At 39.5% G+C, this 545,570-nt stretch overlaps 25 protein-coding genes and 13 long non-coding RNA genes across 49 annotated transcripts in view; 15 read left to right on the forward strand and 23 right to left on the reverse strand.

The window, feature by feature from the left end:
- Positions 1–37,694, forward strand: part of LOC115589790 (butyrophilin subfamily 3 member A2-like) — a 58,566-nt gene extending 20,872 nt beyond the window's left edge. Inside the window, exons 5-15 of the mRNA XM_030430946.1 lie at positions 22,354–22,467; positions 22,814–22,968; positions 23,082–23,159; positions 23,386–23,490; positions 30,135–30,239; positions 30,391–30,435; positions 32,944–33,015; positions 33,348–33,401; positions 35,782–35,859; positions 36,004–36,084; positions 36,704–37,694. Of these exons, the coding sequence (XP_030286806.1) occupies positions 22,354–22,467; positions 22,814–22,968; positions 23,082–23,159; positions 23,386–23,490; positions 30,135–30,239; positions 30,391–30,435; positions 32,944–33,015; positions 33,348–33,401; positions 35,782–35,859; positions 36,004–36,084; positions 36,704–36,787 (971 nt within the window). The 3' untranslated portion in view covers positions 36,788–37,694. The remainder of the gene's footprint in view (positions 1–22,353; positions 22,468–22,813; positions 22,969–23,081; positions 23,160–23,385; positions 23,491–30,134; positions 30,240–30,390; positions 30,436–32,943; positions 33,016–33,347; positions 33,402–35,781; positions 35,860–36,003; positions 36,085–36,703) is intronic.
- On the reverse strand, positions 423–3,470 carry LOC115589858 (uncharacterized). The gene is made up of 6 exons (XM_030431043.1): positions 3,122–3,470; positions 2,472–2,549; positions 2,225–2,299; positions 2,056–2,130; positions 1,431–1,528; positions 423–725 (listed from the first exon to the last, which is right to left on the reverse strand). The coding sequence occupies exons 1-6, from the start codon at positions 3,375–3,377 to the stop codon at positions 705–707; spliced, it is 603 nt and encodes a 200-aa protein (XP_030286903.1). The 5' UTR covers positions 3,378–3,470; the 3' UTR covers positions 423–704.
- Positions 37,695–56,243: 18,549 nt separating the features above from the next.
- On the reverse strand, positions 56,244–57,735 carry LOC115589887 (uncharacterized). Its single transcript, XR_003985624.1, has 3 exons — positions 57,689–57,735; positions 56,934–57,034; positions 56,244–56,300 (listed from the first exon to the last, which is right to left on the reverse strand). It is a non-coding gene; the product is annotated as an uncharacterized LOC115589887 (long non-coding RNA).
- A 10,338-nt stretch (positions 57,736–68,073) lies between these two features.
- LOC115589820 (low affinity immunoglobulin gamma Fc region receptor III-like) lies at positions 68,074–73,153 on the reverse strand. The gene is made up of 4 exons (XM_030430983.1): positions 70,603–73,153; positions 69,467–69,721; positions 69,095–69,340; positions 68,074–68,943 (listed from the first exon to the last, which is right to left on the reverse strand). Exons 1-4 carry the CDS (start codon positions 70,823–70,825, stop codon positions 68,798–68,800), a joined length of 870 nt encoding a protein of 289 aa, XP_030286843.1. The 5' UTR covers positions 70,826–73,153; the 3' UTR covers positions 68,074–68,797.
- Positions 73,154–75,773: 2,620 nt separating this feature from the next.
- Positions 75,774–80,014, forward strand: LOC115589308 (butyrophilin-like protein 1). Its single transcript, XM_030430155.1, has 6 exons — positions 75,774–75,849; positions 76,217–76,510; positions 76,613–76,735; positions 77,028–77,083; positions 77,697–77,807; positions 79,874–80,014. The coding sequence occupies exons 1-6, from the start codon at positions 75,774–75,776 to the stop codon at positions 80,012–80,014; spliced, it is 801 nt and encodes a 266-aa protein (XP_030286015.1).
- Positions 80,015–80,127: 113 nt separating this feature from the next.
- Positions 80,128–80,963, forward strand: LOC115589896 (uncharacterized). The gene is made up of 3 exons (XR_003985633.1): positions 80,128–80,191; positions 80,689–80,766; positions 80,901–80,963. It is a non-coding gene; the product is annotated as an uncharacterized LOC115589896 (long non-coding RNA).
- LOC115589881 (uncharacterized) lies at positions 80,175–96,143 on the reverse strand. The gene is made up of 3 exons (XR_003985619.1): positions 95,952–96,143; positions 88,427–88,537; positions 80,175–80,287 (listed from the first exon to the last, which is right to left on the reverse strand). It is a non-coding gene; the product is annotated as an uncharacterized LOC115589881 (long non-coding RNA).
- A 234-nt stretch (positions 96,144–96,377) lies between these two features.
- LOC115589796 (butyrophilin subfamily 3 member A2-like) lies at positions 96,378–166,317 on the forward strand. 5 transcript variants are annotated; one of them, XR_003985597.1, is made up of 15 exons: positions 96,385–96,683; positions 100,429–100,528; positions 100,620–100,961; positions 101,273–101,551; positions 101,641–101,763; positions 150,030–150,103; positions 156,826–156,900; positions 159,223–159,303; positions 160,277–160,351; positions 160,513–160,617; positions 162,462–162,554; positions 162,732–162,796; positions 163,627–163,701; positions 164,429–164,496; positions 165,408–166,317. XR_003985597.1 is itself a non-coding variant. In XM_030430954.1 (14 exons), the coding sequence occupies exons 2-13, from the start codon at positions 100,438–100,440 to the stop codon at positions 163,682–163,684; spliced, it is 1,461 nt and encodes a 486-aa protein (XP_030286814.1). In that variant the 5' UTR covers positions 96,386–96,683; positions 100,429–100,437; the 3' UTR covers positions 163,685–163,701; positions 164,429–166,317. The 5 variants fall into 5 exon arrangements, 2 of the variants coding, with proteins under 2 accessions (XP_030286815.1, XP_030286814.1); XM_030430954.1 differs by having other exon boundaries at positions 96,386–96,683; positions 164,429–166,317; XR_003985598.1 differs by having other exon boundaries at positions 96,387–96,683; positions 162,927–163,701; positions 164,429–166,317.
- Positions 117,693–121,064, forward strand: LOC115589868 (uncharacterized). Its single transcript, XR_003985607.1, has 3 exons — positions 117,693–117,730; positions 119,693–119,750; positions 120,656–121,064. It is a non-coding gene; the product is annotated as an uncharacterized LOC115589868 (long non-coding RNA).
- A 621-nt stretch (positions 166,318–166,938) lies between the features above and the next one.
- On the forward strand, positions 166,939–192,961 carry LOC115589803 (butyrophilin subfamily 3 member A2-like). 3 transcript variants are annotated; one of them, XM_030430962.1, is made up of 11 exons: positions 166,939–167,156; positions 171,401–171,500; positions 171,605–171,943; positions 172,776–173,039; positions 188,364–188,477; positions 188,758–188,912; positions 189,026–189,103; positions 189,304–189,402; positions 191,761–191,859; positions 192,063–192,107; positions 192,502–192,961. In XM_030430962.1, exons 2-11 carry the CDS (start codon positions 171,416–171,418, stop codon positions 192,520–192,522), a joined length of 1,299 nt encoding a protein of 432 aa, XP_030286822.1. In that variant the 5' UTR covers positions 166,939–167,156; positions 171,401–171,415; the 3' UTR covers positions 192,523–192,961. The 3 variants fall into 3 exon arrangements, with proteins under 3 accessions (XP_030286822.1, XP_030286823.1, XP_030286824.1); XM_030430963.1 differs by lacking the exons at positions 166,939–167,156; positions 171,401–171,500; positions 171,605–171,943; positions 172,776–173,039 and adding exons at positions 183,702–183,837; positions 187,652–187,745; positions 187,988–188,278; XM_030430964.1 differs by lacking the exons at positions 166,939–167,156; positions 171,401–171,500; positions 171,605–171,943; positions 172,776–173,039 and adding exons at positions 184,043–184,100; positions 187,652–187,745; positions 187,988–188,278.
- A 3,414-nt stretch (positions 192,962–196,375) lies between these two features.
- LOC115589791 (butyrophilin subfamily 3 member A2-like) lies at positions 196,376–247,823 on the reverse strand. 3 transcript variants are annotated; one of them, XM_030430947.1, is made up of 11 exons: positions 247,776–247,823; positions 247,092–247,177; positions 246,655–246,993; positions 245,277–245,564; positions 198,684–198,797; positions 198,278–198,390; positions 198,113–198,190; positions 197,790–197,894; positions 197,514–197,561; positions 196,526–197,428; positions 196,376–196,391 (listed from the first exon to the last, which is right to left on the reverse strand). In XM_030430947.1, the coding sequence occupies exons 2-10, from the start codon at positions 247,174–247,176 to the stop codon at positions 197,024–197,026; spliced, it is 1,575 nt and encodes a 524-aa protein (XP_030286807.1). In that variant the 5' UTR covers position 247,177; positions 247,776–247,823; the 3' UTR covers positions 196,376–196,391; positions 196,526–197,023. The 3 variants fall into 3 exon arrangements, with proteins under 3 accessions (XP_030286807.1, XP_030286809.1, XP_030286808.1); XM_030430949.1 differs by lacking the exons at positions 245,277–245,564; positions 246,655–246,993; positions 247,092–247,177; positions 247,776–247,823 and adding exons at positions 198,873–199,163; positions 200,172–200,274; positions 201,843–201,892; XM_030430948.1 differs by lacking the exons at positions 245,277–245,564; positions 246,655–246,993; positions 247,092–247,177; positions 247,776–247,823 and adding exons at positions 198,873–199,163; positions 200,172–200,274; positions 201,638–201,877.
- On the forward strand, positions 206,640–223,350 carry LOC115589894 (uncharacterized). Its single transcript, XR_003985631.1, has 4 exons — positions 206,640–206,722; positions 208,272–208,274; positions 223,140–223,145; positions 223,335–223,350. It is a non-coding gene; the product is annotated as an uncharacterized LOC115589894 (long non-coding RNA).
- LOC115589872 (uncharacterized) lies at positions 229,903–232,537 on the reverse strand. The gene is made up of 3 exons (XR_003985610.1): positions 232,492–232,537; positions 231,479–231,584; positions 229,903–230,167 (listed from the first exon to the last, which is right to left on the reverse strand). It is a non-coding gene; the product is annotated as an uncharacterized LOC115589872 (long non-coding RNA).
- Positions 247,824–250,960: 3,137 nt separating the features above from the next.
- Positions 250,961–262,702, reverse strand: LOC115589802 (butyrophilin subfamily 3 member A2-like). Its single transcript, XM_030430961.1, has 10 exons — positions 262,600–262,702; positions 260,277–260,364; positions 259,838–260,179; positions 259,248–259,526; positions 257,233–257,346; positions 256,575–256,648; positions 255,382–255,471; positions 252,679–252,786; positions 252,327–252,434; positions 250,961–252,157 (listed from the first exon to the last, which is right to left on the reverse strand). The coding sequence occupies exons 2-10, from the start codon at positions 260,353–260,355 to the stop codon at positions 252,011–252,013; spliced, it is 1,341 nt and encodes a 446-aa protein (XP_030286821.1). The 5' UTR covers positions 260,356–260,364; positions 262,600–262,702; the 3' UTR covers positions 250,961–252,010.
- Positions 262,703–263,095: 393 nt separating this feature from the next.
- LOC115589895 (uncharacterized) lies at positions 263,096–305,742 on the forward strand. Its single transcript, XR_003985632.1, has 3 exons — positions 263,096–263,265; positions 264,440–264,551; positions 305,695–305,742. It is a non-coding gene; the product is annotated as an uncharacterized LOC115589895 (long non-coding RNA).
- LOC115589789 (uncharacterized) lies at positions 284,176–289,674 on the forward strand. The gene is made up of 9 exons (XM_030430945.1): positions 284,176–284,237; positions 284,807–285,089; positions 285,251–285,414; positions 285,524–285,806; positions 285,968–286,131; positions 286,300–286,582; positions 287,446–287,609; positions 287,778–288,060; positions 288,932–289,674. Exons 1-9 carry the CDS (start codon positions 284,177–284,179, stop codon positions 289,107–289,109), a joined length of 1,863 nt encoding a protein of 620 aa, XP_030286805.1. The 5' UTR covers position 284,176; the 3' UTR covers positions 289,110–289,674.
- Positions 302,010–303,794, reverse strand: LOC115589876 (uncharacterized). Its single transcript, XR_003985614.1, has 3 exons — positions 303,758–303,794; positions 303,406–303,513; positions 302,010–303,231 (listed from the first exon to the last, which is right to left on the reverse strand). It is a non-coding gene; the product is annotated as an uncharacterized LOC115589876 (long non-coding RNA).
- Positions 305,743–305,751: 9 nt separating the features above from the next.
- Positions 305,752–321,007, reverse strand: LOC115589310 (vicilin-like seed storage protein At2g18540; the record flags this gene model as incomplete). The annotated part of the gene is made up of 6 exons (XM_030430156.1): positions 320,905–321,007; positions 320,494–320,636; positions 318,791–318,925; positions 318,551–318,655; positions 306,247–306,339; positions 305,752–305,856 (listed from the first exon to the last, which is right to left on the reverse strand). Coding segments are annotated over exons 2-6 (504 nt in total), but the record flags the coding sequence as incomplete, so codon positions are not given.
- Positions 310,026–312,312, reverse strand: LOC115589873 (uncharacterized). Its single transcript, XR_003985611.1, has 4 exons — positions 312,285–312,312; positions 311,756–311,818; positions 310,688–310,771; positions 310,026–310,070 (listed from the first exon to the last, which is right to left on the reverse strand). It is a non-coding gene; the product is annotated as an uncharacterized LOC115589873 (long non-coding RNA).
- Positions 321,008–321,193: 186 nt separating the features above from the next.
- On the reverse strand, positions 321,194–326,070 carry LOC115589850 (butyrophilin subfamily 3 member A2-like; the record flags this gene model as incomplete). Its single annotated transcript, XM_030431034.1, has 4 exons — positions 326,028–326,070; positions 323,851–323,944; positions 322,681–323,022; positions 321,194–321,405 (listed from the first exon to the last, which is right to left on the reverse strand). Coding segments are annotated over exons 1-4 (657 nt in total), but the record flags the coding sequence as incomplete, so codon positions are not given.
- A 7,041-nt stretch (positions 326,071–333,111) lies between these two features.
- On the forward strand, positions 333,112–337,403 carry LOC115589311 (low affinity immunoglobulin gamma Fc region receptor II-a-like). The gene is made up of 11 exons (XM_030430157.1): positions 333,112–333,146; positions 333,243–333,302; positions 333,577–333,834; positions 334,228–334,473; positions 334,739–334,912; positions 335,315–335,368; positions 335,637–335,714; positions 335,888–335,962; positions 336,057–336,131; positions 336,611–336,720; positions 337,383–337,403. The coding sequence occupies exons 1-11, from the start codon at positions 333,116–333,118 to the stop codon at positions 337,401–337,403; spliced, it is 1,182 nt and encodes a 393-aa protein (XP_030286017.1). The 5' UTR covers positions 333,112–333,115.
- Positions 337,404–351,393: 13,990 nt separating this feature from the next.
- LOC115589882 (uncharacterized) lies at positions 351,394–352,568 on the reverse strand. Its single transcript, XR_003985620.1, has 3 exons — positions 352,442–352,568; positions 351,858–351,974; positions 351,394–351,477 (listed from the first exon to the last, which is right to left on the reverse strand). It is a non-coding gene; the product is annotated as an uncharacterized LOC115589882 (long non-coding RNA).
- A 25,270-nt stretch (positions 352,569–377,838) lies between these two features.
- On the forward strand, positions 377,839–380,520 carry LOC115589810 (uncharacterized). The gene is made up of 2 exons (XM_030430972.1): positions 377,839–379,453; positions 380,062–380,520. Exon 1 carries the CDS (start codon positions 377,954–377,956, stop codon positions 379,001–379,003), a length of 1,050 nt encoding a protein of 349 aa, XP_030286832.1. The 5' UTR covers positions 377,839–377,953; the 3' UTR covers positions 379,004–379,453; positions 380,062–380,520.
- An 8,249-nt stretch (positions 380,521–388,769) lies between these two features.
- LOC115589889 (uncharacterized) lies at positions 388,770–390,227 on the forward strand. The gene is made up of 3 exons (XR_003985626.1): positions 388,770–388,826; positions 388,941–389,003; positions 390,079–390,227. It is a non-coding gene; the product is annotated as an uncharacterized LOC115589889 (long non-coding RNA).
- An 897-nt stretch (positions 390,228–391,124) lies between these two features.
- LOC115589312 (butyrophilin subfamily 3 member A2-like) lies at positions 391,125–403,022 on the forward strand. Its single transcript, XM_030430158.1, has 6 exons — positions 391,125–391,200; positions 392,842–392,949; positions 393,989–394,330; positions 394,496–394,780; positions 394,876–394,992; positions 402,997–403,022. The coding sequence occupies exons 1-6, from the start codon at positions 391,125–391,127 to the stop codon at positions 403,020–403,022; spliced, it is 954 nt and encodes a 317-aa protein (XP_030286018.1).
- Positions 403,023–406,880: 3,858 nt separating this feature from the next.
- LOC115589893 (uncharacterized) lies at positions 406,881–410,270 on the forward strand. Its single transcript, XR_003985630.1, has 3 exons — positions 406,881–406,927; positions 408,077–408,167; positions 409,935–410,270. It is a non-coding gene; the product is annotated as an uncharacterized LOC115589893 (long non-coding RNA).
- A 25,570-nt stretch (positions 410,271–435,840) lies between these two features.
- On the forward strand, positions 435,841–437,600 carry LOC115589313 (low affinity immunoglobulin gamma Fc region receptor II-a-like). The gene is made up of 4 exons (XM_030430159.1): positions 435,841–435,870; positions 436,126–436,374; positions 436,591–436,845; positions 437,407–437,600. Exons 2-4 carry the CDS (start codon positions 436,227–436,229, stop codon positions 437,598–437,600), a joined length of 597 nt encoding a protein of 198 aa, XP_030286019.1. The 5' UTR covers positions 435,841–435,870; positions 436,126–436,226.
- A 4,763-nt stretch (positions 437,601–442,363) lies between these two features.
- LOC115589314 (butyrophilin subfamily 1 member A1-like) lies at positions 442,364–447,031 on the reverse strand. Its single transcript, XM_030430160.1, has 6 exons — positions 446,970–447,031; positions 445,077–445,194; positions 444,443–444,784; positions 443,532–443,813; positions 443,315–443,434; positions 442,364–442,899 (listed from the first exon to the last, which is right to left on the reverse strand). Exons 2-6 carry the CDS (start codon positions 445,183–445,185, stop codon positions 442,364–442,366), a joined length of 1,389 nt encoding a protein of 462 aa, XP_030286020.1. The 5' UTR covers positions 445,186–445,194; positions 446,970–447,031.
- Positions 447,032–448,266: 1,235 nt separating this feature from the next.
- On the reverse strand, positions 448,267–451,718 carry LOC115589827 (uncharacterized). Of its 3 annotated transcripts, XM_030430996.1 has the most exons (5): positions 451,615–451,718; positions 451,228–451,272; positions 450,173–450,217; positions 449,837–449,971; positions 448,267–449,609 (listed from the first exon to the last, which is right to left on the reverse strand). In XM_030430996.1, the coding sequence occupies exons 1-5, from the start codon at positions 451,715–451,717 to the stop codon at positions 449,107–449,109; spliced, it is 831 nt and encodes a 276-aa protein (XP_030286856.1). In that variant the 5' UTR covers position 451,718; the 3' UTR covers positions 448,267–449,106. The 3 variants fall into 3 exon arrangements, with proteins under 3 accessions (XP_030286856.1, XP_030286857.1, XP_030286858.1); XM_030430997.1 differs by lacking the exon at positions 450,173–450,217; XM_030430998.1 differs by lacking the exon at positions 449,837–449,971.
- A 7,796-nt stretch (positions 451,719–459,514) lies between these two features.
- On the reverse strand, positions 459,515–465,547 carry LOC115589794 (uncharacterized). The gene is made up of 9 exons (XM_030430951.1): positions 465,506–465,547; positions 464,161–464,272; positions 463,586–463,927; positions 463,154–463,198; positions 462,990–463,049; positions 462,359–462,403; positions 461,913–462,254; positions 461,101–461,223; positions 459,515–460,967 (listed from the first exon to the last, which is right to left on the reverse strand). Exons 2-9 carry the CDS (start codon positions 464,261–464,263, stop codon positions 460,477–460,479), a joined length of 1,551 nt encoding a protein of 516 aa, XP_030286811.1. The 5' UTR covers positions 464,264–464,272; positions 465,506–465,547; the 3' UTR covers positions 459,515–460,476.
- Positions 465,548–474,432: 8,885 nt separating this feature from the next.
- On the reverse strand, positions 474,433–480,424 carry LOC115589814 (rho-associated protein kinase 1-like). Its single transcript, XM_030430975.1, has 7 exons — positions 480,345–480,424; positions 480,102–480,172; positions 479,702–479,835; positions 478,226–478,286; positions 477,883–478,085; positions 476,015–476,120; positions 474,433–475,332 (listed from the first exon to the last, which is right to left on the reverse strand). Exons 2-7 carry the CDS (start codon positions 480,148–480,150, stop codon positions 474,896–474,898), a joined length of 990 nt encoding a protein of 329 aa, XP_030286835.1. The 5' UTR covers positions 480,151–480,172; positions 480,345–480,424; the 3' UTR covers positions 474,433–474,895.
- A 9,070-nt stretch (positions 480,425–489,494) lies between these two features.
- LOC115589844 (butyrophilin-like protein 10) lies at positions 489,495–490,434 on the reverse strand (the record flags this gene model as incomplete). Its single annotated transcript, XM_030431029.1, has 3 exons — positions 490,292–490,434; positions 489,865–490,206; positions 489,495–489,769 (listed from the first exon to the last, which is right to left on the reverse strand). Coding segments are annotated over exons 1-3 (711 nt in total), but the record flags the coding sequence as incomplete, so codon positions are not given.
- Positions 490,435–500,567: 10,133 nt separating this feature from the next.
- Positions 500,568–504,918, reverse strand: LOC115589795 (butyrophilin subfamily 3 member A2-like). 2 transcript variants are annotated; one of them, XM_030430952.1, is made up of 6 exons: positions 504,871–504,918; positions 504,136–504,248; positions 503,209–503,550; positions 502,038–502,331; positions 501,826–501,948; positions 500,568–501,630 (listed from the first exon to the last, which is right to left on the reverse strand). In XM_030430952.1, the coding sequence occupies exons 2-6, from the start codon at positions 504,230–504,232 to the stop codon at positions 500,963–500,965; spliced, it is 1,524 nt and encodes a 507-aa protein (XP_030286812.1). In that variant the 5' UTR covers positions 504,233–504,248; positions 504,871–504,918; the 3' UTR covers positions 500,568–500,962. The 2 variants fall into 2 exon arrangements, with proteins under 2 accessions (XP_030286812.1, XP_030286813.1); XM_030430953.1 differs by lacking the exon at positions 504,871–504,918 and having other exon boundaries at positions 504,136–504,851.
- A 4,343-nt stretch (positions 504,919–509,261) lies between these two features.
- On the reverse strand, positions 509,262–510,398 carry LOC115589899 (uncharacterized). The gene is made up of 2 exons (XR_003985636.1): positions 510,202–510,398; positions 509,262–510,006 (listed from the first exon to the last, which is right to left on the reverse strand). It is a non-coding gene; the product is annotated as an uncharacterized LOC115589899 (long non-coding RNA).
- Positions 510,399–516,926: 6,528 nt separating this feature from the next.
- LOC115589315 (inner centromere protein A-like) lies at positions 516,927–518,090 on the reverse strand. Its single transcript, XM_030430161.1, has 2 exons — positions 518,075–518,090; positions 516,927–517,935 (listed from the first exon to the last, which is right to left on the reverse strand). Exons 1-2 carry the CDS (start codon positions 518,088–518,090, stop codon positions 517,487–517,489), a joined length of 465 nt encoding a protein of 154 aa, XP_030286021.1. The 3' UTR covers positions 516,927–517,486.
- A 340-nt stretch (positions 518,091–518,430) lies between these two features.
- On the reverse strand, positions 518,431–519,525 carry LOC115589853 (butyrophilin subfamily 1 member A1-like). The gene is made up of 3 exons (XM_030431037.1): positions 519,188–519,525; positions 518,595–518,882; positions 518,431–518,487 (listed from the first exon to the last, which is right to left on the reverse strand). The coding sequence occupies exons 1-3, from the start codon at positions 519,492–519,494 to the stop codon at positions 518,438–518,440; spliced, it is 645 nt and encodes a 214-aa protein (XP_030286897.1). The 5' UTR covers positions 519,495–519,525; the 3' UTR covers positions 518,431–518,437.
- A 6,646-nt stretch (positions 519,526–526,171) lies between these two features.
- Positions 526,172–530,363, reverse strand: LOC115589800 (butyrophilin subfamily 2 member A1-like). Its single transcript, XM_030430958.1, has 6 exons — positions 530,340–530,363; positions 529,626–529,713; positions 528,705–529,046; positions 527,653–527,940; positions 527,414–527,533; positions 526,172–526,970 (listed from the first exon to the last, which is right to left on the reverse strand). The coding sequence occupies exons 2-6, from the start codon at positions 529,702–529,704 to the stop codon at positions 526,411–526,413; spliced, it is 1,389 nt and encodes a 462-aa protein (XP_030286818.1). The 5' UTR covers positions 529,705–529,713; positions 530,340–530,363; the 3' UTR covers positions 526,172–526,410.
- A 502-nt stretch (positions 530,364–530,865) lies between these two features.
- LOC115589863 (putative uncharacterized protein DDB_G0271982) lies at positions 530,866–532,969 on the reverse strand. Its single transcript, XM_030431049.1, has 2 exons — positions 532,877–532,969; positions 530,866–532,447 (listed from the first exon to the last, which is right to left on the reverse strand). The coding sequence occupies exons 1-2, from the start codon at positions 532,947–532,949 to the stop codon at positions 532,014–532,016; spliced, it is 507 nt and encodes a 168-aa protein (XP_030286909.1). The 5' UTR covers positions 532,950–532,969; the 3' UTR covers positions 530,866–532,013.
- Between the last annotated feature and the right edge of the window lie 12,601 nt (positions 532,970–545,570).

Raw genomic sequence — 545,570 nt, forward strand, 5'->3', positions numbered from 1 at the left:
AGATAACCTGGACTTTGTTTGGCTGAAATATGTATTTTTCAGTTTTTAATTATATTCAGTATATACAGCACAAGCTCCAACCCTGAATACTGAAGCTTGCTAGGGTTGTATGTATGTAACAGCTGTGGAACATTAATGTCTTTTAATTAATCTGACAGAGTGCATCAGTGTGGCTATAAACCTATTTCAGTTGCTTCAGGCCAAACCAGTGTAAATGTATCGTGGTGGTTGACCACAGTGTGAGCAGCAGACTGAACAGCGTCTTCACAGATGTGAACAGACAGAGCAGATAGAGCCGTGTGGTTTAACTGTAACACTGAGAGAAAAACTCTTCTGTCTGACCTGATCTAAATACATTTACAATCTTGTTTAATATGAAATGTATTAAAGTTTTGAATTCAATTTAAGGTTCCACAAAGTGCAAGTGTACATGATTGTTACATTTATTTTTGTCAAAGACAATACACAAACAATAATGCAACATTGTAATATGTAAAAGCTTCATGTACGTAAAATAATATTAATAACAGGTTTTGTTAAAGTGATGATATTTTGAAATAACTTTAATAAAAAAAATGTTGGTGTATATCATTCTTGAATAAAACAAAATATACAAATACAATTTAAGAACAAATCTAAAATTATTATTAGTTACTTCTTCTCCTGCAGACATGAACACAACAGATCAGTCTCTCCTCTGTTCTTCACTCAGGTGTCTTTTTGGCCTGTGAGACAGAAACACAAAGAGTAGATTTGTGCTAGAAATGAAAAAAACTCAATGTTCACTTTCTCAGCTTTTCTCTGAGGTTTCAGCCATATCTCAGGTCATTTTAACTGAATCGGACCTGCTTGGATGTAATCACATGACCTAATCAAAAACATACGTACAAAACTTCACTTCACTCTATGACACCTGCACCCTCATATACAAAGATTATCTTAGAATATATACTTGAACTTAGTCTTAAGATCATTTTCAATGGTGTGTTTTCAATTCATAAAAATATGCTGAGCATGAGAAGACTTGAATTGACTGCACCTGCCCTTTAATTTGGAGGGTTTAGTCATGAACATCCAGAGACCAAAAGAGAAAATCTAACTTTGTGTAAAATGAGATCATGGTAATCATAGAGGAAACTGAAGTGGACTAAATATTGAGTTGACAAAGGAAGTCAAACACACAGTTTGGGATCTTTAAAGGGAATGTTTATGGATGGCTGTGTCCTGATTTACTTTTACAAGTGAACGCTTATGGACTTTTTCACTTCCAAAGCCAGTTGCCTGGCTGATCTGTCATGGACACCACTCTCTGGACAGAGGAGCATGTCATGTAGCTGTGACGTATATGGAGCTCAAGAAGCCTGAGAAAGAGAAATCAGTCAAATTCAGAAGACAGTGCTGCTGGAGACAAGAATTCCCATCAGTCTTACCATCCGGACAGCAGAATAGAGAACTTCTGACTCTGTTGAATTTGGGTCTGTGGCTGCTGAGGGATTCAGGGTCACTGTGGAGCTGGATAATCCTGGTTCTGCAGAAGAAACAAGAAGATTCCATGTCAATTTTGGGATTCAGGGAAACTTATAATATGACAAAAAGATTTCCATAAGAAATATATGACCAAAATGTGAGGATTATTCCTTTTATGTTTTTGACTGCCATGAAAGAATCATATAGTATTGATTAATTGCTATTTATTAGCTCTGTCCAACTTTTTTTTTTTCAGGTTTAATCAAAAAACAACTATTTTGGGGTGTTTCTCTGTATCACTGGTGTCACTGGTTCTGGTTTCCAGATTGGATTATTTTTCATAGAGGAGTGCTGAGGATGAATTAAGGAGGCTCACAGCCTGAATAAAGAAGCTGTCATCTGATGGATTGACACTAAAACAAAATGTACTTTGTTTCTGTGATGAAGTATTAGTGTGAAGATAAAATGTCACAGCTCTGTCACTGTTCTAGATGAAGATTTTGGTGCATCACTTAAATGTGCAGAGAGATTTTTAGAAAACATCTGAATTGTTATAAATAGACACCATCTTTTTCATCAGATACGAACCAGATTCAGGAGGTTTTGGGGTCTTACTCATGGTCACAGCAGAGTAGACGAGTTGGTATGAGGACTCATCTTCGTCTGAAACAGAGAAACCAACAGTAAGACTGACAGATGAACTGAAAAGAGCTAATTTTAAATATAGACAGTATAAAGCGATGAGGGGCCCACTCGCCTCCTTCACTCTGTGGGTTTCTGCTGTGGTTTGTCTCGAGGTGGAGGCTCAAATTATCAGCAGCGTCAGCTGTGTCTAAAACAAAAAACCACGAACACGCTGAGAGGACTCAAAATAATTCATCTGTGCTGCTGTGGAGAACGTCTCAATCTTTTCTGGTAACAGTAGCTCAACCACTACTTTCAAAATGGACGACAGCGACACAAAGCAACTCTCGTTATCAAAGTCAACATGAAGTCAAGTGAACCTGTGTTCATCCTCTGTTTTGTGACGACGACTGCATACGTCACACCATTTGGATCGTCTACAACATCATCCCCAGACACTGTAAAAGAATAAGATTATGTAACTCGTAAAAGGTCAACAGGTACAGTAGACATGTGCAAATGTTATGCATAAATAGAGAGCGATACAATCTTATTTTTAACATTTGTACACACACATATGCATGTTACTATATCTGTGAATATATATGTGTGAATGTAACTTTATGACCTGTCATATTGACAGGATATTGCTATGACAGGAAAAGTTTTAACTAGGGGTGCACCGATCCGATATTAAGATCGGATATCGGCTCCGATATTGACAAAACGGCCGGATCGGAGATCGGTAAAATGAAACAGATCCACGGGCCGATCCAGTTTGTTTTTTTTTTTCTCCGTCGCAGCACATCCTACGTCATTCTTCAGCGTTAGTGTGTCGCATGCTGGAAGAGCGCAAGTTGTTGTTTGACCAACTCTTTATTGGTTTATTCTCAGGTTCAGCTGCTATGTTTTATTTTGTATTCCTGTTTGCAGGACGTTACACTTATTCATGTCACATTTCTCCGCTGATTAGCTAGTAGCCCCGCCATCATTTGTTAGCCTAGCAACGCTAACTTTCAAACCGACGTACTCAATACTCTGTGGGCTGTCCATCGCTGCTCCGTTGGTCCTCCCTCCACCACAACCTCAGGGTTATTCACCGCCGGGCTGCTTTGTCTCCTCCTCTGCTGCTGCAGTCTCTCCGGCTCGCAGCGATGCTGGATGGTCGCCCCCGCTGTGTGCATGGAGCCTCCGGACGCTAGTTTGTTTACGGACGGTGCTACTGACTTCGGTGCTACTGACTTCGGTGCTAGTGTTCCCTCCGTGCTGACTGACAGGCGCTCCATTCATTCTTTGTTTTGTTTGTTCCTCTTTGTTACGTGTGTCCTTGGGGACCCTGACAGGCGCTATATAAATTAAATGTATTATTATTATTATTATTATTAATGTTACACATGTTTACAATGTTCGGTAACTGTTTGATTATTTTGTCTTAGTTAGGAAAGTCTGGTGCCTTTAGTCCCTTTCACATGGTGGAAGGTATACAGTTTATTACTAATTCAACAACGGTATCGGATCGGTATCGGGTATTGGCCGATACGCTCAGTCCAGGTATCGGTATCGGGATTGGATCGTAAAAAACTGGATCGGTGCATCTCTAGTTTTAACAATATCAGTTATTAATGTAAAAGGAAATATTTTATGTTAAACAATACATTATTGCGCATAATCTTAAATGTTTCACATTATAACACAGTCTTGTTCTGCAACACTACACTGCAGTAACACATGTATACACATGACTCTTTGGTCTTTCAGTTAATACAATATTAAAAATTTGCAACCCTAACATTAAATGATAACTAGCGCTGTCAAACGAATAAAATATTTAATTAGGATTAATCGCATTAATGTCATGGTTAACTCACAATTAATTGCAATTAATGACACATTTGTATCTATTCTAAATGTCCCTTGATTTATTTTTGTCCCATTATTTTTCTATATTGTAATTCTCTTATCAACATGGAAAAGTGGATTGGCTTGCTTTATGCAAATATTTTTTTTGTTTGTTTGTTTGTTTGTTTTTTATTGAAAAACAACATTGGCAAACAGGGCGATACAAAATAAAATTATAAAGTGCGCATGTCAGGTAAACTAGGACTCGGATAGTTCAGTTAAACCAGGGTTTAATACTTTATTTTTCTCAAGTTTGCTTTGGGCATAGCAGTTCATTCACCAGAGGCTCATCAACCCAGCCTCTTATTTCAGAAAGAATAAACAGTAACGGTTAGCTTAACAATAAAAGGTAAGCCTGCTACTTCTTTGCTTTGAGCCAGTTACTCAAACAGCTGTCCAGAATTGCCACAGGCCCCATGTTTTTTGTGAATTAAAAAGCTGGGTGCGGTTCAGTAAGGTAACATGTGTGGGTGGGACTCCTGGGCCTCTGTAGCCTCTCATAGGGCCATTGGGCCAGGTATTCTTTAGACAGACAAGCCACTGGGCCAATCGTCACTTCTCTGCTGAGTCTGCAGCTGAGCACTGTGCCGATTCATGTCTCTCTCCCCAGGCCTGGAGAGTTATAGTTACCAAAGCAAGGTGCAGCTGAAAAAAATAATTAAATAAATAATTAAATTAATAAAAAATGGCCGTCCATCGGCCCATTAAATCCCGGTACTCCCAATGGCCAGTCCAGCCCTGCAATAGGAGTTCTCTTGAGGGGTAGTGCGAGTGTGTCCAAGCGTGTGTGTGTGCGTGCAGTGCACCATCATGCTATGCTACCACGTCTCGCGCTCGCCGTCTGCTCAAAACGTAACATGCCTACTACTCTTTGGCTGGCTCGCAAGCCCAAACAGCGTGCCTGTCATTTTGCTTCTGGTCTAGCTAGATCCGGTGAGTTGTTGTAGTTCTTCTGTCGTTATTAGTTGTTGCAACAGCGTGTGAAAAAAGACTACACAGTTTGCTCGACCAAAAAGAACGTTAATCTCGCGATAAAAAAATTTACTCTGTTAAAATGGGTTTGTGTAAACGCTGTTAATAATGCGTTTAACTGACAGTGCTAATAATAACCGAGATAACATGGTTACACTCACCTGGATGATTGTCTTTTATTGACTGCGATGCTGCTGTTGGTGTCTCTGAGGAAACTGACAGATAAGAAAGCGCATAAGCACAAACAAAAATAAATGTCATGTTTGCTTTTTCGAAACAGTGCAGATTATTCTTTATAATCCTGTAAAGTCTTAGTTGCACTTTGGACAACAACTTTCCTGAGTGAAAGTGTGTGTACAAGTGCAGGAAAAGTGAAAAACTAACTCACATGAAGTGATACCTAAATTAAGCCTGTACTTTAAGATGGACACCAGCTAAAATATGAATATAATATGCTGAAAGCAAATAGACCCATGGCAGGCTAACTGTTGATGTAAAACAAAGTGTCATGGAGTGCTATCTGTTTATTAATTATGATATTTGACTGTTTCTTTGGCAGTTATTCACAAAAACACGGTAAGATAGCTCTTTGACTGTACCTCTGCATTTCCTAAGATGAAGAAATCCCACCACCACCAGGACCAGAACCACCATCACAATGGTGACAGCAACCCACAGCAGGATGAGCACATGAGGAGGGTCAGGGCCATTTTGGAGGGTCTTGTTACCAGGGGGTGTAGAGGTGATAAAATCAGGATTTGCTGTAACAAAACAAACATCGTGTTGAGTGATGGACACTCTGTGGGTTTCTTGGTTTACTTTTCAGTTCTGTAAAGTCACATTTTAGCATTGATGGTCACAATAATTACAACAGTGGCAGGTGTTGAACAGAATTTCCACCAAGGTTTAAACAACTAGACTTTCATAAGAAGGGCTTCCATCACCATGTTTCATCATCAACCATTCTGGCCAGACATCAAGCAAAATATCCTTACGTTATTTCATAACACAGTTATACCTCACCTCTGACAGACAATCGGCTTCCTGGTGAACGTCCAACACCAGGGATGCTGCACTCATAGATTCCTTCGACAGACTTGTTGACATCGTGAATGGTCATGTTTCCTGTAGGACCACTCTCCATGAGGACACCATATTTGTAGAAATAAGCCTGGAGGTAGGTTGTCTTGTTTCTACAATGCAGAGTCACATTTTTGCCCTCCGAAATAGGAACAACAGGACTCCCCAAGATCAAAGAACCATCTGAACAACATGTTGAAAAAATGTAAAGTTAACTGAAGTTGCATTGTTGAATGTTGAATTTAGACAGGTGAGGGAAAAAAAAACAGATACAAGATGTACTGTAGATACAAAAATGCAGGCTTAAGATGAAATGCAAGGTCTTTCAGGATTCTGCAATAACATGCATTCAGAGTCTGTTAATAGCATTTATTTACAGTGTGGTTGATCTGAGAGTCATTAATTCTCAATTAGTTGAGCATGCAGTATGATACTGGACATACTGTAGCAAAAACCACAGATAGTGAGACAAATTTTAAATAAGTACAACATGTATTGGTTTAAAAAAATACAACAAACCTACCAGTGACAGTGATGTTGACACTGTTGCTTCTTTGTCCTCCTTCAGTCTCACACCAGTATTCTCCATTATCTGTAGGATAGGCTCTGTAAATTGTGCAAGAGGACCCTGTTGATGTCTTCTTGATAATATCACATTCTGCATCAATTTCTTTACCACTCTGTATCCTTCTCAATTGAGCTGAACCATCCATCCCCCCACATTCAAAGGAAACAGATTCGAATTGAAAGTGTTGCTGTCTGTTTGGAGAGATAACAAGGAGAGCTGCATCTGAAACCAAGAAAGAGATGATAGTGTTTCAAAGAAACATTAAGACTGTTTCGGATATTAAAAGATAAAAGATATTAAAAGATAAAACTAGATAAAAAATTAATGCATCCACCTCATGTCATTAAATTGGACATTTATGAAAGATTCTGTTCTCCTTCAACATCGCCATTAATTCATTAGAAAATGAATATTTCACAAAATGCAGCTTTAAATGTAACTAGTACCTACATTACATTAAAGACACAAAGACAGATTGAAGGGTCGATGTTTAATAATGCAAGAAATAGAACAAAATGTTAATGCACATGGTTAGAATTTCCTATTTCTCACTCACCGCTTTTCTGAGTACAAATGTCCTGAACTTGTGTCCCCAGCAGAATAAATTCAAGCATCACTGGATAAAAACAGGAGCACAGTTAAATATGAGACATCTATGGTTTGATCTACAGGATTTAAGAAAACCTGAGACTTACACAGTCTGATGCAGAGAGATGTGACCTCCATGTTGCCTTCCTGCTGACTGACTGACTGACTGTCAGACTGAAATACAACGGAAGAGTCTTGGTTAGAACCTCCTCTTCCTGTGCAGTTATTTCTGAACTTGGTGCAAAAGCTTGAATGTGAGTCACAGCGTTTTCAGCATGATCTGTCAGTCCTTCTGTTTAGGACACTCACTCAAGAATGCCAACCAAGCCTCTGCAGTTAGCCCAAGAAAACCATAGTTAACCTGTCATAAGGTCAAGTGGGCTGTCAAATCGCACTAGGGTTAGCATTCAATTTTCCGGTTGATTATTAGGTTGATTATGTTTTGCTGAGATGTTCTTTTGGTGAAAAAAAAAAATTGTGTGTTGCCTAGATTTAATGAGAAAGAGCTGAATGCTTTTTTCTCTTTGTTCGAACGGGTTAGGGTAGGGTTTGGGTAAAACTGACTATAAAGAATGTAATGGGAGGGATTTTGAGAAAACATGCAGTTATTGTCATAAGAAAGGGTATTTCAGAGCTGATGCTTATGCACTTAAAGCGAGGGCTCCCCAGGGGAATCCAGCAGGGCAACAAAAGGGTGCCTGTTGCGCCGTCTCTCTGCCTAGCGGGCCAGCAGTGAGTGTGACGGATCAGAGTGAGTCCGTACCTGCTGCTTTTCTGCCATTCATTTCTGATGGCTATGTTTCTCTGGTGGGGGGGCAGTTTGAAGGTGCCAGTTAAAATGCTGCGCGACACGGCCACTTTGGATTCCTTCATTCAGGCTTCCATGATACCCTTTTCCGACAAGAGTCACACAGGTTGTTGGGTGCCTGTTGTAGGCATGGAAATGAAGGTTTTACAAGTTCCTTTGCACAAAGTTATGTTACATTCTGATCTTTTCCAGGGCGAGATAGCAGTTGGTGTGAGGTTGATGCTGCCCTTCAACGGGGTCACTCTGATCCTGGGGAACGTTGCTGCAGGTGGGCGTCTGTGGGCTGGTTCATCGCTGCCGCTGGTGGTTTCTTCCATTCTGATGGTGAGGAAGCAGCCCAATAATGATCCCTGAAGTTGAGTTTCCCTGAAGTGTTCATGGTGTGCGCTGTGACGAGTTCCATGTCCCGAAATTCCCCTCCAGCAGTGTGCGAGCATGGAGTGGGCGATGGTGAGGCAGCAGTGTTTCTCCCTGTCTGTTGTTTCTCTCTTGGTTACGCGAAGGAACTAGAGAGTGAGCAGCATGCAGATGCATCCCTGAACAAGCTCTATGACGTTGTGTTGCCCGCACATGAGGTAAAGAATGATTCTCACTGTTATTTTCTGCTTAAGGGACTGCTGATGAGGAAGTGGGTGCCTTCCAGGCTCCGTGAGACAGTGCTGAAACAGGCCCTACCGTGCCTGGACACTGGGGGGTGAGGAAAACGTATGATCGGATATTAATATTATATTTTCTTGCCTAGGTTAAAGAGAGATGTGGCAGACTACATTAAAACTTGTCATGTCTGTCAGCTCACAGGGAAACCTAACCAGGTGATTAAGCCAACTCCACTGCTCTAAATCCCTGCTGTCAGACAGCCGTTTAAGCACTTTATCATCGATTGTGTGGGTCCGTTGCCACTTTCTAGGTCAGGTGCAGCCTATTTGCTCATATCCGTGTGCATAACCACCTGTTTTCCGGCAGTGTATCCTTTACGCACCTTCACAACACCTTGTGTTGTGCATGCCCTGACTTAATTCATTGTTATATTTGGCTTCCTGAAGATTACTCAAACCGACCAAGGATTGAACTTCACCTGTTTTCACAGGTATTGCGACAGTATTGTGTGCAGGTGGATAGAGACTGGGAGGAGGGGCTTCCCTGGTTACTGTTAGCAGCGAGAGAAGTGACCAGAGAGAGCACAGGGTTTAGCCCTAACGATCTAGTGTTCGGACACACTGTACACATCCCTTTAAACCTCCTGTATGAGCAGTGGAAGGATGCGGACCTGTTGGAAAATCTGGTTGATTATGTCAGTGGTTTCCGCCGTAGGTTGTATGCTGCAGGGGTATTGGCAAAGAAAAATTTGGCTTCTGCGTAGGGCAAGATGAAAACATTATATGACCGGTGGGCTGAGCAGCGTGTGTTCAGTGAGGGGGACCAGGTCTTGGCACTACATCCCATCACCACGTCTCTGTTTCAGGCGAAGTATACAGTGAAATGAAATAAATAAAAAAAAGGACATCTGACCGTAACTATGTCACAGCTATGCCTGATCGTAGAAGAGGTACTCAGTTGTGTCATGTAAATGTATTAAAACCTTATAATGAACGTGTCCCTCCAGATGAAGATGTCCCAGGCCTCCCCTGCGGGCCCTAGGTGTTCAGTGGGTAGAGTGTCTGCGGTTTATCCTGCCTGAATCTGATACTGAGGTGCAGCAAGGTTGGCTAAAAAACACAGCTTAGGCAAATTAGGCAAAGAGTAGAGAGTAAACCCTGAGAAAAAGAAGTATCTTGATGCCAAAGTGCAATACACGTTGAATAATGGTATTACTGTTCCCTCCTCTTCTAGTTGGGCCTCTCCATGCATTTTAGTGCCGAAGCCGGATAACATGGCCAGATCTTGCAGCGATTTTCGGAAGTTAAACGTTGTGATTAAACCCGATTCTTTCCCGCTACCTCACATGGAGGACTGTGTCGACCAGGTTGGGCATGCAGCGTTCATAAGTAAGTTTGACTTACTAAAAGATTATTGGCAGGTCCTGTTGTCCGAGTGTGCTCGTGGGCTCTCTGCATTTATTACTACGAATGGACTACGCTTATAATGTTATGCCTTTTGGATTGTGAAATGCTCCAGCCACCTACCAGAGGCTCATGACAAGGGTCTTTGGAGATTTGGAGGGGTGCACTGTTTTGCCTGGACGACATAGTGGTGTGTTCGGATACGTGGCCCTCTCATGTTGAGCGCATCCATGCGTTGTTCATGCGTTTGGCTGAGCCACGCCTGACCATCAACCTTGCCAAATGCGAGTTTGCACAGGCTACGGTGACCTACCTTGGTCAGATTGGAGGTCAGGGGAAAGTTCGATTTATTGCTGAGAAAGTGAGAGCTGTCTAGTGTTACCCTCCACCCACCACCAAAAAGGAGTTAATGTGTTTCCTGGGTTGTGTGGGGTATTACAGAGGTTTTTGTAGAAATTTCTCAGAGGTAGTGGCACCCTTGACTGACATACTTAAGACGTGTGTTACCTTTGTTTGGTCCTTTGCTTGCCAACAGGCTTTTGAAGTCACTTCTGTGTGAAGCATGTCCTTGCAGCTCTAAGGTTTGACCGTGCCTTTGCCCTCCAGGTGGATGCTAGTCGTGTGGGAGTGGGTGCAGTGCTTTTGCACATGGATGATGGACTAGGGCTGCACGATATTGGAAAAAACTTACATTGCAATTTTTTTTAACCCTGCGATATATATTGCGATGTGAAAAAATACAGGAATTTTCATCAGATGACCTGAATAGCACTTTATGTTATGCTGCACTACTGCTATCTTGTGGACAATTAACCTGCATTGATCTTACCTCTTATTGTCAATGTTATGAGTATGGCTTCTGTCTGTGTTTTAGAGATGTTCTTATTCTTATCTTTCATTGTTTGCTTTTATCAACCTGAGTACATGTTTCGTTCTACCGTGTGCAAACCTGAATTGAATGACAATAAACAAAACTTTGAACCTTTAAAGCTCTCCATCTTAAAATGGAACATTCTAGCTTTCTAGCTGGACGACAGTCAGATCTCGCTTTGCATTCGTCGTTCTGAGCTGTGTGGCAGAGTCCTGCACGGGTTCGGGTGCCCGCAGGTGACCCGCACAACTTGGATGAAACAGGTGAAAAATGTGTCGGACAGGGGTGCGGATTGGGTCAGACGCCTGAAAGTGCAGGTCAGGTTTTGCCATTGCTATTTTCAGGGCGTCACATGCAAAATAAAAAATCATCATTAGCGACACATCTACCAAAATATACCTGCATTTCAAAATGATAAGCATATTTCATATGAGCTCATTCATGCGTGCTTGCGCCCTCCCAGAACTCCCATTCCCCACGCTGGTTTACTTTCACTTTTAAAACTTGCGTCCGTCTAATTTTCCTTCGGGTGCGGGTCGGGCGTCGGTGTCAATTATATACATATATATATATATATATATATATTATAGCATGTTGGCTCGGGTGTGGAATGTAATTTGTGCTACTGTCGGAAAACGGGTCGGATGCAGTTTTAAGTATGGCGGGTACGGGCGGGTGTGGATTTGCAAAATAAGACCCGTGCAGGAGTATGCTGTGTGGTACCGACGTAAACGGTCAAACAGATGAGTTGTGTTACCTCTCGTTGTGGCACAGAACACGTGTTTGGTCAATATCATCCTTCTTGTTGCCGAAATAATTCCAGATAACTGACGTTGCTTTCAGTGTTGGGTATAGTTACTTTGGAAAGTAGTTAATTAAGTTACAACGTTACCATCAATTAAAAGTAATCCGTTACGTTACAGCATTACCTATGAATAGAAGTAACGTGTTAGAGTACTCATGCGTTACCAAAAATTAAAAGCCGTTTGCAGCGCCTCGCACATGCTGCAACTTAACTGACACACACAGACTCCTTTCAATGCACCGAGAACTCGTGACAATGATGAATAACGTCAGTCTTATAATTTAGCCTTTTTTGTTTTTTTTTAATTTGAAGTGGAATTTTTTATGGTCGACAGAAGCTTTTCACCAACGCAGAGTGTGCATTTTACCGTTATGTTGTTCTTGTCCTATTCGCTGGCAAATTGAAAATAATGTGAGTACTTCCACGATGCAAAAGCTGTCCTCTCTGCCATCTTGCCGGGGGTTCGAAAACACTCACACACACACACACACACAGGTAACGTAGGTCAGCAGCAGGGCACAGACGCATCACAGCGCTGCGCCTCCGCTGACACATCCACAGGTGGCACAGTACTGTCTGACAAAAAGCAGGCTGCAGTCGGGATTTTCCTTTCCTTATCCGGAGAAATTCTTAAAATAACGGACTACTTTTTTAAAAAAAATAAAGAAGTTACTAATTGCTTGACGCACGAAACTAACGCGTTATGTTACACGTTACACGAAAAAAGTAATTAGAGTACTCTAACGTGTTACTTTGTAACGCGTTACCCACAACACTGGTTGCTTTTCTTTTTGCCACCAAGTCTTTGTTTTCCCGATTTTCTCTTGTTGTTGCTCATTTTTCAATGTTGTTAACAGCGACTCACTCCATGTGCAGGGGCGTGGTCTGCTTCGGCAGACTGAATAAGAACTAATGTGACTGGTGGATCGCTGCGCATGCAGAGTCTGCATGCACAGTGTTGCTGTGTCCCAATTAAGGGAATTGGGAAATCCAATTCATTAAATGTAAGTATTGGGTTTATACTTGCTCCTTTGAACATCCAACGCCAGATATGTTAAACTTCAAGGGACATTAAAACCTCAACATTTCAGTTAAAATACGTTGGTAATCAGTTGATGCCTTTGGAAGTAAAGCCTTAAAAGCTTTTACTTTCAAACGTAAGTTTTTTGCTGTATTAGAACTTTTTTGTCTGTTGACATAACACAAAACATCTTTTACATTTCATTGTGTTTTAGGGAGCAAACAGGGAGCTTCATCACTGTCCGAGGTCAGAACAACTTCAGTTCACAGGGCAAAACATTCTGCCAGCTGGATGGAAGTAAGGCAATAATATATAATAGATAATAAATAATAAATAGCCCATGTGTCTGTCCTGATGTCACAAATCTCTGCATCCCTGTGTTAATGTGATCTTGTGTTTTCCTTTTCTCTTGCTTCTCTCTGTGTTCAGAACAGTTCTGGAAACAACAGGCCTGCAGGGGAAGCTCGAGCCCAGCAGGCCAGAAACAAGTGGGACCATTTAAAGAACAAGTACAAAGTAGCTGTAGGTTTGAATGATGATGTGGAAACTAAATTATATGTGTTTTACCCATGCAAGTTAATAAATACTTTGCTGAAAATAGCTGATTGTTTTCCACTGCCTTAGGATTGCTTATATCCAGGGACAGCAGAGGGTCAGCAGAGGGTCAGCGGGAGGCCCAGCGCTGCTACTGGGTCCTGGTTTGTCCTCATGGATGAGGTGTTAGGACAGAGGCCTTCCACTGCCCCCCCTGTCCTAACTGCCTCCATCCCTGAGGACACACCAGGGCCCAGTGACCAGGGGGAGGATGAAGACGATGAGGAGGAGGAGAGCCAGCCAGGGCCGAGGAGGAGGATGAAGATGATGAGGGGGAGGAGAGCCAGCCAGGGCCGAGGAGGAAGAGGAGGAGGATGAAGACGATGAGGAGGAGGAGAGCCAGCCAGGGCCGAGGAGGAAGAGGAGGAGGATGCAGAGAGGATGGAGAGGCTCTTCTCTGCTCCAGAGGACAATCCTTACATTATAACTGTTGTTAATGCATGAGTTATATTTAAATTATTTGTTCATAATTGTTCATTTTATATAATTCATGAAATAAAATGTTGTTCTATTGTTACACGTTGTCTATTCCATTAAGTATTTACAGCTTAAGTACAATTTATAACAGCAAACAGCATCAAGTGCTACTTTTCAGGGACAACAAGGGATTGAATGTTTACTTCATTATTAAAATTTAAACATTTACAAGTATTTACAAAATTACAGCATAAATAACTATTTACAGATTATTATTCACTATTAAGAAAAACAAGTATTAAAAGCAATATTAAAACAGTTAAAGATGATGTACAGTAACAGGCTGAGCAGGAGTCCCTGCAGTGCTGCTGGGCTGGATGGTGTCAGTGGGACATCATCTGGGTCGGTACTCAGGGTGTTTGGGGGTTTGGGGGTCCAGTCTCCTCTGTCCACCACATTGTCCATAATAATAATAATAATAATAACAACAATAACAACAACAACAATAATAATAATAATAATAATAATAATAATAATAATAATAATAATTATTATTATTATTATTATTATTATTATTATTATTATTATTATTATTAATATTATTATAAATCATTACAACAAACAAAAACTATCTACCAAACACTTTAAATAGGAATAATGCCTTCAAAATCTTAATAAAACCCTAAGTGGCGATCAGCAGTTTATATGTCAGCATTAACGTGATGTATCTGTATGTTAATGACCTCAAACTGTTAGATATTGATAACATTACTGTGGGTTCAATAACAGGTTTACCTCTCCACGGTCCTCTCAGCCGGAGATAAACCAGAGCCGCTTCTCCTCTTCCTCCACAAGCAGGAGGATTAAAAAGGAAATCAGGAATTCCTGCAGCTCCAACAGATCTGACAGTCAAACTTCACTCTTCTTGTTACTTTCACGGGCCTGGGCTGCAGAAATAGTGACGTACGGGTAGGGGCGGGAACATCTGGTGACCAGGAAATGCTCCGAAGGGTAGACCGTCCCATTTAACAACAGGCTGACGCGGCCTGCAGGGCGCACCTAAGTACACTCCTTCAGGGAGACTGCAAAGGGTGGGTCCTTGACATGTGCAGACCCTGAATTTGGACACAGCTCGTGTGTCAGGTAGCCTTGAAATTAGATGAGTTCATTTGCCTCCTACATCACAGGCTATGTGATGTGACTATTGTGACACGTACATCGCGATGACGTCAATGATGTCAAACTGGAGAAAAGGTAAATAACAAAAAATCACTCCACAGGAGGCAAAAAAAAGGACTACGGTCTAAACTGCACTATCAGGGGGGAAAATGGTAAAGGGAAACAGGTGGACACAATCAGGAATCAAGGGAGGCAACCAGACAGATGACACATAAGGTGTGTCATCTGTTAATTTTCAAATTAATTTAATTTTCAAATTAAACAGAACAAAACAAAAACCCAGAACAAGGCAACCCTCTCCGCTGCGTAACAGTGTGCTACAATTTATTGGTGCATGTTTTGGTCTCCTTCTCTCTCCCTTTTGTCTCCTTCCCTCCTTGCCTCTTAAAGTGCTTCCCTTTGGTACCAGGTTGCTGAGGTGGTAGGACGTCGATGACAGGCATGGTGGAGGAATGGATGGCCACTGACAGCTGGGGTGTTTCTTTAACCCTCTGGTAGAAAAAAAAAATATATATAAAAAAGGAAGGGGGGTGTGACGGCCACCTACTGGTAGTGCCTGTTGGATGTCTGTGTTTGTGTGGTTGTCCTTTTACCTTTGTCTCAGTGTGTCAGTCTGCAGGTAGCTTGTGGGTAGTGCTTTGCCACCTGTGTGGGCCTGGCCAGTCCCCAGGTGTAGGCTACAAGAGTGTGGTGGTCCTCCCTCTTCTGCCTCTCTTTTTGCTTCACTCCGTTCCAGCGGAAGAGCTGGGTGCAGCTCCGTTGCAGCTCCTCATGTTTTCTTTGTGTTCTTTTGGTTGATTATGTTTTATTTAGATATTCTTTTGGTGAATAAATATATTCATTTCTTATTGTACCTGTACACTTCATCGTGTTTGTCCTGCCTACAGCCGGGTCATGACACTATGTTGTGTGAATCAGAATGTAAAGTGCTTTGAATAAAACCACTGAATGAAGGCATTCCATTACCTCAGTTTAGCAAGAATCCCACAAAGCAATTATGCCTTTCAGATAAACATGCATTCCCCAGTAATGATGAAACCGTATCTACTGAGTCTATTAAAAAATATTTAAATTCTTAACTGAGGAAATAGTAGCAGTACTTTAATCTATAATAGATACTCAATTACAAGTAAAACTCCTGCACTGCTGGACACACAGATGTTATCCTGACTCTGTTTAGGATAAAGTTTTAAAACACAGTCAGGGTTAGTCAACAAATGTTACGTAAACCATAGGTCATACAATAATATATTTCTATTTCACAAGTTCAATTATTAATGGAACTGCTATGACTACTTGTGCCCACAAGATGTCATCAAAACTACCACTGGGAAGAAATGAATTGAGAAGAAGACACAAAAACTGTCTAAAATACCATATTAAAAAACAAATTGGCAAGTGCATGAATCAATGACTTGATGGAGTCATGTGAAACAAAATGCCAATTCAGTCTAATTTCCTGGGTACTTTTCTCCCATGAGGATTTTGCACTGGCATTTATGGCTGTAGGTGCTCAGAGTGGGGAAAATGTGGTACAATGCAAAATGATAGAAAAACCCGAAATGAGACACAGGAATGAGATGGTGGCACTGAGGGCCAAAATATACTAAAATGTCATAAAACATGACAAAATGTCACAGCAATGAAAATGTTTTGCTTTCTGAAATGATGAATTATAAATATGTTTATATGTTTATAAATTATACAATGAAAACAAGAAAACACATTTTTGAGAAATGGAAGGTTTGTTTGTATTTGAGTGTTTTCCAGATTAAATTAAATGACTGAATCAATCAACCAACGAGGAGAACAAGCATATAGATGGAGGCACGAGTGTGAAGGCAGCTCATTATGAGTCATATTCACCATTTCTTGTTTGGCAGTGACCTGTAGTAATTATTACAGCAGCAAAGGACGAAATCGGGTTGGAATGGACGGCTGAGTCAAGTAAGCACAGAACTTTCACCCAGGAGACCGCTGAGTATGTTCAGTGAAGAAAACAAAACTAACATTTTAGCTTACTTACATAATAAAGTTGCATCACACACATAACTGTGGTTATATTGTCTGTACTGCACATTCGTAACTAAAGTTACACAAGTAATTCTCTTGCTATTATCTTAATCCAAACTGCAATGTTTTTCTAAACCTAACCAAGTCGTTTTGGAAGGTCCAATGTAGGCTTGTACAATGCAACAGTCATATTGTCGTGGGGTGATTTATGTAGTTCAGGGAGTCACTGGAAATCAGCCTATTTAGCAGAGGTGGGAGTAAGTCACATACGTGCAAGTCATCAGCAAGTCTCAAGTCTTAACCTTCAAGTCTCAAGCAAGTCCCAAGTTAACTGTGATGAAAATAAAGCAAGTCAAGTCGAGTCATGGCTAAGATCAAACAAGTCACAAGAGGTTTGTATGAATGTATTCTTCATATCTGTAGACACAGTAAACAGAAGAGGGTGGTTAGTCAATAATATGATGTAATTGCATAGTTGATCAATTTTAGAATTGTTTTTCAAACCCATAAACACAAGAATAAGATTAGATTAATATCAACCCTGGAACTGCAGCATACTGCACATCCTGACAGCTGAGAATATTACTCTCAGGTATTGTTCCTCCTCCCCCTCTATAAAAGGAGGCTGAAAATTACAGGACATGTCTGTTCTGTCCTGAAATGTGTGTTGTGTGTTTCTCTTCTATAAAACACATTTTACATCTCGGAGGCGGAGGGAGAAGCAGGTCCGTCGCGGACGTGAACGAAAAAACAAGTGCGTCAAACTGAATGTGTACGGTGTCTTGTTGAGTTGGGCTGTGAGCGCGTAAATGCGCGCCCACATTTAAAATAATGCCTGTGCGCACTGAAGACGCTATATCTGAAACACACACACGCTTTAACCAAGACGGCGGCCAAAATCACCCAGACATGAAAAAATCTTTGAATCCAAATCTGATGATTTTCAGAGCTCCCTTCATGCTGCCTCTCCTCCTCTGATCCTGTCGGCCACAGCGCCACTCTGGCACGCAGCGCGTCATACAGTGGCAGAGGGCAAAGTATCAAAAACGAAACTAACGTCTCAATATGCGCCAAAAAAGACAGAAAGAAAGGCCAAGACTTTCGAGTAATCTGTGTCAAGTCTAAGTCAAGTCTCAAGTTATGAATGCCAAGTCAAAGTCAAGTCGAGTTTTTCAGCGGTGTTAGTCAATTAAGTCTCAAGTCCTCAAATTTGCGACTCGAGTCCGACTCGAGTCAAGTCATGTGACTCGAGTCCCCCACCTCTGCTATTTAATCTCATCATCATACATCATCATACACAGATCCTACACAAATTAACTTAAGCACTTGACAAAAAATGTATTACCATGTTACATGAATTGCTGTAGAAAATTTCTAAAAAGTGCTATTTCCTGTTTGGAGGGAGAGCCACAGCTCATTGGTGTAGCTTCATATGCAGCATGTATACTGACCATTGTGTTGCAATAAAATAACTACTGATTACTGCAATATTTCATACTCGAATCTCAAGTTTGTAAATATGTAAATGAAGGTCTAAACTCATCATTGGTAAGCTTAAACTAAAATGGGGAATTTTGTGTAATTGACTCACTTAATTGAAATAACTGATATTATAACAATAATTAACGTTTCATAATCTGTATCTGGTTATACAGAAGAACAGACCTCATTCCTATTACAACTGAGGACTTTGATTTCAGCTGTATAATTTTATAGTATTCAGTCACCTGGCAACAGGCTCAAGGTTCAGCAAAGCTTGACAGCAGACCCAATCACCATACAGGGTTTAGAGTTGGTCTTATTTTTATATATTATTATGTTTAAACATCACAATCTTTAGCTTTTAACCCTCTAAGACCCACTGTTGTAATATTACAACGTTACCTTTAGCCACCCTAAAAAACAATCTGTTATATTTTATCAAACTATCCGACTATGATTTATAAAAAATTTTTTAGGTTTTTCTATATTTGGGTCTTACAGGGTTAATTAAAACTATAGACATTTGTAAATCTGAATAAGAAAATGTAGTTGAATATTTTTTTTCATTTTTATTAAAAAAAACCCATCCTGTTTTGAATCAGCTGTTTGCCATTATAAATTGCCAATCATTATGTAAAATGTGAAGGATTTCTAAATGTGATTTTGATAGTGACTGTAAATGAAATACAAGTGAAAAGGCTGAATTTCTCATTTAAAAAAACACTTTGCAGTTGATAAACCAGAGTGAGATAAAGTCACAGCCTGTCAATGATTTACAGACTCGGGCTGTATAGTCTGATAAAGTAACCGCCATCATGCAGCAGGTACGTCGTCTTCTTTATTTAGTATTGCCTTTTCTACAACTTTCAAGTTCTATAAGTTTAAAGTTCTACAACTCAGCATCATTTTACCAGTAATAAAAGTGGGTCTTCAGTCAGTTATGCTGTGTCTGATAATACTCTATAACTCTGTATGAGGTCTGTGTTGTTCAAAAGTGAAAGTTAGACTGCATTACGTGGACATGTTGTCATTGTTTGTTCAATACCAATGAATACGGTAAACTGTCAGTGAAGGTGTTTTCACAGGTGTAGGACTATATATATATATGTGTGTGTGTATAGTTCTACACACAGCTTGTTTTTCCTTGTAATGTATCTCTGGTCTCTGTTAATTTCCAGAGCTTTAAGATGTTTTCCCGAAGAAATGGTCATCAGAGTCTACCTAGATCCCTCAGTGTTTTGGTTTACCTTCTTCTCCAAACACACTCTTGTAAAGGTGACTCACACACACAACAGTTTCATTTACATTAGTTTAACTAAATAATAATGAGCATATTGCATGTTTGTAATTTCCTGTTTATGTGGGAGATGCACTTGCATTTCTATAGCGCTTTTCCAGTCTACTGACCGCTCAAAGCACTTTGCAACACTTATCACATTAACCCATTCACACACACATTCATACACTGATGACAGAGGTTGCCATGCCTTGCTCATCAGGAGCAATTTGGGGCTCAATATCTTGCCCAAGGACACTTCGACATGCGGCTGGGGGAGCCAGGGCCTCGACCCGGCAACCCTCCTATTGCTAGATGACCCGATCTACCTCCTGATTTACAGCTGCACCAAAGTTTGGTTGGATTAATATGATTATTTAACTTTCTAGGAGAGTCTACAACTATGGTAGTTGTATGCTCCTTTACTAGTATGTTGATGTTTTGCAGGTTTGTTAACGGTGGTAAAAATATTGAGCATGGGACTAATTTTGACGTGATCCCGTTTGAATTGTGATGTCAATTACGCTTGATGTTTGTGAATTTAAAAGAGTCAAGTCAAAAAAGTCAGTTTGTCGTAAAGATAGTAAAATACGCTTACTGAATGTCATCGTCCCGTGAAAGGACAGAACCGGATTTTCAAGGCTACTGGGTTTTGGTGAGCATTAAAAGTGATGACATCACTTACCATGGGATGTGTCTTTCTAATTACGTATTTTTACTGTCTTATATTTTCTAAGTTCAATGTTTGACTGCAACTTTCTTGAGTTGAAAGAAAATAGCTTTCTCATAAATTCAAAAACATCATATGTGCAACTCATGGCACAATTTCAAATATTTTTTTTTTCTGAAATAAAGTCTAATGTTGGTCCACCAGAAGGGGATGAGACATATTGAACTAGTTACTGCTGCAGGAATAAATAACAATATGTATTTATTTCCAGGTCAGTCTCAGTTAATTGCTCCATCTCAGCCAATAGTAGCAAAAGTTGGCAATGACATCATTTTGCCCTGTCATCTGGAACCTGCAGTGGATGTTGTTTCGTTTTCGTTGGAGTGGACAAGACCCGACATGAATCCTGTGTTTGTCCATATGAGACGTGCCGGGCAGGACCTCATAGACACCAAACATCCATCTTACAAGGGCAGAACATCAGTGTCCAATGATGAACTGAAGAAAGGAAACATTTCACTGAAACTGTCCAAACTAAAACCCTCTGATGCGGGAAGATACCAGTGCTACATTCCAAAGCTGAACACAGGAGCCTTTGTTGAGCTTGTTGTTGGTAAGTGTGGTGTTGGTAGTGTAACTACTCTAGTGTGCCTATCTATTGGAAAATAATTTTAGATCTGCAGAGTTTACAGCTTTGATGTCAAAAAGCGGGGTCTGAATAAGGGTTATGTGAGTTTATGAAAATAGCTACAGGTACATAGTATGGGCACAAATATGTACTTTTTACATAGCACAAGATCAAGCTGCTCCTACAGCAGCTCAGTAAGGTTGAGATCTTTGCTAATCTGCCTAGAAGGCATCCTTAAGTGACCTGATGTTAAGACTGGTGTTTTGCAGGTACCATTTAATGGAGGTAGTATTTTATTATTACTACTGTATGAGAACTTCAGTTTCCTGGCAATTTTTTACTTGGAGTAGCTTTCATTTCTCAGAAAAAGAATAGATAGATGAGAAGTTTTTTTCTGTTCGATTTCAAACTAGCTTCGTGAAGGCCAATTACCTTACTTTTTAAATCAGTACAGCGGTTTTCAGGGTTTTCTCATAATGAGTTACCCTTTTATCACAAATCACAAACACAAATTTGGATGAGCTAACATATTGTGCCATTAGACCAAGGGGTGATGTTTGCTAAAAATGATCCTCTGTACACATGTCAATTTGCATATGTAAAAGCCACAGTAGTAATGTCTTTACTGTATTTCAGACCAATGTAATGTTAAATTACTTGAAAAATATATAGATTTTCTTTTTAAAAATTAGGACATTTCTGAGTGACCCCAATCTGCTGAGCAGCTGTGTGTGTAGGTCTGTCTCAAACTTAACTGCCCACACACTTCCATGCCTCAATTATTTTGGCAGGAATGATAAGCAATACATCCATTACTTGGACCTTAAGCAGCCCATTGATCATGTCAGGGATGAACTGTGTTTATCGGCCATATAAGAACAATGGTTACCTGAAATTGCTAGAAACAGCAGGACATCATTTTAAAGGCAATACTAATGTAGAGGAGATACAGTATGCTTCAATACCAGTTATACATTTAGGTTTCCTTTTGCTCCTCATCAGGTGCGGCTTCCTCACCATCCATCAGTCTATCTGGGCTTGATAGAAACAAAGGAGCAGTAGTTCTACAGTGTAACTCTACAGGCTGGTATCCAGAACCTGAGGTGTTCTGGCTGGACGGTGAGGGAAACCTCCTCTCTGCTGGACCTACAGAGACAGTCAGAGGTCCTGATGACCTCTATACTGTCAGCAGCAGAGTGACTGTGGAGAAGAGACACAGCAACAGCTTCACCTGTAGAGTCCAACAGAACCACATCAACCAGACCAGAGAGACACTCATACATGTTCCAGGTAGGAAATTCTTACTTTCATGATGTGATCACTGTTTTAGTTTCAAACAGCAGGTCCAGTTTTCTATAACCACCATGTTATTCTGTGTTTTATCATTTCAGATGATTTCTTTGAGGTTCAGTCCAGTTCTTCTTCTACCACAGTTGGTTTGGCTGTTAGTTTGGCTGTTTGCATCCTGGTTATTCTGATTCTTGGCTTTTTTGTGTGGAAATTCAGTAAGTCAGAAATTAGTCGTAGCTCTTTGTCTAACAGGTTTTACACAGAACAGTGATATGACTGGAGACAAAAGAAAACCAGTAAGTAAGAAATTGGTTTTATGGGAAATAGTGATAATAATGATTTGTGTAGAGTGAATTTCCTAAAATCAAAAATCATTATTTTACAGGTCATGCTGTTTTATTAAATGTGTTGGTTTGTCTACTTGTATTTCCTATCAGTGAAAGTGACAGGTTTCTTATCTTTAGAGCATCTTTAACCATATGTGTAATTTGCTGAAATATCTCTCTAAAACACAAGTTAATGTCTTTTGTGCTTATATTTACTGCCTTGGTCTTAACACAGAGACCAAGAGAAGCCACAGGGATCAAACTATTGCAGGAGAGAATGAGAACCATTCTCAGAGTAACAGAAGTGAAGAACGGGTTGTAACTGGAGAAGAAACAGAGACACAGCCACTCATGACACAAGAAAATGTGCAAATGGAGGTTTTAAACGAGGTAAAAGCTGCAATAATCAGTCCTGAGGTACACATGCATGTGTCACTCTGTGGGATCATCACTTACCTTCCATAATAAAATGTGTTGGTCTTGTCTCTGTTCTCTCTCTCCAGGAGGAGCAGCAGCAGAGGGAGGCAGCTGAGAAATCACGGAAGGCCCTGGAAGAGAAGCTGGAGTCCAAGAATACCGAGGTTCGTCTTTGATTTCAGTCTGAGTCACACTCTTCATGACATCCACAGTGTAACAATGTCTAATGTTCAAGAGTTTGTGCAGGTCTATTAACAACAAAGGCCTTCTTAATCCAGGTCCACAATCAGCCAGACGGATGTTATCGACAATTTGTAAAGTAGCATTTGAAATGATAATAACTGAACATGTCTGTCATTGTGTCTCTCAACCTTCTCTCTGTCCCTCCAGCTTATAAAGAAACTATTGGATCTGCAGCAGCTGGATGAAGAGAAGAAGAAGAAGGAGGAGAACGTGGAGAGACTGAAGAAACAGCTGGAGAACAAGAACACAGAGGTTCATCTCTTCATCTGTATCTGCATATATTGAGACATGTCATCATTTCTGCTGTTTATTTAGTAAGCTGCTGTATATCAAATGTACTTGACCATTTACAAAGATACTTGTTGTACTAAGATTAACTGTCATGTTGTGTTGTTATTCATAAGCTTCAATGTTGTTCTCATGTCTTACTTTCTCTTCTCTCACAGGTGGAGACGTTAGGAGCTGAACTAGCCAAACATTCTTGGTTTTCTCCAGTGAGTGATCATGATTTAAATACAGTAACACATTCTGATGTGTCCTCAAAGAAAATGTTCAGTCACATGTTTTTATGTGATCCAGAGTTCTAAAAAGGAGCAGCAGCAGAAGAAGAAGAAGGAGGATGCTGAAAAAGAAGTGGAGAACCTGTTGAAGCAGCTGGAGACTGAAGAGCCAGAATTAGACACCAAAACCAAACAGGTTTCTATTTTTATCTTCTTTCCTCAAATAAAGAACAGACTGAAGAGGGTCAAAGTCTCAACAACCATTGTTGCAGCTATTTTCAGAATAAACAGTAAGACAGTCGAGACACAAGCAGGTGGTTTCATCCATCAGGTTTGTCTTTACATAAACAGACACAGTAGCTGTTTTTAGACAGGGCACCAAGTCGCCAATTTGCCCGTCCTTTTTGCGCCTCGGTCCGCGGTTTTAGACAGAGGGCGGCAAATTGTGGGTCTGCTCTGGTCCGCCGATTTTCCGCCTCGGAGGGTACACTTATTTCCGCCAAGCCCGCTATCTAAAAACGAGGTGTCAATGTGGCGGCCTCTGCCTGAGATGGGCGGAGATGTCGATGACCTGCACTGTTGTGCGACTCACAGCCGGGGAGTTTTAAAACCAGGAAACGGCTGATCACAGCAGTCAGTCCATCATTTCATCCGCGGACATTAAGATGAACAACTGGACAGCCGCTGAGATCCAGGAGATGCTAGCGTCTCCTCGGTCTCTGTAGCTGTTTGGTTGTGTTAGCTTGATGTTGTGTTGGAAAGCTAAGGACGGTTGCTACTTTCAAATTAAAAGCCCCCACTAAGAACCCAGTTCTAAACTCCAATGGGGTGCAATGTAAAGCTTTTATTTTGTAGACAAATTCGTTGTCACTGTTCACAGCTTAACTTTCGAGCTTCACGTCACGTCACATGTTTACGCCGACCTCAGAGGCGGCTTTTGGAAAAGGAGGAATATTACGCCTCGGTTTTAGAAAGACAGGCCGGCACATTGCCGTCCTTACCTTGGAGCAATGTGCCGCCTTTTCTATCTAAAGAGGGCTAAAGTGGAACAAACCAAACAAAGAATGAATGTAGCGCCTGTCAGTCAGCACGGAGGGAAAACTACCACCGAAGTCAGTAGCACCGCCACCGTCCGTAAACAAACTAGCGTCTGGAGGCTCCGTGCACACAGCGGGGGCGACCATCCAGCATCGCTGCGAGCCGGGGAGACCGCAGCAGCAGAGGATGAGACAACGCAGCCCGGCGGTGAATAACCCTGAGGTTGTGGTGGAGGGAGGACCAACGGAGCAACGATGGACAGCCCACAGAGTATTGAGTACGTCGGTTTGAAAGTTAGCGTTGCTAGGCTAACAGCTGATCGGTGAGGCTAACAGCTAATCAGCGGAGAAATGTGACGTGAGTAAGTGTAACGTCCTGCAAACAGGAATACAAAATAAAACATAGCAGCTGAACCTGAGAATAAACGAATAAAGAGTTGGTCAAACAACAACTTGCGCTCTTCCAGCATGCGACACACTAACGCTGAAGAATGACGTAAGATGTGCTGCGACGGAGGAAAAAAAAAAAAAAAATGGATCGGCCCGTGGATCTGTTTCATTTTACCGATCTCCGATCCGGCCGTTTTGTCAATATCGGAGCCGATATCCGATCTTAATATCGGATCGGTGCACCCCTACTTCAGACGTGTTGGTCTTTCAGCAGAAGCTTCTATTAGACAGGGTTCGTACGGGTGCTTGAAATCCGTGAAAGTGCTTGAATTTCAATGTTGTATTTTCAAGGCCTAAAAAGTGCTTGGATTTTAGTTTAAGTGCTTGAAAGTGCTTGACATTATAACTCTATGTCTTTCACAAAATTGAGATGGACTGGATAGTTCGCTTATTACAAGGAGAAATAAAATCGTTAAAGTCCGTGTAAACCAAAATCAGCCATTTTCTTCTAAACACATTAAACGGGTCATAAATGTGTTTACTTAAAACATGTAAAAGCCATTCGGCCATGTAGAATTTAATTTTGGAGCTAGGCTCACAAACAGTTTTTCAACATTTCTGTGTTCAGGATTTAATGGGCGGGTCAGAAATCATGCAAATCATGGCCGCGTTACGTAATGTGACCATTTGAATTGCATAAACCCCGCCCTGCTGCGGAAGTGGTATAAATACGTTCAGCGCATCGGCTTCAGCGGTTCTCCCACTCACTCTCCAGTTTCGGATAGCATTGCTTACAATAGTTTGCAGCTAGCTAACCAGCCAACCAGTCAGCTAACCAGCTATGTCTCCTCCACATCGCTCTGCATCTTTCCTGGATGCCACAGTGTGCAGGGGGACAGCGCTGTTAGCTTATTTAAGTTTCCTTCGGATGAAACGTAAGGAAACGGGGGAGTCCGTTGACGCTGATCAACTCCGTCCCGGCTTGCATCCTCTCCTCCCGCCGACGAGGAGATGTGACCGCTGCTGACACACTCCGTCCTGCTGACGGCGGGTCCCACCGGCATAATGTGGCCGCGCCTTCCGGCTAACGGCGGATCCCACCGGCATGATGTGGCCGCCGCGCCGCAGCATGCCCTCCGTCCCGCTGGCGGCGGGTCCCACCGGCATGATGTGGCCGCCGCGCCGCAGCCGGCCCTCCGTCCCGCTGGCGGCTGCTCCCACCGGCATGATGTGGCCGCGCCGCAGCCGACCCTCCGTCCTGCTGACAGCGGGTCCCACCGGCATGATGTGGCCGCGCCTTCCGGCTAACGGCGGGTCCCACCGGCATGATGTGGCCGCGCCGCAGCATGCCCTCTCCGTCCCGCTGACGGCGGGTCCCACCGGCATGATGTGGCCGCGCCGCAGCCGGCCCTCCGTCCTGCTGACGGCGGGTCCCACCGGCATGATGTGGCCGCGCCGCAGCCGGCCCTCCGTCCTGCTGACGGCGGGTCCCACCGGCGGTATGTGGCGGTAGTATCAGGGTCGCATTATTGGTGAGCCGTCCCAGTGTGAACGGATAATCCGGAGGCGCGGAGCGATGGCGTGTCGGTCTGACAGTCTGATAACTGCACAGGTCCTTCACTCAACTAAATACAGAGAAATGTCCCACAAAGCAACGTTACAGGACCGAACAACAGTAACGTAGTAACTGTAACTGTCTTTAGCAACTTATATGAGGAAAACAAATCCCACAGCTGTATGTGGAGAAGCGTCTGTCCTCCTGTCCGTCCCCTCCCTGTCCTCCCGACTCTTACTCACATTTCTGCTCACAAAACAGCGTCTGTCACGCTTGTCACAAGAGTGTTTAACTCACCGAGTGTTTGACGAAAATAAATCACCGCGACCGCCAGCCCTCCTGACCGAGACTTCAGGAAACTGTCCCCCAGAAAACAGCCTCCGACCCCGCGAGTGACAGAGTCAGACAGCGTCCTGTTTACTGATGGTGATTATGTATAATTATGTAATTTAGCGCGAAAAACTTCACTCCGTCACTTTCCAGGATGTTTAGTGGGTCAGGATCTCAATCACTACATATTATAACAGCATCCATATGATTATAAACTGTCCGCGGGTTTAGATAGACAAGGGGAACACCTGGGGAACACCTGGGGAGACACCGACGTCATTAACATGACGTGTAGCCCCCGCCGCATGGGCGTGGTTCCAGCGCCTCTAACTGACACGCCCCCAGCGTTTCACAGCAGAAAGAAGTGCTTGTTTTTCCATGATTTTGAGACCTAATTTTATATACTTAGCAATTTTTTTAATCTTTCAAATTTGGCTCAGTGGTCAATGATACATGTTTCTTTGGTGTGACAAACTCATAACACAATTTTTTTGCCGCTTTACACGGACTTTAAGAAAACCGTATGTGGAGATGTTTTCTCCTGGGCTCCGCTGAGCCTCTCTGCTCCTCTCTGCGACCTGCCAGTCTGTGTGTAGCCCCGCCCCTCTTAGAAGAGCGACAGCAGGAGATGACAAAATGCCGGGAGGCTGCTGTGTTAACAAGCAATGGCTTGAAAATTATAAGTACAAACAATGGTTATGACGAGGACCGAATCAAAGAGTGGCCTCATGCAAAGTCTGCAAAAAAGATGTGCAGATGTGTGCAGTGGGAGAGTCTGCGCTCTAAAGTCACATGAAATGTAAGTTAAGACTTTTTGATTAACTTATGCCAACGCTGCACGTTAACACTTTGTTTATGCTAACCGCTAACGTTAGCTAAACCATAACAAGCTAAGGAATAATTAGCGGACCATTAATCACGTTACGTGACCTCGTTAAGTTAGCGCCTGACTGTCTGTGTGTGCAGTCTGTGGCCTGTGTGTGTATCGTCACACATGCAGCCTGGTAGCAATAGGAGGATGGCTGAGGAGAAGGTTGAATTTGATGCAATTTGGACTGATGACACGTTCAATATTAATAAACTTTGATGAATAAGCAAACAGCGCTCTGTGCAGCACAGAGCATCTCTCTTGCTGCTGACAGGCTGTCAACAGAGGAGTCGCTCACACTGGTTAACACCAGAGGTGAAAGTGCCAGAGTCAGAAACTGACTGTTCAGTTTGCCTCTGTGACGTCACACCAGGCACTGACGTCAGTCAGAGCTTGAAGTGTGACAAGGAAATTCAAATTCAAAATGTTCACTTTTCTCCACTTTTCATTCCTTACTTCTAATAAAGTAAATTAGATGGCAAGCCAAGACTTCTTACAGATAGGTGACACATTTTGACAGTGTTGGGCAAGTTACTCCAAACATGTAATGCATTATTTATTACTTGTTACTGTAATTTTAGTAACTTTATTACATTGTGATATTACTGTATTGTAATTGTAAGGCATTACACTACTGTTGCATTACTTTTAAGTTACTTTCACCAACATGTACAACCACTAACACTGAAAACAACAGTTTTTGAAAGGGCTGGCCATACTGAACATGAATTGCAGTGTTAAAATTGAAACATTTGGGGTGCACTACCTGTTTCATGAGAATATTTACATTGAAAAATCAGTATGTGTCATAACTTTTTGTATGTCAACACCTTGATCGTTATTAACGTAAGGGAAAGCATTTTCTAAAAGCTTATGTCCTCTAGATGTGATGTCCCACCTTCCTCTATATATCAGGGACAGTACATATTCTTAGAATGCATCTACATTGTATTGACATTTTTTGAAACACACACATTGATTTCCAGTGTAGCCTAAATCTGTTCATGGGGCAGAAAGTGGTCGTACATCTCAAAATGGTCGATAACACTCAAATTCAGTTTGGGCAGACCTTTCAAAAACAGGTGGGAGCCTACATTGTAAGGCCCTTTAGCTAATGTTTATTGTGTTTAACAGAAGTTTTTGTATGTTTTATCTGGATACAAACTGATGTAACACAGACTGACATTAAGTCGCTTTATTTATATTACAGTCAGTAGCTCAACAGCACTAACCTGTTGAGGCAATAATAGCTTACCTTGTCATTGCTCGCTGGACGGGGATCTTGCTCACAATTTTTATAAAAGATGGAGAATCCACTGTTGAAAGTGGCAGCATGTCTTTGACAACATACTCTGCCACCAGTCTCCTCGCTTCTTGAGCTTTAAGCATCGCAGTACAGGAGAATGTTTTTTCTCCGCTCTCATCCTCAGTTTGCTTTCTTTTGGTCACTAGCTTAATGTGAGTGTGACACCGCTCTAGATGTTTCCTTAAATGACTTGTGCTATTTTGCGAGGTAGAGAGATCTTTTGGTTTTGCACACAAAATGCACTTAACTATAATGTTCTTCACATCCTTCCAGTCATCTTCTCCTCGATCAAAAGTTCTCATTATATGCATTATAACACGCGTTACTGAGATTTGTACTGAGTAAAATATTACCTTTTTTTGTTTTTGTAATGCCTTACATTACTATGTTACAGCAAAAAGTAATGCATTACAGTAATTGCATTACTTTTGTAACGCGTTACTCCCAACACTGCATTCTGAAACATAAAAATCTATGTCAAAAAAGAAAATTACAGGGTGCTCTCAGTCTCTCATTGTCTTGGTGCGAGTGTTCCTGAAGAACGCCAAGTGGCTTCCCTTTTTTTGGATAAAACTTTGTGTTCTCCTTTAATTTCTAAACTTCTTGCTTTTATGAAACATGATTTTAGATGTTCGCAGCATAATACAATGTACAAAAATGAGTGTATATATTCCTGTAGATATGTATTTTACCCCAGCAATAAGGTGCTGGAAAAATTTGAAAATGACCCTAAAAGTGCTTGAATTTGACCTTGAAAAATGTGTACGAACCCTGATTAGATGTAGAAATAAAACCATTACACAGGTTTGATTGTTTCTCTTTCATTGTTATCACATTGTAATTCAGTTAAATATGCATTAATAATAAATAATGTGACTCATGTTGTCTCTCATCTTCTCCTCCCTCACAGATTGATGACAAACAAGCTGAAGTCCAGCAGCTCCAGGAGGAGATTCAGGAGATGAAGGCCAACCTGCAGACCATGAACAAAGAGCAGGGTTCCAACAATGTGAAGGTTTATCTTTCTGTGTTAAAATGAAGCAAAAAACATTTGCCAAGAGGTCTTTTTGAATGTCATATTGAAAACATCTTCATGTAGTAAACACTGTTTTTAAAAACATCTGCAGGATGATATTAATATCATCACCTGCTCTCATTCTTCTCAGTTGGAAAGAAGTGGAGCTGCTCCAGACCAGCCTTCATCATCTACGGTAAGTGACAGACAGACAGACAGATTCTCTGCAGGTTGTTAATGTATTTTCTCCATCAGATTGATTAACAGTTAACTTGTGCAACTCTGAACTCTTTTGTCAGACCTGCAGAGACAATCTGAATTTATAAAGCAGAGTTCTTGCTAATACAGACTTTTCCTTTTAAACAATTGTTTCCAGCCTCCTACTTGTTTGTTTTCACTTCTCTGTTTGAATCATTTTGCTGACAAATACAGGAAGTTACAATAACTGCAGTGTGACTGTAGAGGCTGTATCTTCATGTCAGCACTCAGCTGAGAGACTCAAGCAGGTGGTTTCTTTTCAAATGCAGCAACATGAAGAGAGTTCTTAGTGTTTTGTCTCAGACTGGGTCTTAAATGTTGCACTGAGAGCAAACATGTCAGAACATCTGTTTCCAGATGTGAAGTCACTGCTGCTGCTGGTTAAGTATTCTGTTTTGACCCCCCCCCCCCCCCCCCCCCCAAAAAAAAAAAAAAGAAAACATGTAGAAAAAAAGCAGCTAAACATCATCAGTTACATTTGAATGGTCTCATAGAAGTCTGAGGCGAGAGTGTTTACTCTTAAAAGAAATGATCTTATGGTTTCATATGAGGGACTGAGATATGATCATGTTCTTTTTCAAGAATATCAGCATGTCTATGTTTGAGACTGTTAAATTGAAGCCATTGAGTTTGGTTGATGTTGCCTTTAGTTCCTCATTGTTTGGGATATTTCAATATTTTAGCCTTTTAATAACCTCGAATATGTGATCTAGAGAAAAACCCTTCCTCAGGATGAAACTACATGATGGACCCATCATATTTCTCATCTGATAAACCAAATAAATGTCTGAAACCACCTGTTAAAGGACACCACATTACAGGAAATGTCATCTTGTCTATTTAAAAGACAAATTGTCCCACCTTCATTTAAATGCTTCCTGGGTCGATGTTTAACCACTGCTGCTGTTCTTCTGTAGAGCTTCAGACGTTGTGGGTAAAGAAGCAACACACAGTAATAATGTGTAAAGCTCATCAAGTGTTGTTAGAGAAACTCTTCAGTCAGTTGATGTGAATGAGGAAGAACAGTGAGACAGACTGACTGAACTCTCTGCTGATCACTGATCACTTTAATCACACACAACTGAGACTGTGATTCATCTACAAACTGCTGCTGCTTTTCATCACCATCACTATTTCACCTCTCTGTTCTACTTGAAGTCAAATGAGCGTCCTGTCCTGTCTTATTGTTTCCAGCCTCTTTGTTTTTTATTTGTTCTCATATTATCTGATGTGTTTTGTTGTTCACTCATTTATATAAAATTCTCATTTCAACCAACAAAGACCTCCAATATGTTCAGGATGTTTATTGTAGTTACAAGTAGTCATAAAGTCCACAGTGAAGCTGAACTGATGATGATTGTTACAGCTTGTATTCACATGATATATTTACAGTATGAATGTGCTCAAAGCAAACACAAGCACATATATGACACATTATTAACAGATAATAAACCTTCAGCCAATCAGAGCTCAGGTTACATCCTGAGTACTGAATCAAACTAAATCTGATCTCTGTTTCCCTCCAGTGGGAGAACAAGTTCAAGGAGGAGGAGAAGAAAAGAGAGAAAGAAGTGAAGGACCTAAACATCAAGGTTAGTTTCTTTCTTTTTTATCTTGTTTTTCATTTAGCTGAGTTTTAAAATCAGAAGTTATTTTACGCCAAAACCAGAATATTATGTGAAATGTCTGTCTGTAAAACTGAACTACTTGTAACCACAACTTGATTAAATCATTAAATTCAAATGCAGAATGAATCAGAGCTTTACATTGGACTGATTGTGTCTCTGATCTAGTCTTTCTCCATGTCTCTATTTAACTGCCAGATGAAAAACAAAGATGAAACCATCAGGAAGCTCCAACAGGAGACACAGGACAAGGAGACAGAGGTGAATGTGATCATTATGAACTTTATGAATTCAGATGACTTGTCCACTCAACTCTTTGTCTCTTCCACATGTTACTCTGATTTGTCTCCAGCCTCGTTTGTCCTCACTTCTTAAATGTCTCACAGCTTTAACATTTGTTCAGTTCATGATAAAAGTGAAAAGACAAATATCACAACACAGTGTGTATCCTGTAATAACAAATAATCTTTAACAGATGATTTAATAGTGATTATTGTTCTCACCAACTCACAGTAATAATGTGTAAAGCTCATCAAGTGTTGTTAGAGAAACTCTTCAGTCAGTTGATGTGAATGAGGAAGAACAGTGAGACAGACTGACTGAACTCTCTGCTGATCACTGATCACTTTAATCACACACAACTGAGACTGTGATTCATCTACAAACTGCTGCTGCTTTTCATCACCATCACTATTTCACCTCTCTGTTCTACTTGAAGTCAAATGAGCGTCCTGTCCTGTCTTATTGTTGATTCTGACTGACATCCTTTAATAAGAGAGACGCTCTCTCTTCTTCTGTCTGGATCTTCTCTCTACTCTCAGGTTGATGGACTGAATGCTGAAGTCAACAAGCTCACAGAGGAGAAGAAGAGGAGTGAGGAAGAGCGACAGAAGGTACAAACCAAGATAACAGAGGTTCATATTTCACTGATGTTGATTTGTTTCCAGCCTCTATGTGTTTTTGTTTTTTCTCATATTACCAATTACAATTCTCATCTCAACCAACAAAGTCCTCCAATATGTTCAGGATGTTTATTGTAGTAACAAGTAGTCATAAAGTCCACAGCGAAGCTGAACTGATGAAACCAGAACAGAACTGAGTGAACACAGTTTCATCACATCATCAGATCATCACCTCTGAGAACTCATTTCCATGTCATTGTGTTGATCACATTTACATAATGACATACAGTTTCTCTCTTCATCTTCATCTCTCCTCCTCCCAGATGAAGAAGCAGCTCCAGGATCAGCTGAAGGAGGCAGAGGAAGCACAAAGAGAGGTAACAAGTTCATCTTTACATTTGTTACCTAGACGAGTCACCATGAGGGCAAATCTGAGACAGCAAACAGCTGAAACTGGACTAAAGTTCCACTGTAACTCAAACAAGTGTAACAGGGAATGTCTTTCTGATATAAATATAATTACATCTGACATTTTCAAATCAATTCAAATTCAAATCATTCTTTGTCTTATTTTTTGTAAGAGGTTCTGCTTTTACTTCAGTGCTCTCATTTTTTAGCTCATTTAAATGAATAACAACATTACACTTGTGATATAGTTAAATTGTCATGAGAATGAAGAAGCAGCATGAACATGTTGAAGCTGTTTCCTGTAGTGAAAAGTGCTCCTGTAGTCCTCCTGTAGAGTTTACACTTTGTGTCTGACAGAGCTGAATGATCAGGTGATCAGAATCACTGAGCTTCATGTTTCCTCCCTCATCAATCTTTGTGTATCGTCTTTATATGACATTCATTTGTTGCTCACACTTTAAATCCATCAGTTAAGAACAGCTCTGATTGTTACAGCTTGTATTCACATGATATATTTACAGTATGAATGTGCTCAAAGCAAACACAAGCACATATATGACACATTATTAACAGATAATAAACCTTCAGCCAATCAGAGCTCAGTTTACATCCTGAGTACTGAATAAAACTAAATCTGATCTCTGTTTCCCTCCAGTGGGAGAACAAGTTCAAGGAGGAGAAGAAGAAAAGAGAGAGAGCTGAAGAAGAAGTGAAGAAGGTAAAGACTGAGGTTCATTTCTTTTTTTATCTTGATCTTTAATTTAGCTGAGTTTTCAAATCAGAAGTTATTTTACACCAAGACCAGAATATTATGTGAAATGTCTGTCTGTAAAACTGGACTACTTGTAACCACAACTTGTATTAAATCGTTAAATTCAAATGCAGAATGAATCAGAGCTTTACATTGGACTGATTGTGTCTCTGATCTAGTCTTTCTCCATGTCTCTATTTAACTCCCAGATTTGGAGAAGCAAAGATGAAACCATCTGGAAGCTCCAACAGGAGAGACGAGATAAAGAGGAAGCTCAGAGTGAAGTGAGGAGGCTGAAGGATCAGCTGGAGTCCAAGAACAAAGAGGTGAATGTGATCATTATTAACTTTATGAATTCAGATGACTTGTCCACTCAACTCTTTGTCTCTTCCACATGTTACTCTGATTTGTCTCCAGCCTCGTTTGTCCTCAGTTCTTAAATGTCTCACAGCTTTAATATTTGTTCAGTTTATGATCAAAGTGAAAAGACAAATATCACAGCACAGTGTGTATCCTGTAATAACAAATAATCTTTAACAGATGATTTAATAGTGATTATTGTTCTCACCAACACACAGTAATAATGTGTAAAGCTCATCAAGTGTTGTTAGAGAAACTCTTCAGTCAGTTGATGTGAATGAGGAAGAACAGTGAGACAGACTGACTGAACTCTCTGCTGATCACTGATCACTTTAATCTCACACAACTGAGACTGTGATTCATCTACAAACTGCTGCTGCTTTTCATCACCATCACTATTTCACCTCTCTGTTCTACTTGAAGTCAAATGAGCGTCCTGTCCTGTCTTATTGTTGATTCTGACTGACATCCTTTAATAACCAACATAACAGAGGTTCATATTTCACTGATGTTGATTTGTTTTGTTGTTCACTCATTTATATAAAATTCCAAAGACCTCCAATATGTTCAGGATGTTTATTGTAGTAACAAGTAGTCATAAAGTCCACAGTGAAGCTGAACTGATGAAACATGAACAGAACTGAGTGAACACAGTTTCATCACATCATCAGATCATCACCACTGAGAACTCATTTCCATGTCAATGTGTTGATCACATTTACATCATGACATAAAGTTTCTCTCTTCATCTTCATCTCTCCTCCTCCCAGATGAAGAAGCAGCTCCAGTATCAGCTGAAGGAGGAAGAGGAAGCACAAAGAGAGGTAACAAGTTCATCTTTACATTTGTTACTTAGACGAGTCACCATGAGGGCAAATCTGAGACAGCAAACAGCTGAAACTGGACTAAAGTTCCACTGTAACTCAAACAAGTGTAACAGGGAATGTGTTTCTGATATAAATATAATTACATCTGATTTTGTTGGACATTTTTAAATTAACACTTGATGATTTCATCAGTAAAGTAGAGCACAGGTTGTTACAGAAGATATGTACTTTATATATTTACAGTATTAATGTGCTCAGACCAAAACAGAGCTTAAACCTGACTAATCAATGTGCACATTAAAAAAGGTAATCACAACCTCCAGCCAATCAGAACTCAGTCTTCATTTAGTCTAGGATGTAGTTTCACTTAATGAAGTACTTCAAATATATCTCTCCCTTTTTGCCAACAAGTTGGAGAAGCAGCTCAATGAGGAGAAGACGAAAAGAGAAGAAGCTGAAAAAGATCTGAAGAGGCAGCTGGAGAACAAGGTTCATTTTGTTATTATTACGTAAAATCTTCTCAACTAGTTCAGCTGTGTCCAATTTGAACTTAGTTTTTATGCAGACCAGGATTTTACACGCACTCATTAATGTACTAAATAAAAACAATCTGTCTCTCAACTTGTGTTGCAGTCGCAGCTCCAGGAGGAGAGGACAACAGCAGAAGAAGCTCTGGAAGCAGTGGAGGATCTGAAGGTGGAGCCACAAACCCAGGTTCATGTTTAATCTAAAACATGCTTTAATGATTTCTGTTTTCTATCAAACTGATTGATCGTCTGACAACAAGAATTCAAACAACGTACGGGAGCAAATCTGAGACACCAACCAACTGTTTATGAGACTGAACAGACTCAAGTGTCACTGCTGTCCCAAACCTGAACAACAACATGTCAGCAGAACTTTTGTCCTGTGAGAGTCTGGAGTTGTGTTCAGACAGCAAGTTAAACTGAACTGATCCACTCTCTTCTTTTCATTGTCTTCACTTTGACCCGGTGTCTGTCTGAACACCTTACTGTGAGAGTCAACATTTCTCACTTGATTACAATTAATCACAATTAATTTCTGTTGTTAAAAGGAAGAGAAAATGGACTTATCAATAAAACTCAAACTCATACATGTAAAGACAAACTGTGTGAGTGAGAAGTGAAGCAGTTCAGGTTGGCAGCAGTAAAACTCTGCTGAAACATCAGCATTCACCTGTCTGTTAACTGGAGGAAGTCATATGTATGAATCTCTGTCAAAGACACACAGACACAAACATAGAGGGACACAAGCAGCCTGTAGATCATAAAGCCCATTTTAAATAACTGTTCAGGTGTGTTTTCTCTCTCAGCAGGACTCAGAGGAACAGGAAGATCCCAGCTATATTCAGGATCCACAAGTCGACATTAACAACATCAATGCTGCTACATGGTGAATATCTGGTGATCCAGCAAATCCAGAACAGGATCAGACTCTGATCTTCCTGCAGAGACACACTTCATAGTTATGCAGTAAACAAGAGTTGACCATGTGTGAGGTCAAATGATCAACACAATGACCTTCTGTGTCACTTCCTAAACTCTTTTCTTTGACCTCAATGGACATCATGACTTCCAGGAAAGATCTGAAGGAGGATTTATACAGATTCAGAGAGGACGACCGTGGTGCTGAGAGAATCCAACTGCACTTATATTAAACTATGTGATTATGTGATGGTGGATGTTCTGAAGATGGAAGTGTATTTTAAATACTGTTTGTCCGTCCTGTGTTGTGTTATGTGTGGTTAGGGTTATAAATGAAGACAACCCAGCGAACATATCTCTCTGAAAAGACACTTCTAATTGTTAAAGTAAAATTTAATTGTGAAATCTCAAATATTGAACTGTTGTAAACTCAAATTAAAATGTGAGCCAAGATAAGTCTTAAAGGTTTTGTGCTTTTATACAAGACTACATATTTATATTAAAACTTCATGTCCTGCAACACAAATATCCATTTACAGTAGTTATGTTGTTCATGTGTTTTATGTTTTTGCACTTTTCAGTTTAGAATGACCTGATCCATTGTTCTGCTTTGAGATAAGAAGTTTGTATGTAATATGTGTGAAATATTAACTTCAATGTATGTTTTTACAAGACATAAGTTAACTGACAGTGATATTTGTTCATTCTTTAAAATGTTTCATTTTCCAATACAAAATGATTCTGTGTTTTCAGATTTTTACATCAAGTTTATTTGTATACTTAGAAATGTGGATGATTAAACAAATGTATAAACAAATTACAAAGCTTTTGATAAAATTAATGCTTTTAAAGTGATTAAATAGTTTCATGGCGAGTTAAAGATCTTACTGATTTTATTGGTTTCCAGACCAGAGGGAGCCATTGGTGCTACCTACTGTCCCCGTCTTGTTCTACTTGTGTCTTACACAAGAGGTGATGGTTGACATGGCGGACTGTGACCAGTATCTGAAAGACATCAGGGCCCGTATTCACACAGAATCTCAAGGCTAAAAGTAGCTCCTAACAGGCGAATTTAGGAGCAACTCCTAAAAATAATGGGCGTGTCAGTCGTAACTTTAGGACTCCTAATTTTTGAAAATAAGAGTTATTCACAAAACATTTTAAGCCTAAAAGTAGCACCTAAGTCTGGGAGACCTTAGAAGTAGTCCAGAGGACTCCTAACTCGCTAAGACCTGGTCACAGCCGAATGTTTTGGAGATGCTAAATAACAGGGAATTATTAAAACGATGTTGGATGGACCGCGAAGGGACTGAAGTTGTGGTTGAGTTGGTGAGGGACGCAATAATGTCGCCAATCAACTGAAACAATCCAATAACGCCGCAGTTAAAATGTTTGGCAACACTCCGGTATATACGGGGAAAATGCAGCTCTTCACACGGGACTAGTATTACCTGGGGACCTCAAGTGATTTAGAAATTATCCCACCACGTCAGTGTTTCGTGCGGTGCATTCACACAGGATAAGCGAAGTCTGTGTTTTAACTCGAATTTACTGACATTATCCCCCGGGTCGATCACACCGCAGCCCTTACTGGGGCGTATATCGTAAGATATGGATATTTTTAATATAATAACTGGTGAGCCTGATGAAAGATAGAAAAATGTTCCTTACCGCATGCTGCCATGCATGTAATCCATCGAATCATCTTTCGAGATTTCGCTCTTCTGATGAGCCTCCTGAATTTGCACCCAAAATGCTGTCAAAACTTTCATTCATAATTCCCAACACAGCCTCCATAATTCTCGACCGGGAAAAAGGCAGAAAAAAGGTGGAAAACACAAAAAACCTCAAGAAAAACAAAAAAACACCCCAAATCACAGAGATGCCGATTCGCAAAGGACTGATATTATCACATGACCTCTGTGTTTGGTGAAATATGGTAGGTCATTTGCAGTGCGTTACTCTTTACAAATTATGCACATGGCAGATTCGCACGGGATTAAGATCACAGACGACCTCAGCAATTATTACAAATTACTGGCGGTCCCCAGGTTATACTAGTCCCGTGTGAATAGGGCTTTTGTCAATCGGAAAAAGTTGCATTCCATCAATACACAAATTGTCTTTGATGCATGTTACAATATACTGGACATTGTTGTGAAATGGCCCGGATCAACACACGATTCCCGAATTTTAATGGAGAGCGGTTTGACGCAGCTTTTCTAGCAAATGCCGTTTTGATTGGCAATTCACGTTTTTTCATCACAGTCTTCTAATTTGTAGTTTTTGTCCGAAGCGTTTTTGTTTGGGGGGGCACTTAATTCTCCTCATAAACACATTTCTTTATCCAATATCTTTCCATAGGCTTTGTCATGGGCTTGTAGGCAACTTCCTTATTTTCACTTCATGCATTGCGTAGCCTAAATGACTTTTCAATGGGCTGCCCTGTCACTCAACAGCCAATCACCGTTGTCACCGCTTCTAAGTGCGTCCTTATAAAATGACGTCATCGATAGCAACAGAGAGTTACTTCTAGTTTAGGAGTTCACTGTTTTCATAACTAAAAGTAGGTCTCAGCGGCTTTGTGAATTACTTTTAAGAAACGACTCCTACATAAAAACTTTTAGTCCGATTTAGGAGTACTCCTAACGTTAAGATAAAAGTCTTTGTGACTACGGGCCCTGGACATTAATTAGGCTAATAAGGCTGATCAGAGAAGAGTCACTCCCGCAGAGTCAGCACTAAAAGGTGTGATGTAGAAATCTGAGCTCTTCAGAATCCTTCACTTGGATTTTTTCCTCCTCTCATTGATCAGCACAGTGATAGTGATACTGAGATGTTCATCGTGATCAATGAACAATAAATATGATGACAACAAATCCATTTGACTGTATATGAGCAAAATGATCTATTTAACTGTTGTCCAGGGCCTGCGGTGACAACGGTGATTGGTTGTTGAGTGACAGGGCAGCCCATTGAAAAGTCATTTAGGCTACGCAACGCATGAAGTGAAAATAAGGAAGTTGCCTACAAGCCCATGGCAAAGCCTATGAAAAGATATTGGATAAAGAAATGTATTTATGGTGAGAATTAAGTGCCCCCCCCCGCCAAACAAAAACGCTTCGGACAAAAATGACAAATTAGAAGATAAATAAAAAAACGGCAATAAATAAAAACGGCATTTGCTCGAAAAGCTGCGTCAAACCACTCTCCATTAGAATTCGGGAATCGTCTGTTGATCCGGGCCATTTCGCAACAATGTCCAGTATATTGTAATGTGTGTCAAAGACAATTTGTGTATAGATGGAATGCAAGCCCTATTCGCACGGGACTAGTATAACCTGGGGACCTCCAGTAATTTGTAATAATTGTGGAGGTCGTCTGTGGTCTTAATCCCGTGCGAATCTGCCATGTCTGTAATTTGTAAAGTAAAAATTCCACTGCAAATGACCTACCATATTTCACCAAACACAGAGGTCATGTGATAATATCAGTCCTGTGCGAATCGGCATCTCTGTGATTTGGGGTGTTTTTTTGTTTTTCTTGAGGTTTTTTGTGTTTTCCACCTTTTTCTGCCTTTTTCCCGGTCGAGAATTATGGAGGCTGCGTTGGGAATTATAAATGAAAGTTTTGACAGCATTTTGGGTGTAAATTCAGGAGGCTCATCAGAAGAGCGAAATCCCGAAAGATGATTAGATGGATTACATGCATGGCAGCACGCAGTAAGGAACATTTTTCTATCTTTCAACAGGCTCACCAGTTATTATATTAAAAATATCCATATCTAACAGTTGTGCTGGTCCAACAAGGGCTCCGGTGCGATCGACCCGGGGGATACTGTCAGTAAATCCGAGTTAAAACACAGACTTCGCTTATCCTGTGTGAATGCGCCTATGGAAAGCCGTTTGAGCATTTATTCAATATCCTTAATATCAGACTTAAGGTTCATGTACTAGTAAGCTTTTTGTCCTCACTAGTAAGACAATTCGGCACACTAGTAGAACTACTAGGGCGCACTAGTAGAACGACTGTGTCTTACCAGTAACGTTTTTTCCACTACTAGTGCCACTTTTGGCCTACTAGTGCGCAATCAAACCCTACTAGTAAACTACTGTGCTGCACTAGTAACACTACTAGGCCCTACTAGTAGGCATGTGTCACGCACTAGTAGCCTTTTGGACGCTACTAGTAGCACCAAAATGCCCACTAGTAGCACTAGTAAGGCATTTTTTACCTCACTAGTACTACTAGTAAGTACAAAAACACCTTACTAGTACTACTAGTGGGCATTCTTGCTGTTACTAGTAGTACTAGTAAGGTAAAATATACCTTACTAGTACTACTAGTGGACATTCTTGCTGTTACTAGTAGTACTAGTAAGGTAAAATATACCTTACTAGTACTACTAGTGGACATTTTTGTACTTACTAGTAGTACTAGTGAGGTCAAAAATGCCTTACTAGTGCTACTAGTGGGCATTTTGGTTCTACTAGTAGCATCCAAAAGGCTACTAGTGCGTGACACATGCCTACTAGTAGGGCCTAGTAGTGTTACTAGTGCAGAACAGTAGTTTACTAGTAGGGTTTGATTGCGCACTAGTAGGCCAAAAATGGCACTAGTAGTGGAAAAAACTTTACTGGTAAGACACAGTCGTTCTACTAGTGCGCCCTAGTAGTTCTACTAGTGCGCCAAATTGTCTTACTAGTGAGGACAAAAAGCTTACTAGTACATGAACCTTAAGTCTGATATCAAGGATATTGAATAAATGCTCAAACGGCTTTCCATAGTGGACACTTTTGCCCTTACTAGTAGTACTAGTATGGTCCAAAATATCCCAACTAGTGCTACTAGTGGTTGCTGTGGCTCTTACTAGCAGTACTAGTAGACAATTTGGGCCTTACTAGTAGTACTAGTGAGGTAAAAAACACCTTACTAGTAGTACTTGTAGGCACATTGGACCTCACTAGTAGTACTAGTGATGTCAAAAGAGACGTACTAGTATCACTAGTAGACATTTTGACCCTCACTAGTAGTACTAGTGAGATCAAAAACATCTTACTAGTGCTACTAGTGGACATTTTGGCTCTTACTAGTACTACTAGTGGGCATTCTTGCTGTTACTAGTAGTACTAGTAAGGTTAAATATGCCTTACTAGTACTACTAGTGGACATTTCTGTACTTACTAGTAGTACTAGTGAGGTCAAAAATGCCTTACTAGTGCTACTAGTGGGCATTTTGGTGCTACTAGTAGCGTCCAAAAGGCTACTAGTGCGTGACACATGCCTACTAGTAGGGCCTAGTAGTGTTACTAGTGCAGCACAGTAGTTTACTAGTAGGGTTTGATTGCGCACTAGTAGGCCAAAAGTGGCACTAGTAGTGGAAAAAAACGTTACTGGTAAGACACAGTCGTTCTACTAGTGCGCCCTAGTAGTTCTACTAGTGCGCCCTAGTAGTTCTACTAGTGTGCCAAATTGTCTTACTAGTGAGGACAAAACGCTTACTAGTACATGAACCTTAAGTCTGATATCAAGGATATTGAATAAATGCTCAAACGGCTTTCCATATGCGCCGCACGAAACACGGAAGTGGTGAGATAATTTCTAAATCACTTGAGGTCCCCAGGTAATACTAGTCCCGTGTGAAGAGCTGCATTTTCCCCGTATATACCGGAGTGTTGCCAAACATTTTAACTGCGGCGTTATTGGATTGTTTCAGTTGGTTGGGAACATTATTGCGTCCCTCACCAACTCAACCACAACTTCAGTCCCTTCGCGGTCCATCTGATATCGTTTTAATAATTCCCTGTTATTTAGCGTCTTCAAAACATTCGGCTGTGACCAGGTCTTAGAGAGTTAGGAGTCCTCTGGACTACTTCTAAGGTCTCCCAGACTTGGGTGCTACTTTTAGGCTTAAAATGTTTTGTGAATAACTCTTATTTTCAAAAATGAGGAGTCCTAAAGTTACGACTGACACGCCCATTATTTTTAGGAGTTGCTCCTAAATTCGCCTGTTAGGAGCTACTTTTAGCCTTGAGATTCTTTGTGAATACGGGCCCTGATTTTTAGACTAGATTATTAAGGACTTCATTATAACTTCCCAGAACTCTTGCTGAAAGTGTGCTGACTTTTTTTGTCAAACATGGCTTTGTGTACTTCCTACTGAGAAACCACTCTACATTTTTAATGCTAATATATTAATATTAATGATTCTGAAACTGGACTTTTACAAAGGAAACAGTTGAAAAATACAACTCAAAATAATCACAAAGTTCTCAACATCTCTGAAGTCTCTGACTGTGTTCACCTTTCTGCTGTTTTGGGACTGTCAGACACACAAACCCAGGTGACACAGTAACACAGCAGATGGTTTAATGTGAATATTTAGACAGGCTGACTTTACATTTCCTTATATACATTCGAGACACATCTGACCCTTTAAGCTTCTCAAACCATAAACTGTTAGTTGTGTCCACTGAGCCTCCTGAACGCCTCGTCTACATACATACAGACATTTTCTCGTGTGGTTTGTGTCTGAGGAGCTCAAATTATCACCAGCATCTGTGACTCTAAAACAGAACACAGAACAACATTTACTGACTGAGAGAACTGACATGAGGCTTTGTAAAAATAGTTGATGCATCAGTCAGTCAGTACCTCTGTGGTTTTTAAACCTTGTCTGAGTGTGAGAAAGTCAAACAGCCACTGCAAGACTGAACACAGAACACAGAGACGTTATACACCAAAGTTAAACTGTAGTAGAAGTGAAAAAACATGAAGATGAAATGTTAAATAATCTGTCTGAAGTGCATCTTTTCTGACCCATCAGATTTCTCAGACACAAAGCATGACAGTGGATCATAATGACTAAACAAGCTTAGACTCTGTGTTGGTCATTCATCAGTCTGTTACTTGTATATGAGTTTGAGTTATTTGTGTGTAACTCTGAGTTTCCCACAGTGAAGCAGTCCCACCAGCAGCAGCAGCAGAGCCACCAGTAAAATGGTGAAAACAGTCCTTAAGATGAGGACGACATACAAGGATGGACACGAGTCTCTTGGCTCTTCTGTAAGGACAAGAGAATATATCTGATGTAAGAGCGGAGCAGCATTAGCAGGATGTAACAGGCTGTCTCTAAGGAATGCTGAAAATATACTGGGCTGATGTTCTGTATTACCTGTGTCTGCCAACCAGCTTTCAGGTGATTCTCCATCATCAGACATGTTACACTTGTAGAGTCCTTCATCAGACTTGGAAACAATGTGGATGGCCACCTCTCCTGTGGCGTTGCTCCCAAAGAGGAGGACACCTTCATGGAAATCAGCTGTGAGGTTTGAGGAAGTCTTCTGGTGTCTACAGCTCAAAGTGACCGTGGTCACAGGTAGGCCAGGATTCTCAGAGGTCACAGAACCAGCTGGAAAACAAACGTTGGGTAGCTTTTTTCTTACATTGTTACACACATTTTATCATGTTGTGGGAATTAGCACAATGGCTGATATCAGTTTCATGTCTTCTTTTAGCTCTCTGATTGGTTCTTACAGATTCAGACAATAATCTCATGGATTTCAAGCAATGACTTGTAATAGAAAACACATAAGTGACAGTGATAACATGTTGATGTTCTTTTTAAAGAACAATTAAAAGAAGAAATCAACAGTCAGTTGTGCTCTGGTGGCACTGCAGACATGCTAACAAATTTAGTTTTATATATAGTTTTACCTTTTACAACTAACCAGCTTCCAGGTGACACTCCAAGTCCAGGGATGCTGCACTTGTAGAGTCCTTCATCAGACTTGGAGACTCTGTTAATGGTCATCTTCCCTGTAGGACTGCTCTCCATGAGGACGCCATCTTTGTAGAAATCAGCTGTGAGGTTGGAGGTAGTTTGATTTATTAACCAACATAACTGAAGTTCATATTTCACTGATGTTGATTTGTTTCCAGCTTCTATGTGTTTTCGTTTTTTCTCATATTTACTGATTTGTTTTATTGTTCACTCATTTATATAAATGAATGATGAAACCTGTCTCATCTTTTCTTTCGCCTCAGTTGAATAACAAACATGCTGAAGTTGAGCAGAACAGGATTAAGACGATGAAATCCGGCCTGCAGACCCTGATGGAGGATCTGCAGTCCGACACATTGGAGGTTGATGTTTGTAACTTGACCTTACTGTAGATTTGTGTCTAATCAGGAGGAAGAGTCAGTGTGTGACAGTCCAGTTGTGAGTGTGCTGCTTCTCTGTAGAGGTGGAAATCATGAATCACTTTGCTGATTCTCATCATTTTGTTCAGTTCAGTTAAAGACTCGTAGTCACTGACTGAGTCTGCTCTGGACTTTATCTCCAAAGGAAACCTTCAGAGCTGATTCAGACTGACCTCAGGTCAGATCTTCATTCAGTCTGCTGCTGCTGCTCACAGCTCTCATCTTCACTTCACTACTAACTGATCTTTACAACCAGCGGACATTTAAAATGTTCTGTGGCTTTGTATTTATTTAGGTATTAAACCAGTTGTAATGTACTCAGGTTGTGACCAAATTAGATGACATTATCCAGAGATGCACAGATAATTCACTGTGAACAGAGAACTGAGACAGCAACTCAACGACACAGAGACTTCTTATAGAGAAACAGCTCCATGATGCTACGAGAGATCTAAACTCCACAGAGCCTTTAAATCATGTTTTTACTGGTTGACATAATAAATCATTGAACTATCTTTAATAACAACATGTCTCTCTTCATCTCTCTATTTCTTCCAAGGATCTAAAAAAACCTGTCCCTTCCAGCAAGTCTACCATCTCTCGGGTAAGTTATTATATAGGATTGCTTTAAATATGCGCAGATGTTTCCTGATATAGAAAAATAAAAGATTGATCAGAGTAAATACAAAAGATAAAGTTACACAGAAGACCTGTGCATCATTAAACACACTGACTGGTTCCTGTAGAATCACTGACAGTAAAAGAGACTGATGTTCTCATTCAGACAGCTTTAAACATAAATCCACAACAATCAGAACATGAGATGAAGTTGAGTTTTCATGCTGTGGTATGTTTAGTCACATTACCTGATGACAGATAATAGAGGTGTCACCAAAATAACACATTCTTCAGATATGCACAGATAATTCACTCTGAACAGAACAGAGAAAATCATCTCAATCATTTCATCACAGCAACTCAAAATAACTAATAGAAAAACAGCTCCATGATGCTTCGAGAGCTCTAAACTCCACCGAGCCTTTAAATCACCTCTTTACTGGTTGATATAAATTAAATCACTAAAGTATCTTTGATAAAAACATGTTGCTCTTAATCCCTCTTCCCAGTTGGGAAAATTTGAATACAAAAATATATATAGAATACATTTCCCTACATTAATTTATGGCCAATACAACAATAAAAGAATAGAAATTGGCTTTGTAAGCTGAACTTCTGCTGTTACTGGTCACTAATATTTCTCATCTTTCAGTCAGACTGGATGTTCACTTTGAGGCAGAAGATCCAGGAGGAGCTACAGAAGAGAAAGGAAGCTGAGAACACAGTTCAGACCCTGGAGGAGAAACTGAAGACCAAAACCACAGTGGTAATGATGCTTTTCAGCTACGTACCTGCTGCTTTTCAGTTCTTCTATTCAGTTTTCTCCAGAAATAGAACATTAAAGTTAATATTAGTCAGTGTCTTTATGATATGTGTTAAATATACATGAATGTGTAATTAGATATAACTTTTTATCCATCACTGCTCGCATGTCCTCTTTCATGGTTTAATGAGTAAATCCAACAAGTATGCAGACAAAGAGGATCATGGGAAAAGTAAGAGTGAAGACTCAAAACAGAACCAGATGTTGTGTTGAAGATCATTCACCCAGAGAACAAAACAGGTTGACAAGCTGAGGAAGCAAGTAAACAAACACACACAGATATACAAATAGTGGACCACTGTTGTTTGACAGTCTCAAGTGGAAAAGTGAAGTCTTGTTTATGAATAAATATAATTTGTAGCTTCTCCGCAGCAAAGCAGGTAGAGCCCTACAAACATGAATGATGTTGCACCATTGGTCCACTGAGAACTGGAGACTCTGCATCAGTTAGTGCTCTTTCAATATGAACACGTGTGGACAGTCCTGAATTTGCTTTCAAACATCACTCCATCGATTCTTGTGAATGACTGAGCCTCTTTTTTTTTTATTCAGAGGCTCCTTTCGTACCTAATCATGATCTCTTGTTACCACTGACCCCTTTCACCTGTGATTGATCCAAACAGTTGTTTTTGGAGCATAACACAGCTTTCAGTCTTTTGATGCTCCTGACCCAACATGTCTGAAACATTTTAACATTTCAGAATAAGCATATTGTCAGGTTTTAAGGGGAAAACTATGGATAAAGTTGGTGGACCCAAATACAGTTAAACAGGAGGCAAGATCCAGGAGAAACAAAAGCGAGCTTTATTAAATCAAAGCTTATGGCAAAAACAACAAAAAAATTCCAAGGAGCATGGAAAAATGAATCCAGGACAAAACACCAAAGTAGCAACACAACAGCAAGACAAAGCAGCAAAATAAAACAGTTCAACAAAGTGCAAAGAAAAAGGCAAAGTACAAATCAAACATGGAAAATTCGAAACCAAAACATACCATGAGGGAACTTGAAACATGAGCAGAAGCAGACGTGAACAAGCTGACATGGATCGAGGCAAACAGAATACATACAATGACCAGACAGGGAGTGAAGGAAACACACAGACACTGATTAACCAATGAGGAACAGGTGAGGACAGAGGAGGGAGGAGGCCAGGTGTGGTAACGAAGGGGAGGAGCACAGAGGAGAAAACCAAGAGGGAACAAGGCTGACAGACAGAGGGAAGACCACAGGAAAACACACAGGAGAACTTAAAGGACGCATGAGGGCATGGAGAAACAAAACATAAAAGACACAGCAAGACACGATACAAAGACATGGAATTCACATACAAGAAAACACAAGACACAAAATCACGATAAATGATCATAACACAAGGAACATGAATCTACAGTCATGACACATATATGTAAGAAAATCTATAAACACATTGCATATATTGGTTTTTACTGTTTTCTGAGTGTATTTTACAACATTTACACATTCACTCTAGTGTGTGTCCCCCCCCACCACAACCACCACCCATGCACACCACTGCATATTGATTCATCCATTGCGTTTTGGCTAATAACTCCCATATACTTTGTCGCACATTCAAAAACCATACATCCACGCGTTCAGTGGATTGTGCTGAATCTCGTGGTATAGGCCACGCCCATTTCCGCCTACCGTTTTTTTTCGCTACGTCGCAAAATGTCGAAAACCTACTTTTTCGAACTCCTCCCAGGCGATTTCACCGATTTGCACGAATCTTGGCACACAGCATCTGTGGACCCCCCTGACAAAAAGTTATTAAAGGATTCGAAAAAGTAGGTTTTCGACATTTTGCGACGTAGCGAAAAAAAACGGTAGGCGGAAATGGGCGTGGCCTATACCACGAGATTCAGCACAATCCACTGAACGCGTGGATGTATGGTTTTTGAATGTGCGACAAAGTATATGGGAGTTATTAGCCAAAACGCGCTTCCCTTAATAACAGCGCCACCTAGTGGTGGAAATTCAGGACGACAATAGATTATAAAATTTTTCGCCAGGTCTGACTTATATTCCAAGTTTGGTGAGTTTTGGGGTATGTTCAGGCAGTGAAAAATGCAATCATTTTCGACAAAGGAAAAAAAAAAGAAGAAGAATAATCATTACGATTACAATAGGGACCTCGCAGGTTCCCTGCTCGGGCCCTAATAATAATAATTTTGGCTTGTATGTCTGTGTTACAGGTGAGGTGCCATGTTTATAACAAATATGTTCCTCCCACTGAGCTGGTGTTGGAGAAACTGAAGCCCTGGAATGATACAGACATCCTGCAGGTCTCCCTCATCAGCCATCCTGGAGAGATTCAATATAACTTATATCGTATTTATTGAAAGATAATAATGAGTCCAGATGTCACAGCATTATTTCCTACATATGAAGTGCGAGCGTCTCCTCTGTTAGAGATCAGAGCCATCAGTAGGGCCCTATAAAATCCATTTTATTTTTTCCCAAATTCCGTTTTTTCCATTTTAATTTTTGGGAATCCTGATTTACTCTTATTATACTACCAAAAACAGTGTGTTTTTAATGTAAATGACTAAAATGTACACAAATTAATTAGAAATTACCTTAAATTAATTGAGGTGACAAACATATTTCCTCAATACTGTACCGTACAGTACAGTAAAGTGCATCAAAAACATTTTGACTTCATCATGTCTTCATACAATAACGTTAGTATATTTTGTGTTTTTATGGGTTTCATTGAATAAAAACATGGTCAGCTCTCAGGCAGATCCAGAAAAGCCTCCCAGCCCAGGCAGAGTCAGCTAAGAGGGCTGTGGCTAACAGGGCTAACTAGCTAACAGCAGCTACTGTTAGCAGCAGTTAACAGTCACTCTGGTGATATGCCGACAATATGAATTGGACAGGTGGCTAACTCTGACGCATTAACGTTACACCTTTGATTATGATTCTCAGGTCTGCTTCTTTGCAAAACAACAGTTCACCTGACACATCAAAGTCGTTCGGGAACTGCTCGGCTCTGTACTGAGGGGTTAATGTCAAGTTTCTCAGCTTTTTTGCCGATGATGACGGAGCCGTGGGCAGCCGCTTCGCCATGCTTACATTGTTTTGACGGGGGAGCTCAGTCTGTGGATAGGGGGGCTGCGATGACTTGTTGTGCCACCAAGATTTGCTTCCCTCCGTGCAGTCTTCCTCAGACATACGTTCCTCTTCCACACAAGCACAACATTTCAGTGAAATTATGTCAAATTCCGCGATATTCCACGTTAAAAAGTAGATTCCCGTTAATCGGCCAATTCCGCAATTCCGTGATCGCGGAAATCATAGGGCCCTACATCAGAGAAATGAAGCATCATAAACACAAAGATTCCCTCTGAGGGGAAACAGTGCTGAACTCCAGCAGACTGAAGACATGAAACATCTGGAACATCAGGACTCACATCTTCCTGCTTGGAATGCAGTAAACATGACATCACATCACTGTCTCACCTGGAAACAACACACAGTAACCTTTGTTATTCATATTCAATCACACATTATTACACTTTTCTCTTGTGACATATTAAACATATTCACTTGTTATAAAGGATAAAATAAAGTCAACAAGCTGAATATTTACATTCAACTTTATTTTACAATACAAATGTATATAAGATAGTTATGTAACAGGAAGTGTATTCTGGATCTTCTGAACAGTAAAGATATGTTTTATTATTGTGTTTCATATTTGTAATTCAGTTTTAACTGTGTGTTTAGAATTCTGTCAGCCATGTTGGATTGTTCACCAGACTTCCAGTTATGTTTTTTTTTATGTCACATTGTGTTCTTTGATGATTTGTTGATGATCACCACATCTTTTTTATTTACACATTTTCTGTTCAAACAAAACAAATATGATTAACTGTATTATCTGAACTTTATTGATACTCAGAAAGATATTTTAATAAAATAGAGTGGAAGGATGGCTGCTGCTTCTTTTTAATGAACGATCATAAATGTCAGTGAACATCAGTGGATTTTATGATGCACCAGGATTCAAATTCAGAAATCATGATCAACGTTCACACAGTGACTGATTCTCTCATGAGCTACATGATTCTGAACAAACTGAAACTATGCTATGCTAATAATGTTATATATTAATAAAGCCCTTCTTTAAATAAAAAGTAAATTTAAAAAGGTTCCTGTTGTTCAAGACCAAAAGGAAAAATAAAATCAGGGACTCCCTGTTAGTCCCTGCATGCTTACATGATCATGGTGACAATGTTTACACATAATCATGTATCATGTTTACCATGTTTACCGCTCATAATCATTGCCATAGTATTGTGTTTATTTCTGCTATGTTTGGAAAGAAAAAAGGAAGCTAATGCAGCAACAAAGCAGATAGTTTAATGTGAAAATTTACACAGATTGACTCGTTTCTACCAAGCCTCCTAAATATCTCGTCTACAAACTGTATACAGACATTTTCTCGTGTGGTTTGTGTCTGAGGAGCTCAAATTATCACCAGCATCTGTGACTCTAAAACAGAACACAGAACAACATTTACTCACTGAGGGAACTGACATGTGGCTTTGTAAAAATAGTCGATGCATCAGTCAGTCAGTACCTCTGTGGTTTTTAAATCTTGTCTGAGCGTGAGAAAGTCAAACAGCCACTGCAAGACTGAACACAGAACGCAGAGACGTTTCACACCAAAGTTAAAATATCATAAAAGTAAAAACAGATGAAGACGAGATGTAACAAATCCTGGTGACCTGCCAGATTTCCCAGGACAGAAAAGATGTTTGGTCACTAAGCAAACAAGCCTGATGTTGGATCGTAATAATCAAACAAGCTTCTAAGATACTCTGTGTGCGTCTTCCATCAGTCAGGTACTTCCATGTATGAGTTTGAGTTATTTGTGTGTAACTCTGAGTTTCCCACAGTGAAGCAGTCCCACCAGCAGCAGCAGCAGAGGCACCAGCACAATGGTGAAAACAGTCCTTAAGAGGAGGACGACATACAAGGAATGATCCAAGAAGAGACATGTCTCTGCAAAGACAAGAGAACATATCTGCTGTAACAGCATCTGACACAAAGGGAATTTGGAGATATGCGTCTTAGAGAGCCATTAGTTGATGTAACACAAAAAAAAAAAAAGGATCAGTGAATAGATATGCTGCATTCCGGCTGCAGGCATGGTAACATTGCATCCTTTAATTAATCTTTTTTCTTCTATTTCAAAATTAAATAGTGCAGTGATTTACCTCTGACAGCCAGCCAGCTCTCTGGTGATTCTCCGACTCCAGATATTCTGCATTTGTAGTTTCCTTCATCAGACTTGGAGACACTGTGGATGATCATCTCTCCAGTAGAGCTGCTCCCAATGAGGAGTCCATCTTTATAGAAATCAGCTGTGAGGTTGAAGGAAGTTGTCTTCTTCCTACAGCTCAGAGTCACATTGTTGCCGTCCATCACAGGGAGGACCGGACTCTCCAGGATCACAGAATCAGCTGGAAAACAAAAGTTTTGTCAGATATTGGAACTTAGACAAAAATATGAATATCAGTTTCATTTCATGCATTTTTTTTATTTTTTATTAACACAATCTAATGGATTTAAGGGAATTAGATATATTGACAGAGATGTTAGATTTGGTTTTAAATCTGAAACGGTGCATTGTTTTACCTCTGACAGCCAGCCAGCTTCCTGGTGATTCTCCAACACCAGGGATGCTGCACTTGTAGAGTCCTTCATCAGACTTGCTAACATTGTTAACGGTCATTTCTCCTGCCAGACTGCTTTTCATTAGGACATCATCTTTGTAGAAATCAACTTTGAGGTTCGAGAATGGAGTCTTGCCTCGGCAGTGCAGACTCACATCATCTCCTTCCCAAACAGGAAGAACAGGACTCTCCAAGATCACAGAACCAGCTGGAAAACATGTTGAAAAAGGCACAACAATAAAGGCTACACTACATTGGTAACATTCAAAGAAAGAAAAAAAGGGGAGAAAAATCAATGTTTATTATCCATGTATAGCACTGTGTCATCTGCTTCACGATTGATGTTAACCAAATGTTCCATGGCAGAACTAAAGGCTTTACAACCTACTTAAATTCAATGTAGCTCAACGTGGTAGGTGCATTTTAATGTATAATTAACACCAAGTCACCAGAAAAATAACATTATGTACACTGAAAAAAGTAAAACCTTGCTCAAATTAAAAAAAATGATGTCCAGATATCACATCTAGAATATTTGACTTCACAGAATCTAAATTGAGTTACTTCTTATGACCTGATTATTTTATGTTGATGTAAACAATAATACTGCACTTGACCCAACCTTAATTTGTTGCCTTGATCCAAATGATTTTCTTAACACTTTAGTTATTGAACCAAACTAATAAATTGAAATTCAACCAACCTAATATATTCACTTTCAGCTAAATTAACATGAATTTATGTTTGCATTGACACCACTTTATTTATTTACATATAACCAAACTAAACCAAAAAGACTATAGCAGTTCAACAACAAGAGGTACACAGGGTATAATCCAGCAAGCTCCAGCCAGAAATTCTCAAGCTGTGAAACAGTACGGAAAGTCTCTCCCGGCAAACACCCCTTCACTCACGGTACCAACATTTTATCATCTTTGTTAACGCAACACAATTTAACCACAGAACAAGGATGTGATTAACCTGCAACTGTCTTACACATCTTACTCACAAACGTTCACAAACCATAATTACACCAGATACAACAGAATACCCAAGAGTCTTTGTGCCACAGTCCACAAGGGGCGTAACAAGACACTTGGCCAACAGATACTTGTATTGATTAAATGTATTCATCTTTAACATATGAACTATATGCAACATATTTAACACTAAAACAAATGAAGGCTGACTGCCTAATCTAAAAGAGGGCAGATATTGTCTGGTCAATATGTGAGTAATCCTGGACTAGAACACTAAAACTTTAATTATCAACAACTGTTTTGCTACTTAAGTAAACGATATCCGCGATGTCAAATGATCCGTCTTGGCCAGCATGCTGAAAGAGAGCTACGAGACTTGACATGTGCTCTGACTGTGCAGTGTGCAATGTGCATGCACAATTCACATTCGACTCAAACTAAAAATATTACCTGCAGGTCATGAAGAAAAAAAAACAAATTGAGAGAAACCAAAAACGTTGTTTTGGGTCCTTTTTATTTATTTCAGTATAAATCAAACTTGATGTCTCTAAATGCAAAAAGAATGAGTTTCACAATCAAATCAGTAATTTTATCCTGTTTTAAATGGCAGTTATTAGTTTGAATGAACAACTGCATGTTACACTTTTTTCAGTGTATGCAAGAATCTGCGTTTGTACAAGTATCTGGGAACAAAAGCCAAATCGAAACAGTCATATATATTCTAAATTTAAAGTAATTATTAAATTTGTTCACTAGTGTTTAAGTTATAATAGTATCCATTTTATTTATAAAGCACCTTTCTGAAAACACAGTTATAAAGTAAAAACATTTAATAATAGCAAATAACTAAATTTAGGACACATTTTAAAACCTCAGAAGCTGGTTGTTACAGAATAACTCGAGTTACAAGCAGCGTTGTCTCGGATTTACAACTGCTGCTATTTTTGTCAGCAGATAGCTGCAATGTTTTTACAGAGACATCCCAGACCAATGACTCACACACATCTGTACCATAATATATCAGTGATTTTATTATATTTAAGTTTAAACACCACACAACCATGTTTTGTTGTTTTTAGAATTGAGAAACTAATTATTAACATAGTTGTGTGTAGTTCTGTAAAAATACACAGTAGAATAAAATCATGAATGTACAGTCTGGTTGAGAAACCTCAGACAATTCAAATGGATTCCAAATTGATACAATGTGTTGTGGTATTAAAAATACAACAAGCCTACCAGTGACAGTGATGTTGACACTGTTGCTTCTTTGTCCTCCTTCAGTCTCACACCAGTATTCTCCATTATCTGTTGGATAGGCTCTATCAACTGTGCAGGAGGACCCTGTTGGCATCTTCTTGATAGTATCACATTCTGCACCAATGTCTACACCACTCTTTATCCTTTTCAATTGAGCTGAACTGTCCATCCCCCCACATTCAAAAGAAACAGATTTGAATTGAAAGTGCTGCAGTCTGTTTGGAGTGATGTGAAGGAACGGTGCATCTGAGCGCAAGAAAGAGACGATAGTGTTTTCAAGGAAACATTCAGAACAAGGAAATATAATGTTTGACACATGAAACAAGATAACAACAAAATAACAAAAATTGGTTGGTTATATGAAAAAATAACAATATTAGGTATCTTGAAGATTTTCTATTTCTCACTCACCACTTTGCTGAGTATAGCTATCCTGAACTTGTGTCCCCAGCAGAATAAATTCCAACATCACTGGATCAAAACAGGAGCAAAGTTAAATATCAGACATCGATGGTTTGATCTACAGGATTTAAAATGTGGAAATAAGGAGAAAACCTGAGACTCACACAGTCTGTGGAGGAGTGTTGTGACCTCCATGCTGTCTTCCTGTTGACTGAGTGTCAGACTGATGAACAACTATGTAGTATGAGGCTGAGAACTTCCTCTTCCTGTCTAGTTTATGCTCCTCCTGTCGTCAAAGTGTGTGAATGAAAACACACATAAAATGTATTTTTTTGTGAGAATATTGAATCAAATATTATTCTGTTTCTTTTTGTGGCATATTAATCTGTTCATAACATGATTTGTTTGAAATTTGGTGGGGTGCAACACAAATGTTCATTGACAATAGTTACATCAAAGCCGTCTGCAGGATCTTCTTAACAATTTATTTTTGTTTTGTTGTTGCTGTTATTCTATGTTTTGTAATATTTTCAAGTCAATGTATACCATTCTAAAGTGCTGTTATCTCAAAGAAAGCTCACTGTGAATATCAATTATTTCATTTCTTATGTAAAATGGTCAACATAGCTGACTAGGATTATTAACCTATTAACACAAGGCACATAGTACCCAACATTACCAGCAGCACTCCAATTTAACCTAAGCCTTCTCAGCATTCAAAATAATTACATATTCATACATATACATCTATATATGCATTTTCTGTGTCGGCAGGTGTGCACTTTTCCTGCAGCGGGCAGAGTCAGAGTAAACATTACATTTACTTTTTTGCAATAAGCATAGTTTACAAGTGTTAACCTTTTCACTACATTCAAATGCAGCAAATACCTTTTGTTGTGCTCACCGACTTATTCAAAAATGCGAATAACAATCAGCTGGGGAAAATATAATGTCCTATCCATTAGTCTGACAGAGTGCATCGGTGTGGCTATAAACCTATTTCAGTTGCTTCAGGTCAAACCAGTGTAAATGTATCATGTGGTGGTTGACCACAGTGTGAGCAGCAGACTGTCTGTTCTCATGAACAGCGTCTTCACACATGTGAACAGACAGATCAGATAGAGCCGTGTGGTTTAACTGTGGGGAAAACGATTTACATTCTTGTTTAATATAAAATATATCAAAGTTTGGAATTCAATTTAAGGTTCCACAAAGTGCAAGTGTACATGATTGTTACATTTATTTTTGTCAAAGACAATACACAAAACAATACTGCAACACTGTAATATGTAAAAGCTTTATGTATGTAAAATAATATTGGATTCCAGGTTTTTGTTAAAGTGATGATGTTTGTAATAACTTTCATAAAAAAAATATATACAAATACAACTTAACAACAAATTATTACAATTATGATTTGCTACTTCTTCTCCTGCAGACATGAACACAACAGATCAGTCTCTCCTCTCTTCTTCACTCAGGTGTCTTTTTGGCCTGTGAGACAGAAACACAGAAAGTATAATTGTGGTAGAAATATAATAAACCGAGTGTTCACTTTCTCAGCTTTTCTCTGAGGTTTCAGCCATATCTCAGGTCATTTTAACTGAATGGTACCTGCTTGGATGTAATCACATGACCTAAACAAAAACATAAGTACAAAACTTCACTGTACACCATGACACCTGCTCCCTCATATAAACATTATCTTGAATTAAGTCTTCCAATGGTTAATGGTTTTCAATTCATAAAAGATGCTGAGCATGAGAAGACATTTTTAGGTTACACACCTGTGATGTATAACTCTCAAATCAACCAAATCTAATTTTGTGTAAAATGAGATCATGGTAATCATAGAGGAAACACATATTATTAAGAGGACTAAATAATAGGTTGACTAATGAAGTCAAACACACAGTTCAGGAACTTTAAAGAGAATGTTTATGGATGGCTGTATCCAGATTTACTTTTTCAAGTGCATACTTACAGACTTTTTGAGTTCCAAAGCCAGTTGCCTGGCTGATCATTCATTGACACAAAACTACATGGAGCTCAAGAAGCCTGAGAAAGGGAGATCGGTCAAATTCAGAGAACTGTGCTGCTGGAGGCTAGAATTCCTATCAGTCTTACCATGTGGACAGCAGAATACAGAACATCTGACTCAGTTGAATTTGGGTTTGTGGCTGCTGTGGTATTCAGGGTCCCTGTGGAGCTGGAGAATCCTGGTTCTGCTGAATAAAAAAGAAGATGTTTTCATTTCGGGGATTAGGGGAATATTACAATCTGCCAAAAAGGTTTCCAAAAGAAATATATGAACAAACTGTGAGGATTATTCCTTTTCATTTTTTGACTGTCATGAAAGAATCAGAAAATATTGAGTAATTGCTATTCATTAGCTTTGTTTAACCTTCTTTTTTTTTTGCAGGTGAAAATAAAAAAGCGGCAAACCTGCACACCTGAATATGAGACAGGTAAGAATATAATAATGTAAAAGTTTACACACACTAAAATGTTGTGAATAAATAAATATTCCAGCAGTAAGTGAGACAATGTGCAGAGTTGTTCTTGTTTTGCTGTTTTGGGGTGTTTCTCTGAATTACTGGTGTCACTGGTTCTGGTTCAAATCTGCCCAGATTGGATTATTTTTAATAGAGGAGTGCTGAAGATGAATTAAGGTAAAGAAGCTGCTCTGTCACTTGACAGCTTGACACTAAAACAAAATTTACTTTATTTCTGTGATGAAGTATTAGTATGAAGATAACATGTCACAGCTCTGTCACTGCTCTAGATGAAGAGTTTGGTGCATCACTTAACTGTGCAGAGAGATTTTTAGAAAATATGTGTAATGTTTTAAATTGACAACATCTTTCTCATCAGATACGAACCAGGTTCAGGAGCTTTCGGGGGCTTACTTATGGTCACAGCAGAGTAGATGAGTTGGTGCGAGGACTCATCCTCATCTGAAGCAGAGAAACCAACAGTAAGACTGACAGATGAACTAAGCTAATTTTAAATACTAACAGTATACAGCGATGAGGGGCCCACTCACCTCCTGCTCTCTGTGGGTTTCTGCTGTGGTTTGTCTCGAGGTGGAGGCTCAAATTATCAGCAGCGTCAGCTGTGTCTAAAACTAAACACCATGTACACACTGAGAGGACTCAAAAATAATTCATCAGTGCTGCTGTGGAGCACGTCTCAATCTTTTCTGGTAACAGCAGCTCAACCACAACAGTCAAAATGGACGACTGCGACACAAAGCAACTCTCGTCATTAAGGTCAACATGAAGTCAAGTGAACCTGTGTTCGTCCTCTGTTTTGTGACGACGACTGCATATGTCACACCATCTGGATCATCTACAACAACATCCCCAGACACTGAAACAGAAAAGATAATGTCTGTGAAAAGACAGAAAAAGATTTAAAGAAGGTCAACAGGTAGACACCTACACCTACAAATGTTATGCATAAATGGAGAACAATACATTTTCAACACTTATACACACATAATTAAATAGACATATGTGTGTACATATAAACATGCACATGCAAGAAATGTATATTGTTATAACAATGTGTGTGTAGGTGTGTGTGTGTATGTGTGTGTGTGTGTTTGTAGGTGTGTGTGTGTGTGTCTGTGTGTGTGTGTGTGTGTGTGTATAGATATGTTAGTATTATACACACACACATATCATGTATATGGTGCACTCACCAGGATGAGTGTCCTCTGTTGAGTGTGATGCTGCTCTCGGTGTCTTTGAGGAAACTGATAAGAAAGCATAACAGCCAAGAAAATAAAAGGAGTTCAAAGATTAATCTGACAGAGCAGAATGTTCTCTAAAATCCAGTGTAACAATTCCTTCAGTGTTAAACTGAGTGACAGAGCATGTAAAAATATAGGAAAAGTGAAAAAGTAAACAAAAAAATAAGGTGACTTTAAAATGTACATAAGCAACAATATGAAGATGATATTCTGAGAGCTCATAGGCAGAAAAATTCTTCAACATGATATAACCTAATATTAAGTAAGTTCTTTCTGCTTTATTGACTTGTTTTAGTGTTGAGCAGTTGTTTTCAATAAACATGTTATAGTGTGGTAGCTCCTTGTACATACCTCTGTGTTTCCTAAGATGAAGAAATCCCATCACCAGCAGCACCAGAACCATCATCACAATGGTGACAGCAACCAACAGCAGGATGAGCACATGAGGGGAGTCGGAGTCATTTTGAAGGGTCTCGTTACGAGGGGGTGTAAGGGTGACAGAAACAGGATTTGCTGTAACAAACCCTATAAACATGATGTTGATAAAGTGAAGTGAGCTCAGGTGATGAACAGTGCTTTGAATGTGTGGGTTTACTTTTCAACTACATATCACATTAGCACAGATGGTCACACTGGCATGTGTTGTGCAACATTTCTAGATTTCTACCAAGCTTCAAAAAACTAGATTTTTCTTAAGCCACAGTATCATCACTGTGTATCATCATCACCCATCCTGACCATACAACCTGCAAAATATCCTCATTGTGCTGTTTTGTAACACTGTCATGTCTCACCTTTGACAGCCAGCCAGCTTCCAGGTGATTTTCCAACACCAGGAATGTTGCACTTGTAGAGTCCTTCATCAGCCAGTTTAACATTATCAATGATAATTTTTTCTGCAGAAGTGCTCTCCATGAGGACGTCATTTTTGTAGAAATAAGCCTTAAGGTAGGTTGTCTTGTTTCTACAGTGCAGAGCCACATTTTTGCCCTCCCAAATAGGTAGAGGAGGACTCTCCAAGATCACAGAACCATCTGGACAACATGATGACAAAAATGTTATATTAGTCTTTGAAAGGAAGAATTGTTGGAAGTTGTCTAAAAATTGCAGATACAAGATACAGACACGAGAATATAGGCTAAACAAAAATGTCAAAATATAGTCGTGCATCATCTGCATAGAGATGGATTCAAACCACATGTTATATTTCCCAAGGCTGCATTAAGTTGTAATGACTGAGCATTTTTTTTTAAATATACGTATTTTTCCGTGATTCTGTAAAGACAAGAAAAAAAAAAAAAGAAAAACACAATCAAATAAAATGTTGGTTATGTGAATTTACAGTCTGGTTGATCTGAGAATATTGAATATCAGTTGAGTGTCCAGTATGTTACTGTACATGCTGGATTAGATACCTACAAGATATATACAAATTCAAAAGTGTGACAATATGTGTTGGTTATAAAAACACATCAGAATCATACCAGTTATGGTGATGTTGACAGTGTTGCTCCTCTCTCCCTCTGCAGCCTCACACCAGTATTCTCCACTGTCTACTGAATAGACTCTATCAATTCTGCAGGAAGACCCTGTTGATGTCTTCTTAATATTACATTCTGGTCCAGATTCCTTAGTACTCGTCTTCCCTCTGAATTTAATTGAACCATCAATCCCCTAACAATGAAAAGTGACAGCTTCGTATTTGAAGTACTGCTGTCTGTTTGGAGCGATACGAAGCAAAACTGCATCTGAAACCAAGAAAAAGATAACATTAAATAAACTGGTATTTATATCAGATTAGATCAAGCATACAAACAGATTTAAAAGGTTTAGGTCAATTTTCCTTTAGTTGGAAATAATGATACAAAAATGTAAAAGTGTAGTTTTAGGAATTTCTATTTCTCACTCACCACTTTTCTGAGTAGAACTGTCCTGAACTTGTGTCCCCAGAAGAATGAATTCAAGCATTACTGGATAAAAACAGGAGCAACGTTTAACATCGGAACCTTGAACCTTAACATTCAACTTTAGGATTTAAAACTTAGAAGAAAAGTAGAAAACTTGAGACTCACACAGTCTGAAGCAGAGAGATGTGACCTCCATGTTGCCTTCCTGCTGACTGACTGACTGTCTGACTGAAACACAGCTGAAGAGTGTTGGTGAGAACTTCCTCTTCCTGTGCAGTTATTTCTGATGTTGATGTGAGAGTGTGAGAGAGTCACAGTCACTTTAACATGATCTGTCAGTCCTTCAGTTACAGACACTCACTCAAGAGCGTTGACCATCCCTGACCCTGCAGTTGCCTCAAGAATCTCTTAGTTAGCTTAACCTGGGTGTAAGACACTGAACCACATATTGCTCTGAATTGTTAAGAAGCTTGCACTGTGTAAATTGGACTTCGCGGAGGCAACCACGTCAGACGGTTCTTGGGCCTCCGCGTCGTCCATTAACTCCTGTTTATGGACACCTCGTCGGGCATTATCCCTTACTTATACCATGGTCTGGGGGAATACTCGATTCTGATTGGCTGCAGGGTGTCCATTAACCCCTGATCTATGGACACCTACTAAGTAGTTCCAGTCAAATTGACTGTTCACTGCTGTAAATCAATGCACTAGCTGGCTTGTCCAATCTGAATATCACCATGCATTCATGACCTCGTGATTCAGTGAGAGTGAGCCCAAAACATCGGAAAGTATGTCTTTGTGACATTTCTTTATTTACATTTTGTCAAACTGAACTAAAATAAAAAATACAAACGGAAAATGAAAAGTTGAAAAGATCTGAGCAGAAGTACTAATTCTTTTTCCCTCTGATAGGCATGCGACGCGCTCGCTGCAGCTGCGAGGGTTCAGGATTGGCAATGCACAATGTGCTCCTAGTGGAGTGGGCGGACGGAGAGGGAGTTGGGGGAGGAGGAGGAAGGGGAACAGCAGGTGGTGTGTTTGGAGGCCCACGCTCCATGGCTGCAGCAATCCTCTCCAGACTTGAGGCGATGTGCCTGAGAGGCCGCAGCAACATCGCCACCCGGTCAAGATGGGCATTAATACCTTGCCGCATCCCAGACAGCTCCCACTCCTGCATGACAAACCCAGTTTGCTGGAGCTGCAGGAATGGGTGGTCCTCCGGTCTGACAATGCTGCCACTGCATGTAGTGGGTCTGGATCACCTGCACCTTGGCGTTTGCGCTGCTACCTCCTCAGATGGCCCTTACACACTGCTCGGCCCGTTGTGCACTGTTCCTGAGGCCAGGGTCTTGTTCCTGTGAAGCTGCGTTACATTATTTTGATTTATTGTATGGCTGTGTTACATTTATTTCATGTCAATAATGATTAAAAAGTGTATGTGAATGTGTATGTGAACTTGATTTGTAAGTGTACCTTTGGTTGGACAGCTAGTGTATGAGTTTGGGTGACGCAGCGATGTCCTCTGCTGGTGTCAGGTCCTGAGTAGAGGCAGATCCACCTCCAGTTATACCGCGGTCCGATTGTTGCCAGCAAGCTTGGACTTCCCCAGACTTCTGACGTTGTTGTAGCGCTTGCTGCACTGGTGCGATGTCCTGGGAATGCCAGCTTTAGAAACAATTGTGGTAATTTCCTCCCACGCCCATTTAACCAAAGCTAATTTGGATGGATTTCTCTCATCCCCATACAAGGCCACTTCTCGGTCTTTTACAGCCCTGAAGAGAACGTCAGTCTCCTCGGCTGTGAACCGCTCCTGGCGTGCGCCTGGTAAAATTCGCCATTATAATAGCAATCCGCCATGGAACAAGCGCGCCTGCTTTTAAAGGGAATGTGAGATGATAACATGTCTCTCTTCATCTCTTTCTTTCTTCACAGGATCCAGAAAAAAACATCCCTTCCAGCAAGTCCCCCACCTCTCTGGTAAGTTATTATGTAGGATTGCTTTTAATATGCTCACATGTTTCCTGATATAGAAAATAAAAGATTGAGCAGAGTAAATACAAAAGATGAAGTCACACAGCTGAACTGTGCAGCACTGAACACACTGACTTCTGAAGCAGAATTAAAAACAAAAAAACATTGATTCATAGTAGTCACAGTAATGATAATTAAAAGAACATGTTACATATTGGAAATGTGTTTGCTTTAATAGAATTATGTTTGTTTGTTTTAAAAAATGAACCTTCTGGTCTGCTCACTAATCTCTCTTTCTTCTTTCTGTTACAGTCAAAGCTGCCAGAAATGTTGAGACAGAAGTTCCAGGAGAAGCTGCAGAAGAAGATCACAGAGGTTTGTCTTTGTGTTCTCCACTAAAGATTTCTTTACAGCCACCTACCTGCTTCTTTAAATCAGCCTCCAACTAAACTACAACATGATGGTTTTCATTATTTCCATCATGTTTCTCACATATATGAATGTGTAACTTGTCCAACATTGTTTTTCAGTCACAGTTGTCATGTTCTCTTATGTCTCAATGAAACACCATGTCTGTTATCTCAGCTCCAAGAGGAACACGACAGGAGGGATAAAGCTGAGAAAAACGTTCTGAAGAAGGAACTGCAGGACAAGACTGAACAGGTTAATCACTTTAATGTTATCTCTGTGAATGTGTTCAGCTGTAGTTTCTTCTTTTCTTCATCTTTTCATCAACACATGAATTTGTTTTCAGCAGTTTAATAGTTTGTTCCCCTGAAAAGGTTTTCCATGTCTTCCTTGTTTTCTCCTCATTTTGTTTTTTCCTTCTGAAAGTCTCTGATGGTTTATTTTCATGTTTGCATTTACAGCATATAAAAGTACAAAAAATATATATTATTAACTACAGAACTGACATGTCTACTCAACCTACACACACTGATCTGTATTCAACATGTTTGTCCTTTGTTTGTCACTTCACTACTAACTGATCTTTACAAGCAGCGGACATCATTTTCTTTTAAATTTCAAGATTCCACTGGCTTTGAATTTTTTAGGCTTGAAACCAGCTGTAAGTGGCAGTGCAGCTATAAGTGAATAGATAATTCAGATATTCACAGACAATTGAAACTAAACAAGGACTTTCTTCTAGAAAACAGCTCCATAGTGCAACAAGAGATATAAATTCCACAGAGAACCTGTGAAGTCTTTTTAATGGTTGAAGGAATAAACACATTATTATTAAAGTGAAACTCTTGCCAAAATGCAAGCTGAGGCTTTTTTTGGGAATGTATATGAGTCAAACCTTTGTGTAAAAGCATAGTTACAACGGAAGAGGCACTTTTAAGATTGACCATATTTTCGTTTTCAGGTCAAGCTCATTTTCAGTGGGAGTGCTATGGGCAAATTCTATGTTAGCATAAAAATGTCTATTATTAAAACACTAAGAAGGCTCGACACAACATGAAACTTTTCTCGTAGTATCACCAGGGTCTCTACACATGAACACGAGCACTGAGAACATTGTTCAAGTTTTTGAACAACTCACCTCAGTAGTAGCTTGTTCCGCTTGCTGCCGTCATGGCAGCCAAGAAGTGTCGATCTCAGAATGCAACGTAATATGGAGGACGGTAGAAGTAAAAGTGCCCGGAGCACTCCCAAGAAAATAAGCTTGACCCGAAAAACAAAAATACAGTAAATCTTAAAAGTGCCTCTTTCGTTGTTGTGCCTCTACCTTCTACACAAAGGTTTGACTCATTTACATTCACACAAAAAAAGCCTAAGTTGCATTTTGGCAAGAGTTTCACTTTAAGATGGTAAATGGTCTTGCATTTTATAGCGCGTTTCCAGTCTCCTTAAAGTGCCTCACATTACATGCCACATTCACCCATTCATGCATTGATGGCAGAGGATGCCATGCAAGGCACCATCAGCAGTATCTTGCTCAAGGACACGGGATTTGAACCAGTGACCTTCCAATCACTAGACGACCCACTCTACCCACTAAGCCACAGCCACCCCAACAATACAAAGAACATGTCTCTCTTTAGATCTCTCCTCCTTCACAAGCAGAAAGAAGATCAGCTGGTCCAGTCCAGTCTTCTTCCTCCTCCTGGGTAAGCTGTGATGTAGAATTACAATGTGTTCACACTGTGGTTTCCTGGAGTAGAAAATAAACTAATTGTGCAAAATCACACAGCACTGTGTTTAAATCACAGAGCTTTCTGTGTGATCAGTGACATATGAAGAGCTGCTGCAGGACAGACTGAATGTTCTCCAGCTTTAATCACAACATGTCTCTCTTTTTCTCTCTCTTCCTTCAAAGTTTGGAAGAAACAGAACCACTCAGGTCCAGTCTGGTCCAGTCCAGTCTGTCCCTCTGGTAAGTCGTCATGTAAGATTACAATTCATACTCTCTGAGGTTTCCTGATAAAGATAGAAACTTTCCAAGATAACCTTACAAAGTAAAAACTATGCAGCAGTGAACAGACCTAATGTTCTCAGTGTACTTAGAATACAAAATCCTCACAAATCAGACAGTGAGATGCTCCTGATAGTTCTTGTGGTGGTATGTATAGTCACATTATGTAATGGAAGGAGAAGAAGACAAATATATATTTATACAGCACTTCTAAACAAAGTTACAAGCATAGAACAAAAATACCAACAATAATTGATGGCAAACACAATAACATCAGAAACACATATTACATGTTTCAATATGCTTGCAGTAATACATGACTTCTTCAGAAAACAGTATTTCTTTACTTGTCACTAACCCGTCTCATGGTTCAGTCACAGTGGCCGCTCATTTTGAGGCAGAAGTTCCAGGAGAAGCTGCAGAAGAAGATCATAGAGGTTTGTCTAAAAAATCTAAAAGTCCCTGTTCAAATCTACAGAAGAGGATTAGGGCCACATGTGATTTTCTTTTTTTTTTTTGGTTCTGAGAGCTCAATGTACAAATCAGCCTCTAACTAAAGTAGAACTTGATGGTTTTCATTACATTGTTTGTCACATGTTTCTGATATACATGCTTGTGTAACCTGTCAGACCCTATTTGTGACTGATGTTATGTTCCCTTTCATGTCTCAATGAAAGGAAATATAAATGTGTGCAAACACAGCAGATCATGTGACAGCAGGAGGTTAGAACCAAAACAGAACCACATGTGTTTAAGATCAGAAGACACACATAAAGGTGAAGTACCCTCACTGTTGTTCATCAGCTAAACCAGGAAAAGAAATAAATAAATGATGAGAAAGAAAGAAAAGATGATCAGATAACTGTTGAAGTCAATATCTGTCTGTCTGTATGTCTGTTAGTTGGAGGAATTAAAACAAGCAGCTGACAGGCAGAGCAAGAAAACCAGTGGAACTGATGGAGGTTCTCCTTCACCTGGACGACAAAATGAAAAGGTCGGCAAGCTAAATAAACAAGTACACACACACACACACAGGCAATGTATCACTCTCTGTTCATAAGCACTCTATAAGTCTAATTCTTTGACAGTCACAAGTCAAAACATGAAGTCTCTCACTGTTCTACCACAAACATGAATGATGAAGTTACACCGTTGGTCCGCTGAGAAGTGGAGTCTCTGCATCAGTTCTTGCTGTTTCCAGATGAACAGGTGTGGACGGTCCTGAATTTGTCCTCAGTCCATCCTTTCTCGTGAATGACTGAGCCTTTGTAGGATGCTCCTTTCATAATCCTGATCCTCTGACCTGTTACAATGAACCCGTTCACCTGTGAATAACACAATTTTCACAGTCTTTTGATGAATCTGTCCCACGTCTGAATCATTTGAACAATTCAGAATAAGCATGAATGTACTAAAATCAATAGAAACATTAAATATATTGGTTTTTTACTATTTTCTGAGAATATGTAAAAACAATTTGTATGTTTTACACAGCATCTTAACTTTTGTGAAATTAATGTAATATGACAGACAGAAAAAAACAAGTGTGTGTGTCAGCACAGTTCTGTCAGTCTGTCACTTCCTGCTGCAAGATCAACATCCATCTGTCTGTTTGTTGTCTGGAGAAATCTGAGAGGAAGTTCTGAGATTCATGGACACACACACACAAACAGGGATATGAGCAACATATTGATATAAGTTGATTGCTCTTCAATGACTGATCTATGTGTGTTGTCTCCCAGAGACAGTTCAAGAAACAGAAAAGCAGCTCGCTCAGTCAGAACTCAACCACAGAACCTGCAGTTGTCTTTAAGGTCGACCCACGAGACAAACATATCCAGCTCAGAAACACATCCACTGAGGTAAAGTTGTTCATGTGTGTCCAAAAAAAATACGAGTTTTATATAAGATGTAACAATATTGTAACCAAGTGTATGAGGAATATTTCACATGTGTTCAAACCAACATGAATCCATGTTCTCATGTTCACATAAAGAGTGAAATGTAATCATTTATAAACACCAGAGATTTAACACTCGCTAACATTCATTTGTTATCTCGTCCTTCTTTCTCTTCCTCCATCTGACAATCAATTTCCCTCCTGCAGGACCAACAGCTGGGAGGCTGGGACTTAAAGATACAGGTCAACAATGAAGAACCCATCATACACACATTTAGGAAACCATTCAACCTCAAAGCTGGAAAAGTCTTCAATGTGAGCATTTCCCGATTTCTTGATAAATAAATAAAATGTCCACTTTTCTCTTCCTGTCTTTCACTACTGTTGATGTGTTCTATTTGAAATAAAGTAAACTTGTGGAAATCATAATAATGATAATGATAATGATAATAATAATGATAATAACAATTCATATGTTTGTGAACTTTGCATTTAACAGGTGGTGTGCCATGATTATTGGAGCCTGCATTGTCCCGTTGACCTGGTGTTGGAGGAGCTGACGTCCTGGAATCCTGCAGACACAGTGCAGGTTTCCCTCATCAGCGACACTGGAGTGACTCAATACAACTCAGTTTACAACCCCTGAAAGATAATAATGATTCCAGATGTCTCAGCATTATTTCCTCCAAACTAAATATTTACATTCAACTTGATTTAACACCACAAATGTATATAGGATAGTTATGTAAAAGGAAGTTTTAACTGTGTGTTGTTTTTTTTCTATTTGCTCTGAGTCATATTGGGTTCTCTGATGAGTTATTGATGATCGCCACATCTTTTTTATTTGCACATTTTCTGCTCAACAAAACAATTTCTGTGTATTATCTAAACTTTATTAATATTAAGAAGATATTTTAATAAGATTGAGTGGAAGGATGGCTGCTGCTTCTTTTTAATGGACATCAGTGGATTTTATGGTGCTCTAGGATTTAAATTCAGAAATCATGATGAATGTAAAGCTCAAAAAATAACATGTTGACTGATTCTCTCCTGAACTATATGAAGATACTGAACAAACTGAAGCTATGCTATGCTACCACAGTTATATATTACCAAGTCCTGAAGAAAAGAAAAAAAAATAGGTAAATATTCATGTTCCTGTTTTTATCCTAATGTCCTTATTTTGAGACAAACTGTCACTGACTTCACAATAACTGACCAGAACTCTTATTGGAAGTTTGCTGACTTTATTTTGTAAAATATGGCTTTGTGTTCTTCCTACTGAGGAACCACTTTAGTATTAATGCCCAACATTTAATTCTGAAACTGAATTCACTTTAACAAAGAAAACAGTTGAAAAATACAACTCTAAATGACAACGTTCTCTACGTCTCTAAAGTCTCTGTTCTCTCACTACATTTACCTTCCTGTTACATCTTACTGTATTATTTCAGTTTATTAGTTCAGTGTGTTCTGCTATTTTGGGACTAACAAAATAACACAAACATGGTTGATGCAGTAACACAGCAGATGGTTTAATGTGAATATTTAAACAGGCTAACTTTATGTTTCCTTATATACATTCGAGACACATCTGACCTTTAAGCTTCACTGAGCCTCCTGAACGCCTCGTCTCCATACATACAGACATTTTCTCGTGTGGTTTGTGTCTAAGGAGCTCAAATTATCAATAGCATCTGTGACTCTAAAACAGAACACAGAACAACATTTAATGACTGAGAGAACTGATATGAGGCTCTTTAAAAATAGTCGCTGCATCAGTCAGTCAGTACCTCTGTGGTTTTTAAACCTTGTCTGAGTGTGAGAAAGTCAAACAGACACTGCAAGACTGAACACGTAGCACAGAGAAGCTAAACACCAAACTTAAGCTATAGTAAAAGTAAAAAACATGAAGATGAAATGTTAAACAATCTTGGAGACTGTGTCAAAACCAAAGCCTGACAGTGGATTGCAATGACTAAACAAGCTTCCAAGACATTCTGTGGTGGTCATTTATCAGTCTTTTACAAGTTTGAGTTACTGCTGTGTATCTCTGAGTTTCCCACAGTGAAGCAGTCCCACCAGCAGCAGCAGAGGCAACATCAAAATGGTGAAAACAGTCCTTAAGACGAGGAGAAGGTAGAAGGAGTGATGTGAGAAGGGACACGTCTCTCTGTGAAGAGCTGCAAAGACAAATTGAAACTCTGTTTGGCTGTTGTTTGTTTTTGCTCTGATTTTCCTTATCAAAAATTAGTCAATGGAAAGATTGCAGACATGCTACAATATATTAATCTAATTTTAGCTACTTTAACTTTAAACTGCGTCATGTTTTACCTCTGACAGCCAACCAGCTCTCTGGTGATTCTCCACCTCCAACTGTCTTACACTTGTACCGTCCTTCATCAGACTTGGTGACACTGTGGATGATCATCTTTCCTGTAAAAGTGCTCCCAATATGGACGCCTTCTTTATAGAATTCAGCTGTGAGGTTGGAAGAGGTCACCTTGTTTCTGCAGCTCAGAGTCACATTGTTGCCCTCCGTCACAGGGCGGACAGGACTCTCCAGGATCACAGAACCAGCTGGAAAACAAAAGATTTGTAGCATTTTCTGAAATTTGACGAAAATACAGTTTACTTCTAGCTCTCCCCAAATTGTCTTTAACATTTAAAGAGATGATCTCATGGATTTAACTGCTTTAAACATACCTGTGACAGTGATGTTGACATGGTTGCTCCTCTCTCCTCCTTCAGTCTCACACCAGTATTCTCCACTGTCTGTTGGATAGGCTCTTTGAATAGTGCAAAACAGTGCTGACATCTTTTCATCACAGACCTTAATAAACTCCTCAGTGTTCCTGATGCCTCTCAACTGAGTGGAGCCATCAAGACCCTCACAGTGAAAAAAGACGGACTCGTATTCATAGACCTGCAGTCGGTTTGACACGATACGAAAAGCTGCATCTGACAATGAGAGACAGTAGAATAAGTTACAAAAGGAACATACATTACAGGACAAATCAAGACTAATATGCACCTTGTGACAGAATTTGAATCTGACTGTGAATGTTCTTGATCTTGATCAGCTTGTAATGTGTATTGCAGTTTCTGGGCTTCTCTCCTCAAAGGTGTCGGCGTGTAGTTTGATCATAAAAGAATTCTGAAGAGGCAATGCTGGGTGGAATGATGGAGCAATCTTTATTAAAACAGAATCTAGCACCTTGAGTCCAATTCAGAAGCGGCCGCGTTCTGATATTATCAAATATCTGGAAAAAGCAATGCCAAAATGCTTCTCCCTCTGCCTGATCAGAAATCTAATCAGCCCTTGATCTAAGGAGTTCTACCAAGTGCCACCCTTTTCTCTTCTCTCCCTGCATCTGCCTTTAGAGACCCTTTTCTGGTATGCACCCACTTCTTCTAATTGGTCATTTTGGTATATTATCCAATAGACTAAAAGAGGAGTTGACCTGTTCCCCTACTCTTCTCCCATAACTCATCTGGCCTGGCTGTGGTCAACTGTAGGTCTTGTCCCCAAAATGACCCAAATGGGTTCCCCATCCCTCTATGGGAACATAAACGTTTGGGCATCTCCCACCATTTGGCGGGGCCAACCTTAGGTTTTAGTACTTTATGATGGCCTGCCGTCTGCTAACCTTTAGCCTTCACCAGTTGAAAAACTACTTTGGGACCCCTGGAGCTGAGAGCCTCACTCTGTCTGCACTCCTACACTCACATGAGGAGAAACAATTAGTCATCATTCAATCTACACTAAGTAAACTCAAAAATCAGAATGTGTTGCCATCCAGATACCTCAGTATCTTTAGCATCGTCTCGATTCTGCTTACCTCCATTCTGAACATGTGTGTCCAGCAGAATGAATACAAGCATTACTGTATACACAAAGAAAACAAAATCTATGTCAACCATATACTTTTTTAGTTTGTACAGTATACTGTATACACAGAAACAAAAAAAATGAGATTCAGTACTCACACAGTCTGAAGCAGAGAGCTGCAGCCTCCATGGTGTCTTGCTGCTGTCTGAACATAAGACTGAACTACAGCTCATGTGTTACGCAGATGACAACTTCCACTTCCTGTTCACTTTATTTCTGATGTTGATATAGAAGCTGAAGTCAGTGTGGCTTTAACATACAGCAGTGTGGTGCAGCCTTGTGACGTAGGGGTAAGGAATCCAGCCATGAACTGCAAAGGGACGTCCATAAGTCTTTGTTTTTGTACTGGTTATACAATGACAGTGATGGCTGAGAATCTTGACAGACATGTCTTCAACCTTTACCTCTTGCCAGTAGTTTCTTGTTGACTACTCATTGATGCAACATAACTGGTAGCTTGATTGTGCACTCTGGACAGATACATAATGCACTGGTAGGTGAATCTCTCCACAAGTCAATTTCTTTAAATAAGCCGTGCCACATATTTTGTCAGTAGGTGATTGTAAAAATGGCTGTGCCTAACCAGAACATAAAGCTGAGAGACAATCCAACATTTTGCTTGCAGGTAAAATGCAGTTAAAAACACTTTCATAAAGAGCTTTTACAGTCAGCATCAACATCACATAGTTTAAAATTGGATGTGTGTGCCGCTAGTCTTCAGTCAGCATCTAATCAATTTGAACCTGACAAAGAAGACCTGTTCTGCCCCCTACAGGAAGATAATAGACCTAACACATTTCTCATGACCACTCCCGTCCGAAGAACAGTGTTATCTCTCCTGGTCTCTTTGTTTACAGCTGCAATGTTTTATACAAGCCATTAGTTGCCTGGCAACAGGCTTAAAGGTCAGTTGTGTGTTGAAAAGACACTCAAGCTGAAACCAGACAGAATCACAATACTGTGTTTAAAGTTAACTGATACATTAATAAATACAATATAATCAATGTTATAATAAATACATCTGAAATATAATTAACTTTACTTATTGATTTGTTGATTATGTTTTGAATTAAATCTAATCAATTTCTAGTTGATAACACAGAATTAATAAATGATTTACAGACTTCAGTCGCGCAGTCTGGGGAAGTAACCGACACATCATACTACAGGTATGGCGTCTTCTTTATTGACATTTGCTTGTTCTACATATTTTAACATCTATTTTGAAAGACGCTATCCCCTTTTAGAATGAAACTAGCCCTGTATTTAGACCACACATGTAGCTTACAAGAGAGTAATGTGGTTAAATGTATAGCCTGTGAGTCAATTGATCTGTATTTTGTCAACCCATTTAGAGACGAGGACATGAGCCAACTGTAGCTTTATAGAGAGAAACATGTCAGGATTTTCTGTGCTTTTTTCCTACGCAACCCAATCATAATATTGCTACAATGATATAGAACACAAGACATCTGTGCTGCTTTGAATTCAACATTTAAAATTTGTTATCATTTACATTTTTCTCACAAGTTCTTCACCTTAAGGGAGATTGAATACTTTATAGGTGGCGTATGCCTTTTACGTCTGCTCATGAATGGCTGAATGACTTCTTTAACCTTAATAACTATTCAAAAGCATTTCTTTTCAAACACTGTATCCTTGGTCCATTTTCAGAGCTGCAGCATGGTTCACCAGATCTACAGACTGTGCTTTCTTTCACTGCTTGGACCCCTGCTCAGTGTTTTGGTTTTAAATCTGCTCCTGACACACTTTTGTAGAGGTAAGATCATTGAGCTAATCATTAAATGTAAAGTGTGCAGTTCAGTGCTTTGACTGGCATTTCAATTATTCAAACACTGCAGGCAAAATCAATGCTATTGTTTCAGTGAAGCACTGTAGTGCTTCATGTCACATTAATAAGGCATTTAAGGTGAAATTAGGCTATGAATAATAATGAATGAAAATCTGGAATAATTATTTATTATGATCAATAATAAGATCCAATTTTCATCAGATCACCTCAGGGCACCACCCTCGACAGAGGGAATAGAGCCAATTCACCAAATCAGTCCCACACAAAAGTACTAAGCTGTCAGTTTGTAGCTCAGATTAATGATTAACTTAATAACTACAACCAAAATCACCATAGCTGCTATAATGGTCAAAGGGTTTTAGAGTCCTTGATGGAGTAAAGGTTGGCCAACATTCACTGTTTCACAATATTAAATAGATAGCATGTTGGTTAAAAAATGTTTTATTTAACATGAGGTGTCTGCACAGTTTCACATTCCGAGCTAAGATTTAACATCGATAGTTTGTTTTTCATTATGGTGAAGTAAGAAATGTGGCTGGTGTGGTGTTTACATGTCCAGGGGCCCCAAGAGCCATTAATCAGCTCTGTATGTGCGTTAAGGTGTAGCTAGGGCATGAGGCCCCTACGGAGCAATAAAAGTGAATTTATCTCTAATGCCAGAGGTTCGGAGCTGACTTAAAGTAGAACTTCGGTCGATTTAAACATGCAGCTTCATTGCTCAAGCTACCCTTGACTTGCAAGTACCGAAGACGCGAACAAATTTGGTCCAGCCATTACAGAGCTCCGTGAACGGAGATGTAGCATTGAACGCTAACAGCATGGGGTCAGAACTTTACACTGTGTTTTAAGCATCTTAACATGCTCCACATCTCACACCAAAAGTTATGCAACATCAGCAGACACCTTAGCACACAGCACTGTAGCGTGTATGACTCAAACTGAATAAAAAAGTCGTTAAAATAGTGTGTTTGTGCAAGGAGCTACTTACCTGTTTGTTGACATCCGTGTGTTCCGGTAGCTAGACCAAACTAGCATAACCATCGAGTGTGCACTTAACAGGCTAAACAGGCTATTGTAAGGCTCATGGCTCATGACAGGCTGTAACATGGACATGTACATTATGAACATAAGTAGCTCCTTGCACAAACACACTGTTTTAACTACTTTTTTATTCAGTTTGAGTCATACACGCTACAGTGCTGTGTGCTAAGGTGTTTGCTGATGTTGCATAACTTCTGGTGTGAGATGTGGAACATGTTAAGACGGTTAAAACACAGTGTGAAGTTCTGACCCCATGCTGTTAGCGTTCAATGCTACATCTCCGTTCACGGAGCTCTGTAATGGCAGGTCCAAATTTGTTCGCGTCTTCGGTACTGGCAAGTCAAGGGTAGCTTGAGCAATGACGCTGCATGTTTAAATCGACCGAAGTTCTCCTTTAATATATACATTTCCATATAAGCATGAAGAGACAATACTGTCAACTTTAGGCTGTAAGTTCTAAATCCCGCATCATCGGAGTTAAGTAATATACCGAAGATGAGCTATTACTGATGGAGTGGAGATAGGTCACTCCTCTTTCTCCTGTTGGATAGATGGACCCTCAATCCAATAAAGTGACCAATTAGAAGAAGTAGGTAGGTTACACTTAGTCAACAAATGCTGACAGCTTAACTATAATGCATCATATATGAGATATTCGAATGCTTGACTGAAATTCTTACAATTCCAACACTTTCAACTTGAATTTATACGACAATAGCAAATAGCTCAACGTAGCAGTTAATAATTTAAAAGATTTTGGTTCATCAAATGGGTTAAAAATTCGATTATTGTATCAATTCTCACCACAGTGCAACTGTTAGTAGTTACAAATCTATGTCTAATCCTGCAGTAGACTAGTGGGGTTCAATGTAAAGACTTCTGACCAGATGTGAATCTCAAATTATGGTGAAATGAATATTGCACAGTTATGATTGCCAACGGTACATTGCCTCACATAGGGCACCATGTGCAATACTTCATGCAACATTAATATGCGTTTTGGGTTATATTTGGCTATCAAAAATTATTAATGATTAGCAGGGATAATTATTAATTAGGATAAATAATAAGATTCAATTCATATCAGATCACCTCAGGGCACCACACTGTGCAGGGATAGCAACTTGGTGCTAACTTGCTTCCTGTTACTTTGACTGTGTATTTCACTGGAGTTTCTAACCCTATCTGGTCAGTGGGGGGTCTGTCATCCTGACCAATAGTAGCATAGGAATTCTGGGTAACTGAATTTAGTTCAGAGCCCATTTTTAAGTCTACAATCAGACAGACTGCCCAACAGCTGGAAAATGGGGGCAACTCGAGATCTCTGGAAGAAGAGGAACCAGAGTTCTCGTTCACACTGCCCAGGAGCTGCAGAGCAGGACTGAGTGATGATCTCTGAAGGGCAACTGGGTGGCAGGGCCAAAGGGCAAAGACACTCTGGAGGGTGATCATGTAGCTGAGTAGACTAAGGAAGCTGGCAGGTTAGCTGCAGCTGTAGCTAGGCAGCAGGTCAGGAAGCCGATGTTGGCAGGGGAGCCAAAGGCAATCAATGTTCAGCAGATTAGGAGGCGGGCAGCTGGAGATCTGCCAACTGTGGTCGCTGTGACTCAGAGGCGACCAGCTGAAAGTCGGTAGGGATAGTTAACTGGATGTCCAATGGGTAATCAAGAGCATGAGTCATCTGGGTTACTGACAGTTAACCGGGAGCAGACAAGAAAACAAGAGCAGGAGCTGGACAGATGTTTTGGGGATCAACAGTTCCCTCTGGAGGGTTTCCCTAAAGGTGGTTTCAGAGCAGGACCAGGAAAGGAACTGTGTTTTCTAACTGGCCAAGTGGCTGGATGCAACTGTTAGATTCTATTGCATCAAGCCAGTGGCTGGCAGACTGAGGTGCTGTAGCAGGTAGGAGGCTAGTTGGCTGGTGGCTAGCCTACCAGGGCGCTAGGTGGTGATTGACTGTCTGTTTGGTTACCTGCATGTGTTTATCAAAGCTGCATTGCATTGAATAAAAGACTGGTAACTGATGGTAAAATGTGCATAAATCTGGAAGAACTGTGATCTTACTGATGATTCAGTCTCTGCTATGACTGATACTGCACCTTTAATTTACTTTTCAGGCAAATATTCTTAGAAAACTGTCTCCTACTGTAGGAATTAATAAACACATCTATTTCTTTCCAGGTCATTCTCAGTTAATTGGTCCACCTCAGTCAATACTGGCAGGAATTGGTGATGATATCATTTTGCCATGTCACCTAAAACCTGCGATGGACGTTAATGCAGAGACGATAGAGTGGACCAGACCTGACCTAGGCCAGAGATTTGTCCATGTGAGGCGTTCTGGTCAGGACCTAGTAAATATAAAGAATCCATCCTACAAAGGAAGGACATCACTGTTTCCTGATGAACTGAAGCAAGGAAACATTTCACTGAAACTGTCCAAAGTACAACTTTCTGATCAGGGAACATATGTGTGTGACATTCCGCTAATGAATAAAAAGTCTTCCGTTAGGCTTGTTGTTGGTAAGTGTGATAAGGAAAATAAAAGAGGACACTTTCAAATTAACAGCTTCACAAATCTGCACATTTAAAAAAACATGTAATTGTGTGTATTTTATTGACAATAGTTTCAACATTGTACATTTTTGTCCAAAGTTACAATGTTTTCCTTCAACTCATACCACTGTTTTAAACTTCTCCTTTTGATCAGCATTACATACTTCATCAGTACCTGTCATCAGTCTATCAGGGATTGACAGAAACAAAGGAGAGGTGATTTTAAACTGTGACTCTAACAGCTGGTATCCAGAACCTGAGGTGTTCTGGCTGGACGGTGAGGGAAACCTCCTCTCTGCTGGACCTACAGAGACAGTCAGAGGTCCTGATGACCTCTATACTGTCAGCAGCAGAGTGACTGTGGAGAAGAGACACAGCAACAGCTTCATCTGTAGAGTCCAACAGAACCACATCAACCAGATCAGAGAGACACTCATCTTTATTTCAGGTAAACATTGTTACTTTCATGATGTGATCACTGTTTAAGTGTCAAATATCTGAAGTCCCATTTTCTATAACTGCCATGTTATTCTGTGTTTTATCATTTCAGAGGATTTCTTTGAGGTGCTGTCCAGTTCTTCTTCTACTACAGTTATTTTGGCTGTTACTTTGGCTGTTTGCATCCTGGTTATTCTGATTCTTGGCCTTTATGTAAGGAGACAAAAGAAAAGCAGTAAGTCACAAGTTGACTATATTATTTGTCAACGTCAAGCTACACAAGTTTCATGTGGAAAAGTGATGTGATTTTTGTTAAATTATCTTTCTTTTGAACAACATATCCATATTACACTGGTTATTGTGCTGATTAAATGGTGGCTCGCCTATGTTTAATTCAATCAGTCAAATTACCAAAAGTCTTTACTTTATAACATGATTTTAGACTGACTGCCTCATTTGCCGTGGAACACTCCCAAATCAAGTGAATGTCTTTTATGCTTTAAATTTACTGACTTTTATTTCTTTAGCAGAGAAGAAACAAAAGGGTGAAGTGCTCACAAAAGAGGAAGAGAAGCCAATGAAGGTATTGTACCAGTGAAAAGGCAAACAAGTAAATAAAAAGCAATAGTCGGAAACACAGTTTTAAGCAATGGGGATACAATATATTTGTATAGAGAAACAGGATCTGCAGCAACTATGACAGCGCAAATTTTACTTGATATTGGGACAATCAGACATTCAGTATATTTGGTCATATGTTATACAGAGCCTCGTATCCTCGTAGAAGGCACACTTCAGGTAGACAGAGGATAAAATTAGATCAGTGGAGATTTAACAATAGTAAAGAAGAGAAGAGATAACCTATATAACACAAAAATGTTATATTGATAGTTATAAGAACAGAGTGAACTGAATTGTGGTATCTACAGTTTTGAGTGTGCAGGACTGCTGTTGAGTGAAAATCACAGTTCACCTGAATCATTTTGTTCAGTTTAGCTCAAAATTTTATTTAATCACTATGAATGTACCACAGAAAACAACACTAAAAACATTGTATTTTTCATAAAACTACCAAACTACCAGTTAAACACACTAATGTTCCTCTTTAAATTCAAATGCAGAATGGATCAGAGCTTTACATTGGACTGATTGTGTCTCTGATCTAGTCTTTCTCCATGTCTCTCTTTAACTCCCAGATGAAAAAGAAAGATGAAATGAAAATGATCAAGAAGGAGAGACAAGATAAAGAGAAAGCTCAGAGTAAAGTGAGGATGCTGAAGGATCAGCTGGAGTCCAAGATCAAAGAGGTGAATGTGATCATTATTGACTTGAATTCAGATGACTTGTCCACTCAACTCTTTGTCTCTTCCACATGTTACTCTGATTTGTCTCCAGCCTCGTTTGTCCTCACTTCTTAAATGTCTCACAGCTTTAACATTTGTTCAGTTCATGATAAAAGTGAAAAGACAAATATCAAAATACAATGTGTATCCTGTAAGTGAGGGATAATGCCATTCGAGGTGTGCGCTGCGCATTGGACGGTTCTAAGGCCTCTGCGTCGTCCATTAATTCCTGATTATGGACGCCTCGAATGGCATTATCTAGCTTGTACCATGGTTACTTGCCAAAGAAACAAATTAATACCATTGATTTATATTTTCATGCGTTTTGCAATCAAAATATTACGTTGTTTACAAGCCATAACTAAGTTTCCCTGGTATTGCCTGAGAGTTTGACTAATACCTGGAACAATCATTACCCTCCCGTAAGGTTTTTATGCAACAGAAACATTCACTCCTCCAGTGAATAGGACGGATTATAGATATGACTTGTCTATTCGATGTTAATAACATTGCGTACGATTGACAACCAGTAAATATAGTTCGACAGTATGCTAGCTAATAAGGCTAGCTAGCTAAACAGACATGTCATTGTCCCCAAATCAATATCAAGTATTTAAGAACAAATGATCGGCCGTGTGTAACGTTACTGTGGCAGCAGCCTGAAGTAGAGAGCTGAACAGAGAACGGGATGTGAGATTATTCACTCAGAAAGTTTCGTATCAGTAAGTTTAGAGGGGAAGTGAACTTTCTGCAGCGTGTATGTTACTGTCGCCACCCTGTGGTGTTCAGAGGATAAGGCACCGAAGGACTGACGGGCTGCACTCACTGTTGGAAATAAAATATTCAGATTTTTGTCATGTGAATACATGACACGCCAGCTAAAGCATTAATTTAGAGCAGTGAACAGACACTTTGACTGGAACTACTTATATCAGGGATTAATGGACATCCTGCAGCCAATCAGGTCTCGCTGCCAAGCCATGTCTCTGTAGTGACAGCTGGTGTTTGTGTAGGTGTGAGTTTGTGTGTCTGTGTGTCTGTGCGTATGTGTGAGTGTGTGTATGAGTGTGTATATATTTGTGTATGTCTCTGTGCATGACCGTGGGGGTGGGAGGGTTGGGTTCTTTTAATTTTCTTCTCCTGATTTTATTTGATGTTTCTCTTTTTCTGCTGTCTGTACATTTCTGTAAGGCACTTTATGATACTTTTCTGTATGAAAAGCGCCATATAAATAAAGGTTGATTTGATTTGATTTGAATCAGAATCAAGTATTCCCCCAGACCATGGTATAATTACAAATCATATTTTGATTAAAATATGTAATTGAGATTATTGTTTTCATATTTATTATTAGTGTGATACAGGCATGTATACTGAAAGATTGATTGACATCCACTGCCTGTGACTTAGCTGCATATAGCCAACGTTACGTCTCACCAGTACTGCTTTTATTTCTGAAGATTGTTTAAATGTATGAAGTATCAAAGTATTTTCAATTAATTATAAACTAAAATAATTTGAAGCCTTTGGGATTTGTTTACTTTGCTTTTAGTTACTAGCTAGCTATTTAGTTCCATATTGTCACAATGATTTTAATATTTGTACTTTTGACCGTTTTAATATCGTCCCTTAAACACTTCCTGTGCGCGTGGTCGATGTTTTAACAGTGTTGATGTTCTTCTGTAGAGCTTCAGACGTTGTGGGTAAAGAAGCAACACACAGTAATAATGTGTAAAGCTCATCAAGTGTTGTTAGAGAAACTCTTCAGTCAGTTGATGTGAATGAGGAAGAACAGTGAGACAGACTGACTGAACTCTCCGCTGATCACTGATCACTTTAATCACACACAACTGAGACTGTGATTCATCTACAAACTGCTGCTGCTTTTCATCACCATCACTATTTCACCTCTCTGTTCTACTTGAAGTCAAATGAGCGTCCTGTCCTGTCTTATTGTTGATTCTGACTGACATCCTTTAATAAGAGAGACGCTCTCTCTTCTTCTGTCTGGATCTTCTCTCTACTCTCAGGTTGAGCATGAGAAAGATAAAGTCAGAGACCTCACAGAGGAGAAGAAGAGGAGTGAGGAAAAGCAACAGAAGCTACAGACCAACATAAAACAGGTTTGTCTGTTATTGATAAAGACTTTTGTTTCCACTGAAGATTTTTGACTACTTTCTTGGTTTTTAGCTTAAAATCGAATATTTGTCTTTTTTTAAACAACATATACACATAAAGATGTTCATTGTAGTGCACCGTAGTTCATCTCTCCTCCATTCCAGCTGGAAGAGAAGCTGCAGGATGAGAAGAAGAAGTCAGAGAGAGATCAGAGAGAACTGAATGATCAGGTGATCAGAATCACTGAGCTTCATGTTTCCTCCCTCTTCAGACTTGTTGTATCTTCTTCATACTGGTCGTGTAGAACCAGATGATCAAACTGATCTCTGTAAAACAAACAGTTTTCATGTTGAATCTATTGATAATATGAAGATGATAAAGATCAGACTTTGTTGATGGACTTTTTCATGGTAAACACTGTTTTGTGGAATCCTTCTGACATGAATGACTTATTATACATCATGTTTTAGTTGAATGGTCTTATTTTCTAATTACATGATGATGTCATCAGTTCAGTTGTTTTTATATATTTACAGTATAAATGTCTTCACACAGCAAACAGGGTTAACCTGAGCCACACTATGTGCACATTAAACAGTAATACACAACCTCACAACCTGCAGCCAATCAGAACTTCAGACCAGGATACTATGTGAACTAAATTACTGACTAACTATGACATAATGTCTCTCATCTTGTTTCTCTTGATCACTCTTTTTCCTCTTAGTGGGAGAAGAAACTGCAGGAGGAGCGGTCGGAAAGGGAGAAAACTCTAGAGACCTTCAAGAATGAGCACAAAACCGAGGTTCTCTTTAAGTTTTAGAATATGTTTGTTTGTTTGTTTGTTTAAAGGTAAATGAGGAACCATAGACTATTTTACTCTGCTTACATACAGAATGGTGAAATCTAGAAATCTGACAATGAATTTCCCTCCTGCAGGACCAACAACAGGAATAAGCCTCCTGCTGACCTGGGCCCGTATTCACAAAGAATCTTAAGGCTAAAAGTAGCTCCTAACAGGCGAATTTAGGAGCAACTCCTAAAAATAATGGGCGTGTCAGTCGTAACTTTAGGACTCCTAATTTTTGAAAATAAGAGTTATTCACAAAACATTTTAAGCCTAAAAGTAGCACCTAAGTCTGGGAGACCTTAGAAGTAGTCTAGAGGACTCCTAACTCGCTAAGACCTGGTCACAGCCAAATGTTTTGGAGACGCTAAATGACAGGGAATTATTAAAACGATGTCAGATGGACCGTGAAGGGACTGAAGTTGTGGTTGAGTTGGTGAGGGACGCAATAACGTTCCCAACCAACCGAAACAATCCAATAACGCCAGAGTTAAAATACACACCGGTATTTGGCTACGGGGAAAATGCAGCTCCTCACACGGGACTAGTATTACCTGGGGACCTCAAGTGATTTAGAATTTATCCCACTACGTCCGTGTTTCGTGCGGCGCATTCGCACAGGATAAGCAAAGTCTGTGTTTTAATTCGAATTTACTGACATTATCATCCGGGTCGATCGCACCGAAGCCCCTGCTGGAGCAGCACAACTGTTATATATGGATATTTTTAATATAATAACTGGTGAGCCTGTTGAAAGATGGAAAAATGTTCCTTACCGCATGCTGCCATGCATTTAATCCATCTAATCATCTTTCGAAATTTCGCTCTTCTGATGAGCCTCCTGAATTTGCACCCAAAATGCTGTCAAAACTTTCATTTATAATTCCCAACGCAGCCTCCATAATTCTCGACCGGGAAAAAGGTGGAAAACACAAAAAACCTTAAGAAAAACAAAAAACGATCCCAAATCACAGAGATGCCGATTCGCACGGGACTGATATTATCACATGACCTCTGTGTTTGGTGAAATATGATAGGTAATTTGCGGTGGAATTTTTACTTTACAAATTATGGACATGGCAGATTCACACGGGATTAAGATCACAGACGACCTCCGCAATTATTACAAATTACTGGAGGTCCCCAGGTTATACTAGTCCCGTGTGAATAGGGCTTTTGTCAATCGGAAAAAGTTGCATTCCATCAATACACAAATTGTCTTTGATGCATGTTACAATATACTGGACATTGTTGCGAAATGGCCCGGATCAACACACGATTCCCGAATTTTAATGGAGAGTGGTTTGACGCAGCTTTTCGAGCAAATGCCGCTTTTATTGGCAATTCACGTTTTTCATCGGAATCTTCTAATTTGTAGTTTTTGTCCGAAGCGTTTTTGTTGTGGGGGGGGGGGGGGGGGGCACTTAATTCTCATCATAAACACATTTCTTTATCCAATATCTTTCCATAGGCTTTGTCATGGGCTTGCAGGCAACTTCCTTATTTTCACTTCATGCACTGCGTAGCCTAAATGACTTTTCAATGGGCTGCCCTGTCACTCAACAGCCAATCACCGTTGTCACCGCTTCTAAGTGCGTCCTTATAAAATGACGTCATCCATAGCAACAGAGAGTTACTTCTAGTTTAGGAGTTCACTGTTTTCATAACTAAAAGTAGGTCTCAGCGGGTTTGTGAATTACTTTTAAGAAACGACTCCTACATAAAAACTTTTAGTCCGATTTAGGAGTACTCCTTACGTTAAGATAAAAGTCTTTGTGAATACGGGCCCTGGTGTTGAAGGACCTGGAGCTCTGAAGACAAACTGCAGGTTTCCAGTCAGAGTATCTGACTCAACTGTAAATAACTTGGGAAGTACACAAAAACTCTTTGCACTCAACTCCAGCATGCATCGTTGACCACTTTTGGGTCCTACAACACTACGAGTTGTCTATTCTATTTTTTTTACCTTTTTAATTATATTGTTTGATACTTTTACTATTTTTTACTATTGTTATTTGTTTTTTTGTAATATTCTGACCTTTGGCTGCTGTGGCAAACACATTTCCCCATTTGTGGGACAATAAAGGAATGCTGATTTTAAGTTGTAACAAATATATATTTTAAAAAAGAAAAAACACTGTATGTAAAATCAAAATGTGACAAGATGCAGCTGACTGGACTGAATATTCACATTTTGTGTAATTTTAAGTGCGACGACACACAAATGTTTACAGCTGTTGTTTCTTTTCTTGACAGTGAAGATTATTTTGTATTTGTAATGCAATTCATACCGTCACTTTAGAACATTACTTTTTCATAACTGTGGAGACAAAATCAATAGTTGATTTCTCTCAAGAAGCTGATGTGCATCTTTCACAATGTTTGTTTGCTTTGAGAAATAAGACAGCTAAGAAATAACAAATTCCAAATATGTTTTCTATTTGTATTTGTGCAGTGTTTTGTTAGTGTCCTGACCTGCGACCCCTGTCCTTTAAGTTTTTCTCTCTGGGAAAATGTAACAGTGTGAATAAAGAAAATATGTTTTGTATTATGGTATTTGTACATTCTTTGATATGTTTGCTGTGTGGCCAGACTTTTGTTGCTGTAACCAATCATTCAGCACACCAGAGTGCATCAAATCACTGAAATCTTACAAATAACACAACAAATCACACATTAGTGATATTAATGAAGTTAATTTGTTAACTCACATCTGTGGATGATTAAAACCATGATTGAAACATAAATGTATCTCAACAGTTAATACTAGAAGCAAGCCTAAGATTTGAAAAGCAAATTGGTTGACATGGTGGACTCCACTGTAACCAATAGCTGAAAGACATCTGAACATTTATTAGACTCTGATCAGAGATTACAGTATGAATGTGCTCAAAGCAAACACAAGCATATATATGATACATTATTAACAGATAATAAACCTTCAGCCAATCAGAGCTCAGTTCACATCCTGAGTACTGAATAAAACTAAATTTGATCTCTGTTTCCCTCCAGTGGGAGAACAAGTTCAAGGAGGAGGAGAAAAAAAGAAGGAACACTGAAGAACAAGTGAAGAAGCTAAAAAATGAGGTTTATTTTTTTTTATTTCTATCATGATTTTAAAATGTTTGTAGTTATTTTCCACCAACACCAGAATATTATCTGAACAGTACAACAATATCAGATGTAGTTTTCAGCAGTTTAAGAGCAGAATGTATAAAGAGCCACTGTTCACCCCCAGGAGATGATCTGCTGCACACTAACAACTGGAACATGTTCTGCTGATCACTGATCCACCTGATAAACTAGCTGATGGCAAGAAGCTGACAGAGGAGCAACAGAAGCTGCAGAACAAGAAAGAAAGAAGACGAACAATCTCATTATCACTCAACAGTGTTCTCATTATATATTCACTGAAGGTGAACTGATCCAAAACATGAACCAAACTATCTGTGCATGAACAGACTTTCACATCATCCAGTTCATCACTGCTGAGAACTCAATCAGATGTTAATGTACTGATCACATTGTCTTAATGAGAGAGAGGTGATGAGGTTCATCTTTTTACATTTTACTCAGATGATCAAACCATGAGGGCAAATCTGAGACACCAAATATCTGAAACTGGACTAAAGTTCCACTGTAGCTGCAACAAGTGTAACAGGGAATGTCTTTCTAACATTAATATTGTAAAAATAAGATCTTTTCAATGTACTTTTTATATTTACAGTATGAATGTGCTCCAAGTAAACAAGTGAAAGCTGAGCCAAACTATTTGCACATTAAAAGGTGATAAATCACAACCTCCAGCCAATCAGAACTTAGTTTTCATTCAGAGCAGGTTATTGCTTTCACTAAATGAAGCCCTGGAAAAACAAAATGTCTCTTATGTTGTCTCTGTTCATCTCTGTTCATCTCTCTTTTCCAGCTCAGAGAAGTTCAAGGAGGATGCTGAGAAAGATGTGAAGAAGCCTGCAGATGGAACATGATACTGAGGTTCTCTCTATTTATTCCTTATTTTATATCTGAAACATTGTTTATTGATTTAGCTGCTTTCATTTCACTTTCTTTTGAAACTATATTATCACAATATATGGAAATGTAGATAAAAAAAACTTTAGAAGGAAAAAAAGTTCTCAGTCACATTGATCTCAGTGTAATTAATTGTGTGTTTTGTTTTGTTTTGTCAGATGAACATCATTTGTTCTGTCAGTGTATGGAGGTGGAGAGAGTCTATGTAACCATAAATGTTGTTTCAGCATGATTTTGTGCAGCACTGTTAGATTTGTCTTCTTTTTCTGTTGCATGGCGGTCAGCAACCAGTGTTAAGGTGCTTTGCTGCCACCTACCATCAAGAGAGAGTAGCTGGGTTATACTATCATCAGAATGTTATTAACAAAATATCAGTGATTCATCTTTTGAACATTACTGTTGTCAATACCAGTTACCGTTGCAGCCCCCAACTCAAACATCATGGTCCACCTGTCTGTTAACTGGATACATCTGAGATGAAGTTGCATATAGCATGTGTGGTATTAAGTGGCTACTTTTGAATAACGGTGTGTTTTCTTTCCCTCGGTGCAGGAAGACTTCAGCAGCCACATTCATGGACATCATGACTTCAAGGAAAGATCTGCAGGAGGACAACCTTGTTGCTGAGAGAATCCAACTGCACTTATATTAAACTGTGTGGTTATCTGATAGTAGTTGTTCTGTTTGTCCCTCCTGTGTTGTTTTATGTGCAGCATATACATGCAGACAACCCTGCGAACATATCCCTGACACAGCCTTTCTTATTGCATTGTGAAATCTCAAATATTGAATATATATTAAAAATGTGAAATGTTTGAGCTTTTTTTTTACTGGACTTAATATTTATATTAAAACTTCATGTCCTGAAACACAAATATACATTTACAGTAATTACCATATTGATCCGAATATAGGACAAGGTTTTTTTCGATTAAAATTATGTGGAAAAAGTGGGGTCGTCTTATAATCAGGGTCTAACCGTTGACACATGCTTATAGTTGTCTTGGTGGCAAAGTGGATCAAAAGTGGGGAAAGTTAACAGACATCTGAGGCAGAACTATGATGCTAATTTTAATATAATGGTGATCAATGCAGCGGAGGCGCCAAACAACTGTCAGCCAGCCAAGAAATATGGAGTTACGGAATGTAACGTCCGAAGATGGTGGGTCCAAAACGACTGTCTGACAACGCTGACAGTAAGAGAAAAGTGGTTTGTGGTTCTCTAAGCGGCCGCTTCCAAGAGATTGACAGGGGAGTATGTGAGTTTGTTATTGAGAAACAAATTCCTGGTTATCAGAGTCTTTTTCTGAAGATTAGTCTTGAAGAGAGGGGTCGTCTTATAATCAGGGTCCTCCTATATTCGGGCCAGTAACGTATGTCATTCAAGTTTTTTATGTTTTACATTGTTTGTAATTCAACTTTTCAATTTAGAGTGACCTGATGCATTTTTCTGCATAATGAGATATAACATATTTTTCAATGTATGTTTTTACATAAATTAAAATATTTTGTATTTACGGTTGTATTTTTTAATTCTTTGTATAGTCTGCAGTTCGCTGTGTGGAGACTAATTGTCACTAATTGTTCTGTTGATTCTGAAGATGATTCTGTGTGTTTTCAGATTTAGATATTAAAGACACCTGAGGAGCATTAAAACCATGAGTGAAACATAAATGTAAATGTAACCCAAAAGCCAAAAGTAAAAATAAACCTGAAAATTGAAAAGCAAAAATGACATAAAATCTTTTTGATAAAATCACATATTTTAAAATGGTTAAAGAATGAAATAAGTGAATGAAGCAGCCTGTCCTCACCACAAAAACAACCATGTACATTGAAAGCAGCTTATTACGAACCATATTGACATTTCTTCTTTGAGGTCAACCTCCAGTGGCTGTGGTCATTATTACATCAGGCAATGTTGTATAAAGAGTCGGAAAGTCAACACAGGAGCTCAGGGATGGATATATTACTGACATAGCAAAGTTATGTGTTTATGCATGTAATGTAGGTGCATTCATAACTGAAATCATATATAAGTAAGTAATAAGTAATGCAGTGATTTGAACCAAAACTAAAGGATTTTATTAGCCTAATCAGTCTCCGAGCATTAAATGATGGTACACCTGCAGCAGCTATGCTTTAATCCAATATATGTTGTTTTAGGAGTCACTGGCTAACAGTCTATATATTCTTTTAGTGGATCATACAATACAACAAAGTGCTATTTCCTGTGTGGAGGGAGAGCCACAGATCATCAGTGTAGCTTCACCTGCAGCATGTATACTGACCACCGTGCTGCTGCAGATGCACTGAAATAACTTCTCATTGTTGCAGTTTTTCAGAAAGAAATCTCCACACTGAGATTGACTAACAAACTGATCATCAGGAAGCTTCAATTCAATTTGGAAATGTATGTGTCAGTGACTTTTAATTGAAATGACTGATTACGTAACAATAAGATGAAAAAGAAGTCCTCTAATTATGAAATTAAAGGAGCTGGAGATGCAGAAGAATCAGAATTAAGATGGATGTAAAGTGCAGTAGATGTTTAGTTGTGGACATTTGTCAGTTTGTCAGTGTGATCATGGTCTGACTCTGACTGAACTCTGGACTGCATGTGTTGTGTTTGAGTTGTGTTGCTGTTAAACAGTCCTGTCTGTTGTGTCAGTGCTGCTGCTGTCATGGTACCGTTTGGTTTTTAGGTTTCTGAAAAAGTCAGAACTCTAATTCTCGTCTGTAGTTTAATATCCATCTTGGTAAAGACACAAACATCACAGCTGACTTCTACTTTTTATTTTTTTTACTGCTAATATTTGATATTGAGCCGTTTTACGCTGTTTCTATAATGTCATGTGCCATCAACTGTACTTTCAAACTATCTCAAGTTATTTCACATTATATTACATCATTACACATGTCAATGTTTGTGTGTATATGAATAAATATACTTTATAACTCTACTACTACTCTATACTCTCTCAGAGCTGCTGTACATTACATGATCTTTAACGATCTACATTCACATTTGATTCTCATGTTCATGTGACACGTTGCTCCATATTTCATATCTAATGGTCCTATTAACGTGTTAATACATGTTATTGAAATGCTAATAATCAGAAAACAGCTGAACATTGTGTCTGATAATAAACATGTAAATATAGGTGTTGTCTACTTTATACTGAAGTACATTTAATACCAGATTGACTCTTATGTACAAGTTTTCATCAGAGCAGAGTGTTTGTAGACAGTGCTGCTGTTAGCCATGTTGGTGCCCTAAGCATAACTCCTTTATGATTTGTTTTTGCCAGTTTAACTTTTTACTGCCAAACATATAACTCAATACCAATAACACATTAGCAGCATCACAATGTAACACTCAAGAACAATAAATCGAAAAAGGAAAATCAGCTTTGTAAACACAGAACACAGAACAGGTCATACAGGTCTCTACATTGCCACCTGCTGATGGACTCTCAATGACAGGACTTGTGCTTTCAGAGGTGGTTCTCTGCTGTGTGTCTGTCCCTAAACTGCTGGTTGAGGTGGTTGATCAGGGCTTGGTACTGTTGTGGATTCTACAGACCTGCTGGCCAGCTGGAGTTGATGTGTGCCTGAACTGCTTGTAGATGGTTGCTCATCATCTGTATCTTCCTCTTGGCCACCTGCTCTTCCTTGTACTATCTCAGCACTGACCCTGCATTCATTTAGAAACACGAAGAAAAAGGATCAGTGTAGAAAGAGACAAAATATTAAAACAAAGAATCTTATACCGAAAACAGTTATAAACATTTACAAAGCCTGCAGCCAAGCAGCTCTGCCCCTTTATTACTTGTCCATCAACTATTTGATAAATCTAACATAAAAAGCATAATAGATGGAGTTGCAATATTGCAATAATGTTTGCTTTATATCATTCATAATGAATGTTTATATTCATATCTTACCTGCAGGAATAACAGCAAAATGATACACCTTACACAAGACTATCTTAAAGATTATTTGACCATTTATCTGAATACAACTTAAATATGGTTATGAGAGCATTTTGTCTACTACAAAACATGTTTCTATTTCACCGTCAGATGTCGTCCATGCTGTTGCATCCTGACATAAATGCAGTTGAAACACCAGTTCATTTTGTCATGTAGCTTCTGTCAATTCAGCTGTAGCTAAGCTAGCTGTAGCAGTAACACTAAAAGTCTGACTTCTTCAGACTTCACATCATCAAGAGACATTTTCTGTCCCACTGCACATCTGACACCTCACCTGATGTGTGTGAGAGACTGTAGCCTACATTCTGCTGAATCCTACTGAATGACAATCCTAAAGATGGTGGTGGGTTTGTTATGCATTGCAAAGGTGAAAATATGCGTTCTCAAATGACACTATGCTAGGTAAACTTTGCTGAATGTCTGGCTAAAGACTATAAATCACACGCTACACCAGGGGTGCAGATCCGATGTCAGGATTGGGGGAGACACAATTTGCCCGCATGCAACTCATATCATGCCACCATAAATCACAACTTCATAGAGGCTCGCCATATCATTCAAAAAGTACTGCACAGGGAATCATTTATTGTACTTAACTTTCTTGTTTATTTGTCCTAAACAGCAAACAGCGCATGTCACTGCCTACTTAACCTGTTCGCACCCACCTATTTTCAGTAACTTCACCTATTTAGCATACCCAAATGGAAAAGCTGATAACACAAGAACTACAAGTCCGAGATGGATGTATGATACGCCATTTGAAAGCTGACAACCTCTAGTTTCTGTGAATATGTTTATTTAGCATGTACCATACACACAACCAAAATGACATCAGTTCAAACATGGCTCTAAAACATTTTTTTTGTCTTCGAAAATAATAGGTCATATTTGAATAACAATAACTAGGATGTGCTTTATGTAAGGCATATGGCAATATAGCACATACCTTCCTCATCTTGTCAACTACACCTGGGTGAAATTTTAGACTGCTAGACCTACCCTTATGGGAGTTATGGAGGTTTTAGTTTGTGGTGTCACTGGCGTCCACGAACCTCTCCAAAACGTCTCCAAATGGCCAAATTGTGCCAAATGCTGTTACTCACTTCTGTGACACTGGAAACATTACTGAAGCATTTTGGTGACTATAAAACCTTTCTCCATGATTCAAAACATAATTTATTCACACATTCATTTGATGGGTGGTTGGAGGGGTTTCCACACACTTCTAGGTGGCCATATTGAGATATTGTCATGTGACAAGACACTACAGAATAGTTACCATTATACAAAAATGACAGACTATACTGAACTGAATTTCAAATAAGGATTTTATTATCCATCAATACACTATTACTGTATGTATAACGAACGCTCGTCAACGTCAGTCCCGGGGGGAAGACACGGACGGACGGACAGACGGTCATCAACTTCGTCAGCTGGGGGACGGATGGACGCTCATCGCCGTCAGCCGGGGGACAGACGGACGCTCGTCACCGTCGCGCGGAGTATAGCGGCGCAGCGCCGCTGTTCCACCGTCTGGGGAGAACCCTGCAAAAGTAGAGGGAAATGTATAAAAAACAAAATAATCTACAAAAATGAAGTATATACAACTGTACATGGGCATAACTGACGTAAGTGGACATTGTGGGCCATTCTACAACCCATGTTTTGTGTGCCACTCATTGTAACAGTCCCTTGTGGCAACAAAACACAAGGGAACACCACATGTAGAACAGCCAACGGGTGTTTTTTTGTGGCAGAGCGTGCAAAGGCGTCTGCCGACACTGCCTGCATCCCGCTTAGCCACATTATGCCCCTCTTTGAAATAATGCGGCTTGTGGGATGCTGCTGGGTTTGGGGGTGCAGTGCAACTTGAGGTGGATGGCTGGGACGTTGACGCAGGTCCTTGGTCTGCAAGCTCCTCAATAAGGGCCTGGCGGAACTCCTTCTGCGTCATGGACTGCCCCCTCTGACACTGCTGGTACAGGATGTGAGCGTTCACAACCGCAATGTCCAAAAAGTGATAGAACAATGTCTTGTACCATTTCATTGTCTTGTGTGTGGCACTGTAGTACCCAATGAGTGCATCCGACAGGTCAACCCCCCCCATGTGCTGGTTATAGTCCTTGACCGGTGCTGGAATGGGGACATCGATCGCCGCCCACTGTCCAGCTGTCTTCACTCTCCTTCGGGTTGTATCACCAGTGAATGCCTTGTGAATGGTGGAACACATGACAACCTCTCTAGTGTCCATCCATTTCACAAAAAGGAGTTCGCTGTCCCTGATCCACTTGATTGTCCCCCGAGGAGTGCCCCTGGTGAAGTCATTGATGGTGGTCTTGGGGAAACCAACCCGGTTTGTGCGGATGGTACCACAAGCCCCTGTCTTCTTCTTTAGCAGGTCCAGAAAAAGTTGGGAGCTTGTGTAAAAGTTATCAACATAAAGCTGATAACCTGTACCAAGGGAATCAAAGTCCATGAGGTACATGACAGAGTCATAGCTCAGTCCCTTTCCAGCGCTAGGTGACTTCCCCTCATAAACAAAAAAATTCCACGTGTAGCCAGTCCCAGAATCTGCCAAAACAAACAGTTTGTATCCCCACTTAGTGGGCTTGTTCCTGATGTACTGCTTTATGGAGATTCTGGCCTTTGATGCAACCATCCTTTCATCAATTGCAATGTGTTGCTCTGGCTGGAAGTGGGCTTTGCAGGCTTTGACAATTTGGCTGTAAAGGGGCTTGATCTTGCCCAGGCGGTCATAAGCTTGTGTCCCCCTCTTAGCTGTATTCTCCTCATCTGCTGTGATGTCACTCATGTGGAGAGCACGAGAAATCCTGAGAAATTTATTTCGGGACATCACAGAGGGGGGGAATGGAAGGCTATAGAGGCGGGACCCTTTCCAGTAATCCACCAGCGTAGGGCACTTGACCATCCCCATGTATATTACCATGGCAAGGTAAGAAAAAATGTCATCTACGCCAATGTTATGCCAGACCTCTTTTTTCCCTTCATGCCTCTTTGCTCCATAGGCATTAGTGTTTGCCATCAAAGTCCCAAGCACTGCGTCGGTGAAAAACAGTCTGAAAAACTGCAGTGGACTGGTTGCCACTCTGGTCTCCTGCTGTGGTCCGGGCTGTCTCACCGGCATGAAGGCAACTTGAGCAGGCTCAACGTCGTCATCCCCCACATCATGCCACTGTTGTTCCTCCGTGTGGGAGCTAGGTGCTCTGGAGGATCCTCCTCTTCTGCCCCTCCCCCGGGCACGTCTGGCAGCACGGGAACGTCCAGCAGTTGGTGTAGAAGCTGCAGCGTCCCCTGAGCCAGAGGGGGCAGTGAAAGATGCAGCGGGGGAGGTAGCACTGGTGGATGCAGAGGAGGATCGTTGCCGCTTCTGCCGACCACCCTCAGCAGGAGATGGGGTTTGGCTTCTGAGTGTCCTACTTTGAGGCTCCCAATCCACGTCACTGTCAGACTGTGACCTACAAAACACAATGCAATGCACAAATGTTACCAAATATAATGACAGAATATATAAATGCATTTCAATGGGGTGTTATTTACATAGGAAACAAATAAACACGGATATGATATTATAAATATTACACAGAAACTTCAGGGAAATAACTGTACATAAACAGAATAATTGAATTGGGGGAATATTCCCAGTGTCTGGTCAGTGAAAAAGATCTAGTTCAATTTGTTTACAAGCTTGATAAAAAAAACATCTAAATAAAAGGGAATTAGAGGGCCAAAATGAATTACATTCAGGGTTCTCCCCAGAAACCCCAGCGCACCGTCTGTCCGTGGGGGGGGGGGGGGTGCGCTCGCGAACGCTCGTCGACGTCTGTCCGGGGGGGGGGGGGAAGAGACACGGACAGACGGTCACCAACTCCGTCAGCCGGGGGACGGACGGACGCTCATCGCCGTCAGCCGGGGGACGGACGGACGCTCGTCACCGTCACGCGCGGAGTATAGCGCCGCTGACCTAGCGGTATAGCGCCGCTGTTCCACCGTCTGGGGACGGTGCCTAAGCCGTATAATGGCAGGGAAAACCCTGACATTATAGAATAGGATTACAAGGATTACATAACTTTAGTTGAGTAGTTGAGTAGCTAGCTAGTTTGCTAGGCTTAGCAAGGCTAATTAGGCCCTGGGGCGCTAACCATTTAGCATCATTTGTGACATGCTAATGTATACTGTACTGTTCACTGTAATCATAAAAAAAACCCCACCCACTAACTTTCATTCAAATTTCACTCATGGCTAAATAAATAAATAAAACATGATCAAAGATAACGTTACTCACCGATCTAAGATGTCGTCAAGTCCCTGAGCGAACATCTCCTCTCTCTCAGAGTCATACTCACTGTCTTGACTCTCATCAGATGATGCTATAGTCCATTCCTGGTCATCTTCTCGGATATATTTGGATTTCTTCCTGGCTTTCGCCATTGTAAACTATGAAAATGCCGACGAAGAAATGTAAATGTTTGCTGCGTCTCTTCACCATGCGTCTGCTGCGTCTCTTCACCATGCGTCTGCTGCGTAAAATCCGCCCACAAGTCGCCAGACGCACGGAAACCCCTCGGCTCATAAATACCTGACCTGGGCACGCCTGCCCTCATTAGAAAGGTAAAATAATTGGCTAGAAGCCTGAGTGATTGACATGTCGATAGCCAATACGCTATTCCTATACTAAGGCAGCGAAAAACAGTAAACAAAGTCTATTGGTCCTTCAAACAGGCAGCGCTCAATCTACTTCAGGGGCTCTGCTGGGGTGAAAACTGAACAGAAAAAGATGGGGACACTTTTATTTTGTAGCCAGCAAAGTGATGAAAACAAGCATACCCAACATCACCATACAGGAACTAGAAAACATTTCGGTGCGGCCGGTAAAGTATGAACTTTATTTGCCGGACATAGTTGGCAGACGGTAAACAAATGGACTTTACAGGACGATATTCACAAGCTGGAATAATTTTATGAAAAACCATTTTTATGCTTTTGATCAGTGGATTCTTACGGACAACTGGAATATAGATAATTGAGGAATGGACACATATTATGGCTTTACGGCCGCTTCAAAGGTAGGGAGTCGCCGTGTGTTTCTTGTGTCTCACGTTTACCATGCTGGTGAATATCAATGATTTATGGTTTGGTGCTCATGATTTCTGCAAAATCAACTGGATGAATGAATTGCGGAGATTCTCCCCTTTCTAACGACGTATAGTATGTCCATATTGATGAAAGTTGAAGCGGGATACGTCACTGCGCAGTGTAGACATACAGTCATTTATCTGAAATCGCCCGTCGGCGGGCGGGTGGGTGCGGAGAGGTTAACTGTTATATTAGTAAATCATAATTTTAAAGGGACAGTGTGTAATGATTTAAGTAATTTCGTTCATAAGTAAGTCCTCATTGTTTTTACAATGCCAGTTATGCTGGTAAACAGTTATAAAAAAAAACCAGTTCTAAGAGCACAATATGTAACATATAAGATAATGTAAGAAACTACCCATTCATTTGCATTGTAGTGGAGGAGAGCAGAGATAGTCAGAAATATATCTGTCAAGCATTATTTGTTTGACCATTTCAATCATTTCTTCTTTGAAGTGAATCTAAAATGTGAGGAAGGTGAAGTCTAAAAATACATTTGTTCAATTTTGAATACTTTATGGTATTTCTATTGGGGGGGGACTGTGAGAAGGTGAGCACCCCCCCCCCCCCTTCTCACGGTCTCCTCGGGGGAAACGCCGATGTGTGGCGTGGCCCACGAGGGAGCGAAGAGAGACTTTTCTCGGACCTTTGTACACACATACACGCACACTCCTACACCCGCACACACTCCCGCATATGATGCGAAGGGCTCTTTGAGAATGTTATGTTGATGTGTACGGTAATGATATGTGTGTATTGGGCCGCGTGGGGTTATCGTATGTGGCGTGAGTCAGGACCGGCGTCGGGAACGCAGTGCGCTGCGGCTCGCATTCATCACACCTACAACTCACCTGTGACAGTTTTTCACTCTTCTCTATCATCCTGCCGTGTAGTGAGGTACCCACTACTCGTCCCGCACTTCATCTGTTCACTGGTAAAAACTCTGGTCCTGCAGACGTTCACATACACTCATCATATTCACCTCCACTCCCGGTCTGGATCCACTGCTCCTCGGCGGAAGCGCGCGCCGCTGCAGGGGCGGTCTTTATCGAGCGAGGGGCAAGGGGGGCATAGCCCATGTCGCTCAGGGGTGTTTGTTTTGTTATTGTATATTGGCTTGTGTGATCATTATGCAGAGATTGTTGTTTGTCAGGTGAAATATTGTCTGTGTCACAAGGGGATTTGGTATTGATTGTTGTGGGATATATTTATGTATATAAGGTCAGGGGTGGACCACTATGGTTTTGGTGTTCCCCCTCATTGATGGTTTGCCCCAATTGGGCTTAGCAGGCTGCCATATTTAAAGGAGCTTCATTCAGCTCTCTGGGGCTCTGAGTGGAAGTAGCCTGGTGTGAGGCTATGTTCCGGCCATTTTTGGTTTGCCTGACGTTGTCCTCAAAGTATGTATGTATATATGTATGTATGTTTGTTTACTGGGTTATTTTTGGGTAAAATAAAAAGCCTGGTTTTTTTTGGCACTTGACGCTTGCTGGCTCTGTTTTCCACTTCCACCATCTGAGTCTGGCTTGCCCTGATCCCCTTTTCGTGGGGAGACCGCGCTGGTCCCTCACAGGGACACTTCATGTTTCTCAGAAATTGACGTGTTCCCCCCAGGATCTGCACCCGTGTGCTACACAGTAACAAATGATCTGAAGCGAGAGGAATTCTTAGCCTACCTTGTGCACTGACTGCTAACTGTTACTGGGAAAGTATTGACCACTGTCACGTCAAAATAAACCATAAAGTACTGCTCAATATCTAAAGTAAAGTAACAGCTGGCTGGCGTCAGTCACTTGTAAAATGCATAGTTAATGTTTAACAGTAAAATCTCAATTTAGCCTGACCATAAGTTCTAATATATTTGAGTTTGCTAACGTCACAATAACGTCAGCCAGTTTGAGGTGTATGCTGGGAAAACCATCACATTAGCAGCACATGAATGATTAAACATGGACTTACCAGCAAGTGATGCGCGGACATCATCTCACAGCTTCTTCTTTCTTGTCTCTGCTCCTGCTGTGTTTTCGGGGCCATTTCCAAAGAAGCTGCTGTCAAACTTAGTCAGGTGCAATCCAACAGACCCCTGAGATAGAGGAGGGGCACCCACAGGGAGCTGGGAACATGAGTGTGTGTGGTTTTTTTTATTGGGGGGGCACCATCTTTACTTTTTTATTAATTATATATATCTGCTGTTCTGCCTGTTTTGTGATATACATGCCTAAAATGTGCGTAATATATAGTGAAATAATATCGGCATTAAAATTATTATGACTATGAGGATTTTTCATAATGATGTTTTCAGTGCCCCATCAGTTGCACGTGGTGGGAGCGACGGCGCTGTTTGTAGAGGAAGAAAGAAGAAGAAAAAGAAGAAGAAGAAGAAGAATCTCTCAGATGTTTCATAAATCATCACTGACGACATTACAGTGTGATATCAGAAGTCTCTCTCTCTGTGATCTGCTGTGTTGAAGCTGCTCTTGTTTCCTCACATTAATCACATGAACACAGTGAACATCCTGATCATGTGTTCTTAAAGCAACACTGACTCGTTTCTATCAGCTGACCACAGATCAGAGCCCCTCCCCACCTCCCCTCCGTTCACACAGTGCAGTGAGTCCTGCAGGGGACAAACAGGTGTGGACACGTTTTCATGGTTACACACTGAGTACTGTATGTGTTCAGAGGCTGCAGGTAAGATCACTTTCATCTTCACCTTTTACTCACATGATGAATGTGATGTGGTATCACATCTGTTCATGCGATATTGTGATATTGTGCCAGTGATGCTGTGATGATGTGATGTGTCACGATCGAAAGTGAAAGTGAAAGTGAAGTGAGACTGAGTGAAAAGACGCAGTGAAGGACTCTGAGTGATTCTGTTTTTTTTTTTGTTTTTTTATCTAACTGTACAAGTGTTGGACAGTAAAGTCAAAGTCACGTTTGGATTCAGAGCCGGTCCTGCGCATAGGCGATATGCAAATGCGGGCGCCGTCATCCAAGGGGGGCGCCGAAAACGGGGGGGGGGGGGGGGGGGGGGGGGGGAGGTGATATATAAAAAAAAAATAATAATTACCAGTGCCAATAGTACTGTTATTTTGTATAAGCACACAACATAACGTCATAGCAAAGACTATTAAATTACGCAGAAGCCTTTTTTCTGGTTCCTGGCTCAGTGCACTGTACCTGTCGTCTGTGAGGGGGGCGGGGTCTGTACCTGTCCTCTGTGAGGGGGGCGGGGTCTGTACCTGTCCTCTGTGAGGGGGGCGGGTCGAGAGGCGAGCTGCCTGAATCTGACCGGACCGAGACCCCAAGACCCAGAGAGATTAATGATACTGTAGGTCCAAACCACAAGGTCCAAAAGACTGAAAGCATCTGCCACCCAGTGAAGGAAAAAAAGGAAAGAAGAGGAAGACGTGAAGAAGATACAGGTACAGTCACGTCAATGTGATGAAGCGTAAGGAAATGAATAGTTTAAAGGTTAACTACATCGTTGTGGGAGCAGAGTGTTAGCTTGCTAGCTTACTTCGGACGATAGCAGCATCGTTTAATAATCAATACATAGCTGAGTCGATGTGTTAATGTTAGTCCACCTTCAATTCATCAGGGACTTTTGGAAAGTTAACATTAGACCTGTTCAGGTGTTATTACAGGTGTCTTTCCTGCTTGTAAGTCAGTTAAATGCTATTAGTTTTCCATTAGTTTTTTCCCCTCTGTAATAGGGTAACTTAGTTCTAAACCTTTGGTTTATTGTGTTGTTTGTTTGTTAAAGTTTACATCTGTGTTAAAATGCAGTTAAAGTCTATTACTGTTAATATTCCACACCTTAGCTTTCCCATATCATTCATATTAGTCTATGTATAGCACACTCCAAGCGTCTGTTTTTCGGGTTTTTTAGTTTTTTAAATGAATTAATATATAACATGCAGTGGTCACATATACTTCTATTCTCTCTTCAGATGCACTTTAACATATTTCACCAGCAGCAGCCCAGTGACACAGCATCAGGACTAAAGGCACCAACAGACCTGAGATGAGAGTTAGTTCACAGAGGACCAGTTCAAATAAAAAAGCAGTTACACATTTCCCAAAAACAAAGATGGGAGAGTGTCAACATGACTTTTGTAACAGAGTCTCAGTCAATGCTGAACAAATCAAAAGAAGCTGGCTGATGTATTCAAACAGAAATGACAGCTTGCACTGCTTCTGCTGCCAAATGTTTTCTCCAAAAGAATACAGACTTAATAATGAAGGACTAAAGGACTGGAACAATGCAAGTCACTAGCTGAAGGTTCATGAAGATAGTCAGGAGCACAATACCCACATGGCAACATGGAAGGAGTTGGAGGTTGTTTTGCAAAGCGGCTGACAATAGATAAGTGAGAGACGACACTCTGAGGCTGAGAGATAATATGTTTGCACAATGTCTTATTTATATTGTATTTTCATCACTTGTTTCTTTCCTCAGTATTTGTTTGTTGTGATATTTTTAAAAGAAATAAAATCTTGAATACATACATGCAGTTTCTGTGAGGGTATGAAAATTGATTGTGAAACTGACTGCGATGCAGGAGGGCGCTGGCTAAGATCTGCCTAGGGCATCAAATTACTCAGTGTGTTTGGATTCACACACCAGCCTCGTTCCAGTTGAATTCACCTGCTGACATGAAGGTGACGTGTGAGTGAACGACCAGCAGAGGGCGCTGCAGGTCAGCTGTTACACACTGAGGAGGGTTATGGATATTTATATCAGACAGCTGATGATTGTGATGTGAAACCCGAAGCTGAGGGTTTTAAATGTTATTAGAAGAACAATGAAAACGTTATTAAACCCCTCTGTTGTTTACTTTGAATAATAAACTTTATTTCTATATTTTTTGGAACAGAGGAAGGAAGACAATATTACAGAATAAACAGTAGTCAAGACAAGACTAACACAAGGAAGAGTCGTCTGAGGTGAAGTTAAAACAAGAAGGCAGAACAGAAAATGTATAAACACAAAAACTCAATATGATTAACTACAAGGGACAGGAATAACAGTGACACAACAGGAATGATCAGAGAAAAAAAGGAAAAGAGGGAACAAATAAATAAATGAATAATAGGAATCAATAAAAGAATAAAAGCAATAAAGGACAATTAGAACCATAATAGTGATATCTAAAAGCAAATGTCATTCATTCACCCAACCTTTATCTAAATCTCGTAAAATCATTGAGCCTCCTTCTCAGTGATGTCGAGAGCACAACTTCAACAGATGAGGTGCAAAAATGTGACAACAAACAAAGAAACGAACACAACGCAGAACAAATAAACAGAATAGGAACATAAAGATGACAACAGATAAGAAACAACACAACAAAACACTAATAACACAGTTGACAGTAAACAACAATAATAATACATTTATTTTATATAACGCTTTTCAGGTACTCAAAGAAACTTTACAGGTTAAAACAGAAGTATAAAAACAACACACGTAAAATAGAAAGTAAAGAAACAGGTTATACATTAAAAGCGGTGAGTTTTGGTGAGTGTTTTGAAAGTATTGAGTTCTGTACAGTCTCTGATGTGTTTGAGGAGGGACTTCCAGAGGGAGGGGGCAGCAACTGAGAAGGCTCTGTCAGCCCGGGTTCAGTGCTTAGTTCTGTGAGGTGGAGTGAGGAAATTTGCATCGGAGGAACGGAGGGTGCGGGACGGGTTATGGCGGTGGAGCAGATTGGTAAGGTAGGGGGGTGCTTGGTTGTGGAGGGCTTTGTGAGTGAGGAGGAGTATTTTGAATTGAATCCACTGAGGGATGGGGAGCCAGTGGAGCTTCTGGAGGACAGGGGTGATGTGGTCACGGGTGTGGGTGTGGGTGAGCAGGCGGGCAGCAGAGTTCTGGACGTATTGAAGTTTATTGAGGAGTTTGGATGGTGTGCCAAAGAGGATGCTGTTGCAGTAGTCAATTCTGGAAGTGATGAAGGCGTGGATCATGGTTTCTGTAGCAGAGAAGGAGAGTGATGGACGGAGACGGGCTGTGTTTTTGAGGTGGAAGCAGTTTTGGTGATTTGATTTATGTGTTGTTGAAAAGAGAGATTGTTGTCAAAAATGACTCCGAGGTTGCGACTGTGTGGGGAGGGGGAGAGGGTGGTGGTGTCTGTGGTGAGGCAGAAGTTGTTTGTGTGTGTTTGATGAGGGATTTGGGGCCGATGATGATTAAGTCTGATTTGTCGCAAAACAACAATACAACAATATATGACAGCACAAAGTTAAAAGCACAAGCAACATATGAATAAGTAAAACTTATTAAAGTAGGAAAGTTAGTATCAACCTGACAAAACAGGTGTTCGATGAATTTGTTTTAGCTGTTGAAAAGCCGGATCATTCATGTGAATTAAAACTGTTTCTGTGTCGTCATTCTGATAAACATTTCCTTTTGTTTTATTTCTATTTTCAGAACGCCAGGATGATTCATGTGAGACTCAGTCCGGCCCTGAACTTTCAGTTTGGTGCCTTCACTGTCCTGGTGCTCCTCGTCCTGATACACTCATGTAGAGGTGAATTAAACATTTCTGATGTTGCCCCCTTAAACAAGTGTAATCTGCATTTGCTGCAGAAATTAAAATAAAAAGCCTGTTTTCTTTCCAGGTCAGACTCATGTCATCGGTCCGACTCGGCCAATCGTGGCAACAGTCGGTAAGGACGTCGTTCTGCAGAGCTTCCTGGACCCTGTCATGGACGCTTTTGGTATGACAGTGGAGTGGACGAGACCCGACCTGAACCCCAGTTTTGTCTATGTGTGGCGTGACGGAGTGGAACTGGAGAGTAAAAAACATCCACTGTACGAGGGAAGAACATCAGTGTTCACTGAGGAACTGAAGCGCGGAAACATTTCACTGAAACTCTCCAGAGTGAGAATATCTGACGAGGGACGATACAGATGCTTCATTCCAGCACTGGACAAAGACCATGTTGTTCAGCTTGTTGTAGGTGAGAGGAGATGTCTTGCTCTTCCTGAATTTTCAATATAAAAACTACTACAGATGGTTGATGGTGGCTACCCTGAGCGGCTGATGTGTTTCGGAGATCACCTGGCTTCAAGCTGTGTGCTGGTGGCCAAACACACAGCGGTTGAACCAATCAGCATCCTTTGAGAAACTAATGGAAGCTTCAGACTTGGTTTAAATGTCCTCTGTCATGTCACCTGACTTCCTCTGTTGCTGCCATCATCATCGCTATGACCAGGAGAGGTCACCCCAGAACATAAATGTGACTGTCGGTTGTTCTTGTCTGGTCTTCAGGTGCTGCCTCCTCACCTGTTGTCCAGAAGACCAAAGACAGCAGTGGAGTAGTTCTGCATTGTGATTCTACAGGCTGGTATCCAGAACCTGAGGTGTTCTGGCTGGACGGTGAGGGAAACCTCCTCTCTGCTGGACCTACAGAGACAGTCAGAGGTCGTGATGACCTCTATACTGTCAGCAGCAGAGTGACTGTGGAGAAGAGACACAGCAACAGCTTCACCTGTAGAGTCCAACAGAACAGCACCAACCAGACCAGAGAGACACTCATACATGTTCCAGGTAGAGAATAAAATGTTCATGAACTGTCTCTGCTTCAGATAACAGTGATTGTACCTCACACACTTATGTTCTGTGTTTTATCATTTCAGATGATTTCTTTGAGGTTCAGTCCAGTTCTTCTTCTACCACAGCTGGTTTGGCTGTTAGTTTGGCTGTTTGCATCCTGGTTATACTGATTCTTGGCTTTTATGTGTGGAGACTAAAGAAAACCAGTAAGTCACAAGTTAACTATATTTACTCGTCAATGTCAAGCTAAACAAGCTTCAAAAGTGATGTGATTTGTGTTATTGTCTTTTGAACAACATATCCATATTCCACTGGTTACAATGTTGATAAATGGTAGTTTGTCTATGTTCAATTCAATCAGTCAAATTTCCACAAGTCTTTACTTTATAACAGGATTTATGCCTCTTTTGCTGCGGTACATTCCCAAGTCAAGTAAATGTCTTTTATGTTTTAATCTAACTGACTTTATCTGTACTCAGAAACCAAGAGGAACCACAGGGATGAAACTGATATAGGAGAGATGAACCAAGATGGTGAGGTGCTCATGACAAAGGTAAGGAAGCCAATGGAGGTGTTGTACAAGGGAAAAGGCAAGCAAAAATAAAAAGCAATAGCCGGAACAACACAGTTATAAGCAAGGGGGATACAATATATTTACATCCAGAAACAGGATCTGCAGCAACTATGACAGCACAAACTTGAATTGATGTTGGGACGTTCAGACATTCAGTATATTTGATCATATTTTAATACAGAGCCTCGTTTCCCTGTTTAAGAAGGCACACTTCAGGCAGACAGAGGGATTAGGATAAAAGTAAATCAGTGGAGAATAAAAAATAGAAAAAGAAAAAAAGAGAGATAAGACAGAAAAGCGAGGGGAAGAAATGTAAGAAATGTTCCTCTGGAGAATTTGAATTTCTTATTCTCTTGTATTTGTCAGTAACCATCTTTTGGTGTCAGGGGTCTTGAAACGGCTGAAGACAAAGCTAGGACTTGAAATGAAAAAATGTGTTGAACCAGCATGAACCACTGCAGACTCTCTCAAACTATAACACAACATTCAACTTCCAAATATCTCTACCTGTGTTATATTGATAGCTGAAAGAACAGAGTGAAGTGAGTTGCTGTGTCTCTGATGGTTTTGGTCTAGTAAAGAGGATTCACAGTCAATATGTGAAAGTCCAGTTTTGAGTGTGCAGGACTGCTGTAGAGTGAAAATCACAGTTCACCTGAATCATTTTGTTCAGTTCAGTTCAAAGATTCTTGGTCACACAAAGAGCAGAGAGTAAAAACCTTCATGGAGCTGGTTCACTGGCTCTGGGACCAGAGGTGGAGACAGAGACAGTCCAGACAGGGTGGTGGCTTTAGGACACACTTCTTTGTGTAGTCTTGTCTGAGGTATGATGTGGGCTGGTGGATGTGATGAGGTCAGGACATGAAGTCTTTATTCACTGACTAACTTGTTGACTGTGACTCCATCATAGGAGAAATGAAATCAGTGGGTAAACTTTGCCTTTGCAGATGGAAAAAGGATGATAGTTATCAATCTTCATGATTTATGTACAGTAACACATGTAATCAGTAGCCAGGCTCTGATTGGCCAGTTATACACTAGGGGTGTGCCAAAATATCGATTCTATTTCATCTTGAGGTACGTTATCGATACACTGGTGCCAAATATCGATATTTAATTATTTAAAAAAAAAAAAAAATTTGGCCCACCACCCCTCTTCGGAGGACAGCTTTATCTTTATTTAACATAGGTATACAACCAAATAAAATTTTAAAAATGGTTTAAGTAGCTCTGAAACCCACACATATAGATATTTAATGATTGTTGTAGTCAGTATGTGTGTTAAGAACAGTCACTGTGCAGTATACTCTGTTAACTTGGCTGTCATTCATGTGAAATTGATTGACAATGTTTTGTAATTCCTGTGAAATGGATTCAGTGCAGTCAATAAATTCAGAATTTCTTCAGTGACACAGATATCGTGATGTATCGTGGATGAAATTTTTTGCAATATATCGATTATCGCAGAATCGCTGTATCGTGATATTATAGTTATCATGGGCAAAATATCGTGATAGTATCGCATCGCGAGGTACCTGGTGATACCCAGCCCTATTATACACATGTATATATTCAGTGGGTGGATGTGTGCATGGTTAGAGGAGAGCTTCACCCACAGAGTCCAGTAGAGCATGAAGCCTACAGAACAGATCATGGTGCTGCTGAAGGTCTAAAACTCCACAGAGAAGCTTCAAGATCAAACCATGGACATACTTTAATGTATTTTTAATAAAACATGTCTCTAAATGTCTTTTTCCTCATAAGGTGGAAAGAAGCCAAGCTTATCCGGTCCAGTCTGTTCCAGTCCAGTCTGATCCAGTCCAGTCTTCCTCCTATGTTGTAAGGTTTCGTGCAGAAGAACAATTTATTCTTTCTTTATTCTGTCAGTTTTACTGGTCAAACTGTGAAACTTCCAACCACAGGAATAGTTGACTTTCTCATTTATACTTAAAATCTAAAATCAATCAGTCGGACTCTTACTTAGGGAAATTTTGATAATAATAATAATGTGTTTTTTAAACAGCACTTCTAAACGGTGTTACAAAGTGCTGTATGGTTGAACCAGGATTAAAACATGTCAGGAGACAATGAGGCCAATAAAATCAGATGATGAAAAATCACTTATAAGATATAATATATAATCATTTATTAAAGAAAAAAAATCTTTCTTCTCTTGTCAATAATGTGTATCTGTTTTTCTCTTTCAGCCCAAGTGGCCATTTGTTACCAGGCAGAGGTTCCTTGAGGAGCTGCAGAAGAAGACCAGAGAGGTTTGGATTTGTATTCTTTACAGAACTTTTATTTTCAGCCTCCTACCTGATTCATTTTAATCCTCCTTCAAATCTGTCTAAATGAGACCATGATGGTTTTCATCACTATGAATGTACCACAGAAAAAATACAATAGAAACATTTTATTTTATCAAACATCAGTCAAACAGAGTGAAGTTCAGGTCCAGACTGAGAGCAGAAGGACTGGAGGAACACTGTCTTTACAGATAATCACATGTTCATTTATTCTCTTCCTCATTAAATTCAAATACAGAATGAATCAGAGCTTTACATTGGCCTCGTTTGTCCTCAGTTCTTAAAAGTCTCACAGCTGCACTTTTCTCTTCACAATTTTCTGCTTTAATATTTGTTTAGTTTATGATAAAAAAAAAGTGAAAAGAGAAATATCACAACAGGCTACAGATAAATCAGGTCGTGTCCAAAGCAGGAGTGAAGTCCAAAACCAGAATGTTGATGAAGGTTCTCAGTCATCCAGGTGATAGTTAGATATTAAGTTATGTATCATAGGAAAATGGACCAGAACAGAATGTTGTGTTTAAGATCAGGTCCAAACCAAAGAAGGAAGAATAGTTTTAGTTTTACTTTTGTTTTTCTTTGTTTGTTGTTGAGAGAAAAGTACCATTTTCAGCTCTTAACTGAGAAAGATCCACTGATATGGAACATATAAACTGGTTTATAATGAAGATGTAATTCATTGTGTGCACATGAACATATAGTTCCACATTATCACTGGTGGCTCCAGTTGGACACAGATGGATTGTTTCCCTCCTCTGTCTTCTGTGGACAACATGTTGACATTGTTGTCCTCAGAGGAAGGATTGTTCTCCTTCAGATGAAGTGGACAGCAGAGTCTGGACCTGAGGAGCTGCTCCTCCTGTGTTGATCCACACATTCTCACTACTGATCCATGACCATACATTACATCTTTACAATCACAAGTTAGTTTACACCAACAGCAGAATATTATCAACAATACAACAATATCAGATGTAGTTTTCATCAGTTTCAGAGCAGAATGTATAAAGAGCCACTGTTCACCACCTGCTCAGCAGCAAACAGCAGACAGACACAGTTAGAGACTAACTGGTGAACACAGAGACAGATATTTCCCTCAGGAGATGATCTGCTGCACACTAACAACTGGAACATGTTCTGCTGATCACTGATCACTTTAATCACACACAACTGAGACTGTGATTCATCTACAAACTGCTGCTGCTTTTCATCCCCATCACTATTTCACCTCTCTGTTCTACTTGAAGTCAAATGAGCGTCCTGTCCTGTCTTATTGTTGATTCTGACTGACATCCTTTAATAACCAACATAACAGAGGTTCATATTTCACTGATGTTGATTTGTTTCCAGCCTCTATGTGTTTTTCTTTGTTATCATATTAACTGATGTGTTTTGTTGTTCACTCATTTATATAAAATACTCATCTCAGTCAACAAAGACCTCCAATATGTTCAGGATGTTTATTGTAGTAACAAGTAGTAATAAAGTCCACAGTGAAGCTGAACTGATGATGATTGTTACAGCTTGTATTCACATGATATATTTACAGTATGAATGTGCTCAAAGCAAACACAAGCACATATATGACACATTAACAGATAATAAACCTTCAGCCAATCAGTGCTCAGGTTACATCCTGAGTACTGAATCAAACTAAATCTGATCTCTGTTTCCCTCCAGTGGGAGAACAAGGTCAAGGAGGAAAAGAGGAAAAGAGAGAGAGCTGAAGAAGACGTGAAGAAGCTACAGACAGAGGTTCATTTCTTTAACTTTGTTTTTAATTTAGCTGAGTTTTCAAATCGGAAGTTATTTTACACCAAGACCAGAATATTATGTGAGATTTCTGTCTGTCTGTCTGAACCCCAAATTGCTCCTGATGTGCAGTTGGCACCTTGCATGTGTGTGAATGGGTGAATGCGGCAGGTGTTGTAAAGCAGCTTGGAGCGGTCAGTGGAATGTAAAAGTGTTTTAGAAATACGACTTCATTTACCATATTTCTCAGCTGGTATAAGCAGATACATTTTGTGTCCTGTCCTGTCTTATTGTTGATTCTGACTGACATCCTTTAATAACCAACAAAACAGAGGTTCATATTTCACTGATGTTTGTTTTTTCTCATATTATCCGATGTGTTTTGTTGTTCAATCAATTATATGAAATTCTCATCTCAGTCAACAAAGACCTCCAATATGTTCAGGATGTTTATTGTAGTAACAAGTAGTCATAAAGTCCATATATATAAAATATCTTCTCTCTCCTCTCAGGTTGGTGGACTGACAGCTGATGTCAACCAGCTCAAAGCAGAGAAGACAGAGAGTGAGACCAAGATAACAGAGGTTCATATTTCACTGATTGATTTGATTTGTTTTGTTGTTTACTCATTTATATCAAATTTTGAAGCTGAACTGATTTAACATGAACAGAACTCTCTGTGAGTGAACACAGTTTCATCACATCATCAGATCATCAGCAGAGAACTCATTCAGTGATGATGGAGTGTTTGTATTATATAGTTCAAATGTCTCTTCATCTCTCCTCCATTACAGCTGGAACAGAAGCTGCAGGAGGAGAAGAAGAAGTCAGAGAGAGATCAGAGAGAACTGAATGATCAGGTGATCAGAATCACTGAGCTTCATGTTTCCTCCCTCATCAATCTTTGTGTATCGTCTTTATATGACATTCATTTGTTGCTCACAGTTTAAATCCATCAGTTAAGAACAGCTCTGATTGTTACAGCTTGTATTCACATGATATATTTACAGTATGAATGTGCTCAAAGCAAACACAAGCACATATATGACTGTGAGAAGGTGAGCACCCCCCCCCTTCTCACAGTCTCCTCGGGGGAAACGCCGATGTGTGGCGTGGCCCACGAGGGAGCGAAGAGAGACTTTTCTCGGACCTTTGTACACACATACACGCACACTCCTACACCCGCACACACTCCCGCATATGATGCGAAGGGCTCTTTGAGAATGTTATGTTGATGTGTACGGTTATGATATGTGTGTATTGTGCCATGCGGGGTTATCATATGTGGCGTGAGCCTGGACCGGTGTCGGGAACGCAGTGCGCGGCGGCTGGCATTCATCACACCTACAACTCACCTGTGACAGTTTTCACTCTTCTCTATCATCCTGGCGTGTAGTGAGGTACCCACTACTCGTCCCGCACTTCATCTTTTCACTGGTAAAAACTCTGGTCCTGCATCCATTCACATACACTCAGCATATTCACCTCCACTCCCGGTCTGGATCCACTGCTCCTCGGCGGAAGCGCGCGCCGCTGCAGGGGCGGTCTTTATCGGGCGAGGGGCAAGGGGGGCATAGCCCATGTCGCTCAGGGGTGTTTGTTTTGTTATTGTATATTGGTTTGTGTGATCCTTATGCAGAGATGGTTGTTTGTCAGGTGAAATATTGTCTGTGTCACAAGGGGATTTGGTATTGATTGTTGTGGGATATATTTATGTATATAAGGTCAGGGGTGGACCACTATGGTTTTGGTGTTCCCCCTCATTGATGGTTTGCCCCAATTGGGCTTAGCAGGCTGCCATATTTAAAGGAGCATCATTCAGCTCTCGGGAGCTCTGAGTGGAAGTAGCCTGGTGTGAGGCTATGTTCCGGCCATTTTTGTTTGCCTGACGTTGTCCTCAAAGTATGTATGTATGTTTGTTTATTGGGTTATTTTTGGGTAAAATAAAAAGCCTGTTTTTTTTGGCACTTGACGCTTGCTGGCTCTGTTTTCCACTTCCACCATCTGAGTCTGGCTTGCCCTGATCCCCTTTTCGTGGGGAGACCGCTCTGGTCCCTCACATTTGGTGGCAGTGGTGGGATCTGTGGCACCATCTGAGAAGCTGGAGAGAAGAGGTGGAAGGCGAGGACGAGCTGGGATGCGAGGCCGTGGGTACGGCCGGGCCTGGGGGAGGATCGAATGCCCCAGGCTGACCCGAGATGAAGAGGAGGAGGAAGAGGAGGTGCAATCGGATAACGAGGCTGGGGCCCAGGCATCGGGAGGAGACCAGCCAGAGGGGTGCGATCTGGCTACCTTGCATCATCTGCTGGTCAAGACCCTCCAAACCCAGGAGAGGGAGGCACTGAAGCAGGAGCAGCGCTGGAATGGTGTCCAGATCCAGCTGAATCGGCTCCGGGATGATGTAGATGCAGACCGCAGGCGTCCACTTCTACCACCGCCCGGGCCTCAACCAGGGGGTCTCCATTTCCCACTGGGGGGCGCTTCTGCAGCCCCTGTAGAGGCGGAGGCTCCAGGTCCTGCCGCAGATGCACCAGTAGCCATGGCACCAGCAGCACTGGGACCAGCACCTGCTCCAGCAGCACCAGTGACCTGGTCCAGAGCTGCGATCCCCAGGTTTGAGGAGGGGGATGACATTGAACAATACCTAACCACATTTGAGAGGTTGGCCATGGCGTACCGCTGGCAAAGACAGGAGTGGGCGGTGTTACTGGTGCCCTACCTGTCTGACAGAGCACGTAGTGCCTATGTGGCTATGGACATGAACCAGGCAATGGACTATGATCTTGTGAAGGAGGCCATCCTGAATAAGTATGAGATAAATGAGGAGGTGTATCGGAGGAGGTTCTGGGAGCCAGACATCAGGCCTGGAGAGACGCCCCGTGAGCTGTACACCCGCCTCAAGCATCTCTTCAACAAGTGGATTCGGCCAGCAACGAAGACGATCGACGAGGTCACGGAGACACTTGTCCTGGAGCAGTATCTTCGTACTCTAACCCCTGATATCAGAGTCTGGGTGAAGGAGCACGATCCCTAGGATGGTCAGCGGGCGGCAGAGCTGGTGGAGAACTTCATGGCGGCTCGGCGTGGACACAAGGCCTTCCGGATGAAGGCGCAACCCAGACCAGCAGCACGAGGTAGGTCTGAGGGGTTTGGGTATGGGAGTGGTCCAAAGACTAGCGAGCCCAGTAGACTGCCTGCTCGGAGTTCATTTCCTCCAGTTAGGCCCAGAGATCCAGAACAGAAATCCAGCGGTTCAGTGGTTTGCTATTACTGTCATCAGGAGGGCCACATTAAGCCAGAGTGTCCCAATAGGAAGCCCAAGCACTCTAGCCATTGCTGTGTCCTACGACCAGAAGAGGGGGATACAGGCTTTGTGGGGAGGCTACAAACTGCATCAGTCCATGTTAATGGGAAGAGTGCTATTACCCTGCTGGACACTGGAAGCACACAGACACTAGTACAGCCCCACCTCGTGGAGAAGAGAGACTTTGTGCCGGGTGGGAAATTAAGGGTTTTGTGTGTGAATGGCGATGAACATGAGTACCCCGTAGCTGAAGTCTACCTAGAGGTCAGAGGTCAGACTTACCAGATGACTGTGGGTGTGGTTGAGGGACTGAGCCATTCTGTGGTCATCGGCCAAGATATCCTTGTGTTGCCTGAGCTGGTGGGAACAAGTCAGCTAGTCAGTATGGTGGTGACTAGGTCCCAGAGCCTAGCACAGGGGCCCGGAGTGTCTACTGGTGAGCCTGAGCCCAATGAACTGGCAGAACTGCCTTTGTTTAACGAGGACATCTCGGCTCCCATCAGGATGAGGGGTAAGAAGTCCCGCAGACAGCGCAAACAGAATAAGCTAGTCGGGACGGTAGAAAGAAATGAGGAGCTACCACTTACCCAGCCAGATGATGAGTGGGGGGAGGTTCCAGACCATTTTGAGCAGCTGCAGAGGGATGATCCCACTTTGCAGAAAGCTTTTGACCGGGTCTCCCATATTAATGATGTCCAAACAGAAGTCCATCCTGCTCTGTCTGGGGAAAGTTATGTGGTTAAAGAGGGACTGTTGTATCATCAGCCAGGAGAGGGCAGGGCTGAGCAGCTGGTGGTACCCAAAGAACTCAGGGAACAGGTGCTAGCGATGGGTCACAAGATTCCTTGGGCAGGTCATCTAAGCAACACCAAGAGCCATGAGAGAATCGCGGCCAGGTTTTATTGGCCAGGGCTCTATGGTGATGTGCTGAACTATTGTAAATCTTGCCCTGAATGCCAGTTTACGAGCAACAGGAAGACTAGCCCTTATCCCCTTCAGCCACTTCCTATCATCGAGGTACCTTTTACCCGCATAGCGATGGACATTGTAGGCCCACTGGAGAGAACTCAAACAGGCTACAAGTACATCCTGGTAATTTGTGATTATGCCACTCGTTACCCGGAGGCCTTCCCACTGCGCAAAATCTCTGCTCGTCCCATAGCACAGGCTTTGTTGCAGCTATTCTCCAGGGTGGGCATCCCAGAGGAAGTCATCACTGACCAGGGTACTGCTTTTCTCTCCAAGACCCTCAGGCAGGTTTACAGTTTGCTAGGCATTAAGGGCATCAGAACCACTCCATACCACCCTCAGACCGATGGCCTTGTAGAACGGTACAACCAGACTCTGAAAAGCATGTTGAGGAAGTTTGTGGCTGCCAATGGGAAAGACTGGGATCGCTGGCTGCCCTACTTGCTCTTTGCTTACCGTGAGGTCCCCCAGGCCTCCACGGGCTTTTCACCTTTTGAGCTGCTTTATGGTCGACAGGTTCGAGGTCCCTTGGACGTCCTGAGAGAGGCCTGGGAGGGACCCAGGTCACCCGAGACTTGCAGTGTTCTGGCCCACGTCCTGAAGATGAGGGACAAGATGGAGGAGATGGCTGAGCTGGCGCAGACGAACCTGGGGCGGGCCCAGATGCAACAGAAGTCCTGGTATGACAAGGCAGCCAGGCAGAGGAGCCTTCAACCAGGTCAGAAGGTTCTGCTTCTTCTGCCCACCTCAGAGAACAAGCTGCTGGCCAGGTGGCAGGGGCCCTACGAGGTGGTGCGGAAGATGGGTCCAGCCACTTATCAGATCGACCTTCCTGGGAGGAGAAAACCTAGGCAAACCTTCCATGTCAATCTTCTGAAAGAGTGGCATGAGAGGAAGCCAGAGTTGCAGCTCAGGGTGCAGGCAGTGGTGGAGGAGGAGGAGAGTCCTGAGCAGTTCTTCCCCACCGGCCAGCAGTCAGCCGCCCTGGACATGTCTCATCTGACTTCAAGCCAGCAGAGGGAGCTGGAGGCAATCATCCCTGCTGGCCTTTTCCAGGAGAGGCCGGGCTTCACCACCGTGGTGGAGCACTCCATCCCTCTTAAAGACACAACCCCGGTAAGGCAGCGGATGTACCGGGTGCCAGAGCGTCTCCTGTCCTCCCTCAAGACTGAGGTGGAGGAAATGTTGTCTTTGGGGGTGATTGAGAGGTCCTCCAGTGAATGGAGCAGCCCAGTGGTGCTGGTGCCCAAGAAAGATGGCACCATGCGCTTCTGTATTGACTTTCGTCGGGTGAACGCCCAGTCGCATTTTGATGCTTACCCCATGCCAAGGCTGGAGGACTTGATTGAGCGCCTTGGCAAAGAATCATATATCACTACGTTGGACTTGTGTAAGGGTTACTGGCAAGTGCCTCTGACCAAGGAGGCCAGGCCTTACACAGCCTTTCGTACACCGCAGGGGCTGTTTCAGTTTGTGGTGATGCCCTTTGGTCTACAGGGGGCACCAGCCAGTTTTCAGAGACTTATGGACATTGTGTTGGCGGGTACAGACTCTTTCGCGGCAGCGTACCTTGATGACGTGGTGGTGTACAGTGCCACCTGGGAGGACCATCTGTGTCATCTAGGTGAAGTGTTGCAGCGCATCCAGCAGGCGGGACTGACCATCCACCCGCGGAAGTGTGCCCTGGCAAAGGAGGAGGTGCAGTACCTTGGCCATGTGCTGGGCCGGGGGGTGATCCGGCCACAGAAAGACAAAGTTCAGGCGGTGCTGGACTGTCAACGGCCCCAGACCAAGAAGGAGGTACGGTCGTTCCTGGGACTGGTGGGTTGGTACCGCCGGTTTGTGCCGGACTTTGCCCGTCGAGCGGCGCCTTTGACAGACTTGACCCGGAAATCGGGCTCCTCCCAGGTCCAGTGGGGGAAGGAGCAGGAGCAGGCGTTCGTGGACTTGAGGGGGGCGCTCTGCAAGGACCCAGTGCTCCAGAGCCCTGATTTTGGACAGCACTTCACTGTCCAGACTGATGCCTCTGGTGTTGGTCTTGGGGCAGTACTACTTCAAGGTGAGGGGGACAATAAGAAGCCTGTGGCTTACATTAGCCGCAAACTGTTTCCCCGGGAGACCAGGTACGCTGCAGTCGAGCTGGAGTGCCTGGCCGTGAAGTGGGCACTGGACACCTTAAAATATTACCTGCTTGCTAGAGACTTTTCGTTGGAGACTGACCACCGCGCCTTGCAGTGGTTGGGCCGCATGAAGGACTCCAATGCTCGTGTTACCCGCTGGTTCTTGGCGTTGCAGCCGTACCGCTTTACGGTGCAATACCGGGCGGGCACACTGTGGCAGACTTTTTGTCTCGCCACCCTGTTGGCGAGACTCCAGAGGGGGAGGGAAATGTGAGAAGGTGAGCACCCCCCCCCTTCTCACAGTCTCCTCGGGGGAAACGCCGATGTGTGGCGTGGCCCACGAGGGAGCGAAGAGAGACTTTTCTCGGACCTTTGTACACACATACACGCACACTCCTACACCCGCACACACTCCCGCATATGATGCGAAGGGCTCTTTGAGAATGTTATGTTGATGTGTACGGTTATGATATGTGTGTATTGTGCCATGCGGGGTTATCGTATGTGGCGTGAGCCTGGACCGGTGTCGGGAACACAGTGCGCGGCGGCTCGCATTCATCACACCTACAACTCACCTGTGACAGTTTTCACTCTTCTCTATCATCCTGCCGTGTAGTGAGGTACCCACTACTCGTCCTGCACTTCATCTGTTCACTGGTAAAAACTCTGGTCCTGCATCATATCACATACACTCAGCGTTATTCACCTCCACTCCCGGTCTGGATCCACTGCTCCTCGGCGGAAGCGCGCGCCGCTGCAGGGGCGGTCTTTATCGGGCGAGGGGCAAGGGGGGCATAGCCCATGTCGCTCAGGGGTGTTTGTTTTGTTATTGTATATTGGTTTGTGTGATCCTTATGCAGAGATGGTTGTTTGTCAAGTGAAATATTGTCTGTGTCACAAGGGGATTTGGTATTGATTGTTGTGGGATATATTTATGTATATAAGGTCAGGGGTGGACCACTATGGTTTTGGTGTTCCCCCTCATTGATGGTTTGCCCCAATTGGGCTTAGCAGGCTGCCATATTTAAAGGAGCATCATTCAGCTCTCGGGAGCTCTGAGTGGAAGTAGCCTGGTGTGAGGCTATGTTCCGGCCATTTTTGTTTGCCTGACGTTGTCCTCAAAGTATGTATGTATGTTTGTTTATTGGGTTATTTTTGGGTAAAATAAAAAGCCTGGTTTTTTTGGCACTTGACGCTTGCTGGCTCTGTTTTCCACTTCCACCATCTGAGTCTGGCTTGCCCTGATCCCCTTTTCGTGGGGAGACCGCTCTGGTCCCTCACAATGACACATTATTAACAGATAATAAACCTTCAGCCAATCAGAGCTCAGTTTACGTCCTGAGTACTGAATCAAACTAAATCTGATCTCTGTTTCCCTCCAGTGGGAGAACAAGTTCAAGGAGGAGAAGGAGAAAAGAGAGAAAGACGTGAAGAAGGTACAGACAGAGGTTCATTTCTTTCACTTTTAACTTTGTTTTTAATTTAGCTGAGTTTTCAAATCGAAAGTTATTTTACACCAAGACCAGAATATTATGTGAGATTTCTGTCTGTCTGTCTGAACCCCAAATTGCTCCTGATGTGCAGTTGGCACCTTGCATGTGTGTGAATGGGTGAATGCAGCAGGTGTTGTAAAGCAGCTTGGAGCGGTCAGTGGAATGGAAAAGTGTTTTAGAAATACGACTTCATTTACCGTATTTCTCAGCTGGTATAAGCAGATACATTTTGTGTCCTGTCCTGTCTTATTGTTGATTCTGACTGACATCCTTTAATAACCAACAAAACAGAGGTTCATATTTCACTGATGTTGATTTGTTTCCAGCCTCTATGTGTTTTGTTTTTTCTCATATTATCCAATGTGTTTTGTTGTTCAATCAATTATATGAAATTCTCATCTCAGTCAACAAAGACCTCCAATATGTTCAGGATGTTTATTGTAGTAACAAGTAGTCATAAAGTCCATATATATAAAATGTCTTCTTGTATTCACATGATATATTTACAGTATGAATGTGCTCAAAGCAAACACAAGCACATATATGACACATTATTAACAGATAATAAACCTTCAGCCAATCAGAGCTCAGGTTACATCCTGAGTACTGAATCAAACTAAATCTGATCTCTGTTTCCCTCCAGTGGGAGAACAAGTTCAAGGAGGAGAAGGAGAAAAGAGAGAAAGACGTGAAGAAGCTACAGACAGAGGTTCATTTCTTTAACTTTTAACTTTGTTCTTAATTTAGCTGAGTTTTCAAATCGAAAGTTATTTTACATCAAGACCAGAATATTATGTGAGATTTCTGTCTGTCTGTCTGAACCCCAAATTGCTCCTGATGTGCAGTTGGCACCTTACATGTGTGTGAATGGGTGAATGCGGCAGGTGTTGTAAAGCAGCTTGGAGCGGTCAGTGGAATGTAAAAGTGTTTTAGAAATACGACTTCATTTACCATATTTCTCAGCTGGTATAGGCAGATACAGTTTGTGTCCTGTCCTGTCTTATTGTTGATTCTGACTGACATCCTTTAATAACCAACAAAACAGAGGTTCATATTTCACTGATGTTTGTTTTTTCTCATATTATCCGATGTGTTTTGTTGTTCAATCAATTATATGAAATTCTCATCTCAGTCAACAAAGACCTCCAATATGTTCAGGATGTTTATTGTAGTAACAAGTAGTCATAAAGTCCATATATATAAAATATCTTCTCTCTCCTCTCAGGTTGGTGGACTGACAGCTGATGTCAACCAGCTCAAAGCAGAGAAGACAGCTAGTGAGACCAAGATAACAGAGGTTCATATTTCACTGATTGATTTGATTTGTTTTGTTGTTTACTCATTTATATCAAATTTTGAAGCTGAACTGATTTAACATGAACAGAACTCTCTGTGAGTGAACACAGTTTCATCACATCATCAGATCATCAGCAGAGAACTCATTCAGTGATGATGGAGTGTTTGTATTATATAGTTCAAATGTCTCTTCATCTCTCCTCCATTACAGCTGGAACAGAAGCTGCAGGAGGAGAAGAAGAAGTCAGAGAGAGATCAGAGAGAACTGAATGATCAGGTGATCAGAATCACTGAGCTTCATGTTTCCTCCCTCATCAATCTTTGTGTATCGTCTTTATATGACATTCATTTGTTGCTCACAGTTTAAATCCATCAGTTAAGAACAGCTCTGATTGTTACAGCTTGTATTCACATGATATATTTACAGTATGAATGTGCTCAAAGCAAACACAAGCACATATATGACACATTATTAACAGATAATAAACCTTCAGCCAATCAGAGCTCAGTTTACATCCTGAGTACTGAATCAAACTAAATCTGATCTCTGTTTCCCTCCAGTGGGAGAACAAGTTCAAGGAGGAGAAGAAGAAAAGAGAGAGAGCTGAAGAACAAGAGAAGAAGGTAAAGACTGAGGTTCATTTCTTTAACTTTTTACCCTCATTTTAATTTATCTGATTTTTCAAATCAGAAGTTATCTTACACCAAGACCATGTGAAATATCATGTGAAATGTCTGACTGTCTGTCTGTCCGTCTGTCTGTCTGTCTGTCTGTCTGACTGACTGTCTGTCTGTCTGTCTGTCTGTCTGTCTGTCTGTCTGTCTGTCTGTCTGTCACTGTTGTTGTGTTTCCTTGTTGTCTTAATGAAACACTGTGTCTTCACTCAGCTCCAGGAGGAGAAGAAGAGGAGAGAGGGAGAAGTTCAGAGGAAGAACCAGGAGCTGCAGGAGAAGACTGACCAGGTTAATCACTTTAATTAATCACTATGAATGTACCACAGAAAACTACAATAGATATATTTTATTTTTTTGCAGAATGAATCAGAGCTTTACATTGGACTGATTGTGTCTCTGATCTAGTCTTTCTCCATGTCTCTCTTTGAGTGAGGGAGAACAGAATGCTTTTCATCACCATCACTATGTGACCTCTTTGTTATACAAATTAAAATGTTGCACAAATCAGAGCATGGAGTCATTTTATTCTTCATTAGGACTGATATAATTTAGTAAGAGAGACGCTCTCTGATCTTCTGTCTGTATCTTCTCTGTCATTTCATGGAGCAGATCACAGAGGAGAAGAAGAAGCTGCAGAACAAGATACAAGAGGTTTGTTAATGTTGATTCTTGTTTCCACTCAACTTTCTTTTTGTCTTTAGCTTTAAATCACAAGTACTGTTTCAAGTATAATCTGAAGATTAACTCAATGTATAATGACATAAACTGCACAAAGTATTTTAATGTTAAAATAATTTGAAGCTATTTAGTTCAAATGTCTCTTCATCTCTCCTCCATCACAGCTGGAACAGAAGCTCCAGGATGAGAAAGCTGAAGTCAACCAGCTCAAAGTAGAGAAGAAGACGAGTGAGGAAGAGCGACAGAAGCTGCAGAACAACAAAGAACAGGTTTATATTTTATAGATATTCATTTTTGTTTTCAGCCACTTATTGGTTTGTGTGTAAAATTTCAGATGAATCGATTTATTTCATCATCAGTATATTTAGACTAATAACATGAACATGAACTGTCACCATGAGTGCAAATCTGAGACAGCAAACATCTGAAACTGGACTAAAGTTCCACTGTAACTCAAACAAGTGTAACAGGAAATGTGTTTCTGATATAAATATAATAACATCTGATTTTGTTGGACATTTTTAAATGAACACTTGATGATTTCATCAGTAAAGTAGAGCACAGGTTGTTACATAAGATATGTACTTTATATATTTACAGTATTAATGTGCTCAGACCAAAACAGAGCTTAAACCTGACTAATCAATGTGAACATTAAAAAAGGTAATCACAACCTCCAGCCAATCAGAACTCAGTCTTCATTTAGTCCAGGATGTAGTTTCACTCAATGAAGTACTAAAAAGACGTCTTTCTTTCCCTACAAGTTGAAGAAGCAGCTCAGTGAGGAGAAGATGAAAAAAGGATCTGAAGAGGGAGCTGGAGAACAAGGTTCATATTGTTATTATTATGTAAAATAATCTCAACTAATTTAGCAGTGCTGCCCATTTGAACTTAGTTTTTATGCAGACCAGGATTATATACACACTCATTAAAGTACTAAATAAAGACAACATGTCTCTCGGCTTGTGAAGCAGTGTATGATCTGAAGGTGGAGCCACAAACCCAGGTTCATTTTTAATCTAAAACATGCTTTAATGATTTCTGTTTCTATCAAACTGATTGATTGTCTGACAACAAGAATTCAAACAACCTACAGGAGCAAATCTGAGACACCAACTAACTGTTTATGAGACTGAACAGACTCAAGTGTCACTGCCTGAACAACATGTCAGCAGAACTATTGTCCTGTGAGAGTCTGAAGTTGTGTTCAGACAGCAAGTTAAACTGATCTGATCCACTCTCTTCTTTTCATTGACTTCACTTTGACCTGGTGTCTGTCTAAACACCTTACTGTGAGAGTCAACATTTCTCACTTGATTACATTTAATCACAGTTTTTTTTCCATTGCTGTTGTTAAAAAGAAGATAAAGTGGACTTATGAAGAAAACTCAAACATCTAATGACAAACTGTGTGAGTGAGAAGTGAAACAGTTCAAACCTGATGTCAACGAGCTAAAGGAGGAGAAGAAGAGTATTGACGTAGAGCATCAGAAGGTACAAACCAACATAAAATATGTTTGTCTCTGATTGATAATGATTTTTGTTTCCACTGAAGATTTTCCGACATTTCTCTGATTTTAGCCTAAAATCTCATATTTATGTCTTTATTTAATTTTTTAGCCAAGATCAGAATAGTATCTGAACAATACAACAATATCAGATGTAGTTTTCAGCAGTTTAAGAGCAGAATGTATAAAGAGCCACTGTTCACCACCTGCTCAGCAGCAAACAGCAGACAAACACAGTTAGAGACTAACTGGTGAACACAGAGACAGATATTTCCCTCAGGAGATGATCTGCTGCATACTGATCCAAAACATGAACCAAACTATCTGTGCATGAACAGACTTTCACATCATCCAGTTCATCACTGCTGAGAACTCATTCAGATGTCAATGTACTGATTACACTGTCTTAATGAGAGAGAGGTGATGAGGTTCATCTTTTTACTTTTTACTCAGATGATCAAACCATGAGGGAAAATTTAAGACACCAAATATCTGAAACTGGACTAAAGTTCCACTGTAGCTGCAACAAGTGTAACAGGGAATGTGTTTCTAATATAAATATTTAGGGCTGACAAACTATTAATATTTTACATCTCAATTAATTGCAATTTGTCCATAGTCAACTCGCGATTAATCGCAAATTAATCGCAATTTTTTTGGCACAATTCTTTCTGTTCTAAATTTAGCTTCATGTATTTTTTTCATGTTCTTAATACTTTTAACAACTTATTTTCAAATCATGCAGGAAAATAAAAGGCTCCAAAAATATCCCCTCACCCTAAATGGGATCAAAACATGGTGTTGTCTGCTTTTGGCGAGGGCGGTGGGCTCTCTACATCTGCCGTGTGTTTGACTTGCAAATTATATTTGAGACTCATCGTACTTCAGTGGTAACTCCTTTTAGGTCGACAGTACGTGCAGATAACTTTTGTCCTATGGACCGAACCATCTGGCAGGGTTTTGAAAGTGAATTAGCCGTTCATAAGTTCGCTCTCCAAAAACGTTCGCTTTTCACCGTGTTTTTCCTGAACGCCAACCCTGCTTCTTTTTCTTCTGATTCCCTTTCTTATTCTTCTGCCACCCTCTGGATCAAGACTACAGGTGCCACTGACGGCCATAATTCAAACAATGCACATTTCTTTTTTTTTTAATCCCGAGTGTTAATCGCGCATCAAAAAATGTACGGCATTAAAAAGAAATTGTATTAACGCGTAAACTTTGACAGCCTTATATATTGTAAAAATAAGATTTTTTCAATGTACTTTTTATATTTACAGTATAAATGTGCTCCGAGCAAACAAGTTAAACCTGAACCAAACTATTTGCACATTAAAAGGTTATATCAATCACGACCTCCAGCTCCTGAGTTTTTCATCTTACTAAACTAAACTAAACTAAATGAAGCACTTGAAAAACAATGTCTCTCATGTTGTCTCTGTTCATCTCTCTTTTCCCTCCAGCTCAGAGAGAATCCTGAGAAAGATGTGAAGAAGCCTGCAGATGGAACATGATACTGAGGTTCTCTCTGTTTATTCCTTATTTTACATCTGAAGCACTGTTTATTTATTTAGCTGCTTTCATTTCACTTTCTTTTGGAACTGTAAAATCACAATATATAGACTTTTAGAAGAAAAGAAAGTTATCAGTCAAACTGATCTTAATGTAATTGTGTGTTTTGTTTTGTTCTTGTCAGATGAACATCATTTGTTCTGTCAGTGTATGGAGGTGGAGAGAGAGTCTATGTAACCATAAATGTTGTTTCAGCATGGTTTTGTACAGCACTGTTAGATTCATGAGCAGCAGCTGATAGTTACTGTTACTGAAGCTTTTTCTTCTTCTTCTTCTGTTGCATGGTGGTTAGCAACCAGTGTTAAGGTGCTTTGCTGCCACCTACCATCACAAAGCAACAACAGAAAGTAACAGAACTGATTTAAGAGCAGCTGGGTTATATTATCATCAGAATGTTATTAACATAATATCAGTATTTCATTTACCCATCTACACTAGCATGTATGGTATTAAGGTATTAAGTGGCTAATTTTGAATAACTGTTGTGGTGTGTATTGTTTCCTGGGTGCAGGAAGATACTTTGCCCTGTTTGTCTGTCCTGTGTTGTTTTATGCAGAACATTCCCTGACAAAGTCCTTCTTATTGTTGAAGTAAAATGTTATTGTGAAATCTCAAATACTGATCTGCTGTAAACCCAAAATAAAAATGTGAACCCACATAACTCAAAGTGTTTGAGCTTTTTTACTGGACTAAATATTTGTATTAAAACTTCATGTCCTGAAACACAAATATACATTTACAGTAGTTATGTCATTCATGTTTTTCGTGTTTTACATTGTTTGTAATTCAACTTTTCAATTTAGAATGACCTGATCCATTTTTCTGCATAATGAGATAAAACGTTTGTTTCACAGTGAACAATGTGGACGAGGTCAGAGGAGAACCAGGTCAAACTGAAACAGACAAGGAAACACTACAACAAGAAGCAAACAATGCTCAATGTGCTGATAGTGAAGGAACAGAGCTTCAGTTTACACAAGAGGCAGGAGGACAAACAACAAGAGAGACAGAAACAGGTTTGGACCAGAGTCAAGAAGAGACAGAGACTGAAGCAGTTAGTGAGACAGATTCTCTACATCCAGTCAGCACTAATCTGAACAACAAAGACACTGAAACTGTGACGATGGTGGAAGAAAGACAGAAAGACAATAATCAGCAGACAGCTGAGAAGAAAGGAGCCCAGAGTTTAAAGGAGAGAGACAAACATGTAGAGCAGCAGACAGTAGAAACAGCGGACACTTAATGTTCACAGGAACAACAACAGTAGACTGAAACTAAAACTTGTAATGATGCTGGAAGAGAGTAAGAAAGACAATAATCTGCAGATAGAAGAAGAAGAGAAATTAAAGTGTGCAGGTGATGAAACAGAAGCTCAGAGTTTGACTGAGGAAGGTAACTGAGGAGTGTAACCTTAAATGATGATGGATATAAAGTGCAGTAGATGTTTAGTTGTGGACATTTGTCAGTGTGTCAGTGTGATCATGGTCTGACTCTGACTGAACTCTGGACTGCATGTGTTGTGTTTGAGTTGTGTTGCTGTTAAACAGTCCTGTCTGTTGTGTCAGTGCTGCTGCTGTCATGGTACCGTTTGGTTTTTAGTTTTCTGAAAAAGTCAGAACTCTAATCCTCGTCTGTAGTTTAATATCCATCTTGGTAAAGACACAAACATCACAGCTGACTTTGACTTTTTACTGTTAACATTTGATATTGAGCCGTTTTATGCTGTTTCTATAATTTCATGTGCCGTCAACTGTACTTTCAAACTATCTCGAGTTATTTCACATTATATTACATAATTACACATTAGTATGTGTATGTGAATAAATATACTTTATAACTCTACTACTACTCTATACTCTCTCAGAGCTGCTGTACATTACATGATCTTTAACGATCCACATTCACATTTGATTCTCATTTTCATGTGACATGTTGCTCCATATTTCATATCCAATGGTCCTATTAACATTTTAATACATGTTATTAAAATGCTTATAATCTGAAAAAGCTCAACATTGTGTCTGATAATACACATGTAAATATAGGTGTTGTCTACTTCATATCAAAGTACATTTAACATCAGATTGACTTTGAGGTACTTTTTCCAACGCTGCTGACTCTGCCTCCACGTCTCCATCAGCAGAGATCAGGGTCAGCACGTCTGAAGAATCCTGTTTAGCTCTTCTTTCGTTATAGTTACAAAATCTACATCCTGTTTAGTGCTTTTCAGATACTCCTGAAAACATCTGACAGCCCAAGACGGTGATCGAGACGTAGTCTGTTCATTCCTGGACAGTTCCAGTTGATTGAACTCTTCATGTGACATAGGCACAAAACTTTCCTTTTTTTGTCATTTGGTTCTAATCATCCTCCTCCAACCATTCATCCAAACTGAGACCGCTGAGTCAATCAAAATTAACAACAAACTGATCCATTTTGTAGCCTATTTTTCCACCGTTTCCTGCTCCAGCTCTGACAGTTACAATGTTGCCATGGAGATGGATCCAATGTTGCCATGGAGATGGATCCAATGTTGCCATGGAGATGGATCCAATGTTGCCATGGAGATGGATCCAATGTTGCCACAGACTTGGCGGAGTAATATTTAGAGCAATGAGTCAGGCGTGCTGTCATGCTGATTTGAGCACGGTCTAAATTTCTTGTTGACCAATCAGATCGGTTGGTCGGAACTACTTGTTGTATAATTATCAGTGATTGAGAAGGAGAGGAAGTATTCTAACATCTTTAAATCAGGTGAAACCACATTAAACATAAGTTACCATCATAAATCATCATTGAAGAAGAAGATGTTTCCTCACATTCAGGCACGTGCACACATAAGGCCCAAAGGGTGCTTGAGCCTTTTTACCTCGTATTATAAAGTGCCCTTTTTGTGTGTTTTTTAAATTAATATATAAATTCCTGTTGTGCAAAGGGATGTCAAAAAACTGGCAGTATAAAAAACGCCACTGTTATCTACCATTCGCATTTCCTCGTAATATGGTGTTGTGTGTGTATGTGTGTGTGTGTGTGTGTGTGTGTGTGTGTGTTGAGCCTAAAGCCTTCTCTGTCCGCTGCGGCTCCTAACTAACTTATCCACTGTAACTGGACAACCAACACAGAAATTAGGAGCACCTCCTAAATCAGTATGCACCATATGCACTTTTGTTTACTTTTTTTTGTTTTTTACTGCATTACTGCTAAATCCTTTGGTAACAATTCGACAATTTAGAGAAATAACTGTGCTGTTTTATATGAAATGAAAAAGTCACACATGCGCTGTACACGCAATACATGGCTTTCCCCTCTTTGCAGTATTTCAGCCAAGTGAATTGTGTTGTGAGCCTTTCCTATCAGAGAGAGTAGGTCTGATTCGTTATCTGAATTGATCTTTTCCTTAAAAAAATTAATCGATAGTTTTGCAAAGTTGCTGAGCGAGAGCTGGCACAGGTAGATGAGACTCTGCGCTGAATTGTCCCATCCAGTGGTGTTATGATGACGAGAGCCTTGCGTTGGCTCTCCACTCCTCTCTCTCTCTCTCTCTCTCTCTCTCTACGAACGGTCGCTACTTTCAAATTAAAAGCCCCCCGCTAAGAACCCAGTTCTAAACACCAATGGGGTGCAATGTAAAGCTCTTATTTTGAAGACAGAGAGAGAGAGAGAACTCCACCATGCACGTAGATGAGATGTGACAGTGGAGCGACTTGAACCTTTGTGAGTTATAAACCATCAACATAACTTCCTTGTGGGGGCAACAGGTCACCTTCCACTTATTCAACGTGCTTTAATGTGAGTCATATTACAGAAGAGTGTCCATTTGTCCTTGTTAAGATAACTGCTTGTTAATGAGAGTTAAGAATAATCTGACAGCTGTCTGTGTGGCTGTTTATCTGTCACACATCTTAAACTTCTTCCAGATATTGAGTTCACTGTGACTTTGCTGTTGTAAAAATTGTTGTTCTACTTACAGTCACAGTAGTCATTTCTTGGTTCTGTCACATGTTTAGATGTGTAGCCTGTATTTCTAGTTTGCACTTGCCCTCCAATAAATAGCCTAATAATAAACCAGTGTTTTATTGCTTTTAAGAATTGCAGCTGAATTACATGTTTTCCAAACCTCAGTATTATGATGATGATGAGAATAAACTCATGTTGACAATAATTTGTTGACACAAAAGAAATGGCAGTTGCATATCACTCACAGCTACACAGCATACACAGCTAAGAAGTTAGCTTTCTATAAGTACTTTGTTTACTAATTTTAAGTTAATCCACATATTGTATTATTAAGGCCTGAAAAAGATTTTGGCACACGCCATTCTTTTTCTTCACTGAGAGATTACAGTCAGCGACTCCTGGATATTTACAAGCAACTGGGACAACAATTAATTGACTACTGCTGCCTTATTTCACTTTTTTTTTTTCCCGAACTCAGTACTTTCAGAACGAGGCCTATGAAGAAGCACAAGCCTATTAGCAGCTAAAGCTAGCTAGCACCAAAATGCCTCTCATTAACATGAACTTTCAGATGATCTTTACGAAAATTGCTGAGCTGGAAACCAAGATCCACCAGATAGAGGTAAATGTGGAAGTGAATAGACTATCTGGGAATGAAACTACTCTCCCATGGAATCAAAACAGCAGACAAGAGCCTGCTAACACACGGCTTATTAGCCCGTACCAAAGAGGAAACAACTGTGGACAATGGTGAAAACAAAAAGTAAGAGCAAACCTACCCAAATAACAAAAATACAACTGGAGAACAGATTTGCTCCACTTTATCAAGACCGTGCAAGCTCTCCGTCAATGAACAAGGAGAGATATGAGACCAAATCCAAAAGTAAAAGACCACAGAAAGAGCTAATGACTGGACCACAAACACTGATTGTGGGTGATGTTGCTGTGAAGGAGGTAAACAGCTTTTGCAGCAAGAAGAACACCAAAGTACTCTGTTTTACCAACGATATGGTCTCTGGCATCTCAGAAAAAATTCTGGACATCATTGCTGAACATCCAACAGCGAAATCTCTTATCTTACACACAGGGGGCTGTGATGTTGTGAAACAACAATCTGAGGTATTGAAACAAGATTTCACTGATCTATTGAACAAAGTGAGATCTCTCGATACTGTGGTGTTTGTCAGTGGCCCTCTACCAACTGTCCGTAGAGGTGATGAGAGATTCAGCAGGTTGTTGATGTTGAACAGATGGCTCAAAGCTACATGTGCCGCTCAATCGGTGAACTTTATTGACAATTTTAACATTTTCTGGGAACGCAGGCACCTCTTTAAGGCAGATGGATTCTCACAGCTGCAGCTGATTCAGAACGCTGCTGCTCGAGTCCTAACAAGAACCAAAAAAGTAGATCACATCACTCCAGTTCTTAGATCTTTACACTTGCTTCCTGTCTATCAAAGAATAGATTACAAAGTCATGTTGTTGGTTTATAAAGCATTGAATGGTTTCGGGCCAAAATATATTTCTGATCTGCTGCCGTGTTATGAACATCCAGACCTCTGAGATCGTCGGGTACCGGTCTGCTTTCAGTCCCCAGAGTCAGAAGTAATCATGGAGAAGCAGCTTTCAGTTACTATGCGCCACATATCTGGAACAAACTCCCTGAAAATTGCAGGTCTGCTCCTATTTTAGCCTACTTGTTTTGATGTTTGTTTCTTAATGTTTTTACGGGTCTTAAAATGCTATTTTAAATTTTTAATGCAATTTTTAATGTCTTTTAAATGAAATTTTTATGTCTTCTCATGCAATTTGTGTGTGCCTGTAAAGCACTTTGAGTTGCCTTGTGTCTGAATTGTGCTATACAAATAAACTTGCCTTGCCTAAGCTTGTGCACGTACTGCTCTTTTCTGACTTGGAGCCCCTGCCCCTTGATAATCATGTGCACGTCCCTGCTCACATTACTGACATGTTCCACATGAACACAGTGAACATCCTGATCATGTTTCTAGCAGCTGACCACAGATCAGAGCCCCTCCCCACCTCCCCTCCGTTCACACAGTGCAGTGAGTCCTGCAGGAGACAAACAGGTGTGGACACGTTTTCATGGTTACACACTGAGTAATGTATGTGTTCAGAGGCTGCAGGTAAGATCACTTTCATCTTCACCTTTTACTTACATGGTGAATGTGATGTGGTATCATATCTGTACATGCGATATCGTGCCAGTGATAATGAGGTGACATGTCATGACCGAAAGTGAAAGTGAAGTGAGACTGAGTGTAAAGACGCAGTGAAGGACTCTGAGTGAGCTCTGTCTCTTATCTAACTGTACAAGTGTTGGACAGTAAAGTCAAAGTCACGTTTGGATTCACACACCAGCCTCGTTCCAGTTGAATTCACCTGCTGACATGAAGGTGACATGTGAGTGAACGACCAGCAGAGGGTTTGTGACACCCTGCAGCTGTCACACACTCAGGAGGGAAGTGGATATTAATATCATACAGCTGATGATTGTTAACCCAGATATCAATGCTGCATGTGGACAGTCATAGAAATATACTTAACTACATATACATGAACATATATATTCTGAAATGACTAGAAAAAAAAAGTTTATTTTGTATTTATTTTATTTTGTTGTACTTTGATTATTGTTATAATGTATCACTTTGCAAAAAAAAAAAAAACCCTCAGCCCCCATTTATGTTTACACATGTATTTATTTTGTGACGGCCATGCCTCTTGTGTTGTTGGGCTGTTTGCTTGTCCTCTTTGTGTTGCAGATGCCCAGCAGGAGGGGTTCAGGTGTTGTTAGTTGCTGGGAAGACCTGGCCCGATGTTCCCAGCACTATAAGAGCACACCTCACTTGGCTGGGGAGAGAGAGGACAAGGGAGAAATCCTGTTCTCTGCTCTCCATGCTCCTATTGTCTTTGTTTTCACATTGATATGTTGGTTTTTGAGTTTAACAAATTATGATTTCCTTGCTTTAACTTCTTGTGTCCTCTCCTATTATTTGTCATTTCTTTGAGCCGGCTGTGACAATTTCTACAGGACTCTGAACTAAACCTTTGAGAAGGCTGCACACAGTATATTTCTATGTTATCAGTCGTTGTTCGTCTTCAGTTTTCACACCACTTCTTTTCCATTTTTCTTTGATATTTAAATACAGAATGCTTCCAGTAACGCTCAGTGGGTCCCTGAACTTTCAGTTTGGTGCCTTCACTGTCCTGGTGGCCCTGATACACTCATGTAGAGGTAAATATGACAAATTGATGTTAACATGTACAGAAAATGTTTATATATTGTTCATCCATTTATTTTTCTGGACATAAAACAATCAAACACTTGTTTCTTTTCAGGTCAGCATCATGTGAGCTGTCCATCTGAAGCAATAGTGGCAACAGTTGGGGAGGACATCATTCTGCCAGCTTACCTGGAACCTGCAACGAATGCTTTGAGAAAGACAATCGAGTGGACGAGACCCGACCTGAGCCCCAGATATGTTCACGTGCAGCGTCAGGGTGTTAAACTGACGGGTAACCATCCGTCTTACGAGGGAAGAACATCGCTGTTCAGTGATGAACTGAAGCTCGGAAACATTTCACTGAAACTCTCCAGAGTGAGAATATCTGATGAGGGACCATACAGATGCTTCCTTCCAGAAATGAGGATAAACTGTATTATTCAGCTTGTTGTAGGTGAGAGGATATGGTTTGTGTTCAAAGTGAGTTTTAATTTTTATTTGTAAAGGAAATGTTAAAGCTAATAACTTAATCTCTCCATTATTCGAATATGAACAAGTTGTGACCTCAAGATAAGCTTCATGTTTTTTTTCTGTTGTCCTGCTGCAGAATACATTTTGGGCCAATCATGATGGCATTGCATGATGGATAAATGTCAGCCTGTATTCCTCAGCATTGAGGACACCATTAATCCACCAAATATCCAACTCCTTTTTTAGAAATGCAGCCCCAAACGTGTAAAGAACCTGAACCTTGCTTCACTGTTGCCTTCAGACACTCATTATTGTACCGCTTTCCAGCCCTTCTGCGAACAAACTGCCTTCTGCCCTTGCTGATGCATATAACTACTTTGTGTGTTGTTGCTTTGCTCAGTCTTGCCATGGTGTATGACCTTTGACATGAAACTGTCTTCCAAAGCCTCACCTTGGTAGCAGAGTTTGGCTGTTAAGCCTCCTACACAACTGTTTTAACCTACATGTGAAATTGATGATCATTGCACCTGTTTGGTATTAGTGGTTGATCATTCACCTGACTATAATCCTACAGAATCGCTGATTTTGTGCAAGTGTACCTTTAAGGATTGATGCTGGTTAAAGGGCAAAGGATGGTAACACCAAATATTGATTTGAATGAGGTTTTTTCTTTTGTTCCCTCACAATTTGCATTTATATTTGTGAAAGCATTCTAAGTTTACTGTATTTTCCAACACTTGCCTTAAACTTTTGCACAGTACTGTATATTAAGTCTATTTCAGCTCCAAAAGATTGAGCAGGTATTTTAGCTTTCGCGTTGAAGATTGTTCCCACAGTTGGTAGTAACCAATATCAGTGACACCACTGTTAAAAAAACTGGCAGAAGGACATCACCCTCACCCAGGCCAGTAGCATCTCTCTGTAGAGTGAGCCAAATAAAGTTTAGTTCATGTGATAAAATATTTCAGTCACAATAACTCAAATGGACAACCAAAATATTCCAAACAAGTAAACCAAATCATCAAACAAATGCAGCAAATATAACAGAGACTTAACTGAAGGAGGGGTGAGCACAAGTTCACCCCAACAGAACAATGTTGGTAGTCAACCAAAATGAATGGTCTCGTCTTCAGGTGCTGCCTCCTCACCTGATGTCCAGATGACCGTGGATCTACAGTGTAACTCTACAGGCTGGTATCCAGAACCTGAGGTGTTCTGGCTGGACGGTGAGGGAAACCTCCTCTCTGCTGGACCTACAGAGACAGTCAGAGGTCCTGATGACCTCTATACTGTCAGCAGCAGAGTGACTGTGGAGAAGAGACACAGCAACAGCTTCACCTGTAGAGTCCAACAGAACCACACCAACCACATCAGAGAGACACACATACATGTTCCAGGTACACGTTATTACTTTCATGATGTGATCACTGTTTCAGTTTCAAATACCTGAAGTTCCATTTTCTATAACTGCCATGTTATTCTGTGTTTTATCATTTCAGAGGATTTCTTTGAGGTGCTGTCCAGTTCTTCTTCTACTACAGTTATTTTGTCTGTTAGTTTGGCTGTTTGCATCCTGGTTATTCTGATTCTTGGCTTTTATGTGTGGAGATTAAAGAAAACCAGTAAGTCACAAGTTAACTATATTTATTTGTCAATTTCAAGCTAAACAAGTTTTATGTGGAAAAGTGAATGTGATTTGTGTTATTGTCTTGTTATTATCTTTCTTTTGAACAACATATTCATATTCCACTGGTTATAGTGTTGATAAATGGTAGTTTGTCTACATTTAATTAAATCAGTCAAATTGCCACAAGTCTTTACTTTATAACATGATTTTAGACTGACTGCCTCTTTTGCTGCGGTACATTGCCAAGTCAAGTAAATGTCTTTTATGTTTTAATCTTACTGACTTTATTTATTTTCAGAAACCAAGAGGAGCCACAGGGATGAAACTGATATAGGAGAGATGAACCAAGATGGTGAGGTTCTCATGACAAAGGTAAGGAAGCCAATGGAGGTGTTGTACAAGGGAAAAGAGCAGGCAAAAATAAAAAGCAATAGGCGAAAAACGCAGTTATAAGCAAGGGGGATACAATATATTTACATCCAGAAACAGGATCTGCAGCAACTATGACAGCACAAACTTTAATTGATGTTGGGACAATCACACTGTAAACCCGAACGTTCAAAGTAATTAAATAGATTAAGTACTGTATACTCAAAGTTTTAGAAAAAGTTCTACTTACTTAATTATATCAAGTTGGTGTAACATGTTGTTCCTTTTTGAGTAATTTTGACTAATCATTTTTGATTAAATGGGACTATTTTGTATTTAAGTGAGCATAACTTAAAAACATCACTTAAGCACAACTTAATAGAATTAAGTTATTACATGCTAAGAATGATAAAGTCCTGTTATTTCTATGGTTTTAAATAGGGATGATTCAAAAATAAACTTAATTTATATAGCACATGCTAACATACAATAAAATCTCAAAGTGCTTCTCCAAATAAATAAAATCAGTAAAAAAAACAGTAACAATTCGATTGGGACAAACAATGCATTTGACATTAGTGGAGCATCAGTTTACTCTAGCCTATATGTTTTTTTTATTTTTACTTAAGTGTTGAGCAGCTACAGGGATAATGTTTTATTTCGAGTTCATCTCTGATTCACCCTCCGAAGCAGAAGGCAGCGCTAATGTGCATACTACACTGATTCCTTACCGCTCTTTGAAAAAACACAGAAGAAGAAAAGTTTGAACTGCAGAGATGGTTGGCGGCTGGAAGCAACAGAAGGCAGAAAGTTTGACCTATGCGGCAGCAGTCAGGACTTACTGTAAGTTTTGAAGTTGAATATTTATTCACTTTTACTTATTTAACGCCATGGATTGTAATAAACTAAGTTTACAGCAGAGGCAAAACTCCGCTGGCCACCATGGTGCTAACTAGCTAACCAATTACAACGAATGTAATGGTCAGCTGCTAGAACTAGCGAGCTAACATTAGCTAACCTAGATTACAACCTAATCTTTCAGAGGATCCAAGCTCAGAAACAGTATATTTTGATATGTGATGAATGTATTTCCCATCATTGCATCTCTCTCTTCTAGTTTCAAGAAGTTAAGACTTAAGAGTTGAGGAAGATATAACCTGAGATGTGATAAAGATAAATGATATGTCATCTGTTCTGTTCCATGTGTTAGTTTGTGATTAGTGTCTCTTTTTCATCCATTCAGGACGAGTTTGATGAGCTAGAGCTTGATGGTGTTGCCGTGGGCCTCCTTACTGTCATGAGTGACCATGATACAAGTCCAGTTCACTACCACCCTGTGACAATCTCTGTCGTTATTGAAAGGAATTAGCCAGGTCGCCAAAAGCACTTTTATAGTTGATAATGAAAGCTAATTTCATTTGTGTATTATTTATTATTATTTATTATTGTTTTTGATTACTCCAATTATTTTCCTGACTATCTGATTAGTTGTTTGGTCAGTATCAGAAATGTGTGAAAAATATCTATTTCCTAGGGCCTTAAGTGACCAGGAACACATTTGGAAGGCTAGAATCAGAGAATTTTGAGTTATATGAGAGAGATATTAAGTTTGTTAAACTCTGTAATTGAGGCAATCAATTGCCTCAAAAATGTTAAGTTTTGAATCACATGTTTTTAAGTAAACAAACTCAACATATGTGATTGATGTGTACTCAAAACAATGACAGCACAAACTAATAAACGTTTGCTCAACATAAAATGGTGTGGTTGTGTACTTATTTTTTTAAAGCTCCGTGTACTTATTCCAGTGGTTTTGAAAACTGGAAACTTTAAGTCATATTAACTGAAAATAATTGAGTCGAGCTAAATCAGCACTTTAATTTAACTGTTATCAAAAGGAACAACAGCAAGTGATCCAACCTTTAAGTTCTGGAGAATTTTGACTTTTGAGTTCATCAACTCAAAAAAATTGAGGCAATCGATTGCCTCAATTCTTTTGAGTTCTGGTAACTTATGCGGGGTTTACAGTGCAGACGTTCAGTATATTTGGTCATATTTTAAAACAGAGCCTCGTTTCCCTGTTACATTCAACTTCCAAATATCTCTACCTGTGTTATATTCATAGCTGAAAGAACAGAGTGAAGTGAGTTGCTGTATCTCTGATGGTTTTGGTCCCGTAAAGAGGATTCACAGTCAATATGTGAAAGTCCAGTTTTGAGTGTGCAGGACTGCTGTAGAGTGAAAATCACAGTTCACCTGACTCATTTTGTTCAGTTCAGTTCAGTTCAAAGATTCTTGGTCACACAAAGAGCAGAGAGTAAAAACCTTCATGGAGCTGGTTCACTGGCTCTGGGACCAGAGGTGGAGACAGAGACAGTCCAGACAGGGTGGTGGCTTTAGGACACACTTCTTTGTGTAGTCTAGTCTGAGGTATGATGTTGGCTGGTGGATTTGATGAGGTCAGGACACGATTTCTTTCTTAACTGACAAACTTGTTGACTGTGACTCAACCTGTAATCAACATGGAAATGTTTGCTGTTGCTGCAGGAAAAAGGATGATATTTATCAGTCTCCATGACTTTATGTACAGTAACACATGTAATCAGTAGCCAGGCTCTGATTGGCCAGTTATACACATGTATATATTCAGTGGGTGGATGTGTGCATGGTTAGAGGAGAGCTACACCCACAGAGTCCAGTAGAGCATGAAGCCTACAGAACAGATCATGGTGCTACTGAAGGTCTAAAACTCCACAGAGAAGCTTCAAGATCAAACCATGAACATATTTTAATGAGAGAACATGTCCAGTCCAGTCTGATCCAGCCCAGTCTGATCCAGTCCAGTCTGATCCAGTCCTGTCTTCCTCTTTCCTCCCTCGTCAGTTTTAGTGGTCAAACCAAATAAAATCAGGTGATGAAAATAATACTAAAGACAATAGATTAATAAAAAAAAACAGATATTCCATGTATGAAATGTCATAGTATACATAAAAAGCCTTTTTTTTAATAAAAAAAAGAAAATCTCTACTCTGTCATTAATTTTTACCTGTTCTTCTCTTTCAACCCAAGTGTATGTTTGTTACCAAGCAGAGGTTCAAGGAGGAGAAGCAGAATTTAAAGGAGGAGAAGCAGAGGAGAGAGGAAGAAGTTCAGAGGAAGAACCAGGAGCTGCAGGATAAGACTGACGAGGTTAATCACTTAAATTTAATCACTATTAATGTACCACAGAAAACTACAATAGATGTATTTCATTTTCTGCAGAATGAATCAGAGCTTTACATTGGACTGATTCTGTCTCTGATCTAGTCTTTCTCCATGTCTCTCTTTAACTCCCAGATGAGAAGCAAAGATGAAACCATCAGGAAGGAGAGTCGAGATAAAGAGGAAGCTCAGAGTGAAGTGATGAGGCTGAAGGATCAGCTGGAGTCCAAGAACAAAGAGGTGAATGTGATCATTATTAACTTTATGAATTCAGATGACTTGTCCACTCAACTCTTTGTCTCTTCCACATGTTACTCTGATTTGTCTCCAGCCTCGTTTGTCCTCACTTCTTAAATGTCTCACAGCTTTAAAATGTATTCAGTTTATGATAAAAGGTGAAATGACAATTATCACAACACAGTGTGTACCCTGTTATAACAAATAATATTTTAACAGATGATTTAATAGTGATTATTGTTCTCACCGACACACAGTAATAATGTGTAAAGCTCATCAAGTGTTGTTCCAGAAACTCTTCAGTCAGTTGATGTGAATGAGGAAGAACAGTGAGACAGACTGACTGAACTCTCTGCTGATCACTGATAAGTTTAATCACACACAAGTGAGACTGCGATTCATCTTCAAACTGCTGCATTTCATCACCATCACTATTTGACCTCTCTGTTCTACTTGAAGTCAAAAGAGCGTCCTGTCCTGTCTTATTGTTGATTCTGACTGTCATCCTTTAATAAGAGAGACGCTCTCTCTTCTTCTGTCTGGATCTTCTCTCTACTCTCAGGTTGGTGGTCTGAAAGCTGAAGTCATGATACTCAAAGGGGAGAGTGCGGAAGAACGACAGAAGCTTCAGACTGAGATAACACAGGTTTGTCTCTTATTGATGATGATTTTTTCCACCAGATTTTCCACCATTTCTGGTTTTAGTCTAAAATCTCATATTTATGTCTTTATTTTATTTTAGCTCATTAAAATGAATAACAGCATTAAACTTATGATATTTTTAAATTCTCATCAGAATGAAGAAGCAGCATGAACATTTAAAAGATGTTTCCTGCAGTGAAAAGTGGTCCTGTAGTCCTCAGAGTTTACAGTTTCTGTCTGACAGACCTGAGTAATCGAGTGATCAGAATCGTTTGGTTACGGGTGTTACCTTTGTTCTCTAAGTGGAGAGACTATCTCTCCACCCCCTACATATTCCATATGTATGTGAAATCGACCTACCAGGTCGTGTAACATGGATACTCTTTATGACACACCGGCTGTACCGGCCACGCCCTTGATTAGCATTGTATGAAATACCTGCGCTGGCGTGGGACTAGTGCTTCGTATTGATCGACACGAGCGGCCTTCTGGTGGAGAGATAGTCTCTCCACTCAGAGAACAAAGGTTATACCCATAACCGAATGTTCTCTATCGTATCGAGACTATCTCTCCACTCCCTACATATTCCATATGTATGGGGAATCTCTGTAAGACACCCCGTGAGGAGATCGTGCGGACCAAGCATCGGTGCGATAGATAGATAGATAGATAGATAGATAGATAGATAGATAGATAGATAGATAGATAGATAAACAAACTATTTACACTATTTACAAACCCCCAGGCCTGATGACACTGCCAGACGGAAGTGCCCCTGCCTTAAGCCCAGTGGCAAGCCGCTAACCTGGGCCTACCAACCCCGCAAGATGCAAGGGTGTAGTGGAGTGGTGAGAAAAAAAGAACTCAGATCTACCTGCCAGACGCAGGGCTGCATAAGTTGAATAGAACATTAACTGAGGGCCCCCTGGCCTCAGCGTTGGGAAGATAAAGCAAAACAAGCTTCGGCTCGGTTGCCAATCGCTAACCTGGGCCTGCCAACCCCGCAAGACACAAGAGTATAGCGGGGGTTTGAGAGAGACTCTGACCTGCTTGCCAGACGCAAGGCTGGTCAAGTTGAACCAAGCAATTAACCGAGAGCCCCTTGGGCCTCAGTGTTGGGCTCCTTTTTTTTTTTGGCAGGAGTTACAAAAAAATATAAGGCTCAGTTTCAGGGCTGGGATGCGGCTAGCACTTGCTCTCCAAAGGATGGACTAGCTGCTACATTGAGGAAGTAGTATTTCGCAAAGGTCGAGGGTGTTGACCAGGTGGCTGCTTTGCAGATCTCCTGTAAGGAAGCACCTCGCCATAGTGCCCATGAGGTTGCCATGCCCCTTGTTGAGTGAGCACGGAGCCCTGGTAGAGCTGGCCCGTCTGTTTCTGTGTAGGCCTGCTGGATGGCCTCTACAACCCATCTGGACAGTCTTGACTTTGACTTTGGTTCACCCAAGCGCTCTGTTTTAAAGCATACAAACAACTGGTCTGTCTTGGGTAACGAGTTTGTGCGATTCCGATAAAACAGCAGTGCTCTGACAGTTCCTTCCCCCTCTTTAGTGGGAGGCAATGGGCGAAGATCGATGGTTTGGTACAGGTTGGCGTCAGAAAGTACTTTTGGGAGGAAGGCAGGGTTAGGCAGCAGGATAACTCCAGCATTCCCTGGGAGCAGCTTGCAGCACTCCTGGTGAACAGATAGGGTTTGCAGCTCCCCAACTCTCCTTGTTGAGCAGACTGCCAGTAGTAGAGCAGTCTTTAGTGTTAGCCACTTCAGCTCGACTGCCTCGATTGGCTCAAATGGAGCATGCTTGAGTGCCCCCAGCATGTCCCATGGGGTCGCAACTTTCATCGCTGGGGCGTCCTTCAGGAATTGTGACATGAGGGCACAGCAGCATCCCGACAGGCTATGGCTCCCTACTCGTGCAGCCTTAATCGCAGCTACCATGCCTCTGAGGGTGGTGGCGGATTTCCCCTGGTCCAGCTGCTCTTGCAGGAACTGCAGGATATGCTGTGATGTAGAGGCGAGGGGGTCCACTTGATGGACTTCGCACCAAGAGGCGAACTTGCCCCAAAGGAAGGCATATGCCGCACGGGTCGAAGGTGCCCTCGCCGACTCCAATATCTGGATGACTGGATCTGGCAAGCCTAGGGCCCTGAACTCTGCCCTTTCAGGTGCCATGCCCAAGTTTTCAGGCCCTGTGGGAAGGGGTGAAACAGGGCGCCTCATGCCTGCGACAACAGGTCTCTCTGGATGGGGAGTTCCCAAGGAGTTCCGCTCAGGAGTGGTGCGATCTCTGAGAACCATGGCATGTGGGGCCAATTTGGAGCATCCAGGATCACCGCCGCATTCTCGAGCTGGATCCTCGGTAAGAGGGGGTGGAGCAGGCTGAAGGGGGGAAAGGCATACAGCAGGCCTTGGGGCCACTGGTGAGCCAGCGCGTCTGTCCCTAGTGGTGGGTTGTCCCTCCCCAGGGAGAAGAACATCAGGCAATGAGCCGTCTCCCTGGAAGCAAACAGGTTGGCTACTGCCTTCCCAAAGTGCTGCCAGATCTGCCCCACAACCTCTGGATGGAGCCTCCACTCTCCTGGCTGTGGGCCTCCCCTGGACAGCGGTGTTCAGGGGGCCCGGCAGGTATGTAGCTCTCAGTTAGAGGAACCGTGGGTGTGCCCATGTCCATAATTTGTGGGCCAGCTGCCCCAGGTGGGGGGAGCCCTGTCCGCCCTGCCTGTTGACGTAGGCTGTGGCCACTGTGCTGTCGGTTCTGACTAGTACATGGCGGCCTTGCAGGCGTGGGAGGAACTGTCGGAGCGCAAGGTGAACTACTGGTGAATAGCTCGAGAGCATTGATATGCTGCTTCGATTGTCTGCCAGTCCAAGCACCCCGGACACCTAGGCCTACATGTACAGCTCCCCAACCTAGCTGTGAGGCATCGGTTGCCAGGAGTTGCCGATGTGTGGGCTCCTAAACCAGCAGAGTGCCGCACAAAGTCGCCACGTTACCCTCGACTTTGGTCGACGGGGGAGTCTGGGGGCTCAACCCCAGGCTGAGCAAACATCGCTGCACTGGTCGCACGTGTAGAAGGCTTAGTGGGACTATCTGGACAGTGGCTGCCATCAGTCTCATCAGACGGAGACACAACCCCCAGCTCACCCTTGTGTTGAGGCGAAAGTGGCGGAGGCAGGCCCTTATGGCCTCTTGCCGTTGTGTGGTCAGGGAAACTGATGCCATACTGGAGTCCAGGGTCATCCCCAGGAACTGACCTGTGACGGTTCCAGCTTGCTCTTTTTTTCGTTTATCCGAAGTGCCAATTCCTTGATGTGCAGCAGCAGCCTGGAAACATGGTAGCGGCACATCTGTTGTGTCTGTGCACATACCAGCTAGTCGTCCAAGTAATTGAGGACCCTGAGGCGGAGGAGGGGTCCGAGGACTGCGTCCATACACCTAGTGAATGTCCGGGCTGCCAGAGAAATTCCGAAGGGGAGGACCGTAAATTCGTAGGTTCTGCCCCCAGATTGGAACCGGAGGAAGTGCCAATGCCCTCTCCAGATTGGCATCTGGAAGTAGGCATTGAGATCGACCGTAGCGAACCAGTCACCTTGATTTATTTCCTAGCATACCCTTGGGACCGTGAGCATTCTGCACCGAAGGGGTCGCAGAAACCAATTCAGACCTCTTAAGTCCAAGACTGGACGAAGGCCTCCATCCCTTTTGGGGATTAGAAAATAGCGTGAGAAAAAGCCTGACTGATGGTCGGCCTTTCCCACTTCCCTGATAGCACCTTTGGAGAGGAGCGTTGCTACCTCTTCCTCTAGAATCCGCCTGTGCCGCTTGTTTTGCATTGCATGCTGAGGACCGGATATTGACAGCGTGGGTTTGCGAGAGAATTGCAGTCGATACCCTTGGGTCATGGTGGAGAAGACCCATGGGTTAGCCCCTAATGCTGCCCAGGCTTCGGCTCGGCCTGGATGTGGGCCTGGGTAGCTGGGGCTCGGCGCACCGTCAGGAGCGGGGTGGGGGCCGTCGACCCTGGCACCGGCTGACACTGGCATAGCGCCTGGCTTCCTGGGCCTGTTGGAGCATTGTTAGTGCACCTGAACTGAACATCGCGGCTGGTCCAATTGGCAGCCCCTGTAAGAAAGCTACGTTCAGCTGGCTGGAAGCGGGACTGTGCCAGCCACAGGTGCCTTCTTGCCACCCAGAGTGACGCAATCGCCTTCCCTGCTACTATGGCCTGCTCCCTTATGGCTCGTGAAAGAAGGGGAGAGACGAGCTGAATTTCCTCCATTGTGGTCTCTGCCCCACGGGAACGATGGCACAGATAGAGTGACAGAACAGCTGCAGTGTTGGCTAGCTTTGTCTGAACTGCTATTGCACTGTGTTTTCTCAGCAGAAGGCCATTCATCATCCTGCAGTTCCTGCTAGGTCCTAAAGCTGACCCTGCCGGTGACACAAGGGCTGCCAGGGACTGGTCGATTGGAGGGGGCGTTCACAACCGATACGCCCTGCTTCGCTAACATTTGCTAGCCGCCTGCTAACACTGGACCAGCGGCACGCCAGAACCACAGCCTCAAAGTCTGGCAGGAGGGGCACCCTCGCCCACGCTGGCCTCGTTGCCTCCCTCTCCTCGAATCGGGAGGTAGGGAGGTGTGGGTCCTCTGGCAGTATGATATCCAAGGCTGCTGCGGCTCGATGCAACACCTCTTGCAGCTGGGTGACCGCTGGCAGCTCTTGCAACCCTGGACTGGTCTCAGCTCCTGTGCTGGTCTCCCGCCCTTGGCTTTCTCACCCTGCTGTCAGTATGCTCTCATCCTCAGAGGGAGACAAGGAGAGCGCGTCCTCATCTGTTTCCCCTTCTGAGTACCTCGGAGGCCGAGAGGAGAGTCCGCCTTCCCTGTCGGGGGATTGCAGTCGATGGCGTTTTGCTGTTGTACGTTCACCAGCAAAGAAGTGGGCCCGAGCCTCCCTTGTGTGCGGGGGCATTATAAAGCAATTCATGCACACTGCAGGGTTTTCTCTGGCAGCCTCTGCATGCCGGAAGCCCAGACATGCTATGCACCTGTCATGCCTATCCTCCATAGGCAGTGTGATGGCACAGGCCATGCATACATGAGTGGTTGCACTGGCCATGTCTGCAGACATCCTCAGTCAATGGCCCCTCCCTTCTCTTTTTTTTTCTTCTTTTTTCAAATTAATTAATTAATTAATTTATATTCCCCCTCTTTTATTTATTCTTAATTGGGGACTTCTCCTTTAATGGCCATTTGCTACAAGTCTCGCGGGATCGTAGCTGGTCTCGCATGATTGCGTCACTGCTGGCCACGAGGGTTTGTTTACCTCAGAGGGGTAGGCGAGGTTAGCCTCTCTCTTTATTGGTCTTGCTCTCGTTTGGGCACAGACAGAAAATCGCCGGCTATAATCCTCCCTCTATACAGTCGCGTTAACATCCAGCCTGTGTAATACGCTGTATGGGCGGGAGTGTATGCAATGAGTTTTTCACTGGGGAACAGACAGGTCAACGCCAGCTGTAGCCCGATCTCCCTGGGTCGTGTTAACACACCACCGTGTGTGATACACCGTACAGGGAATTCCTTTTGCCTGTGGGGACCTATCGCCCCGGAATGGATACACGGAATACAACCACCAGGGAGAAAGCCTTGCGACAATTCTCCCACTACTTAACAGCAACTTCAGCAACAGGTAAGCGGCTACGGTTGTATTATTTTTAGTCTATGTCTTTGAGTCACGCACGTCCGGGTGGAGATCAAAAAAGCACTAGTCCCACGCCAGTGCAGGTGTTTTATACAATGCTAATCAAGGGTGTGGCCGGTACAGCTGGTGTGTCTTAAAGAGTATCCACGTTACACAACCTGGTAGGTTGATTCCCCATACATATGGAAGATGTAGAGGGTGGAGAGATAGTCTCGATATGATAGAGAACACTGAGGTTCATGTTTCCTCCCTCATCAATCTTTGTGTATCGTCTTTAGATCACATTCATTTGTTGCTCTCAGTTAAGAACAGCTCTGATTGTTAAAGCTTGTATTCACATGATATATTTACAGTATGAATGTGCTCAAAGCAAACACAAGCAGATATATGACATTATTAACAGATAATAAACCTTCAGCCAACCAGAGCTGAGTTTACATCCTGAGTACTGAATAAAACTAAATCTGATCTCTGTTTCCCTCCAGTGGGAGAACAAGTTCAAGGAGGAGAAGGAGAAAAGAGAGAGAGCTGAACATGATGTGAAGGAGCTAAACACCAAGGTTTGTTTTGTTTTTTTTTACCTTGATTTACAAATGCAGGTGTGTTTGTAATTATTTTCCACCAAGACCAGAATATTATGAAGAATACAATATAAGATGTAGTTTTCAGCTGTTTAAGAGCAGAATGTATAAAGAGCCACTGTTCACCACCTGCTCAGCAGCAAACAGCAGACAGACACAGTTAGAGACTAACTGGTGAACACAGAGACACATATTTCACTCAGGAGATGATCTGCTGCATACTGATCCAAATATGAACCAAACTATCTGTGCATGAACAGACTTTCACATCATTCAGTTCATCACTGCTGAGAACTCGTTCAGATGTTAATGTACTAATCACACTGTCTTAATGAGAGAGCGGTGATGAGGTTCATCTTTTTACTTTTTACTCAGATGATCAAACCATGAGGGAAAATTTAAGACATCAAATATCTGAAACTGGACTAAAGTTCCACTGTAGCACCAACAAGTGTAACAGGGAATGTGTTTCTAATATAAATATTATGAAAATAAGATTTATTGGCTGTACTTTTTATATTTACAGTATGAATGTGCTCCAAGCAAACAAGTTAAACCTGAGCCAAACTATTTGCACATTAAAAGTTGATGAATCATAACCTCCAGCCAATCAGAACTTAGTTTTCATTCAGAGCAGGTTATTGCTTTCACTAAATGAAGCCCTGGAGAAACAAAATGTCTCTCATGTTGTCTCTGTTCATCTCTCTTTTCCAGCTCAGAGAAGTTCAGGGAGAATCCTGAGAAATATGTGAAGAAGCCTGCAGATGGAACATGATACTGAGGTTCTCTCTATTTATTCTGTTTATATCTGAAACATTGTTTATTAATTTAGCTGCTTTCATTTCACTTTCTTTTGTAACTGTAAAATCACAATGTATAGACATTGTAGGAACACCAGCCCTTATGTCTCCATCACGAGGCTCTGCTTCCTTTCCCCGTCCTCTCACCTCTAACCTCTCAAACACAAGACAAGACTTATTTAACAAACAAAGCATATCTGTTTGACTGAATATTTGCCTCTTCTCCCCCCTCACAAAGAAGATGAACTCCTTCTTCCTCAGGCCAAACTATGGCCTCTTCTCCCTATGGATTAGGACGGTGTATTGCTCTTGCTATAAACAGGACTCATTGACGTTTTGTTATTAATTTTAACGACTAAGTACAATAGAGTCCTCTCTCTCCACATCAGATGACAAGAAGTGGGGGTTGATGTTGGTTGGGGTAAAGATGACCCAGTCCTCCCCCCTCACAGGCCAAAGCATTTTACGACCCTGTCCATGACATTTCAATCTTTGCTGCATTCCAATCCTATACTCATCCACCTTTCAATATGTTCTGAATAACTATTAACTACAATTTCATCTTCTTAATTTTAGCAGATTCCCTAGTAGCCAAGAAAGTCATACAGTAGATATTTTCCATGTTATTGTCAAGCCCAAATGAAGTTTATTACTTAATGAATTTGGGGTTTGAAAGAAACCAGCCCCCACCTTTGCGATGGGCACAGACTTGCATATCATGATGCTCTTTGTGTGTAATGCTTGTGTTATTCACCAGTTAAATGTCTGATGTTTTCTTAAGATAGAACTACAAGGAATATGTATAAGTCCTTGGTCCTACTGTGTATTGAATGCTTTATGGTTTATGTTGTATACTATTGTTTTATGCCTTAATCATGTTTTTAATTCTTTCATTCTTGGATCATATTCATGTTACATCTTTTAAAGAAGACAAAAATTCGACTTTTAAGATGGTAAAGTTTTTGGGAAGTTAAAACACGATTTCGAAACATTAAAGCAATGGTTTAGTTAGATTAAAGTGTTGTGGGTCTAAACTCCAAACACAGAAGGAGTATTGTCAGCCAGTCCCACCCCTGTTCTCAGTGTGTCTGCTGCAGGTCATAAAAACAGAGAAGATGCTCTGCACATCTCTTCTTCTTCTCCTCTCTTCTCTTCTCACTTTTGGGTCCTGACTTCGGTCAGGACTTTGGCTCACTCTCTCTCTCCTTTTGGGTCCTGACTTCGGTCATGACTTGGGGTCTTCTTCTCCGGGCTCTCGTGCCCCCCTGTTTACTCCCTTACGCCCCCTCCTGACTTCTTCTTCTTCTCTCTTCTCTTCTCTTCACTTCTTTATTTTTCATTTATTTTTAAAGTAATCTTTACTTTTATTTTTGCAACAAGCTCTAAGAAAGCGAATTGAATAACTACTTTAAGTACTCTACTTTTATCCAAGTCTTTGATAGAACAAATTCTTTTCTTTTTGATTTTTGATTTGATTTAATATAACGTTAAAGTATCACCGCCTGATCCAGAAGAAGTTGAATTGGTTAAAGGATCAGAACTTGAGAACCACCTTGAAACATCAAAGAAAAGTATTTTTCAAGACTGTGATCATCTGATGAAGAACGTTGCAGGCCATCGTCTGCCCCAGAAGCCGTGCAAGGAGTCTCCACAAAAGAGACTTTGTTCCCAGCCGAGATCGACTCTGCCCCCAGCGCTCCCAAGGCGGAAACTCCGCTGGGCCTTCGGACCAAGAGTCCCTCAACAGAGTACCGGCCTTCCCTCTGGCTACTGGACTGACGCGCCGTGCCGTGGTCCAACCCAGAACTCTCAAAGAGACCAAGCTTCAGTGCCTCCTGACGCCCAGACAAAACAGGCTGAACGTCTTCATACAGCTGGATCCACATACGTGAGAATGAGTGGTGTCTAAAGTTCTGACTTCTGTCTCAGGTTCTGACTTCTGTCTAAAGTTTTGACTTCTATCTTATGAACTTAAGAAAGTTGAGGTTAGGGTCTCGTTAGTATTAAAAGATTACTCCCGTAATATTCAATATATAAAAACCCGACCCTTTAACTTTACCATCTCCGACGGTCACGTAACTTTATTACTTTGCTTATTGCATTCTTTACCTTTTCTGTTATCTGTTGTTCGTCTAAAATTGTCCGTTCATTTATGTTACCCCAAATTATTTAGTCAATAAACATATATAATTATTTGTCTTTGTCTGGAACTTAATTTTTATGTGGAGAATCGATGGATACGTGCAAAGAATTCACTGCTTCAGAATATTGAGATTGAATAAATTGATTTGAAATTGATACTCTAGCTGTCCAAGTCAAACTTGTACAGCTAGATGTTTGGAATAGTTCCCTCCAGCCTATTTCAGTAAATCAAACAATGGAGGTGGTGCCCCATCTACGAGTGTAAAATTAATCACCAGTGACTAATGACCTTGATTATCAAGCAGTGATAGTCTCCTACCCACCTGTCCTACAACATTTAGAAGAAAAAAAAGTTCTCAGTCAAATTGATCGTAATGTTACTGTGTTTTGTTTTGTTTTGTCAGGTGAATATCATTTGTTCTGTCAGTGTATGGAGGTGGAGAGAGAGTGTATGTAACCATAAATGTTGTTTCAGCATGATTTTATACAGCACTGATTCATGAGCCGCAGCTGATAGTTACTGCAGATTTTTCTTCTTCTTTTTCTGTTGCATGGGGGTTAGCAACCAGTGTTAAGGCGCTTTGCTGCCACCTACCATCACAAAGCAACAACAGAAAGTAACAGAACTGATTTAAGAGGAGCTGGGTTATATTATCATCAGAATGTTTTTGACACAATATATGTATTTCATTTACGCATCTACACTAGCATGTATGGTATTAAGGTATTAAGTGGCTAATTTTGAATAACTGTTTTGGAGTGTATTGTTTCCTGAGTGCAGGAATATACGCAGTTTGTCTGTCCTGTGTTGTTTTGCTTTTCAGTAGTTATGTCATTCATGTTTTTTATGTTTTACATTGTTTGTAATTCAACTTTTCAATTTAGAGTGACCTGATCCATTTTTCTGCATAATGAGAGAAAACGTTTATTTCAATTTTAATGTATGTTTTACATAAATGAAGATATTTTGTATTTACGGTGATATTTCTACATTATTTTTATATTCTGCAGTTATCTGTGTGGACAGACCTTTGTTACTGAAACCAACCACAAATTGTTCTGATGATTCTAAAGATGATTCTGTGTGTTTAGATATTATATTAAAGTGATACTACTGATGTAGCAAAGTTATGTGGTTATGCATGTAATGTGCATTCATAACTGAAATTATACATAAGTAAGTAATAAGTAATGCAGGGATTTTAACCAAAACTACAATATTTTGCTAACCTAATCAATCTCTGAGCATTTTAGAATGGTTCACTTGCAGCAGCTATGCTTTTATGCTTTAATGGCTAACAGTCTATATATTCTTTTAGGTATGATGATTTGTTGTGGATCATACAATACAAAAAAAGTGCTATTTCCTGTGTGGAGGGAGAGCCACAGCTCATTGCAGCATGCATAATGACTAACGTGCTGCTGCAGATGCACTGAAATAACTTCTCATTGTTGCAGTTTTTCAGAAATAAGTCTCCACACTGAGACTGACTAACAAACTCATCATCAGTAAGCTTCAATTCAATTGGGAAATGTATGTGTCAGTGTGACTTTTAATTAAAAGGACTGATAATGTAACAATAATTTACTTTTAATGTTCTGTATCTGTTTGTAAAAAAAGAAGGCTCAAGGATCAGCTAAAGTGATGCTAAAAGTGAAACTGAGCTTGAAAGCAGATCAATATACCATACAGGGTTTACAGTAAGTCTTATTTTAGCTTTTTTTATTCATTTATACATTGTAAGATTTAACTTTCAATTGAAACAGTAGCCATTTTCATAGATGAAATTCACTTTTCATGCAAAACATCTTCTATTTTAAATCAATTGACAAAAGTTATTAACTGCTTATTTCTGTCAAACTGGGATTTCTAGATTTAATGTAATTGTGATATTTTATTTGTTTTTACTTTTCTTTCTCAAAATAGATATGAAAAAATTAAATACATGTGACAAGGCTGTCAAAGAAAATAATGCATTAGCGCTAGCAAGTTGATAAACCAGAGAGAGATAGAGTCACAGCCTGTCAATGACTTACATACTTAAAGCTGTGTAGTCTGATAAGGTAACCAACATCAGGCAGCAGGTAAATTGTCTTCCTTATTTATTTTTGCCTTTTCTACATCCTTCAGCTTTTCGGCTTTCAAGTTCAGTTTCACAACTGAGTATGAGAGTTGTTTGGTCGGTAGTAATACTCTATAACTATTTGTGACAGTCTATGCTATCAAAAGTGAAGGTTAAACTGCATTTTGTACTTATGTTAAGTGTATAATTGCTGGATCACAAGATTATTTGTCTCTCATCATTCACTAACAAACATATTTTTCTGAAAAGAAAAGTCTATTGTTGGTCCACCAGAAGAGGTGGGATATATTTAACTAGTTCCTACTGCAGGAATAAATAACCAAATGTATTTCTTTCCAGGTCTCAGGTAATTGGTCCATCTCAGCCAATAGTGGCAACAGTTGGTAATGACATCGTTTTAGATGTTGTTTCATTTTTGTTGGAGTGGACAAAATCGAACTTAAATCATGTGTTTGTCCATGTGAGGCATGCCAGTCAGGACCTCCTACGTATCAAACATCTATCTTACAAGGAATAAACATCACTGTTCCCTGATGAACTGAAGCACGGAAACATTTCACTGAAACTGTCCAGACTAAAACCTTCTGATGTGGGAAGATACCAGTGTTACATTCCAAAACTGAACGAAGGAGCCTTTGTTGAGCTTGTTGTTGGTAAGTAGTGACATACTGTATCTACCTTCTTCTCTGACCTCATTGAGACGTTTTATGCTGTTTCTATGATGTCATGTCATCAACTGTACTTTCAAACCCTCTCGAGTTATTTCACATCATATTATATCCCAATGTATTTGTGTATGTGAATGAATATACTTTATAACTATACTAATACTCTATACTCACTGAGCTGCTGTACATTCTTTAACAATATCACATTCACATTTTATTCTCATTTTCATGTGACACTGTCTACTTTATATTGAAATACATTTAATAACAGATTGACTCTGAGGTACTTTTTCCAACGCTGCTGAATCTGCCTCCACGTCTTCATCAGCAGAGATCAGGGTCAGCACGTCTGAAGCTTCTATCAGACTCACATATTGAAGAGGGAGACATGTTGTGTTCTGAAATTAAACTTTTCTTCAAATATGTCTCATGAATTGTTGATTTATCAGTGATTGAGAAGGAGTGGAAGCATTCTAACATTTTTAAATCAGGTGAAACCACATTAAACACAAGTTACCATCATAAATCATCCAGGAAGACCAAGAAGAAGGAGAAGAAGAAGGAGAAGAAGAAGCTCTCAGATGTTTCGTAAATCATCCTTGACGACATAACAGCGTGATATCAGAAGTCTCTCTCTGTGATCGTCTGTGTTGAAGCTGCTCTTGTTTCCTCACATTGATCACATGAACACAGTGAACATCCTGATCATGTGTTTTTAAAGCAACACTGACTCGTTTCTATCAGCTGACCACAGATCAGAGCCCCTCCCCACCTCCCCTCCGTTCACACAGTGCAGTGAGTCCTGCAGGGGACAAACAGGTGTGGACACGTTTTCATGGTTACACACTGAGTACTGTATGTGTTCAGAGGCTGCAGGTAAGATCACTTTCATCTTCACCTTTTACTCACATGATGAATGTGATGTGGTGTCATCGGGCGATATTGTGCCAGTGATGATGGGATGATGTGACGTGTCACGATCGAAAGTGAAAGTAAAGTGAGACTGAGTGTAAAGACGCAGTGAAGGACTCTGAATGAGCTCTGTCTCTTATCTAACTGTGTTAAATAGCATAACGGTGTTAAAAGTGTTGGACAGTAAAGTCAAAGTCACGTTTGGATTCACACACCAGCCTCGTTCCAGTTGAATTCACCTGCTGACATGAAGGTGACATGTGAGTGAACGACCAGCAGAGGGCGCTGCAGGTCAGCTGTCACTCACTGAGGAGGGAAGTGGATATTTATATCAGACATCTGATGGTTATAAACCCAGATGCCACTGTTGTATGTGGACAAATACAACAATAGTCACAAAATGTCACATTTCTTGTATATATATATATATATATATATATATATATATATATATATATATGGTGTATATATTGTGAAACCACTAGAAAAAATATTTTATTTTGTATTTATTTTATTTTATGTATATACATCTTTATATTGTATATATACAGTTCTATATTAATATTTATGAATATAAATGCATATACATGTATATGCATATATATGTATATGCATATATACAGTGGTGTATGTAGTCTTAAACAACAAGTAAAAACTATAACACAGCATTTTGTTTTGAATGTAACAATACTTTATTTCATTAAAAATGATCATAACAGTCACAACAGTTGACTCATTGAAAATGTCCTTGAATTTCAGAATAACTTCCCCCTTTTGCCACACATATTATACATATTTTATATATCTGTAATATTTCATTCGGGGTGTCAAGTATTTGCTTTAATGACATTCATATTTTTTCCAGTATCGTTGCCATTGAAATATTTTTTTTTTAAATGAAATTGATTATTGTTAAAATGTATCACTTTGCAGAACCCCTAAGCCCCCATTTATGTTTACACACGTATTTATTTCTACATGGCTTTGAGCCGGCTGTGACAATTTCTGCAGGACTCCAAACTAAACCTTTGAGAAGGCTACACACAGTATATATCTATGTTATCATTCGTCTTAACACCGCTTCTTTTCCATTTTTCATTAATTTTTTATATCCAGGATGCTTCCAGTGATGCTCAGTGGGTCCCTGATCTTTCAGTTTGGTGCCTTCACTGTCCTGGCCCTGATACTCTCATGTAGAGGTAAATATGACAAATTGATGTTAACATGTACAGAATATGTTTACAAGTTGTTCATCCATCCATTTTTCTGCACATATCAAACACTTGTTTCTTTTCAGGTGAGCATCATGTGAGCTGCCCATCTGAGGCAATAGTGGCAACAGTTGGTGAGGACATCATTCTGCCAGCTTACCTGGAACCTGCAACGAATGCTTTGAGAAAGACAATCGAGTGGACGAGACCCGACCTGAGCCCCAGATATGTTCACGTGCTGCGTCAAGGTGTAAAACTGATGGGTAACCATCCGTCTTATGAGGGAAGAACATCAGCGTTCGTTGATGAACTGAAGCTTGGAAACATTTCCTTGAAACTCTCCAGAGTGAGAATATCTGATGAGGGACAATACAGATGCTTCCTTCCAGAAATGAGGATAAACTGTATTATTCAGCTTGTTGTAGGTGAGAGGATATAGTTTTTGTTCAAAGTGAGTTTTAACTTTTATTTGTAAAGGAAATGGTAAAGCTAATAACTTAATCTCTCTATTGTTGGAATGAACAAGTTGTGACCCCAAGATAAGCTTCATGTTTTTTTTCTGTTGTCCTGCTGCAGAATACATTTTGGGCCAATCATGATGGTATTGCATGATGGATAAGTGTCTGCCTGTATTCCTCAGCATTGAGGACACCATTAATCCACCAAATCTCCAACTCCATTTTTAGAAATGCAGCCCCAAATATGTAAGGAACCTGAACCCTGCTTCACTGTTGCCTGCAGACACTCATTATTGTACCGCTCTCCAGCCCTTCAGCGAACTAACTGCCTTCTGCCCTTGCTGATGCATATAACTACCTTGTGCGTTGTTGCTTTGCTCAGTCTTGCCATGGTGTATGACCTTTGACATGAAACTGTCTTCCAAAGCCTCACCTTGGTAGCAGAGTTTGGCTGTTAAGCCTCCTACACAGCTGTTTCTGTTTCAGTTAATGACTGTGTTTTAACCTACATGTGAAATTGATGATCATTGCACCTGTTTGGTATAACTGGTTGATCACACCTGACTATAATCCTACAGAATCCCTGAGTTTGTGCAAGTGTACCTTCAAGAATTGATGCTGGTTAAAGGGCAAAGGATGGTAACACCAAATATTGATTTCATTGAGATTTTCTTTTGTTACCTCACAATTTGCATTTATATTTGTGATATTCTTAGTTTACAGTATTTTCCAACACTAGCCTTAAACTTTTGCACAGTACTGTATATTAAGTCTATTTCAGATCCAAAAGATTGAGCAGGTATTTTAGCTTTTGCATTGAAGATTGTTCCCACAGTCGGTAGTAACCAATATCAGTGACACCACTGTTAAAAACCTGGCAGAAGGACATCACCCTCACCCAGGCCAGTAGCATCTCTCTGTAGAGTGAGCCAAATAAATTTTAGTTCATGTGATGAAATATTTCAGTCACAATAACTCAAATGGACAACCAAAATATACCAAACAAGTAAACCAAATCATCAAACAAACGCAGCCAATATAACAGAGACTTAACTGAAGGAGGAGTGAGCACAAGTTCACCCCAACAGAACAATGTTGGTAGTCAACCAAAATGAATGGTCTCGTCTTCAGGTGCTGCCTCCTCACCTGATGTCCAGATGACCGTGGATCTACAGTGTAACTCCACAGGCTGGTATCCACAACCTGAGATGTTCTGGCTGGACGGTGAGGGAAACCTCCTCTCTGCTGGACCTACAGAGACAGTCAGAGGTCCTGATGACCTCTATACTGTCAGCAGCAGAGTGACTGTGGAGAAGAGACACAGCAACAGCTTCACCTGTAGAGTCCAACAGAACAGCACCAACCAGATCAGAGAGACACTCATACATGTTCCAGGTACACGTTATTACTTTCATGATGTGATCACTGTTTTCTTTTCAAATATCTGAAGTCCCATTTTCTATAACTGCCATGTTATTCTGTATTTTATCATTTCAGATGATTTCTTTGAGGTGCAGTCCAGTTCTTCTTCTATCATAGTTGGTTTGTCTGTTATTTTGGCTGTTTGCATCCTGGTTATACTGATTCTTGGACTTTATGTGTGGAGACTAAAAAAAACCAGTAAGTCACAGTTAACAATATTTATTTGTCAATGTCAAGCTACACATGTTTTATGTGGAAAAGTGATGTGATTTGTGTTATTGTCTTGGTATTATCTTTCTTTTGAACAACATATCAATGTTCCACTGGTTACAGTGTTGATAAATGGTAGTTTGTCTATGTTTAATTCAATCAGTCAAATTGCCACAAGTCTTTTCTTTATAACATGATTTTAGACTGACTGCCTCTTTTGCTGTGGAACATTCCCAAGTCAAGTAAATGTCTTTAACACTTTAATCTTACTGACTTTATTTATACTCAGAGACCAAGAAGAGCCACAGGGATGAAACTGATGAAGAAGAGACAAACCAAGAGAGTGAGGTGCTCTTGACAGAGGTAAGGAAGCTAATGGAGGTAATGTACAAGGGAAAAATGCAAGTTAAAATAAAATGCAATAGTCGGAAAAAACACAGTTATAAGCAAGGGGGATACAATATATTTACAACCAGAAACAGGATCTGCAGCAACTTAGGGTAAAGTAAATCACAGAAGAAAAGCAAGGGGGAAATTTGTAAGAAATGGTCTCCTGGAGAATTTGAATTCCTTATTCTCTTGTATTTGACAGTAACCAGCTTTTGGTGTCAGGGGTTTTCAAATGGCTGAAGACAAAACTAGGACCTGAAATGAAATACTGTCACCAGTATGAACCACTGCAGACTCTCTCAAACTATAACACAACATTCAACTTCCTAATATCTCTACCTGTGTTATATTGATAGCTGAAAGAACAGAGTGAAGTGAGTTGTTGTGTCTCTGATGGTTTTGGTCTAGTAAAGAGGATTCACAGTCAATATGTGAAAGTCCAGTTTTGAGTGTGCAGGACTGCTGTAGAGTGAAAATCACAGTTCACCTGAATCATTTTGTTCAATTCAGCACAAAGATTCTTGGTCACACAAAGAGCAGAGAGTAAAAACCTTCATGGAGCTGGTTCACTGGCTCTGGGACCAGAGGTGGAGGCAGAGACAGTCCAGACAGGATGGTGGCTTTAGGACAGTGTTTCTCAAACTTTTTCAGACCAAGGACCACTTAACCCATAAAAAAACACTCACGGACCACCTAACTCAAAATAGCCCCAAAACAATATGCCAACTTCAGTTCACAAATTACAACATAAAATGACAGTTTTACCAAAGATACAGGTACTTCATTTTTGTCACACAGCTTGTACAGTGAGATTCTTTTTATTTAACCCATCCCTCAAGGAAGCAATATCATAGTCTCTGTACTCACTCAGTTTTTTTGTCATCTGAATGAGAAGAATGGTACTGCTTTTTTTTCTGGGCCATGAGTGAAGCAATGTCTGGCTCCAGACTGGACAGTTTCAGTCTCATATCATAGTCCACATTAATCCGGTTGCGCTGCTTTGTTTTCAGACCAACAAGGGAGGAAAATCCAACTTCACAGTTGTAGGTGGTTGGAAACGGCATCAACAATTTCAGAGCAGAGTCAGCCAGCTCAGGGTGCTCAGGCTGGATGTGGAGCCAAAAGTCAGTCAATCCTTTCTCCCTGAAAGTTGTCCTCAGTGTCCCATCTGATGCAATGTCCACAAGGCTGTCAACCTCTCTTGGTGAAAGTTTTGAACTGACTTGCTCAATGTGCGTTTTGTCGCCAAATGGATTTCTGATCCACTCAAAGCTTGTGTCTAATTCTGGGAAATATATTCCCAGCTGCGAGTGGAGGTCTTGCAGATGTTGCTTGAAGGATGCAACTGTGCTCCTACCCACGTCCTCTCCAGCAGTGAGGAGAAAATCAGCAAGTGTGGGAAAACTGTCGAATTCTCCGCGATCGAGACGGCCACACCATAATTCCATTTTCATGCGTGTGGCTTTAATTTTGTCTTGGACATTGAAAATGGTGACGGTCTTCCCTTGCAGCGCCACATTCAAAGTATTGAGAGCGCTGAAAACATCAGCCAAGTATGCCAACTTTGCGAGCCGGGGGAAATCATGCATTCTGTCATACAGTTCATCGCTGTGGTGCATTAATAACATTACCTCGTCTCGCAGTTCAAATAGACGGGTGAGAACTTTACCACGTGACAGCCAGCGAACTTCAGTGTGGAACAGGAGTTTTGTTTCATTTCTTCACACAGAGCTTTAAAAAGACGTGTGTTCAGTGCTTTACCTTTGATCTTGTTGACTATTTTCACATATTCGTCCAGTACTGATTTTAGGCACTGTGGCAATTTTTTTCACAGCCAGTTGTTCCCTATGGATGCAACAGTGTGTTGCTGCTGCAGACGGCACTACTGCGCGAACGCGCGCTACCAGTCCTTTCAGCTTTCCAGTCATTGCAGTTGCGCCGTCGGTGCAAATGCCGACACATCTTGACCAGTCCATGTTATTTGCCATTATGAAATCATTAAGTGACTGAAAAACTGCTTCTCCTGTGGTGTTGGTCGGCAGGGAACGGCAGAAGAGAAAGTCATCATGCACTCCACCGGCATAAATGTATCTCACAAAACACAGAAGATTTGCCTCATTCCCAATGTCGGTAGATTCATCCAACTGTAGTGCGAAGAACTGGCTTTGCCCCAAACGTGTCACCAGCTGATCTTCCACGCTTTCGGCCATAGATTTGATGCGCCGCTGGACGGTGTCATTGGAAAGAGGAATCCTGTTAATTTCGTCGCTGGCTTTCCCCCCAAACAATATGTTAGCCATCACCTTTGCAGCTGGTTTAACTAAAATTTCACCTATTGAATGAGGTTTTCCAGCTTTAGCGATCAAGAGGGATACCTTGTATGAACCCTTAGTAGTCTTAGCATTTTCTCCGGGTGCAAAAAACTGTGAAGCATCTTTCATCATATGCTGCGTGAGTTCGTCACGTTTCCTTTCAAAAAATCCAGTAGGTTTCCCCATGTACTCCTTGTGTTTAGTTTCCAGATGTCGCGTTAACTTTGCAGGTTTCATAGCCTCGTTAGCTAACGTTTCATAGCACAACACGCAGTGTGGTTTAGGATCCTCCTCGTCCCCAGTCCAAAAAAAACCCAACTGTATGTAGTCACTGTGGTATCTCCGTTTCACCTTAACGGTTGATTTTTCACGTTCATGACGAGTTGGCGGCGGGGTCTGCTTTGACGACGCCGCTGGCGTTGGACCAGCATCCTGGGACTCAACAACTTTTCCTGTCGAGTCAGAATTTTCATCTGCTTTTCTTTTACATGTCCCGGTCCTAAGCCACTGATCCATTTGTAACTCGTTTCCGTGCTTGTTCGCACCATACATCCACGCTTTACACCGCTTTGCACAGTCACATTGCCACAGTTGCGGCAGCAGGGTCGCACTTAATTTGACGTAATTTTAGGGTCCACTGCACCGTTCATGTCAGACAATGCCACAAACAAAAAAAATATTTTGTGATTTTATATGCTAGTTTATTTGATATTGAAAACAACACATATATGTCACAGGCAGTTTGAGAAACACTGAAATTAAAACACTGACATTTTATATTTTAACACATGATATGTCACTTGTCACCTCGCGGACCACTAGGGGTTCGCTCACGGACCACCAGTGGTCCGGGGACCACACTTTGAGAAGGTCTGCTTTAGGACACACTTCTTTGTGTCATCTTGTCTGAGGTATGATGTGGGCTGGTGGATGTGATGAGGTCAGGACATGATGTCTTTATTCACTGACACACTTGTTGACCGTCACTCCTTCATAGAAGAAATGACATCAATGTGGAAATGCTTGCTGTTGCTGAAGGAAAAAGGGTGATAGTCTCCATGACTTTATGTACAGTAACACATGTAATCAGTAGCCAGGCTCTGATTGGTAAGCTATACACATGCATATTTTCAGTGGGTGGATGTGTGTGCATGGTTAGAGGAGATCTACACCCACAGAGTCCAGTAGAGCATGAAGCCTACAGAACAGATCATGGTGCTACTGAAGGTCTAAAACTCCACAGAGAAGATCCAACATTAAACCATCAACATGTTTTAATGAAGGACATGTGTCTCTAAATGTCCGGTTCCAGTCTGTTCCAGTCTTCCTCCTTCCTCCTCCGTCAGTTTTACTTGTCAAACCAAATAAAATCAGATGATTAAAATAATACTAAAGAAAAATAGATGAATAAAAAAGAGATATTGTGTGTATGAAATGTGATAGTATGCATAAAAGGCGATTTTTAAGAACAAAGAAAATCTCTACTCCTTCATTAATTTGTACCTGTTCTTCTCTTTCAACCCAAGTGGCCGCTTGTTACCAAGAAGAGGTTCAAGGTTACACACGAACATCTTCAGGCTAAAAAGCAGGACCGCAGTGGCAGTTACATTAAAAACGCATCAACGGGACATGGTGTTCAGTGCTCCAATGGCATTCGGGATGAAGGAATTTTTAAAAATATTACGATTTGCCCTTGGTACTTTGTATCGTCTACCAGAGGGAAGAAGTTCAAACTCCCTATTGAGTGGATGAGAGGGATCGTTTGCTATTTTCACAGCTTTTTTCCTAAGCACTTCCTCGTACATACAACTTAATTGTTTCTGTCTCATCCCTATGATTTTTGAGGCTAGGTTTACTATTCTCTGCAGCTTACTTCTTCCTTTTATGTTTGGATTACCGTACCACATTGCCATGTTAAAAGTTAAAATGCCCTCTATCAGATTCTTATTAACTGTTTCCATAATATGCTTGCTCACTCTAAAGGAGTTGAGCTTGCATAGTAGGTGGAGACGTTGGTTACAGGTTTTAAAAATATAGTCAGTGTTGTCACTGAAATTTAGGTTGCAATCAAAATATGTACCTAAATATTTGAACTTGTTTACTACCTCTACAATTTGTACCTTAATTATAAGGGGCTGCACATGGTCCTTTTCATGGAAGACAAGTTCCTGTGTCTTTGTTATATTGATCTCTAAGGAGCTTTCATCGCACCACTTCAGGAGAGATGACACATGTGCTCTGTATACTTCCTCTCCAACTATGTCCCCCGTCTTCAATAAGGCAACCAGGGCCATATCATCCGCATACTTAAACAAACGAAAGTTTTCCAGATCTAATTGGAATTCGTTTGTGTATATGGAGAAAAGTAATGGGGATAAAATAGTCCCTTGCGGAGCACCAGTATTGAGCACAATGATGTCAGATCGATTATTATTGACCAGAACCTGTTGAGGGCGGTCAGAGAGGAAGTCCCTAACAAGGTGGATAATACCACCATTTACTCCTATATCAATAAGTCTCTGCAGCAGGATGTGAATCTGCATGCTGTTAAAAGCAGAAGTGAAATCGATAAACAGGGCCCTAGCGAGGTGGGAGGGGACTTGAAGGTGCTTTGACAGGGTGTGGAACATACTGACAGTTGCGTCATAAGTTCCCCTCTGACATTTATAAGCAAACTGGAGATGATCAAGGCTGTTAGAGACCGACAATGTAATTTGTCTGCTTATAACTCTCTCAAAACATTTTCCCAAGATAGAAGTAAGAGCAATGGGCCTAAAATCTTTTAATTCGGTAGCTCCAGGCTTTTTGGGGAGAGGCACGATATAAGACATTTTCCATAATTTGGGCATCGTTAGAGAATTGAGCAAATACTGGAATAACTCCAACACAATACCTTTAAGTTCATGAACATTTTCTTTAAAAACTCTTCTCTAAACCTCTCAGGCCATCTGGCCCCAGGGCCAATACTAGACAGGCTGGCTACAATCTCATGTTCACTGAGTGTAATAGGGGCATATCCCAAAATGGACCTACACACACTATCACGTTCAACACTAAAATCATTCTTGTCAAAACAACTGAAAAAGACATTTAGATCGTGTGCAAAAGATGGAGAGGGGTGTGACGGGGGGGTACGCTTTTGCTTAGTTTCCCTGCCCATCATCACATTTAAACCTTCCCATGTTTTCTTGGCATTTCCTGAGAAACAGTGATATTCAACTTTATCCTTGTATTCTATTTTTGCTTTACTCAGTTTAGATCTTAGTTCACATAATTTTTCCTTAAGTAACTCAATATTGCAATTTTTAAAAGCACGTCTTTTCTCACGAATACATTCCTTAAGATCACTAGACATCCATAAATCGTTATTAGGAAATATTCTAACAGTTATTGTTCAAATGATGTACTTTCATTAAACAACAGATAGGATGTAAAAGTGTCAATTAGTTCATGAGGAGTGTCACATGAGTTAAGAAATAGCCAGTCGGTGGTCTCCAACTCGCATTTCATCTCCTCCATACAGTCCTCAGTCCAGGTCTCTTTTTCCTTAGTCACTGTCTTTTCCCGTCTCAGCTTAGCCCTGTAGCGTGGAAGTAAATGTATGACATTATGGTCAGACTTCCCAAAAGGCAGGCCTATAGGTGGATTTATAGGCGTCTGGTATATTGCAATAGCACTTATCCAGGGTACGTGCCAGGCGGGTTGGACAGTCCACATACTGATGTAGAGTGGGTAGATGATCGGACAGGTCACAAGAGTTAAAATCCCCGAGCAACAGGACGGGTTGGTTAACTGCGCGGGACAGGGCGGTGTTATAGCTCTCGGCTATCCTGGCCGCAGCTCTCACGAAGTCCGGCCCAGGTACATAGGCCAATATGATTGTAATCTGGCCAAACTCTCTCGGGAGGTAGAAGGGATGAAATGAGACCACCAGGATTTCATAGTCATGTGTGCACACACGTTCCCGGACGGTGTACTGGTTAGCCCAGCGTGTATCCATATAGACACACAAGCCACCGCCAATAGATTTCCGTGACAAATTAATGTCTCTGTCAGCCTGAATAATTGTGTAACCCAGCAAGTTGGGGTCTGACATCTCCTCTTTCAACCAGCTTTCAGTAAAACAGATGAGGAGGAGCTGCAGAAGAAGATCAGGGAGGTTTGGATTTGTATTCTTCACAGAACTTTTATTTTCAGCCTCCTACCTGATTCATTTTAATCCACCTTCAAATCTGTCAAAATGAGACCATGATGGTTTTCATCACTGAGTGTTTCTATCTGCTGGTTCTGATGAACACCAGTGTGTAACTGTACAAAGCTGTCTGTCTGTCACTGTTGCTGTGTTTCCTTGTTGTCTTAATGAAACACTGTGTCTTCACTCAGTTCCAGGAGGAAAAGCAGAGGAGAGAGGAAGAAGTTCAGAGGAAGAACCAGGAGCTGCAGGATGAGACTGACCAGGTTAATCACTTTAATTGAATCACTATGAAAGTACCACAGAAAACTACAATAGATATATTTTATTTTATAAAACATCAGTTAAACAGACTGAAGTTCAGGTCCAGACTGAGAGCAGAAGGACTTGAGGAACAATGACCCTCATTTATCAATCTTGCATGAAAACGGGCGCAGATCTGAGCGCAGAATTGGTCTTACGACAGGACACACGTGTGATTTATGAAACATTCATATCCGACCAATCCCAGCGTACGAATGATCAGGTCTTGATAAATATGGCGGCTTAATTTGATCGCCATTAACATGTTACGCTCTTAAATATTCCTGGTTCCGAGGCCCACTGAGGTCGAACATGGAGAGAAGAAACACTGGCAAGAAGAGAAGGTATTAGGTATTCCGTTAATTAGTTGTCATATTTTATTTTACAAAAAAGTGGTATCAGTAAAAACCTGGGCTTTTTTTTAGATTACATTTTTTAAATTTTGTTTTATTTGTTTTAAGAATCCGTTTTCATCTGTTATAAATATGTGACTGCTTATGCTTAAAGACAGCTGAGGTTTGTTTTAATAATTATTTTCAGACGATCTGATCGTAGCTTCCGCTCACGTCCAAATTGATAAATGCCGAAGTTTGCGTGGAAATGGTTGTACGCATGGTTTTCTGCCGTACGTTCGTTTGATAAATGAGGGCCACTGTCTTTAGAGATAATCACATGTTCATTTATTATGGAGCCAGAACGGTGACTTTAAAATTTGGCATCCAAAAAAAAAATTGGCATTGAAAACAAAACCAGTACTGAAAAACGAAACATTGTCATTGAAACATTTGTATTGAAAACAGTTGTATTGGCATTGAAACAAGTATTGGCACTGAAAAAAGAAAGTAATTCAAATAATTCAAATCCCAAAATCTTATCATTTTATTTTATTGGGATTTTTTTGTATTTTTCAATGACAATCTTCAGATTTTTTCTTCATGTCACTTTTTTTTTCAGTGACAGATTTTTTTTACAATGTCAGTTTTTTTTCAGTGTCACTGATTTTCAGTTTCAACTTTCTGTCACTGTTTTGGCGTCGAGAGGGAGGGGCCTGAGGGGAGGGGCAAGTAGAGCGCGATTTGCATATCATTTAAGAAGGTAATGGCAGCAGCCTGCGGGAAGGCGGGGCTGGACGGTCCAGCCATAATACTGTTGTAGCCGGCTGTCTCTGGGCCACACAGAGTCCAACTACCTTGCAGACTTTTCTTGGTATCTATATGCATATGGAGTGTGGTAGTAGGAGGGAGCTAACGAGCATTAGCCCCAGCTGTGTCGCTCCGAGCCGGGGCTGCCTCGCCGACAGCAGCGCTCCGTCTGCTCCCCGAGCTCTGTAACACCGCACCCATCTGTTGAACTTTACTATGAACCACAGTAGCACAATCACAGCTGACTTTACCCGCATACTGACGTGTTGAGTTTATTCTCTTCGACTCAAAGGAGTCATTGTAGTAATAGTGATATTATTCACATGAACTGAGTTTATATGGGAGCTCTGGTCTCTGGTCTCCGGTAGCAGTGCGGTGGCACAGAGCTCGGGGAGCAGACCAGAGCGCTGCAGTCCAGGCTCGGAGCAACAGGCTGTTCTACTGTTATGCTAACTGTGGCTAATGCTCCGTGCTCGGCGCCTGGTACTACTACCACACTCCATACGCATATAGGAGCGGGGCTCTGGAGCTCCGGGACAGAACCAGATACACAGAGACTTGGACACATCAGGAGAGAGCTTGAAGAAAAGTCTGCGAGGTAGTTGGACTCTGGGTTGCCCAGAGACAGCCGGCTACAACAGTATTATGGTTGGACCGTCCAGCCCCGCCTTCCCGCAGGCTGCTGCCGTTACCTTCTCAAATGATATGCAAACCACGCTCTACTTGCCCCTCCCCTCAGGCCCCTCCCTCTCGACGCCAAAACAGTGACAGAAAGTTGAAACTGAAAATCAGTGACACTGAAAAAAAACTGACATTGTAAAAAAAATCTGTCACTGAAAAAAAAGTGACACAAAGAAAAAATCTGAAGATTGTCATTGAAAAATACTAAAAAATCCCAACAAAATAAAATGATAAGATTTTTGGATTTGAATTATTTGAATTACTTTCTTTTTTCAGGCCAATACTTGTTTCAATGCCAATACAACTGTTTTCAATACAAATGTTTCAGTGACAATGTTTCTTTTTTCAGTACTGGTTTTGTTTTCAATGCCAATTTTTTTTTTGGATGCCAAATTTTAAAGTCACCGTTCTGGCTCCATAATTTATTCTCTTCATCGTATAATTTCTCTCTTTAACTCTCAGATGAAGGGAAACAAAGATGAAACCATCAGGAAGGACAAAGTGAAGGCCCTAAAGGACAAGTTCGAGCCCAAGAACAAAGAGGTGAATGTGATCATTATTAACTTTATGAATTCAGATGACTTGTCCACTCAACTCTTTGTCTCTTCCACATGTTACTCTGATTTGGCTCCAGCCTCGTTTGTCCTCACTTCTTAAATGTTTCACAGCTTTAATATTATTTTAGTTCATGATAAAAAGTGAAAAGACAAATATCACAACAGGCTACAGATAAATCAGGTCGTGTCCAAAGCAGTGAAGTCCAAAACCAGAATGTTGATGAAGGTTCTCAGTCATCCAGGTCATGGTTAGACACTAAGTGCTGTATCGTAGGCAACTTGACCAAAACCCGAATGGAATGTTGCAGTGTTTCCTCTACATTCATTTAGCAGTGGCGGCCCGCCAATTTTTTTAATTGTCGCAAATACACCACCGCCGCATCATATCTCCACCTTCACAGCAGAGTCCTGCACTGGTTTGGGTGTCGCGAGTGCTGAGGTAAACTAGATAACCATCTTGCTCAGTATCTACTCTTTGGAGTATTTATTGTTTTATTTTTTTCTATATTATCGCTGTATTTTTGTTATTATTTTTTTTATTTTTACATTCAGCCTTTAAAAAGCCATTTTCCATGCCAGTCATTCAATAAAAAAGGGGGATTATGCTGGGCATAAAAGTAAAATCTGCAGTCAAGTGTCATTTGTTTACGCCGCCACGGCTCCCCGGAGAGCCTGCCCCCGCTGCTGAAAAAAATCCTAGAGGAAACACTGATGTTGTGTTAAAGATCAGGACCAAACCAAAGAAGTATTCTTCACAGAACTTTTATTTTCAGCCTCCTACCTGATTCATTTCACTCCACCTACAGATCTGTCAAAATGAGACCATGATGGTTTTCATCACTGAGTGTTTCTATCTGCTGGTTCTGATGAACACCAGTGTATAACTGTACAAAGCTGTCTGTCTGTCACTGTTGTTGTGTTTCCTTGTTGTCTTAATGAAACACTGTGTCTTCACTCAGCTCCAGGAGGAAAACAAGAGGAGACAGGAAGAAGTTCAGAGGAAGAACCAGGAGCTGAAGAATAAGACTGACGAGGTTAATCACTTTAATTGAATCACTATGAAAGTACCACAGAAAACAACGATAGAAATATGTTAGTTTTTGCAGAATGAATCAGAGCTTTACATTGTGTAAAGAAAATAATAAATACCAAGTCTCTGATCTAGTCTTTGTCCATGTCTCTCTTTAACTGCCAGATGAAAAACAAAGATGAAACCATCAGGAAGGAGAGACGAGATGAAGATAAAGCTCAGATTGAAGTGATGATGCTGAAGGATCATCTGGAGTCCAAGAACAAAGAGGTGAATGTGATCATTATTAACTTTATGAATTCAGATGACTTGTCCACTCAACTCTTTGTCTCTTCCACATGTTACTCTGATTTGTCTCCAGCCTCGTTTGTCCTCACTTCTTGTCACACCATGGTGAGGGATGTCCTGTCTTGGGGTTTTTGTCTGGCGAACTTCTTTTTTTACGTTGAAAATCTCATCCTCCTCTGGTTTCAGGTCACTTGCCCTTCCTCCTGTGTCACCCGTCTGACGTCTCCCCTGTTTCCCTGATTGTTTCCACCTGTGTCACCCTCCCTCATGTGTATATAGTCCTCGTCTTCCCCTGTCTTATTGCCAGAGTATTTTGTCGTGACGAGTACCGTCAGCCTAGTTCACAGCCTAAGTCAAGAACCTCGTGCTTTGTCAAGTTTGTATTTTCATGTTTTTTCAATTCCTCTGAAGAAGAGTGACCTTATTTTGTGATGGTTTTTTTGGTTAGCTTTGAAGATAGTTTTGTTTGCTGATTGTTTGTTTCCTCCTTTAGAGTGTTTTTTGTTCTTGTAGTTTTCGCAACTCAGTGTAGCTCAGTTACGTTTTCAGCCTTTTGGTTCTTCCCTCTTTGAGAATGGTCTTTTGTTTTGTGTAATTTTCATAGTGTATTTTTTTATTTCTAAGACTAGTGTAGACCTTGTGCGTTTTTCCTCCTTTGGGAGTGATTTTCTGTTCCTTGCTTTCTTGTGTTTTGTCCTCGTCTGTTCAGGCGAGTCTAGATTTTCACAGCCTGTTGTGTTGTCACCCATTCTGACGAGAATTCTAAAAACCATCAAAATAAAAGCCTGTCAACACCGTTCACTGGCTGCATCTGAGTCCTCCATTTTACCCAGGTCTGACACTTCTTAAATGTCTCACAGCTTTAATATTTGTTCAGTTTATGATCAAAGTGAAAAGACAAATATCACAACATGAGTGCAGATAAATCAGGTCGTGTCAAAAGCAGGAGTGAAGTCCAAAACCAGAATGTTTAAGATCAGGACCAAACCAAAGAAAGAAAAATAGTTATACATTTTTTTTTTTTACTTTTTCATGTTTGTTTGTTTTTGTTGAGAATAAAACATAACAAATATGTATTTTACTCTTGAGGTGGATTGTCTGATATGGAATATATAAAGTGGTTTATAATGAAGGTGTAATTCATTGTGTGCACATTAATATATAGTTACACATTATCACTGGTGGCTCCAGTTGGACACAGATGGATTGTTTCCCTCCTCTTTCAAAGCGTCTGTCTTCTGTGGACAACATGTTGACATTGTTGTCCTCAGAGGAAGGATTGTTCTCCTTCAGATGAAGTGGACAGCAGAGTCTGGACCTGAGGAGCTGCTCCTCCTGTGTTGATCCACACATTCTCACTACTGATCCATGACCATACATTACATCTTTACAATCACAAGTTAGTTTACACCAACACCACAATATTATCAACAATACAACAATATCAGATGTAGTTTTCAGCAGTTTAAGAGCAGAATGTATAAAGAGCCACTGTTCACCACCTGCTCAGCAGCAAACAGCAGACAGACACAGTTAGAGACTAACTGGTGAACACAGAGACAGATATTTCCCTCAGGAGATGATCTGCTGCACACTAACAACTGGAACATGTTCTGCTGATCACTGATCACTTTAATCACACACAACTGAGACTGTGATTCATCTACAAACTGCTGCTGCTTTTCATCACCATCACTATTTCACCTCTCTGTTCTACTTGAAGTCAAATGAGCGTCCTGTCCTGTCTTATTGTTGATTCTGACTGACATCCTTTAATAAGAGAGACGCTCTCTCTTCTTCTGTCTGGATCTTCTCTCTACTCTCAGGTTGGTGGACTGAATGCTGAAGTCAACAAGCTCACAGAGGAGAAGAAGAGGAGTGAGGAAGAGCGACAGAACCTGCAGACCAAGATAACAGAAGTTTGTCTCTTATTGATGATATTTGGTTCCACTGAAGATTTTCCACCATTTCTCGGTTTTTAGCCTGAACTCTCATATGTATGTCTTCATTTTATTTTTTTTAGCTCATTAAAGTGAATTACAACATTAAACTTATGATATTGTTAAATTCTCATCAGAATCATGAACATGTTAAAGCTGTTTCCTGTAGTGCAGTGTGAATCTACTGAAGCTGAACTGATGAAACCTGAACAGAACTCTCTGTGAGTGAACACAGTTTCATCACATCATCACATCATCACCTCTGAGAACTCATTTCCATGTCAATGTGTTGATCACATTTACATCATGACATAAAGTTTCTCTCTTCATCTTCATCTCTCCTCCTCCCAGATGGAGAAGCAGCTCCAGTATCAGCTGAAGGAGGAAGAGGAAGCACAAAGTTCACAAGTTCATCTTTACATTTGTTACTTAGACGAGTCACCATGAGGGCAAATCTGAGACAGCAAACAGCTGAAACTGGACTAAAGTTCCACTGTAACTCAAACAAGTGTAACAGGGAATGTCTTTCTGATATAAATATAATAACATCTGATTTCTCTGTTTTGAGCTTAAAAACAAATATTTACTTCTTTATTTTGTTTTAGTTCATTTAAATGAATAACAGCATTAAACTTGTGATATAGTTAAATTGTCATCAGAAGGAAGAAGCAGCATGAACATGTTAAAGCTGTTTCCTGTAGTGAAAAGTGCTCCTGTAGTCCTCCTGTAGAGTTTACACTTTGTGTCTGACAGAGCTGAATGATCAGGTGATCAGAATCACTGAGCTTCATGTTTCCTCCCTCATCAATCTTTGTGTATCGTCTTTATATGACATTCATTTGTTGCTCACACTTTAAATCCATCAGTTAAGAACAGCTCTGATTGTTACAGCTTGTATTCACATGATATATTTACAGTATGAATGTGCTCAAAGCAAACACAAGCACATATATGACACATTATTAACAGATAATAAACCTTCAGCCAATCAGAGCTCAGTTTACATCCTGAGTACTGAATACAACTAAATCTGATCTCTGTTTCCCTCCAGTGGGAGAAAAAGTTCAAGGAGGAGGAGAAGAAAAGAGAGAGAGCTGAAGAAGAAGTGAATAATCTACAGACTGAGGTTCATTTCTTTCTTTATACCTTGATTTTAAAATGTAGATGTGTTTGGAGTTATTTTTCACCAAGACCAGAATATTATGAACAATACAACAATATCAGATGTAGTTTTCAGCAGTTTCAGAGCAGAATGTATAAAGAGCCACTGTTCACCACCTGCTCAGCAGCAAACAGCAGACAGACACAGTTAGAGACTAACTGGTGAACACAGAGACAGATATTTCCCTCAGGAGATGATCTGCTGCACACTGATCCAAAACATGAACCAAACTATCTGTGCATGAACAGACTTTCACATCATTCAGTTCATCACTGCTGAGAACTTGTTCAGATGTTAATGTACTGATCACATTGTCTTAATGAGAGAGAGGTGATGAGGTTCATCTTTTTACTTTTTACTCAGATGATCAAACCATGAGGGAAAATTTAAGACGCCAAATATCTGAAACTGCACTAAAGTTCCACTGTAGCACCAACAAGTGTAACAGGGAATGTGTTTCTAATATTAATACTATAAAAATAAGATGTACTTTTTATACTTACAGTATGAATGTTCTCCGAGCAAATAAGCTAAAGCTGAGCCAAACTATTTGCACATTAAAAGGTGATAAATCACAACCTCCAGCCAATCAGAACTTAGTTTTCATTCAGAGCAGGTTATTGCTTTCACTAAATGAAGCCCTGGAGAAGCAAAATGTCTCTCATGTTGTCTCTGTTCATCTCTTTTCCAGCTCAGAGAAGTTCATAGAGAATCCTGAGAAAGATGTGAAGAAGCCTGCAGATGGAACATGATACTGAGGTTATCTCTGTTTTATATCTGAAACATTGTTTATTAATTTAGCTGCTTTCATTTCACTTTCTTTTGTAACAATATTATCACAATATATAGACTTTTAGAAGAAAAGAAAAAGTTCTCAACAAAAGGTTCTCTTAACTTAATTGTGTGTTTTGTTTTGTCAGATGAATATCATTTGTTCTGTCAGTGTATGGAGGTGGAGAGAGAATCTATGTAACCTTAAACGTTGTTTCAGCATGATGTTGTACAGCACTGTTAGATTCATGAGCAGCAGCTGATAGTTACTCTTACTGCAGCTTTGTCTTTTTCTGTTGCATGGTGGTTAGCAACCAGTGTTAAGGTGCTTTGCTGCTACCTACCATCACAAAGCAACAACAGAAAGTAACAGAACTGATTTAAGAGAAGCTGGGTTATATTATCATCAGAATGTTATCAACACAATATCAGTATTTCATTTACGCATCTACACTAGCATGTATGATATTAAGGTATTAAGTGGCTACTTTTCAATAACTGTTCTGGTGTGTATTGTTTCCTGGGTGCAGGAAGATACTTTGCCCCGTTTGTCCGTCCTGTGTTGTTTTATGCAGAACATTTAAATGCAGACAACCCCGAGAACATTTCCCTGACAAAGTCCTTCTTATTGTTGAAGTAAAATCTTATTGTGAAATCTCAAATATTGATCTGCTGTAAACCCAAAAATGTGAACCCACATAACTCAAAGTGTTTGAGCTTTTTTACTGGACTAAATATATATATATGTTAAAACTTCATGTTCTGAAGCACAAATATACATTTACACTAGTTATGTCATTCATGTTTTTTATGTTTTACATTGTTTGTAATTCAACTTTTCAATTTAGAAGGACCTGATCCATTTTTCTGCATAATGAGATAAAAAGTTTGTTTCACAGTGAACAATGTGGACGAGTTCAGTGGAGAACCAGGTCAAACTGAAACAGACGAGGAAACACTACAACAAGAAGCAAACAATGCTCAATGTGCTGATAGTGAAGGAACAGAGCTTCAGTTTACACAAGAGGCAGGAGGACAAACAACAAGAGAGACAGAAACAGGTTTGGACCAGAGTCAAGAAGAGACAGAGACTGAAGCAGTTAGTGAGACACATTCTCTACATCCAGTCAGCACTAATCTGAACAACAAAGACACTGAAACATGTAGAGCAGCCAAAGGTGGAGACAGCAGAAACTAATGTTCACAGGAACAACAAAGTAGATGAAACTAAAACTGTAATGATGCTGTAAGAGAGTAAGAAAGACAATAATCTGCAGATAGAAGAAGAAGAGAAATTAAAGTGTGCAGCTGATGAAACAGGAGCTCAGAGTTTGACTGAGGAAGGTAACTGAGGAGTGTAACCTTCAATGAAGATGGATGTAAAGTGCAGTAGATGTTTAGTTGTGGACATTTGTCAGTGTGTCAGTGTGATCATGGTCTGACTCTGACTGAACTCTGGACTGCATGTGTTGTGTTTGAGTTGTGTTGCTGTTAAACAGTCCTGTCTGTTGTGCCAGTGCTGCTGCTCTCATGGTACCGTTTGGTTTTTAGTTTTCTGAAAAAGTCAGAACTCTAATCCTCGTCTGTAGTTTAATATCCATCTTGGTAAAGACACAAACATCACAGCTGACTTCTACTTTTTATTTTTAACTGCTAATAATTGATATTGAGCTGTTTTATGCTCTTTCTATAATGTCATGTGTCGTCAACTGTACTTTCAAACTATCTCAAGTTATTTCACATTATATCACGTCCCAAATGTATGTGTGTATGTGAATAAATATACTTCATAACTCTACTACTACTCTATACTCTCTCAGAGCTGCTGTACATTACATGAACTTTAACAATCCACATTCACATTTGATTCTCATTTTCATGTGACACGTTGCTCCATATTTCATATCCAATGGTCCTATTAACATTTTAATACATGTTATTAAAATGCTAATAATCAGAAAAAGCTGAACATTGTGTCTGATAATACACATGTAAATATAGGTGTTGTCTACTTTATATCGAAGTACATTTAATATCAGATTGACTTTGAGGTACTTTTTCCAACGCTGCTGAATCTGCCTCCACGTCTCCATCAGCAGAGATCAGGGTCAGCACGTCTGAAGCTTCTATCAGACTCACATATTGAAGAGAAACTTCTCTTCAAAAAAGAATCATGAATTGTTGATTTTTCAGTGATTGAGAAGGAGTGGAAGCATTCTGACATCTTTAAATCAGGTGAAGCCACATTAAACACAAGTTACTATCATAAATCAACATTGAAGAGGAGCAGGAAGAAGAAGAAGAAAAAGAAGAAGAAGAAAGAAGAGGAAGAAGAAGAAGCTCTCAGATGTTTCATAAATCATCCTTGATGACATTACAGTGTGATATCAGAAGTCTCTCTCTCTCTCTGTGATCTGCTGTGTTGAAGCTGCTCTTGTTTCCTCACATTTATCTCATGAACACAGTGAACATCCTGATCATGTGTTCTTAAAGCAACACTGACTCGTTTCTAGCAGCTGACCACAGATCAGAGCCCCTCCCCACCTCCCCTCCGTTCACACAGTGCAGTGAGTCCTGCAGGAGACAAACAGGTCTGGACACGTTTTCATGGTTACACACTGAGTACTGTATGTGTTCAGAGGCTGCAGGTAAGATCACTTTCATCTTCACCTTTTACTTATGTGGTGTCATAGGGCGATATTGTGCCAGTGATGATGTGGTGATGTCTTTCACGATCGAAAGTGAAAGTGAAAGTAAAGTGAGACTGAGTGTAAAGACGCAGTGAACGACTCTGAGTAAGCTCTGTCTCTTATCTAACTGTACAAGTGTTGGACAGTAAAGTCAAAGTCACGTTTGGATTCACACACCAGCCTCGTTCCAGTTGAATTTACCTGTTGACATGTAGGTGACGTGTGAGTGAACGACCAGCAGAGGGCGCTGCAGGTCAGCTGTCGCTCACAGAGGAGGGAAGTGGATATTAAAGTGAAACTCTCGCCAAAATGCAACCTAGGCTTTTTTTTGTTAATGTACATGAGTCAAACCTTTGTATAAAAGCTTAATTACAACGAAAGAGGCACTTTTAAGATTTACCGTAATTTTGTTTTCTGCTCAAAGTCATTTTAAATGGGAGTGCTTCGGGCACTTTTACGATAGCATCAAAATCTCTATTTTTAAAACAGTAAGAAGGCTCGACACAACATGAAACTTTGCTCGTAGTATCACCAGGGCAGGGTTCGTACGGGTGCTTGAAATCCTTGAAAGTGCTTGAATTTCATTTAATTTCATTTGTTGTGTTTTCAAGGTCTGAAAAGTGCTTGGATTTCAGTTTAAGTGCTTGAAAGTGCTTGACATTATTGTATTATGTTTAACGAGCGTTGGCTTGAAAATTATAATTCCAAACAATGGTTAAGAGGAGGATTGAATCAAAGAGTGGCATCATCCAAGGTCTGCAAAAAAGATTTGCAGATGTGTGCATTGGGAGAGTTTGCGCTCTCCAGTCACATGAAATGTAAGTTAAGACTTTTTGAGTACCTTATGCCAACGCTGCACGTTAACACTTTGTTTATGCTAACTACTAATGTTAGCTAAACCATAACACGCCAAAGAATAATGACCTTGTTAAGTTAGCGCCTGACTGTGTATACAGTCTGTGGCCTGTGTATCATCACACATGCAGCTTGGTAGCAATAGGAGGATGGCTGAGGAGAAGGTTGAATTTGATGCAATTTGGACTGATGACACATTCAATATTAATAAACTTTGATGAATAAGCAAACAGCGCTCTGTGCAGCACAGAGCATCTCTCCTCTGTTGACAGGCTGTCAGCAGAGGAGTCACTCACACTGGTGAACACCAGAGCTAAAGTGCCAGAGTCAGAAAATGACTGTTCAGTGTGTCTGTGTAACGTCACACCAGGCACTGACGTCTGTAAGAGCTTTAAGTGTGAAAAAGGGAATGTTCACTTTTTTCCACTTCTCATTACTTACTTCTAATAAACTAAATTAGATGGCAAGCCAAGACTTTTTACAGATAGGTGACACATTTTGAGAGTGTTTGGCAAGTTACTCCAAACATGTTATGCATTATTTATTACTGTCATTTCAGTAACTTTATTACATCATAATATTACTGTCTTTGAATGTTAAGGCATTACACTACTATTGCATTACTTTTAAGTTACTTTCACCACAATTTAAACCCACCAACACTAAAAACGACAGTTTTTGAAAGGGCTGGTCGTGCTGGACATGAATTGCAATATTAAAATTGAAACATTTGGGGTGCACTACCTATTTCAGTCCCATGAGAAGATTTACATTGAAAAATCAATGTGTCAAAACTTTTTGTATGTCAACATCTTGTTCTCTATTAATATAAGGAAAAGCTGATTGAACCATACATTTTCTAAAAGCTTATGTCCGCTAGATGTGATTAAACGTGCATGATGCATGGACTTGTCCCACCTTCCTCTATATATCAGGGACATTACATATTCTTATAATGCATCTACATTGTATTTAAAGTTTTTGAAACACACACATTGATTTTCAATGTAGCCTAAATCTGTTCATGGGGCAGAAACCGGTCGTACATCCCAAAATCTTTGATGTTAACACTCAAATTCAGTTTGGGCAGACCTTTCAAAAACAGCTGGTTGTGTGTTTTCGGGGGGATAGCTTCAAGCATCGCAGAACGGGAGAAAGTTAGTTTTTGCTGTTTAGTTTAGCTGTTTAGTTTTTTTTCTTTTTTCTCTACTCATATATATATGTATATATATATATATATATATATATATATATATATACATATATATATATATATATATATGTATATGTATATATATATATATATATATATATATATATATATATATATATATATCTGTAACATTTCATTAGGGATGTCAAGTATTTGTTTTAATGACATTTATATTTTTTCCTGTATCTTTCCCATTTAAATGTATTTTTTATGTATCATCGATTATTGTTATAATGTATCACTTTGCAAAAACCCCTCAGCCCCCATTTATGTTTACACACAAGGGTGTAGGTTTGATTTTGACAATGGTGGGGACATAGCCACCAGTAATTTCACCTGTGACTCTCCCTGAACTAGGCCTACAACCAGGCAAGATTGCTGCAGCACCCTAATGAAATAACACATGATGCCAGCCTGACATTAACTTTGTACGATGCATTATCTACTGTACATAAGCAGTCAAACATGTGCAGTCAAACATTTAGTATAGCACTGAGGTATCTGGAGGGCAACACATTCTTATCTACTTTAGAGTTTAGATTCAGTCATGACTAATTGATGTTCATTGTATGAGTGAAAGTCCAGGGGACTTTCAACTGTGAGGGGGTCAAAGGTTAACAGACCATAAAGTCTTTAACTGAGTTTGACCTGCATGCCAAATGGTGGGAGATGCCTGAAACAGGTCAACTCCTCTTTTAGTCTGTTGGATAAATTGGCAAAGGGACCAATCAGAAGAAGTGGGTGTACTTGAGAAGGGACTCTAAAAAGGCCCTCACAGGAAGAACGAGAGGTGTAGCGATAGGTTGATCTCCTAAGATCGAAGGTTGATAGGAGTTCTGATAGGGCAGAGGGAGAAGCATTTTGGCATTGCTTTTTCCATAGATTTGATAATATCAGAAAGCGGCCGCTTCTGATCCGGACGCAGGGCTCAAGATTCTGTTTCAATAAAGTTTGCTCTATCATTCCACCCAGCCTTGCCTCCGCAGAATTCTTTTATCATCAAACTACACGCCGACACATTGGAGGAGGAAAGCCCAGAAAGTACAGCACCATGTCAAATTTACCTGTAGCCCTGAATCATCCCTATATGAGCTACAACCTGGCTGGAGCTCCTCTGTCACCTGATAAATAAAATAGTGATGCTATGAGCAGCGACACAGCATGACTCAAATCTCGAAGAAGATCAGTAGTATTCACTAGGCCTACTTTTAATATTACAACTAGCTAACACTTAAAATTGAATTAATTAATCTCCTTATTCAAGTCCACCTGCTGCTGTGACCCTGCTACTCCACCTGTCTGATAAAGAGGACAGCTGGGTTGCTTCTTCTCTCACCTGACAACGTAACAAATCAATTACCATTAAGAGTGAGAAAACGGTCGGAGACAGTGTTTTGCATTCATTAGCGGTTGCCCGACATCCTCGGACATGTGTTGCATGAAAACAGTGTAGACTTCCTCTGGTCAACACTGGCAAAGCCTGCAAGTGACACAACTTGGACAGCCTACAGGGAGCTAGGCCGATAAAAAAATGCACCTGTCTCGAAGACGTAATTGGTAGGCGGTGCCGAAGTGGGAAAGGATTTAACCCTTTGTGTACTGCATGATGCACATTTTTTTTCCTTCAACCTTAATATTGGTGTGGACACTTCCATACGGTCCATACGCAATTCAATGCCTATGTTTACACATGTATTTATTTTGTGACGGCCATGCCTCTTGTGTTGTTGGGCTGTTTGCTTGTCCTCTTTGTGTTGCAGATGCCCAGCAGGAGGGGTTCAGCTGTCGTTAGTTGCTGGGAAGACCTGGTCCCGGTGTTCCCAGCACGATAAAAGCACACCTCACTTGGCTCTGGGGGAGAGAGAGGACAAGGGAGAAATCCTGCTCTCTGCTCTCCATGCTCCTTATTGTCTTTGTTTTCACACTGATATGTTGGTTTTTGAGTTAGTTTCAATAAATTATGATTTCCTTGCTTTAACTTTTTGTGTCCTTACTTGTCATGGCTTTGAGCCGGCTGTGACAATTTCTACAGGACTCCAAACTAAACCTTTGAGAAGGCTGCACACAGAATATTTCTATGTTATCATTCGTCATTCATCAAGTTTTCACACCGCTTGTTTTCCATTTTTCTTAGATTTTTAAATACAGGATGCTTCCAGTGACGCTCAGTCGCTCCCTGAACTTTCAGTTTGGTGCCTTCACTGTCCTGGTGGTCCTGATACACTCATGTGGAGGTAAATATGACAAATTGATGTTAACATGTACAGTAAATGTTTAGATGTTGTTCATCCATCCATTTTGCTACACATAAAACAATCAAACACTTGTTTCTTTTCAGGTCAGCATCATGTGAGCTGTCCATCTGAGGCAATAGTGGCAACAGTTGGTGAGGACATCATTCTGCCAGCTTACCTGGAACCTGCCACCAATGCTTTGAGAAAGACAATCGAGTGGACGAGACCCGACCTGAGCCCCAGATATGTTCATGTGCAGCGTCAGGGTGTTAAACTGACGGGTAACCATCCGTCTTACGAGGGAAGAACATCAGCGTTCAGTGATGAACTGAAGCTCGGAAATATTTCACTGAAACTCTCCAGAGTGAGAATATCTGATGAGGGACCATACAGATGTTTCCTTCCAGAAATGAGGATAAGCTGTATTGTTCAGCTTGTTGTAGGTGGGAAGAAGTTAATTTTAACTTTCATTTGTAAAGAAAATCATAAAGCTAATAACTTAATCTCTCTATTGTTGGAGAATGTACAAGTTGTGACCTCAAGATAAGCTTCATTTTTTTGTTGTTGTTGTCCTGCTGCAGAATAAATTTTGGGCCAATCATACGCGTTCCTGATGGTATTGCATGATGGATAAATGTCAGCCTGTATTTCTTAGCACTGAGGACACCATTAATCCAGCAAATCTCCAACGTTTGGGGCTGCATTTCTAAAAATGGAGCAGGGCCAATAAAATACACACCTGTCTCACAGATGTAATTGGGAGGCAGTGCCGAAGTTAGACAGGATTTAACCCTTTGTGTGCTGCATGATGCACATTTTGTAAATTAGTTAAAAAAAAAAAATAAAAAAATGCATTTATATTTTTGAAAACATTCTTAGTTTACAATATTTTCCAACACTGGCCTAAAACTTTTGCACAGTTCTGTATATTAAGTCTGTTTCAGCTCCAAAAGATTGAGCAGGTATTTCAGCTGTTGCGTTGAAGATTGTTCCCACAGTTGGTAGTGACCAATATCATTGAACCCACTATTAAAAACCTGGCAGTAGGACATCACCTTTACTCAGGCCAGTAGCATCTCTCTGTAGAATACGCCAAATAAAGTTAAGTTCATGTGATATGAGGTCAAATATTTCAGTCGCGATAACTCAAATGGACAACCAAAATATACCAAACAAGTAAACTAAATCAACAAACAAACACAGCAAATATAACAGAGAGTTCACCCCAACAGAACAATGTTGGTAGTCAACCAAAATGAATGGTCTCATCTTCAGGTGCTGCCTCTTCACCTGATGTCCATATGACCGTGGATCTACAGTGTAACTCTACAGGCTGGTATCCAGAACCTGAGGTGTTCTGGCTGGACGGTGAGGGAAACCTCCTCTCTGCTGGACGTACAGAGACAGTCAGAGGTCCTGATGACCTCTATACTGTCAGCAGCAGAGTGACTGTGGAGAAGAGACACAGCAACAGCTTCACCTGTAGAGTCCAACAGAACAGCACCAACCAGATCAGAGAGACACTCATACATGTTCCAGGTACACGTTATTACTTTCATGATGTGATCACTCTTTTAGTTTCAAATATCTGAAGTCCCATTTTCTTAAACTGTCATGTTATTCTGTGTTTTATCATTTCAGAGGATTTCTTTGATGTTCAGTCCAGTTCTTCTTCTACTACAGTTATTTTGTCTGTTAGTTTGGCTGTTTGCATCCTGGTTATTCTGATTCTTGGCTTTTATGTGTGGAGACTAAAGAAAACCAGTAAGTCACAAGTTGACTATATGTATTAATCAATGTCAAGCTACACAAGTTTCATGTGGAAAAGTGAACGTGATATTGATCTTTCTTTTGGCCTCTTATGGCTTTATTGACAGTACAGCTGAAGAGGGTGACAGGAAACAGAGAGGGGGAGTGACACGCAGCAAAGGGATCCAGGCCGGGAGTGGAACCCAGGTCCGCTGCAGAGCCTCAGCACATGGGATGCCTGCTCTACCAACTGAGCTAATCAGTGCCCGAAATGATCTTTCGTTTGAACAACATATCGATGTTCCACTGGTTACAATGTTGATAAATGGTAGTTTGTCCATGTTCAATTCAATCAGTCAAATTTCCACAAGTCTTTTCTTTGTAACATGATTTTAGACTGACTGTCTCTTTTGCTGTGGAACATTCCCAAGTCAAGTAAATGTCTTTTATGCTTTAATCTTACTGACTTTATTTGTACTCAGAGACCAAGAGGAGCCACAGGGGTGAATCTGATGAAGGAGAGAAGAACCAAGAAAGTGAGGTGCTCATGACAAAGGTAAGGAAGCCAATGGAGGCAAGGCAAGCAAAAATAAAAAGCAACAGTCATAAGTAAGGGGGATACAATATATTTACATCCAGAAACAGGATCTGCAGCAACTATGACAGCGCAAACTTGAATTGATGTTGGGACAATCGGACATTCAGTATATTTGGTCATACTTTAATACAGAGCCTCGTTTCCCTGTTAAAGAAGCCACACTTCAGGCAGACAGAGGGATCAGGATAAAAGTAAATCAGTGGAGAATAAACAATAGAAGAAGAAAAACAAGAGATAAGACAGAAAAGCAAGGGGAAGAAATGTAAGAAATGTTCCTCTGGAGAATTTGAATTTCTTATTCTCTTGGAGTTGACAGTAACCATCTTTTGGTGTCAGGGGTCTTGAAATGGCTGAAGACAAAACTAGGACCTGAAATGAAAAAATGTGTTTCCTGTCACCAGCATGAACCACTGCAGACTCTCTCAATCTATAACACAACATTCAACTTCCAAATATCTCTACCTGTGTTATATTCATAGCTCAAGCTAGTCAATATGTGAAAGTCCAGTTTTGAGTGTGCAGGACTGCTGTAGAGTGAAAATCACAGTTCACCTGAATCATTTTGTTCAGTTCAGTTCTACGATTCTTGGTCACACAAAGAGCAGAGAGTAAAAACCTTCATGGAGCTGGTTCACTGGCTCTGGGACCAGAGGTGGAGACAGAGACAGTCCAGACAGGGTGGTGGCTTTAGGACACACTTCTTTGTGTAGTCTTGTCTGAGGTATGATGTGGACTGGTGGATGTGATGAGGTCAGGACATGATGTCTTTATGCACCGACTAACTTGTTGACTGTGACTCCATCATAGGAGAAATGAAATCAGTGGGTAAACTTTGCCTTTGCAGATGGAAAAAGAATGATAGTTATCAGTCTCCATGATTTACGTACAGTAACACATGTAATCAATATTCAGATTTAAACAAAATCTAGCGCCTTGAGTCCTGATCAGAAGCGGCCGCGTTCTGATAGTATCAAATCTGTGGACAAAACTATGCCAAAAAATGCTCTGCCCTCTGCTCCCTCAAAACCACAGCCTGTTGCTCTTAGGAGGTTTTTCCAAGTGCCACCCTCCTTTCTTTCCCTGCACCGGCCTTTAGAGACCCTTTCCCAGTAAACACCCACTTCTTCTAATTGGTTATTTTGGCATATTATCCAATAGCCTAAAAGAGGAGTTGACCTGTTTCTCTACTCTTCTCCCCTAACTCATCTGACCTGGCTGCTGTCAACTGTAGGTCTTGTCCCCAAAATGACCCAAATGGGTTCCCCATCCCTCTATGGGAACATAAACGTTTGGGCATCTCCCACCATTTGGTGGGGGCCAACTTCAGGTTTTATTAATTTATGATGGCCTGCCGTCTACTAACCTTTAGCCTTCACCAGTTGAAAAACTACTTTAGGACCCCTGGAGTTGTGAGCTTCCCTCTGTCTGCACTTTTTAACTCATATGAGGAGGAACAATTAGTCATCATTTAATCTACACCAAGTAAATTCAAATATCAGAATGTGTTGCCATCCAGACACCTCAAACCATCAACATATTTTAACAAGAGAGGATGTCCGGTCTGATACAGTCTGGTCCGATCCAGTCTGTTCTTCCTCCTTCCTCCTCCGTCAGTTTAACTGGTCAAACCAAATAAAATCAAATGAATATGAATATCATATGAAATCACATGAAATGTGAGAGTATACATAAAAAGCCATTTTGAAGAAAACAAAGAACATCTCTACTCTGTCATTAATTGTTACCTGTTCTTCTCTTTCAACACAAGTGTCCGCCTGTTGCCAAGAAGAGGTTTAAGGAGGAACAGCAGAAGAAGATCAGGGAGGTTTGGATTTGTATTCTTCACAGAACTTTTATTTTCAGCCTCATACCTGATTCATTTTAATCCTCCTTCAAATCTGTCAAAATGAGACCATGATGGTTTTCATCACTGAGTGTTTCTATCTGCTGGTTCTGATGAACACCAGTGTGTAACTGTACAAAGCTGTCTGTCTGTCACTGTTGTTGTGTTTCCTTGTTGTCTTAATGAAACACTGTGTCTTCACTTAGCTCCAGGAGGAGAAGAAGAAGAGAGAGGAAGCTGAGGAAGAAGTTCAGAGGAAGAACCAGGAGCTGCAGGAGAAGACTGACGAGGTTAATCACTTTAATTTGATCACTATGAATGTACCACAGAAACCAAAATATATTTCATTTTTTGCAGAATGAATCAGAGCTTTTGACTGATCGTGTAACAAAAATAATAAATACCAAGTCTCTGATCTTGTCTTTCTCCATGTCTCTCTTTAATTTACTCCACTCAGATGGAGAGAAACAAAGATGACACCCTCAGGAGGCTCCTGCAGGACAGACGAGATAAAGAGGAAGCTCTGAATGAAGAGGAGACCCTGAATGATCAGCTGGAGTCCAAGAACAAAGAGGTGAATCTGATCATGAATTCAGATGACTTGTCCACTCAACTCTTTGTCTCTTCCACATGTTACTCTGATTTGTCTCCAGTCTTGTTTGTCCTCACTTCTTAAATGTCTCACAGCTTTAATATTTGTTCAGTTTATGATCAAAGTGAAAAGACAAATATCACAACAGGCTACAGATAAATCAGGTCGTGTCCAAAGCAGGAGTGAAGTCCAAAACCAGAATGTTTAAGATCAGGACCAAACCAAAGAGAGATAAATTGTTGTCTTTGACTTTTTTATGTTTGTTTGTTTGTTTTTGTCATTTTTTTAGGTGAAATTCTGATATTTGTCAAACATCATCTACCATGACTCTAAATGTTCAATTTTTTCATGAACATTGAAGATTTATTTATCAATTTGCAGGTATATGTTTACAGTAGTGTTCACAGTCAAACATTTTCATGCACTGTAGGCAAAAATTGTGGGAGGAGATAGGTTTTTATAAGTTTTGCAGTAAAAAAAAACATGTTATGGACTTCATATTTTTTAATAGGTTTAAATGTACAAAAGTTTCTTTAGTATTGGGGCTACAGTTTGATGAACGTGTGAAGTTCTAGCAGGTTGACTTGTTATGAATTTTCAAAGTTTTAACTTTAGACGCTTGCTGTAACGCCACCATCAGGACTATTGGCTTGGGTTTACAGCTGAGGTAATCTGGCATGAGACTGGACCTTTGTGAAAAATTTAGTTAGTTTTCACTCGTATCCAGTACAAGCTATTTTTTATAATTAATTTAGAGGCTTGCTGGGATGCCACCATCAGGACAATTGTTTTGTGTTTTATGTCAAGGACATCTGACATCATCATCATATTCACTCTTGCTGGGCCTCGAACCCACAACCCCTAACACCAAGAACCAGCGCCTAACTCACTGAGCTAATTGGCTGGAGGGAGACTGGTTGTATAGCTTCATTTGTCGACTCAGGGAGTCACTGTCCAGGCAGCTGTTGTCAAGGCAGATTCAAAAATGGTCAAAATGTCAGAAATTCTGTTACCAGAGAAAATCTGATGTTTAAAAATGCCACTCTTACATTGACTCCAGTTGTTCCCATGAGAGCAGAATTCAAAATTTTCTAAAAAATTCAGTTTTTGAGATAAAATTCTGATAGTTGCCAAACTTCACCGACCATGACTCCAGGAATCAGGAAGATTGAAAAGAATTTGATAGTATATGTTTACAGTACCGTTTACAGTCAAACATGTTGATGCACTGTAGGCTTAATTTTTGATCAATCAAATATCCGAGAAACAAGTTTTGTGGAGGACGGTCTGAAGATGCTCTCTAGCAAGTTTGGTGACAATTGAGCAAAATTGTGGGAGGAGACATAAGTTTTGAAGGGTTTTGAAAAAAACTGAGTGATGGACTTCATAATTTGTAATGAGTTTAAGTGGACTAACGTTTCAGCAGTATTGGGGCTACAGTTTGGTGAATGTTTCAAAACAGTAGCATGTACTGTTGATTTTGTAGGTATTTTTAAAGTTTTTAAAATTTAACCCCCCCAGGAGGAATATTGACATGTCCTTGGAATTAAGTAAATCTGGCATGGGGCTGGACATTTCTGTAAAGTTTGGTGAATTTTCGCCCTTGGGAAGTATGACTTCCTCGGAAGAAAGAAGAAAGAAAGTAGAGTGGGTAGAGCTGGTTGACTAGTGATTAGAAGATCGCTGGTTCGAATCCCGGCTCCCCCGGGTGGGACTGAGCTACATGCCGAAGTATCCTTGAGCAAGATACTGAACCCCAAAGTTGCTCCTGATGTGCAGTTGGCACCTTGTGAGGCAGCCACTGCCATCAGTAAGGGTCCTGCAATGAGCTGGCAACTAATTCAGGGTGTACCCTGACCTACGCCCATCGAGTAAACTGGATTTGGCCCCAGTAAAGAAAAAAGGGGGAAAAAAGCGGCAACATCCTGCGGAAAGGAAACGGAACGGAAAGGTGGATCAGCTGATATGGAATATGTAAACTGGTTTATAATGAAGGTGTAATTCATTGTGTGCACATTAACATATAGTTACACATCATTACTGGTGGCTCCAGTTGGACACAGATGGATTGTTTCCCTCCTCTTTCAAAGCGTCTGTCTTCTGTGGACAACATGTTGACATTGTTGTCCTCAGAGGAAGGATTGTTCTCCTTCAGATGAAGTGGACAGCAGAGTCTGGACCTGAGGAGCTGCTCCTCCTGTGTTGATCCACACATTCTCACTACTGATCCATGACCATACATTACATCTTTACAATCACAAGTTAGTTTACACCAACACCAGAATATTATCAACAATACAACAATATCAGATGTAGTTTTCAGCTGTTTAAGAGCAGAATGCATAAAGAGCCACTGTTCACCACCTGCTCAGCAGCAAACAGCAGACAGACACAGTTAGAGACTAACTGGTGAACACAGAGACAGATATTTCCCTCAGGAGATGATCTGCTGCACACTGATCCAAAACATGAACCAAACTATCTGTGCATGAACAGACTTTCACATCATTCAGTTCATCACTGCTGAGAACTTGTTCAGACGTTAATGTACTGATCACATTGACTTAATAAGAGAGAGGTGATGAGGTTCATCTTTTTACTTTTACTCAGATGATCAAACCATGAGGGCAAATTTAAAACATCAAATATCTGAAACTGGACTAAAGTTCCACTGTAGCACCAACAAGTGTAACAGGGAATGTGTTTCTACTATCAATATCATAAAAATAAGATTTTTTCAATGTACTTTTGTAATAACAGTATGAATGTTAGTTCAACCTGAGCCAAACTATTTGCACATTAAAAGTTGATGAATAACAACCTCCAGCCAATCAGAACTTATTTTTCCTTCAACCAAACTAAACTAAATGAAGCCCTGGAAAAACAAAATGTTTCTCATGTTGTCTCTGTTCATCTCTCTTTTCCAGCTCAGAGAAGTTCAAGGAGAATCCTGAGAAAGATGTGAAGAAGCCTGCAGACGGAACATGATACTGAGGTTCCCTCTGTGTATTCTTTGTTTTATATCTGAAGCACTGTTTATTGATTTAACTGCTTTCATTTCACTTTCTTTTGTAACAATATTATCACAATATATAGACTTTTAGAAGTAGGGATGGGTACCGAATTTGGTACTTTTATTAGTACCGACTGAATTCCCCCCGAAATACCGAGTATTGATTCACGATAGTCAATCGGTACCACATTTCGGTACCTGAACGCACCTTCACGGGCGCCAGCAAGAGCAGAAGTCGCAGCGACGGCAGTGGACGCAGAAGAGCGTGATTACGTGATGCCTGCAAACTTGTCTTTTCTGCGACAATCGGCATTTTCTTTGTCAATTGGGTCATTCACGTGAATCGCGTAGAACCGGAGAGTTTTTTTGGGGGGGGGGGGGGGGGGAATGGATGGGACATGGAAGTTGCATTCTCTGTCAGAAAGACAACGAATTTGTCTTCAAAATAAGAGCTTTACATTGCATCCCATTGGAGTTTAGAACTGGGTTCTTAGCGGGGGGCTTTTAATTTTAAAGCAGCGACCGGTAGCAGCTTGCCGCTACAACAACAAGCCGACAACGAAGGCAGCTACAGAGGCCGAGGAGACGCTAGTATCTCCTCCTATCTCCAGCGGCTGTCCAATTGCTCATCTTGACGTCCGCGGATGAAGTGATGGACTGCTGTGATCAGCTGTTTCCTGGTTTTGAAACTCCCCAGCTGTGGGTCGCACCATAGACATATATACATAGACGCCTCATTGAGCGCTGGACCGTACATCAACGTCGGCGCCATATTGGAGGAGGCAGCTCAGCCCCGTGAACTAATACAAGTCAATGAAGTGAACTTTATAAAGATCACTTCTACAAAGTGCTATAAGTTAATGCCTCTCATTTACACATTCACACACGTACAGGAAACAGATACGAACCAAAAACAACGTAACGTTCTCTGATGATTATAAACATGAACTACTTCTTATATGTTCAGTCTACAGGTCCGCACCAAACCACAATAGGTATTTTTATAATGTTTTTACAAGTATTTATAGCTGCTAATATATGTAACACTATTACTGTGATGATACATGACAGTTAAATATTTAATCTGTGTCTATAATAACCAGATCCTGACATGTAAATGTGACATCTTTCTACCATACTGTCAACTTGTTTAATTAAATTTAAGTTTAAATAACTGACTTCATAATATATGAATCAGAATCAGAAATACTTCATTGATGCCCAACGAGAAACTGCAGCGTTTCAGATTCTCCCATTCAAATTCAAGAATATGCAGAAAAATAGTACTACTATTACTAATACTACTACTACTACTATTACTACAAATAATAATAATAATTATTAAAACTATATATGGTGCATATTTATAATAGTAGCCCACTGCAACTTTACTCTTTTTTTACTATAATTAAATGTTATTTTATACAATATCATATGTTATAATGTTCTTTCATGGAGTATATCTCTATTCTGCTGAAAAAAAGAAAGCAGGCTCACTGCTGCTGCAGTTTCTTATCTTGATTTGCAGCCTTTGTTAATTTTTTGTCGCCATGATTGTTATTATTAGTACTTAGATCATCAAAAATCAAGCATAATGTGACCATGGATAGACACTAAAACAAATATTAAAAATTCAGAAGTTTTGACAATTTTTTTTTATATAGAAAATAACCTTAATTACCACACATATACGCAAAAAAGTACTGAAAATAGGTACCGATATATACCGGTACAGGTTCGCAGGTACCGAGTATCGATACCGTATCGGTTCAAATGTGAAAGTTACCCATCCCTATTTAGAAGAAAAAAGGTTCTCAGTCAAATTGATCTTAACTTCATTAATTGTGTGTTTTGTTTTGTTTTGTTTTGTTTTGTTTTGTCAGATGAATATCATTTGTTCTGTCAGTGTATGGAGGTGGAGAGAGAGTCTATGTAACCATAAATGTTGTTTCAGCATGGTTTTGTACAGTGCTGTTAGATTCATGAGCAGCAGCTAATAGTTACTGTTACTGAAGCTTTGTCTTCTTCTGTTGCATGGCGTTTAGCAACCAGTGTTAAGGTGCTTTGCTGCCACCTACCATCACAAAGCAACAACAGAAAGTAACAGAACTGATTTAAGAGGAGCTGGATTATACTATCATCAGAATGTTATTAACACAATATCAGTATTTCATTTACACATCTACACTAGCATGTATGGTATTAAGGTATTAAGTGGCACATTTTTTTTTAAAGATTTTTTTTAGGCATAGACACCTTTATTTAGACAGTGGACAGATAATTTAAATGGGAGAGAGAAGGGGTGTGACATGCAGCAAAGGTCCACTGGCCGGGATTCGAACCAAGGTCCGCTGTTTGTGGCATGCACTCCAACCACTCGCCACCTGCGCACCAATTAATTGGCTTATTTTGAATAACTGTTCTGGTGTGTATTGTTTCCTGGGTGCAGGAAGATACTTTGCCCTGTCTGTCCGTTCTGTGTTGTTTTATGCAGAACATATAAATGCAGACAACCCCGCAAACATTTCCCTGACAAAGCCCTTCTTATTGTTGAAGTTAAATGTTATTGTGAAATCTCAAATATTGATCTGCTGCAAACTCAAAATGAAAATGTGAACCCACATAACTCAAAAAGTTTGAGCTTTTTTACTGGACTGAACATTTTCATTAAAACTTCATGTCCTGAAACACAAATATACATTTACAGTAGTTATGTCATTCATGTTTTTTATGTTTTGCATTGTTTGTTCAACTTTTCAATTTAAAATGACCTGATGCATTTTTCTGCATAATGAGAGAAAACGTTTGTATTTGATATGTGTTTGAGTTCAGTCCTGGAATTCCAGGTGCTGATGCTTATGAAATATCAACTTCAGTGTATGTTTTTACAATACAGAAATGGATGTATTTTGTATTTACAGTGATATTTCTACATTATTTGTATAGTCTGTAGTTAGCTGTGTGGAGAGACATTTGTTACTGAAACCGATCACTCATTTTTCAGATTTATTCATTTTCAAATACAAGATGATTCTGTGTGTTATCAGATTTTTGCAAATACCTACTTAGACAGTTGCTGCAGCTGCTGGAAGTCTACATTGTTCCTATTTATTGAAGGGAAGCTGATCATAAATCTCAGTGAACATCAGTGGATTTTGCAGGAGGATTCGCGTTCATTATAAATATCCATCACAGATCCCGTGAGAGCAGCTGCACGGTCTTCAGAACTAGTTTCAGAGTGCCAGAGTTCATCAAATCACCTAAAAACCATAAGACACTAGAACAACATGAACAGACAATATCACAGTGATATTAATGAAGTTTATTTGTATACGTGTCACTGTGGATGATTACAACCATGAATAACACATTCATGTAAATGTAACTCATCAGTTAAGACTAAAGACAATCCTAAAAATTAAAAAGCAGAAATGACCTGAAAGCTTTTTGAGAAAATTAAGTTAAGTTAACAAATGGTGCCGCCTACTGTCCCCGTCTTCTTCTACTTGTATCTCACACAAGAGGGGATGGTTGACGTGGTGGACTCCACCGTGACCAGTAACTGAAAGACATCTGAACATTTATCAGGTTTTGATCAGAAAAGAGTCACTCCTGCAGAGTCAGCATTAAGTCAGTATACGATCTGAGAGGTGTGATCTAATGATGAAGCCAGATGTTTTGTTCCTTCATTGCTATGACAGCAAAGAAACACTGTTATTGTCATTGATGGCTGAGATCGCCGGCGGCACTTTGAGTTGCGAGGCGACGGTCGCAGGAAACTCCCCTGAGCTGTCAGCAGTCACCAGATCAGGCAGAGTTCCAAGTGCTCCTGAGAGACTTGATGTATCAGTGAAAAGCAATGAGAAATGTGATTTACATTTGAGGTTTTGGTTGGATATAATTTCACAGAAAAGTTGAAGGACAAAGACAAGGAGACGAGAAAGGAAGCAGGAATCACAGGTGAGCAGGTGAGCGCAATGGAGCTGATCACCTGAGAGATCACAGCAAGAGATACTGTAGCTGAGAGTCACCAGATGTGGTGGAGAGATGAGGATCATATAGCAGGAAGTGATGAGCTGATGAATGTCAGGTGTTGCTCTCTGCTGCAGCAGGAACCTGCAAGCCACGCCCACTAACACACGCTCTATTGAGGTGACAGGTGAGAGGGAAGAAGGACGGGCGAAACTGGTTTGGAAAAACACAACATGGAAAACGAAACAAGACAAGACAGATGTGGCACACAGTATGATGTTACAAGTGTTCAAGAGAACAAAAGGACTGAGCTGAGCTGAGATTAAAGAGAGGCTGATGTTGGAAATGTGTTGGCTTGTTGCTAAAGTTGAAAGTCTTGTTTTGAAAAGTATTGCTGAGTTAAAAACAGGAGGTGTGGCTGTAAACACTACAGTACCCATGATGCAATGCAGGGGACTTCCTGATTATTCAGTAACGCTTACTTCATTGCCTACCGTCTCCTTCATTATAAAAAAAGATCACCTTACTGTGTTGAAACATTGATACTTTGCCAGATTTGGATCTGATTTGGTAAGTGATCTGTAACATGTGGTGGTCTTTCTGTTCTGTCAGCTCCTGCTAATATTCTCTTTATCTGTTAATCAGGTAAACATGAAGGATTTTGTATTGATGTGGTTTTAAGGCTGTAAGTTCCAACACTTACACCCTTAACACACTTATGGGCAAATATTTGTTATGTTGTTAGGTGGGGCAGATTGTAGGAAAAGAAAGTTGTCAATGATTGACGGACTCTGAACACAAAGTCTGTCGAGGTGACTGACAGCGTGACACAGGTGCGTCTGATTCATTTCTGCCTAATGTACATGAAGTTTAACTACTTTTTGTCAGTGTGTCTGCCTTCATAGCTGTCACTTGTTTGTTTTAACACCTAACCGGGAGTTACTGAGAGTGTTTATCATCTTTAAACTCGTCTTCTCAGTCGGGCTTTGAGTCACACAAAGTGTTCAAGTGTAGTCTGAACTATTCATTGAATCTGGCAGCTTTAAGAAATGCACTACAGTTAAGCGTTTCCTTTGTTGTTTGGAACAATCATGAAAGTGTAACACTATATTTGTTGCTCAATGCACTATAGATCGGGTAACGTATAGCTATAGGAATGTCTACTGACCAAAGTGAAAGTATGACTCCATAACACGGGCACACTGTCCAGGTATTCTCACAGATGTAGGCCTCTGTTTAAAAACTAAAAGAACACTGAAAGGAAGAGTAAGACTTGTATTATTATTGTTCAACAGTCGATAAACAGATGAAATGAGTCAGTGAAATAAAGGGGTAAACAGTATATCATTATGATGAAGTAGAGACCACTGTTCAAGCCTGCATTTCATCTTTTCCAAGTGTGAAACTATTGAATATTGTTATTTCCACGTTTGTAAGCACTAAACCTCCAGATGGTTTTGATTAGAGACCACTGTTCAAGACTGTGTTTCAATATTCTGGATACTTTTGGCTAGGGACCACTGTTCAAGATGGTGTCTCAATATCTGTAAGTGCTAAACCAAGCATGAAACCAAAAATATCCAGTAATTTCAGGTTACATATTTTTGACAAGGCTACTACTTAAGATGAGGTGTTGATATCTGTAAGCAGGAAACCACTGCATATTTTCAACACCACACTGGCAGACCTGCGAACTTGTAAGCATTTTGCATACTGGGTACACATTTTGACACTCAAGTACGCTTGTATGAATTGCATTTTGGTGCATTTCGCAGTTTGCCCGTTTCAGTTTCTATGCAAGTTCAGATCTATGAAGTTGATTCTGCTTCTGAGCCACAACAATCTGTGTGTAACTGCAGTGAACTCGTGTACTCGTAAAATTTCTTCAAGGTTGGTAGATCTGCACTGGGACATCTTTTAGCAGTGTTAGAAGCAACAAAGCCAGACATCTTTAAGAAAACCTCAGGTCATTATCCAACTGTGTTTTTGGCAACAGAACCAGCTACTCCACAACATGATTTTTTCCAAACCCTGACCGAGGACCAGACCATAAGCACACTGTGTTCCAATACACAACTGGGAATTCAACCAAAAGAGGTGTTAATTTGCAACATAAAAACTTTTTAACATATTTAAGCGTCAGAGGAAAGCGTAACTGGTTGAAATAAATCATTACCAAATCTCAGTATCATTTATAAATTACTATATATTATATCATAAAAAAGTTTCTTCTTTGGAAGAAAATCCATTTAAAACGGTTGAACAGCGACAGCTGCAGACGGAGGAGACAGAGCAGTCTGTGAGAGGAGCAGGGAGCAGGAAGGTGGGGGCTAGAGGAGGACGGAGGGCTTCTGTCCTCCGTGGGAGGGATCTCCTTCCATTCACTCAATGCATTTAAGATTTTTTCATGCTGATCTATGATTGGCTAAGACACGTAAAATGACGCACTAAGGGAGGACGTCCTCCCTTACCAATCAGCAACCAGAATACAAGATTGACAGCAGGTTGGTCCAATAACAGTTCCTAAATTTTATTCTCACATTTATAAACAAATCCGGAGCGAAATCTATGGGCGCCGCCATCTTGCCTGCCGCCATTACTGCGTGGCTGCGGACTGTGACCTGCCGGTGCCCTCTAATGGATTTTCAATGAAAGCATCCTGCTCGTGAAAACGTCAGATGACTTTAATTGCCGGATTCAGGTGTATATTTTGATAAATAACCGCCGGTTCCAAATAAATGTCGGGTCTAATTATTATATATTTTTTTTTAATTAAAGAAGGAGACGTGACCACTGACACTGCACGTTATTTCTTCTTCGCCGTTTTCACTACTGGTGTTGTGCTGCTTTCTGTCAGTCAGTATCACATTGATGATCACCATGGCTCCGGTGCAGGAAAAAATAAAAAGTACAACTTCAAATTCAAACTTTCTGTCGTAAAATATGCAGAGGAAAACTCGGGAGAAGCAGCCGCTAGATGTTTCTCTGTCGACCACTAGAGAGTGAGAGAAACTGAGCTTCAGCGTCTGTCCGAGGAGGACAGCAGCAGGGCCAGGCTGCCTGCTGGAGGGAGGAAGAAGGCTAGCGAGGAGCCTGAGATAAACATGCGGGGATGAGTTATCAGCAAACGGGCACGACAGGAGAGAGTGTCCCGCAAAATGATCAGGGCGATGGAGAAAACAAATGTCCGCCACCGTGAGTGACAGCAGAGAGGAGGAGTTTGCAGCGAGTGCTGGTTGGCTGAATCGTTTCCTCCGCCGCAACAACTTCACTTGCAGAAGACAACTATTGTCCAGCAGGATGCCAGAGAATTCACCAAGAAGCTGGAGAAGTTTGTGACATTTTCATCCGGATTTTTGAAAGGAAGGAATTAATCGCCTGTCCCAAATTGCCGCCTGGTCTCACAACATGTTCTTTTAAAAAAGAAAAAGAAATAGAAGAACATTTTCATATCTACAGCTAACGTCTTCTACAACCGCTACGGGACCAACACGGTACTTCCTTAGCAGCAAAGCACCGCAGTAATGGCGGCTCTGCTTTACTTCTGTGTTTCGCCGGATTTATTTATACAACCGTAAACAAAAATCCTTCTATTTATTTTACAGCTTTCACTGGCAGCCATGCTCGGGCAAGAAATATGGAGTTTTCAGCGATATTGGAATCGGTTTCAAAGGAAATATAAGCACATTTCTGAAAGAAAAAAAACTTTGGAGAAATCAGAGAGAAGCAGTCAGAAACATAATTCATAGTTTTCGTTTCTTTCGTTCGTCGTGCTGGAGGACATAACGTTATCGGCACGACCGGGACAGCAACACAGTTACAGCGCACACAATACAGAGTAGCAACGAAGTCACTGTCATGAAATTTGAATGTTGAGTGCTAAGGTAGTACACGGGGTAGCGCAGTTGCTTGTCATACAGGTGACTGGGGTCTGAATCCCGGAAATGATACAAATTTGATAATTTTTTTGTCTTGTATATCAGCCATTTAATGAAAAGTTTTTTTAAAGAAGTCTTGTAAGTCATTGTTTTATTGCTTAATTTTCATTGAATATAAGAAAGTAGGGATAAGTAGTTGAATTGTATAAAATAACATGACACCGTGGACTGGTTTTCCTCCTGTCCTCCCCAATTTTTTCAGTCACCAGCCGCCACTGTTAAGCGTTCTTTGCAAACATTTATTCTGGTGATTGGGTTGCCTGGGTGATAGGGAGGTAGGTAAAGTCGTCGCAAGTAGAAAATCAGAAAAGATAAGACAAATGCCAAAGTCTTGAGCCTGATCAAGTTGAGTAATGACAATCTTTGACTGGACAAGCTGGTATTTGTCTGGACTCCAACCCAAATGCATTGCTTTCTTTACACTGTGTCATCTGCTTCCTTTACAGAACTTTAAGATGCCTCTCCTCATAGACAGACTGTCCCTTCAGCCTTCACTCAGTGTCTTGGTTTCCTTTCTTTTCCTGATGCACATTTGTAAAGGTAACTTGTGCACAAATACACTCTTTAAAAATTCTATTGAACTATGTATGTACTTTTGAACTGGATGAACAATAAATAAATGTTTTGAATTTGATGAATTATCCTATAGTTTATACATATATATCAAGTGTTTTAACATTTTTTTTGTTTAGCATCAGATGCCATCAAGTTGTTTCCTTGTTTTTTATAATTTTGTGATTCGTTGATTATTGCTCAACTGATTTAAACTTTTTTTTGTTTAGCATCAGATGCCATCTCGTGCCCTGTCATCAGTTTACTAGGGATTGATAGAAGTGGAGGAGTGAATTTAAATTGTGAGTCTAAAGGCCTGCAGGCAGAACCTTGGGTCATCTGGCTGGACGGTGAGGGAAACCTCCTCCCTGCTGAAGATACAGAGACAGACAGAGGCTCTGACAGCCTCTATACTGTCAGCAGCAGAGTGACTGTGGAGAAGAGACACAGCAACAGCTTCACCTGTAGAGTCCAACAGAACAGCACCAACCAGATCAGAGAGGCACAGATCTATATAGCAGGTAAACTCTTTGAATTTGACATGATCACAATTTAAAAAAGCTGGGGTCAAATGTTGATATGTTATTCTGTGTTTTATCTTTTTAGATGATTTCTTTGACATCCAATCCAGTTCTTCTTCTACCACAATTGGTCTGGCTGCTGGTTTGGTTGTTTGCATCCTGGTTATTCTGATTCTTGGCTTTTTTGTGTGGAAATACAGTAAGTCAGAAATTAATTTCAATTCAGTTAAGTTATTCTCACTCATTTTATGGGAAATGCTGATTTGTGTAATTTCTTAAAATCAAAAAATCATTATTTTACAGGTCATGGTGTTCTATTAAATGTATTGGCTTTTCTACTTGTATTTCCAATCAGTGAAAGTGACATGTTTCTTATCTTTAGAGCATCTTTAACCATATGTGTCATTTGCTGAAATATCTCTCTAAAACGCAAGGTAATGTATTTTGTACTTTGTTTTACTGCCTTTGTTTTTACACAGGGACCAAGAGAAGCCACAGGGATCAAACTATTGCAGGAGAGAATGAGAACCATTCTCAGAGTAACAGAAGTGAAGAACGGGTTGTAACTGGAGAAGAAACAGAGACACAGCCACTCAGGACACAAGAAAATGTGCAAATGGAGGTTTTAAACGAGGTAAAAGCTGCAATAATAAGTCCTGAGGTACACATGCATGTGTCACTCTGTGGGATCATCACTTACCTTCCATTATAAAATGTGTTGGTCTTCTCTCTGTTCTCTCTCTCCAGGAGGAGCAGCAGAGGAGGGAGGCAGCTGAGAAATCACTGAAGACCCTGAAAGACGAGTTAGAGTTCAAGAAGACTGAGGTTCATCTTTGATTTCAGTCTGAGTCACACTCTTCATGACATCCACAGTGTAACAATGTCTAACGTTCAGGAGTTTGTGCAGGTCTATTAAAGACAAAGGCCTTCCAAATGGATGATCAACAATTTGTTAAGTTACATTTGAAATGTTAACAACTGAACATGTCTGTCATTGTGTCTTAACCTTCTCTCTGTCCTTCCAGCTTAGAAAGAAAGAATCTGAACTGCAGCAGCTCCATGAAGAGAAGGAGAGGGAGGAGAACTTGAGTCAGAAGAAACAGCTGGAGAACAAGAACACAGAGGTTCATGTTATTTTCTATCGAGACATGTCATCATTTCTGCTGTTTAATCTATGTACATGTCAACTTTTTGTAGTTCTATTTAGTAACATGCTGCATATAAACTTGACTGTAGATGAAAATATCTGTTGTTCACCAAAGAGGTTATATTTTTTATCTATTTTCCTCAAGTAAAAAACAGGCTGAAAAGGGTCAAAGTCATATGGGGAAGCTACGTAAAAAAAAACAAAAAAACAACAACCTTTAAACTCAGTCAGGAAGATACATAGGCCATCAAACTGAGATGTTGCGGCTCAATAATTCCATTAATCATCTATTAATTTTGCTGTTGTAGCCCAGAAGTAATTATTTATTACAGTAAATTACCAAATAATAGCCGGGTTTAAATTAACTGCAGGGTCCCTTTAAACGCCGGGTGCAGGTGTATATTTTGGTAACTAACCGCCGGTTCCAAATAAATACAGAGTCTAATTTATTTATTTTTTTTAAATTAAGGAAGAAGACGTGACCACTGACACTTCACGTTGTTCTTCTTCTCCTTTTTCACATATTGTGCTGCTTTCTGTCAGTCAGTATCACACTGATGATCGCCATGGCTCCGGTGCAGCAAAACAATAAAAAGTACAGCTTGAAATTCAAACTTTCTGTCGTAAAATATTCAGAAGAAAACTCAGGAGCAGCCGCTAGTGATTTCTCTGTCGACCCCAAGAGAGTGAGAGATTGGAGAAAAAATCATACGGAGCTTGAGCGTCTGTCTGAGGAGAAAAGCAGCAGGGCCAGGCTGCCTGCTGGAGGGAGGAAGAAGGCTAGCGAGGAGCCTGAGATAAACATGCAGGGATGAGTCATCAGCAAACGGGCACGCCACGAGAGAGTGTCCCGCAAAATGATCAGGGAGAAACAAATGTACGCCACCTTGAGTGACAGCAGAGATGAGGAGTTTGCAGCGAGTGCTGGTTGGCTGAATCCTTCCCTCCGCTGCAACAACTTCACTTGCAGAAGACGCACAACTAACTTTACTGCCCAGAAGGATGCCAGAGAATTCACAGAGAAGCTAGCCAAATTTGTAACATTTTCATCACAGAATTCTGAGAGGAAGGAATTAAACCCCTGACCCGAATTGCTGGAATTCCTGGTCCAAATAAACGCCTGGTCTGTTAAGTAATTGAAACAAATAAACGCTGCAGCTATTATTTGGTATTTTATGGTAATAGCCTAATCAATTAATTTTCTTAACTTAATGAAGCAACAATCAGCATTTGTGTCGTATTTGTCAACAATTTCCTCAGGTTAAGCTTCTTAGTAATGTTACGTTAGAGAAGCGAACGAGAGGACAGTTTCTGCTGGGCCATCGTTTTCTTCATCCAGTTGCAGACCCGGCGCAACAGGTGTCTGGAGGACGGCCGGCGTCTACAGAGAGGCTGCGGGTGTCTGCACCGAGGCCGGTGCCGCGGGGGAGGTAGCTCTGGAGGGGTCTCATTTGAAGGGTCCAATCGGTCATTTTATCCAATGTCGCTTTTCTCAGGCTGCTTTCTCTTTATGCGTCTACTAGCGAAGCAAAACCGTTAACTTCTATGCTACTTACATACGGAATGACACAGGTAGACTGAGCCTATCAAATACAATCTTTCATATAATAATTTAAAAATAATAATAATAAATAATACCTTGGAAGTGTGTGTTTTTATGTCTCTCTAACCACGTCTTAAAATAAAATTTGAAATATTAAATAAAAAAATTAAATAAAAAAATTTCTGCGACAATTTTGTGGAAGCTAAGCTTCCCCTAGCCTCTTGATAGCGCTGCTTATGCATAAACGGATACAGTGTCTACTCCATTATACGATATGCTAAGAAAAACCAGCTGCTGCTTTTCATAAATGACAAAATATGTCATCACTTGTCCCACAGAAAAATGTGTCCTGGTCTGATGCCTATCAGCAGGACAACATCATTCGTCTTTCCCTTCTAAAATCGTTACAAATTACTGTTAAAAACTATTTCCAGTCTAGCAGTGGTGTCCTAAAGGTGAGAGAAGCAGGGTGTCTGATCAAATCCCCGGTCCAGCAGGATCAGTCTGGGTGGGGAAGGTTAAAGGCAGTGTTGCTCTACTCATCACCACCACTGAGGTGCCCTTGAGCAATGCACAAGCTTTGCACTAGTCATCATAGTTGTGTCAATGAAATGGTTACTTACTTCAGACTTGTTGGTCTTTAAACAGAAGCTTCAATAAGATGTAGAAATAAAACCATTACACAGGTTTGACTGTTTCTCTTTCACTGTTACCACATTGTAATTCAGTTAAATATGCATTAATAATAAAAAGTGTGACTCATGTTGTGTCTCATCTTTTTCTCCTTCACAGATTGAGGACAAACAAACTGAAGTCCAGCAGCTCCAGGAGGAGATTCAGGAGATGGAGAACAACCTGCAGACTTTGATCAAGGATCTGGAGTCCAATAATGTGAATGTTTATCTTTCTATATTGAAATGAAATAAAACACATTTGCAAAGAGGACTTTTTTAATGGATTACTTTTTACATTGATAACATCTTTATGTAGATGAATAATTTAATAATAATAATAATAATAATAATAATAATAATAATAATAATGATCATCTGCAGGATAATAGTGATGTCATCACCTGTCATTTCCCTTCCTAGTTGGAAAGAAGTGGAGCTGCTGTGGGCCAGCCTTCCTCCTCTACAGTAAGTTGTCATGTAGAAGTTAAATTTGAACACAATTTGTTTGCTCCACAAGGCAAATGACAGAGTCAATCAGTGAAAGAGTCCATAATTTCAGGATTTTTATTGGTCAAACTGTGAAACTACAATGTTTCTAACACAAGTATGGTTGAAAAGAGCAAAAAAGATTCATTCCATTCTCAAGTCATCTCTTTCTGAATGGATATAGTGTTAACATTATAAGATATTAACATTAACGTGTAAGCAACGTGTAAAATAAGTGTTTCTAGTGTCTCTCCATTTCTCCCAGAGTCCAGGAACATCACAGTTAATCAGGTCACTGGACTCTACACATGCAACAAAATATTATCATGTGTTATATTGTTGATCTTGAGACATAACTATGTATCTTTTGAAGGTTGAAGGAAATGTGAACTGAAGCTCAGCAGTTGTCAGACACAGTTCTCCAGAGCAGACTGACACCAGCCCGGACCATTGGGTTCTGACACTGGACACAACATGGCTGCCAGACAAGCAGCTGAGACTCACACGGCAACATCAGCTCCCACCCACTGTGGGAGAATTAACTAGTTACGTTTTCCTATGAATGATGAATGTAAAAAGGAGACGCTGATGAAGCTTCCGTGTTTATCAAACAGGCTGAGAATGAATCAAATTGTTTAATATTGATTTAACACTCCATTGTTACTCCATAGAGTTTTTAATTCACATGCATGTATTCTCACAACCTTCATGTTTTATTTATTCTTTATTTGTGTACCTTCCACTGCTCAAACACTGGACTGTGCAGAAATGCACACTTTAATCATAATGAGACCTCTTCTGTTTACATTAAAAAGGACTGGATCAAACCCAAATGTAATGTTTGAATCTGAGACTTGAAACTACAGAGATTTTAGATATTCTGTGTATTTTAGATATTCTGTGTTTTGTATTGAAACTGAGGTATCTGGACTGCAACACATTCTAATCTTTGATTTCACTTAGTTTAGATTTAACTATGACGGAATACTTTTCCTTGTGTGAGTTAAGGAATGTAGGTGGTGTGGGGCTTACAGGTCCAGGGGTCCCGGAGTTATTATTTAGCTGTGTGTGTGTGTGTGTGTGTGTGTGTGTATGTGTGTGTGTTAAAGGTTAGCAGAAGGCCAACATAAATCAGAGAGACCACGTGGGCCATTCTGGGGTATAAGACCTAAGGAGTGATAGCAGCCGAGTTAGGTGATGTATGGGAGATGAGCAGGGAGACAGGTCAACTCCTCTTTCAGTCTACTGGATAGATGGACCTTCAGTTCATCAAAGTAACTAATTAGAAGAAGTAGGTAGGTACAGGCAAAGGGACTCTAAAAAGGCCCACACAGGCAGAGAAGGTTAGGTTGTGCATGCGCACGCCCACGCACAACTTTTAACGCACGTAAAGAACAGGCCCTTTTGATAGCCCTGGTGATTGTAAACATAAATTCCCAAGCTATAAACAACTACACCCCAATACGTAAAACACATTAATAAATCATCAGCCGCTCCATAATACAAACGTGTCTTACCATCACGCAGTTATCCATGTCTACCTCTTCATCCTCCTCTTGCTCATATTCCTCACTGTCCTTTCTTTCTCCCTGGTGTGCTGGTGCTAGCAGTATTAGCACTAGTGCTAGCTGAAGCTGCACTTGATTTTAAAAACAAATCAGTCGGTTTGCAGCATTTTTTCACCGTCAACCAACAGTGCTCTCTGAGATTTCTCTCTTTTCCCCGCTCCCCCCTTGTGTCGCTTGATACCTCGATTCATTTTTTTTTCCAGCTTAAGCTCAGTCAATTTCCAACTTCCAACCTCCAACTTCCAACAACCACACTCAGACGGTCCGCTCGATTCAGTCTTGAAATTCCCAGAAGGCATTGCTTCAATTTAACTTTTGCAAACAACTATTCAAATAAAAAAATGCAGGTACATTTGTTTTATTTCAAACCATGCACGTTTTTGAACACCTGAATAAGACATTTTGCTACAAAACAATGCAGAGTGATACAAAAGTTTGTGACTGTAGAAACAGACTCGTATGTGGCATATAAATAGTGATTAGATCATCTTTCAGTTAATATATTGGGTTAAGAGACATTTCATTTCCCTTTGGCTTATAAACGTTATTGACGCTCAAAACAGCCAGGAGAAATGAGTTTAAGACCGCTATGTGATTTCTCTGCCAGCCCGAAAGGCCCATGAGGATAATTGGCCATTTATTCATGTGCGGCCGCCTTTTGACGCAGCCCCGCTTTATTTATTTATTTATTTAGCCTATTTATTCAATTGCTGCAGTATATTGATGCAGCCGCTCCGCTTTATATTTATCCATTTATTTATTTATTTGTGCGGCCGCATCACCAGGCGGCCGCAGTGGCATCTGCCCACAATGCCCAATGGCCAGTCCGTCCCTGTTGTTAACTCAATCTGCTCAACTACAACAACCTAAAAGGGTTAAAAATCAAACTCACAGTTTCCAGTGGGTTAACAAGTGCAGTCAGTGCACTGGCCAGGAGAGGGCAGCACGTACACATAATAAAAAGTAATTCATGCGCCACTTGTTTATGCAATCAAGTTCAGAGTTTTGAGAAGATGTTTTGAATGATTCCAATTAATTTAAAGAAATAACATTTTCAGGACTCAACTGCGAAAATAAATTACATTAGACACATTTAGACAGTTTAACTGTATTACATTTAACAAAAATATTTTATTCAGAACACATTGTAAAAAGGTTGAATGTACATATATCACTGAATATGACTTCATTAACCCCAAACTGTTATATCTATATCTATTATGTATAACAACTAAATCAGAATCAATGTATCTGGTTTAATATCTAACTATGACAAACACACACACACACACACGCACACACACACACGCACACACACACACACACACACACACCTACACACACACACACACACACACAAATAGAACAGTAATAAAAAACTGAGGAATCTTCATCTTCATTAACATTTTACATTAGTTTCAATACAAAAACACAGAATACCCAAAATCTCTCTAGTTTGAAGTCTCAGTTACAAACAAGTTACATTTGGGGTTCATCTTATTATGATTAAAGTGGAGTTATTTAATAAAAGACAATGAATATGATCAGGGGAGCCATTTCTGTACAGCCATATCTGATCCAGTGACAACACGCACAGAATCAGTGGAGTGTTTGAAAACAGGAATAAAAAATAATATTAAAACATTGAGGTTGTGAGAACGCATGCATGTGAATTAAAGACTCTATGGAGTAAACGTGGAGTGTTAAAACAATATTAAACAATTTGATTCATTTTCAGCCTGTTTGATAAACACAGAAGCTTCATCAGTGTCTCCTTACATTCATCATTCATAATAAAGCATAACTTGTATGTGATGTAATGATGAGACAGCCAAACATTTAATATGCCGTGCTCTTAATGGGTATATAGAAAACCAAATGCACCCGCTCCTAGTGAAATAGTAGTTGTTCATTGTTAATTCACCCACAGTGGTGTCAGCTGATCAGAGTAGTTGCCTCAGCTGCTCGTCTGGCAGCCATGTTGTGTCCAGTGTCAGAACCTGACGGTCCAGGCTGGTGTCGGTCTGCCCTGGAGAACTGTGTCTGACAACTGTTGAGCTTCAGTTCACATTTCCTTCAACCTTCAACACACACAGACACACATTTATGTCTCTGGATTAACAAGATAACACACAGTAATATTTTTGTATTTTGTTTCATGTGTAGTCCAATGACGTGATTAACTGTAATGTTCCTGGACTCTGACAGAAATTGAGAAACACTAGAAACATTAGATAAGAGAGATAACTTGCTTTCTGGGTGACAGGTCCATCTGTTAACAATGGTGATAGGATCGTTAATGTTAACACAATAGCCCTTCAAAAAGAGATGACTCTTTCTTTGATTGACTCAGAGCAGAGCAGACTTTGCTAAATCTCTTTTTATCTATCAGGAGTGTTCAAATTGAACTTTGACATGACAACTTACCGAAGAGGAGGATGGCTGGTCTGGAGCAGCTCCGCTTCTTTCCTACTGGGAAGGATGAAAGCAGGTGATGACATTAATGTTATCCTGCAGATGTTTTTTTTTTTTTTTTAAATGATTGGTCTACATAAAGATGTTTTCAACATGGCAAGTCATCCTTGCCCATTTTTTGCTTTATTTCAACATAGAAAGATAAACCTTCACATTGTTGGACTTTACAACTTACCGAAGAGGAGGGCGGCTGGTCTGGAGCAGCTCCACTTCTTTCCTACTGGGAAGGATGAGAGCAGGTGATGACATTAATGTTATCCTGCAAATGTTGTCTTTTTTTATCTATTTTTTTTTTAAATGATTGTTTTTTTTTTGTTTGTTTTTTTTGCTTTATTTTAACATAGAAAGATAAACCTTCACATTGTTGGAACCCTGCTCCTCCATCATGGTCTGCAGGTTGGCCTCCATCTTCTGAATCTCCTCCTGGAGCTGCTGGACTTCAGCTTGTTTGTCATCAATCTGTGAGGGAGGAGAAGATGAGAGAGGATGTGAGTCACACTGTTTATTATTAATGCATATTTAGGTGAATTACAATATAATAACACTGAAAGAGAAAACAGTCAAACCTGGTAATGGTTTTATTTCTACATCTTATTGAAGCTTCTGTTTAAAGACCAACAAGTCTGAAGTAAGTAACTATTTCATTGACACAACTATGATGACCAGTGCAAAGGTTGTGCATTGCTCAAGGGCACCTCAGTGGTGGTGATGAGTAGAGCAACACTGCCTTTCACTTTCCCCACCCAGACTGATCCTGCTGGCCCGGGGATTTGTTCAGACACCCTGCTTGACTCACCTTTAGGACACCACTGCATAGACTGGAAAATAGTGTTTGTCATAAAAAAATATTTTTTAACAGTATTTTTTATTTATAACAATTGTTGAAGGAATGATGTTGCCCTGCTGAGAGGCATCTTCCATTGCATATCGTATAATGGAGGTAAAAAACTGTAGAAACAATGATGTATTGACACTGTGTCTGTTTATGTAAAGACAAACCTGATGGATGAAACCACCTGCTTGTGTCTCGACTGTCTTACTGTTCAAACTGGAAATCCCAGCGTTCGCTGCATCAATGGTTCTTGAGACTTTGACCCTCTTCAGCCTGTTCTTTACTTGAGGAAAGAAGATAAAAATAGAAACCTGTTTGGTTTTGGTAGCTAATTCCTTCTCTTCAGTCTCCAGCTGCTTCAACAGGTTCTCCAATTCTTTTTCAGTGTCCTCCTTCTTCTTCTTCTGCTGCTCCTTTTTAGAACTCTGGATCATATAAAAACAGGTGACTAAATGTTTTCTTTGAGGACACATCAGAGTGTGTTACTGTATTTAAATCATGATCACTCACTGGAGAAAACCAAGAATGTTTGGCTAGTGCAGCTCCTAACGTCTCCACCTGTGAGAGAAGAGAAAGTGAGACATGAGAACAACATTGAAGCTTATGAATAATTATACAACATGACACATTTAATCTCAGTACAACAAGTATCTTTGTATACAGTCAGAAACATTTAATATGCAGCATTTTACTAAATAGAACTACAGAAGGTTGACATGTACATAGATTGAACAGCAGAAATGATGACACGTCTCAATATATGCAGATGAAGATGAAGAGATGAACCTCTGTCTTCTTGTTCTCCAGCTGTTTCTTCAGTCTCTCCACGTTCTCCTCCCTCCTCTGCTTCTCTTCATCCAGCTGCTGCAGATCAGATCGTTTCTTTTCAAGCTGAAGGGACAGAGAGAAGGTTGAGCGACACAATGACAGACATGTTCAGTTAACATTTCAAATGTTACTAATTGTTGATCACATCCATCTGGCTGATTGCGGACCTGGTTTTAGAAGGCCTTTGTTCGTTATAGACCTGCACAAACTCCTGAACGTTAGACATTGTTACACTGTGGATGTCATGAAGAGTGTGACTCAGACTGAAATCAAAGACGAACCTCGGTATTCTTGGACTCCAACTCCTCTTTGCTGGTCTTCAGTTTTGTCTCAGCTTCCTCCCTCTGCTGCTGGTCCTCCTGGAGAGAGATGACCAGAGACAAGACCAACACATTTTATTATGGAAGGTAAGTGATGATAACAGAAAGTGACACATTCATATGTACCTCTGGTTTGATTCTTGCAGCTTTTCCCTTCTTCAATTCCTTCATTTTCATGAGTGGCTTACTTTCTGTTTCTTCTTCATTAACACGATGATCTTTAGAGCTTCTCTTGGTCTCTGTGTAAAAATAAAAGTAGTAAAATTAAAGTACTAACAACATTAACTTGTGTTTGAGAAAGCTATACAGGCCAATGAGACACATGGTAAAAATATGCTATAAAGATAAGACACCTGTCACTTTCAAGATACATACTGTAGACAAATGCAAGTAGACAAACCAATACATTCAATAAAACACAATGACCTATAAAATGATGATATCTTAGGAAATTACACAAATCATTATTTCCCATAAAACCAGTGAGAATAACTTAAGATCTACAGAGAGCTGAAATGAATTTCTGACTTACTGTATTTCCACACAAAAAAGCCAAGAATCAGATTAAACAGGATGCTAACTGCAAAACTAGCAGCCAGACCAACTTTGGCGGAAGAAGAACTGGACTGGACCTCAAAGAAATCATCTGAAATGATAAAACAGAGAATAACATGACTCTACCTTTTTAATTTTATGATCATGTCAAAAACAAAAAGTTTACCTGCTATATAGATCTTTGCGTCTCTGATCTGGTTGGTGCTGTTCTGTTGGACTCTACAGGTGAAGCTGTTGCTGTGTCTCTTCTCCACAGTCACTCTGCTGCTGACGGTATAGAGGTTGTCAGAGCCTCTGTCTGTCTCTGTATCTTCAGCAGAGAGGAGGTTTCCCGCAGCGTCCATCCAGATGAGCCAAGGTTCTGCCTGCAGGCCTTTAGATTCACAATTTAAATTCACTCCTCCATTTCTATCAATCCCTAGTAAACTGATGACAGGGCACGAGATGGCATCTGATGCTAAACAAAAAAAAGTTTAAATCAGTTGAGCAATAATCAACGAATCACAAAATTATAAAAAACAAGGAAACAACTTGATTAAGAGACTTTTGAAATTTGTGCAGTTGCACAAGCTTCCAAGTAAAGAACCATCTTGCAGAAAATGCTACATGCTTGGTTTTCAAATACTGGTCAGCTAGACAACAGTAATCTAGGTCTTCCCTTCCTTGTTTTCCGTTCCGTTCTGTTTTCTTTTCCGCTTATCCGTGAGGGTCGCGGGATGTTGCCACATTTTTCCCCCTAAGGGGTTGCAGGGGGCTTACTGGGGCCAAATCCAGTTTACTTGATGGGCGAAGGCCAGGGTAGACCCTGAATGAGTCGCCAGCTCATTGCAGGACCCTTACTGATGGCAGTTGCTGCCACACAAGGTGCCAACTGCACATCAGGAGCAATTTTGGGGTTCAGTATCTTGCTCAAGGATACTTTGACATGTAGCTCAGTCCGGCCTCAGGGGAGCTGGGATTCGAACCAGTGACCTTCCAATCACTAGTCCACCAACTCTACCCACTGAGCTACAGCCGCCCCCCCACTTCCTTGTTTTCTGTATCTAAAAGGCACACCCCAGGGTTCCATCCTGGAACCCTCTAATGTTCAACATTATGTAAAAAAATCTATGTGATAATTCATCAAATTCTAAATCCATTTTAATGCAGATTCAAGCAGTTATTTATTGTTCATCCCATTCAGTATTACAAATCCTTGAATTCCTGCAGTCTGCTGATGATTTTGGTCACATTTATCTGACGCTAGTAATAAAGTAAAGTCCTTTTCTCTGTGGTTGATTTTTTAAAACTTTTACTTGTATGTAGGATATAATGATAGACAGTCCTAGGTTTCGACCAGCAGCTATCAGAGAGTTTTAAGATATAGAAGCCTTGAAAGGTTTTCAATGCCACCGAAAATATTTATAACTCATAGTTTCATAGCCTCATAGTGATGTTTTAAAGAGTGTATTTGTGCACAAGTTACCTTTACATATGTGCGTCAGGAAAAGAAAGTAAACCAAGACACTGAGTGATCTGACAGAAGGCTGAAGGGACAGTCTGTCTATGAGGAGAGGCATCTTAAAGTTCTGTAAATGAAGCAGATGACACAGTGTATAGATTACAATGCTTTCAGGTTGGTGTCCAGACAGATACCAACTTATCCAGTCAAAGATTGTTATTAGTCAACTTGATCAGGCTCAAGACTTTGGCATTTGTCTTATATTTTCAGATTTTCTACTTGTGAAAACGTTTCCTATCTTTCTATCACCCAGGCAACCCAATTACCAGAATAAATGTTTGCAAAGAACTATTGAATATGTAAAAATACAAGTTTTTATGTTGCAACTTCTATTTAAATTTCCAGTTGTGTGTTGGAACACAGTGTTCCTATGATATGGTTATTTGTTACGGTTAGGAAAAGATCATGTTGTGGAGTAGCTGGTTCTATTGCCAAAAACAGAGCTCGATAATGACCCAAGGTTTTCTTAAAGATATCTGGGTTTATTGCTACTAACAAGGTCCCAATGGGCCATTAAGAATATCAATGTCAATATTTTGTTCAGCCTCAAACACGACTTAAAGATTGAATGTTTCATTAAAAATACTAAGTGGTTTCCTGCTTACAGATATTGACACCTGTAGTATCCTTGTCATATGTAACCTGAATCTACGGAATTTTTTTGATTTCATGCTCGGTTTAGCATTTACAAACAATGACTCAACATCTCAAACAGTGGTTTCTCGGCATGAATATCCAGTGGTTTCATGCGTAAAATGTGGAGACACCATGGCGAAAAGTGGTCCTACGTTTAAATTATCCTGTAAGCAGGCTTACAGTGTAGAAATGCAATCTTGAACAGTCATATCTCAACAAAAATATCCAGTAGTTTCACACTTGGAAATGTTAAAACGCATGCTCGAACAGGGGTCTCTACCTCATAATAACAATATAGTATTTAATCTTTTATTCACTCTCTCATTTGATCTGTTTATCGACTGTTGAACAATAATAATACAAATCTTACTCAACACTCACTTTAAACAGAGGCGTTCATATGTGAGAATACCTGGACAAGATGTCTGTGTTATGGAGTTATACTTTCACTTTGGTCAGCAGATGTTCCTATAGCTATACATTGCTCCTATCTGTAGTAGACTGAGCAACAAATATATTATAACACTTTCACTTTTGTTCCAAAGAAAAAGGGCAACACTCAACTGTTTTTAAATGTTTCTTAAAGCTGCAAGATTACACAAATAGTTCAGCTAATATACACTTAAACACTTTGTATGACTCAAAGCCCAACTCAAAAGAGTTTAAAAATGATAAACACTCTCAGTAACTCCCAGTTAGGAGTTAAAACAAACAAGTGACAGCTATGAAGGCAGACACACTGACAAAAAGTAGTTAAACTTCCTGTACATTAGGCAGAAATGAATCAGACGCACCTGTATCACGATGTCAGTCACCTCAACAGACTTTGTGTTCAGAGTACGTCAATCATTGACAGACTCTGAGCACAACTCTCTTTTCTAACAATCTTCGACAACAAAAAGTATAATCAGTATTTGCCCATAAATTGTGTATTAAGGGTGTAAGTGTAGGAACTTAACAGCCTTAAAACCATATAGTTAAAAAACCCTTCATGTTTACCAGATTAGCAGATGTTAATGCCAATGTCTGATCTTTTTTCTATTTTGAAGGAGACGGTAGGCTAGGAAGTAAGCTTTACTGAGCAACCAGGAAGTCAGCTGCATTGCATTGTGGGTACTGTAGTTCTTACTGCTACACCTCCTGTTTTTAACTCAGCAATTCCTTTTAAGACTTTCAACTTCAGCAACAAGCCAACACATTTTCAACATCAGCCTCTCAGCTCAGTACAGTCCTGTTCTCTTGAACACTCATAACATAACGTTGTGTGCCGCGTCCATCTTTTTGTCACGTTTCTGTTTGCGTCGTGTTTTTCCAAACCAGTTTCACCCGTCCTTCTCTCTCACCTGTCACCTTGATAGAGTGTGTGTTAGTGGGCGTGGCTCGCAGGTTTCCCCTGCAGCAGTGAGAGACACCTGACATTCATCAGCTCATCACTTCCTGCTATATGACCCTGATCTCTCCACCACATCTGGTGACTCTCAGCTACAGTATCTCATGCTGTGATCTCTCAGGTGATCAGCTCCATTGCACTCACCTGCTCACCTGTAATTCCTGCTCCCTTTCTCCCTTTCTCCCTTTCTCGTCTCCTTGGCTTCGTCTTTCACCTTTGCTGTGGAAATGAACCTTTTTTACGTTACACCAATCCTTGTCTCTCTGCGTTTGGCTCCAACCAAAACCAAAACCTCACATGTAAATCACATTTCTCATTGCTTTTCACTGATACATCAAGTCTCTCAGGAGCACTTGGAACTCTGCCTGATCTGCTGACTGTTGGCGGCTCAGGGGAGTTTCCTGCGACCGTCGCCTTGCAACTCAAAGAGCCGCCGGTGATCTCAGCTTGGGAAGTGTGCCAACCCATCATTGAAAAGATAACAGTGTTACCTTGCTGTCATAGGAATGATGGAACAAAACCTCTGGCTTCATCATTAGATCACACCTCTCAGATCTTAGACTGACTTAATGCTGACTCTGCAGGAGTGACTATTCTCTGATCAGAGCCTAATAAATGTTCAGATGTCTTTGCAGTTATTGGTTACAGTGGAGTCCACCATGTCAACCAATTTGCTTTTCAAATTTTAGGCTTGCCTCTAGTTGAGATACATTTATGTTTCATTCATGGTTTTAATCATCCACAGATGTGAGTTAACAAATTAACTTCATTAATAACATTAATGTGTTATTTGTCTTTTCATGTTGTTCTTGTCTAAATGTAAGTGATTTGATGCACTCTGGTGTGCTGAATGATTGGTTACAGTAACAAAAGTCTGGCCACACAGCAAACATATCAAAGAATGTACAAATACCATAATACAAAATGAACATATCTTCTTTATTCGCACTGTTACATTTTCCCAGAGAGAAAAACTTAAAGGACAGGGGTCGCAGGTCAGGACACTAACAAAACACTGCAAAAATACAAATAGAAAACATATTTGGAAATTGTTATTTCTGAGTTGTCTTATTTCTCAAAGCAAACAAACATTGTGAAAGATGCACACCAGCTTCTTGAGTGAAATCAACTATTGATTTTGTCTTTACAGTTCTGAAAAAGTAATGTTCTAAAGTGACAGTATGAACTGCATCACAAATACAAAACAGAATAACAAAAATATCTTCACTGTCAAGAAAAGAAACAACAGCTGTAAACATTTGTGTGTCATTGCACTTAAAATTACACAAAATGTGAATATTCAGTCCAGTCAGCTGCATCATGTCACATTTTGATTTTACATACAGTGTCTTTTCTTTTTTTAAATATATATTTGTTACAACTCAAAACCAGCATTCCTTTATTGTCCCACAAATGGGGAAATGTGTTTGCCACAGCAGCCAAAGGTCAGAATATTACAAAAAAACAATAACAATAGTAAAACATAGTAAAAGTAAAAAACAATAATTAACAAACAAATTAGCAACAAATTAAAAAGGTAAGAAATAGAATAGACAACTCGTAGTGTTTGTAGGACCCAAAAGTGGTCAATGATGCATGCTGGAGTTGAGTGCAAAGAGTTTTTGTGTACTTCAAAAGTTATATACAGTTAAGGGTGGCAGATACTCTGACTGGAGACTCCGTCTGAGAGGAGGATGGAGGAGCAGCAGTGAAGACCAGAGCTTTTCAGCAGGTGCTGACTGCCAACCTGCTGCAGGTGTGTGTGTGTGTGGGTGTCAGCACACCCCGCACTGCAAGCACAACAGAAAGCAAACAAAACACCAAGACACAAAAATCCACCACAGAAACTTGACAGTAGCAATAAGACCCACTGCTTTTCACACCACAATTCAAACAAAACATATTTTAAACTGTCTTATATACCACAACAAAAATTCAAGGTCCAATGGTCTTGTTTACAGATGTCATGTCATGTTAACTACATTACAAGCACGTTATATATGTATCGTAGTCAATCTTTGTGTTTATGGATGCTACATTTGACTGATGGCTCTGATCTCTAAAATAGGAGACGGTTGGAGTTCATATGGAGAAAATAAGGCTGTGACATCTGTGAAGTTATATTGAATCTATCCAGGATGGCTGATGAAGGAGACCTGCAGTTTGTCTTCACAGCTCCAGGTCCTTCAACACCAGGTCAGCGGGAGCCTTATTTCTGTTCTTGGTCCTGCAGGGGGGAAATTTATTGTCAGATGGGGGAAGAAAAAGAAAGATGAGAGGATATATAAAACCTAAACCTATAACATATAAAACATATATATAAATACATATTTCGTATTTAGTGTAATAGAATTGTCTTATGCTCACTTCTGTATTTTCATTTCAGTTTTAATTGTAAAATCTTGAATACTTTTATTCATGTTTTGAGGTCAGATGAAAAAGAAAAACAATATTTAAGGGTAGAAATTGTTCATCTTGCATTTATTATATCTGCTGATACAACAGTACAACATATCAAACAATGAGGAATTTAAGCCAAATTCAGCGAAACCCAATGGCTTCAATTCTATTCACCAATCTTAAAATACACTGACTTTTGTGTTTTCTTTAAATAATATATCTAACTGATCTTAAGATAAAAATAAAGGGGGAGTTACTTTATTTGAAGGTAGAAAACAGACAATATTATAAATGATTACAATATTAACTTCTCTGTTCTTGTTGTCCAGCTCTGTTTGCAGGTTCAGATTCTCCTTCGTCTTGACATCATCTGATAGATATTCCACCTGAGAGGACTGAGAAGATAAAGACAAAAGATGAGAGACCTCGTCTACTATTGAAGTTCAGATAAAAAAGGAGTGTACTTCATGGTCTTATATGTTCAGCATTTTAACTGAAGTATAACAGAGAGGTGAACAACTCATATTCAAGGAGAAGAACCTGCAGATTTCTAGATTTCACAGTTATGTATGTAAGCAGAGTAAAATAATAATATTGTTCTTCATTTATCTTCAAGCAAACAAACAAACAAACATAATCTAAAACTCAAAAAGAACCTCGGTTTTGTGCTCATTCTTGAAGGTCTCTAGAGCTTTCTCCATTTCCGTCTGCTCCTCCTGCAGTTTCTTCTCCCACTGGGAGGAAAAAGAGAGATCAAGAGAAACAAGATGAGAGACATTCTGTCATATTTAGTCAGTAATTTAGTTCACATGATATCCTGGTCTGAAGCTCTAATTGGCTGCAGGTTGTGATGTGTTACTGTTTAATGTGCACATAGTGTGGCTCAGGTTAAGCCTGTTTGCTCTGTCAGCACATTTATACTGTAAATATATAAAAACAACTGAACTGATGACATCAACATGTAATTAGAAAATAAGACTGTTAAACTAAAACAGAATGTATAAAAAGTTATTCACGTCAGAAGGATTCCATAAAACAGTGTTTAGCAACATGAAACTGTGTGTTTACAGTGATCAGTTTGATCAACTTGTTCTACACCACCAGTATAAAGAAGATACAACAAGTCTGAAGAGGGAGGAAACATGAAGCTCAGTGATTCTGATCACCTGATCATTCAGTTCTCTCTGATCTCTCTCTGACTTCTTCTTCTCATCGTGGAGCTCCTGTTGCAGCTGGAATGGAGGAGAGATGAACTATGATGCACTGCACTACAATAAGCATCTTTATGTGTATATGTTTAAAAAAGACCCAAAAATTAAATTTTAAGCTAAAAACCAAGAAATTAGTCAAAAATCTTCAGTGGAAACAAAAGTCTTTATCAATAAGAGACAAACCTGTTTTATGTTGGTCTGTAGCTTCTGTTGCTCTTCATCACTCTTCTTCTTCTCCTCTGTGAGGCCTTTGCTTTATCTTTCTCATGCTCAACCTGAGAGTAGAGAGAAGATCCAGACAGAAGAAGAGAGAGCGTCTCTCTTATTAAAGGATGTCAGTCAGAATCAACAATAAGACAGGACAGGACGCTCATTTGACTTCAAGTAGAACAGAGAGGTGAAATAGTGATGGTGATGAAAAGCAGCAGCAGTTTGTAGATGAATCACAGTCTCAGTTGTGTGTGATTAAACTGATCAGTGATCAGCAGAGAGTTCAGTCAGTCTGTCTCACTGTTCTTCCTCATTCACATCAACTGACTGAAGAGTTTCTCTAACAACACTTGATGAGCTTTACACATTATTACTGTGTGTCGGTGAGAACAATAATCACTATTAATCACTTTTCATCTTTCATCATAAACTGAACAAATGTTAAAGCTGTGAGACATTTAAGAAGTGAGGACAAACGAAGCTGGAGACAAATCAGAGTAACATGTGGAAGAGACAAAGAGTTGAGTGGACAAGTCATCTGAATTCATAAAGTTAATAATGATCACATTCACCTCTGTGTTCTTGGACTCCAGCTGATCCTTCAGCATCATCACTTCACTCTGAGCTTCCTCTTTATCTCGTCTCTCCTTCCTGATGGTTTCATCTTTGTTTCCCTCCATCTGAGAGTTGGAGAAAGACATGGAGAAAGACTAGATCAGAGAAACAATCAGTCCAATGTAAAGCTCTGATTCATTCTGCATTTGAATTTAAAGAGGAACTTTAGTGTGTTTAACCTTTGTTTGGTAGTTTTATGAAAAATAAAATACATCTATTGTAGTTTTCTGTGGTACATTCATAGTGATTAATTAAAGTGATTAACCTGGACAGTCTTCTTCTGCAGCTCCTGGTTCTTCTTCTGAACTTCTCCCTCTCTCCTCTTCTCCTCCTGGAACTGAGTGAAGACACAGTGTTTCATTTGTATTATATTTGATAAACTATTGTTTATGAATGACAATAGAATAAATCTTTCACCCTTGAATCTAACGTTTTTTGGGGGTTTCTTAAAAAAGGGCTTCTTATGAATACTTACACATTTCAAACATATAATATCTTTTTTTTACCTTATGTTTACTTTAGTATCATTGTAATCATCTGATTGTATTGGCCTTATTGTCTCCTGACATGTTTTAACCTGGTTCAATCATGTACAGCACTTTGTAATACTGTTTAAAAGTTTAACAAATATATTATTATTATCAATTCATTAAATGAGAGTGTGACTGTTGTTGATTTTGGATTTTATGTACAAATGAGAAGCTCAACTGTTCCTGTGTTTGTAAAACTCAAGGAAGGAAAACTGGTTTGTCTTGTGTTTTTACCTAATTTAATGTTACAGATTAAACACGTTATCCTAAATGAGGCCATGCAGACTGATAACAGAAAAGGTAAAGTTTACCCACTGATTTAAAATGTTCTATGATGGAGTCAGAGTCAACAAGTTAGTCAGTGAATAAAGACATCATGTCCTGACTTCATCACATCCACCAGCCCACATCATACCTCAGACTAGACTACACAAAGAAGTGTGTCCTAAAGCCACCACCCTGTCTGGACTGTCTCTGCCTCCACCTCTGGTCCCAGAGCCAGTGAACCAGCTCCATGAAGGTTTTTACTCTCTGCTCTTTGTGTGACAAAGAATCTTTGAACTGGACTGAACAAAATGATTCAGGTGAACTGTGATTTTCACTCTACAGTGGTCCAGCACACTGAAGACTGGACTTTCACAAAATTTTGTGTTATAGTTTGAGAGCGTCTGCAGTGGTTCACACTGGTTACAGGTAATGTCTGCCTGAAGTGTGCCCTCTTTCAAAGGGAAACGAGGCTCTGTATTAAAATATGACCAAATATACTGAATGTCTGATATACCCAACATCAATTAAGGTTTGTGCTGTTATATTTGCTGCAGATCCTGTTTCTCAATGTAAATATTTTGTATCTCCCTTGCTTATAACTTATTTTTTTCGACTATTGCTTTGTATTTACTCACATGTTTATTCTTTTTTTGCCCTTTTCCCTTGTACAATACCTTCATTAGCTTCTCTCCTTCTTTCGTAGGGACCTCACACTTTTGTTTCTTCTCTCCTATAAAAATTAAGTCAGTAGGATTTAAGCATAAAATACATTTATTTGACTTGGGAATGTGCAGCAGCAATTGAGGCTGTCGATCTAAAATAATGTTATCAAGAAAGGACTCTCAGAAATTTGACTGATGGAGTTAAATGTAGACAAACCACCTTTTTATCAGCACTAAAACCAGTGAAATATGAAAATATTGCTTAAAAGAAAGATCATTTACACAACAACAAAAATCATATCACTTTTCCACCTAAAACTTGTTTAGCTTGACAACTTGTTACTTACTGGTTTTCTTCTGTCTCCACATATAAAAGCCAACAATAAGAATAACCAGGATGCAGGCAGCCAAAGTAACAACCAAACCAGTTGTGATTGAAAAGAAACTTGATTGAACATCAAAGAAATCCTCTGAAATTATGAAACACAGAATAACATGGAAGGTAAAAAAACAGGACTTCAGATATTTGACACTTAAACAGTGATCACATTGTGAAAGTAATAAGGTTTACCTGAAATAAAGATGAGTGTCTCTCTGATCTGGTTGGTGCTGTTCTGTTGGACTCTACAGGTGAAGCTGTTGCTGTGTCTCTTCTCCACAGTCACTCTGCTGCTGACAGTATAGAGGTCATCAGGACCTCTGACTGTCTCTGTAGGTCCAGCAGAGAGGAGGTTTCCCTCACCATCCAGCCAGAACACCTCAGGTTCTGGAAACCAGCTGTGAAAGTCACAGTTTAAAATCACCCCTCGTCTGTTTCTGTCAATCCCTGATAAACTGATGACAGGTATCGATGCAGTATGTAATGCTGATCAAGAGGAGAAGTTTAAAACAGTGGTATGAGTGGAAGGAAAACATTGATACTTTGGACAAAAAAATACAATATTGAAATTATTAATAATAACATGGATTAAACAGGATTATTTTTTTTTAAATGTGCACATTTGTGAAGCTGTAAATTTGAAAGCATCCTCTTTTATTTTACTTATGACATATAGCTCTAAAAAATGTTGCTAACACCAGCATCAGCATATGTGTCAACTTACCAACAACAAGCCTAACAAAAGATCTTTGATTCATTAGCGGAATGTCACACACATATGTTCCCTGATCAGAAAGTTGTACTTTGGACAGCTTCAGTGAAATGTTTCCTTGCTTCAGTTCATCAGAAAACAGTGATGTTCTTCCTTTGTAGGATGGATTCTTTACATGTTCTAGGTCCAGACCAGGACGCCTCACATGGACAAATCTCTGGTCCAGGTCAGGTCTGGTCCACTCTATCGTCTCTGCATTAACGTCCATCGCCGGTTTTAGGTGACATGTCAAAATGATGTCATCACCAATTCCTGTCAGTATTGATCGAGGTGGACCGATTAACTGAGAATGTTCGGAAAGAAACAGATATGTTTATTAATTCCTACAGTAGGAGACAGTTTCCAAGAATATTTGTATTAGAAGTAAATTAAACGTGGAGTATCATGCATACCAGTTTTCCAAAAATCAATAGAAAAGTGAGAGGGGAAGACAGTTTGGCTCGGACTGAATCATCAGTGTGATCACAGTTCTTCCAGATTTATGTACATTTTACAATCAGTGACCAGTCATTCATTGATTGCAATGCAGCTTTAATAAACACCTGCATGTAACCAAATAACTCATGTCATGGTTTTAGAATTTTAGTTCCGCTTGTCTTTTGTTTCTGTAACCTACCTTCTGGTAGTCTTGTAATTGGGTCCTTTGTCGTAAACCTTATTATGAACTGACCAGTCAGAGCCCAGCAGACCCTGAGGAGTCTGAGACTTTCAGAAGGAGCTATATAACTTGAGTTATTCTTTTAAACTGAAATGTCAAAGAAACCAATATTAAAATGTCCATCGCGTGAGTACTCATGATAGCCTCCAATCCAGTAGTTCTGAGTCTACCTCCCAAAGAGCTAATCTCCGCTTAGTTCCCTAGTAGACTAGCCATCAGTCAGCAAGCCTCCTACCTGCTACAGCACCACAGTCGGCTAGCCACTGGCTAAATGCAACATAATCTAATAGTAGCATCCAGCCAGTTGGCCAGTTAGAAAACACAGAGGCAGCCAGTTCCTTTCCTGGTCCTACTCTGAAACCACCTCTAGGGCAACCCTCCAGAAGGAACTGTTGCTCCCCAAAATATCCCCCTAGCTCCTCTTAGTCTTTTCTTGTCTGCTCCTAGTTAACTGTTAGTAACCAGGATGACTCATGCTCCTGATTACCCATTGGTCCTCCAGTTAATCGTCCCTGCTGACTTCCAGCTGGAAGTCTCTGAATCACAGTAAGCAGATCTCCAGCTGCCTACCTCCTAATCTGCCCAACATCGATCCCCTTTTCTGTGCTCCAGCAGTCTCTGTTCCACTGCCAACATTGGCTTTCTGACCTGCTGCCCTGCCACCGGCCTCCTGTTCTCGAGCCATGTCATCAGTCCCCGACATTGGTCCCTCCACATGTCAGCTAACCTGCCAGCCTCCCTAGTCTACTCAACTACATGATCCCCCTCCAGAGTGTCTAACCCCATTTGACCCTGCCTCCCAGTTGCCCTTCAGAGATCTCCACTCAGTCCTGCTATGCAACTCTTGGGCAGTCTTAACGAGAACTCTGGTTCCTCTTCGTCCGGAGATCTCTAGTTGCCTCTGTTTTCCAGCTGGTGGGTAGTCTGCCTGATTTCTTTCTTAGCTTGACTTTTTTTCAACAGCCCCTTTTGTGTTGTTGGGACCCACAGATGAAGTTGTTGATTGTAGACTTCAAAATGTACAATGAACTAAATTCAGTTACCCAGAATTCCCCAGTTCTCACACCTAGGTGCAATAACTGCCAAGAGACCCAGCTTTGAGCTACTATTGGTCAAGGTGACAGACCCCCACTGACCAGATAGTCAAAACTCCAGCTAAATACACAATCAAAGGAACATGAAGCAAGTTAGCACCGAGTTGCTATACTTGCACAGGGTGGTGCCCTGAGGTGATATGAATCGAATCTTATTAGTTATCTTAATGATCAATTATCCCTGCTAATCATTAATTATTTTTGATAGCCATATATAACCTAATACACCTATTAATGTTGCATGATACTACATTCCACATTGTACCCCGTGTGCGGCATTTCAGCATAATTTTGCTAAAATTTGAGATTCACATCTAGCCAGAAGTCTTTACATTTAACCCCACTAGTCTCCTACAGAGCCAGACATTGATTTGTAACTACAAACAGTTGCATTGTGGTGAGAATTGATAAATCAATCAAATTTGTAACTCATTTGATTAACCTAAATCATTTTGGTTATTAACTGCCTTTTTGAGCTATTTACTATTGTCGTATCAATTCAAGTTAAAAGTGCTCTGTAGAAATGGTAAGAATTTCAGTCAAGCATTTGAATATCTTATATATGATGCATTTTAGTTAAGCTGTCAGCATTTGATAACTATTTAAGTGTTCCTCAGGTTAATCACAGTGTGCCGCTGGCCCTTAGATACAAAGAAGTTTATATCAGCAGCTGACACTGCCTTGCATTTCAGCTTAGTAAGAAGTAGGGCCAGAGATAAGGCCACTACCAGCCCTTTGAAATAGACATTTTTTGCTGTTAGTTACTACCACATTTCAGCCCGAATCAACTTTAAGAGACAATCCTCTGACTGTTACTGCCCTTCCAGTTAGTGCATGTTGACAGATCGGTAGTCACAGTTTGAAGCCTTCCTTTGTCTATGCCATACGGCATGCTAATTTGAACCCCAGCCACCATTTTGCTTTTCTTCTTCTACACACACACACACACAAACACACACACCCAGACACACTAAATTCGGTTCCCCAGAATTAGCCAGTTTGGTTGTAGTTATTAAGTTAATCATTAATCTGAGTTACAAACTGACAGTTTAGTACTTTTGTGTGGGACTAAGTTGGTAAATTGGTTCTTTTCCCTCCTTCAAGGGTGGTGCCCTGAGGTGATTTAATGAAAATTGGATCTTATCATCATCATTAATAATTATTCCTGATGATCATTCATTATTATCTATAGCTAAATTTAACCTTAAACTCTCTATTAATGTTGCATGAAGCACTTCAGTGCTTCACTGAACCATTAGCAATGATTTTGATTAAATTGATTGAATAACTACACTCTTTACATTTCATTGTTGGTTCAATGATCTTACCTCTACAAGAGTGTGTCAGGAGTAGATTTAAAACCAAAACACTCGGCAGGGGTTCGAGCACTGAAAGAAAGGACAGTCTGTAGATCTGGTTAGGCATCCTGCAGCTCTGAAAATGGACCAAGTATACAGTGTTTGAAATGGAATGCTTTTGAATTGTTATTTAGGCAAAATGAGTAATTCAGCCATTCATGAGCAGGCATAAAATGGCACGCAACCTACTAAGTTTAATCTCCCTGAAGTTAAAGAACTTGAGAGAAAAAAAAATACATTATAACACATTTTAAATGTTGAAATCAAAGCAGCAGAGATGTCTTGTGTCATATATCATTGTAGTAATGTTATGTTTGTGTTGTGTATGAACAAAAAGTGAAGGCACAGAAAATTGTCTCTCTATCGAGCTACAAAGATGGCCCATGTCCACGTCTCTAAATGGGTTTGAAAACATACAGATCAATTGACTCAAACGATACACATACGTTATAAGCTACATGGGTGGTCTAAATACATTCTAAAAGGCGATAGCGTCTTTCAAGATAGAGGTTAAAATATGTAGAACAAGGAAATATTAATAAAGTAGACGACGTACCTGTAGTATGATGTGTTGGTTACTTCCCTAGACTGTGTGACCAGAGTCTGTAAATCATTAATTAATCCTGTGTTATCAACTACAAATTGACTAGATTTAATTCAAAACATAATCAACAAATCAACAAGTGAAGATAATTATATTTTAGATTTACATATGAGCACCATGGCTGAGATGTTTTATTTATTATAATAATAATTGTATTGTATTTATTAATCTATCAGTTAACTTTACACACAATATTGTGATTCTGTCTGGTTTCACTTTGAGTGTCTTTCAACCACACAACTGAACTTTGAGCCTGTTGCCAGGCAACTGAAGGCTTGTATAAAACATTACAGCTGTAAACAAAAAGATCAGGAGAGATAACACTGTTCTTCTATGTCTTGGGAGTGGTCATGAAGAAAGTGTTAGATCTGTCATCTTACTGTAGGGGGCAGAACAGGTCTTCTTTGTCAGGTTCAAGTTGATTGGATGGTGATTGAAGACAAGCGGCATACACATACGATTTGAAACTATGTGATGTCAATGCTGACTGTAAAAGCTTTTCATAAAAGAGTTTGTAACTGCAAGCCAAATGTTTGATTGTCTTTCAGCTTTATGTTTCGGTTGGCACAGCCATTTTCTTCAACTACTGACAAAATATGTGGCACATCTTATTTAAGAAATTCGCCGGAGGAGAAATTAACCTACCATTGTTGTCTAGTATGCACAATCATGCTACCAGCTATTTTGTATCAATGAGTTTTAAACTAGTGGCAGGAGGTAAAGGTGGATGACGTTCATGTCTGTGAAGATTCTCAGCCATTACAGTCATCGCAGAACTAGAAGAATAAAATCAAAGGCTTATGGACGTCCCTTTGCAATTCATGGCTGGATTCCTGACCCCTACGCCACGAGGCTGCAACACACTGCTGAATATGGAAGCCACACTGAGTTTAGCTTCTATATCAACATGAGAAATAAAGTGAACAGGAAGAGGAAGTTGTCATCTGCTTCACACTTGAGCTGTAGTTCAGTCTGATGTTTAGTCAGCAGCAAGACAACATGGAGGCTGCAGCTCTCTGCTTCAGACTGTGTGAGTACTGACTCTCAGGTCTCTTGTTCCTGTGTATATACAGTATAGTGCACAAAGTAAATGAGTATGTGGTTGACATAAATTTTGTTTTCATGTGTGTCCAGTAATGTTTGTGTTCATTCTGCTGGATGCACATGTTCAGAACGGAGGTGAGCAGAACCTAGCTGATGCCAAACGATACACATTATAATCAAATTTAAATTCAGTCACAAGGTTTTGTCTTTTGTAACTTATTCTACTGTCTCTCTCTGTCAGATGCAGCTTTTCGTATCGTTTCAAACCGACTGCAGGTCTATGAATACGAGTCCGTCTTTTTTCACTGTGAGGGTCTTGATGGCTCCACTCAGTTGAGAGGCATCCGGAACAGTGCCGGGTTCATCACAGTGTGTGATGAGAAGGTGTCAGTACTGTTTTGCACTATTCAAAGAGCCTATCGAGCAGACAGTGGAGAATACTGGTGTGAGAGTAAAGGAGGAGAGAGGAGCATCAGTGTCAACATCAACGTCACCGGTATGTTTAATGCAGTGAAATCCATGAGATCATCTCTTTAAATGTAAAGGCAATGTGGAAAGAGCTAGAGGTAGAAGATGAAAGTGAAATCAAATTATAGTGCATCAAATTTCAGAACATGCTACAAATCTTTTGTTTTCCAGCTGGTTCTGTGATCCTGGAGAGTCCTGTCCGCCCTGTGACGGAGGGCAACAATGTGACTCTGAGCTGCAGAAACAAGATGACCTCTTCCAACCTCACAGCTGAATTCTATAAAGAAGGCGTCCATATTGGGAGCACTTTTACAGGAAAGATGATCATCCGCAGTGTCTCCAAGTCTGATGAAGGACGGTACAAGTGTAAGACAGTTGGAGGTGGAGAATCACCACAGAGCTGGTTGGCTGTCAAAGGTAAAACATGACCCAGTTTAATGTTAAAGTAACACAATTATATTAGAATGTTTAATTGTAGCATATCTGCAGTATTTCCATGGACTAATTGTTGTTTAGGACAGTCAGAAAAAAATAGGAACAACAACGCAATAGATTTTTAATTTGTCTCTGCAGCTCTTCACAGAGAGACCTGTCCCTCCTTCAATCTTCTCGTCTTAAGGACTGTTTTCACCATTTTGCTGGTGGCTCTGCTGCTGCTGCTGGTGGGACTGCTTCACAGTGGGAAACTCAGAGTTACACTCTGGGGGTTAACTGGGAGTTAACTGTCTTGGAAGCTTGTTTACTCATTACGATCTACCATCATGCTTTTGGTCTGAGACAATCACCAAGATTTTTTTTTACATTTTATCTCTTTCATCCTTTTTCTTTTTACCTATAGTTAAGTTTGGTGTTTAGCCTCTCTGTGCTACGTGCTCCATGTTACAGTGGCTGTTTGACTTTCTCACGCTCAGAGAAGGTTTAAAAACCACAGAGATACTTACTGACGCATCGACTATTTTCATGCAACCACGTGTCAGTTCTCTCAGTTCTTGTTTTTCAAAGTCACAGATGGTGGTTATAATTTGAGCTTCACTAATAGAAACCACATGAGAAAATGTCTTTATATATAGAAGAAGCATTGAGGATGCTCTGTAAAAACATATATAGGTCATGGTGTGAAGCACCTCAAGGGTCAGATGTGTCTCGAATGTTTATAAGGAAATACAAAGTCAACCTGTCTAAATATTCACATTAAAGCAATCTGCTGTGTCACTGCGTCAACCAAGTTTGTGTTTGTCTTTCAGGCCCAAAATAGCACAACAAACTGAGAGTTTGTAATTATTTTAAATTGTACTTTTTAAGAGTTTCTGTTTCACTGACCTGGTTGGTGTTGTTCTGTTGGACTCAACAAGTGAAGCTGTTGTGTCAGCAACTAGGTCAAAAAGGACTCAGTTTATAATTGCAATAAATTTTTTGTTCTTATTAAAAATCACAGACAATAGTCATACATTGTGTATTTCAAAATGGACTGATGAACTGAACTCAGGGTCCTGGAATTCCCCATTCTTCACACCTAGGTGCAACATTCAGCATTGAGCTACTATTGGTCAGGGTGAGAGAACGCCCCCTCTGATCAGACAGTCAAAACTCCAGCACCTTCCTTATTCTCTCTCTCAGTCGAAGCCCTCAACTTCTTCAACTTCTTATCCTCGAGGGCTCCTCGCCATCTTTCCTCACACGGGGCACCATTATGTTGGGCCTTGCAATACACAAGGCACAATTAAATAGTGTTGATGCAACATTAAAATGGAGTTTTAGGTTCGATTTGGCTATAAATAATGATTCATAATTGCCAGGGACACTATTAATTCTGATGACAGATGTCATCCAATTTACATTAAATCCCCTCTGGGCACCCTTGAAGAAGGTAAAACATAGCAAATGTACTAAATTGGTCTCATTCAAAACCTCTACACTGCCAAGAACTCCAAAATCCTTCAACCATCACAAGCTGTTGTGGTAAATTTGGTTGTAGTTATTAAGTTAATTACTAATCAAAGTGTTAGCTTGCTTTCCTGTTTTCAGTGTATAATAGTCAAGCAATAAATCCAGAATACATAAACACTGCCCAGAAGAATGAAGGAAACAATTTAATCTTAAGTTGAAATTCTTGACTGATGTATATTTTATAACATGTTTAGAATAAATAACCAAACAAGGTTCAGTGGAAACCAAAATCATCACCCAACTAAGGTATTATTATTATTATCATTGTTATCATTATTATTATTACTATTATTATTATTATAGTAGAATTTACGCCCACACCCTGTTAATCAGAATGATGGTCTGTATGTCCTGTCAAGTCCAATCAGTGGACTGAGGTCCACACACCACATTACGAACACAGAGACACCTGTGTGTTCCTCCTCCCCAAGTTAAATAGATAATTTTGCTCATATAAAGTCAAATGGATTTGTTGTCATCATCTTTATTATTTATCCCAATATCCCTATCGTTGTGCTGATCAAGGAGAGGAGGGCAAAATCAAAGTGCAAGGATTGTAATCTGAGACCAGTTTATAAATCTGTTTGCATGGATTTCTACATCACACCTTTTAATGCTGACTCTGCAGGATTGACTGTTCTCTGATTGGAGCCTAATTAATGATCAGATGTCTTTCAGTTACTGGTCATGATGGAGGCTGCCACGTCACCCATCACCTCTTGTGTTAGACACAAGTAGAAGAAGGCGGGGACAGTAGGTAGCACCAATGGCTCTCTCTGGTCTGGAGAACAACAAAAGGAGTGAGATTTTTAAGTCGCCATGAATCTCTTTAATCACTTTAAATTACTTAATTTTATCAAAAAGCTTTTATGTCATTTTGGCTTTTTAGGTTTGTTTTTAGTTGTAACTGTTGAGTTACATGTACATTTATGTTTCCTTTATGGTTTAAATCATCCACAGCTGTGTGTATATAAATACACTTCATTTATATCAAAATCTGAAAACACAGAATCATCTTTTATTGGAAAATGAAACATTTTAAAGAATGAACAAATATCACTGTCAATCAATTCATGTCTTGTAAACACATACATTGAAGTCAATAACACATATTACATGCAAACTTCTTATCTCATAAAGCAGAATGCATCAGGTCATTCTAGATTGAGAAAATGTAATTACAAACAATGCAAAACATAAAATAAATGAAAAATATAACTTCAGTAAATGTGTATTTGTGTTGCAGGATATGACATTTTAATATAAATATTTAGTCTAGTATAAAAGCACAAAACTTTTATGAATTATGTTAGCTCACATTTTGATTTTGAGTTTCTAAGAGTTCAATATTTGAGATTTGTCTGCATTTATAACCCTAACCCCACATAAAAACAACACAGAATGGACAAACAGGGCAAAGTATTTAAAATACACTTCCATCTTCAGAACATCCACCATCACATTATCACATAGTTTAATATAAGTGCAGTTGGATTCTCTCAGCACAGCAGTTGTCCTCTCTGAATCCTCTTTCAGATCTTTCCTTGAAGTCATGATGTCCATCGAGGTCAAGGAAAAGAGTTTAGGAAGTGACACAGAAGGTCATTGTGTTGATCATTTGACCTCACACATGGTCAACTCTTGTTTACTGCATAACTATGAAGTGTGTCTCTGCAGATAGATCAGTGTCTGATCCTGTTCTGGATTTGGTGGATTACCAGTTATTTACCATTTCGTAGCATTGATGTTGTCAATAGTGACTCTTGTATCTTGAAGATAACTTTGGTCTCACTGTTCCTCTGCGTCCTGCTGACAGGAGAAAAACACACCTGAACAGTCATTCAGAATAGGCTTTGTGATCTACAGGCTGCTTGTGTCCCTCTATGTTTGTGTCAGTGGGTCTGTGAGAGAGAGTCATACATATGACTTCCTCCAGTTACCAGTTTTACTGCTGCCAACCTGAACTGTTTCACTTCTCACTCATACAGTTTGTCTTTAGATGTTTGACTTTGAGTTTTATTGATAAGTCCATTTTATCTTCCTTTTAACAACAGCAATGGAAACACTGTGAATAAATGCAGTCTCATAAACAGTTAGTTGGTGTCTCAGATTTGCTCCCGTACGTTGTTTGAATTCTTGTTGTCAGACAATCAATCAGTTTGATAGAAACAGAAATCATTAAAGCATGTTTTATCTTAAAATGAACCTTGTTCTCCAGCTCCCTCTTCATGTCCTTGGTTCAGCTTTTTCCTTTCGTCTTCTCCTCACTGAGCTGCTTCTCCAACTTATTGGGAAAAAGACAGATGTTTTAGTGCTTTAGACAGATTGGTACTTTATTTAGTGAAACTATATCCCAAACTAAATGAAAACTAAGTTCTGATTGGCTGGAGGTTGTGATTACCTTTTGTAATGTTCACATTGTTTAGTCAGTTGTAAGCTCTGTTTTGGTCTGAGCACATTAATACTGTGAATATATAAAGTAAATATCTTCTGTAACAACTAGAGCTCTACTTTATTGATGAAATGATCGAGTGATTGGAAAACAAGAGAATTTAAGTAAAAGCAGAATGTCTTAATAAAAGAATGCTATTGAAGCTGCTGCTGAAAGACCAACATGTCTGAAGTAAATAACTATTTCATTGACACAACTATGACGACCAGTGCAAAGCTTGTGCATTGCTCAAGGGCACCTCAGTGGTGGGGATGAGTAGAGCAACACTGCCTTTCACTTTCACCACCCAGACTGACCCTGCTGGCCCGGGGATTTGTTCAGACACCCTGCTTCTCTCACCTTTAGACCACCACTGCATAGACTGGAAAATAGTGTTTGTCACTAAAAAAAACTACTTTCTAACACTATTTTGCACGATTTTAGAAGGAAAAGACAAATGATGTTGCCCTTCTGACAGGTGTCTTTCATTGCATACAGTTTAATGGAGGTAAAAAAAACTATAGGCACTGTATTTGTTTATGTAAAGATAAACCTGATGGATGAAACCACCTGCTTATGTCTCAACTGTCTTATTGTTTAATCTGAAAATAGCTGCAACAATGGTTGTCGAGACTTTGACCCTCTTCAGTCTGTTCTTTACATGAGGAAAAAAGATAAAAATAGAAACCTGTTTGGTTTTGGTGGCTAATTCTGTCTCTTCAGTCTCCAGCTGCTTCTTCAGGTTCTCCACTTCTTTTTCAGCTTCCTTCTTCTGCTCCTTTGTAGAACTCTGGATCATATAAAGACACGTGACTGCACATTTTCTTTGACGGTACCTCAGAGTGTGTTACTGTATTTAAATCATGAGCACTTACCGAAGGGAACCACTGTTTGGCTTTTGCAGCTTCTAATTCCTTCACCTGGGAGGGAAGATAAAGTGAGACATGAGAACAATATTAAAGGTAAAAGCAATTATGACACACTTAATCTAAGTAGAACAGGTATCTTCAAATGCAGTCAAGTTTATATGCAGCATGTTGCTAAATAGAACTACAAAAAGTAGACCATAGATTAAACAACAGAAATGATGACATATCTCAATAGATACAGATGCAGATGAAGAGATGAACCTCTGCTTTCTTGTTCTCCAGATGTTCCTTCAGTTTCTTCACGTTGTCCTCATTCTTCTTCTTCTCTTCATGGAGCTGATGCAGATCACATAGTTCTTTCATAAGCTGGAGGGACAGAGAGAAGGTTCGGAGACACAATGACAGACATGTTCAGTTATTAACATTTCAAACGTGACTTTACAAATTGTTGATCACATCCGTCTGTCTGTGTGTGGACCTGCTTTTAGAAGGCTTGGTTTTTAATAGACCTGCACAAACTCCTGAACGTTAAACATTGTAACACTGTGGATGTCACGAAGAGCGTGACTCAGACTGAAATCAAAGATGAACCTCAGTGTTTCTTTTCTGTTCCTCCTTCAGTTCTCTCTGATCTCTCTCTGACTTCTTCCTCTCATCCTGGAGCTTCTGTTCCAGCTGTAATGGAGGAGAGATGAACTACAGTAACCACACACATCTCCCTCTTGATTCTGATGAGAATTACAAATGTGAAAAGTTAATGTTGTTAAACATAAGACATAAATATTTGATGTTAAGCTAAAAACAGAGAAATGGTGGAAAAATGTTTAATAGAAACAAAAAAATCATTATCAACTAGAGAGGAATGTATTTTATCTTGGTTTGTACCTTCTGTCGTTCGTTCTCACTCCTCTTCTTCTCCTCTGTGAGCTTGTTGACTTCAGCTTTCAGTCCATCAAGCTGAGAGTAGAGAGAAGATCCAGACAGAAGAAGAGAGAGCGTCTCTCTTAGTAAAGGATGTCAGTAAGAATCAACAATAAGACAGGACAGGACGCTCTTTTGACTTCAAGTAGAACAGAGAGGTGAAATAGTGATGGTGATGAAAAGCAGCAGCAGTTTGTAGATGAATCACAGTCTCAGTTGTGTGTGATTAAAGTGATCAGTGATCAGCAGAGAGTTCAGTCAGTCTGTCTCACTGTTCTTCCTCATTCACATCAACTGACTGAAGAGTTTCTCTAACAACACTTGATGAGCTTTACACATTATTACTGTGAGTTGCTTCTTTACCCACAACGTCTCTGATGCTCTACAGCAGAACAGCAGCAGTGTTAAAACATCGACCACAAGCACAGGAAACATTTAAGGACAAAGTACAAATATTAAAATCATTGTAACAACGTGGAACTAAAGGTAATCACATCACATTCCAAAGGCTTCAAATTAATTTAGTTTGTAATTAATTAATTTGAAAATACTTGACTCTTTATGCAGTTAATGTATTTATAAATGTAAACAATCTTCAGAAATGAAAGCAGTACTGGTGAGTTTTAAACTTTGCTATATGCAGCAAAGTCATAATTCTCTCTCTCTCTCTTTGTTAGTCTTACATTACCAGCTTGACTAATTATCGCAGGAGGGGGATGTCAATCAATCTTTCAATGTACGTGCTTGTATCACACTAATAATAGCTATGAGAACAATAATCACCATTAAATCGTCTGTCAATGTTATTTGTCATTACAGGATACACACTATATTGTGATATTTGTAATTTCATCGCTGGCTGCTGTTTAGTGTGTATTCATTGTGTGTCTTCCATGAGTGATTCTGCCGGGTATGCAAATGCAGCTGTGTGATTCCCTGTTGAGGATTGGTCCTTCTGGAGCTGAGGCCATCTACTTCCTGTTTACTGTTCACTGCCGTCTGTGATTGGTGTGGCTGAGATTCGACCAAACCTACCAATTAGGAGTCTTCAAGCAACACCAGCTGCATTATAAATAGCTTGTGTGTCCACAGTCTCATGTGGCTATGAACTTGTGATCAGTTTGCCTGTTGCAGACCCTTGTGTGTCTAGAGAGTAGTCAAGAGTGTTTGTAGTTTGCTGTTCTCAGTCTTTCCTGGCTGTTGCCTGTCTGAGTGGCTTCAGTCAGTGTTTTTGGGAAACTTTGTAACTTATTTGGTTTAATACAGAGTACCAAGAGTTGGTCACCCTTTTGGTTTGAGACCTCTACATTGCAGTATAACTGTTTTTTTTTTTTGTCCTTTTGTATTTTTGTAAGCTTATGGGTTCTGACCTCCTTTTGTTCTTTAGTGTTTTTTTTTTAGCAAGAGCTAAATAGCTGTCATTTAGTTGACTTCATTTTGTGTATTAGTTATTTGTCAGCACCTGTACAGCCTCCTTTGGTTATATTTCCTTGTGCAAGTGCACTCTCCTTGTTTAATTAAACTCTGACTTTACCCTGAGCCGGTCCAGTTGTCGTATCCCACCTCATTTCTTATCCCAATTACATGTTACTGCTCTCCAAAATGAACCGAGTCGTAACAATAAACCAAGCAAAAATATATATATTTTGATATATATTTAACCCTAACCCTTCAAACTAAATTTGCAAAGTGCTGTACAGGTTACACGAAACATAAAACATGATTTAAAACAAACCTCAAATAAGCAAAATAAAATAAATAAGACAGAATAGAATAAACATACATGTTCAGATAGATATATGCAGAGAATAGTTATGGCTCTATCGCAGTGAATGCAAGATGACAGAGATGGGTTTTGAGAAGTTTTTTAAAGATATTTAGTGATTCTGCTGATCTGATGGAAGAGGGTAGACTGTTCCAGCGAGATTGGGGCCTGAGGGCAAAAGCGCAGTCACCCTTAAATTTGAGGAGGGAGCAGGTATGAATAGGAGGCCTAGGTTGGAGTATCTGAGAAGTCTAGAGTAGCAACCTGCGGTTGGTTTTGCTTAGTAGTCTGGCTGCAGCGTTTTGTACGTTTGAGACAGGAGAAGAGAGCATTACAGTGGTCAAGGTGAGAGAAATCAGGGTGTGGATTAGAAGTTCAAGATGGCTGGTTGTTCGCATTGCTTTGATTTTTGAGATGTTCTGCAGTTGGAAAAAGCAGGATTGTACAAGTTTGTACAAGGAGTACAAGGAGTAACATGTTGAAGAGACAAAAAGCTGAGTGGACAAGTCATCTGAATTGATAAAGTTAATAATGATCACATTCACCTGTTTGTTCTTGAACTCCAGCTGATCATTCAGGGTCTTCACTTCACTCTGAGCTTCCTCTTTGTCTCGTCTCTCGTTCCTGATTGTTTCTTCTTTGCTTCCAGTCTGGGTGTTGAAGTAAGACATGGAGAAAGACTAGATCAGAGACACAATCAGTCCAATGTAAAGTTCTGATTCATTCTGCATTTGAATTTAACAATTTAATCAAGTTGTGGTTACAAGTACTCCAGACAGACAGACAGACAGACACAAAGACATTTCACATAATATGCTGCTCTTTGTGGAAAATAATTACAAACACAGCTACATTTAAAAAACAAGGTAAAAAAAGACATGAACTTTGGTCTGCAGCTTCTTCACTTGTTCTTCAACTCTCTCTCTTTTCTTCTCCTCCTCCTTGAACTTTTTCTCCCACTGGAGGGAAACAGAGATCAGATTTAGTTTTATTCAGTACCCAGATTCAGATTCATGATTTATTGTCCCCGAGGGGAAATTCATTTTCACAGTTCTGTTCCAGACAAAGACACCAGCACACATGCAGCATCAGAAAAAATACATACATACATATACAGATAAACAAAAAACCACAACATCTACCGCCTGCTGTTTAGAGCTGTAATGGCAGAGGGGATGAAGCTTTTGCAGAAGCGGGTTGTTCTGCAGGACAGTTGTCTGAACCTTCGACCAGAGGGGAGGAGGGTAAAGTATGGATGTAATTGGTGGTGGGGGTCATGGGCTATGTGCAGTGATTTGCGGAAACTTGGAGTTGGAAGGCCAATTATTTTTGAGCAAGTGTGAGTGACTCTGGGAAATGTGTTTTTGTTATTGAGGGGCAGTATGGTGAAATAGCAGATTGCACAGTACAGGAGAATGGATTCAATGATGCTGTGGTACAGAAGAAGCAGAAGGGGTGGTTTGATGGACAATGATCTGAGTTTATGGATGACGTGGCTTCTCTGCTGGCAGCGCTTAATAATGTCTGAGGTGTGTTGGTTGAAGTTCAGTTTATTCTTTAGTGTGATCCCGAGGTATCTGAAACTGTCCACAATCTCCACTGGCTGATTGTCAATGTGTATGGGTTCATGTTTTTTCTACGGTTGTCAAAAATGAGTTCTTTGATTTTTGTGACATTGCGAAGGAGATGATTGTGAAACAGAGTGTTTGTATGCTGTGACTGAGTCCTGGTCCGAGAGAAGAGCCAATATGGCAGTGTCATCAGAGTATTTAAATATTTGATTATGGGGGATGGGCTGAGACAGTCATTTGTGTAAAGTGTGTATAAGAATGGACTTTGAACGCAGCCTTGTGGTCCACCTGTATTTATGATGATGAAAGGGGATGTAGCAGGGCCCAGTTTGACAGCCTGAGGCCTGTCGCTCAGAGAGTTGTAAATGAAGTAGATGGGAGGAGGTGGGATGTGGAGACTGTGAAGTTTGCTGAATACCAGATGTAGCTGAATGGTGTTAAAGGCAGAACTAAAATCAATGAAATTCACCCTAGCTAAGTGTCCAGGAGTTTCCAGGTGTTGAAGAAGGGTATGGAGCAGGCATGCAACAGCATCCTCCGTCCCCCCTCTTTTCCTTGTATGCAAACTGGTGTGGGTCGAGTTGTGGGCTGATGACTGGGAGAATGGCATTCAGCACCAGTTTCTCCAGGCACTTAGTGATTATGGAGGTGAGTGCTACTGGTCGGTAGTGTTCAGTTCTGAGGGACGGGGATTTTTTGTGAACTGGGATAATAATAGAAGTCTTCAACAGAACTGGCATATGAGACAGGATAGAAACAGAGAGGAGAGGGAAGAGTACTGAGGCTAGTTCCATGGCACAGGTTGTGAGGAGTCTCCCACTGATCCCTTCTGGTCCCGGGGTTTTGCCTGATTTGCACCTCCTGAGCTGACGGCAAATATCCCTTTCAGTGAAGGGGATGGAGTAGGGATGCTCCAGCACTGGGAGGTCCCTCAGGAAGTAAACTCAGCTCTGACTGGCTGAAGGTTTATTATCTGTTAATAATGTGTCATATATGTGCTTGTGTTTGCTTTGAGCACATTCATACTGTAAATATATCGTGTGAATACAAGCTGTAACAATCAGAGCTGTTCTTAACTGATGGATTTAAACTGTGAGCAACAAATGAATGTCATATAAAGACGATACACAAAGATTGATGAGGGAGGAAACATGAAGCTCAGTGATTCTGATCACCTGATCATCTAGGATGTGACTCCTCAGGATAAATCCGGAAATCCGGCTTTTCCATTCTGAAAATGAGGCTCTCGTAAATCATGCAAATCTGTTTTTTTTGGGTTTTTTTTTTGGGAGGGGGAGTGCGCAAGGCACAGCAGGTTGGGTATTGGTAAACATAATGATCGGCCATTGCTGTCAACGTATTTTGTGCCTCTGATTCATATCTTCATGTCACTCCAAAAGTCGTCCATTCATTTGTCACAACGGAACTTCATTTAAAGCAGAGCTCAACCAAAGAGCCCGCAAATGTTGCAGAAGGTTTACTAATGTGTCAGTGTTTGTCCTATAGCCTATGCATTCAGCTCAAGGATTGTCAGCGCTACCGTAAAATTTTGCAGACATGATTTCTGTAGGTGTAATATCATGGGGGGCGAATGGCAAATTTAAGTTGCACTCTGTGATAGCAATACGACCCAAGTTATCATGACATTGCTTATTATTGTCATAACTGCTATTTTTATAATTTCTACAAGTCACTGTTTAAGTTGAGTGACTGAAATCCTCGTCACCCTGTTCAAAGGCTGCAACAGGCAACTCATCGACCCGGGGTTAGGTTAGTTTCAGGTTGGATATTCACTCGGGTCCAGCCGCAACTTTACAGAGATTCACCCAGTGTGACCAGCAAAAGGACGGCCAGATCACCTCCCAGAGTCTCGCGCTGAATCGCTAGAAACTGATTTAGGGACCGTCATGAAATTACTTAGCATAAATATGTTTATACAAAATAATTGCATTTTTTTTTTCAATATCTTCCATGTCATGTGACCCAGTGACTCCAAACCAGCAGCAGATTGTATTAGTAAACTTGGTGAATGAGACACACCTATGTTTATTGTACTTTAGTGCTTCTTCTGTTTTATATGAATATTAATATGCAGAAATAATGATATTTTTCTCAATAGCTTCTATGTCATTTGGCCCACTGAGTTCTGAAACAGATTCTATTTCCATAAAAAAAATATAATAATAAAGAAAATAATGGTAAAAAAATTCTCTAATGCTCAAGAGGTAACATATTTTCAAGCAGCAATGTCAACTTCTACACTACTTTGTCCCATGTCTTAGATTCTGAAAATGACTTTTTTTTTTTTTTTTTTTAAATCTCACCAGTAGTCACCATTTAAAGGGTTATTTTTCAAAATGTTCTTCCGTACCCCCTTAGTGTTGCTGGTTACCGACTCAGAGCACCACTTATACAAAAAAAAAACAACGGGAAACACTGTGTTATAAGAATTCTGCACGTGTGGGGCGAACTATTTCTTTCTTAGCTGCAGCAAACAATGAGACAAAAAAATGTGATCATTCAGGTCTGTCAGACAGAAAGTGTAAACTCTACAGGACTACAGGAGCACTTTTCACTACAGGAAACATCTTTAAAATATTCATGTTGCTTCTTCATTCTGATGAGAATTTAACAATATCAAAAGTTTAATGTTGTTATTCAATTAAATGAGCTAAAAATTAAATAAAGACATAAATATGAGATTTTAGGCTAAAAACTAAGAAATGTGGGAAAATCTTAAGTTGAAACAAAAATTATCATCAGTAAGAGACAAACATATTTTATCTTGGTTTGTACCTTCTGTCGCTCTTCCTCACTCCTCTTCTTCTCCTCTGTGAGCTTGTTGACTTCATCTTTCAGTCCATCAACCTGAGAGTAGAGAGAAGATCCAGACAGAAGAAGAGAGAGCGTCTCTCTTATTAAAGGATGTCAGTCAGAATCAACAATAAGACAGGACAGGACGCTCATTTGACTTCAAGTAGAACAGAGAGGTGAAATAGTGATGGTGATGAAAAGCAGCAGCAGTTTGTAGATGAATCACAGTCTCAGTTGTGTGTGATTAAAGTGATCAGTGATCAGCAGAACATGTTCCAGTTGTTAGTGTGCAGCAGATCATCTCCTGAGGGAAATATCTGTCTCTGTGTTCACCAGTTAGTCTCTAACTGTGTCTGTCTGCTGTTTGTTGCTGAGCAGGTGGTGAACAGTGGCTCTTTATACATTCTGCTCTGAAACTGCTGAAAACTACATCTGATATTGTTGTATTGTTGATAATATTCTGGTGTCGGTGTAAACTAACTAGTGATTGTAAAGATGTAATGTATGGTCATGGATCAGTAGTGAGAATGTGTGGATCAACACAGGAGGAGCAGCTCCTCAGGTCCAGACTCTGCTGCCCACTTCCATCTGATGGAGAACAATCGATTACAATCGAGCACAATTTATTACACGTTAATCATAAACCAGTTTATATATTCCATATCAGCAGATCCTTCTCAGTTTAGAACTGAGCATTTTAATTTTCTCTTAACAACAAACAAAGAAAAACAATCAGTAAACTGTTCTTCCTTGGTTTGGACTGATTTATTTGTAGCCTGTTATGATATTTGTCTTTTCACTTTTTTTTTTTTATCATAAACCAAACACATGTTAAAGCAGAAAATGTTTGATGAGAAAAGTGCAGCTGTGAGACATTTAAGAACTGAGGGTAAAACGCGGCCAGCTCTGATTCATTCTGCATTTGAATTTAAAGAGTAAGAGTAAGAGGAAGAAGATAAAATAAAATATTTCAATTGTTGTTTTCTCTGGTACATTCAGAGTGATTAAATTGAAGTGATTAACCTCGTCAGTCTTATTCTTCGGCTCCTGATTCATCCTCTGAACTTCTTCGTGTCTGCTCTGCTTCTCCTCCTGGAGCTGAGGACATTGACAGACAGACAGCTTTGTCAAGTTACACATTGGTGTTCATCAGAACCAGCAGATAGAAACACTCAGTGATGAAAACCATCATGGTCTCATTTTGGAGGAGTCAGATCTGAAGGTGGATTAAAATGAATCAGGTAGGAGGCTGAAAATAAAAGTTCTGTGAAGAATACAAATCCAAACCTCCCCAGTCTTCTCATTTAGTGCCTCGTGTAACTTTGACTGAAAGAGAAAAACAGAAAAGTATTAATGACAAGAGAATAAATCTTTGAATTTTTGATCTAAATTTTTTTTTTTTTCAATTTATTTTTTCATTTTTTGGTGGAGGGGTGTTCATGCTACGTGTGACTAAGAATGTTTGACCTGAACTGAAGAAAATGACTCAAGTGAACTGTGATTTTCACGTCTACAGCAGTCCAGCACACTCAAAATTGGACTTTGACTGTGAATCCTCCTTTCTAGATCATAAACATCAGAGACACAACAACTCACTTCACTCTCTTCACGTAACTATTGATATAACACAGGTAGAGATATATGGAAGTTGAATGTTGTGTTATAGTTTGAGAGAGTCTGCAGTGGTTCATGCTGGTGACAGAAAAAACAATTTTTCCTTTCAGATCCTAGTTTTGTCTTCAACCATTTCAAGACCCATGACACCCAAAGATGGTTACCCTTGCACATCTGACTTTCCGACTCTTGCTTTTTATTTGTTTGTTCATTATTTTTCCCCTTTTCCCTTGTCCAGTACCTCCATTAGCTCCCTTACCTCTGTCATGAGCACCTCACACTCTTGGCTCTTCTCTCTTTTATCAGTGTCATCCCTGTGACTCCTTTTGGTCTCTGAGTACAAATGAAGTCAGTGAGATTAAAGTATAGAAAATATTTACCTGAACTGGGAATGTTCTGCAGCAAAAGAGGCAGTCAGTCTAAAATCATGTTTTAAAGGAAAGACTTGTGGCAATTTGAGTGATTGAGTTAAATGTAGACAAACTGCCATTCATCAACACTGATACCAGTGTAATATGGATGTTGTTCAAAAGAAAGATAATTTACACAATAACAAAAATGACATCACTTTTCCACATCAAACTTGTGTAGCTTGACATTAACAAAAACATATAGTTAACTTGTGACTTACTGTTTTTTTTTCGTCTCCACACATAAAAGCCAAGTAACAGAATAACCAGGATGCAAACAGCCAAACTAACAGACAAACCAGTTGTGATTGAAAATAAACTTGATTGAACCTCAAAGAAATCCTCTGAAATTATAAAACACAGAATAACATGGCAGTTAAAGAAAATGGGACTTCAGATATTTGAAGGCTAAACATTGATCACATCACAAACGTAATAAGGTTTACCTGAAATAAAGATGAGTGTCTCTTTGGTCAGGTTGGCTTTGTTCTGTTGGACTCTACAGGTGAAGCTGTTGTTGTGTCTATTCTCCACCGTCACTCTGCTGCTGACAGTATAGAGGTCATCAGGACCTCTGACTGTCTCTGTAGGTCCAGCAAAGAGGAGGTTTCCCTCACCGTCCAGCCAGAATACCTCAGGCTCTGGATACCAGCTGTGAGAGTCACAGTTTAAAATCACCCCTCCTTTGTTTCTGTCAATCCCTGATAGACTGATGACAGGTATCGATGAAGTATGTAATGCTGTTCAAAGGAGAAGTTTAAAACAGTGGTATGAGTGGAAGGAAAACATTGATACTTGGGAAAAAATGATTACAATATTGAAAAAGTTAACAATAAATTAAACCTGATAACATGTTTTTTAAATGTGCACATTTGTGAAGCTGTTAACTTGAAAGCATCCTCTTTTATTTGACTTATCACATATAACTCTAAATAATGTTGCCAACATCAACATCAGTTACTGAATGTGTCAACTTACCAACAACAAGCCTAATAGAAGAATTTTTATTCAGTACTGGAATGTCACACACATATGTTCCCTGATCAGAAAGTTGTACTTTGGACAGTTTCAGTGAAATGTTTCCTTGCTTCAGTTCATGAGGAAACAGTGATGTTCTTCCTTTGTAGGATGGATTCTGTACATTCACTAGGTCCAGACCAGGACGCCTCACATGGACAAATCTCTCCTTCAAGTCAGGTCTGGTCCACTCTATCGTCTCTGCATTAATGTTCATCACAGGTTTTAGGTGACATGGCAAAATTATGTCATCACCAATTCCTGCCAGTATTGATCGAGATGGACCAATTAACTGAGAATGACCTGGAAAGAAACAGATTTGTTTATTAATTCCAACAGCAGGAGACAGTTTTCCAAAAAATATTTGTCTTAAAAGTAAATTAAAAGTGCTGTATCAGTCATGGCAGTTTTCCATAAATCAATAGAAAAGTGAAAGTCAGAGACAGTTTGGCTGAGACTCATCGGTGAGATCACAGTTTTTCCAGATTTATGCAAATTTTACCATGAGTGACCAGCCGTTCATTCATTGCAAGGCAGCTTTGATAAACACATGCAGGTAACCAAATAACTCAGCATCATTGTTTTAGAATTTTATTTCAGCTTGTCTTTTGTTTCTGTAACCTACCTTCTGGGAGTCTTGAGATTGGGTCCTTAGTCGTAAACCTTAATATGAGCTGACCAGTCAGAGCCCATCAGACTCTTAGCAGTCTGAGACTTTCAGGAGGAGCTATACAACTTGCGTTATACTCTTAAACTGAGGTGTCAAAGAAGCCAAGGTTAAAATGTTCTTTACCTGAGTCATCATGATAGCCTCTAATCTAGTAGATCTGAGTCTACCTCCCAAAGAGCTAATCTCCGCCTAGCTCTGTAGTAGACTAAATTCAGTTACCCAATATTCCCCAGTTCTCACACCTAGGTGCAAAGACTGCCAAAAGGTCCAGCTTTGAGCTACAATTGGTCAGGGTGACAGACCCCCACTCCAGCTAAATACACAATCAAAGGAACATGAAGCAAATTAGCACTGAGTTGCTATCCTTGGGTGATGTCCTGAGGCGATCTAATGTAAACTGAATCTTATTATTTATCATCATGAATAATTATCCCTGATAACCATTAATCATTTTTGATAGCGAAATATAACCCAAAACACATATTAATGTTGCTTGAAGTACCACATATGGTGCCCCGTGTGAGGCAGCGTATCGTTAGAAATCATTCATAAAAGATGAATCAACCATTACAGCTGTTATGGTAATTTTAGTTGTAGTTATCAAGTTAATCATTAATAAGAGTTACAAACTGACAGTTTAGTACTTTTGTATGGGACTGATTTGGTGAAATAGCTCTTTTCCCTCCTTCAGGGGTGGTGGCCCGAGGCGATCTAATGAAAATTGGATCTTATTATTTATCACAATTAATAATTATTCCTGATAATAACTCATTATTACTCATGGCCAAATTTAACCTTAAACTCCCTATTAATGCTGCATGACGCACTACAGTGCTTCACTGAACCATTAGCACTGATTTTCCTTCAGTGTTTAAATTATTGAAAGGCCATTCAAAACACTGAACTGCAATCCCTACATTTAATGGTCGGTTCAAGTATCCTACCTCTACAAGAGTGGGTCAGGAGCAGATTTAAAACCAAAGCACTGAGCAGGGGTCCGAGCAGTGAAAGAAAGGACAGTCTGTAGGTCTGGTGAGCCATTCTGCAGCTCTGTAAATGGACCAAGGATACAATGTTTGAAAAGAAATGGCTTTTAATTGTTATTTAGGTAAAATAAGTAATTCAGCCATTCATGAGCTGGCACAAAGAGACTTGCCACCTATTACGTATTTAATCTCCCAGAAGTTGAAGAACTTGTGAGAAAAATGTAAATGATAACACATTTTAATTATTGAAATCAAAGCAGCAGAGATATCCTGTGTCTAGAGTTCTCAATGGGCCTGAAAATTACAACCAATCCCGACCCGGCCCGCGAGTTTTTAAGCCCAAACCCGATGCAGCCCGACACACCAGCATGAATTGTCTGCCCGAACCCGGCCCAAACCCGACCCCCCGCGCGCCTGCATTGTTTTCCTCATACACTTGTTATCCTACTCAGCAGCGTCAGGTCTGCATCTGCCCCTCCCCATGTAGCAGGCAGCCGACTTACTCTTCACCACACGTGAACAGCGATGATTCACAACAAACAATATATAATTTACAACCTGCAAGAAATGTGTTTTATGAAATGTGTTTTATGAAAAAAGGAAGCCAGAGGCCTGGCCCAACCCGGCTCATTTGCGAACCTGCAGGTCTGGTTGGGTTTTATCAGGCCGGCCCGACCCGTTGAGAACTCTACCTGTGTCCTATATTGTTGTAGTAATGTTATGTGTGTTGAAAACAGCACAGAATATGTTCTCTCTATTGCGCTACAAAGATGGCTCATGTCCTTGTCTCTAATGGGTTGAAAACATTCGGATCAATTGACACAAAGGATATACATTTAACTACATTACTCTCTTTTATTCTACATGTGTGGTCATACAGGGCTAGTTTCTTTCTAAAAGAGAATAGCGTCTTTTAAAATAGAGGTTAACATATGTAGAACAATCAAATATCAATAAAGAAGACGACGTACCTGTAGTATGATGTGTCGGTTACTTCCCCAGACTGCGTGACCAAAGTCTGTAAATCATTAATTAATTCTGTGTTCAACTACAAATTGATTAGATTTAATTCAAAACATAATCAACAAGTAAAGTAAATCATATTTCAGATTTACACATGAGCACCATGGCTGAACAGATTTATTTATCATAATATTAATTATATTCTAATTTTTAATATATCAGTTAACTGTAAACACAGTTTTGTGATTCTGTCTGGTTTTACTTTGAGTGTCTTTCAAACACACAACTGAACTTTGAGCCTGTTGCCAGGCAACTGAAGGCTTATATAAAACATTACAGCTGTAAACAAAAAGATCAGGAGAGATAACACTGTTCTTCAGATGTCTTGTCAACTTGACAAAATGGGAGCAGTCATGAAGAAAGTGTTATGCCCGTTATCTTACTGTAGGGGGCAGAACAGGTCTTCGATTTGAATTCACATTGATTGGGTTCTTATTGAAGACAAGCAGCATACACATCCAATTTTAAACTATGTGATGTCAATGCTGACTGTAAAAGCTGTTTACAAAAGATTGTGTAACTGCAAGCCAAATGTTAGATTGTCTTTAAGGTTTATGTTCTGGTTTGACACAGCCATTTTCATCAACTACTGACAAAATATGTGTTTAAAGAAATTCACTGGAGGAGAAATAAACCTACCATTTCATATTGTATCTGTCCAGTATGCACAATCATGCTACCAGTTATGTTGCATCAATGAGTTTCAAACTACTGGCAGGAGGTAAATGCTGATGACGTTCTTGTCTGTGAAGATTCTGATGAGTGCAGCAGATAAGTAAGAAAATCGTTCACTTTGGTATACAAGCATGAAATTTGGCACAGATACTCTCTAAGGGCCACTATTTTTGGAAAAAGGCGTTGGCCACTCAAAAATTCAATATGGTGGCCATTTTTCAAGATAGCCACAGTTCCTGTCGAATGTTAATTATTTCAATTGGTCAAATGGTGATGCAAGCACAAAATTAGGCAGAAATACTCTTCAAGCTGTTCAGTGCTAATTATATCAATCATTCAAACAGTGATGCAAGCATAACATTTGATAGAAATACTCTCTAAAGGACATGTTAATGGAAAAAGATGCTCGTCCCTCAAAAAAAAAGAAAAAAAAAGAAATACTCTACAAGGAACACTGTTTTGGAACAAGGTATATGCCACTCAAAAATTCAGGATGGCGACCATTTCTGTCAAATAGTCATAATATCTGCTTTGTCTGCCTCCTCTCCTTTGACCTGTCTGGCTTAGTTAAAATTGCCAGGGATATAAAATCCCTACCGGCATAGCTCTCAGGTTTATTGGAGTACACAGGCCTCTCCACCACGGCAAGGTGCAGTCCACAGAGAGGAAGGGCCACTGTTAGAAAAGGAAGTGAACAGTAAAAATTCAGGATAGAAACCATTTTTCAAGATGGCTGCCATTCCTGTCCTATGTTCATTGCCACTGTTCTATAAAGGCCACTTTTTGGAAAAATTGGATGGCCAGTAAAAAAATTCAAGATGGAGACCTTTTCCAAGATGGCCATCATTTCAGTGTTATATACACTGATGCACACATGCATGTTAGCAAAAATACTCCACACTTTCAGAAAAAAGCAATCGCAAAAATTCAGGATTGATTATTCAAGTTGGGTGTTGCTTTAATAGTGTACTCCGTTGGGACTGAGTTAAAAGGAAGGATTGGAAAAAAAAAACAGAGGTTCTATTCACATTTTTACCAGCTCAAAGGCCTTGTGGTTAGAGTGTCCACCTGAAATTGAGAGGTTGTGCCTTGCCGAGTCATAATAAAGACTATTAAAAATGGTAGCCAATGCCTCCCAGCTTGGCAGTCATCAAGTGTGGTACTGGGGGCAACATACCTAGGAAGGTGTTCATATACATCACGGTTCAGAATCAAGAAATCGGCTCTCGGCCCACCGGAAGGCTACGTAATTTTGTATTCACAATTGCAATTGCACAGTTCTGTGCTAGTGAAACCCAATATAAATCATTTGCATCTTCCATGGCACTCTGATTTGCAGCCACATGTGGCTAGTTGTTCACAACTTTGTGCAACTGGTGCATTTGCTGTCCAGAAGAACCCCCATTGTTCACCAAGCTTTTTCCATCCCCAGTCAGCAGGACTCTCTGCTTCCGGCTGACACTGGGTTGCTTGACCCCATATGCAGCCTGCCTGATATACAGCACGTTTAGTGTGATAAAGCAGAGCTGCTCTTGTTGGAGGAATGGCTTCATGTGGCCTCTGCTTGCGGGCAAACATGTCAAGTCTAGCCTCATCTACACTAGCAGCTGTGCTTGATCGATCATACAGCAGGACCACAAACTTCTCAAGGATCTCCAGGTCACTATCAGTCAGAACAGGAGGGTACTGACTTAGTTTGCTGAAGATGAGAGAGGCCACACAATCTGCCATTTTGGAGGTTTGTTGTCTGATTAAGGCCGAGGGGTTATCCTTTTACCACCTCAATCATAGACATATTACACATTCAAGTATGGGATACAACTAGGTTTTGGGTCACCTACACCTAGTCCGATCATTCATCCAATGCCATTTAAGTCCTGTGTGATCTGTACACCTTCCAGGTAAGCATACATCACATACGTACACACACATACACACACACACACACACACACATGAACAAGTCATGTATTGCCCCGCTTACCCTTGGCTCGGCTCTCCCGCGCTGGCACAACCTGTCAATTCAGGTGCGGCTATCTAACTACATCTATTACTAGCTAATTGATGAGGGGCTGGTAGACAGCATTCGGGACACTAAACTTAGCTATACTATTACTACTAGTCAGGAACTACAGTGAAAGTAAAACTAGATCAGCTGACACTGAACCCCATGCTGAGTTCCACAGCAGTGAAGTCACCAGTGTGCCCTGGTTGTGTAATGACATTCACTCTATTAAACAAATCCTTCATTTACACATTAAATTGAGCTCTGACAGAAATGGCGGCCATCTTTAATGTTTGAGTGGCACACACCTTTTTCCATGAGAATGTTTCTTGAATAATATGTGTACCAAATTTGATGATAGCATCACCATTTGAAAAATTGATGAAAGGATTCAAGAGAAATGGTGGCCATCTTGAAAAATGGTTGCCATCTTGGATTTTGAGTGACAAGCACCGTTTTCCAAAAAAACATTCTTAAGAGAGTGTTTTCACAAAATGTTATGCCTACATCACTGTTTGAACGATTGACAAAATGAGCATTTGACAGAAATAGCAGCCATCTTGAAAAAATGGCCACCATGTAGAATTTTTGGGTGGCCAACGCCTTTTTCCCAGAAAGTGACCCTTAGAGAGTATCTGTGCCAAATTTCATGCTTGTATACCAAAGTGAACAATTCTCTTGAAATATGCCATTAATCTGCTTAACTATCAGCCATTATGGTCATCACAGAACTAGGAGAATAAAATCAAAGGTTTATGGACGTCCCTTTGCAGTTCATGGCTGGATTTCTGACCCCTACGCCACAAGGCTGCAACACACTGCTGTATGTTGAAGCCACACTGAGTTCAGTTTCTATATCAACATCAGAAATAAAGTGAACAGGAAGAAGAAGTTGTCATCTGAGTAACACTTGAGCTGTAGTTCAGTCTGATGTTCAGTCAGCAGCAAGACAACATGGAGGCTGCAGCTCTCTGCATCAGACTGTGTGAGTGCTGACTCTCAGGTTTCTTGTTCCTGTGTATATACGGTATACTGTGCAAAGTAAATGAGTATATGGTTCACATACATTTTGTTTTCATGTGTGTCCAGTAATGTTTGTGTTCATTCTGCTGGATGCACATGTTCAGAACGGAGGTGAGCAGAACCTAGCTGATGCCAAACGATACACATTATAATCAAATTTAAATTCAGTCACAAGGTTTTGTCTTTTGTAACTTATTCTACTGTCTCTCTGTGTCAGATGCAGCTTTTCGTATTGTTTCAAACAGACTGCAGGTCTATGAATACGAGTCCATCTTTTTTCACTGTGAGGGTCTTGATGGCTCCACTCAGTTGAGAGGCATCAGGAACACTGCTGGGTTCATTACAGTGTGCGATGAGAAGATGTCAGTACTGTTTTGCACTATTCAAACAGCCTATCAAGCAGACAGTGGAGAATACTGGTGTGAGACTAAAGGAGGAGAGAGGAGCAACAGTGTCGACATCACTGTCACCGGTATGTTTAAAGCAGTGAAATCCACGAGATCATCTCTTTGAATGTTAAAGGCAATGTGGAAAGAGCTATAAGTAAGAGATGAAACTGATATGAAATTGTAGTTCATCAAATTTCAGAAAATGTTACAAAACCTTCGTTTTCCAGCTGGTTCTGTGATCCTGGAGAGTCCTGTCCACCCTGTGACGGAGGGCAACAATGTGACTCTGAGCTGCAGAAACAAGCTGACCTCTTCCAACCTCACAGCTGAATTCTATAAAGAAGGCGTCAATATTGGGAGCACTTTTACAGGAAAGATGATCATCCGCAGTGTCTCAAAGTCTGATGAAGGACAGTACAAGTGTAAGACAGTTGGAGCTGGAGAATCACCAGTGAGCTGGTTGGCTGTCAGAGGTGAAACATGACACAGTTTCATGTTAAAGTCGCTAAAATTTGATTAGGATGTTAAGTTGTAGCATATTTGCATCATATCCATCAACTAATTGTTGTTTAGGACAGTCAGAAAAAAATAGGAACAACAACACAATAGATTTTCAATTTGTCTTTGCAGCTCTTCACAGAGAGACCTGTCCCTCCTTCCATCTTCTCGTCTTGAGGACTGTTTTCACCATTTTGATGGTGGCTCTGCTGCTGCTGCTGGTGGGACTGCTTCACTATGGGAAACTCATAGTTACATTCAAATAACTGGCAGTGTCTTGGAAGCTTGTTTGGTCATTACGATCCACCATCATGCTTTGGGTCTGAGACAATCACCAAGATTGTTTTACATGTCATCTTCATGGTTTTTTTTTTACTTTTATTTTAGTTAAATTTGGTGTTTAGCTTCACTGTGCTACGTGCTCAGTCTTGCAGTCTCAGTCTCAGTCAGAGAAGGTTTCAAAACCACAGAGATACTTACTGACGCATCAACTATTTTTATAAAGCCACTTGTAAGTTCTCTTAGTCTTGTTTTTTAAAGTCACAGATGGTGTTGATAATTTAAGCTTCACAGATACAAACCACATGAGAAAATGTCTTTATATATGTAGAAGAAGCATTGAGGATGCTCTGTAGAAACATATATAGGTCATGGTGTGAAGCACCTCTAGGGTCAGATGTGTCACAAATGTTTATATGGAAGAACAAAGTCAGCCTGTCTAAATATTCACATTAAACCATCTGCTGTGTTACTGCATCAACCGTGTTTGTGTTTGTCTGTCAGTCCCAAAGTAGCGCAACAAACTGAAATTATGAATGAAAATATAATAGAAAGATGAACGTAGTAAGAGACCAGAGACTGTAGAGATGTAAAGAACTTTGTAATTATTTTAAGTTGTATTTTTTATTACAGGTTCCATCTCACTGACCTAATTGGTGTTGTTCTGTTGGACTTGACAAGTGAAGCTGTTGTGTCAGCAACTAGCCAAAAAAGGACTCAGTTTATAATTGCAATCAAAAATGTACACTTTTTATATAAATCACAGACAACAGAATTTTCCAAACCAGGTTTTAGCCATGCTGGAAAACACAGATGAAGTCATTCATTGTGGATTTGAAAATGGTCTCTGGACTAAACTTAGTGTCCCAGAATCCCCCATTCTTGACACCTAGGTGCAAAAGTCTGCTTTGAGATACTATTAGTCAGGTTGTGAGACCCCTCTCTGACCACATTGTCAAAACTCCAGTTCCTTCTACTCCATCAACTTCTTATCCACAAGGGCGCCTCTTCATCTCCTCTCACACGGGGCACCATTATGCAGGGCCTTGCATTAAACGAGGCACAATTAAAGGGTTTTTCCGGTGTAAATTTAATCCATAGTCTAACACACTGTGACACCATGCCCCCTCAAGAGATCAAGTTTGCCAACCGCTAGCTTATGTAGTTTTAGAAACCTCAGAAAAGACTGCATGATAATAATATATTGCAGTATATGTCTTGAACAAGAAACTGCCGTCAAAAGCTACCTCTGACCAGATTACTCGAAGCCTTCTACTTCTTCAACTTTTTAAACTTCTAATCCTCAAGGGCTCCTTGCAATCTTTCCTCACATGGGGGAACCATTATGATGGGCCTTGCAATACACAAGGCACAATAATGATTAATGATTGCCAGGGATAATATTGATTCTGATGAATAATATCATCCAATTTACATTAAATCAACTCCGATCACCACCCTTGAAGGAGGTAAACATAGCAAATTTACTAAATCGGTCTAGGGGCATAGAATACTGCCCTAAATCGCACGCGCATTGAGACTCGCGCGCACACAATAAAACATCCACGGCGCAAATCAAACATCCGCAAGCGCATTTTATTTCCCCGAGCGCTTTTCCAAGCACTGGCGGGCTATTTTTCATCCTGCATCTCTGCCCCCTGGAGCAATATTGTGGCCAGCGAGGAGAAAAACAGCTCGAGTGTGCGCAGAGTCCGCTCGCAATACTTTCCCCTGCTCGCGCGTGCGCAGACTGCTCGCTCGCGCAACACTCCTCTCCTCGCTCGGGAAAACTTTCACTCTGCGTACATCCAGTGTATAAATAACCTGCATAATCACATCTGTTTGAATTTCTCTTCCTTGAAATTTGATACAGTTTATTCAAGAGAGATCTAATATACTACATATATATAATACAGGACGTTTGACTTCTAGCTGACAACACACATAACAAAATATAACTGTGTAGAATATCATCTTCTAGATTAATATCATAGATGAAGTTATATCTATTCATAAATATCTATTATAACACTTAAAACATGAAGTATTTCTTATTTAGTGTAACAAAATAACCCTTTTCTTCGTGTTTTCAGGTCATAAGAAAAGAAAAACAATATTTAAGGGCAGAAATTGTTTCATCTTGCAATTATATCTGAATATCATCTTCTAGATTAATATCATAGATGAAGTTATATCTATTCATAAATATCTATTATAACACTTAAAACATGAAGTATTTCTTATTTAGTGTAACAAAATAACCCTTTTCTTCGTGTTTTCAGGTCATAAGAAAAGAAAAACAATATTTAAGGGCAGAAATTGTTCATCTTGCAATTATATCTGCTGATACAACAGAACAACATATCAAACAATGAGGACGTTAAGACAAAGTCAACAAAACCCAACGGCTTCAATTCAATTTAACAATCTTAAAATACACTGACTCTGTGATTTTTAAAAAATATATTTAAATGATCTCAAGATAAAAAATAAAGGTGAAGTTACTTGATTGAAAAGTAGAAAAAGACAATATTAAATTTGATTTTGATATTAACTTGTCTGTTCTTATTGTCGTGGTCTGTTTGCAGGTTCACATTCTCCTCTGTGAGTCTAAAGTCGTGTTCAAGAAGAAGAAGAACCTGCAGATTTGTAGATTTAGTAAAGCCACAGTTCTGTATGTCAGCAGAGTTCAGCCTGTTAGTCTGTCATTCCTCTTTCACCTTCAAATGACTCAAACACAAGAGAAACAAGATGAGAGATGTTTTGTCATGTTTTGTCACTAATTTAGTTCACATGATATCCTGGTCTGAATGAAAACTGAGTTCTGATTGGCTGCAGGTTGTGATGTATTACTGTTTAATGTGCGCATAGTGTGGCTCAGGTTAAGCCTGTTTGCTCTGTGAGCACATTTATAATGTACATATATAAAAACAACTGAACTGATGACATCAGCATGTAATTAAAAAATAAGACTGTTAAACTAAAACATGATGTATGATAAGTCATTAATGTTAGGAGATGAATCACAGTCTCAGTTCCCCGGACAGAGCTGTGCTGCTGGAGTCGCCTCCTGATCTTCACCCATCATCTCCATCTCCTCATCATCTTCATCCTCCATTCACTTTTTTCCCGCCTGCTTCATCCCCTTCCATCCTTGTGGAAATCAGGAGGGACAGTTTTCTCTACTAAGGGTGGTGGTAGGAACTCCATTTCACTAAAACAAAAAGGATTTATGAAGGTGTCTGATTCACCTAAAGGCTAACTTGATATTGGAACACACTTGTGTGTTTATTTGTTTTTATTGACAGACAATTCATTCTGAAATCTTTCTCATTTTTGTTGTTGGTTGAATCACAGCATTTCATAAGTGTTTGAAGTACACTGGGTTTGAGCCATATAACCAGATATGCTACATTTGTTGCATCATTGAATTGGCTACAGTGGTTGGTTTAAATGGTTCAAGTCCAACAGGTGTATAACCTGAATGATTCCTGTAACAAAATAGAGGTGTGTTGCCATGACTGAATGGAACATATGAACAGTTATTGTTCTACAGACAGGAAATAAGAGCAAATACTAAACTTTGGTTAAACATAAAAGTACTTGGTTGTTGGTGTGAGTTATTGTTAAAGTATCTGTACTTCACTGTTTCATCATGCACCAGTTTCCTCTTAGAACTAAGACACTTAGATCCAGCCTTTAAACATGGCTACCAGGGCCAAGTGGGTTACGAAATAAATAAAGTCAGCAAACTTCCAATAAGAGTTTTGATAAGTTATTATCAACAATAAGTTATTATTATCTCCATGGCAACCCGGATGCGAGAGGACGCTGGCGTGAATATCGCCGCTTCTCGATCCATGACAAAACGGCTTTTTTTTTTCAATATGTCGCTTATATCCCTGTGTGTGTGTGTGTGTGTGTGTGTGTGTGTGTGTGTGTGTGTGTGTGATTTCTCCAGACAACAAACAGACAGATGGATGTTGATCTTACAGCAGGAAGTGACGGACTGACAGAACCTGAACTGTTTCACTGCTGACTGACTTTATAATCCTTTGTGACATTAACTCAATTCAAAACAGCACAAAGACAACAATGTTTTACACTCTCATCAACTTCTGTTTATTCTGAATTTGATATCAGCAGCAGATTTCAAACATGTTGGGATCACAGCAACAGAAGAAGTTTTGCCCTGTTTGGATCCGTCACAGATGAACAGGTTGAGTGGTAACAGGTGAGAGGATCATGATTTAGTATGAAAGGAGCCTCCTACATTCTACAAAGCTCAGTCATTAACAAGAAAGGATGGAGTGAGGTTTGAAATCCTCTTGGGGACGAATTCAGGTCTGTTCACACCTGTTCATTTGTAAAGAGCATTAACTGATGCAGAGAGATGTTTTGTCATGTCAAGTCACTAATTTAGTTCACATGATATCCTGGTCTGAATGAAAACTGAGTTCTGATTGGCTGCAGGTTGTGATGTATTACTGTTTAATGTGCACATAGTGTGGCTCAGGTTAAGCCTGTTTGCTCTGTGAGCACATTTATACTGTACATATATAAAAACAGCTGCACTGATGACATCATCATGTAATTAGAAAATAAGACTGTTAAACTAAAACATGATGTATAATAAGTCATTAATATCAGAAGGATTTTACAAAACAATGTTTAGCATGAAAAAGTCCATCAATAAAGTCTGATCTTTATCATCTTCATGTTATCAACAGATTCAACATGAAACTGTTTGTTTACAGTGATCAGTTTGATCATCTGGTTCTACACGACCAGTATGAAGAAGATACAACAAGTCTGAAGAGGGAGGAAACATGAAGCTCAGTGATTCTGATCACCTGATCATTCAGCTCTCTCTGACTTCTTCTTCTCCTCCTGCAGCTTCTGCAGCTGTAATGGAGGAGAGATGAAGAGACACTCATTCAGTTCTCTCAGCTCATCACTGAATGAGTAGATTTACCCTGTAAACTCTACAGGAGGACTACAGGAGCACTTTTCACTACAGGAGACATCTTTAACATGTTCATGATTCTGATGAGAATTTAACTATATCATAAGTTTAATGCTGTTATTCATTTAAATGTGCTAATGTTCATGGTGCTTCCTGATTCTGATGAGAATTACACATGTGAAAAGTTAATGCTGGTAAGAAATAAATACTTAAATATTTGATTTTAAGCCAAAAACAGTGAAATGGTGGAAAATCTTTGATTGAACCAAAAATCATCATCAGTAAGAGACGAACATCTGTTATGTCCGTCTGCAGCTTATGTCGCTCTTTCTCATATATCAGTCCATCAAGCTGAGAGTCGACAGAAGAAGAGAGAGCGTCTCTCTTATTAAAGGTGGTGAACAGTGGCTCTTTATACATTCTGCTCTTAAACTGCTGAAAACTACATCTGATATTGTTGTATTGTTGATAATATTCTGGTGTTGGTGTAAACTAACTTGTGATTGTAAAGATGTAATGTATGGTCATGGATCAGTAGTGAGAATGTGTGGATCAACACAGGAGGAGCAGCTCCTCAGGTCCAGACTCTGCTGTCCACTTCATCTGAAGGAGAACAATCCTTCCTCTGAGGACAACAATGTCAACATGTTCTTTGGTTTGGTCCTGATCTTAAACACAACATTCCATTCTGGTTTTGGTCCAGTTGCCTACGATACAGCACTTAGTGTCTAACCATCACCTGGATAACTGAGAACCTTCATCAACATTCTGGTTTTGGACTTCACTCCTGCTTTGGACACGACCTGATTTATCTGCACACCGATTTTGATATTTGTCTTTTCACTTTTTTTTATCATAAACTGATCAAATATTAAAGCAGAACATTGTGAAGAGAAAAGTGCAGCTGTGAGACATTTAATAACTGCTGACAAATCAGTCCAGTGTAAAGCTCTGATTCATTCTGCATTTGAATTTAACGAGGAAGAGAATAAATGAACATGTGATTATCTGTAAAGACAGTGTTCCTCCAGTCCTTCTGCTCTCAGTCTGGACCTGAACTTCAGTCTGTTTAACTGATGTTTCATAAAATAAAATATTTCTATTGTCGTTTTCTGTGGTGCATTCATAGTGATGAAAACCATCATGGTCTCATTTTGACAGATCTGAAGGAGGATTAAAATGAATCAGGTAGGAGGCTGAAAATAAAAGTTCTGTGAAGAATATAAATCCAAACCTCCCTGTTCTTCTTCTGCAGCTCCTCCTCCAGGATCTGAACTCTGTTCTCAGCTTCCTCTCTCCTCTGCTGCTCCTCCTCTAACTTCTGCTGTTCTGACTTGGACTAAAAGAGAAGAACAGATAAAAGTAAATGACAAGACAAAACAATTACACCGATTTCATTTCTCCTATGATGGAGTCACAGTCAACAAGTTAGTCAGTGAATAAAGACATCATGTCCTGACCTCATCACATCCACCAGTCCACATCATACCTCAGACTAGACTACACAAAGAAGTGTGTCCTAAAGCCACCACCCTGTCTGGACTGTCTCTGTCTCCACCTCTGGTCCCAGAGCCAGTGAACCAGCTCCATGAAGGTTTTTACTCTCTGAGCTTTGTGTGACCAAGAATCTTTGAACTGAACTGAACAAAATGATTCAGGTGAACTGTGATTTTCACTCTACAGCAGTCCTGCACACTCAAAACTGGACTTTCACATATTGACTGTGAATCCTCTTTACTGGACCAAAACCATCAGAGACACAGCAACTCACTTCACCCTTTTCTTTCAGCTATCAATATAACACAGGTAGAGATATTTGGACATTGAATGTTGTGTTATAGTTTGAGAGAGTCTGCAGTGGTTCATACTGGTGACAGGAAACACATGTTTTCATTTCAGGTCCTAGTTTTGTCTTCAGCCATTTAAAGACCCCTGACACCAAAAGATGGTTACTGTCAAATACAAGAGAACAAGAAATTCAAATTCTCCAGAGGAACATTTCTTACATTTTTCCCCCTTACTTTTCTGTCTGATTTCTGTTTTTCTTTTTCCATTTTTTATTCTCCACTGATTTACTTTTATCCTAATCCATCTGTCTGCCTGAAGTGTGCCTTCTTTAACAGGGAAACGAGGCTCTGTATTAAAATATGACCAAATATACTGAATGTCTGATTGTCCCAACATCAACTCAAGTTTGCGCTGTCATAGTTGCTGCAGATCCTGTTTCTGGATGTTAATATATTTTATCCCGCTTGCTTATAACAGTGTTTTTTTCAACTATTGCTTTTGATTTTTTCTTGCCTTTTCCCAACACCTCCATTGCACTCCATCACCCTCTTGGTTCATCTCTCCTTCATCAGTTTCCTCCCTGTGGCTCCTCTTGGTCTCTGAGTATAAATAAAGTCAGTTAGATTAAGTGTAAAAGACATTTACTTGACTTTGGAATGTTCCACAGCAAAAGAGGCAGTCAGTCTAAAATCATGTTATAAAGTAAAGACTTGTGGCAATTTGACTGATTGAATTAAACGTAGACAAACTACCATTTATCAACACTAACCAGTGTAATATGGATATGTTGTTCAAAAGAAAGATCATTTACACAAATCACATCACTTTCCCACATAAAACTTGTGTAGCTTGACATTGACAAATAAGAACAGTTCACTCACGACTTACTTGTTTTGTTTTGTCTCCACACAATAAGGCCAAGAATCAGAATAACCAGGATGCAAACAGCCAAACTAACAGACAAACCAGTTGCGATTAAAAAGAAACTCGATTGAACCTCAAAGAAATCCTCTGAAATGATAACACAGAATAACATGGCAGTTAAAGAAAATGGGACTTCAGGTATTTGAAACGAAAACAGTGATCACATCATGAAAGTAATAACGTGTACCTGGAACATGTATCTTTGCCTCTCTGGTCTGGTTGATGTGATTCTGTTGGACTCTACAGGTGAAGCTGTTGCTGTGTCTCTTCTCCACAGTCACTCTGCTGCTGACAGTATAGAGGTCATCAGGACCTCTGACTGTCTCTGTAGGTCCAGCAGAGAGGAGGTTTCCCTCACCGTCCAGCCAGAACACCTCAGGTTCTGGATACCAGCCTGTAGACTCACACTGTAGAACCACTCCTCCTTTGTTTTGGTCCAGCCCAGATAGGTTGATGGATGGTGAGGAGGCCGCACCTGATGAGGAGCAAAAAGTAAATCTAAATGTATGACTGTTATTGAGGCATACTGTATATACCGCTACATTAGCACTGAATCATATACACTGTAGAACCACTCTGCTGCTGTTCTCGGTCATCTGGACATCAGGTGACGAGACCATTCATTTTGGTTGACTACCAACATTGTTCTGTTGGAGTGAACTTGTGCTCACCCCTCCTTCAGTTAAGTCTCTGTTATATTTGCTACGTTTGTTTGATGATTTGGTTTACTTTTTTGGTATATTTTGGTTGTCCATTTGAGTTATTGTGACTGAAATATTTGACCTCATATCACATGAACTAAATTTTATTTGGCTTATTCTACAGAGAGATGCTACTGGCCTGGGTGAAGGTGATGTCTTACTGCCAGGTTTTTAACAGTGGTGTCACTGATATTGGTTACTACCAACTGTGGGAACAATCTTCAACGTGAAAGCTCAAATACCTGCTCAATCTTTTGGAGCTGAAATATATTTAATATGCAATAGTTTAAGGCAAGTGTTGGAAAATACTGTGAACTAAAAATACTTTCACAAATATAAATACCTTTCTTTTTTTTTTTACCAATTCACAAGTGAGCAAACAAAAGAAAAATCTAAATCAAATCAATATTTGTTGTTAGTATACACCATGGTAAGACTGAGAAAAGCAACAACACACAAGGTAGTTATATGCATCAGCAAGGGCAGAAGGCAGTTTGTTCACCAAAGGCCTGGAGAGCGGTACAATTATGAGTGTCTGAATGCAACAGTGAAGCAAGGTTCAGGTTCTTTACACGTTTGGGGCTGCATTTCTAAAAAAAGGAGTTTGAGATTTGGTGGATTAATGGTGTCCTCAATGCTGAGGAATACAGGAAGACACTTATCCATCATGCAATGCCATCAGGATGGCGTATGATTGGCCCAAAGTTTATTCTGTAGCAGGACAACAGAAAAAAAACATGACGCTTATCTTGGGGTCACAACTTGTTCATCTTCCAACAATAGAGAGATTAAGTTATTAGCTTTACCATTTCCTTTACAAATTAAAGTTAAAACTCACTTTGAACACAAAATATCTCCTCTCACCTACAATAAGCTGAATAATACAGCTTATCTCCATTTCTGGAATGAAGCATCTGTATGGTCCCTCATCAGATATTCTCACTCTGGAGAGTTTCAATGAAATGTTTCCGAGCTTCAGTTCATCACTGAACAGCGATGTTCTTCCATCATAAGACGGATGGTTACCCGTCAGTTTAACACCTTGACGCAGCACATGAACATATCTGGGGCTCAGGTCGGGTCTCGTCCACTCTACAGTCACTCTCAAAGCATTGGTGGCAGGTTCCAGGTAAGCTGGCAGAACGATGTCCTCACCAACTGTTGCCACTATTGCCTCAGATGGGCAGCTCACATGATGCTCACCTGAAAAGAAACAAGTGTTTGATTGTTTTATGTGCAGCAAAATGGATGGATTAACAATATCTAAACATTTACTGTTAACATCAATGTGTCATATTTACCTCCACATGAGTGTATCAGGACCACCAGGACAGTGAAGGCACCAAACTGAAAGATCAGGGAGCGTCTGAGCGTCACTGGAAGCATCCTGTATTTAAAAATCAAAGAAAAATTGGAAAATAAGTGGTGTGAAAACTTGATGAATGACAAATGATAACATAGAAATATACTGTGTGTTGACTTCTCAAAGGTTTAGTTTGGAGTCCTGTAGAAATTGTCACAGTCGGCTCAAAGAAATTACAAATAATAGGAGAGGACACAAGAAGTTAAAGCAAGGAAATCATGATTTATTGAAACCAACTCAAAAACCAACATATCAGTGTGAAAACAAAGACAATAAAAAATAAATAATATCCACTTCCCTCCTGAGTGAGTGACAGCTGACCTGCAGCGCCCTCTGCTGGTTGTTCACTCACATGTCACCTTCATGTCAGCAGGTGAATTCAACTGGAACAAGGCTGGTGTGTGAATCCAAACGTGACTTTGACTTTACTGTCCAACACTTGTACAGTTAGATAAGAGACAGAGCTCACTCAGAGTCCTTCACTGCGTCTTTACACTCAGTCTCACTTTACTTTCACTTTCCATCATGACAAGTCATCACATCATCACAGGCACAATATCGCCTGATAATACCACATCACATTCACCATGGTAGTAAAAGGTGAAGATGAAAGTGATCTTACCTGCAGCCTCTGAACACATACAGTACTCAGTGTGTAACCATGAAAACGTGTCCAGGACCTGTTTGTCTCCTGCAGGACTCACTGCACTGTGTGAACGGAGGGGAGGTGGGGAGGGGCTCTGATCTGGGGTCAGCTGCTAGAAACATGATCAGGCTGTTTACTGTGTTCATGTGGAACATGTCAGTAATGTGAGGAAACAAGAGCAGCTTCAACACAGCAGATTACAGAGAGAGAGAGAGACATCTGATATCACACTGTAATGTCATCAGTGATGATTTATGAAACATCTGAGAGATTCTTTTTCTTCTTCTTCTTCTTCTTCTTCTTCTTCTTGTACTGTCTGTTTCATGATTGCTATGTTTGTCCTGAACAGTCAGACTAACTCAGTGAGATATGAAGCCTCATTATATTTTAAAGGGCACTCATGTGAATCCTGCAGGATTTTATTTGAAGCAGCAGAATTTGATAAAATATATAATTAAAAAATCCTTTCCGACTTTCTGACGAGGGATGTAAATTGTGAACATCTCTTCCAGATGTTTGACCACCTCTACAAACACTCTGGTCAATCTCAGTGTGGAGATTTATTTCTGAAAAACTGCAACAATGAGAAGTGATGTCAGTGCATCTGCAGCAGCACGGTGGTCAGTATGCATGCTGCAGGTGAAGCTACACCGATGATCTGTGGCTCTCCCTCCACACAGGAAATAGCACTTTGTTGTATTGTATGATCCACTAAAAGATTATATAGACTGTTAGCCAGTGACTCCTAAAACAACATATATTGGATTAAAGCATAGCTGCTGCAGGTGTACCATCAGCAAATGATCGGAGACTGATTAGGTTAGCAAAATACTGTCGTTTTTTTTTTTTTTTTAGGAACTTTTGAGCTGACTCCCAGCTCCTTTCTCCAGTTCTGAATTATCGTATACTTACTTTAACAGTGTCTAACCATGACCTGGATGACTGAGAACCTTCATCAACATTCTGGTTTTGAACTTCCTTCCTGCTTTGGACACGACCTGATTTATCTGAACTGAACAAATGTTAAAGCTGTGAGACATTTAAGAAGTGAGGACAAACGAGGCTGGAGACAAATCAGAATAACATGTGGAAGAGACAAAGAGTTGAGTGGACAAGTCATCTGAATTCATAAAGTTAATAATGATCACATTCACCTCTTTGTTCTTGGACTCCAGCTGATCATTCAGCATCCTCACTTCACTCTGAGCTTCCTCTTTATCTCGTCTCTCCTGTTGGAGCTTCCTGATGGTTTCATCTGGGAGTTAAAGAGAGACATGGAGAAAGACTAGATCAGAGACACAATCAGTCCAGTGTAAAGCTCTGATTCATTCTGCATTTGAATTTATCGATGAAGAGAATAAATGAACATGTGATTATCTGTAAAGACAGTGTTCCTCCAGTCCTTCTGCTCTCAGTCTGGACCTGAACTTCACTGTGTTTAACTGAAGGTTTATAAAATCAAATATTTCTATTGTTTTCTGTGGTACATTCATAGTGATTAATTAAAGTGATTAACCTGGTCAGTCTTCTCCTGCAGCTCCTGGTTCTTCCTCTGAACTTCTTCCTCTCTCCTCTGCTTCTCCTCCTTTAACTTCTGCTTCTCCTCCTTTAACTTCTGCTTCTCCTCTTTGAACCTTTTCTTGGTAACAAGCGACCACTTGGACTGAAATAGAAGAATAATGAATAAATAATGATTTCTTTATTAAGAACAGATAAAAATTAATTACAAGAAAATAAAGATTTATTTTTTTCTACAAAAAGGCTTTTATATGAACACTAGCACATTTCAAACATGCAATATCTGTTTTGTAGGTTGTGATGTATTACTGTTGAATGTGCACATAGTGTGGCTCAGGTTAAGCCTGTTTGCTCTGTGAGCACATTTATACTGTACATATATAAAAACAGCTGAACTGATGACATCAACATGTAATTAGAAAATAAGACTGTTAAACTAAAACATGATGTATAATAAGTCATTCATGTCAGGAGATGAATCACAGTCTCAGTTCCCCGGAAAGAGCTGTGCTGCTGGAGTCGCCTCCTGATCTTCACCCATCATCTCCATCTCCTCATCATCTCCATCTCCTCATCATCTCCATCTCCTCATCATCTCCATCTCCTCTTCATCTTCATCCTCCATTCACATTACTCCCGCCTGCTTCATCCCCTTCCATCCTTGTGGAAATCAGGAGGGACAGTTTTCTCTACTAAGGGTGGTGGTAGGAACTCCATTTCACTCAAACAAAAGGATTTATGAAGGTGTCTGATTCACCTAAAGACTGACTTGATATTGGAACACACTTGTGTGTTTATTTGTTTTTATTGACAGACAATTCATTCTGACATCTTTGTTATGTTTGTTGTTGGTTGAATCACAGCATTTCATAAGTGTTTGAAGTACACTGGGTTTGAGCCATAAAGCCAGATATGCTACATCTGTTGCATCATTGAATTGGCTACAGTGGTTTAAATGGTTTAAGTCCAACAGGTGTATAACCTGAATGATTCCTGTAACAAAATAGAGGTGTGTTGCCATAACTGAATGAAACATATGAACAGTTATTGTTCTACAGGCAGGAAATAAAATGAGAGCAAATAATACACTACAGTTTAACACAAAAGTACTTGGTTGTTGGTGTGAGTTATTGTTAAAGTATCTGTACTTCAGTGTTTCATCATGCACCAGTCTCCTCTTAGAACAGAGACACTCAGATCCAGCCTTTAAACTTGGCAACTGGGGCCAAGTGGGTTACAAAATAAATAAAGTCAGCAAACTTCCAATAAGAGTTTTGATAAGTTATTATGAAGTCAGTGAACGTTTCTCTAAAAATAAGGACACAAGGATACAAACAGGAACATAAATATTTAACATAACTTTCTTTTCTTCAAACTGACATTTTACAGCCCCTGTTTTTTGTGTTTTTTTTTAAGAAGGGCTTTAATGATATATATATATATATATATATATATATATATATATATATACATACATACAACTGTGGTAGCAGTGCACCATAAAATCCAGTGATGTTCACTGACATTTATCATCACGCCTTAGATACACGACTGTGAGGACTCAAAAGCACGACTGAGACAGAATAGATCAGGTAACAAAGTTTACTGAAGTCAGGGTTCGTTACACAGAAGATCAGGCAGCGGGGCAAACAAATCCAGCATGGGTCAGGCAGAGGTGAAGTCAGAAAGCTCACAGAAAAGTCCAAACCAGAAAAACTAGATAAGGCTAGGAATCGACAAAGGCTGGAACACTATGTGCAACGACAAAAGACGAACTGGCAACAGACAGGGGGAAACCTGGAACTAAAAACACACACAGGGAACCCAGGTGAAAGTAATCAGGGCAGGGAAAGCAATCAGTGAGGAGGGTGAAACCACACGAGCAGGGAGAGTGGATCTGAAGTGAGAGGAGATGTAAATAACACAAGACAATACCGGGAGAAACTACTATCTTGGACGGATCGTAACATTTATGATCATTCACTTAAAAGGAGCAGCAGCCATCCTTCAACTCAATTGTATTAAAATATCTTTCTTGGTATTAATGAAGTTCAGATAATACACAGAATCATATTTGTTTTGTTTGAACATAAAATGTGTAAACAAAAAAGATGTGGTGATCATCAATAAATCATCAAAGAACACAATATGACTCAGAGCAAATAGAAAAAAACAGGAAGTTGACAGTCTGGTGAACAATCCAACATGGCTGACAGAATTCTAAACACACAGTTAAAACTGAATTAGAAATGCGAAAAACAATAATAAAACATATCTTTACTGTTCAGAAGATCCTGGATACACTTGCTGTTTCATAACTAAGTTGAATGTAAATATTCAGCTTGCGGATTTTCTTTTATTCTGTATAACAAGTGAATATGTTTAATATGTCACAAGAGAAAAGTGTAATAATGTGTGATTGAATATGAATAACAAAGGTTACTGTGTGTTGTTTCCAGGTGAGACAGTGATGTGATGTCATATTTACTGCATTCCAAGCAGGAAGATGTGAGTCCTGATGTTCCAGATGTTTCATGTCTTCAGTCTGCTGGAGTTCAGCACTGTTTCCCCTCAGAGGGAATCTTTGTGTTTATGATGCTTCATTTCTCTGATGCTCTGATCTCTAACAGAGGAGACGCTCGCACTTCATATGGAGGACATAATGCTGTCACATCTGGACTCATTATTATCTTTCAGTAAATACGATCTAAGTTATATTGAATCTCTCCAGGATGGCTGATGAGGGAAACCTGCAGGTTGTCTCTAGAGCTCCAGGACTTCAGGTCCTTCAACACCAGCTGAGCACAAGGATAAGTCTTGTCATAACCACAGCAACCCACCTGTGACACAGATATACAAGCTGAATTATTATTATTATTATTATTATTATTATTATTATTATTATTATTATTTCCTTAAGTTTACTCTAATTCAAATGAAACACATCAACAGTCGTGAAATAAAGGAGAAAGTCAATTTAACAACATTTATCAAGAAATCAAGACTCACAGTGAAAACTTGTTCAGCCTTGAGGTTGAATGAGTCCTCAAATGTGTGTTTGATGGGTTCTTCATTGTTGACCTGTATCTTTAAGTTCCAGCCTCCCAGCTGTTGGTCCTGCAGGAGGGAAATTGATTGTCAGATGGAGGAAGAGAAAGAAAGATGAGAGAACAAATGAATGTGAGCGAGTGTTAAATCTCTGGTGTTTATAAATGATTACATTTCACTCTTTATGTGAACATGAGAACATGGATTCATGTTGGTTTGAACACATGTGAAATATTCCTCATACACTTGGTTACAATATTGTTACATCTGATATGAAACTCATAAATTGTTCTACACACATGAACAACTTTACCTCAGTGGATCTGTTTCTGAGCTGGATATATTTGCCACGTGGGTCGACCCTAAAGACAACTGCAGGTTTTCTGGTTGAGTTCTGACTGAACGAGCTGCTGTTCTGTTTCTGGGAGACAACACACACAGATCAGTTATCAAAGATCAATCAACTTATATCAATATGTTGCTCATATCCCTGTGTGTGTGTGTGTGTGTGTGTGTGTGTGTGTGTGTGTGTGTGTGTGTGTGTGTGTGATTTCTCTAGACAACAAACAGACAGATGGATGTTGATCTTACAGCAGGAAGTGACGGACTGACAGAAGCTGAACTGTTTCACTGCTGACTGACTTTATAATCCTTTGTGACATTAACTCAATTACAAACAGCACAAAGACAACAATGTTTTACACTCTCATCAACTTCTGTTTATTTTGAATTTGATGTCAGCAGCAGATTTCAAACATGTTGGGATCACAGCAACAGAAGAAGTTTTGCCCTGTTTGGATCCTTCACAGGTTGAGTGGTAACAGGTGAGAGAATCATGATTTAGTATGAAAGGAGCCTCCTACATTCTACAAAGACTCAGTCATTCACAAGAAAGGATGGAGTGAGGTTTGAAATCCTCTAGAGGACAAAATTCAGGTCTGTCCACACCTGTTCATTTGTAAAGAGCACTAACTGATGCAGAGAGATGAGAGATGTTTCGTCATGTTTAGTCAGTAATTTAGTTCACATGATATCCTGGTCTGAATGAAAACTGAGTTCTGATTGGCTGCAGGTTGTGATGTATTACTGTTTAATGTGCACATAGTGTGGCTCAGGTTAAGCCTGTTTGCTCTGTGAGCACATTTATACTGTACATATATAAACACAGCTGCACTGATGACATCAACATGTAATTAGAAAATAAGACTGTTAAACTAAAACATGATGTATAATAAGTCATTCATGACAGAAGGATTTCACAAAACTTGTTTATCATGAAAAAGTCCATCAACAAAGTCTGATCTTTATCATCTTCATGTTATCAACAGATTCAACATGAAACTGTTTGTTTACAGTGATCAGTTTGATCATCTGGTTCTACACGACCAGTATGAAGAAGATACAACAAGTCTGAAGAGGGAGGAAACATGAAGCTCAGTGATTCTGATCACCTGATCATTCAGCTCTCTCTGACTTCTTCTTCTCCTCCTGCAGCTTCTGCAGCTGTAATGGAGGAGAGATGAAGAGACACTCATTCAGTTCTCTCAGCTCATCACTGAATGAGTAGATTTACCCTGTAAACTCTACAGGAGGACTACAGGAGCACTTTTCACTACAGGAAACATCTTTAACATGTTCATGATTCTGATGAGTATTTAACTATATCATAAGTTAAATGCTGTTATTCATTTAAATGTGCTAATGTTCATGGTGCTTCTTGATTCTGATGAGAATTACACATGTGAAAAGTTAATGCTGGTATAAAATAAATACTTAAATATTTGATTTTAAGCTAAAAACTGTGAAATGGTGGAAAATCTTTGATTGAACCAAAAAATCATCATCAGTAAGAGACGAACATCTGTTATGTCAGTCTGCAGCTTATGTCGCTCTTCCTAATATATCAGTCCATCAAGCTGAGAGTCGACAGAAGAAGAGAGAGCGTCTCTCTTATTAAAGGTGGTGAACAGTGGCTCTTTATACATTCTGCTCTGAAACTGCTGAAAACTACATCTGATATTGTTGTATTGTTCAGATAATATTGTGGTGTTGGTGTAAACTAACTTGTGATTGTAAAGATGTAATGTATGGTCATGGATCAGTAGTGAGAATGTGTGGATCAACACAGGAGGAGCAGCTCCTCAGGTCCAGACTCTGCTGTCCACTTCCTCTGAAGGAGAACAATCCTTCCTCTGAGGACAACAATGTCAACATGTTGTCCACAGAAGACAGACGCTTTGAAAGAGGAGGGAAACAATCCATCTGTGTCCAACTGGAGCCACCAGTGATAATGTGTAACTATATGTTAATGTGCACACAATGAATTACACCTTCATTATAAACCACTTTATATATTCCATATCAGCTGATCCTCCTCAATTAAGAACTGAGCGTTTTATTTTTCTCTCAACAACAAACAGAGAAAAACAAAAGCAAACTAAAACTGTTCTTCCTTCTTTGGTTTGGTCCTGATCTTGAACACAACATTCTGTTCTGGTTTTGGTCCAGTTGCCTACGATACAGCACCAGATGACTGAGAACCTTCATCAACATTCTGGTTTTGGACTTCCTTCCTGCTTTGGACACGACCTGATTTATCTGCACACCTGTTGTGATATTTGTCTTTTCACTTTTATCATAAACTGAACAAATATTAAAGTAGAAAATTGTGAAGACAAAAGTGCAGCTGTGAGACATTTAAGAACTGAGGACAAATGAGGCCAATGTGAAGCTCTGATTCATTCTCCATTTGAGTTTAATGATGAAGAGAATAAATGAACATGTGATCATCTGTAAAGACAGTGTTCCTCCAGTCCTTCTGCTGTCAGTCTGGACCAGAACTTCAGTCTGTTTAACTGATGGTTTATAGAATAAAATATTTCTATTGTTGTTTTCTGTGGTACATTCACAGTGATGAAAACCATCATGGTCTCATTTTGACAGATTTGAAGGAGGATTAAAATGAATCAGGTAGGAGGCTGAAAATAAAAGTTGTGTGAAGAATATAAATCCAAACCTCCCTGATCTTCTCCTGCTGCTCCTCGTCCAGGATCTGAACTCTGTTCTCAGCTTCCTCTCTGCTCGGCTGCTCCTTATTTAACTTGGACTGAAAGAGAAGAACAGGCAATAATTGAGGACAGGAGAGTTGAGAATTGTGTTTGTTTCTTAAAAAAAGGCTTTTTATGTATACTGTCACATTTCATACAATATCTGTTTTTCTTCAATTTATTTTAGTTTAGTATTATTTTAATCATTTTATTTTATTCGGTTTGACCAGTAAAACTGACGGAATGAAAACCAGTTTGTCTCGTTTGGGTTTTCACTCTTTTTCCATCAGCAAAGGCAACGTTTACCCACTGATTTCATTTCTCCCATGATGGAGTCACAGTCAACAAGTGTGTCAGTGAATAAAGACATCATGTCCTGACCTCATCACATCCACCAGCCCACATCATACCTCAGACTAGACTACACAAAGAAGTGTGTCCTAAAGCCACCACCCTGTCTGGACTGTCTCTGTCTCCACCTCTGGTCCCAGAGCCAGTGAACCAGCTCCATGAAGGTTTTTACTCTCTGAGCTTTGTGTGACCAAGAATCTTTGAACTGAATTGAACAAAATGATTCAGGTGAACTGTGATTTTCACTCTACAGCAGTCCTGCACACTCAAAACTGGACTTTCACATATTGACTGTGAATCCTCTTTACTGGACCAAAACCATCAGAGACACAGCAACTCACTTCACTCTGTTCTTTCAGCTATCAATATAACACAGGTAGAGATATTTGGAAGTTGAATGTTGTGTTATAGTTTGAGAGAGTCTGCAGTGGTTCATGCTGGTGACAGGAAACACATTTTTTCATTTCAGGTCCTAGTTTTGTCTTCAGCCATTTCAAGAACCCTGACACCAAAAGATGGTTACTGTCAAATACAAGAGAACAAGCAATCAATCTCCACTGATTTACTTTTATCCTAATCCCTCTGTCTGCCTGAAGTGTGCCTTATTTAAAAGAGAAACGAGGCTCTGTATTAAAATATGACCAAATATACTGAATGTCTGAACGTCCCAACATCAATTCAAGTTTGCGCTGTCATAGTTGCTGCAGATCCTGTTTCTGGTTGTAAATATATTGTATCCCACTTACTTATAACTGTTTTTCTGACTATTGCTTTTTATTTTTGCTTGCCTTGCCTCCATTGGCTTCCTTACCTCTGCCATGAGCACCTCACCCTCTTGGCTCTTCTCTCTTTCATCAGTTTCATCCCTGTGGCTCTTCTTGGTCTCTGAGTACAAATAAAGTCAGTAAGATTAAAGCATAAAAGACATTTACTTGACTTGGGAATGTTTCACAGCAAAAGAGGCAGTCAGTCTAAAATCATGTTATAAAGTAAAGACTTGTGGCAGTTTGACTGATTGAATTAAACATAGACGAACTACCATTTATCAACACTGTAACCAGTGGAATATGGATATGTTGTTCAAAAGAAAGATCATAATAAGACAATAACACAAATCACATCACTTTTCCACATAAAACTTGCGTATTTTGACATTGACAAATAAATATAGTTAACTGTGACTCACTGGTTCTCTTTAGTCTCCACACAAAAAAGCCAAGAATCAGAACAACCAGGATGCAAACAGCCAAACTAACAGACAAAATAAATGTAGTAGTAGAAGAACTGGACTGGACTTCAAAGAATCCATATCGTTCAGCCCTAACATATATATATATATATATATATATATATATATATATATATATATATATATATATATATATATGTACTGATAGTATTTTCATTTCACTATTCTGTACAAAATGTGTCAGACATTTAGAAAGAGCTTCCATTAATTACTAACTTACTGAATTTCCACACAAGAAATCCAAGAATCAGAAAGACCAGGATGCAAACAGCCAAACTAACAGACAAAATAAATGTAGTAGAAGAAGAACTGGACTGGACTTCAAAGAAATCATCTGAAATTAAAAAAAAACACAGAACAGAAACATGTGAGGTACAATCACAGTCAGGCACGTGCACACATAACATTATAAAGTGCCCTTTTTGTGTGTTTTTTAATGAATAAATAAAATCCTGTTGTGCAAAGGGATGTAAAAAAAAAAAAAGGTGGTATAAAAACACCACTGTTATCTACCGTACGAATTTCCTCGTAATATGATGTCATGTGTGAGTGTGTTGAGCCTCTTCTCTGTCCGCTGCTCCGCTCTCTTTTTCTCTACGAACGGTCACTACTTTCAAATTACAAGCCCTCCGCTAAGAACCCAGTTCTAAACACCAATGGGATACAATGTAAAGCTCTTATTTTGAAGACAAAGAGAGACTGAGAACTCCACCATGCACGTAGATGAGACGTGACAGTGGAGCAACTTGAACCTTTGTGAGTTATAAATCCATGAACATAACTTCCTTGTGGGGGCAACAAGTCACCTCCACTTATTCAACGTGCTTAAATATGAGTCATATTTCAGAAGAGCGTCCATTTGTGCTTGTTAAGCTAACTGCTTGTTAATGAGAGTGCCTGTCCCAATTCAAACCCTGGCCCTTGATTTGAGCCCTTGCCCTAGATTTTGTGCGTTCCCGTGAGGGGGGTAGGGTGTCGCAACACTTTAGGGAGCAAGGGGAAGTGCCTATCCTCCCCTAAAAATGCCCCTCGCCACCAAGTCAGCTCTGGACCAGGCTTGCGGGCAAGCGAGTATCCCATAATGCCTTGCGCACTCAGCCAACAGCAATTTTCTGGAGCAAGATGGCGGCACTGGTGCAAACGACAATTACAAATGGAAGTATATATTCGCAAATACCACTGTAAAAAAATCTGAAACGTGTTGGAATATGTTAGTTAGTTGTATATGCAATGGACTGTTAAGTTATAGTTTGAAAATCGTTATTTGACGACATTCGTAAATATGCCGAGTGCTTCGCAAGAGTCTGCCCATGGTGTGTGTCTGGGTGTATACAAGCAGATGTTTCGTGCTTATCCAGGCTTCAAATATTCTTGATAACAAGGCGTAATGAGTACAGAGAAACCTGAGTTACATGTTCAGATTCAGAAGCGAAAACTCGCAAAAGTTACAGAAACGCTGTGGACACATATTGGGTCGGACGTCCCAATGAAATCAGACGTCCATGATGCGCATGACGTAGGGAACATGTTCGCTACGTCAGTTAGCATACTAGTGGTGTCCCATTTCTTAAGGGAAAATCTTCCCTTGCACTTCCCTCATTGAGGGGACTTTACTGTGGAGGGAACTCATAGCAAGTGTTCTCAGAGCAAGTGAGAGAATTGGGACAGAATAATCAGCTGTCTGTATCGGCTGTTTATCTGCCACAAATCTTAATCTTCTTCCAGATACTGAGTTGTCTGTGACTTTGCTGTTATAAACATTGTTGTTCTACTAACAGTCACAGTAGTCATTTCTTGGTTGTGTCACATGTTTAGATGTGTAGCCTGTATTTCTAGTTTGCACTTGCCCTCCAATAAATAGCCTGATAACAAAACAGTGTTGTATTGCTTTTTAAGAATTGCAGCAGAATTGCATGCCTTCCAAAACTCAGTATTATGATGATGTGAATAAACTCATGTTGACAATAATTTGTTGACACAAAAGAAATGGCAGTCACATATCACTCATAGCTACACAGGATACATAGCTAAGTAGTTAGCTTTCTATAAGTACTCTGTTTATTAATTTTACATTAATTAATCCACATATTGTGTTATTAAGGCCTGAAAAAAATGTTGGTGCGCGCACGTACTGCCCTTTTCTGACTTTGAGCCCCTGCCCCTCTATAATCATGTGCACGTCCCTGATCACAGTTATCTGTAGCAGAGACAGTTCATGAACACTTTATTCTCTACCTGGAACATGTATCTGTGTCTCTCTGATCTGGTTGGTGCTGTTCTGTTGGACTCTACAGGTGAAGCTGTTGCTGTGTCTCTTCTCCACAGTCACTCTGCTGCTGACAGTATAGAGGTCATCAGGACCTCTGACTGTCTCTGTAGGTCCAGCAGAGAGGAGGTTTCCCTCACCGTCCAGCCAGAACATCTCAGGTTCTGGATACCAGCCTGTAGACTCACACTGTAGAACTAATCCACTGCTGTCTTTGGTTTTCTGGACAACAGGTGAGGAGGCAGCACCTGAAGACCAGACAAGAACAACCTACAGTCATGTTTATGTTCTGGGGTGACCTCTAGTGGTCATAGCAATGATGATGGCAGCAACAGAGGAAGTCAGGTGACGTGACAGAGACACATTTACACCAAGTCTGAAGCTTCCATTAGTTTCTCAAAGGATGCTGATTGGTTCAACTGCTGTGTGTTTGGCCACCAGCACACAGCTTGAAGCCAGGTGATCTCCGAAACACATCAGCCGCTCAGGGTAGCCACCATCAACCATCTGTAGTAGTTTTTATATGAAAATTCAGCAAGAGCAAGATATCTCCTCTCACCTACAACGAGCTGAACAACATGGTCTTTGTCCAGAGCTGGAATGAAACATCTGTAACGTCCCTCATCAGATATTCTCACTCTGGAGAGTTTCAGTGAAATGTTTCCCCGCTTCAGTTCCTCAGTGAACACTGATGTTCTTCCCTCGTACAGTGGATGTTTTTTACTCTCCAGTTCCACTCCGTCACGCCACACATAGACAAAACTGGGGTTCATGGCGGGTCTCGTCCACTCCACTGTCATACCAAAAGCATCCATGACAGGGTCCAGGAAGCTCTGCAGAATGACATCCTCACCGACTGTTGCCGCGATTGGCCGAGTCGGACCGATGACATGAGTCTGACCTGAAAAGAAAACAAGCTTTTTATTTTAATTTCTGCATTAAATGCAGATTACACCTGTTTAAGACGGCAACATCAGAAATAATAAATTCACTTTTACATGAACATATCAGGAGCACCAGGACAGTGAAGGCACCAAACTGAAAGTTCAGTGTCGGACTGAGTCTCACATGAATCATCCTGGAGTTCTGAAAGTAGAAATAAAACAAAAGGAAAAGTTTATCAGAATGACGACACAGAAATAGTTATAATTCACATGAATGGTCCGGCTTTTCAACAGCTAAAACAAACTCACTTAACACCTGTTTTGTCAGGTTGATACTAACTTTACTACTTTAACAAGTTTGACTTATTCATATGTTGCTTGTGCTTTTAACTTTGTGCTGTCATTTATTGTTGTATTGTTGTTTTGAGACAAATCAGACTTAAACATCATCGGCCCCAAATCCCTCATCAAAAACACTAACAACTTCTGCCTCACCACAGACACCACCACCCTCTCCACCTCCCCACACAGTCGCAACCTCGGAGTCATTTTTGACAACAATCTCTCTTTTCAACAACACATGTATCAAATCACCAAAACTGCTTCCTTCCACCTCAAAAACATAGCCCGTCTCCGTCCATCACTCTCCTTCTCTGCTACAGAAACCCTGATCCACACCTTCATCACTTCCAGAATTGACTACTGCAACAGCATCCTCTTTGGCACACCATCCAAACTCCTCAATAAACTTCAATACGTCCAGAACTCTGCTGCCCGCCTGCTCACCCTCAACCACACCCGTGACCACATCACCCCTGTCCTCCAGAAACTCCACTGGCTCCCCATCCCTCAGTGGATTCAATTCAAAATACTCCTCCTCACTCACAAAGCCCTCCACAACCAGGCACCCCCTACCTTATCAATCTTTTACGAGATTTAGATAAAGGTTGAGTTGTCATGTCTGTAGATCTGTTTGTTGTTCTTGTCTGGTGTTGTCTTGTGGGTTCATGTATTTGTTTTCCATGTCTTTGTATCTTGTCTTGTGTCTTTTGTTTTTCCATGCCCTCATGTGTCCTTTAAGTTCTCCTGTGTATTTTCCTGTGTTCCCTCTGGCTCCCTCTGTCTATTGCTTTGTTCCCTTCATGTTCTCATGTGCTCCTCCCCTTCGTTATTTCACCTGTTGGTCCACCTCACCTGTTCCTCGTCTTGTCATCAGTGTCTGTGTATTTAGTCTCTGTGTTCCCTTCACTCCTTGTCTGGTCATTGTAATTGTCAGCCTCTGTCGCGCCCATGTTCCCATTCATGTGCCTGCTCCTGTCTGTTCCTTGTTCCCCACGGTATGTGTTTTGGATTTGAGTTTTGCATTTTGCATTTTTGATTTGAACTTTGTGCTATTTGGTTTGTACTTTGTCTTGCTGTTTTTGGTTGCTACTTTGCCTCTTGCCCCCCCGTTTTGCCTGCTTCTGTTTTTGTGTTCAACTTTTAAATAAAGCTCGCCTTTTGTTTCCCCATATCCTTGCCTCTCGTCCGTAACTGCATTTGGGTCCACCTTCCCCTTTTCCATAGTCTTCCCTTTAACCCCCCGCCTGACATGAGTGAATGAATGACATTTGCTTTTAGATATCACCATTACGGTTCTAATTGTCCTTTGTTGCTTTCATTCTTTTATTGATTCCTGTTATTTATTTATTCCTTCTTTCCCTTTTTTTCTGTGATCATTCCTGTTGTGTTACTGTTATTCCTGTTACTTCTAGTTAATCATATTGAGTTGTTATGTTTTTACATTTTCTGTTCTGTCATCTTGTTCTAACTTCACCTCAGACGACTCTTCCTTGTGTTAGTCTTGACTGCCGACTGTTTATTCTGTAATATCGTCTTCCTTCCTCTGTTCCTAAAAACATAGAAATAAAGTTTATTATTCATAGAGATTATTCAACAGAGGAGTGTAATACCTTTTTCATTTTTCTTCTAATACAATTTAAAACCTTCAGATATACAAAGTAAACATTCAGCTGCAGTTTTCACATCACAATCATCAGCTGTATGATATAAATATCCATAACCCTCCTCAGTGTGGCAGCTGACCTGCAGCTGTCACACACTGTCACTGTGTGTGACAGCTGCAGGGTGTCACACACCCTCTGCTGGTCGTTCACTCACATGTCACCTTCATGTCAGCAGGTGAATTCAACTGGAACGAGGCTGGTGTGTGAATCCAAACGTGACTTTGACTTTACTGTCCAACACTTGTACAGTTAGATAAGAGACAGAGCTCACTTAGAGTCCTTCACTGCGTCTTTACACTCAGTCTCACTTTACTTTCACTTTCCATCATGACAAGTCACCACATTATCACTGGCACAATATCACATGTACAGATATGATATCGCATCACATTCACCATGTGAGTAAAAGGTGAAGATGAAAGTGATCTTACCTGCAGCCTCTGAACACATACAGTACTCAGTGTGTAACCATGAAAACGTGTCCACACCTGTTTGTCTCCTGCAGGACTCACTGCACTGTGTGAACGGAGGGGAGGTGGGGAGGGGCTCTGATCTGTGGTCAGCTGCTAGAAACATGATCAGGATGTTCACTGTGTTCATGTGGAACATGTCATTAATGTGAGGAAACAAGAGCAGCTTCAACACAGCAGATCAGAGAGAGAGACTTCTGATATCTCACTGTAATGTTGTCAGTGATGATTTATGAAACATCTGAGAGCTTCTTTTTCTTCTTTCTTCTTCTTCCTCTGAGGAATAAAAACATCATGAAAAATCTATATATTATTATTATAGATATTATTTACCTATATAAATATTACGCACATTTTAGGCATGTATATCACAAAACAGGCAGAAAAACAGATATATATATATAATTGCTAAAGAAAGTAAAGATGGTGCCCCCCCCCCCAAAAAAAAAAAAAACACACGCTCATCTTCCCAGCTCCCTGTGGGTGCCCCTCCTCTATCTCAGGGGTCTGTTGGATTGCACCTGACGAAGTTTGACAGCAGCTTCTTTGGAAATGGCCCCGAAAACACAGCAGGAGCAGAGACAAGAAAGAAGAAGCTGTGAGATGATGCCCGCGCATCACTTGCAGGTAAGTCCATGTTTAATCATTCATGTGCTGCTAATGTGATGGTTTTCCCAGCATGCACCTCCAACTGGCTGACGTTATTGCTAATGTTAGCAAACTCAGATATATTAGAACTTATGGGCAAGCTAAATTGAGATTTTACTGTTAAACATTATCTATGCATTTTACTGACGCCAGCCAGCTGTGACTTTACTTTAGATATTGATCAGTACTTTATGGTTTATTTTGACGTGACAGTGGTCAATACTTTCTCAGGTACAGTTAGCAGTCAGTGCACAAGGTAGGCCAACAATTCCTCTCGCTTCAGACCATTTGTTACCTGTAGCGCATGGGTGCAGTTCCTGGGGGGGACGGGGGGACACGTCAATTTCTGAAAAACATGAATTGTCCCCCCACAATAAAAATACCCTAAGTTATTCAAAATTGAACAAATGTATTTTCAGACTTCACATTCCTCACATTTTAGATTCACTTCAAAGAAGAAATGATTGAAATGGTGGAACAAATAATGTTTGACAGATATATTTCTGACTCCACATTCCATCTCTGCTCTCCTCCACTACAATGCAAATGAATGGGTAGTTTCTTACATTATCTTACATCTTACATATTGTGCTCTTAGAACTGTGTTTTGTTTTTTTTTAAGAACTGTTTACCAGCATAACTGGCATTGTAAAAACATGATTTATATGCAAGAAGCAGTCCCATACACTGGGAGAAAAGGAAGATGGTGATAAGAATTGGGGATCTGGGAGGGTTGGAGGGAGGCGGAAGATAAGAACATGAGGAGACATTACATGCCCGAGAACTTTAAAAGTATGATTTACTAATATAACAGTTAATTAAGCAGTGATACACGCTGTTGGCTGTTTAGGACAAATAAACAAGAATATTAAGCACAATAAATATTTCATTCATAAATGTAGTCTTGTGTAAGGTGTATAATTTTGCTCTTATTCCTGCAGGTGAGATATGAATATAAAATGTCATTATGAATGACATAAAGCAAACATTATTGTTGAATTGTGTGTAATATTGCAACTCCATCTATTATGCTTTTTATATTAGATTTATCGTATGATAAATAAATAATAAAGGGGAAGAGCTGCTTGGTTGCATGCTTTCAGTTTTAAATGTTTATGTGATTCTTTTTCTTCGTGTTTCTAAATGAATGCAGGGTCAGTGCTGAGATACATACAAGGAGGAGAAGGTGGCCAAGAGGAAGATACAGATGATGAGCAACCATCTACAAGCAGTTCAGGCACACATCAACTCCAGCTGGCCAGCAGGTCTGTAGACTCCACAACAGTACCGAGTCCTGATCAACCACCTCAACCAGCAGTTTAGGGACAGACACACAGCAGAGAACCACCTCTGAAAGCACAAGTCCTGTCATTGAGAGTCCATCAGCAGGTGACAATGTAGAGACCTGTATGACCTGTTCTGTGTGCTGTGTTTACAAAGCTGATTTTCCTTTTTCGTTTTATTGTTCCTGAGTGTTACATTGTGATGCTGCTAATGTGTTATTGGTATTGAGTTATAAGTTTGGTAATAAAAAGTTAAACCGGCAAAAACAAATCATAAAGGAGTTATGCTTAGGGCACCAACATGGCTAACAGCAGTACTGTCTACAAACACTCTGCTCTGATGAAAACTTGTACATCAGAGTCAATCTGGTATTAAATGTACTTCAGTATAAAGTAGAAAACACCTATATTTACATGTGTATTATCAGACACAATGTTCAGCTGTTTTCTTATTATTAGCATTTCAATAACATGTATTAACACGTTAATAGGACCATTGGATATGAAATATGGAGCAACGTGTCACATGAAAATGAGAATCAAATGTGAATATGGATCATTAAAGATCATGTAATGTACAGCAGCTCTGAGAGAGTATAGAGTAGTAGTAGAGTTATAAAGTATATTTATTCACATACACACATATATTGGGATGTAATATAATGTGAAATAACTCGGGATAGTTTGAAAGTATAGTTGACGACACATGACATCATAGAAACAGCATAAAATTGCTCAATATCAAATATTAGCAGTAAAAAAAATTAAAATTAGAAGTCAGCTGTGATGTATCTGTCTTTACCAAGATGGAGATTAAACTACAGGCGAGGATTAGAGTTCTGACTTTTTCAGAAAACTAAAAACCAAACGGTACCATGACAGCAGCAGCACTGACACAACAGACAGGACTGTTTAACAGCAACACAACTCAAACACATCACATGCAGTCCAGAGTTCAGTCAGAGTCAGACCATGATCACACTGACACACTGACAAATGTCCACAACTAAACATCTACTGCACTTTACATCCATCTTCATTCTGATTCTTCTACATCTCCAGCTCCTTTAATTTCATAATAATTAGAGGACTTCTTTTTCGTCTTATTGTTACATTATCTGTCATTTCAATTAAAAGTCACTGACACATACATTTCCAAATTGAATTGAAGCTTCCTGATGATGAGTTTGTTGGTCAACCTCAGTGTGGAGATTTACTTCTGAAAAACTGCAACAATGAGAAGTTATTTCAGTGCATCTGCAGCAGCACGGTGGTCAGTATACATGCTGCAAGTGAAGCTACACCGATGAGCTGTGGCTCTCCCTCCACACAGGAAACAGCACTTTGTTGTATTGTATGATCCAATAAAAGAATATATAGACTGTTAACCAGTGACATCATCAAATGGTCAGAGACTGATTAGGTTAGCAAAATACTGTAGTTTTTGTTAAAACCACTGCATTACTTATTATTTACTTATATATGATTTCAGTTATGAATGCACCTACATTACATTACATAACCACATAACTTAACATAACGGTAATCTAAAATATCACTTCAGGTTTTAGACAGTACATGAACATGTAGTCTCCTGTGTGAAAGTTCTGTGCTTGTTTGACCCAAATATCCATCCCTGACTTCCTATGTTGACTTTCCCGATTTCACAGAATTTCCCAGTTTTCAGGTTTATTTTGACTCTTGGCTTTTATGTTACATTTACATTTATGTTTCACTCATGGTTTTAATCCTCCTCAGGTGTCTTTAATATCTAAATCTGAAAACACACAGAATCATCTTCAGAATCATCAGAACAATTTGTGACAATTAGTCTCCACACAGCGAACTGCAGACTATACAAAGAGTGTAGAAATATCACTGTAAATACAAAATATCTTCATTTATGTAAAAAACATACGTTAAAATTGAAAAAAAGAAGTTTTATTTCATTATGCAGAAGAATGCATCAGGTCACTCTAAATTGAAAAGTGGAATTACAAACAATGTAAAACATAAAAAACATGAATGACATAACTACTGTAAATGTATATTTGTGTTTCAGGACATGTAGTTTTAATATAAATATTAAGTCCAGTAAAAAAAAAAGCTTAAACACTTCACATTTTTGATATATATTCAATATTTGAGATTTCACAATGCAATAAGAAGGGCTGTGTCAGGGATATGTTCACAGGGTTGTCTGCATTTATATGCTGCACATAAAACAACACAGGACGGACAAACAGGGCAAAGTATCTAAGTGCAGACTATACAAATAATGTAGAAATATAACTGTAAATACAAACTTTAAAGGAGTCATCACCTGGTTTTTTACATATCCAGTCCCTCTTGGATCACTTTGGATCAATTCTTAAAACTTATTAGAAAAAAAAATGAATAAAAAAATCAAACATAGAGCTTGTTCTGACACGTTTTCATACCGCGACTTTCTCACGCAAGATTATGCGCGAGGTTTTGACCGGTCCGGATGTGCATTGTATTAATATGTAATGAGGCGCGTGTTGATTGGCCGCAGGAAGGACAGAGCCGGAATGGGGGCGAGCCTGCATGCACACACAGACTCCACAACATAAACAGCCCCCTGTCATGGCGCACACACTAAATGACGAACCTTGCGGAATTCAGGCATTTATGTACGAGCCAGAGTCGGAACCCGAACGGGAGAGTGAAGAGGCAGAGACGGTGGAAGAGACACGTTTACAGCAGGATGTCTCTGAATGGTAAATTCTTTTTTTTCCTTCTTACTTTTCACACTCGTGTTTTACATGTAAGACCTGAGTTTTAATGCTGGCAGTCACGATGTATGTATTTTAGTCATCTCATTCAGATGAAAGGGCCTTTTTGGGTCACTAAATTGGAGAATTTTTAGAACGCCTTCAAAAGTGCAGATTTGTAAAATGTCATGGTTTCTCTGAATCTGTGTGGTCTGTTTGGACCATCACCAACAGACTGTCATCCCAAATTGTGCAAGCCCTATGTTGCTCCGTGTAATGAGCTTGCACCTGAAACAACAACAATGGCAGAGCATTGGTTTGTCTACTCTGTGTCAGCACTTCTGAGTCCAATAACATATAACAACTTAACAACTTATCATTTTGGTTGGCGTGGACCTTATTCCCACCTACTGTACTGGTGTGCATTTTGAGTCGTTGGTGTTTACATATTTTGATATGCCTGTCTCTAGCCTCACAGAGGAGTTTAAATGCACCAAAGTGAGGCTAAACATGACCCTGACCGAGTTGCAAGATGACATGATCCGAGTGGCTGCTCCCAGACTGGCAACTGGGAGGAAATGGATCCCACCTGAGGCCGTACAGCAAGCAAAATCTGCTCTCAGGCATGGAGACATTGTAGGACAGGTGCAGCATGGAAGAGGTGGGTTTGGACTAGGGCTGGGTATCACCAGGTACCTCGCGATACGATACCATCACGATATTTTGCCCACGATAACGATAATATCACGATACAGCGATTCTGCGATAATCAATATATTGCAAGAAATTTCATCCACAATACATCACGATATCTGTGTCACTAAAGAAATTCAGAATTTATTGACTGCACTGAATCCATTTCACAGGAATTACAAAACATTGGCAATCAATTTCACATGAATGACAGCCAAGTAAACAAAGAGTATATTGCACAGTGTCTCTTCTTAACACACACACTGACTACAACTATCATTAAATATCTATGTGTGGATTTCAGAGCTGCTTAAATGATTTTTTTAATTTTATTTCGTTGTATCCCGATGTTTGAATAAAGATAAAGCTGTCCTCCGAAGACGGGTGGTGGTGGTGGGCCAAAAAAAAAAAAAATTATTATTATTTTTTTTTTTTTTACATTTTTAAATATTGATATTTGGCACCAGTGTATCGATAACGTACCTCAAGACGAAATATCGCAAATATCGCGATATATCGTAGTATCGATATTTTGGCACACCCCTAGTTTGGACTTAGGACAAGTCGAACCACATGGCACAAGGCAACATCGACCCGGAGGAGAAAGCTGGTGGTTGCTCAGGTGCGGCAACAAGAGGAGGCAGACAGATGCGCAAAGGCAATCTCGCAGTCCAAACAGGGCCAATGGACCAGCTGGGAAACCTGGAACATCTAAGCTCAAATGGAAGGATCTTTGGGAGCTGGAAGGAAGCCAAATCAGCTTTATCATCAGAGCCACCTATGATGTTCTTCCCACACCCACAAACTGATTTTCATTAGATCTCTAAACTTCAATACATCATGGTTACACCTTACACCTCCTTTAACTTTGCAAAGTTAATACTAAGTCAAAAATGATCATCAGAGACAGAATGACAGACAGAGCCTTGAGTGTAACACTTCCTCTTTTTCACAGACACCCTGTGTTGCCCTTTCCTCTTCACTTCCTATTTCAACACACCTTTAATGTAATGGTTTAACACTTTCCAATGAATTTATGGCAAACACAGTGCAGCAAGTAAAGTTTTGATATATTGCAGAATCATTTCAGGACTAAGTATAATGTCCCTTTTTTGTATTTGTGTCTGACAGGAGTGTATGACTCTCAACTTTCTCTGTGTGTGTGTACATACTGGTATTTATATTAGACAGGAGTAAATGGATCTCAACTATTTTGACACACTCAAATGGCCAATCCTAACCTGTTTTAACCCAAGCAGATTTAGGAGGCTGAATAGTTGTAGTGAAAACCCTCTTGGTCGAATAAGGCAAGCACGTGCTTGTGAGAAACATGCAGCATAAGCAATCGAAGACATTAACTACGTTTCCATCTGAACGTGGGGCAAGTTCCAACACATCTTGAGAAAACTGGCAAAAGAAAATGCAGCTGGATGTATGTTTACATTCCCCACTGTCATACAGTTATTAAGAGTTGCTACGTCGAGATAAACAGCTGGTGGCGGTATTTTTCTCCTCTTAAGTGGAGCAGAGGCTTCAAGTCACATGATTCATGTATATCATGATTTATTTACCAAGTCCTGTTTCATTGTACTTAATACACCAACTTTACCACCTCAGGAAGGTTTTTTTTAAATTATTTTCACAGTTGCTTTCTTATTTGCAAATTAAACAGGAGATAAGTTAGAAGATATGACTCAGCAGTGACAGCTGGTAGGCAGAAAAGCAGGTCTGCCTCCAGGTCATCTGGTACAGATCCAACAGAGATTAGTTAAAGCAACAACATGGAACTTGCTTATTGTGACTGTTCAATGGTTAGATGTGGGTAGATTAGTAAAACACAGAATATTATTGTGACAGTAATATGAGTTATATGATTTTTTCTTCCCCTTTGTTGACATTGATAGTGATATCGTTATCAAGGTCCTACCTTGTTCATAAGAGTATGTGTGCTTTCTGTATGTGTACTTGTCTGCGTGACACTTTGTCGGCAAACATTCCGACATGTAACAGATGGGACGGATACAAGATGCACGTTTCAGCATTATGTGTCCACAAATCAATTACCATTGTTTAACATGGACATAGTTTTAAACATACTTGGACGTATATTCTACTTTGGGTGAGTGCTCACAGCGTGACATGTGCTGTGCTTAATCAGCTGAAAATCCATTTCATCGCACTGACTGCCTGCCGAGTCAAGACGGGAAAAAAATACTTCCTGGCTGTTTCTTCAGCTCCTCTGTAGGGTTCGCTTCTGTGTAGACCACACGGATAAGAGAACAGATCATGTTCATTCATGTGGCAAAAAGTGACTCTGCGGCATGGTGTTGCTGGAGAAAACAAACAGCGTGATAACCAAGCCCGCATGTACAAAAACAGCAATTTCATACTGATATTTACGGGATGTGAGCTGCAGCGGGAGTAAAGAGGATCAAGGATGTGGGGAAGGGACCGATGGAAGAGGGAGACAAACAAAATGAGGGAGAGAGTCAAAGAGAAGCAGGGAAAGGGCAGATTGAAGGTAAGGAAGTGAGAGAGGAGGCACGAGCATTGGGGGAAGATAGAGACACATACAGCAGACAGGAAAAAATGGAATAGAGGAAATCAGGTGCGACCTGTTCCAGAACATAAGGTCGCTGCCTTCATCAACAGGCACCTCGGCTTCCAGACAACTACTCAACCACGGAGTGTAGACTCCCAGAGGGTGGATGGCATACAAGAAGAGCAAACACTACTCCTTCACTTGAACATGTGAAATGCAATCAACCCTAACTGCAAACTTCACTTTAGTTTATTTAACAATGTTTGTAAAAGGGGATGGAGGCAATTTAGGTCGATTAGCAGTCACTCCCAAATTGTCATAATCACCTTTCCCAAAATGATATGATGCAGCTAGCCAGCTAAAGGGGTACAATATGTTTGTCATACGAATATTTGGTTGAGTTTTGACACTTAAACAACTTGTTTAAGTTTATGAAAACATCATGGTTCAGGATAAAGCTGCTGTAAGTGTTATCGTTTTAAGAACTGAAGAAGCCTCTTGGATGAGAGGTGAAATGTCTTCAAGAAATTGAAACAAGTCCAGTTGCCTTCGATTTAGCACTTAGAGTTATCATTTCAGCTAACTTCCTCTCGGTTTTGTAGTTAGCAATCCCCACATTCCTCTCTAATGTCACCACACTCTCAATGTCACACAACTCCTTTCTTTGTTTCGAGGCAGCGCTCTTCACCTCTCTCTTGTGCATTTTTTCTACTCTTGGCCTGTTTGGTACAATCAGTCAATGGGAGCTCAGGAATTGGTAGTTTTCCCTGCTCTGACATTGCCAGTGTAGGCACCAGAGCTGGAGGATCCTGGTCTCTGTCTGTTCGTCAGTCAGACTGGACCGCCTCTTTATGAAGTTCTCTGTCCTGACTGGATAAAATGGGCAGGGATACCAGCAGTCTCCTGGGTGAAAGTCTTGTTCTTGTTGTTGTACACGGATTTTTCTCGCACATTGTACAACATCGCCTGACTCCTCCTTTACTCCCTTTATAATTACTGAAATCTGAATATATTACTAAGGCCACTAGATGTTGCCGCCTATGAAGAAACGTCTTAATTGATAGCTGCTTCACAGTCGACCTATTTGGTCATTTTAGTGATAAGGCTGCCCTAGGCCAAGTTCGCAGCGGGATTAGCATTGCATGACAAAGAATTAAGACCTTATGGTGACATTTGAACCAGGACATAGTAGAGTAACTCAGAACACAGAATTGTTTGTCCATGCCCTACAGAACAACCATGAGTAGTATTTTCAGATCTGATGGTCCATCATTTCTCAGTGCCTTCCAAAACCATTATATGTCACTGCTCAGTTGCTCAATCACTGCAAGTTCTATGATGCGACAATAACATGACATGACAATTGAAATTAGTAGTTATTTGCAGCTACAACAATTAACTTAATTTGTTGTTGTTGATGTTGTTGATTCTGGCTGCACCTAAGATGATGACAGTGATATAAATTATACTTTGTTTTGATGCCTTACTGTACCATCAGACTTACAGAGCACAGCTTTGGTCTTCCATCTTCTCATTGATGATCTTGGTCATGGTTTGGGCAAAACAAAAAAGAATCCAGAATTCCTTACCCAGTCTTCAGTTGAACAGTGTATCCGGAATTGTGTTTATGGTCAAGTGATAGCAGACAGCTTACAGATCGTTGGGTAAGATCATCAGAGGATCTCAAGACATTGGCAACCTGTGCTTTGGGACCAATAGGATCTCCCAGGGGTCCCACACTGAAGCAGTACATTGATTTGGTTTCGTCACAAGAAGAAACTGGACTGCAGTAAACGTTGTAACTTGGCAATGGCTCTCACCTGGCAGTCTGACCAGGTGTAGAGACATGCGATTGTAAGGATAAGAACTGTAAATGTAAAATGGCATGCTATCAGCCCCTCCAAAAAAAGTTGTGAGTGTAAAACAAACACAAACAGCCAGTAAAGACAGAGTTTTGCATGACATTATTAAGTTGTACATTTAAAAGTTTTAACAGTACAGGAAAGTTTATCTTTCGGAGTTATGAACTATTTGGTATAAAGTGAAGACTTTGGGCGGGTGATTTGGATGACTGATTGCTGGCAATGGGCTTATGTGTAAATGAACATCCACAATACTGTGCAGAGGAGTAAGAGTCGGCTTCAGTAAATTAATGCCAAGATCTATCCTGAGTATTCAGAGTCTGTTCTACTTGAGCTTGTGCTGTAGAACCTAATTGCACAAATACTCAAGCTCCACAGCTCAGTTGACCTCCATTGGTATTATATTATCAGGCGTTTTGCCACATTTCTGAGGCAGCATAACTTTCAGTGCACTGAGAGAGGAGGAGCAACTACGCTATCTTTCTGGTCATGCTTTACATCTGGAGACATTTCTGCTGACCTGGAGCCTGTTTTTTTTAGGCTTCTTTTTTAGCAGCTTTAGAAGAGCAACCTAATTCTTAGTGCAAGTACTTTAGTCAGCTGAGCCACCAGGTTCTTTAAATGTTGTGGAAAACAGGAAGTAAAGAATTGGTATTCAGATCAGTGGAGAGGAGAAATGAAAGACAAGCAGCTTGAAAATGACTTACCTAAAAACCAGACAAATGATCTTCGTGGATATGAAGACCAAGGACAGAAGGACAAATTCAGTGCTTTGTTTTTTTTCTTTCATTCCCTTCTCTTTGGCACACCAGAAGCCAGAGGAGAGGAAAGAGACACGCTATCAGAAATGATTGGAAGAGAAAATCCTATCATTTGATTGCCTGAGAGACTGCCTCCCCCCACCTACACATGCTCAACACCCCGTTTTAGGAACTTCTCTCTGGAAAAATAGACTGAAACAAGTACTCTAGCGGGGGGAGGCAATCTGGTGCTAGAGATGTCATTAGAGGGGACCTAAGAGCAAGCGATTGAGCAGAGAGTGCTTCCCTGGAGAGCCGGTGTAGAGTCTGCTCTTTCACTGAGATTCCCTCTTAACACCCCTCTTTATCTGTCTTTCTGTCTTCCCTTCTTCCTTTCTTCTGTCAAACATGTGATGTCTTCACAAATTTGGCAAGTACACATGTGCAGCAGTGAGGCACACTGTAAGATCCCATCTCCCTGAAAACCGTGGCTGGAGAGGAAATGAAGTTTTCGTCATGAAACTTGAGGGAGAAAAAAATCAGCACTTACAATATGATGACAGCGTATGGTTAATCTTGTAAGAATAACATCATCAGAGGAACACATTACAACAAACAAACAAACAAATGTTAATTTGAATTATGTTATAATTGACAGAAATGTTAGCTGTGCTCCAAGGGGTTATCATGCCACCATGCTCGCTGGGTGGTGCGTTAAATCAGTGATTTTTGCCTTCAAATAATAAAGCATAATTTCGGTCAGGAGAAATATCCGCTTTCCCAAAAAATATGTTAAGATTTGGGTACATTCATGGTCCTAACACAGCAAAAAAGCTGCTGTTTTTCTTTTTTTTTTTTCAATAATTGAAGAAAACACTGAATCTCTCCCATATTGGAATAAACAGGTTATTTTGATTACTCTGTGATGGCCCACTGACAGCTGCACACATAAAATACGTTTCAAATGTGCACATTCCCTAAGTAATGTTCATTGAAATGGTGACTTCAGGCCAATCTTTAATTTTACAGTTTTTCTCGATTGTTTACACACATTTTCTGAAAGCATGCCTCATACTCTCAGAACTCTACACACAAATCAAAAATCACACACACAACGGGCAAAACCCCTCAATTCTCCTGCAAAAGGAAACTTTACATTCACAACAATGTTATTTCTTCTCAAAATGGTATTTTGTTTTCAAATGACACACACAAACCATCAAATGAATAGACATGTATAAGAACCAGTTGAACACTGATGTGCTCAGTGTAAAACACTATGATGAATGGAAAACACTTCTTCTTCATTCATCATATTGATTTAGGCCTTTTTTGTTCAGTTACACTTACTACAGTCAGTACATACATAAGTGTGTTGTAAAATATTTGAGAATATTGTTTTTATACTCAGAACACACAAATACACAGTAACAGATATATTTTATTTTTCCCACAAAAACAATGTACACAGTGTACATCCCAACCAACACAAAGCTGCATATACAACAATATATGGTCTACCTATAAAACAACAGAAAAATTTACTGTACACAGTTACAGTAAAAAAAAAAAAAAAAGGAAAAAAAAAACTGTGCAGCATGCTCTTCTCTGTTTCGGTCTGGCCACAGCACCTCATCCACATCACAAGCAAAGTTTTCCCTGACCAAGCAGCAAGAGAAATATAACTGCTATATCTCCACATGCGTCTTCCATAGATTGGAGAAGGGGTATACGCATTTATGGATTTCGGTCAGATACTTTCCATCTCCAGGCAAAAAAAAAACTGTCAATAGGATTGAGGAAAGGAGAATTTGGAGGGAGGTAAACAACTATAAAGCGTGGTTAGGCAGTGAACCAGTTACGAACCAGAGCAGCCCAGTGGAAACTTAAGTTGTCCCAAATGACAACATACCTGAGCTGCTCTGGTGGAATGAATGTGTTTTGTAGGGTGTCCAGGTGTTTGCCCATGTGATGAGTCAGTGTGCATAGTAGGACAATTAACTTTAGAATTTTGAATGACAGTGTGTTCCTTGTGAAAACAAGAGATTTTCTTTATGAAAATTGTGCCAAATGCAGAGAATTGTGTGTAGTGTTTTGAAAAAGTGTGTTTTAGAACTGCAATTTGAGTGTAAAGCAGGAATTGTGCTTGTACTTTAGCAGAATTGGTTCAGGGGTCGGTGCATGAGTTACATGTTGCGGTCATTGTGTCTCAATTACCAGTTTTGTGTGTAAACAATTGAGAAAAACTGTAATGCCTTCCAGGCCCAATACTGATGGCGGGGCAACATCATTGAACATCCCCTCTATCAATGTATAAATACTGACTTTATCTAACGTTTACAATGTGCTATTGCAGGCTATGACCAATTTAAGATTTTTTTTGTATCACTTGTCCTTTCCTATTTTTCGCTGTCGCATCAAATAAAAATCCAGCATTACTTTAACAATCTTACTTATCTTTGAATTTAAAACACATGTCAAAATATATACATCATCATCAATTTCCAATGCCATAAGATAATTCCTGTATAATATGTTTCTGAAAGATTGCTGAGCCTTTGACCAGGAACCAGATGGTGCGTACATTAACTATATCACACACCATTTTATTACAGTCCCCTCCTCTAACAAGAGGTTAAGTACTTAGAGAGAGCAGTCACTCTGGATCGTGTCCCTCATGGCAGACTGTCAGGTACTCTGCGGCCAGAAGAATGCCTGGCTGATTTGACTGCTCTCTAACAAGGTACTATGTCAATGTGTCACAAAGAAAATTAGGTTATTATTATTATTTTGTGGCTGGGCAAACACTCACAATATAAACAGCAATCACATGTGATCAACTGTACGCAATGTGCCAAATATAGAAAGATAGTAATTGGCAGACAAACACAACTCTAGAGAGAATACACAAAAAAGGGCCAGTTTACAGGATGTAGGGTTCAAGCATTACAGTTTTTTTGGATTGCATAAACACTAAAATCAAAAGTCGTACACAATTATAAAAACCTTACACTCAAGGAGCAAAACTCCGGAACAGATTAGCACAACTATAAGCACAATGTCAGCTTCACACTTTTTGCAAATGACTGCACACAGTAAATTGCAAAACACTAAACACACATGTATACATTAGACACAGATGCATAACATGATGTCACTTCCTTGCAAATTCCAAAGCACTGACTTTCAAATGACCACACTCATTATCAAATTGGTTAAACACAACACTCAGGCAATAACTCTCCGAGAAATTCAAGTCAACATCATTGGCGACGATGGCGTTTGCAATAATGTTCATCAGGTCTCTCTCTCAACACTGGCACGCATCCTGAAAAAAAATCAACTTCAAATGAAACAACTGTATCGAGTGCCTTTTGTGCGGAATTCGGAGAGGGTCAAACAACTGCAGCATGCACATGTGGAGGTATGTATTGTTCACTTTAGCACTGTGATGTTACACACTGCAAGCTAAATTTACTGTGTATTAGATCCATGCTAAACTACACAATCTTGTCTTTCACTGTATTACAGAGAGTTTTACAGATGGATGCTGAAGAAATCCCACACAAGTTTATCTACATCAATGAGGCAGGGTTTAACCTCACAAAATCAAGAAGGAGAGGCAGAAACATCATTGGCCACAGGGCTATAATCAACGTCCCAGGACAGCGTGGGGGTAACATCACCCTCTGCGCTGCCATTACACAGAATGGGGTCCTCCTCCGTCATGCCAATATGGGCCCTTATAACACAGCTCACATTCTGACATTTCTGGACCAACTGCACAACATCCTCACAGTGAACCAAATACAACAGATGCAATACATTGTCATCTGGGACAATGTATCATTCCACCGCTCTGCACAGGTCCACAACTGGTTTCAGCACAATCCTCAATTTTCTGTGCTATACCTTCCACCATACTCTCCATTTCTCAATCCAATCGAGGAGTTCTTCTCAACGTGGCGGTGGAAGGTGTATGATCTGCAGCCCCAGGCTCAAGTGCCCCTCATTGAGGCCATGGAGGAGGCCTGTGACCAAATTGACGCCATAGCCATTCAAGGATGGATTCGACATGCACGGCGGTTCTTCCCTCGTTGTCTTGCTAATGAAGATATCGCCTGTGATGTATAGTATCTTTTTTTTTTTTTTTGATTGGGTGTGTATTTTTTGGTTTGTTTGTTTGTTTTGGGTGTTATGCACAGTACTGTTGTAGCACAGACATCTTTTGTTGAAATTTTGACTGATTTAGCTAAATGAATTATATTTTCATCACTCTTCAGCATTGGTCTTGTGTTGTATTTGGTGAATTTTTAGTATTGTATATTTGCACTTTCTCTGTGTACTTACATTACTCAAATAACTGAGGAGTAGAATTGCTGAAAGTGTTTAAGGTTAAGCGCAGCAGTGTGTAACTGGTTCAGACAAAATTAAGTCATATGAAACGTGTGTGTTTTCATATGGTAACAAAATATCATTTTTATAAAGTAGTGTATAGTTTTTACAAGAGTGTTTCATTTTGCAAAGGATGTGAGGTGTTCTGCTAATTGTGTGTATGGTTGTGCTAATTGTGTGTAGTGTTTTGAAAAACCGGGCCCTCTATTCGAAATCGTGCTTAAGCAATTGAAAAAAAACTGTAACACACACATGCACACATGCACACCTACTGGCTCGTCACATGCAAACACGTCAGCAGACACACACACATGCAGAAACACACCTCTCATAGAGTATGCAATTCAAGAAAGAGAGGGAAAAAAGTAAAGAGTACACAAGCGGGAACGAATGAGGGAATGGAGAGATGAAGTGAGAGGAGGGAGATGGAGGTGTGGAGAGACGCAGATGGGACAGAGAAGAAGGTCACACAGGATGTCAAGGTGACAGGATAGGCAGCAGTTGGCAAGAGAAGAAAGGGGTTGAGAATGAGTAAGCAGAAGAGTTGCTAAATAGACAGACGAGAGGAAAAAATGAATGAAATATAGACAGAGATGAGAAAAAAACGGAGAGAAACTTGGAGACAGTGGACCTGGACAGAGTGGAGAGTGAAGGCAAGTGGGACGTAGAGCAGACAGAGAGAAAAAGGGTGAAATGTAAAAAAAAGGAAGGGGAGAGAACGGGAGGAAGGATGTTAGGAGAGACAGGGTGGGGAGAGGATGCAGGGAGGGTGTGGACCAGCGCCGAAAAAGAGCAAAGCTGTTGATAGGCTCATACCGTTGTTATGGCAATGTTTCTTTAACCACTTCACATTTTTCATCAGAGAATACTGTCTACAGCCATAAGAATAAAAGATTTTCACCATTTTAGGAATACAATGATACAAGTGATATAAATCAGGCTATGAATTATTCTTGAGACTTATAGCTCCAAAACTCCTTGCTTAAACTAAAGTTACTGCAGGAATGAGGTTGTAGTTCTTATCAAATTCAGTGATAACATTTTTGAAAGTTCACTTCAAATGTAATGCACTGATGTGATATACAATGTTTTACAGTAACATCTCTACCAACCAGCCTTTTCAAATAGGATTTCTGATTCTACTGATTTGTTAACATTAACCACAGTGTCTCACGAGCTACTTTGTTTGGTGACCAGTTTGGAGTGGTTTAAGTGAATCCAACAGCATTGCACATCAACATTTGTAGAGGGATGGATGTTCTTTGAATTACATGTCAGTTTGGTTAGGTTTAAGCAACCAAACTCTATGGTTAGGTTGAGGAAAAGATCATTGGATGGATTGAAATAATAGTTAACTTTTCGTTTCAAACAAGAGGGGAAAAGCAATGATCACCAAAAAAGATAGAAAAAAATAATAATTCAGTTCAAAGTTACACTTTTTTTTTTAGACCGTGGACAGACAGTACAGATAACAACAGAAAACAACGTAAAGTTGATGATACGATGATGATATGTATATATATATGTATAATCTGCAACACTATATGGGATATATTATAGTAGTATACATAGTATACTACATAGTATAGTGCCATATAATTTAACCTGATAAAATAAGATAATATTGGGCAATACGAGACATTATAATATAATATGCAATATGATTTAGCCTAATGTAGTGTGAAGAGATAATGTGAGATATGATAGGGGCAAAGCGAGACATTATTATATATCAGGATGTAATATAGCACACTATAATATATAATATATGTAAGGGGTAATGTATAGAACGGCGGTCATTATTGGGAAATTTCCGTCCTGAAGGGACTTATTTCCCGATAATGACCGCCGTTCTATACATTATCCTGCTTATTATGCGGCTACTTGCCAACATGAAAAAAAAACTTGACACAGTGTGTCTTTTTACAATCTATTCGTTAGCCAAACTGACCCTGTTTCTCTTCTCCGTCTTCACTTCTTTCCTCCTTTTTTCTTTTCTTGACCGGCGACGACAACTCAGCCTTTTGCCGAGAGTTGAAATCACCGTCCATCCATCCATTCATCTTCTTCCGCGTTATCCGGGGCCGGGTCGTGGGGGCAGCTGCCTGAGCAGGGACACCCAGACTTCCCTCTCCCCGGACACTTCCTCCAGCTCCTCTGGGAGGATCCCAAGGCGTTCCCAGGCCAGCTGAGTGACATAGTCACTCCAGCATGTCCTGGGTCTTCCTCGGGGTCTCCTCCCGGTGGGACATGCCAGGAACACCTCCTGAGGAAGGCGTCCTGGGGGCATCCAAAACAGATGCCCGAGCCACCTCAGCTGGCTCCTCTCGATGTGGAGGAGCAGCGGCTCTACTCCGAGCTCCTCCCGGGTGACAGAGCTCTTCACCCTATCTCTAAGGGAGCGCCCTGCCACCATGCGGAGGAAACCCATTTCGGCAGCTTGTATCCGGGATCTTATTCTTTCGGTCATGACCCAAAGTTCATGGCCATAGGTGAGGGTAGGAATGTAGATTGACTGGTAAATCGAGAGCTTTGCCTTTCGCCTCAGCTCTCTCTTCACCACGACAGACCGATACAACAACCGCATTACTGCGGCTGCTGCACCGATTCGCCTATCAAGCTCACGCTCCATCCTTCCCTCACTAGTGTACAACACCCCAAGATACTTAAACTCCTCACTTGAGGCAGGAGCTCTCCCCCAACCCGGAGACCTTTTTCTGGTCCAGAACCATGGCCTCGGACTTGGAGGTGCTGATTCTCATCCCAGCCGCTTCACACTCAGCTGCAAACCGCTCCAGGACATGCTGGAGGTCCTGGCTCGAAGGAGCCAACAAGACCACATCATCTGCGAAAAGCAGAGATGAGATCCAGCAGCTCCCGAACCAGATCCCCTCTGGCCCGTGGCTGCACCTAGAAATTCTGTCCATAAAAATAATGAACAGAACCGGTGACAAAGGGCAGCCCTGCCGGAGTCCAACATGCACTGGGAACAGGTCTGACTTACTGCCGGCAATGCGAACCAGGCTCCTGCTCCGGTCGTACAGCCCTTAATAGAGGGCCTCCGACCCCGTACTCCCGGAGCACCTCCCACAGAATGCCATGAGGGACACGGTCGAATGCTTTCTCCAAGTCCACAAAACACATGTGGACTGGTTGGGCAAACTCCCACGAACCCTCGAGCACCCTGCAGAGGGTATAGAGCTGGTCCAGTGTTCCACGGCCAGGACTAAAACCGCATTGTTCCTCCTGGATCCGAGGTTCGACTATCGGCCGAATTCTCCTCTCCAGTACCCTGGAATAGACTTTCCCAGGGAGGCTGAGGAGTGTGATCCCTCGATAGTTAGAACACACCCTCCGGTCCCCCTTTTTGAATGGGGGACCACCACCCCGGTCTGCCAGTCCAGAGGCACTGTCCCCGACTGCCACGCAATGCTGCAGAGGCGTGTCAACCAAGACAGCCCCACAACTTCCAGAAACTTAAAGTACTCAGGGCGGATCTCATCCACCCCCGGTGCCTTGGCACTGAGGAGCTTCTGAACTACCTCAGTGACTTCAGCTTGAGTGATGAATGAGTCAACCTCTGAGCCCCCAGCCTCTGCTTCCTTCATGGAAGGTGTGTCAGTGGGATTGAGGAGATCCTCGAAGTATTCCTTCCACCGCCCGACAATGTCCCCAGTTGAGGTCAACAGCTCCCCACCTCCACTGTAAACAGTGTTTAGGTGGAAGACTGCTTCCCCCTCCTGAGGCGCCTGATGGTTTGCCAGAATTTCTTCGAGGCCGACCGGTAGTCCTCCTCCATGGCCTCCCCGAACTTTTCCCAGACCCGAGTTTTTGCTTCCACGACCGCCCGTGCTGCCGCATGCTTAGCCTGCGGGTCAGCTGCCTCAGGAGTCCCCCGAGCCAACCATATGGACACCCTTATGCTTGAACATGGTGTTTGTTATGGACAAACTGTGACTTGCACAGAAGTCCAGTAACACAACACCACTTGGGTTCAGATTGGAGAGGCCGTTCCTCCCAATCATACCCCTCCAGGTAACACCGTCGCTGCCCACGTGGGCGTTGAAGTCCCCCAGTAGAGCGATGGGGTCCCCGGTTGGAGCACTCTCCAGTACCCCTCCCAGGGACTCCAAGAAGGCCGGGTACTCTGCACTGCTGTTCGGCCCATAAGCCGAGACAACAGTGAGAGACCTATCCCCGACCCGAAAGCGCAGGGAAGCGACCCTCTCATTCACCGGGGTAAACTCCAACACATGGTGGCTGAGCTGGGGAGCTATAAGCAAGCCCACACCAGCTCGCCGCCTCTCACAGTGGGCAACTCCAGAATAGGAGAGAGTCCAGCCTCTCTCAAAGAGTTGGGTTCCAGAGCCCAAACTGTGCGTGGAGGTGAGCCCGACTATCTCTAGCCGGTACCGCTCAGCCTCCCGCACTACCTCAGGCTCTTCCCCCCCAGCGAGGTGACATTCCATGTCCCAATGGCTAGAGTCACTGCCCGAAGATTGGGTCGCCGGGGACCCCGTCCACGACTGCCACCCAAATCACATTGCACCTGCCCCTTCTGAACCCTCCTGCGGGTGGTGAGCCTACTGGAGGGCGGACCCACATCGCTCATTCGGGCTGCGCCCAGCCGGGTCCCATGGGCAAAGACCCGGCCACCAGACGCTCACCTGCGAGCCCCAACCCCAGGCCTGGCTCCAGGGTGGGGCCCCGGTGATGCCAATCTGGGCGACGTACACTTCCTCGTTGTTAATCTCTTCATTAGGGGCTTTAGAACCGATCTTAGTCTGACCCGTCACCTAGGACCTGTTTGCCCTAGGAGACCCTACCAGGGGCATTAAGCCCCGGACAACATAGCTCCTAGGTTCATTCAGGTGCTCAAACCCCTCCACCACAATAAGGTGCCAGTTCAAGGAGGAGTGAAACTCATCCATAAAAGTGGCCTAGGAGTACGATATGAAGTAGACTACAGATCAGCTGACGTCGCTTAGCGACTGAAGACTTTGGGGTGATAAGTGACCGGACTACTTGCAGAGCAAAGATTTTAGAGAGTGGAGTGCTACGAAATACATGAATCAGAGGCAAACAGGCCACTTTCCTTGACGACAGTCAAATATGCTTAGCAGCGGTCAATTATACGAAAATAATTGACCGCCGAATGTTGGGAAGCCCCATTCAAGTGAATGGAGCTTTCTATAGCATTAAGAAGAGCTGTGCAATAAGATAAGATAATATATATGTGAACATAATAACATAAGCTTATGTAAGCCAAAATATCATAAAATGACTATCATAAGACTAATTGTTGCAATTATAATTAATGATTTATATTATGATGATGATAAAATTTTGCAATGAGGGTTGAGGCCTGGACGGGGGATCATCGAGGCAAGCGAGGGGGCCCCCCACCCGGCCCCAAGTAGCCCAGTTGGGAGCCCTAGTGGGAGAGAGGCAAGATGGCAGTGAAACCCCCTCCCCCCTTTTATTAATTTTTTTTTTTTTTGGATTGTTCCTTTAGCCTCAGCCAAACCGTTCAAAGTCACACTTAACAAGACACCCAATACGACTCAACGTAGATCTGCATCAGCCACACAACAGCAGCTCAGATCAGCAGCTCTGTCAACATGCATGTACCAAAATGCAGATTGAGTAAAGTAACACTATCCAAATAAGGGTGTGCTCTGTGGAAAGCCAGAGGACATAAACATGAACATTGTGATGTCACATGTGATCAGACAGTAATGTTGACATTGAATAGGGTGGGTAAGGTACAAAAACCACATCAGCTATTTGATCAGGATGTTCCTTAATCCAACAGTTGTCAGTCGCGCTGCACACAAAAGTATAAAAGGAATGCCCTCTATGCACATCACAGCAGCTTCCAAGGTTCTCAAAAGCTTCCAGGTAGGTCTTTGAAATACATTTCTACTTCGTATAATTTTATTGTCTATAAAGAACAAACAGAATTAGTTGTCACTTAACATCAAAGCTTGAGAATGCCCTTCAGTTTTTAATGAGATACCATATGGTTTTTAAATGTGAGTCTGAAAAGCAATTGGAAAAGGACAGAATGTTAGTATTAGTCATTCATCAAAGGCTAAAAAACTATTCTAAGAACAGGGTAAGTAATGGTGCTTCAATAGATTTAATTATGTTACCATAATGTACATAGCACATCAAGCTCAGTTTAAAATAATAATTTGCTATAATTGGGTTGGCCAAAAAAAAGGCTGCAGAAAATTATCTAATGCAGGAATGACAGCCAGACAGACACTTTCTTACAACTTCCAGTAAAAGCCAGAACCACATTCAGTACAAACAGAACACAGATACAAATACGATAGTAACATAATGACAGAACATGTTAATTTCATCCATTAGCCAGAAATTAATCCTGGTGAGGGGGAATGTGTGCAAATTTAAATGATGGAATTAGTTCATAAGTAGCTATTTTTAAAATGTATTCAGTATGTAATGTTTTATGACTTATGTGTGTGTGTGTGTGTGTGTGTGTGTGTGTGTGTGTGCGCACTCGCGCGTGCGTGGGTGGGTGTGTGTTAATATATTAATAGGTTTTTAGTAAAGGTTTAATAACATTAAATCAGTTTTCAATAAAGATGTGGTAAACTTTGTCAACAGGATGATGGCTACATCTGTGGTTTTTATCTTGTTGGTTGCTCTAGGTCAGACAAGTGGCCTTTCTGGTAAGATCATTTGTTTAATTGTTTCAATCAAATTGCTGATCTGTCTTTCAATGAATTCCAACTCTGGTATTTACTAGACTACAACACTGACTAAAAAGACAAATCATTACAGAGCCAGTACGCTTGAATCAAAGAAAAACAACCAAAAACACACACAGAGACACACATAGAGAGACAGTGTAACCTCTCGTAACATGTTGACATGCAGAATAGTTGTGTATTTACTGTAGAGCGGAGTTGTGATAAAAAAGTGTTTTCAAAGAAGTCACAGTGAGAGAATGTCTTTGGTCAAATCAATAAATGATTGCCTTTCTCAATCTATCTCAATGCCACATTTCACAACTTTGTTCAGATGCTAATATTGCTGAAGGTGGAAGAGTGTCTCAGTCCCCACTGTATGGTATAGTCTTCTCTGAATTGCCCATTGACAGAAATTGTGCTCACAACTCCTAGAGCAAAACACATTGAGTTAAAGATCCATGATGGTCACATGATGGTGGTTTTGGTCAGATCAAGACATGTGATACTTCTCTGCAACTTTAAACTACAGATTGTATTGCTTTGTCCAGGTAAAAATATTGCTAAAGGTGGAAAAGTTACGCAGTCCTCCCTGTACGGGAAGGCCGTCCCTGAAAGAGCCATCGATGGAAATCGTGCTAGTAACTGGTTCCAGGGATCCTGTAGCACCACACAGAGAGATAAAAATCCATGGTGGCAACTGGACCTCCTGAGGTCCTATAAGGTCAACACTGTCACCATCACCATCAGAAGAGATTGTTGCCAAAAAAGGATCCATGGTGCTGAGATCCGCATTGGAAATTCCCTTAAGAACAATGGCAATGATAATCCGAGGTAACAGATCCATACATTTTAGAAGTGTGATCATTTAACATAGCATACAGGATTATGGGACATTAGTTCACTGGATATTTGCCTAATATCTGACCAGAAATCGACAATTTCACCATAATAGTATCACCAGTGTCTAAGTATTCTGTTTACTTGTTCCTCAGATGTGCTGTGATCTCGTATGCTGAACGTGGCACCTCCAAAACCTTTGAGTGTCGTGGAATGGAAGGCCGTTATGTAAACATTGTGATTCCTGGAAGACGAGAACACCTGACACTGTGTGAGGTCGAAGTCACCGGGCAGCCTTCTGGAAAGAAAGCCCCAAATGGTGATTTGCTACATATATTGTTTAAAAGATGACTTTGAGCAAATAATCACAGTAAAAGATTAATAAATTGTGCTGACTCTTTCAAAACAAATTGCATTGCTTTTTCCAGTTAAAAATATTGCTAAAGGTGGAAAAGTTACGCAGTCCTCCCTGTACGGGAAGGCCGTCCCTGAAAGAGCCATCGATGGAAATCGTGCTAGTAACTGGTTCCAGGGATCCTGTAGCACCACACAGAGAGATAAAAATCCATGGTGGCAACTGGACCTCCTGAGGTCCTATAAGGTCAACACTGTCACCATCACCATCAGAAGAGATTGTTGCCAAAAAAGGATCCATGGTGCTGAGATCCGCATTGGAAATTCCCTTAAGAACAATGGCAATGATAATCCGAGGTAACAGATCCATACATTTTAGAAGTGTGATCATTTAACATAGCATACAGGATTATGGGACATTAGTTCACTGGATATTTGCCTAATTTCTGACCAGAAATCGACAATTTCACCATAATAGTATCACCAGTGTCTAAGTATTCTGTTTACTTGTTCCTCAGATGTGCTGTGATCTCTTATGCTGAACGTGGCACCTCCAAAACCTTTGAGTGTCATGGAATGGAAGGCCGTTATGTAAACATTGTGATTCCTGGAAGACGAGAACACCTGACACTGTGTGAGGTCGAAGTCACCGGGCAGCCTTCTGGAAAGAAAGCCCCAAATGGTGATTTGCAACATATGGTGTTCAAAAGATGACTTTGAGCAAATAGTCACAGTAAAAGTTCAATCAAATTATACTGACTGTTCTTTAGTCGTGTTGGTCAGATCAAGACATGTGTTACTTCTCCATTGCCTTAAAGTATTTAATAACAGATTGTATTTCTTTGTCCAGTTATTAATATTGCTAAAGGTGGAAAAGTTGCTCAGTCCTCCCTGTATGGGAAGGCCGTCCCTGAAAGGGCCATCGACGGAAGTCGTGCTAGTAACTGGCCCCAGGGATCCTGTACCCACACTCAAAGAGATACAAATCCATGGTGGAGACTGGACCTCCTGAGGCCCTATAAGGTCAACACTGTCACCATCACAAATAGAAAAGATTGTTGCCATAAAAGGATCAATGGTGCTGAGATCCGCATTGGAAATTCACTCCACAACAATGGCAACGCTAATCCAAGGTAACAGTCCCAACTGTTTTCTAATAGGTCTGAACATTTAACAATTGTGCAAGTAACATGAATTAAGTGCACTGGATATCTCCATTATTTACAAACAAAAACCCATAGTTTTGACCACAACTGTGTCAGCAATATCCAAATATGACTACTGGTGAGTTCTATGCATAGTGTACGTCTAATGTAATTGTTGTAGAAATTAAACTGTTTTCTAGAGTTGAGCCGGATACTCGGCTGAAACGAGTATCCGGTACGGAAAAAGCACTTTTGCTGAGTACGAGTATGATACGAGTAATACGAGTCAATATCTGTGCTCGGATTGAATGAAAATCCTCATCGGGTAGCTGACTGTGTCTGTGATAGGCTAGTAGTCACAGCGCCCCTCCCTTACACACATACAGATGTGTTTCTGTGTCCCGCTCTGCTCACTCACACTCAGAACAGCTGTCTCTCTCTCCCTCAGTCATTCAGGCTGCGGTCTTTTCCGTTAACGTTTAGGGTTTATTCAGCTTCAGGTTTGTTTTTACTTCGGTTTGTACTCACTAGTAGAGTAGACATGGGTTCGTTCAGACGTGGTGCTTGGTAGAATGTGACTTGCGTTGCGTCTCTGCCTGTCGGAGATTTTTTTTTTTTTTTTTTAACCGTCAGCTGTCTCTAACCAGTTTTTTTGTGTCTGACACTTTCTTGCTGTATTTCATAAAAAAATAAAGGTAGTAGTGGTCCATTTCAAGACAACCCGACCCGCGTCCGGGTTAAACCCCACCCACTCCTAGTACAGATACAGATACAGATAATTCATATGGTTAACAGATACAGGTACAGATAATGCCATACTCGCTCATCCTTACTGTTTTATTTCTCTTCAGATGTGCTGTGATCACTTCTATCCTCGCTGGGGAGTCCAAAACCTTTGAGTGTCATGGAATGGAAGGCCGTTATGTAAACATCGAGATTCCTGGAAGACAAGAATTCCTGACACTGTGTGAGGTCGAAGTCACCGGGCAGCCTTCTGGAAAGAAAGCCCCAAATGGTGATTTGCAACATATGGTGTTCAAAAGATGACTTTGAGCAAATAGTCACAGTAAAAGTTCAATCAAATTATACTGACTGTTCTTTAGTCGTGTTGGTCAGATCAAGACATGTGTTACTTCTCCATTGCCTTAAAGTATTTAATAACAGATTGTATTTCTTTGTCCAGTTATTAATATTGCTAAAGGTGGAAAAGTTGCTCAGTCCTCCCTGTATGGGAAGGCCGTCCCTGAAAGGGCCATCGACGGAAGTCGTGCTAGTAACTGGCCCCAGGGATCCTGTACCCACACTCAAAGAGATACAAATCCATGGTGGAGACTGGACCTCCTGAGGCCCTATAAGGTCAACACTGTCACCATCACAAATAGAAAAGATTGTTGCCATAAAAGGATCAATGGTGCTGAGATCCGCATTGGAAATTCACTCCACAACAATGGCAACGCTAATCCAAGGTAACAGTCCCAACTGTTTTCTAATAGGTCTGAACATTTAACAATTGTGCAAGTAACATGAATTAAGTGCACTGGATATCTCCATTATTTACAAACAAAGACCCATAGTTTTGACCACAACTGTGTCAGCAATATCCAAATATGACTACTGGTGAGTTCTATGCATAGTGTATGTCTAATGTAATTGTTGTACAAATTAAACTGTTTTCTAGAGTTGAGCCGGATACTCGACTGAAACGAGTATCCGGTACGGAAAAAGCACTTTTGCCGAGTACGAGTATGATACGAGTAATACGAGTCAATATCTGTGCTCGGATTGAATGAAAATCCTCATCGGGTAGCTGACTGTGTCTGTGATAGGCTAGTAGTCACAGCGCCCCTCCCTTACACACATACAGATGTGTTTCTGTGTCCCGCTCTGCTCACTCACACTCAGAACAGCTGTCTCTCTCTCCCTAAGTCATTCAGGTTCGCGGTCTTTTCCGTTAATGTTTAGGGTTTATTCAGCTTCAGGTTTGTTTTTACTTCGGTTTGTACTCACCAGTAGAGTTCTGGTAAACGTGGGTTCGTTCAGACGTGGTGCTTGGTAGAATGTGACTCACGTTGCGTCTCTGCCTGTCAGAGATTTTTTATTTATTTTTTTTAACCGTCAGCTGGCTCTAACCAGTTTTTTTGTGTCTGACACTTTCTTGCTGTATTTCATAAAAAAATAAAGGTAGTAGTGGTCCATTTCAAGACAACCCGACCCGCGTCCGGGTTAAACCCCACCCACTCCGAGTACAGATACAGATACAGATAATTCATATGGTTAACAGATACAGATACAGATAATGCCGTACTCGCTCATCCCTACTGTTTTCTTTCTCTTCAGATGTGCTGTGATCACTTCTATCCTCGCTGGGGAGTCCAAAACCTTTGAGTGTCATGGAATGGAAGGCCGTTATGTAAACATCGAGATTCCTGGAAGACAAGAATTCCTGACACTGTGTGAGGTCGAAGTTACTGGAATAGTGGCCAATTCCCCTGACCATATGTGCCTTGTTGGGTAGTAATGGAACACATGTGATCCAGTTTACTTCATGACAGTACCAAGAAGACTATAAATAAACAAATCATCAGCCCACATTCCATTTAAATACAATGTGAAGACATTATAATTAAATGAATTTTTCTAATTACTTGATAATCACAGTTGATTATGTGATTACACTTTTGATTCTATCTTAAATCCATGGTTATTCTAAAATTATCGTATATATTTCTGTGATATGAATATGGAGGATATGTCCTTATACTTATAGGTCATGTGTTTATATGACCAACTGGCAGATGATTAACACACAAAATACATGTTATCCATAAGTTATTAGATTATATTACATTTTTGAAAACATTGGATTCCTCAAGTAATTGTAATCAATAACTGACTACATTTCAAATGAATCTGACGCAATTCTTTATGTCTGCAACGAATTGCAACAATTCCTCATATTCATGCACTTATGTCTACTGAACTTCAAAACTAATATGTGTTTCTGCTTCTTTTTCTGAAATAAAATGAATCAATTCATGGTCAATCACCTTTACGTCAAAGTTTAATTGACCTCAGTTTAACAGATTGTTAAGCCTGTTTCTAATTGATGTTGTTGCTTTATAGTACCAGGAATTTAATGTATCTTGCAACTGTGTTTAAAGACACAGAATATATGAATTTCTTTTTTTTAATGATCCCTTAAATGGGGTACAAAGACAATGGAACACAATGGAGGCAGGACATTTCACAGTTTAACAATAAACTTTATGTTCCAAAATAACATCAGCCTGCTGAGACTGAAACCTCAGTGGGAATTGAATTTTTATTGCCCCAAGCATCAGCTTATTCATACCCTCACATATCAGAGAACATACGCCAGGAACATATCTGTGGTCGGTCAATATTGGCCAATAATATCAGGCGATGGATATATCAATCGGACTTGAGTAATATTAAGTTGCATATCCTTATATTTGATTTGCTCCTCAGTTGAACCAATACATTGGATGACATACATTTAATCACTAGAAATGTCATGGTATTTTCAGGCATGTTATGAATTAGATGATATGTCAGGTAGTCATTAAAATCAGTTGTAATGTCAGCTATAAAATATCTGATTTGTCAAGCATTTAGACTGGTCACAGTGGTTCGCTCTAATGCAGGAATGTTTGGTATAACAATTCCTTTAAACTGCTATGTTTAGTGTGCACAGTTTTGCAGTCTAAAAAAGCAGCATTTTGCTCTGCCTACCACCCAAGAACTGTATCATAGCTGCATTACTTGTGCAATGGAACTACAATTAATGCACAGTGTACACATGATTGATAGTTGGACTGAGATTTCGATTTAGTTATTGATACTTAGAGAGGCAGTTCTTCATGACATTCTATTTTAAATGCAAAGCATATATTAAAATAAGTTATTTCAGAAATGTTGGACATTGGTAACAGCTAGCCTACAGGGCTAATGATACAACAGTGTCCAGCATGTCAAGACCCTGCAAACTTTCAATGCACCAGGGACCCAGTCTCGCCAAGAAAATTCTTGGTGATACTTGTGTCCCCCTTTTTGGCAAGCACAGCTAAGCTCTCGTCTGTCACTCCTCAGTTCTTAGTTTTACCACTGTATTAGTGTAGCACATCCATAAGTCAGAGCTATTCTCAGGGCATTTCCACCATGAGATATGACACATCATCCATCAGTCTCACAGGCAGCAATATGGACCCTCCATCACTGGGCCACTGTCAGAGGGGGGTCGGTAGTTGTCCACCCCAACCTCAACCCCATCTCTCTGTCTCTCCCTCTCTCTTTCTCTCTCTCTCTCTCTCTCTCTCTCTCTCTCTCTCTCTCTCTCTCTCTCTCTCTCTCACACACACATACACACACATTGTTGCGCCTGCAGAGGTGTCTTACTTGGATATAACAACTTGCTGTGAAATCTTTCTTCAGCATGGATCAAGGCTTCAATGGGGCCAAATAAATCATCAACTCAAAAAGGTGCACACGAGATGGTCTGACATCCCTAGATCCATGCAGCTTCTCCTTCTTCAAAAGATGCAAGAACAAAAGGAAGTGTGTCAGTGTGTCATACCATGTTTTTGAAAGATGGTGAGTCATAAATTTACCAAGAGATGTCTCTGCCATTTTGGTCTTGGGACAAATATTCCCTATCATCACAGTCCATCCAAGTAACAACCACAGCAGCAAGTAAACACGATTGCCATCATGCTTCAATTACATTCGTTATTAACTTATGTATACCCACGACTGATATCTTATCATGCCTTCTATATGATTTCACTCAAAATAATTTTGTGTAATCAAATAAAAAGAGAAAATGGATTTTCACTTTTTTTCTTACATTTTCAGAAAAAAAAATACAAAATCCATCACACAACTTTAATATGGCATTAGTATGTCGGTAGATCTATATGGAAATTACTCCAGGCTTTAAGATTGAAAACGAAATGGTAATCATGCATTAAGATAATATCGTATACAGTAGGTAATTTGTTAATTTTTAGCAGGGGGCATGGTCCAATTGGACCTTCATCCTGCCCCGACACAACTATGTACACCTCCCAAAGGACATTGTTGCAGTCCACCTTAACCACAACTGGGACATTTTTAAGTCTACAATTCCATTTTAACTTGTTATCTTCCTTCTCTCCCTACTACAATTGTCTTTTATAACTGTATTAAAGTAATGAGTAAATAGACCTTTAAATTGTATGAAGTGGACTGAGTTTATTCAGGCAGGGTTTTATCATGTTTCTCACAATACACTACAAGCAGGGTCATTTTAAGTTACATGACCTACATGACCCCTTGGAATTTTTTACAATCTAAATTCCTTGAAGGACACACATTGAATATTTTGCGAAATAGTAGAGCCTGACCGATTTACCATTCCTTTAGCCTTTCACAGATATATCAATATTGTTGTATATATTGTCAGATATGAAACCTTACATTTAAAAACTATAATGCAGAAAAAACATGCTTGGGCTAATTTAAAATCGGTGTAATGACATAGTTTGTCCAGCAGAGTACACTTCGACGGGTGATAAAACAGCTGGGGTCAGGAAATGTAACAGCTACCTCACTAATGGTTAAACTATAAACCTGCACAAAAATGATAACTGCCAACATAACATAGCCACCATGTTCTGAACAGACACACTAAAAACACTCACACAAAGTAATATTTTAGTTTTAGAACATAAATAGCAAACTTTTGTTGATCTGGTAATTTTTCGTTTTCATACTATCGGGAGTCTACACAGGGTGTTTTATTTTGAAAATTCACCGTGCGTTCCTGTGTCTCTGACTTCCTGCCGGTGCGATCTGCTCAGTGCAGCTTGTTGCGGCTTCCGTAATAAATAAACCAGGCAGCCAGAACACAGCAGCCTTGCCCAGCTTGACTTGACTGTGTGCTGGAGCTGATCATGGCCACTTGTGAGGGTCAGCATCCCCCCTCAAATCGCCTACTGACTCTACCTGCTTTGTGCTGTAGATGAGTCCAGTGCTGCTTTGTTGGATATCCGTGAAGGAAGGAGTCTCATTTTCTACCTGTTGACAAAGTAGACTGGATCAGATTTACAAACACAGTCTTCTGTAAAAGATGCTGAACAACCAGCTTGTTAACCTAGATGTTCTCTACTTGTGTTATGTATTAGAGATTCTTGTGTTTTTGGTGAAGAGCAGTGGATTATTTTCAATAGTTGTTGTTCAGAGAAGTTATGAAATACAAAAACATAAGGATCAGAAAAGATACTGGCTTAAAATAGCCAATAATTATCAATAAAACATGTCTTGATATGCTCTAAAGTTGCCTTTGGTATTCTTTGGATGTATTTTTTAACTGTTGCATTTCAGCCCAGTCACCGGGATATAATGTTAGCAGTTGTGGTTACTGCAAATCAGAGATAGGTCCAAGGTTGATATCTGTACCAGATGTCGCATATTGCCTTCACATTATAGCACACTTTCACATCAGGAGGTGGAGGAGAAGGTGGGGCGGAGGCCTTATGACAAGCCACAGGGCTGCCAAACAGGTGACTGCAGTTCGAGTCTGATTGGACATTTACAACCCTTTTATTGGCGACCAAATCTGGCTCTTTCTGATGGTAGGTTGGACCATCTCCAGTTGCAGAGCATAAGCACAGCATCATGAAAAGAGAAAAAGATCATTCAAATTGAACCTAAAAAAATATAAACTTGCAACATAAAGTGGAATTAGTTTGAAGCTTTCTGTGGTTTTTCAGAAACGAACACAACTAACTTACTCTAGCGATTAGGTTGTGTATTTCCAGTGAAAGCTGTAGACTTTTCTTTTGACAAAGTACTTGTGTGATACATACAGTATGTCTGTGATAAACCACAACAAGGAGCAGTGATTACAACATCAATTCACTTTATATCCTGTTTTAAATAAATACTACCACTGGTTAACAACGAAAACTGAACTGTCTCTGTTAATGGCAATGGCTGTAATGTGTTCGTGTCATTATCAGGGATGAATGCATCCCCTGATTATACTTCCTTATTGTCTATATTGTGAGCCCTGCTCCAACACAATGGCCTCTGTGATAATAATATACGCATTGTGGCATCTCTGTACATGTATCTGATTAATTTAGTGTGCTTTCTGGGAGCATTTGGCTGTATTCCACTGTCTAATGAAGTATTCACTTTCTCTCTCCTTTCCCATTTTATGTCTTTCATCTATCTCTTCCTCCTGGTGCCTTCTTCCCTTCCTTTCTTCTTTCCTTCTCTTCCTCTCTCTCATCTCCTTTTATCCTCTCTTTTAATTTACATCACCCACTCACCACTGACCATTCTCTCCATTTCTGGCCATTTAATAAGCTCTAATACATGCAAGCCATTGGCTTTTAATGTGAACTCCTCATAGACCAAACAGGTGCATCATTAATCTAAGCAGTGCTAGCTGTGTGTAGGCTAATGGTTACTGGATAACACATTGTTTCCTGTGTGAGCCAGGGCATCCATATTATCTACCATCACTCCTTAATAAATTACACCTGGAGTTGTGGCATTTTGTCTCTGTGTGCCAAAGCATTGTGTTGCAAGGCTTCCCTGGTGGATGAATGAATACAATACAAGTGTGTTCTCTAATTACCTCTGCTTCTCTCTTGCTCACACACACAAATACTTTCCGTCTCTTCCCCTCTCTATCTCGCTCTTAGGTTCTCGTCTGGTTACACATGTGTAGCAGTCTTGATAAAGTGACCTTAATACCACAAGGTATCGTGCACTGTTTTAAGAAAATTACATTGCAGAGCAAACCGGTGAACCTGAACATGTTGAACTACACAGGCTACTTATTTTGTGTGTTAATCAGGCAGAATGCAATGCTAGGCATGGGCTCTGCTCATTGGTTACATACGTTTGCCTATAAGCAAAGAGCAACATAGAAAACAGAGATAAACACCACTAGCAGAAGATTATATCATCTGTGCGTTAATGTTAATTCTATAACGGCTAAAATTCATCGTTGGCTGCTTGGTGCATCCACAGAAACAGTGTTTTATACTGCTTTGTATCAACTTCAGGAGCATCTCCCTGTTGAACCTTTATGCCCATCATGAAAGTAAAGTGTCTTTGCCTTCTCATCTGATAAAAAGTTCGTAGAGATCTTTAAGTTTTAACTACTGATGGGCAGTGAATACTGTAACGATTCAGTTTTCTATTTCTCTCTTGTGATAACAATGTGTTTAAGGAAAACATGATGGTTTGACTTAAAATACCTTTTATGCCATAAACATAGATAGAAATGTCCCGAGAGCTCATTAAAAAGATCATAAGAAGATCATATTAAAAACATTAAAAATATCCTGTGGTCTCATGCTTACAGATGCCAATACGCAGACAAAGTACAAACTTTAACACTGGCAGAAACATTTACTGCAAAGATTAAATTGTTGCGACTGGGTTAAGTATCTGATTCTTCTTTTTTTTTTTTTTTTTACATGTTTAGCACAGCAGCTTTAGTTTGTCAAAGGGCATGCTTATAAATGCTAGCTGTTCAACTGTTCTTCCAATATTTACACTAAACAAGGCTGAACATGTATTTGACTGGTCTCTCAACTGAGCACGCAGGGATGAAATTGACATTGATCTCATCTAACTCTCAGTAAGACAGCGAGTCTATATCCCAAAAATGAGAATCCCTTTAAAAGACATTGAGAAGGGCATTATGTTGAAACCTGCGCTGCTAACTGGGATCTAACCAGATTGTGTAACAGGCTCTTTAACCTTGTACTCTTGATAGCGTTTCATTTGTCCCAGGGCGCATCACAGAAATATGCTCATCAGCCATGTCATCTAACTCCATCACTCCCCTGAAGTAAATAAAAAAAAATATATAAAACACCATCTGGAAAAATTCGGTTCTCAAAGTGACCCCAGTGAAACGGGAAAAGCAACTTTTTTTTCACCTCCATGCGTCTCTCTATTTGTTTCCTCCTTTATTTTGAAATATTTCCGATTTTCTTACTCTGTCCATGTCACCTCTCCACTAGTGCTTAATTTCCATTATGCCATCGATGTGTAAAGAACCTTTTGTCTTTATAAGCAAACGGCACCCCGTGGCTTTATTTATGTGGGGTTTAGTAAAATATAGGTGGGGTTGCTACTTATTAATCTCTGTCAAATGCGCAGTTAGACGTCTGGAGTACACGCACGAACATGCATGCCTGAATGATCACACGCACATACATACATGCACACACACACACACACACACACCTGGACTGGGAAAATCATTGGGCTTCAGTTCATGACAGAGAAGAGCTGAGTGCACGAAATTAAATCATTTTGCACCACGAAGACCTAATTTTGCTTTAGTTCTTCAATTTCTAACTATCCTTTCTGGAAAAATATCCTTTTTTTGTGCCTTGGTATTGTACACAATATACACACAGCATACTGTAAATCAACATGCGATGTATTATTATTATTTTTTGGTGGTAATAGAGTAATGTATTATTACAGTTACACTTTGTCACGTAACGTCTTACAATCCACGTTACCAACTGAAGTGAAGCGTTTATTGTTGTTTTTTTAAGAATCCATCCATACCGTGTATCACCATAGAATATATGCCGATGCATTCCTTGTTCTGTGGATTAATAATAAAAAGACATAGAGAAAATGATTTTTGTCTTGTCATGTCATTATAGGCTACATTATATAAGGTGTAGAAATATTGTGTTTTTCCTGTCTCATGATATATCAGACTTTGTTCCTTTGTCTGCCTGCTCATAACTGTTTCCAAAGCTATTTGTTCATTTGAAAAGATCTAGGGTATTTTATTGTTCTATATACGTTATGTGGGCATTTTGTTAAAAGTAAAAAAGGGGTAGTGTAATAAATGATTTATTACGCAAACAGTGACATTGCAACGTTACATGACTTTAAAGTAATAGTAATAATGCCCCGCTGCAGCCTCTTGATGCACTGGGCACAACACGTGAAAAAGGCGAAGAAGAAAAACGTGCAGCGTCAGTGGTCACGTCTTCTTCCTTGATGTTTTTTCCAAATAAATAATGCTCTGCATTGGCGGTTATTTACCCAAATATACACCTCCACCCAGCGTTTAAAGGGGACCACATGATGTGTTTTATAATGTTTTTATGTGTTTACAGCTGCTAATGTATGTAACGCTGTTACTGTGATGATACATGACAGTTAAATATTGAATATGTCTATAATAACCACATCCTGACATGTGATTTTTGATGGGTACTAATAATAACAATCATGACAAAAAAATTAACAAAGACTGCAGATCACGATAAGAAGCTGTAACTGGCAGTGAGCTGCTTTCTTTTCTTTTCAGCAGTGAAGTGATGTACTCCATGACAGAACATAATAGAATATGATAATGTATAAAATAATGTTAAATGGTGAAAAAAACGTACAGTTGCAGTAAATACATGCAGCATAAATATGCAGCATATATAGTTTATTATTATTATTATTATTATTATTATTATTATGACTACTACTACTATTTTTCTGCATATTCTTGACTTTGAATGGGAGCTGCTGTAAAGCATTTCTGTTTCTGATTCATATTATGCAGTCAGTTGTCCATATTTTAGTTAAAATAAAGTTAGTTAAATTAAATGAATCAAGACGGATGTCACATTTACATGTCAGGGTCTGGTTATTATAGACACAGATTCAATTTTTAAGTTTCATTTATCATCACAGTAACAGTGTTACATACCAGCCTTAAACTGGTAAACTGGTGAGTTAAACTGTGGTCACTGTATGTTACTGCGTTGACAGTTCGGGACTCTTGTCAAAATTAAGAAACTGTTGTGTGAAACTTTCTTCTGCCCATGCCCGCCACAATATGTTGACATAAGTTCATTAAAAATCTTTGTGGTTATCACGTATAATCACGTAATTGTATTATTTATTCAACTTTATTAACGTATTACCATGTTAAACTGTAAGTGGATTTTACTTATTATTGAATACAAATCAAACCAAGAGTGAGATCAATTAAACCTGTATGCAGTGTTGTGGAGACTTAAACTACATGTAGTTGAACTTCACAGCTAACTACAATTTGCTGTAACTTGCTGGTAGTTAAACTACATTTATATTTTGTGCTGCGTCAAGTAATTCAACTACTTTTTGGGTAATTTTTTGTAGTTTAACCACTCAATTCACAAACTACAATTTTGGCAAATAAGATGAGTTTTTCTATCTATCTATCTATCTATCTATCTATCTATCTATGATAGATAGATAGATAGATATAGATATATAAAAGATCTATATAATATATATTTTATTTTATTTTTCTTTGAAGAAGTTCAACACTGGTGTCACAGCCATTGCAGCATGTGAGCGGCTTTTTAGTGTTGGTAAAGATGTTTTTAGTGCCTCTGAAGTTCCTGTGATGTTGACCAAAAATGTCAGCTTTTGTTCTTTGAAAAATAAAACTTGAGTTGAGAGTCATATTTGTATATGATTTTTTTGTAGGCTATTATATTTTGTTTCATATACATCATATGTTGATTTATTTAACGCTGATTTAAATGAGTATAATGAGTATAAGTAGTTGCTAAAGCTACTTTTTTTAGCAGTAGTTTTACAAACCACATTTCTCCAGGAGTAGAAATGCAGTTTATTAAAACTACAGCCAGGCTGAATGTAGTTTTACATGCTACACTTGCAAAGTAGCTTCCCCACTGCATATACAGTGTTAATATTTAATGGGCCCCGGGCCACTCTGCACTGAAAAAATTGGGCCTTAAGGTCGAAAAAAGGTTAAGAACCCCTGCTCTAGCCTACCAAATTGAAACAGGCCCTTAGGGTTTACCAAAAGCCCTTAAATTCAAACCTAGCACCATACCAAGAGCCCAGATCATTTAGAGGAGAGCTGCCATTAACGGGCGTGGCTGGTGGCCGTGTCTGACTCAAGGGCTATTCATGTTAGGTGCCAAACCAGAGGAAGCAGGGAAGGCGTTCCGATTCAGGCAGTTAGAAGCTAGGCGAGTCTCCTCACCACCAGCTTAAAAATCCCTATTTAAAATTCCCACTTTTTAGTAACCTTTTATAGGTTATAGGGATCTAACCCTTTATAACAGAGAGCTGGTCGAGTACCTCCTGGACAGGGGTAAAACTCGGGATCTTACAACATATATAAAAACAGCTGAACTGATGACATCAACATGTAATTAGAAAATAAGACTGTTAAACTAAAACATGATGTATAATAAGTCATTCATGTCAGGAGATGAATCACAGTCTCAGTTCCCCGGACAGAGCTGTGCTGCTGGAGTCGCCTCCTGATCTTCACCCATCATCTCCATCTCCTCATCATCTCCATCCCCATTCACATTACTCCTGCCTGCTTCATCCCCTTCCATCCTTGTGGAAATCAGGAGGGACAGTTTTCTATATGTAGGTCAGTGGTAGGAACTCCATTTCACTCAAACAAAAAGGATTTCTGAAGGTGCCTGATTCACCTAAAGACTGACTTGATATTGGAAAACACTTGTGTGTTTATTTGTTTTTATTGACGGACAATTCATTCTGAAATCTTTGTTATGTTTGTTGTTGGTTGAATCACAGCATTTCATAACTGTGTGATATGCTACATTTGTTGCATCATTGAATTGCTACAGTGGTTTAAATGGTTCAAGTCCAACAGGTGTATAACCTTAATGATTCCTGTAACAAAATAGAGGTGTGTTGCCATAACTGAATGGAACATATGAACAGTTATTGTTCTACAGACAGGAAATAAAATAAGAGCAAATAATACACTATGGTTAAACATAAAAGTACTTAGTTGTTGGTGTGAGTTATTGTTAAAGTATCTGTACTTCACTGTTTCATCATGCACCAGTCTCTTCTTATCAATCAATCAATCAATCAATCAACTTTATTTATAAAGCACTTTTCATACATGAGTATGTAGCACAAAGTGCTTTACACAGGAAACATAAAACAATAATAAAGAAAGCCCCTCCCTCCCACCCTCCACTATATACATGCACACATACGTACACACACATACACACACACACACACACTCTTACTACAGGAAATAAGGAGACATGGCAAGGCACTGAGGATTGAGGAAACGCCACCTTTGGGGCCGTCCACACTGGGAGGAGTCACAGGCTGTGCCACGGGGGGCACCAGTGCCCAGGCCCCCCGACCCTGACAGACAACGACTGGCTGGGCCAAAGGGACCCAGGGACAGCACCCCCAGCAGCATCCCAGACACAGCTCCCAGTGTGGAGGACCCCCCTGAGGAAACTCTGGAGTTAACCCTTAAAAACTAAAAACATAAGATAGGATAAAAACCCTGACAAAAGATAAGTAAATGAAGTGAACAGTTAAAAGGATAATGCATAAGATAATAATAAATAAAATAAAATAGTATCGAAGATAAATAATAAAAATAAAAAAAAATAAAAATTATTTAAGATGAAAATAGTTAAAAAAAAACAAAAAAAACCAAAAAAACAAACAAGATAGGAACAACAACATAAAATACGATAGAACCACGTAAGAATGGAATAAGAATTTAAAATATTAGTTAAAAGCCTGATTAAAAAGGTGTGTCTTTAACCTTCCCTTAAAAATATCAACAGTCTCTGCAGACCTGAGGTTCTCCAGCAGGCTGTTCCACAAGCGGGGGCCATAGTGGCTAAATGCTGCCTCACCGTGGGTTTTAGTTCTTGGTTTTGGTAGGGATAAAAGGCCAGAGCCGGAGGACCTCAGGGTCCGCGAGGGTTGATATGGTAAAAGCAGGTCAGATAAGTAGGAGGGCGCAATGCCGTTAAGACATTTAAAAACCAGTAAAAGAACCTTAAAATCGATCCTGAAGCGCACGGGGAGCCAATGCAGTGACTCTAAAACTGGTGTAATGTGCTCCCGCCCTCTGGTCCTCGTCAGCACTCGTGCGGCTATGTTTTGTAATAATTGGAGATTTAGAGTACTCTTTTTGGGAAGACCAGAGAGCAGGGCATTACAATAATCTAAGCGACAGGAAATAAAAGCATGCATTAGCACCTCCGTACTGGCAAAGAACCTAGACACTCAGATCCAGCCTTTAAACTTGTCTACTGGGGCCAAGTGGGTTACAAAATAAAGACAGCAAACTTCCAATAAGAGTTTTTGATAAGTTATTATAAAGTCAGTGAACGTTTCTCTGAAAATAAGGACACAAGGATACAAACAGGAACATAAATATTCAACATAACTTTCTTTTCTTCAAACTGGAATTTTACAGTCCCTGATTTTTTTTTGAAGAAGAAGGGCTTCATTAATATATATAACTGTGGTAGCAGTGCACCATAAAATCCACTGATGTTCACTGACATTTATCATCACGCCTTAGATACACGACTGTGAGGACTCAAAAGCACGACTGAGACAGAATAGATCAGGTAACAAAGTTTACTGAAGTCAGGGTTCGTTACAGATAAGATCAGGCAGCGTGGCAAACAAATCCAGCAAGGAGTAGAAAGGCGAGGAGAATTGGCACACGGGAAGGCAGTCAGCGGGGCAAATAAATCCGGCGGGGGTCAGGCAGAGGCAAAGTCAGAAAGCTCACAGAAAAGTCCAAACCAGAAAAACTAGATAAGGCTAGGAATCAACAAAGGCTGGAACGCTATGTGCAACTACAAAAGACGAACTGGCAACAGACAGGGGGAAACCCGGAACTAAAATTACACACAGGGAACCTGTGAAAGTAATCAGTGAGGAGGGTGAAACCACACGAGCAGGGAGAGTGGATCTGAAGTGAGAGGAGATGTAAATAACACAAGACAATACCGGGAGAAACTACTATCTTGGACGGATCGTAACATTTATGATCGTTCACTAAAAAGAAGCAGCAGCCATCCTTCAACTCTATTTTATTAAAATATATTTCCTACTATTGATAAAGTTCAAATAATACACATAATCATATTTGTTTTGTTTGAACAGAAAATGTGTAAATAAAAAAGATGTGGTGATCATCAATAAATCATCAAAGAACACAACATGACTCAGAGCAAATAGAAAAAAACAGGAAGTTAACCAAATCCAACATGGCTGACAGAATTCTAAACACACAGTTAAAACTGATTATACTATGGTCTTGGTGAATACTCGATTCTGATTGGCTGGAGGGTGTAGGTTAAAAAGTGATATATGGACACCTACTAAGTAGTTCCAGTCAAATTGTTCACCGCTGTAAATCAATGCGCTAGCTGGTGTATCAAATCTGAATATTATATTTCCAGCACTGAGTTCAGTCCGTCAGTCCTTCAGTGTCTTATCCTCTGAACACCACAGGGTGGCGACTGTAACACACAAGCTGCAGAAAGTTCACTTCCCCTCTAAATTTACTGATATGCAAATAATCTCACATCCCGTTCACTGTTCAACTCTCTACTTCAGGCTGCGGCCACAGTAATGTTACACACGGCCCTCATGTGTTCGTGAAAATCTTGATTTGGGGACGATGACATAACTGGTTAGCGAGCTAATCCTGTTAGCTAGCATACTGTCAAATTATATTTACTGTTTGTCAACCGTATGAAATGTTATTGACTTTGAATCTTGCTAGCATAGCGTTAGCTTTCTGGCTCATGGCTGAGCGGACTAGAATATCTCCTGTTGCCAAGTCGTATCTATGATCCGTCCTATTTACTGGAGGAGTGAACAACGTCTCCGTTGCATAAGAATCTTACGGGAGAGTAATGACTGTTCTAGGTATTAGTCAAACACTCAGGCATTACCAGGGAAACGTAGTTATGGCTTGTGAAAAACTTTATATTTTGATTGTAAAACGCATGAAAATGTAAATTAATGGTCCGAATTTCTTTTCTTTGGCAAGTGACCATGGTATAAGCGGGATAACGCCCTTCGAGGTGTTCATTAACAGACATGAATCGTACTTCGCGGAAGCAACCGTCCTCCGCTTCACGCCTCCGCGTCGTCCGATTCATTTCTGTTAATGAACACCTTGTCGGGCATTACCCCTTACATAATAAATGTGAAACACAATAATAAAACATATATTTACTGTTCAGAAGATCCAGAATACACTTCCTGTGACATAACTAAGTTGAATGTAAATATTCAGTTTGTTGACTATATTGTATTCTTTATAACAAGTGAATATGTTTAATATGTCACAAGAGAAAAGTGTAATAATGTGTGATTGAATATGAATAACAAAGGTTACTGTGTGTTGTTTCCAGGTGAGACAGTGATGTGATGTCATGTTTACTGCATTCCAAGCAGGAAGATGTGAGTCCTGATGTTCCAGATGTTTCATGTCTTCAGTCTGCTGGAGTTCAGCACTGTTTCCCCTCAGAGGGAATCTTTGTGTTTATGATGCTTCATTTCTCTGATGCTCTGATCTCTAACAGAGGAGACGCTCGCACTTCATATGGAGGAAATCATGCTGTCACATCTGGACTCATTATTATCTTTCAGTAAACACAATCTAAGTTATATTGAATCTCTCCAGGATGGCTGATGAGGGAGACCTGCAGGTTGTCTTTATAGCTCCAGGACTTCAGGTCCTCCAACACCAGCTGAGCACAAGGAAAACTCCTGTCATAACCACAGCAACCCACCTGTAACACAGATATACAAGATTAATAATTATCATTATTTTTGTTATAATAATTATTATTATTATTATTTACTTAAGTTGACTTTTAATTCAAATGGAACACATCAACAGTAGTGAAAGAAAAGAGAACGAAAAGTGCCAATTTAACAACAAAAGTTGAGAAATCAAGACTCACAGTGAAAACATGTCCAGTCTTGAGGTTGAATGAGTCCTCAAATGTGTGTTTGATGGGTTCTTCATTGTTGACCTGTATCTTTAAGACCCAGCCTCCCAGCTGTTGGTCCTGCAGGAGGGAAATTGATTGTCAGATGGAGGAAGAGAAAGAAAGAGGAGAGAACAAATGAATGTGAGCGAGTGTTAAATCTCTGGTGTTTATAAATGATTACATTTCACTCTTTATGTGAACATGAGAACATGGATTCATGTTGGTTTGAACACGTGTGAAATATTCCTCATACACTTGGTTACAATATTGTTACATCTTATATAAAACTCATAAATTGTTCTACACACATGAACATCGTTACCTGAGTGGATGTGTTTCTGAGTTGGATATATTTGCCCAGTGTGTCGACCTTCAAGTCAACTACAGGTCCTGTGGTTGAGTTCTGACTGAGCGAGCTGCTGTTCTGTTTCTTGGAGACAACACACACAGATCAGTTATTAAAGATCAATCAACTTATATCATTATGTGTGTGTGTGTGTGTGTGTGTGTGTGTGTGTGTGTGTGCGTGTGTGTGTGTGTGTGATTTCTCCAGACAACAAACAGACAGATGGATGTTGATCTTACAGCAGGAAGTGACGGACTGACAGAAGCTGAACTGTTTCACTGCTGACTGACTTTATAATCCTTTGTGACATTAACTCAATTCAAAACAGTACAAAGACAACAATGTTTTACACTCTCATCAACTTCTGTTTATTCTGAATTTGATGTCAGCAGCAGATTTCAGACATGTTGGGATCACAGCAACAGAAGAAGTTTTGCTCTGTTTGGATCCTTCACAGGTGAACAGGTTGAGTGGTAACAGGTGAGAGGATCATGATTTAGTATGAAAGGAGCCTCCTACATTCTACAAAGCTCAGTCATTAACAAGAAAGGATGGAGTGAGGTTTGAAATCCTCTTGAGGACGAATTCAGGTCTGTCCACACCTGTTCATTTGTAAAGAGCAATAACTGATGCAGAGACTCCAGTTCTCAGTGGTGTAACTTCATCATTCATGTTTGAAGTACAACAGGAGAATATTGTTTTCGAAAGTAGTCTTTATTTTTTCACTTGAGACTGTCAAAGAATTAGACTTATAGAGTGCTGATGAGAACTGACAGCCGTCCAAAATGTAATAATGTCTGTGTGTGTGTGTACTTGTTTCTTAAGCTTGCCAACCTTTTCATCTTGTGGTCCAGGTGGAGAAGAGCCTCCATCACTTTCACTGGTTTTCATGCTCAGACTGTCAGCTGCTTTGTGTTCCTTCGGCTAACAGACACAAACAGACACAAATACACAAGAAAACATATTTAACTGTTTTGTCACATTCATACCTTTTTTTCACCTTTCCCCAATTTTAAGAAACGTGTTAATGACACCAGTTTGAACTTTTCTTCATGTTTTCAAGTCCGAAGAATTAGAAAAATCAATATTAAAGGAATTATACATCTTGCATTTGTAATATGCAATTATTATGTCAGCTGATACAACAGTTGGGTTCTCAAACAATGAGAAAGTTAAGACAAAGTCAACAAAACCAAACGGCTTCAATTCAACTTAACAATCTTAATATACACTGTCTTTCTGTGGATATTTTATACATTAAATTGATCTTAAGTTAACAATTTAAAGACAATATTAAATATGATTATAATATCAACTTTGTTCTTATTGTCGTGGTCTGTTTGCAGGTTCAGATTCTCCTCTGTGAGCGTCTTGACATCAGCTGATCAGGACTGAGACGATAAAGACAGAAGATGAGAGACCTCCTCTACTATTAAAGTTCAGATAAAAAAGGAGTGTACTTCATGGTCTGATGTGTGCAGCATTGTAACTGAAGTATAACAGAGAGGTGATAAAGTCATGTTCAAGAAGAAGAAGAACCTGCAGATTTCTAGATTTAGTAAAGTCACAGTTCTGTATGTCAGCAGAGTTCAGCCTGTCTGTCTGTCATTCCTCTTTCACCTTCAAATGACTGAATGAATGAATGAAAACTAAGCTCTGATTGGCTGCAAGTTGTGATGTATTACTGTTTAATGTGCACATAGTGTGGCTCAGCTTAAGCCTGTTTGCTCTGTTGACATCAACATGTAATTAGAAAATAAGACTGTTAAACTAAAACATGATGTATAATAAGTCATTCATGTCAGAAGGATTCCATAAAACAATGTTTATCGTGAAAAAGTCCATCAACAAAGTCTGATCTTTATCATCTTCATGTTATCAACAGATTCAACATGAAACTGTTTGTTTTACAGAGATCAGTTTGATCATCTGGTTCTACACGACCAGTATGAAGAAGATACAACAAGTCTGATGAGGGAGGAAACATGAAGCTCAGTGATTCTGATCACCTGATCATTCAGCTCTCTCTGATCTCTCTCTGACTTCTTCTTCTCATCCTGCAGCTTCTGTTCCAGCTGTAATGGAGGAGAGATGAAGAGACATTTTAACTATATAATACAAACACTCCATCATCACTGAATGAGTTCTCTGCTGATGATCTGATGATGTGATGAAACTGTGTTCACTCACAGAGAGTTCTGTTCATGTTAAATCAGTTCAGCTTCAGTAGATTCACACTGTAAACTCTACAGGAGGACTACAGGACCACTTTTCACTACAGGAAACAGCTTTAACATGTTCATGATTCTGATGAGTATTTAACAATATCATAAGTTGAATGCTGTTATTCATTTAAATGAGCTGAAAATAAAATAAAGACATGAATATGAGATTTTAGGCTAAAAACAGAGAAATGGTGGAAAATCTTCAGTTGAAACAAAGATCATCATCAATAAGAGACAAACCTGTGTTATCTTGGTCTGCAGCTTCTGTCGCTCTTCCTCACTCCTCTTCTTCTCCTCTGTGAGCTTGTTGACTTCATCTTTCAGTCCATCAACCTGAGAGTAGAGAGAAGATCCAGACAGAAGAAGAGAGAGTGTCTCTCTTATTAAAGGATGTCAGTCAGAATCAACAATAAGACAGGACAGGACGCTCATTTGACTTCAAGTAGAACAGAGAGGTGAAATAGTGATGGTGATGAAAAGCAGCAGCAGTTTGTAGATGAATCACAGTCTCAGTTGTGTGTGATTAAAGTGATCAGTGATCAGCAGAGAGTTCAGTCAGTCTGTCTCACTGTTCTTCCTCATTCACATCAACTGACTGAAGAGTTTCTCTAACAACACTTGATGAGCTTTACACATTATCACTGTGTGTTGGTGAGAACAATAATCACTATTAAATCATCTGTTAAAGATTATTTGTTATTACAGGATACACACTTGTGTTGTGATATTTGTCTTTTCCCCTTTCACCATGAACTAAACAAATGTTAAAGCTGTGAGACATTTAAGAAGTGAGGACAAACGAGGCTGGAGACAAATCAGAGTAACATGTGGAAGAGACAAAGAGTTGAGTGGACAAGTCATCTGAATTCATAAAGTTCATAATGATCACATTCACCTCTTTGTTCTTGGACTCCAGATGATCATTCAGAGCTTTCTCTTTATCTTGTGTCTCCTGTTGGAGCTTCCTGATGGTTTCATCTTTGCTTCTCTCCATCTGGGAGTTAAAGAGAGACATGGAGAAAGACTAGATCAGAGACACAATCAGTCCAATGTAAAGCTCTGATTCATTCTGCATTTGAATTTAACGATTTAATACAAGTTGTGGTTACAAGTAGTTCAGTTTTACAGACAGACAGACAGACAGACATTTCACATAATATTCTGGTTTTGGCGTAAAATAACTTAGGAAATAACTTAAATAACTTAAGAAACTAATCTTGATGTTTAGCTCCTTCACTTCTTTCTCTCTTTCCTCCTTCTCCTCCTTGACCTTGTTCTCCCACTGGAGGGAAACAGAGATCAGATTTAGTTTTATTCAGTACTCAGGATGGCTCGGGGGTCGTCTGGATGAGCCTGGTTGTCGGCTGACGAGGATGCAAAGCAGTTTGAGAGGTTCAGGCCGGGTGGAGAAGCAGACCCATCTGGGTCCCTCTTTCAACCGCAGACCAAGACCTCCGTCCACAGCAGCTGCTTGGACGTTGAGCAGGAGGAGAGTTGTGGGCCAGTAGCTGGGTCCTAAGAGACCGTGTCTCGGAGGATTGCACTCGGTGAAGCGATCTCTTTGGATTGTACGGATGCTACATCCCTGAAGTTGGATAGCAGTGACTCTTTCTACTGGAGTTCATCAGAGAGCCGTTGGATATCATCCTTGAGGAGGTCAGAGATCTTTTTGTTTGCTTGCTGTAGTAGCACAGAGACCACGCCGGGCACGGTTAGCAATGTTGTTGTGGTTAGCTTAGCTGTGATGCTAACTAGCAGTAGCTCGGATCTTTATCCAAAGAGACTTTATGTCTGATCTATTATGTGGATGGCAATCTTAGCAAGACAAACTTCTCAAGAACAAGTACTGACAGAATGTCAGTTGTTCTGACTGGAGACAGACTAGAACCAGGAGCTCAGGACAGAATTCAGACTCCGCGGTTCTCACTCGTACAGGAAGTCAACTGGAATAATGAAAACCATCATGTTGTAGTTTAGTTGGAGGCTGATTTAAAGAAGCAGGTCGGTGGCTGTAAATACATCTTTAGTGGAGAACACAAAGACAAACCTCTGTGATCTTCTTCTGCAGCTTCTCCTGGAACTTCTGTCTCAACACTTCTGGCCACTTTAAGTGAAACAGAAAGAAGAAAGAGAGATTAGAGAGCAGAACAGAGAGTTACTCTTTAAAGAACAAACATTATTTTATTAATTCAGGCACATTTCCAACATGTAACATGTGCTTTGTATTATTGTTACTGTGATTACCATGAATCCATGTTGTTTTGTTTTAATTCTGTTTCTAAAGTCTCCTGAAGTCAGTGTTGTTCAGTGCTGCACAGTTCTGTCAGTCTAAGATTGTTTTGTGTATTTACTCCGTTCAGTCTCTTATTTTCTATAACAGTTAACCTCAGAGTTTCTACAGAACATCACAACTTACCAGAGAGGAAGAAGACTGGACTGGAACAGACTGGCTACGTTGATACTGGGAGGAAAGAGATGAAGAGAGACATGTTGTTATTAAAGATAGTTCAGTGATTTATAATTAGAGGTGGGAAAAAAAATTGATATTGCAATATATTGTTGTGCTCTCTGTCGCAATAAATTATCGATACACTGATGGCAAATATCGATATTTTACTACAACACACATTATGGATTTACCCCGTTGTGACCGTCAGTACTTAATCTCTCCTGTCCTGTTTGTGGGGGCGCTAATCCCGTAAATGAGGGTAAAGTAGGCGCAAGCAGCGGCCGGTGAAGAAGACGAGTTAACAACAGAAGAAGAACAGATGCAAGAATGGCGGAAAATACGAACAATGAAAAACAAATCAAAGACCCACCCGCAAGTTTCCACTCTAAAGTGTGGACCCACTTCGGCTTTTACGAGACAGATGACGGGAGAACACTGGTGCGGTCGTTATCGCCGTCCATCCATCCGTCCGTCCCCCTGCTCCTCGCCGTCAGCTGGGGGGCGCTTTTTTAACGAGAAGACCGCGGCAGCTCACGAACACCCGCTATAAAGCAGCTAACATTGAACATGAGTATAGTGGTGCTGAGCTAGCAGTATAGCTATTAACTATGTTAACTGACGCTGTTCTACCATCTAGAGAGAACCCTGAGCTGGACACATTAAAGTGCATGAACATTAATAACATGTCTTATGTAAACCAGGACAGTGCTTTCTGATACTGAAAAGTCAGATAAGAATAACGTAAAAATTAAATGGAATATTGGGCACATTTCAGTATGCAACCAGTTATGTGCAGAGTTATGTTCACCCATCCAGTACCTAGGAAGTGGGAACATAAAAGTGCTTTGGGTCAACCTGGACACATCAAGGCATATTAAATTTATAGAAAATGAAATAAAATAAATGCAATAGATGCATAAGACGTTTTCCTTTTTATGGGTATTTTTTCTTTTTCAGTCACTTATCGTGATATATTGTTGATGAAATTTCTTGCAGTATATCGAATATTGCAGATATCGTGTATCGTGATATTATCGTTATTGTGGGCCAAATATCGTCACAGTATCGAATCGTGAGTTACCCGTATCGTCCCACCCCTATGTATAATGTCAACCAGTAAAAACATGATTTAAAGGCTCTGTGGAGTTTAGATCTTGTAGCACCATGGAGATGTTTTTCTATCAAAAAGTTATTTTGAGTTGCTGTGATGAAATGATTGAGATGATTTTCTCTGTTCTGTTCAGATTGAATTATCTGTGCATATCTGAAGAATGTGTTATTTTGGTGACACCTCTATTATCTGTCATCAGGTAATGTGACTAACATACCACAGCATGAAAACTCAACTTCATCTCATGTTCTGATTGTTGTGGATTTATGTTTAAAGCTGTCTGAATGAGAACATCAGTCTCTTCTACTGTCAGTGATTCTACAGGAACAAGTCAGTGTGTTTAATGATGCACAGGTCTTCTGTGTGACTTTATCTTTTGTATTTACTCTGATCAATCTTTTATTTACTATATCAGGAAACATCTGAGCGTGTTAAAAGCAATCCTACATTATAACTTACCCGAGAGGTGGGGGACTTGCTGGAAGGGATGTGTTTTTCTAGATCCTGTGAAGAAAGACAGAGATGAAGAGAAACATGTTGTTATTAAAGATAGTTCAGTGATTTATTATGTCAACCAGTAAAAACATGATTTAAAGGCTCTGTGGAGTTTAGATCTCGTAGCATCATGGAGCTGTTTCTCTATAAGAAGTCTCTGTGATGTTGAGTTGCTGTCTCAGTTCTCTGTTCAGAGTGAATTATCTGTGCATCTCTGAATAATGTCATCTAATTTGGTCACAACCTGAGTACATTACAACTGGTTTAATACCTGAAGAAATACAAAGCCACAGAACATTTTAAATGTCCGCTGGTTGTAAAGATCAGTTAGTAGTGAAGTGAAGATGAGAGCTGTGACCAGCAGCAGCAGCAGACTGAATGAAGATCTGACCTGAGGTCAGTCTGAATCAGCTCTGAAGGTTTCCTTTGGAGATAAAGTCCAGAGCAGACTCAGTCAGTGACTACGAGTCTTTAACTGAACTGAACAAAATGATGAGAATCAGCAAAGTGATTCATGATTTCCACCTCTACAGAGAAGCAGCACACTCACAACTGGACTGTCACACACCGACTCTTCCTCCTGATTAGACGAGGAAATCTCAAGAGTAAACAACAGTAATATAAACCTTCAAGTTGTCTGAATCCAGATCCTCCATCAGGGTCAGCAGGCCGGAGTCCATCATCTGAATGTCAGCCTGCTGCTTTTCCAACTGGGATTAAAGCAAAGAGAGACAATTTATATTGATTGAACTAGTTTGAAGTCAACACTAATAAAAGTGTTGATGTAACTTGTATGACTGTATTTTATCATGTATTTTATTCCCAGCAGACACTGTCCTCCTACAACAGCATCAGTCCTCTCAGCAAGTGTCCCAGAACACAGTGAGGAGACAAGGAGCCCTCTAGAGGCCAGAGGAGGTAAGACAGGAGCAAAGGAGGAAGTCCTGCTTCTAGTTCAGATCTTCTCTCCTGCTTCTTCTATGACTCTTGTTTGGTGATTTTCATTTGACATCTTCTAATAAACATGACTTCATGAATCAAACATGGAAGCTGAACTCTTTGGAGCAGAAAATGTGCAGCAGTGACACATTTAAGGACAAACATGTTGGATACAGATCAGTGTGTGTGGGTTGAGCAGACGTGTCAGTTCTGTAGTTAATAATATATATTTATTGTACTTTAGTTCATTTAATATGCTGTAAATGTAAACATGAACATAAACCATCAGAGACTTTGAGAAGGAAAAAACAAAATGAGAAGAAAACAAGGACGACTTGGAAAATCTGTTCAGGGGAACAAACTATTAGACGGCTGAAAACAAATTAATGTGTTGATGAAAGACGTAGAAAAGAAGAAACTACACCTGAACACATTCACAGAGATTACATTAAAGTGATTAACCTGGGCAGTCTTGTCCTGCAGCTCCTTGTTCTTCTTCAGAACGTCTCTCTCAGCTTTATCCCTCCTGTCGTGTTCCTGCTGGAGCTGAGATAACAGACATGGTGTTTCATTGAGACATAAGAGAACATGACAACTGAGACTGAAAAACAATGTTGGATAAGTTAACATTCATATGTATCAGAAATGTGATGGAAATAATGAAAACCATCATGTTGTAGTTTAGTTGGAGGCTGATTTAAAGAAGCAGGTCTGTGGCTGTAAAGAAATCTTTAGTGGAGAACACAAAGACAAACCTCTGTGATCTTCTTCTGCAGCTTCTCCTGGAACTTCTGTCTCAACACTTCTGGCCACTTTGACTGAAACAGAAAGAAGAAAGAGAGATTAGAGAGCAGACCAGAGAGTTACTCTTTAAAAAACAAACATCAGTTTATTAATTCAAACACATTTCCAACATGTAACATGTGCTTTGTATTATTGTGACTGTAATCATGATGAGTCAGTTTTAATTGTAATTGTGTTTCCTTTGTGTGTCATGTTTCCTTTGTGTGTCATGTTTCCTTTGTGTGTCATGTTTCCTTTGTGTGTCATGTCTCATTGTGTGTGATGACGTGTCTGTCCTGACTGGATGTTTGTGGTTGGAGGTTGTGATCAGCAGTGAGAACAGTCCTGCAGCAGCTGTCCTTCTGTCAGTCACTCTACAGGAAGTCACTGTTGTTCACTGCTGCACACTTCTGTCTGTCTGTGGCAGCTTATCTGGGCTACTTTATATCTAGATCAGGAAACATCAGAGTGTGTGAACTGTAATCCTGTATGACCACTTACCAGAGGGACAGACTGGACTGGACCAGACCAGCTTCTTCCCACTTGTGAAGTTAGAGAGATCTAAAGAGAGACAAGTTTTTATTGAGGATCTTAATAAAAGTTGGTTTATTCCTTCAACCATTAAAAAGACTTCACAGGTTCTGTGTGGAGTTTAGATCTCTGAAGCACCATGGAGCTGTTTTCTAGAAGAAAGTCCTTGTTTAGTTTAAATGATCTGTCAATATCTGAATAATGTATTCACATATAGCTGCACTGCCACTACATTACAACTGGTTTAATATCTAAAGAAATACAAAGCCACATAATATTTTAAATCTATGTCTGCTGCTTGTAAAGATCAGTTAGTGGTGAAGTGAAGATGAGAGCTGTGACCAGCAGCAGCAGCAGACTGAATGAAGATCTGACCTGAGGTCAGTCTGAATCAGCTCTGAAGGTTTCCTTTGGAGATAAAGTCCAGAGCAGACTCAGTCAGTGACTACGAGTCTTTAACTGAACTGAACAAAATGATGAGAATCAGCAAAGTGATTCATGATTTCCACCTCTACAGAGAAGCAGCACACTCACAACTGGACTGTCACACACTGACTCTTCCTCCTGATTAGACACAAATCTACAGTAAGGTCAAGTTACAAACATCAACCTCCAATGTGTTGGACTGCAGATCCTCCATCAGGGTCTGCAGGTCAGTCTCCATCTGCTGAATCCCGTTCTGGAGCTGCTGGACTTCAGCTTGCTGCTTTTCACACTGGGATTAAAGCAAAGAGACTTTATGACTACTTACAACTACAATAAACATCCTGAAAATGTTGCAGGGCTTTCTTGATTGAGATGAGAATTTTAAATAAATGAGTGAACAATAAAACAAATCAACATCAGTGAAAAATGAACCTCTGATATAGAAGAAGATAGAGATAGACAGAAGAAGAGAGAGCGTCTCTCTTATTAAAGGATGTCAGTCAGAATCAACAATAAGACAGGACAGGACGCTCATTTGACTTCAAGTAGAACAGAGAGGTGAAATAGTGATGGTGATGAAAAGCAGCAGCAGTTTGTAGATGAATCACAGTCTCAGTTGTGTGTGATTAAAGTGATCAGTGATCAGCAGAGAGTTCAGTCAGTCTGTCTCACTGTTCTTCCTCATTCACATCAACTGACTGAAGAGTTTCTCTAACAACACTTGATGAGCTTTACACATTATTACTGTGTGTTGGTGAGAACAATAATCACTATTAAATCATCTGTTAAAGATTATTTGTTATTACAGGATACACACTGTGTTGTGATATTTGTCTTTTCACTTTGATCATAAACTGAACAAATATTAAATCTGTGAGACATTTAAGAAGTGAGGACAAACGAGGCTGGAGACAAATCAGAGTAACATGTGGAAGAGACAAAGAGTTGAGTGGACAAGTCATCTGAATTCATAAAGTTCATAATGATCACATTCACCTCTTTGTTCTTGGACTCCAGCTGATCCTTCAGAGCTTTCTCTTTATCCTGTGTCTCCTGTTGGAGCGTCTTGATGGTTTCATCTTTGCTTCTCTCCATCTGGGAGTTAAAGAGAGACATGGAGAAAGACTAGATCAGAGACACAATCAGTCCAATGTAAAGCTCTGATTCATTCTGCAAAAAGTAAAATCTATCTATTGTAGTTTTCTGTGGTACATTCATAGTGATTAATTAAAGTGATTAACCTGGTCAGTCTTCTCCTGCAGCTCCTGGTTCTTCCTCTGAACTTCTTCCTCTCTCCTCTGCTTCTCCTCCTGGAGCTGAGTGAAGACACAGTGTTTCATTAAGACAACAAGGAAACACAACAACAGTGACAGACAGACAGACAGACAGACAGACAGACAGACATCTCACATAATATTCTGGTCTTGGTGTAAAATAACCTCTGATTTGAAAAATCAGCTAAATTAAAATGAAGGTAAAAAGGTAAGGAAATGAACCTCAGTCTGTAGCTTCTTCACTTCTTTCTCTCTTTTCTTCTCCTCCTCCTTGAACTTGTTCTCCCACTGGAGGGAAACAGAGATCAGATTTAGTTTGATTCAGTACTCAGGATGTAAACTGAGCTCTGATTGGCTGAAGGTTTATTATCTGTTAATAATGTGTAATATATGTGCTTGTGTTTGCTTTGAGCACATTCATACTGTAAATATATCATGTGAATACAAGCTGTAACAATCATCATCAGTTCAGCTTCACTGTGGACTTTATGACTACTTGTTACTACAATAAACATCCTGAACATATTGGAGGTCTTTGTTGATTCTGATGAGAATTTTATATAAATGAGTGAACAACAAAACACATCAGTTAATATGAGAAAAAACAAAAACACATAGAGGCTGGAAACAAATCAACATCAGTGAAATATGAACCTCTGTTATGTTGGTTATTAAAGGATGTCGGTCAGAATCAACAATAAGACAGGACAGGACGCTCATTTGACTTCAAGTAGAACAGAGAGGTGAAATAGTGATGGTGATGAAAAGCAGCAGCAGTTTGTAGATGAATCACAGTCTCAGTTGTGTGTGATTAAAGTGATCAGTGATCAGCAGAACATGTTCCAGTTGTTAGTGTGCAGCAGATCATCTCCTGAGGGAAATATCTGTCTCTGTGTTCACCAGTTAGTCTCTAACTGTGTCTGTCTGCTGTTTGCTGCTGAGCAGGTGGTGAACAGTGGCTCTTTATACATTCTGCTCTTAAACTGCTGAAAACTACATCTGATATTGTTGTATTGTTGATAATATTGTGGTGTTGGTGTAAACTAACTTGTGATTGTAAAGATGTAATGTATGGTCATGGATCAGTAGTGAGAATGTGTGGATCAACACAGGAGGAGCAGCTCCTCAGGTCCAGACTCTGCTGTCCACTTCATCTGAAGGAGAACAATCCTTCCTCTGAGGACAACAATGTCAACATGTTGTCCACAGAAGACAGACGCTTTGAAAGAGGAGTCAGAGAATCCATCTGTGTCCAACTGGAGCCACCAGTGATAATGTGGAACTATATGTTAATGTGCACACAATGAATTACACCTTCATTATAAACCACTTTATATATTCCATATCAGCTGATCCTCCTCAAGAGTAAAACAAACAAACATAAAAAAGTAGGGATGTTCCGATCAGGTTTTTTTTTTACCCCGATCCGAGTCTTTCAGTATTTAGTATCTGCTGATACCGAGTCCCGATCTGATACTTGGCCTTAACTAATATTTTCCTGGATAATACAGCTGCATTTAGAAACAAAGTCCAAGCTGTTCCTTAGTAGGTTTTTTTATTTTGTTGAAACAAAGTATATACTTCATGGGCAAGCGGTCATAATAAGCTATACATGCAGTGCATGCCCAAGCCCTTCAATTAAAATAATTGAAAATATTAATCTGGCAGTGTGTTCAATTATAGAATACCTTAGTTCTACTGTTTTGGTCTTAAATCCGTGCCTAATCTGTCCCGTTTTGCTTGCGAAAAGCTGGAAAGCTGACAGCTTGTTTCGCGCATGTGCACTGTGACGCCGAGTAGTACAGTTACTGCTAGAGGCTGTTTACTGTAGATGAGCATTTTGAATGGCAAAAAAGCTGTCAATGAAGCAGCTTATCTGCCAATGCGCATGCGCAAAACTGACTTGTTTGAATTGTTAAGCGGGAAACTGTCAGTGGTTAATTTCATCGTGTAGCCTGGGTCAAAAGGAGTGAAAATATTAATTCTATTCAGTCTTTGCGTTCAGTGCCGTTTTCGCAGAGAACTTTTGAGGAAAAGAAAACTATAATTTCAAGTGGACGGCCTACTCCTGAAGTAAATATAACAAAAACTGCAAAGAATTTCATCTGTCACTTTCAAGCCAGCACGTATGAGAAACATAAATGGCTAGCTGGCTGTCCACAGGTTAGCAAACTGTTCTGTTGGCCATGTCTCCTTTTTTCCACGGAACACACAGTCTGGACAGCGACAGGTTATGGTGATTTAAACCACCTTCACACTGCTATGAGCAAGCATGAGCGTGCATCTTCCTTGGTAACCTTTTACTATCGAGTTGATATAGTAGTTAAAAACCATAATATATTTTTTATTAATAAATAAATACCCCCCTTACGGGCGCGCATGGTATTGACACTTCAGCATGACCACAGTAAAAGGTCACCGCTCGCCACTGATCAGTGGTGGACAGTAACGGAGTAAATTTACTTGAGTACTGTACTTAAGTACATATCCAGAGGATTTGTACTTTACTTGAGTATTAGATTTCTTTGGTACTTTTTACTCTTACTTGAATACATTTCCAAGACAAATTTTTTTACTTTTACTTGAGTTAATTTCTAGGAAGGCTGAAAAGTACTCGTTACTTTCAGGTCTGCCCTTTTTTTTTTTTTTCTAAAATACTATTGGACACAAGCTGTGTTTGTCAAAGAAGGAAACCTATCACAGTGCACGCTCTCCACTGGGATCTACGTAAAAGCGGAAATACGTCATCCCTCCCCATAAGGATACCACCAAAGTAGCCACGCTCTCGACTGCGTTTGTCAACACAAAACCGCGACAATGGCTGCATCAGATGTAGTTTTTTGTAAAGCAGTGATTCTCAACCAGTGGTCTGGGGACAACATTGGTCTTTGAGGGGGTTCCAGTTCCCAACTTAGCTAAATGATAGAGAGTTAGTTGGACGGTGCAGGGTTCATTTGGTTACAGTTTTAATGATTGTTAATAAACATCTGCAACATCTGCTGTCCTCCTGTGATCCCATTCATTTGATTTGTTTTATAGGTGTTTCTGCAGGCTTTATGTAACATTGTGGTTCTAAAAGCAAGCACATCAGTGCAGGTGGTTTCAAAGAGTTCATTCTCAGAAACAAGAGTTAAAAGGTCCTTAAATTCATTTAGAAAAAATTATAGTTATTCACTGATGTGAAAAATAAGAAATGTACTCTTACTCTTACTTTTACTTAAAGTAAATTTAAAAGCATGTACTTTTGGATACTTAAGTACCTTTAAAAGCAAGTACTTTTTTACTCTTACTCGAGTAACATGTCGACTGAGCTACTTTTACTTGTAACGGAGTAAATTTTGACCAGTAGTATTTGTACTCTTACTCAAGTACTGGGGTCAAGTACTCTGTCCATCTCTGCCACTGATATACTTTCATATAGCTCTTTCTTATTCTGCATATGCTATTCCAACATTGGCCTCCACCTTCCTTGTGTTAGCAGGTGAGTCTGTGACAGCAGACCCTCATGTTCAGCAGCTGAAGTGTGTGAGACTCAGCTCACACACTTCAGCTGGTGCCTCCATATCATCCACTGCGTTTTACAAATTCCTTGCGTTGTCACGTAAAACAGCGTGGACACGTTGCTCGTCTATTTCACAGCGTTCAGCATCTCCTCGATTGCCTGTTTTACATGCTCTGCTGTATGAGACCCACCAAACTAGTGCGCATACCGGCACGTTGCAACTCAAAAGTGGAGTAAATATAATGTATTGCCAGGTGACGAAGAAAACCCTGATCCTCTACCACGAACATGAGCTGGTTTATCCAGAGTGATTCATTTAATTACGCTCTCTGTAATATGTGTGGCCATGTCGCTGTCTCGAGGATATTTCTCTTTCCTTTTGAAAGTATCCCCGAGTTTTTCTTTTGCTTCGGTGTCTTTGCTGTTTTGCTTGAGTGAACTTGTTGTATTCTTTGAGAGTTTGTTTTTTATAATCCGTATTGCAGATGTTACATGTTGCTGTTGGACTGCTTTCACTTTCTAATTTATATCTAAAGTTATTTCCACACTGCAGACACTTTATCGACAGATTTGCCAGAGTAACGTTACGTGCGCGTCTGCATTCTGCCACAAATTGTGCTCTGACATAAAAAAAATAAAAAATAAAAAATCGGGCTTGGGTCCACGTTCAAAATTGCCGATGCCGATCAGCGGAAAAAGCCCAGATCGGCTGATCCTGATCCAACAGATCGGATCGGGACATCCCTATAAAAAAGTCAAATACAACTAATTGTCTCTCTTTGGTTTGGTCCTGATCTTAAACATTCTGGTTTTGGACTTCACTCCTGTTTTGGACACGACTTGATTTATCTGTAGCCTGTTGTGATATTTGTCTTTTCACTTTTATCATAAACTGAAGAAATATTAAAGCTGTGAGACATTTAAGAAGTGAGGACAAACGAGGCTGGAGACAAATCAGAGTAACATGTGGAAGAGACAAAGAGTTGAGTGGACAAGTCATCTGAATTCATAAAGTTCATAATGATCACATTCACCTCTTTGTTCTTGGACTCCAGCTGATCCTTCAGCATCATCACTTCACTCTGAGCTTCCTCTTTATCTCGTCTCTCCTTCCTGATGGTTTCATCTTTGTTTCCAATCTGGGAGTTAAAGAGAGACATGGAGAAAGACTAGATCAGAGACACAATCAGTCCAATGTAAAGCTCTGATTCATTCTGCATTTGAATTTAAGAATTAAATTATTAAATTATTGAATTTAAATTAAAGTGATTAACCTCGTCAGTCTTCTCCTGCAGCTCCTGGTTCTTCCTCTGAACTTCTTCCTCAGCTTCCTCTCTCCTCTTCTTCTCCTCCTTTAACATGTTCTTCTCCTCCTTGAACCTCTTCCTGGTAACAAGCGGCCACTTGGACTGAAAGAGAAGACCAGATACTAAATAATGAAAAGAGAATAAAGATTACTTTATTCTAAAAACAAAGCCTCTCATGAATACTAACTCATTTCAAACATTCAATATCTGTTTAATATCATTCTATTTTACTTCAGTATTATTCTAATCATCTGATTTATCATCCTCATTGTCTCCTGACATGTTTCAGTCCTGTTTAAACATGTACAGCACTTTGTAACACTGGATAGAAATATATAATTGTCTATAAAATATATTATTATTATCATTTCACTAAATGAGAGCAGGATTGTTGTCGAGTATGAACTTCAACTATAAATGACACACAGAAACACTCAGCTGTTCCTGTGTTTGAATGTTTCACAGCTTGACAATTAAAACTCATTTAATGAAAATTTGTTTTTACTTAAGTATGCCTGTGTATAACTGTCCAATCAGAGCCTGGCTACTGATTACATGTGTGACTGTACATAAAGTCATGGAGACTGATGACTGTCATCCTTTTTCCTTCAGCAAAGGTAAAGTTTACCCACTGATTTCATTTCTCCTATGATGGAGTCACAGTCAACAAGTTAGTCAGTGAATAAAGACATCATGTCCTGACCTCATCACATCCACCAGCCCACATCATACCTCAGACTAGACTACACAAAGAAGTGTGTCCTAAAGCCACCACCCTGTCTGGACTGCAGACTGCTCTCCAAGATGATACACCAGCAGCAGTGGGATCATTTTTGATTTCACGGAGGCCCCGCAATTTGGCCTTGATGCCCTGTGAAAAAAAAACATGGTGCGGCCACAGTGGCCTTTGTGCCCCTGGCCCTGTCCAAGTTCCATGTAAAAAGCTCCAGTGCAGCATTGTGGGCTTGACTTGTATTACAGCCACTCGAGTGCACAGTCGTCTCTGTTCCAGAATAGAACTTCAGTGAATTTGCGGTTCGTGCAGGTGGAGTCTCATCATCACATCGATGATCTCACATGAAAGCCTCTCACACAGCAGCAGGATCTCAAAACTGAGAATGACACTTACAGCACAGCAAGCGAGCGCAGCAGGTTTTGATATTATACATAACTGACTTATGTGGCAGGATTTAATTTGGTAAAATTGGAAATATATTCACAGATTCAAACCTCCTGGATCAATAACTTATAAGTGACACATTGTTTAAACACAAACGACGACTCTTTCCTACTGTAGTACGGTAGACAACGAGCTACAACCGTATTTTTATCAAATCGAAAAACTCTCTTCATGTTGCTGCATTTGAAAGAAACCACCTGCTTCAGTCTCTCCACAGAGTTCTGACAGGAAAATACAGCCTCGACTGTAGTATTGTTTTGTTTAAGTAGTTGATGCAACTTTGGCTGTTAGTCTGGAAAAGAATCAAGTGAACAAGTGAAATCATCTTCATCATTCTGGTCTCAAGTCCTCTTCAACCTGTTCTACTTGACTTGGTTGTGGAAGTGACTTGGAATCAGAGCTAAAGTGACAACGAACACATATGTGACTGGAAACAGATGTTTAAAGGACAGGATCAAAAACAAAACCTCTTTCTTGTCTCTTTACTCACATTTTCTGTCTTCCTTTCCCCTCTTCCCTTGTTTAAATCCTTCATTTGTACTGTTTCATGTGTCATGAGCTGCTGTCCCTCTTTTTGTTCTTCAGTAACACCATCAACTTGAGTTTCCGGATGTTTAGAGCTTCTCTTGGTCTCTGTGTGAAAACAAAGGCAGTGGAATAAAAGACTTTTACTTGAATTTCAAGAAGGAATCACAACATATCAAACATTTTGGACTACAATCAGGTAATGGGTTTAAAACTAAGACAACTGTGAATTTAACTCAGTAGAAATAAAAGTAGATGAACCACCACATATACTTTTTTATCAGCATTATATCCTGTAAGACACTGACAGTGTTTTCATGTCGCTATTCTGTATTAAACCTGTTAGACAAAGAGCTACGACTAATTTCTGACTTACTGAATTTCCACACAAAAAAGCCAAGAATCAGAATAATCAGGATACAAACAGCCAAACTAACAGCCAAACCAGCTGTGGTAGAAGATGAACTGGACTGAACCTCAAAGAAATCATCTGAAATGATAAAACAGAATAACATGGTGGTTAAATAAAACTGGACCTGCTGTTTGACACTAAAACAGTGATCACATCATACATTTAATAATTTCCTACCTGGAACATGTATGTGTGTCTCTCTGATCTGGTTGGTGCTGTTCTGTTGGACTCTACAGGTGAAGCTGTTGCTGTGTCTCTTCTCCACAGTCACTCTGCTGCTGACAGTATAGAGGTCATCAGGACCTCTGACTGTCTCTGTAGGTCCAGCAGAGAGGAGGTTTCCCTCACCGTCCAGCCAGAACACCTCAGGTTCTGGATACCAGCCTGTAGACTCACACTGTAGAACTACTCCTCCTTTGTTTTGGTCAAGTCCTGATAGACTGATGACCAGTGAGGAAGCAGCACCTGATGAGAAGCAAAACATAAATCTAAATGTATGACTGTTATTGAGGCATACTGTATATACCGCTACACTAGCAATTAATTTAAAATGATTCTCTGTCAAACACTCTCTCTTGCACCCTCCCACCCTATTTCTAGCCATAACATGTAACCATTGTTCTTATATGGCCAATAAACACAGTTAATCCCTGACCTGATGGAGTGTTTAAGGTCAAACACTGGATGTATTGCTCATGTCTGGGCAGTTACATTAGGTCATTTGACCTACAAACACCATGGCTCAATAGATTGGGGTCACTCACCTAATTTTTAAAAACAAAATCTGTGCTGAGTATCTGAAGCATCAGCATGTGTGGGTTTGATAGGATTCTCAATATGACAAGAAAGAAATGGTCTTTCAAATCTTATCCATTTTTCCCTTTTCTGAGAAATACAGGTTATTTTAAGTGAGAAATTGCCAATTAACTAAGGTTTTCATACAACATTTTAACACTTCAACACTTCAAAGTGCTAGCCTTCTAGGCAGAGTAGCAAATATGAACCCTGCCCATCTAACCTGTAGGAGGTGCTTCAGGAATTACTGAGTGAAATCTCTTCATATTACTTCAACAAATTGACAGCTGGAATGCCAGAGGTCTGTAAGGCTGTATTTGTTGCAAATTGAGGATTCTTTTGATGAAAGCAAAGTTTGAAGGACAAAATGTTTGTGTCAAGTAAAAATAAATTATTTCATCATCATTTGGTAGCTCATTTAATGAATCAAAGTATGACTTAAAGTGAAACTCTCGCCAAAATGCAACCTAGGCTCTTTTTTTTTTGTGAATGTATATCAGTCTAATCTTCGTGTAAAAGCATAATTATGTCGAAAGAGGCATTTTTAAGATTTAACCTACCCTTTTTCATTTTCAGGTCTAACTCATTCTAAATTGGAGTGCTTTATGTGTAGAGACCCTGGTGATACTACAAGCAAAGTTTCATGTTGTGTCGAGCCTTCTTATTGTTTTGAAAATAGAGATTATGATGCTATCGCTAATTTGCCCCTGGCACTCCCATTGAAAATTAGTTTATCCGAAAACGAAAATACGATAAATCTTAAAAGTGCGTCTTTCGTTGTAATTATGCTTTTACATGAAGGTTTGACTCATATGCATTTACAAAAAAAGCCTAAGTTGCATTTTGATGAGGGTTTCGCTTTAAAGTGTGTCATGGAAAATATGATTTTGGACAACCCATAGCATAAAATAACTTTTTTAGTTACACTACCAACAACACACTTACCAACAACAAGCTCAACAAAGGCTCCTGTGTTCAGCTTTGGAATGTAGCACTCGTATCTTCCCGCATCAGAAGGTTTTACTTTGGACAGTTTCAGTGAAACGTTTCCGTTCTTCAGTTCATCAATGGACACTGATGTTCTGCCCATGTAAGATGGATGTTTGGTGTCTATGAGATCCTGCCCAGCACGCCTCACATGGACAAACATAGGATTCAGGTTGGGTCTTGTCCACTCCAACGTCAAGGACACAACATCCAATGCAGGTTCCACATGACAGGGCAAAATGATGTAATCGCCAACTTTTGCCACTATTGGCTGAGATGGACCAATTACCTGAGACTGACCTGAAAACAAATACATATGGTTATTTATTACTGCAGTAGGAACTAGTTAAATATGTCTCACCCCTTCTGCTGGACCAACATTAGACTTAGACTGATTTTCAGATGAAGTATTTATGTCAGTGCATGGTGAGAGCCAAATAATCTTTTGATCTCTTTCTTTGACCATTTGAAATTGTGGTTTTGTCCTGTCACATTCACCATTTTTTAAATACTTTTTCCATGCCAGGGCGATGGTCAGGTTGGTGTTTTTTGAGTGAGATGATGAAGTTCACAAAAGGGTCAACTATCCTTATGACAAACTCTCAATGTTGACTTTAAAACAACTTGTTTAACCAAATCTATTTTTCCATACCCCAGCCTTAAAAAGTTGTTTTATAGTGTTCCCCTAAACATACACAGAATTATGTGTGCTATAAGAACTTATTCCTTCCTGGACAGGAAAAAAAGAAATCTTGCAAGGCGTAGCTAGCAAAAGTAACTTGTTATGTATAAACCTATTGTACACTAAACCAATTATAATGATCCTATTTACTTGGCTCCAGATAGTTCATGCAGTGCCAGGCTTGGGATATCCACATTTCCATTGAAAACAAGTTGAATTATTCACATGTGGTTGTAAAGCTTGAAACCTTTGTTTTTGTTGGCTCTGCCCTTTGTGCCTAAACTCAAGTGATGATTGTTTGAACAACTTAAACGCCAATTCCCCAAAATCATCAACAGTAGTATTTAGAAGTAAATGTGATATATTAATTTGATTTTGTAATTACTTTTAGCTAAGCTGATGTTAATTGAACTTTTACATTGAGTGTGCATTAGTGTGTGAATTACCTTTACACGAGTGTGTCTGGAGAAGAAGGTAAACTAAAACACTGAGGCCACGGAGACTCTGAAGACCATTCCTTTGGAGAAGCATTTTAGAGCTCTGAAAATCAACAGAGACCAGAGATACTTCACATGGACAGAATAGAATCTTTGTAATATGTGAAATTCTTTAACCAGCAATTTCAAACTGGACTGTGTGTGTATAGATCTTATCCGCAAGTCCAAGCCATCCACCTGTCAGCTAGACCCACTCCCCACGGTTCTGGTCAAAGCCTGCCTCCCTTCCCTGGTCCCTCTCATCTCTGCCATTATCCACTCCTCTCTATCCACTGGAACTGTTCCTACACCATTCAAGACTGCCGCAATTACCCCAATTTTGAAAAAACCCGGTGCAGATCCCACAAACTTCAATAACCTACGTCCAATCTCTAATCTCCCCTTCATTTCCAAGATTCTTGAAAAAACAGTAGCAACTCAACTCCATTCTCATTTATTCAACAACAACCTATACGAACAGTTCCAGTCTGGTTTCCGCCCTCTCCATAGCACAGAAACTGCACTCTTAAAAATAACCAACGACCTCCTCATGGCAGCTGATACTGGTTTACTCTCCATTCTCATCCTCCTCGATCTCAGTGCAGCCTTCGACACCATCTGTCACACCACCCTCCTCAAGAGACTGTCCTCCCTCGGTATCACTCATACTCCTCTAAACTGGTTCAAATCATATCTCTCCTGCCGTACTCAGTTCATCCAGCTCAAAACCTTCACATCCCAACCTTCCCCTGTCACCTCTGGTGTGCCTCAGGGCTCTGTCCTGGGGCCCCTCCTCTTTATCATTTATCTCCTTCCCCTTGGCAATATCTTCCGCAAACATAACATCACTTTTCACTGTTACGCAGATGACACCCAGCTCTACCTCGCCAGCAAACCGACTTCCAACCTCCCTCCCTCCTCCCTTACCTACTGCTTAACTGAAATAAAATCCTGGTTCACTTCAAATCTACTAAAACTCAACTCTGACAAAACTGAGATCCTTCTCATTGGCACACAGTCAGCACTTTCCAAAACCGACAGTTTCCCCCTCATCATTGATAACTGCTCTGTTTCCCCCTCCCCACAGGTTAAGAGTCTGGGTGTCATCCTCGACAGTACACTCTCCTTCCAATCTCACATCAATAACATCACCCGGTCTGCTTACTTCCACCTACGCAACATCAACCACCTCCGCCCCTCCCTTACTCCCCATACCACTGCTATCCTCGTCCATAGTCTCACCACTTCCCGTCTGGATTACTGCAACTCCCTCCTCTCCGGTCTCACCCACAAATCCCTGCACAAACTTCAACTGGTCCAGAATTCAGCTGCCCGTGTCATCACCAGAACCCCCTCCATCCACCACATCACTCCCGTCCTACAGCAGCTCCACTGGCTCCCGGTCAAGTCCCGCATTGACTTCAAAATCCTTCTGCTAACATTCAAGGCCATTCACAATCTTGCCCCCCCATATCTTTCCAATCTTCTCCATATCGCCACTCCCTCTCGCACCCTCCATTCATCCTCCTCCATTCTGCTGACTGTCCCCCCTGCCCGTCTCACCACCATGGGGAGCAGAGCTTTCAGCCGCTCTGCTCCCCGGCTCTGGAACTCTCTGCCACCCGAAATAAGGAACATCACTACACTATCTGATTTCAAGTCCAAACTCAAAACACACCTGTTTAAGATCACCTTTCTTAGTTAAATGAATTTTCTGTCAATTTTTACTGTTTTCTTTTCTTGTGTACTTTGTGGCTTAAATTGTCTTTGTTTACTGTAAGGTGTCCTTGAGTGACAGAAAGGCGCCTATGAAATAAAATGTATTATTATATATATATATATATATATATATATATATATATATATATATATATATATATATATGTATATACCTCTGAAATCACCTTCACTGATAGTACACTTCATTATTGATTAACTTAAAAGCGTAAAAATAATGACAATGGCATGTCCAGTTTAACTTTCACTTTTGACAACATGGATCTCATGCAAAGTTATAGAGTATTATTACAGACAGCGCAACTCTGGCTGAAGACCCACTTTTAAATTGGTGAGTGATGTTGAGTTGTAAAATAGAACTTAGCTGAGAGATTGAGAATAAGCAAAAATAAATGAGAAGGACGACGTACCTGCTGCATGATGTCAGTTACTTCATCAGACTGTACCACCCGAGTCTGTAAATCATTGACAGGCTGTGACTTTATCTCATTCTGGTTTATCAACTGCCAAGTGCTCATGCATTACATGTAGTTTTTATTGGACAGCCTTTTCTCATGTATTTTATTTTGTCATGTAATTTTTCTTTTGTATTCTTATCAGTCACTATCACAATAACAACATTTAGAATTCCTTCAGATTTGGCAGAATAATTAGCAGTTTATAAAAGTTAACAGTTGATTTAAAATAGTTGTTTATAGTAGTTAATTAATGTTTTCGAATGAAAAGTGAATTTCATCTTTACAAATGGCTTCTCTTTTAATTGAAAGTTAAATCTTCCAAGGTTTATAAATGAAACAATATATAAACTAAGACAACTGTAAACCCTGTATGGTTATTGAATCTGCTTTCAAGCTCAGTTTCACTTTGAGTGTCTTTGTCAACGGCTGAACCTTGAGCCTGTTGCCAGGTAACTGACCACTATAAAATTGTACAGCTGCAGCAGTCTGTTCTTTTTTACAACCAGATGCAGAACATGAAATTACATTGAAATTATTATTACATTGTTAGTCAGTTCAATAAAATGAGTCAATGATACAAAATACCACATTTAAATTGAAGCTTACAGATGAGGAGTTTAGATCTTAAATGACATTATTACAACCTGCTTGTGGAGATTTGTGTTTGAAAAACTGCAACAATCAGTAGTTATTTCAGTGCATCTGCAGCAATTCATGTAACAAAGTGTTACGGCTTCCTCCATTATCTATGAGTATGTGTATCTGTGTTGTGCAGCTGTGTCATGCTAAGCAGGATGTACGATCCCTTGCCGAGGATTGGCTGGCGCAAGACCTGCCTACCTCCTGGTTCCACCGGTGATCTGATTGGTGCGGCGTCTGGCCATCTTCTCCAACCACCTACCACGTACCAAACCATCCCTCTGCTTCAATAGCTGCCCTCAGTGTGATTTGGTCCTTTTGATCAACTGGCTTTGTGTGTGTTGTGCCCTTTGTGTTTCTTGTGTTGTCTTAAACCTGTGAACTGTGGAGAGGAAATTGGGCAGGAATTTTAGTGGAGGGCAACTGACACCAACCAGACACCTGTAGGTCAGTGTTTTTTAGACACAGGGTGCTACTTGTTTTTGCAGTTTTGATTATTGATGAAATTGATTGATTTTTTAAGTAGCAGTTGGCTATCTCTGATTTTGGAGAGACCTTTTTAAGTTATATTTATTCCTTTGAGTTAAGCAGCATCCAACAGCCCTTTTCCAGTTCCTTTTGTGAATCCTGCATATAAATAACTTTTACCAGAAACATTCTGGTTCATGTTGCTTCCCTTTTCCCCACGAGCCGGGTCGCAACACAAAGTTATTACTATTACTAAAGCTACTTTTTGCATGTCCTACTATCAGCACACATCATCATACGGAAAAGTCTAATTTGGCTGATTGCCAATGACCTAAAAACAACATTAACTGTGCAATAAATGTACTTACTTTACATACATAAGCACAGTTGCGTTTTGTACATGACGTAACTTTACTACACCAGTAAGCTAAAATATGACTCTTAGTTTTATGTTGGACGTAAACAGCTAGTTCATGGGTGAAAGTTCTGTGCTTGTACTTGAGACATAATGACCACAACATGTAACTCATGCACCGATCCCCTGAACCAATTCTGCTAAACTACAAACACAATTCCTGCTTTACACTCAAAGTGCAGTTCTAAAACACACTTTTTTCAAAACACTACACACAATTCTCTGCATTTGGCACAATTTTGATAAAGAAAATCTCTTGTTTTCACAAAGAACACACTGTCATTCAAAATTCTAAAGTGAACTGCCCTACTATGCTCACTGACGCATCACATGGTCAAACACCTGGACACCCTACACAACACACTCATTCCACCAGAGCAGCTCAGGTACGTTGTCATTTGGAACAACGTAAGCTTCCACTGGACTGCTCTGGCTCATAACTGGTTCACTGCCCACCCACGCTTTATAGTTGTTGATCTCCCTCCATATTCTCCATTCCTCAATCCTATTGAGAATTATTGTTTTTTGTGCCTGGAGATGGAAAGTGTATGACCGTAATCCACAAATGTGTATACCCCTTCTCCAAGCTATGGAAGACACATGTGGATATACAGCAGTTGGTGCTTTTCATGGCTGGATTCACCGTGTTAGGTGATGTTTCTCTTGCTGCTTGGTCGGGAAAACATGACTTGTGATGTGGATGAGGAGCTGTGGCCAGACTGAAACAGAGGAGAGCATGCTGCACAGTTTTGTTTTTTTTTTACTGTAACTGTGTTCAGTAAATTCTTCTGTTGTTTTGTATGTAGACCGTATTTTGTTGTATATGCAACTTTGTGTTGCTTGGGATATATACTGTGTACAAACAATATTCTCAAATATTTTAAAACACACTTATTATGTACTGTCTGTGTGTTTTCCATTCATCATAGTGTTTTACATTGAGCACATCTGTGTTCAACTGGTTCTTATAAATGTCTGTTCATACGATGGTTTGTGTGTGTCATTTGAAAACAAAACACCATTTTGAGAGGAAATAACATAGTTTTGAATGTAAAGTTTGATTTTACAGGAGAATTGAGGGGTTTTGCCCATTGTGTGTGTTTCTTGATTTGTGTGTAGAGTTCTGAGAGCATGAGGCATGCTTTTAGAAAATGTGTGTAAACAATCGAGAAAAACTGTAATAGCTGCTTTCACAAACTCAGCTCAACTCAACTTCATTTATACAGCAGTTTTCACACATCACAGTTGATCCAAAGTGCTTTACATCAAAGAGAGGGAAACAAACTGAAGCCCTACAAAATTTGAAGACGATACAGCAATATTAATGATTAAAAAATATAACAGCAGTGATAATATGTTATTACGTTTATTACTGCAGCAATAATAATGACTATGGCAGAAATATACTTCTTAAATAGCCATCATATCATAAAAATACCAACAGCAGAAGAATGAGGGACCGCTAAAGGCTACTGAGTAAAAGTTTGCTGTAAGATTACTTGTGAAAAGATCAGTAGCTCGGGAAAGAATCAGAGGATGGGAAGAATGGAATTCCAGAGTACAGGGCAGCATTAGAGAAGGCCCTGCCCCCATTTAATACTTTATGTGGCGAGGAGGATGTAAAAAGGATATGCAACTCATATTGCTAAAGAGCTCAACAAAGCCACCCTGGGAATTTCACCCAGGGAATTATTTTCAGACACAAGGCACACATGTTCATAGTTACTCAGAAGGCATGATACATGGTTCCAAGTTTGAAATACACTTTAATATTCAAATGTTTTAAAAACAGTCTCAAATAAAACTAATTCCCACAAATAAATGGGCAAACCTAAACAGGGCCGAGGCCGAAGTGGATGGGCGAAGGCTAGTGTAGGGGAGGGATCCACCAAAATAAAGAAACAAACGTAAGTCACTGGGCACATGTGGCAGACATGCTCTCAGTGAAGAAAAAAACACTCCCAGGGACACAGCAAGACAAGACGGGAGGATGCCACCACCAGGTCACCAGCTCTGCCACTACCGGACTAGAGCAACTGAAAAGGGAGGAAATACAACAAATTAGTTGGGTTGTACACACACACACAAAAAGAAAGAAAACCTAACAAAACCTTAAGTAAAGGACAGATCACAGACTTAATGTATCAAATAACTGCCCAATATAACCACAGAAGAGAAAAATAAAGAACACACACAAAACTAAATTACCTAATTTACATCACAACTCTCAATTAACGAAATAGAATTACATAAACAAAATCCAGAAAGAACCCAAACACATACTCAAAAATACAATGACACGTTCATACACTCATTCACGCAACACGAGACCAGTCCCTGGTAAAAAGTGATCGTGCCCGGCCCGCAGCGTGCGGCCGAACAATTGTCCTGTACAATATGAAGTGGCAGCAAAACCTCTGACGGCCGCAGGACAACGCCGTAAAGGCACGCAGCAGATACAAACGGTGCACACAGTGAAAACAAAGCAGCAAAGGCCCAATGAGGTGGTTACAGTCACCTAATTAAGGAAAACACCATGAGCATTGGCTAAGTATGTAAAGATTGATGAGGTTACATGTTACAATATAGGCTACAGACCATTTAAGTCAAACACTCATGAGAGAAGGGAGGGAAAAGGACTCCAGGCAGCCGCCAACATTTACCTGTGACCACACTAGCTTTAGCCACCTAGTAGAATCAACCACAACACTGAGCACTTTTGCATTTGGGACTAGTTGGAATCAGGATAAATACTACTGAGTGATACCTAAATATAGTGGGTTACACATTTCTAAGCATGATGATATGATGACATGGATTGCTTTCTTAAAGTCAGAGTAAGACAGAAATGGTCTGAGTCTGGAGATGATGTAGAGTGGCATAAAACTTTTACTACTTGAATAATTTGTTTGTCAAATATGACACCCAGATGTTTTTTGTGAACAGCAGAGGCCAATGAGCCAAGCTGAGGAGAAATAATGTTGGTCAGTTGTTGTGGTCCAAATAGTTTATTATTTATTTCTAATATTTTCATTGAGCTCATTGAGATTTGATGTCCTGAAGACAGTTATTGAGGAATCAACCCTGCAACAAGTGGACATCCACTAATTCTAATGACTCACAGCCAAGGCCAATGGGCTTCATGGGCACAGACCCAGGGGCCCACATGCACCTGGGGCCCAACGAGCGCCAGCGCCACCGCAAAAAAAAAGAAAAAGACATGATTTTTGTAGCTTTAATATCACGGGTGAATGGCAAATTCAAGTTGCACACAGTGGAAGCACTACACCCTAAGTTATTTTGAAACCAAATATTATTGTCATTACTGCTATTTGTATAATTTCTACAAGTCATCATTTAAGTTGAGTGACAGCGACCCCCCGCCTGGACCTCGCCGCTTCCCTGGCTGTGGACTAAGTGCTCGCTGTGCCCTCTCTCTCCCCCTCGCAGGAGGAGGGATGGGGCCCCCTCACTCCCGGGCTGAAGTTAGTTTCAGGTTGGATATTCGGCAGATATTCACTCGGGTCCAGCCGCGACTTTACTGAGGTTCACCCAGTGTTAGCAACAGGAGGACGGTCAACTGACCACCCACAGCCTCACACTGAATCACTGGAGACTGATTTAGGGACCGTCATTAAATTACTTAGCATAAACATGTTAATACAAAATAATTGCAGTTTTTTCAATATCTTCCATGTCATGTGACCCAGTGACTCCAAACCAGCAGCAGAGTGTATTAGTAAACTGGAGAAATAAGACACAGCTCTTTTTATTGTATACATATATATATATATATATATATATATATATATATATATATTGTACCCAGAGCCTCGCACTGAATCACTGGATACGGAGGTTCTGCGGCTGAGAAAGAGTGCCAAAAGAAAGCGCAGTCTGACGGCGATGTAAAGCGGTGTGAATTTTACCTATACAACCTACACTTGAACTGATGTAAAACATTTTAGGTGAGCCTTGTTTTAGGTGGTTAAATTCACTTTTTTGCCGGAACCTGTTCACTGCAGTACAAAGCTGAGCCTCTGGGCTGGAGCGGCTCTCTACTTCTCCAAATTGAGGCTGCGCTGATCGGTGATTACGGTAGGAAACAGATCGACTAGATCGACTGTACTTTATATGACCCCACTTCGAAAAACCCAAACTATCCCTTTAATACAAAATAATTGCAGTTTTTTCAAAATCTTCCATGTCATGTGACCCACTGACTCCAAACCAGCAGCAGATTCTATTAGTAAACTGAAGAATAGAGACACAGCTCTAATTATTGTACTTCAGTGCTTCCTCTATTTTATATGAACATTAATATGCAGAAATTATGATTTTTTTCTCAATAACTTCCATGTCATGTGGCCATTTGGCTTCTCAAACAGATTCTGTTTTCATAGAAAATCTAAGAAAATAATGGTAAAAAGTTCTCTAATGCTCAAGAGGTTAACATGTTTTCAAGCAGCAATGTCAACTTGTACACTATTTTGTCTCATGTCTTAGATTCGGATTCAGAAATTTTTTCTTAAATTTTCTTGAAATCTCACCAGTAGTCACCATTTAAAGGGTTATTTTTCAAAAATGTCTTCCGGGCGCGGGGGGGGGCATGCACACTGCCCCCCCTAGGTTACCGACTCAGAGCACCGCTGCTACAAACAAATCTAGGGAAAACACTGTCTCCAGTTGACTAATACAATCTGCTTACTCTACAATCTAGCAGCAGAACACCGCTGCAGAATGCATATAGGGGAAACACTGGTGTGTGTGCATGTTGCATACGGGGGCCATCCAAGAATTGTGCTCAGGGGCCCCTGCCCTCTTGATCCAGGGCTGCTCACAGCGACCCCAAGCTAAGATAATGGAGGGGCAGGGATGGTCGACTCTCTTCAGTGAGTGCCTGTTGGAGCCATATTGAATCCTAAGATATAATTACAAAATATGTCAACTATAATCCATATTCATAAAATAAATTATTAATAAGGAAATATCAAGATCTGGAGCCATCCTAGTTTAAAATGTATAAAGGTACTTAATGATGCTTATCTTATCTCAATTTGATGGTGAAGTATGTAATGAGCCTCCCACGGACAGGTGGCTATTTTAATTTCTTTGAATTAAGTTTTGAGAGGGTTAGGGGGCGGAGCATTAAAAGGGGTTTCTGATCACACACTCACACACACAAACCATGGACCTTGCGTACTAAGTTGGTCGTTGTATTTTGTTTTGGAAGTTTAAATGTCAACTAGAGATTCATGTTCAATAAACATCATACTTGGATGAGCGTCGTCTCCACACGTGCTTATTACGACATGTGTCGGTACCTCTGCACCTTAACCTCAGATGGCTAAAAGGACAAAAGTTTAGCCACTTCATTGACTGTAACTGAAAGACAAATGATGACACTGTGACTCTGACTCAAGCTTTTGATCAGAAATAAACTGCACAGGAAGAGGAAGTTGTCACCAACAGACGTCAGTTGAACTACAGACTGATACTCAGTGAGCAGGAAGACAGCATGGAGGTCACATCTCTCTGCTTCAGACTGTGTGAGTCTCAGGTTTCCTTATCTTTTTCTAAGTTTCATATTGTGTAGATCAAACCGTCAGTGTCTGAAATTTAACTTGACTTCTGTTTTTATCCAGTGATACTTAAATTTATTCTGCTGGGGACACAAGTTCAGGACATCTATACTCAGAAAAGTGGTGAGTAATTCATCATTCTTTAAGTCTCAATGACCCAGGTTGAACGTTAATCTAAACCTCTTAAAACTGTCTTTGTGTCTATGATGTAATTTTCACCGTTTTATTGAATGTTGTATTTTGTGAAAGATTGAACTCAAAATTAATTAATGGCCTTGTTGCTAGTGAATACCAGCACTTTACACAGAGTCCAAATTTAATCTGTCATAAGGCGGAGGCACCTTAAATTACTTTTTTGATCTTATTTAACGGACACTATCATCTTTCTTGGTTTCAGATGCAGATTTTCCTCATATCACTCCAGACAGACTCCAACATTTTCAGTTAAAATCTATCTCTTTTCAATGTAAGATGGGTTTGCTTCGCTTGAGACGGTTCACCAATGCTGCAGACATTGATCAAACATGTATTATTGAGGAGACGCCAACAGGGTCCTCTTGCACAGTTGATAGAGCCTATCCAACAGATAGTGGAGAATACTGGTGTGAGACTAAAGGAGGACAAAGAAGCAACAGTGTCAACATCACTATCACTGGTATGTGAGTGGTATTTTTCTAACTAACTATCTGTGGTTTTTGATCCGGTAAGTCAAGTATCATAATCAATGCTCAACATATAAGAATTCCTGATTCTAAGATCATCTACACTGTAAAGTAATGTAATAAACAGATTTTCTTAATATTTATCATAATAGAATCATGCAAAAATATGTCAGTAAATCATATACTTCTTCACTGTTACAACTACTAGCTTGTTTTTCTATTCATTCTGTAAATGTCATCCAATGTTGCATTTTATGTTTAGCCTATATTCTTGTATCTGAATCTTGCATCTGCTGTTTTTGTCCTCACCTGTGAGGATTGTCCTCAGTTTTCTTCTGTGAGTAACATACAACATGGCTAACATTTTTTCTTTTCAACATGTTCAGCTGGCTCTGTGATCTTGGAGAGTCCTGTTCTTCCTGTTAAAGATGGAGAGAATGTGACTTTAAACTGCAGAAGCAAGACAACTAGCTCCAACCTCAAAGCTGATTTCTACAAAGATGACGTCCTCATGGAGAGCAGTTCTGCAGGAGAAATGACCATTAATAATGTTAGCAAGTCTGATGAAGGACTCTACAAGTGCAGCATTCCTGGTGTTGGAGAATCACCTGGAAGCTGGCTGTCTGTCAGAGGTGAGTCATAACAGTGTTACAAAACAGCACACGGATGATTTTTTGAAGGTTGCATGGTCAGGATGGGTGATGATGATACATGGTGATGGTATCCTGGCTTATGAAAAGTCTAGTTTTTTGAAGCTTGGTAGAAATTTTGTGCAAAACATGCCAGTGTGGTAAAAGTTGTGCTAAAAATCTGCGCTAATGTAACATGATGTAATTGAAAAATTCCACAGACTGTTCATCACCTGAGCTCACTTCACTTTATCAACAACATGTTCAGGTTTTGTTACAGCAAATCCTGATTCTATCACCTCTACACCCCCTCGTAAAGAGATCCTTCAAAATGACTCCGACTCCCCTCATGTGCTCATCCTGCTGTTGGTTGCTGTCACCGTTTCGATGATGGTTCTGGTGCTGCTGGTGGTGGGATTTCTTCATCTTAGGAAACGCAGAGGTATGTACAAGGAGCTACCTTTAAAACTATAACATGTTTATTGAAAACAACTGCTCAACACTAAAACAAGTCAATAAAGCAGAAAGAACTCGTGTTTTACACTTACAAGCTTTCAGAATACCATGTACTTGTTGTTCATGTTGTTGTTTATGTGCATTTTAAAAGCACAGGCTTAACTTAAGTGTAATTTCATGTAAGTCACCTTATTTTCTTAGTTTACTTTTTCACTTTTCCTATATTGTACATGCTCTGTCACTCAGTTTAACATTGAAGGAACGTTGTTGTGTAAAGTGCAACTTAGACTACACAGGGTTTTAAAGAACATTCTGCTCCATCAGTTCAAACTTTGCATTTCTTTATTTTCTTGGCTGTTTGTGTCCATATTGTTTGCTTTCTTATCAGTTTCCTCAAAGACATCAAGAGCAGCATCACACTCAACAGAGGACACTCATCCTGGTGAGTAAACCTCAGACATACCTATGTGTGTGTATAGTACTAGCATATCTACATACACACACAAAAGCGCGCGCACACATACACATATGCATGTTTGTATGTACATATATATGTACAGTATGTATATATAATATATTTCTCTCTTTTTATGCATAACATTTGTTCGTGTCTACCTGTTGACCTTCTTCTCGTTGGTATGTAAATATGTATTATTTAAATGTTTTACTTTTTTGCTGTCTTTTCACAAATGTCATCTTTTCTGTTTCAGTGTCTGGGGATGATGTTGTAGACGATCCAAATGGTGTGACGTATGCAGTCGTCGTCACAAAACAGAGGACGAACACAGGTTTTCTTGACTTCATGTTGACTTTGATAACGAGAGTTGCTTTGTGTCGCTGTCGTCCATTTTGAAAGTTGTGGTTGAGCTGCTGTTACCAGAAAAGATTGAGACGTGTTCCACAGCAGCACAGATGAATTATTTTTGAGTCCTCTCAGCGTGTACGTGGTTTTTTGTTTTAGACACAGCTGATGCTGCTGATAATTTGAGCCTCCACCTCGAGACAAACCACAGCAGAAACCCACAGAGTGAAGGAGGCGAGTGGGCCCCTCATCACGTTATAGTGTTCATGTTTAAAATTAGCTCGTTTCAGTTCATCTGTCAGTCTTACTGTTGGTTTCTCTGCTTCAGATGAGGATGAGTCCTCGCACCAACTCATCTGCTCTGCTGCGACCATAAGTGAGACCCCAAAAGCTCCTGAACCTGGTTAGTATGTGATGAAAAAGATGTTGACTATTTATAACAATTCAGATGTTTTCTAAAAATCTCTCTGCACAGTCAAGTGATGCACCACAATCTTCATCTAGAGCAGTGAAAGAGCTGTGACATTTTATCTTCAGCTAATATTTCATATCAGGAACAAAGTACTTTTTGTTTTAGTATCAAACTGTCAAGTGACAGAGCAGCTTCTTTACTCAGGCTGTGAGCCTCTTTAATTCATCCTCAGCATGGTGCTATGAAAATAATACAATCTGATAAACTTTGAAGAGAAACACCCAAAAACAGCAACACCAGAACAACTCTGCACATATAAATACATAAATATATATAATATGATTCTTTCATGACAGTCAAAACATTTAAAAGAATAATCCTCACAGTTTGTTCTTATATTTATTATGGAGATCTTTTTTTCATGTTATAAGATTCCCTGAACCTCCAAAAATGACATGAAATCTTTTCAGTTTCTTCAGCAGAACCAGGATTATCCAGCTCCACAGGGACCCTGAATCCCTCAGCAGCCACAGACCCAAATTCAACAGATTCAGACGTTCTGTATTCTGCTGTCCACAAGGTAAGACTGATGGGAATTCTAGCCTCCAGAAGCACCATTCTCTGAATTTGATTGATTTCTCTTTCTCAGGCTTCTCAAGCTCCATATAAAGTGGTGTCCATTACAGATCAGCCAGGCAACTGGCTTTGGAACTGAAAAAGTCCATCAGCATTCACTTGTAAAAGTAAATCTGGACACAGCCATCCATAAACATTCCCTTTAAAGTTCCTGAACTGTGTGTTTAACTTCCTTTGTCGAACCAATATTTAGTCCTCTGAAAACGATTACAATGATCTCATTTTACACAAAGTTAGATTTTCTCTTTTGGTCTCTGGACGTTCATGACTAAACCCTCCAAATTAAGGGGCAGGTGTCATCAATTCAAGTCTTCTCATGCTCAGCATCTTTTATGAATTGAAAACACACCACTGAAAATGATCTAAAGACTAAGTTAAAATGTATATTCTAAGATAATCTTTATATGTGAGGGTGCAGGTGTCATGGTGTGAAGTGAAGTTTTGTACGTACGTTTTTGATTAGGTCATGTGATTACATCCAAGCAGGTACCATTCAGTTAAAATGACCTGAGATATGGCTGCAACCTCAGAGAAAAGCTGAGAAAGTGAACACTCGGTTTATTATATTTCCACAACAAATCTACTCTTTGTGTTTCTGTCTCACAGGCCAAAAAGACACCTGAGTGAAGAAGAGAAGAGAGACTGATCTGTTGTGTTCATGTCTGCAGGAGAAGAAGTAGCAAATAATAATTGTAGTTTTGTTGTTAAGTTGTATTTGTATATATTGTTTCATTTGAGTATGATATACACCAACATTTTTTTTTATAGAAGTTATTTCAAAACATCATCACTTTAACTAAAACCTGGAATCCAATATTATTTTCATACATAAAGCTTTTACATATCACAGTGTTGCATTATTTTTTGTGTATTTTCTTTGTAAAATAAATGTAATAGTCATGTACACTTGCACTTTGTGGAACCTTAAATTGAATTCAAAACTTTAATATATTTCATATTAAACAAGAATGTAAATGTAGTTAGATCAGGTCAGACAGAAGAGTTTTTCTCTCAGTGTCACAGTTAAACCACACAGCTCTATCTGATCTGTCTGTTCACATCTGTGAAGACGTTGTTCATGAGAACACACAGTCTGTGGTCAACCACCACATGATACATTTACACTGGTTTGGCCTGAAGCAACTGAAATAAATTCATAGCCACACTGATGCACTCTGGCAGATTAATTAAAATAAATTATATTTTCCTCAACTGTTAAATACATAAGGCCCAAACAAGCTTCAGCATTCAGGGTTGGAACCTCTGCTGTATATGCTGAATATAATTAAAAAGTGAAAAATATGTATTTCATCCAAACAAAGTCCAGGTTATCTTTCAGATTCAGGATTATCTTTTGACTGGATCATTTTATCTGAAAAAATCATGAATGGATATTTATAGTGAGATTTCTTTAAGACAACAACACTTTAGAATGGTATAAATTGACTTGCAATATAACAAAACACAACAGCAATAGCAAAGCAAAAAACAATTGTCAAGAAGATCCCGAAGACAGCTTTGATGTTAATATTGTCAATGTACATTTGTGTTGGACACCAAATATTTTATTATATAAATATTCAACCCAGCGACAATACATAAGAAAAACTTCCTGAATAATCTGACGTTGCATATTGGCTTTAATTTACTCTTTGTCTTTATAAAAGTTTAATATTTTCAATATTTCAGTGATAGATTTGGTCTTAAATTGGATCTTAGGTGACACATACCGTAATACAAATTTAAATATTCCACCACATTTTAAACAAATCATGTTTTGAACTGATTAATATACCCCACAAAAAGAAACATGATAATATTTGATTCAATATTCATACAAAAGAAAAACATTTTTGATAAGAAAGTGATGTGACCTCCTCTTTACTACTTACTAAAATGTGTGTTTTCATTCAAACACACCCAAAAATGGCAACATGCTGCCCTGCAGGAAACGTCAGGGGCAATCATTAGGAGGAATTTGTGTTTTTGTGTCTTATGTGTCAAGAACACTTCGACAGGAGGAGCATAAACTAGACAGGAAGAGGAAGTTCTCAGCTACATACTTCATAGTTGTTTTTCAGTCTGATACCCAGTCAACAGGAAGACAGCATGGAGGTCACAACTCTCCTCTACAGACTGTGTGAGTCTCAGGTTTTCTCCTTATTTCCTCGTTTTAAATCCTGTAGATCAAACCATCAGTGTCTGATATTTAACTTTGCTCCTGTTTTTATCCAGTAATGATTGAATTTATTCTGCTGGGGTCACAAGTTCAGGACAGTTCTACTCAGAAAAGTGGTAAGTGAGCCATAGAAAATCTGAAATTCTCTTTAACATTTTGTTCTTTAGTATTATGGTTTCTATATAACAAAGCAACTCTGAATGTGACCTTTTAAATCAGTTTTTGGTATCTATGACGTAATAGATTTCAGTTATATGTAATGTAATGAATTAATGACCATGTTGTTAGCAAATGCCAGGATATGTTTTACAAAAAACATTTTTTTATCTGCCACAATTCAAAGCCACACAAACTTAGATCTTGTTTAATTTGTTACACTAAGGACTTAATATAATTCCAGACACTATCATCTTTTTCTTGGTTTCAGATGCACTTCTTCTCCGAATCGATCCAAACAGACAGCAGCACTTTTCATTTCACCCCGTCTCATTTCATTGTGAGGGAGGTGATGGTTCAGCTCAGTTAAGAGGAGTCAGGAGTTCAGAGGCAATGAATCCAGCATGTCAAAATGAGAGGACATCAACAGGGTCCGTCTGTACTATCAGTAACATCTATGTAGAAGATAGTGGAGAATACTGGTGTGAGACTAAAGGACAGAGAAGCAACACAGTCAACATCACCATCACGGGTAGGTTTATTGTATTTTTGAACTAGCAACTGCCTCGTTGATGAAGATTCACCCAGGTCATGGTTAAAAATAGCGATACCTTATAAACCTACATTTTCCAGCATAAAACTCAACTATACTTGATACAGTATAGGCCATCAATAACTTTTTTATATTTGATATATGTTTTTCAGAATTATGTAAAATGTCTCCCATTGGTAGTGATGCCTGAGGCTGCTGTTTTCAAGGTTAATATGATCCATCTTGTATTCCAGAAATTATGTTTATATACCAAATTTTGAAATTGCAATTTCATAATGGCTGCCTGGTTTATGGTCACAGTTATTGTATTTCAGAGTGAAAGCAGCGCTCTATTTATGTAACTGTAGATGATGAGCCTATACAATAATTCAATACACTACCGTTTCTTTTGTATTAAACTTTAATCACCTGTCAGTGCCTCAACATGACCATAGATAGATAGATAGATAGATAGATAGATAGATAGATAGATTGATTGATAGACATTTCTTAAAGGTTAGTTTTTATAACAATTCCATCTGTATGTATGTTTGATATAACATAAAAATTAAGTTTTATGTGACTGCGACAATTTATATAAAACATGTGTAACAATATTTTTTTGACATGTTGTTCAGCTGGTTCCGTGATCTTGGACAGTCCTGCTCTGCCTGTTTCGGAGGGTGATGCTTTAACTCTGAGCTGCAAACACAAGAGAACTACTCGCCACCTCTCAGCTGTTTTCTACAAAGATGATGTCCAAAAGGTGAGCCGTTCTACAGGAGAACTGATCATTAACAATGTTAACAAGTCTCATGAAGGACTCTACAAGTGCAGCATTCGTGGTGCCGGAGAATCACCAGGAAGCTGGCTGGCTGTCAGAGGTAAAACAATGCACTTGCATGTTTCAGAGTAAAAAGCAGCGCACCAAAACAACATTCCTGTCATTGGTGTCTTTATGTTTCTGTCACAATCACTGAAATTGAAGTCAATGTTTTGAAGTGTATTGACATAAATCTTCTTGTCTAAGTCCCACTTAGTGATTTAACAAGTATTAAGTAACAACACATAAGAATGCAATTCATCAAATTTCAGAAAATGCTCAAAATTTCTTGTTTTCCAGCTGGTTTTGTGATTCTGGAGAGTCCGGTCCTCCCTGTGATGGACGGCAACAATGTGACTCTGAGCTGTATGAAGAAGAAGACTTCCTCCAACCTCACAGCTGATTTCTATAAAGATGGACTCCTCATTGGGAGCAGCTCTACAGGAGAGATAATCATCCACAGTGTCTCCAAGTCTGATGAAAGACTCTACAAGTGTAACATCTCTGGAGCTGGAGAATCCTCAGAGAGCTGGTTGTCTGTCAGAGGTAAATCACTGCACTATTTAATATCAAAATAGCAGAAAACGATTGATTGAACAATTGAAGGATGCAATTTTACCATGGCTGCAGTTTGAAGGCAGCGTATCTATTCATTGATCATTTCCCGTAATGGTTACATCAACTAATGGCTCTCTAAGAAGCATATCTCCAAATTTCCTTTTGTTCTACAGTAATGCTGTGGCAGCCTGTTACCAGCAATTGATGCTGCTATGCTGTTACAGCAGATATATTCTCTTGTCTTTGCAGCTCTTCACAGAGAGACGTGTCCCTGCTCAGATCACTCCTTCTACGTCCTCCTCCTCTTAAGGACTGTTTTCACCATCTTGATGGTGCCTCTGCTGCTGCTGCTGGTGGGACTGCTTCACTGTGGGAAACTCAGAGTTACACACAAATAACTCACACGTGTGTACAATTAGCAGACTGATGAATGAACAACACAGAGTAACTTTGAAGCTTGTTTGATTATTACGATCCAACATCAGGCTTATTTGCTTAGTGACCATCTTTTCTGTCCTTGGAAATCTGGCAGGTCACCAGGATTTGTTACATCTCGTCTTCAACTGTTTTTACTTTATTTTAACTTTGGTGTTAAATGTCTCTGTGTTCTGTGTTTAATCTTGCAGTGACTGTTTGACTTTCTCACACTCAGACAAGGTTTAAAAACCACAGAGGTACTGACTGACTGATGCACTGACTATTTTTACAAAGCCACATGTCAGTTCTCTCAGTCAGTAAATGTTGTTCTGTGTTCTGTTTTAGAGTCACAGATGGTGGTGATAATTTGAGCTCCACAAACACAAACCACACGAGAAAATGTGTGTATATACAGTTTGTAGACGAGATATTTAGGAGGCTTGGTAGAAACATGTCAGCCTGTGTAAATTTTCACTTTAAACTATCTGCTTTGTTGCTGCATCATCTGCCTGTTTTCTTTCCAAAAATAGAAGAACAAATTGACAATATTATGACAATGATGAATGGTATGAGTGGTAAACATGGTCAACAATATATATATATATATATATATATATATATATATATATATATATATATATATATATATATATATATATATATATATATATATATATATATATATATACTATGGAATATGCTCGTATTTTACCTCCTCAGGATTCTCAACACTGTTCATATTATGTGTTTGAAAAGAGCTGATTTTAGGTCTTTGATGAAAACATTCTTGTATTTGTATGTAGAGTATTTGTGGTTATTTCTTTGCCATCCTAAGAAATTAATATTCAAAAAGTATTAAAGCTTCAGTCTGTTCAGTAGTTCATGGATCAATCAGGTGGCATGTTATTGTGTGTACTTTCTGGAAAAAAAAATAGTATTTTTCTAAAAGTTCAAACTCACAGTCAACCCTTATAGCTGAACTCGAATCCTGTTGAACTATACAATCCACTGATGTTCTCTTAGATTTATGATCAGCTTTCCTTCACTGAAAAGGTACAATTCAGAAAGGTGACACAGTTTTACTGTCATTGAAAAATACAAAACAAAAAACTGTATTTTACAGGAGACATGTCAAAACATAATTGTAAGTTGATACTCCTGAAGGCAAACATTGTCATTAATGTACATCAGCATCTGATGTTCCACAGGGTTGAAGTCAAACATGTATCATGGATATTAACTCTAACTGAAATTAAGGAATAGAGTATAGTCAACTGATAGTTAAAATTAAAAACAATACAAAACATAGATAGCATAAAACATCCTAATTGTCAAGAAGATTTAGTAGACAATTCTGACCTACTACATATGTACATTTACATTGCTCTTTAAAAGACGAGACATTTAAAAAACTAATATTTATATCCTGTAAAGAGGTAAAACAAATGTACCTGAATTCCACAAGCCCATAATTTGGTTGTAATTTCATTATTTAAAAAAATAAGAATAATAATAATATATATATATATATATATATATATATATATATATATATATATATATATATATATATATATATATATATATATATATATATATTTCACATATAAGTGTAAAAGATTTCATAATTAATAATGTATATATATACACAGCAGTGATAATGCTGATGTTCTAACCACATGTGAAGAAAAACATGTTTTGAAGTGCTTAATATACCAAGTAATATTGTTTCAATGAAATTTACAACAAAGCTCTCATTTTCTCATTTCAACATCAAAAACATTAGATTAGATCCTATTAGATTAGATTAAACTTTATTGTCATTGTGCACAGTACAAGTACAGAGGAAACTAAATGCAGTTAGCTTCTAACCAGAAGTGCAAAAAGCGGTGCAAAGTATATACAGTATAAATAGTGCACCAGATTTTACAGTATGTACAGTATATAAACATTACTGGCAGTACTAAAAGAGGATACACTTTGTAAAGTATATAAGTGTATTTAGCAGAACTAAAGGGGGGTTGAGGAGGTGTGGTTATCTACCCTAACAGACTGCGGTCTGTTGGTTAGGATGTCTAGAATCCAGTTGCAGAGGGAGGTACGATACGATACGATATGATACGATATACTTTATTGTCCCGTTCAGAGAAATTTGTCTTGGACTCAACAGCTGCGCCATAAATGCCTTGACGGCCACAATGACAACAAACAATACATCATCAGCCATACCATCACTGACAAATACATAACAGTATTGCACATATCCCATAACATAACAAATACATACACTATACATAAGTAATACATGCTAAAAGATCACCATAATAAATAATCAAAACACTCTAAAAATGATTGCACAAGTATCGGCCTCAAGCAGCATTATTTAGGAATTTGATGGAGGTTGGAACAAATGAATTCTTAAAACGGTTGAGTTTACAGTGAGGGACTCTATATCGTCTGCCTGAGGTTATGAGGTTATATTCTAAATGAAGAATATGGGATGGGTCAGTCACTATCCTCTGGGCTTGCCTAAGAACAGTTTGTTCATAAGTGAACTGCAAGGTCTGATAGTCACTTTTTTCAGTCACCTTCATGGCCGTGTGCACCAGACGAGCGAGTTTAGTTTTTAGTTTTGCAGTGATATTGCCATACCAGGATGACATCCCATATCTGACTAAGCTCTCTAGTACTGCCTGGTAAAATAAAAACATGATGCTTTTGTCCACCCCATACGCTCTCAGTCTGCGCAGGAAGTACAGTCTCTGCTGTAAACGAGAGCACAAACTTTCAACATGCACATACCAACTAAAAGTGTCATCTAAGTGAACTCCGAGATACTTGTATGAGCTGACCTGCTCAATGGGTGAGTCATGTATGACAACAGGACTATGGTCCCCTACTGATCTCGGGTCTAAGACCATCTCTTTAGTTTTTTTAACATTCAAAATGAGGTGGTGAGCATCACACCATTGCACAAAGTTTTCTATTTCAGAAAAATAGGCTAAGGTGCTAAAATCTTTGTGCAGTAGACTGAGGATGGCAGTATCATCAGAACATTTAAAAACATGGTTCCCTGGGTGGCTGTTTATACAATCATTAGTATAAAGTGTAAAAAGGATTGCGGAGCTGACACAACCCTGTGGGGCACCTGTGCTGATTGATTTGCATTCTGAGAGGGTATTATTGACTCTTACCTGCTGACTTCGATTGATTAAAAAGGAAAAATACCACTTGATTGAAAAAGGGTTGACGCTCATCTGCCTTAGTTTTGAGATGAGCAGATGGGGTTGAAGGGTGTTAAAAGCCGAGCTAAAATCAATAAATAAAACCCGTGCATATGCTTTTGGGCATTCCAAGTGCTTGACAGTGAAGTGGATGATGCTGTTGATGGCATCATCAGTACCTCTCCCCTGCCTGTAAGCGAACTGGTATGGATCAAGTGCCAAATTGACCTCTGCCTTAAGCACAGACAACATGTATTTCTCAAAGCTTTTCATGATAATCGAAGTCAGGGCCACAGGTCTAAAGTCATTATTATCAACTGGACATGGTTTCTTAGCTACAGGAACTATGATGGATTTTTTCCACAGGGCAGGAACAGTGTGTGAGTCTACAGACCGCTGAAAGATGGGGCACCGAGCTGGAGTGAGTTCTTCTGCACATGCCTTTAAGAGCAGCGCAGAAATGCCGTCAGGGCCAGTAGATTTTTTAGTACACACATGTTTAAAGATAGACTGAATCCCGAGTGGGTCAATTACAATCCTCGGCTAACATTAGTTAAAATAGTTTCCATGACATTATTACATACCTCAGAAAAGTCATGGTTTTCAAACCTGAGAAAAAAGTCATTCAATTCATTTGCCTTCCCCAGATCATCATCAGTACGGAGGTGCTTCTTAGTGGTGTTCATATTTGTGATGGCTTTCATAGAGTCCCACAGCTTTTTTGAATCCATTGACATAAAAGTCTGCTCTATAGTGTCCCTGTGATGCTTTCCTCAGCCTCTGGTTGAGTTCTCTTTGCACCATTTTCAGTCCCACTCTATCATTATTTTTAAAAGCTAGCTTTTTCCTATTAATACAATCCTTTACACTCCTGGTTATGTAGGGCTTATTGTTGGGATACACGGTAATGTTATTTTTTGTGACCAAGTTGTCTGCACAGAAATGTATGTAGTCTGTTATTACTTCCGTAGCCTCATCAATCTCCAAATTAGAGAATATGTCCCAGTCTGTGCAGAGGAAGGATCCTTTGAGTGTTTCTAAGCTGTCCTTGTCCCACACTGTCTCTGTCTTACTTTGTGGTTTGCTCCTTTCAGTCTTATATATTGGGATAACTGGACAGTATTATGGTCAGAGTTTGACAGTGGGGGCAATGGTTTTGCAGTGTATGCATTTTTTACGTTTCCATAACATTTGTCTCTGTTGTGTCGTGTGTTGCATGTCACATATTTTTCAAATCCAGGGAGAGATAATTCCAACTTGCAATGGTTTAAATCCCCGAGGATCACAATCGGGGCTCCGGGTGTACGTTGCAGTTGTTGGTGAACACAGTCTGCTATTCTGATAGCAGCTTTTGCTGCATTTCCACTGGGGGGAACATACACAGCACAAATTAAAACATTCCCAAACTCCCTCGGTAAGTAGTGAGGTCTCAGAGACAGGCACAGTAGCTCTACGTCAACTGTGCATATGACATCAACTGTCATTCACAAACAGACAGACCCCGCCCCTTCGGCTCTGTTCTGTCTGCTCGGATGAGAGAGAACCCCTCCAGCTCAAAGTGGGAGTCCGGAATATCTCGATGGAACCAGATTTCTGTGAATCTGAGATTCACAGAAAGATTCTGTGAAACAGAGGGGGTCTGTTTCCTCTTCTCCGGAGACGCTGCCGTATTCCGCCTCTTCTGCCTCTCTGCCGTTGTCTGCCTCTAGCCGGTTGTGTTTTCAGATCGTCGGGCAGATCAGCCGGTGGGATCGCTCCCATAGGACGGTGGGACATCAGTGTGTGTTTGGAGTAACACAATGACAGCTTCGTCTCCCCGCGTGTATGAGCAGTTTGATATGTCACCAACAGTTCCCAAACAATCAGTGCCAGGAGTAATCCTTGTGCAAAAGTCGCCATGGTGATCAGTCTAACATGCACTTGTTTAAAGTGGTTGGTTAAATTTATGTTTTTATTACAGTTTGGTTTATTTAGTGACTGGGATGACGCAGTTCAAATGTTTGGACAAAATTAACGTTTATTTGAAAAACAACAACTGAAATGACCTCCAAATAAATTTAAAAAAAAACTGAAAATGGTTTGAATGAAGGTGTTTGTCTAGATGAAAGGTCAGGATTTTCTTTAAAGTTTTCTTTAGATAAACTTAAGATTATCAAATTTCTTGTGTCTAAAAATAAATCGTTAATTTCTTCATTAAGTCTAACACAGGAGAAATCTTTCTTTTCCCCTGCCCAGAAGAAAAGACTGATGCTAACTCTAAATCAAATCACTTGCTGTGTTAAAGCTTTACCAGCGAAACAGTGCTTACATCAGTCCCAACCCCTGAAATAGACAGTTTAGTTTCATAAGACAAAGAAACTATTTAACAAATTTAAATTTTCAAAAAGGTTGACAATCTTTTTTTGTCCAACTACTAGACTGACCAATGAATTATCTTTCTAGTTTAACTCCCCACCTGATTGCTTGAGGGATTAGTCAACATTGTCAAAGTTGGTAAATATGAACACTTTACACACACTATTATGGATAAAATATGATTTAAGGAGATATTCAGATAAATATTTAGCACCAACAGCTTTCTGTTTAATAAAGTCATAATGGAGAATTCTTTATTTTCTTTACATTCTTAACACTGGACACACAAATCACTTAGCATATTACAGTATACATGAATTATTCTAGTAAAAGCTTTCCACCATATTGTCATGGCCGTCCTCAGTGAGTGGAACTTGTTTGGCCTTCATACAGAACTTTACAACAGGCTAACACCTCAGCAAGGTCCAATCATTTAAAGCTCTTGAAAAAGCTGAATTTGGAAGATATTTTACCACAGACTCTTTGTGTTTTCTGTCTCACAGGACACACCTGATACAGGTGACAGCTGACTGAAGAAGGGAGGAGAAACTCTGAGCTGATGTGTGAAAGAAAAGATTAACAAATGAAGAATACTGCTGAACTGTGAAGCTTTGTGTTGAAATCATTTGTAGTGTTGTTATAAATGTTATCTGGGTTGATGGGAGGCGTTACTGTTAATGTGACTGTTATGATAGGTTTGGTGATAGTTTGTGTTTTCTTCCTCATAGTGGCCTGGTCAGCTGTTGGTACAGTTGATCTTGGGACTTGGAACTGCTTTGAAATGGCTCTAAGTGACTTGTTCAAATCAAGAATGTGCTCTTCCACATCAATACTGTGCTCTCTAGTCTTTCCAATGGTAGTGTTTGTGGCCGAGTCTAATGTCTGTATACAACTGCAAACAACCAGAAAAGTCACCTGCTGGTATCAATCAGAATCACTCAGAAGAGGTGAAGAGGCCATGTTCCAAAGAAAAAATGTGATTTACACATTTTTTTCAGCTAAGATGCTGTATCAGAAGACCTATAATCAATTCATAACTGAAACAAACTTGATGCAAGTATTTTGTGTTCCACTCATTCATCACAGAAAAATAAGAGTTGTAGAGATCATTGGAACTCAGGACTGTCATCATATACAAGACATTTTCAAATACATTTTCAATCCAGTAGAAATATAAATCATTTCATTTAGCTCATTATAAAATTGGATTTTTTTTATTTCAAGAAAAATATGTTTTTGAATTGTCGAATATACCAAAAGAAAAAAAAAAGTGATACATCTTTTTTCCTGATCAAAAAGGGACTTGACTGCATTATGACCTCATTTATGTTCACAAGAACATCTGGTGTTTTTCCTTGCCTTTGCCTTTGATTTGTATTAATTTTTGACATGACTCATTTCTGTTGGTGTTAAAAGTTGTTAAATGGGGAGACTGGTGAAGTTCAAAGCAGCAAAAAGTAAAAAAAAAAAAAGGAAAATTGCTTGATGACTATGCTGATTATCATCTTTCAATGCACATTGACTGAGTTGATTTGGTTTCTTTAGTGTTGTCGTAGAGGGTAACCTGTAGGTTGTCTCCAGAGCTCACGGACTGCAGGTCCTGCCAAATCAGGTCTGTGGGAGGATGATTTGGGTCCCATAACTGTAAAATAAAAAGTCCACACACATAAAATTACTTATCAATTAGTATTACCATTGTTATTAATTTTTGGATGACCAACAGGGTAACATCAACGACATAAATTGAGAAATAAAGACTCACAGTGAGAGTTTTTCCAGGACTGATTTTGAATGACTTCTCAAATGTGTACTTAATGTTTCTTTTGCTGTTGATCTGTACATGTAACATCCAGCCTTCCAGATGTTGGTCCTGCATTATGATGAAAGATAGAGGGAATCACAAATGAATGTGCAGACATGCAGGTTAACGTTTTATACATAATTACACAGAACTAACACAGCGTTTATCTGCACACAAACAACATTACCTCCTTTGACGCATTTTTAATACGGACGTATTTGCCCTGCAGGTCAACCTCAATTATAGGTCCTGTTGATCTCTGACTGGGTGAGCTGGTGTTATGCACTGCAGCTTCACATTTGCATGCATCTCTCTAAATGGGAACCAACACACAGTTAATTCACTCAATGGCTATTAAAGAGAAAGATAGATAATGATCTTTCAGCATTGTTTTACTATAGGGAGACAGTTTGCTCGTACTTGTACTATAGAGTTTTCATATCAATGGATATAAATGGGATTCATTCCCCTGTAAATCTTTCCAGTTTTGTTTTAGAAATGTTCAGTTACTAAACTGATGACACAGTGTCAACAAAACTGTTTGAAAATGATCCTCTTACAGTATTTTTTTCTCTGCCTGCAGTACAATCTGTGCAATGAAAAAAAAAACAAGAAAAAAAACCAGCCACACTCTGCCTATGTGTTGCATCACATCTGTGTATTTCAGTTGTACGGCGTGTTCAGACAGAGACTATGTAGATAATGATGATTGACAGCATACACAGTCAGTTTTGCTCAGATTTGCTCTCGAAGGTTGTGAGTGCCCTTGGCTTCCGATAAATACAAATAATTATATTGTGAATATTGTGATAAAAACACAGCTAAATTGAAATTGATGTAAAAACATGCCTTGGTCTTCAGGTCCTTATTTAGCTTCTCCACTTCTTTTTCAGCTGCCTCTCTATTTGTCTTCTCCTCATGCAGCTTCTTCTCCCACTGACAGAAAAGAGATGACGACATGAGTTGTGTTATAATTAGGACTGCAATTAGTACTCATTATAAATGGTCTGGATGAATACTAAGCACAAATTGCTGCAGAAGTCAATGTGACCGCGGTGGGAGAGAGTTATAATCTGTTGTGTTGACAGATATGACATAGTTCTCTGTGAGCACATTACAGTGTAATTCAACTGTAACAATGAGTGTTCTATCTAACTGACCAATTTAAGACTTAATTAGAAAATGAGACCAATAAACCACGACAGAACGTCTCAGAATAATCAAATCAAGAGGATTCAGCAAAACAAACAATGCTGAACTTGAAAAGTCCATCAACAAAATCTTTTCATATTCATATATAAATAGATTCATTGGTACATTTGTTTATGAAACTGTTGAATATGAGTCCAGTTTCAGATAGTTTCTCTCATGGATAAGTTTGATCATCTTGGTCTCAATGACAAGTCAATGTCACAAAGAGGATACAAAAAAAAATATAGCTTTTGGACATCAGCTCCTTCAAGACTTTCTGAGCTTTCTTCTCCTTCTCCTTCACATCCCAGAGCTGCTCATCAGAGGACAGTTGAAGAGAGACATTTTACACCATTTTGCACATCTGATGAGTTCTCAGTAGAGATGAGCTGGATGATGTGATAAAAATATATTCTTCCTGCACCAGCAAGTGGAACTTACTATTGCACAACATTGCTCTTTTTGACATGAAATGGTAAATGTAAATGTTGTGAACCAGGAGTCCAAATGGGGACCAAAAAACAGCCTAATGCTGCAAAATGTTATTTCTGAGGTCCTTGTTAAGGTTTGGGGTTAGGTTTGACCTGAGGTTAGGTTAAGGCTTGGGTTTGGTTGTCCACAATGAATGGAAGTCAATGTAAAGTTATAACAAGGATAACTGCACAATCTGTGGTTTGTGTGTGTGTGCGTGTGTGCGTGTGTGTGTGTGTGTGTGTGTGCATTACTTGTATCCTAAGCTGGCTGATCTCTTCCTTCTTGCTCTTCAGTTGAGCCTTTGCGTCCTTGAGCTCGTCATCGGTCTTCTTCCACGTCGTATTACTTGTTTGTGTGTTCTCCTCATACTAACAGACAGACAGATGTTGAATTCAACAGTGTTAAGAAAGTATGCAGGAAGTGACAGTCCGACACAGAACCTGAGACCATCTGTACTGTTCAACTTTGATGTTCTCAGAGCTGACTGAACACAATATTTTGTGAATAAGAATCTGACAGTGATGCACAAGAAAAATACTTTAAAAAAACATGTTGTTTGATTGCTTATAGACTTTAAAGTTCTTTTTTCATTGTATATGAGGTAAGAAAAAGACAAAACACAATATATGAAAGGAAAGAAAATTGATTGAATTGACGAATGATTTTGGGATTATTAACAATAAGTTAGTCTGGGATCCCAAACAATGAGGAAGTAAAGCTGAAGTCAATATAACTCAATGGCTTCAACTTCAATTTGCAAGTAAATAAAAATACTTTGAGTCTTTCTGTGGCTCATGTTCTTATATCTTTAAATAAACTGAAGATTAATAAAGTAGTGATTGCTTCATTAAAAAGATAACATACTGTACTGTGTGTGAGTGGAAACAAAACTCATTAAAAGGTAAACCTGTTTTTTCTTGTTCGCCAGCTCTGTCCTCAGCTTCAGATTCTCCTCCGAGAGCTTCTTGACATCAGTTCTCAGGCTGTCCACCTGAGAGGACAGAGAAGATAGAGACAGAATTTAAAGAGATATTTTCTCTTATTAAAAGTTTGTGAGCTAAAATACACAACTGACATGACAGAAGGTTGTTGCATAACAAAGACCAATGTTAGCACTAAATCGTAAAAGAAACAAAGATGTCAGTAGTTTTGTCAAATGTTCATTTACAACGTGTGGTTCTGGTTTTGGTTTTGACTCACCAGCTTTTTGACTTGTTCTACTTTGTCTGCACACTTGTTTGACATTTGTAGTTTAACATGTTGAAATAGTTCAGGACAGAAAAGGTGCAGCTGGGACACATTTAAGGATCGAGGACAAACAAGGCCGGAAACAAATCTGTTTCATGTAGAGTGTATAATGATTACACTGACCTCATGGATCTTGCACTGTGACTGGCTCTTCAGGGTGTCCACTTCCCTCTGAGCTTTGTGTCTTTTCTGTCTCTCATGCAGGAGCTGCATGATGGCGTCAGCTCGGCTTTCCTCCACCTGTGAGTGAAAAGAGACATGGAGAAAGACTTGATGAGAGAAATGCTCTTTTGTCAGCCTTGGCAGGGATTCTAAAAACACAATTAGATCCGAGGTTAAAAACTCAACTCTAATGCAAGCTCTGATTCATTCTGCATTTGAAGACACCGCATAGAAAATAGAGTTGGTTCCCTGGTCCCATACAACTGCTTGAATTGACCCTTTAAGTACAAACATGAACATATGATTGTCCTGAAGAGACTCCTGTGTTTGGGTCTGGAAAAGGATTCGAGTCATTATGAAATGCCTTGGACTGACTGAGTATATTCGTGACTACACTATGAATGTAAAGTCATCATCATCAATTAAAGAATAAAAAATACCATGAAACCGTGAGACAAATAAAGCACAGCTGAAAACAGTGGAATCAAGAAGATGTTAAAAAACAAGCTTGAATGAAATGTTTTGTAAAGAATTCAAGCACCAACCTCCCTGGTCTTCTTCTCCAGCCTCTCCTCCAGGATCCGAACTTTGTTCTCAGCTTCCTCCCTCTTCTGCTGCTCATTCTGGAGCTTCTGCTGCTCTGCTTGGGACTTTTGCCTGATGGAAACTAACTGCCACTTAAACAGAATGAGGAGACACATATTAGAGACAAGTTAAGAGACAGGTTACTTATCATCTGGAATGATCCTGAAAATACAGAAACATGATGAACCTTACGATCTGATATTTGTATACATTTGTATATTTGAGAACATTTAGCTGTTCCTGTGTTTGAAAATTCCTGTGTTTGTCTTTTGTGTGTGATTCTGCTGCAACTTCAGACTTAATATTGTAATTCTACATGACAACTTACTGAAGAAGAAGAAGAGGAAGGCTGGACTGTAGAGACTCTGGCTCTTTCCAACTGAGGAAAAATAGAGAAATTAAAAGAGATGTTCTTTATTCAATATTCTTGAATGCTTTTAAATCAAAAAATAAAATTCTAACTTGAAGGAGGGAAGTTTAGGCCTTTAGTATTTTCAAAGAATAGTTCATTAAATGAACAGCATTTTACTGCATGTTAACTGTAACATAGGCGCCGATTTATGTTTTTGCCTGTGGGTGATCAATTTGTTTTTTGTTGTTTTTGTGCTCAAATTAAATGAATACCACCAAGGTAATGATTGTCACAAACTGACTTTTATTTAGAGCTGTCCCAAATTATTATTTTTCAAACGATTAATCTAGCGATTATTTTTTCAATAAGTCTACTAATCTAACGATTAATTTAACGTTACATGACCAAACAAAAGTAAGTAGTAACTGTAACTGTTGTTGGTAACTTATATGAGGAAAAAATACTGCAGTTGTAGGCGGAGCAGCGACTGTCCTCCCGCCTGTCCTACCAACTCTTTGTCACATTTCTGCCTGAAAAACAGCGTCTGTCACCGGCATAAACCTTTAACTCACTCATGTGGTTGTGTTGATCACCGCGATGGTCACCCCTCCTCACCGAGACTTCAGGGAACTTTCCCCCAGAAAACAGCCTCCGTCCCCACAAGTGACAGAGTCACGCAGCGTCCTGTTTACTGATGGCGATTATGTAATTATGTCATTTAGCGGGTTCTCAATCACTACACATTATAAACGGTCCGCGGGTTTAGATTGACAGGGGTGACACCTGGGAAACACCCCGACGTCATCATCATGACGTGTACTGTCACGTCTCTTTAGGAGCGGCAGCACAGCTTTCTGTGTGAATTACATGGCGGTCCGTCTTTATTCCAGCGGTGCTTCGCTCTGTGAATGGCGGAGAATTGACGAACTGTCGCTCGTCTGACAAACTGATGCTTAATGCAGCATCTCTGTGTGAGAGGGGCTATTCTCAGCCTCCGCAGGTACTCTTTTTTTTTATTTTTTATCTGCCATCCTGATTGGCCAGTGGGTGCTCAACGTTGTTAGTGGGTGCTCGAGCACCGGAGCACCCACAGGATCGGCGCCTATGAACTGTAACGTTTTCCCCTTCAGTGTTTTCCCTCCTCCTGTTTTCTACTCTCTCTTCTCAGGTGATCCTAATCAGGTGATCGGGTGGTGCCACCTGGTCGGAGCAGGAGGAGCTCCCTCTTTTGCAGACCAAGCAGTCCTGGTGTTTTGGAGTGTTTCTGTCTGTTGTTTCCTTTGGAGGATGGGGGTCTGGTAGTACTGCTATCATGGCTTTGTTGATCAGTTTAGTTCATATATATTTTTTTTATCTTAGTTTGGGGTTGGAGGATCTGGGTCTTCTGCCCACTGTGTGGCTGGCCCAGACTTTCCCTTATTCTTGTGTTCTCAGGGATGTTGTTCTCTGGTTATGTTGCTGGTCACAAGATAGAGCTAACTGTGTGTTTTGTTGTGGTTGCATCAGAAAGCACATAAACTAATGTGGGTGAATATATAGACAATGAGAGGGTGAAGTGACAGACTGAGCTGAATGAAAAATTCAAATCAGCAAAATGGTTCTTGATCTGTACAATTACAGTAAAACAGCCCATTCAATACTGTCACATGTTGATAAATGGTTCCTTCATTCTACACAAGCATTCTCAACAGACACAGGACATTTAAGATAGACAGATGCACCTCCAAGTTTTTAGAGTCCAGTTCCTCTATCAGGGGCTGCAGGTTGCCTTCCATCATCTGAATCTCACTCTTGAGCTGCTGGACTTCAGGTAGTTTGTCATCAAACTGTGAGGACAGAGAGGACGAGAGATAATTAATATTATTCACAACCAGTGCAAAGCGGTCTCCTGACAACAGCGTCCATCCTTTCAGGAAGTGTCCCAAACATCATTGGTTTAGTTCAATCGACAACACAACTTTAGTAAATATGAACAGAGCAAAGGAGGAAGTCAGGATGTAATTACGGCAACAAAGTCTATGTAGGGCAACGTTGGGTATTTGTCTGGCAAAGAATTCCTCTCGTCTTCAGTCTGTTTAGACCTGTTCTTTACTTGACTTGGTTCGGGAAGTGACTATGACTCAGATGGAGAATCAGAACTGAAACAAACAAGTAAATGACAGGACATGATGTGTTGAATAAAAGGTAAACAACAGAAACCTCTTTGATTCTGGTGTCTAATTCTGTCTCTTCAGTCTCAAGCTGCTTCTTCAGTGTCTCCACTTCATTTTCAACTTCCTTATTCTTCTTCTGCTGCTCCTCCTTGCCGTGACTCTAAATCATATTAAAAAATGTGATTGAACGTATAATACAATGAACAATATGTTACAAAATAAAACAAATGAAGCCTCTGTTTTTGCTAAATAGCGTGTGAGCTCTCCGTGTACTAATATTTCTGCAGCTTTGATAAAGTAGTTCAGAGCTGCACACTTAAACTGTTAATGAAAATATATTAATTCTAAGTGCTGCATTGTAGACAACTGGACTTGTTTCAGTTTCTTTGGCCCTCTATGCTCATACGTTTGACCATTAAAAAAAAATGTGGGCATGATTATTGACAGTGCTTTCAAGATTGACAATCACATTTGTTCTGTTGTTAAAACCAGCTTTTTCCACCTCAGACTATGAGCCAAAGTTAAGCCGTATGAGCTTCTACATATTTACACTCCAGCTAAAGCTCTGAGGTCGTTCTCTCAGATGGTCCTGAACGTTCCCAGAGCCAAACTCAGTTCTGGAGAGGAGTTGGTAGGAATTCCCACTGGAACGGTCGTCTTTAAACACAGGAGGTGGCCTCTGACATTACTTATCAACCACTTACAATGATGTACTGAGTTCTCTCCCCAGCCAGGAAGCTCAAAAGCCACTCACACCTGGGCTCACCTAGCTCTAGCAACCCACATGAAGGCTGGTTGGGTCAACAACCCACATGTGACCCTAACTGTCATTTTACACAAAGTTAGATTTTCTCTTTTGGTCTCTGGATGTTTCTGACTAAACCCTCCAAATTAAAGGGCAGGTGTCGTCAATTCAAGTCTTCTCATGCTCAGCATCTTTTATGAATTGAAAACACACCATTGAAAATGATCTTAAGACTAAGTTAAAGTATATATTCTAAGATAATCTTTATATGAGGGTGCAGGTGTCATGGTGTGAAGTGAAGTTTTGTACTTGTGTTTTTGTTTATGTCTTGTTATTACATCCAACCAGGTACCATTCAGTTAAAATGACCTGAGATATGGTTGAAACCTCAGAGGAAGGCTGAGAAAGTGAACACTAAGTGTATTATATTTCCACAACAAATCTAATCTTTGTGTTTCTGTCTCACAGGCCAAAAAGACACCTGAGTGAAGAATAGAGGAGAGACTGATCTGTTGTGTTCATGTCTGCAGGAGAAGAAGTAACTAATAATAATTGTAGATTTGTTTTAAAGTTGTATTTGTACATTTTTTTATTCAAGTATGATATGCATGAAAATGTTTTTTATGAAAGTTATTACAAAACATGATCACTTTAACAAAAACCTGGAATCCAATATTATTTTACATACATAAAGCTTTTACATATCACAGTGTTGCATTATTGTTTTGTGTATTGTCTTTGACAAAAACTTAAATAAATGTAAAAGTTATGTACACTTGCACTTTGTGGAACCTTGAATGAATTAAAAACTTTAATAGATTTCATATTAAACAAGATTGTAACTTTAGATCAGGTCAGATTTTCTCACATCTACGTCATTTTCCTCACAGTGTCACAGTTAAACCACATGAATCTATCTGATCTGTCTGTTCACATGTGTGAAGACGCTGTTCATGACAACAGACAGTCTGTGGTCAACCACCACATGATACATTTATACTGGTTTGGCCTGAAGCAACTGAAATAACTTTATAGCCACACTGATACACTCTGTCAGACTCATGGATAGGAAATTATATTTTCCCCAGCTGTTTGTTATTTGCATTTTTGAATACGTTGAACTAAAATGTTAAGTGGCGAGCACAACACACACACACACAAGTTGTTTGCTTCATTTAATTCAGGGAAAACATTAACACCTTTCTTTCTTTTTCTTATTGCCAAAAAAAGTAAATGTACAATTATACTTGAGACTAACTATTACTAATTGTCACAAAGAGAAACCAACCCCTTTAGACAAAAAGAGCTTCAGTAATCATGTATGACAATAAAATTATCCTAAAACAACATGAGTGCAGTCTATTTACTATTGTCACAGGCTGTCCTCTGCAAGAAGAATGTGTTTTTTGCTCTTACTCTGCCCCCTGCAGGAAAATGCACAATATATAATAATCATAATGTTAAACATTCATATGTTAAACATCATAATTGATGTTTCACTTCATTTCATCTGTACATTTCATCTTATCTTTTGTCATTTTGTGCATTTCCATTTAACCTTTTGCATTTCAAATGTAATTCTTTTCATTATCATTCTCCATATTCAGTTTTCTTCGTCATTTTAAGTTGAAAGCCTGATTATTCTTAGTAGCATCATACAAATCATCTTTCATATTTAAGCTAATTTAATTGTCTATTTGGACTTATTCCCCAAATCTAAGATTGTTTATTGCTCTCGAGCACAACGTCCTGACAGATGTCTCCTTTACAATAATAATCTGCACAGGAAGCGGAAGTTCTCATCTACATTAGACTGTATTTAGCCTTCAGACAGTTTGATGTTCAGACAGTCAGCAGTAAGACAACATGGAGGTGACAGCTCTCTGCATTCAACTATGTGAGTTAAATCAAATTTGTTCCCGATGTTTTGTTTATGATTACAGAAAACAAATATTAATGACCAACCACGGCAGCATATACTGTTTCCTGCATTATTCTTCAGATAGAAACAAGATAAATGGCTGATTTGTGTGTTTTTTAATGTATCTTTTCTGGATCCATCTCAGTAAAGAAGATGTCTTTAAGCTGATTATATATGTTGCAATGACAATCTATATTTTCATCTCCTCTCTATTGTGTCCACAGTGATCAAAGTGTCGATGCTGCTGGTTTCTCATGATCAACAAAGTTGCAGTCTGACATCTGGTAAGTTTTTACCAGTTATTTAATCAAATGTCATAGGACACAGAAACAATGTTATTCAAACCTTTCCCAATCATTACCTCAGCACTAATCCAATTTTTTTATGGCAACACTAAAGCAAGCTTGATATGAGACAAAACCAGAATAACAGAAGAACTCATCAAAAGATAGTGCTGTGGATACTTTGAAGTTTAGCCTTCTTTTCATTATTTCAAGCACCAAACTCATTATTACACTGATCATACATCACTTATTCTATTAGTTAACAATGCGAATGATAATACTTTTTCTCTACAAGTGATATTTTTTTGCTCCAGTCATTATTGTCTTGTTGATGTATTGCAATATTTTTTTACGTTCAATTGTGTAACTGTTAATTTCCCAAGTCAGATACAAAACTTACACTGATCTACACCTAACATGTCTCAGCCATGCATTTAAGTCAACAATCCCAAGTTGGTCTGATGGAATAGATGAACTGACGAGTCAATTTTACACTTTAAGTCTACTGTCTAATGCATGTGTAATGTAAGCAACACGTCTCTCGATACATCGGGCTCTGAGCATTGCCAGAATGCTTTTGAAGAGTGAATATTAAGGAAGGACTGCACCTGTTTTCTCTGAGGAACAGATGGTCTAATTCTTTTCTGATTTGATTGTAATTGTAGTTATACATCTCATTTATTTAGGTAAACCAAAAGCTTGAATTTCCGTTGTCTTCTTTTTCTTGGTGTCAGTTGCAGCTTTTCGCATCGTTCCAACCAGACTGCAGATCTTTGAATACCCGTCCGTCTCTTTAACCTGCGAAGGGTTCAATGTCTTGGCTGGATGGAGAGTGAGAAATGCCAAGGAATTCCTTAAAACATGTTCGAATGACATAATGATGTCAACCTTGACCTGCACCATTGGGTTTGCCTTGAAATCAGACAGTGGAGAATACTGGTGTGAAGGTGGAGGAGGAGAGAGAAGCAACACTGTCCACATCACTGTCACTGGTATGTTGACTGTATGTAGTTTCAATACATCAATGAGAGAAATATTACCTCTCGTCCCTTATTCTGTATTTCAAAAGTATGTTTATTGCATATTTGCCTCTAAACATGTTGTAATGTTGTTCAGCTGGTTCTGTGATCCTGGAGAGTCCTGTCCTGCCCGTGATGGAGGGAGAGGATGTGACCATGCAATGTAGAACGAAGAAGACTTCCTCCAACCTCACAGCTGGTTTCAATAAAGATGGCCACTTCTTGGACAGCAGCTCTACGGGAGAGATGATCATCCACAATGTTTCCTACTCTGATGAAGGACTCTACAAGTGCAACATCTCTGGAGCTGGAGAATCACCAGAGAGCTGGTTGGCTGTCAGAGGTGAGACAAAGCACTTTTTAACATGAACTCTTACGGTGTCAATTCAATATGTGCTGTTCAGATCAGTACTACTCCTCCTGTAGTATAGTATAGTATAATCCTCTTTACATCCAACAATGACTGAGTAGACTTATTGAAATGTTAACAATAAACCCTACCCACTTCTATATTTCTCTGGGTATAACACAGTCTAAGGTGGATTGTCAAGAATTTCGGTTAGTCTACCTCTTTTAGACTAGACAAACATCCACTAACACCCACTCACATCTGGCTTTTGTCTCCAGTGGGAGGGGGTCCAAACTGCATTTATAGTGGGAAAAATGACTCTGCAGCAGTCTCAGGTATTTATCTGCCTTATATGAAATTTAAATTCTTCCCTTTGTCAGCCTGATGCTATGATGCTCCGTAAATTTAGGGATGCTGGCTTGTAAATACTTTTCCATCTGAAAATATAACCTGATTTTGTTGTAAAATGTTCTACTTTGAACATTCAAAAGACTGTTTTTTTTATTACATGATTGATGCTGCCATGCTGTTACAGCAGATATATGCTCTTGTTTTTGCAGCTCTTCACAGAGAGACGTGTCCCTCCTCAGATCTGCCCCTTTATGTCGTCCTCCTCTTAAGGACTGTTTTCACCATCTTGTTGTTGCCTCTGCTGCTGCTGCTGGTGGGACTGCTTCACTGTGGGAAACTCAGAGTTACACACAAATAACTGGAAGTGTCTTGGAAGCTTGTTTAGTCATTACGATCCACATCATGATTTAGGTCTGAGACAGTCACCAAGATTGTTTTACATTTCATCTCCATGTTATTTAACATTAATTATAGTTTAAGTTTGGTGTTCAGCTTCTCTGTGCTGCGTGTTCAGTATTGCAGTGGCTGTTTGACTTTCTCACACTCAGACAAGGTTTAAAACCACAGAGGTACTGACTGACTGATACATCGACTATTTTTAAAGAGCCTCATGTCAGTTCTCTCAGTGAGTAAATGTTGTTCTGTGTTCTCTTTTAGTGTCACAGATGCTGGTGATAATTTGAGCTCCTCAGACACAAACCACATGAGAAAATGTCTGTATGTATGTAGACGAGGCGTTCAGGAGGCTCAGTGGACACAACTAATAGTTTATGGTTTGAGAAGCTTAAAGGTCAGATGTGTCTCGAATGTATATAAGGAAACATAAAGTCAGCCTGTCTAAATATTCACATTAAACCATCTGCTGTGTTACTGTGTCAACTGAGTTTGTGTTCAGTCTGTTAGTCCCAAAATAGCAGGACAAACTGACCTAATGAACTGATATAATACAATAAGAATATAACAGAAAGGTGAACGTAGTGAGAGACCAGAGACTTTAGAGACGTAGAGCACGTTGTAATTATTTTGAGTTGTATTTTTCAACTGTTTTCTTTGTAAAAGTTTCAGAATAAAATGTTGGGCATTATTAATGGTCAGTGGTTCCTCAGTAGAAAGCACACAAAGCCATGTTTTACACATATTATCTATATATAAATAAATATTTAACATAACTCTTTCTTTTCTTCAAACTGGCATCTTACAGTCCCTGATTTTTTAAAGAGGGACTTTAGTAATATATATAATGCTGGTAGCTTCAGTTTGTTCAATATCTCGTGTGAACGTTGCATTCATCATGATTTCTGAATTTGAATCCTGGTGCAGCATAAAATCCACTGATGTTCACTCACATTTATGATTGTTCACTAAAAGGAACAGCAGCCATCCTTCCACTAACTTTTATTAAAATATCTTCTTAGTATTAATGAGTTTCAGATGATACACAGAATCATATTTGTTTTGTTTTGTTTGAACAGAAAATGTGTAAAAAAAAAAAAAAAAAAAGATGTGGTGATCAACAATAAACCATCAAAGAAAACAATATGACTAAGAGCAAATAGAAAAAAACATAACTGAACTTTACACTGGTGAACAATCCAACAGTTAAACTGAATTACAAATGTGAAACACAATAATAAAACACATCTTTACTGTTCAGTAGATCCAGAATACACTTCCTGTTACATAACTATCGTATATACATTTGTGTTGTTAAATAAAGTTGAATGTAAATATTCAGCTTGTTGACTTTATTTTATTCTGTATAACAACTGAATATAACGTAATAACGTCTGATTGAATATGAATAACAAAGTTTACTCTGTGTTGTTTCCAGGTGAGACAGTGATGTGATGTCATGTTTACTGCATTCCAAGCAGGAAGATGTGAGTCCTGATGTTCCAGATGTTTCATGTCTTCAGTCTGCTGGAGTTCAGCACTGTTTCCCCTCAGAGGGAATCTTTGTGTTTATGATGCTTCATTTCTCTGATGGCTCTGATCTCTAACAGAGGAGACGCTCGCACTTCATATGGAGGAAATAATGCTGTGACACCTGGACGCATTATTATCTTTCAAGGGTTATGATCTAAGTTATATTGAATTTCTCCAGTTTTGCTGATGAGGGAGACCTGCAGGTTGTCTGCATAGCTCCAGAACTTCAGGTCCTTTAACACCAGGCCAGTGGGACAACGTGGGCTCAAATAATAATCATGGTACCCCACCTGTAAGAATGCAAATGTCACAAACATATGCGCTGAATTATTATTATTTGTTATTATTATTATTATTATCATTATTATTATCATTGTTGTTGTTGTTGTTGTTGTTTCCTTAAGTTTACTTGAACTTCAAATGGAACACATCAACAATAGTGAAAGAAATGAGAAAGACAAGTGAAAATTTAACAACAGTCAGTTGAGAAATAAATAAAAAAACTCACAGTGAGAACTTGTCCAGTCTTGAGGTTGAATGAGTCCTCAAATGTGTGTTTGATGGGTTCTTCGTAGTTGACCTGTATCTTTAAGACCCAGCCTCCCAGATGTTGGGCCTGCAGGAGGGAAATCGATTGTCAGATGGAGGAAGAGAAAGAAAGATGAGAGAACAAATGAATGTGAGCGAGTGTTAAATCTCTGGTGTTTATAAATGATTACATTTCACTCTTTATGTGAACATGAGAACATGGATTCATGTTGGTTTGAACACATGTGAAATATTCCTCTTACACTTGGTTACAATATAGTTACATCTTATATAAAACTCATAAATTGTTCTACACACATGAACAACTTTACCTCAGTGGATGAGTTTCTGAGTTGGATATATTTGCCATGTGGGTCGACCTTAAAGACAACTGCAGGTTCTGTGGTTGAGTTCTGACTGAGCGAGCTGCTGTTCTGCTCATCAGACGCTCTCTGTAGACAAACCACACAGATCAGTTATTAAAGATGAATCAACTTATGTTGGTCATATCCCTGTGTGTGTGTGTGTGTGTGTGTGTGTGTGTGTGTGTGTCAGTCAATGATTTATTTGTATGAATTTGCTGTCAGCAACACATTTCAAACATGGTAGGACTCGAGCGACAGAAAACAGTGAAAGTTGTGTTGATCATTGACAGGTGAGCAGGATCACTGTTAACAGTGAGGGTTCAACAACCTGAATTACACGAGGAAGTGAATAGATGAAAGAAAATCAAGGAGCTCCAATCCAAACATACCACACCACAAAAATGCAGGAGGATGACAGACGGAGATGGAACAAACTGACCGAGACATGAGAGAGAACAAAGACTATATACACAGACACGCTAATAAGATCAGAGATCAAGAACAACCAGGAACAGGTGGAGTGAGGAGGGAAAAGGAGTAGACGGAAGCAACGGAAAAACACTGTGAGGAAATAATAAGCAAGAAGTTACACTTGAGAGCATAATATCAAACTAAAACAGGAAACACAGGAACAACAAGACACTGATTCATGAGAAATTCATCTCAGTTAAGAGCAAAGAGTATTCCGCAATATTTTAGCATCTTTATCAAAATTAGCAAATAAAAACACACAAAATAAAAATTAAAAAATATGTGATAAACTGAACAAATGTTAAAGCTGTGAGACATTTTAGAAGTGAGGACAAACGAGGCTGGAGACAAATCAGAGTAACATGTGGAAGAGACAAAGAGTTGAGTGGACAAGTCATCTGAATTCATAAAGTTAATAATGATCACATTCACCTCTTTGTTCTTGGACTCCAGCTGATTCTTCATCATCCTCACTTCAATCTGAGCTTTGTCTTTATCTCGTCTCTCCTTCCTGATGGTTTCATCTTTGCTTCCAATCTGGGAGAGACATGGAGAAAGACTAGATCAGAGACACAATCAGTCCAATGTAAAGCTCTGATTCATTCTGCATTTGAATTTATCGATGAAGAGAATAAATGAACATGTGATTATCTATAAAGACAGTGTTCCACCAGTCCTTCTGCTCTCAGTCTGGACCTGAACTTCAGTCTGTTTAACTGATGGTTTATACAATCAAATATCTCTATAGTTGTTTTCTGTTTTACATTCATAGTGGTGAAAACCATCATGGTCTCATTTTGGAGGAGTCAGACTTGAAGGTGGATTAAAATGAATCAGGTAGGAGGCTGAAAATAAAAGTTTTGTGAAGAATATAAATCCAAACCTCCCTGTTCTTCTTCTGCAACTCCTCCTTTAACTTCTGCTGCTCCCCCATTGACTCCTGCCTGTTAAAATTCATCTTGAACTGAAAGAGAAAAACAGATACAAATAACTGACAAGAGAAGAAAGATTATTTTGTTTTGTTTTCTTTAAAAAAGGGCTTCTTATGAATACTTACACATTTCAAGCATACGTTATGTTTTGTATCATTATATTTTACTTTAGTATTATTGTAATGATCACATTTTATTGGCCTCATTGTCTCCTGACATGTTTTACAGTTTTTTTCCAATTGCTAAAACACAGTTTTGCAAACTAGGCTGGTTTTATCAAAATACTTAACACAATTCACAAAACCAAACACCCAAACTGCAAAATACCTCATACATCCTGCAAAATGAAGCACTGCAACCAAAACTACATATAGCATTATCAAAATCAAACAACTGCACCAGATGGCACACACTTCATTCATATTACCAGATTTTTGTCTAACCAACTACACACTGTTGGGCATAATGAAAAGCACTCTCTTCTTTAGTATATTTTGCCATAATACTAAAATATCGAGAAAACTGGATTTGGCCCCAGTAAGCCCCGCAGCCCCTTAGGGGGGAAAAAAGCGGCAACATCCCGCAACCCTCACGGAAAAGCGGAAAGAAGACGGACGGACGGACTAAAACAGTTCAAACTGTAGAAAATTCTTCAGATCGCATAGAAATATTTGCAGATACACACACATACTGCTGAAACATGTATTTTTTTTTTTTGATTTTTCACCAAACAAGTCAGTGCAACATTTACACAGCAGATATATTTACATTAGAGTGAACAAAAATATGCTCACAAAACAGTAAACTGAAAAAGAACATTGCAGGAAAAAAGAGGCTGCTCTCTCTCCAGCCTCTCACAGTGTCAGCCCATGGTTGATGACACGATCAATTAAGGTTGCTCTGATTTCATTTGAAAGTCATTGTCTTCTTTGGCCATGAGCTCCTCTACCAGCTCTACCTCTCTCTCTTCCCCCCCCCTCTCATTCTCACCCTCCCTCTTCCTCTTCATTTCCTCTTCCTCTCTCTGCTACGTCTTCCATTGTTGTTAGAAAAAAAGGTTCACCTGTGGTCTTTTAGTGCTGACGTCCTGACTGAAGTGGTAACAATTACAATAACAATTGTTTGGCAGGTGCCACCTATAGTGGCCAATTAGCTCATGTAATGTCATTTTGAATGGCAGTGTTTTGAAATGGCAAACATGTGACTTTATGTCAGATTGTAGTCCTACGCAGAGAATCGTGTTCAGTGCATTTACAGTTTTTGCCGAAAGCTTACACACATGTTGCAGACTTTGGCTCACTGTGTCATAACTTAACACACAGGTCGAGTAAGACACAGCACATGTAGATATACTCCTAACTTATACAGCATAATGAAACTCTTGAAACAACACCTAACAATCCCATTTCAAAACTGTTTTTAGCATCAAAACATTAAACACATGCACATTTGTTTGCACTTTTTCCTAGCAGCAACTACACACAGATGTGCTTTATGCAAAACACAGCTGGATTCAGTACTTTGGATGGTTTTTGACTTAAAAAGTCTCATACAGATTTTTTTTTTTTTTTTTTTTGTGAAAGATTGATCCACTACAGTTCATCTAGACACATGAAAACAGAATGGAGACACTTCAGGTTTTTGTTTTTGTTTTTCAGGTTTTTGCAAAAGTAAAAAAAAAAAAAAGAAAAAAAAAAAAGAAAGACGTGGTACAACTAGAATGTTCTACAAAACATAGTGTAAGGGAACTATTGGAAGACATTTAGGCTATGGATCCTGTCTCCTGTTGGCATTTGGCCACAACACCTGATCCACATCACAGGCAATGTCCTCCCTTGCCCATCAACGGGGGAAACATCGCCTTGCATGCCGTATCCAACCCTGTATGGACCTCACCTCAATGTCATCGCATGCCTTTTCCATGGTTTATAGAAGAGGCATGTGGGCATGTGGCTGATGGTCATAAAATTGTCAGCACCATGCTGAAAAGAACTCCTCAGTTGGATTCAAAAATGGGGCATATGGCCTGCGCAGGTAGGCAAGTGGTTCGAGCACATGCCACGTATGCAGTAAACCCTGGTTCAAATCTAGCCAGAGGACCTTTACTGCATGTCACATGCCCTCTCTCTATCCACTGTGAAATAAAGGTGTCTATGCCTCAATTTTTTTTTTTTTTTCTAATTGGGGTGTATGGTGGCAAGTTGAGTGCAATAAATCTGTTATGGTTGATGAACCAGTCCCGGACCAGAGCAGCCCAATGGAAACTGACATCATCCCAGAAGACAACAAACTGGAGCTGCTCTGGCCCTTCCTGGACTTCTGTGTCATGAAGTGTGTCCAGAAAGCGAATAATGAGGGCTGTGTTGTAGGGACAGAGGATGGAGTGGTGACGCAGTGTCACTGTTGCCTGCTCTCCTTCTTCGTCCTCTTCCTCGTCCTGCTGCTGCTCTTACTCTCCCTCTTCCTCTTTCTGCCTCCACGTTTCCAAAGTTGGCACAAAGGAGCTGAGCTCACATCAGGTGTATTTGTAGTGCTCTGGCTGAGACTGATTGGTCGTCAATTAGATTTTAATTTTTTTCATGTGTGTGAGTCTGTGTGCTATTCCAATTTTACTTGTGTTTGTATTTTAAATAGACGTGTTTTCCCAATGATTGCATGAGTCTTCCTTTTTGAACAATGTGTCTTATGTAAAAAAACAGTGTGTAGTGTTTTGCAAGAAGTGTGTTGGAGAATTTCAAACACAGTGTAAAGCATATATTGTGTTTGCAGGGTTGGTGCCTTTGTTTAGGGCATGGTCACCCAAGTTAGAGGTTGTGATGCTTTGGGCATAGCAACCACGTTTAGTGTTTAAGCATTAGGTGAAAACTGTAAAAAGTGCCATTGTGAATTGCAAAATTTGTGTAAAACAGAAAATGTGTTTTGGACACTTGAGAAGAGGTTTTGCTCTCTGTGTGTCAGCTTAAATATTTGTGCTATGCATGCCATTTTAGTGTGTAAGCAACTGGAACAAACTGAATCAGTTAAATCAATATGTCGCTCATATCCCTGTGTGTGTGTGTGTGTGTGTGTGTGTGTGTGTGTGTGCGTGCGTGCGTGTGTGTGATTTCTGACAGGCACGCTTGAGGAGTGGCTGACTGTCAGGTCGTACTCAGGGATCGACACTTTTTGCCTGCCATGATGGCGACGCGCTGTAGATGCAGCAGCTAACGTGAGTAGTTCAAAAACCTTCTTTTTCATAAACTCCTCGTACACAAACAATGTTATCAATGCTCGTGTTCATGTGTAGAGACCCTGGTGATGTTACGAGCAAAGATTCATGTTGTGTCGAGACTTCTTAGTGTTCTAAATATAGCGATTTTGTTGCTAGCGTATCCTGCCCCTAACACTGCCGTTCAAAATGGATGTGCCCTAAAACGCAAATACTGTGAATCTTAAAAGTGCCTCTATCGCCGTAATTATGCTTTTACACAAAGGTTTGACTCATATTCAATCGCAAACAACGCCTCGGTTGCTTTTTGGCAAGAGTTTCACTTTAACATCCCACACGGAGAAAGACTAGATCAGAGACACAATCAGTACAATGTAAAGCTTTCTGTGGTACAATAATAGTGGTGAAAACCCTCATGGTCTCATTTTGGAGGAGTCAGACTTGAAGGAGGATTAAAATGAATCAGGTAGGAGGCTGAAAATAAAAGTTCTGCGAAGAATACAAATCCAAACCTCCCCAGTCTTCTTCTGCTGCTCCTCCTTTAACTTCTGCAGCTCCTCCTCCAGGAACTGAACTTTGCTCTCAGCTTCCTCTCTCCTCTGCTGCTCCTCCTTTAACTTCTGATGCTCCTCCTTTAACTTCTGATGCTCCTCCAGGAACCTCTGTCTGGTAACAATTGGCCACTTGGACTGAAAGAGAATAATAGATACAAATTATTGACAAGAGATAAATTATTTCAGGTTTTTTTCTTTAATAAAGGGCTTCTAAGGAATGATTGTAATCATCAGATTTTATTGGCCTCATTGTTTCCTGACATGTTTTAATCCTGATTCAACCATGTACAACACTTTGTAACACTGTTGCTGTTTAAAAATACTATTATTATTATTATTGTTGTTATTATTATTATTATTATTATTATTATTATTATTATTATTATTATTATTATTATTATTATTGTTATTATTATTATTATTTCACTAAAGGAAAGTGTGACTGTTGTTGATTTTGGATTCAAGAACAAATGAGAAACTCAACAGTTCCTGTGGTTGGAAGCTTCACAGTTTGACCAGTAAAACTGACTGAATGAAAACCAGTTTGTCTCGTGTTTTCACTCTGCTGAATCTCTGATTCACTACATGAAGAAACTACAGAGAGACTAAATTGTTCTTCTGCATGAAAGCTTACCACATCAGAGAGATTCAGAGACACATGGTCTGTCATTAAAATATGTTGATGGTTTAATGTTGGATCTTCTCTGTGGAGTTTTAGACCTTCAGTAGCACCATGATCTGTTCTGTAGGCTTCATGCTCTACTGGACTCTGTGGGTGTAGATCTCCTCTAACCATGCACACATCCACCCACTGAATATATACATGTGTATAACTGACCAATCAGAGCCTGGTTAGTGATTACATATGTTACTGTACAATAAGTCATGGAGACTGATAACTATCATCCTTTTAAAACATGTTTACCCACTGATTTCATTCCTCAATGATGGAGCCAGTGAACCAGCTCCATGAAGGTTTTTACTCTCTGAGCTTTGTGTGACTAAGAATTTTTGAACTGAACTGAACAAAATGATTCAAGTGAACTGTAATGTTCACCTCTACAGCAGACCAGCACACTCCAAACTGAACTTAATCATATTGACCCTGAATCCTCTTTAACAGACCAGAACCATCAGAGCAGATACAACAATACAAAGGTCAAAAGATGAACCTCCTTGTTGTTGGACTGCAGTTTCTCTGTCAGTGACTTCAGGTTGGTCTCCTTCTTCTGAATCTCCTCCTGCAGCTGCTGGACTTCAACTTGTTTTTCATCAAACTAAAAGGAAAGAAAAGAAAATAGAAGAGACCATTACCTGTGCTTTTGTGAAAGTGACTTGGACTCAGACAGAGAAGCTAAACTGACAACAAACAAGTAGGAGTCTGGAAACAAATGATTAGATGTGTTAAAATATAAAAAAATACAAACCTCTTTGGTTTTGGTGTCTAATTCCTTCTCTTCAGTCTCCAGCTGCTGCTTCAGATTCTCCACTTCATGTTCAGCTTCCTTCTTCTTCTGCTGCTCCTTTTTAGAACTCTGGATCATATCAAAACATGTGACTGAACATACAATATTATGACTCAGATGGTAAAAAATGAAGCCTCTGATATTTGCTGAACAACATGTGAGACGTCTCAGCTCTACATTGAATGAAGCCTCTGATTTTAACTGAAGTCTCAAGTCTGCATTTAGTCAGAATTCTGCTTTATAAATTCAGATTGTCTCTGCTGCTCTGATCAAAGAGTTCAGAGCTGCACAAGTTAACTGTTAATGAATCTGATGAAGAAAATACATCAACAACCTGCAGAGAGTCTGTCTGTCTGTCTGTCTGTCTGTCTGACTGTCTGTCTGTCTGTCTGTCTGACTGTCTCAGCATTGATCTCATAGTCTAGTTATAAAGACACAGAGGAATCATTTTGTAAAACTAATGAATATATTGCAATAATTGACTATTTGTTATTTTGTATAAGGACACATCAGAGTGTTATTGTGTTTAAATCATGAACACTTACCGAAGGTAACTTCCATGATTTGGCTAGTTCATCTTCTAATCCCTTCACCTGTGAGAGAAGATAAAGTGAGACATGAGAACAACATTGAAGCTTATGAATAGTTATACAACATGACAGTTAATCCAAGTACAACAAGTATCTCTGTATACAGTCAGCTACGTTCTATATGCTGCATGTTAATAAGTTAATAAGATCACATTGTGTTCTTGAGCTATCAATCAGAATAAAACAGATGCAGATGAAGAGATGAACCTCTGTGTTCTTGTTCTCCAGATGTTCCTTCAGTCTCTCCACGTTCTCCTCCTTCTTCTTCTTCTCTTCTTCCAGCTGCTGCAGATCAGATTGTTTCTTTCTAATCTGGAGGGACAGAGAGAAGGTTGAGAGACACAATGACAGACATGTTGAGTTCTCTGGATTCAGTCTGCTGGGCCTCATGTGGACATTTAGTCTGTAACTGACTGTCAGACTGCTGTAACATTCACCTCTCTACACTATTAAACACATACAGACTGTGACTTTAAACTGAAATCACAATCTTAAACTGTCAAAGTGAAGATGAACCTCAGTCTTTGTGGACTCCAGCTCCTCTTTCAGGGGCTTCTGTAGTTTCTCAGCTTCTCTCCTCCTCAGCTTCTCCTCCTGGAGAGAGATGAACAGAGACAAGATGAACACATGATGTTATCTGGGCACATTAGTGAAGAACCACACAGTGACACATGATAAAGACAAACATCATGTGTACCTCTGGTCTGATTCCTGCAGCCTGTCCCTTGTTCAGATCCTTCATTTGCTCTGTTTCATGTGTCAAGAGCTGCTGTCTCTCTGGTTCTTCTACAGTTACAAGCTGATCTTCAGTTATGTTACAGTTCTTCTTCTCTCCTTCATTAATTTCATCTCTGTGGCTTCTCTTGGTCTCTGTGTAAAAACAAAGGCAGCAAATAAAAGACTTGTTCTTGAATTTGAGGAAGGTCTCACAGCACATCAGATATTTTAGACAACAATCAGGTTATGGGTTTAAAACTAAGACAACTGGCAATTTAACTAAATGGAAATAAAAGTAGATAAACCAACACATTTGAGAGAAGACACTGACAGTTTGCATGTCACTATTCTGTATAAAACCTGTCAGACATTTAGAAATAACTGATATTAATTTCTGACTCACTGAATTTCCACACAAAAAAGCCAAGAATCAGAATAACCAGGATGCAAACAGCCAAACTAACAGCCAAACCAGCTGTGGTAGAAGAAGAACTGGACTGAACCTCAAAGAAATCATCTGAAATGATAAAACACAGAATAACATGAAAGTTAAATGTAACCCCTATGAAAATACCACTTTGGGTTTACAGACTATTATTTATTTGTTTGGCTTTATAGTAATTCATTTTCATTTTAATATTTGGGTTTGTGAGGAAAACTGTATTTTAAGTTGACTGCAGTTGTGTAAAATAGCCGCTAGAGGGCGCTTTATGTATGTAAAACTGAGTGAATTCAGAAGATGCGAGCATTGCATGCTGGGATTGACCGACCTCACCTAGGCCTGATGTTAACGAGACCGCGATACAGTCACGAGTGAAGTTGATGACAAGTTATGCAAGGAATACTACCTTATACTGATGTTTATGATTTTGTACGTGTCCGAAGTCGTTGACGGAGGGTTCTGATCACTGCGACCGTAGGATTTGCTGTATTTTGTTTTATACGATTGAGGACTCCGGTGAGTGTACTAGCTTAGCATGCTACGTTGCTAGCGGACACATTATTTGTTCAGTTCAGTTATGATTAAGCTATGTTGAACCTTTCTTATTATCAAAAACCAATCGGGGTCAACTGTTAATGTTATGGAGATGTTGAAATGAGTGTATAAGCTGAGTTTTGTGTTTTGGAAATGCATTTATTTCGAATGAGGAACCGTGATTTTTACTGTGTCATTCTCAGGCGCCATGTTTAAGGTTGGAAAGTTAACAACGTGCTAGATGAGTGCTAATGTTCATGATTTGTACACGTAAAGGTCTTCTTGGTAATAATATGCGTTAGTTCATGTTTAGATGGTAAGAAAAATGCATAATAGTAGATGTGAATAAGAAATACATGATTTGGTAAGTGAAAAAAAGATGATAAAGAATAAATGGTGTACATGATTTAACAATACTGTTAAAAAAGGGATAAAAACATGATGTCTAAGGTTTGATGTCTCAGGATGAAGTTTATCATTCCTTTTGTGGTCAGTATTATAAGTTGCACTTGAGTTAAAGAGAATAAGAGAGATACGATACTGTACAGTAATTGGTGATTGATAATTATTTTTAATTTCTGCTATGGCAGATTGGTTTTTTTGTTGCTGGATCTACACTGTGGGACAGCATCGATTCCAACCAGGACTTCTGTCTGGTGCGAGGCAAGGTTAGAGGGGATCTGGATTCCTCCATCTTCATCATCTTCCTGAAGATCCATTCCTGGAGCAGATAAGATCTAAAGCTGCGCAGCAATCATACAAACACACACACTACCCGGGTAGCACATACACATTGAGACACTTGGACGAACCCGAATACAAACTGAACTTTTGGACCAGACTTTGATGGACATTGATATCGGACAGCAATACGCTGTCAAGGGCAACTTTCAGTTTTGTTTTTTTGTTTAGTGGAGAATTGAATCTGAGGTGTGATTCTACTTTTTGTTGCTTGTGAAAATAAACATCCTTGTGTTTACATTTACACTAACTCATCCCTCGCTCTTTGAATTGAATCTGAGTACAGTAGTCAAGTAAGTGTTGTTCTTACTGGGTTACAGAGTAGTTTTTGTGGCGAGCTAGCCCAGGAGCGAGGGTTATATAGGTTAACTGAACAATACAAACTGTGATTTAAACGCAGGAAATTGCTAACTGATCAGTCTGATTATCCCCATTATCATTATTATTTTTTTTTACTTTTTGTTTTGCCCCTTCTAACTTGAACAGAAGCAAAGGAAAAGACAATGGCAGACATTGATGACACACTTTCTGTATGTGTTTCCGGTGTTACCAGTGGTAATGCAGACCAGGACATTATAGATTCCCTTGAGAAATATGGCCCAGTAACCGGCATAAGGAGAGAGCGAAACACAGGAGTGTCAAGTGGAGAAACAGTCATTGTGGATTTCAAATCCGGAACTGCAAGAGCCAATATTGAGACACTTCTCCCTATGGAAGTAGTGAATGTGACCAATCCAAGTGTAAAGTGGCAGGTTGACCGTGTTAAAACAACAACACAATTCACTAATCAGATTGCGACAGTCCTGTGTACATCCTCCACTGACTCCAGTGACGGCAGTGACTCTGACAGTAGTGCCCAATCAGACCACAGCACCACACCCCTAGTACGCAGAAGCAAGAAACCATATAAACACAGTAAACCCCCCCCACACATTAAACCTGCTACAACACCCAACCCAAGTGAACCAGGTGTAGTTAAAAAGAGATACACTGTACCTGGAAGTCCAACAAATCTAAGTAATGAAGTAACAAACCCACCTGAGGTGCAAAGAGTTGTAGTGGAACACGTGATCAAGAATCAGTCCACCTCCAAATGGATGAGGACATTCTCTGGAAAAGTACCCAAACCCCCTGGTGAGGCAGATTATGAGACATGGTCATTACATGTAGAATTGATGTTTGATGATGACAGTCTATCGGTTGATGTGCAACGGAGAAAAATACTAGAGAGCCTGCTTCCCCCAGCTTCGGATGTGGTAAGGCAACTTGGTACATCTGCACATCCCAGACATTATGTCCAGCTGCTCAACTCTGCGTATGGACTTGTAGAAGATGGGGAGGAGGTATTTGCAAGATTCTTAAACACAAATCAGAATACAGGGGAGAAGCCATCTGATTATCTACAGAGATTGCAGAGTCTTCTGTGCACAGCTGTAAGGAGAGGTGGTGTAAAACAGGCGAACGCCGACCGACACTTACTGAAGCAATTCAAGCGTGGCTGCTGGGACCACAGTCTGGTCTTACAGCTGGAGTTCAAAAATGAAACACCTCCCAACTTTGCAGAGCTGTTGCTACAGGTACGTACTGAAGAGGACAGGAGAGCATCAAAACATGACAGGATGCAACGTCACTTTGGCTCCTCTAAGACAAAGCCTTCAGTGAACGTTCACTCTGTGCCTGACATCTCTCTCTGTGATTCCAATGCCAGCTTACTGCAGTCATACATCTCTGAAACTGAAAGTCTAAGAAAACAAGTAGCTCAGTTACAGATGCAGCTCAACAGCAAGAAATACAAGAAGGATAAAAAACAGGAATTTAAAGGTGCATTATCAACAAATAACTCACATCCACCAGTAGCTGAAGCACAGGCTCATCATGTGATGCCGCAGAACACACCCACTTCAAGACCTCAGCCAAAGGCCTGGTTCTGTTATAAGTGTGGAGAGGATGGCCACATTGCCAGAAACTGTGACGAGCCCATGAACAAAGGCCTCGTAGACCAAAAATACACAGAACTTAGACACAAGCAGGACGAGTGGAAGGCAAAACAGCCTTTAAACTGGAACGGGTTCCAGTGACGGGACCTACTGGAACCGAGGACACAGAGGAGAGTCCCATATCAAAATGGAGATGTGAAACCAAATGTCAACAAACTACGACAACTGCACGCCGGCTCACAAGAAGGTTGGTTGGTTCGAGACATGTGGCCAGAGTCACAGTTGGCAGAGTTCAGCAAAACTGTCTAATGGACGGAGGCTCACAGGTCACGACCATCACCAAATCCTTTCATGAAACCTACTTACCTTCTCACCCCCTCATTCCCATAGAGGACCTCTTGCACATAGAGGGAGCTGCAGGCCAACTCGTCCCTTACCTTGGCTGCATTGAAGTTGACATAACTTTCCCAGAACATTTCACAGGAGAGCCTAAGGTGGTCACAACGCTGGCTCTAGTTGTTCCCGATCCAAGAACAAGTGTAGAGGTTCCAGTTCTTGTCGGCACAAATACTCTTGATATCTTGTACAAAGGTTTCAAAGAAGGAACAAACATTTCACCGGACTGTGAATATGCCTCACTCGTCAGACACCTGCAGAGTATTTACTTGAGCAGGACACAACAAGATGGGACAGTGGGCAGGGTAAAATTACAGTCAAAGAACATTATAGTCATTCCGGCTGGAAAGAAAATGGCGGTAAATGGCCGTGCAAGACATGTCCCCACTGTTCATGGTGCACCTCTTCTGGTGGAGCCCCCCACTAATGTCGATCTGCCAGGTGGCTTGGTATCCTGCCGTTACATCATGGCAAGCCCACGTCAGACCTCCTTTAAAGTCCCTATTCTCCTCAAAAATGAGTCTGCGCACGACATTGTAGTTCCAGCCCATCGAACTCTGGCAGAGCTCTCAATGCCACTATCCATCTCTCCATTGACCCCCACCAGTGATATTAAAGGGGAGGTACAAATCTCAAACCAGACCATCGCTACTGCTCAGTGTTTCACAGCTGGTCAAGTAAATCCTGAAAATCTGATCGAGTTTGAGTTTGCTGATTCCCCTCTGTCAGAAGAATGGAAAGACAGGGTTACCAGGAAGTTGAATTCAATTCCTGAAGTCTTCGCAAGGGGAGATTTGGACTATGGACACACAACAGCTGTAAAGCACAAGATCCGCCTTTCTGACCCGACGCCTTTCAAACAAAGGGCAAGGCCCATCCATCCATCTGATTACGAGGCAGTTCGTCTCCATCTGAAAGAGCTGTATGACGCAAACGTCATAAGGGAGTCAGAGAGCCCATTTGCTTCGCCAATTGTCGTTGTGAAAAAGAAAAATGGACAAATCCGCCTATGTGTGGATTACAGAAAACTAAACAACCAAACAATCAAAGATGCTTATGCTTTGCCACACATCGAAGAGGCGTTTGCAGCTCTGACAGGAGCAAAGTGGTTTTCTGTCATGGATTTAAAGTCGGGTTATTATCAAGTGGAAATGGAGGAAGAGGATAAACATAAGACTGCCTTTGTCACACCGATGGGTTTTTGGGAGTTCAATAGGATGCCGCAGGGAGTAACCAATGCTCCAAGCACCTTCCAGCGAGTTATGGAAAAGTGTATGGGCTCCCTAAATCACAGAGAAGTGCTGGTATTCCTGGACGATCTTATTGTGTTCTCCAATACCCTGGAAGAACATGAAGAGCGGCTTTTGAGGGTGCTGAACCGACTGAGAGAGTTCGGTCTCAAATTGTCATCGGAGAAATGTCATTTCTTCAGGAAGTCTGTGAGATACTTAGGTCACATAGTGTCAGAAAATGGTGTGGAGACAGACCCTAATAAGATCGCATCACTCACCTCATGGCCCCGCCCAAACAACATATCTGAGTTGAAGTCGTTCCTCGGCTTCACAGGATATTATCGGAGGTTTGTCAGAGACTACTCCAAGATTTCAAAGCCTCTAAATGATCTGACGGCTGGATACGTCCCTGCAAAGAAAAGGAAACATGACAACCCTTCAAAAGGGCAAAGGTCATTCTCTAATGTTGACGTAAAGAAACCATTTAATGACAAATGGACATCTTCGTGTGAGGAGGCATTCAAAACCCTCATTGAGCGATTAACAACAGCACCCGTACTGGGATTCGCCGACTCCAAGAAGCCATACATACTCCACACAGATGCTAGCTTGCATGGACTTGGAGCCGCGCTGTACCAAGAACAAGATGGTCAAATGAAGGTTATTGCATATGCCAGTCGAGGGTTATCCAACAGTGAACGCAGGTACCCCACGCACAAGCTTGAGTTCCTCAGCCTCAAGTGGGCAATCACGGATAAGTTTGCAGATTACCTCTATGGAGTAGAGTTCAATGTGTTGACTGACAATAACCCCTTGACTTACGTTTTGACCTCTGCAAAACTGGACGCCTGTGGTCATCGTTGGCTTGCCGACCTTTCCAACTTCAACTTCAGCATCAGATACAGGGCTGGCAAAAAGAACCAGGACGCAGATGGGCTATCAAGACGTCCACATGCCCCTGCAGAAGTTGATGACAGTGCAGCAGTTGAGGATGAGCGAGTGCGACAGTTCATGTCAAAGTTTGTGAAGGAGGGAAATGAGGACAATTTCCCACAGGAGGCCGTCAGAGCCGTCTGTGAGAGACATCAGCTGGACAAACTCACTGAAACAGAGGAAGAAAATGGTCACTCACCTGTCATTGTGGAGTGTCTGGCAATGGATGAGCGAGCCATCTGCCCTGAATATGCTCAAGCCAACTTGCTTCCTGGATCCACCACACTTCCCAGGATGTCTCAGCAAGATTGGGCTATGGAGCAGAGAAATGATCCGACAATCAACAGAGTAATAGACATCGTCAGGGCGGGTAAACACCTCACTTACCGTCTTCGGCAGAAAGAGGAAAGGGAAGTGCAGCTACTGCTCAGAGTTCAAGACCAGCTGATATTGAGTGACGAAGTTCTGTATAGAAAGTGCAAGATCGAGAATCAGCCTGATTTCCAGCTTGTTCTCCCGAAGAAATACAGACAAATGGCACTGATGAATCTCCATGATGATGTTGGTCATTTGGGGTATGAGAGGACAGTAGATCTGGTGCGTGCACGGTTCTATTGGCCAAGGATGTGTTTTGAGGTTGAAGAGAAAATCAGAAAATGTGAAAGGTGCCTTCGACGCAAGGCAAGAGCAGAGAAAACAGCCCCTCTTGTTAACATCAAGACCAGCCGGCCACTTGAGTTGGTGTGCATGGACTATCTCTCCTTGGAGCCAGACGGCCGTGGCACAAAAAACATACTTGTGATAACTGACCACTTCACAAAGTACGCTGTTGCAGTTCCTACCCCTGATCAAAAGGAGAAAACAGTGGCCAAAGCTTTATGGAACAACTTCTTTGTACACTATGGCATGCCTGAACGCTTACATAGCGATCAAGGCCGCAACTTTGAGTCTGCCGTCATCAAAAATCTCTGTGAGTTTTTGGGGATAAAGAAATCAAGAACAACCCCTTACCACCCACGGGGTAATCCAGTAGAGCGTTTCAACCGGACCTTGCTGGCAATGCTTGGAACCCTCGAAGAAGTGGATAAAGTGAAGTGGAGAGACTATGTGCAGCCATTAGTCCACGCCTATAATTGCACGAAAAACGACACTACAGGATTTTCTCCTTACCAACTAATGTATGGAAGACAGCCGAAACTGCCTATTGACGTGGCATTTGGATTACATCCTGAAGGGCTGAGGAAAGTCACTCATAGCGAGTATGTGAAAAGGCTCAGAGAAACCCTGGAGGAGAGTTACAGACTGGCTGTAGAGCACAGTGATAAGATGGCTCTACGCAACAAACAGAGGTACGACTTGAAGGTCAGAGAATCCATTCTACAAGCTGGAGACAGAGTCCTTGTGAAAAATGTGGGGATACGAGGAAAACACAAGATTGCAGACAAGTGGAGTCAAACGGTCTACAAGGTTGTCAGACACATTAGTGATTCCCCAGTGTATGTAGTGGCTCCGCTCACATCTGAAGGACCTGAGAGAACCCTACATCGAGACCTTCTCCTACCTTGTGGGTTTCTTGCACCTTCAAACTCAGTTGAAGCAGATAAAATCGGTCTGGATGGCTGGGAAGAGACAACTGCCAAACCCACACAGAATCCTGCACCGGAAGCCAAGGGGGCAGGAAGCCGACTTGATAGTGACGAAGAGGAGGAACTGGACTATCCATTAGTAAATCAAGATAAGGCTACTTACCCATCATTCACTGTTGTATATGACATTCCCAGAACCAAGACCAAGCCTCCTTTGCAGCTGGATGTGAATCCAGTAGGGTCAGATCTTAACCCGACTGCTGAAGAATTTCATCCCCCCCAGGTGGTGAGAGAGGAACACTCAAACACATTTCAGGTTCCTAGCGTGGAAGCAGAAGAGGATAATAACTTACCTGCTGACCCCTTACCTGGAGATGAGACAAATTTACCTGTGGAAGAAATAGAACAATCTGCTACGGTGCCTCTTGAAGAGGATCTGACAGTACCCAATGAACCGGTCAACAAAGGACCCGGAATTGACAATGCAGAACTGCAAAATCAGAATCAGAGAGCAATGAGAGAGGAGAACGAAAGAGACAATGTTGGAGAGGAGATTGGACTGACTGATACCAGTTCTGTCCAGGACGAAACAGAACCAGAGGCCCGATGGCCAACCAGAGCTAGAAGAGAGCCTGACAGATTGGCATACAAGTCTCTTGGGAACCCTTTGACTTTGGTCATGCGCTCTATACTTCACAGCCTCGACCAAGTTTTCACAGAAGCTCTTGATCTGCCCAAAGTACCAAGCCCTTCACCTTCCCCTTACACAAGCCGAGTTTTTGATGTTTAAGTATGAGTTGACATGCAGAGACGCATGCCAATTAAGGGCGGGTGGATGTAACCCCTATGAAAATACCACTTTGGGTTTACAGACTATTATTTATTTGTTTGGCTTTATAGTAATTCATTTTCATTTTAATATTTGGGTTTGTGAGGAAAACTGTATTTTAAGTTGACTGCAGTTGTGTAAAATAGCCGCTAGAGGGCGCTTTATGTATGTAAAACTGAGTGAATTCAGAAGATGCGAGCATTGCATGCTGGGATTGACCGACCTCACCTAGGCCTGATGTTAACGAGACCGCGATACAGTCACGAGTGAAGTTGATGACAAGTTATGCAAGGAATACTACCTTATACTGATGTTTATGATTTTGTACGTGTCCGAAGTCGTTGACGGAGGGTTCTGATCACTGCGACCGGAGGATTTGCTGTATTTTGTTTTATACGATTGAGGACTCCGGTGAGTGTACTAGCTTAGCATGCTACGTTGCTAGCGGACACATTATTTGTTCAGTTCAGTTATGATTAAGCTATGTTGAACCTTTCTTATTATCAAAAACCAATCGGGGTCAACTGTTAATGTTATGGAGATGTTGAAATGAGTGTATAAGCTGAGTTTTGTGTTTTGGAAATGCATTTATTTCGAATGAGGAACCGTGATTTTTACTGTGTCATTCTCAGGCGCCATGTTTAAGGTTGGAAAGTTAACAACGTGCTAGATGAGTGCTAATGTTCATGATTTGTACACGTAAAGGTCTTCTTGGTAATAATATGCGTTAGTTCATGTTTAGATGGTAAGAAAAATGCATAATAGTAGATGTGAATAAGAAATACATGATTTGGTAAGTGAAAAAAAGATGATAAAGAATAAATGGTGTACATGATTTAACAATACTGTTAAAAAAGGGATAAAAACATGATGTCTAAGGTTTGATGTCTCAGGATGAAGTTTATCATTCCTTTTGTGGTCAGTATTATAAGTTGCACTTGAGTTAAAGAGAATAAGAGAGATACGATACTGTACAGTAATTGGTGATTGATAATTATTTTTAATTTCTGCTATGGCAGATTGGTTTTTTTGTTGCTGGATCTACACTGTGGGACAGCATCGATTCCAACCAGGACTTCTGTCTGGTGCGAGGCAAGGTTAGAGGGGATCTGGATTCCTCCATCTTCATCATCTTCCTGAAGATCCATTCCTGGAGCAGATAAGATCTAAAGCTGCGCAGCAATCATACAAACACACACACTACCCGGGTAGCACATACACATTGAGACACTTGGACGAACCCGAATACAAACTGAACTTTTGGACCAGACTTTGATGGACATTGATATCGGACAGCAATACGCTGTCAAGGGCAACTTTCAGTTTTGTTTTTTTGTTTAGTGGAGAATTGAATCTGAGGTGTGATTCTACTTTTTGTTGCTTGTGAAAATAAACATCCTTGTGTTTACATTTACACTAACTCATCCCTCGCTCTTTGAATTGAATCTGAGTACAGTAGTCAAGTAAGTGTTGTTCTTACTGGGTTACATAAAGAAAATGGGACTTCAGATATTTGAAACTAAAACAGTGATCATATCATGAAAGTAAGAATATTTACCTGGAACATGTATGTGTGTCTCTCTGGTCTGGTTGGTGCTGTTCTGTTGGACTCTACAGGTGAAGCTGTTGCTGTGTCTCTTCTCCACAGTCACTCTGCTGCTGACAGTATAGAGGTCATCAGGACCTCTGACTGTCTCTGTAGGTCCAGCAGAGAGGAGGTTTCCCTCACCGTCCAGCCAGAACACCTCAGGTTCTGGATACCAGCCTGCAGACTCACACTGGAGAACCACTCCTCCTTTGTTTCTGTCAAGCCTTGATAGACTGATGGTAGGCCAGGAAACAACACGTGATGCTGAGCAAAAGAAAATGTTTAAGTAAAGATAAGTAAATGTAAACGTATATTGATTCTACGTTAACCAACTGGCAAACAATTCATAACATGATCATTTACAACTGTTCTCTAAGCTTTTATCTCCCAACCCAAACAGCTGGAGGCTGTTTATCCTACCAACATTTTTCAATGCATACAATGCACACAGCACCAAACTTGAGCTATAAGATGTATTGCATCTACTTACCTACAACAAGCTCAACGAAAGACTCTGTATTTAAATCTGGAATGTAGCATTTGTATCTTCCCCCGTCTGAAGGTTTCACATTGGACAGTTTCAGTGAAATGTTTCCATGCTTCAGTTCACCAGTGAACAGTGACGTCCTTCCTTTGTAGGATGGATTTTTTAAATTTACAAGGTCCTGACCAGCACGCCACACAAACACAAATCTTGGATCCAGCTCAGGTCTCGTCCAATCCAGTGTCTTGCCAGCAACATCGGCTCCAGGTACTAAATTGCATGGCAAAATGATGTCATCACCCAGTGTTGCCACTATTGGCTGAGGTGGACCAGTTAACTGAAACTGACCTGAAAGGAAAACAAAATGTTTTTGTCAGTTCTTGCAGTACAAAAACAAACAGATCAGCTGTATATCAGCTGTATGGGTAAGTTTGCAAACTCAACATTGCATTTCAGCATATTAATCATTCCACATTGTTCCAGGTTTGTTTCATGGATGTTGTGACTCGTGCACACTATTGATTGGGTGACATTGATTTTCACACAATCCCAAGGTGAATATTAAGCTCTTCAGCTACTAAATCCTCCGCTGCTCACTTTGATGTTGTTTTAACCCTGACATCAGCTGAATCAAAAAAAACAATGCTATGAGAACAGTGAGTGTAATCTAAAAATATACAAAAACCAAAACAAAGAGCCTCTACAAAGCTCCAAAGAGCTGAGAGGAGTCAGTTATACTTCTTCACTACGATCAGAACCTTTCATTTCACAGTTACTTGATATTTGGTTGATCTACCTGGTACTTAGCATGTCAATTTATTCCAAACACTTATTGTGACCCTATGTAATTGTATTTGTGTGCAGGTTACCTCTACAAAAGTGTGCCAGGAGAAGATGGAGAACGCTGATGATTCTGAGCGGAGGTTGAAGAAGTCCAGCCATCTCAAAAATCCTGCATGTCTAAAAAGGAAAAGAAACCACAAATACATTGGAACCACCACAATTTGATGGAAAAGATATACCTTTTGATGATGAACTCAGAAACTCCAGAATGAATATTTCTTTCTCTTTTGTTGTTTTGTCATTTCTTTTGACAATTCACCAATTGTACATTGAGCAAAAACTGACATCGATAAACCGAGTAGTTACAACAAACAACAAAAACAAAAAGCATTTGCAGCTATTCTCTGTGTTCTGTAGTTACATGTTTTATGTACATCCTTAATATTAAATCACACTATTTTCTCCTTTTAAAGACAACAATCTTGTGAAAACACCTTCACTTATATTGTATGTTCTGTCCTCCCTTGTGTTAAATTTGAATGTTATTATGTTAAATGTATACATTTCATATTAGAAGGATGTTAAAACTGTTAAAAAATTGGTTCTTTGCTTTTATCATGGCTGCTCAAGCAATGAGCAATGCTAACCTTTTTTTTCACTTCACTTCTTTTTTCATGTCCATGTATTAAATTATACTTTCATGTTGGTAAAAACTACAGACCTGTACGAAATTATATGAGGGTTGAAACCGAGTAAGTCTTAAAGTATTTTGATGCTAAATATTACATATTTGAGCTTTCAATACAATCACATTTATGGTACGAAGTCCACATCTGAAATAATTCATGTAAGACTGTCATGTCCAATTCATGTCCAACAGTTTTTTAGCAAAATGTCTGGCTTCTTGTTTAAATAACTGAAACAATAAAAGCTGATTCAGTTACAAATGATAAGCCAACAATTAACCTTCATCTGAAATACTTTCCGCGTGTCGAAACATTTCCTCATGTTTTGAAATATACTTATTAACCTGTTAAAATCTGTATATGATGTTTAAATACATCAGCTACTTCCATTCTATAAGAGGATCATGTCTTTCAAAATAGATGCTGAAACATGTGAAATAGGTATAAATACATTAAGACGACAACGTACCTGTATTCTGAAATGTTGGTTCACCTGACTGCAAGTCTGTTAATCATTGACAGGCTGTGAACTTTCTCACTCTGTTTTATTACCTGCAGCGTGCTCGTGGATAAGAAAGCATTCTGGTTTAGTACAAAGAATTAAGACAAGTATTCTAAGAATTTAATAAAAAATGTAATGTGTAAAGAAAATAAATTTTCAGGTTGTGTACTTCTCCATTAAAGGCTAAAACTCTCTACGAATTAATAACTACATGTAAGTTCTGTCACTTCTGCTATCACTTGAACTTTGAGCCTGTTGCCAGGTAACTTATCACTAGTATTAAATATAAGAACTTTCTATAAAGTGAGAGAATAAGAGAGGTCATCGGTAGATGGAGGGAAAGCTGAAAGGGGTAGAGTTATATGTCATATCTGCAAACATTTTTATATTGTATTCCAAACTGCGTACAGAGTAAAAGTTTAAAGTACTATACCTTACGTTATTTCAGATGTGTTCTACCTCATTCATCATACTGGTACATTACAGTAACAAATCTGTACTCCATCACATTTATTTGGAAGCTGCTGTCAACAATTACTTTTTTTGAATAAGTTTAAGCTTATACATGGGCCTGGTAAAGAATAAACAACAGTATATAAATGATGGTTACAGTTAATAAAAAGGCAAATCTAAATTGCTGCGTTGTAGAGGAAAAGCCAGAACTGCTGCACACTAACACCTTGCCTTGCCAGGTGCCAAACCCTAACCTCCTGCATTGGAAGTGAATTTGGAGCAGTTTTTTTCAGGAAGAAGAATGGGTTTTCCAGCAATTGGTAGGTAACTCGATCAATTCCCTGACTCCCATGGCTACACACTGAAGTATCTTGGAGCAGCATCCCAAATTACTCCTGATGAGCTGGTCAGCTCCTTGCATGGCAGCCTCTGCCATCAGTGTATGAATGTGTGTGAATTAGTGAATGTGACAACTGTTGTAAAGTACTTAGAGGGGTCAATAGACTGAAAAAGAAATGCAAATCCATTGATCAATGTTGACACGGTTGATTCCCAATCATCCACGACAGATGTAATATTCAACAATAATGCACAATGCCACACATCACAATCTGCCATTACCAAAGAAGAACAAAGGGCACCCACCTTACCCGTGAAAACACCAAGTTTTGAGGCTGGGGTTTGGCTTCATGACTTTTTGTTTGGTTGTTTTTCTTTCTCTTTTTGAGCCAGAAGTGACCATATTTAGTTGAGAGGATTCAAAGAGGTTTCAAAGGATATCCTGACTGAGAACTCGAGGACAGACCATGGCAAAAATGTGTCAATCACAATGCAGTCTCGCCCTAAAGCATGGCCAGCTTTATTGTCTACTATCCTCGAATCAGACCTAAATTTTCAAATGAGCCTCATGCTATGTTGAATCATGGAGTGTTGAAAAACTCTTTAAACTGTAGATTGAGACCATGAAGTCATATGGAAAGTGAATATTGCGGTTATAAAACAAGTGATAAGAAGGGTCATTTTCAAATAAAGTCGCCCCCTGGTGGCTATTTGAAAGGATATAGATTTATGACACTTCCACAGTTTATTATACAGTCTATGGTCTATGAAGGATATAGGTAGAAGGACAGGTTTCTTAGTTTATTTTTTTTCTTTTCAAGCCTTTCCAAATGGGTTTCTCTGCAAATTTAGGGGCACATAAGAATGATGTGATCTTGAATCCAGTTATGGGGCAAGCTGCAAAAACACCAGATGGATTTCCCATAATCCATACTGGAACTAATTAGTGTCTTTCGTTGGGCCTTCCATGACTAACTGCCAAGTTCTTTGAAACACAACACCTATAGTAATTGTTTTAGAAAGTACCCAAAAGTCATACTTATGTAACATACAATATGTAATTTCTGCCACTAGGGGACACTCAGTCAAAATAAATGACATATAACTATTTTTGTATGTAATTAGCTGGGTGGAGCTGGTTGCTGATCAACTGTTTAAATCTGTCCAGCTGAGCAGACCTTCTGGAGGAATAAACACCCAGAGTCACATTAGATTGTGCTCAGATCTCAAGCCATTTACTTTTTTTTTTGCTATCCATTACTTGATATAGTTTCTACTCCATTATTTTTGTGATGAAGTTTTGAAGCGTAAAAACAAATCCAAGAAAACCTTGATGATGTCATAAGTGTTAATGTCCTAGACAGCCCTGCTAGAGCCAAAGAAGTCATGCATCTGTTTTGCCAAAGTAGAACTTTTGTGCAAAACACTGCCCCCTATCTCTTACGACGGAGCCGCATAAAAAAGAAAAGGACAAACAACAGTGACTCAGACCATGTTAAACAGAGGTAATGATGCTTAAAATGTCTTGTTTGTAAGAGAGGTGGATTTCAGAGTCTCATTCCCACCTTGTCAAATACTGATGCTTGCTGATTGTAGGATGGGCCGACCACCATCCCAACGTGGTATCAACTTTTCATGCATCCTTTAAGACTTTAAAAATTGTGAACCCATGTTTTAAGATAACTAAAAGGAACATTTTAGCCAGCTGGAGGCAGAGGGAGGGTCAGCCTGTCTCCGAATTGGCGTTTCATACTGACAAACCACTGTATATCTGTGTCACTGGCTCAGAAATAAACTGCACAGGAAAAGGAAGCTCTGGCCCACCTACTCTAGTTGTATTTCAGTCTGTTCAGTCAGTCAACAGCAAGACAACATGGAGGCTGCAGCTCTCTGCGTCAGACTGTGTGAGTACTGACTCTCAGGTTTCTAATTCTTATTCTAAGTTTGATATTTTCCTGCACACTCAAAGCATATATGACCGGTTGTTTATGCAGTGATGCTTGAATTCATTCTGCTGGGGACCAGAGTGCAGAAGAGTTATGCTGTGTATGGTGGTGAGTAAAAAAGACAAAATCATTAAAAAATATATTTAAAAAGTGCTTTTAACATGTTGTCTCTCCATCCACAGTATCAAGGTAGATGGTTAACCTAAACCTGTTACTATGAATATTATTATTATAAATAGTATATATATATATATAGTATAAAAGATTTAGCTCCATAATCTTCCGGTTTTGGATGGTTTATGTGTTTCAGATGCACTTTGTCTCCATATCGATCCAAACAGACTGCAGTACTTTGAATATGAACCTGTCTCGTTTTATTGTGAGGGAAGTGACAGTTCAACTCAGTTAAGAGGAGTCAGGAATTCAGTGGAAATGAATCCAGCATGCCAAAATAAGAGGACATCAACAGGGCCCAGCTGTACTATCAGTAACATCTACGTAGCTGATAGTGGAGAATACTGGTGTGAGACGAAAGGAGGACAGAGAAGCAACAGTGTCTACATCACTGTCACTGGTATGTTTTCTTGTATTTTTCAAATTGCTAAATGAATTTGAAAGTGGCAACTGCCTTGTTGATGAAGATTCTCAGTCATCAGGGTCTTGGATAAAAATAGTGGTTTCCTTGTAAACCTATTTTTTCCAGCGTAAAACTCAACTAATACAATCTATTGATACAGGTTAGGCCATAAATAACTTAATTTTGTTGTTCAGGGAAATATCACTTGTCTCCCATTGGTAGTGATGCCTGAGGCTTTGGAATTGCAATTTCATAAACACTGCCTGGTTTATGGTCACAGTTATTGTATTTCAGAGTAAAAGCAGCACTCTATTAATGTACCAGTAGATGATAAGCCTATAAAGTAATTTAATTCACTACATTTTCTTTTGTATTAAACCTTAACAAGGTGTCAGTGCCTCAACATGATCATAGATATATGGTGTTTAATATTGATAGTTTTGCAGATGATGAGCTGTTGTACATCACTGTTTTATTTCCCTTTTATTTGTTCCGTCCCTTTCCAATGTAGTTTTCTATAATTCTCTCCATGTAACCACTCAGCTCTACATTCTTTTGTGTAACCCTTATTCCGTATCTGTATTTTTAGAAAGTACACTGTGTTATTCTTGATTTTTTTGTTTGATGTGATTGCGACATTTTATATGACACATGTCTAACAATATTTTTTGAACATGTTGTTCAGCTGGTTCTGTGATCTTGGACAGTCCTGCTCTGCCTGTTTCGGAGGGTGGTACTGTAACTCTGAGCTGCAAAGACAAGACAACTACCCGCCACCTCTCAGCTGTTTTCTACAAAGATGATGTCCCAAAGGAGAGCAGTTCTACAGGAGAGCTGATCATCAACAACGCTAACAAGTCTGATGAAGGACTCTACAAGTGCATCATCCCTGGTGCCGGAGAATCACCAGGAAGCTGGCTGGCTGTCAGAGGTGAAACATAAGAGGGACACAAACAACATGAACATACTACATGCATGAACATGAAGGATTCAGATTATACATCATTTTGAACCACAAAAAAAGTACCTCTAGAGCTCTCTAACAACTTCACTTACTTGAAGTGTCATACACAGTGTTGTTTGTAATGTTACATAAAATATCAATTCTTTCATCTTTCTCTCTCATCATGAAGATGCTCGGCCCAGTGACTCTGGCACCACTCGTACCCTGAACCCAGCTGGGATCGCTGTCATCATTTTAGTGGTTGCTCTGGTGCTGCTTGCGGTGGGATTCATTTATATCAGGAACCACAGAGGTACAGAAAACATCTACATTTAAGATATTCTATGTACATAAAATGATAAGAAAACACTAACCTGTTTCTGAGAGAAAGGTTTCATTCAGGGAGCCCCGACTGCAGGTATAAAGTTTTTTTTTCCTTTCTTCGTTTTGATAAACCTAATCCACCCCTGATTAGTCATGGTGAGTAACAAAGGTCATGCTCACTGTGCAGCTCCAAACAGAAATGTAAAAGTTGTACTTCCCTAAAAACCAACCAAAAAAATGTTATTTAAAAAATATATTGTTTTGTTGTGCTTGTCTGTGCATCATTTAAATGAATGTTGAATGATGAGTGTTGTCCCAGGCTGAGGTAAGAGCACGGAGAATTGTTCAAGTAATAAAAAAAGTTAAAAAAAAAACAAGTAATTTTAAATTAATTCTCTGTGTCTCTGATGTCAATAGATTTGCCCTCCTATCAGTCAGTGGTGTCCTACTTCTCCACAAAGATACAAACAATGACATCACACTCAGGCCAGGACCATCAAATGGGTGAGAGCAAACCTGTGTAGTTATTACTACATCATTGTTTTAATGTTAATATGATTTATAAAAACTTAAGTGGCGATACATGAACTCTTTATAGAAAGGTTTTTTCTTCTTAACTTAGACAACAATAATCAAGTCAGTTTGTCAGTTTCAAGGATGTTAGTGTGCATCGTTTTTTGTGATAATCTCATGCTTTTGTTCGTAATAATCAAAACAAACATTACGTTTTATGTTTCAGTCTCTGGAGATGAACCTGCAGATGATGAAAGCAGTTTGACGTACGCAGCTGTCGTCCCAAAACAGAGGACGACCAAAGGTTTGCTGGACTTAACCCTTTTAACATGGTGTGAGGAAAACCAAAAGTCTATTACTGATCATTTAACTCTGTAAGATTAAGTGTACTCCTCATCATGAGAACAAATGGGCGCTTTGTTCAGGGTTAAGAAAAGTACATGATGAGAAAAGTTCACTTACTGCATGAAAGTGGCCGTTGACGTGTGGTTACCAATGAAATGTTGAGACGTGCTGCACGTCTGAATGATATTTATACCCTCTCAGTGTTTCACACATGGTGTGGTTGTTTTGGACTCGGCAGACGCTGCAGATAAAGATCGTCACGTTAAGACAAACCAGAGCAGAAAACCACGGACAGATAAAGGTTAGCAGGGCTGTAGAAACCCTTCACTCTGTCAGTATGTGTATTTATAATGTACTAATTTAACCACATGTGTCTGTCTGTTGCTCTCTTTCTCTCTCGGTGTCTATCTTTCAGATGAGGATGAAGTTGTTTACTCCACCTTGAAAATAAGTGACACGTCACATGATCTCCAACATGGTTCGTATCTTATTGACATGCATTAGTTTTTTAAACTGTTAATTGATGCTCACCAAATCTTTAACAGCTTTTCACAGCTAGGTCCAACCCAGTATAAAAAGCAGTTTGTGAAGCACTGATGTCATTTTATTTGCAGAAATTGGCCACAGTGGCTCGAATGGACTTTTTGACTTCTTTTTTTTTGTTTAAAAACATTGATTGTAACATGGAAAAGCCATGTCCATGTACATGGAAGGTTACATTTCATCACTATTGCAAGAACTGATTTTAATGTACAACCAAACTCGCATTCTCTCCACACCACGTCCAAAGTGAATCCTACTGATTAAATGTTGTGACTGTTTCAAAAACTCAAAATATCTTTACCTTTACCAAAGTGCTTTTGTTGCCTAAGCATAACCACAAATATATTTTTCTGACCTTTATGTGATTATTAGGGTGTTTTGATGTAGGGTTGTATGAAGCACTTGTCTCCAGTCAGTGTGTAACCTGCAGTATATGACTGTCAGCGCTCCCCCTGTGGGGAGAAGCAGCATATAGCACCAACAGGGAAATAGAGCACTGTGATGCTAAACAGCTCAGACAGAAAGACGTATGTGAGCCACCTAAAAGGCAAACCTAAAAAATAAACAATCACACACATATACACACACAAGGTGTTCTAACATTTTAGTAAGTATGAACACACAATTTTTAAACAATATTATAGATAATATATGATTTAAGGATGATATTCAGATTAGTAATGAGCACCAACAGCGCTATAAAAATGCAGACCATTTACCATTTACCATTCCATTTTATAAAGTCATAATGTAGAATACTTTATTTTCTTTACATTCCAAACATTGGACACACAAATCACATAACATATTACAGTATACATGAATTATTCTAGTAAAAGCTTTCCACCATATAGTCATGGCCGTCCACAGTGAGTGGAACTTGTTTGGCCTTCATACAGAACTTTACAACAGGCTAAAACCTCAGCTGAGGTCCAATCATTTAAAGCTCTTGAAGAAGCTGATTTTGGAGGATATTTAACCACAGACTCTTTGTGTTTTCTGTCTCACAGGACACACCTGATACAGGTGACAACTGACTGAAGAAGGGAGGAGAAACTGATGTGTGAAAGAGAAGATTAACATATCAAGAATACTGCTGAACTGTGAAGCTGTGTGTTGAAACCATTTGTAGTGTTGTTATAACTGTTTTCTGGGTTGATGGGAGGCGTTACTGTTAATGTGACTGTTATGATAGTTTGGTGATTCCCATTTTCAGAGAAACTATAACAAACTCATTACTGAATGAAACTTCATGAGGGTTTTTGTGACAGAGTAGTTTGTGTTCCACTCACTGAACCAAAGGCTGTCAAGATGTTTTTAGAATGACTGTACATTAGTGTTGGTCCATAAAGGAGAAGACAATTTTAATCCAGTAAAAATATAGTACAAGTTTTCCTTTTGCTCCTCATTTAATTAGATTGTATTCTTTCCACCACATTTCTAGTTGTTGATGTTTTTGAATATACCAAAAGAAAAGCTCTCATCTTCCTGTTTCCAGATCAAAAAGTGACGTTATAGATCTTTGGTTTTCACTGAAACATCTGGCGTTTATCCTGGTGTTTAATATTTGGTGTTTTCAAGTCCCTCCTCCTGTTCTCTACTCTCTCCTCTCAGCTGCTCCTAATCAGATGATCGGGTGGTGCCACCTGGTCGGAGCAGGAGGAGCTCCCTCTTTTGCAGACCAAGCGGTCCTGATGTTTTGGAGTGTTTCTGTCTTTTGTTTCCTTTGGAGGATGGAGGTCTGGTAGTCCTGCTATCATGGCTTTGTTTATCAGTTTAGTTCATGTATTTTTTTTATCTTAGTTGGGGTGGGAAGTTCTGGGTCCTCCTGTTCACTGTGTGGCTGGCCCATACTTTCCCCTATCCTCGTGTTTGTTTTGGTCCGGCCTCCAGACTCCTGTAGGTGTGGTTAATTAATTAATAAAAAGATTTGCAAACTTGCTCTCAGGGATGTTGTCCTCTATATATGTTGCAGGTCACAAGATAGAGCTCACTGTGTGTTTTGTTGTGGTCGCATCAGAAAAAAACTGAGCTGATGTGAGTGAATATCTAGACGATGAGAGGTGAACTGACAGACTTTCCTTCCATCCGGGTTACAACCACTGGAGCCAGCCAAAGGCACAGTCATGCTGGTGTGAGGACATATCAAGGGAGAATATCACTTTGATTTGACTTCTCTTTGCACAGATTGCAGTTATTTCCACAGATAATCCACAAAATCTAATCATCCGTAATGGTGGTTCAGGTTATATATATATATATATAAAATCATGTCCTAGTATAACATCCAAGATTTTAAGATAGACTAAGACAGTTTTATACACATATTCAAAAATACAGATTGTCAAGCGACTGTCAGTGAAACATTGATGATCCAGTATCAACCAAAATGTCAACCACTCCCTCTGTGTTGCTGCGTGTGAATGAAATGTTTCCATCTATACAATGTCAGACTTTCGATCCTAAAGTCATATTTTAAAGAACTGCTCTGGTCTTAGTCCGCTCTTTACTTGACTTGGTTCTGGAAGTGACTGGGACTCAGCGAGAATCAGAATTGAAACAAACAAGTAGATGACAAGAAAACAATGTGTTGAAGAAAAGGTAAAAAACAAAACCTCTTTGACTTTGGTGTCTAATTCTGTCTCCTCTTGATGGAGTCATATGACAGAAGACACACAGAAACATTTAAAAATATGCTGTAAAATAAATCAAACATGCAAATTGATTTTTAGAGAAAATATTGGTGAATATGGGTCATTTTGTAAATGTCTTGTGCATCAGAAGAGGTTTGCAGAGAATTGTGCATCAAAGGGTTAAATCATCGTCTAACTGTGAAATGAAGTGGGAGTTTCCAAAACAGCAGTTAACGGACTTTGACCGTTCAGATTTGTTTATCTGACAGGAGAGAGTCTGTTACGTCAGCTTTTCTGAGTTAATTTCATTATGTGTGTTTCTTACATGTAAACTAATTACAATAGTTTCTTGTACATCTTTTGTCTTTCATTGTATTTCCAAAGAAAAAAAGAAATGCAGATGACAGAAGTTAAACACTTCTCCTGACAAGTTTGAATTGAAACTCGATAGTCGTGAGTGATAACTTCACCAGAACAAAACATGGCAGCTACAAATCTGATCTGTTTTTGTATCATAATCTTTTGTGGCACACAAACCAATTCATAGAAAATGTAATAATCTGTGATGTCTCTGATTCCATGACAGTCAGGCAAATGGAAACTGGAGCACAACTTTTTTTTGTTGCAAAAAAAATATGAACTGATGTTTTATTGTTGGATAATGTACACAGGTCACACTGTATCATGCTCAGCTATGTTCTTCCTGCTTGAACACAGAAGTGAGAAGTGCGTTCTGAATTTTAAAAGTAGTCGAAGGTGGATGACTTCAAAGTCCTAGTTTTGGAATTGTTTTTAAGACATAGTAACATAACACCTTATTGTGTACTCTGCTGTATAGCATGTTATCATAAAACATATTAAAAATAAATGTATCTAAAACAATGGCTTTAAGTGTTTTAAACACATTTTAATTTTAATGTAAAGTTTCTCTGTTGTGTTGAGTCAGTGTGTATAAATTAAATCATTTGATATGTGCTTTATTGCAAGAGACCATGAACATGTTGTAATGCATTGTTCTTTACAATACTTGATCAATAAACATGTGACAAACACAGCTTTATTTTGCAATTTGCATTTTCCATTTATACCTCTGCTTTAGAATGTCTTTTATTTGTATGTCTGGTTTGTGTTCATCTCCAGCTCAGAGCTCCAGGATGAACTCTCTGCTGTCAACTCCAATCAGTGTTTTCACTGCCATTGTCTTCTACCTCACTACTGTCCTGCTTCTAAAGACGGACTCCTGTGAAGGTAAGATGTGTGTGTGAAAAAGATCTTGTGTAGGTTTTATTTTGTAGTAAATGACTGTGAAGAAAAGAAAGAAAGCAAACAAAGTAACTGAGATGACCCACCTTCATCCTGTTCTGTGCTGTTCTCCAACACATCCTCGTAACTAGACAACTGAACAAAGTTGACTCCCTAAACGACATATATGATGGTTCCCAAAACAACATGACTGTTGACATGTACCAGTGATATTTAGGATTAGGATGTGGTTGGGGTTTAAATAAGTTTGTCCAAATGTCAATTCTGTAAACGTAGTAAACCAAAAACCTCATATTGTGACCCCTTAATTTGACAGTCTGACAGTCAGATAATACACTTAAAACTCTCTAAACATCTATGCAAGTAAAGCTTTATAGTTAATTGCTAGGTTGTCACTTTCAGTTGAAAAGTTTGAGTGCCTAAAGGGCTCAGACGAAGGGTTTTAGGCAGCGGAAAGGGGGGACTGTTTGAGATCAGCGTAAATAATCAAGGTGGGAAAACAAAATGTCATAATTGAACATGAAAAATCAATTTAATCTCAGTTGTTAGTTACATTTTTTGGTGCAAGCTCTTTTTATACCTTCACGACAGCCGTGGTCAAGATATCTCAAGCATGTCTTGAGCAAAATGTATTTAAATTGGACACAAACTATGACTCAAAGATGAAGTGATTCGATTTGGTGGCTCACAAGACACATTTTTGACTCTTAACTCAAGAATTCATACAACAATTACAATAATATTCCACATCATAATATTCTTAATAAAATGATTCTGGTTATTAATTATTGATGATTAATTGACTGGTGAGTGAAGGCATACCAGTACAATGAGGTAAATGTAGTTAAGCATATTTTTTTTTAACAAATGCTGCTTTTAAAACATGATAGGGACAAAACTTATATATTATCACACCTCACCATTCTGTTCAATCAGTTTTCCTCTTAGCAGAATATGAGAAGATGGTGCTTATTCATTACATTTCTCACTGTAAGACCAATAAACCCATTGTATTCTTCTCCGGGTCAGTCTGCAGTCATTAGTCAACTTCAGCCAATCGTAGCATCAGTTGGTGATGACATCACCTTGCCGTGCCACCTTGAACCTGCCGTTGATGCTGCTGTCATTACATTTGAATGGACCAGACCTGACCTGAACCCAAGATTTGTCCATGTGTGGCATTCTGGTGAGAACCTGATGGATCTGCAGAATCCTTCCTTCAAAGGAAGAACATCACTGTTTAGTGAAAAACTGAAGTCTGGAGACATTTCACTTAAACTGTCTGAAGTCAAACCCTCTGATGAGGGAAAGTACAGATGCTTCCTTCCACTGTTGGAGAAAGACACTTTTGTGGAGCTTATTGTCAGTAAGTGAACAAAAAGTTTTACTTCATCTTACTTTTTTTGTCGGTGTCGCTCTGTTTGGACAAAAGCATTCCAGAACACAACGTCTTACACATGTTTTCACTCAAACTTCCGCTAAAAGTGAGGTCATGGAAAAATTAACAATAATTAAACATTTCCACGATCAGGTGCTGTGTCCACATCTTCCACAGTGGGTATTCAAAGAGTCAGTCATGGAGCAGTAGTTCTCCAGTGTAACTCTACAGGCTGGTATCCAGAACCTGAGGTTATCTGGCTGGACGGTGAGGGAAACCTCCTCTCTGCTGGACCTACAGAGACAGTCAGAGGTCCTGATGACCTCTATACTGTCAGCAGCAGAGTGACTGTGGAGAAGAGACACAGCAACAGCTTCACCTGTAGAGTCCAACAGAACAGCACCAACCAGATCAGAGAGACACTCATACATGTTCCAGGTAGACATTATTACTTTCATGATGTGATCACTGTTTAAGTTTCAAACAGTCGAAGTCTAGTTTTCAATAATGTTATGTGTTTTTTGTCATTCCAGATGATTTCTTTGCGGTCCAGTCCAGTTCTGTTCCCATCATTACTGGTTTGGCTGTTTGCATCATGTTTATTTCTGCTGCAGTCTTTGTTGTGTGGAAATTGAGACAAAAGAAAAATAGTGAGTCTGTTTTTCTCCCTTCTCATCTTTCTTCTTTGCACTGTTGCATCTTAAGCTCTACTTACTTAACTCTTTTTTTCCTCTGTTCACTCGTGTAACATCATGAAAATACATGAAAATTGTAGATGACAGAGATGAAGCAGAGAAGACACACAAACAAACAACAACATACTGTGTACACACTAATTAACCAAATACATGAATAAATCAAACATGTGTGTTTCCTGTTCACAGAAGACAATAAACAGGATGAAAAAAAGAAGAAGAACAAATCTGAACATCAGGATCTTATGGGAGGTGGAAGAAATGAGAAAGAGGAAGCAACAATGAATCAAGACAAACATGGAGAGAATACGACTTTAACTTTAACAGCAGTTAAAAACTCAGAGGAAATACCTTTGGAAGACTTGCAGAAGAGAGAAAATGGACATAAATACAGTGAAGGGACAAAAACAACACATGAAGGAAACCAGAGAGAAATCAGTGTGCAGAACAATGCTTCAGAGAAACAGGAGGATAACAAGCTGCCATCAGAAAGAGTGCAGAGAACAGAACAACTTATGAATCCTTCACAGGACACAAAACCTAAAAGTCACAACAGGGAGTTAACAAAGGACACAGAAATGTTGAATGATAAAATAATTATTTCAGCAAACAGAGACAAAGTCAGTGTTCAGAGTGATGAGAGTGAAAAGAAACCTCAGTCTGATTCACAGCGAGCTCAGGGAACAAAGAAGAGAGACACCAGTCGGTTAACTGTTGCATGTGGACATATTATGAGATCCTAATTTCACTTGATGAGAACTGATAGTTAATTTATTTACTGTGTTCACTTTACAGCTGTGTCAGGGAATCGACACCATCGGTTGACTTTTTGTTAGAGTGAAAATCCGAGTTGAGTGTATTTGAGATTCTTCTCTTGGACAGTTTCCATACATTTTGTATGTTTTTGCTTCAACACTCTTTGTGATTGGTACGTTGTTCTGTTAGTTACCCAGCCTGTGACACCTGTACTTCGGGTTTTGCTTTCTGGGGAAAGGTAAGAAACTGGATTACCTACAATCATGAAGAAAATGAGTATCTTTTATGATTACGCAGTGCGTTCTGAAGTATTCAGGAGCTTCTTTGTCATTTTGAAATGTTCTATTGTGTTCTTACAAGAAGATTATTTACATGACATTCAGCAAGATTATGTCATGCAGAGTTGAACATTTTTGTATACAATTCTGACACAAACTCGAAATAAATACTGCTGATGTGCCTGAAGAGTTGTTTTGTGTTATTTTTACATTTCTTGTTTATTATAAATTATTCCTTATCTCATATTGATGGAGTCACAATACATGACCAACACACAAATACAATAATAAGATGAACTGGACTAAATAAATAACAATATTGGGGAATCAGGAGAAGCTGACGGGGTAAAAACCTGATCAAATGTTTCCTCTGATGGAAACTCGTCATAAATCATTTGAAAAAAAAATTTTATGACCTTCTATGACAAACAGATTGTCCACTTTAGGTTTACAATCTGTTGCAATCACACAACATTCTTGCATTTATCTGGATCAAATCAAATCATAAATCAAATCAATTTTATTTATATAGCCCAAAATCACAATCACATTGCCTCAGTGGGCTTTACAATCTGTACAGTGAACAACATCCTCTGTCCTTAGACCCTTGATTCGAGTGAGGAAAAAGTTCACATGTTGATGGAAAAAAAACCTTTTAACAGGGTAAAAAAAACGATGGAAGAAACCTCAGGAAGAGCCACAGAGGAGGGATCCCTCTTCCAGGACGGACAGACATGCAATAGATGTCGCGTGTACAGAAAAGAGCAACTATTCACAGTTTACAAGTTACATCAACAGAAGATCTGATACAAGTTATGCAATGTTAGTGGAACCAGGAGACGACCGAGCAGGACGAGGCATCACCAAGTGGAGCCCGAGCCAGACGACCTCCTGTCCACCATGTTGACCTGGAAGAGGGCAGGCCACACAACATAATTAGTAATAGACAGAGAGAGGCATCAAGATTTACAGAAATAAAGATATGAGGAGATAGTGAAGCAGAGGAGAGCAATGATCCAGCAGAGCCCGAGGTGTGACGATCCAGATCAGTCAGTATTTCAAGGCAGCAGCAAATATTTAACATTGTAGGTCCCAGTGTTGGCCATAGTTCTTTAAACAGTTTTGCTGGAAAGGGGTCCAGGACGCAGGTAATTGGTTTAGAGGATGAGACAATTTTAGACAGTATCTCAAGGGAGATATTTTCAAAAGTGTTTAGAGCTGAGACTAACTCAGAATCTGCAGCAGGACATTTTTTGACAAGGTTTGACGAGGAAGCCAGAGATGATGAGTTAATTTTAATTCTGATCTCATCAATTTTATTGCAAATGAAATCTTAGAAATCATTTGCATTAAAGGGTGCACAGCTCACCGACTGTGGTTTTTGAGTAAGTTTAGCCACAGTGTTAAAGAGAAATCTAGGATTGTGTTTATTATTGTTTATTAGGCTGGAGAAATATGCAGTTCTAGCAGTATTTAGAGCACGCTTATAGTTTAGTACACTATCATGCCAGGCAAGATGAAAAACCTCCAGTTTGGATTTACGCCACGCTCGTTCCATTTTCCTGCAGGCCTGCTTGAGATCTCGGGTTTCGTCAGTAAACCAGGGAGTAGATTTCTTTGGTCGTCTTGTCCTGGTAGAGACCGGTGCCACAGAATCGAGGAGCGAAACAAGTATGGAATTCACTTCATTCGTGAGGCTTTCCACAGGTTTTGTCACAGTCGCAAAGGGAGCCAGGACCCCGGGCACTTTATCACTGAGCGTCGCTGTGATTGCCGGGCTGATACGACGAGAAGTAACAACATTTGTGTCACTGATACAGAGACGGGCTGATGACGCTTCAAATGTAATGAGAAAGTGGTCCGACACAGCAGAGGAGACAGAAGCGACGTTCAGGGCTGACACATCAATTCCATGGGAAATTATCAAATCCAGAGTGTTTCCGCTGGAATGAGTGGGTTCATGGAAAAGCTGAATAAAGTTGGAAATATCAAGAAGTCTCAAAAAAGCTTTCCCTAGAGGGACAGAGGGCTTATTTAAGTGAATATTGAAATCCCCAATGATTAGGATTTTATCTGAACGAGTCACAAGATCTGCAATAAATTCACCAAATTCTTCTAGGAACTGGGAGTAAGAGGTCTGTACAGTACAACCAGGTGAAGCCTGTTCCCTGGACAAGGCTGTTACTATTTGATGAGGATGGTTTTAAAACCATAGCCTCAAATGAAGTAAATTCAATATCCTGGTTGGAGCTTTGGTTAAGAATAGATTTGTAGATTAAAGCAACACCTCCCCCCTGTTTAGAGGCCCGAGCAACATGGGCGTAGTTATAGTCAGGAGGAGAGGCTTCATTTAATGGCAGAAAGGTATTAGGTGTCAGCCATGTTTCACATAAGCCAATCATGTCCAGCTTATGCTCAGTGATCAAATTATTAATCAGTAAGGCTTTGGTTGACAGTGATCTAATATTGATAAAACCAAATTTGAGGGTTTTAAGCTCATTGGAGCAGTTTCCAGTGACTGGCCGTTTGGTGGAGCTTATGGTAGATAATTTAAGAATTGGAACAATGTACCTTTTTGTAGTAGTAGGTTTTGGCTGCCTGTGCGGGAAGGGATGACGGGATGCAGTAATGATTAGCTTTGGTATTTTTTTATGTAAGAAAAAAAATACCAAAGCTAATCACTGGACTCATAATGTTACATTTTGACATTTTTGTAGATGTGTAAATTCAGTTCCATGTGGATCACTGAGGTCATCATTCATATCATAAATAAATACATAAATGCATAAATGTAAAGGACAACAAAACAGGAACACCTTTGATTCAAAAGCAGTTCAGTACAGCAGCAACACTTATTCTCTATACCAAAATAACTGAAAATCATGGTCATCATAAATGTCAGCTTCATAGAACTGTTGTACTGCTGTATAAGATTATTATGTGTAGTTAATGTTAATGATCTACAGGTGGTTGAATTGACCTGAGCACTGTTGGCGACTCCTGCACACCTGAACCCTGCAGGTATCCTTCATCATTCTACAGTGTAGTGTTATTTTACACTGTGCATCACTGTTAGAATAACTGTACATGTTGAAATAACTCAATCACTCATTATTATCACCTACAGTCCTCCGTTTATAGTTCATTGTTATAAACATTCGTAACACTGCAGAAGTTTTGCAATTGTTTGCTAATTGACAAATATTTTGGAAATAAAGAAGTGGGATAAACTATGTTCATTAACATTTCTAGCAATGTCTTTAAAAAACATAAAAAACTACCTGACTGTGACACATGCACTGTGTTTAGTGAGATATTTTCTGTTCCTTTACACTATTTTTGGTGCCCTGGCTGCCAGAATATTATGTCAGTTATATTGTGAAGTCTTTTTTTTTTTTATTTTTACAGCTCGTTCATCTTGTCTTTGTCCTTCTACCCTGATTGATGCTTCCTTTAGTTCTGCAGGTTTTCATCTCTGTGTCCTGGTCTATCAGTGATGTGTTTCTATGTTTCTGCTGTAAATCACTCTTAACACTAAATTGATGATCCAGCATCTGACTTTCTGTCTTCATCCACCTGCTTTTGTCCTCTATCTGACCCATCCTGAGAACCTGGTTTGTTACTTAAAGCATCAGTGTCATCTCCTCCATTCTTATGATAATTCACTCTCTGACTGTTACCATCTTCTTTTTTCTCCTCACCTCTCTTTCCATCCTTTTCTGAGGTCTGGTCTGGTGTTGCATTGTCTCCTGATGTCTGATTCATGTCGCTGCTCCCAGGATTCTCCCCTGGTTTTTTATCAGTTTGCAGGTCTATGTCTTTTTTTGATTTACTGAAGATGGAGATTCTGTTTTGTCACTCGCAGAGTCAGTGTCGTCGTCAGATTGTCTCTCTTTGTCTGCATTGTCTTCATATTGTGTTTGTGCTGCATTCTGTCTCTGACCTGCTGTTACATTATCTGTAGATTTTTCTGCTTCCTGGTTTTTATCATTTTGGTCCACAGTATTCTGTCCGTCTGTGTCTTTGAGCTGACCTGTTTGTTCATCCACTGGAGACTGAGGTGTTGAGTTTTCTTTAGTAGTTGTTGTTTTATCCCCTCCACCTCCACCTACATCTCCATCTTTAGTGTCTTCTCTCTTTTCCTCCAAACCAGGATTTGTCCATTCTCCTGCTGGACTTTGATCACCTCGTCTTCCTCCATCAGCTGGACTCTGACCTGCTGATTGAGTTTGTGTTGGCTCTTTATTTTCTGTCTTGTGAGGATCAGTGTTTGCTTCCCCACCCGCCTCGACCGGTTGTTGTTGCTCTCCTTCCATCAGACTCTGACCTTCTGTTTCAGACTTTGTCCCCTCCTCTCGGTGTCCTGTGTCCTCACCTTTCTCTGGTTTCTCTTTTTGTGTTTCTGTCTCTTCTTGATCTGAACTACCTTCACTTACTGATTTAGTCTCTTTCTCTGTGTTGTCCAAATCTTCTGTTGTCTGGACCTCATGTTGCAGCCATTCTCCATCACATATTGAGACCCTGTTCCTACATTTTTTTCTGCCTCCTTCCTGAACCTTTCTGGCTGTTTTTTCTCCTCTATCTGACCTGACTGTCCTGTTTGTTCATATTTGCTGTTAATTCCTTCGTCCACCTTGCTCTGATTCTTCAGTAGTTCACCTTCTGCTGCTTCTATCAGGTGCTCCTGTTCTGAAGCATCACTCCCTCCTGTTGTTTCTTCATCTGAATGATATGTCTTGGAGTCTGTGTGCAGAAACACTCATCAGTTTAGTTTTGCTGTGAAAATGTAAAAATGATCTAATCCTAAATATCTATGATCTTTATAAATAAAAAAATACATATATTTACATTTACATTTGAAAGGGTATATGAAACTAAATGTAGCACTGTTTTTAAATGAGATGTTCCCTGTTTAATTTATCTTGTGCACATGTTTGAGGAACAACACGACACATGATCCCACCAGAGTATCTCAGTACTGCACCGACCAACAAGTGGCAGTACAACCTGATCACCACACAACATTTTGGTCTCGTCTCCCTCTGTTGGATAATATAAACCCAAACATAATGGCCTCATATAGAGAAGTAATATAGAAATGCATAGATAAATAAATAAATACAAAATAAATGAAGGACATAGAATGTTCCAAGTTTGTATAAAAACATGAAATACTTTAAAAAAAAAAGACTGTGAAAGATAAGGTATAAAACAAGGTTGCTCTGTTATCCAACCCACTTAAAGGTAAGGAAGGTGATTCTGGAGGAAGAGCTGATTGTTGAATTTCTTCACTTTGGGTAAGAATACAGACTCAAAGCATCTGCATTGTTATATTCTTTCTCTGGGATTGCCTTCCGTCTTCATACTCCATCCAACCACCCCAGCCACATCCTGGCTAGGATTGTTTTACTCTGTATATTATTGTTAGACTGGTAGTTTTGAGTGGTAACTACAGCGTCAAACTAGCTTCAGGTGATAGATTAGTAGGGGTGGGAATCTCTTAGCAGGCCATGATTCGATTTGATTCTAAACCAATTATCTGTGCATCTCGATGCAGCAATTTTTCTGTGTGCATTTCCATGCATGATTTAAAATAATAATAATAATAATAATAATGATAATAATAATAATAATAATAACAATAATAATAATAATAATAATAATAATAATAATGATAGTAATAATACAATCTGATTTTGCTAATCACTCCCTACTTTTTTCTCACTGTGTGACTACTTGGTACTTTCAAAGCAAAGTATTTGTAATGATTCATACGTAATCTACTTCCAATATGCAATGAGGACAATCATCAATCTGTATACTACATTCAAATACAGTTTTCATCCAAAAAAAGATCTTAAACATCTGCAGAAAGGAAAGTCACAATGTTGTGTCACGTTTTCTAAGCGGCTGCACTGATAGACTCTGTGGAGGGCAGTAAACCTACTGAAGACTCGAGTTTACCCGCAGATCTGTTTACAGCATATTGATGTCACAGCTAAGCAATACAAAAAGCAGCTCTCATACAAAACATATGAAAAAGGCTGCAATGAAGTCATATTGATTAATCATATTCCATGACTTTGGTTTTGGTCTCGTTGTAGGGTGTTGGGGTCGCTGTGTCAGTGAAATATCTTCAAGATGGGGCGTCGTATCTCGGCTCCAAAGTGCGCAACATAGCGTGAAAGCCCTGGTTCTCGACGCCTTAATACGGACGCAAGTCCTCGGCTATAAAAGTGACAATAGAGTTTGTAATCCGCTTCACCCTTTCCGAGTTGGGCGGAAAATTTGGTATGGCTTGCTCGATTGTTCTCTTGCAGGCAACTACAACCGACTGTTTTCCTTCCTCCTCTGGGTAGAAATGTTTAATGTGGTTTCTCATGTTTGTTGTGTTTCTAAAATATTTTAGTTTAGTTTCATATGGTGTGGGTCTAGTCCAGGTCTGTTTTCCCTTCAACATCATAGAGACCAAAATGCTTCCTCACACTTGCTTTTAAAGCAGAGGGTGCTGGCTGAATGTTGCGCTCAGCCATCTCATGTTGTTTGTTGTGTGCACGCCATCGACTGTCAGGGCGCTGCACTTCCACACTTCCCAGTTTCGCCTCTTACGTTCCATCAACATTACGTTGTCAATTAACATTTAGAAAATCGATTTTTGACATTTGTGAATCGATTCAGAATCATCCACGTCCACATCGCAATGCATCTAAGGGAATCGATTAGTTTTCCCACCCCTATTGATCAGGCTGTTGTATTTGACACATTGGGAATGAGAACATGCTTGATTGTCATTTTTCCAGACAACCTTACTTTACATTTGTCTTGGTCATTGTCTGATTGAGCGTTTTTGTTGTTATATTGATGTTAAGATGCAATGCTGTAACATCAGACTGGCTTACTGTTTCTCTTTTGTTTTCGTTTCCAGAAAACAAAGCAAGCTGCAAGAACTGACGTGACGCCAGCGAGTGCAAAGATGACGGCAGCAACAGATGAGCCAGAACCTGACGGCTCTTTGAAGAAATCATCTGAAACATTAAAACACAGAACAACATATTTATTTCAACCAGACCACAGCTGTGTGACGCTCAACAGTTATCATATCATCCATAAAGAACTTAATTATACCTGGAACATGTATGTGTGTCTCTCTGGTCTGGTTGGTGCTGTTCTGTTGGACTCTACAGGCAAAGCTGTTGCTGTGTCTCTTCTCCACAGTCACTCTGCTGCTGACAGTATAGAGGTCATCAGGACCTCTGACTGTCTCTGTAGGTCCAGCAGAGAGGAGGTTTCCCTCACCGTCCAGCCAGAACACCTCAGGTTCTGGACCCCAGCCTGTAGACTCACACTGGAGAACTCCACGACTGACGTTGGTTATCTCAATGAAAACGTTTGCTAATAAGAAAGAGAAAACTCAGACTGTAATACGCATGATTAAATATAAGAACACTGAACAAAACTGTGCAGATGATGAGAAATCATTTGAAAAAGCATGCTCAACATGTTTGCTGGCTTACCAACAACAAGCTTAACACTAGTATCTATTTCAAATCCTGGAACGAAGCATCTGTAAGTTCCCTGATCAGAAAACGTAACTTTGGAGAGTTTCAGGGACATGTCGCCCCGTCTCAGTCCATTGATGGACACTGATGTTCTCCCCTTGTACGATGAGTGTTGATCAAAAAGCCGGTCGTCACCATCACGCCTCACATGGACAAATCTGGGGTCCAGGTCGGGCCTCGTCCACTCCAACAGTATTTTAATTGCATCCTTGGCAGGACGCACATGGCATGGTAGAGTGATGCTCTCACCGAGCAATGCCCCTATCAGCTCAGAAGACTGACCATTCCCCTGACACTGACCTGAAGAAAATAATATGTTTTAGCATCCCATACTTTACCTAATCACCAGAATAAACATGGGCATTGTGCTATCCTGCACAACATTCCATTTCAATAGATTCACTTTTTCTATCGTATGTTCTGACACCACAATGCAGTGAAGAAACATAATTCCTGCACTTCGCCTTTTTTTGTGTATTTTGTATTCTTCAGTTAGAAAGATATATTGATGTATAATTAGATGATTGTCTTGCAATGTATAGATTATTGCAGAATCGCTGTATCATGGTATTATCATTATCATGGCCAACACATCGTGAATTGTATCGCATCGTGAGTTACTCTGTGATTCCCATCTCTTGTCTACTATATGCTTTGAGGTTAAATGCTAATATCAATGTGCCAACATGCTCACATGACAATTCTAATGCTAAACACCATCTTAGTTAAGATTCTTAGCTTGCTAACATCTACTGTGAAGTTCAGTTAAGGCTGATGCACATGTCATAAACCAGGCATAGGACAGATTCAGTTTTGACCTGATGATAGCGCTAGATGAAAAGTCACAGGGTCAGAGTTACTACAATTCATCCAGAGGTGAGTGTGAATGTCTGAACTACAGTTTATTGCAATCCTTTCAGAGGCTGTTAAGAAATTTGACATGTCAGCCACATGTTGATGCTCCTTGTGTTTATTATATGTTTATTATTATATCATATCTGGGGACCGTACAAGTGTTTGATCTTTCAACTAAATGTAAAGATTTTAGGATAAGTGAAACTTTGACCGGCTGGTGGCTCCAGATTAAAGTCAGGGACCACAGTAGTTAAAATGTATCCTATGGGAACCATGAATATCAGCACCAAATGTCAGTGTCACTGTTTTTAGATAATTCTCTCTGGAACTTATTTGTAGAACACTCAGCACCTACACTGTCAGCATGGCTAAAAATACAACAATCATTTGTTTTCAATGAACAATTAACACATGCGTTGAACGCTGATCAACCAGATTGAAAAAGAACACCGGCACCTGTGATCACTCTAATGTGAACGAGTTAATGATAAACCTGTGCCCTTCCATTGTACTCTAAATACAACCCAGACTTTATCTGTTATCTAACTGACCTCCCAAAGTCAAACAAGCCCTATCAGGCAATAAACGAGAGGGATGCTTTCACTTTCATTTTCACCACTCAGCTTATCTACAGTGGGAGTGTGGCTCCCCACTGTGGACAAACTGCTGTGAGCTCAATTCATTCAAACCTCAGTCTGTGCACTAAAATTACAATTCATATTTAAAAGACTTTATACTTTTTTCATACATAGAGTGATAGGTATTAAATCATTTTTCCACTATCAGTTCGACAACAATGACCTTTCATCATAATATTAATGTATAAGTTACCTTCATGAGAGTGTGTTAGGAGAAGGAAGACAACAGCGTGATGGAAAATCAAAGAATTCCAGGTCAGGCCTGTCCGTCTGGTGAGGCATCGTGCAGCGCTGAAAATTTAAATATACCGTATATTTAACAACAAAAAAATATTATGATGTTCGGGGAAAATAAACATATCAGTTGTTTTTAAATGATGCCCTCCGATATGACCTCAAATCATTTAAATTACAGTTTCACAGAGTCACTTTTGTACATTTCTCTGATCAGAATGTTAATTCTCAAAACTACTTGTTCAATCTTCACATCATTGTGTCACTTCTCATTTCTTCTTTGAACAAGTTGCAAATGCTTGTCAACCAGTTTTCTGAAATAGCTCAAAGGTGCATCTCATGAACCATCAACTGGAAAGTATATATATAGTCGGAGCACAACACAATGTTACATTGTCTGACAATGGAAGGACAAGGAATTCACTCCTAAACAGGAGGAGGCTATTTGCACCATGGTTGTTAGACAACAATGCCATAAGACTAAGGAAGGTAAAGAGTGCCAGTATAGAGGACAACAGCATCTTTGAAAACATTCAAACAGTCAGCATCTCAACCACTGACAGGGTGCTGAAAGGACACCAAATGAATATGAAGCAGGTGTACACTGTTCCATTTGAAAGAAATGATGAAGAGTGAAGGAGCTGCACTACCAGTATGTACAGGTAAAACATGAATGAGCATGCAGTAACTGTACCTCACAGTAAACAGCACAACATCGTATAGTGATATACAGTACAGTAAGTGTTACCTTTACACATTTGCTATGGCTGTATGAAATAAGATGAGATATGTGCCGTATACATTTGATGTAACTGTATCTTGTCCAACATGAAAATGCGTGTAATTCATAAAACTCTTTTTGTGTCTTCTGGATATGCATGTAATGGAACTGGAAACAAGTGAACCGCACAACATCTACATGTATGAGGCTGGCTTCAACCTAACACAGAGTGTGTGGTCAAAATATCATCGGCCACAGAGCTACAGTTGATGTGCCAGGCCAACGGGGTAAACACTCTCTACAGGGATCTCATCCCTGAACATCCCTGAGAGGGGTCAGACTAGACTCAGAACTTTAGCCACAGTTTACATCAGAACGCCTCTTTATGCAGGTGGGTTGTATACTCAAACCACAATAAAATCATCAGAACTCACAAAAATTGTGGAAAATGGTCTTTAGGTTTCTCACATGTGATCAGTTATCTGTTCAAGGTAAAGTTGTGTGTGGGAAAGACACTCAAAATGAAATTGAGCTTAGTATGGAAGATAGACTTTACAGTTAAGTTTTTTAATTTACTTTTTTTGCCTCTAATTTGCTTTTCCTTAAACTTTACATTTGATTACCTTTGATGTGCCGTTACTTTTGATATTGATTGTTAATTCTTCCATGCTACATACAATCATAATAAGAAAAATAAATGTATGGAGAAACCTTTACTTCAAAGTCCTACATAATTTGAATTTGTTGCTAAATCTAAGATGATAAAACAATGTGAGATAAGGCCACAGCCTATCAATGATTTACCCACTCTGGGCGTGCAGTCCGGTGAACTGAGACATCATACTTCAGGTATGTCGCCTTGCTTTATTTATACATATTTTACATGTTCAACTTTCTATTTTCAAAGACATGATCACCTTCTAGAATATAAGTACCTGATACATTAAGACCACATACATAGATTATAACAGATTATAAGTACATTTTAAAGCTTGAGGAGTTTGTCTTCAAACTGTTTGATATATGGAGTCTGTTGCCTCACATGAACTGACATGGACTTTGTATCATTGAAAGGCTTCTGTCGTAGACTAAATCATCATCAGTGATTCTGGCAGCATCAGAACGTTTATAAAAAATGTACAGGGAAGAGTCTTTTCCAAGCCAAAAATAGCATTGGCTAACTCAAAACCAGGTATAACACATCTCTAGGTTTGTCTGTTTTGGCAAAAGTGAAAGTATTACTGCAGCAAAGCCTGAGGGCAGACATGTTGGCGTTATACTATGCATTTCTTTAAACCCTGGATACTTTCATACATATCATTTCCACAATATGTGTGCAATCACATTCACATAACATTAATATGAGCAGACATTCATATCAGGAAGAGGGGGGTGATGGTGTACGATGGCGGTTTGGCATTGAGTTGAGACAGCTGCTAAGCGAGTCATCACTATTTAAGACCACTTCAACTGTTTAACATATCTGTAGTATTTTTATATCTGAACAATGTCCTGTAAGGGTGTTTTCACAAAACCGTATTTTAAATTCAAAGTGGGAAAATTATGTGATTGGAAATTTATTGCATTGATATTGTATACCTATACACATAGAGAATGGCAGTAAATGTTTTTGTTTAATGAAGCTAATTGTAAAAAAAGAAAAAAATTAACTTGGCAATAATTTCTGTTTCAGTGTTAAATTAAAAAAAGTAAATGTTGATTGCAAATTGTAATGGACATAGAACTATGAAACCATTAGCAGTACAGTACAGTTCCCTTTAAACCTCACTACACAATGTTGTTTGTCTGCCACAGGGCAAGCAGTAACCCAGAAAAGGGAGGGTTAACAAACCAGACTGAGACTGACAAGATATTTTTCATTTCCAAGTTTGCTTGGGATTGAGTCCTTCTATGACTGGACTGCTTTTTTTGACCTTGCTACCTGTTTAAAGGTGTCTTTTCCATGCTGTGATGGTGTTCTTGTATTATCATTTTCAGAACTGCAGGATGCTTCAGATGGCTGTACTACCTCCACTCAGAACCATTAGTGTTCTGGTTGTCCATCTTCTCCTAGCATCCTTTTGTAGAGGTAATCTGCACACAAATGAATTTGTATAACATGAAAAGCAGCTACAATCAATATTTTCTAGGACTGTCAATCGATTTAAATATTTAATTAAGTACTAATTAATTAGTTAACTCATGATTAATTGCACATTAATCTCACATTTTCTATCTTTTCTAAATGTACCTTAAAGTGTTATTTTCTTTAATAATCAAATCAACATGGGAGAGGACAAATATGTTTGCTTGATGCAAATATATGTTTATTATTGCAACTGCTAAAAGCATAACATGGAAATTTCAAGTTCAACAATCAACATAGAAGGGTTTATTGACCTGAATGTGACACCCTCTGGCAATACTAACACAATGTAGCGTCCGATTTTACACTTGTAAAGGTTAACTGAACAATGTTAATCAGCCTGGTACCTATAGTCACCTATTAATATAATGTAATATTGTCGTAATGTAAATTAAACAAATACCAAATGACTATGTCTAAAACGAAAGGTGTTGCTCATAGTGAAGAGGTGATATCACTTTTACACCAAAATAAGCTTGTATGTGCAGTTTTAAATGCTGGTAAACCATCTAAAAATAGGCAATTAATTTCAATCGATTTGCCTGTGGACAAGTTTTCCTAGTTGGAAAGACATGGTATAAGGAGCTTTTGCTAATGGGCAAGATGTTCTTCAACCAAAGAGACATCTTGCTGATGGCTTGCCAATCAGCAAATGCTTCCCATGCTATGTCTTTCCAGGGTAACATCTATTTGTCTGGCTGAGGTCTGCAAGACACATATGTGCTATTTGGGTAAAAAGCAGCAGATAAAATCCTCACTATATGACATCCAGAAGAGCTTTAAAAGTTATTCAAAAAGTCTTCCTCATTAACACTTTTTTTTCAAGAGCTGATTATGGAAGTTGCTATCAGCTTCTTTCTGATATCTGTAAGAGTTACACAGGCACAGCAGTTCCACAAGGACATTTTAGCGGTTGGTTTGCTTCATGAAGATATGTGATATTAGCAAATGTGTTTATTTTGTTGTTATTTTCAGCTGTAACCATAACATACAAAAATATATAGTAAACATGAATGTCTGACCTATCAGGCATTTTTTCTGTGCTTATTTCATGTTCTGTGTTGCTCACATCTTTGATATCTTCACAATAGTGCATCTTGGACTAACTGGTAGTTTGATGTTAACTCAGAAACTTTCTTGTGGCTGTGTCCCAACGAGTGAAATAGGTTTTCAACATAGTATTTGTGTTAAGTAATTGTATGTAAGCTTAACACGTGATGCAGCAATTTTTTTTAGCTGGAAGTTATTGTAAACAAACACTGTGATTCAGACTATTCACCACTCTAGCATCCCCTTTTTTAAAGCAACCCTGTAGTGGTATAAAGATCAACAGAAGTCAAGGTCAGGGGTTATTTGGATGAGTCATACACTGGACATTAATCCCAGAGACCAGGGTTTGTGTTCTGTTTGTGACCAAGAGTAATTGGTTTATGTAAGTAAGCTGATGTATGTCAATTGTATCATGTGATGGGGTATGAGTAATGAAACTGAATGTAAATGTACTAACTCAAACAATTATCTTTTATTGCATATATTATATTCCATATTTATAATTGAATTTAGTCTCTTATGCCCTGCTAGAGATCATGTGTAGTGGTAATGTGCTGAAATGTATGCCAAATGTATGCAAACTCTGAAAGAAAGAAATGGAGAAAAACTTCATGACAGAATAGTCGAACAAGCAATTAAATGATTGTTTTTCCCTTCCAGGTCAGTTTAAGCTAATTAGCCCAACTCAGCCAGTAGTGGCAAGAGCCAGCGATGACATCATCTTGCCATGTCATTTAGAACCTGCAGTGGATGTTGCAGGCAAGACACTGGAGTGGACAAGACCTGACCTGAAACCTAGATTTGTCTTTGTGTGGCGTGCTGGCCAGGACCATGTAAATGTAAAAAATCCATCATATGAGGGAAGAACATCACTGTTGATTGGTGAACTGAAGCATGGAAACATTTCACTGAAACTCTCCAAAGTGAAAACTTCAGATGGGGGAAGATACAAATGCTACATTCCAGATATGAATACCGATTCTATTGTTGAGCTTGTTGTTGGTAAGTAGATACATACAGTGATGTATGTGTACTTAGTTATAGGTTCAGTGTGCTGTGTATCCAGTGTTGCACACTTCCTCACACGAGGCACCATTATGTAGTGCTTCATGCAACATTAATAGGGAGTTCTGGGTTAAAATTGGCTATCAATAATAATTAATGGTTATTAGGGGAGAGAGGTGGAGAAGAGAAAGAACAAAGAAGTTCTAATCAGAGGGGGGTCTGTCGTCTTGATCAATAGTAGCTCAAAGCTGAATATGCACCTAGGTGTGAGGACTGGGGAGTTCTGGGAAACTGAATTCAGTTCAGAGTCCATTTTGAAATCCACAATAAAAGACTTCATCTGTGGTTCACAACAACAGTGAGACATTTCTAAAGGATAAACATGTTGTCAAACATGGCGTAAAGGAAGGTTTAAAGCTTTTTAAGGGTAGTATATATAAGTATGATATATAAAAGTTTGAAATAGAGGGATGTGATATTCCTTAGTTTATGTGTGCATTTAGTACAAGGTGCAGCATCCTAACATCATTGATTATTTATATGATTAAGGACGTAGTTATTCAAACCCAAATTGTGATCTTTTGCTAAACTTAACTAATAGGTGTTGGTGCCTTTACCTAACCAAATTGCAACCAGCACTTTCACCAGGCTTTATATTGAAAGACTAGGCGGACATTGGATATATGTTTATGTTGACTTGACTACATAATAAAATGCCCTCTAATGCCTCTGAGGCAAAGGGGTGCTGTACCAGGGCTATTAAAGTGCTCGTCTCCAACTTCAAAAGATTCAATAGTTTGTTATTGAACTTTTTGAAATGCAGCCAATTATTAACTTCAAACTTTTTCTTTAGCTCACTCAGTGGCTGTTTCCTCACCTGTCATCAGTCTCTCTGGGATTGACCAAAACAGTGGACATGTAGTTCTACAGTGTAACTCTACAGGCTGGTATCCAGAACCTGAGGTGTTCTGGCTGGACGGTGAGGGAAACCTCCTCTCTGCTGGACCTACAGAGACAGTCAGAGGTCCTGATGACCTCTATACTGTCAGCAGCAGAGTGACAGTGGAGAAGAGACACAGCAACAGCTTCACCTGTAGAGTCCAACAGAACCACACCAACCAGACCAGAGAGACACAGATACATGTTCCAGGTAGTGAATAATTAGTCTCTTTGTGTTCACAGTCTCAGATTTTCTACAAAGCAAATCCAATTTTTTTCACTTTATTTTGTGTTTTCTCATTTCAGATTCTTTCTTTGATCAGTCCAATTTTTTTACTACCCTTGGCTTGGCTGTTGTTTTGGTTGTTTTGGCTCTTTGTATTCTACTTTCTTTACTCTACTTTCACGTGAAGAGACAGGAAAAAAACAGTAAGTAACAAAGTAATTGTTTTCTTTTCAAGAATTCAAGCTATTCTGACTGGCTTTCATAGGAATAGTAATAATAGATTCTTGTGTAGATTATCTTTTATTTGACCAAATGTCAGTATTGTACAGGGGAAATGTGGTTGTTTGTGTACTTGTATTTATAAACTATTGTATACCTCATATTAGACTAAAATGTCTCATATGCTATGATACTTTCCTAAAATTAAAGTAAAAGTATTTTTTTAATGCCATTGTGCACACAGAGACTGAGAACAGCCACAGCGATGAAACTGACCAGGGAGAGAAGAAGAACCAGTCTATAAGTGGAAAAGGTGAAGATCAGGTTTTAACTGAAGAAGAGTTGCCAATGATGCAGGAATCCGTGCAAATGAAGGTACTGAACAAGACAAAAAGGGGTAACTCTTTAATTTTAAGCTAATGGCTCAAATGATGACAATTAGACGGGGCATTTTGAGGGGGTTGTTTGGTAAAATAATAAATAATCATCGTTTTACAGACACTTTCGCTAATAATGCAAGGTTCTTTTGGGGGCTGAGTGTCTCATGACTTGGCCACTGTCAAAACTGGCCTCAAAGTCTGGTCGCTCTGGGGGCCTGGATCTGAAAAAAAAAGAGTTTAGCATGGTGCAACAACTTAATGTAAGAACATGCTGCAGTGAGAAAAAAACAAAAGCAGAAGGTTAAAGTCTGTATGAGTGAGGAGATGCGGTCAACATGTTTCTAATCTTCTTGGAGAACAGGAGGTGAGATTTTAGTTTTCTGTCAACAGTTACATGCTAGCTAACATCAAGGGCTGGAAAGTTTACTGTTGGTTAGCAGCACAGCCAACTGCTCTGGGATGCCTCTCATTGGCTGTTGTAGTCTGGCTTGGAAAGTACCGATATAATCATCCTGATTTTTAACTCTTAAATATCAAACATGCACAATATTGTCTGGCAGCAGTTCAGCCTCCTCAACTCTTTTATAGCAGGTGTATTACTGAGGACACAAGGAAGCACAATGCCAGGTGTTGTTTGAGCTTCTCTTGAACTCTGCAAGCAACAGTACCACAGACCAACCAACCAGTAGAAGAGATTTGGTCTGTAATTATATCCAAATTAAGCCGACACAATACTTTATTACTGACTCAATATTTAGCATTTGTTGCCCTAATTTCCCATTATATCCACAAAGACAGGATGTTAGCAGGTAATACCAGGTTCTGAGATCTAATAATTCAACCTATATTCACCTTTTTACTGCTGGTAACATGTACCGTTATTTCTCGACTATCGAGCACACCTGAATATAAGCCACACCAACAAATTTTGAAAATAAAATAAAAAAATTGTACTTATATAGGCCACACTTGTCTATAAGCCACAGGTGATTAAAAAAAATAACCAGCCTACCAGTCGTAGGCCGTAAGCCTACCAGAAAAGTCACTGATCGCTATCTTCATCTTCCCCCTGCGCACTAAAACCACTGAAGTCGTCTTCTTCAGTGTCAGAACTGAACAGCCTCAGAATGACTTTGTCACACACTTTCTCAGTCTCTTTCGTTATCGCTCTCAATGTCACAAGGTGAGGCGAATTTGTGCTTGTGCTGTCCTCTTCATCATGCAGCAGTCCAGCCTTTCAAAACCTGTTGGTGAATGTGAATTTTTTCACACTGCTCCACTGGCAGACTTGACAAAAATTTGCCCTCGGCCAGTTTTTTTTTTTTGCACACGGCCAGTTTTGGTGAATGATTGCGCAAATGAATGCGGAAAATGACTGTTCAAAACACAATCAAACTAGCGCCTTCCTCAGTGCATTATCTCTTCCACCTGTCTGTCTCGCTCTTGCGCTTCCTGCTAGAATGCCCCCCGGAGGCCGTTGGCCCGTAAAAATCTAGAGATTAGCAGCATCATTGTTTAGGCCGCAGGGTTCAAAGTGTGTGAAAAAAGTAGCGGCTTATTGTCCGGAAATTACGGTAGTGTACATTGTTTCTTTGAAACTAATGGATAATTTTAACACAAATAAGAAGGAAGAATAGCAGTAAAAAAAAACGTCTGCTGAAATTACTCTTCCCATTTGGATAAAATGAGTAAATATTTTCCAAATACTGAATGACATAGCATGTCACTGTTGTTACAAAAACATAAACTCATTGATTGGAACATACAGGTAATTTCTGCTTCTATCCTTTTATTGCAATAAGGGATACAAATGCAAATTACTCAGTTACTACCAAACTACTATGTTAGCTTATTTCTCATATAAGTATTGCAAATGACTCTTTATTTTTCTGTCTTTTTATTGTTTTAACTGATTTTGCTTTTTTGTCACTTCACATTACTGTTTGATTAATTGAAGGATTACTGAGAAAAGCTGCGAAAAATCAGATTCAGACTGAAAGACTTGGATTAGTACTATAATTTTTTTAAATTCTTTAAATTTTTTTGTTTTAGAGTGTAGACTGTATATAAATCACGTTTTAATGGTTAAGATGATAAACTATCAAAATGTCTTTACTAAGAACATGTAACATCTTTCTCTTGAAAGGAAAGAAGCCAAGACCCTTCAGTCCCATCTGCTCCAGTCCAGTCTTCATCCTCCTCGGTAAGTTGTCATGTAGAGGTACGATTTATATGATCTAAGGTTTCCTGATAGAAAATAAGAGATTCAGCAGAATTAATATAATATACAAAACCCAGTACAAATGCAGAAAAGAGTAATTGCAGCTGAAAGGCGGGTATGCAAGAAAAAGTCCACTCTAGGGGCAGCCCGCTCTGCCTGAACAACCCAATTAGTGAAGTCAGCAGTATTTGGAATTGTTTTGCAGCAGTTCTGCCTTAATAGCAGGAATATGTAGAGAGCAGAAAGGAGTACCATCAGTTTATGAGAAATGCTGATATGCAAAAAGAAGTTATGGTTTACATGAATTAAAGCACATTTCCCCTCCAGCTCCCTATCTCCAGTCAGCAGTCAACAATACAGAACAGAAACACCCCAGTGTAGGTCACCTATAGATCACTGCTGCAGTCGGGCTGATAAACAGGAGTGAAGATAAATCCTCTTTTTGTTACCAGTTAAAAACAAATCTCTAAGCTCTCTTCCTGTCAGTGAACGACTCTCTGAGGAGGTCCACGCTTTATTTATTTATTTATTTTCATGTTTTTTTTTTTTTGTTTTTTTTTTTTGTAAAAGTATCCCCATAATGACATAAATTAGATAGGCCTCCTGCTTAAAATACAAAATCCACAAAAATCACACAATAATTGATGATATATTTGTCATGTTGTGGTATCTTCAGTGTCATTGCACGATAAGAAACGTGTCTGTAATCTCTGTCTCCTCTTAAGATCAAATGGCCGTTAGTTACCAGGCGGAGGTTAAAGGAGGAGCAGAAGAAGGTAAAGGAGGAGCAGGAGAAGTTAAAGGAGGAGCAGCGGAGGAGGGAGGAAGCTGAGAACACAGTTCAGATCCTGGAGGAGGAGCTGCAGAAGAACAGGGAGGTTTGTAGATATTTTAATCAAGGAGCAATTCTTCTTTGCAGCCATCTGTTTGTGTGTTTTTAGTTTAAACTATCATACATTCCTGTCTGTTGTAACTTAAACTTTTTAAATGTATAATCACATGAACCAAACAATCAAATATTACATATTTTTGGAAAAATCTAATTCAAGCCATTGGGTTCCGCTGACTTTGTCTTTTCTAACTCATCTTTTAGAATCCAGCAGATTCCAACATTCGTATGTGTTCATATAATATTAGGAATTGCAAAAATACATGTTTCAGCCCTTTAAATAGATACGTTTTTGTTTACTTCGAAATTCAAAATGTAAAGAAAACCATTTCAGTGGTAATCATTATGTTTGACTGACTGAATGAGTCTAAAGCAGTTTTATCACATTTAAGAAGACATGAAACAAATTGTATTGATAAACTTAAGAGGTGAAACAGACTTTATTGTCATAAGTACCTAAAATACATTTTCAGACAAAGTATGATATCCTACAGTGTTGTTCCAGATGTTAGGGGTCAGTCTCTATTTCATCTATTTTGAACAAACTGTTTGTGCAAAAATGTGTGACTTATTTGTGATAGAGGGTAGAGCTGCTGGAAAACAGATGTAAAGCAGATCGAAATCCTTTGTTTTCAACCAGTTTTACAGTCATTTTAAGTAATGGACATATATCATCTGTTAAAATGAAGAATGTTTTAAAGGCAAGGCAAGGCAAGTTTATTTGTATAGCACAATTCAGACACAAGGCATCTCAAAGTGATTTACAGGCACACACAAATTACATTAAAAGACATAAAAATGTCATTTAAAAGACATTAAAATTTGCATTAAAAAAAATAAAAATAGCATTTCAAGACCAGTAAAAACATTAAGAAACAGAGAACAAAACAGAGATCAATTTTTTTGCGACAGTTAGTGGCTGACGAGGAATGGGAGCTAAATTGAATGGATTGGCACATTTAGTCTGGCATTTCTGGTTTCTCAACAAATTCACAACTTTTCTATCACCTGTAAGCACAGGAATTGAGGAGGCTGCCTGAACTCCAAGGGGCCCTGGCTTTTCTCGGGGGAAAACAGTAGTGATATCAACTTTGGAGCCTGGACACGGGACATATCAGTAAGCGTTAATTGTACCGCCAGCATTGACAGGATCTGCTTCGCTGTTTTCAGACTGTAGAGGCCAAAGATTATCCAGTGGGGGTGGAGGGGCACGATGACATTTTGGTGATGGTAGTTTCAAGCGTGGCAGATTTGGGCGGGGTGTGACTCTGAGTCCAACATTGACCAGCTTTTTTTTATCTCATCCGTGAAGGGGGAGAGGCTGAGGCTGGCTGGAGAGGGCAGAGAGTTGGTTGGGGTTGGTGGAGAGTGGATCTTCCCTCTTGTTGCGACTAGGAGACACTCCTCCTTGTGGGGCGAAGATGGCAGCAAGGACTCCTCCTCCTGGCACAGCTGACTTGTCTGTTTGAAGCTTATCTCAGGCACAAGTATTTCTCCTTCCAAGGGCTGTCTTATCAGTTGTTTTGGTTTGTCTTGCCTGCTGTCCTTTAATGGAGGAACTGGTGTGTGGTGCACAGAGTAGAATATGTTGGAGGTTAACAACCTTACTCCTGACTTGTTAAGGCAGAATCCATCTGCCTTAAAGAGGTGCCTGCGTTCCCAGAAAATGTTAAAATTGTCAATAAAGTTCACCGATTGAGCGGCACATGTAGCTTTGAGCCATCTGTTCAACATCAACAACCTGCTGAATCTCTCATCACCTCTACGGACAGTTGGTAGAGGGCCACTGACAAACACCACAGTATCGAGAGATCTGACTTTGTTCAACAGATCAGTGAAGTCTTGTTTCAATACCTCAGATTGTTGTTTCACAACATCACAGGCCCCTGTGTGTAAGATAGCAATGATGTCCAGAATTTTTTCTGAGATGCCAGAGACCATATCGTTGGTAAAACAGAGTACTTTGGTATTCTTCTTGCTGCAGAACCTGTTAACCTCCTTCACAGCAACATCACCCACATCAGTGTTTGTGGTCCAGTCATTAGCTCTTTCTGTGGTCTTTTACTTTTGGATTTGGTCTCATATCTCTCCTTGTTCATTGACGGAGAGCTTGCACGGTCTTGATAAAGTGAAGCAAATCTGTTCTCCAGTTGTATTTTTGTTATTTGGGTAGGTTTGCTCTTACTTTTTGTTTTCACTGTTGTCCATGGTTGTTTCCTCTTTGGTACGGGCGTTGAGGAGGCACTCTTTTCAGAGGACAGTGCAGGCAAACCAGTTGCATCACAAATCTCAGGACGCTGGGCTCTGCCTGTTACTCGTTCTCCCAAAAATGATTTATCTTTTTGCTCCAAGAGTATTCCAGCAGGGAAGAATGTTCCTTGACTTTTTATCCAGTCCCCGGAACTCCAGTTTTGTCGAGTTATTGTTGGAGCTAATAAGCCGTGTGTTAGCAGGCTCTTGTCTGCTGTTTTGATTCCATGTGAGAGTAGTTTCATTCCCAGATAGTCCATTCATTTCCACATTTACTTCTATCCGGTGGATCTTGTTTTTCAGCTCAGCACTCTTCTGAAGGATGTTCTGAAGGTTCAGGTTAACAAGAGGCATTTTCTGCACCCAAGCAGATAAAAATGAATTAGAAAAGTAAATGCAATCAGGAAAAGTCATGAAATATCATCACCAGCTGAAGATACAAGTACACACAGACACACACACAACACAGATCCACACATCTTTATCATGTATATTTTTTATGATTCTCATCAGAATCTAAAATAGGTTCTTTAAAGTACATTTCAATCCATGTTTCATAAATGTTTTAGGGTTGTTTAATGTAGGTCGTTACTGGCAGGTTGGGTTACTGGGCTAATCATGTTCACTCTTCCAACAGGAGAGACTGGACTTAACTTTAAATGAGCTGCTGCTTTTAATATCCGACACATGATCTGTATTCTATCCATCACTGCCAGGCTGACAGCATGCAATGATAAACCATTAAAATATCTTTGATATGAACGTCTTTCTGAATCTGTCATTCCAGTTGGAAAGAAGCCAAGCTACACCAGCCCAGTCTGCTGCAGTCCAGTCTACTCCAGTCACATCTGCTGCAGTCCAGTCTACTCCTGTCATGTCCTCTGCACTCCAGTCTACTCCAGTCCAGTCTACTCCAGTCACATCTGCTGCAGTCCAGTCTACTCCAGTCACATCTGCTGCAGTCCAGTCTACTCCAGTCACGTCTGCTGCAGTCCAGTCTACTCCAGTCATGTCTGCTCCAGTCAAGACTACTCCAGTCACATCTGCTGCAGTCCAGTCTACTCCAGTCACATCTGCTGCAGTCCAGTCTACTCCAGTCACGTCTGCTGCAGTCAAGTCTACTCCAGTCACGTCTGCTCCAGTCAAGACTACTCCAGTCACATCTGCTCCACTCAAGACTACTCCAGTCACATCTGCTGCACTCCAGTCTACTCCAGTCCAGTCTACTCCAGTCACATCTGCTGCAGTCCAGTCTACTCCAGTCACATCTGCTGCAGTCCAGTCTACTCCAGTCACGTCTGCTGCAGTCAAGTCTACTCCAGTCACGTCTGCTCCAGTCAAGACTACTCCAGTCACATCTGCTCCACTCAAGACTACTCCAGTCACATCTGCTGCAGTCCAGTCTACTCCAGTCACGTCTGCTGCAGTCCAGTCTACTCCAGTCACATCTGCTCCACTCAAGACTACTCCAGTCACATCTGCTGCAGTCCAGTCTACTCCAGTCACATCTGCTGCAGTCCAGTCTACTCCAGTCACGTCTGCTGCAGTCAAGTCTACTCCAGTCACGTCTGCTCCAGTCAAGACTACTCCAGTCACATCTGCTCCAGTCCAGTCTACTCCAGTCACATCTGCTCCAGTCCAGTCTACTGCAGTCACATCTGCTGCAGTCCAGTCTACTGCAGTCACATCTGCTGCAGTCCAGTCTACTCCAGTCACATCTGCTGCAGTCCAGTCTACTCCAGTCACGTCTGCTGCAGTCAAGTCTACTCCAGTCACATCTGCTCCAGTCAAGACTACTCCAGTCACATCTGCTCCAGTCCAGTCTACTCCAGTCACATCTGCTCCAGTCCAGTCTACTGCAGTCACATCTGCTGCAGTCCAGTCTACTCCAGTCACATCTGCTGCAGTCCAGTCTACTCCAGTCACATCTGCTGCACTCAAGACTACTCCAGTCACATCTGCTCCAGTCAAGACTACTCCAGTCACATCTGCTGCAGTCCAGTCTACTCCAGTCACGTCTGCTCCACTCAAGACTACTCCAGTCACATCTGCTGCAGTCCAGTCTACTCCAGTCACATCTGCTGCAGTCCAGTCTACTCCAGTCACGTCTGCTCCACTCAAGACTACTCCAGTCACATCTGCTCCAGTCAAGACCACTCCAGTCACGTCTGCTGCAGTCAAGTCTACTCCAGTCACGTCTGCTCCAGTCAAGACTACTCCAGTCACATCTGCTCCAGTCAAGACCACTCCAGTCACGTCTGCTGCAGTCCAGTCTACTCCAGTCACGTCTGCTGCAGTCCAGTCTACTGCAGTCACATCTGCTCCACTCAAGACTACTGCAGTCACATCTGCTGCAGTCCAGTCTACTCCAGTCACGTCTGCTGCAGTCAAGACTACTCCAGTCACATCTGCTCCAGTCCAGTCTACTGCAGTCACATCTGCTGCAGTCCAGTCTACTCCAGTCACGTCTGCTCCAGTCAAGACTACTCCAGTCACATCTGCTGCAGTCAAGACTACTCATGTCACATCTGCTGCAGTCCAGTCTACTGCAGTCACGTCTGCTGCAGTCCAGTCTACTCCAGTCACCTCTGCTCCAGTCAAGACTACTCCAGTCACATCTGCTGCAGTCCAGTCTACTGCAGTCACGTCTGCTGCAGTCCAGTCTACTGCAGTCACGTCTGCTGCAGTCCAGTCTACTGCAGTCACGTCTGCTGCAGTCCAGTCTACTCCAGTCCCATCTGCTCCAGTCAAGACAACTCCAGTCACGTCTGCTCCAGTCAAGACTACTCCAGTCACGTCTGCTCCAGTCCAGTCTACTCCAGTCACATCTGCTACAGTCCAGTCTACTCCAATCACATCTGCTACAGTCCAGTCTACTCAAGTCCAGTCTGCTCCAGTCCAGAGACATTTTAACCAGGTAAATTGTTATGTAGAAATACAGTTTATATTCTTTGAGCTTTATATACATAATCTGTGTGTGTGTGTATATATATATACATATACACATATATATATATATATATATATGTATACACATACATATATATATATATATATATATATATATCTATATGACCTCCAATTGTCGACTTTTCGATGATTCGATTCGGAGAGGTCTGATTCGACTTTGAACCGAAAATGTTGTTATGTAAACAAGACCGTACCATTCTGACTATATGGGGGTGCCCACGGCTGCTGAGCATGAATTGTTACATGGAATGTCTTTTTTTCGTTATATAAAAGCCTATTTTGATACAAAATCTCCCTACTTTATGTTAATAAAGAGTTCAACATGATGTGTGCGTTTAAACGGTAGTCTTAGCTTCATACTACGTATTGATAAATCACCCACTGCCGTTGCACAATCCAAAGGAGCGGGGATGAGCAGCACACAACAGGACCTTTAGCATTTACGGATTTATTGGCTCACAATGGATACTAAGGCCGTGTCCACACGGGCGAAAACAATCTTTTTTTCTCCGTCTTCCTCGTCATCATTTCAAGAACATTTGCGTCCACACGGGTCCACTGAAAATGACCAAAAAAGCTGTAGTGCATATTCCAGGCTTATAGGTGGCGCTTAACATTCCCCAATAACGGAGACGAAGACACAGAGCATGTGTAGAAAGCTTGCGCGCTGTAATCGGACAGTAGACGGAGAAACCACACACAAGAAGAAGGAGATGAAAATCGCAAGTGCAAGGAAACCAGAATCGTTTGTGTGGACCATTAATGAGGTCGAACTGCTGCTGCGACTCAACTCAAGGCATGTAAGTCGCAAGAAAGCTCAATATCTTCTGTGGCACGAACATGAGCAAGTAGTCCGCCATTGTTGTTGTTGTTGTTATGAGACGTCGCGGGGTTCAGAGGTCAGAGGCAAGAGGTCGAGGGGTTGGGCGATGGTGCCATCGTTTTGGAAAGTATGCGGATTCGCTGTCCACATGAGAACGGGAGGGCCGTGTTTTCGGAGCCTGCTATCTAAAAAAAAAAAAAAAAAGTTTGACGATAGTCGAATCAGATTCGACTATGAAAATCCTTAGTCGAAAACAGCCCTATTATATATATATATATATATATATATATATATATACATATATATATATATATATATATATATATATATATATACATATATATATATATATATATATATATACATACATATACATATATGTATATATATACTGGACTTAAGACCTCTGTGGAAGTCCTGTGGTGTCCGGCACCATGGTGTTACAGTGGATCCAGATATAGTGGATATGTTGGGGGTGGGGCCCACATGGATCATACCTGTTCCAGCATGTCTTACAGATGCTTGATCAGGGGAGTTTGGAGAACCGGTTAACACCTTGGGCCCTTTATTGTGTTCCTCAAGCTGTTCCTGAGCAGAGTTCGCGGTGTGTCAGGGCACACTGTCCTGCTGGGGGGCAACTGCCCTCGTGTAGTGTTGTTGTGATGAAGGAGTGTACTTGGTCCACGACACAGTTGGATGGGTGGTTCAAGTCAGGGCAAACAGAAGCTTACACTAACTATGCGGACATGAAATGATTAAAAATCACAACCTGCAGCCAATCAGACCAGGACATTTTGTGCACTAGATAAAATATGACACCTTTCTTCATCTCTTTTTTTCTCTGGTAGAGAGATGTGGTAACTGAAAAAAAGTGAAGCAGCTACAAGGGGAGCCTAAGACCAAGGTTAGTTGTTTTCCTTTCATCACCTGACACATTAATCAAGCTTCGTTCTATCATACGTTCTTTCAATTTTCGTGAGTATTGAGTGATTTTCTTTGTACAGATTCATGACTCAACCTGTACACACAAAGACAGAAATACACATATGCCTTATTTTCTAGAGATATATAAAGCATGTGAATGCATGCATTATCTCCCTTTCAGCAGTTTCTGGTAGAAGGACATCATCAGCTGTGACATTCAAGACCCATAAGGAAACGTTTCCATCCATAATACCATGATGCTGTTGAAGGGTTAATAGCTCTATCCACTTCAGATTCTGCAGAAACACATTTGATATTTTTTGCCCACCTGGAATTTATTTGTGGAGTTGTACAGTCTTTTATTGTATCTTGTCTTTTTTTATAACACTGTATATATGTACATTTAACTGAAAAAAATACTCTTCATTGTTCAGGAAAAATACGTTAAAATCTCAAATATTAAACTCATAAAGTGCCACTAAGTATTTTTTTTTTATATTATTTTCCAGATTGAATATTCATATTGAAACATCTCTATTGAGGAGCAAAAGTAGCTATGTCACGGTTGCCTTCTGGATGGACTTTACAGTTCAGTATCTTATGTTTTCTTTTCTAAATCCTAAGACTTGAAAAGAAAGCTGACATAGAAGTTATTCTATGTTTTGTATCATTTGCAAATTATTATCAAGATATTTTGTCTGTGTAAAAACGACAAATGTCATGAATACATGCTTGCAAATAAATCTTCTTTTTGAATATATAAATAAGGACATTTTCTACTGAAATGAAATTTGTACATTGTTGGATGTTTACAAAGCTTGTTGTGCTAAAAGACGTGTGTGAGCATTTTCAAAAACAGGTTCATTCTGTATACTTTCCAAAATTGCTTAAATTCTAAAAACGGATTTTGATTTCAAACATTAAGGTCGCAGCGACAACAACATTTCCCTCCTGTTCAAATCCAACATTTTCGTCCTGCTCAAATCCAAATCTTGGCTTCACATGGTGCTCAACTTTGGTGAACTTTGGTGACCAGCAAAGTCGCCACACCAATAGCAAAGATATGTGTAGTTGACCTCTCAAACTGACAAAAGACCAGCGAACTGAGTTCTGTGTGCCTCATATCATGCACTGACCAAATTCAGCTCCAGCAGTGACCGTAGCCTTAAACAGAGGCTTCAGCTGCAGGAAGTGAACTGATGAATCAGGTCTAAAGGTTTCTTTTCTACTGAAGGACAGCTGATAATAAATCCCGGTGGTTTTTATGCTTGAGTGGGTTTAGAAATCTTGCTGATTGTGAGGCTCATCTTTTATATGAAACACTAATGTTAGGACAAAGTATAACATGTTCCCTGATTCTCTTCTGAACTGTATGGATATTGAACAGACTGAAGCTCTGCTGTCACATTGTGACATCATCTAATGCTCAAGTAGTTCTCCTCAACAGAGGCTTTCTGTTGTTTAAATCGTATGTGATAGAAATAAGTTAAACAATAGGAAAAATTAGTTCAGGGTCTTAAAATAATAACACTAATAATATTTTAACGTGCCAACAGACAACTTTTCCCCCCAGTGTTTCCAAGTGATATTACTGTTATTGTGCTGCTGCTGCAGAGGCCACGGGGTTATTTCAGTTTGCCTCAGAGTTACAAGAAACAACACAGGATAATATATGAGTTTATTCTATTCTGATGTCTGACAGACATTGGTTTTCCTCAACAGGCAGTTTGGTAGGTTGCAAATAACAATGTGTTGTTCCCAGAGTCTGAACTGAATTGGGAGATAAAGCTTGTAGGTTTTTGTCACCATTGTATAGAACAATCTACCGAATGAACTTAAACCTCAAAATACCAAACCACTGAACAGCTTTAAAACTATGGTGAAATCAGTCGAGTCCAAGTTGCGTTTTCTGTTAATTTGCTGTTGTGACTCTGTTCCTGTCGTTCTTACCCAGGTCCCCCTTGGAAAAGATATCTGGGATCTAATTGGGACTAACCTGGTTAAATAAGGGCTAAATATATATTTTTTAAACTTACAATTTTAACATGTCAGCCGGCATGTAGTTTCTCACTCATATTCTTATAATATATTGTCAGTTTCTAGTATGTTCTACTGTTTTATGGACAGGCTAAACAAAAACATTGTTGAAGCAGTTACACAGCAGATGGTTTAATGTGAATATTTAGACAGGCTGACTTTACGTTTCCTTATATACATTCGAGACACATCTGACACTTGAGGCACTTCACACCATGACCTATTTGTTGTGGTCACTGAGCCTCCTGAACGCCTCGTCTACATACATACACACATTTTCTCATGTGGTTTGTGTCTGAGGAGCTCAAATTATCACCAGCATCTGTGACTCTAAAACAGAACACAGAACAACATCTACTGACTGAGAGAACTGACATGAGGCTCTTTAAAAATATCCGATGCATCAGTCAGTCAGTACCTCTGTGGTTTTTAAACCTTGTCTGAGTGTGAGAAAGTCAAACAGACACTGCAAGACTGAACACGTAGCACAGAGAAGCTAAACACCAAACTTAAACTATAGTAAAAGTGAAAACAGATGCATTTTGGTAACTGCCTTGCATCTTCTTTCAACTGCCAAAGTTCCCAGACTCAAAGCATGATGGGATATTCATTGCTTCATTATCTTAATGACCAAACAAGCTACCAAGATAATCTGTATATGTAATCTATCATTAAATTACATGTATATCATTATGAGTTAGTGGTGTCTAACTCCGAGTTTCCCACAGTGAAGCAGTCCCACCAGCAGCAGCAGAGGCAGCATCAAAATGGTGAATACAGTCCTTAAGATGAGGAGGACAACAGCAAAGTCGTCTGAGAAGGCACAAGACTCTGCAAAGACAAGAAAATATATTGCTGTTACAAACATGGACGCATGAACAGGCTCTCTGTAGGGCTACTGTAGCATTGCTCTGGGACCAAAGTGAAATCTGATGGGTTGGTGTTTGCCTTTTAGACAAGCAATAGTTAATGTAACAGTGGGAAAAAAGAAAAAAGGTTGAGCCCTCCTCACACTGCAGAAGAGCAAACAAAAAAAATACTCTAATTGAACTAATTGAACCTCCTTATTTACAAAGTGCAATGTCTCACCTCTGACAGCCAACCAACTCTCTGGTGATTCTCCAGTTCCAGAGATGTTACACTTGTAGACTCCTTCATCAGACTTGGAGACACTGTTGATGATCATCTCTCCTGTAGAGCTGCTTCTGATGAGGCGGCCATCTTTATAGAAATCAGCTGTAATGCTGGAGGAATTCTCCCTCTTCCTGCAGCTCAGCATGACATCGTCTCCCTTCGTCACGGGGAGGACCGGACTCTTCAGGACCACTGAACCAGCTGAGCAGGAAAGGTTTAAAAATTTTACTGAAATTTGATGAAAATACATTTGTTCACTCACTTTGTGGGAGTAAGATGGCTCATTTGATATAAATCTTCTGTTTTTTAGCTCTGTCTCTACTTTACTTTTAATAAAATTAACTGATAAAAGAAATAATCCCACGCAGAATGAGTTTTTATAGATACATAGACACACATAAGAACAATTAGATAACACTGGTAGCATTTATTAGCATTTTAAAGTGGTGCTTAAATGGTCCTAAACATGGGTAATTTTAGGCATTGTCATCAGAAAAAAATGTTCATTTTAAAAACTGGTCAGGACATGTCCCCAGTATCCTGAGTGTAAATGAATACAGTCACGCTCAACATTTTTAGCTAACATAATCAGAAACAACACATTCTTTTCTACCTCTAATCGCAAGCCAGCTTCCTGGAGATGCTCCAACAAGGGGGATGCTGCACTTGTAGAGTCCTTCATCAGACAATGAAGCTCTGTGGATGATCATCTTTCCTGCAGGACTGTTTTCCACGAGGATGTCATCTTTGTAGAATTCAGCACCAAGATCGGGAATAGTTGTCTTGTTTCTACAGTGCAAAGTCACAGTGTTTCCCTCCATCACAGGTAGAACAGGACTGTCCAAGATTACGGAACCATCTGAATGACATGTTGAAATTGTTAGTCACACATCTAAGAGAACTCTGTGTTGGGGAGAACTAAGACAGTCCAGGACATAAATAGTTCACAGAATGGAAATAAATGCAAATCTCAATGTAAATTATCCATGTACTGCAGTCAATCATCTGCACAGTGATGTGATGTTAAAGACTGATCGACCTACGTAAGTTCAGTCGCAATCACAAGAAGCGTAAACAGTCATGTTTAATTACGATCAGGCATAAGCTTTACATTAAACAAAAATGTAACACTGAGCTTTCTGAAGTGTGTATAGCTGTGTCTATCAACAAAAGACAAACTCAGTGGTTAAGTAATGATAGAGGCTATTGTTATAAGATAACACAAGTAGAGTGTATATCAGAATTTATAATGGCTGCTGTTTTTAATGACCATAGTTTTCTTGAAGATATTTACAGGCAGAGAAAAAGGTATCTTAGACTAAGATTTACACTCATATATAATGTACCTTATCAGGGATTTCGTTATGTTAAAGAATTTTAGATTTACCAAAGACACTGTCAACACAGAGACTTAAACAAATCATTTAAAAATACGTACATTTCCTGGAAACGCAGACTGAGTAACCATTCATACGTTTTGGAGTGGAGACAAAAGGCTCATTGCAATTTCTATTTATTTTTCCTACTTTTTTTGTAAAAATGTAGTTTTTGAACTAACTAAAACCATCAAAAAACAATTTAGCATTTAACATGTAATTTGCCAATTTTTACCAGATTAAAAAAAAAAAATGGTATGCCTTGAATAAAGAAATCTGATTGCATAAACTAATTAATTTACTATCTGGTTGATCTGAGAACACTGAATTCAGTTGGGTGAGAAAGCTCAGGTAATTACACATTCAAAATAGACACAATATGAAGTGGTTTGAGGAAAACAGTAAACCTACCAGTGACGGTGATGTTGACACTGTTGCTCCTCTGTCCTCCTTTAGTCTCACACCAGTATTCTCCACTGTCTGCTGCATAGATCTTATCAAAATTACAGAAGGACCCTGCTGATGTCCTCTTAATGTCACATAATGGATTAAACTCCTTTGCATTCCTGATCCCTCGCAGCTGGGTGGAATCATTAAACCCCTCACAATGAAAAGAAACAGACTCATACTCAAAGTGTTGCGGCCGGTTTGGAGCGATATGAAGAAATGCTGCATCTGAAACCAAGACAGAGATGGTGGTGTTTGCAAAGAGACATTCAGAATTGGAAAAATATCATCACAACTGTATGATAGATGAAATAAGATTTAAAAGAACAAAAACAAAACATTGTTTTAGTGTCTCCAACATGTGATGACGATGACTGTTTCTGTATACATTCTGGTATTTGGTACAATCTTAAACGGAACCTTTCATAGAATACACTAAATGAACATGGAATCACAGCAAAAAGACAGATTTAGTTTAGGTCAATGTTCCTTTAGCTGGAAAGAATGATACAAAAATGTAAATGTAAAGGAGTAGCTGTAGGATTTTCTATTTCTCACTCACCAGTACAAGTACAAGTGTCCTGAACTTGTGTCCCCAGCAGAATAAATTCTGTCATCACTGGATAAAAACAGGAGCAAAGTTAAATATCAGACACTGATGGATTGATCTACAGGATTGAAAACTTGGAATAAAACCAGAAAACTTGAGACTCACACAGTCTGAAGCAGAGAGATGTGACCTCCATGTTGCCTTCCTGCACACTGTCTGACTGTCAGACTGAAACACAACTATGTAGGTGAGAACCTCCTCTTCCTGTGCAGTTATCTCTGCACTTCTTTCACAGTTACGTCAATATAGTCTATTGGTCTCTTAATTAGCGTCACCCGTCCCTGCCCCTCCAGCTGACACAAGAATCCCTTGGTTAGTTAACGGGGGGTGACTGGTTTATCAGGAGCAGGCTGTCCACCAGTACTTGGGTTGGTCGTCCTCCTGTCAAGGTGTCCTTTTACAGAACCCAATATTGATCTGAATTGTTAACTCTCCTGTTATGTTTGTGGTCAAATTGAGACCCTTTAAAGTTGAAATTCAGGCTACATGTCATCTATTTGTAACCCCCTACTGCATATTTATATCGCAAATAGATTGATAGGGTCAATTTGACGAGGCAGTGAAAGGCAGGTGAAAATGGTCCAAAGTGTCTTATTCAAACAGTTTCTTTCTTTACCAATGTGAGACAGAAGGTACCCTCTTTCTTAAAGAGCAACAGTAGCAAACGGATGACAACCTGGACGTTCTGGAACAAATTTTTGATCTAGATTCTGATGAAACAAAGCTCATATCACCACCAGCATCTGTGACTCTAAAATACACACAGAACATTTACTGACTGAGAGAAAGGACACGTGGCTTTTTAGTCAATAGTCAAAGCATCAGTCAGTACCTCTGTGGTTTTTAACCTTGTCACCTCTGACAAGTGTGTTAGATCTTGGTTTGTGTCAACCTGTAATACAAAAATACTTCTGTATCTTTTGGAGGAACCAAGTTCTGCTCACCTCTGTTCTGAATGTGTGCATCCAGCAGAATGAGAGTCAGTACTCACACAGTCTGAAGCAGAGAGCTGCAGCCTCCATGTTGTCCTGCCGCTGACTGAAAATCAGATGGAACTACAGCTCAAGTGTTACGCGGATGAAAACTTCCTCTTCCATTGCACTTTATCGCTCAATGATTGTTTTTATCAAACGACTGACTGAGTCCACTTTGACTTACTGTGAATTTTCCAAAATACCTGATGTCAGTGGTATTTATGCTATAGAGGCTAGTATTCGGAAGCTGCAGAGCGTTAAGAATCACTAAAATCCAAACTGGACCTACTTGAAAAGCTAGATAAGCCAAGCTAAACCTCTTGGTGTTGGTTTCCAGATTATGGGGATGTATTCTCACCCCCTACTGTTCTCACCTACTGTATTTGTTGAAATGAGCAGATGTCTCATGTGGTTTACATGTCTGGCCATCAAATTCTCAAATACAGCAGCTTTGCTCAGAATCTTTAAACTATGATGCTCTACTTACACCCTACCACAGACTTTCCAAAATAAAGCGTACTGAAAAAATTTCACACATTATGTTGCTATTTGGTTAGGTTAAGACACAAAAAACAACTTGGTTAGGCTCAGGAAAAGTCTCATTGTTCCTAACTTAGCCACATCCTTAAGCACATCACCGCGGGAAGTAGGGGTGCTGGGGGCGCTGCAGCACCCCCTAGTGGCGAGAGGGTAGTTTTTAAAAAAAAATTTATTAAAAACATTTTTGCACAATTTATAAATTCATTATGAATATTTTGGGAAATGATTTTGACACACGTAGGCTATAACATGTATTTTGGATTTTTATTTATTTATTTTTAGGCCTAATCGACACAGGTTCACGGAAGTTATGTTGTCAACGTCAGGCAGGCGAGTGGTCGCAGATTAAAGAGGTTTCACGCTCGCTCTTTGCAGCATACATCCATGGCAGCAGCAGACTAGTACATTTACATAGTCTATTGACAGAAACGGAGGAAACAAGGCACAGAAACCCATTTCGGATTTTTTGGGAAAACCAGCACCAGTGAAGAAGAACACTAGTACCGCAACCACGACAACGGAGAGCAGCTGGAGTGAGGAGCCTGTCCGCCCGCCGCGGCCTGCAGTTGCACCGACAGGCCCAGCCCCAGCACCCGCAACCCAACCTCTCGGGATTGGACCAAAGTTGACGCAGACCGCCCTGAAGCTCAAAATCCTTGGGCCAAGCATCGCCAGCTTGCCGATCTCACAAAAGTCAGAGGGTCTAAGTGTGTCACAGTCCAAGATGTAGCATCATGTTTGACAAAGCTCCAGCCTGAACAAGAGCCTTGTTTTCAGAGACAGAAAAACTGATCGAGTTATGCCTGTGCCTATCCATGTCCGTGGCCTCATCCGAGCGCACCTTCTCCGCCTTGCGTCTTTTAAAGACATGGGTACGCAGCACCATGTCCCAGAAAAGACTCACACACCTTTCGCTGATGCATGCGCACACAGACATTCTGAACTCCCTGGACATTCGTCCCCTCATGAGAGACTTTATCTCCACGACCCCAGAGCACACCTCGACATTTTGACACCTGTAACCAGGGCACCCTGACCTGCAGCTCAAAGTAAGAGCATGGTGCCACTGCACACCTTCATATATTCATGCAGTTTAACGTCACACTAGAGTATTTTTGCAAGGTGGTGGGGATGGAGACGGAGAGTGTTGTTTGATCGTGTGTTCTGTGCGTAATGGATGCGGAGACCTGTTAAATAACGTTTAAATAGTCGGAGATGATTTCCTTGTGGTGTGCGTATAAAGGTTTGAGATGGAGTCGGAAAGTGTTATTTTGTGCGTGTGATCTTTGCGTAATGGATGTGGAGAGCTGTTCAGCAACGTGCTTAAATAGTTAAAGATTATTTCCTTGTGGTGTGCGTCAAAGGATTTTGGAGCTAATAGAGTCGTGTGTGACATAAACGTAGATGGTGCAGTGACACAGGTTCATGCCAGCTGACCAAATCTATTGCATGGTTATAGCGTTATTGTGAAGTTTAATTAATAGCGCATATTTATTTGAGAACTGATGATGTCTGTGTGTTACACACTTTGAGTTGTCTTGTGTCTGATTTGTGCTATACAAATAAACTTGCCTTACCTCTGGTCTGGTTGATGTGGTTCTGTTGGACTCTACAGGTGAAGCTGTCGCTGTGTCAGCAACTACTGACTTAATTGGAATTAAATATTTGTTCTTAATAGCAACAAGATTAAAAAAAACAAACAAAAAAAAAAAAAAGGTTTTGATTATCATATTTAGGCAGCATATATATCCATATACACATATTCATACAGATACTGTCACGGCCCTTGGCTGTTATGCCCTGTCCTCAGGTGTCTATCATCATGATGTTAGCCTTTGCTAGTATGCAGATCTGCGGGGGCCAGCCCTTGCTCCTGATTGGTGCCCCTGTTTCCTGCCTGGTCTTCCCCTCCCTGTCTATCTGCCTGCCTCGGTCGGCCCGCCCTTCTGCTCTGTGATTGGGTTGCCCTGTTCCGGCTCACCTGCCCCAATCCTGCTCCAACTCCTCATCAGACACACCTGTTAAAAATCAGCAGCAGAGCATCACTGAGGGCACTGTGATTTGGTGTCTCCTTGCGTATTGTTGCCTTGAGCCTTTGTCCTGTAGTTTGATTGTTTTGTGTGTGATCACTAGTATACTGCTGATTAGCAGCTTTGTTTGGCCTGCGCGCCGTATTTTAAGTGATCCCTTTGTTTTGAGTGTGACACGTGTTGAAGGCACTGACCCGCAGTTTTAGTCAATTGTTGTGATACGTTGGTCTCGATACGTGGGATTTAGGGGTGCTACTCCTGTTTTGTATTTCAGTTTGTTTTTTGCATTTTTATTTTGGATTAGTATCCTCCTCCCTTAGTTTCATCCTGTTTGATTTGTATATAAATATACCTTCCTCATTAAAAACCGATTTCATTTTTGTAAACCAACTCCATCTGGTTCTTTGTTATTTCCCTTTCCCCAACGAGCTGGGGTCGTAACGGATACAAACTAGCTACACTGCAGGAATCAACAATAAACCAACATCTGTATCCACGGAAGTAAGTTATTAAGTCGTCTATCTCTTCCGACAATAACATATCCAGAGAGGTACAGTAAGTTACCTGTAACACAGAGTGTTTGAGGACGGACCAGCAGTAAAACAAGTACGTGAAGATTTAAAACATGGTCCATCTTTTAGGTAACACATCCTGGGTCACTGAAATGAGAAATTTAAAAAAACGTTTTATTGTCTGAATAAAGCATTACATCTGGTAACAAATCCAATTCAGTTAGAGGAAAACATGTACGTCAGACAGCAAATTAATCTCAAGATTGCGGATGAAATTTAAATAAATTTCTTTGAGTGAGAGGTTCAGCTTGAAGCTCTGCAGCGTTTGTATCCCCAGTCTGGCCTTTGTTGTTAAGTTTAAATAGATTTTTGGAATATACTGGGAAATATAAAGACAACAGGTACCAACAGTTTACAACTCCGCAACAAACTTAGACCAACACCTTAAAATAACCTGTAAAAATATTCTACAAATACACAGATTATAGATTATATAAGCCTGCAGAACGTACCTGCAGCAGGTGTGACAGAGTCCATCCAGCTCAGGAGTACCTTCTAGAGATGCAAAACACTGTTATCACCGACACGTACAAGATGGGAGGGTCTTTTCTTGTTGGATTGTTTGTCAACCCAACCCAGCCCAGAGACAGATGTGATGGCGGCTTACCTGCAGCAGAGGGCAGAATAGAGCCTCTGTCGAGTGTTCGTGACCCAAAGAGGAAATGACTTAGTGTTAAAACACACATTGAAGTTATTTTGAGAGATAAAACAAATTACTTATGATTTCATGATTTAGGAACCTCTTAACATCTGGACAGAGATAATATATGGATGAGGTGAACAGACTTAGGAGGAGGTTCTGACCCAGAAACAGCTGTGAGATCAGATGTGAACACAGACCGGTTTACCCACGTCTGAACACCAGAGATGAGCTGCAGAGGAAGGGTTTAGGTCTGGAGGAGGGTCTCACACACATTTCACTTCAGCTGCAGCTCAGTCAGACTTCAGTAGGAAGACAACATGGAGGCCACAGCACTCTGCACCAGACTGAGTGAGTACTGAGTCTCCCTGTGAGAATTATTATCATGAAAGGATCAGTACAACTACACAAGCAGGCAGATGTCTAAGATACTGTTATGGTGATAAGTTAAGGAAATATTGTCATTGTTATGATTTCCTTCAGGCCAAAGTTGAGAAGCTGAGTTATGATAGTGTGATGTACACTGTAATGACCAACCCCAAGTCTTTGTTTAGTTACATCATATACAGTCATTCACTGGCTGACTGTGACTAAGTTGACGTTTTTCGGTATTTGTTCTCCATATTTTGTGCAACTTAACAAAATTCTACCCCCCACATTTTTGTTTTTATAACATCTGCTGGAGCGAGGGACCAGATGTAACCAGGACACTGCGATAGACACAATCTGAACAACAGTATACTCACTTTATTCTTAATTTATCATACATCTGTTTTTCCTCGCATTGTCTCATGCCTGTCATGTCTCTACTAACCACTAGTTTAGTTGTTTTTATACACAAGCTTTGTCTCATATGAATTTTGTCAATGTGTTGAACAGCTGGTTCTGTGATCCTGGAGAGTCCAGTGGTTCCTGTGATTGAAGGAGACACTGTGATTCTGCGCTGCAATGATAATATAACAATAATATTATTAATAATAATATTGTTTTCTTTTTTTACAGCTCTGACTTTAAACTTGGAATTTTGACTTTATTCTCAAAATTCTGACGGTAATCTCAGAATTAAAGTTAGAGTCGGAATTCTGAAACTACGACTTCTGACTTCAGTTTTTTTTTAAAGCGGCCCTAATCCTGTTTTATATATCCCTCAACTTAACTGTACCATATTTAAAATCCTAAAAAACAAAAATACATTTGTCTTTATTGTTTCAGAATCATTATTAATCCAAATACTTCACATTTTCTTCATCAGTGGGAGTAACATATATTTAGAGGTTTTACATTTTAACAGACAAAAATGTTCAGCTACTATGTATGAAATAAACCAGCAGAAAAACAATGTGAATTATACAGAATAATACAAAATTGATCATCATCAATAATATTGTGTTTGGTTTTGTAAACAATGTAAACAAAAGTAAACAAAAGATGACATGTTTGTTTTTTCTGCTCTGCTTTCTACAGACGACTGAGACGACCTCTGACCGAAAGTGATCATACACAAACATGTAACATGTTGTTTCCTTGTACAGTTAGCTACAATTTTGTAATGATAATCCAGGATCTGTTTTACAAAAACACTTTCAACTGTGTTACATTATAAGTTGTGTTTGTTTGACATGTTATTTTCAGTTGTTTGCATGTTTTATGTCTTGGTTAGAGATCAGGACATGAAGGGAATCTGATAAAAAAGTAAATACTGCAATTGTGTGTATAATTTCACAGTCAGATTTGTACTTTTCTGTTAAAAAAACAGAAACATCATTAAATCTTTTGAGTGGGGTCTGCTGTTTTCTGTGAATATATCACTCCCTTCACTGATGTTTGACATTGTGTGATATTTTAATAAGGCCTATAAGTAGATTTGTGTTCATGAGAAAGAGTTTCTCAGGGCTGAAGACAGTTAAGATAGCCATCTTCAAACCACATGGCCTCTCTACAATGTGCACTTCTCTATTTTTATTTTTAAACGCGGGTATCTACATACCTTCTCTCCACTCTGACCACAGTACACTTCTCTTTAACGCTGTGCAGGTTAACCACACTGTCTCTGCATCTGTGTGAGAAGAGCCTGTGGCTTCAGGTCAGGTTACTCACCAAGAAGTAAGGTCTGCAGGGTGAGTCTGCTTGGTGTTAGTGACGTTGAGCAGTAGATTGTTCTCTGTGCACAACTCTGCACGATTTCCTCTTAATATGAACTTTCATGATTGTTTATAATGCGGCCATTGATGGTGGTGTCATCCACATACTGAACAACAGAGTTGACTTGATGTCTGATGCAGTCACAGGTGTACAGTGTGAACAGGAGGGGGCTGAGCATGCAGCCCTGGGGGGCTCCGTTGTTGAGCACTAACATAGAGGAGGTGTGTCTGCCAGTCTGAACTATCTGGGGTCTGTTTATGTATTCAAGTGCAGATTGTTTATTTTGATGGGTGAGATTGTATTAAATACTGAGCTAAAGTCATCAAAAAGCATTCCAATGGAGCTGTTTATATCTTCAAAGTGTGTGCAGACTGCATGGAGGGCAATGGATATGGCATCCTCTGTGGAGCTGTTGGTTCAGAATGCACACCAGTAATGATCTCACAACTACTTCAGAGTTTTTTTTCTCTAGACACTGAGTCAGGAAGGGGAGGGATTAAGAAAATGTGTCAGTCTGATGTTCAGTCAGCAGCAAGACAACATGGAGGCTACATCTCTGTGCACCCGACTATGTGAGTACTGACAAATTACATGATGACAATGTAAACATCGGTAAATGAATTAAGAAGTATTTTAATATTTAATACCGTATATCTAAGCAGAATTAATTACTTGTAGACAGTAATGTGATTTATTTTTTTTTTTTTGTTGTTTCTGGCAAAATCAAGGCAGAGCATGAAGCATTTGTAAATGTCCTTTAGACTAAAAGACATGAATAAATCACTAAAACTATTTATTGCAAGATATAGAGGTGGATTTGTATTTTGTTACAGCTGCTGTCCCTCTGTGTAATTTATGAGACACTTCTGTCATGGAATATTCTTGTCACATTAAATTTTTTTTTTTGAGAGAATCCATTTATGGACTGTTGTATTTTATAATTTAACGATAAAACCATTTAGTTCAACTTTCACAAAAGCTCATCGTGTAGCTGAATTTACATTATGTTACTCGATTTTAATGAAGATCAAATCAATAAAGTAAAAATGTCAGACATCACAGCACCGCAATGACATGATACATGATTGTTTCTCCAATTATCATGTAAATGTTTTATTTAACAGACAAATTAGCTCTGAAATCATCTGTATCTGGTATTAATCTCTAATATTTTTTTCTCTCTAGTGATGACTGTGTTTCTGCTGCTTGCTGCACAAGTTCAGAACTGTTGCTATTCTCTAAAACTGGGTACGTAGTTGGTTAATTCTTTACAAGATTATTCAATTAATCACTGCATTTCCTTACTATTATTATTTATACACCAGCCTGATGTTTGCATAAGGTTGCCTTATTATCTATTTTTAGCCAAATGCATGACAGTTGTTGCCCTTTACAGGAGTGTATCAGTTAAACCTTCTTTTAAACTACAATCAATGATTTTTAGCGTGTGCCTCACATTTTTCAGTTTTTTATCTTCCTTTTTTCTAAATGTCTCTGTTATAGATGCTTTTCCTCATACTCAACCAAACAGTCTGCAGTTCTTTGAATACAGTCCAATCTCTGTGAAGTGTGAACATTTGGACTGCTCACCTGAATGTAAAGTGATGAGGAGGCTGAAGAAGGATTCAACAAATACAACCCAATTATTGGAAGCATCAACAGGATCCATCACTGTTCCGTCAGACAGTGGAGAGTATTGGTGTGAAAACAAAGAGGGGGAAAGAAGCAGCAGTATCAACATCACAGTCACTGGTATTATTAACTAGGCTACCATAGAGAAAGATTTTACACTGCCGAGCCACAGCAGGCATCTTCATTTCATAAAGGGTTATTTTCTCTACAATACAACATTATGGGTATTATTGGGGGAAAAAATATAAACTACACTAATAATAGATGTTGATGCCAATTAGTGTTGAATTCATATTTACAAACAGTGACCACAGTTGTTCTCTTCATGTGGGTTAGATGGTGATGTGATCCTGGAGAGTCCTGCTGTCCCTGTGATGCAGGGAGACACACTGAGTCTGTACTGCAGAATCAAAGGGACCTCTGACCCTTCAGCTGACTTCTACAAAAATGGTCTCTACATTGCAACTGAATATAAAGGGATGTTGACCATCAACAGGGTCTCTGAATCTGATGAAGGACTCTACAAGTGCAGAATCTCTGGAGGTGGAGAATCAGCGGAGAGCTGGCTGGCTGTCAGAGGTGAGATGACCTGTTTTCAAACCCAAAAAATATATATGTCTCAACTGTATATAACAGATAGTGCAAATGTAACGTGATTACAACAGTAGATAAAACTAAAGAAAAAATAAAACATGAGTCTTTTGTCTATTCTAACAATTATAGTCGCTTCATCCCTATGGACTAGACTGAAATAAGTGACTAACTAGATTGATCAATGTTGCCGAGAGGACAAATCCTAATAAGCCTCATAATTTAGGTGATCTCTGACTTTTCATCCAGCACCGTGATGAGGTTTGATATTTCTAGTGTTGTTTTATGTCTTTACACTTACGTCTGCAAGACCCTGAGCCGCGATGATGGTTACACTCCAAGTCCTGTTTGTTTTGGTTGATTTAATAATTTAGTTTTATTTTTAGGAGGCAAGGCTATTTTATTAAAATAAAAGAGAGACATGCTGACATTTTTGTCTGAATTGGATGCTATAGAGGGAAGTCTGAGGAGCTCCTCTGATGATTAACCCTCTTCAAACTGATATCATGTCATGTATTATTTACTGTTTAAATGTCCACATCATTTTGTCTGTTGTTGCAGATATTACACATATTACTTTATCACCTGAAGAGATTCAGGAGAGTTCAGAGACTCCTTCCTCCGACAGTTCCCCTCAGGTCCCGATCCTTCTACCAGTGGTTATCACCACTGTGTCTGTGGCTGTGCTGTTGATGTTGGTGGGACTACTTCACTGCCTGAAACACAAAGGTAAAGATCAGTATTATATGTATTGAACCAGAACATGTTTAAAGTAATCTATGTGGTACAGGTCACAGTGGTTGGCCCTTTATTTACTCAGAAATAAATCAAATCATCTGCACCATCTGCACCATCACAAATTCAAATTAGAAGTGTAATTTCTCACACTAAAGCTAAAAGATATGCTAAATTCTTCAGCTGCTGACATACACAGTTTTGTACTGACACTATTATTTTTCATTTGTTTGTTCTGTAGCAGGCTGCTTTGCTTCAGACACAACACCAGGAACAGATTCAGGTGGGTCAGCCGTTTTGTCCATGACAAAATCTTTGCTTACACTTTGTGTTATAATGCAATATTTATACACGGTACTTACATATGTTAGCAACAACATACTGTCTGCCAAAAATAAAAATTCCTATCTTAATAAATCAACTGGAAAATAGTGGAAAATCCATTCTGGTTTAGGAAAGTTATCTTGTATTGAGCTATATGGATTTCATTTTAATATTGATTGATTGATATGATTAATGAAAGCAAATTTAATAATCAATTATAAATACAAAATTGCTCAGAGCAGCAAAGAAAAACTGTCTCAAACAATCCATTAGCAATATGCTTCTGTCTGCATTTTAGTAAATGTAACGCTCATGCTGAACAGACACTTGGAGAATTCTAGTTGTATTTTATTTATGTTTAAGGCTCTGGGGAGGCGGGGGCTGCTGATGAAAACATGGTGACATACGCTGTTGTTACAAAACACCGTAAGAAAAGAGGTAAAACTATTTTTATACTACTACTCTACTGCTGTGTTTCCCTTCTTTTGGGCACTGCTGTGGCACACTGGTGATGCAACCACCTACACATTTTAACATAACATTTAAGTCTACATTGTGAGAAATACATAATATTACAATAGTGTCTTTATTGCAGTAAAACAAATTCAAAATGCAGTTTTATTGTAAGTGCCTGCTGCCTGTTAAGAACTGTAGTTGCCTTTAAGAAAAGAAATTGGTTTTGTGATGTGTGAAGATAAAAAATAAAAACAAATGCGCAAACAATTATAAAATCATTCCAACTGGTTCTGTTTTATTATCTTGTGCAGCTGCTTTTTGAGTTTTATGACACAAACCACATAAGAAAAACACACACATAAAAGTACTCACTCAATAGGTTGGAATTATACCAGTAACCAACACAATAAAGCTGTTAAAGGTGTGATACATTATATTATATTTGTGAGACACGTTACATATTATAGACTCTCCCTCTGGTGGACTGACTGAGGTGTAAACATTTAAGACATTAAAGACATTAGTGACATTCTTTTACTCCAGAAATTTGGATGAGAACATAAATAGCCAATAAGTTAAACAGAAATATAAAGATGAGTATCATCAGCAAACAGATAAAATATGTATATTTAGCATCACAAGTAATTAAATGGCAGTATGATCAGAACCACGTGTCAATATTTCAATACATTCATAAATGACCAGAGCTGTAATTGAACTCAAAATGTAAAGGGCAGATAATTAGATAGATAGATAGATAGATAGATAGATAGATAGATAGATAGATAGATAGATAGATAGATCTTTATTGTCATTGTACATTGCACAATGACATTGAGATACAACTCCTTACTAGGATAAAATAAAATAAAAAAAAACATAAAAAACTTAAATACCAAGCACATACCTCACATACACCATGTCATACTCATTATTGCACAGTTTGTCCGGCATTTTATTGTCCTTTATCTTCTGCCAGAGGGCAGCAGTTCAAAGAGTTTATGTCCGGGATGTGATGGGTCCCTCAGGATGTTTTGAGCTTTTTTAAGGCACCTTGCACTGTACAGTTCATCCATGGAGGGGAGGGGGCAGCAAGTAAAACGTATCTATCTCACAAAGCAAATTTTTCAATGTGTGTCCTCCCCTTTGTTTGTAAAGCAGAACCCGGAGTATCCAGCAGCTCAGCCAGGCAAACATCTTCGGCAGGCACCAACGATGTTGTCTATTCTACAATCCAGATGAGGTGAGTGGGATACAGGAAGTGAGGGTAATAGTCTGATGATGGGACTAATTCCTGTACACAAAGCATCATTCTCATGGACGACAAACAAGCAAATAGTTAGTGATGATGTGATTGGTAATATTTTCCAGACAGAAAAAGCAATTTCACCAGAATAAAATTACAGAACAATAATACTGGTACATTTTGACCTTTGACAGCTTTAAAGTAGACACGATGCTAAATATAATGGATGAAATTAACGACATTAACAAGTCCAGCAGGTAGGATTTGTGCTGGCTGCCATTAAATCCAACCCACTGGACCTTTGGTTAATGAATGAATCAGACAAGTGAAGTTGAAAATGCTAACAACACCAAAGACAGTGTTAGCAACTCGCTGGTTAAGAAAGTGGAACATCCAGATATTCCAGGAGGAATCTCATAAAAATAAAAATGTAATTTCTTGATTATATTTGAAAACTATGGGAATCTTGTTTGTCTTACAGGTCACAGAGAGCAGAAATGTGGTCTTAGAGTGGAGCTTAAAGTTGTGCTGTGGTACAAAGATATGAGGAGGGAGTAATACTGTATATTTTACAGTAAACTAGTGGATCTTTAATGACCCGGCACTCTGTGGTAAATGCTCCGCAGTTTGCACAGAATTTGATGTTCAACAACCAGAGAAATCAGTCAAAGGAGAGGAAAAACAGAAACCGCCATTTCAGTCAATAAGTCATCTTTTTTTCTATCTGTGTCCGGCAGTGATGATTTTGAAAACTTGAAATGTTTTGTACTTTCAATACTTTAAAAACTGTTAGAAAAAGTTGTTGTTGTGGATGAGTAGATTAAAAGATTAAATATAGAAAACACACTTAACCTCAGTACAGTTTGTGTGCCTTGAAGACGTGACTTTGATCATGAATATCAGCTCTTCATCTGTGGGCTTCAGCCACATGCTGCATCGCTGTCTGTCTTTAGGACTGAGTGGTTTCTCACACTGTGTCAGTTAAACCACATTGTTCCAGACATCTGTTCAAACGTCTTGAGACGCTTTTTATAAGAACAGAGCTGCTGCAGCTTTTAAATACACTCGCTGTGGTCAAATACCAACATGATGCTGTTAGAGCAGTTTGACCAGAAGCAGACACACTGAGTGACAGAAGTATAAATGAACACATGTTGCGTTTATTCTATCTTAAAGTTGTGGCATTTACCACGTTCAGTTTTTTTTTTAAAGCATTCAGGCCCCTGAATTTGTTTGTAACCTCATGTAACATTGGTTTTCTGACTGCTCCTCTCAACCTGACGGATGCTTATGTCTATTAAGAAATGATTACATGATTATGATAAATGAGAACATATATCTCGTTCTGAAAAAGCAAGTCATCTTATTAGGCTGAACCAACACAATCATACTTCAGATGAGTTGCAGAATCAGTAACTTTATTTGAAGAACTAGTCGTGATTTTTAAGAGATGGTGCATATTTAATTATCACATAACCACTGACAATGCATCTGAATGGACAGTCAGAACATTTTGAGCCAGTTTTTCTCAGTTTGAGTCAGTTTCTGATGTTTGACTTTGTAGGGCAGCTTACTGTCTGTTGTTCAGCTGCTTCTGTCATTTTGATGAGTGAGATGCTGTGACTATGTATAATGTTATAAGTTCTGTACAGAAAATCACTTACTCTGGTATCATGAGTCTTATGTGTATGAAAAGTGCCACTGTCTAGTTTTTCTACGTTTTAAACTTGTTTTCATAAAACCCTTCAGTAGATCTGTGCTGTGCTGTGACCGCTGTATGATCATGAGATGAAGATGAATACAGGTCAAGATATTTCTCGTGCTTTTAAACCCCACCGTCTCTTTATTATCATATTTATTTTCACTGTGGTTTCTTTAGTCACTTTCGACAGACGCTGTGCACAAAAACCTGAGCGTCTCCACAGAGAACTATGATCACACACTTTGGTTTTGATGCTAACAGCTGCTGAGTCTTTCATCACCTACTGTAAATGTAGTGTTGCTAAGCTATAAAGAATGTGAATAAATGTCCTCATTAAAAATGTACTAATGAGTTCAACAATCTGCTGTGATGTGATGTAATGTCCTTCACTGCAGAATATAATAAAAAATAATAATGAAGCTGCAGTGATTTTTTTGTTTCTGGACGGAGAAACGATTTTATTTGAATCTTTGTTTCACAGATAAAAAAAATGAGTTGAACCATTCTGTAGAACATATCATCACTCCGGAATAAAAGACAGTATTTGAATGCATTTTAAGCAGTGGACAGTTACCTTTACAACCAAGACAATTAACAGTAATAAATCAATATATACATAAAAGATATACACACACACACAAACACATACTATGAAATTACTGCGTACAGTCATTTGTAAGAAGTCGTATGATTTCTAGCTCTCGGACATTGATTAACAGTTTCACATACTGTAAATGTGCATTTGGCAAAAAATAATGACAAGAAAATTACATTTAATGTTATAAATCATAATATTATGGTTCAATCAAAGCCATAATACAGTATAAAAATTAAGAACTTTAAACAAATGTTAAATTGAACAATACAAAACAATTCTTTTTTAAAATGCTTTTAGATATAAAAATCATTGAGGCTTTAATGTAATGGTAGGGACTTTTTTTTAGAATTACATTATGATGACACCTGACATGTTTCTATATCATTCAGCACCATGAAACATCAGTGACTTCAGTGACAGTCTAATAATGAGTTTCCTCTGAATCTGCTCCAGCTGATCACTGACTTTCTTCTTGTGGTTCCTCCTTCCTGTATGGGAACTTCTTTAACAATTCATTTGTTTTGTTCAGTATTTTCTGTGTTTGGATATGAAGTTGTTCATCTTCTTGTTTTCTCTTGTTCAGCTGAGTTTTGGCAGTTAATGTGATTTCTTTCATTCTGTGGAATCGTTCACCTTCTGCCATCTTCTCCACTGACTGCGTCTCTTTCTCAATAACTTTAATGTTTGTCTCCATGTCCGTCTGTTGTTGTCTCAGTTTCTCTCTCTGCTTTTGCAGTTCCTCACTTTGTTCAGTCAGTTTACTGTAAACCTCCTGCTCAAAGTCTTTCTGTTCCTCCTCTTTCCTCTTCAGTGTCTCCTCATTCTTCTTCTGCGTCTCCTCATTCTTCTGTAATGTCTCATCTTTCTTCTTCAACATCTCATCTTTCTCCTTTAACTCTTCTTTAAGTTTTACCATTTCCTTCCTCAAATCCTCAGTTCTCTCTGTGATGAGCTGCTCTCTTTCAGTTGGATCCTCTTGTTGTTTCTTTCTTTCTGTGTGGTGATAAAAACAGGAAACAGTGTCAGATTCAGTTCAGACTTGTTCTGCTGATGCATTTTGTAGAGAGAAGGTGTCAGAGTGAAAACCACAGAGACACAATAAAGCATTTTTTATTATTCTACAGCATGTTCGTTGTTTTATTAGAAAATTAAAGACTTTCTGTAACAGGATCTGATTTCTGACATACTCAGATCCTGTCTGCAGTTTCAAGGTGGACTGGAACCAAAACCAGCTCGTGACACAAGGCTCACCGGGACAAGTCACTGATGTGTACTAAACTTTGTCATATTTTAGCTTCTTTATTGATTTTTCCTTAATTAACATCGTGATCTGAAACCTGAATGTATATTGTATAATTACCAGTGACATCTTGGGGCCAGTTGTTCATGTCACATCAGTTAAACTCACCTTTGGTTTGGATTTGTCTCCATTTCCACACAACACAGGCTGCTGCAACAATAAAGAGGAGCACAAAAACCACTAGAACAGCAACATGAGCAGAACAAGATGTGGCCTCCAAACAGTCAGCTGAAATAATAAGAAACACAACAGAACAGTGGTTATATACATCTAGACATCAGCTGTTGGACGAAGAATCAAAAAAGGATATTAGAGAGAAAAACACCTGAAATCTGAATATTTGTCTCTGTGATCTGGTTGATGTGGTTCTGTTGGACTCTACAGGTGAAGCTGTTGCTGTGTCTCTTCTCCACAGTCACTCTGCTGCTGACAGTATAGAGGTCATCAGGACCTCTGACTGTCTCTGTAGGTCCAGCAGAGAGGAGGTTTCCCTCACCGTCCAGCCAGAACACCTCAGGTTCTGGATACCAGCCTGTAGACTCACACTGGAGAACCTTTGCAGTGCTGTTTATGTTAATCCCAGCTATGAATGGTGATGCAACAGAACCTGAGGAGGAAAAGAAGACATAGAAATAAACATAATCAGTAATGCAAATATAACATCTTAATGCCTTTTAAGGTTGTAAAGCTGACAGACACTCCCAGGCCAGTCACCAGATTAATGTTTTGCCAATTTGTTGTTTCTGTAAACACATTCAAATGTGTATCAGTAAACCATATTCACATTGTTTTTCAGCTAGGTGGGAAGAATGCCAAGACAAGAAGTCCAGCTGTGTTTATGGCAAAAAAGGTCAGAACATTTTTGAGCAGTGTTTGTGCTGATCAAAAACTGATATTTTAAACGAGACGTTCAGACATTTTCCAGCCATAGTTCTGGCAGCATAACAGGGTTTTTTAAACAAGACTTCAGGGGACATTGTTCAGCTTTGTTTGTTTTTGCACAACTGATATTTTTGATGAGATGTGGGTTATCACGTTTAGGGCAACAAAACAAGATAAATCTACAGCGACATCAGGACATTCCCCGCCCATATTTTTGGCGACTAAATCGAATATTTTTAATGAAAAGTCGGGTCCAGTCAAGCAATAAAAGCTTTTTTTTTCTGTCATAATTGGAAGCACTAAAAATGTAGGAGCATTATGGAAAATATGCACAAAGAACATATGCCCACTTACCAACAACAAGCTCAACATGAGTTTTTTTGTCTTGTGAGGGAAAGTAGCATCTGTAAAGTCCATTATCAGAGATTTTCACTGCAGACAGAAACAGTGAAAGGTCTCCCTGCTTCAGATTGTCGACTGATACTGATGTTCTTCCTCTGTAAGACGGGTTTTGGTGCGGCAGGTGGTCTCGGCCTTCATGCCACACATGGACAAATCTGGGCTCCAGGTCAGGTCTCCCCCACTCCACGCTCTTTGAAACAGCATCCAGGGGAGGTTCCAGGCGGCACGGCAACACCACGTCTTCACCAACTAATGTCACGATTCTCAGAGGTGGTTGAGCGCCCGGAGCTTGGCCTGGAACGACACAGGTTCTTAAATCTTGTGCACAAACTCACTGTTGGCTGATGAATAAGTCTGTTTTGTTTTCCTCTTTTAATAAAGACTTAACACGATGCTGGTGTCCTGCGATGAGCTGGCGACTCGTCCAGGGTGTACCCTGGCCTACGCCCATAGAGTAAGACTGGATTTGGCCCCAGTAAGCCCCGTAACCCCTTAGGGGGGAAAAAAGCGGCAACATCCCGCGACCCTCATGGATAAGCGGAAAGAAAACGGAACGGAACGATGCTGGTGTTTTAGTGTAAATTACCTCCACAAGAGCCTGTCAGTAGGAGGAGGATCACAGTGTGTTGGAGAACTGAAGCTCTGAAGAAACTGAGCTCAGCTTTAAGGAACAATCCATCATTTAGGCCACACATCCTGGAGTTCTGGGGAAATAAAACATTTTGAAATATTAATTCATAGAAAAAAGGACCAAAATGCAGTTTGGCTGACAAATCATCAAATCAGCCGGAACTTTGGTTAGCTAGTTAGACTAACTTCTGAGCAGATTTCTATTCAATCACATGAACAATATTGAGGCAATGATATAATTAATCAATCAATCAACTTTATTTATAAAGCACTTTTCATACATGAGTATGTAGCACAAAGTGCTTTACACAGGAAACATAAAACAATAATAAAGAAAGCCCCTCCCTCCCACCCTCCGTACTACATACATGCACACATACGTACAGACACATACACACTCACACACACACACACACACACACACACACTCTTACTACAGGAAATAAGGAGACATGGCAAGGCACTGAGGATTGAGGAAACGCCACCTTTGGGGCCGTCCACACTGGTAGGAGTCACAGGCTGTGCCACGGGGGGCACCAGTGCCCAGGCCCCCCGACCCTGACAGACAACGACTGGCTGGGCCAAAGGGACCCAGGGACAGCACCCCCAGCAGCATCCTAGACACAGCTCCCAGTGTGGAGGACCCCCCTGAGGAAACTCTGGAGTTAACCCTTAAAAACTAAAAACATAAGATAGGATAAAAACCCTGACAAAAGATAATTAAATGAAGTGAACAGTTAAAAGCCATATTAATGTTGGTGAATTACGTGAATTCAGAAATGGTATCAGACAGTAACACTCACACACACACACACACACACACACACACACACACACACACACACTGTGGTCAGAAATATCACTGTAGCATTAAGAATACTACACATTAACTAAAAGGCCAGTAGCACAGTTCACAAGAACCGGCGCCGGTCCGTACTTCCTCCTCCAGCAAACGTTACAGAGCGCGCATTAAATGTCTGACCTTCACCTTGTTTCTAGGTAATAAAGCAGAATCCACCACGCCTCATGCCTCTATTGTTACAGAGCAGGATGGCCGCCATTTTCTGTGTCAGTATAAGATAGTCATTTTCCGCCATTTTGATTTTATATGTTTCGTATTCATTTAAAAATAACAACTTCTCCAAATAAGTGACACATTAAAAACAAGTTAAAACATCAACACCAAGAAGGGAGGCAGTGGTTTGAGATTCTGACCTTGAAGAGAAAAAAGTTTGAGCTCCTTCTGCCACAAAAATTCTGATAAGTGACTAATATATCCAAAGCCGACAATTCAGTGAAGACATGTTCTTCAGCCACAGTATTTAGCTTCACTGTCGTGTTTGTTTATGAATTCAAACTGGACTAAATGATATTTCCCCTTTATTATTGTGGACAGAACAGAAATGAAACATGACGTGCCTTTCATGCTGCACATCATGAAAACTAGTTTCATCTACAGCTCAACAGCAACAATAGACACACAGCAGAAGAGTTAAAAAGTTCAACTGTATTACAATTTCATATTGTTGTAACTCATAGTAACAGACCTTATGTTAACATTATATGAGCAGAAGCCACATTGAGATTTTTGCAGCAGCAGATAAATGAACAATTAAAATCACAGCATTTATATCTTAAAATACCTCGAACACACACTAGTCAAAGCTAGAAATCATCGAACACACACACTAAACACACTGCAGGAAATAGTCGTCCACACGCTGCAGGTACAGAAGCTGCTCTTATCTACGGTGTAAATAACCAGTTTGCTTTTGCACCACAAAATCAATTGTAGTGAATAGCGTTAAAATTTGAATTAAAATATGTTTTCTCAACAAAAGACTCTTACCTGTTGAATCTCTGAGTCTGTTCTCGCCTGACACTACCAATGCTAAACTGCCAAAGTCCTTCATTAATAAAAAAAAGTGTACTTTGACCCAACAGATAAGGTGTGTACTGTACTGTGTTCACTCCTAGACTGCAGTAAAATAGGTCACTGTATAGTAAAGTACTATTGAGTGCAAGGCTGGACTGGGACAAATTCATTCAAAACTCATAATTAGCTGAACACAACCGATTAGTAATTTATGTAGGAATGTATTTCACTATGATCCCAAACCCAACTCTAATTATTGTGATGAGGTGTGCATGTGTTTACTCACGCTCACAAACCCTGCCAATCCTCTGAACACCCCTGCTGACTTTAGAAGTATATCAAATAACCATTGTGGAAGGCAAATAAGTACATTTACTCAACACATAGTTCTACCTCCTTAGGTATATTCCATTTCAAACATAATGTATCATCACCATCCTAAATATCAGAAGTTTAGCATCTATTGTTAACTCCACCACTTTTGTCTGCTCTGTGTAGTTCAATTGATTATTTTATCCTTTTTATTGAAATCATCTCTCATATGTATTTTCTGTATTCACCTGATATAGCAGCTCAATTCTAATTCTTCAGGTTAAAAGGTGCTCCCTCCTTTAAAAAGCTATAACATTGTTATATCAGGCTAAAAACAGGGCTGCTTTATGAACCCATGCAAGGCAACTTGTCTTAAAACATGCTCCTGTCAGTTCTAGAGACATTAATGACATTAATGATCAACTAGATGTATAACAATGATTAATTACACTTGAGAGAGATTTATTAAGGATAAACAAATACTGAATGTCATTAGCACAGAGTGACACCTGATTTTTACAAGTCCAAGTACAATTTCTACTCATTACGACCATTTTTATTTACAGCTTATAAAATATCTATAACAATCTTTACTAAAGGCAATCAAACAATAGGAAAGAGGTCCTTTCTGATATACCATGAAATGATTTATAAGCCATTTATCAATGAATTGATAAGTTGCAGCTTACACAGTATTCATTTATTTATTTATGTATTTATGTATTCATTTATTTATATATAATCCTTGATGATGGTTAAACTGACTCAGCATTTATAACTGATTCTACAGACTGAACTTTGCGACTAATCTCTGTGAAGGTGAGTGTTTTCGTCATCACTCTCTAACTCTCCCAGGAACGACTGAATCACTTCCATTTGGTTCTCTACTTTCCTCTTCCTCTCTGTCACTGTCACTGTTATTCTGACGGAAAAATAATTTAGGACAGACATCATAATCAAGATATGTAGTTAAACACACTCATTTATCAATCGCACAGAGGAATGAACTAAATCTTAATATTACAATACATTTAACAAAAAAAGACATGCAAAATACAACATAACAAAACATTCAAATCAAACAATAACAAACACACTAACATCTAAATGATACCTTACAAATGAAAATGTTGCGCGCAGTCAATCGTTAAATGACTTGATATAATTATAATCTTACATAATGGATATAATTCATATATTTACATAATTCTGCTTCTTGTATCTGAAACCAACAACAACCTACCCAACAGCACAACACCCAGCAGTCAGCATCACATACAATGATGAAGAGTAAGCTACCCTCTATGTTGTGTTTTGTTACAACAGTCTTAAAACATGCTCCTGTCAGTTCTAGAGACAGAAACGACATTAATGATCAACTAGATGTATAAAAACGATTAATTACATGTGAGACAGATTTATTAAGAATAAACAAATACTGAATGTCATTAGCATAGAGTGACACCTGATTGTTACAAATAGTTGATTTAAGTCCAATTTTTACTCATTACGACCGTTTTTATTTGCAACTTATAAAATATTTATATATATAAGAAGCTTTACTAAATGCAATCAAACAATAGTAAAGAGGTCCTTTCTGATATAACATGAAATGCTTTATCAGCCATTTATTAATTAATTGATAAGTTGCAGCTTACACAGCATTTATTTATTTATCTAGTTATTTATTCATTCATTCATTCATTCATCATGTATTTATTCATATATGATCATTAATGATGGTTAAACTGACTCTTTGTTTATAATCAATTCTACAGACTGAACTTTCTGACTAATCTCAGTGAAGCCGAGCATTTTCGTCATTACTGTCTAACTCTCCCAGGTGCGACTTAATCACTTCCATTTGGTTCTCTACTTTCCTCTTCCTGTCTGTCACTGTCACATTCATACCCTCTGTTTTCTGCAGCAGCTTATCCATGTTCAGCTGCTGCTTCTCCACCTCTTCCTTTCTTTTCTCCAGTTTCCACTGAGCATTTAAAAGGGCTTTCTTTTCTCTCAGGTAGCCCTCTGTTCTGTCAGTTGCCTTTTCCTTCTCACTCTCTGCTATTTCCTTCTCCACTGACTGAAGCTTCTTCTTGTTTTCCTCTCTTTCGTTCTCTATTTCTTCTAGCTGCAGTCTGAATGTCTCTCTCTGGTTCTCAACTCCGGTCTTCAGTTCCGTCAATGGAGACAAAACTTCCCCCCATGCATCGAGTTCTTCTTGTGTCTTCTGGGTTTGTTTCAGGAGCTGATCCTTTTTGTCATATGAAGCCTCCTTTTTTGCTGAGAAAATGTACGCCTCTGAAAAAGACACATATGTAAGGTCATGGTAGAAGGAAATAGTATACAAATAATACAAACTGAAAGATTTACCACGTAGCCTAATATGTGATTTACTCTCAAAGGAGAGACCAACTGTATCGGAAAAGGACATTAACATTTCTGAAGATTTACACATTATTTGTATTAAAGTGGATAGTATTGACATATTAACATAAAATATTAAAAAACCTTTTTGTTTTACTTACTGATTTTGTTTTTTGTACATTTCCAGACAATATAGAGAAACACGATCAATACAAGTCCACCAACTATGCCACCACCGAGGTCAAAAATGATACAGTAAAGATAATATGATGGAGATGTGTTGGAGAAGAAACCAGCTGAAATTATAAAAAAAAGAAAGGGCATTCAAAAGCAATTTCAATAGATAATTAAGAAATATTTACAGTATAATGCTATTTAGAAAAAAGAAACCACAGGAAGAAATTGATCTCATAATTGGAAATTCTAAATATAATGTAAATTAGGAAGTTATGGTACTGTTAACATTTCTGTTTCATTATCATGTCACTGTGACTCACGTTGCTCCTCTGCATTGTCACTAGACTTTAAGGGTTTTGATGAACCTGAGGAAAGATGTGACAGACATCCAATGAAACATTCACTTTGAAATTAATCTATTTAGTGTTATCTATATTTGCTGTGTTGTCTGACCGTGGTTGTGATTTGTCAATGCAGCATTTTAAAAAAAAGATGTATTTACTTTTTTAAAGCTCTCGCCAAAAAGCAACCTCTGCTTTTTTTGTGAATGTATATGAGTCAAACCTTTGTGTAAAAGCATAATTACGATGAAAGAGACACTTTTAAGATTTACCGTTGTTTTGTTTTCGGGCAAGCTAATTTTCAGTGGAGTGCTACGGGCACTTTTACACTAGCATCAAAATCTCTATTTTTAGAACACTAAGAAGGTTCGACACAACATGAAACTTTGCTCGAAGTATCTTTTTTTTCTTTCTTTCTTTTCTTATACTTTATTAATCCCCGGGGGGAAATTATTTTATCAGATATATTACATGCAACATGCAAACACACAGACAAGCTCTGCATTTGACCCATCACTAGCTGCATATATATTGTAAGTATACACAAATACACACACACACCCTGCAATCACCAGGGTCTTTAAACATGAACCTGAGAATTGAGAACATTGTTTGTTTACACAGAGTTTACTAAAAAGAGAGTTTTTGGACGACTCACGTTAGCAGTAGCATCTCCGGCACGCCGCCTTCATTGCAGACAAAAGGCGTCGATCCCCGAGTGCAACCTAACAGGAAGGAGGTCCACCATTACTCTCCCTCCTGTTAGGTCGCACTCTGGAGTCATTATGCTTTTACACAAAAGTTCGACTCATATACATTCACAAAAAAGCCTAGGTTGCATTTTGGCGAGAGTTTGACCTTAAGTAATTGCTTTTGATTCAACAGCTGATGTGACAATTCTGAGAGATGGTTGAGCGCCATGAGCCGGGCCTGGAACATCACAGGTTCTTAAATCTTGCAATCAAAACTTCTGCACAAAATTATTGTCGGCTTTCATGAGAAGCTTATGAACATGTCATGTCACTGTGACTCACCTTGCTCCTCTGCATTGTCACTAGACTTTAAGGGTTTTGATGAACCTGAGGAAAGATGTGACACACATCCAATGAAACATTCACTTTGAAATTAATCTTTTTAGTGTTATCTGCATATTGTTGTGTTGTCTGTCCACTGTGTGTTTTAATATTTGGTTATGTTTTGTGACTGCAGCATTTTAAAAAAAAGTCTATAAATCTATCAGTGCCATGTTTCTAGCTGACTCAAGTGTGTTAGGAAATGAAATACATACAGACATACATTTCTTAAATTTGCTTTTGAATACATTTAAGAAATGAAGAAAAGATGTAATGTCAATCTACCATAGTAAGACCTGGCTTATGAATACGTTTAGAAAGGCTTAACATGGTGCTGATGTAAATTACCTGAGCCTGCCAGTAGGAGGAGGATCACAGTGTGTTGGAGAATGAAAGGTCTGAAGGAACTGAGCTTAGCTTTGAGGGACAGTTCATCACTTAGGCTAAGCATCCTGGAGTTCTGGGGAAATGAAACATTTCAAAATGTTAATTTCTACAAAAAAGCACCAAAATCATCAAATCAAATCAATGATGTCACATTGCCTCAATGGGCTTTACAATCTGTACTGAGAACGACATCCTCTGTCCTGAGACCCTCGATTCAAGTGAGGAAAAACTTGCCATCATCAAATCAGCCATATCTTCGGTTAGCTCGTTAGTTATGTAGACTAACTTCTGAGCAGATACAGTAAGTTATTTTTTCTCTTCCATCACATGCACAAAATTGAGGCACAAAAATATTCCATATTAATGTTGATATGTATTAATTTAAATTAAAAAATGATATCAGAGAGTAACACACACAAAAATCACTGTAGCATTAAGAATGCTACGCATTAACTAAAAGGCCTATGGCACAGTTCACAAGAACCGGCGCCGGTCCGTACTTCCTCTTTAAGCAAACGTTAAAGAGCACACATTAAATGTCTGACCTTCACCTTGTTTCTAGGTAATAAAGCAGAATCCACAACACCTTACGCCTCTATTGTTACAGAGCAGGATGGCCGCCATTTTCTGTGACTGCATTAGATAGTCATTTTTTTTGCCATTTTGATTGTATATGTTTCGTATTCATTTAAATATAACAACTTCTACAAATAAGTGTCACATTAACCCTCTGGACTCTATGCTGGCCATTTGTGTCCACCTCACTTCCTTTTTGTTGATCATTTTAGCTGTGTTAATGCATATGGAATGATATTTCCCAAGGGTCTGGATTTTTGGCTGATCTTTCAATTTTCAAAACCTCCTCTTAAATATGTCAATATTATACTGTGTATCTACAATTGTACCTTATGGCTCTGTCGTGGACACTTTTGGCCAATTGAAACCCATTAAAACCACATGTTTTAATTCCTTGTGATTTACAGTATAAAATCATATAATTTAGGTAAAATGGCTTTCATTCTAAACTCAGCACTTGAAAATTTTAGTTTTTAATGTTTTTTACCAGATTGTGTCATTTGTCCATTTTTGGGCAAGGGAGCAATTTCAGTTAATATTCTTAGTTTCCACTAGGGGCGTATGATGGCTTCCTGCACTCCAATGGAGCAAATGAATGACATTATTTTGACATAGGTGTGATCCTAAGGATGTCAGGTAATGATGTGTGTTTGTGCATGAAAAAAAAAATTAGTATTAGCAAGATAAAGTGACATAAATTACAGTGTATCATACCATGCAAGTTTTGGTGAATTACTCTTGGTACAGGTTATTGAGCTTTGAGTTTCCAAGGCAAACCTGGCTGTGATGCACAAGTTGAAAACACCTGTAACTTTGATCTTTTCATAAAAAAATGCCACACACAACTACACAATAGCCTTTACATTCTCAAATAGCTGCTCTCCAAAAAAAAGGATCACAGGTCATCTTGACCTCTGGCTTCTGGGGAAACAAAAACAAAGTCTGACACTGTTTATAAGTCTGTCCTGGAGTTTATGCAGGTCCAGTCAGTACTAATGCTATAAGTGAGCCTATCAGCTCCCAGATCCTTCTTTATCTGCAAGATGGCAAGAAGGTCATATGCCCTGACTGAAGCACTTGAGTATGTGATTGGCTCAGAGAGTAAAGATGGAGAGAAATCCTCTGCGGCTGAGGAGGAGAAATCTTCTACCCAAGATGAGGACACGTCCTCTCCTGAAGATGATGGGACACCTTCCTCAGAGGATGACAGCAACACCACTGATGACGACTTCCAGCCAGTGCCTGGTTCCTCTTCCTCAGGGGAAGAGGACGGTACAGACACAGCGATGGAGGCCGATCAGCTGATGGCAGAGACAGAGGGGCTGGCGGGTGAGTGGATGTCTCGTCATGGGAAAATAATGTGGTTTCCCACTGCTGAAGAGACCCTGCACCACAATCCAGTATCCACTGGTTTCACCCCAGGGCCCACCCTGTATGCAGTTGCCCATATCAGCAACCTGAGGTCTGCCTTTGACCATTTTATTACAGAGGAGATCATTCAGCTGCTGTGCACCAACACAAACCTGCATGGAAGGCGAAGGTGTGAGGATTGGAAGAATGTGGATGAAGTGGAGATGAGAGTCTACATTGGGATTCTGATTCTGGCTGGCGTCTACCGCTCAAGACATGAAGCAACACGTGGCATGTGGGATGCCAAGACAGGACGGGCCACGTTTTGTGCCACTCTGCCCCTCTACAGCTTCACTCAGATCAGCGCTAACATCTGCTTTGATGACAGGCTCTCCCACCCAGGACGCTTCAGGAATGATAAACTTGCTGCATTTCGCATCCTGTGGGAAAAGTGGGTTGCTTGCCTCCCCCTCTTATTTAATCCAGGGGTTGATGTGTGTGTGCTGACGAGCAGCTTGTTGCATTCATAGGTCATTGTGGACTTCAACCAGTGGCGTGCACAGACCTTTTGAAAGGCAGGGGCGAAAGGCAAAAAAAGGGCACATACAGCAAGTTCTTGTGACTGAAGAGGGCACAGTAGCGCGCGTTTTGGCTCCGAGGAGGGCACTTTAGTGCCTGATTTTGTCACCCAAGAGGGCAGTTTACCATGTTTTAACCAGCCAAGGGGGCAGTTTGTTGTGTTTTGCCAATCAAGAGGGCACTTTAATGCACTTTTTGGCTCCCAAGAGGGCGCCTCAGCGCGCATTTTGGCTCCCAAGAGGGATCTCTAGCAAGCATTTTGGCACCCAAGAGGGCACTTTAGTGTGCATTTTCCAACAATTAGGCCACTGCCCACCCCCCCATGCACACCATTGACATCCACAATATATCCCCAACAAGCCTGCAAAGTATGGCATTAAAATCTGGTTCACCTGTGATGTGGCAACCTCCTATGCCTGGAGCATGGAGATTTACATGGGAAAACCACCCAGTTAATTCTGGAATTGATTAAAATTTTGGATTTCATGATCAGGACTGATGTCAAATTTGAAAAAAGGAGCAAATATTTTCAGTATATAGTGTTTGTATATAGCATTTTGTAAGCAAACAGGAGGTGGACACTTTTGGCCATGCATAAGCTAAGAGGGAGTTTTTATGTTTTTTCTGCCACTGCACAAAAAACTAATGAAGCATAAACATCATTGATACTGCTTATTATTGACAACCATTTAGCTGCAATGATGGTTAAAGAATAATTCAGGTAGCATGTATTATTTTGTAAAAACATGGTGATTTAATGCTATTCTCCCTTATAAATCATCAGAATTATGTTATCTAATAGGCATTTAAAGGGTTAAAATTCAGAATTTATATGAAATTTTAGTTTTCATGACCAGGATTGATGCAAATTTAAAAAACTGGGAAAAAAAGTGGAATTATTTTTATATATGTATTAGTTTTATAGCATTTTAGAAATGTAAACAGGAGGTGGACACTTTTGGCCACGAACAAGCTGAGAGGGAGTTTTTATGTTTTTCTGTCACTGCACAAAAAACTAATGAAGCATAAAAATCATTGATACTGCTTATTAGTGTACTTATTAGGATAAATGCCTCCGATGTTTTATAACCTACGTCCAATCTCTAATCTCCCCTTCATTTCCAAGATTCTTGAAAAAACAGTAGCAACTCAACTCCATTCTCATTTATTCAACAACAACCTGTATGAACAGTTCCAGTCTGGTTTCCGCCCTCTCCATAGCACAGAAACTGCACTCTTAAAAATAACCAATGACCTCCTCATGGCAGCTGATACTGGTTTACTCTCCATTCTCATCCTCCTCGATCTCAGTGCAGCCTTCGACACCATCTGTCACACCACCCTCCTCAAGAGACTGTCCTCCCTTGGTATCACTCATACTCCTCTAAACTGGTTCAAATCATATCTCTCCTGCCGTACTCAGTTCATCCAGCTCAAAACCTTCACATCCCAACCTTCCCCTGTCACCTCTGGTGTGCCTCTGGGCTCTGTCCTGGGGCCCCTCCTCTTTATCATTTATCTCCTTCCCCTTGGCAATATCTTCCGCAAACATAACATCACTTTTCACTGTTACGCAGATGACACCCAGCTCTACCTCGCCAGCAAACCCACTTCCAACCTCCCTCCCTCCTCCCTTACCGACTGCTTAACTGAAATAAAATCCTGGTTCACTTCAAATCTACTAAAACTCAACTCTGACAAAACTGAGATTCTTCTCATTGGCACACAGTCAACACTTTCCAAAACCGACAGTTTCCCCCTCATCATTGATAACTGCTCCGTTTCCCCCTCCCCACAGGTTAAGAGTCTGGGTGTCATCCTCGACAGTACACTCTCCTTCCAATCTCACATCAATAACATCACCCGGTCTGCTTACTTCCACCTACGCAACATCAACCGCCTCCGCCCCTCCCTTACTCCCCATACCACTGCTATCCTCGTCCATAGTCTCATCACTTCCCGTCTGGATTACTGCAACTCCCTCCTCTCCGGTCTCACCCACAAATCCCTGCACAAACTTCAACTGGTCCAGAATTCAGCTGCCCGTGTCATCACCAGAACCCCCTCCATCCACCACATCACTCCCGTCCTACAGCAGCTCCACTGGCTCCCGGTCAAGTCCCGCATTGACTTCAAAATCCTTCTGCTAACATTCAAGGCCATTCACAATCTTGCCCCCCCATATCTTTCCAATCTTCTCCATATCGCCACTCCCTCTCGCACCCTCCATTCATCCTCCTCCATTCTGCTGACTGTCCCCCCTGCCCGTCTCACCACCACGGGGAGCAGAGCTTTCAGCCGCTCTGCTCCCCGGCTCTGGAACTCTCTGCCACCCGAAATAAGGAACATCACTACACTATCTGATTTCAAGTCTAAACTCAAAACACACCTGTTTAAGATCGCCTTTCTTAGTTAAATGAATTTTCTGTCCATTTTTACTGTTTTCTTCTCTTGTGTACTTTTGTGGCTTAAATTGTCTTTGTTTACTGTAAGGTGTCCTTGAGTGACAGAAAGGCGCCTATGAAATAAAATGTATTATTATTATTATTATTATTATTATTGACACACATTAAGCTGCAATGATGGTTAAAGAATTATACAGGTAGCATGTATTATTTTGCAAAAACATGGTGATTTAATGCTATTCTCCCTTATAAATCATCAGCATTTTGTTATCTAATAGGCATTTAAAGGGTTAAAATTCTGAATTTGAATGAAATTTTAGTTTTCATGACAAGGACTGATGCAAATTTAAAAAACTGAAAAAAAAGTGGAATTTTTTTTATATATGTATTAGTTTTATAGCATTTTAGAAATGTAAACATGAAGTGGACACTTTTGGCCACGAACAAGCTGAGAGGGAGTTTTTATGTTTTTCTGTCACTGCACAAAAAACTAATGAAGCATAAAAATCATTGATACTGCTTATTATTGACACACATTAAGCTGCAATGACGGTTAAAGAATAATTTAGGTAGCATGTATTATTTTTTAAAAACATGGTGATTTAATGCTTTTCTCCCTTACAACTCATCAGCATTATGTTATCTAATAGGCATTTAAAGGGTTAAAATTCTGAATTTGAATGAAATTTTAGTTTTCATGACAAGGACTGATGCAAATTTAAAAATCTGGTAAAAAAAATTGGAATTTTTTCAATATATATATTAGTTTTATAGCATTTTGAAAATGTAAACAAGAGGTGGACACTTTTGGCCACGAACAAGCTGAGAGGGAGTTTTTTCTACTTTGCCTTCCCTGCACAAAAATAACAATGCATAATAATCAATGTTGGTGTTAATCAGTTACATATCTCAGACTGTGTTATTGATAATACAAGATAAACCGGTAGCACTGAGAAGATAGGCAGTGATCATTTTTGTGGTAGTTTTCCAACAAGCGCATTGTGCAGACAAATTGGCATTTGAGGGGTTAAAAAAATAAAAATGAATTAATTTTTTGTACTTATGACAAGAACTGATATTAATTAAAAATTTTATGCAGTAAAAGCATCAAAAAACATACAAAATTCCAAAAATTACAGATTCAATCTGTTGGTGGCCATTTTTGGCCACGAACAAGCTGAGAGGGTAGTAAAAACGAACAAGGCCAGAGGGTTAAAAACAACAGCAACATTACTAAGAAGGGAGGCAATGGTTTGTGATTCTGACCTTGAAGAGAAAAAGTTTGAGCTCCTTCGCCACGAAAAAAAATTATAAGAGATTAATAACATCTAAACTGACAATTCAATGAAGACATGTGATTTGAAACTGGACTATTTCACCTTGAATATTGTGGACAGAAGTGAAACATGACGTGCCCTTCATGTTGCACATCATGAAAACTAGTTTCACTCACAGCTCAACAGCAACAATAGACACACAGTAGAAGAGTTAGCTGAAGTTAAACTGTATTACTATTCTATATTGTTGTTACTCACAGTAACAGACCTTATATTAACATTATATGAGCAGAAGCAACATTGACATTGCCATTTTTGCAGCAGCAGCTAAATGTACAGTTAAACTCAGCATTTATATCTGTGAATACCTAGAACACACACTAGTCAAAGCTAGAAAACATTGAACGCACACGCTAAACACACTGCAGGAAATAGTCGTCCACACGGCTGCAGGTACAGAAGCTGCTCTTATCAGCAGTGTAAGTAACCAGTTTACTTTTGCTCCAAAAAATCATTTTTAGTGAGTAGTGTTAAGATTTGAATTAAAATATGTTTTCTCAATAAAAGAATCTTACCTGTTGTATCTCTGAGTCCGTTCTCACCTTACACTACGAAGCCAAAGTCCTTCATTGATAAAAAAAATAAAAGTGTACTTTGACCCAACAGATAAGGTGTGTACTGCACTGTGTTCACTCCTAGACTGCAGTAAAATAAGTCCCTGTGTAGTAAAGTACTGTTGAGGACATGACATGAATCATATTATAAGTTTTATTCTGTAACTGAAATATTCACTTGATTCAAGATTCAAGTTGTTTATCATCACTGTGATTGGACAGGCGCACTACAAATAATGTAAATGTAAAAATAAGCAATATGGTATGAAGTAATGAGATGTGTAAAAGGGAATGGGAATTTGCACTTTTGTTTTTTAGAATTCAGCACATTATTAAAACTTGTTTCCTTATGTCACAAACCGGGCAGCACAGCCATGACAAAGCAAGGAGATATGCACACAGGAGACAATTAACTAAGTATTTATAACCTAAACTAATCATGGCATGTGTAGTCAGTGGAGGGAGGGTCGTCACACTTTTCTTACCTGCCTCCTGTGTGTTTCTGCATTTGGGTCCTCACCACTTTCCCTAACCTGACAAATGGGTATGGAACAGCAGGAATAAAGTGCTGTAAAGTGCTATATGTACATAAGACAGAAACATATAATTCCAGAGGGTTGTAGAGGACAACATTGTTCCCCTCTAACTTAACTCCTGCAGCTCCAAGCACACGTCTAAATTCAACTTCGTAGCATCTTTCATACAAACATACAGCCCAAAGTGTTTGAAACAACACAGATTAAAGATAATAAGAAAAAAGCAAACAACAAACAAAACTCCGTAGGTGTAAAGATTACAACAATAAAATAAAATGTATATTAAAGATCAGCAAATAGTAGTCAATGAAATAAAAAACACAACATATAAACTGCGGCTGTAAGATGGTTTTCAGCCAAAAAGCAAAGGTCTTTAATTTCCTTTTAGAATACTATAAGAGCTTTCCATTCTAATAGCAGGAGGCAGCGAGTGGCTGCACCCTGTGTGTAATGAAGGTCTCAGTGTATATGCACAATCAACGTCTTAATGTATACACACACTTGAAAACATGGTCCAAGACACATTTACTGGAATCTCTTTATTTTGATCTCAATGACGAGGACAGACACGTTTATTCCAGAAATTAAATACTTACACATTCATTTTAGGCTCAACTGCACTTGTGTCATTTAAGTTTGGTACTGTTTGTTGTATTAATAAAATGTAAAAATATTAACCTCAGTGCGATTTGCTGCTTTTATTCTGATGGAAAAATAACTTAGGACAGACATCATAATCAAGACATGTAGTTACACTCACTCATTTATCAATTGTACAGATGAATGAAGTAAATCATAATATTACAATACATTTAACAAAAAAAAGACATGCACACTAAAATCTTAATACCTTACAAATCAAAATGTTGCACGCAGTCAATTGTTAAATGCCTTGATACAAGTATAATCTTACATAATGAATATTATTGATATATTTACATAATTCTGCTTCTTGTATCTGAAACCAACAACCTACCCAACAGCACAACACCCAGCAGTCAGCATCACATACAATGATGAAGAGTTAACTAGCATCTATGTTGTGTTTTGTTACAACAGTCTTAAAACATGCTCCTGTCAGTTCTAGAGACAGTTATGACATTAATGATCAACTAGATGTATAAAAATGATTAATTACCTCTGAGACAGATTTATTAAGAATAAACAAATACTGAATGTCATCAGCATAAGGTGACAAGTGATTTCCAAGAAGTTCAAGTACAATTTTTAATCATTACGACTGCTTTTATTTACAGCTTATAAAATATTTATAAGAATCTTTGCTGAATGCAATGCAATCAAACAACAGTAAAGAGGACATTTCTAATATATACCATGAAATGCTTTATGAATTGATAAGTTGCAGCTTACACAGTATTCATTTTTTTATTCATGTATTTATGTATTCATTTATTTATATATAATCATTAATGATGGTTAAACTGACTCAGCATTTATAACTGATTCTACAGACTGAACTTTCTGACTAATCTCTGTGAAGGTGAGTGTTTTCGTCATCACTCTCTAACTCTCCCAGGAACGACTTAATCACTTCCATTTGGTTCTCTACTTTCCTCTTCCTGTCTGTCACTGTCACATTCATACTGTCTGCTTTCTGCAGCAGCTTATCCATGTTCAGCTGCTGCTTCTCCACCTCTTCCTTTCTTTTCTCCAGTTTCCAATTTGCTTTTAAAAGGTTTTGCTTTTCTCTCAGGTAGCCCTCTGTTCTGTCAGTTGCCTTTTCCTGCTCACTCTCTGCTATTTTCTTCTCCACTGATTGAATCTTCTCCTTGTTTTCCTCTCTTTCGTTCTCTATTTCTTCTAGCTGTAGTCTCAATGTCTCTCTCTGGTTCACAACTCCGGTCTTCAGTTCCATCAACGGAGAGAAAACTTCCCCCCATGCGCTGAGTTCTTCTTGTATCTTCATGGATTGTTTCCGGAGCTGATCCTTTTTGTCAGATGAGTCCTTCCTTTTTGCTGGGAAAATGTATACCAACAGTATTGGAAAATAATAGAAACATTTCTGAAGATTTACATATTATATATTTGTATTAACGTGGATAGTATTGACATATTGATTTAAAATATCAAAACATTTTTTTTTACTTACTGGTTTGAGTTTTTTTCCATTTCCAGACAAAGACAACCGCGATCGCTAGTCCAGCAGCTATGCCACTAACAATGGCAACAATGACAGAGTGAGACGATGGAGGTGTGATGGAAAAGATACCAGCTGAAATGATAGAAAAAAGAAAGGGCATTCAAAAACAATTTCGGTAGATAATTAAGAAATATTTCCAGTATAATGCTATTTAGAAAAAAAAGAAACCACAGGAAGAAGTTTTTCTCATCATTACAAATTCTGAATATAACTTAAATTATGAAGTTATGGTAATGTTAACATGTGTTTCATTATCATGTCAATGTGACTCCTCTGCATTGTCACTAGACTTTAAGGGTCTTGATGAACCTGAGGAAAGATGTGACACACATCCAATGAAACATTCACTCTGAAATAAATCTGTTTAGTGTTATCTGTATTGTATTGTGTTGTGTTGTCTGTCCACTGTTTAGGAGGTCCACCATTACCCTCCTTCCTGTTAGGTTGCACTCGGGAGTCACTATGCTTTTACACAAAGAATTGATTCATATACATTCACAAAAAAAGCCTTGGTGCATTTTGGCACTACAGCATTTAAAAAATGTCTAGCTATCTAAAGTGTGTTCGGAAATGAAATACATACAGACATACATTTCTTAAATTTGTTTTTGAATACATTTAAGAAATGAGGAAAAGATTGTAATGTCACTCTGCTATAGTAAGACATCAGGACATTATCCAGCCATGTTAGGGGGGATAAAAGCCAAAAGTAACGTGGAAGCATTATACAAAATATGCACCAAGTACATATTACCACTCACCAACAATAAGTTCAACAGAAAATGTTTTGTTTTGTGAGGGAAAGTAGCATCTGTAAAGTCCATAATCAGAGAGTTTCACTGCAGACAGAAGCAGTGAAAGGTCTCCCTGCCTCAGTTTGTCGATGGACACTGATGTTCTTCCTCTGTAAGACGGGTTTTGGTTCGGCAGGTGGTCTTGGCCATCATGCCACACATGGACAAATCTGGGCTCCAGGTCAGGTCTCGCCCACTCCACGCTCTTTGAAACAGCATCCAGGGGAGGTTCCAGGCGGCACGGCAACACCACGTCTTCACCAACTAATGTCACCATTCTCAGAGGTGGTTGAGCGCCCTGAGTCTGGCCTGAAACGACACAGGTTCTTAAATCTTGCGATCAAAACTTCTGCACAAAATTATTGTTGGCTTTCATGAGAAGCTTATGAACATGTCATGTCACTGTGACTCACCTTGCTCCTCTGCATTTTCACTAGACTTTAAGGGTCTTGATGAACCTGAGGAAAGGTGTGACACACATCCAATGAAACATTCACTTTGAAATTAATCTATTTAGTGTTATCTGTATTTTGTTGTGTTGTCTGACTGTGGTTGTGATTTGTCACAGCAGCATTAGAACAAAAAAAAGATTTATTTATTATTTATCAAACTGAAACTCTTGCCAAAAAGCATTCTAGGCATTTTTTTGTGAATGTATATGAGTCAAACCTTCATGTAAAAGCATAATTACGATGAAAGAGACACTTTTAAAATTTACCGTAGTTTCGTATACGGGCAAGCTAATTTTCAGTGGAGTGCAGGGGCACTTTCACGCTACCATCAAAATCTCTAAGAAGGTTTGACACAACATGCAACTTTGCTCGTAGTATCACCAGGGTCTCTACACATTATGGCACATGTCATGGCAGACAAAAAGCCTCGATCCCCGAGTGCAACCTAACAGGTAGGAGGTCCACCATTAATCTCCTTCCTGTTAGGTCGCACTCTGGAGTCATTATGCTTTTACACGAAGGTTTGACTCATATACATTCACAGAAAAAGCCTAGGTTGCATTTTGGCGAGAGTTTCACTTTTAGCACTTGCCTTTGTCTTTACCACCTGATGTCTCGTTTCTGAGAGATGGTTGAGCGCCATGAGCCGGGCCTGGAACGACACAGGTTCTTAAATCTTGCAATCAGAACTTCTGCACAAAATTTCTGTTGGCTTTCATGAGAAGCTTATGAACATGTCATGTCACTGTGCCTCACCTTGCTCCTCTGCATTGTCACTAGACTTTAAGGGTCTTGATGAACCTGAGGAAAGATGTGACACGCATCCAATGAAACATTCACTTTGAAATTAATCTTATTAGTGTTATCTGTATTGTGTTGTGTTGTCTGTCCACTGTGTGTTTTAGTATTTGGTTATGTTTTGTCACTGCAGCATTTAAAAAAAAAGTCTATAAATCTATCAGTGCCATGTTTCTAGCTGACTAAAGTGTTTTAGGAAATGAAATACATACAGACATACATTTCTTAAATTTGTTTTTGAATACATTTAAGAAATGAGGAAAAGATTGTAATGTCACTCTGCTATAGTAAAACATCTGGACATTATCCAGCCATGTTAGAGGGGATAAAAGCCAAAAGTAATGTAGGAGCATCATACAAAAAATGCACAAAGAACACATGCCCACTCACCAACAACAAGCTCAACATAAAATGTTTTGTCTTGTGAGGGAAAGTAGCATCTGTAAAGTCCATGATCAGAGAGTTTCACTGCAGACAGAAGCAGTGAAAGGTCTCCCTGCCTCAGTTTGTCGATGGACACTGATGTTCTTCCTCTGTAAGACGGGTTTTGGTTCACCAGGTGGTCTTGGCCTTCATGCCACACATGGACAAATCTGGGCTCCAGGTCAGGTCTCCCCCACTCCACGCTCTTTGAAACAGCATCCAGGGGAGGTTCCAGGTGGCACGGCAACACCACGTCTTCACCAACTAATGTCATGATTCTCTGAGGTGGTTGAGCGCCATGAGTCTGGCCTGGAACAACACAGTGAAATTAATCTTTTTAGTGTTATCTGTATTTTGTTGTGTTGTCTGTCCACTGTGTTTTTTAGTATTTGGTTTGTTTTGTCACTACAGACAAACATTTCTTAAATTTGTTTTTGAATACATTTAAGAAATGAAGAAAAGATGTAATGTCAATATACCATAGTAAGACCTGGCTTATGAATACGTTTAGAAAGGCTTAACATGGTGCTGATGTAAATTACCTGAGCCTGCCAGTAGGAGGAGGATCACAGTGTGTTGGAGAATGAAAGGTCTGAAGGAACTGAGCTTAGCTTTGAGGGACAGTTCATCACTTAGGCTAAGCATCCTGGAGTTCTGGGGAAATGAAACATTTCAAAATGTTAATTTCTAGAAAAAAGCACCAAAATCATCAAATCAAATCAATGATGTCACATTGCCTCAATGGGCTTTACAATCTGTCCTTAGAACGACATCCTCTGTCCTGAGACCCTCGATTCAAGTGAGGAAAAACTTGCCATCATCAAATCAGCCATATCTTTGGTTAGCTAGTTAGCTAAGTAGACTAACTTCTGAGCAGATACAGTAAGTTATTGTTTCTCTTCCATCACATGCACAAAATTGAGGCACAAATATATTCCATGTTAATATTGATATGTATTAATTTGAATGAAAAAATGATATCAGAAAGTAACACACACAGAAATCACTGTAGCATTAAGAATACTACGCATTAACTAAAAGGCCTATGGCACAGTTCACAAGAACCAGCACCGGTCTGTACTTTCTCCTCCAGCGAACGTTACAGAGCGCACATTAAATGTCTGACCTTCACCTTGTTTCCAGGTGATAAAGCAAAATCCACAACGCCTTACGCCTCTATTGTTACAGAGCAGGATGGCCGCCATTTTCTGTGACTGCATCAGATAGTCATTTTCTGCCATTTTGATTTTATATGTTTCGTATTCATTTAAATTTAACAACTTCTACAAATAAGTGTCACATTAAAAACAACAGCAACATCACCAAGAAGGGAGGCAGTGGTTTGGGATTCTGACCTTAAAGAGAAAAAGTTTGAGCTCCTTCGCCACAAAAAAAACTGATAAGAGATTAATAACATCTAAACTGACAATTCAAAGAAGAAGTGATTTGAAACTGGACTATTTCACCTTGAATATTGTGGACAGAAGTGAAACATGACGTGCCCTTCATGTTGCACATCATGAAAACTAGTTTCACTCACAGCTCAACAGCAACAATAGACACACAGTAGAAGAGTTAGTTTATATGAACGTTATATGAGCAGAAGCAACATTGACATTGTCATTTTTGCAGCAGCAGCTAAATGTACAGTTAAACTCAGCATTTATATCTGTGAATACCTAGAACACACACTAGTCAAAGCTAGAAAACATTGAACGCACACGCTAAACACACTGCAGGAAATAGTCGTCCACACGGCTGCAGGTACAGAAGCTGCTCTTATCAGCAGTGTAAATAACCAGTTTACTTTTGCTCCAAAAAAATAATTTTTAGTAAGTAGTGTTAAGATTTGAATTAAAATATGTTTTCTCAATAAAAGACTCTTACCTGTTGAATCTCTGAGTCTGTTCTCACCTTACACTATGAAGCCAAAGTCCTTCATTAATAAAAAAAAAAAAAATGTACTTTGACCCAACAGATAAGGTGTGTACTGCACTGTGTCCACTCCTAGACTGCAGTAAAATAAGTCACTGTGTAGTAAAGTACTGTTGAGGACATGACATGAATCATATTATAAGTTTTATTCTGTAACTGAAATATTCACTTGATTCAAGATTCAAGGTGTTTATCATCACTGTGGTTGGACAGGCGCACTACAAAAAATGTAAATGTAATGTAAAAATAAGCAATATGGGATGAAGTAATGAGATGTGTAAAAGGGAATGGGAATTTGCACTTTTGGTTTTTAGAATTCAGCGCATTATTAAAACTTGTTTCCTCATGTTACAAACCGGGCCGCACAGCCATGACAAAGCAAGGAGATGCACACAGGAGACAATTAACTAAGTATTTATAACCTAAACTAATCATGGCATGTGTAGTCAGTGGAGGGAGGGTCGTCACATTTTTCTTACCTGCCTCCTGTGTGTTTCTGCATTTGGGTCCTCACCACTTTCCCTAACCTGACAAATGGGTATGGAACAGCAGGAATAAAGTGCTGTAAAGTGCTATATGTACATATAACATATAATTCCAGATGGTTGTAGAGGACAACATTGTTCCCCTCTAACTTAACTCCTGCAGCTCCAAGCACACGTCTAAATTCAACTTCGTAGCATCTTTCACACAAACATACAGCCCAAAGTGTTTGAAACAACACAGATTAAAGATAATAAGAAAAAAGCAAACAACAAACAAAACTCCGTAGGTGTAAAAATTACAACAATAAAATAAAATGTATATTAAAGATCAGCAAATAGTAGTCAATGAAATAAAAAACACAACATATAAACTGCGGCTGTAAGATGGTTTTCAGCCAAAAAGCAAAGGTCTTTAATTTCCTTTTAGAATACTATAAGAGCTTTCCATTCTAATAGCAGGAGGCAGCGAGTGGCTGCACCCTGTGTGTAATGAAGGTCTCAGTGTATATGCACAATCAACGTCTTAATGTATACACACACTTGAAAACATGGTCCAAGACACATTTACTGGAATCTCTTTATTTTGATCTCAATGACGAGGACAGACATGTTTATTCCAGAAATTAAATAGTTACACATTCATTTTACATAGGCTCAACTGCACTTGTGTCATTTAGGTTTGCTATTGGTTGTTGTATTAATAAAATGTAAAAATATTAACCTCAGTGCAATTTGCTGCTTTTATTCTGATGGAAAGATAATTTAGGACAGACATCATAATCAAGATATGTAGTTAATCACACTCATTTATCAGTTGTACAGAGGAATGAAGTAAATCATAATATTACAATATATTTAACAAAAAAAAAGACATGCAAAATACAACATAACAAAACATTTAAATCAAACAATAACAAACACACTAAAATCTAAATGATACCTTACAAATGAAAATGTTGCACGCAGTCAATTGTTAAATGACTGCATACAAGTATAATCTTACATAATGAATATAATTGATATATTTACATAATTCTGCTTCTTGTATCTGAAACCAACAACCTACCCAACAGCACAACACCCAGCAGTCAGCATCACATACGATGATGAAGAGTAAGCTAGCATCTATGTTGTGTTTGGTTACAACAGTCTTAAAACATGCTCCTGTCAGTTCTAGAGACATTAAAGACATTAATGATCAACTAGATGTATAAAAATGAGTAATTACCTGTGAGACAGATTTATTAAGAATTAACAAATACTGAATGTCATTAGCATAGAGTGACAACTGATTATTACAAATAGTTGCTTTAAAGGTCCCATATTATGCAAAATACACCTTAGAGCGGTTTTCTATCAATAATATGCATCCCCGGCCTGTCTACAATCCCCCCTGGTATGAAAAAAGTTCATCCTCTCCCTTTTTTGCTTTCTCCGCCTTTAGAAAATGTGTGCTTATACAGGCCAGTTGAAGAAAGTCTGTCGGTGACGTCACCAACAGATTAGACGCGTCCCCCTAGGTTGGTGGCACCGCCCCAGGTGAAGGTTTGCCACACCCGAAGGAATTATCTAAACGGCGCCATTTTTTTCCGCTCGGTTAGAAAATACCAAATGTACGACCGGGAAGAAGTGGTTGCTCTGTCGTTGGCTGCACTAACGAGCACCAGAGTCTTTTAAACCTCCCTCATCGGGGGTCTTGAGGACTCAATTGATGGATTTTATTTGGGAATGTACCCACATCAGTTCCCAAAGTGCTGTATGTGTGTGCTCACCACTTCACATCGGACTGCTTCAGTAACGAGGGTCAGTACAAAGCTGGCTTTGCCTCTACACTGACCCTCGTAAAAGGATCAGTCCCAACCATACTGGACCCAGCAACTGCACCCGAGCCATCGATAAGTGTCTTCGCGGTTTGATAGTATTTACAGGACGAGTACGGGGAAGTCAGCTATAAACTGGGTAAATAGTTAGCTCCATTTCGGTCCGCTGTGCAATGGCGTTTGAAGCGAGTTTGATGTTAATAATATTACGATGGAGCTTGGTTGTCACAGTAGAAAGTCTGGAAACGTGCAGACTGGAGACAGAGACGATGCGAACAGTGTCCAAGAGTTTAGAGACTGCGTTGAGGACAAAAACAGCTTTCGCTAGCTGTTAGCCATCAGCTACACGGTAATAACTGCCGTACACCATACAACACATACAAACAAACTAACATTATTAGACACACTAACCATTCTGAAACGTCCTGCTGCAGCAGCAGAGTCTGTACTTCTTCCGGAGCCTCTCCCTCTGAGTCCGATTCTTGGTCAAACTGGTTCGGTTGAACGAAAAAAATCTCTGCGAGCCATAGTGTTACATCCACTGTAAACATTAGCGCATGCTACCGTTAGCATAAGGGGCTTCCCCTCCCTGAGAGTGACGTAGCAGGCAAGGCTCCCCAAGTAGGCGTTGACAGACGGAGCTCATTAGCATTTAAAGGTGCAGGCACAGAAACAGAGTGCTCTGAATACAGCTCAGCAGAGCGACTTTTAGACAGTTGGAGTTCAGGACCACGGATGTGTTTGGGGCAATACATATTGAATACAGAGTTGTTGGACCTCTGACAGCTGTGTGACATTGATGAAAAACAGTATAATATGGGACCTTTAAGTCAATTTTTTACTCATTATAACCGTTTTTATTTGCAGCTTATAAAATATTTATATATATGAGAATCTTTACTAAATGCAATCAAACAATAGTAAAGAGGTCCTTTCTGTTATACCATGAAATGCTTTATCAGCCATTTATTAATTAATTGATAAGTTGCAGCTTACACAGTATTTATTTATTTATTTATTTATTCATTCATCATGTATTTATTCATATATAATCATTAATGATGGTTAAACTGACTCTTTGTTTATAACCAGTTCAACAGACTGAACTTTCTTACTACACCAGGTGAGTGTTTTCGTCATCACTCTCTAACTCTCCCAGGGACGACTTAATCACTTCCATTTGGTTCTCTACTTTCCTCTTCCTGTCTGTCACTGTCACATTCATACTGTCTGTTTTCTGCAGCAGCTTATCCATGTTCAGCTGCTGCTTCTCCACCTCTTCTTTTCCTTTCTCCAGTTTCCACTGAGTATTTAAAAGGCTTTGCTTTTCTCTCAGGTAGCCCTCTGTTCTGTCAGTTGCCTTTTCCTTCTCACTCTCTGCTATTTCCTTCTCCACGGATTGAATCTTCGTCTTGTTTTCCTCTCTTTCATTCTCTATTTCTTCTAGCTGCAGTCTCAATTTCTCTCTCTGTTTCACAACTCCGGTCTTCAGTTCCATCAACGGAGACAAAACGTCCCCCCATGCGCTGAGTTCTTCTTGTATCTTCATGGATTGTTTCCGGAGCTGATCCTTTTTGTCAAATGAATCCTTCTTTTTTGCTGAGAAAATGTACGCCAACACTATTGGAAAATAATAGAAACATTTCTGAGGATTTACATATTATTTGTATTAACGTGGATAGTATTGACATATTGACTTAAAATATCAAAACATTTTTTTTTTTTTACTTACTGATTTGAGTTTTTCTCCATTCCCAGAAAATAAAGACAACGGCGATCAGCAGTCCAGCAGCCATGCCACTAACAATGGCAACAATGACAGAGTAAGACGATGGAGGTGTGATGGAAAAGATACCAGCTGAAATGATAAAAAAAGAAAGGCCATTAAAAAACAATTTCAAAAGATAATTAAGAAATATTTTCAGTATAATGCTATTTAGAAAAAAAGAAACCACAGGAAGAAGTTTTTCTCATCATCAGAAATTCTGAATATAACTTAAATTATGAAGTTATGGTGATGTTAACATGTGTTTCATTATCATGTCAATGTGACTCCTCTGCATTGTAACTTGACTTTAAGTGTGTTGATGAACCTGAGGAAAGATGTGACACACATCCAATGAAACGTTCACTTTGAAATTCATTTACTTGGTGTTATCTGTATTGTATTGTGTTGTGTTGTCTGTCCACTGTGTAGGAGGTCCACCATTACCCTCCTTCCTGTTAAGTTGCACTCGGGAGTCACTATGCTTTTACACAAAGAATTGATTCATATACATTCACAAAAAAAGCCTTGGTGCATTTTGGCACTACAGCATTTAAAAAATTTCTAGCTGTCTAAAGTGTGGGAAATGAAATACATACAGACATACATTTCTCAAAATTTTTTTTTGAATAAATTGTAATTGTAAAAGATTGTTATGTCAATCTGCTATAGTAAGACATCAGGACATTATCCAGCCATGTTAGGGGGGATAAAAGCCAAAAAGTAATGTAGGAGCATCATACAAAATATGCACCATGTACATATGCTTACTCACCAACAATAAGTTCAACAGAAAATGTTTTGTTTTGTGAGGGAAAGTAGCATCTGTAAAGTCCATAATCAGAGAGTTTCACTGCAGACAGAAGCAGTGAAAGGTCTCCCTGCCTCAGTTTGTCGATGGACACTGATGTTCTTCCTTTGTAAGACGGGTTTTGGTTCACCATGTGGTCTTGGCCATCATGCCACACATGGACAAATCTGGGCTCCAGGTCAGGTCTCGCCCACTCCACGCTCTTTGAAACAGCATCCAGGGGAGGTTCCAGGCTGCACGGCAACACCACGTCTTCACCAACTAATGTCACCATTCTCAGAGGTGGTTGAGCACACTGAGCCTGGCCTGGAACGACACAGGTTCTTAAATCTTGCAATCAGAACTTCTGCACAAAATTATTGTTGGCTTTCATGAGAAGCTTATGAACATGTCATGTCACTGTGACTCACCTTGCTCCTCTGCATTTTCACTAGACTTTAAGGGTGTTGGTGAACCTGAGGAAAGATGTGACACACATCCAATGAAACATTCATTTTGAAATTAATCTATTTAGTGTTATCTGTATTTTGTTGTGTTGTCTGACCGTGGTTGTGATTTGTCACAGCAGCATTTAAAAAAAAAAGATTTATTTACTTTTTTAAACTCTCGCCAAAAAGCAACCTGGGCTTTTTTGTGAATGTATATGAGTCAAACCTTCATGTAAAAGCATAATTACGATGAAAGAGACACTTTTAAGATTTGCCGTTGTTTCGTTTTTGGGCAAGCTAATTTTACAATAACACCAAAATCTCTATTTTTAAACACTAAGAAGGCTCGACACAACATGAAACTTTGCTCGTAGTATCACCAGGGTCTCTACACATGAACACGTGCATTGAGAACATTGTTTGTGTGCACAGAGTTTACTAAAAAGAGCATTTTTGGACGACTCACGTTAGCAGTAGAATCTCCGGCGCGCCGCCGTCATGGCAGACAAAAAGTGTTGATCCCCGAGTGCGACCTAACAGGTAGGAGGCCCACCATTACTCTCCGTAGGTCGCACTCTGGAGTCATTATGCTTTTACACGAAGGTTTGACTCATATACATTCACAAAAAAAAAGCCTAGGTTGCATTTTGGCGAGAGTTTCACTTTAAGTACTTGCCTTTGTCTTTACCACCTGATGTCTCGATTCTGAGAGATGTTTGAGCGCCATGAGCCGAGCCTGGAATGACGCAGGTTCTTAAATCTTACAATCAGAACTTCTGCACAAAATTATTGTTGTCTGTCATGAAAAGCTTATGAACATGGCATGTCACTGTGCCTCACCTTGCTCCTCTGCATTGTCACTAGACTTTAAGGGTCTTGATGAACCTGAGGAAAGATGTGACACACATCCAATGAAACATTCATTTTGAAATTCATTTATTTAGTGTTATCTGTATTTTTTGTGTTTTATGACCGCTGTCATTTATTATTTGGTTGTGTTCTTTCACTGCAGCATTAAAAAAAAAAAAGAAGGACAAAAGATTGACTAATGTATTTATTTACATATTTGCTTTTGTTTTGTCTATTCATAGCATTTTATTAGCTGGCTTAAGTGGGTGAGGAAATGAAAAACATTTCTTGGATTTGTATTTAGATAGATATGAGAACTGAAGAAAATAAGTTATGTCATTAGTGACACGAGTGATGATAATCATGTTTCAAGTATTTAACTCGACTGACTCACTGATAAAAGATTTACCTTCATACAAGACTAGGAGCATTACACAAAGAATAAGACTCAACGAGGTATAGGTCATTCTTCTCCTCCTCATCTTGAAGTTCTAGAAAACAGAAAGGGAGGAAAAAATCTGTTTTTAAATGTTTTTCATTAATCACTTTAATAATAACATACCTACCCCACCCCATTCAATGGACTGTTGTATCTTACTCACTCAGATGGATCTGTGTCTGTTCTTTTTGTTGAAAACTCAATAAATAAATCATATTTAAATAATAGCATACCTTGTCAAACATTCAGTAATTAACTAATGACATATATAGTGAATTTTGTTTGTAATCACATAGTGATGGAGAAAGTATTAAAACCATACCCAGTGTAGAAAACTCCATTACAGTAACAGAAATATTGTCTGATTTTACTATGATGTCACACAGTCTGGGCCATTGTAGGTTTAAATAAAGATCACGCAATTAAAATGTTTATATTTTTTCATGTACATGTTGGACGTTGATCTCAGAAATGGTAAGTTTTTATTCACAGACTACTATCCACCTCCCCAGCTCTGTATTATTTTTTTTTTACTCCATTAGACAAATGTGAATAAAAAGCTATTATTATTTAAATATTTCCAAAACATCTCATTTTGCAGAGAAATAGCTTGCGTGAATAATCTCTAATTACATGGTATATAATTAGACTTTTGGTATTGATTTATCAATGTATAATCTTTCAACTGCTCAAGGTGAAGCAAGTTAGACTATTTAATAATTCTGTCTTTTTACAAATACTTTTATAACGTAATTTTATGTTTTTGTAAATCCTTATGCAAATGTAAAGTAATATTAAATATCCATTAGGTAATGCAGAGAAAGATTTACACTAATACTATGTAACTCTGAGTGTTATATCCAATTATACTCATGCAAAGTAACATTTAGTGTAATATTAAATTCTACTACTGCAAATCAACATTTTGTGTGATCTTCAGTAACTATTGCAAAGTAAATTTAAGTGTCATAATTAATTACACTTTGCAGAGTAACATTTAGTGTTATATTCAATAACTGTTTAATTTGCATAAACATTTGATATTACTAATGAAATGTGGCTAAAGCTGTCATATAACTAAGGCCAATTAACCAGTACAATATTTTCCTTTTGAATATAATGGAAGATATTAAATGTTAGTACAAGTGCGCATACATGAAAAACTGTTCTTAAGTACAGTGAGCTAATGAAGTCACCACACAACATACAGCTTGGTCTATGAATATTACCCGCTCTTTGGTGTTCTAAAACTTGTAATAGGAATGAATGTAAGTAATGCCTTGTTCAGTCACAGTGATAAATGATCCCTCTTACATTTCTGTAAAAACTGGATGGTTTGTTGACATTCAGCGTCGGGCTAAATCTCTGATAGGGTTTGAGCGATAAATAGCACAGATGAACAGTTGGTGCTCAATTCATCAAAACTCCACCAATAGATGATAGTGAATAATCCTTTACAAAATACAGGCATCTTAATACAAATCTGCATTGAAACAAAAATCTAATGAACGAGAATTGAATTTCTCGAAGCTCACCTACCTGATATGAATGCATCAATGAATCAGCTCACCTAAACATAAATGATGTGCCTGATCAAAGTCCGTCTGTAAACTCTTCACCTGTGTTTAACTTGTTCAGCGTTCTCTTTATCTCTTTATACATTTAAATGAACGAATTGTTGTAGAAGAATTTTTGAAGCTTACTTACAGTAAAACAGAACTCAAAAAGAAAATTTAACTTTATGTAAGATTTTACAGACAGACTTTTGTCTCCAATCAGGTGAATACGGTTAATATTTAATCTGAGACTCATATCAGTCAGATATCAAGTTCCTTTCACTTTCACCCTAACTGTGTGAACAGCTGCTGTTTAACTCTATGCACAGTACTATCAGTAAAGTAAATGATTACCAGTAATATAACATAATAGATTACTAAATTAACAAAATGACCTGTCTATCTCACTGTAGATCACACCATCTCACAGTGGGACGGTAAGCTATAGAATATTATAATCTTGAAATAACATTTCACATAGAAGGACCTTATTCAGGTTGCAATTGCCGTCTGTTTATTTAGATACAAGAAACTGTATGTAATGTTCAGTTACTAAAATAACACAGACTGAAAGAAATGTGCAATTATTAGTAACATATCAAGTAACAAGTAATATTTATATATATGTGTATATATAAATGGGATGTTTAATATCATAGAAAGATTGAAAACATATGCACAAGAGAGGAGTTATCCTTTACTCACTTGTGGTTAACATTGTGTCCACTAAGCCTAACCAAGAGTTACCTTTTAACTAAACCAAACAAAACAGCAGCAGAAAACTGAAAATACATTGAAAATAAACAAACTCAGAGTAAAAATAAAAAGGGGTAGGTGTTTCTTACGTCCAAACCAACCTCAAGCCCAACAAAGTTAATGTAAACTGAAGCACTGAGTTTATGTTATGCTGACATAAAAGTTGTTACTATGGTTACAGCTTGCCTGTTAACCCTCAGCTAGCCAAAACTACATAAATGTTTGTCGCCTAGAAAGTTAAAAATCACCCCCAGTGTTACGTTCAAAGTGTGGTTGGAATTATAACAAACCCCTGCATGTAAAACCCTTTTTTTTATTACTTATTATCAACTATTTGTACACGGTATATATTCATTTTTACAGAATATTTATCACTAAAACAGTACAAGGTAAAGTTCAAATTGAAAGTTGTTCTTGCCCGCGGGAATATTCCTCACGTTCCTTCCACTTTCTTCTCTAAATTCTCCTTCCTCTCGGTCATCCTGGTCAGAAGACCGTCTGCCTCTTCCCTCTGCAGCACTTTCTCTGTGTTCAGCTGCAGCTTCTCAAGTTCTTCCTTTCTCCACTCCAATTTCCACTGAGCACTCAAGAGGTTCTGTTTTTCTCTGAGGATTTCTTCTGTTTTCTCAGTTGCCTTTTCTCTCTCACTCTCTGTTATTAACTTCTCCACTGACTGGATCTTCTCCTTGTTGTCCTCCCTCTCTCTCTCCACGTCTTCCAGCTGCAGTTTGAACAGCTCCCTGTGGTTCTCCAGAAGCCTCCAGAGGTATAAAAACAAGATGATTTTTGTCTTCTCTAGGTGTTGAGGTTTGGCCTTTATCTCATTCGAGTCCTGTTTTTTTCCTTCTTTTTTAGAGGAATGTTGTGAAGCTGAATAAGAGAAGACAATTATTCATGGTCATTAAACTAAACAGAATGTTAATAATATTATCAAGCTTAACACTGGGTTGGTGCTTTATACTGAAACATGCTCTTAATGTAACCATCAACAAGCTGTAGCTTATGTATACATTTCAAAATAAGACAAAAGCTATTTAGTATTGAAACATCAGTTTCAACAAGGTGTCCATGGTATTTGAAATGATGAAACCTGGGTTAGTATTAATTTTACCAAGAATGAATCATGCTGCATATCACTGAAATTGACAGAAGTGGGACTTATGTTTCCATTTATATGTGGCATAAACATAAAGAATAAAACTAAAAGCCAATTCAGCCAAGACACCAATTGACCACATGTGTTGAGACAGTGTGGAAATTGATTGAACCAAACCAGCTGAAATGAAAAGACAGATCAAAATTTAGTGGTAACAACTTTTCAGTGATAAACAGTCTCATCTCTTACGGAGAAATGTGCTTTGATTTTTAGGCAGTTGTTATAAAATTACACTTTCTGGAAACCACAATACAAAATGATGCTATAGATGGAGCTTCACAACTGCAAAAATCGTCCTTGTTATCTATAAGTCTCATGAGTCAACCTATAATCATGGGTTATATATTATGTATTAATACAGGAGGTTTCTAAATAACAACAGAGTGTTTGAGTTACCTCCACAAGTGTGTATGAGCAGAATGAAGAATACTGTGTCAAGGTTGAGGGCTGTGAAAGCAGGATTAAAGAACAGTCTGTCCTTCTGGTTCTGCATTGTGTTATTCTGTAAAATGGAAAAAACAAAAACAAAATGTAGACAAAATGTAATTCCATGAAAATAAAAAAAGGTTTGATAAAAGTGATATCTCTATTGGCTTCATCAATCACTCAGTGTTCAGTGGCTGTCTATCAGGGGCGATTCTAGGTTCAGAGCTTTAGGGGTGCTGAGCACCCAATGAGCCCCACTGCCACCACCCACCCTGTTTTCTTCCAAAAACAAAAAATATGTCTATTGAAAAATAACTTTATCATTTTAACATAACTCCAAAATCCAGATTTTTTTTTCCTTTTTTACTTTAGCTTAACACTTTTCCATAGGTGTGGTTGGCAGGAAAACATACGGCTCCACTATGTCTCTCTTTACATTTATTTTGTACTGTTGTCGACTTCAGCTAAGACAAAAATAGTTCACCCCACATGTCTAAAATTCTTAGAACACAGTGTTTCCCATGGATGTTTTTTGTAGAAGCAGTGCTCTGAGTCGGTAACCGAAAAACACTTGGGGGGTCCCGAATGAAAAATTTGACAACCTTTAAATGGTGACTACTGGTGAGATTTTTGAGGAAAAGAAAAACAATCATTTTCAGAATTTCAGAATCAGAATCTAAGACATGAGACAAAATAGTGTAGAAGTTGCTGTTTACCATTTGACAGAACAGTTTAGTTTACCATTATTTTCTTTTAATATTATACATTTTTTATGGATTTTTTTTTTTCTGTTTCAGAAGTCATTGGGTCACATGAATAAAATCAAAATGTCTGCATATTAATATTCATATAAAATAGAGGAAGCACTTAAGTACAATAACAATAGGTGTGTCTCATTTGTCCAGTTTACTAATGCAATCTGCTGCTGGAGTCACTGGGTCACAGTGACATGGCATATACTGAAAAAACTGCAATTATTTTGTATGAATATATTCATGCTAAGTAATTTAATGACGGTCCCTAAATCAGTCTCCAGTGATTCAGCGAGGCTCTGGGAGGTGAGCTGACCATCCTCCTGCTGCTGACACTGGGTGAACCTCAGTAAAGTCTCAGCTGGACCCGAGCGAATATCCACCGAATATGCAGTCTCAAACTAACTTCACCCCGGTTTGAGGTGTCGCCTGTTGAAGCCTTTGATGACGAGGATTTCAGTCTCTCAACTTAAACAGTAACTTGTAGAAATAATACAATAGCAGTAATGACAGTAATCGATTTAAAGATAACTTAGGGTGTAGTGCTTTCACTGTGTGCAACTTCAATTCCCCATTCGCCTGTGATATTAAACCTACAGAAATCATGCTTATTTATTTATTGTGGCAGCACTGAAAATCCAGCAGCAGAAAGCATATTGGGGAAACACTGACACATCAGATAACCTTCTGCAACGATTGCAGGCTCTTTGGTGGAGCTCTGCTTTCAGTGAGTTAGTTGATTTACAACACTACAACTTGTGTCTCACGCTGGATGATGGTCAGGCTGCAGAGCGGTGCAGCTACAGAGAAGCAGTGCATGAGAAGAGGAATGATACCATTTGCTAAGCGGGGTTGTTCTCATTTTCTTCTTTAACATATGCATTTTAAACCACAAACTACGGATTATGTTTTGGAAATAATTTAACCTTGTTTAAGACGCACACAAATTTTAAAATAACAACATTTCTTACTCCAAGTTTTAGGGGTGCTAGCCTCGCCCATGCTATCTTTCTTTGTCTGGTCCAGTTCCAAAGTGTTTAATAATTTCTCTGATGTGTCTAATGTCATCTCTCTCACCGTTATTACCTTCTCTACTGCCTGAAGCTTTTGCTTGTTGATTTCCTTCTCCTTCTCCAATTCATCCAGTCTCTGTTTCAGTGAATCTCTCTGGTTCTCCAGTTCAGTCTTCTCCTCCATCAATATGGTAACCTTATCTTCCCAGTGTTTGTCTTTGTTCAGCAGCTCCTTTTGAAGCTGTGTGTTTTTCTTCACCAACTCTTCTTTCTCTTCTTTTGTGGAGAAACACAACAGACACAAATGTCAGTTTACTTTGAACAACATGTAAACCATTTCACATGTAGTTCCAATACATATGGCTTGAGTCATTTGCTGTAGGACAGATGAAGAAACATTTCCTGGGAAACATTACTTTCAATAATGTCATCCATGGTGTCGTCTATCTGGTCCTTCTGGTTCTGCTTTGTTGAATTCTAAAAAAATGAAATAAACCAGCTGTAATTCCCAGAAAGAAAAAAACAAAACAACTGGGATTTTTTTGTCCTCTATAAATCTTTTAAAGCAACTTAAATAATTTTAAATAGTACAATTGAATATTTATTATCTTTTTCCAAGTAGTTAAATTCTTCAATCCTCAGATTTGTCAAATTAGGGGTTTGTAAGATTGTAGACACCATCAAGCGCAGTTTAGAAGTTTGAAATATCAAACCTAAAATATTTCCCCTCCCATCAGGTCTACATCTGAGCCCTTCCTCCAAAAGACATATGTGCACTGCTTGACCACACTGACACAGACAACCCTGTAGCTGTCGCTGGTCAGCTGGGAAATATGTGTTAACAGCTATGATAAAGACATCATTTGATAACTGTTAATTGTCGCGATCACATAAACACAAGCAAAATACCCGTCACGTACCTCAGTCTCAAAGTGCTACAGCGTGACAGGTATTTCCTACATCTGTAGGTGTGTGTTTTGTTCTACTGATCAATCACGTTGCTGCTGGAGTGACTCTGTTCTTAGCTGCTGGACGACAGGTGAGGAGGCTGCTTGGATGGGCTTATTAGAGGCCTACAACATCCACAGACTTTTGATTGTATTACTCAAGAGTGTTTGATTTATTGAGTGTTCTCAGTATGCTGAGAGATTTACTACATATATAACAAAAAATGCTTCCAGAATAACTTGCCAACTCATGCTCTAATTGACATTATTATGTTGAATTCACTATACGGAACACAAATATGATAGGAAATATGCACAAAAACTAAAACCAATGTCATGATGCAAAGTACTTTGACTGTAGTGAGTTTGTCAGTCCTGCAAGATGTTTGCAGCAGCAATGTGTCACATACATTTTTTATGAATAACACTAGAAATGTGCACCTTTCTTAAGCTGGTGTTATTCCTCATTAACTGTTGCTATAGCGGAAAGGAAAGACAGATGTCTGAAATTACAGAATTAACTGAGGAGAATAAGAGAAAGTTCTTTAATATTTACACTTTGATGTTGTTTCATGTTTAGGCTAGTATATTCAAGACAACCAATTCCAATTATGTTTTTTTTGCACAACGCCTTTATAGAACATAGACAGAGGCAAGATGGCAGGAAACGACAATGACATGCAGCACAGGTCCTCAGTGGGATTCAAGCCTTCATGTTTATTTTAAGATAAAGTTGCTTGACCAGTTTTCTTTCTTTATGCAGTTTTTTATTCAAGAAGAATTACATCAATATGCAACTGTCTCTCATCCTGCAATGAACTGCTGTTGGTTTTGACATATAATAAGTCACATTTATATTGGAAATCTACAAAAAGTTCATTGCAAAGTTATATTATCTTTCCTTGTTTCAGTTTCTGCCTTAGTCTGTGAAACATTCAGTCTTACCTTTTGAAATTGTGGCTGGAGTTGCACTGTCAAGTTCTGATTGTCCTGCATCTGTTCTGTCAAAGTAGTCAGTGCTTTTTCTGATTCTTTCTCTTTGTCCTGTGACTTCATCGTGTCCTGGTCCATGTTCTCATCTTTTCGGAATCACAAAAGCACAGCAGGGATATAAGCAAAACTTGAACCAGTGAATCATTATATGGCCAGAGATAAAACCATAGTAGCAACTCTTTCACCTATAATTCCAATAAGAACAGAACAATACAACCAGATATCTTTCTACAAACAGTTCTGTAAGCCTACATTTATTTTTGCATCTTGTATGATCATCAAGAGCAGCTACTGTACTACTTTTATTCTACTAAATAAAAGATAAATAAAAGATAAAAAAGAAGATACTTACATTTCCACGTGGGAAAGATGACAAGAGCCGCCAGTAAGATGTAACGCATGATGATGACACAGGAGGTAGGACTGGATGAGACAGAGTCAGCAAACAGCACGGCTTTCAGAGTCACTTCATATGAACAAAACAGTTACGCTGAAATCCAGGCATGACTGCTTTATATGTAGCAGAGCTGTATGTTGCACAGCCGGAATAGAATAAGCAGTTTAATATAACTGAATTATTGAAAAGCGTACGCACCTGCAGTTTGTGTCAAAGTGGCCTCCTGTCAGAGAAGCATGCAGTAACCTGCTGATCAAAGTCCTCCAACGATAATTCGTACTCTGATCCTGTTCATCTGTGATCACTAAGGTGTGTTCTCTTTCTGATTTTCCCGCCCGCATGCTGTAGCTTTAACACACTGTATGTGAAGACTTTTAATAAAACAAACTGTCCATCACACATTACTCTAGTTTATCTTCTCTCTATTTGCTCCCTGTCACTTTAAGGACGGATTTAACATTTTTACTTGTGATGGTGCGTGATCAAAAACAGGGTGTGTCCTTGTTTTATGTATTTCTTGATTTTATAATTTGACATTTAACTTCACAGTATAGATAACTTCATTGTGACTTGTACACATGTACATATTACTCACCTCAGCGTTTTACTGTAAAGCACTGTAGGTTTTGTTTTGTTTTTTGTTTTTTAACTTCAGTTATTTTGTACAAAAACAAGGATTCCTTAACCATTGCACTGACCTACCTGACGGAGAACAAAGTTGTGAGACGCAGATCTGAACGGGACCATGAAGAAAACATCTGGAATCATAAAACACGTGACTAGATTCAATCACACTATGAATGATTTTCACATCTACATATTAATAATCATGTTTAAAATAAAGGCAGAGTTAACCCCATGAAATCTCTTCTAACTGCACCATGGCAGAATTAATATTATTTCGATCAATATCATTTAGATTGTAAAAGAAACAGGAGAAAAAATATTCCTTGAAATTTTTCCTTTGACCCAATCATGACATTGACATTTCTTGTAAGTGCTCAGGTCTCTGTTTAAAAAAAAACTTTTAGTCTCAATGTGACTTTTCAAACTGATACACTAACATGACTTCTCTGTCTCATTAATAGTCATCATTTACTTGCATATCAACACATAATAAAAATATGATTAACTCCTTTTTGTGAATTGTTTTATCAGTATGATATCACATTTAACTACTAAACAACTTTGATGAAAGAAGATTGTAGCTGCAGTTGAGAACACAGAATTTTTTCAAACGGTTTAATGAAATCTGCACAGATAGACTAATGAAAGATTTGAATTTTAAAGTCCACGAGCTGCCAGATGGATGTCCATAAAAGTCCTTAAATGTTCTGGCAGCCTGTCAACAGATAAGCTCTGGTCACACTCTGTATATCCTTTTCACTGCAGCTTGGATCGACATGCATGTGTAGATTTCACACTGCAGGAACAATGTTGCATGCAGCTCACTTCACTTTTATCTCACAATCACAATCACAATCACACATCAAGCATATTGATTATGACTAATAACGACTTGTTTCGTGCCAATGCTTCAACCAATCATGGAATTCTAAATCTTTGCTCTTTTTAATGTTTATCATATAGTTATCTAACTATTTGACTGTTTTGTAATCCGACCTTGTTTGGCACTCTGCACTGGATCTTTGCATTAACAGAGCTGTTCAGATAGATTTATTGTTATTGAGTAATGGTCAAATGAATAATTCCCATATCTTCGAAATACTGTTAGACTTTTTAATAAAGAAAAGTTCACAAAAGAAAAGCAAAAAACAAATTAGAAAAGTCATGCAATGATATTTTAATGGAGCGTGAGGATGTGTGTGCAGACTCTGGTCATAATGTGAGTACACTGAACTGATATTCTTTAATTACAGAACAATTGTTCCGTTCTACATGTTTAATTTTTAACTTCATGGTACTTTGAACTTGGCTGTAAAGTGTCCTTGGTAGGTGATCTATAGTTATATAGCAGCAATGGGTTTCTTCTTTATTGTTTCGGCAATATAGAGGAAAGAATCGTGTTTGATATGTGTAATAATGCTTAATTTTCAACAGAGGGCAGCATTGAACTACATTTACCTGTTAAAATGTGACTGTGTCTGGGAGGAAGAGAGAAAAGATGGCTGAAACTGTGTGGACAAGTCTGACTTTGTGTCTAAATAGAGGCAAATACCTGCAGACACGTTCCAGAGTCTGGTGGAAAGACTGAAACCACACGAGTGAGAGCTGTTGTAGCTATAACCATGGTTTTGGTTTTCAGGACATCTATGGTAGTAATACCTAACTGTTCACATACTTTTGACCATGTAATATATTTGTGGATCATGATCTACTGAAGTTCGGTCACTAGGATGAAATGTTGCCAGAGAACATTTCTTTAACGTCTCCGTCTTTGTTGTTGGTGTCAGACGGAGTTTTTCCTCGTGTCGTTCCTACCAGACTTCAGTTTCTTTGAGTACGAGCACATCTCTTTTTACTGCGAGGGCTTTCAGAGGTAACCTGAGTGAAATCAGGTCACTTTGTCAACACAAAGACCGACACAGTCAACACAGTTCTGTGAATCAAATGATAGAAAGTTGGGACATTAACAACGGCACTGTATTCCAGAGCATCACAGAAGGACTGTTCCCTTTTGTTCCGATCAGCTTCCTGTTCTCCTCTACTTCCTCGTAAAGACTGTCAGCACAGTTTTTTGTGTGGCTTTGCTGCTATTGGTGTTGAGAAAACGAGACTCTGGGAAACTCAGAGGTAAAAAATATATTAGTAGATACATCAGCAGTGAGAATAAAATCAGTTAATTGGGCTTTTAATGTCTCTGTGTTATGCCTCTTCTCTCCTCTCTCCTCTGCCCTCCTGCCTGTGCTACCAGGGAGACATGTTGAAGGATGCTGCAGCTCCTAAAACACTCATGAAGAGACGAGGCCGGCCAGAGGAGCCATGAGAGAGGACGCACAGGTGTGTCCTATTCTGCACCTGTGGACAAAAGAATACACTAACCAGCAGGATTCTACTATTCATGTTGTATTCACAAGTTAAAAATGTCTGGCCGTAAACACCACCGATGTCAGCTGATGATTTATGAGGCTCTTGAAGGGTTGTTCTATCTCAGGGATTCCCAAAGTGTGGTGCTTCCCTCAGGGGTGCGCGAGCTGAAAAATGTAATGGTGGTCCGGTGTACAAATATTACAGTGTTGTTTTATAAGTGTATTGTAAACCTTTTTCCATAGGTTTACAATAAAAAACATGAACAATGAACATTTCCTTTGTAATCCCTTTTATTTTAAATCAAAAAATATAATTTATTAGTTTTTGATAGAAACGTAGAAGAAGACAGCCGCTGTCTTCTTCTACTCACTGTAGGCTTGGATATATGCACGCCAAGTTGTTTCATTCATTCTTTCAAATATGCTTAACTGGCTGAAATCAGGGAAACTGTCAAGTGGGACGTCTCATGACAAAGTTGTTAGTCATGAAGGAGGAGAGGGACCAAGAGAGTGAGGATTTGGAGGCAACAGAGACGGAGAGAATAGGAACGGATCCGGGAGAAGAAAATGAGCGGGAGTCAGGAAATGATGCGCCGGAGGAAACCGAAGAGGAGGGAAGGAGATGGCAAAAAAGAGGTGATGAGGGGGAACACCAGACGGGGAAAAAAAAAGGAAATATGATGGAAATTATGTGGGTCTGTGGATCGGCGACACAGATTGCCCAAAGCCTCAGTGCGTGGTGTGCAGTGAGGTTCTAGCTAACAGCTGTCTGAAGCCTTCTTATCTCCGTTGTCACCTGCACACGGAACATGGCAATATAAGTCAAAAGCCCCTTACATTATTTAAAACAAAGTTGGAGGAGTTGCAGAAAAGCCAAAAACAAATGCAGTTTCATTCATGCGTTGGGTCTACGAAAGACGCATTACAGGCTTCATATCTGCTCAGTTACAGAGTAGGGAGGAAGGGGCTGCCGCACACAGTTGCCGAAGACATGTGTTTGCCAGCGGCCAAAGAGATGGTGGAGTGTATGATTGGAGAGAAGGAGGACATGATTCCTGTGTCCAATAACACTGTGTAGCGCTGCATTGATGCCATCTCTGAAGATATCCTGGCTACACTAGTCAGCCGTGTGAAGAAAAGTGAGTTTTACTCTCTGCAAGATGTTGCAAATCTGGCCAATCTTCTTGTGTATGTCCGTTACCTTTTTGAAGGAACGGTACAAGAAGATTTTTTGTTCTGTCGGCCTCTTGCTACCAGAACAACAGGAGAGGAAATCTTCAATTCAATGGACGTTTTTATGAAAACCAATGGGATCGAATGGGAGCGCTGTGTGGGAATTTGCACAGACGGGGCAAAATCAATGACAGGGAAACACACAGGGCTTATAGCTCATATTAGGAGAGTCTGTCCATCCATCAGCTGGTTACACTGCAGTGCTCACAGAGAGGCCCTCACAGCCAAAAACATGCCAGCTGATCTACTTGCAGTGCTGAACGATGCAGTCAAACTGGTGAACTTCATCAAAGCTCGCCCGCTAAATTCAAGAATATTCACACTGTTGTATAATGAGATGGGCAGCGAACACAAATCACTGCTGCTGCACACAGAGGTGTGTTGGCTGTCCCGAGGCAAAGTGCTGACAAGGCTCTTTGAACTCCGGCACGAACTGCAGCAGTTTTTTGAGGAGAATCCATTACATTTGGCCTCCAGTCTGCATGACGAAGATTTTCTGAAGATGCTCGCCTATCTAGCGGACATCTTCTCAGCTCTGAATGAACTCAATCTAAGTCTGCAGGGAGTCAGAGTAACTGTGTTCAACACACAAGAGGCAGGATTGAGGCAATGATCAAGAAGCTACAGTTCTGGGCGAGTTGAGTGAGTGGGAACACACACCTGTGTTTCCCAACGCTTCACGAGTTCTTGGGGAAAATGACATGAACCTGGGTGAGCATGTGAAAAGTCTCATAATTGAGCACCTCAACCAACTCGCCGAGCAGGACACCTCTCGCGCTTGGATTCGCAGTCCATTTGAAGTTTCCCTGCCCGTCCCACAGCTGTCATCTCACGAGCAGGAGCAGCTGATGGAGCTGTCATCTGATGGAGCCCGGCAGCTGCAGTTCAAACGAAAGCCACTTGTGGATTTTTGGACCGAGTCACTGACATCATACACAGTCCTGGCAAAGCAAGCCTTGAGAGTTTTGATGCCCTTCGCCGCAACTTATCTCTGCGAGGCTGGTTCCTCTGCTATGGCAGCAGTTAAAACTAAACATGGGCAAAGATGGATGCTGCTGAGAAGGATTTGAGGCTTAAACTGTCTTCCATTGCGCCAAACTTCGGAGAGCTTTGTGCCAAGATGCAAGCCAACCCGTCACATTAATATGGGTAAGTAGTTGTCGGTATTGATATTACTGCTACAAATATAGGCCTACTGGGAATACTCACACATCCTCGTTGTGTTATGATAATGTTGATGTTGGCTCCACGGTCATTTAATATTGCTGCAATTTTTCTTTTACGCAGCTGAAAATATAAATTTTTTGTCAAAATCGTGCTTTCTGTTACTGAGCCTGAGTCTGTCACTCATCCTCTTAAAAGTGGAAGCTTGTGTGTAACTTTGTTGCATTATATTGAAACTTTGTTGATGTTGTTATTGTCATGCGTGTTCTGGTTATTTGCGCATGATTAAATATATATATGAAGTCTTTATATGGCGTTAAAACAAAGCTTTGTTGCATTTTTTTTGTTGTGTTTTTTTGGGGGTGCGTCAACCCAGTTGAGATGTAGAAGGGGGTGAGCATGTTTCCTTAAAGGGATAGTTTGGGTTTTTTGAAGTGGGGTCATATAAAGTACATATCTATAGTCGATCTGTTTCCTACTGTAATCACCGATCAGCGCAGCCTCAGTTTGGAGAAGTAGAGAGCCGCTCCAGCCCAGACGCTCAGCTTTGTACTGCAGTGAACGGGGTTCAGAGAAAAAGAGAAATTAACCACCTAAAACAAGGCTCACCTAAATTTTTTCACATCAGTTCAAGTGTACGTTGTATAGGTAAAATTCACAGCGTGTTTACTTGCGATAAAACGAAACTTAACTTGCCGTATCCTTCCGCATTAGCGCACATGCGTAGGGATAGGGGGGTTCTGCGGTTGAGAAAATGTAGTGCCAAAAGAAAGCACGGTCTGACGGCGATGTAAAGCAGTGTGAATTTTACCTATACGACGTACACTTGAACTGATATAAAACATTTTAATTGAGCCTTGTTTTAGGTGGTTAATTTCGCTTTTTTGCTGGACCCCGTTCACTGCAGTACAAAGCTGAGCGTCTGGGCTGGAGCGGCTCTCTACTTCTCCAAACTGAGGCTGCGCTGATCGGTGATTACGGTAGGAAACAGATCGACTATAGATATGTACTTTATATGACCCCACTTCAAAAAACGAACTTTCCCTTTAATTATGTGCATTAGTTGTCAAATTAAGCTCATTGGCCACCGTAAAGAAAGAAATCATGGTGTACAAATTCAGAAATGAGTAGAGGGGTCGTTGAACAGTGAGTGAAGGTCGTTGTATATTATCTTTGTTTTAGCTGTATGGAATTGAAATAAATTGATCACAGATGGAGGAAGTTTAGTAGGTGCTTGGAGTCATCTGTGAAATATAACAAGTGATGTTATTGTTTTGTAATAGGAGGTTTCTTTATTTTGTGAGTGCTTTCATTACAGATTAACCAGTAAAACTACTTCAGCATGTCTAGGCTTGAGTGTATGGAAAACATGGCTGTACTTTGAATACTGATGTAGTTATGGTATTTGTATGAGTCCTGATCTGTGATCAGTGCTGTGACCGCTGCATATCATGAGATGAGGTGAACAGCAGTAAAGATATTTCAGGTCTCAGTAAAGCACACAGTCTCTTGCTGGTCATGTTTATTTCTGTTTGTTCATTATTATCTGTGTTATAGTCTGTTCACACTGACTGACTGACTGACTGACCGTGTGAACTCTGACCACAGCGTCTCTGCAGCTCTGTGAAAACAAGCTGTGGGTTTGTTTCAGCTCGCCCACACACAACAACACTCACGTTCTCTGGTTTTCATGCTACACAACAGCTGCTGAAGCTTTCATCACAAACCACTTGTGTGAAAGTGTCAGAACAAACTGCTTCACTACAAATGTCCAGCAGCATGGAGCTGTCATAGATTAGCTTTGTCCTGATTGGTTCCACCTGTATCTGATCAGCCACCTGTTTATGTAAGTGTCAGTCCTTCTCTCTGTCTGTGTCAGGTCATCAGTTTTATCTCTGAGATGCTCCGTGTGTGTTTGATTCCTCTCTGAGTTTCTGGTTTGTGCTTCAGTCAGTTCTGTTGTTTGTATTATGGGATTGTCTGCATGTTGGACATCAGCTGTTGTTATTAAAGCTCACCTTCTGTTTCACCTGCCTGCCTTTGAGTGTTCAGTTCCCTTCAGTGTTGACCACAACACTTTCAAAGCAGATGACAGCAAGTGTGAAACATACAACAGATATAAATCTGCTAGGATATAAATACTGTATTTCTGTACACGTCACAGGATACAGATGTTTATTTTACCAGCAGATATATATGTGCACCACATGTTCTCTTTTTCTCACTTCTGATTTTCTTGTGTGATTTTCTTTTCGTTCTTCTTGTTTCAGAAATGTTGACGTGAGCCTGAGAGCAAGAATTCCATTGACAAAGACTGACTCACTGTTATTTCTGTGCATAAACGAACAAGGAAGTACATAAAGACTCCATTTCTGTCAGCTTTGGTCACAATAATCACAAAAAACAAAAGTCAATCTAAAGCCAAAATTAATTTTAAAAACCCAGCAAAATTAAAACATAGTCATGACTGAAAGCCTTTACAAAATATAAAGTAATAATTCAATAATATTTTGTAGAAAATAGTTGCAGTTTTGATCTTTCTTATTGACAATAATTACATTATTTTCATTCCCATAATGACATCGGACAAATGCACATATGTTTACTGTTTGTCCCATTACTGAAATAAACACATCTTAAATCTTAAAACCAGAAAAAACTGAGACTTCAGTGACAGTGTAATAATGAGTTTCCTCTGAATCTGCTGCAGCTGATCACTGACTTTCTTCTTGTGCTTCCTCCTTCTTCCTGTCTGGGATCTTCTTTAACAATTCATGTGTTTTGTTCAGTATTGTCTGTGTTTGTAGGAGAAGATTTAAATCTTCTTGTTTTCTCTTGATCAGCTGAGTTTTGGCAGTTAATGTGATTTCTTTCATTTTGTGGAATCGTTCACCTTCTGCCATCTTCTCCACTGACTGCATCTCTTTCTCAATAACTGTAATGTTTGTCTCCATGTCCGTCTGTTGTTGTCTCAGTTTCTCTCTCTGCTTTTGCAGTTCCTCACTTTGTTCAGTCAGTTTACTGTAAACCTCCTGCTCAAAGTCTTTCTGTTCCTCCTTATTCTTCATCAACGTCTCCTCTTTCTTCTTCAACGTCTCATCTTTCTCCTTTAACTCTTCTTTAAGTTTTACCATTTCCTTCCTCAAATCCTCAGTTCTCTCTGAGATGAGCTGCTCTCTTTCAGTTGGATCCTCTTGTTGTTTCTTTCTTTCTGTGTGGTGATAAAAACAGGAAACAGTGTCAGATTCAGTTCAGACTTGTTCTGCTGATGCATTTTGTAGAGAGAAGGTGTCAGAGTGAACACCACAGAGACACAATAGGAACATTTAGAATATTTTACAGTCTTTATTACAAAGTTATATACTATCTGTAACAGGATCACCAAACTTAGTGTAATATTTTACCAACTATACTGACTTATCCTTTTGAATATCTATTTCACATGAAATTGAGCCTTAATTTATATCATATTAAAAAATAACCATCAGTGACATCTTGTAATAGGATCTGATTTCTGATCAGATCCTGTCTGCAGTTTCAAGGTGGACTGGAACCAACACTCGCTCCTGACACAAGACTCACCGCGTCAAGTCACTGATGTGTACTAAACTTTGTCAAATCTTAGCCTCTTTATTGATTTTTCCTTGACAAACATAATTGTCTGAAGCCTTATTTATATAAACTAGCCACCAGTAACATCTTGTGGCCAGTTGTTCACATCACATCAGTTAAACTCACCTTTGGTTTGGATTTGTCTCCATTTCCACCCAACACAGACTGCTGCAACAATAACAAGGAGCACAAAAACCACTAGAACAGCAACATGAGCAGAACAAGATGTGGCCTCGAGGCTGACACCTGGAATGATAAGAAACACAACAGAACAGTGGTTATATACAACCAGACATCAGCTGTTGGAAGAAGAAACAAAAAGGATATTAGAGAGAAAAACACCTGAAATCTGAATATTTGTCTCTGTGATCTGGTTGATGTGGTTCTGTTGGACTCTACAGGTGAAGCTGTTGCTGTGTCTCTTCTCCACAGTCACTCTGCTGCTGACAGTATAGAGGTCATCAGGACCTCTGACTGTCTCTGTAGGTCCAGCAGAGAGGAGGTTTCCCTCACCGTCCAGCCAGAACACCTCAGGTTCTGGATACCAGCCTGTAGACTCACACTGTGAATCTATAAAACTGCTGTTGTATTTAGTCGTTGATATGACAGGTGTGGAGACAGAACCTGATGATGGAAGAGAGGAGAAGAAATTCTACACATGGTGGCTTTAAACATGATGAAGGAGCATTATGGACAAAAAGAATCACATGCTGACTCACCAACAACAAGCTCAACAGTGGATTCTTTACTTTTTTGGGGAAAGTAGCATCTGTAAAGTCCATGATCAGAGAGTTTCACTGCAGACAGAAGCAGTGAAAGGTCTCCCTGCCTCAGTTTGTTGATGGACACTGATGTTCTTCCTCTGTAAGACGGGTTTTGGTTCACCAGGACGTCTCGACCTTCATGCCACACATGGACAAATCTGGGATCCAGGTCAGGTCTCGCCCACTCCACGCTCTTTGAAACAGCATCCAGGGGAGGTTCCAGGCGGCACGGCAACACCACGTCTTCACCAACTAATGTCACCATTCTTAGAGGTGGTGGAACCCTCTGAGCCTGGCCTGGAACACACAGAACACATTTAAAAAGCTGCACTCAGAACTTTATACTGGACTCATATGGTGCTGGTGTTTGGCTGTAAGTTACCTCTAAAAGAGAAGGCCAGCAGAAGGAGGATCACCACGTGCTGCAACACAGAACCTCTGATGGAACTGAACAGTCCATGATTCAAGCAAAGCATCTTGGAATTCTGGGAAAATCAATAAGGACTCATGATATGAAAGTAGTAAAGATAAATCCCCCAAAATAATCACTAAAATTAATTCATGTAAGGAAATATAATACATTTCAGGTGGTAATAAACTAAATATTCAACAATTCTTTAAAATTACCATCAAAGTACCATAATAATTACATCCAAATGTATTGAAAATGATTACAACATGATTAATAACAGTTTGCACTCTACCAATCAGTATTAATAGATAGCCACTGGTTTCTTTGAGACTTCTGACTGGCTTCTGCTGAACTGCAGCTGATCATTAAATTGAAGAACATTTTCTCACCATTTTCACCAGTTCAACAATGAAAAGATCAAAAGTCAGTCTTAATCGCTGTGTCGCTGACACTCACACACATAGAGATATTGTTCGCAGGTAAACACTAACGGTTTTTCCTGTAAATAATTAATTTGCATACAGTAAGTGCCATTTAATATCCTCGAGTTGTCACAATCGAGTTAAAGACATTGTGTTAAAATATGACTTTGGTAAACTTGAAAGGCAACGTAATAAAAGTTATTTTCTTGGCAATACATGTAACAGTCTCAAAAGAAAGATATGAGGCTATTTTTTGGGGGAGGGGTTTTGTTTACTAGAATCAAAGTTGCAGAAAACGGAAATACTCAAGTTGAGTCCATGTACAGCAGTTACATTCCAACACTGGTAATATATAACGCACAAACACAACATATATGAAACAAGTCAAAGCTGGAAGACGTCTTATATGAACAGTGTTGGGGAGTAACGAATTACATGTAACGACGTTACGTAATTTAATTACAAAATGTACGTAACTGTAATCCGTTACATTACTGGGAGAAAATATGTAATTAAATTACAGTTGCTTTTGGAAATTTCAATGATTACAACTTAAGTTACATTTGAAAAATCGCCGCAAAAGCTCGGATTTATCAAATAGTTTTTCGCCCCCCTGGATTCATGTTTGTTTTTAGTTATTTTCATATCAACATCCTCCTGCCAAAACTGACGCTTGTGATTGGCTCTCTCTGGTCATGTGCCATTCGACTCAACCGACAAACCGTACGGCGGCAGTCAGACTCAGTACCAACAGTGTCGGCGGCGCACAAGATGTTCCTGGGCTGGAAATACAAAAAACACTTAATACAGACAGAAGCCAGGCTTCCCTGTATTACAAAGGTGGCTCTCTTTTAACCCGGCTAGATCACCATGGTAACTTATGCTTAGCTCATAACCTGGTCCCGACCAGGTTCTGTTCAGAGTTTAATCATAAAATCGGCTATAAAAGCGCAGCTGTTTCACTATTTAACTCATTTACAGCTGGCGTCACCTTTACTTTGAAAGTCCAGTGGAGCTGGATCAGAACGGAGCATTTGTGCGGAGGGAGAGATCGCGCTGACCCGCTGCTGTTTACTTTCTCTCTGAGCGTCTCCGCCTACAGATGTTCAGCTGAGGAGATACGCTGCTCAGCTGTTGATCCGACTCGCGTCAGGAGGTCATTTATTAGGCTATAGCCTATTTACTTTTATATACAGTCAGTCACCACTGAAAGAAGTTGTGCGCTCGCAGCAGGACAGATAATTTAACTTAATGTGGCCATGAATAAATTGATCGTTTCGCCTGTTATGTGTTGCCCAAACGCAAATCTTGAGTAGTCTACTCTGTTTTCTCACATTTAAAAAGGTCTTTGTACAGAGACAACATGAGATTTGCTTGTAGCTACAGCACCTAAAAAACCCACTGTAACCTATTTTCATACGCACACCAGCCTCGCTTTCAATAAAACACACACTGGCATTGTATAATTGTGATCAGTGAAATATATGAAAACAATCTAAAACACAGTATAACACAACAGTTGTTGTTGCTCTAAAGCTTCATATTTAAAAGCAGCTCAATGTAGAGCTGTCAGAAATTAAAATCAGCCTCCTCTTGTCATATTTGCAGCACCACTGTTGCTTCAGGCTGTGATCAGGCTTTTTTGTATCGCTCATACTCTCTCCATTAAAACAACCTGCTCCTCTTGGCTGAAATCAGCCAGTTGTTGCTCCATTTAGTGAGGAAGTGAGCCTCCTTCGCAGTACAGGCCTAAGGTCAGACTCATAATATATGGTTAAACCTTTGAACTGAAAGGTTTATCACACTATAGGTCTTAAAATGTCAAAATGGTTAGCAGTTGAGAGATTTCATTCAAAATAAAGAAAAGTAATCATAATGTAACCAAATGTAATTAGTTACATTACTTTGAGAAAGTAATTGAAATAGTTACACTACTATTACATTTTCAACAGGGTAACTGTTAATTGTAACCAACTACATTTCCAAAGTAATCTTCCCAACACTGTATATGAATGAGTCAAACACATCATGAGACATTCAGCAGATGGAACAGTGCTACAGGAACACTTAATAATTTTACTCCATGTTGTAAAGTGTCACATTCACTGAAAAGAAAAGGTGGTGAGAGCGCCGTGAAAACTGAAATAAAGCTGTATCTAATAAATAAAAAGCACCTACCTGTTCTGTAACTCTGAGTCGGTTCTCTGCTCAGACTACGAAGCTGTTCAGCCAAAGTCCTCTGAAAAAACAAAGGCAATAAAACAAAAGACTTTGACCTGAGTCATAGGACCTGTTCTTTTTTTATTATTATTACTGTGTTCACTTCTAGACTGGACTGCATCAAAAAAAGAAAAAAAAAAAATTGGAATAATACCAGAAGCAGCTGAGGGAATATTATGGGATGTAGTGGTGGGGAGTGGTCTAACTGTTGGGCTGGTTAGTGGTTTTAGATGTGTATGTCACTGACTTGCAGCAGAGGGCAGAACAGAGCCATTAACATGTCTGATGTGACACTGTGTGTCACTTATCTTCTGTGGCTGTTCTCCCTGATGTTTTTTCTTTGTGGCATTTCTTGTTTAAAAATGTCCCTGTGCATAAAGAAGCCACATACACATACAGTTCTGTGTAGAAGAGCTTGACTGGTCAACACAGAACCAGACCTGAACACCTAACATCAGTGTTGGACCTCACTGATGCTCTTCAGCTGTTACAGCACCAGACTGATTGTAATAATTTAAAGTGGTTCAGAAACTGCTACTCGTCGTCTGAGATCACCACAGCAGACTCTTACTGATTGGAGGCTTCAGCAGATTCATTCTCTGAGAGGAAGTTGTTTCTCTACAGCTCGATGTTTTGATTTTTTGACAATGTGACATCTGCTTATTTGTTTCACTGTGTTTCCCACTATCACAGTGCAACTTAAAGAGTGATGAACAGGTTGAAAACTTGACTTACAGTCATTATCATCACAGGTGAGCAATGGCTGCAGGCGAATGAGCCTCTGATGAGTAATTGAGATCCACCTGAACGTTATCTTTGCACATGTGTGGGGAAACAATTCAAGGAAAACTGTGAGCTGGCCAAACTACAAATGATCTTATATGTGTAGAAATGCTGTGTGGGATCTTTAATACATCACCTTCATTTTAAATGTCACGTTACAAAGCTGTTATTACATGTGCAGAGGCCGAGACGTCCTGTCTTCACTGACAGGTATTGCACATGCCTTTAGTGTACTAGAGCCTACATTTCCCATGATGCAACTCAACAAACTGCTCACTCTTTCAAACTCTACCTGTTCATAAATCTGCTAAAACATGAAATTGCATTTAACAAGTAAACTAATCTTAATACATTTCCAGTGAACACATTATTAAAGGAAATAACAACATGTGTTTATAGATTTCCTTCTCTGTTAGTCAGGTTTGCTGCTCTGCTCTCAGTAACCTGACTGGCTCTGACAGCTGACAGGCTGAATAGAAACTGATTGTGGCCTCTTTCTTTCAGACCAACTAAAACCTGAAAAAACCAGTAGTCATGCTATAAACTGCTGTGGTCGCTCCTCTGCACAGGAAAGGGAAGTGCTTCACCTTCACCTACATCACGTCAGCTTCCATTTAGTCTGTCACTCAGTCAGCAGCCAGACAACATGGAGGTCACAGCACTCTGCACCAGACTGAGTGAGTTCACTGGTAATAAATCAAATAATTAGTATTTACTGTTAAACTGATTATATTTCAGGTTGTGTACATATAAAGAGATTTATGTCTGACACGCTGCTCTCTTCTTCTGTCTCTCCAGCAGTGAACGTATTGATGCTACTCTCTGCTCAGAGCGCTGTCTATGTTCACAAAACTGTGACCGGTGAGTTGATGGCTGTTAAATAGCTTTCTAAACATTGACAGATGACTTTGAACATGTATTTAATCCTTGAACAACAGTCCTTCTTGTCCTTTAAATGTAAGACATTATGTATTTTGGCCTCATTTGTACACCGAGAGTGATGAGGGAAAAAACAGAGTTACCATGCAACAAGTTTTCTTAAAGAGTGCATATCTTTGTCTGTTTCTCTGTCACAGATGCAGCTTTTCCTCACATTGATCCAGACAGGCTGCAATTTTTTGAGTATGAGTCCTTTTCATTAAATTGTGCGGGGCTTCACGGTCCGACTGAATGGAGTGTGATGACAAAGGTTCCATCAAATACTTCTCAATGGGAGACATGGACCGGACAGGTGAAGATTAAACCAGCTTTTGTATCGCACAGTGGAGCATACTGGTGTGAGAATAGATCAGGAGAGAGGACCGACTCTGTCAACATAACTGTCACTGGTATGTTTGAGGGGTCACCTGGCTGGTCACCATGTGTAACTCCACAGCTCATCTCAACAAGTGGATGATGTTCACTAACTGATCGTGGTCTTATTCTGCATGATTAATTGCTGATTTGTTTTCTTGTCCAGCTGGTGACGTGATCCTGGAGAGTCCTGCTCTCCCTGTGATGGAACGACACAGCATCACTCTGCGCTGTAGAAAAAGGGCGACATCCTCCAACCTCCCAGCTGATTTCTTTAAAGACGGCCACTTCAGTGGGACTGGTTATACAGGAGAGATGACCATCGATAGTGTTTCTAGTTCTGACGAAGGACTCTACAAGTGCAGAATCTCTGCGGCTGGAAACTCTGCAGAGAGCTGGCTGGCTGTTGGAGGTGAGACGTATCAGTGTTTCATAAAAGTCAATACTGCGTCAGAAAGTAAAGCTTAGAACTTGAAGTACATTATAGTACAGTACACAATATTAATTTCATTATTCTTATGTAAAGAGAGAGTCTACAGTCACACCAGCTGCTCTGTGAGGGTGTACTTGAGATAAGAGCTGACATCAGCATGCTAACATGCTCACAGTGATGATACTGGCATATCTAGCTGGCAGATATGCCAGCATTTGTTTTGCAAGTGAAATAAATCACATAATTGGAAAAAAATCTAATTTGACCTTATCATGGTAATAGGTATAATTTATTCATTTGTTTTGCAAGTGTTTTGTAATAAATCACACTTTTGGAAAGAATTCAAATTTAACCTTATCATGGAAATAGGTATAATGTGATGGGGAAAGGGGGATTTCTTCCTCTGGGGACTGTGAATGACTTTACCAAACGTCACAGCAATTCAACCAGACATTGTTACGACAACTCTCTCGAAAACACACATTTCATCCTCATTGTTCAGCTGGTGGAAACATATGGAATTTAGCAAACTCATTAAACTTTATCCTCTGGGAGTGTCCTTACTACATTTTATGGCAACATGACAACCAGAGACATCAACCTCATGGTTGTGCTGCAGAAAGAGTCAGGATATCAGGAAGTCGTTCACCGTCAATAGTTTTATCATCATAAAAGTCATTATCTAGGAACCATGAATGTCAGTCCAAAATCATCATCCATCCATTAAGCAGATGTTGAGATACTTCACAGAATAAGTACAAATTTTGACCAGCAGTTGGCACTAGATGGAAAGTTGGAGGATCAGCAAAGTAGTTAGAATTCATCCTCTGTTGAGATTTAATACATAAAGCCAAATTCAGCCATCTGATAGTTGTTGAGATATTTGACCCCAAAACACAAATGTTAATCTTGTCATGGGATGTTATTAGGCTTCATCCTCTGGGGACCATGATTATCTGAACCCAGATTACATGGCAATCCATCTCATTGTTGAAACCACCTTTTCTCATGGTGTTACCAGCATATAATACTCCTACACTTCCTGGCCCAACACCTCAAGACACAACTCCTGCTCCTCCTCCCAGCCCCAGCTCCATTCAGCTCTCCATCCTGCTGCCAGTTCTCTTCACCATTCTGTGTGTGGTCGTGATGCTGTTGGTTGTGGGACTGCTTCAGTGTCGGAAACACAGAGGTACAAACTAAAAATAACATCCCAGAAGTGTTATTTACTTATCCATTTTTGCCACACCTCTATAATTAAAGGTAAGAATAAGAACATTATAAGGGTACATGAAACTCGCACTTGGGGGGGAACTTGAATTTAAAAAGGCCCACTTTTGTTGACCTTCTAATCTTTTTTTTTCCCTTTTTATTTGGACTTTATCTGGAATATCTTTGTTGAACTCTTTTGAACCAGTTCTTTTTCCATTTTTTCCAACTAGCTGGATGCTTTTCTTCAGAGACACCAACAACAGGATCAGACCCCGGTGCACCAAGTATTGAAGGACCACAAAACATTTGTACAGGTATGATGTATTGCTGTCATTGTAGAAATGTATTTATGTAAGATAGTGTTATTATTCTGAAAACATTTCTTCCTATACTCTAGGACGTCAGCACTGTAGTATTTCCAAATGACACTTTCATTGATATTAAGTTTAAATATATGTGTCAGTTGTACCACTAATGTAACTTCTGTTGAGAAATAATTTCAAATGTGTTCCAGCGTACCAACATGGCACTGAAACTGATCCACAAACGAGTGAATATGCTAACATCCCAAGACGCAAGAAAAAAAGAGGTAGCTGTGTTACTTCATGTTATTTTAATAGTATTGCACATGTTCTGTGCTTAACACAGGAAGTTCAAAATTACCAATGCTGCTATTTTGTATGTGCAAATTTGGTTGTTGCAACAGCCAAAAAATGTACTGAGGTCAGATGCGTGAATTGTTTTCACATAAATTTTTATTAGAATCAAGTGTCTGAAAAAAGTGTTTGTAAAATTGTGAAAGTTTGCGCTTCTCAAACACAAACCACATCGGAAAAAATGTAACTTTTGAGATCTTGATAAGACTGTAATTGAAAAAGTGAGTTTATCCAAGCCTGAATTTATTCCTGACAAAGGAACCCTCTTTTTCTAAAGTCTTTATCCAAACTGTTTATAATTTTGGGATTAACAGAAATATAAAAAATAATGAATAAATAAATAATTAAACGTACAACTGTATGGATATGTGTTTTATAAGTGTTCCTTTGTTTCCACCTATGGCTAAAAACACTTGATCGGTATTTTTTGTTGATATAATTGATGACTGTAAATTGTTTTAATGTTACAGGTGGTCAGGAGGCAAATTTAACTGCTCATGATGATGTGACGTATGCGGTCGTGTCAAAGAGAAACAAGAGAGGTAACTATATTGACTTTATGATACATTTAGCTATCACTGCTTGATTAACAGATTATTGACCATTTAGCACAAGCAACATCAAATCAGTGATGCAACACTGTATGTCTTAACGTGCATTTGTTGAGTCATACATTTAAGTTGGACAAAATTTCAGCTTTTTAAATCCGGTCTGGCATTTTGTAAGTGATAATTATCATCGTCGTAAGCCTTGATCTGCAAGTTTCACTTCACTCGCTGCATCAGTGTCTATTTTTAAGAGTGAGAAGTTTCTCAGGGCTTCAACCGTGAGACCACCCTGCTATATATGATGTCTTTTCATACGTCTGATGACGCGGTTAACAAGAATGGAGCTGCTGCAGCGTTTAAAAAGGCAAACTGTGGTTAACCACTGACAGTATGGTTTGACTTGAAGGAGACATGTTGAGAGAGAGATCTTGGCCTTTATACCAGTGGGATGTTAAGTTGAACACAATTCAACATTTATCCAACCCCTAAATTTCAGCTGTATCGAGCTCAAACCAACAAAGCAAAACAGAGGAAGGAGAGAGGTATTTTATTTTAAATTCAGATTACCTAATGGGTGAATGTTGGAGGGTTACAATTTTTCCTTCCATGTGGTTGTTTCTACTGTATGCATGTCAATGCCCTCAATAATAAAATGTACTGGGCTCTTTTAATTTATTAGTTGGTTTTTTTTTAATTTATTCTATATTATCTATTTCTTCCTATCTACTTTGATTGTGGTTTATTTTGCATCATTTGTATACTTGTGTTTCTTTGCATGATTTAAGTTGTGTACCCTCTGAATGTTAAACTGTGGTGGGGGGAGAGAAATATCTGTATTGATGTTGAAATGTATGTTGTTGTTGTTGTAGTTAATGCAATTTAATGCCGGCACTTTATAATAGCCTGTGTTGATAAATGGTAAGTTTATATTTCACTCAGCTTAAGTTAATAGTTATTTGATCAATACTAAAAACAATGATATTCCTTATTAAGCATTTATTAAGCAAGTGTAAACATCAGCAACTATACAATAAACCAGTTCTCAAAAGAAGGTATACAAAGAATGTTTTACTTATTAACAGCTAAATAACTATTAACTTAGGATTAATTAACTATAAACTTACCATTTATTAATGATAACTGTTAACAATTAGATAAATACAATGTCAACTTAAGCCAGTTACTTGCATAAGGCATCACTTTTGGTGAGTCAAATTGGTTTAACAATAATACAAACTCTGCTGCATCTACATCACAGTTTATGAGCAGCACATTCATGCACACTGTCTGAATATAAGCTTTGAAAACAGCAAAGACTTAAGGAAAGTCTGTTGTGATAAATCATAGAAACTATATATTTAGTTTCATTGTTCATGTTGCACACTTTCAACAGTTGTAGTAAACTGTACATCCTGTGTCTCCTCCAGGTCACAGAGCTGATACACCTGACTGACAGATGGAGGAGAGACTGTGTGAAAGCTCCTTTAAACATTGTGTCAGACTGAGAGTTAATGCAACTATAACCTGGGCTTCTTTGCAACTTTTGAGTTACCCTGTATATTCTTCCCTGTGTATTTTTCAGTACAAGTAAAAGTGACCAAGCTTGCATTATGTCTAATTCAACAGGTTGGCCCATTACAGTACACCCCAGCCTGTCATGACAATTTTCTTCTGTATTTATTATATTGCTTGTGTCTGAGTGTTTATTGTTAATTACTTATATATAAGCAATACATACATTTTTTTTAACCCATTTTATGTTAAAACAAAATATATAATATATTAGAAGTAAAATAATCTTGGGATGATTTTTGCCATTTTTCACACAGATATAGATATTTATAATGTTTACCTTAGATATTCCTGATACAGCTTGATCAAAGAGAGCAAATATTGTATCAAAAATGTCATTTTAAGCTGACTCTCTGTTTTAAATAGACTTAAATGTCACCATGATCACATGACAACTTGAACTGCCTCACAGTGTCAGAGTCTATATTTAGAAAGCTGGTGGTGGTTTAGCAGTTGAACCACAGTGTGTTATCTGCTCTGCCAGGTGTCTGTGGTCAGCTACATGATGGTTTAACCTCAGTTTGACCTGCTGGCAGCCAGTCACTCTAACAGACCAATTCATTCATATTTAATGAGGAGGGAAAATAATGACCATTCAATGTAATTTCAGTTTTGTAGATTAACAATATGAGCCAATGCTTCACACATTACAAAGGTGAAAATTTTTTGTGGGTTATTATTTTCATTATATCTCTAAACAGAGGAAAGCATGCAAACACACTGATACAATGACAGGACTCTTGTTCTACGTAAAACCCGAAGTGTGAGGGCATTATAATACTGCCCTCCAATGGTAGAAAGTAGTAAGTAAAAATGCTAAGATTGTTTGGTAAAGAATAAAAGTTATAATTTTTCAATTAATAAAACTTAAAGGTTGTTTTACTGTTAGTGTTTTTTTTCCTCTATTTTCAATTCATCAGAATTATTTTGTTGACTCTGAATGTAGCAACAGAAGTAAGAATTAAATTCCCCAGAATATTTCAAAACCATTGTGACCCCGAAGAGCAGGTTCATAACCACACCAATCTGCTGAATGACATGCCATAAAGAGTGATACAAAGAATGTGCTGGAATGTTTTATTATTATTTAACAAAAGTTTAGTTTAGGTTCCATAACTCCAGAGCACTAAAGTTAATATAAGTACCTTTTAAATCCCTTTTGTGGAAATATAATATGATCCAAAGTAGTTAACTGGCTCATTTCCAGCTACAAGTCTACAGTCAGTGCTGGATTTGAACTGACCACACTCCAGTTCCCAGGCTGAGTCCCAGTAGATTGATTGAACCACTGCTGCAATAAAGTTTAGACATTTTGTAAAATTGGTACAAAATAAAACTCTGAGTAAATAAAAGTTTATAACATCTGTACAACCAAATTACGTAAAAATGTTTTTAAAAAATACAGTGTACTCAGTGAAGACAAGTCTACAAAACACAATAGGATAAAGGAGAAAGGTTTAATCATGTCAAAGTATTCATTTAAAAAGTGTCCCTGTTGAATGTTATTTATTTTCCTCTGGTTCATCCATCATCTCTCCTGTTATGATCTCAAACTGCTCGGCTATGCCTGACTCTCCATGTGAGCTGCTGCCTCCTGCTGGACTGTCAGAGACATGCAGGTTGGGTTGTGTCTCAGCTGTTGTTAACACATCAGTATTTCTGTCTGTCTCCTCTTTGCTCTCTGACTGATCTGACTGAATCTCATCACTTGGTCTGTTTGTGTCTTCAGGTTGTTCGCTCATTTCCCGAGCCTGCTTTTCTACTTTCTTCATCCTTTCTGTTATTGTTGTAATAATATCCTCTGTTGTCTGTATTCCTCCAGTGATTCTCTGTGAAGATTTCTCATATTCTGTCTTTTTGTGGTCCAGTTGCAGTTTCATATCTGATAGGCTACTTTTAATTATTGGAAAAAATGACTGAAGTTTCTTCTCATTCTCCCTCCTCTCTGTTTCCACAGTCTCTATCTGAGACATCAGTTTGTCTCTGTGGTCCTCGACTTTGTTCTTCTTTTCTGACAACACTGAAATCACATATGTCATATACGTCTTTTCTTCCACTTTCTCCTTTAACTTTCCATCATCCAGACCCTCCATATTCTTCTGTCCACTGATGAGCAGCTCTGTTTCTTGTGTTCCTTCTTCAGGTCCTTTGTTGTGGTGCTTCTTGTTTTCTGCACACAAACAGAGGAAAGACACTGTTGAACTCAAACTTTAAACCTGCTTTTAACCATGAGACTGAGGCTTAAACAAGATACAGAAACACAACAAAAGTGATGGTAGAACTCAAACACACATCTGTTATAGCGGTCAATAAAGTATTGCAGTGTTTGATAATAAGAATAATTTAAATCAGATGTGTAACTTACGGCTTTTGTTTCGTCTCAGTTTCCAAACAGCAAAGACAAGTGCAGAGAGAAGCAGGACACAGACAGCAGACAATACAATATGAATTCCTACATTAGAACATGATGGCTCCATGAATACATCCTCTGAAATGAGAAACAAAAGAAGAACATGACATTTTCCAGCAGATACAAAGAGAAAAAGTGAGAAATTTACAAAGCAAACAGTTCTCTACCTGGAACATGTATGAGTGCCTCTCTGGTCTGGTTGATGTGGTTCTGTTGGACTCTACAGGTGAAGCTGTTGCTGTGTCTCTTCTCCACAGTCACTCTGCTGCTGACAGTATAGAGGTCATCAGGACCTCTGACTGTCTCTGTAGGTCCAGCAGAGAGGAGGTTTCCCTCACCGTCCAGCCAGAACACCTCAGGTTCTGGATACCAGCCTGTAGAGTTACACTTTAGAGCCAGTCCATGACTGACTTCATCTTTTCCAGTCCTCTCTAAGCTGATGACAATGGATGAGACAACACCTAATGAGAAAGAGCAGAAAGATAAAACAATGGCTTCAATAAAACTAACCATTTGAGCTACAATACGAAACCCTTCATGGAGGTTTTTCTTTGTTTGTCCTTGTCAGAATGAATTTACAAACCTAGCTCTCCAGTTGAAATGCACACCAAAATCAGATTTTTTTGCATGTAAAAAGCTTACAGTCAGATCAAACTGTGTAATGTGTATCTAGACTCAGCTGACATCCGGAAACTACAGACCTATATCTGTTCTTTCATTCCACAGGTCACATCTAATAATTACTTGTCCAAACCTTGCTGTCTGGAAACTGGTGCCCCTCAAGGCTCAGTGGTAGGACCACTTCTGTTTTCACCATACACTAGTGAAATCTCAAAATGCTGGTCATCTCCCGCCTGGATTACTGCAACTCGCAGCCTCTGTGACTAAACCGTTGCAGCGTATCCAGAACACATGTGACCCCCCTCCTCTGTGACCATCACTGGCTTCCTGTACCTGCCTGTATCCAAGACGATGGTGCTGCCTTCAAGGCCATTAACAGAACTGCACCCTGCACCTCCAAACATTGGTCAGACCACACGCACCCAGCGTGAGCACTTCACTCTACTACATCAGCTGGCTGGCTGGTTACCCATCGGCCAGAGCAAACAAAGGTTGCTCAGCGATGTCGCGACTCTTCTCTGTTTTTGCACCTCAGTGGTGAAACGAACTCCTGACCAATGTCAGGACAGCAGAGTCACTCGGCATTTCCAGCAAAAGACTCAAGACTCATTTGTTCAGACTTCAGCTCGGCCCCACATAGCATGACTCCCTCCTTCCCGTCTGCTAAACGCCATAAATGTAAATGATAATGTATCAAAAAACAGCATATTTACTCACCTACAACAAGCTCAACTGAAGATTCTCTGCCCAGTGTGGGGATGAAGCATCTGTATTTGCCACTATCAGAGAGTCTCGCTTTGGACAGTTTCAGTGAAATGTCTCCAAATCTCAGCTTGTTGACGGACACTGATGTTCTTCCGTTGTAGGACGGATGTTTTTTACTCCCCAGTTCCATCCCGTCACGCCACACATGCACAAATCTGGGGTTGAGATCGGGCCTCGTCCACTCAATAGTCATGACTGAGGCATCCACAGCAGGTTCAATCTGACATGGTAAAATGATGTCATCACCAGCTGTTACGACTATTGGCTGAGATGGACCAACCAGCTGGGACTGACCTGAGGAAACAACAGTTTGGGTTTTACATCTTGTTGTAGGAAGCACTGTCACAACCCGACCTGAGTAGTGTGTAGGCGAGCATGTCTGCTGTCTTGGGCAGATAGGTATGACAACACCACTTAGCAATGATTATGATTATCATTTGTTAATGATTACTTTGGAGTGACGTGGCTGTTTTTTTTTCGTTTTTTTTTTTTAGTTCAAATGAGCTTTAGTGCCGTGAAAAACAATAGTGCCAAAGCATAAAAGTACAATTTGACTAAATACTTGACAGTACACAAGGACAGCAAAACTACAGGAAACAAGACACTGCTGAGATGAATTATTACTCCCAAACATTATCATAATCATTTGCTGTCGTTCTGTAGGTGGTTTGTTCTGGTCTTGGTGTTGCTGTACAAGATGGCCGACACACTCGCAAGCCTGTTCCAGTGTGAGCATTTTTTCAGTGGTTATGAGTAAAAGTAAAACCCCTTTACAACTTCAGCTTCATGATGACAAATGGTCTCATCAATCAAACTGCGAAGAGAGCAAATTCACGTAATAGTCCTATAATAAATATGTTGTGTTTGTGTGTAGGTTACCTGCACAGGGCTGTGTTAGATGAAGGAAGACAACAGTGTGGAAAACCATGACGCTGAGCAGAGGTTTAAAGGTGAGTCCTTCTGTCAGGCGAGGCATCGTGGGGAACTGAAAACTGTTGTAATGGGTTATTCTCAAGGAAAATCTCAGCAGATAGCGGTTGTGTCTCTAAATGTGGCGTATCAACCAAAAATGGAACTGGATCATGTTCAGTAGTGTCGTGTTGTTGTTTGTGCAGTGAAGTGATGAAATGAGTAGGAATAATTATCAGCGTGCTCTCACTATCAACTTCAATGACATTGTCACTTTTAGTTTTCTTCTTATTTAATATGATACTGATGAATTGTCTCAAAGGTAGATTTAGAAACAAAACAATTCACAGAATAAAGACGGACTTTTAGCTGTTTATCTGTCTCATTTAATTAGCTTGGCAGATTCATTTCCAAGACTGACTATATTGTGTTTGGATTTACACCATCTACATTTTAAAAGAAAAATCCTTTGATGCTGTAAATATCTTAATTAGCGAGGGAGGAATCGAAGATTTAAGAGCGCACTGTAATTGTTAAACCATATAAACCATAAACTTTCCCTTTCCATCTGAACCATAGCCACCAGCTGTTCTTACGTTTCACACTTTTTTGTGGAACATGTAAATGTCACAAAGATTCCCTCTGGATTAAATCTGTTTAATCATTCTTGGAAAATGTCATTGTAAAGCCAACATAAGCACGTACCTGTCTCATAGCTCGAAGCGTCACGTCATCTCAGGGAGAAAACTTAGACTGAACAAAGTTCTAGTCTATGATTAACAGGTCATTTCCTTTATCAGTTGACCCACATGCAGGCTGGAGTAGTCATGTGATTGCACTCTGACACCTATCATGTTAATCACTGCTAGTATTTCGATATACATGAATTAAAAAAACTTTAGATGAAAGCTAATTTTGTTTTCAGTTTTTGAGCCTTAGGAGGTCTTTGTATTGAATCATACTGTATATATTCACTTGAGACTGTCCTGTTGTGCAGGATGTGGTTAACAGCTGTGCCCTGTGTACCAGCCCTGCTGCAGTAGTTACAGTGTGTGTTGTGTGTATAAAGCAGGAGGTGTCTGAGTACAGAGAGACGGAGCAAAAAGAGGAAGGACGAAACGATCTTCAATACAAACTTATATGTTACTCAACACTAATGATCCAGTCACTGCACGTCCAGACTGCTGCAGGAATGAAGTTTGTATTTTTGAATGTTTTCTTGGTGTCAAAGTCATTGGGGTTTTGGTGAAATGCCTGAAAAAAGGGTTTGGATTAAAGCAACATTATGTACTGTATTAATTAATATTTGGTGTGATTTTGGGCCCGTCACAGTTTCTGAGTGCAGTGCCGTTGTCCTTGACACAAATCTCAGGTGTGTAATAGTTTGTAAGATGTAATGTAGACGCTGACTACAAACACAACTCATGACATCAGAACAATGCTGTGTGCTGAGAACTTGTATGCTGAAGTAAACATGTATGTAACGCTGTGATCCTTCCTCACTGATGTTACAAAGAGCAGAAACAAGTGACAGAGACACCGTTCACCCTGTTACAACACACTGGACCATCAACATGACTGCAACTGTTGGTTTACGGTTAAAAGGTTACATCATGTTTCTTTAAAACAAGCACAAGAGATTTTCAAGTGTTGTTCTGACATTACATACATCAGTAAATACTCCACTTGTGATGAACTGTTGACGTGTCTTGTCTAACTTCAAAAGACGGTTGCTAACAGGTGGCCAAATAAGTCTACAGAGGCTGTTGGGGACATAAAACGTCACCATAGTGAAGTCGTACTGTCCAACTGTAGATTTATTGACTTATAGTAAAGTGTGTACAGTTGGTGAGGTAGGAGGCAGTGAAGTCATGTCACCATCATCTTTACTTGTACAGATATGATAGCTTTTTTACTTATTTCTACAATAATACAAAACTCAATAGGGAACTCCCACAGTGAACCAGGCTGATATGAAATTCATTAAGAATATACATCAATTTGATGGATGGAGGTGGATTTCCACATGGTATGTAGATATAATACCATTCTTCGATTGTAGTCGGAAGAATTTAATATATATATGTATGTCTTTGAGTTGGCTGAAGATGAGCGTTGAGCTGCAGGAGGAGGTGTGGAGGTGGCTGATGACAGCAGGACCAGGGGCCTCATTTATAAAACTGTGCGTAGGATTGACGTTAAAAGGTTGCGTACGCACGAAACACAGAAAGTGCGTACCCACAAAAATATCCTGATTTATAAAACAGTGCGCATGCACGTCCTACGCCGATTTCCCTTTATAAATCACACTCCACTCTAAATGTGGCGCACCTGTGTGCGGGTCATACCACGCCCATAGTCGCAAATGAATATTCAGAGAAACGCCCCTAGTTAATGATCATTCATGACTGAAAGCATGCCGAAAGCAGAGAGAAAGGCGAACGGGCCAACCGGAGCTCACCCCGCTGGATGAAAAACTGACGGGGATCATCGGGGAATCCCACCTGAGTGACGTGGTGACGTAGGTGGAGGGGGACACCGATGCCGCCCAAATTCATTCTCACTCAATGCTCTTATAGCAACATGAGTGCAGTTAGTGGCACCGATTACATTTGGGAAACCGGACATTGCTGCAAATTGCGCATTTTTATGTGCCTGTTCACCGTATAAGGAAACATAATGTACTGCTACAAACCAATTATACCACTTGAAGCGGGACCGGCACGGCGAAGTTTCTGCGGGTGCTCCTCTCTAACGCTGGGCCCATACCGCACATAGATCCAAGAGGACAGCTCATGGGATTGTCAAACAGCTCATCAGCCACTCATCACTGTTGGCCAGTGGATCTTGCTGGTCTCTGAAGTTCTGCTCCCTCCGTATCCTTCCGTTTGCCACATCTTCCAACAGTGCCAAAGCAGCCATTGTGCGCCATAACGCATTATACATTCATGCCTTTATATACCCATCTATTAGGTAATATCTGCTACACATATGAGAATTACCCTGATTGACTAACAGTCCTTCAGACGAACATTATAAGATAATTATAGTCTTTATTTGTATGGCAACAAAACACAGTTACAAAGTGTTTTATGCGTTATGCATTGAAAACGGAGATGAAACGAAATGGGCTACATGATATAGGAACTGCATTCATATCAGTGTAAACGTAATTTGCTCTACTGTTGTCTTACTGTTGTCCTAAATCATATGTTTCCCGTGTGCACTCCAGGGAGTTTGTTTGTTTATTCATTGTAGAAATAGTTTAAAAAAAAAAAAACATTTCTTGCAAATAAACTGTTCATATATGAGAGGTAATATTACTATCTATTTTACACGATCAGTATCGGTTTCACACAGTTTCTCCCGTTTCTTTCTTCTGCCATCAGTGGCGCAGTTTCTCCTTACCCCAGTTATGTGCGTACGCATGGGTCAGAGTTGGCGTGGAGGACGCACATTTTCCCGTCAAGTTCTCTTTTTATAAATCCCACGGTGTGCGTAGCGTGTTGCGTACGCCTTCTTTTGTGCGTACGTAACGTTTATAAATGAGGCCCCTGGTGAGCTGATGTCACAGCTGGTGCTTGTTGGATCATCACACTCTCCCTTTTAATCAGATGACTGCAGCACACCGGGACAAACAACCACAGGACGATGAAGACATATATTGTTTGGGAACTGAGTGTGAGAATTGCCACGATCAAGTTCACAAAGGCCGGAGACACTCATCAACCAGAGACACACAGTAAAGACACAGTGTGTATTTTAAGGGTGTGTGTAAGCAGCAGTTAAAACAAGAACAATGACCGTCACATGTTCTGTGCTGAGGGAAGAAAGTGTCTTTATCCTCAATTCTGTATTTTGCAGTGGTGGACAGTAACGGAGTAAATTTACTTGAGTACTGTACTTAAGTACATATCCAGAGGATTTGTACTTCACTTGAGTATTAGATTTCTTTGGTACTTATTACTCTTACTTGAATACATTTCCAAGACAAATATTTTTACTTTTACTCGAGTTAATTTCTAGGAATGCTGAAAAGTGCTCGTTACTTTCAGGTCTGCTCTCTTTTTTTTTTTTTTTTTTTAAATACTATTGGACACAAGCTGTGTTTGTCAAAGAAGGAAACCTATCACAGTGCACGCTCTCCACTGGGATCTACATAAAAGCGGAAATACGTCATCCCTCCCCATAAGGATACCACCAAAGTAACCACGCTCTCGACTGCGTTTGTCAACACAAAACCGCGACAATGGCTGCATCAGATGTAGTTTTTTGTAAAGCAGTGATTCTCAGCCAGTGGTCTGGGGACAACATTGGTCTTTGAGGGGGTTCCAGTTCCCAACTTAGCTAAATGATAGAGAGTTAGTTGGACGGTGCAGGTTCATTTGGTTACAGTTTTAATGATTGTTAATAAACATCTGCAACATCTGCTGTCCTCCTGTGATCCCATTCATTTGATTTGTTTATATTCAATATCAAAGAGTTAATTCTCAGAAACAAGAGTTAAAAGGTCCTTAAATTCATTTAGAAAAAATTATAGTAATTAAAAGAAAAGAAATGTAATCTTACTTTTACTTAAAGTAAATTTAAAAGCATGTACTTTTGGATACTTAAGTACTTTTAAAAGCAAGTACTTTTTTACTCTTACTCGAGTAACATGTCGACTGAGCTACTTTTACTTGTAACTTGAGTAAATTTTGACCAGTAGTATTTGTACTCAAGTACTGGGGTCGAGTACTCTGTCCATCTCTGGTATTTTGTCACCTTCAAAAGTGAAGAGCAGTTTGAGACAAAGGGATGGGTTTATGTTTTAAATGACTGAGGCTGTAAAATATCTGAAATATTGGTTATTTGTTCCATAAATATTCACATATGTAACACATTCTGGTCATGAGGAGTGTTTTAATAACTAACAACCATCAGAATTCTGAGAATGGAAAAGCAAAAAACATACCTTGATTATTTTACAGTATTTTAAGAACATTTGCACCACAATGAAACCCTGAAATAAAACCAGTAATCAGGAGAATCTAAGTGAAAAAGTTTTGTAACACTGATGAAAGTGACCATAGACAGACGCTTGGAATAAATATCAATCAACTTTAACTTTAATTTTATTTAAAGAACAGCAAAATCAAGTGCAAAGTGCTTTACAAGTGACTGACAACATACCGTTATAAAGCATACATTTAGAGACTGCCTGCCAAAGTAAAACAACAGAAACCTCCCAATAATCTTTCTTACTTAAGGAAAAAAGAGGGATGATTATCAACATAACAACACAAGTAAATGATAATTTCAGTATATCGGTAAAGCACAACATAATTATTTCTTTACACACACAGAAAGCAGATATTTAACATTACACAGATCATATTCCGTGAAGAAAAGTCAGAATTCAGTGTTATAATATCACAAAGTGTTGCATTTAAAACAGTGTGTCTCTGTACATCGTTGTTGGTAAGTTTTCTACCAGGGAGGAAGCTTTTGGTGGAAAAAAAAAAAAATCACTCACTAAGCTTTAGGCAAAATAGAATTTTATTGCTCAATCTACAAAATTGTGTTGTTCTAGTTACACACACACAAGAGTAAACACAAAGCCTGTTTACACCTGTATTCACAATTTATAAGGATATAGTTTTGTGCTGGTTTTTATTGCCCAGCGCTGGTTTTCACACAGACCTGGCAACCCCAGACCCAAACCACGGAGAAGTCCTGTTGAAGGTGAAGCTGTTTGCTGCTAAGCAAAACCCTGATTTAAGCCCGGTAAGCAGTGGTGTAGTGGGGATTTTATCACTGTTATTTTAATCAGGTCACCCGGATAGACCCAAGTTGCAAATGCTTGAGCCATACGTATATCGTTGCAATTATTGTTTGAGAGAGAGAGAGAGAGATGATAAAGGTGGAGTTCTTTTCTGCAATGACTCTGAATTCACTGAATACATATTTAACCCATATCTAATCAGTTGACTCAAAGCTGCTGATGAATAAAGATTGCATATAGGTAACAATATGTACAGTAATACCATAGCTTACCTTTTTCTTAATCAGAGCAGTGACTCTGGTGTTTGTATGTATCCGGGTCATGGGCTGATAATGGACCTGACTGACTCCACATGCATCTCACTGGTTCCTTCTCCTGCTCTCTCTCTCTCCTCTCCTCCTGTCTCTGTCCCTTCAACCTCTTCATCTCTCTCTCCTGCAGAGTCGGCCCAAGGCATAAGCGAACTAAGCAGCTGCTTAGGACCCCATGACCACTAGAGGGCCCCCAAGAGCAATTCACTTAAAAAAGAAAAAAGTAATTTTTTTTTTCCATGTGTGAGTAATGATGATTCATATATTATCAAATGTACATACTTGTACAAAAAACAACGACAACAACAAAAAACCAACAACAAAGAGTGTAGTTTCCTACTGCCTCTCTGCTTGAAATGTCAGAGCTCCGCTAGTGACGTGTGCAGTGCAGCCAACCGTGCAGTGCGCACGCAGCATCCAGGAGCTAGGAGCAGGTGAAAGATGTCGCAAAAAAGGACTTATCCTTCAGGGGCAGAAAAAAGAAAAAGGAAGAAAGATGAAGACGACAAAATATCAACAAATGTTACATTACTAAGACATACCTTTATCTTAGTAATGTAACATTTGTTGATATTTTGTTCCAAATATATTAGTCTATAATAGCAAATTTGCTAGCTAACATTAGTTCAAAACGTCTGACTAGGTTCGATAGCTTACTATTCAAGCTAACATTTTTGTGTTTGTGTAATACTTTGAATAAGTTGATTTTCAGTGTATATACATTATTCTGGGTCACTTTTTGGCATCAAAACAACGTTTTTGATAACAGTGTTTAATAGCAAATGTTTAATAACTAATGTTGATTACAAACGCGGTGACGTTTACTAGCAATATGGTTCTGCATTAATTAAATAATTTAGTTAACTGACTAGTTTGAGGTATGTTGTTTGCAATTGTTTGCTGCAGAGCACAGTAAATAATGTGAGTAAATAAACATATTCCTTTTACATCATCTCCCTAATATGCTCATACGTTTTATGAAACTTCCCCAGGAGCACTGTTAAATATTTTGGATGGCAGCTGACTCAGCCCAGGGGCAATCCACCTCCTCAGGAGCAGCCAAGGCTGATGACTGAGGTGATCAAAAACTGTCACCATGTATATTTAATTTCTAGTCAAATTATCTCATTAAGATATGCTAATATAAGATATAATCATATGACAAAGGATATGTTTTTTTTTTATTTTCTTTATCTCAAGTCCATCTCTAAAACAGCCTTTAATAGCTCAGTGCACTGCAGAACATTCTGAGATGAATTTATTTTTTAATATAACATATAATTATATGACAAGGGACATGATTTTACGCAAATCCATATTATTTCAAAACTTCTCAAACAATGTTCAGTTGTTCCACAGTTTGTTTTCTTATTACAAGCTATAGCTGTACTTTTCTTATTTGGAAAATAAGCTGCATCATTTTCAAGTGTAATATGACTATAACATGCTAGCTTGTTTTTCATCTTAGGTCCATCTCTATCCTCTGTGCCCACTGTCCCTTTTGTGTCTTCTGCAACCTCAGCTGTACCTGGTAAGTTAACAAAACAGCCTTTATAATTGCTCAGTGTACTGCAGAATATTCTGAGATGAATAATTTTGTCCAAAATATTATTGTAATTTCCCTGTAGGTCCTTCATCTTTGGTCATTGAGATTGATTTGTCGTCATCAGCATCCAGTTTGGAGCAGAGATCAGCAGCTCCACCAGTTGACCCAGCTGAGTGTCCCTCTTTCCTGTCAGACTCAGAAAGGACTGTACAGGTATTAAGAGGGCCACTGCCTATAGAGGACACAGTCATATTCCCAAAAAGACACAAAGGCCGAAGCCCCCCCCCCCCCCCATTTTACCAAAGATTTTGCACATTTTTACATAGTTTTCAGACCTAATTCATCTTAATATTTTTTTTATAAACCATTTGTGTTACCTTGTACCTAGTATTTGTCTGATTTTTAAAAATGTATTGTATTTAATACTGTCTGTTTTCGTACATTTGGTGTTACAGTTTATTTAAAAATAATAATGATAAAGCAGATTGTGTTTGCAGTAAACGATTAGTTTATTTTGTTACTTTTAATTGGCCTAGATGACATTTGGTATCCCACTTAGTACTATATCACTTTGAATATTAAGTGTTAATCAACCCCCAGGCTGCTCTTGTAGCTGAATTTGCTACCATTTCAGATTAAAAACCATAGATGGGTAAAACATGTTTGGCTGCGCTTTAAGGTTTTATGTATTGACTACTAATGTGTCGCCAGTAGGGGGAGTCGCTGACTTTGCCAAATATTAATTGAAAGATTTTTCTGTAAATTTGCAAATCTGGTGTCTGCTTCCATGGCATTAATCGCTGTGGATTACAATCTAACTACAACAAAAAGTTCTCACATTTAGTTTTACAAGTGTATTCGTAATGATAATAATGACAATAATCATTATTATTGGCAGTAATAGAGGGCCCCAAAATCAAATTTTGCTTAGGGCCCCATGGAGGCGTGGGCCGGCTCTGCTCTCCTGTCTCATCCTCTGTTGAATTTTTAAAATAAAGTATCAAGTACGTCTAAGTATACTAGCCTACTGAGTCATGACCGATTATTTTAATCCCATGTTTAGTCACATTGTTACTTATCCATCCAAACATCCAAATAATATTATTGATGGATAATTCATACTATGACTGAACATGGCCTTCAAATATTCTGATTCATTGCATGTCCTTTCATTGTGTTTGCCTCAGCTACATTTACAGTAGATTACAGGTTAGCATATCTGTTGCATCTGTAGGCTCGTTCACTATTTCTCTCAATCTCTTAGCTTATTACAATTCTCACCTTTCCTCCTCTTTGCCTGATCATCCTCTGCCTTTCTTGCTGCAACAAATGATAACTTGGATTTATGCAACCTCTCACCACTACGTTGCGTCTTTGCTCTGATCCATTCAATTGCCGATCTAAAAATAGACCTGCAGTCACACCGCGACCGTGTTTACTTTCGGTTCTAATGAAAAGAAAGTTAAGGAAAAAAAAAACCGAGGACATGGAGATGGGAGGACATGACCTCGGTGTCCTCAATGGTGGCTACTGCCCTGCACACACACACACGGCGCCTCTCAACACACAGATTCAAAATTATGCACATTTTGGCCCCACGGCAAAAAGTGACGAACTATAGTCCTAATAATTGCATGAATGCTTTAAGTACAAACGTATGGCATTGCAAATAGGAGACGGCGCTGCTTCTCTCCTCTAATATAGGCACTGCCACCTCACACAGGCTTCAAATCCTGCGTGACCGCGCCCGCTGTGACACAATAAATATTTTATTAATATTTGTGAATTGCATTATGTATTATTACTTTATTCGAAGCTACACTATAGCGAAACTGATAACAAAGGCAATGTTTAAAAAAATGTATTAGACAAATAAAAAAAAAAATCTTGCCAAAAAAAAAAAAAATCTCGCCAAAAACACTGAGGGAACGCCGTTCCCCCGCGTCCCCCCGCGTCCCCCGACCACTACACCCCTGCGTACTATGGTAGGAAAGAGTCAACGTTTGTGTTTTAACAAGGTTTCACTTATGAGTTATTGATCCGGTAAATTTGAATCTGTGAATATATTTCCAACCGGACTAAATCCTACCACATAAGTCAGTTACGTATCATGTCAAAACCAGCTGCGCTCGCTCGCTGTGCTGTAAGTTTCGTTCTTCTGTTTTGAGACGCTGCTGCTGTTTGAGAGTGGGCCAGGGGCACAAAGGCCACTGTGGCCGTACGATGACATTTTTTTCACGTGGCATCAAGGCCAAAGTGCGGGTGGCCGCCGTTGCCGCCGTGAAATTCCCTACCTGCAAGCAGTCAATGCACTCTATGTTGAAACGTCATCTGATCGGCCTGCTTTGATCTATTTTGAGAACTCCGATCAAAACCGATAGGGGCATTATCGGCCGATTGCGATCGGTTGCCGATCGATCTGTGCATCTCTAATATAGATTTGATTTCTAAGCATGTTTGAATCTTGTGAGTCAGTTTACCTGTGGTTACTGGGAGACTGTAGAGTAAAAATAGCCAGAATCCAAACCATATGACGAGATGCATTTTCTTCTGTGAACAGAACAGAACAGAGGAAGTCAGTGTGACTAAAGATATGTTTCAAAAAATATATAAAATACGAACCTGACAGATATTCCAGGATGAAACCAGGATCAGTTCTGTGTGTACAAGTAGTCTGAACATCAATTAACTTAAATCACTTTAAAGTAGCAGCCAGAAGACATTAAAGGACGTATTTAGCAACAGTTGTTCTCAGTTAAATCAATTACTGAAATAGATGATATTGTATATTCTGATAAAGTATGATATAGGCTCTGTTTTTCTTGATTTAGATTTATGTAGACACAACAGTCTCCCCTGAGAAAAGCTCTCTATGTTTTCACTTGGTCATATAATGAGCTTTACATTATACAGTAACAGTCTGAATGTGGGTGAAAGCAGTGAAACCAAAATCCTTACAAAATGTAGCAGGTACAAGTAGGACTATTTAATCATCATCAGAATGTACAGCAGTGTTATTGAAAAGTAATTCAGAGCCAGCTCACCGTGATATTAGTTGTTTGTTTTGCTCCAGATTCAGATTAGACCTTGGACTGTTTGTCACTTTATGGTTTTACAACTATATAGAGCAAAAACTGCGACGGCGGTTGGTTACTGGTTTTATATTAACAGAGACACTTTATTTTTTTAGACTGGATCATCCAACTACTGTAATGAAGATGTTTTATTTAATTTCTGCTCAAATGGCACTGTTCTTTACTGGAGCATCTTTAAAAATATTAACGTCAATCTGATCTACAATTTCAGCTTTTCAAACCCCAAATGACACATACAGCAAGTTAAATGTACAAGTCAGCTTTTTTTAATTGATTACAGAGTGAATGTTGGAAAAATCAATTCAAGAGAGCAAGACAAGCAGCATTGAAGCAATTTTATTTTTTCTATTTTCCTTTTCTTACTTTGCAGATCACACTGAACACATTTAATATTTCAATATATTCTCATGTCATTACCTGCCAACAACAAGGTATTTCTGCATAGAACTGAGAGAAAAAGACACTTGAAACACTGAAGCACTGTGCTCTTTCTCACTTTTGTATTGTCTTTCTTTACTGAATGACAATCTGCTGTTTGCTTATTTGCCCGAAGAAAATGATGATGTTAAGCAAACATGGCATGCATGTGTGCGAGAGGCACAGATCAGGTATTGCTAAACATAATGACCGGCCACCGCTGTCAACGTTGTTTGTGCCTCTGATTCCTGTCTTCATGTCACTCCGCAAGTCGTCCATTCATTTGTCACGACGGAACTTCATTGAAAGCAGAGCTCCACCAAAGAGCCTGCAATCGTTGCGGAAGGTTATCTGATGTGTCAGTGTTTCCCCAATATGCATTCTGCTGCGGGATTTTCAGCGCTGCCACAAAAAACAAAAAAAAAAAAACGTGATGTCTGTAGGTTTAATATCACAGGGGGCGAATGGCGAATTTAAGTTGCGCACAGTGAAAGCACTACACCCCAAGTTATCTTGAAATGGATTATTGTCATTACTGCTATTAGTATAATCTCTACAAGTCACCGTATAAATTGAGTGACTGAAATCCTCGTCCTCCTATTCAAAGGCTGCAACAGGCGACTCATTGACCCAGGGTGAAGTTAGTTTCAGGTTGGTTATTCGGCGGATGTTCATTCGGGTCCAGCCGCGACTTTACTGAGGTTCACCCAGTGTGAGCAGCAGGAGGACGGTTACCTGACCACCCAGAGCCTCGCACTGAATCACTGGAGACTGATTTAGGGACTGTCATTAAATTACTTAGCATAAATATATTAATACAACATAATTGCAGTTTTTTCAATATCTTCCATGTCATGTGACCCAGTGACTCCAAACCAGCAGCAGAGTGTATTAGTAAACTGGAGAAATAAGACACAGCTCTTTTTATTGTATTTTAATGCTTCCTCTATTTTATATGAATATTAATATGCAGAATTTTATTTTCTCAATAGCTTCCATGTCATGTGGCCCACTAACTTCTGAAACAGATTCTGTTTCCATATAAAATGTATAATAATAAAGAAAAGTTCTCTAATGCTCAAGAGGTTAACATATTTTAAAGCAGTAATGTCCAATTGAACACTATTTTGTCTCATGGCTTAGATTCTGATTCTGCAATTCTGAAAATGATTTTTATTTTATTTTTTTCAAAAATCTCACCAGTAGTCACCATTTAAGGGGTTATTTAGTAGTTTAACCAATAAAATCACGAGATAAAAGGCAAGCAAACAAATCAATCACAACAGACGACAACATAGTAATTAGAAAAGAATAGTTAAAAATTAGTAGAACACCACATAAAAAAAACATCCACAGATACAAATATAACGTAACTGAATTAACACTGATTTTATTAGCTACATTAAAAATACATTGCATACATTATGTTGATAACACAGTATTGACAGTCTACATTATATCATATTATTTTAAATTAGTGAATACAAAAAGTATAGCTGACATGGGTAGTTATTTATGAGAGAAGAGGAACAATGCATGGTAATCCTCATCATATTACAATATAATCATAAAAGAAATAGAAAGTTCTGGATGGTCTGTTATCTGTCAGCAGGATAAAAAAACACTTTACATTTTTCATTCACCTGCTGGAGTGTTGGAGAATGATGCAATCAAACCAATGTGAGAATTCTGTAACCATCATGTAAACATAATATTATAGTATAGGTCTTATACATTACCACTGAATGAGCTCTGCTGAACAGAACTGAACAGTGCACTCTACTAATGTTTCTATTGAAGAAACACAAGCTAATACAACATATCATCAACTTTAAAAAAGATGCGTCATCATCCAGAATCAGCTGCTTATTTACACGTCCAGCTGTTGAACATCATTAACATTCATTCAGCACCGTGTTTCTGGACACCTGATGAATGTAAGTTCAGAATTCACTCTGTTCTGGTTCTGTTTCTTGGTGTCTGTCAGGTCCTCTGAACATATCTGCTCTTCACTAGCTCGGCCCTGACTATGCCTGTCTGTCATTTGGTGCTGAGCACAGTGAGTATTAATTAAATGTTAATTGACTAGTTTAGTTGTCTCTGGCTGAAGTTTCCTCTGAATCTCCTCTCTCTGTCTCTCTGTCTCCTCCTTCTGTTTCTTGATTTGCTGAATGTGTCTCTCTACTTGTTACTTCTTTTCACTTATTCTTTTGAGCTCATCCATGGTCCTCTTCGTTAGGGTATCTGAGGTCATGAGCAGTTGTTGGTGTTCTTTCTTTCTCTCCTCCAGGTTCCAGTTGGCCTCTTGTATGATTTCTTTGAATTTTAAGTATCCCTGTGCTTTGTTTACTGTTTTATCTCCCTCCTTCTCTGTTATTTCTTTTTCCACTGATTTAACCTTCTTTTCATTCTCCTCCATCAGCTTCTCTGTCTTCTCCTGTTGGACAATGAGTTGCTCTTTCTGCTTCACTAGTTTCTCACTCACTTCCTTCAGTATCTCAATAATCTTTGTCATATCTTTCTGTTCTTCATCTTTCTTCTGTAACTCTTCACTGAGTTTTGTCAATATCTTATCCAAATCCTCCATTTTCTTGAGCTCTTTCTCTTCATTTTTCTTCTCGTTGTGCTTTTTTGTCTCTGTAGAAACAGAAGAAGTGTGACACAGCACATTTTAGAAAAAATCATGAAACTGAATGAGTCACAGAGGCCAAACTGAAATAAAGTGTTAATTAAACATTAGTCCATCAAGACAAATGACACCAAATAAAATCTTTACTGTGTTTCTGGATCATTTCAAAATACAGCTCACACCATTTTAAAAAGGAGGCTCTTTCTTGACACACTATCAAGAAAATCATCATTAACAGAAATGTAAAATACATTTTTGGCTTACTGGTTTCCTGCGTCTCCTTTTCAAGACCAAAAGAATGTAACTATTCATTTTGAGACATTATATATGCTAACTTTGATACTATTTTGTGATGATCATCTCTTCTTCTTATCATAATCGTAAGTGTAATAGACAGAAAATTATTTTGAAAATAGTGACATGATTGTTCTTTTCTCACCAATTTTGCTTTGTCTCCATTTCCAGACCCAAATGACAACTGCTGTAATAAACATGAGAGCAAGCAACACACTAATGGCAACACAAGGAGTACAACTTGATGGAGCCAATGAAGAAATCATCTGAAATCAAAACAAAAACAAAGAGTGCATCACCGTTATGAAACTTGTACAGCTAAACTAATGTCTGTTTTTTTATGATTTGGAAGCTGAAACTGGTTCATATCTACCTGGAACATGTATGTGTGCCTCTCTGATCTGGTTGATGCGGTTCTGTTGGACTCTACAGGTGAAGCTGTTGCTGTGTCTCTTCTCCACAGTCACTCTGCTGCTGACAGTATAGAGGTCATCAGGACCTCTGACTGTCTCTGTAGGTCCAGCAGAGAGGAGGTTTCCCTCACGGTCCAGCCAGAACACCTCAGGTTCTGGATACCAGCCCTCAGACCGACAGTCTAACATTAATCCACCGCTTCCTTCATGGATTCCTGCTAAGCTGATACCAGGTAAGGAGACTGCACCTGGTGATGGGGAGAAATTTCATTCTTATAATTGGTTAAATTTTAAATTATGTACAGCAATGTTGCTCCCTTGATTATTACGCCAGTGACGTCAGCTTTCTGTTCATAAAGGTCGAGTTTCACCGAGTATGAGTTAAGCCTTTATTATATTCTGTGCTATAATAGGCTATGTTATCTTTAATAACATTTACTATGGTAGTGCGTCATTGGATTTTATTAATGTGGTCTGATTTTTAAAAGTGTGCTGTTGCAAAAAAAAACAAAAAACACTGCACTGAACAGTAACTTGAAGTCAGTGGACTTACCAACGAGAAGCTCAACTAAGTGTTCTTCACTCAGTTTTGGAATGTAACATCTGTAAATCCCGTTATCAGAGATGTTCACTTTGGAGAGTGTCAGTGAAAGGTCTCCTTGTTTCAGTTTGTTGATAGACAGTGATGCTCTTCCCTTGTAGGCCTTGTTTTGGTCAACCTGAAGTTCCTGACCATCATGCCACACATAGACAAATCTGGGGTCCAGGTCAGGTCTTCCCCACTCCATTATCATGGAAACAGCATCCACAGGAGTTTCCAGCTGACATGGCAAAACAATGTCGTCACCGACCATAGCCATGATTGTCTGAGGAGGACCGACCTCCTGTGACTGACCTGGGAAAAAGTAGGTCTATTTTAAATACTTTCATTTGAAAAAACCCATTCACCTCTGGTTGAAAATTTATTATGATCCTGGATTGTGTTCATGGCCTCTGTTTTGTCTTTAAAGTTTCAGTGCTAGAAAACTGTCTAATAGGTACAAATAAGCTTTGTTCATTTATTTAAGGCAAAATCATTAGCAGGTTGGATTTAACATAATTGTTCCAGTAGCGTGAGTTTAAATTTGTATTTATTTATTTGTATCTGTGTGACATTATGTATATATTTATAACTTGATATGCAACAATGATATGTTTTCTGATTCAAATATTTACATGTTGCAAAATCCTTATTGGTGCCAACAGGTGTGTTACATCACCTTTTAATCCACCCTCCACCCACTTCAAACCAATTTGAGGAGTACAGAATATAACAAAACGATCTCTAGTGCAAAATTACTTAAACTGTTCTGCCTGTAGGATCCCATCACTGACATCCCAGTCTAACATACTTCTGTGTTTGCATTACAGAATTGAATGAATTGCATATTATATTTTATTTGTAATCCAAAAAAAATGCAGTGAGATCACTGTGGATCTGAATTCACAGTTGTTGTATATGCATGAGTTTAAGTTAAGTTTGTGAATAAAAAGATGCAACTTGCTGACTATAAATGTGCACTGAGTAGAGAGACTCAAAATAACATCACTGGTGCCTTATTCTTTGTGTGTCAAAGTACTAAACCAGTAACCAAGAAGTTATTGATGAATGTGTGTAAGTTACCTTCACAAAAGTGTGTTAGAAGGAAGACAGCCAAAACACTGACAGCTCTGATAAGTACATCCTTAATAGGAATCATCCTCAACTGCTAAAAAGATCAAGAATTGAAAAGAAAAGAATCAAAACATATTAATACCAACTGACTATACAAAGGATGTTGTTTTAACAAGACAGTGTGGTGAGCAGCCTAATATGTGAATACATGTTAAAATGTACAACAGCTGAAATATAATGCTGTACCAATAGTGACATAATTCCACATTTGTCACCACTTTTATTGAACGTCATATAGTAATTCAATGTAGCGATAGTCTCTCTATCCATTGGTACATTGAAACAAGAAATGCTAAAAGTGTATTTGTCATAATTGTACTGAGGCCATTCCCCCAAAATATAATATACTATATAATTTATTTTTTAGACGGTTTAAATCTTCCTTCATTTTCACAGATGAGCCACATTTCTCACTGAGCTGATTAAAAAGAAAAGTAGGCTGCTGTGAAAGGCAGCTCCTCGTGCGGGAAAATGCACTTTAAAATGGACGCCTCTTCAGATACAATTCAGATAACAGGAGGACCAGCAAGCTCAGTATAGTTAGCAATTGCATCTGCAATTATTGCTTGGGAAGGGGTTACAAAGTATGTATGTACAAATGAATGTGTTGTAATAAAATTGACAGAAATCTTGACAAAACATTTGATTTTAAATTTGAAAATCCAACATACCTGACGGTCAAACTGTCGTCGTGCTTTGCCTCGCTTCTCAGGAAACTGAATGATCAAAGTCCTCAACGTGTTGTACTTTGAATGGTACCATGTATATTGAATGATTAAGGAATTCAATGAAATGAAATTCATTTGAACCTTTTTCAGAAGTAATTCATCAATAGTATCTGAACATTCATTGGTATATTTCAAACAAGAATTGCTAATAGCTTATTTGCCATAGTTTAGTACCTTAACCTGTCTGTGGCTGACAGAAAAACAGTCCATTTGATGAGATTATACTGGGTTTACTTTTCTGAGGGCATCATATACTGTATACATGTGTCATTCATAAACCATATGGATGAGACAGAGTCAGCAAACAACATGGCTTTCAGAGTCACTTCATATGAACAAAACAGTTATGCTGAAATCCAGGTATGACAATGATTTATATGTAGCAGAGCTGTATGTTGTACAACTTCAAATAGAATAAGCAGTTTAATATAGCTAAATGATCGTAAATCGTACGTACCTGCAGTTTGTGTCAAAGTGGCCTCCTGTCAGAGAAGCATGCAGTAACCTGCTGATCAAAGTCCTCCAATAAGAGAAGTCGTACTCTGATCCTGTTCATCTGTGATCACTAAGGTGTGTTCACTGTCTGATTCTCCCGCCTGCCTGCTGTAGCTTTAACATATTGTATGTGAAGATTTTTAACAAAACAAACTGTAAATCACACATTACTCTAGTTTATCTTCTCTCTATTTGCTCCCTGTCACTTTAGGGACTGATTAGAATTGTACTCGTGATGGTGCGTGATCAAAAACAGGGTGTGTCCTTGTTTTATTTGGTATTTTCTTGATTTTACAACTTGAGATTTAACTTTACAGTATAGATAACTTCATTGTAACATGTACTCACCTCAGCATTTTTCCTCCTGTAAAGCACTGTAGTTTTCTTTTTAAACTTCAGTTATTTAGTTGAGAAAAAAAAGTTGTTCATTGCAGTTGCCTCCTTGATAGAGAACAGAGAACAAAGATGTGGTAAATTGGGATTAGTGTTTATAGAATCCAGCAGTAATTCATTCTTCTGAAAAAAAAGTCCCACAAAACCTTCTGAAATTATATTTTATTTAGTTTTTGAACATGTCTACAACAGTCGTATAAAAAAATTGTGACATTACATACACAAACACATCACAGAGCAGTGCACCAATATATTTGACACCTTTTATAAATATGTTGAAAGATATTCTAAATCTCATTTATACATCTCGTACATGTTTTGAAATACTCTCTGCACACAATTGATTAAATCTAGTGGTTCTTATTACACCATCATAAATGTTGTTCTTGCTGTCAGTTAGCTGCACCTAGTAATAATGAATCTTCATTTAACACTTTACTCTGTTTCAAAATTTCAAATTATACTACATATGTTTGTTTGTTTTGTCAACAGTTTCAGCAAGCATTAATTAATTAATCTGTGGTTTGATATTTAATCCTGACACCAATGAAATATGTGTGATGCTATATTTTTTCACATGTTGGTCTTTTGGTGACTATTTGCTCTGATTGCATTGATATTTGCATCTGTTTGTCTAATATAAAGAGATTATAACATCTCTCTGTCTGTTACTTCTCAACAGATTCTCAGTGGTTTCCAGTAATTTCTCCCTGTCAAGTATCTGTTTCTCCAACATTTTCTTAGTCTCATCCAGTTTCCACTGAGCCTGTAAGAGGTTTTCCTTTTCTCTTAATAATTCCTCTGGTTTGTCAAACATCTTTTCTCTCTCTGTTATTTCCCTCTCCACTGACTGAAGCTTCTGATTATTTTCTACCCTCTTTCTCTCAGTCTCCTCAAGTTGACCCTGAAGTCGGCAACTCTGTTTTTCCAGTTCTTCCCTCAGTTTCTCAAATTCTTCCCTCTGTTTCTTCTGTATGTCCTTTAGTTTTTGCAGTTCTTCCTTCTGTTCCTGAGGTGCAGCAAGGACGTCACTTTCTGTCTTTGCTTGTGCCTCATCTGTTGTGAGGAAAAGACATGACATTGATGAACCCAGAAACACAACAAAAAGTGTTATTAGACAGCAAACAAAATTATTTTTTTTTAAATTCAAAATAAGCAATTTTAGATACTGTATGTATGTGAGTATTGTTTAATCTTGTGAGTCAGTTTAACTGTGGTTGCAGTTGAAGAGACACATTTTCTTCTGCAAACAGAACAGATGAATTCAAGCCGAGAAAAGGTATGTTTTCTAAAGATTATAATTCATAATCCAGATTAGACTGTTTGCCACTTCATGGTTTTATAGCTATATAGAGCATAAACTGTGACGGCAGTTGGTTACTGGTTTTATATTAACATAGACATTTTATTTTATAGACTGGATCAACCAACTGCAGCGATGAGGAAGTTTGATTTAATTTCTGTTCAAGTGGTACTGTTCTTGAACATATTTAAAAATCTTTACGTCAATGTGATCTACAATTTTAGTTCTTTATACCACAAATGACGCTTACAGCAAGTTAAATGAACAAGTCAGCATTTTACTTGAGTACACAGTGAAGGTTTGAAAACAATCTGCTGTTTGCTTATTTGCTAATAGAAAATGATGATGTTAAGCAAACATGACATGCTGCTGTTGTTTCCCAAATTTTTTCCCTCAGTTCATTATGTCAATACTGTTAGAAAGCCCACACTGTTTGTGTATTGTTAACTTGTTTTGATGAGTTCTATTCAGTAATAGTTTGTTTCTGTAAGTTGTCATATGTCCTACGTTGTTTTGGTTGAGTAGAGTTAGGGTGAGGTGAGTTTTGTGACACCACACTGAATATTAGTGTTATTGAATATTTCTCCCAATAGAAATTCCCCAAAATTATGGCAAAGCACATTTTTTCCAAACAAAAAAATGTAGAATAACCAGCAGGAGACCACTGATGTGTGGAGTGATTTTGGTGACACTACACTCTGAATAATAATGAAGTTATTTGAATATTTTTTGTAATTTCTCTTTTCGGTGTTGCACTTTGTAGACGGTCCCTGCGCCCTCGTCTCACAGCTGGCTGACCATACAGACCAGAGTTAATGTCCAGACGCTCGTTTAGATGAAAATACGGTTGTAGCTCGTTGTCTTCCTCACTATGGTAGGAAATAGTCCTCGTTTGTGTTTTAACAAGGTTTCACTTATGAGTTATTGTTCTGGGAAGTTAAAATCTGTGAATATATTTCCAACTTTACCGGACTAAATCCTACCACATAAGTCAGTTACGTATCATGTCAAAACCGGCTGCGCTCGCTCGCTGTGCTGTAAGTTTCGTTCTTCTGTTTTGAGACGCTGCTGCTGTTTGAGAGGCTTTCACGTGAGATCATCGTGATGATGAGACTCCACCTGCGCGAACCGCTGACTCACTGAGGTTACTGTGAGTGACTACTGTGCACTCAGGTGGCTGTAATTAAAGGCAAGCCCGCTACGCTGTCCGGGCCAGGGGCACAGAGGCCATTCAGTGCGTTTACATGTCACTCAAGAAAACCGAATTACTGAGTTAGTCTGACTATGAACGGATTTTTAAGGTGCATGTATACACCTTTGTCTGACTAAAATCGGACCGGATCGGATTTCTCATAGTCGAATTACACCACGTAGATTATTCGATTGATAGTCGCATTACTCCTGCATGTATACGTTTCCAGCGGATCGGAACGGATTTTGCGTTCTGCGCAGGCGCGAGATTTTTCCCCGGGGCCGTGAGCCGGAAGTAGACGGGCGGCGGCGGCGGCGGCGGCTTTCCTCCGAAATCACGGCAAGAAAGAGTGCCAGAGTGCACCTAGTTTGTGTAATTATCATGTACACCATATACGAAGTGTACAAAGATGTAGCTTCGTCTCGCTCTTCGTACGCCATCTTTCTTGAATGCCGAGGCAGCTGGTGACGTAAAGAGGTCAGCCGGAGGTGCGCCGTTAACACTAGTTGAAATGGTCACAGCGCCACCTATCGTACCGGGGTATGACATGCTTTGGCCAGTAATTCGATTTTCTCACTGGCGTGTATACTCGGATAATTGCAGTTGTCCGATTGAGTAGCATAGTCGAACTATGGCTGTAATCTGACTAAGATGTGCATGTAAACGCACTGACTGTGGCCGTATGATGAGATTTTTTTTTCACGCTGCATCAAGGCCAAAGTGTGGTGAAATTCCCACCCTGCATGCAGCCAGTGCACTGTCTCTATATTGAAATGTAATCTGATCGGCCTGATTTGATCTATTTTGAGAACTCCGATAAAAACCGATAGGGGCATTATCGGCCGATTGCGATCGGTTGCCGATCGATCCGTGCTTCTCTAGTTATATGATGTATTTGAGAACTGAATACAGACCTTTGTAATCTTAGTTTCTTATTGTGTTTGTGTATCATGTATGGTGTTTGCTATACTGATGGTTTCTCTGTCTTGTTTTACAGACCGCAGCCAAATAAATGAACTCTAAACTGGACAGCTGTATCCGTGCTCTTTAACAGGAACACCAACTCTACACCTTGCCACTCTAACCAGTTGGACATTTCTGTCTTTTTTAAATACATTTCTCATAGCGAAATTGTGACACAAATTTGATCCAACAATAAAACATTTATTTGTACAGTCCTTGTATATACACTACAGCATACACTGGCTTCAACAACTCAAACACACACACACACAAACACACACACACAAAGTTTAACCAAAAAAACACGAGATTAAAGGCAAGCCAATATATCCATCAAAACATAGTAATCCAAAAGAATACAAAATTAAATTAAAAATATTTGATATGAAATGATATTTGATATGATATGTATGTATGTAAGTATTGACAATCTACATTAGTTCATATAATCTTTGATAATGTTCAATGAATGCAGAAAATATGGCTGACATGGGTAGTAACAACAGGAACAATGCATGTTAATCCTCATCATATTACAATATAATCATAAAGGAAATAGAAAGTCCTGGATGGTCTGTTATCTGTCAGCAGGAGAAAACACTTTACACTTTTCATTCACCTGCTGGAGTGTTGCATGAATGATGCGATCAATATACATTACCACTGAATGGGCTCTGCTGAACAGTGCGCTCAACTAATGTTTGTATTGAAGAAACACAAGCTAATACAACATATCATCATCTAAAAAAAAAATGCGTCATCATCCAGAATCAGCTGCTTATTTACACGTCCAGCTGTTGAACATCATTAACATTCATTCAGCACCGTGTTTCTGGACACCTGATGAATGTAAGTTCAGAATTCACTCTGTTCTGGTTCTGTTTCTTGGTGTCTGTCAGGTCCTCTGAACGTATCTGCTCTTCACTAGCTCGACCCTGACTGTGCCTGTCTGTTATTTGGTGCTGAGCACAGTGAGTATAATTAAATGTTAATTGACTAGTTTCGTTGTCTCTGACTGAAGTTTCCTCTGAATCTCCTCTCTCTGTCTCTCTGTCTCCTCCTTCTGTTTCTTGATTTGCTGAATGTGTCTCTCTACTTGTTCCTTCTTTTCACTTATTCTCCTGAGCTCATCCACAGTCCTCTTCATTAGGTTCTCTGTGGTCATGTTCAGTTGTTGGTGTTCTTTCTTTCTCTCCTCCAGGTTCCAGTTGGCCTCTTGTATGATTTCTTTGAGTTTTAAGTATCCCTGTGCTCTGTTTACTGTTTTATCTCCCTCCTTCTCTGTTATTTCTTTTTCCACTGATTTAACCTTCTTTTCATTCTCCTCCATCAGCTTCTCTGCCTTCTGCTGTTGGACAGTGAGTTGCTCTTTCTGCTTCACTAGTTTGTCACTCACTTCCTTCAGTATCTCAATAATCTTTGTCATATCGTTCTGTTCTTCATCTTTGTTCTGTAACTCCTCATTGAGTTTTGGCAATATCTTATCCAAATCCTCCTTTTTCTTGAGCTCTTTCTCTTCATTATTCTTCTTGTTGTGCTTTTTTGTCTCTGTAGAAACAGAATCAGTTTTACAGAACATATTTTAGAAAAAAAAACAATGTGAAAATGAATGAGACACAGAGGCTGAACTGAAATAAAGTGTTAATTAAACATTAGTTCATTCGACACAAATGACCTCAAATAAAATCTTTACTGTGCTTCTGGATCTTTTCATTTCATAATACAGCTCACACCATTTTAAATAGGAGGCTCTTTTCTGACACACTGTCAAGAAAATCATTATTATTAGAAATGTAAAATACATTTCTGGCTTAATGGTTTTGCTTCATCTCCTTTTCAAGACCAAAAGAATGTAACTATTCATTTTGAAACATTATGAATGCTAACTTTTATACTGTTTTGTGATGATTATGTCCTCTGCTTATCATAATCGTAAGTGTAATAGACAGAAAATTATTTTAAAAATAGTGAAATAGTTGTTCTTTTCTCACCAATTTTGCTCTGTCTCCATTTCCAGACCCAAAGGACAACTGCAACACTAAACATGAGACCAAGCAACACACTAATGGCAATACAAGGAGTACAACTTGATGGGGCCATGAAAAAATCATCTGAAATTAAAACAAAAACAGAGTGTTATCAACGTTATGAAACTTATACAGCTAAACTAATGTCTATGTTTTTTTGTTTTTTTTGTATGATTTGGAAGCTGAAACTGGTTCATATCTACCTGGAACATGTATGTGTGTCTCTCTGGTCTGGTTGATGTGGTTCTGTTGGACTCTGCAGGTGAAGCTGTTGCTGTGTCTCTTCTCCACAGTCACTCTGCTGCTGACAGTATAGAGGTCATCAGGACCTCTGACTGTCTCTGTAGGTCCAGCAGAGAGGAGGTTTCCCTCACCGTCCAGCCACAACACCTCAGGTTCTGGATACCAGCCTGTAGAGTTACATTTGAGAACTACAAGTCCTTTGTTTCTATCAAGCCCTGATAGACTGATGGAGGGTGAGGAGGCCACACCTGGTGATGGGAAGAAATTTCAAAGTAATTATTGGTTGAATTTTAAATGATGTACAGCAATGTTTCTACCTTAATTATTACACCAGTATCATCTCAGTCTAACTGTTGTGCATGTTGTTGAGTGTCAACAACTAAATATTTTAGCAACACATTATTTTAATAAATTTTAACAAAACAATTGGGTTTAGTTCTTCTGTGAACCTGACAAAAATCTAATACAACAAAAGAATAACTGCAAATGAAATTGTTGCCCTTCTTTAAAAAAAAGCTTACTGGTAAGTTGAACAAATTTAAGACTACCTAATATTTTATAGGAAGTTTTACATATATATATATACAAAAAAAAAACAACTTTGGCAATAACTGCTCTATCTTAAAAATGTAAAGACAGAGCAGTTGAGAGCTACTGAGGAAGACCTTTGTGTATGCCTTTAATATATTCCTGCCATAATATCAGCTTTGTGTTCATAAAGATCAGGTTTCACTGAGTATGAGTTAAACCTTTATTATATTCTGTGCTATAATAAATATTATCCTTAGTAACATTTACTATGACAGTGCATTGTTGGATTTTTCTGATGTGTTCTAACTTTCAAAAGTGGGCTGTTGCAAGAAAAAAAAACAAAAACAAAACACTGCCTATAACACAACAGTGAACTTCAAATAACAAGACAATGGTTGAATTAGACAAAAATGTTCAACTTTGCTCTTAAAAGTAGTAAAGTTATATAAGTGGTACCTTGAAGTCAGTGGGGTGGACTTACCAACAAGAAGCTCAACTAAATGTTCTTCACTCAGTTTTGGAATGTAACATCTGTAAATCCCGTTATCAGAGATGTTCACTTTGGAGAGTGTCAGTGAAAGGTCTCCATGTTTCAGTTTGTTGATAGACAGTGATGCTCGTCCCTTGTAGGCCTTGTTTTGCTCCACCAGAAGTTCCTGACCATCATGCCACACATAGACGAATCTGGGGTCCAGGTCAGGTCTTCCCCACTCCATTGTCATGGAAACAGCATCCACAGGAGTTTCCAGCTGACATGGCAAAACAATGTCGTCACCAACCATAGCCATGACTGGCTGAGGTGGACCGACCTCCTGTGACTGACCTGGGAAAAGTAGGTCTATTTTAAATTCTGTCATTAGAAAAAACCCATTAATCTCTGGTTGAATATATGACCCTGGATTTTGTTCATGTCCTGTGTTATATATTTAAAGTTTATATTTAAAGCTAGAAAACTGTTCTAATCTTAAATATTTTACTCACTATTGCTGTGTATATATAACTTCATATGCAACAATTATAGTATGTTTTCTGATTCAAATATTTCTATGTTGCATATTGGTGCCAACAGGTGTGTTACGTCACCTTTTATTTGTTTTAGCTCCACCCACCTCAAACCAGTGAGAGAGGCATAGTCAGAAATATAACAGACATACAGAAGTGTAAAATTACTTAAACTGATCCCATCACTGACATCCCCATTAACATACTTCTGTGCCTGCATGACAGAGTTGAATGAAATGTTCATGTGCATAGACAGTTTTTGTATATGCATGAGTTTAAGTTAAGCTTGTGAATAAAACTTGCTGACTGTAAATGTGCACTGAGTAGAGAGACTCATTATTTGTGTGTCAGAGTACTAAACCAGTAACCAAGAAGTTATTGATGCATGTGTGTAAGTTACCTTCACAAAAGTGTTTTAGAAGAAGGAAGACAGCCAAAACACTGACAGTTCTGACACGTACATCCTTAATCGGAATCATCCTCGACTGCTAAAAAGATCAAGAAAAGAAAAGAATCAAAACATATAGATACCAACTGACTAGAAAAAGGATGTTGTTTTAACAAGATAGTGTGGTGAGCAGCCTAATTGTCTGAATACATGTTAGAATGTACAACATCTGAAATATAATGCAGTAACAATAGTGACATAATTCCACATTTGTCAACACTTTTATTGAAAGTAATATAGTCATTCAATGTAGCGATAGTCTCTCTATCCATTAGTACATTGAAACAAGAAATGCTAAAAGCGTATTTGTCATAATTGTAATGAAGCCATTCCCCCAAAATATAATATATAATACACTGTTTTATATGGTTTAAATTGTCCTTCATGTTCACAGATGAGCCAAATTTCTCACTGAGCTAATTAAAAAGAAAAAAAAGTAGGCTACTGTGAAAAGCAGCTCCTTGTGTGGGAAAATCCACTTTAAAATGGACGCAACTCCAGATACAATTCAGATAACAGGAGGACCAGCAAGCTAAGTATAGTTAGCAATTGCATCTGTAATCATTACTAGGGAAGGGGTTACAAAGTACGTAATGAATGTGTTGTAATAAAATTGATTGAAATCTTGACAAAACATTTGATTTTAAATTCGAAGATCCAACATACCTGACGGTCAAACTGTCGTCGTGCTTTGCTTCGCCTCTCAGGAAACTGAATGGTCAAAGTCCTCAACGTGTTGTACTTTGAATGGTACCATGTATAATGAATGAGGTATGTTCATGTTGTAGCACAGTGTATGTCTATGCTTCTATACCAGATATAGTTACTGAACCATGGCCATAATTATAGGAAAACAATTAAGTTGTGCTTTTACAGCAATGAATAACACATAATATACAATTCAAAGATGATGAGATTTGATGTCAGGATTTTAAGATGGCGTTGTTTTATTGTGTTAGACTCAACAACACCGGTTAATATTTAATCAGCTCTATAAAATGGAGTTCGATATCTGCTTCCTTTTGGCACGTAACCCAGTTTTGTACCCATTCTACCCATTCAAGCTTGAGTCCTGTGTGGTCATCTCATTATAGACTGAATAGAGAGCAGACAATTCAGAAACAAAAGCAGCAGTCATTCATTGGAAAACAAGTGTTTTTATATAGAAAAAGTTTCAACAAAGTCTTTTTTCAGAAATATCACAAAGCCACTTGTTGTTTTGACTTTGTAAATGTTTACAGTAAAAACTCACATGAACTAAAGCAGATTTTCGAACAGTTAATATCAGACATGTAACACATTTACACAACTGTACTCGCCAAGTAACACTTTAAGCTGCACTTGTAATAAATCTGTCTTATCCGGCCTTAACATCAGTGCCCTAGTGTACACCAGCACGTATCCCCATGTTACAATTGTTCTTTGCTAATTATGTTTTTGTTGTTTTAAACTGTATTAACTATTAACTGCCGCAATAGCAGAAAGGATAGACAGATGTTTGAAATTACAGAAGTAACAGAGAAGAATAAGAGAAAATTCTTCAGTATTTTCACTTTGATCAGCCTTGTCAGTTGCTAAATGGCAAAATATGACATGCAGCAAAGGTCCTCAATGGGATTCAAGCCTTCATGTTTATGTAAAGATAAAGTTGCTTGACCAGTTTTCTTGGTTTGTGCTGCTTTTTATCGAAGAAGACTAAAATTCATATGCAACTGTCTCTCATCCTGAAATCAACTGCGGTTTGAATTGAACATATAAGGCGGCACAATTATATTGAAAATCTACAAAATGTTTATTGAGAAGATATATTGTCTTCCCTGTTTCAGTTTCTGCCTGGTCTTTTATTTTAATTGTCAACATGTGTGCAACAATCAACTCAGTCTGAACCAAAACCGTGACGAATACAAGATAAACACATCACAGAGCAGTGCATCCATATATTTGACACCTTTTTATAGGTATGTTGAAAGATATTCTAAATCTCATTCATAAATTTTGTACATGTTTTGAAATACTGTCTGCACTCAATTAATTAAATGTAGTGGTTCTTATTACACCATCATAAATGTTGTTCTTGCTGTCAGTTAGCTGCACCTAGTGATTATGAATCCAAAAACTGTACCCTGTTTCATAAAATTTCAAATTGCAGTTCACATGTTTTATAGTTGTTTTTTTTATGTCAACAGTCTCAGCAAGCATGAATTAATTCATCTGTAGTTTGATATTAATCCAGACACCAATGAAATGTTTGATGCTATATTTCTTTACATGTTGGTCTTTTGGTGACTGTTGGCTCTGATTGTGTTGACATTTGCATCTGTTTGTCTAATATAAAGAGATTCAAACATCTCTCTGTCTGTTACTTCTCAACAGATTCTCAATGGCCTCCAGCAATTTCTCCCTGTCAAGTTTCTGTTTCTCCAACATTTTCTTAGTCTCATCCAGTTTCCACTGAGCCTGTAAGAGGTTTTCCTTTTCTCTTAATAATTCCTCTGGTTTGTCAAAGATCTTTTCTCTCTCTGTTATTTCTCTCTCCACTGACTGAAGCTTCTGCTTATTCTCTTCCCTCTCTCTCTCATTTTCATCAAGTTGTTCCCCAAGTCTGTGTCTCTGTTTCTCCAGTTCTTCCCTCTGTTTCTCCATTTCTTCCCTCTGGTTCTCCAGTTCGTTCTTCTGTTCCTGCAGTGCAGCAACTGTGTCGTCCCTTTCTTTCTCCATCTTTTGTGATTGATTTTGAAGAAGCATATTTTTCCTCAGCAAATCAGCTTTGTCACCTTTTGTGAAGTAAAGATATGACATGACACCAAAAAGGTGTTTTTAGACAGCAAACAACATTACAGTAAATGAAACATGTCCTTCTGTCTTTTTTTATCAAAGTAAAACATTTCCCCTTTGAATGAACTATGAAAGTACGTTTTTTTTTCCACGACACACAACATAAAACTAGACAAAACATTATTGATATTATCAAGCTTCACACTGGGTTGGTGCTTTATACTGAAACATGCTTTTAATGTAACCATTAACAAGCTCTAGCTTACATATACATTTCAAAATAAGACAAGGCCTATTTATTATTGAAACATCAGTTTCAACAATGTTTCCATGCTATTTGAAATGATGAAAACTGGGTTAGTATGTATTGTTTTTAACTATAAATGAATCATACTGCATATCACTGAAATGACAGTAGTGGGACTTACGTTTCCAATACCAGGCATAAACAGCAAGAATAAAACTAAAAGCCAATTCAGCCAAGACGACAATCGACCACATGTGTTGAGACAGTGTGAAAATGGATTGAACCAAATCAGCTGAAATGATAAGACAAATAAAAATTCAGTAGTAACACCTTTTCAATGATAAACAGTCTCATCTGTTATAGAGAAAAATGCTTTGATTTTAAGGCAGTTATAAAATTACACTTTCTGGAAACCACAATACAAAATGATGATGCAACAATGATGCACTGGATGGAGCTTCACTCCAGCCAAAATCATCATTGTTATCTATAAATCTTAGAAGTCAACTTGAAATTCATAGATAACATATTATGTATCATAGTAAACATTACGGAAAAACCAAAGTGTTTGAGTTACCTCCACAAATGTGTATTAATAGAATGAAGAATATTGTGTCAAGGTCTAGGGCTGTGAAAGCAGGTTTAAAGAACAGTCTGTCCTTCTGGATCTGCATTGGGTTATTCTGTAAAATGGAAAAAAACTAAACAAGCTGTAATTTCCAAAAAAGAAAAAAAAGGCAGATACAGTGTTTGATAAAAGTAATATCCCCATTGGCTTCAGCAATCTCTCTGTGTTTAGTAGCTATCTATTATTATCTTTCTCTGTCTGGTCCAGTTAAAATTCTGGAAAAAAAATAAATAAACCAGCTGTAATTCACAGAAAGCAAAAAACAAAACACAACACAATTGGCAGATTTTTTTCCCAATAAAACTCTTAAAACTGAATTTATAAAAATTTAACTTGTACAATTTAATATTAGTTATGATATAATACAATTTCAGCTTTTTTCAAGTATTAAAAGGGTTCTGTCAAGTCTGTTATTAAAGCAGGGGTAAATATATCAAACCAAAATAATCCCCCCATCAGGTCTACTTCTGAGAACTTCCTTCAAAACACATGAATGTGCACTGCTTAACCCCACCGACACAGACGGCCCTGCTGCTCTTGCTGGTCAGCTGGGAAATGTGTTAACGGCTATTGTAAATACATGATTTAATATATTTTCATCGCTGCAATCACAAACACAAGCAAAATAGACTTGACGAACAGGCCTTGGTCAAAAAATGCTACTTAGCATGATAGGTATTACCTATTTCTGTAGTTATGTGCTTTGTGCTGCAGGGCTGGCGACTGGTCAGGTTTGTTGCCACTGGAGTGACTCTGTTCTTTGGCTCAGGTGTTATTTGCTGTGTGCTACTGAGTTAGCTGCTGGACGACAGGTGAGGAGGCTGCTTGGATGTGCTTATGAGGGGCTTATAACAGCCACAGACTTTTTTATTCAATTACTCAGTGTTTGATTTATTGAGGGGTTTTAGTATGGTTAGAGATTTACTCCATATCAAAAATGCATCCAGAATAACTTACTAACTCATTATGTTATTCACTATATGGAACACAAATATGATAGGAAATATGCACAAAAACTGAAACCAATGTCATGATGCAAAAGTCCTACAAGATGTTTGCAGCAGCAATGTGTAAGATATTTTTTTAATAAATAACATTGGAGATTTACAATTTTCTTAAGCAGGTGCTATTCCTCATTAACTGTCGCTATAGCGGAAAGGATAGACTGATGGTTGAAATTACAAAAGTAACTGAGGAGAATAAGAGAAAGTTCTTCAATATTTACACTTTGAGCACACGTATTGTATCATATGTTGGCTAGTATACTCAAGTTAACATAAATGACTATTCCAACTATGTTTTTGCACAACGTCTTTATAGAAGCATTGACAGTAGCAAGATGGCAAGCAACGACAATCCTCAGTGGGATTCAAGCCTTCATGTTTATTTTAAGATAAAGTTGCTTGACCAGTTTCCTTTGTTAATGCAGGTTTTATCTAAGAAGAGTTCCATTCATATGCAACTGTCTCTCATGCTGAAATGAACTGCTGTTAGGTTTTAACTCATAATAAGGCACATTCGTATTGAAAATCTACAAAAAGGTGATTGCAAAGTTATATCATCTTTCCTTGTTTCAGTTTCTGCCTAGTCTGTGCAACATTCAGTCTTACCTTTTGAAATTGTGGCTGGAGTTGAACTGTCCAGATCTCATTGTCCTTCATCTGTTCTGTCAAAGTAGTCAGTGCTTTTTCTGATTCGTTCTCTTTGTCCTGTGACTTGATCGTGTCCTGGTCCATGTTCTCATCTTTTCAGAATCACAAAAGCACAGCAGGGATATAAGCAAAACTTGAACCAGTGAATCATTATATGGCCAGAGATAAAATTATAGTAGCAAGTCTTTCGCCAATAATTCCAGTAAAAACAGAACAATACAACCAGATATATTTCTACAAACAGTTCTGTATGCCTACATTTCTGTAATGAATATCATTATATTAGCATGATCATCAAGAGCTGCTACTTACCTTTCATCATGAGAAAGGCAAAGACAAGAGCCTGCAGGATGTAACGCATGATGATGACACAAGAGGTAGGACTGGATGAGACAGAATCAGCAAACAGCATGGCTTTCAGAGTCATGTCATAAGGTGCTCGGAACCAAACATTTATGAAAAAATTCAGGCATTACTCATTATTTTTGTTGCAGTTCTGTATGTTGTACAACTTCGATAGAATAAGCAGTTTAATATAACTGAATTATTGAAAAGCGTACGTACCTGCAGTTTGTGTCAAAGTGGCCTCCTGTCAGAGAAGCATGCAGTAACCTGCTGATCAAAGTCCTCCAATAAGAGAAGTCGTACTCTGATCCTGTTAATCTTTAAACACATAAGGTGTGTTCACTGTCTGATTTTCCCGCCTGCCTGCCGTAGCTTTAACACACTGTATGTAAAGACTTTAAACAAAACAAACTGTCGATCACACATTACTCTAGTTTATCTTCTCTCTATTTACTCCCTGTCACTTTAAGGACTGATTTAAAAATGTTACTTGTGACGATGCATGATCAAAAATGGGGTGTGCCCTTGTTTTATTTAGTATTTTATAACTTCAGATTTAACTTCACAGTATAGTTAACTTCATTGTGACATGTACACTTGTACTTATGCCTCACCTCAGTGTTTTTCCTCCTGTAAAGCACTGTAGGTTTTGTTTTAAACGTCTTCCTTAAGCATTGCAGTTGCCTCCTTGGCAGAGAACAACTAATAGCATTGTGATAAATTGGGATTAATGTTTATAAAATCAAACAGGGATACATTGTTCACAGGGGTGCAGATCCAATGTCAGAATTGGGGGGGGACACAAAAGTGATTTTTTTTTTTTTGCCCGTATGCGACTCATACCATGCCACTATAAATCACAACTTCATAGAGGCTCACCATATCATTCAAAAAGTACAGCACAGGGAATCATTTATTGTGCTTAAATTTCTTGATTATTTGTCCTAAACAGCCAACAGCGCGTATCACTGCTTACTTGACTGTTATATCAGTAAATCATAATTTTAAGTGTCTGTAATGTCTACTCATGTTCTTATCTTTCTCCTCCCTCCAACCCTCCCAGATCCCCAATTCTTCTCACCATCTTCCACTTCCCCCAGTGTATGGGACTACTTCATGCATGATTAATTGATATGGATGAATATCAAAATATGAAGCCCTAACCAAGTTGTGTAAACTAACTGATCATTTTTTTTACAATGCCAGTTATGCTGGTAAACAGTTTAAAAAAAAAACACAGTTCTCAGAGCACAATATGTAAGATATAAGATAATGTAATAAACTACCCATTCATTTGCATTGTAGCTGAGGAGACCAGAGATGGAATGTGGAGTCAGAAATATATCTGTCAAACATTATTTGTTCCACTATTTCAATTATTTCTTTTTAGATGTGAATCTAAAATGTGAAGAATGTGAAGTCTGAAAATACATTTGTTCAATTTTGAATAATTTAGGGTATTTCTATTGGGGGGGACACTTCATGTTTTTCAGAAAATTGGGGGGTTGTGTCCCCCCGTCCCCCCCAGGATCTGCACCCATGATTGTAAAAAAAAAAAACTCTCACAAAATTAAATTACATTTTATTTAGATTTTTATCACGTCAACAAAAGTCAGCTAATTTTGAACAAAAACCATGACATCACAAACACATGATACTCACATCACAGAGCAGTGCATCTATATGTTTGACACCCATTAAAAGATATGTTGAAAGATATTCTAAATCTCATCATAAATCTCCTACATGTTTTGAAATACTGTCTGCACACAATTAATTAAATCTAGTGGTTCTTATTACACCATCATAAATGTTGTTCTTGCTGTCAGTTAGCTGCACCTAGTAATAATGAATCTTCATTTAACACTGTTTCATAACATTTCAAATTATACTGCATATGTTGTCCAGTCCCAGCAAGCAGGAATTAATTCATCTGTAGTTTGACATTTAATCCAGACACCAATGAAATATGTGTGATGACATATTTTTTCACATGTTGGTCTTTTGGTGACTGTTTGCTCTGATTGTGTTGACATTTGCATCTGTTTGTCTAATGTAAAGAGATTTAAGCATCACCCTGTCTGTTAATTCTCAACAGATTATCAGTGGCCTCCAGCAATTTCTCCCTGTCAAGTATCTGTTTCTCCCAAATTTTCTTAGTCTCATCCAGTTTCCACTGAGCCTGTAAGAGGTTTTCCTTTTCTCTTAATAATTCCTCCGGTCTGTCAAACATCATTTCTCTCTCTGTTATTTCCCTCTCCACTGACTGAAGCTTCTGCTTATTCTCTTCCCTCTCTCTCTCATTTTCATCAAGTTGTTCCCCAAGTCTGCGTCTCTCATTGCGTTTACATGACACTCAAGAAAACCAAATTACTGTGTTAGTCCTATTCGATCGATAGTCACATTACTCCTGCATGTACACGTTCCATCAGACCAGATCGGATTTTGCGTTCTACGCAGGTGCGAGATTTCTTTCCCGGGGCCGTGAGCCGGAAGTAGAAGGACGGCGGCGTCTTTCCTCCGAAATAACCGCAAGCAAGAGCGCCAGTGTGCATTTGGTTTGTGTAATTATCATGTACACCATATACGAAATGTACAAAGATGTAGCTTCCTCTCGCTTTTTGTACGCCATCTTTCTCGAATGCCGAGGCAGCTGGTGACGTAAAGAGGTCAGCCGGAGGTGGCTCTATTACAACTAGTTGAAATGGGTACAGCGCCACCTAGCGTACCTTAGCCAATAATCTGATTTTCTCACCGGCATGTAGACTCGGACAATTGCAGTTGTCTGATTGAGTAGCATAGTCGAACTATGGCTGTAATCTGAAGATGTGCATGTAAACGTAATGTCTGTTTCTCCAGTTCTTCCTTCTGTTTTTCCAGTTCCTCCTTCTGTTCCTGCAGTGCAGCAAATGTGTCGTCCCTTTCTTTCTCCAAATTTCGTGATTGATTTTGAAGAAATGTATTTTTCCTCTGCAAATCAGCTTTGTCACCTTTTGTGAAGAAAATATATGACATTGAAGAACACAGAAACACACTCAAAATGTGTTATTAGACAGCAAACAACATTTCAGTAAATGAAACATGTCCTTCTGTCTTTTTTTATCAAAGTAGAACATTTCTGACACTGTATGCTTTGAATGAGCGATGAAAGAAAAAAGCATGATGTAGTGTTCAGTTTTTTGTTACTGATATTGGCCGCGTTTCCCAGATTCGTTAAGAAGCTCTTAAGTGCTAAGATCTTCTTAGGAACGCTGTGAAAGAAGGATGCGTTTCCCAGAGTCGCTCTTAGCTTAAGAAGATCTTTCACTAAGAAGGAAATGTAAGATCGAGCTGACCCACTCTTAACAGCCTTCTTAGCGACCAAATGCTCATTGATCAAGCCGCGTCAGGGAAATTTAAATCCTTCGGACCACTGGTGCAAGAAACATAGGCTAATAGTAGAGAAGAAAAAAAAAACGTTTTATTGAATTACACGTTTAAGTTTTCCACACACATCTGCATATATGAGTTTATAGCACGACACATACAAAAAGCCAGACAGTTTACATAAATGCATACGTGCGTCAGCACTTCTCCCCACTGGACGTGCTGTCAGACCGGGCAACCCGCTGCAATTTTGCCCTCAGCCCGGAGGTGCAGCTCCTGGCTGTGCTGCGTTTTTACGCAGTGGGGAGCTTCCTGGAGGTGGTGGGGGACGGCACCGGCCTCAGCAAGGCATCGGTGTCACGGAGTGTGGCAGCTGTGACACCGATTCTCCTGCGCCATGCCCGGACCCACATAAAGATGCCCTCCACATGTGACGAGGTCCGCCAGGTCCACCAAGGGTTCCACGCAGTGGCTGGGATCCCCCGGGTGTGGTGGATGGCACCCTCATTCCAATCCACAATCCCTCCCTGGTGGATCCGTGCTCGATCGGCAGAAAGCACTACGCGGCCATCAACACCCAGGTGGTGGTGGACCACAATGGCCTCATCACTGACATCATCGCCAGGTGGCCAGGAGGCACACACGACAGCTTCATGTGGGCCAACTCAGCTGTGGGGCAGAAGGCTGGCAGAGGAGAGTTTGGTAGGAGCAATGAAGGGAGATTGATTAATGAAATCGAACGGGATACATTGCGTAATGCAGATAAAAAATAGAAATGCCCCGCACCTGAATCCTGGGGAAGGATGATTGGAACCGAGATGAAGGGACGGTTGAACTGCACCTCGGCAAGCGCCAGCTGTCTCCGGTGCAGCTCCAACCTCTCCTGCTTTATCCGGACCATCTCTTCCTGCAGGGCAGTTTGTCGTTCGAGTTGGCCCTCTATCCCCCGCAGCCCCACCAGCTTCTCCCTCTCCAGGCGCACCAGCGTCTCGCTGCAGGTGCAGGTCGTTATTGCGGGCCGCCCTGTTAAGCCTCCCCGCATGCGGACACCAGGCCCTGCTGGTTGGCACACAGGGACAGGGCACGGTTGTGGGGGTCGATCTCTCCTGGGGGCATGCACGTCCCTGCTCCGCTCCCAGATGGCTCCTCTTCATCCTCACTTTCTGAGAGCCCCTCGTCCCCCTGAACATCGATGCCCCCACTAATGCCTTCAGAGGCCGTCTTCCCGATCATAGAGAGGACTTTCTCCTCGTCGGGAGTGAGGGTCGTCCCACCCGGTGCTCCACGGGGGTATATATGCACTAATGGGCTTGATTACTGCTTGGATACACACACACACACACACACACCCACACACACACACGATACATGCGTGGCCTAATTGCACCGGTGTGGGGGGACCACGGGGCGCTGTGTGTGACTTATGCGCTGATAAAAAGGTGGGTGATCGATTTGCCTGGCATCGATTGATTCAGTTCCAGCACCACCGCGCTGGACAGCTTCCACTAAGAACTTCTTAAGAAGCTTCTTTGGCTTGATCTTAAGGTTCTCCTAAGAAGGCAGTTAAGAACGCGTCTGGGAAACACCCGTATCTTAGCGCTCCTTCTTAGCCGAACCCTTCTTAAGAGCCTTCTTAAGTCCTTAAGAACGATCGAATCTGGGAAAACGCGGCCATTATCAAGTTTAACACTGGGTTGGTGCTTTATACTGACACATGCTCATAATGTAACTATCAACAAGCTGTAGCTTATGTATACATTTCAAAATGAGACAAAAGCTATCTATTATTGAAATATCAGTTTTAACAATGTTTCCATGGTATTTGAAATTATGAAACCTGGGTTAGTATTCATTATACTATAAATGAATCATACTGCATATCACTGAAAATGACAGTAGTGGGACTTACGTTTCCATTTATATGTGGCACAAACAGCAAGAATAAAACTAAAAGCCCATTCAGCCGAGACAACAATCGACCACATGTGTTGAGACAGTGTGAAAATGAATTGAACCAAATCAGCTGAAATGAAAAGACAAATAAAAATTCAGTAGTAACACCTTTTCAATGATAAACAGTGTCATCTGTTACGGAGAAATATGCTTTGATTTTTAGGCAGTTATAAAATTACACTTTCTGGAAACCACAATACAAAATGATGATGCAAAAATGATGCTATCGCCGGAGCTTCACAACTACAAAAATCATCATCGTTATCTATAAATCTATATATAAAAAGTTGGCTTAAAATTCATAGATAACATGTTACATATTATTATAGTATATATTACTATTATAGTAAACATTACGGAAAAACCAAAGTGTTTGAGTTACCTCCACAAGTGTGTATTGATATAATCAAGAATATTGTGTCAAGGTCGAGGGCTGTGAAAGCAGGTTTAAAGAACAGTCTGTCCTTCTGGTTCTGCTTTGTGTATTACTGTAAAATGGAAAAAACAAAACAAGCTGTATCCTGAAAAAAGTAAAAAAGGCAGATCAAATGTTTGATAACAGTGATATCCCTATTGGCTTCAGCAATCTGTCAGTGGTTATTATTATCTTTCTTTGTCTGGTCCAGTTCCAAGTGTTTAATAATTTTTCCGATGTGTCTAATGTCATCTCTCTCACTGTTGTTACCTTCTCTACTGCCTGAAGCTTCTGCTTGTTGATTTCCTTCTCCCTCTTCAACTCATCCAGTCTCTGTTTCAGTGAATCTCTCTGGTTCTCCAGTTCAGTCTTCATCAGTGTGGTAACCTTATCTTCCCAGTGTTTGTCTTTGTTCAGCAACTCCTTTTGAAGCTGTGTGTTTTTCTTCACCAACTCTTCTTTCTCTTCTTATGTGGAGAAACACAACAGACACAAATGTCAGTTTACTTTGAACAACATGTAAATCATTTCACATTTAGTTATAATACATTTGGTTTGAGTCATTAGCTGTAGGATAAATTCACAATTTCCTGGGAAACATTACTTTCAATAATGTCATCCATGGTGTCATCTATCTGGTCCTTCTGGTTCTGCTTTGTTGAATTCTAAAAATTGAAATAAACCAGCTGTAATTCCCAGAAAGAAAAAAACAGGGAGATCTGGGAGATTTATTTTCACTCAATAAAGCAGTTAAAACAAAATTTATAAAGCAACTAAAATAATTTAAATAGAACAATTGAATATTAATTATTTTTCAAAAGGTAAAAAAGTTCAATCCCGAGATTTGTCAAATCAGGGGTTTGTAAGATTGTAGAAACCATCAAGCGCAGTTCAGAAGTATGAAATATCCAACCTAAAATATTTCCCCTCCCATCAGGTCTACATCTAAACCCTTCCTCCATAACACATATGTGCACTGCTTGACCACACTGACACAGACAACCCTGTAGCTGTCGCTGGTCAGCTGGGAAATATAACAGCTATAATAAAGACATGATTTAATAACTGACAATTATCGCAGTCATATAAACACAAGCAAAATAGCCGTCACGAACGTACCTCAGTCTCAAAATGCTACTCAGCGAGACAGTTATTCCCTTCATCTGTAGGTGTGTGTTTTGTGCTACTGAGCTGGCTACTGATCAATCACGTTGCTGCTGGAGTGACTCTGTTCTTTGGCTCATGTGTTATTTGCTGTGTGCTACTGAGTTAGCTGCTGGACGACAGGTGAGGAGGTTGCCTGGATGTGCTTATGAGGGGCTTACAACAGCCACAGACTGTAATTTATTACTCAGTGTTTATTACAGACTGTTTGATTTATTGAGTGCTCTCGTTATGTTAAGAGATCAACTACATATATGACAAAAAATGTTTCCAGAATAACTTACCAACTCATGCTCTAATTGACATTATTATGTTGAATTCACTATACGGAACACATATATGATAGGAAATATGCACAAAAACTAAAACCAATGTCATGATGCAAAGTACTTTGACTGGAGTGAGTTTGTCAGTCCTACAACAGGGTGTCCGCTCGTCCTTAAAAAGTCTTAAAGTCTTAAATTCATGTATCTAAAATTAAGGCCTTAAAAAGTCTTAACTATGTCCATATTTTGCACATAGGTCTTAAATTACATTTAGTTAGGTCTTAAATATGTACGTCATTTACTGCTTCCATCGTCACCTTTTGTTTTTTTGTTTTTGTTTCGGGGAAATGTGTTGGTGAGATTCACAGTCAGCTCCGTGCGTTGTACTTCTGTCTGAAGTATCCTGGAACATAAGTGGCATTTTACCAACAGCCCGGTCGGAATTTATCGCCGCACACTTCACCAGTTCCGGAAAGACTTCGACTGCGGAATCTGCTACATACATGAGAAAGTTTAAATTCAACAAGTGTCGGCTTGAACATCCAGAATTCAGTTGGTTAAAAGCTGTAGAACAATGAATCTAAAGCGCAGTGTGTGTGCTTTGCCAGAGGACCCTCAACTTGGGCAAACTCGGTGTGAAAGCGCTGGTGTGACACACAAAATCGGGAAAACACCAGTTAGCTTCTAAAAGATTCTATGAGAGTCATGCCATCACACACTCCTGTGCGCCTTTGTCACCGGTTCCCGGTCCCAAGTTGTCCAGTTCTGCTCCACTCGAACTTTGCGCCACCTGTGCTGTCTCACAGTCGAGCGACATTCAAACCATCTTCGGCTCAACCCCGATGCTGAAAGTGGAGGTGCTTTGGCTTTTGAACACTGTGTGTGAGTGTGTACAGTTTTAAAAAAAAGTGTGCGTGTATGTGTGTGTGTGTGTTTGTGTGTACGCATATATATATCTATATATATATATATATATATATATATATATATACTGTATGTATATATATATAGAGATATATATACTGTATATATATATAGAGATATAGATATATATTTGTATATATATATATATATATATATATATATATATAAATATATATATAGATATATACATATATATATATATATATATATATATATATATATATATATGATATAGATATATTTAAGAAGAGTTACATTCATATGCAACTGTCTCTCATCCTGAAATGAACTACTGTTTGGTTTTAACACATAATAAGGCACATTCGTACTGAAAATCTACAAAATGTTCATTGCAAAGTTATATTGTCTTTCCCTGTTTCAGTTTCTGCCTAGTCTGTGCAACATTCAGTCTTACCTTTTGAAATGTTGGTTCGAGTTGCACTGTCAAGATCTCAGTGTCCTTAATTTGTGTGTCAGTGATGTGTTTGTGTTTCTGATTCTTTCTCTTTGTCCTGTGACTTGATCGTGTCCTCGACCATTTTCTCATCTTTTTGGAATCATAAAAACACAGCAGCACAACTAAAAGCAGTGAATCATTATATGGCCAAGGATAAAAAGATAGTAGCAAGTAAGTTGTTCACCTGTAATACAAATAAAAAACAGAACAATACTGCAAGATTTATATCTACAAACAGTTTTGTAGGGCTACAATTTTTTTAATGAATATCGTCATACTAGCATGATCATCAAGAGCCACTACTTACATTTCCACATGGGTAAGACAAGGACAAGAGCCGCCAGGAAGATGGAACACTTCATGATGACACAGGAGGTAGGACTGGATAACACAGAGTCAGCAAACAGCACGGCTTTCAGAGTCACTTCATATGAACAAAACAGTTATGCTGAAATCCAGGTATGACTGATTTTTTTTTTTGTTGCAGTTCTGTATGTTGTACAACTTAAGTAGAATAAGCAGTTTAATATAACTGAATTATTGAAAAGCGTACGTACCTGCAGTTTGTGTCAAAGTGGCCTCCTGTCAGAGAAGCATGCAGTAACCTGCTGATCAAAGTCCTCCAATAAGAGAAGTCGTACTCTGATCCTGTTCATCTGTTATCACTAAGGTGTGTTCTCTTTTTGATTTTCCTGCCCGCATGCTGTAGCTTTAACACACTGTATGTGAAGACTTTTAATAAAACAAACTGTAAATCACACATTACTCTAGTTTATCTTCTCCCTATTTACTCCCTGTCACTTTAAGGACTGATTTAAAAATGTTACTTGTGACGATGCATGATCAAAAATGGGGTGTGCCCTTGTTTTATTTAGTATTTTATAACTTCAGATTTAACTTCACAGTATAGTTAACTTCATTGTGACATGTACACTTGTACTTATGCCTCACCTTAGTGGTTTTTCCTCCTGTAAAGCACTGTAGGTTTTTTTTAAACGTCAGCTATTTTGTAAAAAAAAAAAAAGGTTTCCTTAAGCACTGCGGTTGCCTCCTTGACAGATAACAATTAATAGCATTGTGGTAAATTGGGATTAATGTTTATAAAATCCAACAGGGATACATTGTTCACAGGGGTACAGATCCGATGTCAGGATTGGGGGGGGCGCACAAAAGTGATTTTTTTTTTTTTTTGCCCGTATGCGACTCATACCATGCCACTATAAATCACAACTTCGTAGAGGCTCGCCATATCAGTCAAAAAGTACAGCACAGGGAATCATTTATTGTGTGTAACTTTCTTGTTTATTTGTCCTAAACAGCCAACAGCGCGTATCACTGCTTACTTGACTGTTCAGTAAATCATAATTTTAAGTGTCTGTAATGTCTACTCATGTTCTTATCTTTCTCCTCCCTCCAACCCTCCCAGATCCCCAATTCTTCTCACCATCTTCCACTTCCCCCAGTGTATGGGACTGCTTCATGCATGATTAATTGATATTGATGAATATCAAAATATGAAGCCATAACCAAGTTGTGTAAACTAACTGATCATGTTTTTACAATGCCAGTTATGCTGGTAAACAGTTCTAAAAAAAAAACACAGTTCTCAGAGCACAATATGTAAGATATAAGATAATGTAATAAACTGCCCATTCATTTGCATTGTAGTGGAGGAGACCAGAGATGGAATGTGGAGTCAGAAATA

Source organism: Sparus aurata, chromosome 10 (genome assembly GCF_900880675.1).
Source record: "Sparus aurata chromosome 10, fSpaAur1.1, whole genome shotgun sequence".
In the NCBI taxonomy this organism is placed as follows: Eukaryota; Metazoa; Chordata; class Actinopteri; order Spariformes; family Sparidae; genus Sparus; species Sparus aurata.

What these genes read in the sequence shown, in the direction of transcription:
- LOC115589796 (XM_030430954.1), top strand. Translation starts at nt 100,438, where the DNA reads ATGATTCATGTGAGACTCAGTCCGGCCCTGAACTTTCAGTTTGGTGCC. An exon ending in GTGGAGACTAAAGAAAACCA is followed by an intron (nt 101,764 to 150,029) that starts GTAAGTCACAAG and finishes ATTTATACTCAG; the next exon opens with AGACCAAGAAGAGCCACAGG. An exon ending in TGCAGGATGAGACTGACCAG is followed by an intron (nt 156,901 to 159,222) that starts GTTAATCACTTT and finishes TTTAACTCTCAG; the next exon opens with ATGAAGGGAAACAAAGATGA.
- LOC115589814 (XM_030430975.1), bottom strand. Translation starts at nt 480,150, where the DNA reads ATGCGTTACATCTTACTGGCGGCTCTTGTCATCTTTCCCACGTGGAAA. An exon ending in CATGGATGACATTATTGAAA is followed by an intron (nt 478,086 to 478,225) that starts GTAATGTTTCCC and finishes TCTCCACAAAAG; the next exon opens with AAGAGAAAGAAGAGTTGGTG. An exon ending in AGCTTCAGGCAGTAGAGAAG is followed by an intron (nt 476,121 to 477,882) that starts GTAATAACGGTG and finishes TCCATTTTACAG; the next exon opens with AATAACACAATGCAGAACCA.
- LOC115589789 (XM_030430945.1), top strand. Translation starts at nt 284,177, where the DNA reads ATGGCTACATCTGTGGTTTTTATCTTGTTGGTTGCTCTAGGTCAGACA. An exon ending in TGGAAAGAAAGCCCCAAATG is followed by an intron (nt 285,415 to 285,523) that starts GTGATTTGCTAC and finishes TGCTTTTTCCAG; the next exon opens with TTAAAAATATTGCTAAAGGT. An exon ending in TGGAAAGAAAGCCCCAAATG is followed by an intron (nt 287,610 to 287,777) that starts GTGATTTGCAAC and finishes TTCTTTGTCCAG; the next exon opens with TTATTAATATTGCTAAAGGT.
- LOC115589314 (XM_030430160.1), bottom strand. Translation starts at nt 445,185, where the DNA reads ATGTGTGGCCTAAATGATGGATTGTTCCTTAAAGCTGAGCTCAGTTTC. An exon ending in ACTGACAGGCTCTTGTGGAG is followed by an intron (nt 444,785 to 445,076) that starts GTAATTTACACT and finishes GTGTCGTTCCAG; the next exon opens with GCCAAGCTCCGGGCGCTCAA. An exon ending in GACAAATATTCAGATTTCAG is followed by an intron (nt 443,435 to 443,531) that starts GTGTTTTTCTCT and finishes TTATTATTTCAG; the next exon opens with CTGACTGTTTGGAGGCCACA.
- LOC115589791 (XM_030430947.1), bottom strand. Translation starts at nt 247,176, where the DNA reads ATGCTTCCAGTGACGCTCAGACGCTCCCTGATCTTTCAGTTTGGTGCC. An exon ending in GGCAAAGATACATGTTCCAG is followed by an intron (nt 198,798 to 245,276) that starts GTACACGTTATT and finishes TTATCATTTCAG; the next exon opens with ATGATTTCTTTGAGGTCCAG. An exon ending in TGGAGAACAAGAAGACAGAG is followed by an intron (nt 197,562 to 197,789) that starts GTTCATCTCTTC and finishes CTTCTCTCACAG; the next exon opens with GTGGAGACGTTAGGAGCTGC.
- LOC115589794 (XM_030430951.1), bottom strand. Translation starts at nt 464,263, where the DNA reads ATGCTTAGCCTAAGTGATGAACTGTCCCTCAAAGCTAAGCTCAGTTCC. An exon ending in TTATGTTGAGCTTGTTGTTG is followed by an intron (nt 463,199 to 463,585) that starts GTGAGTGGGCAT and finishes ATCTTTCCTCAG; the next exon opens with GTTCATCAAGACCCTTAAAG. An exon ending in ATGGAAAAAAACTCAAACCA is followed by an intron (nt 460,968 to 461,100) that starts GTAAGTAAAAAA and finishes ACATTTTCCCAG; the next exon opens with CAAAAAGGAAGGACTCATCT.
- LOC115589858 (XM_030431043.1), bottom strand. Translation starts at nt 3,377, where the DNA reads ATGGAGCGCCTGTCAGTCAGCACGGAGGGAACACTAGCACCGAAGTCA. An exon ending in AAACCCACAGAGTGAAGGAG is followed by an intron (nt 2,131 to 2,224) that starts GCGAGTGGGCCC and finishes TCTCTGTTTCAG; the next exon opens with ACGAAGATGAGTCCTCATAC. An exon ending in CCCAAAACCTCCTGAATCTG is followed by an intron (nt 1,529 to 2,055) that starts GTTCGTATCTGA and finishes TTTCTTCTGCAG; the next exon opens with AACCAGGATTATCCAGCTCC.
- LOC115589810 (XM_030430972.1), top strand. Translation starts at nt 377,954, where the DNA reads ATGGCTCTACGCAACAAACAGAGGTACGACTTGAAGGTCAGAGAATCC.
- LOC115589820 (XM_030430983.1), bottom strand. Translation starts at nt 70,825, where the DNA reads ATGAGCTGTAGTTCAGTCTTATGTTCAGACAGCAGCAAGACACCATGG. An exon ending in CACACATGTTCAGAATGGAG is followed by an intron (nt 69,722 to 70,602) that starts GTAAGCAGAATC and finishes TCTCATTGTCAG; the next exon opens with ATGCAGCTTTTCGTATCGTG. An exon ending in GAGCTGGTTGGCTGTCAGAG is followed by an intron (nt 68,944 to 69,094) that starts GTAAAACATGAC and finishes TTGTCTTTGCAG; the next exon opens with CTCTTCACAGAGAGACGTGT.
- LOC115589308 (XM_030430155.1), top strand. Translation starts at nt 75,774, where the DNA reads ATGGACGTTAATGCAGAGACGATAGAGTGGACCAGACCTGACCTAGGC. An exon ending in GACACTCATCTTTATTTCAG is followed by an intron (nt 76,511 to 76,612) that starts GTAAACATTGTT and finishes TTATCATTTCAG; the next exon opens with AGGATTTCTTTGAGGTGCTG. An exon ending in TGGAGTCCAAGATCAAAGAG is followed by an intron (nt 77,808 to 79,873) that starts GTGAATGTGATC and finishes CTCTACTCTCAG; the next exon opens with GTTGAGCATGAGAAAGATAA.
- LOC115589800 (XM_030430958.1), bottom strand. Translation starts at nt 529,704, where the DNA reads ATGATTCCGATTAAGGATGTACGTGTCAGAACTGTCAGTGTTTTGGCT. An exon ending in TCTAAAACACTTTTGTGAAG is followed by an intron (nt 529,047 to 529,625) that starts GTAACTTACACA and finishes TACTTTTCCCAG; the next exon opens with GTCAGTCACAGGAGGTCGGT. An exon ending in TTTAGTTGAGCTTCTTGTTG is followed by an intron (nt 527,941 to 528,704) that starts GTAAGTCCACCC and finishes TCCCATCACCAG; the next exon opens with GTGTGGCCTCCTCACCCTCC.
- LOC115589311 (XM_030430157.1), top strand. Translation starts at nt 333,116, where the DNA reads ATGGAGGTCACATCTCTCTGCTTCAGACTGT. An exon ending in TGTCAACATCACTATCACTG is followed by an intron (nt 333,835 to 334,227) that starts GTATGTGAGTGG and finishes CAACATGTTCAG; the next exon opens with CTGGCTCTGTGATCTTGGAG. An exon ending in AAGCTGGCTGTCTGTCAGAG is followed by an intron (nt 334,474 to 334,738) that starts GTGAGTCATAAC and finishes CAACATGTTCAG; the next exon opens with GTTTTGTTACAGCAAATCCT.
- LOC115589795 (XM_030430952.1), bottom strand. Translation starts at nt 504,232, where the DNA reads ATGCCTCGCCTGACAGAAGGACTCACCTTTAAACCTCTGCTCAGCGTC. An exon ending in TTCAGTTGAGCTTGTTGTAG is followed by an intron (nt 502,332 to 503,208) that starts GTGAGTAAATAT and finishes CTTTCTCATTAG; the next exon opens with GTGTTGTCTCATCCATTGTC. An exon ending in GGCACTCATACATGTTCCAG is followed by an intron (nt 501,949 to 502,037) that starts GTAGAGAACTGT and finishes TTCTCATTTCAG; the next exon opens with AGGATGTATTCATGGAGCCA.
- LOC115589827 (XM_030430996.1), bottom strand. Translation starts at nt 451,717, where the DNA reads ATGCTTAGCCTAAGTGATGAACTGTCCCTCAAAGCTAAGCTCAGTTCC. An exon ending in CCTCCTACTGGCAGGCTCAG is followed by an intron (nt 451,273 to 451,614) that starts GTAATTTACATC and finishes ATCTTTCCTCAG; the next exon opens with GTTCATCAAAACCCTTAAAG. An exon ending in TGACAATGCAGAGGAGCAAG is followed by an intron (nt 450,218 to 451,227) that starts GTGAGTCACAGT and finishes ATCTTTCCTCAG; the next exon opens with GTTCATCAAAACCCTTAAAG.
- LOC115589803 (XM_030430962.1), top strand. Translation starts at nt 171,416, where the DNA reads ATGCTTCCAGTGACGCTCAGTCGCTCCCTGAACTTTCAGTTTGGTGCC. An exon ending in TAGAGTTCAAGAAGACTGAG is followed by an intron (nt 189,104 to 189,303) that starts GTTCATCTTTGA and finishes CTGTCCTTCCAG; the next exon opens with CTTAGAAAGAAAGAATCTGA. An exon ending in TGGAGAACAAGAACACAGAG is followed by an intron (nt 189,403 to 191,760) that starts GTTCATGTTATT and finishes TCTCCTTCACAG; the next exon opens with ATTGAGGACAAACAAACTGA.
- LOC115589853 (XM_030431037.1), bottom strand. Translation starts at nt 519,494, where the DNA reads ATGGCTATGGTCGGTGACGACATTGTTTTGCCATGTCAGCTGGAAACT. An exon ending in CTTAGTTGAGCTTCTCGTTG is followed by an intron (nt 518,883 to 519,187) that starts GTAAGTCCACTG and finishes CCCCATCACCAG; the next exon opens with GTGCAGTCTCCTTACCTGGT. An exon ending in GGCACACATACATGTTCCAG is followed by an intron (nt 518,488 to 518,594) that starts GTAGATATGAAC and finishes TTTTGATTTCAG; the next exon opens with ATGATTTCTTCATTGGCTCC.
- LOC115589802 (XM_030430961.1), bottom strand. Translation starts at nt 260,355, where the DNA reads ATGATTCATGTGAGACTCAGTCCGACACTGAACTTTCAGTTTGGTGCC. An exon ending in ATTTCTTGTGTGGAAATTCA is followed by an intron (nt 256,649 to 257,232) that starts GTAAGTTAGTAA and finishes ATTTGTACTCAG; the next exon opens with AGACCAAGAAGAGCCACAGG. An exon ending in TCAGAAACAGATCCACTGAG is followed by an intron (nt 252,435 to 252,678) that starts GTAAAGTTGTTC and finishes TCCCTCCTGCAG; the next exon opens with GACCAACAGCTGGGAGGCTG.
- LOC115589312 (XM_030430158.1), top strand. Translation starts at nt 391,125, where the DNA reads ATGAGAGGTGAACTGACAGACTTTCCTTCCATCCGGGTTACAACCACT. An exon ending in AAAGACGGACTCCTGTGAAG is followed by an intron (nt 392,950 to 393,988) that starts GTAAGATGTGTG and finishes ATTCTTCTCCGG; the next exon opens with GTCAGTCTGCAGTCATTAGT. An exon ending in TTTTGTGGAGCTTATTGTCA is followed by an intron (nt 394,331 to 394,495) that starts GTAAGTGAACAA and finishes TTCCACGATCAG; the next exon opens with GTGCTGTGTCCACATCTTCC.
- LOC115589313 (XM_030430159.1), top strand. Translation starts at nt 436,227, where the DNA reads ATGAGGAGGCTGAAGAAGGATTCAACAAATACAACCCAATTATTGGAA. An exon ending in TATCAACATCACAGTCACTG is followed by an intron (nt 436,375 to 436,590) that starts GTATTATTAACT and finishes CATGTGGGTTAG; the next exon opens with ATGGTGATGTGATCCTGGAG. An exon ending in TGTCAGAGGTGAGATGACCT is followed by an intron (nt 436,846 to 437,406) that starts GTTTTCAAACCC and finishes CTGTTGTTGCAG; the next exon opens with ATATTACACATATTACTTTA.
- LOC115589863 (XM_030431049.1), bottom strand. Translation starts at nt 532,949, where the DNA reads ATGTGGTCGATTGTCGTCTTGGCTGAATTGGCTTTTAGTTTTATTCTT. An exon ending in TTATGCCTGGTATTGGAAAC is followed by an intron (nt 532,448 to 532,876) that starts GTAAGTCCCACT and finishes ACTTCACAAAAG; the next exon opens with GTGACAAAGCTGATTTGCTG.